Source organism: Tauraco erythrolophus, chromosome 19 (genome assembly GCF_009769465.1).
Source record: "Tauraco erythrolophus isolate bTauEry1 chromosome 19, bTauEry1.pri, whole genome shotgun sequence".
In the NCBI taxonomy this organism is placed as follows: Eukaryota; Metazoa; Chordata; class Aves; order Musophagiformes; family Musophagidae; genus Tauraco; species Tauraco erythrolophus.
The window spans coordinates 8,139,597-8,716,312 of NC_141483.1; the positions used below are offsets into that span (position 1 = coordinate 8,139,597).

A 576,716-nucleotide genomic window follows, 5' to 3' on the forward strand; every position below is an offset into this window, starting at 1 on the left:
TTTCCCTTCCTTTAGCAGGCAAGACTTAAAAGACGAAATTAAGTGAGGCAAACTTGGAGCGCTCACTTTCTTTAGAAATGAACTACTAAGTGTCTGTGCCTCCCTGATTACAAATCCAGGGCATTTAATGGAACAATGAACCAAAGGGAAGCCTGCTAGTTCTATTGCCTTTAAGAACCCGATCAGTATTTTAATTGCCTCCTGTTGATATCTTCCCATCTTTGCAAGAGACTCCTGCATGATCAGCCCACAACTTCAAATTGTTTTGCTTTCTTAAATGAAAGAAATTCCCTATGAAGCTGTATTTTGCAGCTGACACAGCACATTGTTTTAAAGCCATAGTATGTCATAAAACAGGTGTCAGAAAGAAATCTTCCGTACAAGTCTTCCCCTATATTAGCGACAGTGTGCATCAAGTTATCTTAATCCTTCTATGCAAAGGCATTTAAGTCTGATTCCTGAAATATTTAACTGAATAATTTATGATTTCACCTGCTATTACAGCTTCCATTTGCCACCTATTAATGTCTGAGATATGCAACACAGGTTGTAGGTTTTGCCTTGTATTTTGTGTGTTTACATGTCTACATAGACACAGAAGCCTTGCATCTGGTAGCAGTGGAAACAAAAACATATATGCCCTTTAGCAGTTGACTCAAACATGAAGAGCAAGCAAGTCTCCACATTTGTTATTACCAGACTCCGTCAAATAGTTTTGAACCACAAAAGTCTGGCTCCAAGTTAGGATTTTTTTGTCATTGTTGGGTGGGGTTTTTTTTTGTTGTTGTTGTTTTTAAATTAATGCTACATGATTCAAAGGGAAGAGTTAATATATTTATGATTTAAGAAAATATTTAGAAGTCTTCAGTACTCTAATAATAACTTCCACTCCATTCAATTCATATACATTTTAATTCAGAGTCAATGTTCTATTACTTATTACATTTCTAAAGATCAAAGTACTAAAACCTACTTTTGAAAAGTACTTGTGTTCAGTTATTGACAATAGGTACTTTTGAAGGGCTGGAAAAAGTGACTTTTTAAATAAAAGTGTGTTTAACTGTTCATTTCTACAATGCAATGACATTTTATTTTCCTGAAAGACTAAGTCATACGGGCATCACCTCAGGGCATCACTGCGTTGCACACCAGCACAGCAACATCCCTAGCAGCTGCTGCAATGGAAAGAGCACAAGAGCTGCTGCACCATTCAGGCAGCAAACACCCGAGGATTAGATCCTGTTTGATTTCTCCCCAGTAACCTAGTGAGATAATGAGGTGGTTGTTTACACTGACTTCCTCCACTACCTATTTGGGCAACCAAAGGACTGTTTTTTCTAAATCTGTGCAGCCTGCTGCCAGAGGCTGGTTTCTGTGGCAGTTTCCTTTCAAATACTGCTTATCTTAACGCTGTGTACCCCTTCCACCATCGCCTGCTGTAGCAGTATGTAGTCAAGCGTTCAAGAGACCCTAAATCAGATGCCACACCTTCAGCAGGGACTACACACATCCACATGTGGAGAGTGGCCCTCCAGCTTGAAGAATATGCAATAGTGACCAATGCTGCTTATTCTCAGAACAGACGTGGCTGGTAGACGAAACTATTGTGATAGGTGATGGATGTCTTCTGCCACTAGAAGATGCTGAAGCCTAACGCCTAACAGGCACGTGCTGCAGGTGCACAGAGGCCATTCCCTCGCCAGGAGCACAACGGAGGGGTGACTTAAGCTCCTGACTTGCCTTCTGCTGTTCCTAGTTTTTTTAAGGCAGACCACTAAAATTAACTGCTAAAGAGGTATTTGTGTTTTATTGTGTACCTTCAAAGAATTTATAAAAGATTTTCCTCCTCTTACAGCTAAAAGAACTGCTTTGAAATTCTCCTCTTTTTCCCCCCACAGGAACAGAAACAGCCTCCACTCATACTCTTCAAAAAAGTCATAGCACAAATTTAAGAAATTCTGAAAGATCCAGGTGGAATAAAGTGCTCTAATACTCCCAGCTGTAAATATTGACTAGGATCAGTTTTTAAATAGTATTACTTACGGCGCTTATTTTATTCCTAACAGCCATATTACTTCTGAGAGCTATGCTGCCATTTTTTAATGACAGAAAACCTCACAACTCATGCGAGGGCTCAGGATTCAGTTTTACCTTTGCGGTGACACAGTCAGTTTACGGTGCTATTTTGCACACTGCAACTAAGCAGCAAATGGGATAAGCATGCTAAACACTTGCTGAAGAGGAGGAAAATAATTTCAATCACAATTGTATGGGAAAAAGTATCCAAAAATGTTATGGAACTAACAAACAGAAGAAGTGTTCTTTTCAGTAAAACTGGATTTGAATAATGTTCACTTTTTCTTTTAATTAATTATTCTGGAATATACTAGGCAATCCCTCTAGCTCATGTCTTAGGTAGACTGAATAGGACAAAAATACAGGGGCATTCTCTATTTCTTCATTGTTGAAACAGAGCTTCAAAATAAAAGCTTGAAGCTATACAAGCTGACGAGAATCCTGCGTGCTAGGTTTCCCACTGTCAGGTAGTTAAAATGGCTGAGAACAGAGGCTCAATGGGAAAACAATCCAAGAGACTTAACATGCAGCTAAGGCATCCTAACTTTGAGGATTCAGAGTAGCGTGCAGCAAGAAAAATCCATACATGAACGGAGGTTTACTTTCAGAAATTGAACTTTTCTTTAAGAGCAGTTGGTTACAAAGTGTCCTACTTGCTCATAACCATTTGGGTTGGGTTTTTTTCACAAGAAGGGCATGAGCCGTACAAAACACACTGGACTCAAACAGTCCAGTCAGTTACTAGATTTCATTCTGAACAATTAAAGATGAATTTGGATTGAAAGGGAAAAAAGACAAGTCCTAAGCCAATCCTTACCTAATGAAAGCAAGTGAAACTCAGCAGCACTGAAAAGAACACCCAACAGAGACCAAATATAGCTTCAACATGTATTCATGGTCTGTCTAGAAATGTCTTTGATGTTAAACCTCATATGGCACACTTAGCACTTTTTATAATTCATTTCCTATGGAAACTAATGAGCTTAAGGGTGAAATTACCTCATTGAAAGTCAAAATGGTGAAGTGTGAAGAAAAGAAAGATGACCTGAAAAGCAGATTTAGAAGCAATCTTTGCATATTAAGCATTGCTGTGGGAAATAGTATAATTAGTTTTCTTCAGAACTTATTCCTTGGAATTGTGTAAGTGGTATTTCAGCTCCCAAGCATCATGCAGAAAGAATGTTAGATAAAATAGGTGGAAAAAATGCAAAATCCCCACACATTCTTTTTTAAAATCAAAAGATCCTTTTCCTAACTTCCAGTAACACAGTGACTGTTGGTTTATTTTTAGAGGGCAGATTGTACAAAATAAGGCCTCCTTCCAGCAGAAACTTTTAAGAGGCCATAAGAAACCAGATTTTCAAAGCATAATTTAGAATTGAGCATTCTCTTCTCAAACGCCTAACTCCTTTTACTTGAATCAATTTATTTCCCTAAGCTCTTGCTGCAGGGTAAGCCATCTGCACAACATAGTTCTACTGAAGACTAGAAATTGATACAAAATGGATGAGTTAAAGATTGATCTCTGAGTGTCAAATACCAAAATTTTTCTATTAAATTCAAGGAAAACAGTAGCAGAGCTTAAACAAATTATCTTAACACAGTTGCTGATTCAAATACTTGAGACACACTGAGGGCTCTCAGATTAACACCGACTGTCAAGATTAGTATCTTGTCAGCTACTCCATCTGTAAAAGACCATATATTTTATTATCTTTCCCACAATCATGCTACCATCTTTCTGTATTCTTTACAGAGGAAGTGCTTGGAAGAGCTTATGCTGTGCCAGAACTGATCACTTGATAGGGCATAAATCCAAAATCAGTAGCTTCCTCAAACTAAATTAGTTACAAGTCATTTGTCGACATAATGGAGTATAAAAACCACTTAAATCCACCATATAAGTGCAGGGCAAGCCAAAACCATTACAAGTTTTAAGGTCTGTTAGCTTGTCTTTAGGGCATACAGAACAACATAGCATTTTCACTTTCACATTACTTAACCATGAGTTTGAATTTCTCTTAAATTTAATCTGAAGAACAAATGACAGCTGGTTTAAGAACATCAAAATAGATTAGCTACAACATTAAAAGATAACCAGCTTCAACTGTGGGAATGGCAGCTGCGCAAAAATCCTAGGATGCTAAGCTGCAATTTGAAGCTTAACAACTCTGGCATCACTGTCTTCCACATCAGACAGAACAGGAAACCGACAAGTCCTATTTACTCAGCGAGGCAAAAGTTCTATTCAGAAAAAGTTCTATTAATAGAAGCTGTTTGAAATCTTATCATTTATATAAATCAGATATTTGTAAGAATGAACACAATATAACAATCATTTTCTTTAGTTTGCTGTTAAATCGATAGTGGTACAATACTTGTCACTTCAGTGTTTATAGTGTTGCAAGAAAATTAAAATAGTATCCACTTTTTTTAAAGTAGTAAACTTTTTTATTTACCAGCATCTTAAAGTCATCTTGTTGACAAAAATGGATTCTATTTAATAGTTTTTTGCTTATATCATTAGTTATAAATCCTGTAGAGATATTGATGATCCTTTGTGATATCATCTGACACTTTTAAGAAAGTTTGAGAAAATTTCTTGGAATGACAAAAAAACTCATGTCATTTTCAGTTATTACAAGTTCAAAGATGATATATAGTTGTAAAATCTCAACATTCAAATAACTAATAGCTTGACTGAGCATCAGACAGTGTTGCATACATCCATTTCTGTGGTGAGAGGATATGCCACAGAAGAAACAGACAACTTCAGTAAACATCTTGTTTGTTTGTTTTAATTAATAACTTCTTAGTTCAGGAAAAAAAAAAAATCACAAAAGAGAACTGGAAGAACTACTCTCCACCTTCTTTATAAAAGAACTTTCTCAAAGAGAGAGACTATGTATCTTGTTCACCACTACATCAAACCCTATCGTAATCACCTTGGTTTTCACAACATCTATGCTACCACATTTCATGCCCAGCTTCCAACATCTCTTATAAAGGAGGTGGGGGTGTGCTTTAGACAGGTTAAAAATATGCTGCACCTTTACAGTATTTAAACAATTACACCAAGCATAGTTCATACATTTATCACATTAACTATCACCTGGTAACCATACATTTAAAAAGGTCTAATGTATAGAGTATGTAATACCCATGACAGATACTCTTACGTACTTAAGAGCATATAAAGATCAGGTTTATTCACCCTCCCCATCTGCAAGTTAATTTCTCATCTCTTCCTGGTACAATATAAATGACAAAAAAATCCCTTCATTCCATTGCACTATCACAACCCTATATGCATAGAAAGGCAGATCAATTACCTGTAACAGGGAAAAGGAAGAGAAGTTTATAAAAGGAATTTGAAGAACCTCTACTACACAGTTAGTTCAGATGTTAAGTACATGAGTTTTGTTGTTTGGCGGGGTTTTTTTCTCCAATTTTTTTTTCTTAAAGTCACATAATACATCCCTAGACAAACATAACGAGTAAGTGCAAGCGAGGTTGTACATAGTACTGTAGACACATTATTCTTGACCAACAAAAAAAATTCAGCACAAGAGGCTTGAACACTAGCACAGTGACAAGTCTATGCTGAAAGCCCATCTGGGGTGTGGGAAGTGGTGAATGAGAATGCAAAGCACATTTCTGCATATAATGTGCAAAGGCTTGATCTCCACAACTGCACTCAATTTGCTACATGCACAGCCAGAGACGAAAATGGGATCAAAAACAGCTGGGAATGGTTGTCCTGAGAAGATACAATAACCATAAAAAAAAAAATCTAAACACAAAATACAAATACAGAAGCAATAGAACATTGTTAATAATACTAAAAGACAGAAACACGCTGTTGTTGTTAAAGGAAGTTTCAAGTATTATTCCAGATCCAATTTCAATCCTACTCACAGGAGAAAATGCCCAGAGATTAGGAAGAGAAGTCCACACCAAAGTGTATTTTTAATAGCGTACGGGCACGGTCAGCAGACCCATCCTTGCAACTGCTATTTTAAAAAATAAAAATCTAAACAGAAATGCATCATTCTAATCAGCATTCATATTAAGATGTGCATTACTGGAAATAGTTGTTTGATTCACTGAGACCAGTAGAAAATGTGCTGCATCATTTGTGCTCCATTATATCACAAGATACTGTGTGTACACTTTTTAAAATCGAAGTAGAAATCCTGCTCATAAAATAAGGCATACTTAAAAACAACATGGTATCTACAGAGGTAACTTTGTATGATTTCTCCTCATTCTGTTTCACTCTTCTAGGTATGATGAAAAAGAAAAATTGGTCCCAGTCAAGGTTTGTCAACACAAGCTACTAGATTATGATGAAACAGATGAGATCCTATCAATTGGGGGTGGGGGTGTGGGTTGTGTTGGGATATTTTTAATTTTTTATTTTTAAAAGATACTTGGGATATTTCCTGAATGAGCTCTGCAGAACGCATGAAAATAAAATCTACATTTTTTTATGTTAGTGACACTACTGCTCCCTTTCATCATCCCTATCCAGAAATGCCTCCATATTGCTACAATTTGTCCAAACTGCATTATTTTCTGTAAGATTGTTCCTTCCAGTAAAGCTGCTATATTCTGTTTTAAATTATAGCTTTTTCTACATTTTCACCAGTGTATGCATGCTAGAGAACAGCTGCATGGCAGAGGTACATATTTATCAAACCAAAAAAGAAATACAAAAAATGAACCAGTGTGTCCTACTGGCTGCTCTACGTGAAAAGCACTGTTTGGTCTTCTGATATAAAACACTACAGAAGTAATATTAGCAGAAGTCTGTTCTGCTTCAAGTATTACCCCAACTTTAAATGTGATTTTCAAATTTTTGTGCAATTATTTTTGTAATTTAATGTAAATAAAAACATCAACACAACTAAACTAAGAAAAGAAACTGTACTACTTCCACTATAACACTGCACTTATGGTAGAAGCTCTAAGTTGAAACAGCTGTTTAATGGACGGAATTATTTTTTTTCCAAAGTGAATATTAACGTGGTTTCTAGCCCAAAAAACAATGGGTAGTGACAAAATAGCAGACTACCGCAAAATGCAATCACAAATATACACTGACAATTTCCTTCTTAAATATTAATGGCTCTTGAAATATCCATCAGATACTTTTACAAAACATTTCTATTTTAAGTCTAAGGATTTTCTTAGTTTCTTCACAAGTAGTGCAAATACACTCCTTATTCTTAGGTCTTCCCAAGATATGGCTGGTTTTTTTGAGCGTGATTTCTCTTTGTGTTCTTCACTGAAGTGATACAGGGACACTGTAGTCATGAGGATGGAATGCAATGCTTGCTGGACTTTCTTGGGAAAAAAAAATCTACCTTATTCATGTACAGCTGTAAAGTCTACTAATTAAAAAGTTCACACCAGATTACCTGATGCAAAAGTTCTTGACTCCCTGCTATGGGGGAACTGAGAAGATCCCCTGAAACCTTAAACTGTACAAGAGTGTAACAGGTTTTTGTCCTCTCTCTAGAGACTACAAGTATTCAGTTCTTGAATCGTGTTTGTTCACAAATGTGATTGAATTTCCTGAAATAAAAACAAAACCAAAAAGTATTACAATGTAACAAAGTTCTCAGAAGTCAAGCAACAAAAAAGAGTCAGCATCTTTCACAGGGTATTTTAAATGCTGATCAGTTTAAAGCAGAACATCCACATGCTAACATACCTGTTTTTCAGAACCTGTTTAGACCATACTGTACTACCGTGTTATCTGTAACAGGATTTTCAGCATCTCTGCTGCCTAACCCTTATGAGTTTTATTATGCACAAAGAAAACCTGTTATTAAAAGCGTTCTTCTATACTTCTGCATACCCAGAAGGCAACAAAAACAGAAACCAGTGAATTAATTTTGCCCTGTGAGACATTAGTAATTTTTAGTAGACAGCATTACACAAGTCACTAGGAACTAGAACTAGCCAGGCTGAGAATACTTTTCAACATAAACATGTTCTTTCACTGGCTTAGAATATCCTTCTGGAAAGAAAATTACAAGTTTTTCTCATTCTGTATTATTTAGGTTTTACAGGAACGGCAAGCTCATCTTCCTCAATTAAAAAGATAACACAACTTTGCACAAGGCACTTCTTTCCAATTCTAAAAAACATCTCAATATTTATTCTTTGTTTTTCTCTACTTGCATTATGCATCCCTGATACATAACTGAAACAGGAGTCAGAGTGTTGAGTGTGTATATACATATACATGTGGAACAGATGATGCAAGAGAGACCATGAATTTTCTCCCTCTTACTGAATTAGATCAAGGATTAGAAAGAAACTTTGCTTATATAACCAAACTACTTAGCAAAACAGTTTTGCTCAATAAAAAACCCAAAAAAACATAACTGGATATCTAGAAGCAGTACGACAGGATTGGTTGCTTTCATGGATTTTAGGAACTAAGAGCAGCAGCCAGTAAAGTTCTAGGAATGGTTAATGCTTGAAAGAAAAAAAGAGGAAAAAAAATAAAAAGGAGAAGAAAAAAAGAAAAATCCTAAGACACTTTCATTCTAGATGGAATTATCCACCAAACGTGAATAGACAACTGGGGAGCGCTTTGATACTGAATTAACTCTCTTAACATTTCAAAATGAAATCTCCTCTGGAAAAACAGACAGTCCTGTAACACGAAGCTACAGATAGCAGTGGTGCTTTGAATTACATCTGCAACTTAAAGCCCACATGATTTTTGAAAGTTATCTGGTAAAACCCTTTCAATTTGTAACAGACTGGGGATGAATATTTTACAACTTTTTTTTATGATCTGCTTGCATGATTTGTACAGACCAGTTATTTTCAATCCATAGTACCTGAAATATTAAAGGAGTTATGTTAAGTGTGGATGTTCATTGCAGCTTTAGAAAGACACTGCAGAACCTACTATTCATTAAAGCAGTTTCTCAATAAGGGGTAACAGTGCCTCTATCTTAAATTTCACTGAGAATTTGGAGAATTATTCATAAAGCAAGAAGGATTTTTCCACCCTCTGTGGAACCAGTTAGCTCTTAGGTAGATAATCTTTGTTTAGTTTTACAAATTTTTAATATTTGTCCTGTCAAACACGCATCTTTTTGTAAGAATGAAATTGCATTTGTTATCGGTGGCCTTGATTTTTTTTTTTTAATCAAGCACCTTGATTTATTTTGGATAGATATTTCTCATGAATGATCAGATACCAGGAGTGCATGTCCTTTAGATTTATTAAAACACTTGAGAAGAAGAGAGTTAATCTCTCTTCAGGCTCAATATTTCATTTTCACCATATGCTAGATTGCTTGGGCCAGAGGTATAAGACCTAGGAACTCCACCAAAACCAGGAACTGCTAAACCACTCCAGGTTCCTAATACTCCAAATTTCTCTTGGTTCTCTTATTGCAACTTATTTCCATCAATTTATCCCTTCAAAGTACGTTGCACTTCACTAGAAGAGTCTCTCTTACAGTTTCTAATGGAAATTACACAGGGCTGATTAGTGTATATACAGTGTTTTTAAGAAGCACTAAGACGTGCAAATGAGAAGCTGCTTCAGTGAGGGAAGAACAGGAATGAAGGGGGAGTTGCAGGTGGAAAACAAGACTCAAGAAGTGTCAGCAATAGGTTACATCAACTTACGAGTGCTAGCAGTGCCCTTCTGACGTGCACGAAGGGCTCATTTCAAAGTTGTGTTAAAAACAAAAATTGCAACCCTCTCCCCCCAAGCTCACCCAGTTTTGCTTATGTTGCAACAGTGTTACTCATACAACTTCTGGCACTTAAGGTTGTTCTTTTTGTTGTTGTTTTTAAAAAGAAAGAAAAAACAAATCCACTTTCTAAATTGTATAGCTTACATGGCATGGTGTGCTTTGACCTGAGTTCGACAGTTGCGCCCCCAGTAGCAATCAGGACGTGATGTGACAGTCACTACAAAAAGAGCAAATGAATCATAGAATCATAGAATGGTTTGGGTTGGAAAGGACCTCAAAGATCATCTAGTTCCAACCCCCCTGCCATGGGCAGGGACACCCTCCACTACACCAGGTTGCAAATGCAATGCTACATTTACTACAGAAGGCATTAAATAAGTTGATGTGGATTATTAAGCTGCTGCTACTGGTGGTTACTCATCAGAGCAGGCTTTGTAGAGAAACAAGACATGACTGGCAAGAACCAACTGTAAACTATATTAGTTCACCTTTCTAGAAACAAAGCAAACATTTAGCAAAGGACAAAAACTTCATTCTGAATATCGGGCTTACGCAGTCACGATGAAAGGATTTGGTTCTCAGTGCTGTCAACTGAAATTTTACCATTTAGTTTAATTAAGATGGACTTTACAGTTTAAGACACTGGGCACGTGTCTAGATACACTTCCATATGAAAGAAAAAGTTATTAATTTGGGTAGAGTTTGCTCTTTTTTCCCCACTTTTACATACATTATGACTCGGCTGTTCAGCAGGTCATTACACTAAAGTGAAAAACAATACTAAGGAGAAACAAGGTCCAGTGACTGTCTCTCGTTACAGACAGCAGCAGAAGCAGAATTCTCAACAGCTAAAGACAGGGAAGCTGTTGCTAACAACAGGAACTAGATGGACAAAAGTAACATTTAAATGTAGACTCTTGGAAGAGCTTCTGTTCCCAACAGATTTAGGATTGAAGGAGGCACAGTTGCTTGCGTGCTATTTTATACTAAAACTGTAAATGCAAACAGATTTAGAATTAATTTATGAAAACATTCTTGTTCCTAGTTGAGAGCTGGTAAAATGTGAAATTGTTCAGGAGATGCATCATTTTAAGTATTTAAATGGGAAAATAAATTAAATTACAGCAACTAGTTCCTGTTGACTATGTTCTGGGTATTTGACTTCCTCATTTCACTAGGTAGATGTGTTTGTTCTACAGATGAGAAATCATACTGGAAGAAAAGATTCCATTAAGGAGCCCGACAATAACTACATGCAAACTTAGCAGCTGACAAGTAAAGCAATCAGCATAAGATATTAGCCCTGCAAAGAGATTTACACTGGGCTACATGAAGGTGCTAAAAAAACAAGGATAAAAGGATAAAACTGACTTTAACTCTTTAAATGACTTTTTTCCCCCCCTTACTATGTGAAGCTATCCCCACCTGGCAATTCAGCAACAGGAATATTCTGCCTGTACTGGTAGGCAAGTTCTCGAAAGCTGCGAAGGCCACAACAGTAGCAAAGCACTGTGTTCCCAGTAATTCTGTAATCTGGGGAGAAAAACAGTTTGTACAAAATGTTAGTGTAAGGTTTTGAGAAATCAGAAAATGTCATGATGGCACCAGTTACGTACAGAGAACTTCAAACCACTCAATAATATTACTGAGTTACATATAGACAAAGAGTTACACATGGACAAAAATGAAGATAATGCATACCTGACAACATAAAAACTCCTCTTTGAAGAGCTAAGAGACTTTCGTTTAACATATTTTTCCATGTCAAACCCCTGGATGCCAGGTAATCCTGAAAAGAGCAATTTAAGTGTTTAATCTAGAAAAATCTCCAACATTAAAGAGCGGCCAAGCCATTTACCCTCAAATATTTCCAAATCCAGATCTAACTAGATTTTCAAAATGGACTGACGCTGATTACAAGTAAAAATTAAATATCTTTAACTTAATTAGCATGATACTTTCAGATCACCAATAAAACCTTCCACTCCATATCTTTTTTTCAGAAGACCCCACTTTTGCAAATAGATTCATTTCAATGACACTCTCATTTACTTTACATCAAGATTTCATCCAGTTTACCTGATTTAGATAATGCCATTATGGTACGGGCAAAATATTTTCCATGCAACCTAGTGTGAAATTTAACTTGTCTGGGAAAAAATATTTAAACAAACCTTGTTTTCCTGGTATATTTTCAGTGAATTATTTTTCTCTTAATTAATATTTTCAATATTACACTTTAGACTGTAGAAACTGGCATCCCTAACAAATACTTCACACAGGTAAAACTCTTTCATGATTTAACAACCAAACATATCTGAATTCTACAGTGTGTCTATCAGTCATTTTAAATCAAATTCAGAAGTTATGTCTAGAATTTTGACCTTCTGGGCATCTGTCAGACATGGTGGAGAAACTAAACATCAGGATTGCAAGAAAATTATTTTTTTGTTGTTAATTTGGCTGGTACAGGAAGAGCTGCTGCTAAATGGAATCTCTAGAATATAATGCCTTCTTACATGGAGACTCAAAGAGTCAAATTATCACCCCAAAATACTCCAAATCTAGACACAGTATGTGTAACTTTGGTCCAGCTGAACATTCAGGGCTCATTAGATTTGCCTTCTAGAATCAGGTGCTGCAAATGACACAATGCTGCCACAGTAACTGTTACGCAGCACGTCACTATCATTTCATTGGTGAGTAGGTCTTCAACTTTGTCAATTTATTATTATGAATCACACATAATGATTTTGAAACATACCTTTAGGATATCTGACTCGTAGTGGTTGTTATTTAGGACTCCATCTAAACATTTATCACCAAGATTTATTTCTAATCAGAAAAAGAAGAAGAAAAGTTATTTCTTCCCCCAACCCCATGGCCCTTACACCTTTTCTCAAGGTTCTTCCATTCCCTGAAATAACGTGCACAGACTCATGTGAGCATCAAGTAAGCAACTGCATTCAAGATATGCTAAAACATGTGATATGTAACTTCCATTGGCAATCAAGGACAAGACATCAAGATTTTACAATTTCACATTTAGTCTACAAACACTGCTACTAACCTGCACAAATTAGCAGTGCTATTAAAGCATATTCCATTAGCTTCAAACTGCAGCCAAGTCACTTAAACTGTTCTAATTTATTTTAAAAAACATCTAAAACCTTGAGCTTCAGAAGTCTGCATGCTTAAGAGGGTAAGGTTCTTTTCTAATCAGTTAACATCAGATGTCAGTGCTCTAGCATTGATTTGTATGATTCTCTTACTAGGCTGAAATACACCATAATTCTTTTAATATGGGAAAGCATCGTGCTCAACAAGCAGTTTTCAAGTCTAATATGGTATGAAGGCAAGAAGTTAAACCCTCTCAAAGTTCAGACACATACCACTCAAGAATTTTTTTAGGTTTGTGAGGTGAGGACACAGCCTTTGTTTCCTTTTGCACGACTGTGCTACAAACTAATCTATTTTATTTCTTAAATTACCTAAAGTTCAAGACAGACAGACATTATTGCAAAGTGAGCAGGCTCATAAGAAACAGATTATTCCACAATACCACAGAATGGTGCCAAACAGCCAAAACATGCCATCCGAGTGCAGCCCCAGTATAAATGACAGAAGGGTTGCAGACAAACTGTACCTGTAAAGTAACAAAGCAAACCACTGTAAGGACCTGCACACAACAAAACTCAACAGTTACTGTTCTTATAAAATCAATAACAATAGAGTCCTGATAAACTTGATTAAAAAAAGGTAAAACTTTCTCATTTAAAATACATTCTATAGAAGAATAATAAATTTTATACAGGAAGATTCTTTCGCACTGGCACTACAAGAGTCCAGATAAAGAATATTGATATGAAGAACACACTCCAAAGCAAACTTTAGTTTAATTAAAAATAAGGCGAGACGTAGTTCTGTAGTCAAGATTAATTAAAAAAAAATTTAAAAGTACACACATTGCTGAGGAGCAACATGAGGATTCTGTTCACGCTCTGCTCTTCGGTCAGGCATTGGCTGAAAGCAGCAGGTACATATTACATGACTTCCTTGAGCAGGACACACATATTCCTGGACAGCTACATGAGTTAAAAACAGAAAAAAAAAGACAGACTGTACAAGGTACACAATTGCAATCTGGACTAGGAATCTTAGTGAATATTAGCAACATAAAAATCTGAAAGTAACAAGCAAGCAACATCATTTTCACAAAGATTCTATAAAAGAGCAGGAAAACGGCATTCAGACTTCTAAAGTATGTAGGTGTGTAAAATATTGCAATACGTAGAACAGCGTAAGAATTACCAACCATCAGCAATCCAATTTGGACAACCTCAGAAAAAACATGGTCAAATCTCGAGATATTTGTGAACACACCTACGTGAAGCGGTGTTACTCTTGCAGCACCGCAAGAGTGAGCTTGCTTAATGCATAACGGGTGTACGAGTTGTAGTATTTCAGTATCACACTGCCGAGAAGATTGCACAACACTGACCTGCAGGGAAGTTGGCAGATGTAGACGGCGCATCTCCCAGTGCTTGCATTCCTCCTGCTTCTGTCTCTTGGCCTGTGCCAGGCAAAGTTGGAACAGAGTGTCTTCGATATCCTGGGCACTGTCTGCATACTATATATGGTTGGCTGAAAGAATAAAATAAGGTCACAGGAAATCACACCCAACAAATGCAAATATAACTCATATCCCTATGCTAGACAGGGTTGGTCATACTTTCAAAGTTTAAATTTGGAATTTCTTCATCCAGTAACATGTGGAAGTTTACATAACTCAGTACCTCTCAGCTGTGACGACTGCTCTAGTTGTAACAGATAAAAACTTTGCATTTCGTAGTATTCCCCAAGTAGTTTAAAGAAATAAAAAAAAAAAATAAAAAAAGAGCAGTGTGACTGGAAGTGAGATGAACAAGAAGCAGAGGAACAAAGCTGGAATAATTATCTACATTAAGAGTTCTTCTGTTCCTCTCTAGACATAGAGCAAGAAAAAAACGCTTGCTGTTGAAAATAAAGAGGAGATATTTTGGTGCCTGGGAATCCCTAGGTCAAGCATCAGCTGCTTCAGTACCACACCCCTGGTGAAAGTAGCATTCCAGACACATAAGAAAGCACAATCATTGCAGCTGCACTCATAGGGTCAGGGACTGCTTTACCTCTTTGGCAAGATCTCAGCCAGAAACCTGTGCTCTCTAAAGCAACAGACAATTTATAATTGGAAAAGTAATTTCATATATCTCACATGAAGCTGGTGCACAATGCAGGATAGAACTGTTAGTAATAAACTGAATATTTCTGGACTTCTAGGAAGTTCTAATTTTAATTATTTTTTGTTGACAGCTCAAGGTTCAGAAGGATGGCCAGTAGAATTGCCAAGATAATTACTGGTAAGAATGAACTTACCTGAAAACAAAAATAAGATTCATTCAGGCCATGATCATGGAAGCACTATCAGTAATAACAGCATTGGTGAAACTTGCTCAGTTTGTGGGTTTCGCATTCAAACATAAGCAAATCTAATTCAGTGCACAACTTAAGACATACCTGATATCTGAAGATTCACTATCTACATCTGACAATTCCAATAAATCTTCAGAACTTCCTTCCTCGTCTGAAAAAGATCTCCGCACCTTAGGCTGCAACATGTCTTGAGTAATTTTGTTCCTAGCATCCATGCTACGTACATCATCTTCATTACGACATTTATCTGGCATGAGAACCAAATTCTAATTTCAAGAGAAATGAACACCTCACATCCCTTATCCCCACCCTACTTTATTAACACAGTTATGATTGTGTTTTCACTTCCCTCAAACTTATTTTTGGATAACAAGAGTTCTAGAAGATCTTAGTTAAATTCCTCTCCCTGTTAGTGAAAGTGTAGTATCAGGCAACTTAAATTTTGTCTTCAAGAGGCCATGATCAAAGTTAATTAAATCTATACACAAGCATATTTTTCAGAAGCATCTGAGTTTTGGTGGCCTAATCAGTGCGCCCTATTTGATAAAACTGATATCCTTCTTATGATTAAGTAGCAAAATAAAATTAAGAATTCTTTGGATACTCAGCTATACTATTAAACAACCTTCAATTCTCACCCAGTATTGAAATACTACAACAAATTATTATGTTGTACTAAATGCACTTGCTTTCTTACAGTCATGTCAGAGAAAACAGCAGAGTAATAAAATACGCATAGAAATATAATAAATAAAAGTTAGTGCATACATGCAGCTAATGTGCAAAATACATCAGGTTCTGTTAGACGCACTGTTCAACTTGCCTGGATGCTGAATCAGATAGGCTTCAACCAAGTTGTTCAGTATGTGATTTTTACAAATACGTTCTACTGGACAACGGCAAGTTGGACATAGAGAAGATCTTTCCATCCACCCTGAGTAGCAGGCAGCACAAAAAGTATGCATACAAGGCTGCAAGCTGGAAAACACAAACATGAAAACAATGAAAAAAATGGAGTCAAAACATAAATCTTTCATTTTTCAGATATATTCATAACACTCAAAAAACTGTTTAACATTTATTTGACTATATAGACTCAGGGCGGGGGGGGCGGGCACAGGGAAGGGGACTCGGAAAGGCTTGTGAAAACATTCAATATCCTGGCCTCCTCGAACAGTTGTCCTGAACTTCTCATATTATTACCACATGATTACAGCTTTTGTCAATCATACACACCTTACACAGTCATGCAGCAGTTCTTGGCAGATAATGCACGTTAATGTTTCTTCCATCTTATCTGGTTTCACATTTGATGTTTTTGCATCTTCAGAGTCAATTTTAATTATACATTCACTTGGAGCTGCTGGTGACAGATTTGGACAAGCATCTTCATCTACAAAGACAGAATATTCTACAGTATGTACTTTTTGAAGCTTTTTAAAATTTATTTTTATTTAAGTGTTAAAAAAAAGAACTGAAAGATATACACTTCAGTGTTCACTGGCAATGGTGCCTCTAAAGATTATTGTTTTACACGTAACAGCTTCTGCTACAGAAGACGTTGTTTTCACTGGACCAGAAATCAAGTGAATAAGAAGCAAGAAATTCTACTTAGGTTTTTTAAACTAACTTTCAACAATAACATTATAATAAAGAGTGCAGGTTAAGTTGTGCAATACTGTAGGATACTAGCCTCCTTTTAGTTTCTTCTTAGCAGGTTCCAAACCTTCCTCCTCCCCTGTCCTTTGAGAATCTGATTCTGCTTTTTCTTTGCCACTGATTTCTGAAGTGATTGCAGAAGTTTTAGTATTCATGTCCAGCTTTTCATGTTCGTCATGCAGTGCTCTTAGACACATAGATTCTAAGACGGGGAAAGCAGGCACAGGAGTGAAAACTGAGGATTGCGATCCTGCAAAATAAAACCAGAAACATGAACATAGCTGCACACAGATATGGGATACATGAAAACAAAAGGTACTCAAACACTGATGGTGCACACACATCAATTCAAACATCTGAACAGGAAAAAGTAGAACAAAAAAGCAATATCTGCACAACTATACTAAACACATTCTGAGCAAATCTGACTAATTGGAAGACCTGGGGGGAAAACAAGCTATTAGTTGTGAAACTCTACTCCTCTCTAAGCTAGAGTATTTATTCATAAGACTATTATCCACACTGGCTCTTCCTGACAAAGATGCCAGGCAAAGGACTTATGCAATACTGATCATACGCAACAAGTCAGGATCACAGCAGAGGGCAAAGTTTTCTTTCTGTAGGAGCATGTTTAAAAAGTTCCAATGAACTGTTGACAAATGCCATTTTCTAGAGTGCCATTCTTGCTCCAGTTCTATTTTAAAGATTTTGCAGCATTGTGGTATTACGCTTGCCAACATAATCCAAGATACTAGACTAGAGATCCATGTGGTATATTTTGGCCTTAGAGCTCTCAGCAAGGGAAAGGAGACTGGTGATTGGCAGCAGTAAGAGTGACAGTTTCTCAGAGTGACTGTATGAGCATGAGTGCTCACATCTATTTACTTTGTTATATGAGCCACATCAAATTGCTAAGTTTTCACCAGTGCTCCACTACAAAATTGTACTATAAAGATAGAACAGTTTGGGATTTACGTGCATTTTCTGCCCTTCTGCTCATAAGCAATTCTCACAATTGCCTTACTCATCCACCAGGATTTACCCTGCCTACTCATAGAAAGTTAAAATGCACATATCCACCTGGTATTTTCAGTAGAACTTTACAAAGCAAATGCTAAAGACCCAGATAGGGGTAAGAGATTAAACTCTTGAAATTCAAAGCTGGAGTAACAGTTAATGGGATATCAGACTTTAAATACTTTAAATACTTGACACAATTCTTACCAGATGTAGAAGGATTATCCTGCTGAACAGATGCAGACTCAATAAGAGAGGTAGAAGAAGCATTAAAGAGGTTAGATGTAGAAGTAGATGGCTGTGGTTCCTCGTAGCAAGACTGAGTAGCTGATGGTGATGAGGTAATTTGGGTCTCATCATTACTTCTTCCTGTACTTGAGGTATCTTTGGTCACATGGCATTGGTTTTCTACATTAACTTCTACAGTTGGAAGGGGGGAAAGGAAAGAAAAGGATCTGTGTAGACAGTCACCACATCATGGCTTCAAAATTCCAAGGAATCAAATTCTCTCAAGAGAGTTACATTAGTCATTGGAGCTTAGCTCCTCTTCATGGATCTTGAATTACTTTCTTACCTACTGGTTCTTGAGTTGCATCATGTTTTGTGTTTAAGGATTCATAAAGATAAGCAACATCTGAAAGAGATTAAAAAATTTTGATCAGAATCTTTAAACAAAAATTCACTAACCTTAATCTGACATGAACAACTTCTATTCACAAGTGGCTGCTTCCCCAAAGTGCCTGGCAATGGAAGAGGCAAATGAGAGGTCACCTCTGTAATACAATGTTAATACTCCTACTTAGGAGGCAATTAGGAACAGCACAGCAAGATCTTTTCTTCTCAGGAAACCAGGCAGAGTAGCTTTTGTATGATGTTTAACTTGTGCCAGCCATGGAACCAGGGGCCTAATAATTTCTTAAACCTAAAACGTGCTCTGTGTCAGGAAAAAAAATATATTTTTAGTGATACTTGAATGAAAGTTCTTCGAAGAAGCTAATTATTTCTGTGCTCACTTCTCAACTTCTTCAATCAATTTTATTTCATTTCTTTGTGAGATACATGAACTCTCAAAAATACAGATTAAGATATGTCATAGGTTTAATCCAGAAAGTAATTTAGTATCTATTAATAAAACCAACTGGATAATATCCCCTTTCTTCTCCATCTTACTTTAACCTAATACACTTAATAAATATTCCTCTAACTTGCTACTCTTTTTCATCTCCAGCCACTTAAAAGCAAGTAAGATTCTCTCAGTTTGTAGCAACCCTTTTTCTGATCAAAAGTTAAGAGTAGTGTCTCCTTCAGAACTACTCAGAACGGCCAAATAGGCATGCTGAATCTAAATTCTTGTCGTCTTCTTCTCCATTCTAATGTCTTAGAAAATGGAGAAGCTGAAAAAGCAAAACTGGAGGCTTGATAATTCAAATACTTGTTAATCCAAAAAAAAAATCAGTGATGTAGTTCGTTACAAAGTACCTGGAAAATTCGTGAGTGAGTTTTTACAAGTAGCATCAATTGCAAGAGCGTCATCTTAGAAAGGATTTGTGAGATAAACAAGCCATACAGACAGACAAATATGGCTTATCACTGCTTCTTGTAATATTTGCATTCTGACCTGTCTGTATATGAAGTTGCTGTTACTTTATTAAGGAAGTATTTCAGTAGTGAGTATGTATGTATCTAGAATTTTTCAGATTAACAGTTCGTACGCCTATTACTGTATGAAAACTGTAAATACAGACTTGTGTTTTACATTAAATATCATGCTGCAAATGTATCTAATACAACACCCGCCCATCTCCCAGCACACCCAATTATCTTCACAATAATAGGCAAGCTTATGACCATGCAAAGTCTCTCTGTTCACCTTAAAGTTCAACTTCAGAGCCATCAGATACAGCAATGAGAATTAACATTTAAAACGCCTCTTTGATCTAAAGTATTTTCCAGAAAGTAAGTGCTCTCTACCAAAATTTAAATATTACATACTTCACACTTAAAAGAAGAATTGCATGCTAATGGACAGAGCAGTCGGCTGGGGCACAATACATATGTAAAAACAGAGCTTGTTCATTCCCTCTCTCCCTCCATTTATCAAAGTTGAACCCCATCTGTTATTTTGTAATAATTAGCAATTAAATTCTTTCTGTAAATCTTTTCAGTCAGCATTGGATTTAGTGATCCTGCATAACTGAATGGAATGAGGTAATATGAAATGTAAAGGTATGAAACGAAAACTCTGCTGCCTCAATAGTTATAATTTCCCAAATAATTTATGAACATCTTTAAGACAGACAACACAGATCATTCATTAAATCTTGTATTAATTTTGTTTCTTCGCAAAACCCGAGCATTTACACCTAAAGCTTGGTCTCTGATTTCTACTCAGTTAATGTAGGAAAGAACATTACTTCCTCCCCAACAATAGCTTGGCTTGTAGAAAAACCTTTGAGGAAGGACTCCAGTTAATCTTATTTATACAAAAAAATCAACACCTAATTATGCTATTTCAATTACATCATCCTGAAAAGAATTATAGGCATGATTCTTCTTTAAGGCCACATAAATATTTTCCCAGGTTTAGTAATTCTACTTTCACTACAGGGCTTTCCCCATCTCCTCCCCATTTTGCTTCTTCCCTCTCTAAAACAAAAAAAAAACAACACAAAACAAAAAGCTTTTGCAGCCCTTCCTTCTGGTGCCAAAAATTGCTTCAATGCGATATATAAAGTATCACTAATTACCCCAGCAATTTGACTTCTAAAAAAAGCATTGGGCATGTGATCAGGACCTCATTAGTTACCATTCCATGCATTAGTTCTTCCAAAACTACTTCTAGGCACATTTCGACATCAGACAGTTGCTCAGACTTGTCCCTGTAAAAATTGGCACAGCCATGACCTCTTCTATAGAGACTTGTTTTTAAACATTAGCAAATTATTTGTCTTAAAATTGTGTAATTCTGTTTTAATTGTACTGATACTTCTTTTCTCTCATGACTCAAAAAAATGACTAAGCATGCCATTTAAAAAATATCATTTACTTACTGTTCTCTGGCTCATTTTTTCTGTAAACAACATAGATCACATCCCCAGTCTGTAAAGGGTATGTCTGCTTCTTAACCACCTTCAGTTTATTAATTACTGTTCCATTAGTACTGTAAAGAGAAAGAAAAGATAACTTAGCATAAATGTATTCATAATTACATAGAAGAAGGAAGGGAAAACATGAGATACTTCTAATGAAGAAAAACTATTAAGCCAGGACGGGGAAAAAAAAAAAAAAAAGTCCAGAAACAAATAAAAAATTTCTCCCAAAGACAGAAGTGCAGAGCTACTAGGATTTCAAAGCTCATCTGCAGCTGCTGGTAAAGAGGCGGTAACAAACAGACAGACCGACCAAAGACGCCAATGTCTCAAAATAATTAGATGATTGTTTCTGTATAATAATCTCCACCCTTTAAGGATAAAACAGGAAAGGACGATCACAGTTCTACTCAAAAAGTTTAGGTTATGTTTTCCAGTTCACACTGGGAATCTTCTAAGGCATTCTGTGACCAAGGAACTTTTCCTGTATAGTCAGGGATGCCATGCGGCATTAATTTTTCTCCCCTCTTGCTTCAAATAGTAAAACCTAAAATTAGTTAGTCTGCAACTCAAAAGTGAGAACTTAGTGAGGTGGAAACAACATAATTATGAGTTATACATAATTAAAAGATGAGTTGGAATGAATTATTTTTTATATCGATAAAAACTCCAAGAGTCATGAAAACAATTAAATCGAGGAAGAGGAAAACGCAGAGCATTGCTGATTAGCAGAGGTATCTCCTCCGCTATGGGTGACGTTCTACACACAAGCTATTAGTGTTTTATCAGCTAGTCGAGCTGTTCAAGTACTCAATAATTCCAGCTTAGTTGCAATAAGCTTTTTTCAGGGCTGCAGCCTTCTAGAATTTCAGACTTTTGCCTTTCAAAATCTCAGCAGTTGGTACCAAACACAAACAGAAAATCTGCTTCCCCCAGCCGCAGAGCAGCTGCTGCTTGGCACAACAGCGAACCTGTGCTGACACCTGCTGGAGGCACCACTTGTGCCCAGGACACAACACAGCCCCCTTCAACACACCAGTTTCTCCAGAGGAGAGGGACGGTTGTTTAGAAGTAAGCACCTTCCCTTCTCGTTATTTTTCTTTTAAAAAGAAAGCTGGAATAATCTCTTGTCATTTAGTAATATGAACAGAGAAAGAAAACTAGAACTTTGTACTGTGGGCCTTCTGGGACACAAAGTCAAAAGCATTAGATTAAAAGGTCAAAAGGAAGAGCAAGCCCTTTTGAATCACCACAGCAAGTCTTGATCAAGGTATCAGTTCTTGCTCTTACCTCTGCAACTGCTTTCACTATCTACATGGCTGAATCAACTAACCCAACATAAATAGCTTGATACAAAAAAAAAAAAGCTATTTTAAACATCAATAAACAAACAAAAATCTTCAGCTCACATTGACATTTGCTCTATTAAAGAATCTTCAGGCTTCTCCTATAAGGAAGAAAATGGTTTTAAGCTTGCCTTTTTACCTCAGGCATACAGATGTTGACTGGCCTGAAAGACCAAATCTTTTCAGTTCTGCACAGTTGTACAGACTTTAATAATAGTTGACTAATGAATTACTTGGCATCCATGGACCCAAACGAAGTAGGAATAAACTGATACTACTTAACACAGAAAACCATAAGCTCTTCTTAAATACATTAGCAAACCGTAATTGTATTCATATCTTAGCCAATAATCATAGGGGAAAAAAAATATCCAACGACCCCAGATAATTGTACCAATTTTTCATTTCCAGTTTCAGGCTTTAGCATGAAGCATTTAACAGATATGGTAACATATTGGAACAATGTTGTGGGTAGTTTTTAACCAGACACATGTGATAAGTTATGACATTTGTACATTCCTCTGATGTTTCAAATTAAAGTAAGGTCCCCATAAAATATGCAGAAGGTACAATGAGAATCCCAAATATGAACGTGATTCAATAGGACTTAATACCAAAGTGATACCAACTGGCTGTATGTTTTTTTGAGGTGGAGAAGAAAAACGGTACTATCAGATATAAATTCTCTGCATTGTGAAACAATGTCACAGAAGGTCCCCAAGTCACTTTTCTAAAGAGTGGAAGAAAAAAAAAAAAGCCAGGCTTTGACTCAATTCCTATGTGGTGGATGACTCTACAGTTTGATTAATGACCCACACATTACCTTTGCTCCCAGTCCCAACTGCTGTGTAGAATTGATGTGAACAGCTACGTTTCACTCAGAATAGGCTTACTTTTGAAGTAGGTGTATGATCTACGTGTTGTAAGATACTTTGGTATCCTTCTGAGAAAAACGCCAATCTGTTACTTTTTAGTGATTACTAGCATCCATCCAGGAAAAGAATGTAATTTATGCTAAAGCTTCCAAGTTAATAGTTTTAATAGTTATCTGCTATTTAAATGCATGTTATCCTGAACACACTGTAAAGGGAAACGAGTTTTGAATTCTATTAAGTTACAGAATCCCTTCTGTACTGTGTCATTCTCCATTCTTTTAATTTTCACAGAAATAATTTTGACTAGTAGGGTGAAGAGAATCTATTAGCAGAAAGGACACCAGTGCCAACTGAAGATGAACCTCCGATATACCCACAGAAAGGGACTATCTGCTTGCCTGTCACATGAGTATCAGCCTTGTGGAAATAGTTTCCTGCTCTAAAATACCACTTGCTACTTAGAATCCTTAAAAAAAAAACTTCCTAGAAGACAACAAAAGGAGGCCTTTAAAAAATTACCTCAGTTGCCTTTAAAATTTCTTTTTCAAAATGGAGAATCTTACAATTGCTTTTACTTAGGGCAAGCGACCTACTGCCTCCACTGTGTTAGGTCAGCTTGTATAATTTGTTTTCTTTCAAGCAGTACAAAACAACTAGTGCACGGTCTGGAAAATAAAGCAGAAACACACCCGAAAAAAGGGCGAGTCTGTGAACATTATATTGTACTATTTGCTAACTCTGGGCTTTTTTTTACTTCCAAACTTCCATTTACTCAGTAATTTTGAGTTCTCTACGTGTTTTCTTTCACCTGCAAATTTACAGTCATTCTTTCCAAAGTAGATCCAAGAACTCATTATGGTACCAGGGGAGTAAAAAAACCAACATTGGCTGTCTATATATATGGCTGTCTACATATATTTGATGATATTCTTTGGTTTAGCTACAATACAGAAACAAAGTCCACTCAGTTCAACTGTCCCACACTAGCTGCCTCCTTCAACGCATTCCTCTTCACCAGAAAAATCTGAGCTCGACCACAGCAATGTTTCCAAACTATTTTCCACTTCAGAGAAGAAAAAGCTGACATTGCAGTATTTTTCTGGAACTCTGGGCATTTGTATTGCCAACTCAAACATTCAAAAATCTTCTTCTTTCAGCTTGCATGATTTTTTTGAGCTTATTTGATATTTGGCACAAACTTTGGAAGACCCAGAAGAACAGTCAGTCTTCTGCAAGTAGTCGTATCAACCTGTTTAGTCTCTTGATTCAGCAAACGGTAGCCACACTTCATACCAACTCACAGGCAAGCAGAGCACAGAAAGGATCTTACTCTTTTTTGTTAGATACATGGAAGCGTAACATGCATAAGCAGCTAATTACTACCACAGCATAAGTGCAGCCTTTCTGTCACATTACCATTTTAACATGCCCCACCTTTTCATGAATATATCATATAGAAAATAAACTTTAATTTGGTTTTGCTAGTTTTCTGCTTGCTGCACCTTCTGCCTCAAGGTGGTGCGGTGGGGCGTGTACGGGGAAAAAAAAGAAGGCAATTTTTCTGCATCATTCACAATTTCTTTAGCTTGACATTGGCCTAAATCAATTCTACCAGCTACATGCAACTGAAACTAAGGACAGTTTCTCAAGCTTATATTTACAGCTATGCTCCGAGACTGCCATGATAGGCAAACATGGCCTGATTTGTTGTTTGAAACGTCTTGAAATTTGGGATAACATTGAGAATGACAATTATAAGCCATTTCCTAGACATCCTAGCTCAGTCTGATATTCTTCCCTAAAATTGAGCATTCCATGCCCAAGGCTTCTGGGAGTATAAGCCCTTCCAGGATCCATCCAGGGGCCTATCCTGGTTATTTTCTCTAGCTACAACCTAGAAGTGGAGAGGAAATACACCCTCATCAGTTTGCAGATGACACCAAAGCAGAGGCAGAGCTGGGCTGCCATTCAGAGGCACTTAGGCAGGCTAGAGGAACGGGCTGATGGGAACATCATGATGTTCAACAAGGACAAAATCTAAGTCCTGCACCTGGGACAACCACCTGCAACAATACAGGCTAGACACCAACCAGTGAGGGATCTTGGTGGATCTTATGACTAAGTATAAGATCATACTCCTTGGACTTGTGCCTAGGCTTAAGTGAGCAGCATGCCCTGGCAGTGATGAAGGCCTACAGCACACTTGGCCGTATTAACAGGAGTGTAGTCAGAAACTCAAGTGAAGCGATTATTATTCTGCTTTCCTTGGAACTCATCAGTCCACATCTAAAATATTACATCTAGTTTTGGGTCACCTAGTACAAGGAAGGTCTTGATAAACTTGAGCAAGTCCAGCGGATAGCCACCAACACAGCCAGAGGGCTGGAGCACAGGACCTGTGAGCTAAGGGGCTAGGCGAACTGGGTTTGTTCTGCCTGGGAGAAGAAGGCTTGGTGAGGAGGGAACCCAAGAGCAGCCTTCCAGTACCTATGAGGAAGTTACCATGAAGACAGAGATGGGTTCTTTCCTGAGGTGACAAAGGTCATAAATTGAAACAAGAAAGATTCAAGCGGATGCAAAGGAAAAAAAAAAAGTCACTATGAGGATAATTAAGGTCTAGAGTAAGGGCCCTGTGAGGCTACAGAATCTCCGCCCTTCAAAGTTTTCAAGATCTGACGAGAAAGCCTAAACAATCTAGTCCAAATCCAGTGGTGGCCCATCTTTGACAGAGTTTGAACTAAGTCACTTCCTGAGGTCTCTTTCAACCAGAATAATTCTGTATGTTCTGTTTTACTTGAGGAAATAAAATAAAAACAAATGCTTAGCCCATGTAAGTATCTGGAAGTGACTCCTTTTAATATCAACATAGCTACTAATTGGTCAAGAGACAGAAAGGAGCAGAGGTGAAAAAATTCCGCTGAAAAAAAACTACCAACTAAAGCTCATACTTTCTTCCAGTGTCCCCCAAAAGCATGCATGTCATTCAACAAGACAGTTCAGAGATTTTTTAAAATATCTTGGAGGGTTTTTTGTCAAAAGCTCAGCGGGTGTTTGATACTAACCCTGAGCTACCAGAACAATATATTTAATTGCATTCTGGTATGTTGGAACAGGGATTTGGCATGATACCCTTCAAAATCTCAAACGTGAAATTTCCTCTTTATGTATGTACATCAATATATTTTGAAGTGTCTTCTTCATCTTTGGGTAAAATGCCTTCCAGATATGAAAAAGGGGGGGAGCTGGCAGAAAAGTATTATTTGTTTCTTTACTGACTGGAATAACCTGGCAGAAAAAGAATGTGGTTTACAGAAGCATTCTAAAACGTCACAGAGTTCTTGAAATGTAATAAACTAGAAGCTTTTGGCAATCTTAGACGAAAAATCCTGTCAAAAGTGAAGCAGATGAAAATTTGAAGGAGGTTACAATCTTCTCCTAAGAACTGCCTTTCCATTCAAATTCCTATCTCAAATTTTATAAAGGAAATTAGAAAACAAACTAAAATACATTGGAAATCACCCATGACCCCTGCGGTGCTATTCGTATGCCCACAGTAGCCTTAGAACTCTACAGGAAGCAGCCTCGCCAGTACAGAAAGTTCACTGGTCTTCAGTATGTGAAGAAGTATGTCACTAACTTTATACACTATAAGTAGTTTCACTAAATTAGCTTAGTTTTTAACAGTACTTCCAGTTAAGTATGTGCTTATATCTTTCCACATTAAGGGCTTAACACAGAAACACCCAGAAGAGAAAGCAATCATTCTGGTTAAACAAAAGAAACAAAACTGAAATATCAAAACTAGAAATCTAGCAAACATCTTTTATTATGAAATTAGATTTAATGGGCTCTAACCTCCATCTGACGTGCCCACCACAACTGCTAAATCACTATAGTACTTACGCTATATAGACCATGGATATTTTGAATATCAGAAAGATGTATAACAAGTACAAATTTTTAATCAACATCTATTTTATGCTATGAGATCATCACTGCAGGTATTTTCCTCCCTACACAAGTGCCTGAAATGAGGCACACTCACGCTTAGAGCTTTTAAGAGCGGTGGAACCACTTTTTTCACAAGTCTAAAGAAATATGCTACAGAACTATTACATCAACAGTATTAAGAAAAAAATATTTAGAAAGAGCCAAAAAAAACCCCAAATCTAGATGTAAAAGTGTGTGGGGGAGGGGGGGAGAAATAAACAAAAAAGAGAAGGATTTACTATTAATGTCTTCAGTAATACTCAAAATTTCACTTCACAGACTACAAAGAAGATAAAGAGTAAAAGTTCACAGAAGAACCAACCTTGTATCTTCCAATGACACTTGACCAGATTCTTCATCCACTACGATTTTACAGTGATCTCCAGACACCAACTTGTTGCCAGGGAAAGATAAGTCACAACCTTAAAAAGAAAGCAGATTTTCCAGTGTGCTTAAAAACATGCATTACAGAGACAGATCAGCATTCTACATGGCTATAAATGCACAACGAACTGACTCGTGCATCTGCAGTAGTTCAAAACTTCTACTGGTATATAGGCAGCAACGCAGTCTAGTATGTGATAACATAAATACAAGCAGTAAGATAGCCTCAAGTGCTGATATAGGCTTATTTCAACCGTTTCAAGATGTTTTAGTTCTAGCTCCCCTTTTCCCCGCAATCCTAGCCCTTACAGATGGAAATCAAATCACAATTACTCTGTTCTAGAATGGCACAGAGATAAATTCACACATATTTGAACTGCTTGATTTACATTCTAGAGGCATACATCTCAGAGTACCCAGCTCTTTTTCCACATCATTGTAACACTGTTTCATTAGATTTAACTTCTCCTTCATTCTGGTATATCAGGGGGAAGTAGTAGGAACCAACACCTGATAAATAAAAGGGTATCAGTGTTCTATATTAAAGTGTTTTTCTTTTGTTTGTTTTTAAATGGAAAATTTTTCCTAATTTCTGCTGACAGTACCATTACACTAATAAAGTTGAAGGGAGATTAAAAATCCAGGACTAAGATTTAGGGATTTGCAGAAGTGTAATGACAATGTTAAGGTGATAGAAACCTTCCTACCTACAACTCCAGGGCTCTGAGCAAATCTAGTATTTTTACTTCACTTTAACATTGAACGTTCAAGGCAATGCTCGAAGTTCCCCACTAAGCTTTCTCACAAACCATAGAATCATGGAATGGTTACGGTTGGAAGAGACCTTGCTTACACAACAGTTATAATTAACAAACATGATTCACTTCCACCTAGTCACACTGTGGGCGCACTGCATCTCAGCCTGCAAGAACGACGTATCCAGAAGGTAAGCAGCAGTCACTACACATGCTGGTGACAGTTTATCACTAGTCTACTCCTAATATGCAAGGAACAATCAACAGCTACAGAGGTAACTGTTGCCACACAACTTGTGATGCTAGGAAGCCCACTGAAAGTGAGCAGACTAAATTTTATTCAGCAGCACGCCAACGTTTCCATTCAATTCTATGGAGTCAGCCTTTCATATGAGAGCAGGAAGAACACAATGCTCTCAACAAGCATTTCTAATGGTCCTGAAGATTTTTCAAGTAATGCTTATGAACCAAAGCTTGGTATTCTTGTAACCACACATTTTATTAATCCATTAGCAAGCAGTTATGGAAGCAACAGAACACACGAACATTCATTTTTTTTTTCTGCAAGATAACCCTCAACTAGACCTCGATTTGAAGAATTTACCTACAGCTTAGATAACAATAAGTAATCTAAATGTATATTACCAAAAGTAAATAGGCAAAATGTTTTTCCTACAACACATTTTCTGAATTTCTCATAGAGCTACAGCATCTGCTGTTTGTTGAAGACTATTTACAGAACGTAACTGGTCAAATAGCTCGAACCGATGAACTGGAAACTGAAAATTAGTGCTGTCAGGGCAGAGTAAAAAAAAAAATGAAAACACTGTGATGATTGTTTTGAATATGGTAAGCATGAAATCCTTTAAAATAAAGGCAAGCACTAAAATCCCTAGACTGTGGGAATAAAGCTTTCAAATCTACCCTCAGAGAAACGTTCAGTACTTGCTGGCAATCTTTATATGGCCAGAAGAATCAAGGGCTTTTACGTGGGCGTTTTCTTTTCTGTGAAGCACAAGCATTTTGCATTGCAGTTCTAACTTATTTCAACCACAGAAACCAAACGAGAATGTAAACAGGACTGATACACAGAAACTCTTCTGAATCAGCAACCGTCTTTTCTTATTTGTACAGACTGTCACAGACAACCTAAAAGGCAGAGCCACTTCCACCCGTGCACATGTCACGAGCTGGCAAAAAAGAAAAGGTCAGGGTGAAACTTCCTCTTCACACAGAGCCAAGAGGTAAACGAGGAGCAAGGGGCCGCCTGGCGAGCGCCTCCAACAGCCGAAAGCACCACAGCCAACCAGTCTGAGCCCACCTTCCAGTGTTTCACGGGCCAGAAGGGGGGAGCCCCGCCGCCCCTCCAACACCGCCCCACGCCGGCGCAGCGCGTCCCCGTCCCACCTTTCTTCCGCCCGATTGTCCACTCTCTTTTCAGCAGCAAGACGTGCGGCTCCGCCTCGTCAGCACCCAGCCGGATCAGCCTCCCCCAGGGCTGCTGCTGCGGGCTCTTCTCGCCTCCTTCCGAGCGCTCCATTTGGACTCACATCTGACAAAAACAAACAAAGCGAACCCAAACCCCACCATCACACAGCACCCGGGGGAGGGGGAGCGGGCTCGCTCGGGGCCGGCAGCCGCGCCGGCAGCCCCCTCCCCCTCGCGGGGGCCAGGGCCAGGGCCAGGCCCTGCGCGCCGCCGCCCCGCAGCCCCTCACACCCCCGGGGCTCCCGCAGCCCCTGCCCTGCCCGCTTCCTTTTGTGTGGCGCTGGAACGCCCTCCCTCCGGGCCACTCGGCCCCCCGCGGCAGCCCACCCTCTCCCCTTCGCCCCCACTCCACGGGGCCGCTCCCGCCCAGGGGGGGCGCGGGCTGGGGCGGCCTCTCTCCCGCCCTCCGCTCACTTCTCTCCTCAACTTTCCGTCCTCCGCGGGCCCCGCTCCCCCGGCGGAGAGGGAGGGCAGGGGGTGCCGCGCCTCCCGCCCGCCCGCCCGGAGCGGCGCCCCCCCCCGCCGGCGCCCGCCCTTACACCCAGCGCCGAGGCGGCTGCTGTCAACAGACATTGCCCCCATCAGCTGATCCGGGCCGGGCGGGGCCACGCCTGCCATTGGAGGCGGCGCGCGGCGGCCATGGAGAACGCGCCGCGGGGAAAGGCCGGCCTTCCGGCGCCCACCACCGAGCCACGCGAGCTAGAGCGCCGCCTTTTCTGGCGAGGTCGCGGGCGCCGCCGTACATAGGGGAGAGAAGGGCGGTAGCGAGGCTGGAACGCCGGAGACGCCTCGGCGGACATCTTGGGTGCGGGCCGGCTCGCCAGCGGGATGCGGCTCCGGCCGCCATATTTGTTGCGGGCGGATCGAGCTCCTCACAGCGAGCCGTGTGTGCTGGCAGCCGGCTGAGCGCGTTTCATCGCTCACAGACAATGAAAAGTAATTGTAGTTTAACTCTTCGATGCTGAAGTTATTAGTTTGCCAGCGGTGGCTAAATAAAAACCATACTTGCCGGTCCAGGGGCGTGCTTTAGAAAGAAAGTTCACTCTGGTGCAGAATGGGTGCCTGTGGATGGGGGCTCATGCACGGAGGGGGCAGTCCCGGTTGTAATTCGGGGGGCTCCTGCAAGCCCAAACCTGCAGGCAGCGGCGGCGGGAGCAAGCAGCAGAGCTGTCTGCACTGTGAGAGTGGTCACTCTGCGCTTTGTTGCCCCACCAGCCACCTCATTTCAGTGTCCTCTTCTACACTAGTTGGAAAGTAGCTAAAAAAAAAAGACCCAAAACAGCTAGAAAACAAACAACCAACCAAAACAGGAAGTGGAGGAGCTCCTCAGTTCCCCAGTGGCAGCCCTGTCTGCATGGCCCTGTAGGGCCCATGTTCCTGGCCCCACCGTGCTGACCCGGCCTCTGTGGGGCCATCACGCGCATTCCCGTTCCCTCGGGTCTCTGCTTCATCTTCCTGCTTTCTCCATCCCACCGGGAGCCGCCTCAGAGAGCTAAAATGACCGAAAACGAATCACCCGTTCGCTCACTTCCATCCTGCTCCCGCCTCAGGCTGGTCCGTGGTCCTGCAGAGCAGCGCCATCTCTCCCCATGGCGTGCTCCATGCTGCCTCACCCACTGGCTCGCAGCCCGGTCCCGTCCGGCGGTTGCCCCTTGCGGCTGCCTTTCCTCTGCCAGACACATCCAAACAATTGGAGCTCCTTCCTCACAGTCTGCTGAAAGACTTCTCATGCATCAGTCTTTCTTCCCTTGATCTGCTCCTCGAAAGATTCCACAACCTGACCCAGGCCAGCCAACAGAACCGGCCCCTCAAAGGCTAGCAAGAAAGCCAGTACCTGAAATTTGATGGTCCTCTCCCACTTTGTGTAAAACCTTATCACTACTACCCACTTGTTGATCTGCTTGTTTCTCTGTATTGGTTTTGGTTTTTTCCTGGGACATTTGTACCAATGTACTATCATCTTTTTAGGCCAATTAGCACCTCATATAAAGTCGCTTCTTGGGCAAATGAATTGTAGTCTTTGTGCACAACACCAGTAGCATCCTTCTAGTTGTGAATTCCTTCATCACATTCATCTGAAGGACTCAAACAGTTTCGTGTTCATCAAAACAAAGGCGGAAGAAGCTGGGCTACCCTGGGTCTCCCTGCTTGTTGCTGGTTAGCTTCTTAAATCAGTCATATAACATGTACAGAGATGGTGAACTTTTTTTTCCCCCTTCACTCAAATGATTTTGAAGTTTGGATTAAATTAGAAGTCATGAAAACAGGAACAAAACACTGAAAACAAAACCATTTGCAATTCTTTGCTTTGGTATTCCTGCTTGGTTCACAGGCTTGGGCTCTTAGATTTTGCTTTTATCTCAACCTTTCCTGGAAATCCTTTGTACCCCCTTGATACAAAGGCCACATGAAACTCACAGTGGTACCAACCTGTGCGAGAGGGCTGCATGAGACTACTGATACAAACAAAATTATTCAGATACAAAAGTGTTTTGGATCTGCAGTTTCAGCTGATACCTAATGCACAGTATTGCTTCACAGTTCTCAACTCTGGCATGAGCCCCAGTTCAGGAGAATATGTAGGCACCCACGTAAGTCAAAAGGGATGCAGGTACTTAAGAGCCTTGCATTACTGACCTTAGTCTATAACTCTTCCCTTAGTAATAATACTACAAAAAATAGTTCTTTAAGGGCTGTCTACTTTCCTCCAAAAGGATTCGTCTGTGAAATAGCCTACTTATTTTCAACTCTGTCCTCACTGAGGACTCATGCCTTTTATACATTTGAAGAGAGGCACATCAGTGGAAGTTAGAATCACTCAAAAGCATTGTCATGGTGCTTCATTTTTATTACGGCTCACAGTGGCTAGTAATTGTTATCTCTGAGTGGCAGAGGAAAATATCAGCACATGGGAGATGCAACTAAAAGCCCAACAACCAAATCTTTTGTGTAAACTGTAGCATTAGCTGAGGGAGGAAGTTGTTTTGTTATATTGTGGCATTGAGAAAACATATTTTCCAAATATTCCTGCCAAGAAATCCCTCTGCAATCACACCAAGGAATTACTGCACCTTGGTGATAGCACAGTGCAAGCAAATGATTGGTTCAGCTCTTGCAGCCCTCCCGTAGTATCCATGTAAAAAGACAGCAAGTGAAACATACAGCTAGCTTAACGAGTCCTGTGTGGATAGGAGACTCAATTAAAATTAAATTATACAACAAATTAGGTTTTAAATGCTGTGCAGCTTAGCCAGCCAGACAAATAATAATTAGAGATGTACTGATCTGCTGCTATGTGCAGTTGAACAGCAGACTGCTCTAACTGCTTTCAGTGTACACTGACAACACTTCCCTCCCAGCTCAGGGTAGTTTTATATGACATTCCAAGTAAGCCATCCCTCAACAGGCCCGTTTTGTACTTGTCACCCTCCTAAGCTGAGCAGAATGGACAGGATCTTTTTCTAGAGTACGTCTTTTCCATCTGTTCCATCTGTTTGTGTTTCTTTAGCAATATACCTCTCCCTCTTCTTTGTTTTTATAAACCAGGTCATTCTAGAACGAATTCATTTCCAGGCTCTGAATTGTGCAGGTATACATATAGAATCAGGAGAAAAAGCAGCTACAAACAGTATTTCTTGTTTTCCTTACCAACAGCGGTACACATACCAGCAGTTTCAGAATACTCCACGATGCATAGATTGATACAAACCAGAAACTGCCACCTCTGATAGTAGTTCTAGCAAAAGAAATTTAGGAGGTCCTGATAAAGAACAACATAGAAATGAATCCAATTGAAAAGGACGTGAAGGCAGCTGCTCAAATCCTACTGTAAAATTTCAAATGTATTTGTGCTGCATTAATGTCTGTAACTCTCTGTCACCCTGTGATAGCTAACACTCAGAAAGACTGATGCTGTTTAATTTTCTCTGCAATTTTTTTCACCTCTGGTGAAAGTATTATTAAATTCTTAACATCAGATATGGCAAATGCAACATGGAAAACATGTTTCATGATTAAACTAATAATTACGTGTTCTGTATGGAAAATAAAGTATTTAGATCATCCTTTGCCAGCAAGATAGTATTATCATACAACCATCTTCAGTTGTGGTTTCCTACTGCTGGCTGCTTGTCTGTGGGTAAGGAAAAACGATTTTGTAGTGCGAAAGAAAACATACCAAGGACAGCATTTTAGTCAAGGATTTTTGCAAATATTGATAGCGCAGTCCTGCAGACAATCAATGTTCCTGCCATGCTGTAAACACGAATGCACTATTTAAGAGTTTTCCGAGTCAGGCAGCCAGCCTCAGATCTCTTCCTTATTATGTGGTAGAGAAAGGAAGACAGCGAGAGACATCATGTAAGAAGGGAACAGGAAAAATATCATTTATATGCTTTTTCTTATGCTCTTTATCCAGACATCCATTACTGACCACTGCTAGTGTTTGGGAAAGTTTTAGACTAGGGGAAACGAGCATGGCAGTTCCTGTGTTGTGACTCTCTCTCCTTATTAGCCCACTGCAAAGCCTTTGAACTATCCATGAGTTACAAGGTTAAGCAGCAGTGAGTTTAAGTATGTCAAAAGGAAAGACTCCCTGGGAAATTCAGGGGACCTTCTGGGAAAACAAACAAAACCAACACACCAAAATCATGCACGCAGGAGCTAATAAACCAATACAGTTCCCAGGAAGAAGTTCTTTTCAGCAGCAACCACGAATGAGCTTTGTTGCTGCGGCGGAAGGAGCAAGGAAGAGACTGCTCTGTGCCCAGCTGACAAACATAGATCAAAAATAATGCAATTATTGTTCACACTTCACAGGTTAGATTCGCTGGGTGCAGCACTGATAGGCAGCATTCCCAGTTCTCTTTGAAACCCCTTTATAAATGCAGCCAGGTACCTCCTGAAGAGAGCTAGCAAATAATAATAATTTAAAAACCTTGTTGACATTTCTTTTTAGAAATCGCTAACATCCAATTATTTTGTTACGTTCAGATAGAATTTTAAAGCTGTGTAAATACATATTTTGGCATTATTTACATCCTTCTTTTCTTGCAGCCTGGAGGTGCCAAGCAGTTTAATTTCTTGCCTTTGGCATTTTTTAGTTTCTGAGTATCAAACTCTGTAGCTAGCTTGCAAGCCCAGCACATGGTCATTTCTGTCTAACAAGGAAAGCAATTCCACTTTATTAGCAAAATGGAAGTATTTTTATTAGCCTTAGATTTTTTTTAAGACATGGGCTTGTATTGTTTTATAAATCCAGGCACAGCCCTACAGTAAGGTCTTCCTCCATTTTACGTGGCATGAGCCCACCCTAGCCATGAGAGTACGGATGTATACCAATTCTTACGTATCTTGGACCAGTTTCAAATGGACCTCTTTAATGGTTTTTCTTGTCCTTTATAGGTGACATTCCAAGTTTTCTTTTTGATTATTTAATTCATCATAGAGAAATTCTCCAGTGCTTCCCCAGTCACAGTTTTAGATTGACATGTTTAGTCTGAGGAAGAAACAAAATTGCATGTATTATCTCAGGATGAAAAACTGCCTACAGAAAAATTACATGAATATTTCTGCAAAGACTCGCTCTCCATAGATAATTGGGAAAATTTACAGTCTAGGTAAAGTCGATTGCATCAAAGGGGATTTTAAAAGTATTTCCTTCCTTCAAGTGTTTTCAAACATATTTCCTCCAGGGGGTGCCAAATTAACACCACCACTGGAAAGTAAAATTGTATAAATTATCCACACCAAGGACATAACAACTGTCCATACTGTACATTTCACTGTACCTTGAGAGTGATGTACCCCTCCAGCCTGAGCCAAAGGCACCAGTGTTTAGAGTGAAATTTCTCAGCTGTTCACTTGTGAGTCTCTCTTGAAGTCAGAAATGGTGCTGACGGGTCCCACAATTAATGTCACGCACATTCTCTGCTGAGTTCAGATAGGACACGTTCCTCAGAAAAGAGCTTTAAGAGTGGCTGAGTGGAGAGATATATCCATCTCACCTTTGAAAGAAAGAGACCTTGGGGACAGAAGAAGTTACATATGTAGTGACAGCTGTATGTACCTTCAACCAGCTTATGAATAAAGGCAGAAACCTGAACAGAAGGACTAAAATGGCGCAGAAAAGCTGAAGAAAAGATGGTCAGGAGTGTCATCAGGTTTTCTGCAGGCCTGTAGGGAGTGTCAGCCCCAGGTAGGATGTCTGTAGATGTCATTAGAGCAAAGGAGAAGTTTCACTGGCTTGGAAAATAGAGATCTGTCACTTAAAACAGAAACCTTGCTTTGAACAAGAGACAACTTTATGCTTAGGGAAGTCTATTTGCTACATGAGAAAATCAATCTAATAGCTGTTTCCAGACAAAGGAGCAAGAGAAAAATAAATTGTTGAGAAGTAATATAATAATATATATACCTTTTCCACATTTCACTTCTCATGTTTTTCTTTTAGCTACACAGCAGTTAAAATAATCACACAGTCCAGATATTCTGGACCCTTCACCCACTGCATTAGAAATATTACTGAAAGAGTGCCTGGTTATCTTCTACTTGACAGTAAAATCTTTGCTGGATAATTATTTAAGTAGAAAACTTCTAGAAGACTCCAATAGTAAAAAAGATAAAATGGCCAATATGTATTTACTTTGTGCTTTCATTTCAAAATGCAAGTTTACTTCTCTTACTTTGAGATTAGCAATGAAAGTCAACACTAGCAGTAAAAGCCAATATAATTAATCCATAACATCATACAAGTGTAGACATTGTCAGAATGAAAAAAAAACCCTAAATATTATATTAAGCCATTATTAGGGCGATGTCAGATCCAGGACTATCAGTTAACAGTGCACTGAAATGCAGAAGAGATGCTTGTTATTACAAAATATCACCTTACTAAATCCTCAGCTGCATATGCCAGTGGAGTACCACTGCAGTCACTGATAAGCAACTTTACATCAGCTGAAAATATTATCACTTGTCTAGGCCAGGCAAAGCTTTGAATTGCTGTGGAAGCACAATGAATTCATGACCCAAACCTTGAATGCTGGGAGTGATTTCTGTGATCATGTAGAGAGCTGTAGCAATGAGCTGCAGAGGAAAGGCTTATCTTAGTCTTCCTCCTGGAGAGAAGGTGCTGAAAGTTTTCCGCTCTATTGGGAGATGGAGAGCACACTTTGGTGGAGTTCAGGGTGAAGCAGCTAACCCATCCAGGTACTCTGCCTTGTAGAACCCCTCTCAGCTGAACATCCTTGTAATGGGTTGTCTGTTTGCTATACAACAACCCTAGGAATTTCCATCCCTGGTACAAGGGGGACAAACCCCTTTTCAAACTGGATATGGAGAAAAAGAAAGTAAAAGCAGAAAAGGTAACCAAAGGAAATGGGAACGATGGCCTGAGAACAGTTCCTCCTCCCAAGCTGTTGAGGTAGGTCTTTAAATCACAGTCTGATAGAGCAGCAGGATAAACTACAGACAGGCAAGATGTTTAATGAGATTTATTTTTATTTTACATATTGTACAGTGTGATGATCTGTAAATTGACTGGTGTAAGCACTGAACCAGAGACAAGTAGGTAAGAACTAGATACCATCTGCAGTACATACCTGGAAGTCTAGTCATTGTTTTCGTAAATGATAGCATGCCCTAAATTGCATCATCTTCCAACTAGACACTGGGATTAATGGAACATCTTGTTCTTTGTGTTCTGTCAATGCCATATTCTAGAGACACATTGTTATTTTCGTTTTGCGTTACCTTTGGAGATGCAGGCTTGCACACTAACCTGGTTTACACTGAATTGCTTCCTGAGAAAGGGAAGAGTCTGTCTTCTACATCCTTTACAAAAACAAAAGGCCCCATAACATCTTGTCTGGCTTATTATTGGCAGGGAGTCAGATCCATCAACACTGGGGGATGGGGCAGCATTTTTTATTTTTTATTTGATTTATTAAAAATCCCTGCTGTGGATATTAAGAGGAAATCGGCCATAATTCAGGAGCAGTAGTTCTGATGGACAGTGAGATGGAAGGTTTCATATTAAAGCCTTAGGAGGCCACAAAGAAAATTGAAAATCTGGAAGTATCGGCTGATGGGCACTATACTTTCATTATAAAGAACACCAAGCTCTATAAACCACTTCGCGGGAGGGATAAGAGTAGAATCAAAACAATGACCTTGAGATCAGTCTCAGGCTAGGGAACAGTAGGTTTACAACAGATACAAGTAGAGAGAGGAAGAGGAAATGCAAGTCAGATGTCATCTTCAACGTGGACCTCGTTCTGGGCCCTCCTGGTTAAAACATGTCCACATTTATAGATTCTTCCTGTATAACAAAACCTATATATGATTTTTTCTCTCCATCTATGCTTCTGGAACTCTTAACTAGGTTCTCTTCACTTTGCATCTCCAGTGCCGCTTTATTCTCTCCTCTGTTTTTGTCATTTGGTGTCTTGCCCCATACTTTTTCCTAGCCAGTGCCCTGCTTTGACCGTATCGCTTTCTATTTACATACTTCCTTCTATTCACCATTCTCTATTGCAGCAAGGAAAAAGCTATTGAATTTGTTTACAAGACCCATTTCAACCTATGTCCATCCAGCCTCTCATCTTAAATTCATTTTTAGGAGTCAGAGCTCACCTCTGATTAGCCACATTGCCAGTCTGAATCTCCTTTTTGTTACATTTTCTAGCCACTACCATCTGTTTTTTTTTCTCCCCAAACTGCTGTTCCTCCGTTATAGGAATGTTCTGTAACAGCTACAGAAATAAGTTCATCATCATCCTTCAAAGATTTTTTTTTTCTTGTGTTGCCTACAGAAGCACCTATCACCAGGTGACTAGGTGGCATGCCAAGACCATAGGCTAATACACTAACTTTATCTTATCTTGCTGTTTTCTTGTACTGTTCCATCTGCCTATAACCTACTTGTTCTCTCCTGTTGCATGCTTGGCTTGGGTGATCTTTGACATGTAGACCCTCTTCCTATTTCACACATGTGCTGAACCTCATATAGTAGACACCTGGTCAATAATTACAGCATGAAGGGACTAGAATGGTGCAAATAATTAACACCAGTCTTTCCTCATTTCTAAGCTGAAGGGTGTTTTTCTCCTCTAGTTCACCAACAGCAAAGTGATGAGTGGGAGAAGATGCAGTACTCTGCTGTTGTATAAATAGCAGACTGGAAAGCCTAAGGAGCTCAGCCTACTGCAGAAAGAATGGTGTTGCTTACTAATAGCAGTCTTTCAGCGAGGAGAGACGGTTTGATGGGTTCTAAAGAAGTACCAGTTCTACTGGTATGATGCATAAAGCAATGCAGAGAGAAAGGTGATATGTATCTGCACTTTATCCCACATTTCCTCCTGAGCCTGATCTCAATCTAAAGAAATCATATTGTAGACCCTTATTTGGGCTGGGCTTAGCGAAGCCAAAAAGCATATATCATTTGATAGTTAAAGCTCTGGAGGCAAACAGTTATGATATATGGGGGTGTTGAAACACCTACAGCTCAGCATCCAAAGCCTCTGAGACAGCAGGACAACATGGGTGTTGGTACACCACCATGTATTTTTTCATTTGTGAACACTGGTTGGTTAAACACCCTACATTCAGGTCTGACAGACTGTAAAGTACTGAAAGTCACAACATCCCCAAAACATTGGCCTCATCTTTTACAGCAGTGTATACATGGAGAAGTAATGGTTTAAGAGCTCACCTAAATCATTGGTTTCCAGCTTGTGGTCTGCAGAGCCTGGCAAGCCCGTGGAAAACTTCTAAAGAGTCTGCAAAAAGTGATTGAGAAACAGCAAATTCGTATGTGCCAGACAGCAATCTACATATGTGAAATTCCTAAAGGAGTCTGCACTACTGCTGGAAAATTTTTTAGGGATCCACAAATCAACGAAGGTTGAAAAACCACTGACCTAAATCTTCTCCTGCAATAGCAAATGGCCTAGAACTGCAGCAATATGAGAACCTGGCACTAAGAAATAGCATGACAGCTAAGCAGCGCAAAATCCCTGCAGCTTCTCACAGATGTAAATGGAAGCAAGTAGGACAGACAGATATCTGTTTAGCTTTTGTAAGCATTTGTTCAGGGATTAGTGTTAAAGCAGACTCTCAGAATAAAAAGAGCAGTCCATCTCAATGCTAACTAAAGTAGTCTTGGCTACAAATTACTGCATGCAACAGATCTGGAGATGGATGTTTTCCGTATACAGATTGGTCATTTCAAAGCCTGAACTTTCACTAAGATTTAAAAAAAAAAAAAATCAGACAAGGACAATCCCTATTAAGGCATCACGTAGTTATTTCAGTAGATTCTCTGGAAATAAGCTTGTTTCTGTGCTAATTTTTCTTCTGGCAGAACCAATTCATTCTTGGCCTTTACAAGCTGGTCTTTTACATTTGATTCAAAATTGGATTTGGGCCTCTGGGGATATCTGATGTCAGCCTTCCTAATGTAGTGTCGACATGAAGACACAGAGAGATAAAAAGTCAGTTTCACTTAGAATTTCCTTTTTCCAGGGTCTAATCTAGATTTTTCACTCTCTTTCACTTTTGCACTCTGGATCACTGCATCTGCTTGTCTTGAGTCACGTTAAATGGGAGGGCAAGAGTGTGCCTAGCCAGCCTCCTTGGTTTATAGGCAGGGTCACCAACACAGCTGGAACACATACTTACGCTTCATGATATCACCTCATAAAGCAATCACATAGCAGACAAATTTTAAATGCATATTTGAAAAGCAGAAACTTTGGGGTCAGGGTGGTGTAGGCTGGAGGAAGGGTAAATATAGGCTACAATGAGAAATAATGAGACTCACTTTGCTGGAGGAAATGGTCAAACATTAGCATTTCAATAGGAGAGGTCAAACTATTTCATCCAATACAGGATGTAGTTCCCTGCAGACCAAGCTAATACAAACCCATAACATCTGTACTCTGTACCACACTTTTAAAATATGACGTCCAAACCATAGGTTACTTCCCACAAAGACTTATGTTATCCCTCCTGCCTCCCTCCCTGGCTCATTGTGCAGTCTGTGCTTGTCTGGAACGTATAAAGTAACCAACGAAAAATGGGATGCAAAGGAAAAAGAGCAAGAACACAGAATCTCTCAAAGGTATTAGGAAAAACAGTGTGTAGACACACAGTTCAGGACTTTGGTAACGCACACAGAGGAAGACTGAAATACAATTCGCTGGGCAACCTCAGTTCTGGACTTTCCTGACATGTACGACTCTGCAAGAGTCAAGACTCTGTCCTTCCTTAGGGCAATAATATTCATTAGTTATTAGACTACAAGTTGATCATTCTCTCAACCAAAACAAGCACTAACAAAGCATTTTCTGCTTTTGCCTGTGAGAGGCTTTAGGTTTATATTCTCTTGCAGAGAATGACTGGGAAGTAAAGTGTTTAGCTCTCCTTCTTCTTAAGTGACACAGCCTGTGTGTAGAGCTAATTTAGGCCAGAGATAGCACCTATACAAATCACATGACAGTGAGTAAATGCATGGTACACTAAGTAGGATAAATTCCTAATTAAAATCACATGTGACTCTCATAAAATGAAGATTTCCTATCCAGGCAGATTCATCTACTCTTTTCCTGGAAATGGTAAAATGCTGTGACCAAAAAAAAAAAATAAAAAATCTGCATTTCCCAGCCTGCAACACTTTCATGGTCTAACTACATACAAACTCAAACTCTTGCTTCCACCACCACCGCAGAACAGAAAGTGGAGCTGCTTTGTGCAGTGGCTTACTCATGTCTTGCTTAGCATGTTAGATTTCACAAAGGCAGTAAAGAAGATATTTTGTCCCAGGTCTCATACATAGTAATTGAGACAGGATTTTATGCTACAGGTAGAACTTAAGCTTTCTGCCATATTGCTTATCTTCTTTAAAAAGATAAGAAAAATCCTCACATTCAGATGAGCTGTACAGCTGCCTGGTTTTGCAGAACACTTGTGAATTTTCCTTGTTGATGGTTTCTCCTTTGCTTACACCTACGTCTAGTTTAACACCTTATATTCCTTATTTTCTCAGCAGTCATCCAACAGCACATCTTCCCATCAGCTCAGCAGCCAACACCAGCCAAGTTTATGTTAAAGAGTTGATTGGGTTCAGCTGAGTCTTTCTGCCTTGTGGGAAGAGCAGGCAGGTATTTGAATATAGTTTCTGGGTGTCAGTCTGGATATCCAGATCAATCCCTTGCCAGAAAGAGAAAAAGCAGCATCACATTTTTCAAAGTGCTTTTCTTCAATGACATTTCCTTCCTTCAGTTAAGCAAATGTCCAGGGGAGATAAATGAATTGCTTTGTATATCTAGATCTTTGAAATCCTTGATCCAGGCTAAGTGTGCAAGAATGAGAAAAATAACAGGGAGCTGAATAGAGGAAGGAGATTTAAACACACAAACTCTCAGATTGAAAAAAATGGTAAAGAGATAGACAATGGAGGCATGGCACAAGAAAATAACTGAGACTCCAAAATAATGCAGCTGCTAGAGGAGAAGAAAAAAACAACACAAAACGACCTCATGCAGTAAAGGGAAAGTTGATGTTCGGCAATGCTCAGAAATTTTAATACTGATGTGTAAAATTAAACCATGACAGCAGAACAGACTTATCTGCAAGCGTCACGTTACTTCCCCTGGGATCACTACCTTCCCACTGGTGCTTCTGTCATCTTCTCCTCCCTCCCCTCCCCAAATCTCACTTGACCTGAATTCTCATGATTTGACTCCATAATCCTCTGGTTTCCACTGTACGCACACAAAAGATTATTGTACAAAAGCGAATTCCCAGGGCCTTGGGCTTTGCTTTCCATTTAGTTAAAGAATTATCCTACAGTAGTTTAGGTGCTGGGAAACTTGTCCTGTAGATTATTGCCTACAGGGCAAATGCTGAGGAGGCTCCTAACGAGAGAACAGATGTTCAGTGGCTTATGAACCTTGCTAAATGTAAATATCTTCAGCACAGTGCTTGTCAATAAGCCTCTGCCTGAGAATCACAAACCGTATGGACAAAATTCACCCCCAGTGTAAATGCATGGGCTTAGGCAGAATGACACTGAGGAAGAAGCTAGTCCTTCATCTGCACCAGGGAGCCACAGTTTAAAAGCTTGTACAGAAATTGAGACTAAATGTCATGAAAAGTTAATATTTTTAAACATAACCTTGCCTCTTTCCAAGAGAAAAATGCAGCTCTTGGATTCATTATGACGCAGCAGGCCTAAAATAAATAGATTTCACCGAGATATTAGTATTAGGAGAGGAAAGATCTTACAGCGACTGGGTCTCTAAAATTTTGCTTGCTGCTGTAAAAGCATGTTCTGCTTTCATGGCCTCAGTTTCATCCAGTGGATGTTGTCTTGCCAGGCAGCAGCATTTCTAGGAGCTATAGGTGAAATGTTCTTCCAGTCTTCTGAACGCATGCCAACCTTTAGCTACCAAAGCAGCACATTTGCTCCCCATTTCCCGATGAGTGACCTTCAGAGTATGTACACTTGAGTGAGGGCTGAGGAGCTGATCGCAATTGGTTGGTGCTTCTAAGTGGCTTTTTCTGTATGAATTCTCTTGACAGAAGATCAAGATAGGCAAGGAAGACACTTGCCCTCAAGCTTTACCCCTTCCAGCTGCCCTTCCTGTGGCAAGAACAGGCTGACCTTGCTTTGCACCTCATCTTTGCATGGCAAAGCTCAGTTGTACCTACACTGCTGGAAAGCCACAAGCTCTCACTGGTCATAGATTGCCACTTCACTGACAATGTTTAATAACTGCTCTCTGTCATCATGTTGCTTGGTAAAGTTTTCAGGATCCACTAACAAATCCTTCCAGCTGAGTGTGCGTCTTTGCCGAATGGTGCTCAAAGTTCCCACTTATGGCATGAGAAGGGAAAGCGAGTGAGCAGGGTCTCTCTTCTATCAATGAGCCCGTGAAACCATGAAGGGATTGTTTTTTTCTTTTTCTGGGAGTCCTTTGTTACAAGGGCATAACCACAGTCTCAAAAATAAACAAACTCCATCATGTATGACATTTTATTGAAAAGACTGGCTGGCAAGCGGAAACTCGGGAGACCTGGGTCAGCTACTGAACTGCTTTATGATGTGGAGCAAATCACTTTGCTTGCTCACTGCTCTGTCCCGTCCCAGTCAGATTGCCAGCTCTGCACAGACAAGACTGAGTTTTATTGAACGTGTACACTGTGTTGAGCACAGTGGAGCCCTTGTCTCACCTGAGGCTTCTAGGTGTTCTTGTAGCACATGTAATAATAACACTTAACAGGTCAACCTCTTATGGTGGGAAGTCCCATGAAAAACATTTAGTACATGCCTGCCTTTGTGTATATAAAAGTGCTTGGCATGAAAAGATGCCACAGAAAATACTGTAATTACAATCTATTCTTTTGGAGGTAGACATTTACTACTGTAACATGATCACCTCTGGGTGGAAAGCAACAGCTGTTCCAGACCGCACAGGAACAGCAGCACGCTGCCAGGGCCGACATGCACCGTCTGCAGCAGGAACACGGGCAGGACCCAACCTGCTCAGCCTTGCTCCTTCCCTTTGCCCTCTCCCTGCAGGCAAACCACAGCTGGCAGAGCTGAACTATCCCAGCTGGATCCTGGCCGGGACACTAAGGTTAACGCCCCAGTTCTCACCAGCACTGTCACAGTTCATTACACAGAACCAAAGCCCTCTGCTGCATCTCGGTGCTCCTGCGGGCACTGAGCCTGCACCCCCCAGCCCTGCTGAGCATCTGGGGCAGAGCAGGGCCACGGCAGCCAGGCTGAAGGTTAAGTAGGTAGGGACGTATATCAGCACGTAAACCTCTGTGGAAATATATAAATATTAGATACCTCACGCACCGCTGAACTCTGCTTTAGTTGCACCATTTTTAGGATGAGATCATTAGCAGCGATACTGTTCTGAGCTTAAGCAAAGCTGTTTGCCAGTTTCTCAAGCCCTTCAGCATCCGTGGGGCGAAGCAGGGTCTCGGGCAGGGCCGCACGGCACATGCTCGGTTTTGGCACAACAGCCCAACATTTACTTCCCGGTGACAGGGATTAGCGGCTCCGGAGCGAGCACGGGCCCCGCGACCGGCCGGGGGCGGCCGCGGCTCAGCCCCCGGGCCCGGCACTGCCCGGCCGAGCGGCGCTGGAGCCGGGCGGCCGCGGCGGGGAGGCGATGGCTCCCGGCTGTCCTTGTGCTCCGCTGGCACTAGATGGCAATGTGGGTCTTCAGCAGCTGCGGGAAGGCGGCCTTGGGGGAGCCCGGCGCGGGGGTGGGTGCCCCTGGGCATCATGCCCCTCTGCATCCCTCCCTGTAACCCCCATAAGACCTCAGGTGATCTCCTAGACAAAAGGTGGAAAGAAATGCTCCTCGGTGGCTGTCATTGCCCTGTGCTTCCAACAACTGCCTCTCTTCCCAGGTTGGATTTAATCCGTCTCTGGAAATAAAAACTGCAGCTAACTGTGGGACTGGGTAGTGCTGGCCACAACACATTCCTGGGAACGGGCAGCAGCATGTCGCTGCTCAGCCTAACCTGCTCGTTGCTGGGACCCACAGTACCCATGGAAGACACTATGGGACAGGAAACCTCATCTGCAGGCAACAAAATGGGCCAGCATTGCATTCATGCCCAAGCTGTTGTCAGGCCACACACACCTGTGGTTCTGCGTGCAGTGCTGGTAGGAAAGCACCAGCCTGGTCACCCCCAGGAACTGCCAACATTGGCTGTCTTGTGCAGCCTTTCTGCCCAGAAAAGGTTAACGTTTCCTTTTCTGAGTATACAATAACATTTCTGAGAGTTTGTATCTGGACATCATTTTATTAATTACCCTTAATCCAGTGACTTTTTCTTGAGAATGTTTTTCTTCAGAAAAAGTCAGAGACAGAGCCTTTTCTGTTGTTGCCTTTGGATGGAGTTCTGTCTGTCAGTCATGGGCAGGTTTTTAAGAGAAAATTTTAAGATGAATGATAAAGGACACCTTGAACTTTGCAACACAGAGATGATCTGCCAATAGGTTTCTAGTTTGATGTTTAGTTTTTGAATCTGCCATGCAATGGAGCGTTTAATATTTCAGTTTCAGTATTAATGGGCTCATTTCCTATCTTACACCTCACCTCAGTGGTGGTTTGTGTTATATGAGTCGTTTCCTCCAAACTCGTCATAATTCTGTTGTACTTCTTAGAGTTGCCTCCACTTTGTGTTATCTTTCTGCCGATCTTCATGAGCAAGAGATTACAGCAGCGCTCCACAGGAGTGAGCGGTGGCTTAACAGGGGACTGTCAGTGCACGCAAGCAAACTCCCCATCCTGATTTGTGCTGCCTGTTGCACCGGGGACTTACCATTAACTCTGTTGTCATTCCTTGTCTGCTTTAACATGATTGCTTTCAAGATTTCTCTCGCCAGGAGAACATCTGTGTTTTGGATTAGTTTTCCCTAGACAGATTTACTTACATTTTTTCCACATTAAATCTCTGTATTTTGTTGCTTTCTATTCTATCGAGGTCCTTCTTTGGTATTATTCCTCCAGGTGCATTCAAAATCTCCCCATTTAGTAGAATCAGCAAAGTGCTCTGGTATCCCAATTTACTCTTTTGTCTGAGACTATGAATGAATTACGCATTCCTGGATGTCCTTCTGTAACACAGTGCGTTCACTTCTTGCAGTCCTTTGTTTACAGTTCATGCTTTTGTCATCTGCATGATTGTGCCAATATCCAAAAGGATTTAAATTACTGTTTCCATCAGACACATACGAAAAAGCTATACAAACTAAAATATGTCCCCCAATTGTTCTGCTTATCAGCCATAGTTACATTAAGTTCTGAATGTTACAAGGCTTTCCTCTTAGTATCCGTTTTATTTTACTAAATGTAAGCTTTCAGTAACTTCCAGATCACTATCGATTCCTGTTTGAAAATTGTTTGTCGATTTAATTTTCATCCTATTTTCTGCTTGTATAATATCAGTTTTCCATTGCTTAGTTGTAACTGATGGAAAATTTTTCTTGTCCTCTATTTCATGGACACAACACTATAAATATACCCACAAAAAGAATAAAAAATTTTGAATGGCAACAATCATGTCTTACAACAGAAAGAAACAACGTAGTGAATTAATTTAAAGAGTTTAGTCTTCTTCCCTTTGTTTTATCTACATATTGATTTCAGGGTGAAAGCATATGTAGACTATGTCCCCAAAACACACATCCTCTTGTCAGCATTCCTGATCCAGATATGCTTTTTTTTTCCCTCCCACTCTAATGCTTAGAGGCCAAATACTACACAACCTGTCTTGAAAGAACAGCGGAGCTGGAGTCTGTGGCTCTGCCAGCAACTGGGGCCACTACAGCCCTAAAGCACCTGAGAAAGCTTACACTGAAGGACATACAGGTGGCCAAACTGCCCCAAGCACCTTGCCAGTGCATCCCAGTGACTGCTGGAGAAATGGTGTTTCTGATCTGTACAGCTTCACTTGGCCAAGAAACAAGGAGAGGAAAGAGGCTTGGTGCCAACTGGCTGTGCTGCCTGCTGGTAAAGCAACGAGAGCTACACAGCACACTGGAGTTATTTTCTACTTTGTGCCCCAGCATTGCTTTCAGTGAGAGCTACTTCCATTTCCCCTCTGCTCTTCTCTTTTCTTTATAGAGATCCAGATCCTACATCTTATGTTCACTCTTATTCCTGGTAGGTTTGCATTTTGAACACTGCAGTGTGATTTATTCCAGGGTCTTGTTCTCTCAAGGCATTGCATCACCCTTTACTTTTGATTGCACTTGAGAACCAGGACGCAGGTAATGTATCCTTCTGATGAATCACAGTAAGAGGATTTTTATCTCTACTACTAGCCTATTGACCCGTTAAGTCCTCACAGCAGTCACAACAAAGACTATCCAGTTTGCAATACTTCTCCCCAAACTCAAGCACTTCATTGCTTCACTGTCACTGTGACATGACTCACATTTTTGTTTTCCCCAGACATTCTGAAGTTAAAAAAGACATTATAATGTTCCCAAGATTCCCTTGTCCATTATTATTTTAAAGCTGAGCATGGGATCAAGCAGCTCCGTTCCCAGTGGGCTTTTTGGCTGATGTGGCTAAGGCAGTGGTCACACTGGTGCCTTCCACTGACTGCGAGAGACTTTGGATGCACCTTTCATGTGTGGGAGGATAGAAACATGTATCTAAAGACCTTGCTTAGCCTAATACTGATCTTTGAGGCCGTTGTGCTCTGACTTAAGTCCGTTCTCTAGATCCTCCCACCCTTGCCCTTTTATCTTTGCTGAGGACAACAGCAAAGCGTGGGCACAGTGGGAGCTGAAGCTTCACTGCGATCATTTGCAATAGCAATTAGCAAATGCCTGTGCTCACCTGAAGCCTCTCTGGCCTGACAGAGTGTAGCACAGGTCCTTCACATCCCATCCCTACTCCAGGCTGCGCCAAGTCCTGTAGGATCAGGGCTCCCAGCTTAGCATTGCTGACAGACAGACAGACAGACAGACAAAGGCAGAGATAGACAGCCCTCCTCTTAGCCTTATTCACTTGTCCCTCCTCCTCCTCCCCCCTGGGAGGCTTTTGCTGTGTTAGGGCTTAGTGCATTCAGCTGTCTTCCACCTCCATCATCGCTTTGATAACTGATAGCAGGGAAGGTATTACTTAAAGAATCTGGGTGACTGTTAGCAAAATAAACAGGAGATGAAAGATAAGGCAGTCTCCTTGGTGCGTAATTACCTTAAATGAAGGTCTGTTTGCTAATACTGTTGGTTTGATGTGCTAAATAGCTCGGTCGTAACGCCCCAGCAGATACTAAACCTAACACAATTCCCAATGATGTCACGCCAAGATCACAGAGACTGTCGGGAGATGAGGGGGGTGGGGGGAATATCCACGGAGCAGTTGTGTGTAAGGAGCGCTCCCAAATCACCTGGTGTGCCAGGCGGCAGGGTCGGTTCCACAGGCAGCTCCGTTGTCAGCACAGGTTTGCAAAACCCGGTGAAGTAGTGCTGGCAGGTGAACGGTGCTCCCAAAGGCTGCCTCCCCACCAGCCTGATCTTGAGGAGATGCTCTCGGGTGTGCGGCAAGGAGAGCTCTTTGCATTCACGCTGTGGAGCTCTGCATGGCTGCGCTCGCTCCCCGTTTCTTCCTGGGAAAGGGGAGACTCTCCCTTTGCTCTGAATTGGGTGGAAAAAGCTGCAGCTGGCTTGTAGGCAGCTGGGTTACCTGTGTGTATAGATCGTCTGAGCTGCGTGTGATTGCAGGGTTCCTCTCTTTTATTTAATTGTCTGCCTGGAAGCATCTCCTGACCTAATTATGCCTGCAGTTGTGTCACTTAACTTGTCCTGCGCGCCGAGTGGCATAGCATGAGCAGGGAGCCCTGTGCACACACTCTCACCCCACTGAGCTAATGGAGACTGACAGGGGGTATCGGGTTTTTTAAGACTAAGAAGTCTCCTGGGGTGTTACTAATCCCCTAGAGGTGCCATTAGCTTATGATAACCACACCTTTGAAATTGTTTTATTGCTTTAATAATGTGGTGGTGATGGAAAATGGGGAACATGCCACATTTATTATTTATGCTGGTAAAAGATGAAAGTTAGCAATTAGAAGCTTTAAACCACAGGTTCAGCAGAACTACATGACTTACATTTATTCATTTTTGGACTATCCACCCCAGCCTGGAATGCTCTTACTGTCTGGGTTTGTTAAGTTGGGCGGCCTACATAAACCACAGTGAAGTGGCAGGCCAGGACAATTAACACAGCAAGACAGATACGCATCTTAACTGCAGGGATGGGTGGAGATTTCCTGGTGGGGAGCTGTTGGAAGTGGAACAGTGCTTTATGATATCTGAACTAATCTTGTGCTATGATAATTCTGTCTTGCTTAAGTGCTTGCAGCCTCTCTGTGCTGCGTAGTCATGCTGTGGCAGCTGCTGTGTGCATCTGATCCAAACTTGCTGCTTCCCCACACACTTAATTGGTAAAATTGCCACCTATTGTTTATAAAAAAGCATGGAGAGAGTGAGCAGAATCTCGGTCCCCAGGACTGTAGCAGCAGTGGCTCTGCTGCCACACGGCTGGGAATCACACTCTGTCAGCTCAAGGCGACACAGAGAGGATGCATGTTGTACCATATGCATCGTGACAACTACATCTGGATGGAGCAGCTATGCTGAAATAAAAGAAGCCTGTACAGCTCATGGTAGTACAACATCAGGCCTTTCAAAGCTGCCGTGCCATGCTTCCAAAGTGCGCGGTTTATCTGGAGTGCCTAGGGAAACAGACTTCAACACCACAGCAAAACTGAAGGAGAAAGGAGGAAAGTTAGGCTTGTTGTAAAAGAAACTTGCCAAGACAGCATATGTCCGTGCTTGGAGCTGTAATGGAAGCGATTTCACTAATCTGCCTTGCGGCCCACTTTCTCATTCTGTGTGATCCTTCAGTGAGGTTGCAAGCTTGTTTGATCGCTTCACCTTAGGATCAAATAAGCAGAGGGCTGACTGCGTGTTTTATCTGCATTTGGCAGAAAATGGAGGTGAGAGAGTGCAAGCAAGTGAGTTTTTATTAAGAATAGAGATTAATGCACACAAATTTAATTGGAATTGCACAAGCAGGCAAGAGGTGTCAAGCTCTGAGTTCAGGCATGGATTATGTGGGTGTCCTATGTACTACGTTTCGAACATCTGCAGCGTGACTATCTCAGCCTTGTACTTTGGTCCTTGCGATGAGCTTTCATGTTCGTTACCGGGACTGTACAGCCTTGTTTCTTCTACCTTCTGCCCTTTGCCTCATTGCACTACACCGCTCCCGTTGAAAGGCTTCGTGCAGACAGAACCTCGCCCGTGACTCGGTTCCCACTCAGCTCCACCATACTCACCGTTATCAGTGTTGCACTGCCTTCCCGTGCCCTTACCACAGCCTGGAGAGAAACCTCCTCCCCAAAGCAAACCCAAGGCCAGCTGCAGGCTGTGTCCAAAGCTGGGTGCTTTTGTGGGTGCACAACGCTGGAGTGCAGCAGCTGGCCCTGCATGGCAAAGTGGGACCCCTGAGGTCGTTCACATGCTCTTAACCAGCACGGGCACTCTTATGTCAGTGTGGTGTTAAGCAGGACCCACGCTGATCCTCCGGAAGGGTGATTCAATGGCTTAACATAGGAAAATTACACTAAAATCAATCACTGGCATGAACAGGCAAGAAGAAACCACCTATACACCCTGAATTCTCAGTCTGCATCCTCTGCCTGCCAGGCTCTCACTTTGCAGGACCGAATTCACTCCGTGGGTGTCTCTTGTTCTCCAAATGAAGGCCTTAGGGCTGCACATCTCCGCCTGCAGAAATTACACAGGATTCCAGCCAGGCTGCTGAAGGGTTGAAGTCGGTACAGTCAGCACTGCAGGTGTGGGCTGCTGCCACTTAAGATAATCGGTTTTAAGCCCATCCATTACCTGCTCACATGAACATCACCTGTTGCCAAAACCCCGTGCCTTTGGTTCAGGTTATTCCTGTAAGGCTGGAGCTTAGCAATGGCCGTGGGCAAAGCTCGGCCTGGAGACAGGTTTCGTTTCTTTCCCCCAAGGCTGCCGTCAGCCTCGGCTGCACTCGGGGCCCTTCCCCAGCAGCACCAGCGGGCCAAGGAGCCCACCCTCGCTCGGCGGATTGTGCTGTGCTAGGAAAAACGCTTCTGGCTCTTCTCATGTGTATTTGGGGCAGAAAGAAGGTGTAGTTTAGATTAGAGTGCTGTGGCTTTATCAGTGTTTATCAGCGTAGGAGTTCTGCTCCGTGTAGCATAACAGCCTCAAGTCCTTTTAAACCCTGACATCAATATGTGGTGATAAGATAACACTGGTTATCCTGTACCGGTTGCTCGAGATAAGATAAACCCTTATATGCTTTAAAACAGGACTCAAAGTTTCTGCTATGTTTCCTTTTCCTTTTAATGTAGCAAACTCCAGAAACATTTTATTTCTGAGGGAGTGGTATTTATAAAAGCAGATAAAAAACAGTACATGTAATAAATAAGACTTCCCAAACTTGCTCAAGGAGCATTAAGCATTTTCTTTCAAAGACTAAATAGAAATGTGCTAGTAGGAGGTAGCTTTCAATGTCTTTGAAAATTGTTGGATTAATTAGAAGCTAAAATTATTCCAAGTGGTCATGCCTACGTTTATGTTGTCAGAAGAGGATCCACACAGTGATATTTCAGCAGCAGTGGATGTTAATTTTAAGGTGGTTACTTTTAATTAACATGAAATAACTTTTGTAGAAGTATTGCTTGAAACAGTGGCATGGGGCATTTCCACTTTGCATTTAAGGCTGGGAGTGAATCTCTCTGTATAAGCCAGTACATCCATAAATCTACAGCACTGACGCTTCGAGTAGAGAATACATCTTTGGAGAATTATGAGACACATCCATTCATTAGTGAGTTAATATTAATAACTTGGTCCTTTATGAAATTTAGCACTTTAGTCTTGTTTGTCCCAAATGATTTTAACAATGGAGTAACAGACTCTTCACATTTTCCGTATAATTAAAATTAATTGAAATGATGTGCATTAGTTGTAATTAAGCTATGCAGCTAAGAGTGGTTGTATCTAATTGCTACGATTATATAGGCTACAAACAAGCCAGAGTAACAAAAGTGGAGTTATTGTGACACAAGAACTCAGCCACCCGCCACCTTCCCGTGACTGGTGGTCTGCACAGGAGGAGGGTGTTGGCTGGGATGAGGCAGTGCTACAGCAGCAGGAGATGCTTTGGTAGCTGAGCTGGCTCAGCTGCCCTTGTCTTTAAGTTCACGCTTGTGCCCAAGACCTGAACATTGAAGGTTGTCATTGCTCAGCTTTACTGTAGCACTAGTGGGGGAGAAACTGAGGCAGAGATGCAGCTCCTACAAAGCACAGGAGCCTTTGGTGCAGGGTCTGGCACAGCCTATAAATTACTGAATTAACTGCAAATTTAGCTCCACGTTTACCAGTACATCCCGGTTACATGAGGCACCCCCTTACCCCAGTACCAGATGTACTGCAGGAGCTGCGCAGCACGCCGAAGGTGACCCTGTGATGGTGGTAGCAAACTCCTGCATTTAGCTCCGATGATCCTTGTGTCCCCTTGGAAATGTTCTGTGGCTGCAGAGCACCTCCAGGCTGCTTCCTCTAGTTGGTTCACACTGAAACTGCCCACAGCAGTGCTGCGAAGGGACAAGGAAACTAGACAAAAAAATCCCCCCACTGCTCCATTAGCTCTTTAAAGCTCAATTGGAAGTAATCAGGCCTAAATCACAACTCTGTGGTCATTATGTAGGTCACCATAGGGTCAGGTTGAGGTTGCTTTGGCTGTCATACCCATGCAATCACCTTTTTCTTTGTCTGCTCTGCTTAGGCTTTTCTGAGCAGTGTCTCGAAAGTGCAACTCTAATTGTGGGTTTCCTACATTTTTAATGCATGGCTTGGGGAATAACAAGTCACTTCTATTTTTTTTTAATATTTTTTTTTCTTTTCATTGCCTTGTGAATATTAAGCTTCACTTAATGGAAAACCCAGGAGGCAGTTGTTTGTAGGCTTTTGGTATGGGAATAAAAACAGAGACTTGAACTGATGCTCTTGTAATCTGCCCTCTTGCCACCTGTGGCTAGCATGTGCATGACAGGCCCCAGAACACAGGGCTGTGTTGTCACTTGCAGGATGTTAGAAAAATGAACATTTCAGCAAGGTTTCATCCTCTATAGCACATAGGAGTAGGGGGGATATGGTTTAGCTTTGCCAGCTGTTCATGTGCCCACATCACCAATAAAGCAAAACAGCCTCACTAAAGCATTTGCCTGGTACACCAGCAGCAGGGCAGATGCGAAAGTCTATGCTCAATACACAGAAGGCAACAAAGAATTATTACTCTGCCCAAATTTCCCTTCTTCGAGTGCGTTGGGAAACATCAACAGGGCTGCCAAGCAAAGCCTCTTGGCATTTATGGCACATGGAAACCTTTCTGTTAATTAATGAGGGATTGTGCTTGAGGCAAGTGACTCCTGAAGCATTTCTCCCACCCTATGGCTGTCCCTAACTCAGGGCTGGTTTCTGCCGAGGAAGCTTTGGTTATTCCTGCACTGCGAACGCTCCAGATGAGGATGTAACCCTCAGGCATCCAACCTGGACAAAGCCTCCTGGCATGCCTCAGCCTGCTCCCCCCTCCCGTCACAGCCCAGGAATCCACTACTTGCAGTACTATTCCATAGCCCAATGGTGCAGTATCAGTTTTATCCTTGAAAAACTTAGCTGTCTGTCTTCAGGCTTAGCAACATCATTGCAGGAAAATATTTATTCTTTACACATAGGTATAAATTAGTGATCTTCTCCCACACAACTGTGGCAATCTGGCTGACTTCCATCTTACCATTTCTTTGATGATCTACATACTGTGAAGTTTAAGGTACAGGTTTAGACAGCCCAGGGGTAACCGTGGGGCCAATGTGTGCCAGCACTAATGGAGCTGTGCTAATGTTACTACAGTGGGGAAGAAGTGACTTTAAAAAAACACAACAGCACAAACCAAACCAGCTTAAGATGAACAGACCATGATACTGGTTGGAAGGTGGGTGGAGGAGTGCAGGAAAGTGAGAGAAACCATTAGTATTTTGCAACATTAGTCAGGAGCCTGGGGACCTGCTATAGCAAATAAACCCACATAATTTAGTCAAGGGAATTCAGCCAAAAAAATTATAAGTTTCATTTTTTTCGATGTAATAACTTTTTACTCCATTTAATCTCCAGTTTAACCATCTGGACAGATAATAGAAAAGTACTGTGAGATAGAGATTAATCAGAACTGAAGGAAAGCAGAGGAATAATGCTCAGAAACATGTAGGCGTGTTCACAAGCAACAGTCATCCAAGACACCAGAGAAACCAGGAGGTAAATCAGGACAAAACCAGATCTTCCTACCCTGTCCCAGGAAACCTGAGGAACCTGCTGTGCATTTCCACCTGGCAGCAATGCAGACCCATACAGGATCTGTGTACACAAGAACCCACCAGTAACCCCCTGGGCTTGCAGACTTGGTAACTTCCCATCTCCAGGGTGTTCAAGTTACAAACTCAGCAATGAGACATTGGACTGTGACAAAGGTGCTGCTCTTGCCATTGCCCCTTCTGACTTAAAAGGAAAGCTTCGGTTTGGGATTTAATCTTGTGTCACTGAAATCAAGAAGCTTAGCAGGAGCAGGGTCAGACTCTGACATCCCATTTATTCTGTTTAAAAGTTGAAATACTAACTTCTGTACAACTTAGGGCTTTTCTTACCTGTTGTCCTTGCTAATAAATATCTTGGAGTGGATAAGGGGGTGGGTGGGGAAAGAGCTGAGGTTTAATTCCTCCTCCCTGCTCCCTTCAGGTTGTGGCTTTCTTCTGTATTTTTATAAATTTCAGGAAACTAAAATTGTTGAAACTCAAGGCTGAAAAATAACAGGTTCAAGTGTGCATGGTAGCGTAGATCTCATCACTGCCCTGCTTGCGTGATAGGGCATCCGCTCACATGCGTGCTCAAAGCCACGCTTTTGCTCCTGCTAAGATCAAAGCCACAAACAAAGATGCCAGTTAAGACCCAATATTTCAAACAGAGAATTCCCATCATGTATTTCTACAGCTCCGAGTTGCTACAATGTAGAGTTTGTGGTCAAAAAGAATATGAAGGTGAGGAGGTGGAGAACTTTGGTTTAGTGCCTTGTAAAACTGAGGCGCAGCTTGAGGAGACATGTGCTGGCATGGGGACTGCAGACACATGCCAGCCCGAGCTGCTCTCCAGGAGCAGAACTTGCCTCCTCCGCTCACACAAAGTGGTGCAGTTGCCCAGCTATTGGGATTGCCTCCCTGTCCTCTGCCCAAAATAAAGCTTCATTATAAGGAATGGCAGATGCCACATGAGGTCTGAATGGAACCATGCACCTCTGATGGGCACTGGTCCACAACACCGATGGATTCATGAGGAACGGTACAAATGAGATTGAGCCTTCAACCATTTTAGAACGAGAAGTGAAGAAAAACAGCGTATCAAGGCATTCAGAGGGGATTCGGGTTGGCTCAACATGAGACAGGCTGCTGGAGCCCGGCCAGGAAGGGGAGTTGAGCACAGGGGGCTGTGGAGGGAGCAGGCAGGGGCTGGCAGGAGCCCAGCAGCTGTCCTGCAGCATTGCCGCAAGGAAGATGAAGCCATGGATCCCACTGCCGGCTAGTCTAAACACAGGGAAGTTCGAAGTGTATTGCTGTTGAAGTGACCTCCTGAGCAAGCCAGAGAGACTGGAGCGAGTAGCTGGTCTGCTTGTGAGAGCCTGATAAACCCCTCCCACTCCCCCATGCTGCGGAGGCAGCAAACGAACCACAGTGACCAAAGCCAAGCCAGGCATGCCTTGGAAGAGCCAAACCTGCTGGCCAGCTCTGCAGGCTGAGGTCGGCACCCCGCTGCTCAGCAGACAGGCTCAAAAAGATCTGCTGCAGTGAGAGCAATTCCCCAAGGTTAGCAGGATATTTAAAAAAAAAAAATCCTCTAAGGTTCATGTGTGCAGGCAAGCAGGATTACCTTCCTCACTGAAAATGCAGCTCACAAATTTTTAATTAAATTTGCCTTGGTGTGAGATGAAGAAAACACATTTTTGGACATTTCCCTATCAAAACCAAATAAAGAAGGTGTCTCATGTCTGGAGAACAGCAACTTAAATAAAGTTAATATCTTTATATACAAAGAGTTCTTAGACCCAGATTCTTGAAATACATTCCCCCCAACTGATACTATTTTGTACTCATGTAGTATTTGATAGTCAATTTTTTAAAAGTCATCTTTGTTTAATGCTCTTCATAGACTGTACTATGTTTTTTCCTGTTGAAGAATTTCACCTGAACTGGGTAGTATTTAAACATACTCTGGGTTAAGATATTTGGGCCTTTGGTATCTGGGCTTTCTGCAAACAAATATTTCCTGTCTTCCTCATGATACTCCCTTATCCTCCCCAAAACATCAAATACATCTTAAGAGTAATCAAGAAGCCACAGCAACTGCTCCTGGCAGGAAGCTGCTGAGCTGTTATCCAGAAGCCTGACCGGCATTATTTGGAACAGATGCTCTTTTAGCTTTGTAGTTTTCAGCCAAAAACAATGGCAGTAAGTAAATCTATAGGCCAAAGTAAGGCTGAACTGTACGAGAAGCATGTGAAAATATTTTTGATTTCACACGTCCTCTCATTTACAGCACATGCTTCTGAAACAGTCTGTGAACCCGAACACGCAGCTGCAGGTTTGGCCTCCATATCCGTGACCTGGATTTGGAACCAGTCAATACCCTTTGGGAGAAGCCAAGCATGGGGTCACCATCCCACTGGAGCCCTGGCTGGAGACTGTGCCAGAGGAGGAAACCCACATGCCTCCCTGGGGAGAGGGGCCAGACCTGAGGATCTGTTGCTACCTGTACCTGTGACTCCTGTCAGCCTGTGAGATGGGCACTAGATGACATTACTGGCCAAGCAGGGGGACGTTATTGCAGCCAGCCAGCACCTGGCTGTGCAAAATCTCTTGGCTTACCTGTGAGCCAACAGCAGTCACCAACCTAGAAAAAGAGGTGGCAGCCCGCTCACCCGCGTGGCATCTGAGCACCCAGGAGCTCACGTGGCATCGGGGAGGCATGTCCTGTCCTGGGGGGATCCAGGGCTGCATGGGACAAGGGCTGAAAAGCAGAATGAAGCTTGCAGTTATTAGAGCCAGTCAGGCAAATTCTGGTGTCCCCAGCTGGGCTCATGCTGTCCCTCCCCTTTGCTAGGCATGCTCAGTTTAACAGAGCTCAAGAAATGAGCAAGTCTCAGGAAATAAATGTTTTCAGTCTCTCTTTTTTATTGCCTGTAAAATAGCAGGAGGCTTTCAAAGCAACAGCAAATCCTGTTAAAAAAAGTAGAGAAAATTAAAGAAATGTTTCTTGTCTCAGATCCAGCCCTTTTCACCTTAACTTTCCATCATGGTACATAAAACTTTTGTATATTTTGGCAGAGCAGAGAAATAGCTTTTCCCCCTTCTCTTCCTTGCACAGCCCAGGAGCTCTGAGTGAGCTTTAAAATAAAGTTTTGCACAAACACAGAATGGCCAAATAATAGAGCAAGAAAACAGCATTAAACTTTGTAGACAATCAACTTTATTCTGTGCGCAGCAGCTAGTTTCTCCTGCTCTCAGCAGAAATAAAAATTTACAAGTGTTCTGGGAAAGCATTAAAAACCAAACACGTCCAGACAAAGTCTAGTGCAAACTACTTGGAAATAGATCTGTGCATCACCTTCTGAAAGGCTCATTCCAGGCGTGCTGGTGTAGCCAAGCTGACGGCGGCCAAAACAAATACACCCTGAGAGTTCAGGACGGGATTTGAGGGTTGAGATTTTGATACCAGTCATCCATGTCTCCCAGAGAGGCGGTCTCAGTTCTCTGCCCTTGTGAATCCTCTGATCAAAGACCCTTTCTGCATCACTGCTTGTGCATTGCCACAGAGGAAGGATGCCTACGGATTTGGGAAAAAGTGGAACCTCCCAGCACTGGGAGGAAAAACCCAGCTACTGAAGTCGAGGGATCAAAGATAAGGGGGTAGGATGTGTTCCCAGACACCCCCCCCCCCCCCCCCCCCCCCCCCCCCCCCCTTTCCATAGGGAGCGTATTAGGTTTGCTGTACACCCTTATTGCACTGAATGTCATCTTCCAAGCATAGCAAATAACATTTTCATAAAGCACTGCTTTTAATCAAGCGCAACCTTCACATCCCCAAAGGAGCTATCTAGACTCTATCCCTTTTCTCTACTGTTCTTTTTTGCCCCCTTTTAACTCCCTCCCTTGGAGGCTCATGCCTCCAGCAAGGAGGGCTCCACACGGTTCCCTTTGGAGCTCATTAACACAGGTCCATCCGTCAGGCCACGGGGCTGAGCACGAGACGCCCGGCGCCCACAGTCCCCTGGGATCGAGCAGGCAGCCTGTGCACAGGGCTCGGCTGTCGCATAGCAATGCATTAATAACCGTGGTGCTCACGTGAAAACATAGTGGGATACCTGATTATACAGCCCCGTGCATGCTGGGACATGTAAGCAGGATGCCAGTCTTGATGGAGCAGTGTGATCCAGAAAGCCTTGTACTTATGCAGTGTATTAAAAACACTAATTATACTTCAGTGTCATCCAAACATAGAGCACGTTATTTGCATACTCAGCCACTGTTGCAGATGGGGTGTCTGGATTGAAATCACCTAGAATATGTTTCCAAATATCAATCCAAAGCAATAACCTCATCACTGCAATAAAGGAGGCCAGTCCCTTTCCAAGCTCCATGACCTCATGCATGATCACCCATGAACCTGTTGACTGGTGAGCAGCTTGTGTGGGTGAGAGCAAAATCAGCTTCCCAAAGAGTCAGACAGTTGTTTCCTGCGTTGCAGATGCTTTCTATCCAACACATCAAAGAGAAAAACCTTCCAAATATGTTTGTTACTTTAGCAAGTACAAATGCTCTGGGCAAGGGGTTGAATGCCTCTTCCATGTACGGCTTGCAGTCAGTAAGTGCTCCTGAATAGAAAGGCAGAGAGCCATACAGAGAGCAGGACTGATGTCTCCTGAGAGTGGCCAAGGAGCACTGATATGAGCACTCTTAGCTGCACACGTAGCACTGCTGGTTGGATTTACCTGTCCCCATGGCTGGCTCTGAGCAGAATCTCAGAGCACGAGGACTGATCAGGAATGTAGAAGACTGAAGGCTTTCGCTCTCAGGTGCAAATGGTTCATTACAGCCTTTCTCAGCTCATGCTGATGAGTGGAATCATTCTTCACTGATGAGAAATCCTGCATTTTCTTCTCTGGGAGAGCACAGCTTTGTTCCCTTCCCCCATTTAATAATGTACAATTTATCAGGCTAAATTGGTGAGCCTGGGAGCAAGTGATTCAAATCAACTTCAGCAGCTATGAGCAATCACATATACTTGAAGAAACCCACTTACGCCACTTTCTGCAAAACCTGAGGAAAGTTGGCTATGAATGCACTACTGTAGTCTATTAATGCTCAAGAAAACCCATTTAAATGAACCTCTAATGGCCGAGTGAGACTTCTATAATGAAACTCCATAAAGAGTCAGCTCCTTCCTTCAGGCTGGGCAGGACAAGTGCCTCCCTGGCTCTCTTGCTAGCTGTGGGTAGGAAAAGCAAGTGGATTGAAGGACAGATGTACTGTGGGGAGAAAGGAGGGAGGCTTCCTGGTGTTTCAAGGGTTGGCACTCTGAGATCACAAAGGTCACAAAGCACAAAATCTCACTTGTGTCTCCTGATCTATAGGAAGCAGTTTCCAGCCTGTAGTGACCACCATGCACAGAAGAGCTGTCTCACACCTTCCTCCTACACAAAGCCCAAAGGTGCTTGGAAAGGCAGAGAAGAAAGGCTGAAGTCTCATGCAATTTTGTAGGCTAAGCTGCGTCTTTGTCTCCACAGAAGACATGCCAGGCCACTGGCAGCTCAGCTGATGGAGCCCTTCTCTTAATTTCCCACTGAATCAGTGGCCCAGTAAAGGTCACTGAACCCCTGAGGGTGCTCCGAGTCCTAAAGATGAGCAGAAAAGCCTCCAGCACATAGATACTGCGATAGCACAGAGGATGCTTCATCCTTGGTGACTGGTCTACATTTCACCTTGGGGTCAAGGCTGCCCTACACAGCTCATTTAAGCTTTTCCCTTCCAGCAAGGGCCAAGCATTTTCTTAGTTCAAAACATTTTATTGTTAACAAAACAACTATGCTTTACTGCATGGAAAAATGCATTGTCTCATGGGCCCATCTGAGGTGTATTCAACATGAGATCAGCTGGGCTTTCTGGCTCAGCTCTCTCTAGATAGCCTAAAAAAAGTTAGCCTTCTTCAGACCACAAACCCAAACATTTCTCTATTAGCCAAAAAAAAAAAAAAAAAAAAGGGGCATTTCTATGTCCCACTGTAGCTCACATTAGCCCCACATTTTAAGCATGGCTCAAATTGGCATAGACAGAAGGTATGGAAGGAGAAGAGAAGACAGTCCCAACCAATCCCAACTGTTTAACTCACCTCTTCTTGCATACTGCTCCTACCTGTCCTTGGCTGCCCCAACAGCCTGTTTCAGCATGTAGCAGGCCCCAACAGTCAGCAAAACGTAGGAAATAAACGGCCACAAACCTTTAAAAAGCATTTAAGCACCAACTACCCATCTCCCCTTCAAAGCAGCAGGACCTCAACCGGGAAACGCTGCTTTGTTCTAGAAAGAAGGGGCCCTGATCCCTCCCCATCCCTATAAACCCTTCAGGCTCCTGATGCCTCCCAGGTGTCTCTGCTCTGGGCAGATTGGTCCTTGCCAGCACCTGGGGGGTGTTTGCCAGGCCCTGTGTCCATGGGCAGCTGGCAACGCGATCCTGAAAGCCCGGGCTGTGGCATGAGCCTCCTCCCGAGCTGTCCTTCCTGTGCCCTCCCTGAGCAGCAGCCACCAGCCCTGGTGGTCCCCAAGGACTCACATTGCCCTGCTCGAGACGTGGGTGGTCGTCAGGGTGGCGATGGGGCACTGCGATCAGCACGCCTGGGCCCTTGAGCCTGGAAAGGCTGTGGGTGCCTCGGGAAAATGAGGACTGTCCTCCCGTCGCTGCTTTTGTAGTAGCAACTGCTGCGCTGAGATAAAAGCTTTTGTTTGCCTTTTCTCTCCTACATTCCTAATCTCCCTCCGTGCTGCTCTCCCCTATAGTCCATCAAGCACTTTTAATCTCTAATTGCATATGACTGATGAGCCTGAACTCCATGGATGGTGTTGCCAAGAACCACTTTTTTCAGAGCCTGCTTTAGCTCTCTAGGCCAGTCATAACACACTGCAGGACCATTAAGAGTTTATAGTTTGTATACATAACACCCTCGGAGTACCAGAGGGTGGTTTATCCAAACAGAAAAGAATTGAGATGAATGAATGCAGAAATGACTTTTGGCCAGGAAATACTTTAATTTTAATTAGGGGGGAAGGGGGCGAGAGAGGAATGAAGAGGCTTTCTTCTCTCACAAAAGACAAGACTAATGAGTTTACAGCTGCAGGCGCTGACCTTGGAGCATCCCGTATAATGCCAGTGCTGAAATGTTTGGATGTGATGTTAGACCCGATAACCTTGCTTCTAAAAGGAAGAAATAAAGGGAAATGGCTGAATGGGGAGGGATTCATTTCATGGGGATCTACGGATGTATTTATTTATTTTTCCCCTTCTTGCATTCTCGTTCAGCTGCCTTTGGTGACACAGCCGTTTGCCCAGCTGCTGAGCTTCCTATGGGCCTCATCTGTTTTCCAGAAAAAATAGTTACGACGGTTTTCCCATATCTAGGAACCACCTTATCCCAAAGCCCCTCTTGGAAGCCCCCACCTCTCTGGAGCCCGTGGCTGGAGGGAACGGGGTGCCAGAGCCCAGGGGAGCCCCAGTGCTGGGCAGCCTGTGCATGAGGAAAGATGGAGCTGAGGCTTCTGATGCAGCGGCTCCAAATAGGCTGAAAGCCTGAAATTATCCGCGCTCGGCACAGATGTCGCCACCCACTTCGCTCGGTCACTGGCTTGTGGCGTTTGGGCCCGTGCCAGCACCCGCAGTGCTGGGCTCACAGTCGTCCCCCGCCCAGGAGGCTCCTTCTCCTGCCCTGGCAGCGTCCCGGCATGAGGACCCATGCCCAGGCACGGCACAGCATCGGAGCCGCCTGCCCGCTGGGCTGTGAGCTGACACGAGTTGTCAGCGGGGTCTTCCTGGGACACGTGCCGGAGCAGCAGCGACGCGGCACTGCGCAGCCCTGGGGCTGCTGGGCTCTCCCGCCTCCTCGGGCGCGCAGCCGCCGCTGAGTGCTGTGGCTCATGCCGGGCCCATCCTGCACCTCCATCCCTTGGCACCGTGCTGACTTCATGAAGGGTGCAGCCTGCACGTCTTCTAAAAACTGCAGTGCTGCTACTTCCAGCTCCTTCCGCAGCCAGTCCCCTCCAGGCTGGTGACATTGGCCATAAAGTGTCCCAGCAGCTTCCAGGCATCCTGGCATCTCCTTCCTCCCCCGGAGCTCTTTCCACGACCCCGCGAAGCATCACCTGGCCCTGCAGATCCTCCCACAGATGCTGCCATGCTACAGCCATGGTGATTATCAAACAAACTCTCACACCGTGTCGTGAAGCCGCTGTGAGCTGTTGGGGCTGTGAAGCCAGTTTTGCCTCTGGGGAATCAACACCCCCTGCCCTGCTGAGCCGGCAGCCAGACGGGCTGAAACAATAGTGCAAGTTAATGGAGCAAAACAACCATCGGTGTTTCCTATTAAAAGTATTTTTATGATGATGATTATTATTAATATTATACAGGGGCTGTAATTTTCTCCCGACTCACTCCAACATCTCACAAAATAAACAGTTGCTGTATTATCCCCTTGTAAATGAGACCACAGGATTGTAAACTTTAATTTGTTACTTTTGGCTGCTCTCAGGTTTGGCAGACAATTAAACCAATTCATTAGTTCACAGAGGCACATTTTTGGCCATGTCTGGCTGCGTGAAGTCATCCAGTGAATGCATTGGAGGCAGGGTGGAGAAAAAACGTACAGTGCCTTTGCCACAGGATCTGTCAGTAATGTCCCAAATAGGCTGGCACGGTTTTTACAGACCCAGGTGGGAGGGGGTCTGGTTCCTCCTGTTGCTCGGCTGTGCCCTGGGCATGAGCCATGGGCAGTCCAGTGCCCTGAGCTGTTGCCCAGAGACACAGTATTGATCCTTTATCTGATCGGAAGGTTGCTGGGTCGTGCCTGAGGCTTAACCTTTAAATTCTGCAGAGTTTGATCAGTGAAATTCCACAGGAGATGGTAGAAAATGCTGAGCACTTGCAAAGGCTAATCTGGCTGTGCATGACCTCTAGCGCCATCCCCACCAGCTAAATTAATTCCTTGAATAGCAGGACTCCTTTCTGTCCTTGCTTTCTCAGCTGCAGACACATGGTTAGCCTGTACAGCCCCATGACAGCAGGACACGGTGCTTAGCCTTCTCAGGGCTATCAGTTATTTGTGCTGGGAGTTAAAGTGTGATTTTTTTAAATGGAAGACATAACAGTATATTTTATGGTACTGTCACCCCCCCTCTCCTAAGAAGCTTAGTGCAAACCACCAGTCAGATGAAGTTCCCTTGTCAGACATTTTTCCCACACTGTAGTTCCTTAGGTGTCCATTAACAAACCAAAAATCCTGAGCCATCTCAGTTTTGGAAAAAAACCCATAAAATTCCTCCCTTTTTCTTCATTCACTCCACAATAGGTGTAGAAGCCTTCAGTGCCTGCGATCAAGTACCCAGCAACATCATCAGGCAGGTGGAAAGACAGCTGATCCTCACAGTGGCCTTGATGGTGGTGCGTATTGCGATTTGTTACCGAGATATGGCAGGAAATTTGCTCACTTATTTTCTCTCTTTCTGTTAGTTCTTTGTTGGCAGATAGACAAGGTATGGCTGCCTGCATCCTAATGCATCCTTAAAAGCAGGCAGGAGGTTTTCAGCTTGCAGCTCGTATCGATGAAATGCAAAGCATAATAAAGATTCCAGAAGGGAACCTAAAATGCTTTAGGTCAGTTTTCTTCCAGCTTTTACATTCAACAAGCCATTAAGGAGACACTCTTAAATCCTTTCATCCTTCTTCCAAAGCATTGCATTGGCCCCGTGTGTGACAGTAATTCAGCAAGCCCCTAGGAAGGATTTTACAGGTGATGGCAGTTCCTGCATTTCTGTTTAAGAGCCATTGACCTGGATGAAAAGACTTTCCAAGCCACAGAGAGATGTGGGACAGAAGAGGATCTTTGCCTCATGGTACAATTAAAAAGAGGAATTTCCAGTATCTCCACTCTCCTGGTACCATTAAGCCAATATGGAAGAGATCTCGACCCCCTGAGGCTTGGTCTCATTCAGCACAAGGCTCCGATGTGGTGCTCAGCTGGGCTCATTCCCTCTCAAGTCAAAATTGTTCATTACTTTCTTATTTCAACAAACTGCCTTTCTCTCAAAAACCCCTCTTGTCTCAGGGATTTTGGAGTCAAATTTTTTTTGAGTGCTATTTTATAGCACTCAAAAAGAAAGATTTTTGAATAATAAAACCTAAAAGCTTCCCCAAACTAGTCCCCCACCACTGTGTTTCTCACTGGCCAGCACTTTGCATTTGGATTTGCCCAGAGTTCTCCTGTTTTGCAATTTCCTCTGAGCAATCCCGCCGCTGCTGGCACGGCCGGGGAGCGCTGCTGGGCTCTGGCTCTCTGTTGGAGGGAAGCACTGGAGAGGAGAGCCTGCAGGATGGAGCAGAGCGTTTATGAAAAGCTGGTCACTTCCTTCAGCGTCTAACTGGGGTTTCCTTATCCTGAAATAATAACATTAACAAAAGTGTTTTGATAAACAGTGAGCAAACGCTGCAGAAGAGGTAATTATGACTTCTTATATCGCGACAGCTCTCCTGCAACGCAGCAGCAGGAACTCGCCTGCCCCCGCTGAGCTGCAGCTGTTTTCTCGCACGGATCCTCCTGCCGCTGGCACGGATGTGCTGGGTGCGACCAAGGCCGACGCGGGTTGAGCTGAGCCCCCGTCTGTTTTGGGTGCCCAGTACACCCTCTGCTCCTCAAACTGCTTTTTGGGGAGATGAAGGGCTTCACCCTGCTGCGGGCAGCTGCAGCTCGCTGCGTGGATCCGCGTCAGGAGTTGGAGGAGGAGGATGAAGCTGATTGGGTTTTGAGTCAAAAAATAAGTCCTCTATTTTAGTCCTTTCAGCTCTTTATCAAGGCTCAGTGCAAAGGGCCTGACACCCGGCCAGCGCGGCCCCGCTGCTGTGATCCGTGTGCCACAGGAGCCGCCGTCGAGTCGAGCCGGTAATGAGGGACCTTCAGCGGAACGGCCAATGGAGCAGCCGGTGCCCAACAGCTTCATGGCGGGAGGGACGGCGAGTATGTCTCTATTTTGACACGTCCTCGCTGAATGAAGAGGAGAACAAGCAGAAAATGGCTGATGATAAATGCGGCAATTAGGGAAGCTTAATGGAGCAGAAGGTTTTTTGTGAGAAGACAAAGAAATTGCCGTGCCGACACCTGCGAGGAGGTCCCAGTGGCTGCCGTGGGGAGGCCCCCGGCTGTGCCGCAGCGGCAGGGGCTGGCCGAGGGGAGACGACCCTTTTCCTTCACGCACACATCCCTCAAAGGCCTTGGAAAAAGGTTTTCCAAGTTAAACTTGAAAACACCACTTGATTTTTCTTTTACCCCATTATGTTCAGAAACGGTAGCCTGTAATTTCAGGCCGGCTGCAGCCCTCCCCTGCTCCCTGCCTTTTATTCCGTTACACGTAATACCGTGCGCTACTGGGAACGGCGTTTTCCCGACAAAATACTGATCTCAATGGTGTGAAAGGGCTGCGGCCTCAGCTGGGGGATGCCGTCGTGCCAGATGTGGGTGGACATGAGGGGTCTCCCCCTTCTGCTGCTGCACCTGCAGCGACGCCCCGCTGAGGGCTGAGTCCATGATCTGCTGCGCTCTTCCCCCAAAGCACCACACTCCCGAGCTAAGCCCTGGGCTACCAGCTCCTCAGGATTTGAGTGGAAGTGCTGTATTTGTTTGCCAAAGCCCCATTTCTGTTTGTTTCCTTGATTAGACTCTTCCCAAAGCTTGTGCAAAGGGACACCAAGAAGCATTGGGGAAGGCTCCATCTGGGGGTGCGCAGGGAAGCCCAGGTTTCAGTGACGGGCAATGCCATTTTGGTCTGTCACAAGACCAGTACCAGAATCCCCCCAAAACTGCAACGCAGCTATTTTCCTAAGGCTTTGGCAAAAAAGGAATTTTCTGAAGGAGCTAAGGGTTTCCTTTTTTTTTCTTGGTACAAGCCAAAGAAAACACAAACCCTATTTTCCCTCCATTGAGGGCTCCTCGGCTCAAGCGCGAGCTGCGCGTACCAGCGACTTGCCTCTCCTCGTTCGGGCAGTCGCTGGCTAGCCTGGAGCAAAGCTGCTGCATCTTGCTCTTGCCCAGGCTCTCGGGATATGGCATTTCTCTCTAGCCGGCTTCTTGTGCTCGCTGGACCCGGGCGATGCCGGCGTTGCAGATGTGGTGACAGCTCAGGCTGCTGTGGAGGCCTTGGGTTCCTCCACATCAGCCCTTTGTTCGGCTGCTTGGAGTCACCAGTAACTAACTTTAAATATATACGGTGTCTATAAAGGCTGGAATGGACAACTCCCCTATGCTTCTTCTATGCAATAAAGCTTGCTTCTTAGGGAAGTACTAGAACTTTTTGTCAAAAAAACAGTTAATATTTTTGACAAGTGATCTGAGGATTGATTACGGCTTTACAGATTGGCTTTTTCCTGTGCCCCTTACTCTCCTGGCAATTTATCTAGTTTATTGACCAGTCCAAGACTGGCCCCTGCTAACTGAAGAGGGTGGACACCAAATCTCATTCCACTGAGCCGCAGTGGCGCGTGGCGTCCTGTTTCTGAGAAAAGGCATTGCAAGTGCAAGAGCTGGTTTCCCTCCTAATGCTTTCTCAAGCATCTTTGTGAACAAAAACAGGCTGCCTGAGGCAAGCAATGAACCTTACACATCCCATCCTCTTCCTCCCACCCACTGCCATTTGTTTGCTAAATCCCACCCTTTGTCGGTGACTGAGGGAAGTCGCTAAGGAGACGGACGAAAGGAGAATAAAAATGGTAAAAAATGCACAAAATGAAAGCTCGACAGTGGTAGAAATGCATAAAGCCCAGGAAGTCCCTCTGTAACGGTTCTTTTTAGCAGAAGGTGGCTCAGCTCAGCTGGGGTGGCTTAAAGGAATAAGGCTGAATTAATTAGTTTCTCTGTTTAGGTAATAATACCATTAATCACGACAAACCATTTCATGAGAAAGCTGATATTCGGCACTGCGTAATTCCGCAGGAATCCCACTGTAGTGCAGCATTATTGATGGGTCATCCTCCGAAAGCCTAAGAGCAATGCCTCCCAATACACTAAATGGCAAACCGCTGATTTTCTTTTAATATTCAGGCTGCCACAACATCAGTCATGACGAATTCTTCTGGCACCGGTGTGGCTGCAGTAACCAATCCTCCAGGAATGCCAGGGGAGCACGGCATTGATTTAATGCTCACTTTTTAAATCATACACAGACCAAATGCTTCCAAAGGGTATGGTCCATTTCTGCGGTTTTTTGAAGTGTACGCTGAAAACCCCCTTGCTCGCACTTACGGGCATCGGGAAGATGCAGCCATGGACTCAGTTTCTAAGGGAGGTGAGGGAGGTTCATTCATGCAGGTCTGTGTTACAGGTGGTGTCAAGCAAGATGCCATGTTGGATAATGGCACTGGGAGAGAATTACAATCCCCTGAGCCAGCATTACGAATATCTTTGAGTCCAACATACTTTTCACTTCCACCATGTGTTACGTGCTCCTCCGATTTCAGCTGGGAGAGCAGGTGCTGATTTTTAATGCCTATTTTGTTTTAAGCCTCCTTTCATCAGATTAAGGACCCTGCTATTTTATTTTGTTTTATTTTTTTTTATGCTCAGTAATTTAGTCACATGCAAACTTAAAACCAGAAGCTGTAACGTACTGTTAAAGCACAGTCGCCCACTGGTAAATCAGTTTCTGAGAGCGAGGGGGCCTGGAGCACTTTTCCATCCCCTGCAGATGTCTGCTCCAGCCTACGGGAAAAGCTGTGGAAGCAAATGAAAATGCACGTGGAGAACAGCGCTTGAGGCGCTGACCTTCCCGTAGCGATGCCGGCAGCACGATCCCTTCAAACACTCTTGCACAGAGGCCACGCTTCCTTTTCCGTCCTCCTTCCTCCCAGCGAAAGGCTGTCAGGTCCGGGCTCGAGGCGCGGGGCTCGTGGTGGCCCGGTGCCAGGGCCCTGGGCTGGGAGAACGGCCGCGGACCCAGCCCTGACCACCACAGCTGTGGTCTCCGAAGCCTTTTACCGGCCACGTTCCTTCTGCTGGGAAAGACTCGGGAACCAAACAAAATCCCTCTCCCAGCACCAAGCCCTTCGCAGCCGCCGGCTGCCTCCTCCCAGCCACCGCAGCACCGTCGATAAACCATCAGCCTGCAAGCCAACAGCACCGGCTACGACACACAAACACTCGACTACCTTTTTCATCCAAAATCAATGTTGTATTTATCTTCATTGATCTACAAGGAAACTGAATGTTTAAAATTACAGGGGGTGCAGGGGGGAGGATGGGGAGGGGGGGAAACAAGAGTTACAGAGCCAAGAAAATAGTAGCGGATGGCTGAATTAACTAGAGAGAAAAAGCCCAGGATATATAAAACATGGACACTGAAAAATAAAATAAGGGAGGGGGGATGGTACAGCAAGTAAAACATGGCAAAATTTACATATGGATGAAAAGTAAAATTGGAAATAAAAAATAAATCATGCCAAAAAGCAGTTCAAGGCAGAACCACACTGAAACAAACATTTGCTTATGGTCTTCATGTACTATAGATAATATATCAGAATTTCTTTTTTTTTTTTTTAATCAACCATTAGACTTTTTTTTGCACTCCTAAAATTCTACTTTGTCTTGTATACAGATTCCAATAAGAACACTGCACAATTAGCACAAGGGGTCCACGGAAAATTGTCCTTGCTTGCCAGCGATCCTGCCCACAACACAAAAAAAGAGAAAAAAAAAAGGAAAAAAAAAATAAGGAAAGGGTCTGCCGCATGGTACTGTGCCAGTTCCATCTGCTTTTGCCAGCTTGAAAAGTAGGAAACCAAAATTCCCTTCCAGGAGCGTGTGTCTCTCTCTTTCCTTGATGAACTGTCCCTTGTGTTTGCACAAAAAATTCAGTCTCTCTTTTTTTTTTTTTGTTAAACACAAGCATCCTTCTTCCTTTTCACATGCCGTTTCCATTCTGTCTCCATAGTTGCGAGTTGGTTGTTTTTGGGTTGTTTTTTTTTTTTTTTTTTAAACCTTCCTCCCCCCAACATCCACTAAGACCTGCCTCCGAGTTCTTGCATAGTTGAAGTATATATGCCGTACTTAGCTTTCTGAGAGTGAATTTCTGACTGTGACAAGAGTATGAGTTGTAACCATGTTAACAAATAACCAGAGTGGTTCTAGAAACCATTTTTATAAAGTCTACCTATGTTAAGAATTTAATATTGGTGTACATTTATATTAACAGAATATTTACAGTTTGTTTTCTTTTTTTTTGTTTGTTTAAAACAAGAAGTCAAAAAAAATTCCTCTTAAATTTCTGCATAATATAATAAGGCAAAAAACAAACAGTTTTGTACATTATTATTATTATTATTAATATTTTAATATATATCTGTAACTTCGGTTCCAAAGTACCAAGGTAAGTGATCAATTGGCCTCAGAAGGGAACCTCACAGTGGACTGTAAAACTACAGTATTTCCATAAATAATACTTTTAAGAAACCCTGGGTATTTTTTTCTTAAGGATCTGAGGCCTTTAAAATGCAAATTTAACTAAAAACAAAAGCAAAATTTCTTCTTTTTTTAAGTGAATAAAGAGCACAAAATTAAAAAAAATACAAATCCATTAAAAATGTTTCTCACATTTGGGAAAAAATGTACAAACTTGACATTTTTAACTCATTTTTTTTTAGCACAGAAACAAAAAACAAAACCAAAAATCAATACCTATATATTAAATTCCCATTCTCAGCAACCTTCTTGTTGGAAAGTCTGCATCCCCGACCCCGTTATTTATGGAAATGTGCTTAACTTCTACAAATTTTACATTAAAAAAAAAAGTTTACAGCAGTGCATTTTGTAAAAGGTTTGTTTTTTGTTGTTGTTTTTTTTTTCCTGTTTGTTTTGTTGTTGTTGTTGTTGTTTGTTTGTTTGTTTTATATACAGGCAAGTTTAAAATTCAATGTTGGGGACTATCGTGCCTCTACTTCTTTGGGGTTCCTAGAGGGGGAGTAGTCCCTGGACTCTGAGTTTGTGAGTGGAGTAGTCCTGCGTGGGGAGGCAGGTCTGGTGCTGCTCGCTGGTACAAGAGGTGGTGGGGCGCTCAGCGCTGCAGTTGGTGGGTTCCTATTTAAAATCCCGTTGTGCATGGCAGTGGATGGACTCAGTCTGGGGTAATGCATCCCGCTTAAATGAGGCATGAAGGATGGCACGTGTGCCAGGTGACTTTCGATGGGGGACGAGTGCAAGTGGTGCATTCTGGCACGCTCGAGTTCTTCCCGTAAGTGCAAGCGCTCTCTTTCCTCTACTTGCCGCAACCGCTCCTGCTCTCGGCGGGCTTCAAGAAGGTTTTCATGGTTATAGTCGTGTGGCTCCCTGTCTCTATAAGAACGCTCATGGTCGTAAAACCCAGAGGCGGTAGGGAACCTATGGATAGGATCTGTCCGGAGCTGAAAGTCCATTCGACGGTGCAGGTCTAAGCTCCGGTAGGCATCTCGCAACGGGTCCCTCATTGGGTCCCAAGAAAATCCGGGATGTGGCAGCCTCTCTCTTCCTGACAAAGGATTCATGCCTATGAGCGGGGTCATCATTCTGCTGCGGTCCAGGACATTCATGTTGTTCATCTGGTGCACGCTGCCCATGGAGATGGGCATAGAGGCAGTCATCGAGTGAGGCAATGATAACCCATGCAAAGTAGGTGGTGGGGGATGCTCCACTGATCGGGAGTGCTGTGAAGGCTCAGATCCTACCACCAGCACGTCACTGTCTTCCTTCCTCTCCTCTTTGACTTTGATGTCATTCTTAATCTTCTGGAGGTCGCTGGGAAGCTCTGTCTTTCTCTCCATGTCCTTGCTCATTAGATTGGTAAGTTTCAAGCTCTCACTTAGTGCAGGTTTGCTGTATGGGGATACAGACTGGATTACTGGCTTTGTGTTGTCCTCAGAGGGTCTTTTATCATGGCTTGGAGTTTCCTTCACTGGGGAACGGCTCTCTTTAATCTTGTGTTCTGCTATGGGCGGCTCTCTCAGCCGATCAGGGTGCTCTCGCTCGGGTTCTTTGGACCTTTCCCTTTCTCCAAGGCTAACCTGCCTGATGGGATCACTGGAGGTTTGGCTGTTGCTGCGGATGAGATTGCTTATCTGATGTGTCACTGGAGCCGATGCCGGTGAGGATCTGTTTGAATGTCTGTTTTTATCCATGAGGTCTCTGTAAAAAGAGAGAACATACATCCTTGGGTTTGTGTGAACAAACGCACATGCGATGCTGGACGTGCATAGTGCTGTGTCTAGTTGTGTAATTCGGGATTGCTCAGAAAATTATTTGAAAAGCTCTGCTAGCATCAGCTATAGCTGTGATGCTGCACTAAAAGATATGCACTACCTGCCTTACCATACTACATTGAAAAAAAAAGTTAAATGTCCGCAAATTTGGGAATTAAATTGGGGACGCATTTGAAAGAACAGTATATTCACCCCATGAGAAAGACCACTTCACTGAGAAATATAAGGAAAGAAGAATTCTAGACAGCTTAGTTTTTTTTAAAAGACGCTTATTGTGTGTTCATATACACATGTTGCTGCCAGACAATGATCTTGGCTGTAACACTCTTAAATCGGGTTCCTTTCCTAAAACATGGACCCAGGCACACAAAACAGAAGCCTACGGAAACGTATGCAGGTCCTTCACAAGACAGCTTCGCCGCAGGAGAGTTTTTATTGTTGGCAGTTCTGGCAGGTAAGCGAGGTGCTTAAGGAAAAAAAATCCTCCAATAGGCCACGAAACTGAGAAGTCCACCTCCATTTCAAGAGGACCTGCCATGAGGAACAAGGGGTTTGATGACAATGTTCCTGGTTTAGAAAGAGAGGCATGAGGGTTTACATTTCTAACTGCACCTCTCTCTGAGCAAGCCAATTAGTCACAGCTACTCCCACCTCTTTAAGAGGGGGATAAATAATGCTCACCTTTTAAAAGCACTCTGCTCTGAATGAGAGACACTTTAAAGGCAAAGTGTGATGGTGTGATTGAGAGAACTGCATTATGCAGCTGAGAGGCTCCCTAAGTTTTGTGCCGGGTTTGCTTTCCAGAGCTGTAAGACCTGCGTGCTGAAAGCTGGAGGTGTTTTGGGGAGTTCTGTAAATATTTATCCCTTACATTTGCTACCCCAGATTTCTCTCTCTGCCGTAGTCCTGACTGCTGGTCAAGGACGTGGTTTATTAAAACCATGTCCAAACAGGGATGCTGGGGACTGCTTAAGCTGAAATAACAGAAATGTAATAGAGATGTTAACCTCTGTGTGAACACTCTTGGGAGTAAAGTAACCTTGGTTGGCACATGAATTACACTAAAGTGGAGAAGGGAGCCTCCTATCTGAAGGCCTATCCATGCAAGGGTGTCTGACATTTAACATCTAAAGCACGATGGTTTTCAGCCTATTGCTTCCATACAATCTTGTTCACAGGCACCGCCTGAATACTTCATTAAATGCACTCCAGACAAACTATCACTAGTCAAATACACACATCTAAGACTTGCAGGCTGTTATTACCTATGAAGAAGTAGCTTGTTGGAGACAACCAGGCTCTGAAATATAAAGGGCTTTACGGCTTCAAAATCATACAACTGGAAGCTAATGAAGTATCTATAGCCCAGGTGATACAGTCCTGTCATCGTTAATGAGCGTTTGTCTACCGTGCAGTTTTTTAAAATCAGTTTTGCTAATGGATTCATGCACACTGCTCCAGATACAGGCATTTGCATTTTTATCTCGTTAATGTCCAGCTAACATTTGAATTCATCAGCATATCTGTACATTAATGAGAACTATGACTGACTCCAAAGGACCCACCACGATGCCACCTTCGTTATTTCAGAATATACAGCAATCCTAAAGCAGTTGCACTGAAAACAGCCAAGTATACCCTAAAAACACAGTGACACGCTCATGTCCTCAGCCTGGTGCTTTTCACGAACCCAGTAGCAGGGACTGGCTTACCACATTTTCACAGCGGTCAAATTCTAAAAGGTAAAGAGGGTTTTTTGTGTTGCTAGTGCTTATGCTTATCTGAGGGAGAGGCCTATCAGCTGCTTCAAAGACAAGCAACGTTTTGCTCTAAAGATGATTTTAAGATTGGGAAAATTAGAAAAAATGTAGAGGAAAAAGAGGCCCAGAAGAAAGTGCTCAAAAGCACATGCTGCTTACCTCTCTTTGTCTCTGTCTTCTTTACTCAAAGAAAGATCCCTCTTCTCGGGCTCTCGCTCCCGCTCTCTGTCTCTGTCATGGTTTGTCACTGAGGAGCTTCGCTCGGAATCGGTGGGCTTGGGCCACTGTGGAGGTGTGGGGAAGGACGGTGGGGTCCGATGGAGTCTATTCCATGGCTCGTGGGGATTACTGAAATTCTGCAGGTTTGGGCCATCTTTGTGAGTAAAAATGTTGTTGTGAGCTAGAATAACGGCAGGGGGAGGAAGAGTTAAGAATAATTCAAACCAAAGAATTACATACACATTTTGCACAATGCTAACCACAACCAGAACTGTCCTTTCAAGACTTTTTAATAAAGAGCTAATGCTGAGGGGGAGCTACTAGCAGGTGGACACAGATACCTCCAGCACTGGGTGAAAGATCCACCAGCTCTTTTAAGGCTATTGGCAGAGGAAACTTTAACCATACATCTGAGTAACTCAGAGACGACTGAAAATGCCCAGCTCTTCTCCCCCCACCCCGGCAAGGGTTCCAGCATAAAAGCAATATTCTTCCTCAGCTCCTCTCACTGGCAGAACTTTAATTTGTGGGTAGTTACAAGCAATCAGCTGCCTGCAGCTGAGGATCCAGGGACTTTTTTGTTAAAGAAACCAGACTACTTGGTGGTATGTAAGTGTGTGTATAAAACCAGAGCTTGGCTGTAGGCTTTTTAGAACAATCACTTGATTTTCCTCCATCAATCTACAACTGATTCCTGTTGCACCAGGAGATGCAAAAGCATGCTCTGTTAGATGTGGCTCTCAAGCATGTCTTGCCTACAGGTAACATGTTTTTGAAGTAAAGTAATTTTATACAGGTAATTTAAACTTCAGACAACGGTTACAGAGGGAGTCTACACGCTGAATTAGGAGAATTATCAATAGCTGTTCCACTGCACATCTTCGCCGTTGAAGGGTGTTACTTTAGATGCCCATAGGGACCCAGAGCTCAGTGGGGTCTCGCAGCTCTAGCACCTCTAGGAGCACACAAGGTACCAGCCTTCAGCAGTGAGGAGACACTGAGCACAGCTAGTGATGTCTGTGACATGCAGAAAAGCTCCCACCGCAGAGACCTGGAAATCTTAGGTGCAGTGTTTTCAGATAGCAGAATGGAGGTTAGGAATTAAACTTCTTTAAAAACTACCACCAGCTGCTGTAAATATTAGCATGTGGCTTTTCTGGAAGGGATGTTTGTCTGCAGTAACCCAGCCAGTACTTACTCAGAGCATGACTGCCTAATCCTCCAAAGGCATTGCTGCCTAAGTTCCCAAGGCCGCTGAAGGTGCTTGACCTGCTAAATGGATCTGGAAAGGCAAACAGGGATTTAGCAGGCATTTAGCCAAGAATGTTGGAGAATGAAACGCACCCCTCCCCTTCTTAACGGTCTGAATCCAAGTAGGATTAGGCCAGACTTTAAGCTGATCCTTCTCATTGCAAGGTTCTTTGCACAGAAAATTCCCATCATGTTAAAATGGAGAAGGGATTCAGTGCTCACTCTGCAAACAGGTGCTGTAATAAACTTTTGTATGCCAGTCAGAGGGGAGCTAGAAATTAAGGTCTAATAGCTGAAATTAGGGTGGCTGCTGCGGAGCTATAGCTCTCCTTCCTTATCAGCACTAACAGTAGAAGCATTGCAACTGCCTTGAAAGCAGAACCTCAGCAGGCTCCCTGGGCAGCACACTGAGGGGATGCATTGTTTCACTCTTGTTTCTGCATACAGCTTTCCACCCTCTCTGTAATAGTGCACAGAGACAGTCCTAAGCTAATTGCTATGGATATCCATCCTTACACCAACTAACTTCAGGCTGTTTGTGCCAAAATCCACTTCCTTGATCCCAGTGGTGGAAATGATTGCGTAGTTTTAGGAGCTACTACGACAAAGGGATGGAGGTTTGCATCCTTTGAGGCAAAGATGAATTTTGCCTTTCCTAGTCATGTATCTGACTATTTGGCTACTGGCACTTGTCTTTATAAAAAGTCCTGCCTTTTTTTTTTTTTTCCATTAAAGGCATCCATCATGAGAAGAGGTTCCTTGCTGAGCGTATAGCCCAACTCAGGTTTCTGCAATCCAGGCATGGCGATGGGTTAAACTGTATCAGTGTACTTTTATTTTTTACTGGTCATCTCTAAACAACTCCTCCTTCTGTTCACTGGCTTTTTGACTGTCCCTTTAAGGTCTTTAACTTGCCATGTTAAAGGAGTTGTGTTGCTCTCCACTTCCTCGTGGATATCATTGTATTTAAAATATCGAGGCAAATAGCATAAATAGCTTCGATCTTTCAGCAAACAGCTGTTTACTTATTTACTTATTTTTTAATAGCTGTTCTTGCCCTTCCCCTTTGATATTAAGTAGTTGAGTGACTCTAAAAATACAGTTAGTTCTGACAGAATGTTCAGGAATTGATGCAAATCTGGTTATTTGCAACAGAAAAAAAGTTTACTAGGTCATGTGGCATGCCACACTTACTGATTGGATGAGTGTTACTAAAACGTTAATCAACAGAGCTTGAATTTTAATTGGCAATGAGCTGCTTGTGAGCTTCTAAAATGAGAAAATTTGAGAAAATCAGGCTCTACTTATTGTCATTTAGAAAACTGAAAGGCTGGCAAAACGTGCACAACAGCTATTTGCCAGGAACTGTTCACTGAACTTTATTCAAGAACTTAGTCAAGAACTTTCATAGGTGGAAAACGGTACAGGAGGAGCCCATTTTAAGCTGTGGCTTCTCTGAGGTACCTTTGCATACACTTCCCCCATTTCCTTGGACATGTTCAGCAGCACAGAAGGGCTCTACACGTCACACTTCACGTCCTGTGCAGTGTCCCAGCAGTGACAGACTTGCCTGCTCTGCAATGCCCTCTTCTCTTGCAGAAGACTGCAAATCCTGCCCCTCTCCTTCGGAGAAAAGCAGCGGGGATGTGTTGGGAAGCTGCATGGGTGAGAAGCTGGCTAGCTTCTGGTTCCTGAGACAGTTTAAGCCTCTCCCTCCCCTAGTGCTACAGTGCCTCAAGGCAGGACCACACCGGAGAGCCAAGAATGGGCCAGAGGTATGAAGGTGAAGGCAGGGTTTACTTACACTTACCTGCCAAGTGGTTAGTAGGCAGGAAACTGCTGTGGTGAGGTGAAGGACCAAAAGGGGTGGTGGCTGGATGTGTCGCACCTGTGAGAACAAGGTCCCTTTTTAGTTCAGCGGCAAGTGACTGCTGGCGTGCGCAGAGGTCCCGCCATTGCATCCAAGAACCAGACGCAAAGGCACAGGCCAGATGGAAACAAAGCAAAGGCAGGGGAAGACCCCAAACACCAGCCCAGTGAGCTACAGGGCAGACTCCTCCGAGTGCCCTTTACAGGAGCCTGTGAGCACTAGGAGGCAGGAGGAGACCTTGAAGGGAGCTGCTGCTCACCTGTAGTAATGAGGAAGTGAATCTCTTTGTCTGGCATTTTCAGCCATTACTCTGTGTTTACATTAAAAAGGGTCAGCTCAGGTTATGGGCCCAGACAGAAGGTGCTCGGAAGTGACTGATTAGAGTCTATATGAAACACCAGTTAATGACAGGCACGTAGGGAACATCAATCATGCCTCTCCCATGAGAGCTCCATCTACGCTCTCACATCTGTCTCTGCATCCACAGGCTCCCCCCACAGTATTTTCTTCCCTTTCCCAGACACTGCTTAATGCCACAGTGCCATGCTACCTCCTGGGAAAGAACCACCACTGCTGGGCGTGCTGGATTGCATTAGGTTGAGGCAAGGGGTGAGAATGGGCTGAAACAAGCTGGTCTGCCCTGTATTTCAAGGTGGACCAGGCTCATGCAGAAAATTCTGCTCTCCTTTCAGAGCAGAAAATGAGAGATTTGCTGCCTTTGCAGGCAGATGCACGCGAACCTGAACGGGCGCTTGCAACTGCAGTGTGAAAAGCACTGGTGTCACCAGCCACTGAGACACCTGGATTTTGGAGGAACATGAACTCCCATGTATCCTGCAAAAGACAGCACTTTTGGGAAATCTCATGGGCCTGGCTTTTGCCCCCTAAGATTAGTACAGACAATTTTCAGGATGCACCTGAAATCAACTTTTTGAATATTTATGTTCCAACGTGTGTGACAAAATGTTTCTGTGGCTCCAGTGCCACACTGACAAGACCAGCCCTTTCCAACTGTTTAGTCTATGAACGTCCTTTCGGTGCCTCCTCCCTGCCAGTACTTCCACTACTGCACACAAAGCGGAATTAGCAACTATCATAACTTTCAGGTGCTGCCTGGATGCAAACACAACTTCTGCCTGCCTTGCAGAAAGCAAGACCTGCCATACCTGTGCGTTAACTGTCTCATTTTGTTAGAAACTAGTAATTCCACACAGTGACAGAAGGAGCACTTTCTCGGGGACATGTTAAGTCATGCGTAAAATAGACCAACACCTAAATAAAGCTTTCAGTGCTCGTCTTGTGTATTTTGTTGGTAAAAAGTTAACTTCCCTTAATACTGGGAAGAGTAACAGGTCAACTCTAGCAAACATCAGCAGCTCTACTGGGCATGAACAAGGGCTCTTCGCTAACAGCTCACTTACCCAGTCACCGCTCTCTCAAGTGATAACTTCCTATTATAGAAAAGAGGATTATGATGCTTCTTCTCCCAGCTGGCACTCCAGCTCTCCTGTCACCTTCACCACAAATATTTCTGCCTTGTCTGTGGCCCATATGAATGATTCCCATCAGTGGCAGACCTGCTCTGGTAAGTTCCTGCCCTTCATCTCCATGCCACATCAAATGCACGTTTCTACCATACATCATCAGTGCTGATAACGCTATGGAAGGTCACAGCAAAAGTGGGGGGAAACAGAAGGAAGAAATAAATATGCACAGGAGAAACTGCATCCCAAACACAGCCCAAACAGCATTTTATGGAGATGCTGGTCAGTCCCTGAACTGGTCTTCCTTGGTGATGGAGCCCAACAACAGACAGTCGTTGTAAAACGCACTCATGCATCCAGAACATGAGCAGACTATAAAACTGGAGAGGGAGACAGCGCTGCGTGTCCCTCACCAGCTTGGGCACCACAAACCTAAGCAGCCAGAAAATGAGTTGAGGAAACTTAAGAGAGACCACGGCAACGAGACCTGGAGTTATCTATAAACATTCTGACTGCTCCAATGCTTCAAGACGGATGGAGACTGTCATCTTTCTAATCCTTTAAGATTTCAGAGGGTGTATAATGGATGGGAGATTTCTTCAAAGGAGACGGCTTACAAACTCAACTACACGGGCTGATAATAAAAAATCCTCTGGAGAAAGCCAGGAGCGGCATTGCAGGCTGTCAGGTAGTTATTAAATATAGTGTCTGCCAGGCAGCTGAACATCCGTCCTGAAGACAGGTGGCCCTAAGATAACTTATGTCTCCCACAGTAACTAGGCAATGCAGCAGAACCAATGATTCACATCAACTGCACGCTTGTTTGATAAGGTGAAAAGAATGCCTCGGATATTGCAGAGTAAAAGATTTATTCATCTCTATATTACTGCTGCAATGTTTGTTCACTTTGATAGTGCTCTTTACCTAGATTTACCGTGTGATGGCTCTTGTGATTAATATACTCATGGACAAGTTGCTGCAAGGTTGTTTATCTCTAGAGAAAGTTTTCTATTAATTTGCCTTCTTTAATGTACCTATTCCATAGTATTTCCCCTCTTGCTTTTATGAATGGAGAAGCAAGCCATGGTTGCATCTTTAAGAGAAAAAGCTCAAGATATCAACTCGACTGGTGCTCTTCTGTCTGTTAGGGCAGACTGCCCAATATTGCCTTCAGTAGCAAAACTATACATGAAAGAAGAATCTTGTAACGACAACACAGGGTGGACAGTGATAAGGAAACAGCTGCCATAGGAAAAGAGTCAGAGGTTTGTAAATCAACTGTGCTTATGCATCCAAGCAGATGCAATAAATGTTTTGGCCCTGTATTATCAAAATACCTTTACAGAGACTAAAATACAGGGTAGTATCCTACAATGTACAGCTAGTATCAGCACTGATGATATGTGGTGGCAACAGGCATTTGATGGTTAACAATTTCCATCCACAAATAAGGGCGGAAACACAAATGGAACCCCTGGTGGATTTCCTGAAGGCTATCCGACATCTGCATTTCAAACTCATTTCTCATGGAGGTTTCAGCTTAATTCTCATTTGTTGCTTTTCTGTTATGTTTGGGGCAAAATTTGTAACACTTCTAACCTTGTTCATTTCAACAGCCTTGGTTCAAGGCTGAATATGACCACACCTGCCCTGACTTAGAATGAGAGGGCAATATTGCATCATAAAACCAGAGTAAAGTTAGGAAAGAAAATGGCAATAATTGCCAATTAATAACATACAGAAGGCAGACTTTGGCATCTTAAACACAGAAAGAAAATCTGAAAAAGTCTAGGGGAAGAAGTTAAGCCCTGGGAAGAGAAAAACCCCAACATTCGGTAGATGGAAATCAACAAGAATAGTACTAGTGACCTCCAAAACCAGAATGCCAGAGTTGCAGTCTTCCACGGTCAGAGCTACCAAGAACAGTGCAGTGAAACTTACTGTACTTTGGTAATTGCATTAATTGTAATTATTTCTCCAACAGATTGGAATGTAATTGATCAATGTAAACTGTATTTTTTTTTTTTTTAAATTCAATACGCCATTTTAAGCCTTAGAGATTGCTGGACTTCATAGCACATAGGGGGATTTTATATTTAAAAACCAAACACTTCACAAATACACCTTCTGTGATATTTTCAATGCTGTTATTGAAGCCTTCTCTTTACAAAAAAAACCCTTATTTTTGGAAAACAAACAGAAACTTGATGAGTGGAGGAGCTGAGAAGAACAACACAGCAAACATAAAAGCAAGAAAGAGACTGGGGCCGCTTCCAATCCTGTGCAATGGAAACACTTTCAAGTATTTTGTCAAAATCGCTTTTTAAAATCACTCTATAGCCTATTAATCAGGACACATAAGAACCAGCTGCACAGACACGAACGTAAGAGCCAACTGCTGCAGCTCGGTGAGGTGCCGAGGATTCTGCGCTGGAGGTGGTGGCAGAGCCCAGCCCAGCGGCTCCGAGAGCCCAGGTCACACCCGTCGCCAGGGCCTCGGCATCCCTATGCACCATCTTGCTTGCTTGCTTGCTGTAGTGACACACATCACATATACTGCCTGTTTTGCAACAAACGATGATTTTCCCTTACCTGTGGTAGAAAACAGAGGCCTGGCAAGATCCTGTGGATAATGGAAGCCTGGAAACACTCCAGGGGCGGGAGGTCTGCTGAATAGGTCAAGTTTACCACCTATTTCTAGCTTGTGGGGATCCAGCTGCATTTGCTGTCAAATGAAATAAAACCAATCTCATTATACACTTCCTTTTTTACAGGAGAAAAAGAGAGGGAGTTCAGGCTCACTCTTGCTCAGCCCTGCCAGGGAGAGTTAGTGACAGTGACAGCGGCGTCTCTGGTCACGTACCGCAGTCATGCTCTGACAGCATCTGTAAGGCCATTTCGCTCCACAGCCTCTCGGCTGCCTGCCTCATCCACATGAATAAGGTCTGAAGTGAGCTCTCAGCCCCTCAGCACACACAGCCGAGCGTGCGACATGATACACTGAGCACGCTGCTCCCCAGGATCAGTCGGTGCTCTCAGCCTGACAAAAAGTCTTCTGCAGGCGGAAAGCTGCCGACAGAAGTCTTGAGACCTCGGTGACGGACTCGTCTGTTTTGCTTCTCCAGTTTGGAAAGAGAGAGATGTTCCTAGACTATGCCCTTCCTGCAGCTAGTATAGCTCAGTATGCAGACAAGGGGCAACGGATAAAGAAAACTTAGGAGGCTCCTCCAGAGGCTATTTTTATCCTTCCTCTATAGCAATGAGCATGGTCACAATTGCATCTAAGTCATGTAAGCTTAAAGATGATATATTTGCTTACAAAATATAGACATACACCACTCATAGAAGCACTGATTACAGTGCACCTACTTAAGCACTGAATAGTCTTCATTAATGGAACAAAAAAACTACAGCAGGAGCTGTGAAAAGATAAAGGCTACAGACATCCCGTTATCAGCTATTCTGCCTGCCACAGGGAACATCGAGCCTGTAACAGCACCCAAGCGTACCTACATCTTGAGTTTTAAATCTTCTCCCTCTGCCCATCATCACAGCACTGCAGAAAGCCCAACAACCTCTAACACAGTAACTATCAATCTACTCGCCTGCTCTATGTTTTGTGATACATTCTTCACGATATCGGTCATTTCATTACGAATGGGATAATACTCCATATTCCACAGGAGGTACTAGTACAGAAGGGAAGTGACATTAAACATGTATGCTTCGTAAAAAAGATGGGTATGGGGCAAAGTTACCTTCCCCCTCCCTTTCTTCTCTTTCTGGCTGTGCACTTAGTATCTCCTGCTCATTTTGCTACCCTTCAACCCGATTCCTTTGCCCTCAGATAAACTTTATGGTTGCTACAATAAATGTTAAAGGATTGAAAGTGCTAGTTAATCAATACAGGCAAGCTTGAGAATCACCAACAGCAACTGCTTCCTGCTCATTACTCACTAAAATATAATCTGTAAGTCAAAAGACTTGGCTTTGTTCCAGAAACTGTCTGAATTACCTTTATCTTTTGCTGGTGATGGTAGATCTGCCAGGCGATCTGTACATGAACCGCACACCACTTCCCGGGTTTCTGCAATGGAAAGCACAAGAATTTAGATTAATTTATACGTTAGCAATCTACATCAGATAGAACGTTTCATTTCCCTTACTGTCAAACAGGCAGCTAAGCAATGAGAAAGGCTGATTACTAAAACGGCACAATAGGTGATCAACATTTTTTTCTGTACTGCAGCAGACGATGTTTAAATTGAGAAAGATGCAAACAGGGAGAATGTGGGATGCAGTATATCTTCCTCATCTCATGGAGACATGAGATCCCTGCCTTGTTCTTTCCTACGTGCACTCCCTCCTCCATAAACCAAAATAAATGGCAGCAGCAAAGAACAGTATGCCGTGCTTAAGAGAAAGCAACTAATAGTTAACGGTTCTCTTTCTGAAAAGAGCCCTGTTCATTCATCCCTGCTGCACTGCAGGCTAAGTCACGCGTGGTTATTATGGCTGCTTGCGTCTGGGGAGGAAAAGGGTACGGACAAACAATCACCAGGGATGAGCAGTGCCACAGCTGAATGAGTTACTGCTTTTCAGCTGAGCTGCGGTACTCACTGTAGGGTGTTTTTGTGGAACATCAGAAGAACAAATATAACACGTTGACCTAGGCCACTATGAATCTGATCACTGGTGAATGTCTGCCCATGCTCACAGTCATTTATTTTTGTGACCCTTATTTCATACTGTGAACTATTAATGCACATAAATGGATGCAAAATAAGGTTGGGATTCAAGCTAAACGCTATTAATCAGAAGCAGCTAAGAGCTAACTAAGACATTTTGCTTTAAATGAAGGACGAGCGTGAAATTTTCTACTGGACATGTTAAATTTCAAAAACACATGCACAATATTTGAAGTATGTGTGCATAGATATGTATATAAAATCCCCCACAAACCTTACTTACTCTTACTGGAGGCCTATAAGGGTCTGACACCTATGGAAAAAGCAGAAATAAAACTATCAGTCTTTCTAAAACTACCCAATATACAGAAAGGTGGGGAACTTCCTTCCTCTGAACAAATACAAGCATTTAGAAAGCAATATTCCAGAGAAGTCCCCTGTGACACGGGAAACCTAAAAGGCTTAAAGGAGGCTTAAAACTTCTCTTTCATTCCTTGCACCAAACTCAGCAGAATTTTATGATAAACAAAGCAGCTTCACACCAGCAACTGAACAGTGCCAGTGCTTTTCTGAACTTTATAATCGTTTTGAAATGGAGCGCATAAAACTACTCTCCAGGCAATGCTTAGGGGAAAGACCTTGAAGGGATTTCCTGCCCCACTTCCCTCTGACTTTGTTTAAAGAAGTCAATATATCCCTTTGTATTCATGACTGGTGGAGGCTACTGTTGTCTCACCAGAAAAAGAAACTTCTGTTCAGAGTCTAGAAGGCCAATTTGCTCACCAGCTGCTCTCTTTTTTTTTTTATGAGCAATCACTGTGTTTACTGTAAATCCAGATAAGCTGAAAGGAAGGTTATATATTGTTGCCTACCCCTGGAGTCTTCTGCAGCAGCGTATGGTGGACTGTGCCTGGTCTACCTGCTACATCAATAGGGTTTGAAGTCTGAAAGACAAGAACAGAGTGTGAATAATACTGTATCACACCAGCGGTACATTTAACATCTCTATCTGATGTTAAAAGCATTAATTAGTCTATGTTCGCACCGTGCTTTGAACACGCGTATTGCTACATTAGTGCTAAATGTTATCTCTTACTGACAGCCAACAGCATTTAATCACCATGTCATCTACGATTATTTAGCAGCAGTAACAGTGTTACAGCAGCGCCCCTAAGCCCTACCGAAACCACAACCTCATTGCGCTATGCAGTATGCAAGTGGATGGGAAGAGACAGTCCCCGGCCCCCAAGCTCATTCTTGAGACAAAACAGGCAGGCAGTAGGAGAGGTGGACTGACTCCCTCCACATTTCAGGCAGCAACCCGTATCGCAGTCCGGAACTCAAGCATCTTAGTCCCATATTGCACCTATTGGACCACGGCCCCTCTCCGACTGGGGCTCGATCACACAATGGCTAAAACGGCAACAGCCCATCTATTTGCTTCGACAAGGCAAAATGAGAAACCTTAGAAGGTGCTTGTGGGTCTTTATAGCTTTGCATTGTTTATCCCATCATTTTCCAGCAAGAATTAAACACCTCATTGAATGAATCCCTGTTCTTCCTCCTCCTCCGGATCCCACCTGTTGCCCTGTCCTAGACAATCCCCAAGAACTCGTTCGTCTTCTCGCTCTGGCGTTCATCCATCTCCCACTCCCAGAGCAACTGCACCTGGTGCCTCCACGCAGCTGAGTGCAGAAGGGTTAAACCTCATTCCCCAAGAGATTATTTCGCTCACATTTTAGGTCAAATTACAGTCGATTTCAAACAGTCAAACTGTATGAGGAACGAGTAAAAGCATGGGTGTAGGAGGAAAGATAGGTTTTAATTTGTGTAAGGCTACGTAACTTCCAAACCCACTAAAAAAGAGAATTCTTGTGTGTGTGCGTGTGTAGGTAAGTCAATGAACTCCCCAGGCAGATCTGTGCTCTCGGGCCTGTCTGACAGCTGAGGTATATATAAGGTGGCAAGTAAGTTACAGCTATCATACAGGCAAGAGCTTTAAGATCACAACATGTTAATAGCATGGTGTCATTCTGTCCCTTTGTCCCCAGGAGAAAGATGTGAATGCTTCCTCCAGCAAAGTAAACTGAATACTTCTGACCTTTTCAAGTTCTTAGCTTGTGAGAAATGCCCTTCGGGAAACTCACTGAGAAGTTTACCGTCAGCCTGGATTTATGTGCAGCGGATTTACACACACAGCTGTAGGCAACTGACATGGGAAGGGGAAAAACAAAACCAAGACCTCTACTTTGGAAAGCAAGAAGTGCAGGATTCAGTGTGCCAAACCCAAATCATCAGGTCTGTAGTGATTATGAAGGCTTTAGTCAAACAGCTTGGGAGGGAGAGAGCATGGAAAAATGATGCAGTAACGATGACTAGAGTGGCTTTGCCCAGCAGATCATCCCTGTCTCCTCTAGGAAACTAGAAAATAATGTGCAATGTGCCAAAGCAGCAGATCCATTCTTCAACCTATCCCTCTTTTTTTCAGGTGTTAGACTGCACGTAAATATAGAACCATCCAGCGATCAAGTGATGTTAGTGATTAATCACGGCACCTTGCACTGCTTAAACTCAAGCTAGCAAGTGTTCTATGTATCTATCATTAAAACAAATTAAAAGCTAGTTATAACACAGCGCTAAGAACTGTTTAAAAACGTAAAGGGTCTGTGCTCCCTTTTTCTTTCTTGCTGTGTCACTGCTTCTCTTTGGTTTAATGGTATTTTACAGTGAGATGGTATCTGTAAAGCTCTCTAATGAAGATGGAAACCAGTAGAGCTGCTATCAGTGTATCAGAAGCTCCTCACTAACAGTAGCCTTATGGCAAAACGGAACCCTCTCTTCACATTAGCAAAATTTTGCCAATTCCACCTTATTTGCACAGCTCCTTTTCTGGGGAAGTCAAGTTCACACCCTGACAACTTGGGGTCTGTAGGGACCCCCTGGCAACCCTTTCAAGAATAGCAACACTTAACACTGGTGGACAAACTCCATCAAGGGATAGCTATGTTCTGTCCCTCTTGCTGCCTCTGCTTAGGTGCCACGGCTCCTCTTCTATGCCTGTAGCCACCACACACAGAACTCCTGCTGAAAAAGCCATTGTGGAGGCTTTGCTGTTTGTTATGTATCTGGAAAACAAAATAATGTAAGGGATTCGATGGGAGCTGAGGAAATACTCCAGCCTCCATTTTAAAAATTAAATCAAGTGGGAAAGTTTGAAGAGGTCTTATTTGCAGCGGTTGCTAATTTCTGACTTCCACTGATGTCAGTGAGACTGCTGAGGGAAGCACACCCCACAGTCCTGTTTGGTGTGGTTATGGAAGTGACCTTCCTGCAAACAGAAATGGGGTGGGTACAGTGCTGCTGTAGGCAAGCCTTCTATCGCAGTAGCAGAGCTCTATGGAAATGCAGTTCAAGATTTGAAATCCCTGAAATTACAGTTTGTAAGGAAGCTAAACACGTCACCTGACAAATGGAACAAATGCTCCATTTTCAAACAAATGCTATATAGACATAACGTATATTTCTTGTCTGGAGAGATTTAACAGTAGATTTCTGTACATTTAAAAATAGTTAATAAAAAGACCAAGTCTGGGAGAAAAAAAAAAAAAGCAGTGCACACCACAGAATTCATCGAAAATGGTGGTTATCATGGCAACATTTCCAAATGCCAATCAGTGCTAGTTGTAATGATATGTTACAGTTGCAGTGCACCTTTGAAACACAATATCTCAAAGCAGCTTGCAGGCATTAATCAACCCTTATAAAACCCACTGCAAGATAACTTTATAGATGAGGAAGCTGAGGAACAGAAGATTTAAGCAACTTGCCCAAGGTCAGACAGTGTCGGAGCTGGGAATAAAAATTCAGCTCCTTCAAATTGCTCTACCCATTTATAGCAGTCTCTCCCTATTGTTCCCACACTTGTACAGTCAATTTCTCATTTTTTTTTCTGGGAATAAACATGGTTTATCTTTTGCAATCTCAGACCGTTAAATTTATAAAATGATTTGGGACTCATTGGTCTGTTATTAGCTGTAAATATTTCAATCAAATAATGCATTTGACTGTAATGCTTCTCCTCCAGTTTCAGCTGACCTCCCAAGTGAACCACTATATCCTTTTCCAAGGAACGATCTGTAGTGCCAAGAGAAAATTTCTGGTAAAGTGTTGGCAGAGGATGCTCACAGATCTGCGGGTTGATTGCTTCCAACCCCATGTTGCACGTCTGCTAGTTAAATTGTGTGCTACAAAATCACCAGAGACATGACTCTGAATACAGTTTCTCTCCCAGCAAAAGAACAAAGCCTTCAGAAGAAGAAGTTTGTACCTTCGGTTGAAATGCTCCCTGAAGTGACCCAAAGGGACCTGAATGTGGAAGCATGGGTGGCATTCCAGGCATTGCTGGAGGATAGGTTGGAAAGAACTACAAAAGAAAAAGAGATGCTTATGTCACAGGACAACTTGAACAATAATGGAGGTAGGTGCCAAGCCTGGCACATAGAAAAATAGTACTGTGTTGAATGAGTGCCACAGTGAAAATATACACTAAATTTGCTTTCAAAATTTTTAAGAGCAAAGCCAAAACTTGGAAAATGCGCTCATCTGATGAATTTTCTAGATAGTGCTGAACAAGTGTGCCTTTAAAATCTGTGGACTATTGCAGGAAGCACAAGAGCATTCATCATTTTTAGAGGAATCTGAATAATTTGGGGTTTATGTTCACTTTTGGTTAACTTTGCATTTTTCTGCAGTAGCAAACAAATCGATCCTGTTTTGAAATGTGACCTGCTTTAATTTTCAAAGCAAAAAAGAACCACAAGATGCTGCATTGCACACTAACCACAGGCAACATGCACACCACCTTGTAGTCGTGTATGTTGGGTTAAGTTTTGCTTAGGCCTCTCCTGAGCACATACAGCAGTTTTACAAGTCCCAAAACATATAGTTTGTGTGCTTTGGAGCAGTGGGGAGCACCAGGAAGAAACCACCAGTCTGACTTACTCCTGTGACCTGAGCAAAATCTTGTGAAAGAGCCATGCACTCCGGGCTGCTGCACTGTGAGAAGCACCAGCTGCAAAGATACTGCAATGACCACTGATTTAGCCATTTCTGCGCATTCCCTGCCATCCCAGGCACAGCAGTATAGAGCCGCAGCAGCAGTAGACAAAGATTAAAAAAAAAAAAAAAAAAAAAAAGCCCAAAGAAAATTCTGTACCTTAAAAAAAAATAAAATATCAAGACGGAAAAAGAGCTTTAGGAATGAATGAATCAAAACACTACCAATAATTGAAAACAAGCAAAAGAAATGCAAGCAGAACCATTAACAAAGACAGCACCTAGAAAGGTAAGCACTCACATTGGAATGTCGAAAGTAAGGGTTGTCTAATTTGGGAGCGTACTTGTCAAACTGGAAAGAAAAGAGAAAAAAAAGAAATCAGGTGAGTTTGGTTTCAGCAGTAGTGGATACATCAGGATTTCAACACAGACAAATAATCGTGGCTGGTTTGTACAGCATTTAACAGAGCAGAACAGACTGGTTATTCCATACTCGCTCATCAGGGAGCTGAATGATCTCCCAAAGCTAACGGGGACGGAAAGGCACCAGGCCCTGGGTTGCGCCAGGCGCTGCCACGTCTCGCCGTAGACCCCTGTTTGCAGGCACTATGTGAAGAGGTTCCTTCACTATGAAGAGAGCAGTCCTGGGATCTGCAGCACAGCAAAATGCAGGAAAGTTCAGCTCCAGGTCCAGATCTGGGGTCTGCCCCTGGAGCACTGAACTAGATGGCTGACTAGAAGGTAGGGAACAATTTCCATCAGACCCCAATATCTACTGGGGGGCAACCAATACAAATTCCCTGTTTTCTGGGTTCCTGTAACTGCCAAAATCATTTGGAAAAGGGCTTAATTGCTTTAGATGCACAAATCCCTCTATATTCCCCTTCCCCTGCAAGAGAGAGAGCGCCCCAGAGAAAAGCTGATTGTTAACCTTTTCCGTTCCAGCATGGGGTTTTAACACCTCCACATGTGCAGTCTGTGCCCCATATTTATTTTTGTGACCATTTGTCCTGTACCACCTTGGAAGCAAAACCAAAGCATATATACGTTGCATTTTGGAACAGTATGTACATTCTGCTGGGGAGGAGGGTGTGGGGAAGAAGGCAGGGAAGGGAGCTGTAGGACCCCATCAAAAGCTGCTTATTTGGCAAGTCAGCTGCTGTTTCACACTCCTCTATGTGCAGGAGAGTAGATTTGTAATTTCATTAATTACAGTTATTACTGGAGCCATGTCCCCTCCAGTGTAAATACCATAAATTACCAAACACATGCAGCTGTATATTTCAACACTCTTCTCTGGTGTTGGGATTAGCAGACCTGATCTAGTGGAATATAAGAAGATGTGAGGGAAATTTCACAAAAGAGCCTTGCAAGCTGTTTTTGCTATGAAGGCTGACATCAACGGGCTCGGCTGGGAGGGGAGGGAGCTGCTCGCAGGATCAGATATCAGGATTCTTAAATAACACGGGAGTTTTCTGAGAAAAGTTTCAAGACTGTTTTACACAGACCAAGAAAAGAAGGGAAGGTGTTTACACACGACTACACTGAGCAAACACCTGGGGCTGGATTTTGGGTGGATGACATTACTTTTAATTGTCTCGCTGCTAAGCAGATTACAACCCAAGAATGTCAGCGGGCAGGCAGCAGGGGGAAAGAAAAGCGAGAAACGTTATTCTCCTGGAGTTCTTGGTAGTTGTTTCCAAATGCTGCTTTTGCTGTTACTCCTCGCTTTTGCTACCCTTAGCAGAAGAGGGCTGCTTCTACATTTTGGACACAGTGTGAAACTGAGAGGTGAAAAAAAAGCTGAATCTTGTTCTTTCCATCTCACAAAGCAATTGCCAGAAATGGAGAGAGAGCACCTTTTGAAGTACTGACAAAATCCATTTGTAGCAGATCTCTAACAATTTTGTAACAGCTGCAGCAAAGTCCCATTGTGTTACAAGCAAATTCAACGGCAAAACACTAACACTTATTACACGGCCAGGAGGGTCTCTCCCACAAGAACCAGCCACACACAAATTAGTGCTTGTTGATGTAATCAAATAATAAATGCCAAAATTGACACAGATGAGGGAATTAGGAGGAAGTGGGACAGAACTCGTATCAGATGAGATGCTGCACTACGGTGAGAGCTCCAGGTAAGCAAGAATGGTCTGTCCCAACACCAACAGCGGTGGGGACTGTGTTTGGTACCAGGGGCCACCAATCTTGTGGTGTCCTTGTTGGCGTGTTTTGGTGTGTTGTGGCACTTGGCTCTGGCGAAGGGGGAATAGAGGTAGACAGCAGGACACACGAAAAGGGAAACTAAAGGGACTCTGGACTTGTCTCACGGGTGCAGTATCTGCTGGTGGGTAGCAGCAGGCTTGGTGTGGGGGCTACGGACAGAGCGGGGGTCCCTTGGGAGGGCCGGCCCTGCCTCTCCAGGCCTCCCGGCTGAAATGAAGAGGACTGGGGTCTGTTTGACAAGAGCGGGTTAGGCTTTTTGACCAGAGATGCTCTACTTATCCTCACATTTTGGGCTGGGGTACGCACCATGGGAGGTGCAGAGGGCGGCATGAGCGGCGTCTGGGGCAAGCTGGATGGAAAAGGAGTGAATGTGTGCTGGTGGGTGTGTTGGTGCTGATGCGTGTGTTGGTGCTGGTGAAACTCCGCCCTCAGCAGCGGCACCGGGCCAAGTGAGGCAGCGGCCCGGTCCGAACTCTGAACCAAAAACCGGTTGTTCAGCTCTTGCCTGAGCAGTTCGTGATCTAGAGGAGAGAGAGAGAGAAAAAAAAAAGACACAGAGGCCCGTGGGCCCGTGAGTACCACAAAGACGGGAGAAAGAGTCAATATTCACCTGGCATTCCCTGTTTCGGCAGGTCATGCTGTGGTGGTTTTCTACGTGAGGACTCATTGGTGGAGGTAAGAGAGATGCCTGTGACAAAGTACCAATCAGAATCCCCGAATGAGGCTGGCAATACATGATTGGTTGGTTGAATGATATCAACAGGCTGGTATCTAAAGGCAAGAGAGAACACCATGAGTCATCACAGCAGAAAACATGGGGGCTCAGCACCGCCGCCGCCGCCCGCCCGCCCGCTCCCACCGCTCCTCCTCCTCCTCCTCCTCCTCCCCGGCACCGACGGCGTGTCTCCGGGAACGCACCTCCGAGGGCCGGCCTCACGGCACGGCGGCCGGACCTTCCCGCGCCAGCAAGACGCTGGGAGCGCCCTCGAGGACAACGGCTCGCTCGAAAATGAGTATACTGACCTGCTTCCTCCGGAGGTTTGGCATTCGGAAGCGTACATGTACACTGAGAACGGATGGTGGGCCTAATGCCTTTGCTGAACTCTACCATGCATGTACTTAAAAGGGAAAATTTTGACAAGATCTACAACGCAGTGAGGCAACCGTGGATGTGGGGTGGCTGGAAACTACTTGCTCGTTCGGTGATCTCTCAAAAGATCCCTGTGCCATCCTCCCCTATTCTCAGCCCCAGGACATGCACACAGTGACCAGAAACATCCATCCTACGAACTGAGGCCTCCTTTGCAATAAGTCTTTTTTGAGACTTTAAATAACAAGGAGTCCCTTCCTCAATTTCTAACAGGCTGTGATTGTCATTTTTTGTCCTTGCCTCCAGGCTTTTCTCCTATGAGAAAATATGGAGGAGGAATCAGTGGGAAGAAGAGAAACATTGAACTGGCTCAAGATCTCACGAAGGCTGCAGCGATTGCAGAAACAAAATGTTCCACCATATGACATGCAGCCTCTTCTCAGCATCTTCCTCTGGAAGAACAACTTGCACTGAATTCGAATGTGGTTTAGGGCGGTGGAAGATACCAGCACTTCAGAAATGATGTGACTGAAGAAAACAAGGACAAATGTCCACTTCCCCAAAACAACTGTTGGTATCAGTTAAACTGTGACTTTGCCTAAGAACTTCAAACAGGAATCAGCATCCAACATGTTAGATGCTTTCTAAGCTGAGAGCAACCTATGTCACCAGTTGCGGATGACGTACACCCAGTCCTGACTGACCTACTTGCTTCTGAATTTACACAAATCCACTTCTTTCAGTGTAACACCCCTTTTAAACTACAGCACTGAATATAAAGGGGTAAAAGAATACATGTGCTTTGAAGTTTTATTTCATGTTCTGCAGGCATTTCTATTGCTTAAATTTTCTAGAGTAACATTAGAAATGTATAAATCACTTCCTGAAGTGACATGGTTAAGGTGTTCAAAAACAGGCACTCTGATGGGGAATTTCAAGGTCTCTACTACCACTTAGAAGCCTCCATCTTATTGAAGGTCACTTTTGAAAGCAAATTTTGGATGCCTAAGTCATTTGCTTTTCAGTAATAAATGTATTGCTAAGAGCAGGTACTGCGTACTGCTACGATCTTCGTAATAATTAATACAAAAGCAGAAAGTACATATACTTGTGATAGTGAAGCCTAAGGCAGTGCAGCAAAAAGAGTCTATAATGGGTTCTCCTTGGAGCAAGCAAACAAGAAAAAAAAAAACTAGGCTGAAAGCACTTAGGTCCAAAACCTAACCTCTTTAGAGAATATGAGTATGAATTCACAAGTGTGCGTGCGTGTTTACGCACTGAAATCTGGCATGACTTAAAGAAACTGAATCCTTCTGTTAGCATCAAGATAATCCACTTTTCTGGAGGGAGAGATAAAAGCGAGTTGGCAGTTTTAAGTGCTCCGATATCCAATTTCTTTAAGAGACTTGAAGTCAGACTGATAGATTTGCAGCTGGCTCCAGCCCATAGCCCTGTACCACAACTTTGGCTTTTGTCAGAAAAAGAAAAAGGTCCAGATATGTTTGGAGAAGCGGTGTGACACTCGGAGGAGTGGCTGCTTCATGGTAAGGATGGGACTGTCAAGTAATAACCCAGCTCCGTGGGGGCTCTGGGCAATGTTAGGATCAGAACTAAGTTCTTGCACCTGCCAGTGACGTCTTGTCGTGTGGGTCTGGCCATGTAGTAACACAACTAGGCGCAGAGTAACCGAGCAGCCCTTTGAATGCCCAAACATCACTGCTCGGCGTGCACCCATGAGGTGGGCATGGCAGAAAAAGGTCAATCCTGCTCGTGTTGCTAGGTACTCTCATGTTTAGAAGAGAAGACACAAAGACCACTGTTTCTTCTGTGTATCCTACATCAGGGACAGCCTTGGTGCCCTTGAGTAGAGGGCAACAGCCCACACAAGGGTTGCTCCTAAGTCACTTGTACAAGCTTTAGGTTTCAAAGGGAAGAAATGCCGCCAGAAGTGCATTGTTGGTGTTCAGAGACCTGAATGTGCACCATCAGTGAATCCAGGAGCTTTGAGCTCTGCTTCTCTTTTTGGTAACACTGACAAGTGTGCCAAAGTAAATTTAAAGGAAGAGCACATTTTCCTCCAAAGAGGGGGCTGAAAAAGATGACGGAAAAGAGACTTCAAAGGGCCATACCGTCTCCGATGGCTTTTCTAAGTTGGTGCTTTTACGGACAGCACACATGCACTCGATGGGCACAGCAAGGACTATGCTGCCAGTGGCAGCTGGATCCCAGCTCTTCAGGGCTGCTCAGCAATATTGTTTGCTTTTAAGAAATTTTTATGTGAATGACAACAGAAGCTCCTGGCTATGCAGCGCTCTGTATCGATTTTATGATGTGCCAGTTTGCAAGCATTTCATATAATGCAGACAAGAGGCATTTCACTGTCTGCAGGGTTAGACGCCCAGACCTTTCCTTCCACTAACTTAGGCTTCTCCTGCTTAAATTGCAGGAGAAATCCTTTTAGTAGGAGCAAGACTGTTACCGTTTCCTGGCAAGCTGCTGAATGTGAATAGGTCACTTGATCTTGCACCTCCTGAAGTTAATGGTGAAAACATACTTGCTTTCAGTGACTGCAATATCATGCTTTTAGTGAGCACATTGCTATTTCCTTTTGCAATACTTTCAAAGCCTCCATCACAGTAGTCCTTTGCCTTAAACAGGGGAAGCAATGAATAGGTCTCCCACAGTGCTGCCAACATCTTCCCAGCCATGTGGTTGAAATTCTAGATGGTGCCAGGGCCTGTGAAAGCCGGCAGCTTTGGCGTACGTGGTCCTGCTTCTGGCTAGGAACCCACAGCACTTTTGTCTATCATCGTTCTGAGAGCTCACTTTGGTCCAATTCACATTTTTATTTCATTTTAAGAAAGAGTTATAAATAACGGGATATTGTTTAGTTCCTGGAAGAAAAAAAGGGGACACAAGGCCACCAGATTTTTCCGCAGCAAATCTGCTCTCTCTCCTTATTCCTTTAACTGGCTTCATAGGAAACAGAGGGCGCATTTTTTGCAAAATGCTTGTCCTGTTTAATCCCTGCTGAGTTAGTTGTGGAGTCAAATGCCAGATCAAAAGGAGGCCCCAGTAAGTGAAAGTTGCAGGGAAGTCTCCAGCTGCCAGGGCCTCTTCCAGGGACAGCTGTAGGCTAATGGATAAACTATGAACAGGGCACTTAGGGCAGAAGTGACAATAGAATGGGGGCCAGGGTGAACAAAGGAAACTTTTTAAAAGGATGCGAAGATAGTGACAGAAAGGCCAAGCAGCCATTGGCACACAGAGAGCTTGTGCTGCTGCAGGCAGAGGATGCTGCTCTGCCAGCAGGATGTGCTGCTTGTCGAAGGATCTGAGAGGCGGATAGGTGTGCAGTTAGAACAGCCTTCTGGGACGATTAGAAATATTTTTTTCAAGTCCGTTCTAACAGCAGCAGCTTTCATTCAAGTGGGGAGAAAGGCAAACTGTACATCAGTCCTTTGTTAATCTAAAAATGCCTGGTGACTGTGGAAAGCCACACTGGACAACTCATGCCCTGAAAAAAAGATTTTTTTTTTTTTAAAAGTTTGTTTCGAAGACTTCTTATAGGAAGCTACAGTGCTGTCTCTACACTCTCTCATCTGGTAAAGCATGTCCATGTCTCCTACCTGTTTCACGAGCCTTCTCACAGTTCCAGCACGCAGTGCCCATGGAGCGGTCTGCGTCACTTTTATTTTACCTGCCCACCAGCCAGCCCATCTCTCAACACCCTCCAGTGCATGCACGGCAGATCAGCCCTGGAAGGAGAAGGGAACCTACCCGCAGGGTGACCTGGTATCACGAGGCTGTTGGTAGGTAACGCTGGTGGAGGTGGCAGCGTGGGTGGGGTGGCGAACATGGCCGGATGGTGCTGGTGTTGGGTCTGCGATCTGAGAGAGAAGTGCGAGGTAGCAAGATTAGAGATGGAGAGGGGCAGAGCCGGGCCGGAGGAATGGTGCGGAGGAATCTGGGGAGAGAGGGGAAGGTGTTTCGGGAGGCTGATGCTCGTTGCACTGCTAGCGCTGCTGCTCCGGCTGCAGAGAGAAAAAGACGGGGGCAAGAGGGGGGCAGAGAGAGAGAGAGAAAAAGCGTGTTACGATACAAATTGAAACAGTGCAAGAAATACACTACCAAAACCAACACGACTATGTAACACGGATCTCCCCAGGCTTATGTTTTTGTTTTTTTTTTTCATGGCAGTGGAGACAGTAACAAATTTTAATGAACTTCTCCAACAGGGCAGGACGGGGCTTGGGCCCTCCGGAGTGACGTTTCCTGTGGTGCTTCAGCAAGTTACAATCCTCAGAGCTACCCATGAGACACTGATGATGGCCACAGAGGCAGCTGGATTTTGCACCTTTATTTAGCCTCTGATGACCCTGCAGTAGCCACGCACATCCTTGTGATCATACGACACAATTACTCTCATCCTTTTTTCAGTTACTCTGGGTGCACAGAGTTGCATAATGTGAGTGACTTTGGGACCAAGCTGTACCTGCTGTGCATGCTGTGTAGTTACGTTCACACAAGCGTGCACACACATGCCATGTTACTAAATTATTCTTATAATAATTTTGTATTTTAAATCTTTTTCTATGATTATTACTCCACTGCAAGTGATCTAAGTTTTGTGAGGTGAAAGGCAGTATTCCTAAAGTCATTATGCAGTGTAATTCCCACAATACCGATATTTGTTGCAATCTAAACCTTTGTGATATCCTGAATAGTTAGCAATACTATTGCATTTATACTATGGTGGCATTTACAAGATAAAACCACAAGAGAGCTTAGGTATGCAGGATACTATGAAACACACATTAATGGTAGCTCTCCGTATTCATATTTTGACCCTTATGCAGGCAAACGTTATGTTTTAAATCAGTCTTCTCATCTTTTTTAACTACTCTAGTTCTGGTTTGGGGGACAAGGTATATTTTCTGTACCAGCAAAAAGATTATACAGGTTCCAGTTGATTAGATAAACTCTTCTCTCTACAAACTCTTTTCTGTACCATTTTCATCCATTCTACTTACTGGAAGGAGGCAATTTAGCTAAGCCTCTTGCTACATCTGACCATGTCAGATTGAAGCAGATTTCTCAGTCCCGTTCTAAGGGACACACCATCTTCTGAACAGATACTCCTCTTTTGGTACTGGTGAGCCAAAAAAACTGTGATAACCATGAACAAACCTTCTACTTCAACAGAAGTCTTTCTGATTATGAGACAAGGCAACTGGTCAAACTCCAACCACAAATTTCTAAGGCAAGAACCAGCCAGCTCAGACAAGATAATGCAAAGCTCCACTAGAAACTAGACCTAAAAAAACTTTACCCCACAGTTACACAGGTATTTCTCCCAGAAAGGGAGCATTTATCACCATGTTTCAAATGCAGCTATCTGCCACTGCTGGAAATTCCAGTCTGTGGAGTCAGCACAGAAAGTCCAATAACCAAAACATGGAGCATCTTACTCAGACAGTAAGAGTACTTGTCTCACCTCCTGGCAATTTCTATCCCATTTTAAACAAGCTTTAGCTCAGCAATAGCATAAAGATGACACGAGCATCCCCATCCCCTACCTGATATTATTGAGTCCGTTGTGGGCCACCTGGTGATGCACTTGGTAATTGAGAGGTGGAGGGATGTGACTCGGAGGCTGGGTCCGAAGCTCAGGTATTAACTGAGGCTGCGACTGTGGCCGAGGTTGAGGTTGTGACTGTGGCCGAGGCTGCGGCTGAGGCGTGAGCCTTGGTGGTGCTGGTGCTGAAATCACTGGCTCTTTCTTCAACAGTGGGCTTGCTCTGGCGCTCGACGTGGGCGCAGAGGAAGTAGAAGTCACAACGGCAGCTACTGGCTGGGGGCTGGGGATAGGCAGGGCGAAGGGCACGTCGGTGCTCAGTTCCCGGCTCCGCTCTAGCCCAGACACCTTTGGGACATTGGCTGCTTTCGCTTCTGGCTTGTCATTCAAGGTGGGACCTTACGGAGCAATAAGAGAAAGAACAAAGCGCATGCTGAACGGTCTGCATTTGTTTCTCTGCTTAGTAGAACATATGGCTGAGAAAAAACAAGTCATGTTTCAGCTCGTGGGAGCATCGTGGGAGCACTGCTGCTACAAGATGGATGTGCGTTTCTGTCTGTCCTTCCGCTGTCCTTGACTGGCCAATCTACAGTACTTTAGCATGTGTGTAAGAGACTTAGCTGTCACCAAATGAATGCATACTACAAAGAATATACAGCTTTGTGCCTTCTACAGACTCCCAAGGTTACGTACAGTAGGAGTGTGAATGTGTCTCAAGTTACTGCTACAGTATTTCCTGCTCAATAAGTTTTAAGGCTGATAATGAACTCATGAACACATGCCTGATCATTAAGACATTTAATTTTCTCAACATCCTTTCAAGGTAATCTACATTGTGTTTAGGCTCAACTCCAGCTACAATGCACCATGACTCAAGCACTAATCATTAATGATAACCCCACCTGGCTTCTAGGGAGGAGGCTACCTGGGATCTTTGTGTAGCAAAGGATGAGACAGTTCTGCAGTGAAGCTGTGACAGTGCCATTCCGGGGCCACACGCTTGTGTGGAAGAACAGAACAGAGAAGGCTGGAAAAATCCAGTCAGAAGTGCAGTGAGCATCCAAGTGTAGTCCTGCTCACCTTAAGTATTGCACATGCTTGTATGCACTGCATGTCAAAACTATCAGGAACTCTGCGACCTTGCAAAATGCACCTGTGGTGAGAATTCCATATGGAATTACTCCTTCTATGATTACAAGAATTTCCTTTTTTCCAAATTAAGCTAAACAAAGCAGCTCAAAGGGTTAAAAGTCTGGAAAGGAAATAGGAAAAGGGAGGAAAGAAGAGACCTTTCAGATCAAGCAGTATCCAAAAGGTTGAAGACAATCGAAAGGACCAACATGAACGTGACTCTACTCCCACTGTAACTCTCTTTTCGACATAATCTGCATATGCTTGAGAGCACATATACCCACAATTACAAGAAAAGCTGTTCATGGGTTATGAGAACTAGTGTTGTCCATGTGTTTCACATGTACACACCCGGGCACACACAGCACTTCTGACTTTCAAGATATGTGCTTTCATTATCCTCTAGAACGTGTTGGAGGCTGTTTGCATTTAGTTGGCTTGCAGACATGCAAGAGATGCTACCTACACTCCTCAACATGCTCCCAACACCCTCATGAACGAATTCCACCTTTGAAATTTTCCCGTCTCATCAAAGGACCGAGCCAGTTCCTGATGTAGGAGGTGTGGAACTAACACACAATACACACCGTGAGCTAATTCTGGCCACGCAGACGCTCTAACCAGGCATTTGAAAACAGCCTATGCGAGACCAGAGTCCTCACTGCCGTGGCTTTGACAACTTGAGCATCACCATGCCAGCACTAGATGAGAAGACAGTGATGAATCAGAGCCTGTAGCACACCAGCTCATTTTCTGCACAGAAAATGCCCATGTGGTGATGGCATCTCTTTCCTTGAGATAAAAGGCAGCTCCCCACACTGCTTCTGGCTCTGCTTCCACTCTCACCATTACACTATTTCCTTCATCAATCCATCAATCAATCAATCAATCCACATATATATATATATTCAGACTGTGAAAAGAGAACGAATGGAAACATATGAACCATATCAGCTGAAGATATGCAAGGACTTGTGGCCTCTAACTCATGAAAACCAGGAAGAGATGCATTTCCAAACACCAGTGCTTAGGCTGGAAGCAAGTACAATCAACCCTGTACTTTTCGGCACCTTATACATCTTCACAGGTTTGACACAATGTCTAGAGGTCTTAAATTATTCCCTACAAAAAATATAAGGCTAACGCTTGTTTCAGTTAATTTCTTTTTCAAATACGAGTTCATGCATCACAGGTACCCTGGTTTTGAAGATGTAACTAGATTTGGTTCCAATGTTATGACAAAATGACAAATTTATTTCTAAAATCAAATTCTCATTGCTTTTGTGCATCATTATTTTTTTATAATGCCACCTATGTTTGTAAATTTTCCTCAGATTTTACTACTAGCAACTGAAAAACTGTCATTGACTGGGCAAGCCAGGGGTCCCCACACTGTGCATTTTGGAGAAAGTGTATTCACAGCTGTTGATCTCTGTTTTTCAGGAGCTACCCATTAAAAGCAATTGGGTTTCATTCCTGACCACAGGTTTCCTGAGAGTCTATTAGCTCTTTCCACCCAACAAGCCTCCTCCTACAGAGTTAAACTTCATATTGTGTAATTATAGGCAATGTAGACTAATGGTGTATATTCAAAACACACTGTCACCACAAAAGTTAGTTGAGTAAAAAGTCAATTAGATCCAAAACAAATCAATAAAGTCCCACATTAAAAGCAGCTGTCTGACCAGTTTTATGTACAACTATTGATTCCCTGTGGTTCCAGCATTAGTTCTCATTTGCAATTTTCTCGAAGCAAAAGCTCATGCTCCCTTGCTGACTGAATTGACCAGCCAGCCTGGTTGTATTAGTTGGTACCTGGGGTACCTGACTAACTTCTGCTGCCAACTTGCACCTCTCAGGTTGCAGTACTGAAATGTTTTTGTGTTTCATTCTCAACAACAATGAAAATGCCTCCCCCACTCCCCCTCTCGAAAAGCTACAGGCATGAGTGTAAGTATCTTCTCTCCTTTGTAGCCACATTGAGCAGAAGCAGAAGCACCAAGAAGGGAAAGATATGGTGGGAATTCATGGGTAAGAGCGGAGAAGCATGTGAGAGACAGCAAAATCCCCAAGTCTTCTCAGCCACAAGATGGGAAGGACGGTGGGCGAATCCTGGTGTCACCTGGTTTTGGTGACTTTGCTGTTTCCCCTTCTGACGGCTGCAATGAGTACAAGAGTGGCTGACCAGAGGGTGAACTGCAATGAGTGAAGGGAAGGGAACTACACGTGGACAAAGGCAGGACAAACCATGGAGAGAAGTGACAGGAAGACAATGATGCCAGGCACTGGGATCTGCCTGATGTTTGAAATTCAAGCCTTTTGAAAAGAAAACTTTTCTCACATCTAGGTGTTTCACTTAAGTCTCCAGTAGAATAGATGTGGACAAAATGGAAAGCAGATGTCCAAATAGAAATACATCCCATCCATATGTGTCACTACTCTAGAAAACTCAAAAGGCACTTCCAAGCAAAGATACAAGATCCTGCACTTCAGCTAACTCCATGGAGTGCCATCCCATGACTTACTTGCACTCTGACACTGAAGAACATACATGTCTTGGTTTCTTTCTTTCTTTCTTTCCTTTCACACTCTTCTACCAACACTTACTTCTACCTATTCAGTGTCTGTTTCCAATACCCAGTCACTAGCTAACCATACTCCAGAAGTCTCCAGAAACCTGACAATTTTGAAGTCTTTTCCCTGTACAACCAAAGAAACAATGGATTTTGAAGGCTACAATTACCTGGTTAAGTACTTAACAAGATCCTTATCATAACATCTACCACAAAAACTTCCAATTGAAGACCTTCCTCCTGAGCTACCTTCCCTGAAATCCCTCAGAAACTTCCAATTCAAGACCTTCCTCCTGAGCTACCTTCCCTGAAATCCCTCAGAAAGTTAATTTTAATGATTTTAGTGAGAGATGTTTAATGATTTTAGTGAGAGATGTTGCCCCTTCTGATCAGGATCTCAAACTCCGTCGTTCCTCTACAGGATGCTCGAATATCCCTCCTAAGGAAACTACACTCTTGTATACCCAAGTTCCTTCCAATCGACCAGGCTGACTGCTGCTCACATATGGAAATATCCCAAGAAAAGAAACCGAATGTTCTCTTTTGTGCATGTTAGATCAGGTTTCATCGAGATCCCTTCAGAAATTTCTGTACTTTGGCTCCTAATCTAGCCCTTCTGAGCAGACGGATCCATGGAGCTGAGCACAACTGCCCCGACAAAAGCACAGACCCATCAGACCACACCACCAACGTTCTAGAAGCAAAAATGTGTTTATTTTTACCAAGTCCTAGAGTAATTTTCGTGCTTAATGATAACAGGCTGAGCCAATTTGCCTAAGACTTGACAGTCAGCTCCAATAATTCAACCTTAATTAAACCTGAACGCATGTCAGTTCAGCTCGTCCCTTCACAGGGACATTTGCAATGATTCATGTTTCAGCCATGCTACGGGAAGGCTGGATCACATCTGCCATTCTCCACCATGCAGAGCGCTACCCCTTTTCGGCATGCCAACTTTGTTTATTTTCTAACCAAACACTTTGGACTTCTTCCATTGAGAGGTTTTCTTAAATGAACAGACAGTGAAACATGTCTTGATCTCCTGGGGATAGATGATGACTGAATGCAAGAGACAGGGAAGAAAGGACTGAAACTACTCTAACAAGAAAAATAACAACAACCTGTGATTAGTAATTCTTGCCTCCTTGACCAACTAATTTGTCATCTGTAGTGTTGCAAAATTTCAACCTCCCTGTGTCTTGGGCTACATCCCATTCCAATTTAACCTGGTAAAGATCAAAATTTTTAACAATTTTTAAAAGCATAGAGAGCTTTAGCTACTGCTGCTGGAAATCTGTAGAAACAAGTGTTGAAGTTTAAGGGAAACCCAGTCAACTGCAGTTAAATTTGCTGCAAAAAGTGTATTTCAAGAGGAGTCACCTAAACCTGAAAGACCATGAATCCAACATGCAACTTTGGCGAATTCAAACTCTGTGATTGGAATAAACACACACTGCCCATCCCCATGGCTGCACAGGCTGCCATGCTCGCCTGTGTGTAACTACACAGCATTGCAGGCTAAATACAATACAGAAAGTCCCAGACACAAATTAAACCTTTCTGTTACAGGAATTTGCTTTCAAGCTGATTAAGAGTAGCTCAAGTGCAAGGGATTAAACATGTAAAGGCTGCTTTGAGAGCTCCAATAAGCAGTTACTGTGTTATACAAACAGTACTTAGGGCAACAGCAGTTCCAGCCCTGCCTCTTGCTCTTTGCAAGCTGCTGGTTGCTGCTGAAAGGGGACTGTCAACACACGTACAATGTGATTGGAAATAATCTAATCTTGCTTGCACGCCTTTCCTTTGTCTCTTGAAAAAAAAGAAAAGTGGAGTCATTCAGATGTCTTTCTGCAATCTCCCTCGTTGTATTCAAACAGCAAGGGTGACGGGGTGATGTGAGAAAGAAATGCCTCTCCTACATCCATCAATGACATCTTTACCAATGGCAATGTCCCAAGAAACACAACAACCGCCATATGCAGCCTATCTATCCACCCGGTACACATCCTTGAACACAGACATAAGCCAGGCTGGCTATGATGAACCCTGCTCCATATTATAATTCCAGCAAGAAATTCTGCAAAAGCATCACCACAGGAATCACAGGGACATATGTGGCAAGAAGCTGAGTATTTCAGAGTTGGTTGATGAGTCCCAGAGATACGTTTTGAACCACCAGCACAGGGAATGAGTACAGAAGAGCACGATTTTACAGCAGTCGGTCAAAACAAAAAAAATCGCTAAAGGAGAGTATTCAAAGAACTTCAGCAAATCTTTTTTTTAATTATTTGTTTTTATTAAATTGAGCTTTTGGAGTGCTGCATAATGTATGTGGATACGCAACATATCTAAGAGAGAATAAAGCATTTTGCATTGGCAATGATAGCACTGATGCTGGCAGACTGCTTACATGTGGAAAATCAATATTTAAGTGCTAGTTCTCTATCCTCAGCTGGCTTTTGCTTTTATATAGATGGCTTTTCCATTGTGTTTTAGGAGGGTAGCACTATTTAAGATATTAGATGATTAGCTTGGTCTGCGAAGGTAAGGCAAGCAAAGCTACAATTCAGAAGCTATCCAACACAGGGGCACCAAGTTCCTCCACCCTTTTTAATGTAAATCAGCTTAAGGAATAAAGACTTGTGACTTGCACATAAAACCACTGTCTGGAAGGCTCCGCGGTGTGTAACGTGAACTATTTTTAACATTATTGCCAAGTGAAGGCCAGATTTCCATCACGACAGCGATGTACTGCACACGTTGGGTTGTGTCAAAAAATGTTTTTCTGTGACGCGGGCTCTTCAGACATCGTAGGCCTCTGGTGGATTTCCCACAAATAATTGCTGCACTTCCTCCCAGAGGCAAGCCCAAACCCTCGCGCCCGGCTTTGAACCCGTGCTGCTGGGCGCAGCCCCTGCGCGCGGGGGCGGCCGGTCTTTGTTCACGGGGCGGCTCCCCCAGCCCGTTCCCCGCGACCGAACGCTGCGGCAGCTTTCAGCAGGAAGCTCCTTCCGCAACCCGGTCGGGATTCGGCCCCTATCACTCAGTTCATTTGTACAGAGCTGTCTGTCAAGTCAAATCGTCTGGCCGCAATCTGAAACACCCTCCCAACAGCTGCCACTATCAATTACTCTCCCAGACAGCCTTGACTATCAGGAAGAGAACTGGAGCGAGCACTTGCCAGTTTTAATAAACTGTGTTGCCCAAGTCATTTAACCTGCTAGATTGCTGTATGCTGGGGCTGTAACAAGCCTTCAGCTTTTCAACCTAGAAGAAAGCAACAGTGGCAAAAAGCTGTCAGCTTGATCCTCAGAATTAACTTCCAAGGGTGTCTCCCCCCACCTCCCGCCCCTTTCTGAAGCACCCAAGTTTAAAAGTAAAATATCTTCAAGTCATTTTCATAACGTCATGACAAGGAAAGCACCTCACTTTTTTTACACAAAGCCAATGACTCCTGAGAGTGAAGGGCTGACATGCTCCACAATTTTCATGTTAGGAGCACATCTGAGCAGAGAGAGCTCCTCGTTCCTCTTACACCTGCACAGACATGTCCCGTGGGCATTTCCCAATGCTGGCTCTGTCTGTGTATCAGTCACCACCACCCCACCGATGCTGATGCAGCTGAGGGCTCCAGGATGCCCTGACCACCTCCGAGGCTCTGCACCCACTGCTCCAGCCCCGTCCTTACACTCCCAGTACAGTCACAGATTATCACCCAACTGAAAATTCAAGCGTGGCAAATTTACATTTACTCTGGTACATTCAGGACTGGTAGGAGACATTTCCTAAAGAAACATTTATTTAAAATTAAACCACTTCCATCCAGATTAGTGTTCTCAGCTTGCAGCTCATGTATATATCAAGATGTCTGTGAATGTTAATCAGAAAGAAAAGGGTCTATTGTCATTAGGATTAATTTGCCATATAGGAATCTGCACTTCCACTAGAAAGCTTATTGGACCCTGCAAATCAAAAAGATTCAAAATCACTACGCTAAATGTTTTCCTTTGCCAGCTACATAGATAAGAGCCTTTGTTGTGAAAGCTTGCAGCACAGAAAGATTTCACCCCTCCCAAGAAACGGAGAGCAAAAGCATCAAGACCTATGGACTTGATGCTGATTTGCTGCTTTATGGTTCTTTAATGGGATGTTTTATTCGTTGAGATTTGGGAGCTTTCCATGCCCTATCCAGGCACGTTAGCTGTAAGCATGCATGACGACACTCCAAAGCTGCAGGAGCTGAATGAAAATGGGTGCCAAACACAAGGACTGGGGCCAGAGCATAAAGAAGAAGGATCACCATTCAAATCCCCCAAAGTAAGTCACAGTGCATTTTCCTAGCAATGCTGCTTCTGGCAACATTTCAACGCAAAGCTGAAACTGGATTTGCAGCTAAAGCACCTACTGTGGATGCTGGCGTTGTAATGAGATTGAAAGTTTCATACAGTCTTTTAATCTGGGGCTATAATGGTGGATCAAACGCTGCAGGGTTAAATCTTTTCAGCGCTGCTCCTAAGCAGATGCCGGATGCCTGAAAACGGGTGATGTAGGAGCCACTCTATGGCCCTGGCCACAAAATGTTACTAAAGCTTCCAGTGGTTACTTACTGAAGGTGTTTTTGTCTTGTTTTGTTCTGTTTTTGTTACGTGCAATTGCATATTGCACACCTAATCTGAGTGACAGACAAGCAAGAAGGTAAGTAAGCTATTAGAAAGACAATCCCCCCCCTCAAACATATGAAAGCAAGTAAGCACAAACAGTTAACCTCAGATAGAAGCTTTTAAAGAGATAAACCTGCTATATACCAAGGAATCTTATGATTTTAATTAGACAAACAAGGGCAAATAATAAACCATCAACTACTACATTACAGGAGAAAATGTACTACTTTTGCTGTTTGAAATCCGTATTGATTCCCATCTAGCCTGCGAGTGAGTTATTAATCACTCCAATTAAATCATGAACACAGGTCTTTACACTGAAATTGAACCCCCACCAATAGATCAATAACTCAAACCTCCAAGAGCAATTACTGCTCAGCATAATAGAGCAGCTTGTTACAGAGAGCTCCATGCAGACCACAATTCTCTCTGTCGTATCTTTCACAGGCAGTGCAAACAAACGGGGCAAAAAAGATTTTATAACTATTATTTTCAAAATAAACAGACATCTGCTTAGAGTTACCTAATCTCTCTCACATCACAGAGGCAGATCTGCCAAGGTCACATTGGAGACATGATTACATTTTTTCACAATTTGTTATTCTAGCAAAGCCCTGATAAGATTGAACTATTGAAGTTCACACTCTGGTTTAATTTCAAGAGGTTAAATGCCAAATCCTTTTCTTATTGCTACAAGGAAGGGATCTGCCAGGCTGCATAATACCCTGTGTGGGCTAAGACAACAATTTTGTTTCATCTGCACAGTCTTATGAAGGTTTTGATTTATTTTTTTTTTACATGACATCAGAGAACTCCAAACTCCCAAAGAATCATTTAAAGTAAAATCAGAAAGTTGAGAGTGTTCCGGAGGAGTGCGAATGACCTTTCAGACCTTCCAGCCTGGAGAAGTTAAGTCAATGGCTGGCTGAGAAAGCACACTCGTTAACCAAAACTAGAAAAAGGCAAGAGAGAACATTCTCAAACACCAGATCATGTCTGCTGGGAACAGGAGATGATTACCCTAACCAGCCAAGTGTATGCAGGGTCACAGAAATTCCCAACTCTGCCTTGGAAGATAACTGATGCTTGTCCTCATGCAATGAAAAGAGGAACCATCCGTGATCAGGCTCTCCCAGTGCCACTGAGCAGCTTAGCTCCCACGTCCTTTCCAGGTGAGAGCCATATTTCTGTACGCATCCTTGCTTCTGATCGGCCGGCCCCTTCAAGCAGGCCCCGGAGCGCCATCCATCATCCTTCATTAGGGAAGCTATTGGCAACCAATTAAGTGGTGATGGACCCGCACCATGAAGCTAATCGAGATAAGTTCATACCGTACCCTTCAGGCTGCAGGCACTGGCTCCTGTCTACGAGGAGTGTCACATTCCTGCTTCTTCCCCTCACCGGCTCACTGTTGGATATGTTGAAACAGCCTTGGCCAAGGCTCAGCATACACACGGAAAAATGACACCGAATCAGGCAATGCAAGAAAACAAGCAGGTAGAGGAGCAGCGCTACTGCGGGGATCTTTCCACCACCAGAAACATACATAGCTTTTACAAAAGGGAGGGAGAGAGATTATCTATTGCCCACTGCAGCAGGGGCAGAAAGAGTCCAGACAACAGTTTTCTTCCTCCCTAAAGGTCAGAGAAGGTAACTGGAGTTAGAAAGATCAAATTGTGTTGTGATCTCTTCTCTGGAATGTGGTATGCGCTACTCATGTGAACTACATCAGCTCAAAAGCCAACATCCTACACCTATATCCTCAAAGAGAACTCATCTCTGGTCTCTAAATGACCATATACATCAAATTCCATGCTCCTGGTTGGTTTTCCAAATATTTTTACTGGAAACACAGAGGCATACAACAGACCCTTTAACACACTCACACACACATCCAAATTCATCCCCTGGACAGACGCATATGGATTCAGACTGGCTTTTCAGGGGAGAGGAGAGCCCTATATAAACCAAAATTTTAAAGGGAAAGAATTCTCTTTCATCTTCACCCCTTCCTGAGTCTACAGATAAGGATACAAAGAATCATATCTCTCCACTTAAATCAACGTTTGAGCATTACTTAGAGCAGAGAATTGCTTGCAACAGTGTGTGGGATTCCCTTTTCCCAGAACTCAAAGGCCAAGCTGCACATGTTCTGTTAGGCTCCTAATTGACACCATTTGAAACCACTGAGCTTCAATGTAGAACAGCAAGGGGATTCAAATTTGCTTGAAACCAGCTGTGATGGACCTGGCCTCCTCAGTTCCAAGCATAAAGCAGGAAAGGCTGTCAAACTTCAGCTAACACCAGCAAGAGCGAACAGTGTTTCAGCTGAAGGCTACTGCAGGTTCTGCTGAAGGTAGATCCTGTTTCACGGAAATAACTGTGGCATCAAGCTGCACATGCAGCCCAGGAAGCCAGTGAACATGTTCTACAGGACCAGGCAAGAGGGGTGTGTAGGAAACACGGCTGCAAAGTGAACTTATGGCTCTGGTGCAGAGGACTGAAGATACCATGGAAGGAAGCTCACCTGTAGAGTTGTGCTGAAGCTAAGGAGTCACAAAACTTGCCCATTCCCCACGTTTTGTGCCTACCAGACCCACTGTTTCAGCACATCATACTTTGTTTAGGAGGCTCTGTGCTAAACTCCGCCATTTAAATTTTCAGTGACAACAAAGACAGCTGTAATAACGTCTAAGGGATTTAAGTCTGCAGCAGTCTTTGGTAGGTGTCAGAATACTGCAGAGAAAGATCTATTCTGCCTGCGTGCAATCAGTAGTTGAAGTGCCAAAGCTGTTTTTCTGGCCCAGGAAAGTCAGAACGGAAAGATATAAAAGGGTGGCAAACAGAACTGTTTAGAAACCATCTCAGTAACTTGACTAACTTCCATACCTGATGTTACGGCTGGAGTTGTGAGAATGGAAAGTTCTGCAGCGAGGTGACTTAGTCTCTGCTAAACAGGAACTGAAAGGAGTGATTGACCATGCACAAATTAGCAAAATCCTGTCTTATTTATTTGTTAAGGCCAGCCCTCACAGTTCAGTAACTGCTGTCACATTAGTGCTAATATGCTTACAATTTGGGACAACAGCACAGGAGATTCAGTGCTTGTCAAGTGGGGTCAGCACTTTACAACCAGCAGCTCCCTGTACCCTGCAGCCTCCCAGTGCCCTCTCTCCCCATTCCAGGCACAAGGATGCACCTTCCAGGACAGATCCCTCGCTTAGACTTAGGAGCAGCATGCACTACTCTGAAACAAAGCATTTAGCTGTAAACAAATTGCCTCCATTTTGCTGGCAGTTATTCAGTGGCACCTCTTTCCATTGACTTTGTTGAGAACCTAGGGTCAAGATAAAGAAAAACTGGAAGAATTTTCCTGCAAGCTCAGGAGCAATAAGGTCTCTGACCTCACTCCTATTTGCACGGTCAAAATCCAGCTCTAGAGCTGCTGGAATGGCATCTTAGCAAAAATTGAGATATTGAAATTAACAGACTGAATACATTCGACAACATTTCAGGTTGCATCATGGATAATTAAAATATTTAAGGGACAAGCTGCAAGTTGTTAATCAGGGAACATTTACTTGAATGGTGTGTGCCCTTTGGATTCGGTCCCTATGGCAACCGAATATTCACTCCAAAAGGATGCGCTGGAAGAAGCATGTCAGGAGCTGCCTCAATGTTTTAATTCACAGAGTGAGCAATGAATAAATACAGCTACTGACAAGCACAGCACAGGCCAAAAAGGTTTGTAAACAGCATTACGAAGCCACAGATGGCCTTTTGCTTTGTAAGGTTGAAAAGGTCCACCCTTCCTTTCAATACACTCACTATAAAGATCAAAAAAACTGGACTGTGTTGCACATGGGGTGTTGAATCACAGGTATTAGCTACTGATAATAAAAGTTTTACGAGAGGAGCTTTTCTTCAGTTTCTAACTTCTCAGTGCTTGAAAAACTGTGATTGTGTTTCCACTCCCCATATTGGAAGTTGTTGCATCAAAATCTTCAGAAAAATCTTTTCTGTCTCACTTGGCTCAACATGAGACAAATTTTGAGAACACAACAGCGTGTGAACAACAGTGTCGCAGCGTGCTCAAGAAGGAAAATGGGAGGGATGACTGACTTTTCCTTCAGAACAGGAAGAGTGGCTTGGTATGCAATGAGGGAAAGCAGAGAGTACTTCACTGCACCGCAGAAGGCAAACTCCTCCAGCATGATCTCAGAGTGTGTGAAATGCAGCTGCAAAGTTCCTTCCAGCTTTCTCCTTTGATGAAGTGTGAATTCTTCAGTGGGCAGTAGAAATTTTGGAAACACTTTGGTGCCGGAAATGTTTTAGGATAATGTAAGATCTGGCATCTAGTAAGATCTAGCAGAGGAACAGAGGAACATTGTGTTGTGCATTGCAATGGCATCACACTCTATTAATGAAAAGGTACTCTTGAATCTCTTCTTGCATGAGGGTTTATGGCTGTGGAAAGAAATGTCACAAGGCTGAAAGCAGTACCTTCAGCTGCAGCTTGTTAAGGCCACGGAAGACACTTGTGATCCTGACATCAATGAGGACTATTCACTGTAGCGAGGGACAGTCATTCAGTAGAGCCTTCATTGCCCTACTAACTGATGTATTTGGCTTTCTTGGTGATGGGATTTGCTGGGACCCCTGGCAGCACGCGGCACTGTCCTCTCCCACCTCCCAGGCAGAGCCACAACTTGCAATCCCCACGTCACCCTCTGAGCTGGAACTGGGCAGGCACTGCCACAGTACTAACCTCTGTCTTAGGCAGCAAACAAGTACAGAGTCAGACATCCGTAAGGATAATCACAGGAATTGTTTCATACAAAACTGCTGCACATTTTTATTTCAGTATTGGGCGAAAGAGAGAGACAAGTATCTGGGCTTTGCCTGCAGATACTTTTCCAAGACAGTAATCGCTGCATAATTCATATTCTTGTTTTCACATGTTTGCCTTGTGTACCAACAATGCCATCGAATTCACTGTAAGTTTTTCCTTCAAGTCCTTTCCATGTCACAGTTTTTCCAAACAGCAGAAATATAAACAAGTAGAAGCCCAGTGCTGAGCAGTAACTCAGGTTTGCCAAATTCCTGTAATCCCAGATTCTCGCGCGTTAGGAGGGGACAAGTGGGGTTCAAGCTGATTCTTGAGAGTTTCCACTCTACGTTAGCACAGCAGACAACATCTTTCACTCATTATATCTGTATTTTCCTGCAAGCAGTCCTCTCTGAAGTTGGAACTGAGGCTTCGTATCTCTACCCAAAGCCACCTGCTCTCCATCAACTCCAGATCACACAGCCTGGAGGAGTGCTCCCCTCTACAAGAGGCAAGGCTCATAAATAGTAAGTATTTGCGACTGATAGGAAATCTCAGCACAGTTAGAAGCAATTTATGGCTTCCGCACCAGAGAGGCTCACAAAGCAGTGGTAGCAATGATGCAGGTCCTCAACTCGGCCTTTCAGCAACGGTTCGAGGCACTTTTGTTAATATTAAACTAACTGGAAATTACATACTAGATTCTTGCAGGGAGAGGATTCCTTCTTTTAGGAAATGCATTTGTTCTACTGGACCCCAAACGGGTAATCAATCCAATGACTGCAAATCAAATGCCATCTCTCAATGGGCAGAATCCAAGTTCTGGTGCCACTGGTTTTGTTTTTGAGGACACAATATGGTTTTGTTTTAGAGAACTATGCTCCAAACTGCCAGCGGTTTGTTTCAGGGAACCACCTCCTCCCACATTAACATATTCGCAAAATCTATCACATATGTTGCGTGCAAACTGGCCGAGAGTTTGATTCAGCTCTGACAGCAGGAGAGCGTCTACCCCAAATATCTGCAAGTAATAAAATCCACGCCATCCTCCTGATTTCTCACGCTAACAGTGAACTGACATACATTCACTTTTCACTGTCAATAGTGGGCAACCTAGACAGATACATAATCACAATTACAGACAAAATGGAAGGGGCATCAGTTTCTAACGTGTCAGTTTTAGCCTCCTCCTCCCTTGGTGTGAAATAATGCTACTAATGCTAAATCTTGCATTTAGCCCTTCCACTAATTTTCTGCTGTAACAAGAAGAGAAATGGTAAGCCCTGTTCAGCTCTCAGCTGCAAGTGTAACAAGGACCACAGATGAAGCTGGAGGACGAAGGGCCCTTATGCCAGAGCAATGCAGGACTGGGACACTGCAGCGCAGAAGAGAACTAACCTGTCCAGCCAGGCACGGAACACCGCACAGCATCCTCATCCCTCTGCCCTGCCTTCTTACCTTCCCGGCCATATCCATTTTCGTTTTCTTGGGTATCTAACCAAATTGCAACAGCATCTCTTCATCTTACACAAAGGCATGTGCTTGTTCCCAGCAGATGGGAAACAGTATCACTGGTCCATGCCAGGGTTGTGGACCTCACAGTGGGATAAATGTCACATGAAAAACACAAGCAACAGTCTTTTTGTTACAGGCTATGCTCGTGGCTAATGGAAATGTCTCCACTATCACACCCTACCTTGTGATCACAACAGAAACTAGACCAGGAGGGACACAGCACCCATTATTTCAGACACGGGAAGCAAGAGAAACTATGGAATGACCCCTTGCAGATAGTAGGTGTTTCTGAGTTTTCACAAAACTTCTCCTCAGCCCTGTTTCGCAGGCTGCTGGCTCAGAGCTGGGCTGTTCCCACAGACTCTGCGCTCCCCGGAGCTGTCAGGCTGCCAGAGGCTCCGAGTAGCTGCTCTGAATGAGGATGTTTCTTCCCGTTAGCTCAGTAAAACCAAAGCCAGAGCTCCGTTATGCTAGGTGTTGCATGTTTCTGAGAAATGCTGGCCACTTCTAAGACCAAACACAACCAAGAGCGGCAGGAAGGAAACACGGATATTCCCCATCATGAAAGGAGGAAAAAGTCACCAAGGGAAGAGTCGGTCGCTCCGATGCCACACCGCATCTCCAGAGACTAAAGCTTTGCTGCATCCACAAGATAAATCCACCTTCTCCCCCTCTTCCCACAGCAGCACAGAACAACTCCCCCGTTACCAGCGTTGGATGCCGGTAAAGGTCTCCTGTTTCTTCCCTGTGTAAGGCATTTCCCACCCCTTCATTTTATAAATTACCAGAACAGACATTTAAACATTCAAGAGTAATCTGAACAGAGTATTCATGCCTTGGGCATTTTTATGCTCTACAAGGAGAGAAACAAAAGGGCCTCATGTAATACCTCCCTACAGCATTCCCTGTTCCTGCTCTTCCCTTGTGAATCTCCAAAGGGAAACTCTCAGCAGTTCAAGGCTCCTGCAATACCCCAGCCCTTCCCTCTTCCTTTTTAACAGCAAGAGGGGCTTTTAAAGCCAAGCTCGCTGGCTGACTAGAACAGGTGGCGAGAATGCTTTAAAGGAGAGAAAAATCATTTGTAACTAATAAAAAGAGAAGAAAATTCTGATTCCCATGGTTTTATTAAGCACTCGTGGGAGCCATTTGGACGGCGGGCACACCTGCTGCTCCTGTGGGCTTTGCCGGCTCCCTCGGTGCCCAGCGCTGGGGCTGTGGGACGGAGAGAATCAACGGCCTCCGTGCACCTGCATCCTCCGCCTCCCGGGATGCCAAGGAGTGGGGTGGCTCTGCCTGCTTTAGGGGGGATTTTACAAACACTGTATCGCTTTCAGAGCCGGACGGGCCAGGCTAGGGGCTGAGCCTGCCTTCTGCCCTAGATTTTGAGATCTGGCTTTACAAAACCAGCAGAAGCCTCTATCTTCTCCAACATACAGAGCACATACAGAAACCATCCAATGTCTGAACAAAGTTTTGTGCTAGATCAAAAAGCCAGACCTGCAAAATCTTCCTTGGGGCTTTGCTTTTGTTCTTTAACAAAACCCTACAGTAACTTTCTGGTCCTCCGTCTAGGACAGAAACATCACAATATACTGAGACTAAGATGTACCTTAATCTCTTGTCTTTTAATTGACATGTAAAGAAGTCAAACTAGGAAAGGACCCCCAGGGCACGGCTGGCAGAAGCTGGGTTTGCTGTGCGGCACTTTGAGATAGCAGCTGTCCTAAAAGGCAGGGAACGAACTGTAGCCCTGGGACAGCAGCTCGCTCCCCACCTCCCCTCCCCAGCCATGTCGTCTGCCTTTTTTCTTCCCTTATTGTCAAAACTGAAGAAGGGAAAGGTGACAAGCTGGAAAGGCACGGCCAAGACTCAAGAGCAAGAATTCAAAGCACCCCTGCCGCGCTCTGAAGTGCTGTTATGGTTGCTCCCTGCATTCAGGGAATCAGGACATGGTGCCCAATCCAGCTATGAGCAGAGGCAGAGAAAGAGATGCAGAGACCACAGATACTGCTCCTTTTCTGTGTTAGTTTACAAGCACAAGGTACAGAAACATCCATGGCTAAGAGCAAATGCTGGAATCCAGGTTTATCTGTACATGATCCAAGGGATGCTTCACTATGATGTGGCCAAGGCAGCTGTCCAAGAGTTAAAAGGAAGGGGCATTTCTTCCTATGGAGGAGGATCAGGAAATTAAACCTGTACTTGACTCAGATCTCCCTCCTTTCTCACATGGGTTTCTCTCCACAAAGAGGGGGTGGTGGTGGGCTTGAATATTCTCCAAATGTGACTTCCCTTTCCTCCACAAGTAATTTATAGAGAAAAAGGTCTGAAGTCCTTGCATTCTTCTGCCACATTCTGGAACTCTAGGCTTCTCCCCATTTCTTTGTTTCTCCGTACCAATTTTGCCTGTTCACAACCTGCACTGAAGTCATTTCAAGATGCATGTGCCTGCCCCTGCCCATGCACAGCAGCTGGTGATGTCTGCACGTACGTTTGGCGATATGCTATCACTGAACAGTTTTTCGGCAGCCAGTCCCACAGTAGTGCCAGGAAGTCTATCTAGTTTGCAAGTCTACAAAACCTGGCATATGCCTTTACTCAGTCTGAAACACCACTGCAGAATTTACACCCCTTCCAAAGAATCACAAAACATTTATCACTGTATGGTCAAGCTCTACTAGTCACATACCAGCACTGGCATCCTGGAGAAGGACTGTAGCAAAAACAAGCACCCACCTCAAGTACCTTTGGGGTATTCAGCATGTTGTGGCTGCACTGAACCAGTTTCTGACCAGAAAAGAGAACACTTTTTTCAATCACACTGTAGAAATGTTTTCCTTATGGCCAAACTTCAGAAATATTCACCAACCCAATATTGAGGTTGGTTTTTCTAAGAGCTAAGGATCATAAAGTAGCCACGTGTTTAAACAAGAGGTCATTATCCACCAACTCCAGGGTTCAGTGTAAGCTTCTAAGTGAAGAGCAATTTGAAAATAGAGCTGTTAAAGCACTAACAGTAATTTAGAGTAGTTTAAGTTTCTGTTTTACTGATTTTTCTGGCTAAGATTCATAGTGCTATCAAATTAGCATCTGGATATCTTGTTGAGGGGAGTAAAGTCAATAGTCTAACAGGCCCATTTAATTTCTCTTTACTGCTGCGATCGTGTGACTTCACCAATAGTCAGACCTGAAGGCAAAGGACACAGGGACAATGCCGTATGGTAGATGCCAAGCCCTTGTTCTGTGGGTCATACAGCACAGTCCAACAGATGAGATTTGAGAAACAGCGATCAGAAGGAACTGTTTCTACCCAAGATGCCATAATACCAAAGGTTTAACATTAACTTATCGGTTCTGAACACAATTACATGAAGGGAGATTTTTCAAAGGCACAAAGTCAGCAAGAGATTAAGTGAGGGTTTGACCCAAACCTTTAAAAGCCTTGTAAACCACACAGTTCACCTGCACTGTAACCTGGAAGCTTTTCAGGATCAACAACAGCAGCAAATAACATTTGTGATTTAAATAAATGTGCTCTATTAACTCTTTGCAGAGCAATCTGCTTTACCCAATACCAACCTCCCCAGTCTCTCTAGCTTCATCTACCCAACACGGTAAGAAGAGACGCTCCTCCACACCCTTCCCCTCCTCTCCTTCTCCTCCACCTCCGGCCAGTCCATCATTTGCAGCATCAGTTCATGCTGCCCTCAGTGCTCCACGTCACCAGACTGGTCAAACCCACAGATGGAAGGAAAGATGCCTTTCTATCCCCACCTCTGGAAAGATGCAGATGTGGTAGGAAAAGCCCTGTGAACTCCCCTTGTTGCCTTTGAAACCCGAGGAGAACAGACGAGCAGCACATTTGAAATTAATTACAGCAAAACCTACTGCATTGTTCTCTCCTCCCCTTCCTTTTTCCCCTGCCTCCCCCATCGCAGAGCTTTCACTGAAACCTCTGTGGCGTGTATATTTTCCTATAGTTACCGGGGCCAAAACGGTACAGCTGAGACATTCACAGAAGTCAAAGAAAGTGCAGAGCCAGGTTAGCGCACAGGGGTACAATAGTTCCTTAAGAGCGAGCGTCTCCCCCGCCGCCGCCCCCCTCCTCCCAAACCTTCCGTCTCTAATGAACCTTTGGTGTCTGTCCACAAAAAACAAACATCAATCAGGCAACAGGCTGTTCCTTTTCCCCTGTTGCTAGTCTGAAATAACAGTCATCCCCCGCTGGGCTGGGAACGCCACTTCCCTCTCCAGCACACATACGGGATAATAAGGGGGAGGCGAAGGAGGGAGGAAAACCCGCTCCGAGGTGCCAGAATACACAGCGAGCCGTGCCTTTCAGAGCCAGAGAAAACTTGGGAACACAACAGCTTTTGATTCCTCCTGCCCCACTGGGCACGTTAATTATTTAATAGTTGGCTTGTGATTTGGTGGTGGTGGTAGGAACAGGGTGGAAGGGAAATCAGGCTTTTCCCCTCCCCGTCCCCAGTCCCCCTCCTTGCGCTGGCAGAACAGCGTGTGTGTGCACACGCGTGTGTGCGCGTGCGAGGCTGCGGGCACGCCTGGAGCCTGCTCCGAGCTGCGTCCTCCCTCCGCCGCTCTCACAAGACCCTCCTTGTTGGCTTGTGACCGCAGCGGCTACAGACAGCACGGGACGGCATCTGGATCAAATGAGTTATGGGGCAAAGAAACGCTCCCTGTCTGCTCTCCGTTCGGAGGCCGATATTTTTCACATATTATGACTGGGGGAAGGGCGCTTTGGAGTTTATATTGGATTTCAACAGAGTTGGAAATGGAGCTGCAAATCAAGCAGAGATCAGCTTATGATTTGCAACCAGGGCTTTCTAGGTGTCTGAAGCAACACTTTGGAAGAAGCATGGGGAAAAGGAGAATGTAACTACATCTCATTTGGATGGAAAGGACTCACAGATGTTAGGAATATTTTTGATCAACAGCTTTCCTGGCACTGCTTGTGGTGGAATCCACAACCTTGACGGCTAGCTGAGTAAGAAAGTGCTGGCAAAGCCCCTGTCTGCATGCAGCAATTTGCAATGCTGCCAGTCAATATTTCAGTGAAAACAAAATTGCAGGGATCATATTAAAAGAGGGTAAAAGGGAAAATAAAACAAAACAAAAGCCAGCCTTCCTTTTTAAGAGAAACTCTGATATGACCCAATGGGAAAGACCCTCCCAAATCACAACGAGCTCTTTGTTTGTTTAAAATTAACACATTGTGATGGGAGTCCTGCCGTGAGCATGCGAAGGCAAGCCCGCCAGCAGCAACAGAAGCAGGCTCAGCAAGAAGTGGCTCTACGTGAGGACACCTGAGTGGCGTGTTTAGTACTGGCCTGCAGGAAATGATGCTTAAAAAGCTTTATAGTTGAGTCCATTTGGTGGAAGAAATGTATGCAGCAGGCACGGGTCTGAGCCAAAAACCTGGACCCAGTCCTCTTTAACTGTCAAGAGGAGAGGGGAGAGGATGGGAAGAACAGAGAGCTTCTGCAGCAATATTTTCAAATTCAGGTCTGGATGTAGTCATGCTGGCCTCTTCTAAATTTAAAACAATAGTATTGTTGGGGGAGACAGCAAGTGGTGTACCCTGGCAGCATTTGTCTCTGGACCAGTCTTGAGATGACTGACAGGGGCTTTCAGGGGCATCCAGGCTCCTGGTACAGCTCACACTACCTTTTCTGCCCTGGCCTCAGGACTAAGCTTGGCTGACTACGCTGCCACTGTCAGCGGGGAGTCCTCAGACGTCTGCTTAAGGCTGCTTCACGGCATGTACTGCTGGAATGACATAAAGGGTCCAGAGACTGGCCTGCAGCGCAAAAATATTTCAAGCCAACAGGTAAATTATGCTCAGAGAATTTGTTCGTCGATCCAATGAAAGGTATAAAATAGTCTGCTCCATTTTGGTTATTATATTGATCAGTACAGAATATAATGGACATATTCTAGTTGTTGGTTTCAGGTTTCTAGCTCAGTTTTAAAAACCGGTTCAATAATAAAAATAATGACAATGTTCATTATTGTGTAAACATTCGATGCTCACACTAAATTTCTTCCTCCAGTCACTAAGCCTGTATTAAATCAGGTTGTCTCTGCAGAGCTTGCGCTGCGAGCGCCTCTCACTGTGCCCAGAGAAGGCCAGCCACGTAGGAAAGCAACTGGCTGGGGACAGCTTAGCTGTCTGCAAGCCAAATCACACAGTACTGAGAAAATTAAAATGTTAGCTGCTTCATCCAACAAGGCTGGCCCTTTTCTGCCACCTCGCTTTGTGGAAAGCTTCCCAGGGAGCAGGCTCTGGCTTTGCTTTTGCAGTTTAACATTCACGAGTCAATGCAGTTTGAGGTGGGTTTGCAAACTCTGATGTGATCTTTGGCCATGCTGCCTGGTCCTACACTTCCAAGATGTCACAAAGACAGGGACTCACAGCCCTGAAGGGACAAACTCTTCTCCCGCAGGTGTCACGCCACAAGACAGGGAGAGTTCAGGACACAGATCTTTCTCAAAAATGGATCATCAATAAATACGGAAATACAGAACAATCTAAGCAGACAACCAGCAGCAGATGCAGGTTCATAGACGTCTGCTTATTACCAAACCTCACTCCAGCTGAGACTTAAATAGCCTCCTTTATGCAAAATGGGAGAGGGAGCGGAATTGAAGGAAACTGGCAATTACACAATTTTATTTCCCTCCTAGCCCATTCGCTTTTCATCAGGTGGCTCTGCACTCGCATACGAAAGGCGCTCATGAGTGCTAAGTTAAGCACAAAGCCAGCTTGATATTTTCCTTTCACTGGGAGGAAGTCTCCGTGTGCTTTGCTGGATGTGGTGGAAAAGCACAGTGATCACATTATTTTATATAATTTTGAAAGCATGAGGCGCTGCCTGAGAAACAGGGTCTTCCAGGCTGCATCGTTCCTTGTTTCCAAGGCTGCACCTCTCCCAAACATGACGGTGCTCAGAACCAGATGCTGGAGTCCCAGTTTAACCCTGCACCAGGATTTAACTATATAAATCCATCTGCAATCTTCTTCTTATCTTTAAATGCCCCCTTCCTTCCTTGTAAAATCTCCACCCAAACTCTAGCGGGTTGACTGGCAAAGAACACACCATCTCACTGTGCTAGAAGATGTACTTGGGTGCAATCAAGCTTTCTCGACACCTTTTAAGAATATATCTCCAACAGGGCAAAAAGTTAATGTCCATTTCATTGGAGAGAGATCTGGAAGTCTGACTATTCCCTTATGGACAAGCCTTAAAGAATTTATTAGTGATGAAACCAATATGTTTCTTCAGAAACTTAATAGGGTTCCATAAAAATTACTTCAATAACTTTTAAAATTTAATGGCAAATGAGAACCTTTCCACGGGCTTTTGAACTGTCCGACAGAATCCCATAGTGGGGATATAATTCTGCAATAAATTTTGCAGGATGGTTAAAAAGGAATATAGAAAGCTTTTAATTTCCTATTACCTCCTGTAAGACTTTGCCATCAATTTAAAGCAAATAAAGGAACTAAAAGCACTGCAGTCACTTTTCTGTCCCGGCTATTTACAAGAAAATATTTACTGTTTGGAGAAAAAGCCAACAAACTAGAACAAGTATCCTTTTCAGAAACACAGACATGCAAACACAAACACTATGCCAAGTCCTCCTCTCTTATGCATTGGTGTAAACTCAAATAAATCCACTGAAGTCAATGGAGTCAGTATGGCTTTACCTGGCCGAACTGAGCTGGGAGCCAGGGCTGAGCGCCCGGAGCAGCGGAGACAGAAGGAAAGCCTCACGCTGCGAGTCCCCGGGCAGCTCGGCAGCAACGTTAACAGGCTCCCCGGGGAACTGTGGTCAGCCCTTGTTAGCAGGGAGGATGGTCAGTGCGGCACGGAGGTGACAGAAGTGGCAAGCACATGCGTGCATGGCTCATGCAAGAACTAAAGGAGGAAAGGACAGGAGCCGTGCGGGATGAGAAAAAGCCCTGAACCTGGCTTCCCTCCTGCCCTCCCATGCGACAGGACCGAAGTGATTTCAAATGAAGCTAGTATTAAAAAAAAAAAAAGGAAATACAGAACCGTAGCATGAACTACTACAGCTCGCCACACAGGCTGATTGGGACAGCAGAGTCCCGCTCATCAGCCACGTCCCTGTCCCAGAAGGAAGGCCTCGGTCCCTGGCGGGGCGGTGAGCAGAGAGGGAGAAGCAGCGAGATGCTGACAGCATCCTCTTTTCCTCCAGTCTCCACTGCTGGATGCTGGGGCCTCGCTGGGACTTACAGACCCCGACAGTGCTGCACACAAAAGAGTAACCAGATCCATTTGCAATTAAACAGCATGCCCTGGTCTCATTGATCACTCCCATTGATTGCCCAGAAGGAAACACAAGCCAACGTGGGGTCAGATCCAGCTTCCCCCTGCACCAGCCTCCTCACCTCCCACCGCCTTGTCAAATGACTTGTCGATTGTCAGGCTGCCCCGTTCTATGCCAGTGACCTGCCGAGAGTGGGTTACGGTGTCTGCAGGAGCCCCTCATGGGCTTTTACACAGCACCGGACAGCTGCCCGTCGGTAACCCACCACGCGGCTTCACCGAAACACAAACACAGCACGTGTGGGTGCAGAGCGGAAAGCAGCATCACAGAACTGGAAAAACAGCACAAGCTGAGCCTGTGCACAGCACGGCACACACCTTCGGCACAGGTCAACGGGGGCTGCAGGGAAGGAGGATTCTCCTTTGTGAGGAGCTAAGTCTGATTTAAACGGAGACGTGGTGGTCGCAGTGTGCTCAGACCTGTACTAGAGGTCTGGACACCTCCTCTCGCCCCGTACCGCAGGACTGGTCCACAGGAAGAGGGAATCAGGTTTACACCCAGCGTTTAATTTTCTAAGAAACTGAAGCTTTACAAAATCTTCCATGAATAAAACATGTCTCCAAGGTACTTTAAAAGCAGAACCGAGAAGACCTGATAGCTTTGTGGGGGTTGCGACTGCTGCTCTTCACATCATCGCCCCACAGCATCCTTCTGGTGCTGAGACACAACCTGTTCCAGCATCCTGCAATCAGGGACAGCAGCTGGAAACAGCACTGAGACTGTCCAGCTTGGCTTTTGCTTCTCAAGAAACCAGATAAGCAAACCATAAACAAGGAGTAAAAAGATGGTATCTTTCAAACATCCTTTAAAAGTCTAGGCAATGTAAACTATTTTTTTTTCTCATTTACAGTTTGATGGTCTTTTTATCTATTTTCACATGAACTGAGGCTAGAATGTGCCTACTCAATCAATATGAGTTTGTGCTGGCCCATTCAGGATATATATTATTTTGCTTTCATAGTTTATTTTAAATAAAAAGTATAATTAAAGAAAATAAACCACCCACTTCATAACATTTATACAACGAAGACTGTATTTATTTTATTTACGTTTTGGTGGGCAAAGCACAGCATGCAGTTAGCTTTCCATGATGCTTAACAAAGCCACATTTGAAATTTAAAATCTTTAAGGAAATGAACAAATTCTGCAGAGGAAGGGCAGTTGAGCAAAGAGACTTCTTACATTACCCTAGATAATTGTGCATATATATGTTTCTGCGTGCCTCTCTACTCCAAAAACATATCCATGACTTGGATGCTTTAAATCAAAAAGCAATTTCAGTCTGTAATACTCAAATAAATAATTAAACACATTTTATCTCCTACAGTATTGCTCCTATTCATTCTAATCCCACTGACAGGAATGCAGCAACATACCCCACATCCTTAAAATAACAAAACAAAACACAAGACACCAACCAGAAGGCCTGGAAATGTTTATAATTCAACTTTTCAACTCTCTTGGCTGCAGCCTGAAGCTACAAAGAAAGCTCTATGCTGGCTCACTTGAGGGAGACAAACTCGGAGGTGGCTGTGCCAACCGCACGGCAACCGGCGCGAGCAAAACCTGCCCGCTTGCAGGAGGCAGCTCTGACTTCGGGAGACATACAACGCTCAATTTGTGTGGGAGTTAATAAATTATCCACTTTCGCAGGCTGAGTTTTACGAAGCTAACTGGACAGTGTGGTTAAGGTGAATGGTCTCTCCTACTTGTCCATCATATTTTCACAGACAGCTGCTATGGACAGGGATGATTATATCCTGAACTACTAATAAATACATATAACATAGCTAACAGAGGAGACAGAGAGTACATTCTCATTTTCAAAGACAAGGCTGAGAGCTTTCCAGAGCCTGCAAAGCCAGAAAACTGCAAGAAGACTGAAAGATTGCACTTATGGCCCTATTTTCAGTGTTTGGTTTTGTTTTGAAATGTGGCTAACTGGCTGTGACTTGGGTGATTATCTCGGTTACCCACACTGTTTGAAAACCCAAGCCCTCCTCCTTCTCAGGTCACTGTATAATTAGATATATGTATATGCAAGAAAATTAATGGACTCAACCAGGTGGTGACAAAATTAGACAGAATTTTTCAAAAAGAGGATGCTGGGATGGGCTCACATGCTGGATTTAGCAGCAGTTCAGGGTACCCAGTACGGGCAACCCCCCAAGCACTTAGAAATCACAAACTATCTCTAAAACAAGGTTAAAACCAAAGTATTTGGGCTTCTTTTTGGCTGCATGCTGGCTTTGAAGCACAGAAGAATCAGAGTTCCATGCTCTTCTCTGTAGCCAGGAAGACTAAAGTCTTGCTTAAAAAATGAAATTAAACCTTAGATTTTTTTACAATCCTCTGAGGGCCTGGTTTTCATGAAAAACACAGAATATTGTAAGGTTGTGATAAAATCACAAGAGATGCAACATGGGGTGTAGAGCAGCTGCAGGGCAGCCTGAGCACTGTATAAATCATAGTAATGTGGTTGCCATCTCAAAAACGCATTAGTTATTTTGTTTATTATTACAGATGCTGCTCTGGAAGTTTTTGCATGCCTGTAATTACAGTGGACCCTGGTCCAAAGATTCAGCTGTAAATTACCATCCCCCTCAAGCTCACCGACTGTGCAGGTAATCACCTCATCAAAATGTAACCAGAACCCGGGGATGAAACTGAGATCAAGAGACAGGATACATCTCTGCTGTTCCTGCATCTCAGATCCCACTGTGGACCCCGCGCAAGAAACTAAAAAAATTTACGATATCGCTCCCGACCTCCATTCACGTAAAACACGGCTAATTGCCTGAGCGGGTGCTGTGAGACTTGTCTGGTCTGTGTCTATGCAGACCTTCTTGCGGTGGAACGCTCTACATCCTGGCACAGTAAGGTAGAGGCCCTGAAGGAGAGATGGACTTGATTATGGGAGATGCTGTCCCAGCCCAGACTGTCTCCGACCCTGACGACTGGAGAGGCAGGGCCGGGGGACCGGAGCAGCGGCAGAGCGAAGCACGCGAGCAGCACCGCGAGCACAGGAGACACTGGGCTCTCCATTCCCCTGTCAGCACTGAGCAACCATTAAGCTGTGCTGCTGCAAACCTGCGCCGAGCACGTTATTTTGAACTCAGCTGCGCTCAGGTTGTTTTCTGCTTCACCAGGCACTCTCGGGTTCCTCCTGGAGAGCTGACTTGCTGCCCTCCCATCCTGCTCCTGCCCTGCTGCCCCTCCTTTCCCCTCTCACAGTAATAACCATCAGTTTTTAACAGTATGTCCTACACTGGAGGTTTTGTAGTTCCAGCTTTTAAAATGATTTAGTGTGACAGTTTAGTGCTGAATTAAAAAAAAAAAAAAAAAAAAAAAAGGAAGAGAAGAAGCAGAGAGAAAAAGGAGAGACAGGCCCCTTAAGGCAACAACATTATGGAGCAGTGATCTCAGAGGAACAAGGGTTCTTCTCTGGTTCAGATGTGCTTGTCAGAGCTCAGTGTCGTCTCTGAACAAGAAATCTCTCTTGCTGGCCCAAGGCACAGTTTTGTGGTCAAGAGGACAGAAAATAAAGGGAGGGAACTTCAAAGAACCATAAGCTGCATTAGCCCACTGGGGCGGGTGGCTGCGGCGCATCCCATGGCTGACAATTATGACCTGCATGCCGAGAAAGCTTGCTTCCCTCTTGTCAGAGGGATAAGACACAGGCTGTGAGCTTTAGAGCTTTGAGGATGTGTACAGTTCATGATGAAAGATAGCACTTCAAAGCCCTCCGCCTGGAAACCCAGGGAGAAGGGAGAGTGGAGGGTAAGCAATCTTCTTTTCCTGGGGGGTGTATATGCGGGGGAAGGATAAGACTTATTTTCACTGTCATTTATCATTGCCATGAAAATGAAGCCTTGACTGTTTATGGAATCTCTCATTAAAAGGATCTCTTGATAAATCACTTGATAAACATTCATTAACTAAGTCTTTCAGTGCACTTGGCTGACAAGCACTAGTCTTCATTTTGCAGGAGGGGGAAATCGAGGCACGGAGCTCCGTGAGCCCACAGCCAGCCCAGGGCAGAGCTGGGTCCCGGCCAGTCACTCCGTGCCACCAGACAGTTGGATTACACTGCTCCCTCTGTGCCCAGCATGATTTTGATCCAAAGATAGGAGCGATGTACTCAGCTTCAACAGCCTTCAAAGCCCTTGTCCCCCCGCTGCTGCCCAGTGCCCCCGGGAACTGCAGGGCAGACGTGGCTGGGCAGGTCTGGCTCCTCTGTGGGCGTCTCGGCTGATGCCCTGGGGGCTCCTGGACACCCCTTCACCTCGCAGGTGGCACCTCCACACCCACAGCCTGCCTGGAGTTATGAACAGACATCTTAGCTGCTGCCTAACCTCCACTTACTCTGTGATGGAGGTTTCTCGTCAGGGAAACATCTAGTTTAAGACGCCCATTTCACCCTCCCCCCACAGTGGCCCTGGGTTCAAACGCTGCGGACTCGGCACATCTTCTGGCCTATAGCTGCAAGGTTATTGTGGTAGAAAAGGCACCACTCTTCCTGCTTTCCCTGCATGTAACAGGTCTGGAGCAAGGAGAGGTGAGAACATTTTAGAATCGTGGAACGGTTTCAGTTGGAAGGGACCCTAAAGATCGTCTAGTTCCAAGCCCTCTGCCATGGGCAGAGACATCTTCCACTAGACCACGTTGCTCAAAGCCTCATCCAACCTGGCCTTGAACACTTCCAGGGATGGGACATCCACAACTTCTCTGGGCTCAACTGCCTCCAGCCAGACCCATCAGGGACGCCCGCTGCAGGAGGGAGCCAGTAGTGAGAACGCAACACTCAAGCCCTTAAAATACAAACTATCCTACCCAACACACACGCAAAAATATCACCGCAGTGGGCAGGTGGTGGTCCTTCCAGTGATTCTGGGGTGAATGATCCTCTCACTTCCCCAGACTCACAATGCATGTGCCCTCCTGTCAATCACCATTGCTCCCTCTGCCTCATCCACCCACTTGGAGATGGAGGGACGTATCCGGCTTTCACTTACACCTCCCCTGCCTTGCCCGGCACTTGCCCTTCAGAAAAAGTAAAGGACTGGCTGGGAGATTCCTGTGAGAAAGGAGCTGTTTGAGAGAGCAAACAGACCTTTATTATTTGTTTATTGATTTATTCACCAGGAGGATGTAACACCCGGTCCTCAGCAGCAAATGCCCTTGTAACTCTGTGCTGCAGCGACAAGTTTGCTAAACAAATGTTCTTCTGCGTCAGAAAGAGACCTGTCAGCACAGCAGATCAGGGATTCTCTACTTCTATTTTTAATTTTTATTTCCTTACACTGAGGATTTAATCTCTTCTCCTGGAAGCTGAAAGTGCCCCATTCAGCCTAGTTCACAGCTGTGACTACCGAGGTCACCCCGGGTCAGGACACCTCTCTCCGCCACATAATAGTGACTGGTCCCCAAAGTGGACATCTCTGCCGTGCATCTGTTGTTGCAGATGAACCGGTGTCAAAAGGAGAAGCACCACCACCGCTGCGGCCCCGGCAGGGAGGGGGCCGAGACAAACGTTACCCAGAGAGCCCCAGACAAAAGACGCTGCTCCTCAGGCCTTTTGTGGAGCTGTGAAATATGGTCAAAGGTTACGTTTTACAGCTGTTCCAGCCTCAAACAAGCTAAATCCGTCTATCTTAATACTTAATTGCATTGCTGAACTGCTGATAAACTAGGACGGCATAAAACAAATACGCTGGGCCAAACACATCCCCAGGGAAAGCTTGTGGGAACAGGGGGAGTTGCACCAGACAATGAATCCACTTTATTGTGTTTTAAAAGGCTGGCTACCTTCAATAAAAGCTGTAGCATGAACCCTGCAGATTTGCTAGTTAGTACCTCTCCAAAAAGGCCTCAAGTGTTTACAAAAGAAGGGCATAGTGCAAATGCCCACGGGAGAGGACAAGCACACGCTGTCTCACACATGTGCCCATCAGGAAACCGGGTTGAGCTAATTCCCTCTCCGTGCAGCCACCACGGCTCCAGCCCTGGAGAACACGGGCCTTAAATCAACGCTCTTATCTCACAAAAAGAATTTAAGCGCACGGCTTTGAAAGTCACTTTCTCCTGGCCATATGGCATCACCGAGCCCGGTCGCATCGGAGCGGCGTTCATTTGCATGTGCGAGAGCCAAATCTGGCTCTTGCGTTGCGGGAGCGATAACAGGGTGAGGGGCAGAATTTAGTGCTGTTTGAGTTTCTGCACAAAACCTCGCCGAGGCAAATTTCTCTCCTCTCTCAACGCAAATGCTGAATTCTGAGGTAGCCCCCGGCAGAGTTTGCCCACCATCACGGCTCATGCCGACCAGCAAAGCTCCACTGGTACAGGGCCAGGGTAGAAGAGAAGGCTGAGACAAAAACCATGATCTGAACCCAAATCTTCCCGAAGCTGGCAACATCTACACCCACAGTAAACCAAACAGGAACAGTTATGGGGATATAAACAGCCATGAACACAGACTTCAAGACAGCAAATTCACAGGCGTTCACACATTTAACTTCTTGATAGGGAGGTATTTTGAAAACTCATGTTGCTGAGCTGCTCTGTGATATGAAGGGGTGGGGGGATCTCAGGCTTCAGCATGAGGAGGAGCCAACAAAGCTGCTAACGCTTCAACATAAGCCTCTCCAGCAGATCTCTGTGCCATGCATTTATGCAGGATGGCAAGATTTTTGTTTTGCTGAGGCAGTGCCGTATGGGCAATCTGGTTCGCCTTATCAGTGAGCCAAGGCTGAGAGAAGAGAAACGCTCTTCCCCACCATTTGTTTAAACTTCCCTCCTTCCCCCCAGATAAAGCTGCATACTTTCGTAAAAATATCTGCAAATGTAATAACATAATGGGCTTGTCATCAGTTTCCACATTTGGAATTGAAAATCTGCAAAGCTTGGAAAGAAAGAGAATTCCTCATACCTACCGCTGCTAAAGAGCCCAGCTATAAACCAGGCCTGGATCCAGGTGATGGAGCACACAACCACCAAATGCCTTTCCATAGCCAGCATCTACTCCTACACAACTGCAAACTATTCCTTTCTTGGCCCTCTTGAAATAATGCAAGAAGGTTATTTCATCACTTCTTACTAATGGGCCTCGTCTCCCCTCTTCGGGGTATTTGCATGTCCCTCATATTCATTACGGCTCTGAACTGATTTTATTCTGCAGCTCAATGCTGGGAATGCTGCAGAACAGCCACACGTCCTGACAATCCATTCAGAGCCACACCACCAACCTCTCTGCACGATAACGTGGCGCCATTCCCAGCATAAGGCCTTCCATCATGTACGTTTTGCCCCGTGAGGCTGTTTCTTCAGTATTACTGCCCGCTATGTGTCAGTGAGATTCCCCCCGGGAACACACGGAACTAGAGTAGCCCTGTTTTACTGCTGTACCGAGCCCTCAAAGGAGGGCCTGGCGTACTTAGAGATATGTCACTGTACCTCCCAAGGGGAATCTGAACTGGCACAGTCTCTTAGCAACACCCAGTGCACACCACAGGTGACTCTCTAATAGTAACTGGGAGCTGCGAGCCAAAACCCTGCAACGTGCCGAGCACCTTCCACCTCGCTTTGGAGAACCGGGACGTACAGACACGGCACACCAGCAGGAGAGGGATGTGTAAGTCCTTGTAAGTGTAATACAGATAACACTGAAATATTGTTTTATTTTACACAAAATGAGGATTTGATTGTATCAGAGGGAAAAGCATATCCCCTACAATAACGGCTGACTTCTCCTCTGTCAGTGATTCCTCTCCACAAGACATTCGTTACAAATCTGACTGGTAGGGAAGAAGTCCCACCCCACACTAAGACAATGTAGCTCTAAATTTTAACTTAATCATCACAACCCTGTAAAGCTGATCTTTATGACAACGTTTGTGGCAAAATTAAAGGCGCTGGCAAAACCGATGTCCTGCTGTTTGCACGATACGGATTCACAACCCGAATCTCTTGCTCTAAGATAAGGAAAGCATTTCTCCAGTTCACTTACCTTTATTTGCTGCAGGGGAGAACAGCTTCTCAGAGCCTACAGAAGCCTGAAAAAGAAAAAGAGAGTGAGTAATATTAAAGGAGAATTTAGAAAGGTTTGCTCACAATAAAAACCACAGCTCATAAAACAAGTCGGTTATCTGTAGACCTGCAATTACGCATTGCACCTGGAGGGTGCAATGTTGTGCCATTAAAGAATAAGCATGCATCCTGGAAAGATGAAAGCAAAGCGTATACAAGGACTGTCCCGATCTCACCCAACTATATCCTTCTGTCTCGTTTACTTAGGCAGCCATGCAATGCACAGCTATTTTATCCATGATTCCTCATATAAAAACAAAACCAGTGAAACTGCTATCAAGCTGAAGAAAAAAAAAAAAACCAACCACATTTCAAAGCCTCTCTCATTGAAAATAAGCTCATTTCTTGCTGAACATGCAAAATGTAGTTTGTGTATTGGAAACACAAGTTGCAACTGAACACATCCGTATGAAAGAGGGTGTTACATAGTATTATGCCAAATGATAGGTACATGCTGCTATGCACTTGGTTGAGTATGAAACAAAACGACTTCGTCTTGGAAGAGCCCGTCTCCTTGCAAACTGGGTTGCACTATGCTGTTTGAACTCCACGGCAGTGTATTTGTGCTCCTCATAGCTCTGGGAAATAGTTAAAGAAATCCAATTAACCTAAACCTTGTAAACAGCTTCATGATAATCAGGGTCACTGGGTTACAGACAAGATGATAATGACAGACAGGGAAAAATAGTCCATTCATTGTAAATAAAGCTTTTATGAGTTAATTTGATGGCTTCCCCCCTCCCCCTACTGATATCAAACAGTCAACCTATTTCAGAGTAAGCTCTTCCTCCTCGCTATCTGATAAAATAGCAAGTAGCCTCTACAGAATCAAAGCTGATCTGGGAGTAGGGAGCACGATCAACATTACTACCATCTACAAGATAGCTGAAAATATCATCAACGTTTTGGCACTGACTGCTGCACAAATAAAATGGGGTGAAGTACAAAGCTGAAGAGCAAAAGATATTGGAAGTGAAAAAAGCCTTTCTCCTCTGGCTCTGCTTTTAGAAAAAATGAATTAATTCAACACATGGCTGAACTAAGTTGATTTTCTTTTTGATTTTATTGATTTTATTCTAAGGTGCCCCGGGAGATTTGCATGATAAAGAGCACTATGAATTGTATTGCACTGTTACATATTTTAAATGACAACTCAGAAGGAAAAAAACAAATAGTAAAATGCAAGAAGATCTGCATGAGATATAGTAAGAAGCAAGAAAGTGTGATCTATTAATGTTATTTCTAAGGAAAGTGGCACTGCAAGCACTGAATGTCTTACTTAATGCAAATGCATAAAAAAGAGAGGGAAAACAACATGAAAAATAGGTTGAGGCTGAGACACATAAGAAAGAAATTCTGAATCATGTCCACGACAAAGCTGCACGTGTAGCTGTGGCATGTATGATCGTTACACAGCTCAGCAAAAGGATCCTCAAATCTTAGGGAAAATCAGTTACCTGCACGATCCCTTCACTGCATGGATTAAAGAGAGGAAGAACCAGGATTAAACAAGGTTTTGCCTAGGCTGGTTTGCAAAGAAAGTGTAACAGCGTCACACAGCAGCAACAACAGTGGTTTATAAAACGTTTGACAGCCAACTCGGAATTTACAACCCATTGTTAAGAGATTTTTCACTTATAATCAACACAAAGTCACCATGGATGCAGAACACATCTGCAGGCTCTGGGAACTCACCCATACTAGCAGTTTACACAAAACCAGGACCTAGCCTCAAAGCACTCCATAAGCACTAGGACACGTGGCAGGTGGATAAATAAGATTCCCCCATTTTACAGGCAATGAAACTTTGGCGTGGCTTGCACAAAAGCCCAAGCAGTAAATGGGCAGCTGAGCCACAAATCCTAAGTACTGGTTTCTGATGCCGGGGTGTGGGTGCGCAGCCGACGAGAGGAGCCCGTTCACTGGCAGCCTGCTTGGGAGAGCTGCCCTTCCCGGGGTGCCGTCCCGATCGGGCCACCGGGTGCAGGGCCCGCTCCAGCAGCAGCAGCCACCCCAGCTGGGAGAAGCTTTCTGCTTCGCCTGGCCTGGAGAGCCCGGTTCCGCCGACGCCGCTTTATGGCAACCACCAGCTCACTCCCTTCTGTGTCATTCAGTCCCCAGGATTTAACAGAGACCGGCACTGTTTAATCACAAGCTAAAGAACTCAGTGCTACAGGTCCAGACGACATAAAACCAATGTTTAAGGAAGTCAAGCAAGAAAAATCACTTTTAAGAGAAAGTAAAACACAGGGATTATTGCTCAGTCTTCTGATATCAGTATGTGGCACTGCCTTCAACAATGAGAGTCAACATTTACAGAGCAATGTTCTCAACATCACAGCCACAGTTTACAGTCACGAACCTTCACACCTAAAGTTTACAGTAACTTTTGCTCTCACTTCTGGTGATTTCTACCTCCAGATCTGAGCAGTTTTTGGCATGAGCACCATTCTGAAACAGTGAATGCCTGTGCTATAGGATATTCTGCGAGCCGCTGTAAAGGCAGGAGGGAAGCTGGGGGAGGAAGAGCCTGAATACATCATTCAATTCCATCAGTCACCCTTTAAAGGAAGCATACAATAAAACCTATGTGGCTGAGGGAGCCCACTAATGAGTGAAAAAATCCAGCAAACCGACACATCTGCTAAAACAAGTCCCCTCCCAAATTTCCTGCTGCTTCAAGCAAATCATTTGCATATGTTTAAGGGATTAAAAAAAAATTAAAAGTGGAATTCTTCCCTTGAGAGCAGAACCAGGCATTTGGAGTTCTTTATGTGGATGGGTTGAAGCCATCCCAGGAAATCACACTTACTTTTGATTAGGAAATGAAACTAGAAATTTCCTTTCTTCCCCTTTCACTGCCTCCTGTCTCTCTCCACCCGCAACTCCGTGCACCCCTCTAGTCTTTCATTGCCTCCCCAAATTCTTTTTGGTTGCTGAATAAGGCAGAGAGACATCCCCAGCCTGAAGCTGACAGACAAAAGACACTTCTAGCCTTCCCTGCAGACGCGCCGCTGATCTCCCTCCCCCATGGAGCACCCCAGCAGAGCCCAGGACAGGCATGTTTATGTCAAAACTGCTGCTTGCAAAGTCCCACCCTCAGCCCCAATAACGGTCTTTGCATTTTAAGCGTATCTAACATCTGTCCCCAAGTGGAACACACACAAATCATTTCAGAGAGCAGCACAGTTTCTGAGGTAGTCTCACGCTGCTGAAACAAAATTTTAAGACCCAGCACCCTTTGAACAACATGCTAAGATCTGCACCAAACCTTGCAGGTCCCCCTTTGTGGTTTATCCAACAAAGTTAGTGATTATCTGCCTCATTTTGATTTTCTTTCTTTTCTACACCAGATCTAAAGGGGAAAACATCTCCACCCAGTTCTGTGACAGTTTGAAACCAGGCTGAATACACTGCAGGGAGAAACAACATTTCTGCCCTTTTCTGCTTTGCAAAGAGCAAGCAGAGGAGTGGTTCTCCAATCCCTCATCCTTCCTCCCCTTGAACCTAGCACATACAAACACCGACTCAATTTTCAGCACTAAAAGCTTAGAAAAGGTGGCTTTTTCCTCAAAATGTAAAGGTGGTAACCACAAAGGATGTAGCACACCCTCTTCTCTGAAGGTGAACAGTGATGCATAATGAAGCCTGTGCCTCATTCATCCTGGTCCCTCCTAACTCAGGGCAGCTGAAAGGTGTAAGAGCTCTTACAGATTAATAATTTAATGATTATATATAACAGAACAACATCATCTGACAGAAACAGCATTATAAACTATGTCAGGCCTCACAGTAATTACTTTTCTTTTTTTTCTTCTCTGTAGCCTATAAAATGCCTAACAGGGAATAAAACTGTTCCTTATCACCAACAACAGAAGCTCTGCGGATCTTCATGCAGTCTCCTGGAGCACCGAGCGCCAGATCCAAGCCTGATACCCCAGGCATCTGATCACAAGACATTGTGAAGTCGCAAATAAGGCTGCGGCTCTGGTTCACAAGGAGCAAGACCACATGGTGTTAGGGATCTGGTACGTACGCTTTGTACAGGGCAAGAGCCAAGCATTCCCTCCAAATCTGAGTCCAGTAGGCAGAAGAATACAGTTTACATTTTGTTTCTGGATGGCTGCCTATCTTCTAGCCAGCCAAGAGCTGGTCTCAAGAGAGACTGTTTTCACACCGTTACTGAACTTAGCAAGCACTAAAAAGCCCCCAAGAAAAACTTTTCCTCAGATTTTCAAACTAGAAGTATTGGACACACTTAGAGAAACTTTCAGCACAAAGCACAGACACTACCTTCGAATTCTGGATCAATTTTCATTCTTCCCTTTGATCTGTTTCCCCTGCTTTTACCTACCACTCTGATGCCACTTGATCGCTTGTCTAGCAGAGAATTTCAGCACATGTCAGTATTGCTTTACTAGTTTCCAGTTGATTCTGTAACTCATTCATACCAAATCCCTCCATTCAGTAATATGAGAACAGTAACTAAACAGGAAGGTACTGTTTGGGTTGTGATTCTTCTATAGGAAATGGAAATTGATACATATGGAAAGGTGCAAGAGGAGCCTAGAAATCACACACATGCACACAAAAACCAAACTAAAATTCACCCTTAAGACCAAGAATGTATTCAACACATTCCAGGATACAGAAGCAACCCATGAGTTAACACTGCCTGCATTGTGAGGGGATGTTTCAAGGGAACCTATGATCTTTTCAAAACCAGGATTATTTTTGGAGGGAAATCACAGCTCGATTAAGAAAACAAAAGAAAAGTTAGACCTGCAAGTCAGTCATTTCACGCACCATCACAGGAAAAAATGCTAGGGTAAGAGTACACGAACTACCTTTTTGTGACATCTTCCAGGAAAATCCAGCATTGTGGTACACGGCTGGCACAGAGCACAACCCAGCTTGTGAGGGATTAAGCAAGAGGAAACAGGATACACACTGGACTTCTACAAATCCACACTGCACTTTGTGATTATCTCCTGAGAGCAAAGTCATTCACCTGACCCCTTCCCTCCTGAGACCTTCACACAGAATTTATAGCCCGGGCTTTCAAGAGGGCTCAGCACTCAGCAGCTGCCCTTGAGGCAACAACCCCACCAGATCTATCAGGTATGGAGTATTTCCAAAAATACATTTAGATACTTGAATGGTGATCAGGTTGTTCTGAAAAAATCTAGTTCCAGATCACGGTCAGGATCACCTATGAAATTCTGGCTGTTGATGTCCAATGCAAATAAGGACTAATAATAAATAATATTCCCTAAGCCAGAATGAATGCCAGACAGATCTTCGGCTTTCTAGCGATAAGCCTAAAACTTCAGTCGTGCCTTTAGCTGCACTGTAACACATCACAGTGAAACAAGCAGCACTAACACCCTGAACAGGCAACTACTAATTGAAATGACAATACCTTCCTTCAATGCCCCAGATATTTCTAGTTCAATTTTGATTCAAGGCCATCTCTGGGAGGTACTGATGGGTCTTCCATATCTTGCATGAAACTTCACTCTACAGAAGGTCCACTAGAACCAAAAAACTTCTTGGACTGTACTTTCACACAGCAACATACTTGATTAGGTTCCCACCTCGCATTCATTTGGCACACGTGTATTCAGCACCGCTATGTGGTGTTCCACCCCTGTGGAAAGGGCCTTTCACAATGTGCTCCTCTCTTTGTTACTTCTTCTTCCAAGAATTATGGAAGAAGAATTATGCTTATTTCTCTCAGCTGTTTACATAACCATGACTATTTTTTGCAACAGTCCCTTTGAGAAGCTAGCACAAGTCTGGGATAGAGAATTAAATTAGGCTATAGAGAGTCTAGAAGCAGAGATCACTGGTCCCAGTTCACCATTGAATTACACTGAATTTACACGAAGGCAAACAGAAAGCAAGGCAAAGTGTATGATGACTGGAAGACACCGAAGAAAATGCTGTATAGATAGTTTTGATTCAGTTATCGCAGAGCAACGAGGAGCCAAGCCCATTGCTTCTCTGCAAGTTTGATGTTATGGTTTTGTTTTGGACCTTCTCCTTTGGCAACACAGTGATAAGCTTAAAATAACACCATTTTGAATCCAGAGCATGTTCCTCATCGTTTCACAACCATTTTGAGATAGATCAAACTAGTTTAGATTAAGCAGCAACTGTAATTCTTAAAACATATGCTGCTGCGGTCTGTCGGCTTACTGCACAGATGTGCCTCTCACCGTGACGAAGGGTGACCTAATGCTCCGAAAGCAGTGGGATGCCTGACCTACAGCATGTCTGCAATCTGAGCCTCGGGGCACAGGCTTGCTAACTCCTCTTCCCTCTCTTCTCAAACTATCCCTCCAGCCTCTAGAGAATGGCTCTAGCCCAGAGTTTTCCCCTTCCTATTCCCTCCATTAGCCATGCTTTATGATTCATCTTCCTCTGAGCAGTTGCTGTATCCCAAAGGAAAAGATCAAACTCCCTCTCCTTCCCAGCTCAGCTCCAATAAATAAATAAATACATGCATTGAAAAAATATGTAGTAAAGGAGGAGACGGGAGGAAGCTGGGGAGTTCCTGGGCCTCACCAATGCTGGTCATACAGCTGCAAAAGGTCCCTCAGCTGTTTGCAGACACTGACCAGAAAAGAAAATTTCCAGCTGTCCCTCATTAAACCCAGCCAAAATACTTGCTTAACGTTATTGTGCCTGCATGTCCAAATTTAAATTAAGGGGCACGTGGTCTGTATCTCAGTATCCTCCTCCCTCAAACTTCAGCTCCCAAGCTGCTACCGAAAACTACCTTGATTTTACACTCCTGGCTATTTTTCATTCTAACCAGCACTGATTTCCCCATTACTACATGTTTAGATGCTCCACATCCTGGCTTACTGTCAGCAAGCAAGTGCCAGTTATGGTCAGTAGGAAGACAAGAAAAAGCAGAATGCGAAGTAGATGTTGCTCTTTTTCTCTCACTAGGTTGTTTTCACTTCAGAAGCATTGACTTAGCTTCTGGGTAGTCTGGTCTATGAACAGCATCCAGAGGATAGTCCTCTCCCAGTGTCACTCATCAGGTGGCACCTCTCACCCACCTCTTGTAGGTCAGGGGCAGCAAGGTGTCCATGTGAAGGGCAATTGATACACACTCCAGTCAGCAAAAAACAATTTCCCATGATACTCTAATAAAAGGGCTTTTTGCGACCTGTTTTTAAATATCTCAAACAACAGCGATCTCACGCCTTTTCCTGAGAGCTGATCTCCCTCCTGAACAGACAGGCTCTTCGGCCTGGACTTCCACATTTTAAATTTTTCCATTACCCAGACATTGACTTAGGCAACCACAGACTTGATTACCGATTTAGCTTTTGCCACTGATGTAGGGGAAAACCTGCCTACAAACACGGAAGGTTAGGAACACTGTGCAACATACTACTACAGTAGCTTGTATTATTGTCATTACAGCTTGAAACTATCTAGCCAGGCTATCTGTTTGGCTGGGATACGGGTTTTTATTTGCACTAAATCAAATGGAATGGAGAGTGCTCTTTGCAGAACTACCTAAAACTTCTTATAATTCAAAGGCTGCATTGTAGGAAGAGTGATGGGGGAGAGCAGGGACTGTACTGCAAATGACAGGTGGCAGACTGTTGTTTGGTACCTACCAAATTACTCTGCTGCTCCCAGGGCTGCCTTGGCATTTCATTATCCCAACTCTCTCCTGGAAGGATGCGGACATAAATTCACACCTCATGTCCTGGTTTCCGTCAAACCGAGTAAGAGTGCAAATGCTGGCACCAACTGGGAATGCCAAGCAGGGCTTGGCACGCTAGAACAAACTCTCAGCTGTGGTCCTTGCCAGCTACCTGCATTTATCATTGTAATGGCCTGCCAGACAGGACTTGGCAACCGATGGAGGAGGGAGGGAGGAGGAGGGCCAGGCTCTGCACTGCCAAGCAATTCACTCCTGTAGCTCCTGCCATCGCTGTACCAGCAGGGCAACCTTCATTTTATTTTATCTTTTAACCAATTATGTGTCACCCAAATCCCACCTGCAGCCTTCTCCAACACAAACAGCTATAAATCTCAGTTCAGAGACCAAGAGGGTTTTGCAAGACATTTGATTTCATAAAAAGGTCACTGTCTGTCTGAGAATTGCTACAGTTCAAAAATGTACTGAGTAACAACCTGCATTGGCAGACAGGGAAGGAACCGCTTCCATGGTCTGTTGCGTGTTGTCAGATAATATTAGAACAATTAGGGAGGCCAACAATGGCAGAATCATTAGGATTCAGCTGAACCAAAGAGCTGATACAAATTCAGTGAAATATCACCTTCTTTCAATTTTTGAAGAAAACATAATCTATTCTATAAAAAAAGGGAAAATTGCATGAGCACACTAGAAACATTTGATGTAACCACCTTGAACAGGTAAGCAGAATATATGTCTGTCGTCACTGCAACCTGCTCCAATCTGCCCAGGCATTTCAGAGCTTAACACCATGCTTTGCTATTTCTCAGACCACCGCAATACTCCATGGTCTCAGAACACTCAGGATGGTCTGCTGTTTAGGGGAAATGCTATCTTCCCATTCTTAATCCATATGCTGGACATGTAGCGGACCCTGTATAGCACTTTATGTGAACCACATCACAGCAAACATTTGGGGATGCTCAAAACCCATTTGACACTGATGTTATTCTGGACACCCTTGTGTCCATCCCTTTTTTGCAGGTGCCATGCCCTGCCAGACAGCCCTCTGACAAACAGCATCAAACGCTCTGGAAGGGATCAGGCTAATTGCAATAAATACGTGAGATACAGAGAAGATTGCACTGTCCTCCTAGCCCGGACCATGATGTACAACACACGGACATCCCTCCGACAGAAGTTCCCAGCTATGGATCCAATCCTGACATGGCCCTTTCCAGGACTGGGGTTCAGGGAGCTTATCAGGAAGGCGGCTCTTGTCCATTGCTATTGAAACTCGTCGTATTACCCGCAGCAACCTCAAAGGAGTGCCTCTGCAGAAGGCTCTTTTGTTGTTGTTGTTTCTAATTCACTGCTCCAAAATATTTCTTGGCTGCATCCCAGGGCTGAAGCTTTATCTGCCCATCCCCCCGGCAGACACACAGCAGCTGCGGAGGCTTATCACGGCTGCCTGTCCACTGAGTTTACAAATTAACACCCTATCGAGGCTGCACGAGGGCTGATTAATCAGAGAGAGGCAGTCTGAGGGCCTTTATCACCGTAAGCGGCTGCTGGGAGAGAAGTCACAAATCTCTCCGGAGGCCGGAGATGCCTTACAAATGAAAGAGCAGCCGGCCGCGAGGAGGAGGGCGCAGTGAGACGGGAAGCAGATATTTTAGAGATAGTGGTGGTGGAGGTAATGGAGCAGTGGGAGGGGGTGAGCTGCAGGCAAACGCCAGTACATTATGACAGCTAAAAAAAAAGATAATTAACAGCCTATACCTCATGATTCTAGCTTTCCCTCCCTGGGCTATAATTTAGCCTATTGCTCCTTTGCTCCAGAGGACAATAAACATTTATTATGTTAAACACATAACTGTGCTGCACAAAAGCACCGTTCTTTCCCAGGTCCACTCCTTTCACAGCTGTGCAACCCAGGAGGAGGATGGGGCTTCTGAAGTGGGCTCCTCTTTCATGCAAAAAACGACTCAGTTTGGACACAATAAACATCCCTGGCTTCAGCCAAAGTTGCTGCATGCTGGGTGCATTCATACTGAACGCGAAGACAAATCCCAAGAAAGCGAGAGCTCTTAGATGGGTTTGTTGGCCCACCAGCATCCGATGCCCAGCATAAGGATGCGCCTGGGAGCGGGAGCATCGGCAGTCTGGAGCATCTCCTGCTGCAACTGCAGAGATGGTGAGGTTCAGGCAGGCTTCACCACTTAAGAACTATCTCCTTTTTTCAATTCAGCAGCCTTGCTAAGAGGTTTACTGGGAAATTTTCAATCCCACCAGAATTACGTGTAGGAGAGATTCTTATCACACAATGAGTATTACAGTTGTGTGAATCGTACTGGAGCAGCGCTGGCCCTGCCCTCTCCAAGGGCTTCATCCATTGTATTAGCACAGCGATTTAGGAGATCTGCCTCTTCTAGTGGACTGTGGTTCAGGCACTGCCATTCCTTTACTCCAGTGCTGCAGCCCTCCAGCTTTGTGCTTGTGCCAGGACAATGCAAAATAATTCTGAAGACCAAGGGGACTCAGACCAAAGAGATTTAAAAACTAATACATCTTTAAAGGAAAACAAATTGGGCATCTGTCTACATTTGTCAACATTCATTTGTATTTTTAAGTTTAATCCTTGCAGCCAAGACACAGTTGGTTTTTTCCTTTAAAATGTAATATATATGTAAGCTGAGATTCTCATGCAGCAACGTGACTCCAGAAGGTAAAACTTTAAGAAAAATGTTACCAACATGAAGACATTCATAAGCAAACACTGCAACCACCTCCTGCCCAGTCCTTTCTATTAACACCAGTATTCTATTCACACAGTAACCAGTAAACAATTCAACAAATAACCTCTGTATAAAAATGTCATTCACTGCAGCTTTACCACCAACAGCGCTGGGCTTGTGCGTGATCTTGGGGAAGGTCCATTCCCATTTTGCCCAAGGGAATTGCAGAAATACAGAAGAGGAATGCCACAGCCTTACTGAACATCTTCAGGCTAGCTCTTTTCAGACAGCACCAGAAAGCAAAATCAAACAAAAATGAATGATCATCTGCCTTCTTCTCTCTTGGTCCAATGAGAAAACTATTTCCTGAACCTCTTGGATTACAAGTCTACGAACCCTTGCAGATGCCCAAGCTTTAACATCATCCATTAGGTTAATTAGAAAGGGGCAAGTAGATTCTGTGTATTAGTCCAGGAAAGGAATGACAGCTTTTTTATTGGAAAACTCCCTGCCAGGGTCTGTGAAGTAGACAGTTGCGGAAGGTGTTCTCATAGCTCTCCTCCGTGAATAGACACCAGATTAATTTGAGCCGGGCTGGATCACCACACGTTATATTCAGCAGACCCACAGGTAATTAAATGAAGAAGCTACAAAGCGATGATACCTCCTGCCACCCCAATCAGATATCAGCAACTCTATACATGAAGGAAACATCAAATATTCATTAGGTAAACAATACGAATGTGGTAACCCTGAAACATGGTGAAATTTTAGAAGCTGTCGCCTCGGTATTTATCAGATTGATTCTTTTAACTTCATTATCAAGCCAGCTCATCAATCCTTCTCTCTCTCCCGTCTTTTTAAGGAAAAAACATCTGTTGGACTAGCTGTTCCCCACAGTTCCATTCCCACATGTGGACACCCTCATCCACACACAAGGCACACCGCAGGGTGCCGTAGTATTTAGAGACCCAACAGACGGGATTAGGAGCCCCTAAAAAGAGGGAATCAGCACAGCACATAAATTTCCCTACAAACAGAGGCTGTGAAGGGAAAAATATGGAAGCAAGACTATGGTTCACATCTGCAAACCATTTGGCTCCCTACCTCTCACTCGTTCAAGGGCAGTGAAGTGCACTCACCTACTTTTTACAGAAAAGGGGCACCACACATTTCTCCTGTGCTATACAGTAAGTCAAGAAAGAAGCTCTCATCATTATACTTTGATTAAATATGGCATTAACTGATCTCATCTTCTGTGTAAGAAGGCGGTGAAGGGGGCAGTCCACTGTTTGCAGCCGACATATAATCTGTCTTCTTCAATTAGATATGCTTTGCAACAAGTGTGGTGGATCCATTTATTTCCGTACTGCAATAATGCAGATAAATCCAACTTTGGCTCCAGTCCCACTGCTTTCAAAGCTGGGGCTCCGCATTTCCAACCCGTGCCCTTATTTTTTTTTTTCCCTTTCTGCTGCAAAATGTCACCAATTTACTTTAGCCTGGGGGCCCATTTCGAGTTTTACCGCTAATATACGAGAAATGCATTTTTCAAGCTGTTACCACTTAACTGTACTGATATCAGCCACTCAGGGGACACAATATTGTTTACACATCCTGCTCTATGGAATAAGCACGGATGCCAAAACTCTGCCTGGGTTGTGAAGGAGACGTTTACTCTCTGTTTTATGAGATTTCCTCGATTTGTGGCTGTCTCAATGGTCGTAAAAACAGCTGTAAATCAAAAGAGCACCACAAAATTGCAATAACAACTGTCGAACTCAGCTCTAAAGAGCATAACTCCCAGCAACAGAAGGTGGAAGGCTTTTTTCTGATTTAATACCAGGTGTGGGGGAGCCCCAGCAAGTCTACGTGCAGCACTGTGTCTGCCCACAGTCACCCACACTCCAGCTCAGCCAAAAACCTCTTTTTTGGCTGCTCCCCTATCGCTTGCCTCTACTTTGCCCCACGTAGTCCCTTCCGGACTCTTTCCTCCTCTTTTCTGGAAAACAGAAGTCTTTTTCAAATGCCTGGAGAACGCTTACACAAATAACTGCTGAATGCACAGCCCTGTTTAACGCATTAAAACAGACAGAAAAGTCAGCCCAGTGTTCAAACACGACTGCGCTCTGACTTGTGGCTGTCGTGCAAGACGGCAATGGCTTTAGCAGATTACCTCAGCGAGAGCCCGTCGCCTTGCTGCTGGCCTACCCGAGAGAGCCCAAATTCCTGCACAGTCTCTCAGCCCAGTTTTTAGGGAGTGGAGTGAAGGAGGAGAGGGCTGGTGAGACATGAGTTATTAACGACCGTCTTCTGGGAGCTGATTCTAGCTAAAATGGTTCCAGAACAGGCAGCTCCATTCGCTCTGACAGTCTCCGGCGAGGACTGGCCAAGCAGCAGATGCACGAATTTGAAAGTTTCTGTTACTCTGTGCCACTGGCTACAGTCCAAACCAAAGAGAGAGTTTCACCCTGTGGGTAAAACAGCCTTCCTGGATTTTTCCATGCCCCATTCCAGTTGCTTTCACAAACAATCTTCTCATCCTTGACTCCAAAAAACCTAAAAGACTCTCAGTTCCTGCATCTTGCCGCCCTCCCCAATCTAAGACTAACTTGGCCAACGACAAACTTCCCTTCACACCTTCCAGCTCTTTGAGAGATCAGCTGTGGCACCGACAGCCACGCTATAAACCTTGGGCCAACAGATTTGCCTAGCCTCTTTATGCCCTCTGCCAAAGCACGGAAATCTTTTCTGTCCTCACCAGCCAGGTCTTCATTCTCTTTTTCAAGTTTCTGCTTAAATGAAACTTCTTTCGTGGCAATTAAATAGCCTAACTTTCTCCCTCACAGAAGGAGGTTTGTATGCGTGTAAGCCAAAGCACGTGAAGAAATGGGGAGAGAAAGTTCATGGGAAGCAAGTTTTGATGCTGCTTGTCTCAGTTTCTTTTCTATCGTCCACAGTAGACTAAAATACACTTGGGTTCTAGTGTGTTACTGTATGTGTGTCTGGTGGCATGTTTTTCCAGATGCATATCCTAATTATGCTCTTCAAGTAAATGCCCTGTGGAGCAAGGTAGTAGAAGAGAAAACCTCTTTACAGTCACCATCATGCTGTGATCCATTCTGGACAGGAACTCCCCCCTGCATTGAGAGGACAATTTAATTTCCATGGACCACTTGATGCAAAGGGAAAAGGATCTATATTCTTTTGTCTGAACTCCACAAAGTGTCAGCCCTTCTTTTCCCATTCTTGTGGTAGACTTGTACATTCACATTCTTGAGAAAATGCCCAATAGACAGGAATAGTCTTTCACTTCAAATACATTATGCCTCCCTGTTATAATCTTTTCCTTCTTGTACAATGCCTCTTGACTTCCCTTTGGCTCTTTTCTTTGCCATTTTTCCTTTATGAATACAATCAGAGAGACAAAACAAAAAATCCCCCAAACCCAAATGAACAAAAAGCGTCATTCAAAGCCTTTGCCGATGATGTTACTGGCAATTCCAGTTGAGAAACCATCTGGACAGACACGAACTGATGTGACATAGGGAACAGCTAGTTTTATTTCAAAAAGCTCTGTGTTCTCAATGTTCTGGGTACAGGAACTCTACAAGCCAGCTGAAGCTAATAGGGTGAATATGTGATCAGCTACACCCATGCAGCTCTTCCAAATTTATTTCTTTTGTACTACAGCAACTATCTGGGTGGGGTTGCAAAAAATATTAAAGCAGTCAAATATATACCATGCCAACTGCTGACCACAAAACCAGGCCATTTCCTCATGCACAAACCGTAAGAAACTTCTCCCAGTTATTGGCTTGTATCAGTAACCAACTATTTTCAACAAAAACATGGTCCTGCGTGCTAAAAGTTACTAGATTTAGAGCCTGACGAGACTCAAGAAGGGTAGAAGGCTGAACTCTAGACACGTGCCTTGTACTGGGAAAGTGGTGTACTCTAGCAGGACAGTCCATCTAACAGCAGTTGTTATGATAAGGTATAATTGCAGGGCAATTACTAGGTTTATTTTCCACATGTGCTGATATGATTTCACCCATAAAGATTCATTTGCCTGCGGTGAATGGTAGATGTCCAGCAGAGGTTTTGTGTTCCAAAACCTTCTACTGTGTTGCCTCACGGACCTGTGCATAAGCAGAGCACCACTGACTCGGCTTTGCTCTTCTTCCTCCGCGGTGATGTCTGAGGGGAACATTTTTGTGAGTCACTGGTTAACGCTTGCCATGCTCAACCACCAACTGGAGGGCTTCCAGGACACATGACTTGCCAAAGGGCCAGGTTGGCTCAGGGCAGAAGAAAGCTGGCCCAGCTGGAGGAGGGGGAACATCATCGATGTGTGTGTTCAACCATCAGGAGATGGTTTTGGAAGGAATGGGAGAGTAAGCTGTACTTGACCTCTCTTTGGCTAACTATGTGCTCATTTGCCAAGACAGCAACAACTCTATTCAGCTGTCGGGTCGTTGACCCCTTCCAGACAATTGCGCCTTCAGGAGCCCAGTGCTGAGCTCCCGTGGCTTGGTCCTGGCTGATCTCCCCTTGGCCTCTCAGTGGCAAGGGCTGAAGTCAGTGCCCTTTCCATACCTCTCTTCAAAAGTCACACAACAGCTAACAGCTCATTTCACTGGAGCTTATTTCTTGAATCGGAGGCACAAACACAGTGTTATAAGAAGCCTTTGTGATTTTAGCCTAGACGTGACTGTGCCTGCTTAGTAAGGAGATGAAAAGCCTACAGTGAAAAAAGAAGCAGAATAATCCTGCATGTTAATACACAGCGACTAACACCTTCCCAGTGACAATCTCCTTGTACTCACTGCAGAGGGATGTGTGTAATGATCCTCCAGAGACACTCACAAAAGGCTCTGATCAGACCCCAGCATCTTCTGATTAGCTTAGCAAGAGCAGTAAAAGGGACATCAATTTTCTAGAAAGTGTATTCAGAAAGCACTTGATCAAACGCTTAGCTCCGTGTATGTGCTTAATCTTGCTGTAGCTGAAGCACTTTCCTAAACCAACGTCTTGTTTATTTCTTCTGTGAAAAATAAAATGATGGAAAGGCCTCCAAAACTAAAAATGTAGACTTTAATAGCCAACAGTTTAGGAAAATTCTGATGGGGCTCTGAATTTCTGTGGCTTTCAGCTCATCTGTAAAACAATATGGAAGTGCTGACTTTGGCAAATGAGAAGAAGAAAGAAACAGAAAATAAAGAGAAATAGCCACAGCGGATGAAGCTGCTATCTTATTGTAAGCATAGCCTAGATTAGTCAAAAGCAAATGCACATACCTTTTGTTGGGTATACCCTTCCTGAGATTTTATTGGTTTTTTCCTTTCCTAAACCAATACCAGATACACCTTGACAAATCTGGCATGCTGCAGACAATCCATCTGCTTCTCTGCATCGGGCAGACTGCAGAAAATGGAATTTTTCTTTTCCCATTTGCCTCCCAGTCTTGTTGCTGCTGCTCCCCACTAACACACTTGCAACCCCTTCCCCTGCTCCCCTGGCTGGTGACTGATTGCTGGACTCAGAGCAGATGGCTGCTGGAGCCAGGACTGCTGTTTCCTGCTCACTTCAGCGGTTCCAATCAGACCTCGGCGCCTCCTGCCTTGCTTTGCAAGAATGCAAAGCAAAAGGTGCAGCAGTTCTATACCCAATGAGCCAAAGCCACTTTTTAAGTCCAGTGAAAATGTATATTTTACTAGATATTTCTCAAAACAGGCACTTGCAAGTGCACAAGCGAAGCAAGGGCAGCAAAAAGTAACCTAAGGCACTTAGAAAATTTGTATTTTTAATTTTTCCCCCAAAGATGTCTATTCCAACTTTATCATTTTGGACAACATAATTTTGTGCAAGACCATACGCACAACTACAAGACTGACTAAGCTCCCCTTTAACACAACCAAGAAAATCCTTGGTTTCCTACTTCCAACCCAAGCTTTCAGGTCTCAAGACTTACTACTGTATCGCAGGGGAAGAGAAATGCAAATAAGTCAATCCATACACCTCTACCTTTATCTCCAGACAAGTTAATTCCAGCGCCCCAAGTTCTCCTCCAGCAACACAGCAGCCTGAAGCATGTTCTGAGCTGGGTACTCACAAAGAACCACCATGGTTTTTGTTGTCTTTATTGTGAACACTTCAAGGCAATGACCACCTTTAATTTGTGCCTTCCCTAACATCAAACATGATATTAAAACCTAAGAAATACTTGTGCTTGCGCACAATAACCTGGAGGCTTTTTTGCTCTAAACCACTTCCAGCATGTACAGACAAAAGAAATAATGTCATCTTGCCTCCAACACTCCCAGCCATGAGAGGCAATGTTAACCATAACTTTGCTGCTGCTCCACATTAACGTTTCTGTGCATTACAAATAAGCACCTCATTCAAAGATCTCTCTCCAATTTATTTCACTCCAAAAAAGGAGACAGATGGTAGAAGACAGAGGGTTTTACAGTAAGAGGAGTTGGATTTTTTTTCCCTCTTCATTTGTTCCCTACACTGTTTCTTATCCTCGGGGAACTGGAGTTTCTTTTGATAGCACCATGCTGCCTAATAAACACGCACACAAGCACAGTCACAAGTATACATCTATCATCAAAGAGCCCTTCTTGTCTCCACTCCCCACAAAGTTGATTAATGATTACGTGTTTAACACATACATTATACATGGGAAGGGGAGACGAAGAGGGTAAATCCAAGTCCCTGTATACATTTACATATATTTACATACTGACATAAAGAAAGCAGAAGAAAGCAAGAGAGGGCCATTCCCAATGGGACAAAAATCCATTTTGGTAAACATACCTCCTAGCTCCTCTTTTTAAAAATACAAAGGCAAAGGGAAGGTTCTACCTGGCTGAAGGAAGAAACTAAGGGACAAGCAAGTAGCCTTGTTTGGTTCCTGCAGTTCCATCTTGACACGGAATTAGTAACTCCTTACGAGCAGTCGCATTACTTATGGTTTGTAAATGTGATCTAACAGCTGCAACAAACTTTAAGAGAAAGGAAAGGGGTTAAAGTTTTAAGGATGATCTTGGTTTGTATTACTAATATATACAGTTAAAATCCCAGTTCGGCAGGCAAGAAATTAAATAATTAATTCAATTAAATGTCTCCTTTACGCAGAAAGAAAAAAAATGATCCATCTTGTCACATCAATCAATACCCAGAGGTACTGGGAGCATTTCAGGGACTGCAACCTAGGGTGAGTATGGACCAACCACAAGCCAGGCCTGATCCTTAAACGCAGACGAAGAAGAGATGTAGCACAGGAGGGTACAATGCAGCAAACTTCCTTCTACATCTCTCCAGGCTGAGCCAATCCTTGGACCTGGATAACTGCCCATGCAAAATAAAGCAGCCCAAAGGCTGCTTTAATCTTGCTGACTGCCAGTGGTCTCAAGCAATTGTTCCAGCATCTGGGGGACCAGCACCATGGTAAAGGACTCCCCTGACAAAGTTCCTTCTGGCAGCTGGGACAAAGCTGGCACTGAAACTGCTATTGTGGCTCTCTGCTCTCCAAAGTGTCCTCGTGCAGAGTTAATCTTCTAGCCACCCGCTCTGCTGGTTTTCAAATATCCTCGCAAGGTTCAGATTTAACACTGCTCCGTTCGCAGGGGGTTCTTGCAGCATGCTAGCCTCGGACAATTGTGTTCAGCATTCATCTCTGTTGAACCAATCTATACTGGCTTTCCACTGGGCCAGCTCCACCAGCCGCAGCCATGGCATGAGTGCTGGTGAAGACAAGGCACAGAGCAGCGGTCACTGACGATGTGGTTAAAACACACTTGCCCAGCATCAGTCCTAAGGAGCGACAGGGATAGATCAGGGGAGCAACTGGATGAAATGTTAGAAAAGGAAACCTCCCATACACGAGTCTGGTCACAGTCCTAAGCCTGTGGCAGCTGGATGGCCAAAAAGCTCAACCACCTAGAAGGCACAAATAAGGAACTCTGTTTTTTCCCCTTCTTTTTAACCCCATAACCTTTCAACTCTGTGTCATGACCACTGACCCTATAACTTCACACTGTCTCTTTCCATAAAGCAGAGGGCCTGAACTAAAAAGAAGTCACTTCCTTCCATTTGCTCATCTCTTATTTCAAATATAAACACAATCAAACCACAAACATTTTCTTCAGCTTTAGAAGAATGGAAGAGATTTGCCTTGAGTTTTTCTAATAGAAAAATTCACAACTGCTCAGGAAGCTGCAACCAAGAGGCTCCATTTAAATCCAGACAACCACCAGCATTCGCCTGTGTCCTCTCCATTGCTCCCTGATCTTTCCAGGTCCTTGCAGAGCAGGTTGTTTCAATACACTTCACACCACCACAAACTGAAGTGGATATAGATTGTTGCCACAAACACAGCATAATGTAAATCTGCAGCAGCCATTGTAAAGTATTAAGTTGATTTGTGCTGAAATGAAGCAGTCCAGTGTCACGACGCATGGCAGCACATCCTTCTACTGTGGGAACTGACTGCCTATCAACAGCAGTGGTAGGACCAGGGCTTGCATCAGCTCAGCACACACGTTTTCCTGGGCACATTTTATCTCTGCCTTATATAAAGGTAAGCATACTTTTTTTGCATTGCTACTGCAACTTCTTGTGGAGGATATTTCAGATCTACCTTGGCTACAGCCAGGATATCTCATCTTTATACCGGTAAAATAAAGAAATACAGCTCCATCAAAGCACTCTTGGTTCACCTCCATTAGTACAGACAGTGTAACTAATCTCTGTCAGTGCTTATTTGTTCAGAAACCTAAAAACCATGTCCAATACACAATGGAAAGACGCCATAGTAAATATATAACAAATACTAAGCCATCCTTTCCCAATTGAAAGATTTGTGAGACACATCTGGTCTGTCCGAGTTGGTATTTAGTTGGCCTCTGAACCAGAGAGCCAGGTTTCTGAGAGGAGAGGTAAGAATTTAGACAGTTTTGATTCTGAGACAGGGAAAATGATCACATTAAAGGTGGTGTGGCTCAAGCGAGATGTTAGCATCATGTCCCTTCTACCCCTCCTTGGCAGGTGTCCAGATGGAAGTCACAGTGCTGTCTTTCAAAAGCAGCAGTTGGTCATGCCCAGTGTTTATCTGCTCAATGAAATGCGTTACGGTGTCAAACTTCTGCTAAGCAAGCTACGGCTGAACGTGCTGCCTCCTTCGTTGTCTTGCATATGTCTAGGGGTTCGAAAAGCGCTTCAATGAAATGCACTTTTATCTTCACTACATCTAGATTTCAAGTTCTTTTATTTCCAAACTGACAAAGTGAGCAAGACAGTCACTCTGGAGACTGTTCAACAACACACAGCTGAAGCCTCAAGACTATCTGCCATCTCTGAGTAACGCCTCTTGCGCAAGTCTGTGCCAGCAGAAAAATGACTCAACTTGCAGACTCTGGGGACTTTGGGGTTGAAGAAATGGACAAATCATGCATGCAAAAACCTGTGATCGCTCTTTGCACCTTTTAATGCAGGGAGATATCACAGAACAAAAACTGAAAAGTCAACAAGAGACTCTTGCTAACTGAAGAGTGTGCAAGACAAGGAAAGTACCACCACTGGCTTAACAGGTACCAGCACTCTGGCACTCAGTTTGAAGACAAGATTCCAGTCCCAGCTCAAGTGATACGACATTTTTAAATCAAAGACATTCTGAACTATCTTAGACGTGGATGTCACGAAAATATGAGGCATGACTGGAAGATCTCCAAATACCATTTGAAACAAAGACTTTGCTCTCTGGAGTAATTTCAAGGCAGCTGATACTTTTGTCTTGTTGTCTTGCCAAAACATAAAAGCCACATAAAACTGCAAGGGGGATAAGGGCCACCTCCAGCCCACTCTAGGGTAGGTAGCAGGAATGATGCCCCACAGTAATCACACCTAAGACATCTTTCGACAGGCAGCAGTGAAATACAGGACATGAGAAAGCAAAGGGGTACATCAAGCTGATGTGCAGAGACGGTTTTGGGTTATCGGGTTCAAAGTTTGGGATTATTTCATCTTATACACAGACAGAAGGTTGGAAGTTCACATTAAACACACAAAACAAGGGGAGAGAGTGATCAGCCAGCAGTTTTGGATCTTGCCTCGAATGAAGCAATGTGGGTGAGTGCAAGATGACCAAGAGAGGTGTGTGTTCAACCTCACATCCAGTGCCCGACCCAGTGCTTCGGAGGAAGCGCCAACAAACACACAGGAATAACGTGTTGTGCTGCCTTGCTTCAGCCATGCTAACCAGAGCCCCACCAAGATTGCTGCAGGGACCTTCCTCACTACGTAAAGAGACAAACTGAACACAGGAAAACACAGGAGGAGGGAAAACAATCACATCAGACAGGAGGAGCACAAGTTCCCCTGCTGTTAGTGCCTTGGGTGGGCAGTGAATCCAGTGTTGCACACCAGAATAAAATGAAGGCGAACTAGTAAGAAATAAGGAGCATACAATAGAGCACTACAACTGAGATACTCATGAGACTGAGCAAGGTTTAAAGCTCACAGATTACAGCAAAGTACAATATGACAGAGTCTGCAAGCTTCTCCAGTACAGAAGTGATTCAAACTTCAACATTTTGACTTTGAAATTCCTATTCAAATGCGAGCTTCTCTACAGCTACGAAAGCAATGGAAAAGCCCCATAGTCATAGTTCAAAAAACCCCAATCTGCAGCAAAGAATCTTCTCCTCCTGCCACGTTTGTACAGCACCTGGTGCAGTGAAATCCTGGTCTGTCACTCAGGCTTTCAGGTACTACTGTAACGCAAATAGTAATAAAAAACCACCCCTTGAAATAGCAATCTTGAAAAAACGTTACCCTTAGTACTGCAGATACCCCTATAGCAATCTCCACCGTAAATTGAAAATGTTACCATCGCACCGAGAAGCACTGGAAATATTTAGTGCTACCGTTATCAACCTGGGTTTAGTTTCATTAGTAGTCCAGACATGCGGTAATGAAGAACCCATTCAATTCTCTATCTCTGTTAGTGGTACACTTCACGGGCTCATGGAAAGCACACATAAACCCGTTATCTCTGACAGGGATGGACACATGTGTGCATGTCCCAGATTTGGAAATTGCATTGCAGCGAGGGGAGCCTTCACGTCACTCAACTGCATAGCTTAGAATTTTACATTTTAATTTTTTTGATGTCTGGGGAGATTAAAATGAGAACTGGCAGCATGTGCAAGGGATACTGCACTTTGAATGCGTTATCTATAGTGATTCAGGCTTCCCGGAGCTCCAGCTGAAGCAGGTTTTTCACGATGGAAGAAACCACATTACATCGCTCCCTAGGAAGTGAAACAAAACAATAAAGGACGGTTAATCTCTTCTCTAATTCTGCTCTGTGGGACAACTCCTTCAGCAAGCAGCGCCTGGCTGTATCTACCTGGGAGGGGGTCATTTTACTTCGGCTTCCTCTTCTGCTTCCCTCTGTCCCTGGGAGCGTTCTGTCTCCCCGCTGCATCTTTCAATGGCTTTATCAGAGCTTGCACCAACTCAAGCGTGAAAAGTAGCTCTGGGCCCAGCAGGGAGAGGTGGGGGAGTGTGTGTCTGTGTGTGTCGTGGGGGGAGAGAGGGGAAGACGAGGGAGGAAATGTTATTCTGTCCTTTGTCTTTTCAACAATTTCTTTTTAATGCAACTTGCAGAGCAGCATATAATTAGGGGTCTTGCGGAGCGGGCTTAAACTCAGGAGTAACCCTTCTAACGACCTCAGCAACGGATAATCAGGTACGCGGCTGTGGGGCACAGCACGCCTCCCCACCCGCCGCGCATCTTGGCCTCGTAATTAGAAGCCTCCACACTCCGCTGCATAAAGGCAGATTGCAAGGACAGCGTGAAGCCCTTGTTTGAAGCTGGGGGCACAAAGATTGCAGTGCCTGTGATGGATGGAGACAAAGACTCCAATACTGGAACGCTTCCAGCAGCCTCCGAATACTTGCAGCATTTCTGATGGACATTTTCAGGATTTCTTAGACCGGCAAGGTTTATTCCCCCACATCCCTCTCGGAATTCCTCCACAGCTCCCTAAGCCAGGGAGGAATATGGATGTGCCACTGTACGGGCACACATCTCCAGAGATGCTTCCACAGTTTTCTCATGAGAAAAAATGTGTTGCCCCATTTCCCCCATCTATTTTTGTTAGTTCTCATTCCTGACTGGGAGGAATGTGTTGACATTTAGAAATACATTGTGCTGAGGACATGCGGCTCAACCCACCCCACCTTGAAATTCCCAAGCCAGAACAGCATTTTAGCTGATGACGTTCACACCGATTTGAAACTGTGGTAGCAAGTACTATGTTTAAGCGGTAGCTGATGTTAGCGTAATTCCCCTTAAGCATGAATAAAACAAATTCCCCTTCTTAAAAAGGCACGTAAACCCCCTCTCTCTTTGCTGATCACAACTTGGTTTTCTCTATTTATATATCTTTAAGCACAGCAGTCAATGGAAATTGACGCTGAAGTGTGTCCCAGCTACAGGAGAGAGAGAGGAGGAAGAAGAAAAGGATGGAGGACAGGGTGAGAAAAAACTAAGAGAGCAAGGGGAGGGTCAGTTTGTGTCACGTAGCCTCTTATAAAAACAGACGCTGACTTCTATTTTACTCCAATTCCGCTACCTTATTTTCATCTTTTGGGCTGCCACTGTGGCTTGTTTGTGGGTTCTTCTGCACCTGATCCTTCCCACACAGCGCTGCAGCTTCTCATCCCACCTTAGCCACAGCAGCAGCAAAGCAAATGGGGAGAAAACCCAACAGCTCAGGCAACTTGAGAACAGCACAGCAGCAGACTGAAAAAAAGCAGCAAAGCCAAAATGGCTTGAATAATAAAAAGGGAGGAAGAAAAACCAGTAGAGCTGCTCAGAAGCTGTCAACTGCCAGACAGACAAGCTCACTTGGGAAGAGCACAGGAGGCAGGTTTAGGGAAGAGCAATATCCATAAGGCAACAGAGCGTCAGTATTTTTTTTCCTCAGTTTATAAAGTCGAGTTAACAGGGGCTAGAAGAGAAGAAAATACGGAAGATTTTTCTTAGGAGAAATCAGGACACCCTGCCAAGGACGGCTGCCCTGAACTCAGGTTATCCCAGAACTCACATTTGTAGCACTTAAAACCTAGGAAGACCACTAACAAGCTAATAAGAACGACCAGCAAAAGGAGCATAACCTGGACTCGCTAATGTGTTTCGTTCTAAATAACGAAAGGGCAAAAGCGTCCAGACACAGAGCCGCTGCAGCTAAAAACAGTAACAAAAGACGCCGCCATTCATATTGTCTCCTACCCTACCCTCTCCTTAATGGTACAACTGCTGCTACATGACAGTGGTCTCCATCCCATCTCACAGTCTGTCTTGCCCACCGCTGAAAAGCACAGTAATTTCTTGAGTGCTACAACACCTTCTAGAAAAAACAGACTGTAACGTACTCTGTACAACTCAGCTTAAAAATTTCCTTTGCCTCTCTGCACAGAGAGCCACTGAACTGCTGGGCTCCATGACCAGTCCTCTGCTCTTTGGAAATCAGTACATGCATTAGCTTAAAGGGAGCAAAGCAACCTTAGAGTTTCGGATCCTACAAGGACATTATTCTCCAGACTCATGTCTATGTCAAACTCACCAGGGTTTGAGGAGATACAGTACGGGCAGTCCTGATTTGGTAGTCCATGCCAACCTTGAACCCTGCCATCTTGGTTTGGCTCTGACTAGCTGCATTCAGGGGAAAACCTGTTTAGGCCTTCTCTCTGATATGATTTTACAAGCTTCAGACCTACTTTTATGCTGATTGTATCATATACTTCAGCAAAAAGGAGCATGGTTTCATCACACAGCAGATCTGCTCTACTTTTTCTGCAGCAAGACATGTAGTCACCTGAACAAAATCTTTTCACCAGATCTTTTCGAGGAACACATGATGAATACAAATTTGGAGAACTAGAAGGAAGGAAGCTGTAGAGAGCTTTTGAACATTTAAAAGCTGATCCAGATCTGCGACATTCAGAAACAACATAAAATAAAACCACCTTCACTTCTTTCAACTTCCCATGTGCACACCTGCTGCAAATAGTTTCCACAAGCTACTTCATCCACCTTGAATTTACTTAAGAAAGTACCTCTGCCAGCACCTTTATTCCAGCCCAGTTAACCTCCTACGGCTCTCCCCTCGAGAGCACATGCACAGAATCCCATTAAAGCGGTGGGAGAGCAGAGCCTGGCTATGGAGTGTACAGCCCGTTCCAGCACAGCCATCGCGGAAGAGGAGCGATCCCTCTCCCTGAAGTCCCAGCACGCAGTCCCCCAGGCTCCGGACAAGCAGGCCTCCAGATCGCCCTTCCTGTGCTGCCAGGAGCGAAGCCACACGGACAGCAGCTGGCACGGCTCCTGCCGTCCTCGTCCTCGGAGACGCGGGCTCCTCGCTGCAAACGGCGTTGGGCGGAGCTGTACGACATCGGGCAAGGAGGATAATAAAAAGGGAGCACGAGATTGCAGAGGGCTCTCCTGTCTCTGAAGACGTGTTACTGTTGACTCCTTTATTGTGATTAACTCCCTGACATCCTCCGCCCGTGACAAGTGGGGGAGGACAGACAGAACCTGGTGATTAATTTATCAGTGAATTACCTCCCTCCCTTTCAAACCTCGCCCCCACCTATGATCTTTATGGCTCAGCTCTGCCTTATGAGAGGGTTTACAACCAGATACAGGTTTGACAGTTGGCATTTCATCGCTGAGAAATTCGGTTTGGGGCATCCCATGCTCCTCCGCCAGCCCCAGTGGAAATACCATTTGCAAGCTTAAGCCCACCCCGCGAGCTCTGTATGAGAAAAAGAAATCCTCTCCTCAACCTCTCGTTCAAATGACAGTAATTAGGGAATCTCATCACTCTAGACCTGGAGAGGGAGGGGACGTTCACGGTAATTGGAGACATTACATGAAGCCACACTGCGCTTGCAAAAAAAAAAAAAAAGAAAAACCATACACAGAAGAAACCAGCCCCCTTCCCCCCAACCCAGTTGGCATTTCCTGAATAAACTGCCTTTTTTTCAGGCACATCAGTGTGCTTTTTAATACTGGAGACTACTGGAAGGACTCCTGCAGCCCGATTAAGTGTAATGCAGTGTAAGAAAAATAAGAAGGAGGGGGGAAAGCCTCAGAAAGGCAATCGAAGTGAAAAATCTATCAACGGCACGGTGGCTCTGGCAGAGCCTGTTCTGAACACGCTCTGACTTCCCAGTCATTTTCTCTGCCGGACACTCTGGGGACCCCAGCACAGCAAACTACAATTTCTAGTAAATATATCCCAGGGACACAATTAGTTTTTCAGCTGGGGGCATGATAAATTGGTCATGCATAATTCAAGGCCAGAGCAGGCTGGAGCATAAACTGCTCCGTGGCAGCTTCCAACTCCCTGACAGAAGAATGCAAATGGGCTGCCTGGCGCAGGGGCTGCCGGACCCTGCTACGGCTGCTGGCTTCATCTCACCGCCCGCCTGCTCCCGTGCCCACCTACGCGCACGGCAACGACCATTTTAGCTTTTCCTTCTGTGCATCTCTCAGTGATTTTCATTTCACAGCAATGTATCCATCACTGTCCGATGGCCTTTTGGGACTCAATGCACATTGTTATCACAACAAATACCACTCTCTGCTCGCTCTACTCCGTTTTTTTCCATACGCAGACACAAGAGAATGGTTTTGGCATAGAAAGAGGCCGAGGGACTGCGTGGTCTATTGTCAGTATTAGGTGGCCTGGGGCAACTAATTTCAAATCTGCCTCAATGTTCCCATCTAGACAATGGAGATAATTCCAAGCATGCAACTGCAAGGTTAGTAAGACACTGACACTCTCAGTTTGGGATCTAATAAAGGTCTGAGAGGCGGCTGAGGATATGCAGCCCAGCTAAAGCAAGAGCCTCAAGTGCTCTGAGCTTGTTTTAGGTATTTAAATAAACATAACTACTCATTCAAAGTGATCATGTAGGAGAACAAGAGAACTTGCTGCTTGGCAGAAGTTAGCTTAGCAATGAATGAAATGAAACCTCCAAGGAAACTTTGGGAGTCCTTCAAAATGATGTCTTCAAGTTTCTTACTGCATGTCCTACAGTGTCCCCGCCATATATGTGTATGTCTCCAGTATACGCTGGAAAAATCTGCTAGAAAAATCGTTACAAGTAGTCTCACTGCAAGCAAAATTAGTATTGCAGTCTCAGATACAGCCATGTAACTGAAGGCTGAGAGCTCTGTTTCACCAGCCAGTCTCAAAAATTCTGAAACCACTTCTCTGGATGCATTGCCATCTTCTGCTCTTCAAGAACAGCATAGGCATTTTAAGTCCAGTCTATGGGAAACATTCTTCAGAAGTGGAGCTGAGGCAGAGCAGGGGTATGAATAAAGGAAAATTTTGTTTCATTTTGGCAGTGTATCTGCAGATATAGCAGCCCTTTAATTTCATGGTCAGTTCCACATACTCAAATAGGTGACTTTGGTTTTTGCCTGGCAGTTGGTGAAAATAATCCAGGTTTGCCTGTTTGTTTTAATAGGAATACTTCCACCCTCTGAGAATGACTCTCTTATATAGAGCTGGGTTTCCCCACAATGAGACCAAATAAAATCCAAGCAGAGATACAAGGGGTACAAACCCAGCAAGCACAGACTTTAACCTTTGTAAGGCTGAACATCTTCAACAACTTTAAGCAACACAATTCTGCCAGTACTCAAAGTAACACTGACTACCCTCCAGTTGTGGAAAAAACCAATTTGACACTAACACTGTGATTGATTTAAACATTTTTTTTACATTGCACTTCCCTGTGCTACGCAGCACTGACATGTCTCAAAAAGCTGTAAGCATGGCCTTCTTCCACCACTCTCTTGCCATCAGCACCGGGAATGACAAACAATGCTTGAGAATATTTTGATACTTGCATTTACATACACCAAATACTTAAACCGATGGAACAATTATCTTAACAGAAAATGTCAACAGCTGCCTCCATCCCCTTCAACTGTGTTCTTCAATTTTACAGCTTCTGAAATATTATAACCCATGCTCAAGAAGAGGGAAGTGTCCCTAAGAAACTCCTTCTCTCATCCCCCTGAAAATCCGGTCTCTTTCAACAATTCTTCCTGTTTTTTTCACTCTTTTCAAACTCATCTACATGGGGCTAATTCATTGGTTTAAGATACGATTGTATAAAACCACATAAATATCCCTTACTCTCCTTTAAAAAAAAAAGTGGGTTTTTTTCAATTTAGACTTAAACAAATATTTCTTAACCAAAGAGTCAGGACGCTTTTTGCAAGAGTACTGCAGAGGAAATCTCAATGCTCCATTCACTGCATACCCTTCCCTGGAAGGGCAAATGCCCTCTGTCATCTTCTTGAAACAGATGCTCTCTGAGCTATATGTGTCCCTCGTTGTTACCATACAATGTGCCACCTTCTGACAACCTTTATGGAAAGTATAAGAAATCAAATGTAGATAAACATTTCATTCAAACAATTTTTCTTTTCCTATCTGAGCTGGTGTGCACCCATGTGCACACACCGATAATTATCTGCAAAGCTGTTACAAGAGTAAGTAGGCCAGCCTGAATTTCCCTTTGGACTAGATTAACTAAATTAGTGCTTCAAAAATAAACCACATATTTAACTAAACTTGCACAGTTTTATATGATTCAGCAAGTCTGTCTTGTGGGGACACCTTCACCCTAGAAAGTGATCCTGCAATAACAAAACATTGAGCACAGTATTGATGGGGCTGTCTTACAGGCATGTGGCTCAATGGTGCTCCTGAAGCCCAGACATTTGCAAGACTACATTTGAAGATGCATTTTGGTCCCAGAAGGTTTTTTGGTCACAAAGAATATGAAGCTCTGCAAGCTCTCATGTTTGTGAGCAGACTGTGGAGGAGCTGGTGGGTGCGATGGCAACAATTTCATCAACAAGTTTAAGCGTTGCCAAGCTAAATTCTGGGCTGGAGTGTAAGCCATTACAGAGCAGGAGTTGAAGGTCACCGAAAGGACCAAATCACTGCACTCTTGGCAAGAATTACATTTCCTCCAAGCCACCAAGTCCTTTCCTTTCCCAATTAAACAAAAAAAAAATACAAACCTTTTAAAATTTAAGTAGAGTTTCAAAGGTCAGCTCTGTTCACATCAGCCCACAGGGACTACATTAAAAAAACCCAACATGAACAAAATTTTTTTGCTTAGTGAAAACAGCAGGGACAAAATAGTGCTAATGAGGATTATTATTTTTGTGCACATTTGTAAGCTTTTTGTCTTCATACATGAATGTCTTCTCCATTAAAATAAAATTCGCTGACACACACGGTGCACTAATTGTTGCCCTGGCTATAAGGGCTACCTGCCTTACAGCAATTCCAGTTGTGGAAAAAAATCTGGTCCGTTTTAAGGGTTTTTTTTGTGTGGTGTTTTGTTGTGTGGGGTGTGTTGTTTTTTTTTTTTTAATTTCAGCATATGTTAAAACCTGTACTGAAAGCGATAACATGACTACTGAAAAAATGCCAAAGTCTTCTTGATACTGGATCTCTGCACACTGCACTTTTGAATTACAAGGTTTTATGGTTCCTGGCACATCCTTCACACTTTGGTTCAAACACACAGCCACTTTCACCAAACGTTTCCAGCATGGTACAAGTTTGTTAAATTAATAGTGTACAAAACCAGGTGTGTTTGTGCATTCAGGTATGTGGTTATATTGCTCACAGGCTTAAGTATAGGTACAGCCAGAACGTGCAGGTCAATACACAACTGGCAACACTGTGAAACACCAAAAGATGATTAGAAAAAAAGTCACAAGGGGAATTACGGATGGTCATGTGTCGAAACCATTGGTCTGCATTTCCCAGTGAAAATTTCTAGGTGCAAAGTGAAAAGATGCTTAAAATCTGCTATCAAAAACATGACCATGAATTATCAGTGTCAGGAAACCCATGTGAAGAAGGCTTTGAAAATCATCCACTTAAAGAAAAATTGACCTGTCCCTAGCCACATAAGGAAAAAAGAGGAAAAAAACTAAAGTTATTAAGTGGACTTGCTACATAGCCTGAAGACCAACACCACTGGCTCTGATGGACCAAGGTGTAAAAGGTAATTGTGGCGTGAAGGGCCCTCTGTGCAGAACGCGCCGCTGCCAACCACCACGCTTGAGTGTGTCAAGCCTCGTGTCCCAGATGCTCTCAGCTGGAAAAGTACAAATGAGCAAGGAGGAAGCTCCAGGATGCCACAGCAAAACAACAGTCCTCTGGGATAAGCAACACAGAAGGCTCTCCCTAAATACAGCTCTACCTTTATACCAGTAACCCAATGTACACACAGAGACAGAGTTATGGGATGGCGATGTGCGGAGGAGCAGTACCTGTGTAACCACCATCCTGCAGACAAAACTCTGCATTTCATTTACACAGCTCATATCCACAACGCATCGTAAACAGAGCCTCCCAGGCATTTACAAGGCTAGAAAATCAAAACTGCAGTTTGGTCAGAAATATGAAAAAGCCTTGGTGGCTTCACGAAGCCAATAGCCCCCGATGGAGGCTGAACCAGCAATTCCTTCTTGGGCTTCCATTGGAAAAAGATTAGAGGCACATTAGATATAATATACCCATATGCTTTGTTTTGCTAGCTTTTTGGTTTGCCTTTTAAGAAAAGAAGAGCAAGATAGAAACTTCCCCTCCAGCATATTAAAAGTAACAAATTTTTAAAAATTATTAACAAACACTAACCTCAGATCATTAGCCAACCTGGCAACAGACCAGAGAAAATTTATAGCCGACGTGCAACATCAGCTTTCATCCAGAAATGCTAATTTCAGTAAAATGAATAGTGTGTGGGCTTTTCATACTGCTTTGCATTTGGCTCCTCACAGCCCTGTTTAAAGCCTGGGAACCGGCCATATAGTTAAACTGCACAGATGTTCAACAATCTGTACTTGTGTTAATTACCCTAATGTGAGCAGAAACTCAACAGATCCCTGCTAATGAAGGAGAAAGTTTTCCAGTGTGACTACCGTATGTTTCATTGTCACTGTATTACCAAGCTTCTCCCCCTCCTTCCTCTGCCCCCCCACTCCCATTCTCTCCATCTCCTTTGCATTCACATCACCCTCCTACCTCAGCATGCATGAATTGGACCAACTAATGACTGTGTATTCGCAACATGGCAGACACCATTAGGCTGATCGGAGGTGCGGCTGCTGAATTTTAACAGGCAATTTTAAACAAGGTAAGAAAAACAGATTCATCACGCTCCCGATGCTCTCATCCCCACCCATCTGCCATACTTCTGCCCTTGCCACAGCTCAAAAACACTCGTGAAGTGCAAATACACTTCCCCCTCCGTAAAACACAGAAGCGTACAAAGCAATGCAAATAGATGTTGCTGGGCAATTACTCGAGATGGAAGCCGGGGAGCCGGGTGCATCCGGGAGGACAGACTAACAAGATGGCTCAGAAGCAAGGCTGGAGTGCAGGCTTGGGGAGAGGGCACGCCACTGCGCCTGGATGGGCAGCACGGTCGCCAGGACGGGTGGCGGGCGATCCCGTCTGCTGCTGCCCTACCAAGAAGCGAGAGTTGCTGCATTTCACTGCGGGAACCATGAGAGCAGCAAGTCGTGTGTTCAGCTGCGCACAGGAGGTAAGTCGGGGTTTCCAAAGGGCACGATGGCAAAGAGCAAAGCAACGCTCAAGTGATCAGTGCTGCCAGTAGCAATGAACCAACACTGCTGCGCAACTTAACCCGGCATTAAAACATACTCGACCTCCGAAGAACTGCTTCTCCCTCTGAGGATCTCACTTTCTCTTCCAGCATCTCTCTGCCCGGCTCCCTGCTGCCAATCACCACCTCCAGCCACTTCTCTCACAGCAATCTGCTCGGTAAGCAGAAGGCAGAGGGGGCCGGGTGAGGGCAACTGACTCACCCCGTTAAGCCCCAGGTGACCTCTGAACGATACCAGCCCCGGCCTAAGCCAGAGTTCACATCTCTCAGGTGCCACCACTTCACAGTCAGGCCAGTCTTCACCAGCAAATTGCATTACAATGACCCTCATGGGAACAAATGTACTCGTTGTGCTTGACTTGACTGGCAGGCTCCCCTCTATGGAGAAAGTGGGGGGAAAAGCAGTCAACTTTGCTCATTTATTGCATCCATCCTCCTAGCTCAGCCTCCTTTGTCGTTCACAGAGCCAACAACTTGCAAACTCAGAGACAGAGTAGCAGCTCCTGATCCGGGGAATCCGGCCACACCACGTCACGTTTCACCCACACTGTTCCACATCCCTCCTCTGTGCTCAGGACAGGGCACTCACTTCCAGCTCTCCACCCGCAAAAGCTTGAGGTCCCTTACAAAAACCTTCTTCTTCATGAATTGAGACGAGATGGGGGAAAAACGTCAGACAAAAAGTGAGGAGGGGATCCAGCATAACCCAGAAAGAGTTGAAAATTATTTAGAGAGCACTTGGCTCTTTTCTCCTACCTCTTCATCATTAGTACTGGAAGTAACACAGCTGTCTAATGGCAACTTCAGGCACCCATGGGCCAGTGAAGCAACATTTTCCACACTTAAATAACACTGAGCTGATTTAATTACTGCACTTAATAGTAACAAAAGATGTCTCAATTTAATCTTCAAACGGCCCTCCAAGATCAAAACACAGCTGGCTGGATAACAAGATGGCCTAGGCCAGCAAACAAGTAGGTCCAATTTGTTCAAGAGCTGCATCCACTCCTCGGTATGAAAGGCCAAGGAACACTTGTGTGTCGAATGAATCAAAGAAAGCAGCACTGCCATCGCCCCCCTCCCTTCCCACCCGACTTTTGTTATACAGAAAAAAAAAGGCAGCTGATTCATGGGTAAAGAAATGCAACATGATAAAAGAACAAATGATGATGTTTGGGAGAGAAAGAAAAGTAGTAAGAACCAAGATTTAACAGGTTTTGTTTTTATAATCCTTCAAGATGATTAGGAATGAATGAATCAGATTAAAATCACATGGGGACAAAGGAAGGTCTCTAACTCTTTTGTTTTTCTTTCCCTACAGGACAGAAGGGGACCACTCATTAAGGAAAGCCCTCAAGACACAGCTACAGTGAGGAACAATCAAGCTTGCCCCCCCCACCCCCGCTTCAAAGTGTCTGTTAGCTGTGTTTGGGCAAGAAAAAGTTGGGAGAAATTAACCACTTACTTCTACGATTTTATAATTGTCCATACTGAGTTGTGATTGTTACTTTTTGCAAACTATTCTGAGAAACGTCCCTCTCTTGAGCAGCTTCAATGCATGCTCCCGCTGACACCATGGTTGGGTCTCTCCAGGCACCTTCAAGGAATTTTCAAGCTTTTGCACATTCCATTACAGCTACACATGGAAAAGTTAAGGCCGAGCTTCCAGCCACTGCATCATTTCTGTGATCCCCTGAGCGGCAGAGAAACCTAAATAAACTTTCGTGTTGTACACAGGATGTAGCATCCCAGCTCCCTCTTCCAACTATTCATAGTAACACAAGGGGCGCGCAGCCTACTTTTTGATCTTCTACTAGTATTAATTACAAACAAGTTTGCTAGAAGTCAGTTTCTTGAGCTTCATGGACTAACTTTGGATTGACAACGGTCTGTGGGATATTGTTGCTGAAAGCTTAGAAGGTTTTTTCTAAGCATTTTTCCCAAACTTTTTCTCTTGATAGAGAACTATGATTGGGTAACTTAAGTGTTCCAATTTTCTTGGAGCCCTGGATCATGTTTTTGGGGATTATGGTTTCTTTGGTTTCTGTTTTTCATTATCTACAGAGCTTACTCCATCGATAGCAGTTCTTAAACAACAGATGATGTCATTGGCCACCGAACCATGAATTTGGAAGACTGAGGAAAAAGGGGAATTTGCTACAACTCTGGTGACTCTCCTCTCCCTGGTGTGTGACACAATAGAGGAAGATGATGTCCATGTTTACAATGACCAGGGTCAGACAATGCAGTGGTTTGCACAAATACCCTGGCAGGCATGAGACATCTAACCAGAGAACCACAGAGTCACTTAAGCAGGAGGGACTTTGAGAGGTTATCTGGCTCAACCTCCTGCTCAAACAGAGCTAACTTCTATGTTCAAGCAGGTTTCAAGGGGCCTTGGTTAGCTGAATCTGAACGCAAATTTTGGACTAATTCCCTCTCTGTTCATTTAAATACCTTCCTTTCCCAGTGACATTGACTCTGGATAGACTTGTACTTTTAAAAACACATTATTTTGCAATAAATGGGTGAAGAAGGACTCATTGCTTCAATTTACAATACAACCTTCATACTGATCTGTGCTCAGGCTCAGAGAATGAACCTTCATACTTCAAACTAGCTGGGTTCAGACCTTTGAATAGCAACTGGGAACAAAATTTCCCCTCTCTCTGCCCAAACGGTTTCATTTAAGCAGGGTTGAACCTTAGCTTAAAACCACTTTCCCGATCAGTTTAAGTTCTAGATCAGTAACAAGGGATCTTGAGGAGGCACTCGCTGCTAAAGTTCGAGCAAGCGCATGTTTCCAGTTTGTCTGTTTGTTTAAGTAAGCGACAAAGACGGGGGGACCAAAAGCAATGCCCTTAACTAGAATTCACAAGTGCAATCAACTAGAAAATCTCCCGCCCGCTTGCGAGGAGGGAGTCAGACTTTCTCAAAGCCTGAAAGACGGCTCTGCTCAACGCTCGGCAATACGTACAAAGTGCCAAATGTGAAATCCTGACCCTGCTGCCGTCAGTGACAAAATTCCCATACATTTCCTCAGGGCCAGGATGTTCAAACCTGTTCAGACAATTCATAAACCACAATTTCAAGGGCACACCTTTGCATGAGATTCCCAAGGGCCTTTTGAGTTTTGACTTAAATGCCTGGATTATTTTTACAATTCCAGTTATGGGTTCTTTGTTCGCAGGGAGTTAAGGAATACAAAGAACACAGCAAGAGAACAATGGAGGTATTACTATGCATGATTTGTCTTTAAAAAAATTCTCTTTCTTTTCATGAAGTTATAGATCCAATTTCAGTCTTTATTATCACTTTGCCATGTGAGAAAGTGGTTCTTAATTTTAATAAAGGAAGGGAGCTTCATATTTCAACAAGAGCTAAAACGCTTCCTGCAATACAGGAGGCGGAAAGCTCTGCTGCTAACAGCTACCGCAGGCCAGATTCAGGGAGGGAAAGGCAAATAATCCGTCCACACTGAGTAAATAAATCTTGTCTAGGACATACCTAATGGTGGGCAGTAGCCCAAAGGCATCTTGTCCGATGAGGTAATTTCTGCCCCCTCCATTTTAAGGGAAATTAAGAGCTTGCTCTGCCAAGCACATATTAAAATTTCACTTATCACCAAACTTGGGGTCGAAGCAAGTACGTATCCTACAGCAGTCTATGGTACATCACTGGACTAATAAAAATCTTTCCACCATGTTAACCAATCTGGAGAAGGAACCATACACATTTTGCTAAGATTTCAAAGTAATCTTCTCTTTCAAATCTACTTTGCCTGTAAAAAGGAGTCTGTGGTATATTTAAGGAGTTTCTCATCTAAAACTTTGCTGTATTCCATTTTATGTGAAGAATGACAAATTTAATCCAATTCAGAAAACAAAAGTAAGTGTCCCCCAATTCACACAGGCTTGTGCAGTCATCCTTGAAAAAAAAAAAAAAAAAATTAGAGGCCCACCACTCCCATTTCATGCTACTACACAAATTTTAAAACAGAAATGCTAGCTGTGTTTGGTTAGCCGAAGCTCCGGATCTATTCCAGTTTGAAATGCATTCTGGAAATTCCTTTTCCTCCAAAGATGACCAATAGCCCTATTATTTTACAGCCTTTCCCATTAGACTCTGTTTACACTAGTGCTGGAGCCATAATAGAAAAATATATCTTTAAACATAGTCCTCACTGGAAAGAAGTAAACATAGTTTTGTAAAATTATTTTTAATATTGTTCCATCTCTGTCTGTTCTGGCAAAGGAAATGAAGTTAGTTGTAACCCGAATACCAAGAACCGCGTTTAAGCATGACCCACGTGGCAAGCAAGACAAAGATTCCATGCAACATACATTAAGCAGCTGATCTGCTTTTGTCCGGTGCGGCGTTTGATGCACCTCTGCACGAGGAGCAGCCCTGCACCAGCGGCGGGGCGGAGAAGTGGAGCCCCTTACCTGCTGTCGGGGCCCATCTGCTCAATACGAACAAAAAGCAAAATGAGAGAAAGCAGTTCACACCCCACAGCTCTCTAATATTTTTACCTTTGTTTTTAAAAGGCTGAAATATTTAGAGTTTTATGGAGTGAAGTGTCATCTCCTCTAGTCCAGGTACCAACAGGCTGCTTTCAGCCATGCGCAATCTCTTCTTTCACTCCTCAACCTCAGCGAGTACGACACGACAAAACTGAAGGAAACACAGAGCTCTTTGCAAAAGACCCAACCTGGGCTGCAGATACATGGTCATGCAACCAACCAGGACTGTGTACAGTGGCAGTATTCTCATTTTCCACTCAAAAACCTCAGGCACAGGCAGGTGAGGTGTGCTCCCAGCAAGGCCGTGCCAGAGAGGAGCACGTGGTACAGTCTCCTGCCCTGGGTGTCCCAGCCACTGGCACGCGTACCCGGGCATTTTACAGAGCTGCAGGAGTGTTAAGAGTGTTACTCATTGTTATTCATTCTATACTCTGAATCTCAGCACAAAGAAAAAAGTAACCCTAAGAAATTGGGAGCCATGTATGGTAGACATTTCTACTGAAATAGTAAGAAGAAAATCAGCAAGACGCCTCCTGACAAATTTCAAGCCAGATCCAAAGAGAGAAAGGGAGAAACTGAAGCAGCAGAAGCACCTAGCGTTTACATCTTCCAACTCTCCTGCATACAATTCCCAGCAAAGTGACTTAGCCACGATGAGCAGGACTGCAAGACACAGAAGCGAGACACAGTGTGTTTTTACGATTCTTTTCAGGTAGCCGAGTACGAAATCCCTGCCCTTCTCTCTCCTCGGGCCATCCATCTTTCACAGGTGATGGAAAGCCACTCTCCCAGCGGGTGGTCCTGCTCTCGCAGACCTTAATGCTTAATTGCCACAAATCAATTCCAACCTCGATGCTCAGGCTGCTGCTACCCCGTCCCCCTTTCCACTCCTTTCTCTTTACACTGATGGCAGCCCAGGATCCTCTCGTGTTACTAAATCAATCTTTGGCCACAGCACCTTGGAAAAACAAAGAGGCAGCACCAGACGCCACTCGCTGTGGCCAGCGCAATGAGTTGACACCACGCAGGAAGATCAGCCCCCAAAAAACGTCAACTCCGTGTCTCTGTGCGTGCACGCACGTGTGCGCACACACATGCCTCCTATTTTATTTTTTTGTTCAACTGGAATTAATCAGGAACGATAAACACTGTTTGTCTCCTGAAAGCAGCAGTGGGGGGATGAAATATGCCTCTTAAGCTTATCAGCTTCAGTGCCACCGAAGAGAAAGCTGGCTTCTAAGCCCAGGGATAATGGGCTGTCCTTTCAGGAAGGTATCAGAGGTCTCAGGAGAGGGAGACAGCACAATAGTGTGACCTTCAGCTAATAAAGCCCACCCTAGAGTCCAAAGAAGCTTGGGGAATATTGACAAAAGTTCATATTTACAACAGCCTGGACTCTTTCCAGATACCATTACCAGTTTAGAGAGCTGCAGCCTCTGTACGTATACTCACACAGGCTTTCATTCTGCCTCTTCCTTTCTTTCTTTGTTCCCATGCTGGCAAAAAAAATTAGTCAGAAAATGGCAATTCTTCTGCTAACAAGGCCTCACCAGCATCTTCTTTAATGAAGAGAGTTATTTAAAATTTCAATTTCAACCTCAGCGCTATCCTCTACTTGAAGGAGATTCAAGGCCTCTTGCAAGGATTCTCAGTGCGTCATCATGCTCATCAGGAAGAAAGCATATGTGTTTTTGCGGAAAATCTGCTGATGTATTTATAATTCTTTAAACAAAAAGGCAGCCAACATATTGTAAAATGAGAAGTTTGGGTTTTTTGGTGATTTTTTTTTTTTTTTTTTTAAATAGGCACTGGCAATCAATGCAGCCTCAGTCAGAAATACAAAACCAAAGCCTTTTCAGGCAGAAACTGATCCCCCCCCCCCCCCCCCAGTCTGCGTTGTGGTTAGCAAAATGACGTTTAGCCCATAACCAGTGTGCATAGGCACGACTGGAATACAAATAATAAATAATATTTTAAAAGCTGTTCGTACAGTGAAAAAAGCCAATTTCAAAACATAAAAACTGTTTGAAGCAAAAGTTTCATTTTTCCACCTCCTAAAGTAGTTCCAAAACAAATACATGAAAATAAAGGTTCGGAGGAAATCTGTTTCAAAGGGTAATTTCACTGAAATCAATATTAAATCTGAAAACATTTAACGGAAATAACATTTTCAGTGACAGAACTGTTTCGACTGCACTTTTTAACCCAGCCATGCCAGTCTGCCATTTTTGTTTATCTGCCTCTTAATTCAGCTTTGCCACTCTGAAAATAACCTTGCTGGGGTTCAAAAGGGATGCAAAAACAGGAATAGGTTAAAACTTCTCCCAGTGACATCTTCTAAAAGGTGCCTCTATATCTTGGTGGTCTTGTTTACTGTGCCGGTACTTAGCAGGCAGGAAGAAGGCTGAACAGACCTCTACAAAGAGCACTAATTTCATGCTTTTGCTTTCCAGTGAAGAACCCATTTCCACCAACAGCTACAGTTAAGTTGGCTACACAGATTCACAAGTAGTTTTCCAGTTTCCTAGAGTTTTGGCCCAAGCCTGCATTTTATCTGTTCTCCTTATCCCATCCAGCCATATTCACTGTCAAGAGAGCTCAGGTGATTGATTATAGCCTCCCTGAATTCAAAGTAGTCAAATTAGACATTAATGTTGTGCTTAATATGCTCACACAAACAAGGTCATTGGTTGCATCAAGACTAATAGGAGATGACACACACTGGGACTGCATGGCCCAGGGGACTGGCAACACGATGGAAAGTCTTTGGTTTACAGCCACTATTTCAAAATCAAGCCTGATCCTACCGACACCATCCCTGTAAAGACTGTTCGGCAACACGGCTGAGATCCACTCACAGCACAAACGCAGGGCAGGAGCAATCAGTCCTCCATAACCTCAGGACAGAGGCACTGCTATCGCCTCTACTGCACCCAAATTTTGATCGCTGTCAAGATGAACTACCCTCTGTCCTTGCTCCCAAACGTTGCTCCAAATTACATTCGTCCTCCCTCTAGAGGTGAGCTAACAAAATCAATAAGCAGTACTGAATTTAGGAGGTGGTGTAAAATACCCAAAAAGAAATATAAAGAGTCCTAGGAAGTCGATAGTGCCATCAGAAAGGTGGAACCACGTTCATCTTGGAAAAATATCAACTAATTCATCTGTGGGGAAATAACACAGAACCATGATACTCTGCAAGAAAGAGAAAGTTGGAAAAGTGAAAGGTATTGGGTTCCTCTAGCAGGAACCTGTAGCTCTGCTTGGAAAGCCAGTGCCCAGCAGAGTGAAATACCCATTACCAGCCCACCTGAGGGCATGGGGATGGAGAGCAGACTGCTGAAGCAAAGTAAATCATTATTCTCTATGGATAAGAGAAGGTGCTACAAATGGTAACACACAATACTCTGCACTGGTTTCCCAGACCATCTTTCTACACGCTGTTTCAAGGATGTGAGGTTATGTCTCCTGGCTGCCACCAAGGCCCTAGCTAAGTGCTTTTCATTGCCTAACATTTAAACCAGAATTGTTCTATTCATAATAACAGCAAGTTCCTATTGAGAAGCTCCAGCAACACTGTGTCTGGTTGTAATTTTATACCTGTTTTCCATGGCAGAACCCCCTGGCTCTGAGGAAACCATGGGGTATTAACTGTATCCCAAAGAAACAGGCAGATCCAGGACACATCTTCCACTGTGGTGGATGGGCAACTGCTCTGAACTGCTGCCCTCTTCACTTCCAAATCCCAAACACTCAGAAAGTCTCACTTTCAGGGTATGATTTTAATAATGAATATTGGAGATAAAAGGCTGAAAAAGTTTTGTCTTGAGAAGGTGTGGCTGTCCTGGGTGCGCTCTCCTGCACCCTGCCTTTGAGCACTAAAATGAGAAACCTAAACGACCTGCTCGTGTTGTTGCATGACGTGGTGCACGACACTGTCTTCCTCGAGCCAAGAGGTTAAAAAAATTCAGGGCATGAAATTGCAAAGAATTAAGACTTAATATCAGCCAAGACGGCGACTGGATCTCAGAGGCCTGTCTCCTTCTGAATTCCTCCTTGCTGCCGTGACGTGCTCACACTGAAAATTTTCCCTTGAGCAACTGCCTGACTAAAATACAGCACACCCTTACCATAAAGCCCTTTGTTAAAGCATCTTTGCCATAAAGCTGCAAAACCTTGGCTCCCAAGTACATTAAATCCTTATAAACCTGCCTTCATTTTAACCGCGCAGTATTTCAAGACACAAAGCGCTTCTTCCGAGAGATAGCACTTTAATGAGGAAAGGGGTAAAATATATAAACCAAACCTCATTATAGCATAATTTCTAGGAGACAAGCATGCTGTTATAAAAAGAAGCCATGGCAATTGCATTTCACATGGCTGGAAGATTTAATACTTTTAAAGAGTCACTGCTACTTTCAGCCACGGTGGTGTTCTGTTTTGAACATAACAGAAAGCTACCAGAATTATGGGTCTGCTGTCAGCTATATATTTCACATTCTGTAAACTGTTGCAAAAGGTGGATTCAACTCTACTGCGTGCTCACAAGAGGTAACGTGGATTGGACAGTAAGGGACTGACTACAAGTTACGGTGTATACTTTTACCTTTAAACCTCTGCATTCTTAAAGGTTGTTGCTTTAAACCTGATGATGTAGCAGGAACATGGCAGATTACCCAACCAGACCCAATTCATACTGGATTGAAAGCATTTATAACGATACAGCTTGTTCATGTGTTAACAACTAAGTCAAAGAAATCCAGAAAAAAAACACACTGCAAGAAAAATCTAGAGTACTGACAGACAAACAAAAGTGATGTACTAACACTGTTTAATACCACCTGTCAGAGAAGCCAGGGCTACTGGCACATCAAAGGGGCTGCAATTAGTTTCAAAAAATGGGAATACTCCATTTTTTTTAAAACATGAGAAACTCAGTTGCTTTCTACAAAACAACAAATGGAACAAATCCTTTGTAGCCAACTAGAAAAAACTGCTCTCCCAAAGAACGAACTATCTATCTATCTATCAAAGGAGCATCCTGAATTACATTGGTCTGGAAGACTTTTAAACTTCATCTAATAAAAAAGCCACTGATCACAGTTCTTCCACATTAGTCTTCCAGTTGTAACTTCTGAAATGAAAGCTTATCAGTGATTAGGTATTTACTACAATCATGTAGAGAAAAATAGTGAAAAAAGATGAGTGTAAAGGTCACCAGAAAAACAATATACTTCTTTTCTAGGGGAGGGAGGCAAACAAAAGAAACAAACACCCCAAACCCCCAAAATAATCCCAGCCCAAACTCAACAACAGCAGGAGGAACGCACTTCACAGCAGCTTTGACTTGAAGCACACGTAACACTGACTGATGGATACTGAACGTGAAGACACCAGTGGAAAATTAAACCAAATCAAGCACCAAAATTAGGACATTTTTTTTTGTGTTTCTTGGTACTACTTTAGAAAATTATGCAAGAAGGATCAGAATTTCAGCAAATGATCATTTTAGCTACTGTCACAGATCTGGGTCAATAGCAGGGTAAAAAGCTGACAGGTAACTGCTGCCTATAACCTGGTTAGAATAAGCATTTCCTCTTATCTCTTTGCTGTAGCTCATAATGAATGAAATTCCAGACTGAAGGGTGCTTGTTCTCCCTGATTACCAGAAGGTTTGACACTCACTACATGGCTATGGCGATGGAGTAGCACTTCTGACTGCAGTTCTCAGAGAGGACATCTGAAGAGAACATAATACACCAATCTTTTTTCTAAATAAAAAAATCGACAACCCTTGCCTTTGGGTCTTGTTTCTGAGATACCTTTATAATTGCCATTTCTACTGATGTGGCTCTTCTTTCCATGCTTACAGTAAAAAGACAACAGGTTCCTCCCTCATCATCACTCCCTTGTAAGTCACAAGAGACTTTTCCAGCAGGAGAAGACAGCAGGCTGGGTAAGTCTGAGTCAGTGTGACACAAATTATCACAGGAGGTCTGGCACTAAGGTAACCCAGCCTAGCACGTGCCTTCCCTTAACTCAACTTTAACATTTTTCTGCTTGGCTGTGCAACTAAACGTCAAGGAAGAAGATAACTGCAAGCAAGCAAGTGCATGTGCTACTTTTGTTTTACAACCTTCCCACTTCCTCCCTTAATAACAGAGGGTTTGGGGTGCTATAAACGAGAAGCCTTATCACAAATGTGTAATGAGACCCTGAGCTATTGGGTTAGCTGGCATGGAACTGTTAACAGTGAATTGGCTTGGAGACAGTGGGGGTGGGAAGAAAATAAAAGGAAGGGAGACAGAGAGAGTGAGAGAGACAGAGACAGCAACCAATTCAGCTGCAAGAAATCAAGCTAAATCAGTCCCAAGTGCCCATGTTGGAGAGACTTGATCTCATACCTTGCTTGTTATCAAGGCACTCCTGATACGAGTCAGCTCCAGTTCCGTTGCGGTCTACAGACAAAACAAAAAGTTTCATTCATATCAAACATAAATATTAGAAACTTCTCAAATGGCAGCCTTGCTGGAGCAACATGTTACGTGCAAATAGCGCTAGTTCTTTAGGAGGCCACACTGGTTCGCTGACATAAACTATGACTTGTTATGAACAAGCTGCAATAAGCTGACACCAACCCACTATGGGAAATTCATGTTTGAGCTGGGCAGTAGGTGCAGGGTGCCTTCCTCCAGCCCTGCCCATCTTGTCTCCATGCTGGTGAGGGCACAGGGGAGGGGATTACAGCTGCACCTGCTCTGAGTAAGTTCCTTGAGCACATGGAAGATAGAATACTTGGAGTTAAACCTATCATTACACTATCCACTCTAAGCCCTTTGAAACCACCGGTTTAAACCAGCAGATCCTGAATTACAGTCTGCAATAGACTCCTCTGTGGCTCGTGGTGCTGTGCTCACTTCTGGTTTTTGGCTGCTACGCTGTATTAAAGACAACTGAAAATACAAGAATATACTTTCCAAATATTCCTCTTCTATGGAATCAACGTTACTGTAGTTACCATTAGGGTTATGTGACCCAGCAGCAGGAGAGAAGTTGGTCTGTGCCATGAAAACAGGGGAGAAACTGAGACTCCTGTACGCATGTGTGCTCCACACAAGGAAGAAACCAGACAGCTCCCAAATACAGGTGTGGTCACACAAGTGGCATTTCACAGCCAGCATGGATATCACCTAACAAAATCCTTCACCTGCATTAGAGGTTCAACTAGATCTCATCAGCTGTGTGTAAAAATGGTTTAAGCTGCACGTTAGCAGACACAGGTTACAACATGGCTCAGACCTCAAAAGCAAACTGAAGAATGTTTCGGCATGGCTTCTCCTGATTTACAATCCAGTTCAACCACAAAAAAAAGTCTGGATGGTCCTTGAAAAAAAAAATCAAATACATCTGTAAACCCTGGCTAAACTAATGCTCTTTCAGCAGCTTACGTATCCTGCTAAGTACGAGGAATAACACAGCTGAGCCCGTGCAATAGGTGTTTGCACACACTAAGGGTCCTCACAAAGTGAACGTTTTGTACATCGCACACGTAAGAACGCACGTAGTGCTAAAATCAGTCCCGCTGTGTAACACCCAAACCACTCAATCAGGTTACCCATGGCACAGTACTCCTACCACACCAACTCCAGCTGCACTGGAGACAGCTCCTCTACTAGAATAGTTTTATCCATATGGTGATCACAACTAATACAAAAGCCACCACTGTGAGACTTGGAGTTAGCACCCCAGTAGGCTGAACTGGGCAGAGAAGCTATCTGCTCCAGTAATAGTATTTCAGTGCCACTATCAAGAGAACCAGCACAACAACGGGTTAATTTCTTTCTGAAGGCTGTCTTCAGAGACAGATTAGAAATATCATTCACAACAGAAGAGAGACACTCCTGAGAACACCTCCAGCTCAGGCACCACCAAACAACTCTATTTCTGCACCTCCAAAAGTTGACTGGCCCCTGAACACGACGGCTTTCTGGCACTTCTCACGTGCCATAAGCGCGTTCCCACACAAACTGCCCTTCATCTTTGGCCAGCCAACAGCTGGTGATGGCTCCTTGAACGTATGAAGAGATCCAGATCAGAGTTAAAAGGCTTCACATTCAGCAACAGTATTTAATGCACAAAGAAGCAAAAATTAAAGTTGCCGCACCGTTTGTGTTGTGTAAATCCCAGATAATAGATCTTCTCCCTAATCCTAATGAGGCCTTCCTATTAAAATCTTTATTAGCTTTCAGCTCTGCAGATTGCCCAAAGGCTCATCAGTTTCCCTATCTCTCAGTACCAAGATCCGCTTTAACTTTAACAAATAGCTCTAAGATATTTCTCAGCTTATCAGCATTGCCAAGCAGCCTGTCTTATCATTACTATTGCAGATAAAATAAATGAGCTCAGGATGATATGAATAATGGCATTTTCTGTAGGCTGGTTTCCCATTACATTTTCAACAGATTGTAGATTTAAACTTCAGCACAAAAGAAAAAAAAAATAAAAAAGAAGCAGAGGGGGAAAGGTGGTCGGGTTTTTTCCTTCACGTTTACCTTCGCTGTCTTAGAGCACAGGCTGTATTTTTAAGCTCACCTGATGCGAGCTAGTAATTAATTTTGAAAGGGAGCAGAAACACCTCAGCTCTGCTTTCTCTGAAGACCAAAAGCACAGTTACTTCTGGGATGTTTTTTCAGCTGCGTTTGTTGGAGAGAAGCAAGGACTAAATTGCACTCTGCCTAATGAAGCCATCTTCATTAGTTTGCTCCTTTCCCTAGCAGTCTAGGAATACCAGTCAGATTGGGAATTGAAATCATGAAAAGCAACAGAACTGCATTTGAATTAAAAGACCAGGCTACAAAGGTCTCCGACGTCTGCTCCGGGCTGATTAGCACGAGGCGCGTGCGGCACCGTTGCGGCACAGAGCGAATTTTACAGCGCACGTTCGCGGATAAAGGCAAAGCGTTCGCGGGAGACAAGGAAGCCGAAAGACTAACACGTCTCTCCCTTTTCGTGACAGCGAGCAGGGAGGTCATGTTCTGGCAACCATTTTCTGCCTGGTCCCTGCAGCAATCGCCACAGGGTTAAACGCTTCTCCGCTCCCCAAATTCCTAGCCCTGTCACTGTATCAAGGTTATCTATTATTGGCAGTGACAGGTGAAAATTAATCTCCTAATTATTTCTTGCTGCGTAATCTGCACTGAAGAAGTAACATAAAAGGATTACAGTACACTCTCTACGGAAGGCTTTGCTAGAGAGCCAATCATCCAGGGAGACAGAAGGATGTGGTGGAGAGATATTTATGAAGGATTTCCACCCATTTTGAAGGCAGACTATACTACAACTTTATAACCTACAGCTTTGGAGTAAGGATCTACTTGCAGGTATCTTAGTAGCCTAAACGCTTTTTATTGTTGATTATTCCATGGGAAAAAAGACCCAAGATTTTATACCCATTATGTCCCTGATTCTCCTTTGGCGTAGCAGTTATTGCAGAAACAGCATCCACGTACAGATGTTTCTTATCCCCCGCAGAAACATTATGGAAAACAACGTACCCAGCTTGCTTTAACTCAGTATTAAAAACCTTGTAGCTACCTTCCACCACAATTTAACCGTACCATTTTTTCCACAAGAACATAAGCTAGGCTGAGTACTTGCAAAATTAAAAATATTTTTAAAAAAAATCTCATTTTGTAAGCAAGCTAGAAATATCTTGGTAACAACATAAACAGCCACCTTGAAATGATGTCTTCATGTAAACTCTCAACTCTTCTCCTCCCACCCACCAGAAAGTAAGGCTTATTTTTATAGTATTAAAGAATACACATTTTATTTACATTTAACCCTTTCAATGCAGCCATATAAGGTACAAATGGATGTTCTGGGCAACCAATTTCTCTACATCTATGCCAACAGCACCGTCCTAGTTTAAGTTTACAAGAACCAATGATCACAGGGTGCCATTCTTCCTATTTAAAGTGACGTTAGCTACCTTGAGAGATGCTCTCATGCTAAACCGTGCCTCTGAGATGGTTAGCGCAGGGGTCACTACCTGTAAAACTCTGGCAGGGTAACGGGACAGGGCAGTGAGGAACATTACCACCCTGGCGTCACCATCTGCAGTCAAGTCCTTCTACCAGTCTCAGTCACCTATATTTTCGGTTTCCTTGGTGGTGACCTTTTCTACGGGGTGCAGAACCATCACTAATTCCTTTATGCGAACTCTCACTGCTTAAATCCCGCACCATTTTCCACCTTTTTGGAAAGCTGAGCCCCGCCTCAAACTTCGAAAGCAACGCACCGCTCAGCAGCGAGCGGCCACCGCTCTGGTTCGCGTTTCCGAGGATCGGGATCTCGCAACCGAGTCGACGGGAGGTGAGCCGGGACAGACAGCCGACGCTACACCGAGATGCAAAATAAACCGTCAAGAAGCCGCTAAATTCGGGCCCGTCCCACGGAACCCGGCCCCACCTCGACACCCGCGATGTGCCGCGGCAGCCACAAGGCGGCGCGCGCCGCTCCGCGCCCCGCGCACCTTCCGCCTCCCCGAACCAGCCAGAGCCGCGCGGACCTGCCTCGGTTACCGGAGCCGCCATCAGGGGTCACTGCGTCCCCTCGGCTGCTGGAATCCACGGAAAGGCGATTCCCGGAGAAAACCCGCAAAGCTGCAACGCGTTTGTAACTCCAGGGACAAAAAGCTGGGCAAGGCGTTTGAAAAATTACCAGAACCACCAGCGCTCGGATTTCAAACGAGCAACTCAAATTAGGCAAATTCCCCAGCAGTGACAGAGGTGTGAAGGTTGTTCCCCTTCTTCCCCCGCTGGTTTAACACCTCCCGCTCGGCCTTCGGGTGGCTCTGGGCTCCGGGCAGGAAAACTGCTGAAGGGCAGGTGTGTGGAAATGAATTCTTTTTCCCGTTTAAGGCAACCGCTACTAAAACCGCAAGGCTGTATTTAAGTCATTTTTAACAAGCGCTTGCAGCTCCGAGGCAATCCTTCGGGTGTCACGCGGACTCCGAAAACACGTATCCAGCTACCAAGTTTTACCGAATGTTCAACATTTATGCATTTCTATAATTTCATTTTCACCAGCATGAGGATAAGGTCATTCATGTTTACACCATTAAGGCTAGAGATTGTCTCTTCCTTAGGACCTATTTTCAATAGATGAACAGAAATAATCTAATGAAGCCTCGAACAGAACATAAGCCCTTAATGGTTTACTCTTGGTGCTAAATAATAAGGAAATTATTCACCAGCATCTCTCATTTTGTGGCCGTTTTAATCTTACGCTTACCTAATCTCTTACATAGTAGTTATGAGAACAAAAGGAATGTGCACAGAGGCAAAGCACCCACCTACTAACCTATCAGCACTACTTTTAACAAGCCTATTTTTCAGTAATATGATTTGCTTATGGAAATCTGAAAAACAAATTTTTATCCATAGGCATTTTCCCCAAATGCTCCATCACCAACCTCATTACGTGATACAGAAATTCTCCCAAGGGATATTATGTAATGGCAATCCCTCCTTCCTCTCCCTAAGGAGTATATTCCTCATTACATCTCCTAGTAATTGATCAGTCTAGGAAATAATTTCTGGTAAAACCATATGTTTCTTTACCTAGTTCAGAATTTCTATCTTTATTCAGAGGGACAAAAGACTGAAAGAAACCCTAAAATTTCAGTTTCTGATGCAGAACGCCAGTCTTTGCTCAAACATGCTATTAAGCAAGGCGCAACACATTCCTGTACCTGCCTGACTGCAGATCTTGTAAATTCATAAAGTCATTAAAATTAACCAGGTTACATTTCCTATTCCGACGATACAAATAATTTACTGGACTCAATCTTCTGTAAGGGTTTTAAAAAGACTGCTTCATATTCAAATATACCCAGACACCGCAATCCCCAGCTATTATGGGTCACTCAACCCAAGGGCGCTGGGAGCCAAGGGAACAAAAAAAAAAAAAAAAAAGAAAGAAAAGATTTAAGGCAGAAAATGACATACACATCTGTGCTTTCCAAAAGTACCACACAGCGCAGACTGGCTCACTGAAGAATGCGGCGTTTTTCGTTGCCACTTTTGTCAAAATACCACCACTAAACACCTGAACAGTTTAAAAAGCAGCAGCAGCAGCAAACACTAACACTTGCACCCCTTACTGAAAGTTCACACTTCACATCGCAACACTGTTGCACAATCAGAGCAAAATAAACATCAACTTCTGTAAACGCCTGTAGTTTACCACTGGAACCTGAAGCACACTCCAGTCCCTTTTTTAACTTCAAACTACCAGAGCTACTCGTGACACTGCTATTGGATTTAGCCAGCACAGGCCACAAGGTCCAACAGATGACTGCGTGTCCCGATGGAATAACACCGGGATCTATTTTGCTCCTTCGTTTGTTTATGAGAAGAGGCTGCCCCTCTCTGAGAAACAAGGCTTAAGGTTTCACTCAGAATAACATGCCTTCCGAATAAAATAAAAATTAAAAAAAAAAAAATCACTGTACTAGTGAAAACTCAGTATCCAACTAAATAAAATACTGCCTTCCCTGTTTTATAGCATTAATCTCATCTGGAAAAGAAAATCAGGCAGCCCAAGCTAGTACCTTTTGGCTTTGGCACAGGGCAGTTTTAGGGGACTGTTGCCAGTAAAGAAGAAAATTCTTGAAGAGAGCACTAGAAGTCTGCCACTTGTAGGAAGTTAATGCTGCGTGTATAAATCAAGCAGCTTGTCCTTGTAAGTCTGTATATATGGGGAAAATCGGATTTATACATAAACATAAACCTCTGAAGTAAATTCTGATCAGGGATGACCAGAGATTTAACTCCATAGAAAGAAGAACGAGAAGACTCTATCTTCCTGTAATACCTTAGCAGCCTTTTCCAGTTGAGTGAGGCTTTCTTTCAAGAATTGGTAACGAAGTAAATAATTCCAGTTTCTACGGCACAGAGGAGACAGGGTAAGGACGATCTCCACGACCCAAAGCAATCATTTGGAACAGTAACTTACATAACAAGAAATTATCTTTGTTACAAAATTAGGTTAAAAGGACCTCAGATACTGTAATGTTACAAAAAAATCAGGACATGCCTTGAGAAGATTAGCTCGCAAGCAGCCTCCTGAGATAAATGCGCAACTTCAAGAAGATTTTACAAGCGTAAAAACCAGTTTAAATTCCAGAGAGATGTACAAGCCTTTGCCATTTAAAAAGGTCCTTCTTCCCTTCCCTCTGCCCCTGCCTTATTCCTCAGCTCTTTTTCCAAACCATCTTTAGTTAACCAGTGACCTGGAAATCTTACTCATTCCCCCCCCGCTTTCAAATTTGTCACTTTTAAACACACAAGGTTTAATTTCTTAATTGGATTAGATTTTTTTCTTTCAAGCTAAGCAGAGGGGACACAGCAGCAGACGCGGGGACAAGAACAACGCCCGGGCAGCCGGCCCGCACCCCGCGTTTGAACGTGGCCAGCACAATGTGCCAGGCTCGGGGAGGCGGCCGGGTCATTTCTCAGGCTAAAAGACACACGGGAAAAAAAAAAAAAAGAAAAATCCACGAAGACCATTTTAAAACTTGTTGTTCTTTATGAGTAGAGGGGCTCTGGCCTGCACCGAAAGCGTTAACCGCCGGCTACAGATATTTTAAGTTTGTTACCGTTTTTAATAGCCAGCGATCCCAGGCAAACACCGTCCTCATCCGGCAGCCTGCTCCAACACCCAGCCTGCCAAGAAAACACCCCGAAAGAGCCAATTCGCGATATTCCGCTGCAGGGCACCACTGACGCCCCTACAAAGCCGGTCTGCGGACGGCTGCCGGGTCGCGCCACCACGGTCACCCGCGGGTGGGGGCCGCCCGGGCTCATCCGCGCAGCCCCCCGGCTCGGCTGCTGCGAGGGGGGTGTCGCCCCGGCCCCGCTCTCCGCTGCCCGATGAAGGCAGCGATTCAATTCCCTCCCTCCTTCTCGAAGTGGGGGCGAGGGGGTGGGAAGAGGGATGCGGTCGCACTGGAGGAATGTGCGAAATGGGGTGAAAAAAAAGCAGCTTGGGAGCACATCGCCTCTCGGCAGCTCCTCGCTGCCACCTCTCCTTTTTCTTTTAATTTTATTTAAACACACCCAGTCTCCCCCCTAACAAACCCTTCTCCACAATTGTGTACGGAAAGCTCCTCGGTTCGCCTGCAGGGATGGGTAACCACTGGTTTCTGCCCTTCCGGGCTTCGCCCCCCCTGCATCCCAACACCCACCCGGAGCACGGGACGCGAACCACCCTCCAAAAAGAAAACGGGGCTGGGAAGGGGGGGCCGGCGGCGAGCAAACGGCGCGGCCGGAAAAATCAAACCACTTCGTCGACTACACCGAAGGAGACACAGAAAAAAAAGAAAAAAAAGAAAGAGAAAAAACACACAAAAAAACCGCACGCACACAACCATCGCACCGGGCGGAAAACACGGCGATTTCCTTCTCCCGTCTGACCGCAAACCCGCCGAACTCCCCCCACGGCTCTCGCAGCCCGGTTGAAAAACACTTCACCCGCCGAGAAACGGGGGTCGGGGAGCCGGCGAAGAGACGCCCCCGCGGAAGGTGGGGGGTCCCCGGCCCGGAGGGCGCCCACCCGCCCCGCCGCTACTTACCGCGCGGCGCGCAGACCATGGCGAGCCCCGCCGGCGGGCCGGGCCCCCGCGGGATAATCCACAAGGCGAGGCCGGGCGGCCCCCGCGGGCGCGGCGCGGAGCCGCTCGGGGCCCCCACGCAGCGGCACGGCGCGGCGACCGGCCGGGAGGTGCCCCGGGGGTCCCGCCGGCCCCCGCCGCGGCTCCTCCGCCTCCTCCCGCCGCAGTCCTCCGCCGCTCGCTCCTTCTCCTTTGCTTTTCCGGGGGATGCAGGCAGGTAGAGCGCCTCTTTTCTTTTTTTCTCCCTTTTTTCCCCTTGTTTTTTTTTTTTGGTGTTTGGTTTTTTTTTTCCTCCCTCTTGGCCGAACCCGGGGCTCAAAGTTTGCGGCCCCTCCGCCTCGCCCCGGCGGGCTGCGTCCCCGCCGCCCGGTCAGCTCCGGAGCCGCCGCGCAGACGGCGCTACGGGTCCATCACCCGCGGGGCCGCGGCGGGGCGGAAAGCACGCGAGGGGGCGAAAAGCCCACAGACGCACACCAAAAAAAGGTTAAAAAAAAAAAAAAGACAACCAAGCAGCAAAAAAAGCGACCCAGGCGGCTCCGGCCGGCATCCGACGAGGGAGAGAAGGGGGAAAGATCAGCCCCGCAGGCAGCCCCAGCCCGGCCCCATCTAGGGGCTTCCCCCGGCGGCGGATTTCTTTCTTTCTTTCTTTTTGTGATTCACGCCTCGGTAGCCATTATTCCCAAACATGGACGAGGAGGAACCGCGCCGAAGCCCGCTGCGCTCCGCTCCGCGGCGGCGGTGCCGCTCCTCGGGCGCTCCGCGGCGCGACTGCTCCGCGCGACCGCGGCGAGCGCCTCCCGCCCCGCGCGCCCGCCCGCCGCCAGGCGAGACCAATCCAGCCACGAGACGCGGATCCCCGCGGCCCCGCGCGGCTCGCGCGCGCGCCCGCCGGTCCCGCCCCGCCCCGCCGTGGGGCGCGCGCGGGAGGCGCCGCCGGGGCAGCGGGCGCGGAGCGCGCGCCCCCGGTGCGCGCGTGCAGGCGGCCCCGGAGCTGGGGCCGGGGCGCGGGGTGGGTGAGGGGTGTGCGCGGTCTGTTGGGGTGCGGGTGTGCCTGAGCGCACGGTCCGTGCGTGCACGGCCCGTGTCTCCGGGCGCCGTCCGGGTGCGCGCAGCGTGCAGGTGTGCACGGGCTGTGCATGCACGGCCCGTGTCCTCGGGCACCATCCGGGTGCGCGCAGTGTGCAGGTGTGCACGGGCTGTGCATGCACAGCCCACAGCCACGTGCGCGGGGTGTGTGTGTCCATGGTGCGCACGGGTGTGCATGAACCCTGCGTGCCATCAGTGTGTGCGTGCACGCTGTGTGTGCGCAGCCTGCGTGTGTGAGCACGGCCTGTAGGCGCACAGCGTGTGCACGCGCACACCGTGGGTGTCTGCGCGCGCGGGCTGCAGCTTTGTGCAGCCTGTGCGTGAGCTGGGTCTGCGCGAGCGGTCAGTGTGCGCGTGGTCTGTGTGTGCGCAGCATCCTCATGCATGCAGAGTCTGTACCCACGTGTGTGGCCTAGGTGCGCGCACGCGGCACATGCAGTTTGCACGTGTGTGTGTACGTGGCCCGGGTGTGTGCATGCACACAGCCGGTATCTGGGCGTTCACAGCGGTGGTGTGTGAATGGGGTGTTTGTGGTCTCAGTGTGCACAGTCCTTCTGCACTGTGTGTCTGTGTGCGCACGTGCACAGGGCTGGAGAGTGCATGGGGCGTGTGTTAACGCTTTCTGCATGCACAGGTGTGTGCGCACGCATGGTGTGCATGTGTGCGTGTGTGTGCATGCTTCCTTCCCCACCCCGTTCTTTTGATGGGCTGAGGTTGGACTCCTTTCCCTCTGTTTTCCATGTTAGTTGCAGCCTTCTGTGTCCCTGAGATGCATTCAGACCCCCCAGGGGATTTGGATCAGGGCAGAGGGAGAAGAGCAAAGGAAATGTTTAATCGTGATTAACCTTCACGTTGCAAACCAGTTGTTAGCAGGTATATTTAAAATATAATTACTATTGCAGTGATTCACAGGTGCTTTAATAAATGGTTAATCAATGGCCACAGGGGCCGACGATCCACGCTGCCTGACACGCCTGGTTAGCGCCCGCCACAGCAAACGTGATTCATGGGGACGGGGTGAGCCCCTGCCCTCCCTCTCCCCTCGCCGGAGCGGGGTCTGCACGCCCACGCGGGGCCCCCTCCCCAGCCCGCGGCCCTCCGGGCGCTCGCCACGCACCCGCAACACCCCTTCAGCACCGCCTGCCCTCGCGCGGCTGCTCGGCGGCGTTCGGGGCGCCGCACGCGGCCCCAGCACGGCCACTGCCTCCCCGGTAGGGGACCGGAACCGCCTGAGCGCGGTTTTCAGCTGGCCTTGAGAAATGATCTGAAAATCTTCAGGGAGAAAGGCAGTAAACATCTGTATACTATTAAATCCATTAGATGTGTTCATTATTTTATATTGATTGGTGTATCACTACACAAAGTTAATATATTATGATTATTAGTATATTGTTAAATCATTAAATACGACAGCAGATGCAATAAATAATTTCCAGGGGATCTCTGCTGACATTTAGAAATTGATGGGTATGTTTTTCCTTTTGCATCCTGGCTGACTGCAGGACTGCAGCGACGCTCTGGCTGCTCTGACTGATCTTCCCCTGCAAGCAAAGGAGCTGAAAGAGCCTGCTCCGCCATGCCCACGTTTGCATTTCCAAAGATGAAGCTGAATTAATACAAGCCCCAAAGAAACCTGTTGGACGAGGATATTCGAACCACTTGCACGAAACGGGGAGCCACAAGAAGGACTTACACCGGAGGCTGTATCTTGGTGTTGCTCAGGGAGAAGAACAGCGTTGCGAGAGGGTGTTCTTCTCCCTGAGCAACACCAAAAGGATTTTCGCGTGAAGACGCAAGGACGGAGCTGCCCTTCCGCCCGCACCCTGCAGGTACCCTTCCCAGCAAGCTCTCCTGACTCTGGAGCTCAGGAGCAAAAGCATCTCCAAAACCCCAGACTCCAGGTCACCGGGGTTCGTGGATTTATGGCACAACTCCTCATGAAACAACAGATGTTGGAAAGCACCCACATCTGTATCTTTACAGCAGGGGAGCTGGATGCCAATCAGGGTTAATTCGGGATAAATTTACAAGAGCGCACAGCACGACCCAAGGTGCCTCTTTATTGGCCTACTACTGGCCTGCTAAATACATTGGCCGACTACTACGCGCTAGAGCCACATGAGCTTCTACGTTCAAAATGAATTTTACAGGAAGACACAGGGATAGAAAAAGGAGGAGAGCCTGTGTCACAAATGACATCCAGATGTGAAAACACTGTAAATACAAACATCAAAAGGCTCACCCCTCCACATTTTGCAAAGACAACACTGGAGAAAGGACTTGCTGCATTTAAACAAATATTCTCGGCAAGGAAGCCAAGGAGCCTGCTGTCCCCGGTGCACAGCCAACTCCCCTGCATCCCGGTGGGAATGAGCCATCCGTCAAGGCAAACACGCAGCAAATATTATGCCATCTTCTAGACGGTGCAACCTTGGATCGGGGGCAATGAAATGGGATGGAAGGGGAGGTGTTTTCCTAAGAAGATCAGAAGTTTAAATCTAATAACTCAAACCTGAAAACTGCACTCCAGAAAGCACATGATTATTTAGATAAAGTCTCCAGAGCTGTGACATACTTCGTACTAGAACCGCTATTGTTCAGGGGTGGCTCTTACGCCGTGCCAGTTGCACGAAATAACTAAGTAAATGGCGCCTTTTAAAGCCTTGGTATTTGCCGCAGTGAAGATATGGCTGGAGTGACATCCTAGAAAATCTGGGATATCTGGCAAACGACTCAGTAACTTTGTTTTAAGAAGATGTTGCAAATGAAAGGCCGTTCCCCCGGAAGGGCTCTGAAGAGCTTAAAATCTCCACTCGCAGGGACCTACAGAGGAGGGTAAACCAGCAGCGAGTCACTGTGAGCAAAGGACAAATGTTCCTGGAGCCAAGGACTGATCCCATCTGCCACCTGTCACACTGTCCCTTTCCCTTCTCACCTACTTCCGACTGCAGCCGGACACAACGGGGGACAAAGCTGGCTTGAAGTGGGACAGAAGAAACCTGAAGTAGTATCAATGGCAGCAGAAACCACTTAACACCCTTCCAGAAAGGCGGGGATTGATGGGTAAGTGCTGCACGCAAGGTGCAATTTCAGATGTTTATTTAGCATTCTTGGGTCAGTCCTCGAATGTGCAAACCAAGACGACAACATTGGGTGTTACTTGCTTGAACTCTCCTCTCGGAGCAGCGTGGCCAGGCGTTGGGCAATGTCAAAGCGAAGCTTAGGTGGGGTGTATTCTTGTTTTCTTATCTTTTCAAGATGCTATCTGACCACCGACACCTTACACACAGTGTGAGCAGACCACACGAGGGACTCCATACCGAGCTTGAGCTGAGCTCTTGAAGATGCTGGGATGCCAGGGTGTGGGGCAGCGTGAGTGCTCGCAGAGAGATGAGATGAGATGGGCTGTAGCTATTGTTTTCACTCAGATCTGACTCAAGGCTGCTGGATCACAGCCAGCCGTTCTAACAGTGATATCTGTCCCAAGTGGAGAGCCCTCCCTCGAGACAGGACTCCATCAGACTAGACTGGTGCTTGAAGAGAGCATGGAGAACTCCTCACACCCGGAGCCCACACCATGCTGCTTATTTTGGAGCTAAAAGCTTCAAGCAGTTTGAGACTGGCAGCGCTGACAATAGAAGGAGAAAGCACTTAACCATAGCATTGCATAAAGATGTCATGAGGAAATCAGGATTTTACAGTAGAGAGAGTAGAAAAACACTCAGGAAGAGCTTGGATAAACTCAGGGCTAGATTCAATAAGAGACGCCAGCCGCCTCCTGCACTGCGTGCCCCCACTGGGCTGCTGCTGGGAGGCAGCCGGAGAGAAGTTTTATTGCATCTTTTATTGAATCTGTCTCTAGGCTGGTAGCTGCACGAGGTACCCTCACCAGGGCCTAAAAATAGAAGTGAAGTGACACAGGAATTTGCAGTGAAACTGTTAAAACATGCTCTGATTTGCTTTAAAAGAACGCGTGCGCTGGGAGAGGGAGCGCGGCGGGGGACAGCGCGGCAGGGGACAGCGCGGCGTGCCAGGCTGCCTGCCCAGCACCCGAAGCTGCCGGTGCTGCTGCCGGGAGCCCCGGCGAGGCCCGGCTGCAGACAGCGCGGGGGCTCGGTTGCAGCTCTCCATCCCTGCGCTTGCCGGTGACACGCCGCTCCGCTCCGAGGCCTGACAACAGACGCGCTGCAGAACTATTCAGCCATTGGAGTATCACGTTACATGCAAAACCTAAAGCTGCTCAAGAGCTTGATTTTGACATACAATTTTCACTTGCTGAAGAGAAAAGGGAGGGGAAGCCTGAAACTGTCTAAACAAAAGAATGTTTTTTTCCACTGCACTTTCAAATGTTCATAAACCGAACAGAATACAGTTAGAGACGGCCCTTCGCCTCCAGGCATCCAAGGCTATGGCTCCAATTAAAGAGAACAAGGATACAGGAGGTGGTCCCTCCAGTCTGATTGCTCTCGCCTGGGGCAGCTAAGCCTCATGAATAAACACTGTTGACTCTAACTCTCAACAAAACAATTACACATTTGTTTTTAGAATACATTTTCTTAGCCTTTCCACTTGCAATTTTTGCTACTATAAACTAGCCAGGACAAGAATAAATACCTTTGTGATTCTCTAAACATCCTTGTAATTGCAATATTTCACTCATGAATGCGTATTTCAACAGAAGAAAAGATCCCAAGCAATATGAAGAAATGTTTCTTTGAAGTAACCTTTCAGAATTAGATGCAAAATATTTACAGCTTATTATTATTACAAGAACTCCTGTACACACTGTCAGCTACAGGGGTGAAACCCTTATGCACAAATCCAATCACCTTTGAAGAACGCAGACGCAAGGAGACAGGTGAGACTTGTCCTAAATGACTCCTGCCACATTTGGTCACCAGCACGGTGCAGCCCCCAGGGCCTCCCATCTCCCCATGGACCTAGCAAACCCCACTGCAACCAGTCTGCAAATGGTTTCCCAAAGAGATGAGGAGGTGCTTCTACATGTCAAAAGTGCCTGCTCAGCTATCTCCTGGATGCAAATGAGAGGAGTGGCAGGATTCTTATTGTTGGGGAAAGTCTAAACAGAATAGGTAGTGGATGAATCCAAGTGAAAGTGGGTGTGTAACTTCCTCCCACCCCAAGCACCCCACTGTTGCAGCAGCCAGGACAAAACCTGGAGCTTCTATGAAGAGAGCAGAAGATAGCCCCAGATGGCCCTTACAGGCTGAAGTTTCTGGTAAAGATGGGTGCAGAAGTAAAGCAGAACTCTGGTTTCCTTCTGAAGACAGCGGTGGAAGGAGAAGAATGATTTACTCAACTTTCTAAGGATTTTTCACAGAAAACCAACCTATTGCTGCAAAGCTCAACAGAAAACCACCAACCACCATTTCAAAACACCAAGCCTTAAACTACAGTTTCTCTGCTCAGCACAAAAGATTTTGGCCAGTAAATACACTTTTTTTCTTAGAAATCCTTCCTAACCGGATTATTATCCTCCTTCTCACTGTTAGTGTAAAGCAGAGAAAATACGGAATGGGAAAGTAATGGAGAGCCTGCTACCCTGGACAGGCAACACCCGGGCTGTGGCTTTGGGAGCGACTAACGATACTCATTGCACGTTCAAAGCCAGAAGACAAGCGATGCTGCCGGCTCCTATATGTTATTTATATATTGTGTTAAGCAACAATGTGCAAATGAGCGCGAGTACAAAATATCAGGCGCGGCAAGATGTTACAGCGCAGTACTACACAGCACAACAAAGAGAAGTGACTCTCCGTATGGGGCCCTGCATCCCAGGAGTGTTTATACTTGATTGTATAATTGGGACCACAGCCAGCTCATCCTAAAATATACAGCACGAGTATGGTTAGGCATCGCATCTGTAACATATACAACTTTAGATGTCAAAGCATCTTTGTTTGAAGTCAACAGCAATAAAAACTGCGTTTGTACGAGAGCTTAGCATGTGGGAATACATATTGCTAAACCAGGATGTTAACACATGGCCCTCCTCAGTTTGCTGCTGCCAAAAGTATGCCTTTCAAAATCGGGATGAGCATGCCAATAATCTGTAGGATATTTTAAAACTTGGAGAAATCTACAGCAATCATCCAGAATTGGAGAAAACTCTTTTTAGGCAAATTTACCTTTGGTAGAAACTGGCATAACTCCTTCTACTTTGAAAGATTTGGGTCCTTTGCATACACGGACATGTGTAAAAAAACCAAATCCACATAAGGATTTCTCTGTCCTTTTTCGTTTTGCAGAACCTTTGCTTAGTCACTTAGTGACCAATTACTCACTTACATAAATGAAACTTTCAAATGTATACAAATTTTCAAGTGTACACAAACCTCTCTTTTTAAGGTCGCTATCTTGATATTATTTCATTAAGGCACACAGAAATTATATCAGAACTGTGTTAAGCTTATGGGATTTCTGTGAATTCCCTTTCCAGATATTAAACTTTAAACAAATATTATGTTTGGATTCCAAAAGCTTGAATGGGCTGATGATTTTCAAAGTGCTACTTTGGCATCATTGTACAGCTCCATTCTTTTATGTATGTTTTGTTAAAACACAAAGAAGCTCTATTTATGAAAACCCAGAGTTAAATCTATAGTTTGTGAAGCCATAATTTGTGGTTGCAGTTGTGGTTAATTTAACAAAGAAAGCCTTTTGGTTCACAGTGCACCATGCTTACTATTTTTCATAAACTATCAGAGCAAAAAAAAAAAACCCTTCAACATGTCAGATATATGATGATCCAGCAATGTTGCAATTTTCCAACTCTTATTTTGTGGTATACCATATTATATGCACAGGAATGCTACATCATTTATTCTGGAGCACAGCCCTGTAATTATTGCTGGCAAACTACTAATTACATACCGCCATCAAATCTAACAATTTTCCCAATAAAAAAAAATAACTACTTTTGTGTGGAATATAGCAAATACAGCCGTAAGTGCATGCATGTTTTTATTTTAACACGCATGCCACACGGTATTGATCCTCCACTCACACATACTCCACCTAAAACGTCTGTACTGACAAAGGGATTCTGTAAGCTTTGTGTTATGGTACAATGCCACGGGGCATGCGAGGTCTTAACCGTGAACGCTGGTTCTGAACTGGTGTCTCCCCTCGTCAGAGAGGCAAACCTCTCAGCTCACGTGTTTTTTCACTTAGTCTAATTAAGATTCAGGCCCTGCAACAAAATGGGGGTTTAGATCTCGAGTTCCCCCAACTCCAGGATTTTTGTGTTTGGAGTTTTGTCTTTGGTTCATCTTTAGAAGCTACAACATGGATCTACTTCTGTGTTCCCTGCCGAGAGCAATGGTTAGCACTGCGGAGAAAGCCTGTCAGCTGGTCAGAAACCTGCTTCTCTGCATCCCAAGGAATTCTAAGAGCCGTGGCAAATTTGAGTTGCAGAACCACACAGTTTTGAGTCTCTTCCAGGAAAAAAGGAGAGATTGTGGGGAAGAGGGAACACGCAACAATACTTACCCTAAGATAATGCCCTACATGCACTGACATTTCCAGAAATTGGCCACAAACCTGACAGCTTGGAGCAGTCCTCCCACCATTCCCTTGCAGTGCACAAGGAGCGCGGGCAGAAAAGCAGCAGATGCCTATTGAAGTCTGTGAATGCTTCTACTCGAGGCTGCCCGAGGCTGACACGCCCGGGTGATTTAATGCACCCCTGTCCCATGCCCAGACTGCCCATGGGCTGGCCGGGCACCACGGGAGGAACGGAGCTGCAGTCTCCCAGGGAAAACGCGGGATGAAGCGGGAGCCGCGGCGCTGCAGGGAGCCAATTACAGATTTGAGGCTCCTGGCTGCTCGCTCGCAGCATCTGCCCGAGCGGCTGCGGGGCTCCTGTGCTCGCAGCCGGCGGCAAGATCACCTGCTGGGCGGTGGACCCCGGCGGCGGAGCTCAGCAGCGTGACGGGGCGCAGGGCAGGTGCATCTGGCGGCTGCAGGAGCCGCCTTCCCCCAGCAGCACGTACAGCTCTGGAGGGCATCCCTCATGCTCCGGGCTGCCCCGGTAGCCAAGGGCAGCAGGGAGAAGACCAAACCAGCATCAGCTCCTATTGCATCCTTTTTCTTTATTCACAGAACCCCCTCCTGGCTTAGGGGGCGATTTTGACAGGCAGAAGAAAGCGATCGGCGGTGCTGATTCCTCCCCACACGACTTCCCGTGGACTCCACCCTCCCGAGCGGTGTGTTTGTGACTTGGCAATCAAAACATCTGCGAGACTCGCTCCCTTTTAAAAACATGACAAACAGCGTAGGTATACGAGACAATTTTCTTAATCTTTCTCCATTTTCTCCTATTTCAAAACTGCAGTTAAAATTGACTGCAGAGCAAAACCCTTTCCTGCTTGTTTGAAGGTATGGAGCAATGTAAGGAGCTTGTTGCACATTTTGATAATAACGTGTGAAACGAAGCAGCCAGGGGCATTTGTGAAGGGTGTTCAGAAAAATCCCACTGGACTACAGCAACCTCAACACCTCCGTGGCAGCACAGGGCACACGCTGCCAGCACAAAGCTGTACATAGCTGCAAAATCTGGCGCAGTTCTGGTAAAGCACGGACTATTTGCTGAAGTTTTTGGCATTTACTCGTGTCCTTAGCAGCTTTAGCAAGAATAAAGCATGCTTTGCATGCCAAGCAAGTTGGCTGATCTTAGTCACGGCCTTGGTCAAACACAAGGAGTTGCTTGACAAAAAAGGACTGCAACTAAAAACATTAAAAAATGTTAACAGAACTTGCAGCTTGCAAGTTTAGCATTGCATCTGAAGCCTGATCGTCTTTGAGAACTATCCTCAACATTCATCTCAGCAGGAGTTTTCAGGCACCAGCACTCCTTTTTCTCTTTATATCTCTGTTCTTATTTATTTTGCAACTACAGAAATGGTCTCTTTTTTAAAAAAAAAAAAAAAAGTGACAGGTATAAGACTTAGCTCATATGGATAACTCTGGAAAAAAGAGATTTTCTTCCCTGAGTCTACTTTCAGGTTTGCTGCTATCAGTCGAGGATTAGTCAGCTAACAGGCATCTCTGTTCACACACATTTTCTCCCCACAGCTAAGACAGCTTAACTACTTTATACATCAGAATATGCAATGGTTAACTAGATACTTTTTTAAAAAGAAAAGCATCTCCTACTTATTCATTCTGCTTTTAGTACTGAATTGGAATCCACAGACAAAGAAAGAAGCACCCAAAACCCTTGTGCCTCTAATATATGCTCACATGAAAAGCTTGAATTATGGTTAGATAAATAAATGAAAAGAAGAAGTCACTTGGCCAGTCTTGCAAGCGCACAGAATCCATTCAAAATCTTGCATATGTTTTCTTCTTCAACATACACACATTACAAGGATTAAAGAGAAAGGGAAACTTGCAGCTTCAGACACACTTTTTGTCTCAATACCAACTGCAGCACTATCTTCTCTGGAAGGATTATCAAGGCTACACCCCCATGCAGCTGTCAGTCCCTGCGGGCTGTAATTCAGCTATCCTGCTCTCACTCTATCCATCACATTTACACAAATCCCCAAGGTGGACTGCCTTCTAAATGTCTTTACCTTGTGCATTATCCTGGGGCTTAACAATCCAATATTGGTGCAGCCAAGGATAATTACTCTCCATTGATGATAAAACACCCTGAATCCTGTCAGGCATGGCAATTTGCATCTTACAGTGCTGAGGATCAATAGATACAACAAAGGAGTGAAACCTGATTAGATACTGCTGCCTCTCAATGGAAAGGGAAGAGCTGATTGTTTTGCAGGGTTGAAGTCCTGGCTAAAAGGGAAACGGAGGTTTCCCGTTACAACACAGTCCCCAGACCTGCTGTTCGCCTCGAAACTGCTGCAGGGAGTTTGAGACTGGAGGAGAAAGTAGGTGAACAACCAACCAGGTCTTACAGACTCCTGGTAAAGAAGGGGTGTTACTGACTTGTGCCAGCATGGCTCATGCTGTTTCACTGTAACCCAAGAGAATACAGCAAACGTGAATTGTCTGGAGCTCTGTGAGGTTCTACTTTTTCTCTGGTTTTATAGATTTACAGTATAAAGAGGTCAAGTAACTAGTTCACAATCACACACTGCTCCAATAACGTGCCTGGAAGTCAGCTAGTGGCTCTCCGAATCGATCTGTTTCTGAAGTATCCTCTATAAGCGTGGGCCCAGCGAAGAGCTCCTGCCCTGCCGAGGCAGCAGAAATGTCATATATATTTAAAATAAGGGATAGCAGGATTTTTCAACCACAACTATCCAGGTAAGCAGACATATGAAGGTGGAGGTGGAATAAAGAATTATCCCAACCCATTCAACAGTCTTCTAACACTAATCTAACACTGCATCTGATCGAAGATAAGAAGAGCAGTGGGTGAACTTCAGTTCCCACATTTAATCTAGAGAGACATCACAGGCTTCCGCCTCTTCAAGTCTTTATTTAGAGGCCGGTAACTCATTGACAGAAAACCATGGTTTGGCTGACAGCACTGCTGGGCTTCAGGCAGGGAACGCATTCCCGTTTGGACGTGATTCTCTACCGCTGACACTCCCTGGGCTCAGCTGTGCCCATCTCCCACAGTACGCCCAGATTAGTGATACCAAAGCTCAGCCCTGGGCTGCAGACCAAGAGCTCCCAGAATGGATGTAGCTAACTGTGCTAAATCTGGATTTTTATGTGGTATCTGGTGGCAGAGCTACATTAAGCAGGGATTGCATGTCTCCATGCTCTTGTCAGACTGAAAGAAATGCAGACTTTTCTTCCAGGGAAACTAGTTAGTGAGGGAAAAGCTGAATTTGGGGGATTCCCAACCATGCGAAAGACAATGTTTTAAAAAAGTTCAAAACACGAATGATGCAGAAAACAAAACAACATCAATAAAAGAGCTGGGCACGTCTTTTCAGAATGTGTGCTGTGAGCCTGATGAAGGGCTCAAAGCAAGAGGAAAAGCAGAGAAAAAAGAGAAAAACTCTTCAGAAACCAGCTGGGAATAGTTTGTTCTTATCAAAACACGTTGCTGACACGGATCTGTCACGGAGCCAACATCTGCTCCCAACTCGCAGAGTCAGTCCGAGGCATGCTGAGTGTCTACTGCACACTCAGACACAGGAACACCAAGAGTTGACTTGGCACGTTGGACATAAATGAGTAGAGCTTCTGAAAGCACCAGTGAGCTCAAAGGGAAGGAAACTTGCTCCTTTGATGGAAATACTTTTTATTTTGACCTACAGGCAAATCTGCAGATTTTCTCTGCAGAAAGCAGCCTCTTCCAAGGTGGGAAGTGGAAAAAAAAGCCTGATTCTGCACCTCTGACACATGTGGTAGTGACTACCAAAGCCAACAAGATGTTGCAAATGCCAAGTCTGAAAAACTGACTGAGGCTCATTAACATTACGGCACAGGACTATCACTATTTTATGGTTATCAGGACCTGTCTCTTTCATCTTGATGGCTGCTTAGTGTCGGTTGATTCAGCTGCCTCATATTAACTCCTAAGAGTATATTTAATATTGGTGAGAAGTACCAATTTCACACCTAAATCCTTTGTCTCCTTCACTTGTGCAGTGGAGTAGAAGCTTTCTGAGCCTGGCCTCCTACTAACCTGAAATCCATCCTAGACTGGTTGCCCTAAAGACTTTCACTCCGCTCGCCTGCTTCAATCCACACCATTTTTTGGGTACGGGAGAGGATTTGCAAAGAGTCTCAGATATCACCACTATAGAACAGATGACAACTATCCCACCCAGGGCAAGACACCAAACAACACCCATTGGATTCTCACATGAGCATCCAGCTCCTGGCAGCGCCCGTGCCTCTGCAGCAGCACTCTGAATCTATACTGTGTTGTGGGAACCCATCACTCACCATGAAGAAAGGGACGTTATTATGGCTTTCCATCTGTCAGTACAAAGTGAAATGTAACTTTGTATTGGGCTCTCCACTCTGCACTCAGGCATGGAAGATTTAGAGCTTGCTGCTCCGTATTTGAAGTGGGAAATTGGAGTGGAGCTGCTGAGTCATGAGAACGGGGGCCAGTATCTCCAGCCGTTTCTCCCTGGGGAAAACCACTAATCCCCTCTGATGCACCTGGGTGCGATTGATTCCTCAGGGTTCCCACACGCTCGCACAATCTCAGACTGTCAGAGGTGCATTGATTTGTTCGGCGGTGCAGAACAGAATGGATATAATGGAGGTGATTTTTAAGGTGATGATTGCTATCGGTGGGTGAAGATAAAACTGTATTAAATAAGCAGCCATTAGAACTTAAAACTGAGCAGCTCAGCCACCCGCTCCTGCCCTCTGAAAGGAGGATGATAACACTGTCACATGCATCTAACACAGGTGAGCAGGAGCGTAATGAATTCACAGGGTGTAATAAACCTGGTGGAAACTGGCTGAAAATAGACTTGTGGTAATAATGCATCCTCTTGCAACACAGTGCACTCAAGGACATTGTCCTCGTCAAAATGACATTATGTATGGTGGAAGAAAACAGAAGGAGAGCAAACGTAGGGACCTCAGAAACAGCCACGACCAAGTCCTGGACGAGAGCATCCTATTAAAGACAATGATGCTGAACCCTTGAAAACAAATGTAAATTAGCAAAATTGCTAGTCAGGGTTTGCCAGGAAAGCTTCTGGTCATCGTTAACCGCTCTGCACAATTGGAAGGGAGAGGAAAAGGGTCAGGATAAAGACCTATTTCCCTATCATTTCATCACATCACTCCTCATATAAGCACCCTGCTGACCAGCCTTCTCCCAGAACTTCTCAGCGATTAGCACCATGCTGTTTCTTACTGTGAATTTGAACAAGAGTAGCACAAAGCTATCAGCAGGGACTTCAGTGATCAGAAACTGCTCAGCCAATTTTCACTATCATTTTTTCTATGTCAAACAAATGCCTATTGTCACCAGGCCTGCTCCTGTGGCATGTTGAGAGCTTCTGCAAATTGCAGAGACCCCTGTCTCTGATTTTAAATCCCTACAATGTCAGCTCTCACCTTATAGACTAACAGATGAGCAAAGGACAGGGAGTCAGGAGCTGCTGGTGGTAATTCTGGCTATTGATGTGCAGCATAAGTATCCTGGGTACCCTGTCCCTGCCCTGCCTGCAGAACAGGGATGGAAAATAACAGTATCTCCCCGGCCGTGAGGCAAAGGGAACCTCATTTTTTTTTAAGATGTAAAGTGCTAATTGCTAGTATTCAAACTGAAGGTCTCAGTACTGGAAGTAGAAACAGCAAAACTATGCAAGCTACTGCTGCAGCCACCGAATAGAACAGGCCTGCGACAGAGACTTCACCGTTAAAAAAAACGGGAGGTGGGATTTTACTCAGCTATTTCATAGAAAGGTTTCAGTTCACCTGCAAAACAAAAACTTTGCCATTACCAAACAGAAACCTGCTCTGCCTGCAGCCCTGTTTGACCCTGCAGTGAAGCCATGATCCTGTACTTATGAGATCATCATCAGCTGCGATGGAAATGTCACACATTGATGTGATGTCATCATTCAGCCAGATGACTGGTGGAAATGGAAAGAGAAGGAGCGGATGGGCTATGAGGTGTACAACCCTGATTTACTGTCATTAATCCTATTTGATAATTAGCAGAGATGTTATAGGCCTTACAGGAAAACATGGGAAAGAGAAACGGATTTTGGAAAATATAGGATATATTTTAGAGCTTCCTCCAGCCTGCAGATTTCTTTTCAACACCAGACATATTGCATTTTTCCTTAAAGCAGCCACTGTAGGGGCCAAGGCATCGTATAACAAGAAGAATGGTCAAACACAATTTTAATGTGTCTAGTAAGGCAGAGTGCAATACTTACATATATCAGAACAAGCAATGTGCCAAAGTGCCTGATGATAAGGAAGAAATGTGTCCTCGATCAAGAAAAACCAGTTTAATGTGCACACTGGGAGCAGAGTATTACACAGATACCGCTTTCTCCCGGCCATGTGAATTTAAGGAACCCCTGCTGGCACCTGAGATTCTTTGCAGACAATCAGACCAGAAGCAAAATGTTATAAATTCTTAAGGTACTGTACGGCGTGAGATACATCCTCACATTTTATACAAAACTGAGAAGGGAAAGATACCATGTAAGCATCTGAACTCCCATACAACAAATGCCATTTCAAGCATCATTTATTATGCTGCCTTTCACAGACTTTTACAATCCTCAATATGGTTAGCAATTCCAGCTGACTCGTAAAGTGGTTTTAAAATTCATCACTGAAAAGAATGTTTATCTCTGTGTTTTCTCCAGTTCGGGAGTAAAATTAGACTCTTAAAATCTGGGGATGGTGTGTCTTTAATTTTGTTTAGAACAGAAAATAACTGCGATATGAAAGGTTTAATGAGGTTAGAAATCTAAAAGGAAATGGAGTGGGAATAGATTATCAAGAGAAATAAAGCCAACCGCTGGAGAGTACACTAATATTAAATATTAGGTTTCTAAACCAAATATATATAATCCATTTAGGGACTTAATGGTGGTTCTCAGAAGCACATTTATCTACAGCTTATGGTTCAACAACCAATATTATAACTCCATTTGTCATTGTTAGGCGAGGGGAATGGATGTCAGGGAGGCGAGGGTCAGCAGATGAGGAGGAGCTTGGAGGAGGCTCAGCCACCGTACGTTACAGACGGCACTCGGAGGGGAACGGCTCACCTGCAGATTTCTGGCTCCACACTGAAGATCTGTTGGCTGCCCTGGAAACGCCTCCTTACAAAAATATTCCTTATTTAATTTTCGTCATGAAGAACAAAGGCAACACATTCAAGCAGGGATTTGCCTTAAATTAGGCTTTATACCCATTTTTCTTTCAGCAAGATACTTATATGTGTGTCTAACTAAACGTGGGATTACGCACTTGATTAAAATTAGCGACATGCTTAAACTACTTGATAAATTGGGTCATTAGATACCTAAGTCAATACGAGATAAGGAGCTCTGGAAATCAAGACAAATTGAAAACTCAAAAATGGATTTTGGTACTTAGCTTTCAGCACCTGCATTAACAAACCTACAGTATAGGCAACGATTTAACAAAACCTCTTGATATTAACAACTAAAATGAGATCCCTGCTTTGGAAACACCTGCTCTCTTTCTGGCTCTCCTGAGACACCGGGACAGTGAGATGACCAGCTGTGGGACAGTTCTGCTCTCTGCAGCTCCACTTATCTTCAAGTAGCCCCTGAAGCTGCAGAGAAAACTTCCACAATGAAGAGACAATAGACTAGGAGATGGAATATCTAAGAAAGAACTATGTACAGAAGGATGCACAGGTTTTCACACTTCTATTTCAGCCAAAGCCACAACAGCCCTGTGTGGAGATACCAGCTACCTGGCAATATGAAGGGATGAACAATTCCTTGTCACTTTTACCGGGTTTGCCCAGTTAACACCTCTGTACTGCCATAAGAACAGAGTGAGGATTATGGGCAGAGATAATTTTTTTTACTACACTAAAAAGTTGGATAAAATGCACAAATGCCAAGTGCACCGACCCTTCCTGAAGGAGCCTCTGCAGTGGCCTTTCTGTAAGGGCTGTGTGCCAGAAAGCTTGTCGTTTTGCCCCAGTTCCCTCCGCTGGCCAAACACCAGGCACCCTCTCCCTCCCTCCGCATCCCGCCTCGCTGCATCCCATCAGTGAAGAAGGAGGCTGATGTTCCCTTTCACACTTGGGATCACTGTGTTATTTTGATTATTCATTGTGTTTTCCCTGCCTTTTCCTTTCTGAAAGGACGCCTGCTGTCAGGGACCCACCACTTCCAAGCGCACGCTCAGCCTGCCAGCTCCAGGCTTCTGGATGCAGCCAGCAGCTCGCTGAGGACTCCCAGGCCTGCTTCCATGTGGTTTTCACAGAAGGGGAGAGAGGCTGAGCTGGGAGGATGACACAGTAGGAAACAGAAGTGTGCTCCTTTCTCTTGAAAGGCTCCAAATCTGCTCCCTCTCCATCCCCAAAGTACTTTTTGAGCCAATTCTTGGTTGACTGAAATCTTGAACTGTCACCAAGAACTGGAGCAAGTCAATCCAATGTGCTTGTTTGAAGTGGCCAAAATGAAGTAAAACATACTCCACTACAAAGAACGTTTGGCTACTTCCAGCATAAACGCTTTTTGCTATCAATGAAATTCTGAGGAAACTCGGGGACTTCAGTTAGTGCCATATGTTGACTATCACTCTGCTCCTAGGCTGGGTATTAGTGGGTTTTTACTACTAACACCATCAATAACAGTAACTGAATTAGCTGTAAGAGTTACAAACCCATCCTCTGAGTGGTATGACCAAATTCTTTCACATAATTTGCCTGAGTGACAGAAAAATGTGTCGCTAGCGTAGAACAAGTCTGGAGACTTAAAATGCTTTTAATTCTGAAAAAAAAAGAATGCAAAGCTTCTTCTTGACTTTAGAGAGCTTTGAATCAAGACTTCATTTTGACATCACTTTCACTTGAGAAGAGTGCTTAATTTTGACATTTGACTTGAACTGAAATCGATTTTGCCAAATGAAACCTGTAAACCTTTTTTTACAGCAAACACAAGGAAGCAGTTTTTCCACATGACATGTCATTAAATCGTGGAATTCACTACCACAGGATGTTGCAGAGGCCAAAAATATAAATGAGTTCAAAAAAAGATTAGACAAATTCACGGGGGATAAGTCCACCAATGGCAATTAAACACAATGGTCTGGATATGACCTCTGGCTCAGGAAGTTCCTAAAGTGCTGATTGCCAGACAGGGAGAGGATAAGAGCAGGGAAAGGTTCGCCCTGAACAATCCTGTTCCTTATATTCCTTCCCGAGCATCTCCTGTTCACCACTGGTGGAGCAGGGATTTCTGTGCTAGACAAACTGTCCCCATATGGTAATTCCTCTGATCTTCGCAACATTGGGATCTGAACAAAGCTCTAAAATTTGTTGCAAAGCAGGGAATTTGGTAACACGCAGAATGTTGCTATTTTTTTCACATCTTGAAAAGTTTTCCATGATTCTCAATAAAAACAAGCTTTACTAATTACTTCAGTGACAAAGTATCTTGCACTTCTTGCCACCCCCATTTACAAAGGAGATCCTAAGAAGATATTAAACATAACAGGATAAATTGTTTATTCCTATTGGTATCACGCAGCTGTACTACTAATGTTTTATTCTTTCTATCAAATTCTGGTGAAACTTCTAAACATATTCAGCAGTTACTTGACTCATATTCCTTTAAATAATTTAAACAATGCTATGTCCAAATATCCTGCAAAAGTAGAAGTATTACTGCATTTTATGCAGAAGGAGTTTGCTTCAATGGGGTGCGGAGGTACTGGGACATAACTCTGAGGTCTAGAGCTCCTTCTCAGACTTATTTACAGTGTAACCCTTAAGTCTTGTGATTGTTGGCGCTTTTCTTGAAGCCCATCTCTAAGTGTAATTTTGTGAGAATCTTGGTGTTCGATGAAACAGAAAATGATAAATTTCTAGCACTGTGAAGCTTAAAAATGTGATCTAAATGCATTCCCTCATCCCTTAAAGGCTGGGGTGAGGCAGAGAAAAAGACTTCATTTAAAAACCAAGACCTCCCTCTCCCCCTTAAATCCAAAACGTTTTCTGAGACCCACAATATTTGATGATGTGAGTCAATTCTATTTATTAGACAAAACACAGTTCCAAATTGCAAGCACCCAGATGTAGCTTAAATGTCATATTCTGTGAGCCCAAAAATAGCACAAGTTTTTCACTGCATTCTTTAGTCTCGTATCTCAATTATAGAGCATGACACAGATTTGGAATTGACCTGTATGAGTTTTTCGTAAGGCGTAACGAAAACATCATGAACCAAAACCCTTGGTTAACAATTAGCCAGAGACATCTAATGAATTAAATAGCCTAATTCACAATAACATCCTCTCTATGTACAAATTTCCAGTGGTTTAAAAAACAATTCTGCTAACGGGTGGCAAAACTTACATTAGTTGTTTCAAATTCAATTTGTTTTAAGCCTAGTCAAATTTAAATTAAGATCAAGATAAATCTATTTAATCCTGGTTTAAAATTAAAGAAGAAATGTCCATTCTGGGTTTTGCACAGTTTGAGCTCAATGATTTAAATCATGTCCTTAGTCACTGAGTAGTACAACTCTGAATACAAACAGTGCCTAGATCAGGAAGTTTATTACTTTTTAGCACTTGTAAAAGTGCTAAAAAATCTTAGAAAATACTTTTTTTTTTTAAAAAAAATGTTCGTTTGTGGCTTTCTTGTTACTTTGTGCTTCCAAAATATTTTAACAATATGAGTATATACCTACTGAGATTTTATCCACTGCATTTCTAACATCATAAACTTCAGCAGTAGAAAGCCTAAACAGCTTGAGTAAAACTATTTTCTTCTTTCAAGCTTTCCATCTGACGATCCTTCGTGGACACATAATTTCACGGATTCCCTAAGTCCCTATGAGTCTGCAGGACAATGCACAAGTGGATGTCTAGCAGAAAATCACCAAGATTTACAGAACAAACAAACACCCTAACTTCCCCAGTCAGCCTTTAGCTTTCTCTATAAATCTCATAGAAGTAGGTAAGCATCTTTTTTCCTTTTTAAAGCTACCACCTATAGACAACACAAACATTTGTTTCTTTCAGTTTCTATTAGTCATAAATTTTGCAAAATTGAAAAAAAGGCATGAGCAGGACCTGAGTATTGAAGCTGTTCTGAAGACAGGCATCAAGATGAATGCAAACACGGCATCAAGTTCCATGTCATCAGCATATTCTTTAAGTAGATCTAAATTATTTTTCAATACCGTTTTATTCAATTTGTTGCATCAGACTTAGTTGTTTTCAGGTCAGATACCAGCAGCCGTTTGGTAACTGAACGCCTCCTTAATTTCCATCAGACTATGCTATGCTACTGCAGTTCAAGCCCTTTCAATTTCTGTTGTCTTTCCCTAATTTGCTTTTTGTCTTTTAGACCCACAAAAAGTCTGTAAGTGATGTCACTAACATTCCTTCTCATCCCTGTCAGTCCGCAACATACTGGAAACTGTGATAAGCTACCCACCCTGGGCTTAGAAGCATCTGAAATCAGTGTGGTCACCCCAGGAAAATCCAAGCAGTGGCAGTGGTCTCCACTTCCAAACTTTTCCCTCTGGTCTACTCTTTTTTCTTACCCCCTCGCAGCATACTTTTCTCCTATTTATTTGGGGGCGATGGGAAGGCAGGAAGAGGGTTCTTTGGCGATTTTATAGGAAAGGTTTTGTTTCCAACCTAGGGCAGCTTCTATTAGGAGTGAAACAAAGAAAATGAGCAGATCCTGTTGTGGTGATGTAAAGCCTAAGAGATATTTCAGGGTCACTAGCTATCTTATATAGACAACATCTGGCAAAATCATATAGCAGCAATATGGATACCAGCCCCAGGAAATACTGGTACACATGGCCAGAAAAAAATACAGTACTCTGGGTTTTATTTTTAAAAGAAGTCCTTTTTTGTCAAGAAGAAAAAAAGTGACATAACCACGCAGAGCAACGGAGACTTGCCGGCGCAGGCAGTGATAGATGAGGACTTTTGCTCACTCTCAGATGTATGGAAGAGAATAGTTTTTTGTGTTAAGAGTTCATTACAGCTTCAGCCCTCCTACTGCACTGTTTCCTCTGAAATCAGGGGCAAGATTAAATCTGTTGTAGCGGAGCGCTCCGTAATGGCTCTGACAGACGTTGTTTTTCCTTGGCCTCACATCTGGGAGTTAACCAGCGGAGCACTTGAAACCAACCAGGTCAGCTCTTTAGTTGAGTTTCGTGTCTAATCAGCCAGGAAGGCTGAGGCCTCAGGTCACACATGGAAATCACTAGAGCTATTTAAGTCGCCAGAGGTTATTAATAAATCTCCCACTATTTCCTTAAGTAAATAATTGGAGGCCCATCTTTCAAACAAGTTATGTCTGGCCATGTTATGGTACCAATTTTATCCTTCCTTTTTTCCCCTCACCAAGCAGGAAGAACAAATCTCTGGTGACAACAATGGCAAAACTGTGAATTATAAACATCCATGTGTCTCTCATTTGAATGCCTCCTCGAGTTTCCTTGACAGCTGGGGGAGAGAGAGGAGGCTCTTAGTCTTTCCACCAGAGCCCAAGCCACCGAAACGGCTCTCGCGCCAGCGGAGACTTTGGGGGAAAGGCACTGAGCCCTGACTGCCGGCTGAAACAGGAGCCACGCTCCCGCCGTTAGGTGCTGTAGGTAGCCGAGCTCAGCTCCTTCTGGGCTGTCACGAGGGAAACGAGGGGAAAAGCCTGGCCGTGAAACACGGCTGGAGCCAGGGCGCGGAGGTTTCTGGAAAGGAAGGAAAGTGCTGAGGGAGAGATGGGGTTAGCGATGCCGCGTTCTCCCTTCAAGTCACGCGCAGGAACGGGGCTTAAGGGAGCGCAGGGACCGCACCCAGGCCTGACACGCACAGGTCCTGCGAGATCCGCAACCGCTTGTCTCGAGGCCAAATTCACTCACAGCCACAAATAACGAGACCCCGGTCTTTCCTCCATATGTTACCCTTTTAACTTTGGAAATAACAGACCACTTTGTTTTCACTGTCATTGCACTAAGATGGATACAGACGTGCTTACATGTGGAGAAATTAATACCAGCCCCCGCCACTGCCCATCCCCAAAAGTGCATTGTAGCAGCAACGCTCTGCCCGTGTGACCGGTGGGGAAAGCCGGGGCGAGCACCCAGGGGGCCCTGCGCTGCCTCCAGCTGCAGGACATTTCACATCCCTCCTGCTCACCTCGACTCAGACAGACAAACACAACAAGAGATGGCTCCTGCCTGCCCCGGTGCACACCAGCCCCTTGCTGCCAACCGCACCAAGCTCCTCGCAGGTCTCAGAGATATTTATGGCAGCTGTGATAACCCCAACGCATCTTCTAGCTGCCAGACCCCTTCCACCGCGGCCCTGAGTTACGACTTGTCTGTGTTTGAACTTCTTTCAAGATGATGCAGTCTCAGACGTTAGGAAAACAGAATGGGTGCTTTAAAAGAAGCAAAAGTCTATGTGCAAACATATATCTTGTGCATATACGTGTCCACAGATACATCCATTCCTTTACAAAAAATAATGTAAAGTTTGCCCCTAAACAAAGAACACCGGCTCCATCCTTCCAGCAAAACAGTGGTTTAATAACGATTACAACCTTCAGACATATGGAAATATTTTTAATTTGCAATAAAGACCTTTTTTTCTGCATTTTCAGAAAACGGAGGATCTGCTCCCTCTCATGACAACACACTGCCTTTCATTTGTGATACAAAATATTTTCATAGCTGAACCACGTTTTCTTTCTTTCTTTATCTCGCTCTTGCAAAGATTAATGCCTCGAACCTAAAGAACAGTCTTTCAGAAGGAGGATTCTCCTCACGCAATCGTTGCTTTGTGGCATTTCTAACAGGGGCTATCGACTTCATTAACTATAACTTTAGGTCTGAATCTCTCAACTGAAAGCAAATTTGAGCTCCAGCTACGTAGTGCTTCAGCCAAGGACTGTCTCTCTAGCAAGTGATACTGGAGTAGAACCCTCCCAGATCTGCAAACAGGTGGAGGAAAAACGCAGCCCTACGTCTTTGGGGTGCGCTCCGGTGGCACAAGACACGCGCCATGGCTGTAGCCGAGCAGTCCCAAGACAGGCTGATAGATATCTCAGGCCACCGGCAGCAAAGCTTTGTTCAAAAAGCGACACATTGAGCCTGTGTGCTTATGGATGTGTGGGTGGGGGAGGATGGGTGAGAGGTGGAAGTAGTGCAGCTCTCTGGCACCCGGGCTGTCACCCAGGCATCACTGATGTGGGCACTGGAGGGAGTTGCTTGCCAATCCTTCTGGCAGAAGAAAAATTGCTACAGATGGCAACTGCCAGCAGGGAACGAACAGCAAAAACAGAGGAATTCATGACAGAAATTACGGAGAGAAAGAGAAAAAAGCATTTCCAATGTACTCATTTCATCTTTTCAGCTAAAGGAAAACCTGTTATCAAGTGGCCAAATGAACAGCTCCACTAAAGCCGAGGGTGGAAACCACTGTAGGGCCACCACAGCCAGTGCAGCTCCTTCAATTAAAATGCTTACGCAGACAGAGCCACGCATGCATAATACGCATATTTGCTTGCAAAGATTTGGGTGCACTAAATGAGCGACATTATTTATGCACATACATATTTTTGTGGCTGTGGCTCAAGAACGAGGCTGAAGACAAGCAAAATCTGTGGAATTTGCATGTCTCTCGTTTCTGCGTGACAGAAGGTGCCAGATGAAGATATTTGCTGCCCTATCCACTTAAGAGAGCAAAAGTAGGGAATAGGAAGGGAAGAAAAAAGAAGAAAAAAAATGCAGCAAGCAGGAACACTTAAAATGAGTTACTATGTCTGGTCACTCAATCCTTTAAGCCCTGCCAACACTTCTCTGTGATTAGTTAGTAAATCTGACAAGGCCTGCGTTTGTTCACAGCTTATTGACAGAACTGTATTGATAAAGCAATATCCAAGCCTGGGGAAAGAAAGCCCACAATCTCATTTTACTTTCTTAAGTCTTTATTACACAAAGGTGTTTTTCCTGGATGAATTCATTTTCCTGAAACTAAAGTTTGAATTTTCTGAGAGTGCAGCTCTTATATCATAGCTTAATAATTATTTATCAACTGGGTAGACATTAAATATGGGAGAGGAAAAACATGTCACACAAATTTATTTGTGCAGATTTCTGACCTGACGACGCAGGGACATTTGTTTGGAGTTCACGAGAGACAGAACAATGGTAGCTGAGGGGTTTATAATTTTTCCATCCCCTAGAGATACCCTGTTCTTTCCTGTTCCCCGTGCCCCACTCATCCTGAGCTGCTTCTTATAACCCGCCTCCATCTCCCCTGGTGGTTTGTGTCATGGCCATCACGCCCTGGATGAGACCGCTGATGAGGTCCCTTGACGACCCATTAGTGCTGCTCATAAATTAGCCAGATGGGGTTTGCCTTGACCGAGCTGCAGCAGGCTGGGTCTGGAGAGGAACCCAGGGCTCCCACCCCGTGCAGAGGGAACTAACTAGTTCAAAGATTAGGAGCCCTGTGTTATGAAAAACTAGGAAGGGACCAGTTTAAAACCAGAGATGATTTCATGCTAAACCCAAATATATTACTGAAGCCTAATTGCAGCATTTCACATCCAGTTGAATTTTACGAGCTTGATGAAACCAGAGTGTCAATAAAGAAGTGGCAGTGTGGGACTGTTCAATGATTTCAAACCAAAAGAAGACGGAATGGGTTTAGTAACAACCTCTGGATACAGGTACCAGTAGAGAGCAAGCAGTGGTGCAACAGCTTTGCTCCAGGAGGTTGGAGAAGGAACCAAATGCTTGTTTCTGTGCTCCCACTCAAGATTGCACACTTTAAGGAGATCTAACAACCACTGTAGAAGCTGGCAGTTGACAGAAATTGTTGAAAAAACTCTTATTTGTTGGTGTTTAATTTACTGTTTCTCTTTCTCTTTACTGTGGGTAGGGGAAATAGGCAGATATAAGCCAGTGAAGTAGTGGAACATCATCACCAAAAAACAGAGTGATAGGGAAAATACCTTTAGGTCAAACCATCATCAGATATCAATGAATCATATCTTAAAAGCCTATCTAGGCTTCCCTGGCATTGCAAATCCCAAGAGTCCTCTGGGCTCTTCTGCAATCACTATTGATTATGACTTTAAACCCCAAAAAGTCCTCCTTGCTAACAATAAAATCACTAAACAGAAAAGAAAGTGTTTTTAAAAAATGAGCTGAAAAATGGTGTACGCTTATCTTCAAAGGCTATTTTCACTATTGCAGGCATGTATATATTAAGTCTTCCAAAATTTATGAAGGAAAGAACAAGTGGGAGAAATCACAACTAGCTGAAAAAATAGGCTATGTTAGGAAGCATATATATACTTCAAGGGGTGACATGTTTAATACTAATAATCTGTAACAATACAGTCCCTTTAGTACGCAATACCTATCAAAAAGAAAAGAAAATTCTTTTGCCATAGGGTAAAGATGTATCATGGGAGTGTAGGTGATGTCCTGGGGGCTAATCACAGAACCTGGAACCAGGAAAACCAGAGGTTGAAGCCTGCATTCTTTACCCTCATCGCAGCAACTCCTGCTTGTTCACCAGTGTTGTATTAATAAGGAAACCAGTGAGAATCTGCAGATGTTACATGTATTTTGAAAGGATTAGTTCATGTACCGACAACATTCTGAAAAAGTGGGAGGCATTACTACAGCTGCATTACCCCAGGCTTATGCAACTCTGATACGACGGTGAAATTGGAGAAAGGAGCCAACTCGAAGTACGTTCACAGAAATGATTTGAGGTGTTCATGGTGATGCTGTGATGTGGCAGAACTCAGCACGGCTCTCCCTCCCTGGGTCTTGCTTCCTTAGGGGCAGACCCCCTTTTGAGTGAGTGCTGAGAATTGCTGACACTGTCTGAGGAGAAGCCCTGCTCAGACAAGGTCTTTCGGGAGAGCGGTTGCGGCACGCTGGAGACATGACTCAGTCATGTAGGTTCTTACTAGTTTCCTTATTAATACAACACTGGTGAGAGGCCACAGCTCTTGCTTAAGCTAAGTGGGGCTGCAGTCTCACAATTCTCATTTTCACTGTAAACAAAGAGCCTGGCCCTCTGTGGGAAGGATCTCGGGATGACTTATTGTTAGAGCTGGACATTGGAAATTATTGCTGTGGCAACACTTTGCTCTGCATCAAATGCCACTTCATAACATAATCATCTCATCCCCACCACAAACATGGGTGCTGCTCCATTCAGGAGAATTTTTAACAGTTTGTCAAATGATGTTTTACAGTCTAGCTTGCTATTTCATGTGCTGTTAGGTTGGACAGAATGAAACGGAAAGAAAGAAAAATGAAGCTGGTATGTAAAGAGTATGTAGAAGCACAGTGGCACTAAAACCAGCGCATGCCTTCTCCATTGCAGCCATTTCTGAACCAAATCAGAATCTCTTCACTATCGGCCTTTCAAAATCCCTCCAGATTCAAAATTAAGTTTATTTTCCTGAAGGAATTCACCTTTATGGTACAAGACTCAATGTTCTTGCTTTTTAGAAAGTTCCAAGAATGCAGTTTCTTGGAAGTGGAAAGTCTGGTTTCATCAAAGACTTGCCATATGGGTGTGGACACAAATCTCAGAATCACAATTTCTAAGGAAAAAAAAAGGCAAAGTAATCTTGTGTCCCTGAATTTCTGAATATGCTCCTTTAAACCTCTCTGGCCCAGCTTTCAGAGGCACTGAGCAATTTCACACGCTCCTATGGTCACAGTAGTATTGAGTGTTCAACAACTTTTGCACTGGGTATTTCAGAGGACAGTTCTTGAAAATTAATCTCTGTACCTCACTTGCATCATCTGTTTCACAGCAATGATCATATAGGTCACATCAGAGATACGAGATTTACCATTATTAACACCTAAGAAATACTTTTCAATTGGAGGTTGGAAGAAGCTCTATGCTTTACAAATTTTCAGCTGAGTACTGTCATGCTTCCACTGCTTCCACCAGATGCAAAACCATCCCTACAGATGACAATCTACTCCAGAGTCAGTCACAAATCCCTCACCACGACCTGTGGCTGTAAGTACAGTTTGGTAGAGTGACAACTACAGTGGGATGTTCACTTGATGTGCACAGATGATGACAGTAAATCAAGATGAAATGAAAACCAGGACAGTTTAGGCTCTGTTGGTCTTACACGTATTTATGTTTAGGCTACCCAACACTGTTCTGGCTGCACAACAGAATGTAACATGAGTACAAATAGAGTTTCTGTTATATGTTATCTCACAGGGCCACAGTAGGTATGAAATGACCTTTCGTTTAAGTGAGCACCAGGCTTTGCATGCCAGAGAGCTGTCTGTCTGACCGTGAGAGCTATTAGGCTCTGGAATGATTTCCTAAAGGGGGCTGAAGAAGCTGTCATTCAGTACACTTAAGGCTAAATTGGACAAGAATTGGAAAATGTATTTAAATAGAAAATACTATCTTGTCAGCAGGATGGATGAAGTGACCTAACGCATGTTCTCCAACTCTAATTTCTGTGAATACCTGCAGCTTACACCTTGTGTATCCAGAAAGCTTTTGCTGAAGATGGAGACCCAGCTTCTGCTGAGCAAAGAATACTAGTTTCTTAAAAAATGAACAAGTTGAACCAAGGACAAGATTTCTGGTTGATAAAATTGCATCTATAGTGTTGTTTGGTCTTTCATTTTAATTTGTTTTAAATTCTTGTCTTTCCCTACATTCTTTGTTGACACAACTGTGTCATCCTAAAACTTGAGTAGTTTAATCTCCAACTAGGCTGTATCCACACATCAGACCAAACAGACATGGGCAACGCACACATGCTTCTGCAAACCAGACCTAATCACGAAATGTGCCAGGTCATTGTCATTATATCCACAACTACAAGCTCTGCTTATAACAATAAATATTCAGTAATCAGTAACACGATTACTCAGAATGCTAGGAGAAGGAGAGCTGCAGAGGGGTGAAACGTGCCCCTTTTATTTTCATAATTTCTCTGAAGCCATGACATATCTACGCAGAACACATTTTCCTACCACACGTGTTGATCTAGAACTAAGCAGGAGACGGATGCTGGAGAGAGCCTTTTTCATCATCCCTGGAGAGATTTGTAAAACAAGAGAGAGGGGGTTTTATTCCCCTCTCTCTGAAAGAGGCATTGGCTCCTTTCCACTTCCAATTTCACCATGGCTGCACACGACTAAACATCCATTTTGACACTAATGCGGAGCAGTGCTCTCTACTAGGTTGGGTCAGCCAGCTCTCCTGCCTGACTGGCCAAGAGACTGTAAAATCATTAATGGTATATTTTACACCCCATATTTCTTAAAAACATAATTACTAGGGAAATTATTCTTCTTTAACTCCAGGATTTTTTCTTTTATTTTTTATTTTTTTCCCAAAGACACATGTGCTCACTCTCTCATAACAGTCAAAATGAGGTCAGAAACTTGAACATATGTGGCTGTGTGTGCTTTCTCCTCCAACCAGAAATGACAAAGCAGAGCTTGGCAAGGCAATAAAGGAATGGCCACAAATCAGCCAGGATTATCTGACTTCCTTTAAGAAAGCCATAAATTGTTTACAGCAGCATTGGTCTTTAATGGCAGAATGGGGGGTGATGGAGGGGAAAGCTTTAATCTAACAATTTCAACACGTTGCCAAAGTCCTTTCCTGTAGTTTACAATAAAAGAACCTCCAAAGCATCTAACTTATGTTGGCTGGACTTTTTATTTTCAGGGAAAAGATCCTTCCCATGCTCCTTCAATACAGAAATAGAGTGGAGTGTAATGAGGTTAAGTTTTAAAGCATTAAGGATTTGACAAAAATGGTTGCAAAGATTTTAGCACCAGAAAACCCCTAGAGAAACTGGACAGAGCCTGGGATAATACACAGCAGACTTCCCCAAGCTTAATGCACTGGGAATTGGAAGTGCATTAGGATTTCAGCTGCAGCTGGACTTTTTACGGCCACTGGATTCTCGGCATCACTGCCTCTAATAATACGTAGGTGAGGGGACATGGAGACAGACAGTTTGCTGTGATTGCTACTCACTGTGCACTGCAAAACAGTTCCAAACAGGAAAAGGCAGCAGTAAAAAAAAGTCCTCTGGAAGCAGAGCCAATTTGCACAATCCATATATATGAATTTCCAACACTCAACCCTCCTTCCCCCTCTAGTACAATTTTACATTCAAAGTTGTTTCGTTTAATCCTTTTGTTTTTGCGTATCCCAGAGGGCAATTGTGAAATTCAGAACCATCACTGGAATTTGGACAATGGACATTTGCAAAGTTTGAGGGCACCCATAGTGAGATTTTTAGAGATAGGGTCTATGCCTCCTGTGTTTCTTTGTGTATTTTGCCCTTCAGGGCCATTTCCCAGATGGCACAATAGTGTAACATCCACCTAACGCAAACAATGCAAGTATCTCTGTTGCCTGGGATGGAAATCCCCCAAATCCTTTCCTGCAACTCCTCTGAATATTGGGATCACCCTCGCCGCTGCACTGTACTTCTTCAGTCACACACCACTTTTGGAAAACGCATTTCTACTGCAGGAATTATGTAAATAAATACAGCACAGCTCACATGGTTTGGCGAGTTTGTCAACAGAAAATATCCATTCCAGACTACTGGCTTCTGAGAACTGGAATGTTTCCAAATCTATTTATCTCATCACTTTGTAGAAGCTCTTTCCTCCCTCCTCTTGATATTTCAGAAATTTATTTGCCTCCCATTATAAACATAAATACAAGTGCTCTCCCTCCCCGATGCCCAAACAGTAATTAGTTATAATGATTATTATTTATGTTGTGGCAGTGCCTTGGAGCCCCAGACATAGGCTGGGACCTGATATGGTTGTATGTTTATAATCCCTCCTCTACATGCTACTTAACAGCATATTGCTAGAAAGCCAGTGAAAGCAAATTCTCAAAGTATCACAAAGGAGACTGCCAGCAAAGTTTCTCCAAAGCTTTGGATAAAAATCCCAAGAAGTTCAGTGGTTCCCCATGCTGCAAACTCTAGCTCTAGCAAGACTCGGCCATCCTGGTCGAATTTTTTGTTTGTTCGGCTGAGAACAAACTCACAAGGCTGAAGTACAAAAAGGCAAATGTACAGCGTTTCAAGGGCAAGAGGGAAACGTTTCCTTCTTAAAAAGCTTTCTTTTAATGGTTAAGACTGAAAAATTACTTGTATTTTCCCACGCACTAATGAGAAAGTTATAGGAAGGAAGGAAACACAGGAAGATTCAAACAGCACAGAAGCATAGGATGAAGTGCTTTTATGGATAATTGCCATGCAACTCTATTTTGTTTCTGATGCCTAGATATTATTGAGTAAAACTAATTAGAAATGCAATAGATAAATGTACTGAGAATTCTTCATATCCTCTGAGTGGTTCCAATACCAGCCATCGGGGACTCTGCGTTTGCTGGGTAGGCAAATGATTTTCTCATAAAAAGCTGGATGACTCTTATCATGGCTCATTTTCTCCTTTAACCTATACTATTACTGCTCCTCCTCCTACAAAGTGAAACACAACACCCGTCAGCGTTGTAATGATTCCTTAACTATAGACCCAAGCAAAAAGCAAAACAACCCCCCCAAACCCTCAGCGCAGAAGGCGAGATGAGCACAGCTAGTTAGCCCCGTCTCTAATTAACGCATTTCGCTTTTCCTGCCAGGTGTGGTCCCCATTTCTCACTCACTGGTTTCCCTCCCCAACAATTTATTCTTCAAAAGCAGAAGCAAGTGATGGAAACAGAACCTGCAAAATACCAATAATGAAGCAAATCAGTGTTGTTTTTTTCTTGCTGCTCAAGAACTTTAAAGACGTTTGGGGAAAAAACAACAAAAAATCCCAATCAAAACAAAAACCTTTCCACTAAGTAATTGAGTCTGCACTCTCGTATCAGACATTCAATGCTAATTTGGAGTCCTGTCTTATCGCATTACAGACAAACACAAGGCCCCTTACATCAAGTGCAACAAAATAGCTACACTCGGCATTATTAATGAAGTAGATGGATTAATTTCCTATTTATGAGAAGCTAACCAACTGGCTAGCTTGCTGACAGCACTATTAATGATCCTTAATGCCCCACAGGCGGTAATGGGTCCCGCTGGGAGATCTAGGAGCGCTGCAATTTGTATTGAGGATTTAGACATAACAAAAAAAAAAAAAAAAAAAAAAAAAGCCCTCCTGGGAGCCGGCAGTTGATCAGCGGGCGCCCCAGCGGAACACAGCAGACAAATAATAAATGACAGCCTTGCGATTAAATCAAACCTTCTACTTTAAGTGTTAAAGTGTCTGACTGTCACTAACAATCTAGTGGTTGTTAAAGCCTCCCGGGGCCTCCAGGAACAGAGGCAGTGAGCTGGAAGGTAAAAGGGGGGGCAGCGGCAGTGGCAGCAGCGGGAGCCTCGCAGTCGTGAGAAGGGAAGCTGCATTAAGGCAGGAATTTAGACAACCACCGAACTGCGGCTCTGCTTTTTGAGCTACCACAGAGCCAGGGCACAGGACCCCCAAAAGTCTTCATGAGCCTTAAAAGAAAGATTTTACCTGGGAATGAAACAGCCTGAAGCTTCCCGAATCCCAACTCTCCAGCCCTGCAAACCTCCTTACAGCGGACTTTGTGGCCCAGAGTAAGTGGGACTCCCTGGCATAAGAACATGTCTTGGGTAAATGAACGGTCTTGCTGCTATCTAGGAATTTCAGTTTCCATTCATACGTCTGTGCATTCAGGATTGAAACCAGAGGACTGTGTTTCTAGATTCAAAAGGGACAGGCCGAGGTGTGAACAGAAGTCCTGGAGGCAGCATGGATTTCATTCACTTAGTCTTCTTGATAAATACAGCCATACACACTCTGTCTTCCTTATATTTATGTTCCTTGCTGCTCTAGACTGATCACATCCTGGGGCTGGGTGACAGCTTGGAGAAATCCCAATGCTTTCTTTTCTGGACATCAGTGTTCAGAGATAGAGATGAAACGGACAAGTAGGTGACATGAACACAAGCACTGAAACGGTCCTTTGCCCGTCACCCTCTATCAAAACACCAATGCGAGAGCTGAGGCTTAACAAGTTAAGGAGGCACAAGGCCAACGTTTCCTTCTGATGGGGAAAGTAATCTCCCTCCTCTTTGTCATCCTCTCTCCAAGCCACAACCAAGTGCAGGCTTCTGTCTTCTTGGGTTTTCTCCCACCCCATTTCAAAAGCACAGTGTTACATATAATTGAGGTGAATAATGAAAAGCTTTAAAACAAGGTTCATCTATCTTCTAACAAACATTTAGAAAATCAAGAGGAGTGGCATGCTGTGTACCTGTCATCAGCACTAATAAAAATACATTCTTGCAATCCGACTCAGGTAGTGTCATATTCACTCAAGGGTCTCTCAAGGGAGATGCTCACATTGGAAGATGATGAACGTTTGTATTGTGCAGGACAAACCAATACTATTAAACCTGCTGGTAAAATTTCTATACATGAGGACTGTATGTATTATTTGCATACACAACCCCACGACTAACAAATAGAAAAACAGCCCAGTACATTAAAAAAAAAGCAGAAAGCTTTTTCAAAGAATATTTCTTATAGTAAGAAAGATCAAAGGAGAGAAGAGAAAGTCATAAGGATAAGAGTGTCAATGTATCCTGTTTTTTTTGTCAAAAAAACACAAAAAGAAAACAAGTATTAGCCACAGTTACATGTTCATGAGTTAATTGCTGGTCACTTTCAGAAACGATCACAATGAAATTCAACTTCACCCTCCTCTTCAAGTCTCAGAATTTCATCACTACAAAATCAGCATCCATGAAATCAGCATTCACATTGGCCATGTGTGGGATCGTACACACCTACCCAATTTCGGAAGTACATACACTGAACACATACTGTATCCACACACACTTAAACAAAAATATATTTCAGCACTGATAAAATTGGTCAAAGTAGCATCTCTCAGCTGCCAGCCATTGCCCATTTGCAATACCCAGAGCTGGGCTACGAATGCAGCTCCACCACGCGCTGGGGATGGCAGAGCCTGTACGTGATGCCTCTACTCGAATGAAAGCTCTGTGCTCATCATTGGCAGTGTAAGTGCAGCACTTTGTATTTTGAAAGGATGGTACTTGCCACTTACTGTGTAACACCCGCTACACCCTATAAATCTCAGTCCTATTTTACCCATGAGAAGGATAAGAAGGGCACATAATTTGTCTGAAGCTACAGAGGGGGTCAACAGGAGGCAAGGAGATGGAAACACGGAGCTCTTCCTCCTTCCTGTGCTCAGGCCACTTGCTGATAATAGTATGGCAGTGCCTGAACGAGATAACCAGGGACACCAACACAAACACAACACGTGGCAAGGTTATTCCCCATTCTTCCCTCCTGCAAGTGGTAGTGTAGGTTTCAAAAGGACAAACCCCAAACAAATCTAATAATGAAGACTAGCAAAAAATGAAGAGAAACTTGCACAAGGATTCTCATAAAGTCAACAGCACAAGAGTCCCTGTTCAGTGCCCTACCCATGCTGCTTTTCACCGAAAGCTTCAATCTAATACAAATTTTGAAGGAAAACCTACTGAAGCCAGTGGGACTCTTCCTGTTGACATGTCAGGTCTGGCCTAGGCTCAGCATATCCTCCCCTAGACTGGAATAACAACAGTCAGCTGTTCCCGGCCTGATCTCACAATGCTTGGAGCTGGGATCCAGCAGGATGCCTTGTCCTCAGGCACAGTGATAGGACACACACTGCTGACAGCAATTTGCTGCAGTCAATGCTCTCCAAGAAGACAACCCACCCCTTGACAGACCAAAACACTCAAGCGTTTGCACAGCAAAACCACTGCCTACATGCATCTCTTCGTACCTCATGTTCGCTTTCCTGCTAACAACGAACTTGCAAAAAACAGGAAAGGCCCTTCCACCTTCCTCCTTCTCATCTGCTATTTCCATAATGCAGAAAACAAAACATTTTCCTTCTAGTGGCTTTGTAAAACCTATGTGGAAGTTTTATGGCTCCTCTGAACTGTAGCTGTTAGGTTTCATTGGCACTGAAAGGTGGTCCCTCTGTCAGGACATGACACAGAGGGGCCATGCAGTGGATCCTTCACCCCATACAGGAGCCCTCAATACAGCGCATTGCTGCAAGAATAGTCCAAGTGAGAGAACTGGAATTGCGTCTGATTTTTATGCAGACTCCCTGAGACCACCCCTGTAACTGCTCACGGGTGTGAGATGGTATCTCGTCTGCTGTCTTGCAAGAAACTGTCATGCAATTTATGGCATGATCATACCTTGGTACTGCAGCCTAGGAAGAGCGCCATAAATAATCATCTCAGCTCATATATATCAATTTATTCTATTACCAATCCATGTGTGTTTTCTGGCAGAATTAGTCTTTTCTCTTTTTAATCATACAATTTAACAACAGGCCACTGAAGAGAATTCACTGGAAAACACAGCAGCCAATTGGCTCTTCTTCCCCTTATGTGAGCTTCAGTAAAGAACATGTAACGGAAAGAAATACAGTGTATGATGGGGAACTATGGTGAGCACTGGCTGCCAAGAAGGTAGCATCTACAGAACCACACTTATTTATCTATCTTTCAGTTCATACAAGCTGCTCTGTTATAGCCTCTGGGTGGGGAAGCATCGATTTTTAAACATCACACACTGAAGAACAACCGATCTGACAAAACGTCAGTGTGGAACAGAGTGCTCCTGACACAGGGAAGGCAATGCACTGCACTTGCCCTCGGGCAGGAGCCTCAGTCCAAAGGGTGACAGATGTGCCCAGAGGCATCTGAGGGCAAGGGGAGGCTGCCGGGTGCTGAAGCCCCCCATCAGAGAGCTATCAGGGTTAAAATACGGGGGCAGCAAAGGCTTGTAGCAATTTCTACACTTGCCTGGCTTCATGTCAGATACCACCTGAACTAAGGTCATGTCCCAATGAGCACAGGTAGGATTGGGCAGCATCAGATTGGTGGAGACGTTTCTGGGATGCTACATGTCTGTAGAAGCACTGGCACTGGAGGGCAACAGCCTCTGAGTGGTTGCTGCGAGGACCCAAGTTTTGGATAAGGGTCAACAACTGCACATCAGCTTTATGAGCTACTTAGGAGCTCCAGTTTCTCCTGGAAAGACTGCCAAATTTTGCTTTGGCTGGTGATCTATCACTCATGACCTTTGAGCAAGCGGACCACAAAAGGTGGGGCTGTACGTAAGTCAGATGACAACAAAGTCACTATGTACTGAAAAAAATGCTCTTTATAAGGTGTCTTCCTCCCATTCATCACACAAAGAGTTAAGACACACTGCTAATTTCTTTAGCCTGTCCTCTCCTCTCTTCCTAGTGCTGGCATAAAACTGGATCCTGAGCCTTGTTTGCTTGATCACGCTTCCCCTCCTCCAACCTGTCCTCACTCCCTGCATCTCCCCACCACTTCACCCCCACCGTCCTGCTTCGGGTGGGGAAGGCAAAAAATAATAGTGACAGCCCCCACGGGAAAGCCAAGAGGCCCTCGCAAAGTGCACCGCGAAAATGAATGCGCCTGCTCACTCATCACATTTCGCATTCGTTCTGCCACTCGCTGTCAAATTAAAACGTGGCCAACAACTCATTTCTCCTGCTCTCACAGTTACAAATTAGTCCATTAAGCTGTCTGCAGCAAGCCTTTTTTCCTCTTCCCAGTAATGGCCTCCGAGAATTCCTTCATAATCGCCAATTCCTCCTGGGATGCCCACCGAAAGCAGATGGAGAAGCTCCCGGGTAATACAAGGCACTTTTTAATGACACAACATGCTGTGGGTTTTTTTTTTTATTTTATTTTTTAATGTCCCCGTTCTCTCTTCATCATCTTTCCCCCTTCCCTGCTTTCTTCCACCAGGATGATTAGCAATTAAAAAAAAAATAAATAAAAGAGAAGCAGGGATGGAAGGGCACGGATGCTTCCATGCAAGTGCTGACAGCTACAGGAAGGGGTGGGGGGAATCGGCTTCAACTCCCTAATTAAAACCTCCTAATTGAATTATCTTTATTGAAAAATTAGATCTTCCATTGAAAGCTTAGAGATCTGGGAAGACAGACAATCAAGTCCTCCTATAGATGACTAATCTGTTTCATTTATCATGTCTCCTCCTTCCCAGGCAGAGGCTGCACAGACGACGACCGTCTCTTCCATGGGCCAGACCTGTCGCAGAGCGAATCGCTCCTGACAGAACAAGGTGCTTAATGCAGAATCCCCTCTCTTAAGGGATGTTTTGGAGAGCCAAAAGGACTAGAGTGTTATTAGCAAGTAAAGGGCTAGTATCAGCTGGGAGTTGTCTTTATTTATTTAAAAGAGCATCTTATAAAGCGAGGCTGTTACAGCAGTCTGTTCATGCAGGTGGTACGGGGACAGGGCTGCCGACCCAGCATTGGAAAGGGCACTGTAACCCCCCCAGAGCTGCTGTGTATAGAAACAAGGCATTTAAAATAAGGCAAACATTTTCTGTACATTGATGATGCACAGAAAAAAATGATACCGACTAAACACAGCCAGCTGGTATCCACACTGCACTTTAAATAATAGCAACTACAGACAAATCTTTCCTGTCCATCTGTTAACCCAAAGACTTGGTGCTGAAGATGTTGCTTGAGAGTAGCACTGCTCACCCACAGACCATGCAGCAGATGATGATCCTGGTGAGCACCTGGACCGGAGCACGGCTGTGCCATTCTGAGACCTTGGTCTGAGCTGGCATAGGCTCCCCTTCCCAACACGGGGCTTGGCAGCGCACCGCTCTGATTAGCAGCAATGGGCACAGCTCTGAGGAGCACCACCTTCCAGACACTATCCAGCACTGAAGAGGCTGGTCAGGAGGATGCTTTGCTTTATACAGTCAGAAAAAACATTGTTTGGAGAACCAGTAGTGGAGCTGGTCCTTCCTTTCCAGGTTACTGACCCAAATGGAGTTCAGCCTCTACATGCGATTTGATGCTGACTTGGCGGGCAAGAGAGGAAGAGTCTGAATCTGCCCCAAATGTAGCATTCGCCTCATAAAATCCCAGCTGGCCTTTTCTGGAAGGCTCTGAAGACAATGGCAAGTTTAGTAGTGTCTGGGAAGGTCCTATCCCATCCTATTTTTTTAGTTTTTTAAAACAAGGAAGAAAAGCTCTTCCCACTAGAAACTACTGGAGTCATACACATTGGCAATTCTTGTTTCCAAAGAACTGCCACCAAAGGGTAAAAACCCAAATCAGTCTTTGCCCATATGTCTTCTTCCCTCTCTCCCCAGCAAATCAGAAAATCATCTTCAAAATAGGAAGATGAAAACTTAGTTAAATATATACAGTGTGCATTTCTTTAATTTGCTTGCTGCCTTTGCCATGGGGTGGCTCCTGCTGTCAAGTTTCCTTAGTGACTGCATGGGTTAATTCTCGTTTCACATGAAAGTCAACATTTCTTATCTCATTGCAGAGTTCCAGGAACTGCGCCTTTAAGGAAACATTTTGCAGTAAAATTGCAAGATTCCGTGACACTACTGTAGTCCCCCTTCAGCCTCCTCCTCCCACATCAAATAAAATTCAGCGGCTCGGCTGCCACCCTGCCACTCTCCTCCCAGCTCCGCTGTGAGTGACAGGCACGCCGCGCTCACACCATCCTGGGGAACAGCCAAAGTCTTCATGGATCTTATTGCTAGACAGGCTGTGATAAGGCTGTTTTCATGGCTATACACTCCACAGGCAGGCAGAAAGAGAAACGAGAAAGAAGGTGGCAATGGAGAGTAGAGTCTTCTCAACACCTTTAGGGAGATGCTGTGTGCCGGAGGGCAAGAGGGGCTTTTTCGCGGGGAGGAGTTTTGTTATGAATGTATATATTTTGAGGTGGGGAGGGGAAGGAATAAAACAGTTTCCTGGAAGCAAAGAAAAATTGGCTGTCTTTTAAAGTCTGAGGCCAGCTGGGAAGACAGAGGTGTGATTCAGCTTTTTGTTTAAAGAAAATCCACTCCAAGTGGCAGAAATGTCCAAAAAAACCCACAACCAGTCCCAGTCCCAAAACCTCTAAGTCCTATACTAGAAGAAGAAAAAACTCAACTTTCTCTAAACATAGACAAGTCAATATGAATAAAAAGTGTCCTTCATATATCATAAATTACTACTTTAGGAAGAAAACTGGCAATTTTTCTTTGAACAGTAATATACAAATATTCCCACTGGCAAAACAAAAAAGGGGAGGAAGACTTCAAGTAGATCACTGCACTCTTCGATTTTGTTACCACTACCTGTTCATTTATCCTCTTCTTACAACATAAAGACTTCCTGATTGTATTGTATTTATAGAAAATATGAGAAAACCTCCCCAGGCTTTTTCATACTGTTCTTTTCTGCTCTTCACAATAAACTCTGTGAAAGGAAAGAAGTAACCTTTTATATTCCCTATTTACATGTGTGCTCTAGACAAAGACAACAGCTAGAAGAAATCAGCTAGTAGCTAGAAATGCCACAGTGCTCAGTAGAAGGTGAAGGAAATAGGTTCACATATAGAGAGAAGGCTTGGACGTAGCCGGAGAAGCATCCAACCATATGGGCTCCGATTTTGGGGCAGATCATTAGCTAAAGTAAGCTTTGCCAGCATTAAAACAAACTGAATGGCATCTGCAAGGAGCTCTGCTAACTTTTCTCTGTGTATTTCCGTTGCACTGTTGTCCCAAAATATAATGAAAAGGGACACGCTATTGAAAATGCTAGTTCAAATAAAAAGAAACCTAAATCATTGACACTTGTGATATACAGATGATCTTTTTAACATACCTGCCATATTCAAAACTGCACATATATCAAAGTTAATCAGCTAAAGTCTTACTTTCTGCAGGAATCAAGTTAACACCTTTGCTTTGGCCAAGCAAGAAAGATTTTGGTTTAGCCGTTTGGGACAATAATCTAACTTGCATACAGCTCTACAGCAATTGTGCGCACCGACCTCTTTGCATACTCACTTCTGTACCTGGCTCACCGCTCTGTTTAAAACATTTCCTTGAAATAACCTTGAGCCTACAGCACGTATGCAGTGTATATGCACAGATATAAACGCACGCGTGAGTGCAGCGTTACCATTACAAAAATCTTACAGTACAGTAATGCTTCAGTTAAGCATCAAAACTCCACGGCTTATAATTTTACTTCACTACTTGGGGCAATTTCTGAGAAATACTGTAGTATTTTTAACAGCACATATACGAGAGACCATATATACTGCTGCTGGCCGCTGGTTTCCATAAATCTTTCAAAACCAATATTTATACTCCCATGAAGGAGTGCTGGCTGCTTATTTTCCATCTCCGTAAAAGTGGCCAGATCAATAGTTCTGTGTATGTTACTTGGAAACATGTCACAGCAGCCTCTAAAACCTCTTTTTCCTTTGTCTGAAATCGATTTCTGTAATATGCAAATATTAAGAAAAAGGAAGCTTTAAGTTTCCTCTTAGGATCCTTTGTGAATCCTTCAGAATCCAGACACCACTACGATGGAAAATTAAAACCCTGCCAGCAGTTTACCGTCTCCCCTGAGCGCCAGCCGTGCTGTGATCCTAACACTTTGCTCCAAGCTATGAAATTCTGAAATTTGCATATTCTTCACTTCGGGATTGTTTCGGCAAAAAGGTAAAACACTACGGAAGTGCCTGCCTGCAAAAACAACCCTCTCCTCGGCCAACCTTCCTCCCTCTGAAGATCACAAAAGAGGAGGAGGAGGAGGATGATTTCCACTGTTCCTCTATGCCAATGAAAAGATAACACCACTCACTCTCTTGCTTTAGATGTTGCTGCACACTCAATTTTTTAGTTGATATGCAAGATCAGGAAAATTAAACTTGTGCTATGGAGTCTTACTTTGAGAAGGAGCAAAGAGACGTGCTATTCACTGGAGCTTTTTGTGAGAGACTTTATCCTCCCTCCCCCCCCCTCCCCCCTTTTTTTTTTCAGCACAGCTTGAGCCCTGAAGCTTTTATTAAAAAAATAAAAAAGGAAAAAAAAACCCAAAGCAAGCAGCGTACAAAAGTGGGGGGAGTAGAGAAGGTTTAACAAGCTCCAAGTCATAGATTATAAGCTGCTGCTAAAAATTTATGGCTGTTTGGATCTTTGCCACACTGAACAGATTGGCAAGCTGATCAGAATCGCAGCAGGCTGCCTAATGAGTCCCACACAATTTTTCACCCCATATTTTTCCAATAAAAAAGCAGTTAAATACCAACCGCAGCCACAGCAGAGCCTGCCATCTGGCTGCTTTTTTCTCCAGCCATCATTAAAATGGTTCTTGGCAGTTTACACCTCGCTTTTTTCTGTACAGATGTGGAACGAATTTTCTGACAACCCTTGGATGAAACAGGGGGCTTTATTGAGCTTTACAGATTAACTGCCTAACTTCTGGTCCTAATTTTAAGTGTCTTAGCACACCAGAGGCATCGTTTTAAGTGAGCTAATTGTACGTATCTGAGCCCACCAGCAACATTTGGTTAAGTTAAAGTGAGATTCAAAATCAACATTGTGAAGAGCTGTGTAACTCACGCCACCACGGTCACCAACGTCCGGCCCACGCTGTGAGTTCACAGGGATTAAAAATAACAACTGTAAGGGTAGCGTTCGAAAGTGTCTACAGAGGAAACCAGAGAATTATGGTTTAAACGCATTTATTGCAGCCAAATGAATATGAGCAGCTTTTTTTCTTATTCTTTGCTTTTACAGTTGTCCCCACGCAGCAGTTTGGTCAGCCGGGGAGTAACGGAGCCCCGTGTTGGTGGTTACTCCACTGACTCAGTGCAGCGGAGTGAAGCTGCAGCCCTCAGTATGTGGTAGGACATGCTCGAGCCATGGGGCAGCTTACCTGCAAGCAGCTCAACTCGCCTCTTTGTCACTGGAAGACGACAGTGGGCAAAGGGAAAAGGAAGCTGCTTTCGGGTGCAGAATAATTATTTTCTACAATCAAATTTTGAAACGAGAAATGCAAAGCAAAAGTCCTTTAGAAACCCTGAAAAATCAAAATATAGCTAAGCAGCACATTTAAAAACTATTTCTGGGCCAAACAGAAGCAGGACAGGCTGGAGATGGATACAATCGGCTGAATGTCTGTGGAGTTTTGATTAATGTAGTCTGCAAGTCCGGGCAGTCTGGGGGATGGGAGCAGGAGGGCAGCCAGTTGAAGTGCAGTCAAGATGCTCTGAAAACAGTGTTTCAGTCTCTCCCTAATGACTTGTCAAGACCACAAAAGAAGCAGTGGAAGTGCTGGGACTGGAGCCCAGGTCCTCCGAGGGCAAAGCTGGAGGTCTGTCAGACCCCTCTTTCTCTCTGAAAAGATGACAAACAGCAGCAGAACATCAAGGAAGCTTTTTATCATTTCGTTCTCCTTCGCATCCCTAACACAGATTATTACTTATGCCAATCATTTTATAATGACCAGTGGATTTAAAAAATGAATAATTTATAGGAATGTTGATAACATTTATTTGTTTTCAGCAAGGACTTCATAGAATCATAGAAATGCAGTACAGAAAGGGACCTTAAAAGGTCATTCTAGACCCCCTGCTCTGAAAGAGATTATGGTGGAGATTATGTGCATAATAATGCAAATGACCCTATAACTGTACTCCAGAATCAACATTTTCATTAAGAAATATATTGCCCTTGTAATCTACTGGTTGAGTAGATAACCTTCAGAGTGCAAGCTGATGTAACCACAGCTATCCAAGCCTGGAACCAGGCAGAAACAGCGACCCTGAGACAGCACGAGTGGGCATTTATTCAGAAACCTACCAAGCACAGGCTGAAGATGAGTACAATTGGCTGACTGTGTAACGATAGCTTTAATTAATGTATACTGCTATGACTGTCCAAAAAGGGTGGCAGTTGTGGGGGACAAGAACAGCAGGGCAGTCAGGCGAAGCCGAGGGTTGGTGTGATGGAGATAGAGAGTTCCACGTTCATGCTCTGCTGTTGAAGTCACCCTTGGCCCCCAAACTGTGATGTGTCCTATCCCCATTACTGGAAATAGCCGTGCAAATTGCTGATGAAAAAGAGAAAAAAAAATTACCTCCATCTCTTTAGTGGGTGCTGAAAGCTCCAATTTATCTCCTACTGATCGACCTAAAACACCAGTTCACCCTAAAAGCACTGATGTACTTTCAACGCACAAGGCTGCAGCCTGCTGCAAACCTCACGGCAATAATAAAAAGAATTGACTTGAGCATCAGTAGTCAGGTCAGACAGTTCTGGGGTTCCAAACTCTGTAATTTGGGCCTAGTGTGCAGCACAGGGTAAAGGACCTTGTTTTATAGCAAAGTAAATTAAAAACCAAGCAAATCTGCCAGAGCAACTTTTTGTCCTACTACACTTCTGGTAAATTTTGCTTCTAAGAACCATTACTGTATGAAGAGGCATTCACATACACACACACTGCCTTGACATTTGTACTTTTTTATATAAACATTTTTACAATATTCCATTACCGCAGAACGCACTAGCTAATAGCCAAATCCCTAAAGCTGCTAACAATCAAGTCTGGCTCAGAGTCGCCTCTGAATAACTTCCATTTCTTCAATGCTTTTGCACAGCAGGATTGCTAATAAACAACCGGGCAGTAAAACTACAAGTCAGCCAGTACTGCCTCTGTCTTCTCCAGTTCAGGGAATTGCTCTAATACAATGTGGAAATATATCCTGTGACCAATCAGCCTCTGGGAATTCTTACATTTCAGGTTGGGTTGTCTTCATTTGGGTTATTTTGGGATATCCACAAAAATGAGTCCCAATTCCCTTTCCCTTGCTCTCCACCCCCCACAGTCACACACTCCACCAAGCAAAACATTCTAGCTACTTAAATGTGGTCAGGGAATAAACTATTTCAAGAAAAAAATAGTCTCATCTTAAACGGTTTCCATCCAATCAAGTGATTTAGCCCAAAGGCTAAAATCATTTAGCCCTTACACAAGCCTAACACAATAGCGTTTGCATAACTTACTCCAGCTCTCTTCGTCTGGCCCACAGAGAGTTCCCAGCCCACAGAGAAGACACAAAGATAATTGGGCATTTGATCCAAGGCTAGTTTTCATTTTATTTAGAACTCATCTAAATTGAAGGTCGGTATGTTACCTGTGTACAGCAAACCGCCTTTTGTTTCACAGATCTGTCCACAGCTACGTCCTCAGTGCTGCAACGAGCTCCGCAGCCCCATGGCATTTGCTAGCCATGGGGCTAATCAGGAGCAAGAGCTTCTGAACGAAGTACTGGGGTGAGGTGCTAAGCAGCAGGTGTATCTTCATCCAGAAACTCTGAATACAGCGGCTTTTGTGTCACGGACAGCCACATCACAACAGAATGTCCTAAAATTCACATTTTAGACTTTCATGCTTGTTTCAGCCCTGCAGTGTGTTGTATTTTTATTGTTTATTTTTTGCTAAGTCAGTGTAATTGACATGTTGCTGTTACAGATAATGTTCTTGTGGTGAGTCTCAAAACTACTTTCAGGTTTAGTAACGATCCTTTCCTCTTCACTAAAGGTTTATGGTTTAGATTTGAGAGTTTAGCTGTAGGCAGAAATATGGTGCAAACCCATCCTAGAATTTCCCCCTTCGATCCTATTAAAAATAAATTCCCTTTATTGCAAAGGAAAAAGAACAATCACAGCGAGAAAGGTAACAAAGGGATTAGGGGTATTTTCAAGTCATCCGGTTTCACTCCAAAAAATAATAAATTTAAACCACATTTTCTTCCTAAGAAATAAGGCTTTGCTCTTGCAATTAAAAAGGCTCAGCACTTCAAATCCATGAGATGCATGTGGAAAAAAGGAAAGTAAATAAGCAGAGCGCCTCTGGACTTCTAAACAGAAGAGCTAGACTCAGAGAGTGTCATGCAGCCAGTCACTTGGACGTCTTGGGGTTGTATAGTTTGAATTCTGCATTTATAGGCATCAGCAGGAATTTTGCCAATGACTCAACTGACTTTTACGCTATAAAGCGAGAATGATCCATTTTGATTAACTGCTCTGACCTCCTGCATAACACAGGCTTATAGCACCGGGCCCAGATTTCATCCCAAATCTGGACAGGAGAGAGATGCACAACATATGAGTCAGCAGGACAAGCACAACAATTTTAATTTTGAAATGCCAAATCGTGCTGGCAGGGGAAAACAGGGTGGATGATGGACAGTTCTGGATACTGAGAGGTTTCTTGAATTATTGGGAGATACTTGGCTATGTCAAGCAAGCTGACTGAGCTAGCTTTCATCTCTTGTTTTTAATTATCTTTACTCCTTTAGAATTTCCTTGTTGTGCTAAAGTTGTCCTGCTGTAAGCCTCCTCCCCAGATCTAATCTTTTTGCTTGAGGCAATTGGGGCAGGGTTATTTTGACATGCAAACGAAGAGGACATATGTTGCATGCAAATGAGAGGGCCACAGCTTAGAGCAGACGGATTTTTTTTTTTCCCCTGCCCCAGGCATTTCTGTTGTTGCTTAACAGGATTTCCTGGGGATCTAGATCAACACTTTCACATCAGCATCTCTAAACTCTGGCTGCCCATCCAGCCACCCAAGGGCAGCCGTGGGGAAGCAGGTCAGGCTCCCCTGGGTGCTGTGCAGAGACAGCCCAGCCATGGTCCCTGCTTTCCGAGGGGGAGGAAATGAGTGCTGGGTGCTGCAAAGGCTCAGCCCCACTGCGCAGCAAGCTCACCTTGAGCCAGGCTGACTTCAGAGACCTGCTTTGGGAAAAGCTGGCCCGAGGCCACCAGCCAGGCCAGCTTTACTCGCTATTTGTTGTTCTCAGGTATTAACATTGGAAAATTGGCTACTGTGTACTGGCAGTAACTTCTTAATGTTATTTAATACACGTTATTGTATTCACATTGTAAAGGGCCCACACCCTGTTCTGATTCAAGACCTAGATACAGAGTCATTATGGTGCTATAAACACCACTTTTAAAACCCTGACTATGTATTGACACAGTTTTTTATATGTGCAGAACAGACTCTCTAAACCACTCTCAAACATTGTGATGACGTTTTACACCGGACTCATGTGTCCCCAGGATGGCATTAATTGAAATAGCACTGCGAAAGCAAAGGGAAACATATGAAACAGCAAGATCTGTGCAAATAATTCTGCTTTGGAGATAAGAAATCAAGGCAATCTGGAGAGGAGGCCAGATTCTATGCTTGATCCTTCATCTTTGCTTGCCAAGATTGTAGCAGTCATCCAAGAGTGAATGTTACCAGGGGAAGCATCTGAGAACTTGCCTTTGCTACTAAGAAACGTGCTTAAATTTCAAAATGCCCAAAAGGTAAGCTACTCACCCCCAGACAAAAGTACTGGCAATCATACTTGCAGGACTTAAATATGTGAATATTTTATAAAAAAAAAAAAAAAGAAAAAAATGGTCTCATAACACTTGGCACAAATCACACCATTCATTGCAAGAAATCACTTCTGGCCAACCTATCCCCATGGGCACAGAGAGCTGTCAGCAAACAACACAACCAGAATGAACTTGCAGGTCCCTCCCTTTGGTGGGTTTGCTCCAGTCGGGATGGGACTGCTGGCTGTTAGGGGTGGGAGTTGTTTTTTTCAGGATAAACTAATTATATCAACATACTTGCCCACCGCCCTAACTAAGGCAGATTTGGAACAGAAGCAGAGGCAGAAAGTCTTACAGATGGTGCTGCCCCTCCGCAGCTTACAACAAGGCTTAGGTGCCCTCCTGACCTTTGCCGGTTCTCCCCAGAGAGCAGCCCCACAGGCACAGGCAAGAGCAAGTCAGATGGGGTCAACAGATGGCTGAGAATATGGTGCACATTAACACACATTCTTCATGTGCCTGTCTCTGGCCCAGAGATAAGCAGGAGAAGGATTTGGCCCCAGTACATTCAGTGAAACCATGGTCACACTGCACTGAAACCTCTACTGGCATCCACGAGCTAGACAAGCACTTGCTGCCAGAGTTAAATATTTCATTCTTAATGCACTCTGGCTTTGCTTTTGTGGTTTTGAGAAAGGCACGTTAAATTCTCTTAAAATGTGTCAGGAAAAACCCTGATGCATGATTTGCGTACAAATGGGTGCAGTTGCGTCGTGCATGTCAAGCCATGCTTGTGGGTAACCTGATAATCATATAATTTGCCTTGACGCCTCTCTAAAAAGACATCATTGTCCTTCTAATTTTGATTCCTTGTAAATAATCAATCAATCAATTAGCTAATCTGCTCAAACGCTCCCCCTACTCCTTCATGTTTTCAATTAAAAGTGTGAAAGGCAAGTGTAGACAGATTTACATGACGTTCCAAAGGCAATCGTTGGCAATGGGCGTTTTTTCACCGATCTTATCAGGTGCCCTGTAAGGACACTTGGGGTTTCTTATGATCTTGACTGCTAAGCAATTCTGAGTGTTCATTTCTTTTCCTGACGGAAGACATGTCTTTATGGGGTTGTCTTTTGGGAAATTCCTCATATAGAATATCTAGCAAACTCCTGAGGAAATAGTTTTTTCCTTTAAAAAGCCTACCTCTGCAACCATAGGGACTTTGTTCTTTTGAAAACCTGAGAACATGCAAGCTGATACTTCTAGGAGCATTCCGACTTCGCTGCATTTGATGCAACTTTTGTAGAGGTAGCAAAAGGCATCTGTCTTACACAAGGCTAAGCCCCTGCCAAATTTCACATCCTTGCTCCAAAGTATTGAGGTGTGCAAGTTTCTCAGCAAGTGCTTATAAAATGACCAAACCAATTTATTTCACCCCAATCTTATTTTTTGAGGGAGCCAAATCTTCTCATTTGATCTTTCAAAGGAAAGGAAATCAGCTGCAGGCAGACACACAACATGGAAAATTTCAGCTCCAACAGCTTAAGTTTGGCAAAGCTACAAGCGGTCGACAACAGCCCTGCAAGGGGAAGTGCCAGACAATCCCAGACCTGGGCAGGGCTTCCAGCTCCAGCCTGGCCCAGAACGTGTAGACACTGTGTCAGGTCCATGCCCTTTCCCAGGCAGCGATTTTTAAGGAGTCAGGAGAATTGATTTGTGGTGTGTATTGTGAGTGGATTACTAAAACATGGAGGCTGAAACATAAGAAGAAGCCATACAACCGGGGAGCTTTACAGCAGAGGATGATGGATCAACCATGGCTACTCTGTAAGACTTGAAAGACTTACTCATTATTCATACAGATTTGTAGTCTGCTTTAGACTTTTCAGATGACGCTTGCTGGAATACAATCTTTACATATAATGTTAAATTATACCTTCAATCAAAAGGAAATGGAAATACCTCAAACTAAAAAATAACAAGTCAAGACCTCACCAAAATAAAAATCAAACAAAGAAAATGAATTAGAACAGCACAAAACTGAGCAGCAACTGGAAAGGCATAATATATTCTTTCAGGAACTAGCCAAAGGTTTTTTTTCTAAAGATTGAACACAATCAAGCTTATTATTAAATTTTATCCTTCTGTAAATGGCAAGATATATTTGTTGGCATAAAGCATTAGTGATGACACTGATCTCTGTTTTTCAGATGAGAGGTGGCATTGCCCTGTGGACTAGAAATGGTGTTGCAGGTATGCTGCAGTCAAATCTCCGTGGGGTTATTAATTCCTGGGAGCACTGGGGCAATGCCACACTCACTCATTTCTGTTACTTTAATATCGTTTCCATGACACAATCATTGCACTGGAGCTAGAAAGAGTGCCACGACTACTCTAAGAGCAACAGCCAGTGATCTCACTTATTTCAAGTGAAAATCTAGTTGCACTGGGGTCTGTAAGAATTTTGCTGTCAATTTTAATGCACCAGGATCTCACCTTTGGTATCATTTTCCCCTAATAAAACAGGGATGATCACAGTTGCAGATCTGTTAGAGTGGGACAAGGACAAGTTAATGTGCGTTCCGCATTCTGAATGTGTAGCATAATAAGTGCATGAATTATTTATGTGTATAAATTTAAACTCTTTGATTGAAATGTAAGACTGGTTGATTAGAAATAAACTTCCTCCATCTTTGAAACCGAGGTGCTCTGCCACAGCAGCTTAAAACAGCATGGGCTCCCTGGTTGCATGTTCCCAGCTCCTCCTCAGTGCCAGCACTAGTATTCATGAAATAACACAGAAATCCAGAGCTGACCCAGCTGAAGAGAAGTCATACAAAAGTACCCTCAAACCTCCAACTTTTCAGCTAGATGAGGTTACTGGACCAGCTCGCTGCACAAACAGGGAGTGGTGGTGGTGCCAGGGGAATGCATGGCTGACACTGAGGGGCCACAGCAGCACCAGCTTAGATCAGCCTCAGTTGCCACTGAACCTCACACAGGGTTAAACATCAGTCATTATTAAAACTGACTCCTCCTAGCTGTTTTCAAGGAAAAAAAAAAAAAAAAAAATCTATCTCTGTATCTCTAGGTATCTCTCCCAGTGGTGCAGCAGCTTAACAGAGACCCATCAGTGGTATCCTGCACTTAATGTTTTAATCACCTCATTTAATAATCTGCAAAAAGAAAAAAGGCCCAGACAATGAACTGACATAGTGATTTGTTATCAGGGGGTCCCAGAGGTAGAGTCGAAAGAATAAGAAGTGTGTATTGAGAAAACAAAGTCACACAACCCACAATACTCTGTGTAGATAAGGCCATCCAGTCAAATATGTTCTCTTGCTGATGTGCATTGAAGTCAGAGCTTTTAATGCTCTTTGCTCCAGACACCAGGTAGGTAACAACTAAAATGTAGCTTTCTGTAAGAAAAGCATAACCCCTTATCTGAAAAAGTGACCTCTGATTTAAAAAAAAACATTAGCCCTTCACTTCATCATTATCAACTAGTGCTCTCAGTCATTGGGCAAAAAGTTTTCTAGCAACTTCAGTTGCTGTTGATGCAATTTATATCCTTATTAAAGCACTAAAAATAATAACTGAGTACTTGTCCCATAATGTCAGAGCAGCATGCTCAGTGAGGGAATGTGCAAAATTTTATCATCTTGCCCATTTGAGTTTCAGTTGCTGAGTGGAGATTTTGTATATAGTACGAAACGGCGTAAGAGAACGTCCATTATTAATGCAGCCTCATGAAGCAACTAATTTTCTGGGTCACTAACTCACCCGCTACCCAGAAATCCCACAGCAGAAAAACCCTGGTGTGAGTTCGGCTGAAGGCACTTCTGTGTGGGGCAGTGTCTCCAAAGCCCAAGGCCAAGACCTGCAGGAGTTTGCAGTGGGTCTGGTGCGAAGAGCAGTACATTTACTCTGGGATATCTGCATGACCACCTCAGTGGAGATCACCATCCATCCATTGCTCCTCTACTCTGCTTACAACTTTCCTATTAAGCTCAATGCATACAGAATTCCAGTTCACACAGTCCATGCTTTACGCTTGAGCAGAAACACCATGCTCGGTTCATCTTTCAATTCCAAAATACATTTGGTCACTCTTTTTCAGCAACACAGGTGGCCTTTGTGCACAAGCATGCCAGACCGGACTTAATCCATCCGAAGTCTTTCAAAACAGCCGTATGGTATAGCCAACACCACCCAGAGCCGCCGGTGCGGGTGTGGCAGATATACTCATTTTTGGAAATTATTTTCAAAAAAGGGATGGCTTTCACACCTTCCTTGATACAAGGTAAGACATGCTGGCTTCTCTACACCTAAGGCAGCCTTCCCTCCCAGCCATTATCAATAATCACTGTTCCAGCAGTCTGATGCATATGCTGGCTGGCTGTGCCGCATGAAGTCTCTCTCTGCTGGAAGAGGCATTAATTATAAGCAGGCAAGAAGAAACTTCAGCAGCATTGATGGCTGCTCTGCTGGGTGCTTTTCCTTGTACTAAGCTTGTTTTCATTAACTTTCCAAATAAATGATAAAAGGCACAGGCATGGGCAACAGAAAGACAAACCCATAATCACTGGAGTAGCTGGCTGGCTTCCTGTATGCATATGAGGAAGCATTGTTTAGATCTGTGCAAGTGCATACACACACAGGCTTTCCTGCCGAGCAGTTTAACTAACCCAACCATCAGTATAAAACATCAGCTCACTGCCAGCTACCTTCTTTGTGTTGCAGTTTCCAGGTAAGTCCAAACTCACTCAGGGTAGGAAGTTTTGTGTTCTGCCTATAGACTTGGTAAAAATAAGCCAACAAAGAGATGAATCAATAGCACTCTGTTCTTACCGAGATGCAATGCTGGCAACGCTCAGGATCTTAATACGAAATACCGAAGGCTGTTATATTGATTATGCTGATGAAAACTGGGGTTATTGATTGTGTTGATAATTGTCGCATTTTATATACATGTAGCTGCTCAAAGCCTGGGCCAGAAAAGAGACTTCCTTCCAAATGCCACCCAGAAAGACAGCAAGAAGAGTATCTGATAAAAGTTCTGCTTTAAAAGTGCCAGGTTCCAAGTTTAAAAGTTTTAAAGGAGTCCTGAGCTTGAGAAAGAGTCGTGGCTTTCACTGGCAACTGCAAACTAACCTTCGAGACCTCACAGATATATTAAAAAAAACCTGAAAAGCACCCATCAGCAGAAACATTAAAAGGCAAATCTAAAAAAAATGCCTCTAATTCAACGCGTTGTTCTGAATAATGATTTTAAAGAAAAATCACATTATTTTCTGGAGCCTGACTCATGATTTTTAAACAGTAGGCGTTTGCCAAACTGCTGGTATAAATCTGGAACTGCTCCACTGACGTCACTGAAACTGCATCAATGTAAAAATGGCATCAGGGAGAACAGAAACAGGCTGAGAGAATTGGACAGCTGTGACCACTAACACAGGCTGCGCATTAGGAAAGATCAAAGACTAATTTTTACAAAACATTTTGGCTTGGTTTTTATTTTACTGAATTAAGGTAAAACATGGCCCACATTTGCTCTCAGTAGCTTGATGGGCTAAAAATTCTTCACTGACTTTTGAACTAAGCACAACACCAACGGGTATTTAGTTGGGTATTCTTCTGAGAGGTACTTCCATCTGCTGCTAGGAGGCTTCCATCACTCGAAATACAAGATTATCTTTCCTCCTAACTGCCTGTGTGCGGTGAGGATGCCTTAGCAGATAAACACAACCTTCTGGTCTGAAGTCCCACCCCGCTCCCAGACTTCATTACTCAGAAACATCCTCATCCTCTTGGCAAGGGGAACAGAGACTAACAGGAATGCCTCTAAAGGTTAAACACATGAACCTTCTGTCATGTTAAAAAACGAGAAAAAGGGGAGGAAAAAAGAGCACAGGCAGAGGAGAGCACTACAAATCAGGTGAACTGGCTGCTCAGCAGAAACAGAGGGCAAAGGGTGCGCGCACCATTATCCAGAGAGGGACACGCTACCCAGAACCACTGTTCACACCCGGCGTCTGCAGAGAAAGCAATCGTCATAACTGAAAACCCCTCAGAGCTAGCAATTTTTAGGCATGGATTTTGTATCAGGAAATGCTGGATCCTGGCAGCAAGCGCGTTACTGATACGAATGATAAACCAGCAGGGTTATACGAACATGTCTATCTCTGAGGCCAGAAGAAAAGAAAAGCTAAAATCTCCAAGGTCCTTTTCGGAGAAGAATCATAAAAGCTACAGACTGCATTTCCCAGGTATTTTGTATTGTGATTAAATCTGTTTCTAGCATTACACCTTTAAGAAAGATCAAAGGTAGGCAGCAAGGGAAGGAGGTACACACTGACTTCCACTAATTGAAGCAAGCTGAAGCCTCCAGCACCTTCTGGGTTCTCCAAAGTTTCCCTCTCTGTCTCAGCATTTCCTCTGCCCTCCCCTGCGGCCTCCCTGCCCCAGCCCTTGCAGAAGCGAGTGCATCCAGATGACTGACACAACAGACATGCCTTTTAGAGCTGCTTGGGTACAGGAGCAGGAATAAAAACATCCCGAATCTCAGTACAATCACTGGCAGAAACTCGCTGCAGTTCTTTCATTGTTTAATTTCTCTGCCTCATTTTTTCTGTCTTTGAGAAAGGACACCAAAGAATATTGAGGTTTAGGAGTTGTTAACAACACGTGTGTCAATACCAGTATCGGCAAAACACTGCATGCAACTCATCTCAGTAACACGACCTATCAAAGCAAAGCTGTACCGGGAAAAACTCATTTCTCAGCATAACCATATGTGCACCAAAGAGTTTTTGACAATCTCCTCCTACCCCAGACCAACCTAATTAAGCTGCTAGAACCTGTAGCGTAAAGATAACATTGCATCCCACATGGGGTTTTGTAACAACCCGACTGACTCAAGCGCGATAACGCTGAGAGCCTCGTGGATTCTGCACTCAGCTGAACAAGCATACTTGGATACTTCTTTTCTTACCATTTACCTGCTCCGGCATCTCTGCTTCCTTCTCTCATGCATCTGTGCTTTGGTTATAAGCTCTTGGGGAACTCCTGGGAGGTGCTGACTTCCCTGGAAAGGCTGCAAGCCAGCCTCTACAGAGGCTACGATTTCCATCCACTCATCCCACTGCGCTTGTGCACTAGCAAGGAAGAGAGTTCCTTGCAAATGCCTCCAAGGGTCAAGCACAACTTTGCCTTTGATGCTTAATAAAGTTTTGAAATCAAAAGCACTATGTAAATGTTGTTCTTATTATCAGGTAGGTGTGCTCTGGTTTTCTTCCAGGAGAGCTCAGCTGCTGAAAGTGGCTGGTATTAGAAGCAGGTCTGGGATGTTCAACATTCAGCTTTGCAGGAAGAAGACTGACATAAGAGCTTGGCACACAGCAACAAAAGAGGATGCAATCTGATTTGGCAAATTAGCCCCTGGGATGATGCAGTTGCCATATGTACCTAGGTGCCAAATTTCAAATGGAGCAGAGTGACCTGACCCTGACCTTTGGCTCAGAGCGCTAAATTCGCTCTCCAGGGAGCCTCTCTAGCCTGAAGCGTGTTTCAAAGCTGTGAAGAGAATAAACGTATTCACCTGGGGGATATTTACAGCAGAACATTTGTTTTCACTTATGCTGAAATCTAAGGAGAGTTTTGGTAGAGTCCCTGCATGTCATTCATTCCAACAACAGGTTCTGCAACTCTTCTTATGCAGGTGTCTGAGGCCTGTGCAAATCTCTCTGGCTGACCACAAGTATCTGATGAACTCTCTGTTCTAACCAATAATTTGCCCAACCTGAGATTTTTCAAACAAAAGCAAACATCATCTTCTTTCTCACTGCTTACCAAAGACGCGACAGTACAAGACAAGGATCCTGCTGGTTACAAAACTTTGCCACTTTTAATAAATATAGTGAAGAAGTTTGCAAGCAGTATCATACACCTTCCAGAAGCTGAATGTTTTTGTTTTTTTTTTTTTTGTTTGTTTGTTTGTTTTTAAATCCTTGCATTGCAAACTAGTAGTTAGGTTGCTAATTAAAAACAATTGCTTAGTGGATCAGCAGACAGCAAGTTAGACAGGTTAGACGGAAGAATGAACGTTAACTAGAGGCAACAGTTGGAGCTTTCTGAGCTTCAGACTAGTATTATACTCAAAATACAGAAACACTAAAGAGGTAAGAGAAGGCAAGTAAAGGTTCCAAGACAAGGTAAATTAGTTAATATAGTTCTATGACACAAAACAACCTCAGATCTTTACGGTCCAGTTCAGCAATGAAAAGCCAGTTATGGTGAAAAGGCAACCTCCATGTGGATACGCTTTCACTTTGCTTTTGGCTTTGTCATTTTAGTTGACTTGCATTAATTTTTCTAAGTACCCTGGTATAGACACAGAGACAGAAATCATCTCAAACACATGCCTGCTCTTCTGGAAAGCAGCATCAGTCCTAGAAAAAAATGCTTTTCTTTTTTCCAACTCAAATACTGGTGGTTTGAAAACTTATCCAAACATTTTCTTCAGATTCAAGTTGTGCTTGAAAGCAATTGTAGAAGTATTCAGAGAAAAGTTGAGAGAAGAACTGAATGCAGCATTATGGGCCATGCAGTGGGCTTTGGGAAAGGCAGCGGTATAGATAAACCAGGCTTCCATTTAGTCAGCTAGCAGAAATACATCTTTATTTTAAGGAACTGAGTCACTTCTGAAATGCATCATTTGTTTAAATTACAGGAAATAAAGGTTTACAACCAGGAATGAGCTTGGCAAACCTTGTTAACAAAAAACAATGGTTTGTACGATCTGCAGAACCAGACCTCTGAAAGGCTGATACATTCCTAAAAGCAGCAGCAAAAGGGGAGGGAGGACTTTGCTAAACTGTGTTTCTATCCAAGTTTCACAGAGAGAACATCTGTTTGCACCCTAAACCATAAACAGGCATTTGATAAACACTTTCTTTCTTCTTCTCACTTTAGGATGGCTCTTTGGCTCACACAAAATTTAACGCTACTTTTTATATAGTATCACCCATTTCAAGTGCTATACAGCCAGGTATGAAAAAATAAATGCTTAAGGATGCAAAGTAAAGCATTTTAAAAAATTTGGGGAAAAAACACTTAGAGTTGTCCGCACAACCTTAATTTAGCTCTCCTTTTGCATGCATGCTTTAGCTGTGCAGTAAAAACCCCATTTCCTCCGCAATACCTTCACAGGCTCTGGTTCCCCTGTCACCACATCAGGCCCACATCTCCACCCTGCAGCATCTGCCATCTTCCTCCACACTGCTGGATGCCAACAGGAAAAGCTCTAAGTGTAAATGGGACGTGCTTTTGCCATCTACCATCTTCTCTTCTCCAGAACTTTGGCAGCAAGGAGGAGAAATAAGTGACAGAGCACCCTGTGCTGAAGATTTTTCAGCTGAAATTCACCCAAATAATTCAGTCTGAAGAAGATGCTCAACAAAGAAATTCACAGTGACGAAGTCTGGCCAGATTGTAAGCACATGAAAACAAAGCCTCATGGTATAAATTGTAAGATAACCTTAACATCTGGCTTTCCTTCCTGTCCTGTTTACAGGAGGGTGGGAAAGACCTCAATGTTTTGCGACTTTGAGAAGAGTGAAGAGAACATGTCTCTCAAGCTCCCTCAAAATAAACAAGGATAATTTGTGTATCCAGGATGACAGTAAAGCTTGTCGGAGAGAAGCTTCTAGCAGAGCATAAGTTCAGCTGCACATGACAGAGACAAATGCTATTTCAAGGAAAAAAATTGTGCTGAGATCGGACAAGATTTTCCATATTCGTCTCGCCTTTAGAAAATAACCCTGAACTTTAGACTTATAAAAACACACTGAGAGACAAGCATCTTTTACCTTGCCTTGGCAGCTTCAGAGGAACGCTAGGAATAGATCATACTAACAAAATACTCATAAAAAACCCTCGCTGGTGACACAGACTGGAGCAGAGGATGCACTGAAACACTGATTCATGAGCAATGCCTCTGAACCTGCTATTGTGAATGTCATTTCCCAACACCTCCCCATTCCTACCAGCCGGCTAAAGCTGCAATTAAAGGAGTGGGAGTGCTCTGCAAGCCTTCCCTGTCTGTAACAGACCCACATCCAGCTATTTATTATGTAATCCAATTACTCTGATGTGACCTTACTCCATGCATTTATGTCTAGTCAGACTACAGGGATAGCCTATCAACCTGGGTGTTTTTCTTACAATGCAAACCTCTGTTCCTCTAATAACAAAGGTTATTACAAAACGAAGCTACTGCACAAAACATTGCATCTCCTTTGCATCTCCCCTTCTCTCATCATCTTCCAGTTGTCTGGAGAGCAATTACACGCTCAACCGCAAAGGAGAACAGGTTGAGACCAGTCTCCTGCACCCACTTCTTGCACCGTGCTTTCTTCCAGGCCTCCCCTCACATCTGGGAGGAGAACCTCATTAACATCTACAGAGCTGTCTCATTATTCTCCTCAAAATTTTCCTTTGCGGCAATGCTGTTGATGGCAGTTAGGCCTCTTGGGTATGAAGAGGCACTGCTTACCATGTCGGCTTATGAGAACTCTTTAGAGCACACGCACCCTCTCTCTTGCTTTTTCCCTGGAACATGAGCTCCCTGGAGTGGGGACAGCCTTCTCGTGAAGTACGTAGCCTAGCGTGGATATGGTCCTTGGCCAGAGCTCCTGGGGACTTCGCTACAGCAAATAATACAACGGTAATTTCCAGCACCATCCAACAGACCTTTCTTTGGAAACCAGTGACAAAGTTGCAAGACTGACTGTCAAAGCATCTAAGCCACAGTCTCTTCTGCAACAAGGGTTCAGAAACCTCTTGCTAACAGACCCATGAAAGAAACTTTGAAGAACTTAGATCCCAGCTTATACTCCATTTGAAACAGGCTCTTTCAAGGGTTGCAGGGCTTTTGCTTGGAAATATGCCAAGGGAGGACCTTGGCCTGTATCCATTGACCTCTGATGGCAGAGATTAGATAACAAATGAATGGAAGCACTTTCAGCGGTGGTATTGTGTGCTGAGAGACATAATAAAGAGCATGTATCATGGCAATACTCAGCATATAAAATTCCCTGGAGAGATTATCCAGAGAGAAAAAAATGCTTTGGTATGCCCCTGTTTGTTAAGACTGATTTTCCAGACTTTCCTGGAGTAAAGAACACTTTGCACTGCTCTCCTGCTCTGAAAAATGCTACAGCCTCTGCAGACTCATGAATAAACTTTCAGTTCCTAATGCTCAAATGACACTTCTAAACACTCCTTTCTTCTCTTCAATACTTTTCACATCCTGCTTTGACACAAAGTGTCTGACAAAACAAGACCCAAATGCCAGGGCACAGGAGAGAAAGGCATACAGGTGTAAGAGTGGGCACATCTACGGCCCTGTGAAAATTATAAATAAAATCAAAACTAGTAAGAGAGTTTCTAAATACAAAGGATCACAGTAGCCTGCCCAGTGTTTCATCAGGCAAGTTTTCCCATTAAAACAATTGTCTTTTATCTTTTTTTTTGGCACTGTTATGCAACGCAGCCCATAAAAATTGTGTAGAAGCCAAAATTTTGAGGGACAGACACTTTATCAGCTTGTGCTTCTCAAAACACTTTGGGCCTTTCTGGTGCAATATAAGTAACTCGGTAGTCACTGCTGCTTAATACCCCAATGAAGTTTGCAAACCAGGAAATTGCGCTGTATTTACAAGAAATAGATATCCAAGCCAGGGTTCTCTTCAAATAGACACAATTCCCTATGCAAGATACAAAGCACTAGCTAAACCTTTCTATCAGTTACAGGCCGACAAAAGGCCATAGTGCTTGTAATAACTCACCCAGAGTTTTTGTCATACTTCTCAACAAGTCTGCCACATTTTATACTCCTTTCTTCTAATTGAAGACAAATAAGATTACACCTTTGGGCTTGCAATTATTTCTAGTTGTATAACTTTACACCTTTCACCTTGCTGTGTCTTAACGTCCCGCTTCCAACCTTTGCCCAGGTCAAAGGTACATGTAAACCTCTGTCTATGAGAAAGCCCATCCCAGGTAGCTCCTACCGAAGGAGGAACTACTGTCTACCTCCTCTGTGACTGTTGGTGCCACTGGATGCAGGGTCTGCTACAATTGGGTATCACCCAAGCCATGGGCACCAGCCAGGTACAGTCCAAAGCTGCTCTCCCTGCTGCGTGTCTGCTTCACCCTGCGCAGGCAGAGGCAGCTGCTCCAAGGAATGGCTCTTTCCTGTGTGAAGTTTTACTGAGCCCTGGAAACATCACAGCTGCCTTCGTGGAGCAGCTGATCTGCACAGGAATTCCACTAATCAAGTCATAGTGGTGGCTTCAGTGCTATTCCCCACCAGTGTATGAAAGGCCACCAGGCAAGGATTACCTAGGACAATTTAATTAGCTGCGAAAACAGCTGCAAAGCTTTATGGGGTTTTAGGGTTGTTCTTTGGATAGGAGTAGGGAAAGGAGAGGAATTAGACACGGAGCGAACCGGCCGGGGATGATCTGTGATGGCAGGGAAGCACACTGTCATACACACGAGCAAAAGATTAAGGACTGATATATACAAAGCCAGTTTTTCTCAAAGGGTTTGCTTTTCATGACTTGTCACCTGGAACGGGGTCAGTGTGACCCTCTATGTCTCCCACACTCTTGGTGCCACGCGAGATGACTGCTCATTTCCTGCACCCACCTCTTTACCAAACAAAAAGGCTGCTTTGCCACTATTTACTTATATTTCCATGTTAAGAGACCATGGTGGCCTAAGGGGAAGCGAGGTGCATTCTTGCTGATACTAGTTGAAATCTTGGTCATATTTAAATTAAAGAGAGTTTCATTACTGCCTTCAAACAGGCCAGAGTCTCACACATGAGAATAAAGCGCTTGGAAAACAGAAGGTAGCAAAGTCCAAGGAAAAACTCCACATTATCTTTTAAACCACCTTGTCTGAGACATTTTGCTCTCCTTAATTTCATTAAAAGGTCTTCGTGCCTTGCGAAATATCTGTAGAGGAAAATAAACCACCACAGAGAACACTTCACTTGGTATTAACATTCATAAGGCACGATGAGAGCTCATCAATGCAGTCTGTAAGCTGGCTGATTTAAGGACTCCACCAAACACGTCTCACACAGGAATTACAATACATGTGGTATTTGTTTGTTTTTGTTTTCATTTCAATTTTATTTCTGGATTCTACTTTGCTTTGTAAGTTATTTTTCTTGCATGACAAGCAATATCCAATTATTCATGCACTGCCTTTTTTGGTTTGTTTTAAGTTGACATTTTGCCCAAGTTTAAGACCACAAGATGCTTACTAGAGCCATCCTCCTAGCTTCAACGAGGTCTCCCGTACTGCTGGCTTTTAAAAATTAGTACATACTAAACCTAATACACATAAAAACAAAGCACACAGTTAGTAGTGACATCAGCCACAATTTCCCCTTCACATTTGTGCGTGTTTATCCTCTATCTATGCACAATGGTGTTTCCAACCTGAAGACAATACATTCAAGGAAAAAATATGGTTTTGTGTGATGGGGTTTCCAATGGAGCCTGAAGGACTTTGGTATTCCCAGACTATAAAGAAAGTCCAGAGAACAGAATGCTTAACATCTCCAGTCTCCTTTGAATTCCCAGCCTTACTGAACCAAGAATAAAGAAAGCCTGGCCCATGAGCAGGAATCCACTAATTAAAGAGAAATGGGGCTTATTTGTCTTGGTTTCTGAAGTCACAGTTCTCCACTTCTGAAAACACAAGTTTCTCACCAGTTCTTTTCTGCCCTAGGGCTGTGACCTAAGCAGCTTAAATGATACACAGATTTTGGTCGAAATCTGCTCCTTATTTACTGGACTTCAAATGTGCAAGCAATTACTGAATGGGTCTCGTTTATTGAATAAAAGTATTTAGGCATTATGTTTACAAAGGCCTAGAAACATTAAAATCTAGTGAAAAACAATTATTTTTACAGAATACATCTGCAAGCAATATGAAGTCATTTTGTTTTCGTAAATTTCTCTGTAATAGACTTATTGTTGATGTGGAAAATGTTCACATTGCAGCAGTGAATTATTTTGAAATGCCAAACTTAATAAAGGAGAAATTATTGCAAATAATATCACAACCCTTCAGGAAAAAAAAAAAAAATGTCAAAATACCAGTGGTTTCCTGACTAGTCAATCCTCTTCAGATTGGCAGACCTCTTCAGACTAATCAGGAAGAGTTAGACAAATAGTTACTTTATTATGGAGGCTGTCAAATAAATCAGAATCTGGCGAGTGACTGTTCCTGAGCCCTGCAGCCTGGCTGGCTTCTTTTCCTGTAAAAACAAGGCCGTTACAACAGACCCACGTATGTGTGTGTGTCTGCAGAGCAACGTGTAGGCTTCGGGCCTCTAAACAAAACTTCTTCCAAATTTGGGCCAGCATTTTTCTTGGCTTCCCCAGGTTTTGTTGTGGAACATGGCTGAGAGAAGAAATGTTTTCTAACCAATTAATTCAAGTCACTGCTGTTATTTTTAACAGAGAGCTCTGAAGCTCAGCTCACAAAGGGTAATGAGAAAATAATGTTTTAAACAACATCATCAGAGGAATCGGGCCACGGACTTGAACTACATTATCTGATTCTCGCTGCAGAGTTGTTTTGCCTCCAAAAAGTTTGCTCTTTACAGTGGCACGATGAATGGGAATTTTGCCGAAGGTACGAGCCTGAGACACAGCTACAACTGAGGGCTGCAGAACAGCGAGTTTCAGCAACCAGCCACAAGAACTGGACCCCAAACACACCCCTAATGCCGGCAGCTTTTGCATGTTTGGGAACGGGTGAAAACTGAGGTCCCATTTCAGCAGGGCACTGGCAGCTGTCCCACAGCACTTCGGCATGGATTTACACTGATGCACAGGAGACTGAGGTGCATAATTAGATTTCAGCACTCCTCAGTGATTGTGCTGAACAGAGAGAAGCAGAGAGCTGCGTTGAGAGGTAAGCGACAGCCTCACCTTTTGCACCTTCATTCAATCTATTTTGTGTTGTTCACCTGCATCGAACGGTATTGATTTGAAAGGCGACCGCAGGGCAGAGGGAAGGCAAAAAGGAGATGGGGCAGGGAGGGAGGAGGAAAGTTTGAACTTAACATTGAGAATGAGCCTAATAGCACCGAGGCTTACTGTCCTGACTGAAATGTTTTCAAGCACAGCTCCTATACAGAACATATTCACCAGCTGAACAGCCAAGTATTGTAGTTGGAAACTGTAAGACTGCCCAGGCAAGAACTGTACTTCTGCCTCCTTCACATCTACAGCAACGCAAACTGGCAGCACTGAGACATCAATACCAGTGATGCTGCACACTTGCTAAGAAGATGGGATGGAATAACTTTCTAAGTAAATAAGATGGCTTAAGAGCATCCTTTTTTTTGCACTGGACCATATTAAAAGCAACAAGTGCAGATGGACTTGCACCTGCTTCCAGATGAAAGTGGTAGCTAGTGCAGTGCTATTCTTAATATGAATTAACTTTTAATACCGATCTGCTTTAGTTCTAATTGACTTTACAGTGCCACTAAAAATATCTAGTCATCTAGCCAGCAGGCATGCTTCTTCCCTTCCCCATGTCTCAATACAGACAGGGAACAAACACCACAAGCACCTTGGTGCAAGTGGCATCAGTGGCATCTCACCCAGAGCTGTTTCCTACTCCCTGTGCCATGGGACCAACAGAGAACAACTGTCCACAGCCAGTACCACAACTGCTGATCACTGCGACTTGACTCCTAAAAGTAATTTATTTACTGTGGGTGCAAAACCCAGCCCTACAAATTTAGCTAGCTGTAGTCTATGTTGCCGTTCCCACACACATGTATGAAACAAACATCCTGCCACAAGGTAAATTCAGCTGTTCCCCAGCATGCCTGCTCCTATGTCACAAGTCCCACGTAACTCACTCCTCGAGGGAGCAGCTGGCTTGGACAAGGGATGCTGAAAGTGCTCCTCGTTTCTTATCCCAGTGCACGACTGGGGCTGACCGTCTGAGGTGGGGGGCTGTGGTGGGCGCAGGGCAGCCTGTACAATGACCAGTGGTACCCCACCATGACACGGCACAGCACGCTGTGCCATGCAGGCCAAGATGCAGGAAGCCTTCTCCTTCCACCTCTGCCTGTGCAGGTCCCCATTGCTACTAATGGTGCTGGGATGAGCACGTGCCTGCACCTCGCTCTGTGGACAGGCACTGTGAAGGGCAACTGCTCTCCTCCTCCCATATGCATTTCCCATTTCCTTCCTAAATTTTCTATGTTAGATTTATTTTGATTTTTAAGTGAAAACAAGTTTTTACTCCTCTGTTTAAGGCAACTTGCACTTCCATCTGGTTTATACTGTACATCATCACCTATTGTCCTGCCGTGAGCCAATTTCTGAATGTTTGAGCTGTTGATGGCTGTTGGCGATGATGTATGAAGCAGAAGCAAAGCCAGAGTTGCAAAAACTTCAAAAGGCTGAGGATAACTAAGAACACTGTTTTGACTAAACACAGACATATACACCGAGAAGCTGTCACTTCTTCCAGCCTTGCCCTCCCTCTCCAGAGCCACCTTTTAATTTGTTGCAGTTGCACAAATGATCTCTGCGGGTTAAGAGTTCAAAGGAAACAGTCATCCAAAATAATCTTGATACTCCACCACCTTAAAAGACACTTCTCTGATGAAGTTATGAAAACAGGCTCTAAAGTCTTCGAAAGAATAAGACTTTCAATGTCATACATAAAGCTTTATGACTTCTTAACAAAGCAAAACCAAAACATATTCCAGTTCAGCTAAAGGTAATCATTTTTTCAGGAAGCGTCTATCACCAGCAGAGACAGTTAGCACGTAGAAGGCAAACATCTAAGGGTTACTTTTGGCTGAGACAGCACATTTTGCCATCCAGACTCACGTGGAGAGGGGTTAGAGCACAGAGTTGAACAAGAAGACCAGGAATTTGTGTCCCACAACACTTCTGATTGATTTGCTGCGGGATCACAGGTAAGTCACATTTTCTCTGAGCTGCAGTTTCTTCAGTGGAAAATGTTAATAATGATGTTTATTTGATTTTATAACAGATTTTGGATAAAACACGCTCACAAATAATTTCTGTGTGTTATCTGTACTCCAGGAGTGACCATGACATGCTAGGTCATCTCCTCCATGGTAGAACATGCTCCCTGCCAACAGATCCTAAAATGTCATGTTTGCAGTATATACAAATACCACTAAATGCACACCATCCTACCTATTACATTTGGTAGGTTTTGTGGGGAAGAACCACAGATTAGTCCTTGCAGGTAGCCTATCTCATGGAGAAAACCACCAATGAGAGACTGCCAGCTTACAGCCCAGAGGCCAGCAGCAAAGGCAAAGCAGAGGAGGTGCAAGTGATGCCATCAGACCAAAACAGAGAGATGAGAAAAGGTATTGTGGTGCAGGATCTTGAAAAGCAGGACAAGAAACTCACATTTCACAAGAAAGGGGGACTGAAAATACAAGGATGTAAGGGAGACCTTTTTTGAAAGATATACAATGTCTTTTTATGGGGACAAGCTCAATAACCACGATACAAGAAATTCTACTTCCTTCAACTTCACCTTCTGTGGGTAGGGTGAGGTTATCTAAAGATCTAAAGAGGGGAAAAGTAACTGCAGTCACTCAGTAACCAGGATCTGAGCGTCCATAATATATAATGACACATAGAACACGCATTGGTCACTTCAGCCACCTTTGTGGCAATCAATAAAAAGAACAGACGCTTTAAAATCTTTGTCAGTTATCAAAGGTTACTCTGCACTTTTATCCCCACATGATACTCTTAACTCAGTTTATATGAATGGGATCCCTTTCAATTTTAGGCTAATGTTCTTTTATATTTATAATATTCAGGATAGCTACACATGCTTGATTACCTTTAAAACACTTATCACGATTCCATTTAAAAATAAATGAATCCCATTTAAAAGTGACTTGTCCCCATCTTCTAGTATTTATGGACAAGGACATATGGGGCTGATTTCTCTCATTATTAAGCAGCATGTCTGAGGCTTAAATCATTTAAATTATTCATTGACAGCAATTGGGCTACTCATGCAAACTCCACTCACATAAGGAGTCGAAATGATAGGACCAGTCAAGAGGAAGAAGATGGCTGAACTGATTCTGGGATGCACTGAGCACCCACAGATATGGCTAACTTTGACTAGGGCGAGAAGTACTTCTGAAAATCAGGCCCCATCTTCACTAATAAATATAATTTAACTGGGACTTTCAACATGGTTATTCTGAATGACATTTTCTTCAAAGGTTGCCACGACTGAGGTTCTGAGTGGTGATCACTAGTAGCTGAAGGAATATGAGTGGTTGCGCACTGATTACTATAACAAAACCCAAGCCTGCTGCAAGATATTTCTAGAGCACTGAGTTACATGGGACTTTTCTTTCTGGTGTGGAATCAGGATGTTTATGACAGTGGCCAGAAACCAGGTGGACATCTCTGCAGAACCTGGGCTATGAAAGCTTTCATGAAGAACAAAGCTGATCCTAAGCAAATGAAAAAAAGCATCTCCAAGCAGCAGAAACTGCCCATCTCTAGGTTTGAATCCTACTGTTCCAGCCACACTTGAAATCTGAGACAGGAGATGGATAAACCAACTGCACTGTTGAGGTTGGACTGTAATAGTCCAAATGGCAAAGGCTGTAAACATTTCAAACTCTGCTATAAAGAGACTTTCCAGTCTATCACAGACTACTCTGCTCTCTGACCACCTCACTGGTGGAAGAGCTTGGAGCTAACTGTTAGCATGTTTTCAATCAGTGGAGTCAGAATGAGAGAATAGGAACCATCCTTCACAGAAAAAAAAGTTATGGTTATTCTTTGCAACATTTTATTTTTAATTAAAAGGATATGTTTCTTGCTCTCTTCAGAATAAGCCCAAGCAACATCTGTAATCATTTTCAAGTCACATTATATTGCAGCTGATTTCACAGCTATGTGGGCAAATTACTATTTTTCTGCACAACTAAATCATGACATCAAGGTAACAGCAGACAGTAAGCATCACCAACACCTAGTGGTTCAATGCATTTTAAGAAAATGCGGTCTAGCTCTCGGAAGAAGAAACTTCCATATTTCAGCCAGATCTCTCTTCCCTGCCCAGCCCCAGCATGTACTCGACTTTGTCCCTATATGTGATCTTGATGATAAAGATTTCGTTTTGTTTCTTTTTCCCCTAAGAAAGGCAAAAAGGTTAGTAAGTCTTTAAAGTCTCAGTTCTTAAGGCTGTTAATATTTCACATTGCCAGCAGGGAAAGGAATTAAAACTGCCAGTAGCTATCCAGATAGATTTTAAAATCCCCTTCCCTCCTCCTTCTCTCTGCCTCCCTCAGCTTCAGAGGATATTTTCCCCGCAAATTGGTTTTAAATTAAGGAAGGTGATGAAGGCAATGTGCCGTCTCAGCATTTTCCCAGGTGCACTTAATCTAATTTCATTAAGGAGATCAGGACAGATGATCGCTACAGTCGAAACATTAAGTCTGTCCATTTTTGTATAAAAAACCATTAAGCCTGTCAAAGTGTCGGCGGGTGGGCTGTTTATTATTGGAGATGAAGGCGCGCTTTGCTTCCCCAATAAACTGTCAGGAGTAGTAAACCACAAATTAAGTCAGCTGCTGCCAAAGATTTAGGCAAAGATCTCCAACTAATTTTGACACAGGTGTGGGAAAGGCCAGGGAAGCAGAGGCTGTAAGTCGGTCTGTACGCTTTGGGAAACCATTCTTTCCTGTGTGTTTGGGATATTTCAATCTGACCCATCAAAGAGCAGAAGACTGGGCATCAGTGGATACAGTCAAGCAGAACTGCTGGTGCTTCTGATGCTCCAGACACAGTGCTGACGGGAGCCGTGCAGCAACATGTACCACAGAGCCCAAGGCACAGAATTTACCTTTGCTTTTTACCTGCACTCATCCTGCTGGCACTCATCCTCCTGTCTTATGCAGACAAGAACTCACAGAAGCTTCATTCAAGCCACTGCTCTGTTTTGAACTTATGCACAGCTTTGACTAAAACATAAAACATTCCTCAGATGATCATACAGATATCATACAAAATTAGAGGAAACCCATCAAAATGAGGAAACTATGGAAGACTACTTAAAAGCCAAGAAAGAAACCAAGTGAAACTGTCAGATGGAATTTTCAAGCACTACAAATTCAAATGTGAGCCGTTTGCTAAAGAGAGCAGCTTACTTCTCAAGAAAAATGCAGCTCGGTAGAACTTGGTATTAAAGACCATCAAGAAATGTTAAAAAGTATAGAATACCAACTGGAATTACACAATTTTTACAGTACATACAGAGAAATTAATAATCACTAATATGGAATCAGGAGAGATATTCTAGCTGGAGCTTCGTGATGACAGAAATCTGCTGTGTTAGCAGGTAATGTGTGCTATGTACTGCTTTGAGCATCAAGAGCGGGCAGAGCAGAGGAAGGTTCATTTTCCCAGCCCAGGTGCAGTGAGGGGAGGAACAGAGCCCTCTCCACTGGCAGAGGCTTCTGCAGCACTGCAGGGATTAGGAAGGAGTGGGAGAAAGCCAGTCTACACCATGAAAAATGACTGGCTCAACCCTGGCTAGAGCTGAAGCTGAAGGCTCGCAGGTAAATGGAAAAGACTTCTTCTTGCTGCCTGGGCAGAACTACAAGGAGCCAGTGTGTCTGCACCACAGCCAGCGCTAGAACTAAGGGGCGACCCTGCAGGGAGCAGAGGGAAGCTTATTTACAAACACTTATGTTACATTCTTTTGCTCCGAGTTTTCTCTGTTTGAAAAGTACCTCACTTTGGTTTGTGTCTGTGGAAAGCCAGGACTTCTGCCCCGAGGGTGTACAGCAAAGGCTGGGCAGCGCCAGCTGAAACACCTCCCCTGACTCAGGGTGCCATGGCAAGACCCTTACTGATCCTGCAGACAAAAGCAACAGTTGATAAGCAGCTGATAAGTGAAAATAGCAGCTGGTAAGTGTTAGGAGACTCACCTAGGCAAAAGAACACCCATTTCAATCATGATGCTTTAGGTAAGGGTGAATTCCCAAGCAAGGTCAGGCAGACATGACTTCTAGTCTTTACTACTGATCCAAATGTTGCTGCTGCCTCTTACATATCTGGAAAACTCCTGCAGTGGAACCTGCTTTGGATTTTATTGCAGATTGGACCCAGAAGCAAGAACCGTTGGAAAGCTACAAAAATCCAAAGCTGACTCCTGGGCCATCCTTGACTTCTCCCCTTTATGCCTGCATAGGACACACAGTGCTGCCTGCTATGCTCTTCTGTATTATTTAACCTAGTAAAACAATTTTGGAATACAGTAATGAGAAACTTTGTGAGCCAAATGAGGACTTGCAATTGCAGCTATTGGAGTATGCATCCTCCAAAATTCTCATGTTCTTGCTATCTTAATGATTAATTAAGTAATTCAATTTAATTGAGTTGCCTAACTCAATTGCCAATTCCTTTCACCTGCCTACTATGTTATGTTCTATTTGATCACTTTCCAAGGAGTTACTGCCGTTGCACAGGTAGCCCTTTGGATTTATGGCTATGTTATAACAGGATTTCTTGACACGGGCAGCGAGCTGTACAAGCTTGCTCTCTTCCCTGTTGCTTCAGATCTTAAAAATGTCTTTACAAGGTCGCTGGTAAGATAAGAAAATGCTCATGGATGGGGAACTGGAACAGGGAGACATCAAACAATAGAGAAACCAGAGAGCCAGGGACATGCCGACTGCCCGCGACAGAACTGGTATTATCCTGTCTTGCCCAAGAGCTCTCCGTGAGATCTCGAGTCCTTTTATGTAAGTTAACGATAGATTTTTGTCAGCAAACTAGAAGGATCTTCTCATTGTTTGCTCTGAAATTTTTCTATGTTTTCAAGAATGAATATGAGCACCACAGTGTGATGACTCAGCTTGTTATATACAGACTAATGTACTTCAAGTTTGAGTTTTTGTCTGGATAAAACAAAACCACAAATCTCAGCAGGAGGCTTGAACATTGGTGCTGAAGCTTTGAGTCTGTTTAGTTTTTTCAGTTACATTCTTGCTTTACTTAAATACAAAGGTCAAAAAGGGCCATTATTACTAATAGGTTTTACTGGAGTTACAGAACCTCTTGTTGGGATGGACAACTTAGAGGGCTCCTTTCCCTCTGGAAGGTCTTACAGGGCCTAACCCAATTGCCCCAAGTCTCAGTGGGAACCTTTGTGTCTGCTCCATGCACATGGTGGGTGAAATGACAGCAGCCGAAGGCATGCCAAGTCTCTCCCCCATCTGGCATTTCCCAAAGAGCAACTGAGTGAACTGACTTGCAGGATGCTATTGTGCTGGTAAATCTGTTCATGGGGAATGATGAAATCAAATAAACTCATTGAATGGTGAATTTTTGTCCTCCTGTACTGGCAACATTATGTTTGCCTGTTTATAGCACCCGAATCTTTCAAGGGCTACAAGGTTATTTTAAATTCAATATTTTTGTATTGTTTAAAAAGCAGGTCTGTTTTTAATAACAACATGCAGCTTGTCTGTCAAACAGAGACTTTCTTCAATTAAGAGAATTAACCACCTATATGCAGGTATTATTATATGGGAGTTAGGTTTCCCACTGGTTTTCACTCTGCATCACCGGGTTTTCAGTCTGTGAGCATTAAACCTTAGAAGAAACACTGATTTCGTGCACATACGTGCATGCACATGTATATATGCTATACTACTCTATGCTGCTAAGCCTGCAACACATCCCAGGCACAGGCTTCTGCAGCTGCCTTCAGTGTTGCTGTCCATAAGCAAGAGCGTACTACAGTAAAAGGACCACTTAAACACTGTCTGAAAACCCAGCTGGGAAGTAACTGGCAAACAGAGACTTCTTGTTATTAGTCACAGCTGAAAACTATCATAGATTGAAGTGTAATGCTAACAGACGTGCAAATACTGTCATGTGAAAGCCCTCGGTTCAATTCCATGTTTGATCTCTCCCTTCTGCTGAAACTAGTAAGAACTTGGATTGCTGGAAAACTATCAAGTGTCATTTCTCAGAGGATGGGACAATCTAATGATGGACAAAACCAACTTGGAGACCTTGGCCTGAGCAGGCTTTGAAAATAGCAAATAACTGATTACCTGAAGTGGAAACTAAACTTCCAGCCTCATGGAAACAAGAGATTTATCAGGCGGAACCTGCCTCTTCCACTGTTAGATAAAATGTGAGGGAGCAGGGGGAAAGAATCCTCCAGCAATAGTGCTACCAGTAACAGCCCCTGTGGACTTCCAAAGAGTGGCACCAAGAGGTCCAGGGATTGAGGCTCATTGCAGCCTCATGAGACAACACGCTGATGTGGCACTGGTGCATTGACAAATGAGGCCATGAAAGCAGGAGCATAAACATGCAACAAAACACACAGAAATTTGGATCGATGTAGGCTCTTCAGGAACAGACACTGCACGGTTTGGCTTCCTCTCCCCCACTGAACTACAGCTCAAGTTTCAAAGTCTCTCACAATTCCCTTCGCTAGATCTCACCTTCCTTGACCATCAGCAACATGGCACAGCATTCCCCGCCCTGGGCTTCAGCAGCTCCCATCTGCTCTGCTCCTGCCTCTGTAACCACTGCTGTAATTCTGAGTATCCTTAAGACCATCTTCCCTGAACTTTTTAATCTGCTGTCATGGGGCTTTACCTTATTTCTGGGTAATTTCATACACAAACACATGTAAACAGAGTGACCACTTCTACTGCAGTGACTCCTAGATTTCTCTTCATTACTATATCCCTTTCTCCTGCCGCCTAGACTATGATTTTTCCTGTGGGTTTGTAGACGCTCTTTCAAGGTCAACAGAGCTGAAACAGAAGTGATAATTTCACTCCCCACATCTTCCAGTTTAGTCTCCTCATTGCTTCCACTCTTATCACTTCTGCCTCTCACTCAAGCCCATAGTTCTCAGTGCTCGCTGACTCACACCATGCCCTACATCTTGACATCCAACCTATGTTTAAGGCCTGTATATCGTCTTTCTCTACAACATAATGAGCATCCTCTGTTCACCCACACAACTAAGTTCTTGGTCAAGCTCTCACTATCTCACCTTTCATTTTCTACTTTATCCTTTCCTTTGTTGACACTAGATGTAACTGTGTCCTTGTGCCAAGGAAAAATTTGCCGCAAGATCATTTTCCTAGCCCATGGCTTTACTCTCTACACAGCTTCCCACTTCCCAAATAGCAAACTATCACTCTTCGTGTTTTGGCTCTTTCACAACTTACCTCTGCTTACCTCTTCTTCCCTACACTGACACTCAGTATTGATGTAAACTGTAATCTCTCACTGGTCTGACTTGATCACCTACTTGTTAAACTTTCAAATAAGCACCCCCCTACTACTTACCAACGTGCCTCTCTCTACAGAGAATAACTTCCCATTCATGGCCATAAAACTACCTGATTTTCCCTCTCAAATGCCTTCTAAAACCTCCCTCTTTACCTTAACACCTATGAAACCAAAGCTGGACAACAACGAGGCAGCTGACATACCAAAAGAGTGCTGTTGTTAACACTGTGCCCCCCATTTCTCTGAGTCCCTTCACTGTTTCTAATCTCATCCTTAAGCCAAGAGCTGTTCTGCATCTACATGGCACATAGCAGGATGGGAACCCAGCCCGTGGTGGAGCGATCATAGCACTACCATGTTGCTCTTCTCCCATGTATCAAGTGCTAAATCGCACCTGCTCGTGCGCTGCTGCACGCTTCCAGGCACCCACTGGGACTCAGAAATTGGCACAGCAAACAACAGCACGGCAAGGCTGAAGTCACATTGCCGCAAGCAGGGCCTAATAAACTCACTGTGTGATGCAGAAAGCAGTGTGAAAACACTGGTTTAGGCGCCTGACTTCAAAACTTTTTGCTTCCACCTTGGATATAGCTTTACCACTCTCTAAGGTTGCTTTGCTATAGCTAAAACACAAACTACAGAACAAACATAAGGTAAATACCGATTCAACTTAGAAATACAGCGTCGTTTTTTGCACATCTAACTCCGCACCACATTAAATGAAGGGATGCCTGATATCTAACCCCTGATTTGGAGAGCTCGCTTACACTGCGGGGCCATGTAATTAAGCTGACAACCCACAATTTCACACACAGCAGACAGGAGTCCAAGACTGAAAGAACGTGAACACTGAATTACTTTTAAAGAAAGAAACAGGCTTTTTTTTTTTTAATGCAATCCTGAACAGTGTTATTAAAAAATGAGAGCAACATTTTGGAGTAACGAGCAGAGATTACTCATTCCCTTGTTTTGCACAAGTTGACTTTTGGCTTTCTGCAGAACACCATTTAACAGAGCACATTACCAAGCTGCTAGCCACTTTTCACAGTGATGCTAAAGCAGGTAAGAGACAATAAGTGGAACTGTTGATGGTTTATATTACTCTATTATGTTAATGTTCACTAAAGTATGCCATAAGCTCTCTCATTACATGTGTATAAACCAATTCTCTGTGGTGTTATTCCTGTGCTAAATGCTATAACTACATAAATCTTGAATTAATGGAGACTTTATAGTTCCTGAAAATGAAGGGTAATTGCTATCTGTTAATGCTGTTGTTGCTATTAAAGGAAGTATATATTTTCAGTAACAATGTTTATGGACCGTGAGCCTCACATCGCAGCTACTGCACAGTGCGGAGATGGTGTAATACGATTATCAGCCTAACTCCCTTTCTCTCCCTCCTCCCTCACAAAAACCACAGCGTCACTTCCACAGCTTCAGCAAACTACCCTGCAATTCTCCTAACAGTTGCAGAGTCCAAACCGATGTCCTTCAATAGACATACGGTAACGGAAACAGGATTTGCATTTCCATCTCTGGGAACGCATGGTTTGCTCAGTTTCTCGCTCGGTTAAATGGCTGGACAGCCCACTTTATTAGTTTGGGTATTCCAAACAGCTCTTCGAGAAGCGCGTGGTGACAGAATGATAGGTGTGAGAAAGTATCACCCCACTTACTTCCTTTGAGATTCCAGCAGTGATGCAGAAGTGAAAGGCTATACTTGACCAGAGACAATTCTCAGAAAGTAGATGGGATGGACAAGTCCCCAGCCTTGAGCTCCTGTTCTCCAATTACTAAAACCAGCAGCGTGTTGTTTGGAAACACTCTCACGATCTGCTGTGAAACTGTACCTTGCACTAAAGTAACGGCTCCTCGATTCTGATACACTGTATGTATGACTGACTATGCTCAATTACTTTTCTTCTCTGGAGTCCTGCACAACACTGCACAAGTTAAAAACCAAAACCATCAGGAGTGTGTTTGTATTTTTCAATGCAGTGAAGGTAAAGCCTTAATTTTACTCTAATGTCTATGTTTTAAAACATTAAGAGCTCAACAGCCCATATACCTACGAACTAAATAAATAGTGGATAATTAGTAGCATGGAACAGAGAAGTAGGAGGTGGAAAATTTCAGTTTTGCTTCTAGTTCTATCACTGACTCAGTCTGTACTTGTATGTGAAATTGTTTTTTTGTCTGCTTTCCTCATGAGTTATACACAGACGACAGGGATCCGCTGTTTATGACTAACAAAAAGTGTTATGCAAATCAGAAGTACATTAGTAATTCCTGCCCTGCCCTTCACTAGTGGCAGCACGTGTAGGTGTACCTACAGAAAGCTGCTTCTTGCTGACCAAGCAGGAAAGCAGGATTGTTCTGTAGTGCTGTGAAGTGAAGCCGACCCGTCATGTAATTTGGGAAGCCTGATGCTGGGCTAGATGGTATGTGGGATACTCCATCTGGCTGCAACTGCCAGAGAGCATTATTAGAAGATACATTTTTCCAACATGTAGAAGGGGAAAAAACACTCTTGAGTGTAATCCCTCAGGATGTTCATGCCAATATTTTTATAGCTCCTTGTTGCATCAGCCAGGTTAAGTTTTGGACAAATACTGAATGTGTTTCCAGGAGACTATAGTATGCCAGGTATCAACAGAGAGCACCAGGCTGCCCTTCTCTTCCCCAACTGGAAGGCAACATTGCATTTACATTATCCCCATGAAAGGTTTGAAGCCTCTTCACTTCAACCTTGGTAAGTTTACACGCATGTACACATGACTTTGCTGACAAGAAAAGCAACCCTACTTAATTCCAGAGACCTATTTAATAGAACTGATGTCATGTCTCATGTCTCTACAGATTAGGCAAGAGATAGAAAGATGATGATCTTGTGCTGCTCTCCTTATGAAGAAAAGAAATGTTATTATTAAGGTGGAGTCATCTCAAGGAGAAGACAGCTGGGAAATACACGAGCCTAGAAGGTCAAATTACAGTTACAGATATGGAAAGAAATGCCACATTAATGGTAAGGAACACTGTAACAGCCTTTCATTTGCTGTAAAGGACAGTAAGTTGCCAGCCAAACACAATGCAGCTTCCTCTGAAGGTAACCTCAGATCCCACATTCTGAAAGCTAATCAATGTTGTTCAGATTTCAATTTCTTCTCTACAAGGTGAAGTCAAACCTAATCTAACAAACGTCAGTCTCAGATGTAATGCCGCTAGCTGGGTCTACCAGTGTAATTTAGATAATCATTAATAGCATAGCTGTATAATAAAACTACATGTCACTTACAACTTCATCTGAGCTTTGACTGGCAGATCTTTAAACAGTTTTCTAAGTGATTGCTTTTACTTTCTTTGATTGGGCAGTCCTAAGAAATGTTTTAACCACATGGTTTCTAATCTTTTAGGGAATAATTTTTCACCCTCACCACCCCTGCCATCAGCTCTGCTGCTGTGTAACCTTGTAAGAAACAGAACTCAGGGAGGTTGTGGTGCTTTCAGGGAGTGACTTTATACGTATATACACATATATAAAATAAATTAAAACAAAATAAAACAAGTATGTACAGTATCTTTCAGTCAACGTATGATTTTAAGTGTTTCTCGTCAATCAAACCTTCATCTCAAAACACAGCTTTGTCATACTCCAGGGATATTTGGTATCTGATGGGATTTTTAAAAGAAGAGGCTGAAGAAACCTCAATACTTCCCAAGCTCTAACAATACTAAAAAATGAAAAAAGACTTAACCAGAAGAAGCTTTTAGTGTAGTCTCTTGAACTCATGGCAAACTCCGATAGACGGCTGCAGCCAAGTGGGCTGCCAAGGAGACAGGGCTATCTGAAGTCAGCCTTTACTGCTGTAATGCTGATCCAGTAGAAACCTGCATGCCACAGGTTCTCATGAATGAATGCAAGAGACAGCCAAAATGTGATAAAAGTTTGATGAAGATCTAACCTGAGACTGCCAAGTTTGATCTGCCAGAAGAGAAGTCAGCAAGGGACACTCAAGTCTTTTATACATTTGATGCTTAAAAGCACGATGCAAGTATTGCTATGTGGTGGGACTTCTCTGTTTTCCTTGCAAAGGTGAAACAAGAAATCCCTATGCAAAACCCCCACAACTATAACCTTTCAACAACCAACCTCTGTATCCAAAAGAAGGTCAGAAAAATCATTGCTCTGTGATAAACACACATCAACGTGACAAAACACTCCTTGACAGTTACCACACTGCCTTTGAGGGTAGGTACCAGTTGTCCCATCTTCTAAACTGATTACAAAATTGACATCTTCAAAGGTTACTATAAATAAAATATGGGCTTTTGACAACTCATTGGAGGAGACTTCCCCTGAAACAGCACTAACGCTATGACTTGGGTCTCACCAAATGCTCACATAATAATCAAGAAAGACTATTATGTTAATGGCAGTCTCTTTTCTGACACATAAACTAGTTAAGATCACAGAGTACCTGATCCAATGTGTTTTCATTCAATTATAGATATTTTTAAATTTGACATAAAGACTGGAAGAAAAATATCATTTTCATATTCATTCTTATTTTGACTATGAGGGAATTTCCAAGCTAGTAAAGCACATGAGAGAAAAAAATTCAGTCTTACCTTATCGTCAATATCACTCTCGCTGTCACACTGTGGATTAGAGAGAGAAAAAAAGATTTTGAGAAAAATCTTTATGTATAGGGATCTTTTGCATCATCCTCTTAAATCTTTAGGATAGCTGTTTATGATGTTCTCAGTTCAGCAAAACACACTTTTGATGTTTGCAGTAATGCCTTTTAGATTGCTAGCATAAAACAGACAAAGCCAATTTCTCTCTTCTTACACAAAAATATGGTGTACTCTTACTCGGATGGGGGAAAGCGAACTTTAAACAAAAAAGACAAATCAGTGATGCGTTATAATAACAACTGTAACACAAACACCACAACAAAAAGCATGCCTTTTCATCATCCCAAATTGTGGAATATATAGCAACAGTTTTGCATTGCTTCACCTTGATAAGCACTTTGTCATCTAACGAGGAAACTGTGAAACTGGCAATCAATTTCTAATTTAATGAGTGGTACCAAGAATAGTAATTAAAATACATCATAAATTCTGGTACATTTTTTAGTTTGAATGAGATCACGATCCCAGGAGGAAGTGTTTACTTAAAGAGTTTTAGAGCGTAATCTCTTGCAGCCCCTGAAAACAAAATGCTCTATTTTCACCGCACAAATGATGGAAAGATCACTTGAGAACTGAACATTTCAGGACATGCACATCTTATTGGCTGGGGCTGAGAAAGATTTACAGTCGGGAACAAAAATAAGTCTCTTGCTGTCTTTTATACTGACAGAAAGTGGCGAGTGCGTTTTGTAGCTTTTCTGCCCATCGGGAATGTCCTCCTTCAGCCAGCAGCTGATGGGGATGGTCCAGGTGGGTTTCTGTAACTGGCAGCACCCTACCAAGTTCACTGGTCCAACAGAAGGGGACTCTGCAAGCCAGCAATGACAAGCTACAAATGTGGAAATGGTCCATGAGAATGCACATGCTACTGTGTCACGAATGTAGAAGAAGGAAAAGATCTGTTTGGTCATTTTGTCCAGCTCCAGCTCCTCACGGAGCGGGGAGTGGGGATCATTCCTGTCACAGCCTTTTATCCTAAAGTTACACAGCAGAAATTTCAGCTGTGACATTCTTAGTTTACTGCAGATTTTTGAGAGACTATTTAATCTCTTCATCTTCTATTTGGCACATGAAATGATTGACCCCACACACTTGAGGAACCTTTCCCTCTTAAATTCTCTGAAACACACTGAGTACACGAAGAACCACGATAAAGTGGAGGGGTCTCCCACAGTGATTCTGTATTGAAGACTGCTCAGCTTCCCAACTGACTCCTTATTTCCATTTAACTTCAGTGGAAACGCTTGGCTTAAGGAACCCGTTTTTCTATAGTCTTGACTAAGCAGAACTCTTTCTTACAAAATGAAACCATTTTACACCATCCCACCTGATCCACAGCACCTTTTTCACAGTGAAATCCAACTGCTTAGAAGGATGTCTATAGATCTAGTTGTATTTGTAACCATTACAGGAAAAAAAAGAACCTGAAGCAAAAATGGAAGAAATTACAGGAAGACAGGACACAGCTCTGCCGGGGCTGGGGAGCAGTGGGTGGGCAAGTCCTATGGGAATAACCAGTGCTAATGCCAGCAGACTGCAGGAAGACCTAGCCAGTTTGTGCATGGAAAGCAAGAACATCAGATAGCCATGTCTTTAGCAAATCTTCCTGTAAGTAATTTGTGCCTTTTTGTGACATTTTTATTCCATCACTGAGCTTTACGAAAATTATTATAGGAAACACAGTTTCTGTTTTTTTCACAAACCAGACATTCAGATCAAATGTAAAATCAGCCCTGACAAATCAGCAGCAGCAGCCATTTGCTGACTCTCCCAAACCCATGCCACATAACCACGAACAATTATAAGTCTCTGCTCTGGGCCTGGAACGGGACTAATTGTCCATCACCCCCGAGATACGCTGAAACAGGTTTGCTGGGCAAAGGCTGCCCCAGTACCTGCTGCATTTGTGCTTGCTCAAGGCAGTGCTAATTCATGCTGACAAAGCAACACATTCATCAAAAACAAGGTATGGGGGTGGGGGAAGATGCAGTCACAGCAGTACACTTGTTATTATTTACATGCTCCTGGGAAACGCCAACTGACTCAAGGGAAGCCTTTCACCTCCACCCGGGGGGCTGAGATGAAGTCAGAATGCTACAGGGAGCGCCTGCCCCCACATTACCAGTATAATTGAGTGGGTCATGAATACCAAGTTATTTTACCCTTTAAACCTGGTCTACGCTAAAGTATCCTAAGTTACCATTTTAATCATTGTGCTCATTCAAGCCGCACACTCATGCTTTAGAGAAAGTATTTTGATGATGTGATTCAACCCGCACAGTTCAGACTAAAGCATGTTACAGTGGAATTACACCTATCACAAAAAAGGTACAAAAATTAGTTAGTACGCTCAGCCCTGTGTTGCTTAAAATTGTATGCTTAATTGTAATGCTTTAATTCTTACAGGCACTTAAAGAATGATACACTAAAGTAATAAAAAAAAATCAAATAATTTAAACTCAGAAATGTATTGACTAGAAAACATTGAAAATTATCATTAAAACTCAGACACTTTTGCCTGTGAGCCCTGGTTTAATAAAACCACAGTACTGTAAACCCTAATAAATTTAGCTTCAAAATATTTGAGAGCAGATGTAAACAATTTTGAGGAACTTTAGTAACCATTGTTATTCAAATACAACATAGTATTTTAGTCTTGCTCTCTGTTTTTGTAACAAAACTTTCTTCCCATTTCTTACTGCATTATGATACTCAGAAAAAGAGGACAGGCCTTTTCTTGTTGAAAACAGATTTGACCTCAAAAATGTGAATGTATATAATGAGTGTAAAAATCTATTACAGATGGTTTGCGTTACTAAAAGGTGCAGAATTGCTTTATTTAGATGCCTAATTTTGCTTTGTACCAATATGCAACTCTGTCTCATGTAGATAAGTGAAAGTTGCAACAAGCCAGTGAACCATCAAATCCACATGCTAAATTTTATAAACAGACATATGAATGAAGCAAACATCTGCTCTCTGAGGACACATTTTTCCCTATTCAGGATCTGTAAATACTCCATAATTAATTGTTTTTAAAATGGAAAGGACAGCAAAGAATTTTGTTTCATTTTAGCTTACATCTTCCTTACTTTCATCATGACCGCATCAGTCTTGCAAGTGAAGCAGCCAGTGGGGCCGTGGATGCAGATCCACATGCGAACGTGGCACATCCACCGTGCAGCTGCCACTGCAAGACGGGGGCTTTAAAAAACGTATTTCTGACAGAAAGTTGCATAATTTCTTGTTTGCCTTATGAAACAGCTGTCCTCTCCCACCTCTCCCAGCTGTGTAGGATTCACTCACGCACACAAACCGTCCCCGTATCGATTCCTGCCGCGTGGCTTTTAAACCACCAAAACACCACTTCTTAATCCACATGAGAACAAAGGCCCAAACCGACGCACGGCTACTAAGCAGTCTGTATGAGGAGAGACAATGGGGGAAGAATTAACACAACATTATTTATAAGATTTGGACTTCTGCTTAACATACAGCATCCTGGAAAATGGAGAGTTTGAGACTCGTGGCTACCAACTCATTTTAATCTCCCACCGACTCCTGAAGAAAATATAGCCAGCTTTGGTGGGAAAAAAAAACCAAGTTCAGAATTCACTTAGGTTTTCTTCTTTTTATTTTAAAGAAAAAGGCTTCCACATTCACATCGAGAAACAGGAACCCACAGGCTGCTGAACATGCAGCAGCACTGAAAAAAACAATGACAGCAAAACCAAACCCGCGCGGAGAGATCTGCAAAAAACAGAACCGCTGTTGACCCCTTCCCTTCGAGGGGGTGTTAAAAACACGACTTCAATGGGCTGGTTCAGTTTCTGTGGTAACAGCCTTCGGTCTCCGTGCATCCGCTCTTCTCCAGCCTCCTCGCCTCCGCCGCCCGCCTCTGCAAAGCTCGGGGTCGACGAAGAGAGACAGAGGCTGGCGCGTTGCATCGCCGGGACGTTTCAATGAATAATGAAGTCACAGGAGAAACTTTGGTTTGACCCAGAGGATCTTCTGTGTCTTAAAAGCCAACTTAGTGTGGCCTGGAGAGGAGGAGGAGGAGGAAGGCCGAGCAGCCAAGGCTGCTCCTCGCCACCCGCCCACTCACCTCCCACGCAGCTGTTGTTGGAGGGACAAAAGCCCTTGTCAAAACAAAAAAGTTAAAGAAAATGTGGAGAATGGCAACTGTTGACAGCTATGGGGGCTCATTGAAAGACAAAAGCTTCAATTACCTGGATTTTTCTAAAGGCCTGTTAACACTCTTGGTCTATAAGCGAAACTGTAAACAGCCATTGTGCTGGGTTCATAAAGGCTCCTAAAAGGATTATTCACTGGGTTGTGCCAATTGCCTCTCGATTCCACCAAGAATGTTTGCAAAGCTGACCCCTAATTGTGCCGCTTTTTGGAAACTATTTCTTGTGGTGACAGTTTCCAGACAGAAAAAGCCTCCCGTGAGGTGAAGTTAAGCAGAAACAACACACAATTCAGCTTGAACTGGCTCGGTGGCACAAAGACCTCACCCCTCCCTCCTCCTCCCCACTTCTGCCCCACCGAGGAGGATGATGCACGTTCTGCAGACCTGGGCTCTCCACCCACCATGACCCAGTGCCAAAAGGACTTTGCGGAACCGGCTGTGGGTTCACCAGGCCAGGGCACAGTCTGGTGGCTGCTGCCGACGGACTGACTCTGGAGGAAGGTTGAGGCCCTGGACAAAGCCGGGAGTGAAGCAGTAAGAAAGGCTGGTGCTTTCCTAATCTCCACCTAAGTAACCAGCCCCTCCACCTGTTCCCTTGTTGCATCCAAAAGACCTGAGGAATCAGACACAGAGCTCCTGTAAGTGTAGACTAGGCCCTGTGGCGCTTTTTTTTGACAGCCGAGGTGAAAATTCCCATTTCAGGACCCCCCTCCATCCTGCCTTTCCCACCAGCAAGGGGTTACAATGCGTCCCAGCACTTGCTTGTACAAATCATCCCTACAGGGGAGAAAGAAGGACTTGTGGCTACTGTAAAACACAGGCAACGGCGTATTTGGAGAAGGATCTTCTCTTACCACGGAGACAGAGATGCCACCAGCAGCGCACATGCCTGCAGTGAACTGAAAATTAACCTCTAACCTCTCCCTCATCCCAAAGAAGCTAAGGTTGAAACGGGAAATACGAACGTTACCTGCTGTAGTTCCCATGACATACAAGCATAAACCAGATCGTTTCACATAACAGCAATGGACACTGCAGAGGTTTGTGTCACTGCAAATAAAGCCAGATCTCCACTACAAGGGTTTTTTGGTGGACTTAAGAGTCAGAGGTGTTCAGTAGTGTCATTGCTGGCTACTACAGTGTTCGGGCAATTAGCACAGCTGCAGAGTGTTTTAGCCATGCAAGTTCAGTTTTTATCAGTGCAGAGGTGAAGCAGGCCTGGAATGAGCTACACACGTATTCTTCTGAAAAAGCAGCATCTGCAGAAGCAGCATGTAGGGTATGTGTTCTGGGACACCTCCACGGGCACTGGGCGCCTTGCAAAGGCATTCAGTCCAAGAAGTGGCAGGATCTATATTAAAATCGTTTGTACTGTGATTCTGGATGATTTCTGGTGAGTCTAAGAACCATGAAAAAACATCCTTTGACTCTTTGCTTACCCCCAACATTTTAACTTCCAGATCACCAAGTTTTTCTTCACATAATAAAAGCACTACATTGATTAACATGAAATCAGATTCTCACATAACTACCTCATGCCAGGAACTAGAACTCCAAGAAACAAAACCAAACCAGGTCTTGCAAGACTCCAACAACTCAACAACTCCAGATTGGCAACACTTGGGTGTTACGTCATCAATTAGGTGCAGAGAAACACTGTTATCTGAAATGGGGCCACCTCCTTCAAGCTTTTGAGAATTGCATCTTAGTCACCCCAGCTTATCCACATAAACATGGTTATCTCCTATTCCACCCAAACCCTGAGGTTTACGATCTAGATTGTGCCTACACAGCCTCACGGCTATAGGGCCCTGTGGTGCCAGACGCTGTACAGCGCAGAAGTTATAGATTCCTGCCCAAACAGCTGACAGAAAGGCTTGTTTGCACACAAACACACATACCTACAGGTATTATTTATATTGTGATTAAGCAGAGAGTGATAGACATCTAAGTCAGTTGTGTGAAAAAACAGATCCCAGCCTGGAGGGACATGTAATCTAACCTGGCTGCCTGCAACTAAAACTGTGTGGGGAAGTGCAAGGCTAAAAGGAGACAAAAATGTTAAATATGCCATCTACAATATTACAGTGCAAGCTGGCAGGGTAGAATTTATACGTAAGAAGTTGCAGAGAATATATGACCACTTTAGATACCTATGGAGCTCGCATACCACTCAGGCAGTCCCAGGGGATGGCCATGTTGCTGCTGTCTTATTATTTCAACCACACTGAGTTACCGAATTTTCTTTCAATAGTGATGCTTGGGGAAGTGTTAGGTTTAAATCTCAGATTGTTAATGTTTCTTTTAAAGGAAGAAGTCCAATCAAGCCTATTTTTAAAAGGCCTCCCTCCTCGCCCTGTCCTCCGAGCTAACTTCCTGGGAGCAGCTCGCAGCAGCAGCACGTATGGATGGATGCACGCTCGTGTGCGCAGGGGAAGGGTGTTGTTTCCTATTAAGCCTGGCATCGGATCCATGTCTGCGGGGGCTTGCTTAAGATGATAGGAAGAGAGAGTTTTATCACGAGGCAGACTGACAGAAAAGCCTGCTAATGGGACTTGAGGCATACACAGGAAAGAAAGTGCCAAAACATTAAGCTACCGCCAAGTGTCAGAGGGCCACTGATTTATTGCAGCAATTTTGCCACTGTGTCCTTTATAAGGTCCCACAAGTCCTTCCTCCTGGCAAGAAGCTGTGAGCTGCTGCAGCTCGGGGAGAAGTTTAGATCCAGAGCACTGAAAGTGTCCAAGCGAGAGGCGGGGGCCGGAGGGGGGGGGAAGGACGGAAATCGAATGTTGACTTGAACTTGCCCCAGGCAGCAAAGTCCTCTTAGCTCCACTGCCTCCCTGACAGTTTGATGAAATGAGTCAGGGCCTCCCTATGGCTACACCAGCTCAGGCTTCCAAGTGCCGGGGTAGAGCTGTAAGAAACAGATTGAGCCTCAGGGCAGCAATTTTTTTTTTTTTTTCTTTCCCTTTCCCTTTCTCTCCTCAGCATTTGGCTGGGGGAAGGGGAAGGTTATGAGCACTACAGATGTATAGGCTGAGCCTTTGTCTGCGGAGGGGGAGGGCGAGGGGGAGAGAGAAGAACAGCAAGAGAGTATTAGCTATGGCAGCCCAGAATAGCCCTGAGCACTATAACTAATTTTGAGGGGCAGTGATGCATTGTACGGGCTATGTGCTGTTTGGTCTGAGGGGGCCCCTGTTGTGAAGCAGCAATCAAGAGGACATTTTGTTAAGTGACCAACAGCTGTCATCTGCAAGCCCGGAGTAGGGAAGGAGGGAGCAAGGGGAGGGAAAAAGAAAAAAAAAAAAAAGGGGAAAAAAAAAGAGCATTTGTCCCTTGGAGGCAGAGCACATTAATCCACCAATCTGCCACAGCTTTAACTCTAAAAGTGCTTGGTGCCTCTGAAGAGCTGAACTCCAGCAGCCATCCGTCCGGAGAGATGGGTACCTCTCACCCTGCCAGACACAGGGAGCTTCCCTACCTCTGCGGGTCGAGCAACTGACGCTAAAAATACTGTTTAAGTCTCTTTTCATTCCATAAAATTAAGTTGATCTGCTGCAGCTTAGGGTCAATCCCTCAAGGACTGTTTTTTCCCCCCTTCCCTTTTCCTTAGCACTCATAAATTAATCAGGAAGACCCTGACTAAGTCATTTCATGCTGTACAACATAAAAGAAAGTCCCTTGATGATCCATGCAAGGATCTATTAAAAGCTGGAGGAGGGAGGGAGGAAGGGCTAGGAAAGAGGGAGAAGAGGGAGGGGGGGAGGAAAAAAATCTCAACCTTTTTGATATTTTAGGATAAAAGCTGGAGGACTTTGTTACAAATTCTAGCCAACATCAAAACACCTTAAATAATTCAAAGAACATGTTAAAGGGAAGAAACTGAATGTTGCTCTGATGTTCAGTTGATGCAACGCAGAATATTACCCAAAACAGCATAGCCTGTTAAGGGAGACAGCAGCCTTGAGCATTTCAGTTCTTTAGAAAAATGTCAGAACCTGTAAAAATCATAATTTCCAGCAACTTTTTTTTTTTTTTCTTCATGATATAAACTCAGCGAGACTGAAATGTAGGTTTCTGACAAGCTGTTAACAAGACAACTTTAGAAATCTGTCTGGAGCTCTCAGGGAGATGGGCTGCCATTTCACTGCTTCGAAGAAGTTCATGACATGACAAGCAAAAATCAGGGAACAGAGACCTAAAAACCACGGTGTAATTTTCATTTGCTTCTGTCATGAAAGAATTCAAGCAGAAATATTAGAAGGCTGCACAACTAAAAAAGCCAGCAACTGGAAAATCATTGCTGTGGTATGACAAGCACATCTTTTATGCTGAAAATGGTTTCTTTATTATTAACACCTATGTACAGGAAAGCACTTTTGGAAAAAAAAGAGATGATCACAAATTATTACTGAAGATCTACAAAGTAAGATCTACAGCTGCCTACTTTCAAGTCAAGACTAAAAACAACCTAGTTCATAGGAGAGAGTGACCAACCCATCTTGAAAAAGCTGTGAGACCCATCAGATTCCTCTTGGTTTCCCACATTCCTGCCGTTTCTGTCCGTAGGAAAGGTAGAAATATCTTTCTATTATGCGATCTTTTACTGTAGCCTACACAGATGAATGTTGCTACATAAGCACTTAATAAAGGTACATTCATTAAAAATAGAAAAGTCAGCATCCAATGCCATCTACACAGCAATGTTTGTACCACATTCAAGAGAGGCTTTCTGGCTGGTTTACCATATTACACCTCCTACTTTAGGCCTTAATATACCATGATAATGCTTTTCCATAATTTTGAATGATTTAATGATATCTTTTCAGGAATCAATCTATTCTACTCTACGGTTAGAAAAAAGTAGATCGATCGATTGATCGATCTATCTCCATATAACACATCTCTTTCAATATATCATCTGTCTCTCCCCCTCTCTCTCACAATTTGGACTTAGTCTAAGTATTTAATGGTAGGTTGATATAGCTGCCGTGAAGTCAATTTACTGATTGTGATTGACTCATTATATCCATGGTTGCAGAATCTTCATACCCTTGGGACACCCAAAGATAGCCAGCTGCATACATACACTCTTACGCTTAATTTCAGCCCGAATTTGCCAAGAACAAGAGAGAAGGGACAATGCAGGAGGTCATTTTCACTTGTAATGCCTATGATTGTACCATGGGGTAATGTGAATTATGGGCCAAATTTAGCCCAGCATTTGCAAAGACAGCACAAATAACGAACTGAAGCTTTTTTACCTCTTTCCTATTTCCACTAATTTCCACGCGGCTCCGGTGGTGAGATCCTACAGCCACGCTTGGGTAATTGAAAGGACAGTGCACACAAAGTTCAATGGCTGACACTGCATTTCACCAATTTACGAAATGGAGGAGACTCTGACAAGAAAAGAGATGCAATTTGCTTCTCTTCTGAAGTGCTCACAAGTTCTTTTCATTCTCCCCTCGTTTGGGCATTGTGTCACCCGTCACTCACTTTCTTTTCATCAGACAGACACTCTTGGAGACATTACAGCTTCAGTACTGTATATGAGTTTTCACTAAGGAACCAGAGAAACATCCATTACTTTCTCATTTTACAGTTTTAAGCTATGACTAACACCCTTTGCTTGCAAGAGACATCTTGCCTTGTTGCCTTCCCTTTACCATGAGCCTCCTGGCTTGGAGTCACCTGGAGCTCCTGCCCCAGCTGCTTTGGTCCTTCATGCTGTCCCGGGAGAGGCAGAAACCAAGAGAGGATTTCCAGTGACTCACAGCACAGGGTAACTGCAATTTTGTTTAATGCGAGGATGCCTGGACAGGGTATGTCCAACAGAAGAAAAGTGGCTTAAAGCCGTTATTTACAACAATGAGAGGCTGCTGCAGTCTGGAGGGGGGCTTATAAGCTTTATTTAAAAATAAGCAGGAGTTTAGGACTTACCATGGATATAGCCAAAAGCCACTTTAACCATAATCATCTGTCTAGTAATTCCTCACTTACTATAAACATCAGTTTTCTTCTTCTATTTGGACTGAAAATCTAGTCCATTACTATGCCATATCCATGTCATCATGGAGTCACCAAAAAGTACTCAGCCACTAAAAAATAACAGGATTTGTTAAAGTACCCCTGCTCTAATGGAAAGCATTTAGTTATTCTCAGCTCTCTGACTCCATGGTATGTGACTCTGTTTGGAAGTTTTCTTTACATATTTATTTATTTATTGGAGGACATGCATGGCTGTCTTCCCTCGGTGGAGAACCATTGTTAGCTGCAGGAAGCTGTTAGAGGGGATTTCAGCATGGAACTCGGGAGGAAAGGCATTTTTTAATACCTTAGTATCCTGCTTAGTGACAGTCACCCTCCAGATAGAGGGTGTTGGATTTCTGGTTATGAAACTTGTATGGTTTTTTACAGTTGATTCACCTGAATATTTATTTTCTGGGTTTTTTTTTTTTTTTTTTTTTTATATATACACACACACATACACACTTTTGCTCATGCTGCCAACTTCCTTCTTCCTTACTTCTCCCTGTAAGTTCAAGTGGTGCAAAAGAACATACCAGGCTATGCATGAAGACATCCACCTGATGGCTCTTAAGTTCCCCCTTAAGATTTTTCCATTCAAATGCAAGCTGGACACCCAAAATTTTCTAACATGAACACTCAGAAGTGGGGATTAATTTCAGAATTGGAGCCAGCATCATTTAGGTATGAAGGCAAATCTCCACTGTGCCTTGTAACCATTTATTCCGGACCTGATAGGATGAGTGTGCTGAAGCCAGTTTGAATTCAGCTGGGGTGAAGCTAGGGTGACAAGCTACACACCTTGAAACAGACCATCATGATGCCACATGTACTATTTTAGCACACTATTCAATTAGGAACTTTGGACTTGGAAAACCATCTAAAGCACCTACTGTGTTCTTAACATCCATTAATTCGGTAAAATGAAGTACAGTTCATTTTTAGCTTAATCAATACAGGAAGGTTATGTGAATCAGCCACTTTGTTTTGTTGAATGCCGTTAGCCACTAAGAAGGGAAGTCCCTGTTGCTTTCAGGGACAAGATTTACAAAACTCATCTATAATTAATATAATAATTAATATAATTTAATTCCACTGCTATTTAACTCACAGTAAGGTTTATGTTGTTGTAGCTAAAAAATATAAAGCTTTCAATAGCTACCATTAATATTTGCATTATTGAACAGTAAAATTCAAATCTGGTAAAAGATTTAGCACAAGAATTGAGACATCTACAAAAGACCTATTCCTCCAAGGAAACTCCCAGAGCATGTGCTTCCTGATTTCAACCACTGCTTTTAAAATAAACTTTGAGGGATGGACGCCCCACTCGTCACAGGCAAGCTATGCTGGAACAAAGAAATTCACCAAGTTAGAAACAAAAAAGATTTGAAATATGAAAAATAAAAACAGACCTTCTCTTGCTGAAAATCTCCAGCAGTAGTCATTACCATTAATACAATGCAAATTAAATCTTTTTTTCCCTTTTGTTCCATTTAGATCTTAAAAATATTAAAGTAGGTAAGTCTTGGAAGTGAAGGACAAGCATTGCCTAGGGCATACATTTGTGTGTCTTCAATATAATCTAAGGAATATAGCAGAGGTTGCAAGCTAATTTGATAAGAAAATAAGGTAGCTGGTTATTCAGTCTTAGAGAATTATGCTTCAACAAAGCTAAAAATAAATGCTTCAAGGCCTATGCCATTACCTGGAAAATACTTCTCTGGACCACTAAATGGCTAACCTTTAACCATTAAACAATTTAAAAAAAAATGTATTTGCTATTTCATGAAATTGTAAAGGCTCCCCACTACCTTAGTACATCTGCTCCTCTCTTCTGACCCCCCTAGATACTCATTTGTTCTTGTCAGCCCCCAGAATGTCAATGATTGATGTAAATGTAATGATTTACAAGATGGAGCCTCCTACCTCACTGTTCTGCTTTCAGACTGCGAAGGTAGTTTGACCAGCACTGACCTCAAAGATCAAGACAAGGGCTGGCAGTATATGTTGAAAGATGGGAATGCAAGTATCCTTAGCTAAACTATCCCAAAACTTTCTGAACAGGCTCGAGGACATTTATCCTTTCTGTTGTCACTATAGGTTTTTTTTTAATTTGTATTTTTCTTCCAGGACTGATATGGAAATGCTCAGTTGTGTGGACAGATGTCACTTATTAATAGAAGCTCCAACATTTCAAAATCTTTCCTCAGTAGTGACAGGCCCTGTATGGCTAATCCAGACGGCAGCGATTAGAGAATAAAAGAAAGAGGAAACATCTCAACAGGAGGGGAAATAAGAGAAAAAGAATAGAAGAGTGAAGAGCCAGAATGGAAAAAACAACTTACTGTACTGTAGACCAATAATGAGATAGGACTAAAACCACTGTCTGTTTGGAAATGAACTCTATCACCTTCAATCAGTAATTACGATTATTAGCACGATGATAAAGCTGCTAACAATCAAATGGAACAAGCTGTATGTATTTGTCACAGAATGAGAGTACATTGAATTATAGAAACTTTCCGTTTTCCTATAGGTTATTATGAACAACGATGAATGTGCAATCTGTTTGAAAAACTGGAAAATACCTTGACCACGATGTTTTGACTCCTCTCAGTTTGTGTGCACTGGCACTACGAAGTAGACAGGTCTTCCTGCTCCAACGGGAAGTGCGGCACAGCCAGTAGATCGTTTTTCACTTGTGATTTTTGCTGTATCAGCTGTGATACACCAACCAACTCATGTGTGGTTTGCAGCCACATGTCGCAATAAAACGCATAAACAGCAACTCATGATAATGCGATTATTAGCATATGTCACTACAGCACATACAATAACAAGAGGGTTTTTCATGGACTACAGAGTAATTAAGTGTCTTTAAATATGCTTTAAAGCCTTTTCATAGAGCTAGAGTGTGGGAAGGTTCTCCTCAGCATTTATGCAAAGTACTTGCACAGATAACTGAAACCTCAAGAGCTTCTGGTCAGCTTTTAGCAGCACAGGTTGAGAATGACAGCGTCTCACGCTAATCAACATACAGTACGAAAAATTTCTTTTAAATTCATATCTAACACACTTTTGTTTTTGAAGCAGAAATGGAGTTCAAAATAAACCACACCATTAGCTCAGCTGGCTAATGAAAAATTGCCACAATTACAAAAACAAATATTTGTTTTCAATTTTTAGTAAGCAGAGATTTAAAAGAACAAGCTGCTCTTGAAAGCATGATAGTTTTTTTCCCTAAAAAAAGAAAGAAAGAAATCCTTCCTAGCAACTGCAATTATGATACTTTCATGTCAAATGAATTATATTACTGAAAATAAATCTTTCTAAGATGCACAAGAGGGTTATCTGGCTCCAGTCAGACTTACGCATTACTGGTTTTATATGTTGTACTCTACTTGATTAATATAGGTAATCAAATTATATTGCCTTCCACTGTGCTCTCAAATTCAAGGCTATAATGTTTTCAATGACAAAGTTCATAGAGTTGTATAAAAATGTACCTCATGCTGTACCAGCCCTTTATTGCTGTAGTAAAACACCATTTTCAATTTAGTAATAAGTGATATAAAACAGAGTGTCTTGATTGGCAGGGTCGTATTCATTATGCAGTGCCCTACGACACAGCACAGTTCAGAATGGAAATTTAAGGACAGAATCTACCACAATCTCAGAAGCTGATACTTCAGGGAATAAAATGATTCCTTTTTCATGAGTTGCCCAAAAGAAGGACAATACACATATATGGATGGAAGGGAGAAAGCGGCAGGAAGAGACTCATCATAGCATGCTACTATGCCATACGGGTTTTCCTGCACTGGAGCCAATCCTATACTACTGCTTCTCACCTAGAATAGGACATTAAAAAAGAAAATATAAGAAAAAGAGGAAGTATGATGGTCTGGATATCAGAAAATACTGGAGAGCTCTTTCTGGCTCTGCCAGTGGCCTAACTTGTGACTAGAAGAAAAACGTCAGGACTTTGTGACTCCGAGTGTTTAACTTAAGATGCCTCAATGAAGTCATGCTATCAAGTGCTCTTCAATTTATGAACATCAGGACTCTCTAAAGAGCTGTAAATTAGACTGTCAAAATTGGTAAAATCCTAAGTTTGTAGCTACCTTCGAATATGTAAATCCTAACCCTTCCCTTCCGTCTTTTCCCTTCTATAAATCAGGAATAACGTTCACCATACCTGTAAACCATCAAACCAACCAATCTGTGAGTTCTATACAGGCAAAGTATTCTGGTGAGCCTTGCCACCACTACGAACACTATCTAGGAGAGCAGGAATTATAAAGACATTTTCTGTTCAACTAAATGGCAGAGATGCTGTTAGCTGGTATCTTTTCTAAGCATGTATATTGAGCAAATGATATGATCAGAAAAGACAACTCTTGGACTCAGGAATTAGTAATGTTATCTTAGTTTTGTTTCCTTGGCAACTTGACCTTTCATAATTTGCCCAAAGGCAAAATATGGGCAGCATATCCCTTTCAAATCATACCTCAATAATCTTGTGATTAAAAGCATCACCAGAATGTGGCCTTGCCGTAAGATGGAGAATTAACGACTCTCTACTAAATGATCCACTGATGTTGAATCTAATTTAAGTAGCCTTGCAAGAATATTTAACACTTAATGATAGCCTCTGTATTAGAGTAGGTTTAATCTAGGATGCAGCCACAGATGTCATAAGAAGGAATTAATCAGCATTGCTTCCACTAAAACAGAAATGCAAAAATTGCTGAACAGAATGTATTAGAAACAGATTAAAGAACTGGGAATTAAACATAAAAGAAACAGAGCTGATGCCACCCTCAGAGAGCTAATTTGTAATACAGGAAAACTTAATTCGCCTTTAACTGAAGAATTGGGGTGTTTGAAGTTACTAAAGAGAAGCTTGTGTTATCAAGAAGGAAAGAAAGGCAGATAGTCTTTTCCCTCATCAATTAAAAATGAAAGTCCAACCCAAATATTAATGCCTGCCTCAAAATCCCAGTAAAACGAAGTTACTGATGCTCTGGGGACTGTTACTGCTTCCTACATGAAGCTCTATACTCAACGAAGTGCTGTGGAAGTTTCACTGATTTGGAAACTCCTGCCTAATTTAGGTAAGTTACCTTTCAGAAAAGCAAATCTTGAAAATAGGGAAATACAGCCTATGGTTACTGAAATGCTTGCATTTGGGGGAAAATATGAAATACAATTATTTCCAAATTCACTCTAAACTCCCTATATAGACAGAATTTGCCCATCCAAAGGTTTGGGTAAAGATCTACATTACAATTAGTCATTGTTGCTCCAGACAATTTATCATCTCCCCTATTATTTGAGGACTTCATGCTGTCCACAGGGTTTATGCTGCCCAGACTCTTTCATTAACAAAGACAGGTCAGAGTATAAAGCCAGAAGGGACCAGAGACCATCAGTTCAGAGCATCTATATAGCACAGGTCATTAAATTTCAACCAGTAACTCTGCTCCGTTCTAGATTTGAAGATATTGAGCACGAATCCCCTAATCCTATGACTCCTTAGAAACACGGCATGGATTAAATATTGCATTCTTAATATTTTCGTGTTACAGTTAATGTTCCTGGTAATGATGAGGACAAATTCAGTTTACCACAATTATATTCCTGCTGAAAACACCTAGGAATGTGCTTAATACTCCAATGGCCTGATTCAACTAGTGCACTCCTGATTTACTATCACCACTATTAAAAAGGTTTTCGACTGGGTTGAGTGGCCCTTCCTTGAAAAATTATGAAACAATCTAGCTTTGGTCCCAATTTTCATTGATAGCCTAATAGAACATACAAATCATCTCAGTGCTTGTTCCCAAATTAATGAAAAACTTATATAAAGCTTTGATCTTGATGGAAGAATCCATCAAGACTTCCCATTTGTCTCCCTAATTACTTGCTTTGATGCTCATGGCTTGCAATCACTGCATAAGTTAATGTCCTGAGGTTGCCATAGCTACCATTAGCGAAGCAGAACGAGACATTGCTCCGCACATAAGCCACCTTTGCTAGATGTTTGCTTCTTCACCCTGCCTGTTCCTCCACTGGCAATGATATAAAGGTACTCTTGTACTGCACCAGAAGTTAATAAAATAGTTCCTATTAATTTTATTACAAATGTTACTGGTAACATTCACTTTTTCTTTCCCCCTGCTGCTCATACACTGGAGGTTTTGAAAGCAGTGAAGTGGTAAGAAGACAAGAGTGAAAGCAAGGACTGAGTTTACTTCCTAACTTGAACAACAATTTGCTGTGTGATTCTGTGCCTTGATTTTCTTGACTCGTAAAGGATAGCAATGATTCGTCTTTTGTCACAGTCCTATTTTGAGAATACATTGCTAAGAAAATGTGTAATAATATTCACTTTTCATAAAAAATTTGTTTGAAGTGAATTCCCTCTATTTCTGTAACTTTCTGGTTAGCTAAAAATCTTCCATTAAACCTCCACATTTCTCCTTCTTTAATAAAGGACACTGAACAAGTAATGATGCATAATATACTTCAACATTACTAGTAATTGCTCATTGAAAATAAGAAATGAGAAATCACTTTCTTATTTGCTTATCTGATGACCTCTAAGGACAATGACGTGCGTAATAAATGCACAGTGTGGTGTATTTTCTCATTTACTGTATTGATCTGATTTAATGTGATGTCAAGAAATGCAGTACTAAGCCATTAAATGCCAACAAAAAGTATATTTTGCTTTAAAGTGTATTTGTAGCTTTAGTCCATGCATAAGTTTTTGTACCTTCTGCAATTAGTTCATGAAAGTATTCAGCACAATCTGTTCTCAGAAGTTTTCCATTCTAAAGAAGATGACAAACAAATGAAATATCTGAGTGGGAACCATTATCCCAACATATTTCAAATAACTAACCAAGGTTGACTGAAAAATTCCTACAGCAACAACACAATACTGCTTATTTTGGTTATTAGGAAGATACATCACTTTAATATTCTGTTCCTGCCAAAGTTTTATGTATTCTTTTAAGTGTATGAACTCTAAATCTTTTTTTGTTCTGAATACAGTATTTTCCTCTGGGAGGTATAGTACATGGTAGGCATAAAAAGTTAACATGTAATTAGCATGGTAACGTCTAAGCAAATTACATCATGCTAGAGTTAATAGAGGTTCAGATGAGAAATAATCCTCTGAGCACAGCCAGCGTGAATTACAAGTTTCTGTAACGCTCAGTAACCTGAAAACCTACAGGATCCCGAAGCACCTATCAAACACCCTGGCACCTCAGATGCTCCAGTGCTCATTGCCCACCTATGGCATGCTCCACTCGGGCACGGCTTTTGCAATGAGCTGTAGATGGTGGGAAACGATGGAACTCCCATCCCACAGGACCGGGTTCTAAATCTTTACCCGCAGTGTGAGGGCAGGACACTTTATTAGATGCTCTCTTGCTAATTTTCCTTACAATTAAATTTGCTTATTTTCCTCAAGGAACGACGATTAAAAATAAACCTACTGTGGGTTTATTTTTAGTAGATCCTGTAGTTAAGTCATGCCTGACAAGATGTGAATCAGAACCACTGCACTAGCAATGGGGTTGCATTTATAACAGACAGCCCCAGCATAGAGCTAACACGCTCATTAAATGACCCACGATTGCTATCCTAACAACTTCTTACTCTTTTATTTAGAAATAAATAACGAGGAGAAAGAGGGAGATTCCAAATTAATTAAATGGGCTTAGTGAAGAAGAATCAATTTTGCCATGAACACTACATTTTTTTTTTTAAATTAAACCAATACTATATGCTATCTAGCAACTCCAGAACCCACAGAAAACAGCTAAGTGAATCAACGATCAGAATAAGCTGAAATGAGAGTAAACAGGTTAGGGTAATCATCATTGGACAATCCATAGAAATAAGGACAGTAATTTTTCAAATGACTAATGATAGTACCAAACATTAAAGACAATGAAGAAAAGGAGTAGAAGCTATTTTTAGACAATTGCCTTTCTTCTGAAGAACACAAAGCTGAAGAGCTTGGATTCATCTCTCAAATACTATGGCTAATAATATGACAGGTTGTAATGCTCAGCACATGAGAGAGAATACATAAGCCAATATAAAATTCAGCATGATTAATATATGATTAGTTCACGTTTGTACAATGCTTTGAAGATGTGAAGTGCTAATTAGAATTTCTGGATTAGGCTGGTTGATGCCCCAATGCAATCCAGATCGGTAAATAAAAAACTGCAGAAGTTTAAACTAACTGCCCAAAGATTGAAGAACCCATGAGACACTAAGAAATGCTTTAAATTCCAAGTGGATAAACAAATGTAAAAAAGAGAGAAGGAGAATTCAATGCCCCAGTGAAGATACTTAGATAGATGAAGATATTTAAGACATAAAGATACAGCTGGTAATTATTGGAAAAACACTGGTTCATCTCCCTCTACCATCAGCAGAAATACTCCCATTAACTCATGAGATACAGAGATATCTCAGCTCAGGAACCTGTAAATATTTGTTGAACCAAAACTTCAAAATCTAATGACCTTAGTGGAACATAAACAAATATATTCCCAAGAGTAGTTCTGCAGTAATGAGAACGAAAAAAATATTCAGTTTGACATGTGCAAGGAAAAAAAGAATATGTAGCCACAGACTGGAGAGTGGAAAAAGAGAGAAAAATAGGAAATTCCTCTCTAGCTTTCACCAGAAATTTTGAAACTGGACTTCAAGATGGGGGGAAAGAATGAAATCTGCAGCAGATGAACAATATGTGGCTCACAGCATCCTTTTTTTTTTTTTTTTTTTATTAGAGAGCAGAATAAATAAACTCATTTACAGCAAAAAGACCATCCCAATACATCACTCGCATGGGACCAATATAGAGCTTGGGATCAAAACAGAATGCCATCCAACAGAGAGATGTTGACTCTGCTACTGATCTGGCCTTTTCCTGCTTAATTAAAGCTACTGAACACTTGAGCTGGAAAACTGTAATCCCCATTACAGTGTCATTTTAGCGGTAGGTGATCAGACCTTCCAAGCTACACTAAGTAATTACGCTAGCAGGAACCACGCATAGTTTTAATGCGACCACAGAAAAACCACATACCTGCAGCCAGGAGCACCACTAATGCACAATCTGGTAACCAGCTAAGGATTACCAGGTAACCTAGTAGTTTCAGCTCCAGCCATGTCTGAATGGAGACAGAAGCCCAGTAGGTAGCTGTGCCCAGTGCCACGCAGAGAAGACATGTGGCTCTAATTCTATATGAGTACTGAGTGGGACTGGATAACCAGATCTGTGGGAGCAGAGACTGCATGTAAAGCTTATTAACCCTTCGGTTTGAAAATAACAATAAAGATGAAACGTACCAAAAGAGCAAGCACAAACCAGTTAAATACTTTGTGCATGAATATTTACTTTTGATCTCCATTATGACGCAGAAATAGACACGGAGGCCTAGACAAAAATCGGTTTTGTACTACTATATGTCCTATGGAATAAAAAACGTGACCAAGAAAAGTCCCAGTAATACAAAAAACATGTAGTCTTAAAGTCATTACAGATGCAATGCAGTTGCACTCCAAGCTTAGCAAATTCTTTGTGAGCTGACTTCAAAAACGGTATTTGGGGAACAGGGAAAGAGGGGGCTGCTAGAGATGCCCAGCAGTTGGAAGGCATATTGTCATCATGCAGAAACCACATTAAACCACTCATCCTCCCATGCCTGAATTACTGGAAAGAACTCAAACAGAAGAAAGCCAAAACAAAGCAAACCTCCTAATTAGTGCTAAAATGAAACAAAGGCACTTTCTTATTAAGCAGGAGGCACATTTTTCTGTAGTGTGCTCTTGTAGAGATCTAGGACTATCACTCACATAATGTATGAAAAGATGTAATCCCTAGGTATGTACGAATCTTTTCCAAGTGTTTTTAAAGCTAGCGTCTGTAGCAATACATATTTTGCAGCAAATATTTAGAACGAAATATTTCATAAAGTGCTTCAGCACTTCTTTGAGTGTTTAATTTATCTGACATAAAAGAACAAGAGTGTATAGCATTTTCCTGTAAGTGGATGTAAAATAATCATTGCATGGATCCCTATAATTAAAAAAACAGCAAATCATTGTCATTAATGCACAAGCAAGATCATAAATGAATACATTATTAAGTCCTACTGAATTAATGTTTAACTGCAATAGAGTTGAAATTGAATGAGGCAATTAATCAGAGTAAGAACTGAAAAAAAAAGCCACATCTGTCTCACTTTGAATACATTGAGCAAAACGACCTTCAAAACGGTACTGCCAATCAAACCACGCCGCCCACTGATTTGACAGTCTTGGTGCCACCACAGAGAGAAAGTTTAGTCAGTGTAACAGATACAAGCTTTCCATCTGAGTCACTTCATGGGTACATCTCACCCTGAGGGAATAAAACATTACGTCTCAAGGGTCTTATTTCATAAAATCATGAATGTTCAGCTGGTGAAGATCATGCTGGTTATAAATGTGAACCACATCTGCTCAAAGTCACTAGAAAATGAAACTGGGGGAGTTGACATACATTAATGATAATTTTTAAAGGCTTAATGCTCTTCAAAATCTAGAGGAGGCTAAAAAAATTATGTTCAGAAGCTTTTGTTCCATGGATTGTGCTTTGAACAACTCAAATACATTAAGTTAAATTTTTCCTCATTTGTCTTAAACTCTGGAGTGGAATTTTCTTTAACGGGTTAATTAAACTCCCTCAGGTTCTTAACTGTTGAAAAGTCTTAGTTCAATTTATTTCAGAGTTTAAGGAGGAATAAAATGATAATACTAATGATGATAATGACCCTTATCCTAGCTAAAGCTTTTTGCATTTCCCATGTAGAACAGTATCTATTGTTCACGAGTCTTGCCTTTGACAGATAGGTAGGTATATGTACTTTTCTTCAGTGTAACATATTATGAATATTAAACAATATTTTAGAAGAAAAATCCATTGGTATTTTTGTAGCAAGTTTTTAAGCAATAATTACCTTTGAATAAAGATTTTTTTTTCTCTTAATGCAAATGAACTGCAAATTTTTCAAACCATAATTGTTTTCCTACATTGAATTGATGGAGCAACTGGCATGTAGGTAATCAGCATACTCATTTCCCTTTCAGCAGCAATAAGGACTAGAGTCACGATTTTCCGTTAAAAAAAAAAGGATTGCTCAGATATTCATTGATAAAGCAGCTAATAATTGAGGGTTAGGAAAGTTTGCTAGAGAGCTGAATAGTGGTTAAACTGTTCCTACACTCCTGCTATCATATTGATGAGTGTGTCAAAGCCATTGTGTTACTTTACAATGCACCATAATTTGTCATTTGTGCACAATACATAGCTTTTTGCACCAAAAGCGCCAAGTCAAGCTATACAGTTATCTTTCCATTAACACCTGCAATCACACATTTGCCCACAGTGCATAAAACAGGTACTGCCAATGCACTTGGAGATGAGCATGAGCATATCTACACAGCATGGACCACCTCAGTTCATCAGGGGAGAGATGGTGTCTCAGGCTCCAATTCACCCAAGTCACTGCAATTTTTATGGTGCATTTGAAAAGCAATTCCCAGCACAGAGAATTTTAAAAACTTGTTGGGAAACTGAAGTCTAGTTTGGGGAATGAAGTTAGCATGTGGGACGAGAATGGTTCTGGGTCGGTGGGGAGGAGGATGGCAGGGTGGGTACCTGGTCTCTGCCAGCTTTAGGACTTTGAAGAGTTGCTTCATGCACGATTCCTCACCTCCTAAGCCAATGAAGTCCCATTGGCGAGCAGGGAAATTGTGCCTGACTTTTGGGTAACAGTCTAGGACTGCTGCTCTGTGCTGATCCACACATCCCTCTCTTCAATAAGAGCCATAGTAACTATATAATAATAAATAATGCAAAGAAGATTATTCATCTGTTATTCAGTTTCAGACCGTGATCTCTCTCTTGCGCCATATGAGACAATGGGCTTGGTGGGAGTGGACAACAGCTGCACAGAGGTTTTGATCTTCACAGTCCTCTACTAAAACTTCTAATAGCGACTCAAAGCCACTGTCACAGGCTATGAGGAATGGAAACAAGACGATGTTGTGGTTTAACCCGGCCGGCCACTAAACACCATGCAGCTGCTTGCTCCACTCTCTCTCACCCCTGGGGAATGGGGAAGAGAATTGAAGGGGAAAAGGGAAGGAGACTCGTGGTTTGAGATAAGAACAATTTAATAATAATAATAAAATAAAATTAAAAGTAATAATGATAAAAACAGTAATAAAATGATAAAAATATATGATAATGTATTAAAAAAAATTATATATACAAACAAGTGATGCACAGTCTAATTGCTCAACACCCGCTGACCAATGCCCGTGCCGGCTAGCGATCCTGAAACAGAGAAGTCCCGAAACCGCAGTCCTGGAAGAGCGAGAGACCTGAAAAGAGGGATTCGAAAAGAGAGCGCGCATGAGAGAGAACTCCCAGAACCCAAACTTCCTGGCCAACCCTCATCTATATATACTGGGCATGATGTTGCATGATACGGAATATTCCACTGGCCAACTTGTGCCTCAATCCTAAATCTAAACTCAAATCCTAAGCTGGGAGTTGTGGGTCCATTGCTCTGACCATGTTCCTTCCCAGCCTCTTGTGCACCTGCACACTGGCAAAACACGGGAAGCTGAAAAGTCCTTGATGTCTTAGCAAAAGCTGTGAACATCAGTGTGTTAACAACATTTGTCTCATAACAAATCCCATACTAAATCCAAAACACAGCACCATTCTAGCTACTAAAAAGAAAACTAACTCTGTCCCAGCCAAAACCAGGACAGATGAAAAGTTCACTTCAGCTACTGTAGAAAGACTGAGGAACACAGATCTCATGTGCCTTTTCTCTGGTCAAATTTGTTAATGAATGTAGATCAGAGAAGGAACTGAAATGTGCAGCCCTGGGAACATTAGGTCTCATTTCTTGAAAAAATTGCTACCTGGAACGTGCCAAGGCTCCCACTGGATAACAGTGATTCCCTTTAAGGACAGGGAATACTCTTCCATATTTTCAGGGCTTTTAGATAAACTTTAGATAGTTCCCCAGGATATATTTTCAGGCTGGCAATATTTTATTGGGATACCAGTGTGAGATTTAGGCATGTCTGGACGTGTGCCAGCACGTATCAATCTATTCTACCCTTCTCTAACACAAGACTTGTTCTGACTGCAACATCAAATATGAAGATTTTAACAGAACTGTGCACAGGGTATCAATTTGATACAAACTCAGGATAGAAGAGCACAGCAGGATGGAGTCACCGCTGCACAGGACTGTTTCGGCCCTGGATGACGAATGTGAGATACCATCACTTTTATTAAACCGATCACGACAAAATAGTTCATCAGCATCTAAATGCAAAGGAGAGCATTAATAATGCTAACTATCCGCAGGGTTATTTAACTGATCTCATTTTGTTGGAAGATGTAGGATTCAAGGCTGAATCCTGACCTGACCATAGCCAACGGTCTACATTTTGTTGACTTCCACTAGAATGATGTTGGGATCGGTTAATAGAAAATGTGAGCAAGAAAGAAGAGAAAGAAGAGTGCAGGAGTGGGGGCAATTCACTAACACACACAAAATCCGAAAGATAAAATCAACAAAGCAATTAAGTCTCAACAGAAACAAGACAGTTCTTTTTGTTTTGTTTTGGTTTTTTTTTTTTTTTCCAGTGTGAATGTTAATTACTGTGCCTTACAGCAGTGATAACGAGAGGGTTTTACTGCCTAGCATTTTTCAAACAAAGACATGAAAAATTCATGAGCAGGGAAGACCTTGGTGTTGAGCTTCAGATTTCTTGTCAAACATTTCAGCTCTGGAGGTCCTTGGAAAGGTTACATGGCCATATTCAAGTCTAAAGGATGCCTGTCAGCTGGATCTAAGAGCAACAGGAATTTTATGGGCTACATGTGACCTTGTCAATGTATTTTCACTGGCCAACAGTGTCTTCCAGCATCATTCACCCAGTTTACAATAAAAACAAACACTAAAATGCCTGTCCTCCTAAGGACAGAGCACTTGCAACACCAGTCTGTCCATAACACGGGAACTAAGACGGGTCATCTGATGTCAAGAAATGCTGATGTCCGCACATCACTCTGAAAACAGTCCAAATGTATCTTTGTGCTGATAATCAGACACTGGCCTCCAGGGAAACTTTTGTCAGTCACAGAAGTTTTATCAGGACTTTGTACAGTCCAAAATGTCACTGTTTAACTGGGAAGAAAGATTCCACTCTGTCTGTCATGGCTTCTAAGAAGATCTAAAATCTTTTTCAAGTAACTGGCTTTAGACATGTGGATGTTTTGCAAGTTAGCTGTACCTTTATTAAAACTCATCTGAGGTTACAAAAGTAGTTGCTGTCTGCTGACATGTAGGTCAGGCATAGATCAAGTATGAGGAGAATAAGGCTGTTTAGTGGACTAACAAGAAACAAGTATAACACAAAAGCTTTTGGGATCATGTGAAACTCCTTCCCTTACCTAATCAAATTCACCATAGCAAGAGCAGGAATTTGATGAGGTCTTCGAAGTCTGAATCGCTCAATGTTTTCCTTCCTTGTTAGTTTAATAAAGAAAAATCCCTCAGGTGAGTCACTAAGAATCATTCTTCAAATCAAAAACTTCCTCAATCCATGGCCTCATGCTTTTAAAAATTATTCTGCATCAAAATTCTCAACATACCACCTCTTCTACAACACAGACTATTGGACAAAGACAAGATAATAGTCGTATGCATAGTCTGTGTGCTCTGTCTGCACTGATATCCACGCAAACATGACAACTCAGTAGCACAGAACATGCTGCAAGATGAGAAGCTTGAACTGCGAATTTGAGGCAATTCTTGAATTAATCTCCCTTCCCAGAAAGCCTTGTTGGCAAGCAGGCAGAGTTAACATATGCTTAAGTCTCTGAAATTAGGCAAGAACCTTCAGCTAAAAATATTAACAAACAAAGGGGGAAAACCTCTCATGATCGTGTCAGTGTTTAAGACTTCAGTGGAGTCAAAAGTCCACACATGTACACTGATTCTCTCCCCAAGCACTGTTTCGAAATTAGACTCTTCTTCAGAACCAAAATTTCCTAGTCTGAATGGTTTGCAGGTGTTTCCTATAGCTGTGTTTGGCTCATACAGCTTAGTTTCATATATAACACCACATTGCTGCTTGTGACTCAAGAATGTGGGAGGTGTTTCTCTTGCTAGTGTTGGCACCTCTACACCCAAAAGGGCTTTGGCCATCACAGAGGTACTTAACAGCATTTTCTAATAAGGACACGAATTGGAAGGCAACATTTGATTACGTTTCCCAGTACTAAGCCTTCAGGAGTAAAGTTGCAGCCCATCAGATAAAGCAGGAGACTCTGAACACTCACATCACTCTCAGATGAGTGATGTAGACAAATTTGTAACTAGGACTCTTTTCCCAAAAATTGTGTGCCATCAAAATCAAGAAGTTCTGAGCTTCTGAGAACTAGAAACCCTAAGAAGCAGCAAATCCTCCAGTCAAAATACTTTTTCCTTTACATCTGCTGAGATTTCACTCAACTGTTGCCACCACTTCCCTGCCTTGAAGAGCAATGGGATTCAACTTCTACTCTAAAAGCAAAAAAATTATTACGAATATTAAGTGTTTGTTTTGCAATTAAATGACAGGAAAGAATGCTAGCAGCTTCTTTCTCTTCTTTTATAAGCTGTTGCTGATGAATGCCATCCTGGACTTTGGGAGATATCTGCTGACGTTTAGAGGAAACATTCTAAACAAGAGACAAAAAGTCAGAGAAGTAAATAAGCACACTGGGTTCATCAACTCTGTGTCTTAGACTGGTGATAAACAAGGATGTAGTGCATTTAACCTCAACATGCTTCTCTTAAGTGCCCACGCTATTCCGTGTGCTTGTGACTGCTGTTTGCTCTCAGCCAGCCGTGCTCAGCTCTCACATCGCCGCGCCGAGGCACGCAGCCTTCCAACACCGCCATCTCAGCCAGCCCCTCTCAGCTCTTCTGGGTGCAACAAGCCACAATATTGCTCTTCCCAGCTGTTCTTTTCCACACTTGGCTCCTTGGCTGCACTCCTCTGAGCAAACAATCTTCTCCTACTTAGGACACATATATTTGTTGCAGAAAATATCTTTCAGAGATTTGCCTTAGCGGCAAATTGTGAGGACGGATTCTCAGCGGCACTCTAAATCTGCTGGGAGCAGAGAGAGGGGATAGATAGCTGATGTAAATGAAATGACTACTTTTACTTTCCTAAGGCTGACACTGTGCTCATCACGTCTTTTGCACAGACTACAGTGGCAAACTTCATTCACATATGGCTGTTTCACTGCTTGGTCAGCCTGTCAGATGATTCAGTACTGGGTTTGGAGAGTTCTGGAAGCTGGATTTCTGGTCCCAGTCTGAACCTGATTCCAGCGTGACCCAAGCAGAACAATACTTTGTGATTCCTAAGAAAACATCCAGCCTGATAAAAAACCCAGAAGAATTCAAAATCCATTTGCTGCTCCTGTGACCTCAGCTTGCACCTCATCATGCAACACTGCAGCGATCCCAATATGAAAAACAAAAAATAAATATACCTCTGTAATAATTTCTGACTCTGCGTGTGGGAACAACAGAGCAGACTTCGTGCATCAAATCTACAGTGATGCTGAGTTTTCTCCCGCTGGGGTTACCGAGATCCTGACCCGCTTCCTTCTGAAATGAGTGTCTGTGCTCCACCACTCGCTTTCAGTATCAACTAACATGAATCCTTCGCAAACCATTTTTTTTCAAAGTTTTCACTCCTGCCAAGTGCCTTCTCTTTTCGTTTGTTTTAAATCAAACAAAGCTGCCTCTTCCCCTGCCTGCTCTTCCCTTGCAATCCTTTTTGTTCCTGCCACAGTAGGAAGCGCTGTCTTTCATTTCAGATCACTGCAAAGTTGTAGGTGAAACCTGTTAGACCATAGAGCAGCTAAAGCAACAAAGGAGAAGTTTTGACTAAAGAAAAGTGCCCTGTAGATTTTCATATCAGTATCTCGGGTTGACCAATTTGTAGCTTGGTTTGCGCCCTGGAGCTCCTCACTGCGAACGTTATGGGCTACATCAGGGCACGTTTTGCCCATTGTTCCTGGCCCAAACCATTTATCACGCGGGAGCTGGAGACACAGCACCACTTTGCTCCAGTTTTAAGTATGAAATCATCTATGTGTGAGTCACCAGTACTACCAGCATGACCAATTTGGTTTCTACTTTACCAGAAATCCTGCAACCAAACCTCCGAGGGGGAAGACAGGCCTAATGACTGTGTGTAACTTACATATTCAGACAGTAGGTCTCTCCTGTTTTTCCCAGATATTCCTGGAATTGGAGAGTTTGAGCTGAAACAGTGCTGGAAATGGCTTTGCAATAAATTTAAACGTCCCAGTGTTCAAAAAGTAAACACGGAATTTAAAGCTGGTACATCATTTGCCATTTAAAAAGGCATTTACCTCAGGTATAAGGGGCAACTTAGACGGTACCAAACCGCAGAGACTCCCTCTCCCCTTATACCTTCAGGCATCTCTCTTTGCTTGTGATTTTGAAATGATTACCCAGTGTATTTATTTTTCAGGTTTAGGTCCAATCTACAAGATAAAATCTGATCAAAGAGATAGAACTCAGAAAGGAAAAATCCTTCAACAAAGAAGAGGAGGTTTAAAGCATGTCTGTGTCAGGAATTCTTTCCTTTAAGAGGTTTACTTCTGTTTATTACTTGCTAATATGTTTAAACTGCACTAATATCTACTCCTGACATTTTAAAGATCTAGGTGTAAAAAATGATCCATCTCCACTCATAATGCAAATAATATTCATAATCACAGATTCATCTCTGTGGAACTGTGTCGATATCCCCAAAACATGAGACAACTCGGTACTGCTGAAGCCGCGGTGGGTGCAGTTAGACCTTAAATAGCAGATGCAGTTTCAGGTCCGAATTGAGGCACGGCGCGGAGTTATGACTGGACAGCTTGCACAGCACCTGCACGCACCATGCCTGGCTACCGTTCACTCTCTCACTTTCATGAGAACCAAAATTCAGCCTCCTACGCATCCACCACAAAGAGGAAACTCTCTATAGATACAGCTGAATTGACTGTGGCCGATGGTGAAGCGGAGAGGAACATAACCAGGCAAAGCCACCAGACCAGCAACTAACCCGCTGCGCAGAACAGTCCTGTGGCAAATCTCCACCGTTTTGATAATGAAATCACAGCATCCTCCATCCAATGCTTATTTACTCAAGAAAATAACGCAGCTGCAGAGCCAGTTTTATCACGGTGTAAGCTCTTCTTCTGCTGAGCTTAAAAGATGGAGAGTACTCAAGTGATTTAGCCGTGTTTTACAGTGGGTTAGTGACTCATCTGGGTTTAGAAAAAATTCAGGGTTTTTCCTTGCTCACAGGCCTACATTTCAAGCACAGTGTTTTCTTTTGACTATTCCTGTTTTCATTTCATCTGTTTTCCATTGAGTAAAATTAGAAGCATAAAGTTTAAACTATATTGTGGACTGGTGGAACATTCGAACACCCAGAGGAGTTTATATTGAACACAGGCCATTTGCTGAGACTCATTGTCAACTATGCATTGACTAACGAAGGCTGCCAGCTTAACTGTCTTCAGCCATGCAACAGTAGAACATTTTCCTTGTCTCCAGCTGGCTATCCAGTGTTTTTTTCATTCATGGACGTGGCTTATAGCACAGAGATTACTAGACACAGGCAGGCTGCCTTGGTTGGACTGAATGTAATCCCCAAGGAATTTTTGAACATCGAAGCCTGATACTTGCTATTTCACCAGCATCACAAACCTGGCAAGGCACAGGTAACACAAAAAGAAGTCGTATCTTGGTGAAAAGAGAAAACAAAGAAGATCAAGAACAAAGTAGATTTGTTTCCATGTACTGCAAAATAAAATGACTTTACAGAGTTTAGAGACACAGTTCCTTTAAAATCCAGCTGCTAGATCATCTTGATAGTAGGATAAATAGTTTCAGTTCACCCCCACATTCAGACAGCAGATCCTAAACCCTAGATCCAGGTCATTCACTGGGTTAAGAACACAGGAAAAGACAGTGAAAAAGACTTAAATTGGAGAGACTATCCAGTACTACTGCCTTACTCATGTTAAGCATTGCTTTGTAAGCTATGAAGACAAACTTTCAAGCAAACTCATTTGAGAGTTTACTTCAAAATAAACCAAGCTGTTAAAAGTCTGTACTTTCACACATTCTACTTAATTACTGCAGGCTTCTACTAATGAAAAAATGGCTGCAAATTGGATTCATTAAGCCCTGTAGTGTACAGAAAACACTTTTTGTTGAGAGAAGTTTGTGCTGCTGCAGGTAACCATGTACTCGTTTGGGAGAACAAAATTAAGTCAAAGAAGAAATCAAACACTATTGTTGAGACGCTTGTCTCAGCCGTGGCAGTACTCTGCAGGATCTCTCCTGCAGTCCACAGCCTGGCACTGCCCACGGAAAACTTTGCGAGAGTGCACCTGGGACGGTTCAGTGACTCCTACTGCAGTGCTCCAAGCACCAACTCAAGGATGTTTTTCTAGTTTGATGGGTAACGTGCCTACCTGCAATGAACACAGGGTCTCAATTGCTTCCTAACACACAGATGTTAGGAATTAATAAACATCTTCGTAACTGGTGTATTGAATATCAGTTTCAGTGAAAAATAAGCTGCAGGTAAAAGACTTGAGCAGTTATCATCTCTTTTCTAGGAACAGACAGATTAACCGAGACCCATTGGTGAAGCACTGAGGTTGACTGCTGCCTGTGCTGCCTTGGGCAGATCTTTGCTGTCAGGGCTTTAGTTCGGTAACTTTTTCATGAGCTCTTGATTAAAAAAAGAGTATCTTATGGCACTCAAAGTAAAAATGTACTCGTCTGGCTCCTCTGTAGGCATTTCAGCAACATTCTCAAACTGTCATACTGAAGTATTATCCCCAGCAGAGGATCCCCAGCTACGACTGTCTCCTTTCACTCCTGTAACATCCTCCTCCTCCTCACACTAGTCTGCAGCTGTTCCCACACTGAGACATTGACTGTTTCCAGCAGATAACATTGACAAGCAGAGACCTGATGAAGACCAGCACATCACCGTGCTCGTCTCAGAGTGGACATCACACTGTCAGTGTAAGCATCCAAGTGAGGTGCAGCTCAGAGGTCACAGTTACAGGGATATTCCCCACGGAGAGCAAAGAGTATTGTCAGTGGATGACAAAAGCATCAATGTCAGGTGTCACTGCAAGGTGTGAACCTAAAGCACCGGCAGAGCCTGGCAGTAACAAAGAGGTCTCCAAAGCTTGAGGCTTTGTGCCTCATCCTGGGTTCTCTGCCTCTGCAGGAGTCCCTGAAACCACCTAACGCTGCCACACAACAGAGTCTCAGGAGCTCACTGAACTCACACAATTTTCAAACTTTCTGGCATATTTCAAAACCAAAATCTTTCTGTCAAGCTTCTGTTAAATATATATATACAAACACACACACATACATATACATCTATCAGACAAATGCAATCTGCCTTGATCTTGTGAAGAGGAGAGGAAGCTTGCTGGGAAAAGCACTTTTAGCCATGTCTGAACTACGAAGTGAAATTCAAAATGAAGGGCTTTTTTGTTAATTTTTGTCTTGTGTTATAATTGGCATAACAAACTTGTAACTGCTAGTAGTGGAAGTAGCTCTTTTAGTAAAACATTGTGTAATTTCTGACATCAGCAGTATAGGAATTCACTATAATAGTGATCTGTATTCCCATGCTATTTTCGGATTGGTTTAGCAAACAGAACGTATGAATGCTGAAGTATTACAACAGATACATCTACCACTCCTGTTCTTCTGAGAACAACAAAAATTTATGCAGTCAGGCAGGAAAAATCCTGTGTTTTCTATATGAAAAAAAACCCCTGTCTTGAATAAATATTTGTTTTTAAAGGGTCTGGATTAAGTCCCATTTAAAAATCAGGCCTATCAACACACTACAAAAACTCTTGTCAATTAGGAAAAACTTCTTATCTATTTGAAGAGAAGTAAGACTGTCCTCCACATTATCACACTATTAAGAAGGATGTTATGCCATGAGCTCCACATGCAAATGCTTTTTTTTTTTCTTTTTTAATAACACTACAACACTTCTTTTAAATGGTATGACAAGTGTCACACCTCTTCATGACACTTTGTTATCTGAGCAGCTGGCTTTTAAAGCAAGATGTGGCACAAGAAACTTCAGAGGCAGAAGCAGGCTGCCAATCATGGGGACGTCCTGCAGCCACCTCTCCATCTTTGTCGTAACTCGCCCTTGCCCTGTTTTGGAAGAAGGCAAAGGACTGCAATCTGTTATTTAGATGATATACCATAAGTCTGTTTAACATCCATGCCGTTCTCCAGGGAATTGGCACTAAGGGATCTGCCACAGCAGTTGGCTGTGCCCAGCGCTGCCGGTCGCAAGGTCCCGGGCTGGCCGGCTCACAGGCTCTGCCTTGGGAACAGATTGAGAGAAGCCAAGTGCTGAACTCATTATTATATTTAAAATGTTTCAGGAACCTCAAAAACAGATTAAGTAATGCAATAATAAAACTCTCAGTGAACCTGTGCAATAAAATCCATCAACAGAGGAGATGGGTAATATAATCTCTTTAGAAAAAAAAATCCTCTGCTCTATGCCTGAATTACCTTGTGCACCACAAGATAGAGGATTTAGACTATGGCAACGGATTGAAATCTCTCTTCAGGGACATCCTTCTCATAATTGTACATTCATGCCTCTCTCCCCAGTAGTAGCCTAAATACAATTTACCGTTGCACACATTTTTATAGGGTTTCTGCAAATCCGCCACTTTATTACCACCCTGGTTATAAGGGGCCACATGGCAATTCCTAAGGGTTCACTAACTGAGCAAGATATTAAGCTTGAATAAAAAGAATCAAAAACGTCTATCTACAATTTATAGTTCTCTATAAAGGACCTTGGGGAACTGCAATTTGAAGGTGAAAAGTAAATGGAAAGCAGATTTCAGCTGAAAAATTCCATATGATCGATGGAGAAGACTTACACAGAATTATCCAGAGAGGTTTTTAAGGTGTGCTAGAGTTAAAAACATACAACTCCAAATTACACACAAGGCACACAACATCCCGGTGTGGATACATCTGATTAATCAGTCTATTCAGAGCTTGGTAACACTAGCACGTCTCGTGAAAGCAATCCTGTTTTACACCTTTCTTCGGAGGAAAGAAAGGTAAAAAGAAGATTTGAAAAACTCTGAGCAGGCCCACAGTACTTAACAGTTTCTCAGTTTGTCTGAGAGATCCTGAAGTCCAGAGGTGAGACCTCTGCTCCTAATGAGCCACAGACCACTTGGGTCTTGAGTAAATCACATAGTCTAGCTGTGCCTCAGCTTCCCTGTTGGTGGACTGAGGGAGTTCCAGTTCATTCACCACTGTTGTGTTTTCTGAAATTGGAATGAAAATGTTACAGAAATGAAAGCTATTATTTCAGTGGTTTTTATCTTCCTAAAGTTATAACAACAATAACATAAAGTCACTCTAACATCTAATTATAACCAGCAAAATGGAAAGAACTACTATGCAGTTATTTATAACTACCTACAGAAATTAGGGAATAAATTAAATTATTAATATGAGTAAAAAGAAGTAAAGAGTAGATGATGTGGCAGATGTGTCCTCATGACAAACTCAGAAGGCAAGTGCCTGAACGTGGCAGTCCATCACTAACACCATAATAACTTGAAACACTTGAAAATCAAGATCGGATGTTCTAGTGAAAAATAAACTCTCTCTAGTGCTCCAAGGCACCTTCATGTTTGGCTGAGTGCAAAACCCCCTGGGGCACATCAGGAACCAGGCAACGGAGTCATGATAAATGATTCTTCCTTCTGAAGAGATGGGCCAAAACCCCTGCTGTCTTAATTCCTTAATTGCAAAACATTCAGTGACGAGCTTGGCCCATTGAATCTATGAAAGGGAATACACCTACAGGAATGACTCTCTTCTCAAATGAGAAGAGAGAAATTCTCTCTTCTCTTCTTCTTCTTTCCCACCCAAGAGTATAGTGCAACATGCAGCCACTGCTTCGGTACAGGATCACAGGTGCTGGAGGGATGGGACGTTTTCAGACAGCAAGCTTTCTTGTTGATGAGAAGCAAAATATTTATCTCTGAATTTTTGGCAATTTTTGAATAGCATCGTAATTCCCAGAATCTGTAGAATATGAAACACTGACATAAGGTAATTAACCCTCTTTTCATCTCTTTTTGATTCAGTTGCATGGGATAAGTATAGTAATGCATAACAGGTGGGAAAATCTGTACTTTATTTATTTTTGCTTTGAGGAGATGTAGATGAAAACTGTAGACTGTATTTTATGTTGAATCAAATGAAGACGTGGTGTATTTGGGCTGCTGTATATCCACTACTGTCATGATGTTTTTATGAGTTCTCTTCCTAAGCCTACTGCTAAGTCCAGGAATAATGGCTAAGAATCCGAGCTGTGAAGGTGACACTCTTCTGTGTGTGCTGTGACCTTCTTTATGCTGGTGCTTTGGACAGCAGCACAGCTCCACCAACTCAGATCCCATTATTTATGACATTTCAGTTGGAGCCTTAATAAATCATGCTCAGAGACAGTGTGATTTCCCAGCTAAGGAAATGTACACAAGCAAGAGGTAGGTGCAAACAAATGTCTTGGGAGTCCACGGATGATGGGTTATCCGAGGAAGATGTGTGGGGAGGCAACCTTGGTTTTACATTGTCTCTGCTGCAGACTTTCAGTGAAGATCTTTTTTTTTTTGGAAATCACATTGTCTGTTGGTGCTTGGTTCGTCATCCAACCTCCCTCCTTCCTCCTCCTCTCCCGTACTCCTTCTCCACTTCAGCTATCTAGAAGGCTCTTGGCAAAGACTGTCTCGAATATGTGCTTGCATATGGCAGAATATCTATCTCGACTGAAGCAACTACGCATTAATGTATAACAGAAATAATGAACAATGATTCATCCGAACAGGCTCGATACGAAGGGCTGCTTTTTTCGAATCTAGGTCTCAGTAAAGCTTTGAAGGATAATTTCCACTAAAAATTGGATCAACTCCATCAAGAAGAACACAAATCCCTGTTTCCTCCAGATTGTTTCACTCAATTCACTAAAATGTTTATTCTACACTCAGAAAAAAGTTGCTGGAATTTCTAAACTGCATTAAAATTAATCCTTTGCTTCTTTACAGTTGCCTTTTTCAGTGCTTCCTTTGTTCCAAGCTGGCGCTTACGGGAGCTTTCATAACCAGCAGGCAATCACATACATCCTTCCTGTTTGCAGTTTTTACTGTACTTTACACAAACAAAAAATGTGGAACAGTCCAAAGTACATCTCAGACATCTGAGAAAGACGGAGGTAAATGTTGCTAACGGTTCCCAGCAGAAGACAAGAAGCAGATAAAGACACCTAGGCTTTGAAACGGAGCTACCTTAGTAACTCACTTTCTGCCTGGTGAAAATAAGAGCATGAGATGACCCAGCAAGACTCTGACAAACCCATGGCGCTCTTGAAGCACAGATCTGCTCCAAAGGGACCATTCAAACACCAGCATAGCAGCCTTACAAAGAAAGGTGGAAATTAGTGCACAGAAAGCCCATGCCAGATTGTAACAGCATCAGCCCTGGCAACTAGGAAAGGACAGGGCTTGCCCTACAGCATTCATAACAAATTAACATATAAAATACCTGAAGTCTGCCCTCCCTGCAGTGCTGTTCAGCTACCTGGTCCATATTAGGCTCTAATTCCAACTGAGTTTTAATTAAAGGCTCTTTCCAGCACACACCTCAAGCAGGTTTGAATAGCTTATTTTCAACGTAATGGTCAGTCATGAGAAACGCTCAGTGGCCAGTGACACTTTTCTGTCCCTCTGCTTAATACGTGGGGAACGGATACAACGAATGAGCAACGTGTCGCAGCGCTGCTTGACAAATGCCCTCTCCCATCAGCTGACACTGAAAACAGACACCTACCTTTGCAGCAGGCACTCCAGGACGGTTAACAAACCCTTATTACCTTTTGTGAACCTGTGTCTCATCAAAATTTAAACAGACACATTGTCACACTTCAAAAACATCCTATTTCCTGCCAATGAAACAGCGAATTGCTGCTTAATGTTCTCCAGCGGTATTTGTTATAGACCGAGAAGCTCGGTCTCTGCGGTCCCTGGTACACTACAAAACATGCTCATTTTTCAACAGCCGTGTATCTGAAAATAGACAGGGCTCAGGTGTTTTTACTACAATGTCATGAAAAAAACCTGTGAGTGCACTGACAAAACAGGCCTTGTCTACATGAGCATTTGATTTTTTGCTAGCCCTGCTGCAGCTGTCCTGCTATTGAAAACAGGACAAAATATTCAAACGTACATGGGCCTTTGAGGAAAAAAGAAGCTGCATGGTTTTATGCATCTATCCGATACGCATCAGTGGGGAGGGGCGGTCTAATTGCTACAGCTTGAAACAGAGGAAATATTCTTAGTTGCAACCTCATCCATCTACCTACCTCCCCATCTCTCTACCTATCTGGCGACATTGCAGGAAAAAAAAAGTTCTCTGTCATTTGCCCTTCCCCAGGCTTTGGCTGGGTGCTGTACCAACGTCAACGTGAAAGACTTGCTGCTCCAAAGCTGAAGAAGCAGCAGGGAATCTCCTTGCCCAAGGTCGCAGCAGCTTTGGAAGTGGAGCCAAAGGCAAAGTCCTGCTCTTCTAACAGACTCATTATGTTCACTTTGTGCCTAAGGATCATGTTAGGTGCTTCAGAGACAGCTGTTTATTCTCTATGGGATGACGCATTCAACTCCACAGAGGTGGAAGGAAGCTTAATCCTACAGTGTACTAAGCATTTGGATGGGAAGTAGCATCAGAGGGCAAAACTACCTTTGGTCTCGCAGCAAAGGTCTCTCTCTGAAATTACCCCACCAATGCACAGGGTTTGCTGTCACACCGCTGCTGCTTGACCATCAGCCAGTTGCTGGTAACATGCTTTACTCACTTGGCAGGAGGAGAACGATGCTTTTAATAGGGAAAATAACAGTTAAAATGTCTTTGCAGCGATTGGAGAATAATAATAATGAACATATGTATGAAACTTTAAACAGTCGCAATGGATTAGCGACAGTCCTTTGCCAAGAAGGCTGCAACTAGAACAAAATGCAGCCTAGATGCTTTTTTTGGTATTTATTGCTTGAATGAATGATGTTCACAAGGCTTCCCCTAGCTGCACAGAGTACTGATTGATACCAGTGCCATGCTACACAGGTCAATAAAGAAGAGAATTTCTCTATTACCACAATGATTCATGAAAGTGATTACTCCCACTTTGACTTGCTTTCCAAAAAAATCTGCATGCAGCAACACACTCGCCAAATGCTCCTTGCGTGCTCTTGGTGAGCATCCTGAAACTGCTGCAGACACAGTTTTGTGAAACAGGACTGTAAATACCGAGAAATGTGGAAGGCAAAGAGCATGTATGGTCTCTGACATAGCGGAGAAGAATTTTCACACTGCTTGACTGACCAAGAGCAGCTGTATAGTGGGGTGTAACAGCTTCCCACCCTGTCACACCTCCTGCAACTAGGAATATGGAGAGATGAGATGAAGTCCCATCTGCCCAGGAGCTCTTGGTTCCCTTCCAGCCCTGCTTCACAATTTCACTGAGGAAAACCATCTCTGCAGCTGTAACCCAGATCCTGCCCACCACACCGGGCATCTCCTTGTCCTCAGCATCTTACACACACACTCGCTCTTACTTTCTTTTTTCCTGCTGGCAGGAGACACCTTATCTAGAAGGTTATGCATTACTGTGATACATCTGCTTTTGAAGTACTGAGTGGCTTTTAGACTCTGGCATTTTGAACTTTCCGGGAGGAAGAATGTTACTCTCACAACAAACTTTGAAGTCTGTTTCCTGAACACGTTAACTGTTTACTCTCTTCTTCTCTTTTTTGGCCACTTTAAGCTCCTCTAGAGTAAACACAGTCCTCACATCCAAAAAATCTTATCGTCCAGGTATCAAATAACATCCTAAACATGAGAAATCAATGTGACTATTTAAAAAACATGGAGCCTGAGAGAGGAATGAGACCATGGCTGTAATGGAGACTACAGTTTCCTCTTCACGTACTTCTCATTTACACTGTATGAACGTCACATCTTTTGCCATTCAGGTACGTACTTCAAGAAGCAAAAGCTATCACCAAATATTCTCCTTTCCCCAAATTTCCTCAACGCAAGCAAATCTGGTCTCAAATATTCTTTCAAGGATAAGCATTTTGCTTCCTAATCCTCAGTTTTTGTCTCACAGGATTTTAGGAAAAGCTTAGTTGTGTGTTTAAAAACTACAGCTGCAAAAAAAGGACCACATCAAAGAAATCTTTGGTTGTATTTGTGTATTCTACCACTTCCAAAAAACTAGGTCATAATTTCATATTCAGTTACACAATCACCAAATCCAGCAAGGACTAGAGAAGAACTTGATCCTGTAATTTATTCTATTCCAAACAGAAGTTCAGGATAACAAAGATTCAGCCTGATAACTTCCCCCATTTAATGTAATTCTTTGTCATGAAAACAGAAACAAAAAACAAGTTCTTTGTGTTAGGTTGTGTTGTCAATTTAAATACCTTTGAACAGACTTCTGCGGTTGAGTGACCTGGGATGTCTCTGTGCTCAGAACAACCAACCCTCCATTGAAGAACAAAGGAAAGCGTGCTTTTCTTTTAATCTGATAAACTTACATCCTGATCCTAATGGGTGAGGCGATTTTGCAAAATTTGTCTTCTTTTGCATTAAAGAAACAAAATTGCTGACCAGCGTCAGATTATTTAATTAAAACTAGCAATTTGAAAGATACTCATTTCAACAAACATAAATCCCCAAAACTCCACCCAACACAAACAGCGGAGTTTTGTCAGTGAATCACCCTTTCCTCGTTAGTAGCAATTAAAATACTTATTGATTCTTTAGCTTCTTTGCAGTAAAACACATTCAAAGCAAGTGTTAATAAACATTTCTCGGTTCCTGCTTCAACCTGATTGTCTGCTTCTCGTTATCCTTCTAAGAAACAGGAGGAGGAAACTTGCTCAATTCACTGAAAAGAAATAGCTTTTGCATAACTGTAACTTCACGAGAAAAAAGGTGACACAACCACCCTGCAGAAGCCTGAGTGATGACGCAAACCAGGCAGTTTCAAAGCACAATGCTCCTTCTAACGCTGGAGTGAAGGTCTGAGCTGAGGAACCTGACAAAAAAGGTGCACCGGGAGAGTATACAGCAGAGAAGATATAAGCGCACCTTGCTCATACTCGTTCTCCCTTTTAACTCTGTCACAAGTGCACCCAATGAGAATATATTGGGAAAACGCCTCTTGTACCCAAGAGTTCCCTCTCCAGTGCCTTGATCGTAAGTGTACATTCCTTCCACATGTGTATCTTCTCCATGTTACTGTACTATTTTCCCTGGGAAAGCTAACAAGAACATTCTGTGCCTTCTTTTTGCTCCCACTCTTCCCAGGAAAAGAGAGATCCAAGAATCCCGCAGCTTTTGAGTTCATACTTGCCCTCCAAATTTGGGTGGAATTTCTAGTGATGATTCAGGAGCTTCAGAAGATAGAAACTAGAATGACATATCTTTTCATATACTGGACCCAGGGGCTTCTTTGCTTTAAGCCAAAGCCAGCGCCACAACAATTACAAGCTAGTCTCTGTTGTTTCAAAATTTCCTTCACTGGGTTTCAAGGGATTTATTGGTGATACAATTGTTTTTATTCCTAGTCACAAACACAGAACTTCACAAGAAGAAATGGTGGGATGGTAAAGCTGGACCAATTCTGAAATCTGGTGCAAGACGTTGAGTCACTGCTGCGGACAAAATATGAAAAAAGGAAAAAGAAAAATGGTGGATTTGTACCTATGAAGCAAGGCTGGATGCAGCTGTGATACGCAGTGTGTGGGGGAAAGGAGGCCAAGAGATATCTGTCCAGCTGCTCCCCCAAAGGCGTCACTCAGAGCACTCCCTGCCCCAGCTGCCACAGTACAGCACTGCTCAAAGCCTTCTGATCCAGACTAGGTGACCTGGTGGATGATGTGAGCTGGTCAAACACAAGCTACTGGGCTCACTACAAGAATAAAAGGATAAAATTACCTGTCTTATGTTATACATAAGGTGTGGCTGAAGGAACCGGTTCCATCTGGCCCTAAAACCTATTTTTTTTGAAAGAATATTCTATACTTTGCTATGTTTGCTTAAAACTTCCTAAAGCTTTCAGCCACATGTATTTGATCACCTGCAGCTTGAATGCAGGGTGGCTGCTCAGCATCGCTCATCCCAACTCTCTCCCCATGCTCAGCCTGCTCTTGCACCCACACACCTCCTGTTTCGTGCCTCCACGGCTGCTCTCTGCGTCACAAGGACCACTTTCATCCTGAAATGTAAACATTTTCTTGAGAAATCAGGACATGAAAGAACGGTAAAAAGAAATCATTAAAAATTGGCTTGAAGAACCAGATTTCTACACTTGCAAATTCCATGTCGACTTGCCTTGTTTTTCCTAAAAATTCATTCCTTCTGCCCCGAGAACGTGCTTTTCCTAGAAAGAGACTTGAGGGCTCTTCCTTTGGAAAAAAACCCACTACCACCAACACCAGTCGACATCCTCTGCTCCTTTGCAAGGTAGAGGGCTCCGTCCCCGTAACAACTAATCACTGCGTGTCACGGAGTGCTGTGCTCCGACTCCGCTGGCCTCGAAGCTGCACTCTGCTTCCTGGCTGCCATTTGGCGTGTTTTCACTGGTTTTGTTTTAACTTTTTTTCCTTTCTTAGAAGATTTTCCAGGCTGGGAAATTCAATCGGAGGCTGCCCCCAGCGGCTTGGCTGCCAGCAGGGAGGTTTGCCAGCCTGGAGCTGGCAGGGTGAGAATCAGATGCTTCCGCTCCCATCTCCCCATGAAGCTCATGCTCCCAGCTCAGCCTGGGCACTGCTGCAAAGGCACTCAAGAAACTGCAGTGTCTCTGCTTCCCTACTTCACTTGGGGAACAACCAGGAACTTGGAACTTAAGTCTTTTAGGAACTTGGCTATTCCTTTCAACAACAGAAGCACACAAACCGTGAGGAACAAGGGAAAAATGTGTTCAAGAGATGAGACACGTTCTCATCTAATACACTTGAGTTTACAATGATGGCTCTTGCCCTCAAGACGTAGTTGAAGACTTGTCACTGTTGAATGAGCTAAGTTTCAAGAAGGTGGAGAAAAACACAAAAGGTCTCCGAAGTGTCCCATGCCACCATCACCTGTCCTTCAAGTTGCCACCACCACCAAAACTTTGGTGTTTTTGATGGCACCGGAAGCTTGGAAACGTCATACATAAGTGACTTTTTCTTGATACGAAAGATCTACATACAAAAGGTAAAAATCTGAGGTGAAACTGAGGCAGTGCCAAAGGACACAGTCGGGAGGGAAGGCAACGTGGACTGCAGTTGCAATGCTGTTATGCAGGTCACAGATCTGACGGCACGTTAGGCATGAAAAGTACAGCACTCAAAACCCCCTTTGTAATATCAAATATTGGAATTTGGCAAGAAAACTTACTGTAAGAACATCAAAATCTTCACATTTGACATGAAGTTTCCATATAATTTTGAATCACGTTCAAAGCCTTGGATCTTATTGCTACGGCACTCCCCGGCTTACATCCAAGTTATCTAAGAGATTATTGAGTGTTCTGGGATGACAAAGAAAATGTTGACGTATTTACAGTTAGCTTTTCTATAACTTCTAAGTTATAGAATTGATGTCTGGTATCCACAGAAAATGTACATGATACAGACACTGGAAAAAGAAGGCATTTGTTCGTTTGCTCCTTAGACCTTTTGCTGCAACCATTTACAATATAAATAAAAGCTACAAATATTATCTCACTCCCAATACAATTATTTATGTTCCCCTACACAGCCTAATAACAAACATATTTCTTTTCTGGGAAGAGAGATCTCAAGTGGTTTAAGGACTATACTGCTTTTATCAGAATGGCAAAATGAACCTCAGCCAAGTCGTAGCACAGACCCTGTCAGGATAACCCTATGGGTTATTAGAACAGTTATAAATACGTTTAGACCACAGAAAATCCATGTGTGTGCGCATTTTTCTTTTGGAAGGAGAGAAATCTGACAATAAGTTTCCAAGGCCCAAGACCAGAGTTGAATTTTTTTTCCTGTCACTGATTCAACACAGGAGAGCGCATGGTCCATCAGGAGGGTCATGCGCTGGGGACACTTGCATGGGGAACTTGCAGTCCACTGTGTGTGTTTCCAGCATGAGACAACTGCAATTCTCCTATGCTTCCTAACACGCTCACGTTTGAAGACCTTCCTGCGGGAAAACCCTGCGGAAGCACGGCTGGCCCTTGTGGCGATTGCTCCCTGGGAGGGGCGTCTCTTCCATTGAGAAAGGTGAAATTTCCACCTCCTGCAAGCACAGCAGGAGATCTGGACCAACCTACCACACAGACATGTGGGCGCTTTGTGTCCCCACACGTGGCCATATTAGAAAGCAAGCCTTTGCTTAGCTACCTGCTGTTTCTATCAGCTCAGCATGGTTCTACGAGCCAAGGTTGGCCAAGTGTTGCAACATATGAAGCAAATACTGCTTTTTCTGCTTAAGCCGTAATCTGTCTGCAATCTTGTTTTAACTGTATGTGTGTGGGATGCAAGAGAATTTAAAATAAACGATTGAAAGCTTTTTTCTTTTCTCAAAAAAAACCCAAACCAGAAATACCCAAACGCTAACAGTCTGACAGTCAAGAGTAACTCTCCAGTTCAGCGCCAGACTTAATGGAAGAGAAAACATAAGGAAACATTTTCATTTTGAAGTTCCCAAGGGACTCTTCCACACAATAGCAAGAAAAAACATTTCAGAAGTGCCAAAAATCAGGGGAGTGCTCCATTTACTTATTTTTATGGTCAGTCACTGATCATGCTGATATTTGACTTTGGCTCTGAAATCTTAGCTGTGTTAAAATAAAGATAACACACAACTCGCTCGGGGTAAATCCACAAACTGAGACGTCCACAGTACTTGAAGAGAACTACAGATTGTTGCCATCTATAAACGCCGACAGAAATTTGTATTTAGTTTTTTATATTTTTACCTTACAGATTTCTAGGACAGTAATATCTTTCTGTACTACATTCCATGCAGGCAATCATTTTCTGTTAAATTTCCACAAGACTTTGTATGCAAGTACCTAAACATTTATTCTTTTACCAGAAGCAGAAATCTGAATGTATTTATTTAAACTATCATTATGCTTATCACGAGTTTTAAGACTCTCAATGACATCAATGCTTTCAATGAAAGCACAGGGTGCTACAAAATACAGGAAATAAAGGCAACTGGCCAAGTAAAAAAACTTCCAGCCTTTCCATACGCTCCTTCAGACTATGGCCATTACATATCTTCAGACAACCGCTGACACTGAAATCACCTTTAAGGTATCAGTAGTCTCACTCGCTGAAGCCTCTACAAACATTCAACCTATTCAGTGCTTGGGAAAGCTACGGATTGTTGGCTGGTATCGAAAAGCCCACCTAAACTCTGCAGAGCCCATGGATTGAACGGATTACAGAAGCAAGACCTGTCACAGCAAATGCATTCTCCCATAGTACCTGGCCACGTATTACACAAAAATCACAATTTCTACTGTAGTTTTGTCCCTTGGTGCAATGGGGAAAACATATCAGATTAGTTACCACCTGCGGAACAACACACTCACGGGTACAAACTCCTCATGGATGAATTCAACGGTTGAGCTCTATTCTGATTTTACAACATTCCTCAGACGAAGCACCTCACGTCATCCCAGTGTCTGTATCTGGGTTTATTTAACGCTGCCAAATTTCCTCCTCCAATCCCGTCTATCTCCTTTCTCATTGGCCTCCGTATTAATGAGACTGAGCTAACAGATTGTGGCATGTCAACATGCTGAGCTGACATCCTGCTGCCCCCTCCGTGTCTGTCTGACTTTTAAGCTTTTTCTTTCCGTTTCCCTTCTGGATTATGTGTAACACGCACTGTAGTCCAGGAATGCCTCTTGCTTTGGCTGGCTTGTCTCTCTTTTTGGCATGCTCACGGAGCCAGAGGGAATCTTGCTGAGGCTGGCTAAGTCACGTGTTTGCCCTTTAATGAACATTAAAAAGGAAGCAGAATCTATGCCATTTTGATGTTTCTATTAATACAGGCCACAAGAAAGCTCAGGTTCCTGCTACAAAGATCATAGAAAAACAAAGGCATCTGTAGTAGTTGATGCTCAGAAGGGCTTGATCATATTGCAAAGAAAAGAGCAATTATTAGGCAATACAAGGCACGTGCATGTAGTTCAAATTTGTTCAGCATGGCAATTTGGTAAATTTTGCTGTCACTTTCTGGCATTCTTGACCTTTACTTAAGGATTTATTTTCACTCATTGAACTAAAGACGTTCAGCACAATGGAAACATGTCCTTGGAAAGTCACCTTATGGGTTACATCTTCAGGTTGGGAGCTGAAACAGTGATATTCTTCCATAACCCTTTCCTCCCCTCTCTTAGATTCAATGAAGGTGGAGAACACTTGGGGAATTACAACTTGGTTTTCCATAGGATGTCCCACACAGCAAGGTCTCCTGCAGAATGACAAATGCAGGTGCAAAGACCAAGGGGAGGCAAAGAGAGGGAAGGACAACATCCGCAGTACGATTTCAAGTTCCGCTACAAACATGCCTGGGAAACTAAAACTCCAGTTCTTGAACAGTGATCTGCTGCGTGAAAAAAAAAGCAACCACCAAACCACAAATATGACAATGTTCCGTTGGAGTGACCTTTGCAAGAAATCTAGGGAAAAAGGAAAGAGCAGGATCTTTCCTTCCTAGGGAGGATTGTGAATCGTCTCCCAACTGTACTCCTGAGCGTGAATCAATTTTCTTCCAGTCGATAACTAGCGCAAAGGTTCTAACCTTCATTTGTGCTCCAAATACTCAATCGGGGATGTAGAACACATACCAATTAAGCAATTCAGCTAAAATAAGAAGGCCGTGAACCAACATCGTTGCTGCAGCTGCCCCTGAGGGATCGAGGGTTAGCAGCTTGGGGAAAAGGTAATTTATTGAGCTTAATACTCTGCGAAATGTTCTCATGATAATAAGATTGTAAGATCGTTTTAATATCTGAAGTCATGTTGAAAAGGTCATTTCTCATCTTTTACGCCTACCTAAGTCATGTAAATTAGAGCTACTCAAACAGAGTTGAGGATGTTTGCAGCCTAAGTTTTTCTATATCTTCGGATGACAGAGAAAAATGTCAGTAATCCCAAGCGGTGGACACAATCACACAGTGCCCATGAGCTTTAGAATAGCAACATGAATGGATGCAGCTACTTTTGCTATGCATTAGGGCAGCATTTCATCTTTGACCTAGTAGATTTTATTCAGACCTTTTTCCTCCTTTTTAATGTTGTCATTTGGAGAATGTTAAAAAAAATATTTTAAACACACTCCATATAATCTGAAAGGGGAGTGGAATACAGCTGATGTATTTGCCAGAAGTTTTACAACCCAAGAAAATGGGGCATTGGCTATTTCACAAAGTACTCGCCTCTTTTCCAACATGCTTTTTTCCATAAGAGAGAATTAACTTGGAGATTTTTCTTCTTTCCTTTTTTCAAATGCTTTCTAGGCAGAAACTTTGTAGACTCTGCCTCCACAGCTCCCAGCCAACATTCCTAAATCACAACTTGCAGCTGCCCTTGCTATTGCAGCCTTGGAGCCTCCATTTGGCAGAGCACCAGCATCATGCCAAGATGTGATGTTTCTGTGATGTGCGCAATTACCCAACAGGGATGGAGCTGAGATCCCCAAACGCATTTCACTAAGGCTCCTGAATCATAGTTGAAACCAGGTCTTCAAAATTTATAACAGCATTAGGCTATCTGGGCCCTTAGTTTCATTTATGTTTTGAAGCTTCAAATCCATCACACAACTGAGCTAAACGAGGGCATTATTCAGAGCAGTAATGCATTTGATCCCATGTAGTCCAAAGACAGAAATTTGCTCCTTTTCTTTTTTTTTTCTTAATAGGTTCCAGCATCTTCTTTCCTCCTCATCTTTCAGTTATCCCAGCAGCCCCAACTCTTGTCCTTTACCAGAGCTAGTATAAAAAACACCCCCCCCAAAACGCTTCCTTTATCGTCCCCCTTCCTAATAATTTTTCCACCTCCTCTCTCCTGAACCACTGCCCCATTTGTGACTCTTCACCACTCAGGCTGCAAGCTTTTCAGAGCTTTCCCAGCCATCTCTTTTTTTCTGCTTGGCAGTGTGCTCCAAAGGTGCTATGCAAACGATTTATTATAACAGATTGCGGCCCAGAGTAATTTAATAGACTGTAAACCCTAGCTCAGGAGAGCTGGCGATCCAGCATTTACAAAGCATGCCATGCTTGTATTTTTCAATACATAATACATAAATCTGTCTGTTGCTGTGGCTCTGTTTTCACAGATTTGCTGGGTTTTGTATGTGAAAATTTTCTGACTATTTATCAGCTTGATCTTCTCCGTCAGCCTTTATCATCCCTTATAGCTTTTCTGAAAACTCCCTGAAACAGAGAGATTGAGGCAGCTGCCAAACAACGTCATGGCCTTCCAGAGGTGGGACTCTCTGCAGAGGGCTGTATCCCCACCACGCCAAGACTGTCACCCTTATTATTATACTAGCAACAGTAACGATGATAACATCAAGCTGAACCACTCTATCACACCCAAAGAGCTGGGAGGGAAAGGAAATGTCTGCATGCTTGTCTTTTTTGGCTTCATTGGCTTGGTCCAAAAGGTTGAGGGGAGGACGCTTGAAAAACAAGAATCCCACCCCATCATCTGTGTGACATCCAGGTCATTCACTGACAGCAGCTCTTCCGCGGTAATGCTGTGCTCCATTGCGAGCTCTCTGGTTTCGTTACGAGGTGGCCACATCTAGTAACAAGCCTGCCAGGAACTTCACTGATCCCCGTTGGACCTCTTAGTCGACAAAAAATTGATGCTAGCTTCTAGGTAACAAAAAAGCCCCAGCTCTATCAATGCTCCCTTTTTTTTCTCAATCTCAATTTTGGTAAGGAACAAATGGCATCCAGCTAGCAAGTTTTTCCACTATGAACTGTGCTTTCAGGGAAGTGATTCACAAATAAGAAAGGGAAAATATAATCCTGAAAAACAGAAAATAAAGCAGCAACAAAGTCCCTAAGCAAAAGTGAGAGGAATTTTCTTTTGGCCAATTGATTACGGGTTAAACCTGAAACCTGCCTTTCACTTGGTTAGAGATATGTGTGAATGTGTATTTATGTGCGTCACCAAAGGCAAAAAAACACAAGAAGCTTCAGTTTCGAAGACTGTCTGCGCTGGAGTGGTTCCAATTTGGATGTTGACTGCTACTAATAGACTATCCCATCAAGAGAGACAGAAAGCACACAACTCGCTGAACACCGGTGCTTAACAGGTTGTCTCCTCCTTTCCCCGTCCCCTTCTCAATAGCTACCAAGTAAGTGAAGCTTCCAAAGCACGAGCAGAACTTAGGCGACTGTGAAACAATAAATCACGTTTGCCACACTTCAGCAGCAGTCTGCTTTACAAATTTGCACCCCGTTTGGGATGAATGTGGATGTATGTATTTCATGGGCAGAGGCAAGCGGCGGTTAACGGGAAACCTGCCGTCTACTCAGTGCAGCATGTGCCAGACACTGCAGCCTGCGTATTAATAGATGATAAATTGCTGTTTGGTAGAAATATATATTTTACACAGAACTTAAACTATGTTCATAAAAAAAGGACTGAAACTTGTTAATCCCAGGCATTTCTACCTTCAGCCAATTTCAAAAATTCCAGTACTGTTTTGGAGGAGCCAGTATTTCATTGTAGACTGGAGAAATCTCTCCAAAAGGGAAAAATAACCCTCAAAGTACATTAATAGTACAAAGTATAGAATACATTTTCTGCAATTCTCCAAAACTTATCTGGAATGCTACTTAAAAAAACCAGATATAAGATGTATAAGATTACACGGAAAAAATTACATACCTTTCACACTTTTTTTTTTAAGTCAGCGTTTTTGCAGGGAATTTGGCAGTGTACATAATAGAAGTGCAGCAGTGAGACAAGATATTTCAATTTTTTTCATTAAGATCACTCATTCAGTTTTCCTCTAATTTTTTTCATAACAGCAGCCAATCTCCTTCCTGAGTTTTTTTATAGGTTTTGTATGATCAAATGTCTCAAGAAGTAAAAACAATAAGTGATGGTCTAGTGGACTTACTGCAGTCAACAAAAAAGTAGTATTTATTCCTCAATTAGTGACTTCAAGAAACACCAGGTCTATAAGAGACAATCAACACAGGATTCATCCGGTGAATGTTAACTCCAGGTGCCCGGTTCCTGAATCTGGCCAGTCCTTCCTTTTGCTTCAGCCATACTCATGACCAATGAAACAACTACACCGTATTCAACTGGCATTTTGAACACTAGAAAACCACAGTCATACCACCAGCTAACTGTTGCCATGCTCTAATCTCTTATAATACAGTAATATCTATATGGCAAACTTCTGTACGTTATCGACAGATGGGTTTTAAATGAGAGCACACCCCAAACCAGAGCTCTAAGAAACTTCTCTCAGGAGGCCATCTACAGCCGACCTACAATGTTGGAGGGAACAGCCCAGTGCTCTCCTTCACAGACCATTTAGCCCTTCGTTAACTGATGACTGTACAAGAGCACAGCCCTGAAAGCAACCACAGACAGTGCTGAATCTGGAAAATGTGCTGCATGAAAGAAGTGCTTAACTTCATGCATTCAACCAGACCAAAGATTTCTAACTTAAAACTTTCTACGCGTCAAACTTCGCAGCTGTTCCCTTTATCAGCTCACTAGGAAAAAGTCTCCGTGGATTGGTGCCATTCTTCATAAAACCTCAATTGCTCTGCAATAAAAGAGGTCTAATTTTTACAGTAAAGTTCTGCTTATATTTAGTATCAACATCTGACCACAAGTGCCAAATATAAAAGTTACTGGGACTGACTTTAATTGCATTTTGTGCTCTCTTTGTGAGCCAAATCCTTTAGCCTTACTCAATGCATGCTGAGGCAACTATGACATTAGCTTCTACCAGTAAATAATTAACCTCCTTTCAATATGGAAATCCAGCATCAACTTCCATCGCTTTTGACTGGAATCAAAACATCCTTCACATGTAAAATTCTACACATAATATTACATGACAAAAGTAATGTTCTACCTCAGTTATTCTCCTTTTAAAATCTTCTCTAAAGCAATAATAAATATAAAGAAATATGCACCAATTCCTCTTTCTCCTGCTCTCCTCCTCTTGAGGGGTTCTCAAAGCCAATTAAGACATCATTAAACAATCAGACCCAGCAAGGTAAGAGCAAGCATCACGGAACACCTACAGCACTACTGCCACCGCTCGTTAGAGCAAAGGCCGTAATCCCAATTAAGAACGCTCACTGTTTAAGCAGCGCAAGCAATTGTAATCCTTCCAGCATTCAAGACTCCGTGTGCCCCTGGCAGGGATGAGGGAGCTGCCATCCCATCTGGGAGTGCAAACTGAGTCTCCAATAGTTGGGTGCAAACAGGCTCTCCATTTACTCTTTCCTCTTCCAATATTTAGTTTAACTACCTGTGTTAAAGCTGGGAGGAACATTTTCTGCTAAGTGCCTTCATTTGCAGGCCCATCTCTTGCCCAAATACCTCAAGTAGTACAGCAATAGTTTCATGTTAATGCCCATCTTGGTTAAATAAACCAGTTTTCCAGGCTGCTAGGTTTTCATTTACATTTCTGGTAGATTAGCCTGAGCTGTGGAACTGAACACCACATACGCCAGGAAATGGGAAGAGGTAAATTAGTCCTGTCTTTGTACAACCTCCTACTAAAGAGCCACATGGCTCTACCAGGTCCCAGCCACTTGAGTGGCCCGTGAACCTCTCTGCTTCTGGGGGGAGAGAGGTGAGAGCAGTGCTGGGGTCAGCACACCAGCTTAGCAGGCTGGGGCTGTACACAAACCACCCTTTACTGTGGAATATAGGTACCAGCCTCAGCTTAATAAGATATACTTGGGGCACTTTCCTTGGGGTTTGAACTGGGATGTTCATCCAACCTACCTGAGGCAGTCACCAGGAGGGAAAAAAAAAAAGAAAAAGGAATGATAATAAAAGGTTGATTAATTATGTGCAATAACTGGGACAGCATATCATGAAAATTCCATTCTTGTTTACTCAGCTAATTCACTTTTTATGAGTGTTTAGGCTTTAAAGCAAAACAAAGCACTAATTACCCAATTAACGAGCAATTAAGTTACTGCAGCCTAATAGCCTGTACAGTGGCTGCCTTTATGAGTCTGATGGTGAGTTAGAGACCCATTAAACAAATTTATACACAGCTGTAGCAAACATTACATTTCCAGAGATGTTACATTACATGCTAATATTTTCACAGCCTTGAAACATCATTCACTGGTTTAGTGAATAGAGTTTGCCAGTTTACTCAGCCGAGGTCTGACAAAGGGAAGGTTTCACATTTACCAGCAGCTGTTACCGATGGATAGAAGAGAAGTGGGGTTTTGTATTTCAAAGCCTTCTTGAAAAATCAGGTGACTTTTAACCAAGGTGAGTGACATTTACCTTAAACTTTTAAATTTTGCCTCAATTTAGGAAGAAATCACCATCCAGACGTTTTCAATAAATAAACGTACTTATTTGCAGGAGTCTAAGATGCTCTCTGCAGCACGGAACATTGTACTGGAAGCTTTAGCTTTGCAATCAGATTGGGAAGGTGACGATGTTTTACTGTGTGAAGAGACAAGATGCTTTTGTAAACTCTTCTAAGCAGAGAGGATTATGTGTGACAAGGCATGACATCCCTGAATTATGGTCCAGTATTAGAAGTGGGCTCTCCTCTCCTACACACCAAGCAGTACCAAGACACAGTAGCATGAAAACTAAAGGCAGAGTTTTGATCTCAACTCCTGTGCTCTCCTCTCTTCAATGATAACATCAAACTCAGAGTATTGTAACTGTATTTGAGTGCGGTTCAATTTTCACATCAATAATGGGTGTATCTTTTAGTACAATTTTGATTGCAGGGAGAAGAGCTTTATTTTTAAAGCATCCATTTCATCTTAGTTAAAGAAAATGTATTTCTTCTGAGCAAGACTAGTTGAAACTCAAAATAAATAGATCATTTATTTCTGTTCATACAAGACAGGTTTCTATTTATCTACTAGCATACATAAAATCTTCGATCACCTCTTTCACAGGCATAGTATCCCTTCAAAACTCAGGCTGCCCTATGTAAGTAAGAAACGTTTCACAGACCAAAATAATGTAAGCAGCGCAGTTCTGCAAGCCTGCTGTATTTCCCGTGTAACTCCATGGAAACGTGCAGTAAGCAGTAAAGATTATTAGGTATATTGGCAGGCTGACTTTAACCTGATGTTAAAGATAAGCCACTTTTTGGAAGTCCAGGAGCTAGAAGTTTATATTTTTTCAAGTTGCATACACACATCAAACCTTCAAGCTGGTATAGTCACAGTCCCACTGAATTCTAGGAACTGCACTGATTTATAGCAGTCACTAAAGATCTGTTAATAAATATAAAGACACACCTGTGTTAATGAATTCAAAAGCATGAGGCTATCTCATTTGTCTTATGGATAAATAGAGTTCCGCTTACACCTTGCACTTTATGGACACTTCTCCAAGCAGAATTGCTAATGAGGCCTCGCTGCCTCTGGCCTGTGCTTACAGTTCTTCTTGTGTAAATTCTCTGATATCTAATAAGTCATAAGCTTAAGCTTCAACATTTTCCCTAGTGGGAATACCGAAAATAAGTTCTTTTCTTTATTTCTCCACAAACACTGCAAGAATTTACTGGGTTTGAGATGTTTATTGTTCCATCAAATTTGATGGACCAGCTTACTGATGGGCTTAAAAAAATGGTTAGAACAGGGAAAGCACAGACAGACACACAAGGACACATGATTGCATAAATCTAGTTTTCTTAGGAAATTAGGCTAAAGGAGAAAAGTAACAATGTCCTTTTGGGGTAGATGGCTGTGTGGGGATGAGTGCATCAGGGCAGGTTTTGTAAGGTATTTAAAAACAGGACGGCATAGAAAAGGTATGAAAAAACGTCAGGCAACAATATCACAAAGCCAGAGCAATCGTCATTTGGAGATCGTAAACAGCGTAGGAAGGTAAAGAGTCAGCCAAGATGAAAAAGGTGGAAAACAAACCTGAAAGCAAAAAACAAGATTCAAAGCAACTACATCTCACCTAAAAAGGGACATCTTTTAATCATGCTTATATTAATGCTTTCTTAGAAACTTCATCACCATCAGCCACTCAAAACTGCAACCCACCAGTGTCTGTTTTTGATTGCATAATGTCTCCCGACTCTGTCTTTGGTCTTTCTTTTTTTTTATTTTAGTTTTTATTAAAGAAAAGGTCTCACCTGGCCTGTTTTGTATTGTTCTCTCTGCTCTCTTTTTTTTTAATCTAAAGTCGTTTCAAAGAGTGAGCGTCAGATATCAAACCCAATATCCTTTTTCTCATTAGCACTTTTCCCGTGCAGACCTTCAAATGCGGTAATAATTAATGAGTCTGTGTCAGAAAATGAATAAAAGATGGCTCAGATGCTTCACTGTTCAGGGCTGACCTTTAGCTGAGTCTACTGTATTAATATATTCTTGTGTTGTCAGACTCAAAGAGCTAACTGCCTTATGAATTATTTATCAACACAAAAAGTCTTAACCAGAAACAGTGTTAACATTAATTTCTAACCCTCTGTGTCACAGCAAAGCCTGCCTGCACTGCATAATTGAATTTTAGTTTTAGACAAGCAATCAAAGCACAAGTCACTGTTGTTGTAAGTGTGGCTGCCTATGATAGCAAGAGGAACGGCTGCTCTTTTTGCACATCTGGTGCATTACAGGCAGTTCAGGTTTCTGTGAGCAATAAGCCTGACTGGAGACAAATGTGGAATGGGATTGCAGCAACGAGAAGCGCTGTGGCTCTCTCCTCCTCAGAACGATTCTAGATGCTGAACCGCTTATTATCTTGCTACTGGTATTTCTAATTGGGGCTGGTGTGGAAATGCGTTATGCCTTCTCCACTTTCAACACACAGAGGGGTTGCCTGATACACCTGAATCACAGGGCATGAGGCTGGGAAGACTGTCCAAAGGCTCTGGTGCTTGATTCTGCTCTTCCATCTGTCTCCCTGCTCTGCCCTGGATGCTCCCCAAACGCATGAGCTTCTGCAACTCTGTCATTTGCAGCTGTTGTAGAAGCGAGTTTCAACCGCTATCCTCAGACAATTTTGGACAATTGTCAAACTGATTTACAGGTTAGGCTTAATTTGTATTATCATACTAACCTTATCAAGACTTAAGATACAGGAGCTCAGTTAGGACTTAAGGGTTGTATTCACAATTGTTCCCTCCAGAAGAGTCTTGGGAAATTCTGCTTGTGCTGGACCAAGAACAGAGACATAACAACGTGTGTAGGAGTGAAATACTTCTATACTCTGGTGGAATACACCAGCCTCCATTCACAGCTCCAGAAAAATCCACACCAGCCTAGTACTTTTTTTTTCAGTTCACACTCAGTGACTGAGGTTTGTTCATCCCTGAAGAAACAGTTCAGAGATTATCAATAGAGCATAAGGGCCTTACAGAAACAAGACATAGCTTCAGGCTCTAAATCCTGGAACAACTGAGCCAAACAGCAGCTTTGGCAGTTTTCTCCCTTCATTCTTGGAGGCAGCAAGGGCAAGAAGAGAAGGATTAAAACCCTTCGGTTCTTTCCCATCTATGTGAAGAATGAAATGGGAACTCTTCAGTCTTACAAAGATATCTTCTCTTTCTTTTCCTGGAAGTTTAAACCCTGAGGTTGAATGAGAACCAAGAGCCCAGAACAGAGAAAGGCTGCTGCTGGTAGACCTCCAGAAGAACTCAGATCTGAACAGAGATGAGAGAGAAGCATCAAGACCTAACTAGACAAGTGACCATGCTGCTGAGGAAAGACAGACACCCTGTGAAGCACAAAAGCTGCAGCTCATTCAGCTACTTCAAGGGAGACTAACACTATGCAAAAAAGAGAAAAAAGGGGAAAAAAACCCAACCCCTATCATTCAGCAGTCCATCATCTCAGTGGCCTGATACAGTGAATGAGTCTGACAACATTTGCAAAACCTGTTGTGTCCTCACACTGAACCTCTCCTCCCTGGCTCTCCTGATGGGGAGGCTGGGATCCAGACCAAAACCTCTGAACTACAGGTGCATTAACTGTGAGGCCAGAAAGCTGTGTTTTTACAAAGCTACCAGTGGGATCTGGGTGCTTAATTCAAACTGATGGAAACTGGGTACCTTAATCCCCAGAGGGCTTTGAAAAATTTTAATAAAAACGATCTCCACCATCTCCAAAGTGAGGAATGAGTACTACCCCTTACTTAATGACTGACCTGGTAATCAAATGTTCACTCTTCCCAGGAGCTGTGTGTATCACACCTTTGCTACAAGAAAGCAGATGACTACAAGTGTTTTAATCCGAGCTGAAAAGTGCTGAGCTTTGCGGGTGTTAGACTATGTGATTCTGGGTTTTCCGTCCAAGATTGCCAGCCAAGTTTCAATGGAAAACAAGACATGACATTTTTCAACACTCTGCTAACTCTTCTTAAGACTAATCTTTTATAGGCACTGGGATCTTCAGAGAGGACTTTTTTTCTGTAGTTGTTTTTATTTTTACTCTGGAGCCTATGATGGAATAAATCAGTCTTTGCCAAGCCAGATACTTTTCTTTGGCAGACATTTGCATATTAAATCTAAAATTGTTTGCCATGACACAGTGAAAAGCAATTCTTGAAAGCCACTTCACATCCTTCCTGCAAGATCTCACTAGCACCTCCATAAGTAACACCAACCTGTTTTTTTTGAGACCCGATAACCTGGCACATTCAGCTGTTCCTTGTACCGTTAGTGCTCAGAGCAAAACCGATGATAAAAGGTCTGGAAGACACGCACTTCTGTAGTAAATCTGTAAGACAGCTCAGGTCTCCCTTCAATTTGGTATTTATTAGTTTTTTCCCCAAACACAGCAGAAGATGGTGACAACTAGTTCCCATCTGTACATGCCTGCTCCTGAGCTATGGAAAATGACTCTACAGGCCAACTGGAAGCTGAATAGTTTATACATGAGCCAAACAAATGAGGTTTAAGGATGACTGATACACTGGGATTGACTCTTTGCCCTCGTCGAAGGCTCGCGGGGGGGTATATCCTACGCAACGCGTTGCAACGTTGGCAAACGGATAAAAATAGCTCCTTGCTTTATAGCTATTGCACCGGCGCAGTGACCTGCTCCATATCCCATTGCTTTCTGCATCCCAAACTCTCTCTGTCGGTTGTATAAAATATGTTACAATTGGGGATATTACTTTTTTTTTTAATCTTCCACTTCAATATACCAGACTAAGCTAGTAAAAAAATGAGACGGTCGTGCTCTTTTAAAATAACAAAACACCCACCCTGGCAGTTATGACATAACCCGGCAGATTTTTCTTGTTACTTTGCTGTTTTAAGTGCCTCACTCAATGTGAATCCAATTACCAAGGCCTTTGTTTTCTCTAACAAAGGGACTGTGTTTCGGGGCTCCGTCTCATCTGGCTTTAATCATCTCTCATGAGGGGAGCTCACTAACAACCACCTTGGGATACCTTTTATGACAGATTTGGGAAGGCGCATGAAAGAACGGGTGGTTTGAAAAAAAGAGGAGACAAGGTAGATTCTGCTCCCCCCTCTTTTTATTTTATTGGGTTTTTTTTTTTTTTTTGACAAGTGCATACACTTTCCACAGAGCTCCAGTAAACCCCAGTATGACATACCCCCGGCCACGGATGGAAATGATATTCGAGTGGCTATTTTTTTGGACTGAACCGTAGCTCATTTTAGAAGTCTCCAAAGTCTTCTGAAAGAAGGAAGGAAAAAAGACCAGCTCTGGATCTTCCTGGCCCATGTGGCTGAAAATCACCCATTTTATTACGAGGAAGGCCTGTGCCAGTTGGCCGGCCCGGACAGGCATGTTTTCTTTTCCCTTTTAGGCCTATTCTATAACAGATTTTTTCTCATAAAACTTACAACTGGTGCAGCTCTTCCCAGGCTTGAAAAGCAAAACTTTTGAAATCAGTAGGACTCAATTAATGCGGCCGAGCACAACAGATCCTTCAAGCGACACAAGGAAAGAGAATTTCCTCTGCTAGAAATGGGAATTTCATTCTCTCTCTTTTCATCGCAGGAGGCAATCACGATTGGTCAAGTCATGCTTTAAAAGTAATCATTTCAATACCAGACTAGTAAACAAAGTCTTATTCCATCCTGAAATGTTGTATTTAAAAGGGAAAACCCTTCCCCAAAGCATTCTTTGCCTGTTAATTGCAGTGTAAAAGACCATCAAACATACTGTTAGTATTATTTTCTCAGTGTTGCATGTTAAATTTACGGTGCAATTTCCATTGTATTCAATAACCAGCACAAGAACTAGCGCTAAGCCTAGAAAAGCTTGTTTTAATCACATATTAATCTCAGTTGTTTTGTTTTTACTCAGTTTATTAATTTTTCACAGGACCACAAGCAGGCTACAACAGTTCCCAAATACCTGATTGGGAAAAGTACTTAAGGTACTTAAGGTTTCTAGGTCAATTCTTTTCCACTGCATGTGACAAGGACAGGAATCTGTCAATTTTTGTCCTCTCAACATTTTGGTTGTCCCAGCAAACGGTTACACTCACACAAAGTCTTCAGAAGATTGGTCTATTGTTTCAAAGAGTCCTGGCTGCTGCAGCAGTTGCTCTCAAAAACCATTATCCCCTCGTGTATTAGGGGAAAAAGAAACCCCCAAATAGTGGCAATGATCAAAACCTAACTTTTAAAAAAAGAGGGGTATACTAGAGAACTGTGTAATCTTTGACGAGAATCTCAGATGTTTCCTGAAGCACCAGGAAATCAGTAAAATGAGGCAAACACAGTTCAAGAGAAGTACCAGTCTCCAGGCCCTGCTACCCAGCTTTGGCTTTTGACTAGTTAAACAGCTCTGGATGGGACCATCTAGTCTCTCCTTCCCTTTAGCAGGACCAACTACCACCTGCTCTTTGCTGGAAGAACAGGAATCTACCCCAGCATCTCTCTGTCTTTACCTTTGAAAAGTTTTTCATAGTGTCCTCATGCAGTTTTGCACTCGGTTTGCCTCTGGATTTGAACAGTCATTTTAGATGAATACAACCATTCCCAAAACACAGGGGAGAATTTTTGCTCTGGGACAGCCTATTCACGATTCATTTTTGGGTACTAAAACAATGCACAGACCTGTACCAGACACAGCGCTGCACTGACAACTCCATACAAATCACAAGAGCTACTGTGTTAGGCTAATGTGGGCAATGACCCAGGCAACATGATTTACCAGTACAGTAACTATCATACATTTCATGTTGATTTACTAAGTCCTTCCATGAGCGCTGGAACTAAAACTTACATTGGATGTTGCAGAATTCAAATGATAATTGTTTTGATCTACTCCAAGCAACCATGCTGCAGCACAGGGGCATCGCCAGGGCAGGGCCAGGTCTCCAGCTGAGCAGGACCACAGGCACGGCCGCAGAAGTGCCTCCGCTCCAGACCCTATCTCCTTCTCATCCAAAATGCCCACCCAACAGCGTGTAACACATAGGACCATACAAAGGTAATCAAGTGAATCACAGGCTAAGAAAAATTAGCATGTTCCTCCTGGAACAAAGGAAAACGTTTATGTAATGACATGCTTTCCCACCTAGCTCAGAAAGTGCTGAAATGGGATTGCCCCTCTAGGTGTGCAGAAATCAGAGGGGATGTGAAACACTGGGTTCAAAACCATAAATGTGGAAAGTTCAAAATCAGTACTGAAGATTTCTGTAGCTGAGAAACATTCAATTACTGTGAGCTGATGGATGCAGCTGAAGGTCAGTCATGATGCTCCAGCCAAGACTTCAGAAGAAATTAAGCTGCCTGCCATAGGCTATTATTATTATTTACTATTACAAAAACTAATCTGCTAAACTTCAATGGATTAGCTTGAATTTTAAGAATTTTAGCTTCTCTTCTTTATAAATATATTTGCAGGGTTAAAAAGCCCCACACTGCTCCACAGTACAAAGCCTATCAGGCAAAATCACTGAGATTTCAAGAGTTTACTGGTTTCAGGCACCTCCTAAGATTTTGACAAATGTTTCTATACATCTCACACTCCTGGTTCCGCTCTAATCCCCTGTACTTGTAGGTAGTTGACATCAACTGGACAGTGGAAGCATCCAGGCACAAGGAAGTTACGCATTGGTTTTGTGGGTATTTTTTTCTTAAATATACAGAAAGATCAATGCATAAAGCACTACTCATTCTAACTCTCACTATGAATAATCAAGAGCAAAAATCATATTTCAGGCAAATGTTTCCATACAGTCTATTAATATACCCCAACCAGATCAGAAAGACTCAGGACCAGTAATAACTGAGATTCTAAGCTCTGCTAAAAGCAGCCTTTTAAGACGTACTGTGGTTCCAGATGTTTTGCACAGCTATTTATTTAGCTTGTAAACAAGCCACCAAAAACATTCCACATAATGATGGGAGAACCGCAATTACATTGTTGTGGGGATTTACAAAGAGCTCAGCATACTTTTGTGATTTAGAGAAATCTCTCATTCTTTCTGAGAGCTGATTTCCAGATTTATGTCTGTGCTGTGAAGCGCCCTGGGAATCATTAAAATGGTGACAAAGAAAAGTGATTTTCTTTATTAAAAGAGGAATGAAAGAGGGGAGGGTGAAATAAGAGAAGCCTTCCTGCTGTCCCCCCACAACAGATTACTTTCCTCCTCATCAGGGATTTTATGCAGAGTCAAATGATCATCAGGTAGCATTGATACTCTTTTCTTTCAATTTTTATGTGTATTTATTAACAGCAAATTGGTGAACAGCAGCACTTCAGCTTGTCCTACAACAAGCCCCACCCTCTGCCTTGGAGAAGGGTGTCTACCACCAACACGACTGCACCACAACCTATTGCTCACATGGTACCTTTAATGTTGCTAGTGCCAAAACTTGGGAGAAATGGCACAAAATTCACTACACATCACAGGGCTTGTGTCACGCTCGCACAGCCCTTGGTGCCATGTGGTCATATCCACACAAGCTAGCTCGGGACTACCGTAGCTGCTCCTTGCTGACGTTTGGCCTGCTCTGGCCAAAGCGAAGATGCACGCTTCGGAGTAAGAGCAGAGCCCAGCTGCCATGGGGCCAGCCCCACTGCAGGGTTTCTGGATAACGACAACCATCCAACTGCTGGGACGCAGCGTGCTATCACCCAGTGCATTTGATTTTGTGTGTTCAACAGCCATCAGGAAGCTACAGTTTTTAACTGATACTGATTTGAGCTGGCCAGTGAAAGTGGAAATCTCTGTATCCCATTAGCGGCTCTCCAAGCTGGAGAGACCCCATGATCATCTTATCTCATTTTGTGATTTGTAATACAAGCTAATCACTCCAAGCCAAACTAGGTTCAGCCTTCATCTCCAGATGCTGTCTTTGGTCCTGCAAAGGGTCACTCCAGTTCAATGTTCATGCCTTATTCCACTTCTACAGTGTAAAAAAATATAACCATATATTCCTCTATAGAAAAAAAGACCAAAGAACCAAACCCTCATTTTCAGCACTTCATAGATTTGCTACTTTCATTCAAATCCAGCCTAACGGCTGTGACTCCAACCGCTAGCTCCGGGAAATTCTCTTGTTCGCGCTCCAAGTCTCACACTTGGTGCAGCTGCAGGGGCATAGCTCACCTCCGTGCTGCGGCTGACGCTGCCTGCCTGCTACTGCCAGCAACGGGGGAACATCGCGTCCTCAAAACCTGCCCTAGGGCTCGGATCTAAAAAACCAAATGCTGCTTAATTCAGCCTACAAGGACACAAAGGTCTCTTTTGGAATTTAACTTTTTTGAACTACGTCAGCGAAAAGCCCAGGTTTTATAACTTCTGGGTAGGTGCTTCTAGTTGAACGTCAAGATTTTAATCTTGACAAAGGTGCAGAGCCCCAGGGCAGTATCAGTCCCTGAGCTGCAGGTGACCTCCTCCCATGGATGGAGATCACTTGCGCCCGGCACCCTCAGAGCATGCTCCGCGGCCCCCTGCTCCCGAGCGAGCACTCGCTGCACAGGTAAATCCTGAGCCTGTCCGCGGTAAATTAATGAAGAAGTGACATCCCCACCATAATTCCTAGGGAGAGAGTGATGAGAGGCCTTAAACATGATTGCTTTCTATCTGTATATGTGCTTAAAGACTGTAAAATAAATTAATGAGGAAATCTGAAACATAATGATAAGGATTCCCCACTGAACAGGTGTTTTTTCCATCCATGAAATTACAAGTTGCCAGGAAAAGACATGGGCCCAGCTCAGTTTTATTTCAGTCTCAGCTCCTTCCATTAAAATAATAACAGGCTTTATGTTCCTGAAGCTGTAATTAAACAAGTGCTTGGAAGGAAGACCTACAGCTTGTTGTACTGGAAATAAAAGGGAAGCTACAGCAAACTGCTCAGATTGGCCGTTCCCACTTCTCCTTCTCCCTGCCTCCTGGTGTGACTTTCTAGACCAAGCTCTCATTTCACGCTGCTGGGTTTTGGTTTTTTTTTTCTGCCCCGCTTTTTTAATGGAGAATATGTAATCATTGAAGTATATTTTAAATCTAGTCAGAAAATATAAACTAGAAATAAAGCAGGTCTTACAAGAGCCGCACAGACAGTCTGTGCCTCCATCCTGCATTTGCCACCAGTATTTGACAGGGACAACCCGAACAACTGTGCATGGCACTGAGCATCCTTCCAGTCACTCAGAGTGTAGATGATGAATTCTGCTCTCAAACATGCAACATAATGTATGGTGTGAAAAAAGAGAAAACCCACGAGTGCTGTCGCTGCATATTTATGATATAAAATAAGCATTAGCATATGGGAGAGCTCTAAAGGGAAAACAGAGCACAGCTTCTTCCAAATTTAGAACAATTGAATCAGTTTTAGAATCTAGGACTTCCAAGAGAAATATGCATTTTTACTAAGTCAGAAGTACGTTAACCTGCCTATAACCCCTTTAAAGAAACGATCCATCTTCAGCATACATGATAGGAAAACAGTAATGTAAGCTAAAGATGCAGTTTAACTTATGATTTTTCGTTCTAAAATATCATTTGGGAAAGAAAATAAGGAGGACTTTCTGACTCCTCTGCCCATCCTCTTTTCTGAGTGGTGAAATATTAGAGAGAACACAGGATATGGTGTGATAATAATTACTAATAAGTAGCTACAGTTAATTCTTTACTTGTGTGAGGAGTGCAGAATTTCACTACAAAATAAGACACGTTTATGACTGGTACTCTCTACTAATATGTGCAGCTGACTTACAAACATCTAGCTCAACAAGGATGCTAATTATTAAGTTTTACATGATTTAGCAATACAATTGAAATACAAAACAATTTAACACCATGGGAACGAAAGTGGGTCTAGCAGACAGTTCCTGAAATATCAGGAGCCCACAGCTGTGGAAGGCAGAAGTCACTCTGCAGGCACACACCAGGCTAGATCCCCAGGCAGGACTGATGTCCGTCTCCATTTTAGTTCAAAGTCCTGTTCATGAATGCGCTGCTGTCCTTTTTGCCAATATCCCAGGAATCAAATCAGAAACCTTTGCAACCAACAGCGTGAACTGTTGCAGCACGAGCAAAGCCAAGGCTCTGTAGGTAGGGATGGAACCCAGCACGCCCTTTGCAGACTCCAGCTAAGGGGCATCTGCCACGCACCTGATTAACCTTCACGTTGTGGACAACGATCATAGCTTACAGAAACCAAACAAGGTTAAACCACATCCTTCCTTCAGCGTGTAAATTGGCATTTGCAGAGAGACTCAGCTGACCCTGACAGGACACAAATCCCAGGCAGATAATCCTGGGATTATTATGTCCTGTGCGGGGACAATGTTCAATAACATTTTCCTCATTGTACTATTAAGACTCTTATCATTAATGCAAACTAGATTTATCACCTTGTTTTGACCACCTTCTTTCTCCTGAGAGGTCACATACGTTGTTACCGGTGCAGGCAAAACTTTTTTCTATATATTGAAAACACCTCTGTGTTCCCAGTGTGTTGGCGCAGTTCATTGCCTGACTCAACGCAACATCTTACTGCTTTTTAACATTACAGATTTCCACATATTCTCAGTACTTACAACACAAGTGACTTGCACTGCCTGTCTTCCCAAGAACTTCCCCATTTGTTCAAGCATCTTTTATTAAGCTGTCATTATGCACAAACTCTGCCTCTTCAGTAACTAAAAAAGGTCACTTTGCATAACAATATTGTCCAGTAGCTAGTTAAGCAGATTAATGCTACTTCCTTGTAAAAACAATCTGATTTAAATTTTAGTTAATTATACTCAAGACTAATCCTAAAAAGAACTTTAACAGAACTCAGATTAAAAAAGCAGAGAGAACTTCTCTTCTACAGCACTTTTCATATTTCAAAATGTCTACAATTTAAAACTCCAAATAAAACACAAATGAAAACTCCAGTGACACAGAGTAATGGGTAGAAAAACCATCACAGGCAGAAAAACTCAGCCCAGGACCAGTCCCATCACTACGTGCAGGTTTTCTCCACCGAGGGCAGTCACTGGGCAAAAGACAGAGAGTCCTCAAACATTGTGCTGTACAAGCTACAGGCCTATGAGGCACACGTGGATGTCTCCAAGGTCTCTCTTGACATTAATACAGTAGAGAACGGCCTGCTGGTAATAACTGGTGTAAAGATTTCCAGTACACAGAGGCCCTGGCTACGAGGAGCCCCCAGTGAATGATAACTGGTGGCAGCACAAACACAATTTTCCAGCCATTTGGTCCACAGAGGCTAATTTCTTTCTAGACATTGCCAAATAGACATTTAAGCTCTTTTTAATCCAAAATATACAATGCTTGGCCAGAGCAGGAAAGCTATGAAAGACAACAGCGGCACAGACTTCAGTAAAACACTGATGAAATGAGCCCTAGCTACCTGCCACATCACTTCATTGTTTCTACAGCTACAGAGCGTCCAGAAAATTACTCTAAGTTTCAAAAAAATTATCTTTTGGTGCTTCCTCAAAGGCATACCGCATGAGGAATTTTCCCCTCTCTTACTGTATCTTAATTGTTGCCCAAATTGTTTCCTAACAGATATCTACATGCAAACGTAATGTTTTGGTTTTATCTTTCAGCTTCGAGATTAGGCTTCAAATTAAAATGGAAGGGTTGTGTTCCAGACTTCAAGAAGTGAGGTATAAATAACGTCGAGTTAATTAGCAGTGTGCTGATAGGTGCCGGCATCACAAAGACAACGCTTCTGCATTTTGTGCCTTAGCGTCAGAGCTCATCTACTGCAACAGAGCACTGCACTTCCTACTGGTCCTTCAAAGTAAGGTACTGATATGGGGTGTATTTATGAGAGCAGCAACAGGATAGGTGTAAATGAAGGTCCCACGTGTTGATAAATGCTGGATATCATGGAAGAAAATGTAACCTCAAGAGACCAACTGTGAATTCATCAAAAGTCTGTGCAAGCTTCACCCACCGCATACAACGTGGAAATGCAGGGCAGCCTCTTGTCAGATGGGAGGAGAGGAGGAGATCTACTCAGACTCAGTAATTTAATGTTGTCTTTTTCAATAAAAGTTAAAGATACTTGGAAGCTCAGGGTATATAAATGCTGGAATTTATAGCTGTCTCAGAGACAGCTGCATGATATACAGTTCAACGGGAAGGCCACCACAATTAGCCTGGCTTGTAGGATTATCTTATTGGAGGAAGGGGGTGATAGGCACTGTTTAGAAAGTGGGAAGTAACAGAGAACAAAGTCTGTCTTTAGAATCACTTTATGAGCATATGTAAGTGTAAGGTACACATACAAGCAACTCATTTGTGGAGGGAGGGTCCCTTGGAGAACATGACTCCAGGATCCATGCAAGGGAGGGACTGCAATACAGCGCTTGTCTGTCTTAAAAATGTATTTTGCTACTTCAGGATTACCACTCTTTTCTCATGTTGTCCATGATATTGTGAAAACCCGCACTGCCTGGCTCTCTTGGGAAGGTCATACAACACAGAATAGACACACATTTCTTTTCCGGTGCCTGCAGAGGGAATACAATGTGCCGCAAGGTATTTAGGAGCCTTTGTATCATGGTAAGAGCACAATGTACAAACAAAAGCATGTAGGTCATGTAAAAGAATTAATTGTTAGGAAGTTGCCCTTGTAAAGCTCCCAACAAGAATCAAAAAACATTTTGCAAATACTGGCAGTATTTGCATTTGTACAGGAGGTAACCAGGCACAGATGGTAAGTACCTCGTCTGAGGTCACACCGTGAAGATTTTACAATGTTGTTAACAGGGTAAACACAGAAGTGAACATGTAGATAAAGACTATGTATGCAGGACTGGGTGTCTGACGAGTTTGCATGTCCAACTTCAGTTTATTGATTTCATAATTCCATTAAATTGATATTCTGTTAGGTACCTAACTACATACCTTTAAGTGCATTGTAAGCAGTGCTACCTGCACCAAGCTTAGTACTGCAGCACAGACCCCACAGCACTAATACGGGGGGAAGAAGCTATCATGGCCAGGGAGGAGTGCGGTTGAAAAGCATTTTTGTGGGAAAATAATTATTTCTGCATGCAAAGCAGGTATTTACTATGTCACTTAACACTAAGCCACTTCCCTGTCCATGCTAAGATAATTATTCTGTTTTCATGAAGAGCTGATCTCTCACAGATTGAGGCTGAGTTGAGAGAGCTTTGAACAATGTGGCACACGTTTTGCCTACTGTTTGCCTGAAATACCTAATGCTTTCTGAGAACATACAACCACCTAGCAAGAGAAAAACATGCCACATCGTGAGCCTCCACATGATGGATTAAGCTGGATTTGCTTTTGCTTCCTCATACTATTTTTTTTTTAAATAACACTAGAGGTGCTTGAAAAACACAATCAGCTCATCCCATTTACCTGTACCCAAGCTGCACTCAGCATGAAGTCTGACACTTCTGCTCCAGACCTAAAGAAGGGCTTGTCTGTTTTCTCCAGCTACAGCAGTTTGTCCAATAAAAGATTGTCTAGGTACCTCACCTCTTCCATAACCTTTCCTGAGAAAGCTTTTTACAGAGATCTCAATGGCAGGTAAAGTGAGAAAAGGATAAAGCTACAGCTGCTGACTTTTAGAGGAAATCATTGCACCATCGTTTTCAGAAAAAAAAAAAAAAAAAAAGGTCAGGATTAGGCTGGCAGGGCTTCAAATGCAAGAGTTGATGTGGTTAAACACTATCATCAAGGGACGATGACAGGTAGGATGGTCTGTGCTTTGAGTGTAGAAGTATCATATTCCTGACCTCAGCCTCAGCTGCACCAAGGCTGTCCCTGTTGCACTAAACATCTTCCTTAGGGACAACGGGCCAACATAAGGGAATTTCAAGTCTCCTATTTTATCTTTCATAATAATGGGCCACATGTACAAACAACTCAATTTGTCCACAAAAGAAAGGATTAATCTTATCATCTCTCCTTTGAATCTAACTGAAGTGACCATATTTGTAACATGCTTTGTCTCATTACCTATAAAGGTAAAGTGAGAAACCAGGATGCCTGAGAGCAATTCCCAGCACCGATGATTTTTGGTTTTTTCCACAAAAGAAGCACCGGCAGAAATTTCACTCAGCTCATGTGAAACTTAGGGGAGGAGTAAATGAATTGCTCTTTTATCATGTCTTATTAAGAATGCTCAGTATATAATCCATTCTTCAAATTATGCTCTGTTGAAACAGTCAGATAATCATATTAACAAGGTGAATGGAAGAGGAGAGCAGCACAGTTAGTACCTGTCACTTTAGGAAAAGCAGATGTATGCACGCATAATATGCTTGGTTTTCCACCAGGACTCTCAAATAGTATATTTTAGAGGTTTATATTTTGCTAAGTCATACCATGTAGTGCAATAATACACTGTAACATTACTCAAATTGCTGTCACAAATGAAAACTAGGGTTCCTAAATATTTAAGTAAAATTCAGCTACTGTATTGCAGCAGTATTTCTTCAACGCCTCACTCCATATCACTACAACATGAGAGAGGCACCAGGACACTGGGGGAGAGAAAGGATCTCCCAGAAGGTCACACAAATGCGATGGCATCACGGAGAAAGCACATCCAGTCATTTGCAAACAGAAATTTTAAAAGCTGGAATAAAATATCTTCACCTTTCATTGATATACAAGTATCAAACAGTAAAGTACGTCTACACAATGTGTATTATGCAGCTTTATTTTTATCACAGGGTTCTTCTAGCTGAATGCACAAACCACTTTGACTCTGCTGTCATGATTTATTTTATCGCCCCAAAACCCCCAGTAAAAGGGAGCCTTTTATCTGCAGCTTGACAAGCTATGGTCTCTATTTATTTCACACTACAGCACATCGCAAGGGTGTCGCGTTGTTCCTCTGTGCAGGAGACCCAGACTGAGCTTTGTGACTCTCTAGTCTCCTCTGTCATTCTCATTTCGGTATTCCTCCATCTCAGCACTTGCCATGGTCCTACTAGCTGCTCTTTGATGTTTTGCACTGTGGCAGCAGGAGCATCACCCAGTGACTTCACCCTTCTCATCTTTTCCCAACAGCAGCTGACGACCTCAGTCAAGGTCTTTACCCAGTCAGCTAATAAAGAGGTACGTTACACGGAGGTGCAGGATCTTTTTAAGAAGAAAGCACATGCAAACCTTAAATACTGGCTAAAAACTTTACTTACTGTGTAACACCACTGCTCTCACTACGCAAGTGAAGATTTTATAATGTGATTTCTCACCTATGTCCTCAAAACATCTGGTTTAGGAAGCAAGCATACTTTCCAGTGCTTACAGGAGTGTTCTGACACCAAAAGGAAAACAATCGTTCTGTTATAAAAGTTAAGGACTCCTCAGATTTTTAAATTTCTCAGTTAGCATGTTCAAGGCTTTCCTTATGTCTTTGCAGCTTCCAAGGGTACAGTTCCCTCTCTCACTCTGCGATCCGGAATGAGGCATCACTTTTTTCTTTTTCTGCTTGAAAAACTTTCTTTAAATGATCATTGAATCATGAAATACCCTGGTTTTGCCAGTCCTGGGTACTGCAATGTAGTGTTCCCACCAGATTTGCTTATCAAAGGTCATAAACCTTATGCTGGTGCTAATAACAGCAGCAGCCCTGTGCTACCATTCTGCCAAATTTCTGTAGGCAGCTGCTGGCTGCAGCTAAACTTCGGATCCCATTTAGAATAGGTAACAACATGATGCCATTTCACCTGGAAACAGCTGTGCAAGTGCTGATGTTTTAGAGGTAACTTTTTTAAAAAAAATTTCTTTGTTTTTCCCAAAGAAAAAAAAAACTTCTTTAGTTACAGCTCTGAAGCAGGAGTCAGGAATTCTGGTTCCTGTTCCAGTTCTGCTCAGCTCACTATTTGCTGTGCTAACAACATGTGGTTGCAGTACTAAGGATCTCTACATACAAGATAGATGCATTATCACGTGGATTGGACATGTGCAAGCGTGCCTGTGTGAACCCACATACGTACACAAAGCTGGTAGGTTAGAACCAGAGAATATTTGGAATATGTCTTTTTTGTCTAAATCATTGACAAACCTCCTTAAGAAGTAGCCAGTAAGGCAAGTAAGCTAATCAGTCCACTGCCAGTATTAAGTCTAAAACAATCTCCAGCTGAAATGTGATTAATCCATGCATGACAGCTTAAAGGTCAAAGCTAGAATGCAGAGCTTCTTGACTGCAAAGAAAGAACTGACTTATTTTTATCTCTTCTTTAAAAATTACAGCAGCCATGAAGTGGCTCAAGGAGCAGAGTAATGAACGTCATAAACCTGCCTCATAAAAATGGCATTCATGCAGTAATACAGCAGGTCAGATGAGCAGGGAACATTTCATTAAAAATTCCCCTTCTTGCCTACCCAAGAGAGACTTAAAACTAATCATATAAAATGGCTGAGTGACACCATTAACGAGCATTAATATTTTAAAGCTTTAATAGTACAACAGAGCTAGGCTGTTATATCAAAATTATACAACCTTATTAGACAGTGCACTTGGCTGCATTGTACTTGAACTGTCAGTCCCTCTGATTGGAAATATTAAGGTGGCCATGAACGAAAGCACAAATACCTTCGCTGTTGTTTGTCTGCACTTCAAATGTTTGGTAGTTTCCTGACATGTGTCAAATTCGGGATAATTTTGTGAGGAACAAGCTGGTTTACCATACCCATACCATATCTTTACTGTGAGAAACGGGAAAGGCTGGTTATAGAGAGCTATTCCTTTTAAAAGATGCTGATCAGAATTCAGATTCTTGGGATCTGGATTACAATTTCACACGACCATACAGATAGGAAAGTATCTTCTAGACTTCCCTTCAGCAGCAAAAAGTAATAAAACTGAAGAAAGTCGAGAGACTAGCATATGCATGTATCCTTAACTGTGAAGACAAAAGTAAATGTCATCCACGTTCCTCTTCTGGGGACAACTAAGATCTAGTGACAAGCTCAACTAAAAGCTTCACTGGGGATTATCTACAGTCACGTGCAGTAATCCTGTGCGTTAGAACCACTTGCTTAACAATCGTTTCCAATTTTGCCTCTTTTCTTTGTGGCAAAACCATACCTCAGTCATAACTCCCGGACATGGAACTGCCGAAGGAGACAGAGACAAACAAAAGGTTGAAAGCAACTGGTTTATCGTTTTCTTTGTGAGAAGCGTAGATCCTCTCAAACCTCCCTAACGTAGGAAATGCTCGCTGCCTTCACTGTCGCTCTCTTCCGTGATGTTTTACCTCTAAACACACACAAAACTAGCAGCACCCAGCACTGCTCCTCTTTTAAACTTTAATGATTTGTAGGACAGTAATTAACTGACTCTGACAATAATGTAGCCTGCACATTGCAGCCTTAGCAGGCATCCTACTTTAGGAACATTTGAAAGCTCAGCAAAGTTATCATTTAAGAGAACCTCTTAATTACTCTGGCATTATAATGAATGTTTCTCACAGGCACCCAGCTGTTTTGTTTCCTCTTGCAAAGAGGCAGAGAAAGGAATCGCTCAACAACTGCCTGAGCGATAAGACACTGGTATTCTTAAGATTGAAGAGATAATGTTGATGACTGTGAGCTATTTCCCTATCCCTAAATGCTGTAATTTTACAAAGCAATTTAAGAAGGGATTTCTCAGACAAGAGAGGAATGGAAGGAGTTGGCTCCGTGTTGGTTACTTAGGCAATGTTTATACTAAATTAATGCTATGATTTTCAAGGAGAAAAGAGATTTAAGACAACTGCAATAATCCAGTACTTGACAGTCTTGTCTTTGCTAAATACTGCACGTAATTCTCATCAGCGCTGCTTTCTGCATTTCATAAATGAGACAGTTGAAAGAAATATTAATATCCACATCTATAAATGCTATTTGGCTCAGGTAAGCAGTTTTCTTGGCTTATGTGATGACAGATTACCAGCTTTTGAGTTCATTGAAGGAATCATATCTAATAGCATCCCTCCCAAAATGCATGAGCATCTGACAACATGACAGTTCCTGGGGTCAAGTAATAAAATGGTACAAATCAAAGGTGCTGTAACAGACCTACCCCCAAAAGAAAAAAAAAAAAAAAACCCACAACAATAAAACCACGAAATGGGCAGCAGTAAAGGCTCGTTAAAACATCAAAGGGTTTGTGTTCAGTACCATATTCTCAGCACACATCTACAGTAGCCTCACCAAATTCTGTTCCATGGCTTAAGCAGGATAAATAACTCGTTTGACATATATACATGTAATGCTGCAATATTGCTGTCTTTTGTTTCCAAATCACAAGTGTAAATATCAGTCTTAGTTAAGACTATCTGGTTGGGTCATACATTTTCAGCTCAATACACTGATTTAAAAAACTTACAGTAGTGATGTATCACTGTGACGTATGACCAAGCACTACACGACAGAGAAGAGGAAAATCCATCATTCTACGTCTAGCAGCTTTGACACTGCTTGAAGACCACAGTCAGCAATGGACCCTCCTGAATTACAATGACGTTACTCAACTGGAGAGAACCAAACAGCAAAAATAATTAGAGAACTTAAGTATCTGCTCATGACTTATGACAGAATGGATTGAACAAGAAGGCCTTGACAGCAATAGCCACGCAAGAATGCAACGCTGGGGTGGAAGTATGTTGTCGTTAAAACAATGTTGAGAAAAACTACAACTAACAAGATATTGAATAACATAGACACCTAAAAAAGGGTAAATGTTAAGGCTGTTATTTTGGCCTGTGTGTAACAGAAAAATAAGGAGGTTCAATAAATAAATGACAATTTAGAGTGACTGCAAGAGTTCAGCAACCTTCCCAGGGACACACAGAATGGCTGCTGCTGCTTTGGCCATCAGCAGCCTGGCTGCACACGCACGGTAGAGCACAGTCTGATTATCTGCAAGGGGATGAACTTAGACAAACTCTCTTTTCCATCTCTGTTTTCCACTATCATTTGAAATTCAAATCTGACCTGCCTGTAAATAACCTCTCTCACTGATAGAAAATAAAATATCATACAAAACAGAACTTTTCATTTATGACTGTTTTAAGATTCAGACTCCCCTGGGATTCTTCTACTTGGTTACACAAGCAAGCTGCAAAAGCAAAGAGAAACTGCTGCAAAGCAAGCTGACAGTAGCTCCACTCAAACGTCAAAAGAAACATAATTGATAGGACTGTTTGGAAGCATACAGGCTGAGAAGTATCTCTGACAACTGAAACTGTGCTAGAAATACGTAGTAATTTGCCAGATAGAGTTTACAACCCATAATCAATTCAGAAGTTCCTTGCTTTCAATAGTGTAGCTCGACTGAAAATTAATATGAGACCTGCAGGGAGCAAACATCCATTATTAGTAGCACATAAGTGCAGGGTAATTGCCGCAAAGCAGGTGCACGGTTGCTTTGAACTGCAAGAAGGGATGAGGGAGGTAGGGCAGGACACCTGAATTCAGTAGCCAACACAAAAAAGCTTAGCTTTAAATATGACATCTCAGCCCCTGCCAGGCTTGCCCTGCGTTACCAATGGACTTGGTAAGCAGCTGCTCCTCACACTTCTCCATACCTCAACGTTGCCTACCCCATGGCTGGTAAAGAAGAAATGTCAAGTAAGAATGTGAGAGAGGGGGCAACACAAAAACCAGGCAAACATAAAAATGCCAGGGCTTTCGTCATGTCTGCAGGCTTTGGGAATCTGCAGCTTACAGACTGCTCTGGAGGGCAAAGCTACATGGTTTCTATTAGTCTCAGTAGACTGCTCATCATACAAATGCAGAATAATTTCAAATGTTGTCATAGGGGCACAGTCTCCCTTGTACTTCAAAATATTTATAGAATAATACAGAAAAAGAAATCTCTCCCTTTCCTCTTTTTTTTTTTAAAGTACCCATAAGGCTAACTGAGGAAAACTGTACTTAAGTCTGATGTATACCAGCAAAAGGAGTGTGGGGGGAAAAAAAAAATAAAAGAGACAAAGTCATCATACCCCTCCTGCTTGTCATCCAGGCTCAGTTTGTCTCCTTTCCAGCTTAAATCTGCATTTCATACCACATATTCTGAAAAGCCTCCAACCCCTTCACTTCTCAATCTCACCTTTGCTTCTGTTGCTTTGCTCTTAAATCAAGTGATGAGAAAACACGAGGATGATTTCAGTGATATAATCATTATGGATGGTATTGTTAAAAAAAAATAATAAAATCAGCACTGAAACTGTTCACTTGCCCGAATAATCACTGAGGATGCAGAATCCCCTTCGTGGGATATGTTCTTCGGTGGCAGCGAGGATGGGAGGCGGAAGCAGTATATCAATCAAGGCAGACAGAAAGAGCCTGTCCTTTTTATTCCAAAAGGATTTTGCATTTCCAAGCGCGTTGCTCCAGTTTAATGAAACCAGCGATTGCAAGCTCCCATGTAACACTTCAGCTCTGTGCAAGGACATGCAAAGCCTTCCAGCCTTTTACACAATCTATTTCTTTATCTAATAAATCAAGTCAGGCCTTTTTGAGTAAAGCATCGCTCCTTGTGCAGGAGTGAAGAACCGCCTCATTTGACAGTGCAAGGAAGGGGAAAAAAACCTAATGGGGGAGCCAGCTTCATTTCAAGGTGACACTAAGCAGAGAAAGAGGAGAGGCGGCAGATTGGTATTCTGCGAGGCTCCACGCAGGCGTTGGACATGAGATTCCTCTGAATTGAGGGAGTCTCACTCCATTAATTCAAAAACCGATTGAGGTGGAGGGAAAGTAGAGCAATATGCATTATGTATTTGTTACAAAACTATTGTGTCAAAGCAATATTTAGTGGTAAATTATGGCACTATCAGGAGTAGGATGCCACATACATAAATCAATTTGTCTCTTCTGCTGGCAGGAGTGTGACAAAAAGATAAGAGCTCATCAGTGCCATTATTTCCCTGGGCTGGAGGAGGAGAAGGGACGAGGGGGTGGGGAAGAGCTGCCCGGAGAGCCAAACACGCCATTGATTGTAAGTGACAAAAAGAGGAAGGCCTCTAACTTTGACTTAAGATGCTATCACCAAGTTAAAACAAAGAAACAAAACCCCTGCTAAGGAAAGGTTGTTCAGTACAAACAAAACTTGTCTCTTCCCTACAGGAGAGGGAAGAGGAGGACAGAGCCCCACTACTCACTGATTTACTATTCTAAAGTCAGCCTGAGAAATTGATAAAGGCTGGAACACTAATATTTTCTGTAGCAGAAGAGTGAAAAAAGGAGTAAGGGTTTATTAAAATCCAGGGAAGCACAAATAGCGCCCTGCTAAATGGTAATTATGCCTTTATGGAAATATCCTGTTAATTACTAGGTCATTTTTTGTTTTACAATTGAGTTGTCAATTTGCAGTTAATTTAGGCCATGCCAGTCTAATAGCTATTTACAGATCGTGCAATTGCCTATACGGGAGGAGCATGTGGCCTCTGGGCAACAGATGCCATTTTGGGAGTGCTGGAGGTAAAGTATCATTGAACAAATGCAAGCTATCAACCGAAAGGCATCTCTGGCAGGGGGGTATGTGCACAATAACAATAAACACAGCAAGTGGAACAACGAAGAGGCTTCTTCACTTCGCTTAGTGCTCAGTTTATGGTAATAAGATAGAGCAGCATGTTAGAGGAGCTATTAAATAAAATCATAATTATCCTTCTCTTTAACAACACCGAGCAGTTGTTACCTCTTCTATAACTATAACACATCTGAAGTGGCAAACCCCAATCAAAAGCACTAAAAGCTACTGAAACACCACCACCCTCAATGACGTTTGATTTCAGTGTGTCCATTTACCCATGCACCATGGGGATCTTCACACAAGCTTGGCCCTGAGATAGCTGGAAGCATCTCTATTTCTGGCACCTCCTTAGCGCAGGTGCATTCATGCCAGGGTAAAAGGCACGGTGCAGAATAGGATGAAACATGAAAATGCAAGCCAGAGTTTTTGAATGAGAGGTGAAGAGGTGAAGCCACGCAGAACAGATGCCAGCCAGGACACGATGCAATACTGAGCCAAACAACCAATTTGCCATTGCACCAGGGAGGCATCACTACTACTGAGGAGAAATGCAGAGTTCTTGGCAGCGGAATAAAACGCGCACAAAATGTCTCCAGAAATTGCTCTCCTCACTGAAAATATGAAGATCTTTGAGGCATTCACAAGGATTGCATCTACAAGCCATTTAGAAATGTAAAATACAAACCCAACACTTGATGCTTTTCAACATACTTGTTTGTTTGTTCCCAAATACGGCTTTATGTATTTCAAAGCATAAACCACTACCCTGTGTCCATGTAATGACTGGAAATAAAAAAGCCCAGGATTATTGTCCAGTCATGAACTTCAAGCAAGCCCAAGAGTAGCTTCTGAAGTTCCTTTCCTCAATGTCTTTGAGGACAGTAGAATCATGTTTTCTTGCTCATTCTCAGCCTTCAGATTTTAGGAATTGAAGACAGATGAAGCCAGAGGACTTCACACTGCCATCTGTTTGAGTATAACCGAACTAACGATACAAGGGATCTTACGCGCCATATTCCACATGGGAGACCTTAAGACCTCCTGAGGTGCTGTCATGTATATTAAAAGTTAAAGCCTTGGTTTTGTTCAGTAGAGTGAAGTTAGCGAGTCTATGCTTCGCAACATGTTGAGACAACGACGCGAAGAGTCTTGACAAGCTATTCTACTTCCAGCTTAGTCCAAAGCATGATATCAACTTCCCATAATAACTACAAATGGAAGTAATGAAGGGCAAAGAGGAAAAATACAAAATAAAATACAACAAACAACTCAAGCAGATTAGCAGGCACTTTATGAAATTATCAGTTTGCAACAGTATAAACAATTTTAAGTCAATTTATAAAAAATATTCCCAGAAGGCAATCAAGTAAATCAGGTAATTATATCCTGTAAAGGGAGATAACATCAGGAAAATTAGAAACACTTCTGCACATAAATCAGAGGAAGGAAAGCCTTCACACTTCATTTACTCATTATCACATTTTATGTATTTCTTTGCAGAAGACAGGGAGCTGGCATGGTTAACGGTGGCTGCTGGGTGCCCCGATTATCGTCTGTGCTTATGAAAATGGCTTGAGGTCAGATTACACAATGTTGTCAATCAACAAAACACGGAAAATTTGACAAACAGATGATGGAGCAAATTGGCAGGTCCTTATTCCATAGGAATACGGTTCCCGCTGCGAATACTGACATTGGGAGAGGATCAAAGCCACCCAAGGCTTCAGAGGAGCCTGGGATTTCACATCTGGGTCAGGCTTCAACAAGCTCATACATTTGTCACTGCAGTAATCCTAGTGACCAGTGAGCATCCTCCAGTAAAAACAGAAGTCATACTTCTAAAGAAGGAACCTTAGGAGTTTCTCTAGCTTCTTGTCTAGAAGCTTAGACTGTTTACTGTCATGGCTAAAGGCTTCCCGAAGTCTTGCCTTGGACTAGCCATCAAAGGATGGACCACTGGCTGATTTTTAGATAAAACACTTTCTGCACAATGCTATGTTTGACGTATGATTAGTATCATATCTAGCTATCACAATTTTATCTGCCTTAGGATGGAAACGGCAAACAATCTCCACAAGCAGATTGAAAGGTGGAGTCTAATTTCACTTTAACTTCTGTCAGCAACACCTGCGGTGTGTCGTTCTGCTCCCTCTATCTGCAGTCAATCACCGCATGTCTCACTGTCTTTTAGTAATCGTATCCATGGGGAATCACTGTTTCTCTTTTCACCAGAAAAAGAACACCGCTAGCGTCACATATCTAAAACGTCGCACTCCACTCAGCCAAGCTGTTAAGCATCTATTTAAAGTTAGGGACATCCTTAAATTTCATTAAAATTAACAGAACTTAAAAAAAAGGCCTGGAGCTAAGTATTAAGTGCTTTGTTGAACAAGAACGTACTTAAGCAAATGCTTAAACGCTTTCCTGAATTGGTGTCAAACTTCTATTAAATCAGAATCCTTGCTGTTTTTATTCCAGCATGTCATGAGTCATGCAGAAGAGATGGTCTTTAACCAAATCTTCCATTTTTTCCTTAGGATACATAAGAGCTGTCCTATTTCCTGCTGCAAGCAAAACATATATAAAAAAAAAAGTCAATGGGGAATTGCTAGTTGCCGAAACATCTCTAAGATGTAATGGCAGATAAGCCTTTTAGTAGTTAATATTCGTCCCCAGCCACATCCCTACTTTATAGATTATCATTTCTCTTTAATAAAGGAAAACCCTAAATCCCGCAGCTTCAGCCGGAGATGGATTTTCATTTATTTGGTTGCAAGAAACCAAATTAAGAAAATTACTTTCTAACTAATTTTATAGTGCTAAAGAACATCTGACGATATGCTGGGGAAAAGCTTCAAGCTTTCTGGATGAAGCCGTTAAGACATGAGTAATAATTGGAAATTTACTGTGAATAAATCTTGATGAAATTAAACTGCATTTAAGTATGTTCTATAAAAACCAGGTCAAACGGCAAATGACGAATGCCCTGTGTCACTCGGTGTGGGGAAAGGTATTGCATAAAACCAGAATAATTACTTCCTCCAAGTACTAAGCAGAGGCAAAACTTCTTTTTTTTTTTTTCCCCTTGTGTACAGGGGAAAGTACAGAAGTACCAAATTTTTCTTTGTCATTCCTGACTCAAACTCATCTCTGGAGGGAAATGGCTGGAGCTTCGCATGGCACAGTATGACAGGAGACACGACACGCTCACTACCTGTAGACAGTGCTTTGCAATAGTCTTCACCAAATGAGCCCAACTGCTTTTGACACACAGGTAGGACTATGTTACATTCAAAGTTTTCCACAATCATTTTTATAGGTGGGTCCAGATTCTTAACTGGTGTGAAACAAAGATAATGTAGCCTGTTTTCCCAGCTGCTGACCTGGTTTACTGTATGAAAAACCAAAACTCACAAGCATTCCCACATCAACGTGCATTATTTGCAGGTAAGGTGCAGGTGCAGTACAAATCACAACCCAGTCATTTATGGGTAGAGGTTTAAAGCGAAAACTATAACAGAGAAGGTCTTGTTCGACTCCCACGGAGACAGGATTTGCAAAGCATCATCACTGCAAAATAAATATATTCTGAACACAGAGAAAGAGCTCTCTCTCCTTAAAAGAACAAAAAATAATAAAATAAAAAATGGGAAAAAGATAATTCAATCGTGAGCTATCATCCTTCTAAAGACTTTGTCACAGTACATTAAAACAATAGAAAACTACAAATGTGATAATCAAATGTTTTTATAAGTTAATCATTTCAGCTTACAGGACAGATTTTTCACTGGTGAAAGCTGACATACTCAGTTGAAATCAATGGAGCTATGACAATTTACTCCAGCTAAAGGTCTGGCCCATTGGTTTTTCAAATTCAAGCAGAATTGGAGGAAGAAAGCATAAATTTACAAGCAAAAGAGATAGAGAGAGGCAATGAACCATCCTGACCTTCGCTTCCTAAGTCACAGACCAGAGAGCACAGGCCAGAATAAGGCAATGAAGAAGAAACTCTGCTCTTCGTTTCCTTTCCCTGTGCTTCCTAATAGGGATGGCAGGAGAATTAGCAAACCAGGATCCAATTTACTACGTAGTAATGCAGTTTGTGCAAGAAATTAAGAGCTATATAGGTACAATGTTCTGTATCGCTTCAGCATTAAGGATACCAGCAACTGATAGAAAGTTCATCACCCAGTCTAATTCAAAGACCTCGTTTTATAAAGGTCAGAATCTCAGTTTTACAAAATCCGGCCACCGAGTCATCTTAGCAAAGTAGCAGCAGAGCTAGAAACGCAATGTACACTCAGTCCCAGCCTATTTCCTAGCTCACCTAACTCTACTCTTTCACAGTTTCCTTCCACAAAAGTCTTTAGGATCTACAAAGAATTTATCCCAATGGCACCTGTTCCAGTAGGGAAGTTTAACCTATTTTATGGGTAGACATAACCAATGGGAATTTATCAGCTCAAGTGTCTTGTGCATCTAGACCAGAAAAGTGAATTGACTTGTCTACAATTAAACAAAAGACTTTGCTGAACAGAGAGAAACTGAACGCATCCATCGTCAACCCCAATTCAGCATCGTAAGTTACAAAAGCATCCTTCTAGAAAGTCTCGGTCAGAAAGATGGAAGCCAAAACGCAGGAATGTGAGAAAATGACAGAGTGGGTACAGGGAAAGAAAAATCAAGGAGCAGCATGGGAAGCATCTGCAGTTGGACAAAAAAGACAACGCAAGCTGTGAACGGCGCCTTCTTCACTGACGGTAACGCGGGCTGCGGGCAGAGAAGGGGCAGGCCAAGCACAGGGCTCGGAGAACGCCCCTACAGCCCTAACAGCAGCCCGGCCTCGGGGCGGCGTCATGGGGAGGGAGGAAGGCTTGGAAAATTCCACGGACACAGCTCAGACTTCAGCATGAAACAAAAATATTGTAATTTAGCACGAAAGGCAGAGGTACTTCCTGAGGAAAACACTGGGAAGAAGGAAGTCTTTCCTTGCAACCCTAAACAGAAGCGTACTGCCCTTTTATGAGATTATACAGCAAATATCTGCTAGCAGGTACGTATTAACCACTGCTCGTTTTTCCTTCACAATATGTTGCATTTACCACCATGCACTTAAAAACAAAAACCCTGCTGGTCCAAACCCTTTCAAGTAATGTTTGTTATGTTTCCTGCTGTTACTATTTGTCTAGTAATACTTTGCTACAGAAGTTAGGCAAACTTGTCACGGAAAGTGTTTAACAGTCCCCACGGAGGCTGGCCCAAAACCCTGCCCCGGCTCTCACACCAGCTCGGGAGCCCACCAAACTGCGAAACATTTTTATTTTAATCTAGAGAAAAGGAAGATAGGACTTGGTGTTATTGATCAGCCCAACGGACCATCAAGACTTACCAGATATGTCTGCTACTAATCTATACTTTCTGGTTCACAGGAAGGTAACTCTGCACGTGACATATGTGCAATTCAGCTCTGATAATGCGCTGCGAATAATTAGCTCATGATGTTTCTTTGTACCAACTTATCTTTGTATCTCTGCCTATCTCTATTTCCTTTTCTGAGACATCCTTTCAGACTATCCTGTTTTTGATATTTGTTTGCCACAAGTACACCTTTGGCAGGCATTGTTAACTTTAAGGCACCTAAATTATTTGTAGTATTTCTTGGCTGAATGTAGGTGTTTAAAAAAATTTATTTCAGAGCATCAAACAGGAAAAAGAAATATGAGCTCCCTGAAAAGCCTTTATAAAGGGTTCGGGGTAGACCGATTTAGTAACATCTGCTCATGAGTTGACCACAGCTCTTTTAGGAAAAGGTGGAAAGCAGCAGCCAAGCCTGTGAATTGCACATTGTACCCTCCTGAACACAGACAGCTTTGTGGAAACAGAACATCCTGTCAGCGTACGTATTTGACAGCCTCAGGTAGCACTTGCTAACAAGAATTACTTTATTTAATTATTTTTAAAGAAATTCATTTTTATGATTACTCCAAACCGAAGTGAGATTTTTGGATTGAGTTTGAGAACTACCATCAAGTGCTGCACAAATGCAGGGACTCTTTCTGGAAGGTCACAGCTCCACAAAACAGGGAATCGATTACACACCTGCTCCCACAGCTTGCACTCAGGCTACACAGAAGTACGATGTCAGTTCCTTGCAAGGATTGGGGATAAATCAGAGCTGGGAATAAAAATCACCATCCCTTTAGACAAACAGGGCTGCAGTTCCCGGGACTGGACTATTCAACTCTTGCTTTCTTCAGTGGAAAGGACAAGGCTTGCAGCTTCCCCTAGGGCCAGTGTCACTGCAGCCCCGGGAGAGGAAAGGCTGCTTGCTGGAATACACAGCTCTTGCTGCACCAACGAGGAAATGGCTCCTGCTTCACACTAAAATATATCTTGGTGGCATGAAACAGCAGCACTCGCTGCCTTTTGCCCAATTATTCATCAGCACCTACCACCGACCGAGCTGGTCAAAGGCTGCCTCTGACTGTTTGTTGTCTTCCAAGAAGTCAGCAGCGGGACGCCGCTTTTACACTCCAGGTTAGGTTTCCTCTCCCATCTGGCCTCTGCTACGTCTTCAGAGAGAAGATTTCATTTACAGGCTGTTTGCCATGAAGGAAGGAAACTGCCTGCTACTTCTGTTCTCCGCAGGGATGATGATACAGCATGCTTGCTCTGCTAACTATCTGCTACTGCTTTGTAGCGCACAAGAAAAAAGCCCATTGACTGCCACTGGCTGTTAATAATACTCATGAGAAAGACATCTATTATTTTTTTCATGAATATGCTGCTCTTGAGTCCTTACTTGGATTAAAATTGGTAGTTTCAGAGGCAGCACAATAGGATGGGCAATGGGAATGGAAAGAGACAGGACTCTCCATTACTTGTAATTCAGCTTTGCATGGAAGAAATGAACACAAGTTTTTCCTCCTGTCCTTCCCAGCCATAAAGCCCAGGGGACTCCATCATGTTCAAGAAGACAGAAAATGCTGCTGCTCTTTCTTCTTCTTGCCTGGTTCTTATTTCCTCTTAAAAACACATTTCATCAGGATGCTGCAACTCAGTATCCTGGGTAGGAGGAGCGGGAGAAATGCAAATCTCTTGCCAGTGAAGACTTTATGCCCTGTCACAGATCTCCTAAGGAATTGATATCATCTCCCCATGTGCATCAGGCAATTATTATTTTTCCTGTCCTTTTCCATTCAAAGCACATGAAAATCAGAGAGTTACGTTGCAGCCTACCAAGGTGGCGTTGCCGTAACACACAGCTGAGGCTGTGCACTGCCCATGCTGGGCGCTGGGTGGGATGGGGCCCAGCGGGATAGCACAGGAAGCAAACCTGGTGGAATAAAGTCTAACGCTATGGGGCTGGAGCGAGCACTGAAGTCACCTGTTGTGTCAATTGTGCCCAGATGACCTCAGGAAAGAAGCCAGTCAGGCTCCTGCAGACCAGAGTCCTGGCAGGCAGGTTGGCAGGGACTGCTGGGGGACAGGACCAAACTCTCCATTCGGCGAAAGCTTCCCACGGCTCTGATCCACAGAGCCAAATTCACATGAGCATCCTGCTCACAATTAAGACAAAGGTGTTTTAATGACTAAAGTTGCAAGAATGTAACAAAGACTATTAATCATTTTTCCCAACAATCTGAGCCAGAAAATAAGTCCTAAGAATTATCGTTGAAGTTCAGGTTTGGGCTTGTGGATTTTCTCAGCCCTCCCTCAGGCTTGCAATCCTTGAACACTTCTGTTATTCTCAGCTTAGTTAAGGTGCGTGGAATAAGCCATCAGTATCCCCCCTCCTCCCTCTTTCACTGCCTCCTTTTAATCGTACCAAATTCCTCTGGCACCCGTCTCGGAGTAGTACATAACTCTGCAGGAATTCCATTGTCATGTAGCATTAATTTAATGTCCACTTATTATAAAGTGTTATGGAGAAATAATCCACTATTCGTGGATGAAAAGATTACATTAGAAATCTGACTGTATAATGAAGACACCGTTTTGAAAGGTGCTGCCTATTGTTCGGCATCTTACACTCCACAGAAGGAAAGTGCTGCTTGTTTTGACAAGCGACTGAAATTTCCGTTTACTGCTTTAACTGCAATGTTTTAACTGTCATTCTGCAAGGATAGAAATGTTCTGTAGTTCAAAACACACTTTTCAAGGATTGATTTGGACATACTCACTTGCCTGTTTATATATATTTTTAAGTGTCAAATTAGCTTGAAAGTCTAATTTTCCTGTCCTGGTTGATAAAGGATTTCAGGGCACAGGACCCAGCAGCTCTTCAGACCAGACCTGTTATATGACTAACGGGCAATTTGCAGTTCAGTTTTATTTTACTTCAAAAGACAAAACCCATTTACTCAAGGCAGGAGCTCGCACCACCACTTTTTAAATAACATTTTAATCTACTTAGTTAGAACAGATATAACTGTGAGAGTATGTAGCTGTACTACAGGATGATTATCTACTGATACAGTGCTACAGTTAAACTAAGATGCTCGTTTCCCTTAGCTTCAGCTCTTCCCCCACTACCAGGAAGGGCTGTAAGAACTGTTCTGAACCACCACTTCTGAACTGGACTCGGCATGGACCAGCGGTTATTTGTCATGGATGACACTAATTTTAACGTCTCATCTGTGTCCCACCTGCACTGGCACAAGAAAAGTAGACACTGCTACTTCTATAATGATAAGCACCTATACAAGCAATAGTGTGATCCTTACGCATTGCTGCAATAAATATAATTACTAAAACCAACAGGAACTTAAAAGCAACCAAATCTGCAGGCAATGTCTAAATAAATCCAACTGAAGGAACACTGAAGTTGCTGGAACAATGCTCCGTCGTACCATATTTTCCTGTTTGCGTTTGCAATATTGCCAACAATGTGAATTTCACAAGAACAGGCCGGAGGTTGTGATTCTGCTAGTCAGAAGATGTTCATTTTTGATGCTGTGAGACATAACTGAGACATGAGCTTTCTGTATTAAGATGACTGAGTTTGAAAGCTAAAAGTGCTTTGCTAGAGCAAGGATCTTTCAGTGACTGGCATTTCAGGATGCCACGGGATGACGAACATCGATAACCACACAGCAAACTCACCACACTGCTTCCAATGTCCCCTTTTGTGCCTATCAACACTTTTAGTCTCATAGCTTTGGAACAGAAAAAAGCAAAAACCAAAGCAGAAACTAATGTAATGCCAATTTGTATTTAATCCTCTAGGCCAGTGCAGAGGAGGGAAAACTGCAGGCATCATCCATCAGGACGCAGCAGAGCAGGTGTAACTTAGCATCTGCCTGTCTGCGGTAGGGACGCTTGGCTTTGGTGGCACTTTAGCTGTTTTGCTTCCAAAAAAATAGGAGTAATTTTTTTCTTGTTCTGAAGATCATTGTTTCACACATAATATTACAGTGTTTTAACTTAATGAAGTCAATGGTGTAAATAATTAAAATTACCTGATAAAAGAGAAATCAAAAAACCACTTTCCTCATAAGTTTGAAGCAGTTACAGGACATTAATTAAAAAGTAACCAAAGGAAAAAAAACCCAAACATTATGCAAACTCTCTGAAAATGAAGGGCTGAAGCGTAACTAAGCAGATCCAGGCAAGACAATGCCACTGGCAGGTGGCCCCTTCCAGTTTCTCCAGAACAGTTTTTGGACAATAAAAGGAAGTGTTGGAAATGGAAGTATCTGTAACTTTCCTGACACCGTGGACAGTGACAAAGAGCATATGTCTGTTTAGCTTCAGTGAAAGCTCTGTAAATACTGATGGTAAATAGACAGTTGTCTGAACAATTAAATCAGGGGAAATCATTACCGAACTCGCTGCCAAAGTTTATGCAGAATGAGACGGACCCAATGCCCTCTCACAGCACTCATCTCCCAAGCATTTTGCCAGGCAGACTTCCCCTGCACCACAGCCGTGGTGGAGAGCAGAGCAAGGAGGAGCCTGGAGAGCTGATGGACCTGCCCACGGCATGGGGACAACTCACGCCCTGAAGCCTGTCTCTGCATGCTGCCAAGGCCTCTCCTCTCACTGGTCCACCAGGTCTCCTCTAAATTAGGCACTTGACCATGGAAATAAATTCTTGCCCAGCAGCTCTGCCAGCATCACTACGAGTGATACCAGCACAATTGTCCCTGCTCACCAGCTACGTTCCAAGAGCACACCCAGCCTGAGCAAAGCCTTGTGCTGGGCGAAGGCAGAGGGATCAGGGCAGGCTTTCTGGCTCAAACAGCAGCAGGACTCAGGAAGAGTGGATCGACTGACGGCTTCAGATGCTCACTGACAAGTTACATTGGTGTATGGCAACAATCCACCAGCACAAAACTGATATTGCAAGTTATCAAGACCCATTTAAAGATGAGTGGCAGCAGGAGAGCTGACAGCAGAAGGGATGAGGTAAGGGAAAGTTCGACAATGAGGGAGAAAACACAAGATGGGGAAACAGAAAAGCAAAACAACAACCTGTTCCAATCTGTTGTTTCCTCTGTTACGACTGATACCTTTTGCCTCTAAAAATGCAGCAGGCTGTCAGAGGCTTATGACTCATAACTTATTTGGTCTGATGAAATTGAAGGAGATGCTGTATAAGTTGCCAACCACAAGGGTATGCATACGAGCTGCTGAGCATATGGATCCAACATGCTCTGCTTCCCGGCTCGGTCCCAGCTACGTAAGATTGTCTCAGTGATGTACAAGGACCTATATTTTACATTAAGACAATAATCACTTGAATCCTCCAGGATAACATGAGAATTTCAATTATCGATCACAATAAAAAATTAGCAAGGTGATTCACTGCTGAAGGAAACATCTATTTTGTGTTTTAACTAAACACACTGGGCATGTTTATTATTTTATTTGAATGTCACATGATCTTGATAGTTTGGGACAAGATATCGATTTATTGAGAAGGAGCACCAAGGCTTTAAATTTTTACTACGTTCCTTCAAAGCTGATAATTTATATATCCAGCAAAAATGTTGCTCATAGCAGTATTATTTCTCCTGAATATGCCAAGAGCTGCTGCACAAGAGCTGTTATTCGCTGAAAGCGGGTCATGAAGGTGTTGCACTTCAGAATACAAGAACATTTTGTGTAAATGAAAACAAAACCCGTTAGGTTTTTAACAGGGGAATTTCAAAATGTAATGCAAACCTCATCTGGCAGCTGTGATTTCACTCTACTGTGGTGCAGAGGCCTCATTACTGCATTTAAAGGGAGATTTGGAGAAGACTGGAATCAACTTGCAACCATTGCCGCGACCAACGCTCATCCGTCTCACGTTCTGAACGTGGGTGTCTCACTGGCTGCATCAAATTACATCATGTTTCAGAGAGGGACAGGAATGGTTTAACTACCACATGAAGGTGAACCTCAGACCTATTTACTTGAGATCAGCATAAAGCCTCAAATCTTCTGTTACACATACATGCAACACTTTTTTCCATTAAGAGAAAGTTTACAGCCTCTGAAACGATATATGAGATACAGTTGTTAGGCATCAACTGATAACACCTAGGCCTAATGATCCCTACAGCATTTAAGTACAAGCCAGCACAAAGATCATAGAAAAGAAATAGCAAGACTACTGCTTACAACCTCCACCCCCAAGCAACGAACACCTATGGGTAATGATTTGCTTATGTTTCTTCATTTCTTTATATGGAGTGCTGTGCTGTGATTTTATCTGGGGGAGTGGTGGAGGACACACAGACAACAGGGGATGAAGAGTTGCAGGGAGACATATTCTTGGTGAATCCACAGGGGCAGAGAGTTCTATGACAGGGAAGGAGGTGCTGTTTGCGTGGTTGTTGCTGTTTTAAATGGATGAGGCAGTTTTACCCGCATTTCAAGACCCACCTATAACCCTTCTGGGATCCTTTTCCACGTGGCTTTTGCTACCACCAAGTGAACCACATACGAGCAGAAGAGAACTGGAGGAACAACAAAGCCAATGGGAGTGACTCTGGCCAGCAGCCATGGAGACAGGGGTTTTCTGGTTCACCTTACCATTTTCTTCTGTTATTGCAGGATCACTTACATTACACGTGCCTTTTGCTCCACCAGTTGTACCTTGGCAAGACAGAACTCACGCTCTTTTTAAAGGTCAGTCTTTAATCATGCAGCTGTACAGCCGTTAACTGTAATGGTGCGCAGAAGGTCCACAGTGTTCTCCTATGCAAGTAAATAGCAGCCAAAACGAAATATTTCAGAGTTCCAGATAAATTATCTTCTTCCATACCCACTGGGCTACAGTCCAGTAAATTCTGTTTCAACTTGAATTTAATGCAAGACTCTACACTGGCTTTTTCAGCACGTCTTTAAAGCACACAGGTACTTGCCAGAGAAGACTGCTCGTGTGCATTCCCTATATGATAATTTCCAAGGCTTCTAGTATAGATCACTCCATAAATGTATTTTTCAGTGCTATGAGGCAAGATTCTGATCTCAGTCATGCTGGTGGAAATCTATTATAGTTTCATAATCTAGCCTTTAGCATTTTTAACTTCTAAGAATGCCACTGGGGTATATTTACTTCCTATTTTCTACAGCCTGTTAGGTGAGAATTATAGTCATGTTGTCCAAAGCACGCTCTAATCTTATATGCATCCATTAGTGGCTTAAGAAAAATAATCAGACTGTCCAATCAGCCAAACAGATAACGCTCAAGCCATCATTTACCTGTTATCCCTTTCTGCAATATTGTGATTTCCACTTGGCCCCAGGGTAATACACTATCGGTATTAGCAATTTTCCTTGTAAATTAATCAGAACCACCTAGCAAATAATTACAAACTTCTCTTCCAAATCTATTATCTTCGAGTTTAAATGTGGGCAGATGGAAGGCCTTAGGGCATGTTTTATTCCAGGTACGGAATTAATTGATGATTTCGCACATTATAAACAGAGAACTTCGAATTATTGTTGAACCTGTAATTTTTTTCCCCTCTCATCCTATTAATGTTCATGCTAGGTAAACGTCTGGCAGCAATGAAATGTGCATTTTAAATACGTGGCCAATTTCGATTCAGGTATGAGAATCACAAGCATCCTTCTCACTAGCACACTGATATTCAAAGCCTCTCTGTAATACTCATCCTCTGACGGCTAAGAATTAATTTATTCCTCAGGCTGCCTGCCCTTGAGTGGAGTTGGACACTTTTCTAAATAGGACTATGACATGCACAGTAGTTTCAGAATATAAATAGTCTAAGTATAAGACATTTGGGTTTGAAAATCAATTTTTTCTTCAAATTAATACCCTAGAGCTGAGAACTGATTACTCATTAAATAATTAAGCTTTCAATGAGCAGAGGATCTTTGGAAGCCCAGACAAGGGGGAGGGGAGCTCCTGGAATACCTGGTCCAATGCATACATGGAATACCTAACCTTTATGATTTAGAAGCCTTTTCTCATTAAGGCAACGAGCTGAGATATCATTACCCTTAAAACCAGTATGCAAAGCCAGGTTCATGCAAAAGGCTTCCCTTGCCTGATCAACAAGTTCTGAATCTCAGGCTTAGATACCCAGGGACCTGAGAAGTCTCCATTCAATTTGAACATCCACCTATTACGGAGTTATTCAAGTACTAAGGTTTGCCTCGAAGGCAATGGCATTGTACTGCATCATTTAAAGCCATCAGATCAACTAAAACAGTTTTGTAATTAAGAATGTATTTCACACTCAATACCTTTTCCTTAGAAGTGCAGTACTTGCTATTCTTTACTCCTCATAAAATGGGAATATACCAAAAATAAAACCATTGGCTATTGCCTGGATTATCAGCATCAGTGCTACTGTCAGTGTAGAGATATCTACCGTGTATTAAACAAAACGAATGTGAGCTGATCACAGGCAGCCTGGGTCCAGTATGGACATAGTAATACTTATTTTTAAACATTATCATTTGTCTTACTTTATGCAGAGATGGAATTCCTTTTATAAGAAATAAATAAATACCTCTTTATAAATCACAGCCATAGAACAAAGCACAAGGAGTTTAATTCATTGCTTCCTTCCTTTATTATTTTTCTTTATGACTTCCTCATTCAGAACTTCTCCTGTTCCATCACTCACACAAAGGAAAACAAGCTTCTGCAATCATGCATCACATTTCCCTCTCTTTCCTGGAAGGAGAGGGAGGAAACCAGCTCAAAACAACTGAAACCATCAGAGATATTTCCCCAGTTGTGACAAGTGACAAACGTGCAGCCAGCCCAGTGTCCCTCTTGCTATCATCTCCCTAGGACAGCTTATCAGCACTGCGCATGGAAATCCTAAATTCATACTACAGCCAAGGAAAACCTCAGGAAAATAGCTATTAAAAAAATATTTGTTTTCAGACATTCTCAAGAAATAGTATGAACAAAAAGCTTTGTTCCTTCTTTTCACTTGAGGAATGCCTATTCCTTGTCAGCGATTCATGATCAGCAACATGAAATCAGAACAACTAACTGGGTAAGACAAAAAGACAAACAGCTTTTAATAATGTATAAAGTTGATCGCAGTGCATTCCCAAGACTGAGATCCAATGCCAGTATCTAGCAAACAAACCATTATGATTGCATTAATAGAAGATGCCTGGTACACACAGAACATGATTAATTTTAAACAAGTCACTTCACTGGCCAAGGTTCTCAGGAGCAATGAATCACTTTGGACACCCAACCTTTCCCCCACTCCTGTCTACAACTTGAGTTACTTTAAAAGAAGTATTGCTTTCAGAATATGAAGCTTATCTTCAAGTATCTAGGGTTGTAGGTGGGAGGGAGGGGGTGTTTGGCATTCAAAATCATTACTGGTAGCCAAAATGACAAGCTTTGTTTGCAAACAGCAGGCACTGAGTCCAATGGGAAGGGTACTACAGAAGTACACCCGTTATGCTGCACAAAGCAAGAGCCTAAAGTCGCACCAGACAAATCGACCATCACAGTGAGAGTAGTGACGGGAAATGTCGTCTCAAATAATTACTTACCAAGCAGACTATGTATCCTAAGGGCTGGAGGAAGGACGTACAAAGAGCTGGAAGTTTAAGAAACAGGCAAGCAAGAAGATCAGGGTTTCCATAGACCAAATTCAGCTTCCTTGAACGGGAAAAAATTGATTTTGTTTATCTAAGTAAGGAAGCTTCTATTACCTCTCTTGGCCTCTTCACTGATCAGAATTGTTTAGGTAATGCTTGGAAAGGGAAAGACAGATATGGTGTAACCAGAAACCATGAACTACATTCTTTCACAACACATTAAGCTCTTAGAAGACAAACAGGAATATTTAATAATATTTTTTTAAATAAAAAAGGAGGATGGATGCAACTTAATTCTGTAATTAAAGGGTTAATTATATGCATGATAAAAATAAGTTTTATGTTTTACTGTGCACACCCAATCCCTATAATCTGGTCATAAATAAAAGGGCTGGTGATAAGGAAAGCTGCAGGCAGGAGAGCAACTCACCATCTTTAATGGGCAGTTATATGACATGCTGCTAGTACATTGGCAGTAAATCAGCAGAAACATCTTTTATAGAGTTCTAGTTTTTATGATGTCATTAACTTTCCTCCTTATACTTAAGGGATAATGAAATAAAGTCATGAGGAGGGATCAAAGGATGAGCCCGAACTGTGTAGTTTGAAACAGCCACAGGGGAATCAATTTTGCCCACACTTTCCTGCAGACATTTTGATGGCAGAAAGGAGTGAAGAGTGGAGGAGGCAAGACAGACCACAAAACTTTTGGCAAACCCTGAATAGCACACATATTAATGAGCTGTTTTATGAGAAGACTTCTTTAAGCAATATTCCTGTGGCTTCAAAACACTGCAATTTAGCAATAATTCAAACGCATAAGGTGGTGGGATCAACACCATGTTCAAAGAAATGGCAAGACAAGCTGCAACGTTAGCACACCCGTATTGGAACGATGCCAGGTACAACAACACCGTCTCATCCTCTCGTGTAATTAGAAACACTGAGCAGGACGGCGATCGATAGGGTAACGCACAGCATACCATAACCAGTGAACACCATTAAACTAAGGCAGTAACACCAGAAAGTTATGACAGTTATGAACCGTTTAGGTCAAGTCAGGCATCAATCTAACATGAATGGAAGAAAATGTTGCCAGCAGACCTGTATCTAATTAAAAAAATTAAAGTAAATCTCCCCCTGCCTAGCAGCAGTCACTGTGATTAAAATTATTCCCATAGTATACCTATCAGACAACCCTTAAAAAGCAGGACGAAGCTTCCTGGTTTTGCTGATGTCTAGAAATAGTTTTCAGAGGGATCTCCAAAGGGGACTGGTTCTGGACTTCCTTTTGACAGTAGACCATACATGAAAAATAAATACAACCAATACGGGGTGGGCGTCAGAGTGCACTTTTGAGAAACACCTACAAAGGTCTGTGAGTAATGGATTATGTCAACACATACTGGCTGCCGTTTATAACTCACAATGCTGTTCAAAAGTCACAGCCTAGTTTGCATAGAAAACTAAGAAACTCTCTTATATTTTCCCAGTTCTACAAAAAGAACATTTCTTCCATCTCAAGAAATGGCATCCTACTAAGGCACAAGGTAAATATGTTTTTTCCAGTATCACAGAGCATTTGACTTACATATTAGCTTAGACTTGAACAGGAAATGCCATTTGGTCAACACCTCACGACTGTTTACAGTTTCAGACCTCAGACGTGAGCCAAAACCCTGTGAAGTGGAGTCTGCGTGGCCTGCAACAAGCAACTGGAGGATGCCTTTAGATAGCACGGCATGACAGCTTCCTGAGTTCGGGTGAGCATTTACTCCATTTGCTCACCTGAATGATTTGTTCAGCTTCAGAGGAACTATTTCCATGATTAACATCTGCTAGATTTGGCCCAAACAACACCCCATGTCAAGTCTAGGTTAAAACTACTGCTATCAGCTTAGTGAGGGCAAATAAAATTTTAAAAAATGCCATTATTACTAAAGAATTGAGAGCCCCGGTTCCATAAAACGACATCATCTGAAAACTGCTAGGGGAAACAACGTTTTGACTTTCTGATCATTCCTTAGTGTTTATTGCACTCTCATCTACCCATTAAAGGAGGAAGGTATCCAGTATTGGCTGTTTCTTAACACATAAATTATATGCAACCTGGGTCTCCTCCTCCTTGTGGCCCAATGTTTTCTCTCAGTTGTTTTGCATAACTGTTTAGAGGGTTTTGCCATGGAAATGAAGATGGAGAAGTTAATTAGCCCATCTTAGGGATTTGCACGAGCATGTGGGAAGCTCTAGGTCAGGCATCTGTCTGCAAACATGGTGGTCAATTAGCATGAAGAACATTTATCAACAAGTGCTGTTGTATTTTCCACAAGCAATCTTTCAGCAATACTGGCCATGCTGTATAGCAAGGATCAGACGTTTCAGTTAAGATTCTGAAGGTCTCTCTGCGCAAGTATCACGCGGCTTGCAGCAAAGTACCGACTCCACTCATCTTCCCATTCAAATTGAAACTGTCTTTTGCCTGATATATGTACGCAGCAGTGCTCTGGAAGAGTAACCCATCCTGTTTGCCATGGAATAATAATGGTTATGTCAATGTGCCTGTCGATCTCCTACCTGAGAATCTCTCTCACCCTCCCCATCCTCCCCACAACTGCAGCTACGTTGAAAGTTCAACCCTACCAAGGCAGTATTAGAAATGGAGGGAAGCTCTACTGCTGCTGTTAGAATAAGAGAGGGGCGAGAACGGAGGAGCTAATTATATGCGCTGCAACCCTTCCTAAAAATAAGAAACTGAGTTATCACAGTGCTTCTTACAGAGCTTTATGCATTCAAACTTCTCTAAATGAGGGACTACACCATGCATTGCGCATCGCCGTATAGATGACTCTATACCATTACCTAAAATTGAACTGAGTCTGTTCAACCTACACTGCACTCCAATTTGTCACAGAAACTGTTTCCCTGGCCCATTCACATAATGAATGTGGATATGAAGTTAATGCCAAGGAAGATAAGCACCCCCAGGGTTATTTAAGCCTTCCCTTCTCTGTCATTCCTTGCATTATTTCTTAGGCAGCCGTATATAGGAGTTAAAAAAAGGGGAAATCGGGTAGTGGCACATCGTCCAGATCCAATGCCAGCATTTACAGTGACCTTGTTGGAGAACAAATATTTTGTCATTACCGATTTCAAAATCCATCAGGATCAATCTTAAAATTTGTTTTGTTTTCAGAGAAGATACTGAAAGACATATTGCACAGGTATATTTTGTCAGGCTAATGTCTCTCCTGTTTCTACAGAAAACTTCTCAAATTCTTCATGTATGTAATATTTATCTAGTGAAGTATGAAATACACACCAGCGACACAAAGCGACAAGTCGTATATCAGAAGCTCAGTGCTTCGTTAGGGCACTCTGGATGAAGTCTTGTCCAGTTGAAAGGAAAGGCTCAGCTCCCATTAATACCGGTCAGTTGAGAATTTAGTTCTTTTTAATTCTCCCTTTTAGCTTAAACATAGCCATATAAGCCATAAGAAGGTAAAGTAAACCAGATTCTGTGTTATAACTCGAAGAGACTCAGAGAGGAATTGCTGTTCAGCCAGCCTTTCCAGCTGTTGTTGAAGTCCATGATCATATCCAACCAAGAAACATTGCCTATGCTGCAAAATTTTGCAAGATTCTTCATTACTTATACAGCAGCAGTGCACACGTGCTGGATCAAGCCTGTACTTGGAAGATACCAGCAGGATCGAGGTGCCTTGAAATGCAAGGCTTGTAAGCTGGGAGGTTAAAAGCAGCATTAGAGAATTAGGTGTCCAATTCCCACTGAGAACTAGTGGTAATTAGTATCTACAATAATGCAAAGGCCCATGCAATTAGTATGCAAAGATGCTTGTGCAGAAGGCAGGCTGACTGAGATTTAATTTTTAGGATTTCCACAGAGATTTTATTTGCGACCTAACGCTTGATTTTACTTTCAATATTCCACTACATTCCACCTACCCCTATCTTTACAGCACAAGCCAGCAAGATTGCAAAACACGGCTTATCTACAGAGAGCCTTTCCCTGCTATCGAGTCTGTGATGTCCCTCAATTTAAATTGCAATGGTTTCTTCTTTGAAGGATTGCTAAGTGGTGAGAACAAAACCTATGACTGTCAGGCTCTAAGCATCACTATTTCTTATGGCTTTACAGCAGAACATTAAGACAGGATGAAGAATTAGCTGTGTCAAGGAGAAAATTTGCTACTGTCAAATTTGTTTAGTTATTCAGAGTTACAAATATGACTTGCTGCTACCAAAAAATCAACTAGGCTGTATTAAAAGTATAATTTGATACTCGGCTATAAATCTCTTTAATAAAGGTGTGGTGGAAATGATGCTATCCATATATAAAGATTAATCTCTATTTAAATATATATAAATTCAGGAAGCTGAATGATGTTGAAGCCAAGAGAGACATCTTCTAAAGTGCAAAGTTGCTTTGTTACTCCTGGTAAATGCTAATTCTTTTTGCTGCCCGTTTGGTTGTACTTTACATTTAACCACACAGTTTTATTTATTATTCTCGCTCTGAACTTTCACGGCATCCCTTTCATCAGTTAAATTCCCCCTTTCGAAACAAACATCTACTTGAACAAAAACAGTCTTTTTTTTTTTTAAAAAAAAAAAAAAAAGAATCAAAGCATTTTTAGTGAAATGAAGTTTTCTGGACTGAATTACCCAGCCTACACCATAGCATGCTCAACCACTGGAAATTATTTAGAAACAACCGAGGGATAGGGCCAAGGGCCCGAGGCCTTTATCTGGACCAGATGATTGATGTGCTGTGGGTCCCGCTGTGGTTAACAGCGATTTTTATCTGTTGCTAGCAGCAACAGCCGGGGCGCAGCGTGAGGCCAGCAGCCGGCCGCGGGGCTGCAGCAGGCCCGCACACAGGGACAGACAAATAGTCTTTTCAGCCGGACAGGTCTCGTGGGGGGCTTTGACATAAAGGGCCCTTTGGAAAGGCTGGAATTGTCAGCCCTTTGATGGCCGCATGCTGGGCCATTAGCTTCTGTTACTAATTTGCGGTGCATGTGAGAGGGCAGATCCACGGGAACACCTGCGAGCGGCTCGGGTGCATTGTGGGACGGGTTTTGTAGGAAGAGCCGAGGAATAAAGGACGAGGCATAACCCTTCCATCTAAAGGGCAGATGACACAGGCTATTATCGTTTCCAGCCATCAAAAGGACGGCTCTGAAGTAACATCAAGCCGTCTAACTCAAACCTGGAAAAGCAAAGAAGCTGGGGAAATTCAGAGTTAATAAGGGGCCATCTGTAACACTACGTGCCAGGCTTCTGCAGGAACTTTTTGGAGAGAGGAAGCCTTACACATTGGGATACCCAAGAGGAACAGGTGGGATTCAAGGATAAACCATCACCCGTGCTTGTACCCATTCCGAAATTCCCCATCTCCTCGAGTTCCTGTGTGCAAAATACAAAAATATAACAGGGGGAAAATAATACTGAAGATGAAGATGTTCACAGCAGATGCCAGCCCTGGACAGAAGTGGAAAAAATGCCATTTTTTAACTGCTGGGTTAACTTCTTAAACCCACAGATTCCGGCACTCCGAACAACATTACATTTTTCCACCAGCAGATCCCATAGACCATTGAAGCCTTCACACAACTGGGCCTGTCAACGCACCCTGAAGGTCTCCCCACCCCACTCATGAGTTAACCAAGGCACGGCAAACAGCATGCCCGAGATTGCAGAGCATGATTATAGCAGTACTGGGAATACGACACAGACCTTCTGTCTCCTCCTCCTGGCTTTGAACACAAAACCCTGCTTCCTTTGTTGGTTAACATTCAGGATGCCGACATTATAAGCATTCAATGCTGCAACTTTAAAGATTAATAGAAAAGCAACTTTTGTATTACATTTGTGCAAGCAACCAGAAAAGTACATATTATAAAAATAATCCGCAAGTCGTACTACTGTAGGCCACTTCAGTGACTAATGAACATGTAACTTTCAGGCTGAGTTTCAATGGAAAGTAATTTTTCCAACCAAATTATAAAGTCTACTTCAGTAACAAGATCATTTACAACTCTCATGGCACTGTGGTGTCACAAAAATGCCACTCCAACAGAATTAAATAGGTGTCAGAGACCACCACAATATCCAGACAAAGCTGACCCCAACTGCAGTCAGAAGGAAGAAAGCCCACTGAGACAGACACACCGAGTCTCCACCGATGCTGAAGGTATGCTTTCATCACACTAAATTTCTGTAAAACTTGGTTTGTACAGTCAGTATGCATGCTACAGCAGTGCTCAGAGGCAGGAGCCAGAAACAGGGTCCCACCGCACCAAGCCATTGATTTTCAGTCCTGGGATATCAGACCTCCGGCTTTGCTGAGTATTTCTCAAATGAGCTGTAAAAAGGTAGCTAAGAAAAGCAAGTCTGTGGTCAAGATGGCCTTAAATTCAAATCATAAAGCTCTACACCTTTAGTAGCGCTTCTCTTAGGGTGTCTGCAAAGGAAGAGGTTGAAAACCACCAGCAAGACTCTAAGTGAGGTATGAGAGAAACCTACCATTATAAAGGAGGTTTGAGTAAAAGGGCAACAGACTTTGACCAAACTGAAACCCGAAAAATATTAAAAGCAGATTACTGCAAGTCTGAAATAAGAAAATGCCAACAGCAAGGCTCTGTGAAGTTCTGAATCTGGCTCCTCACAATGCAACTTTAATTACACGTTCTTCCTACCTGCATTTCCAGTTTTATAGCAAGTGAACACATTTAAATGTCTGAAAACCCCAATTCATGAGATCTTGATCAAGCCATTGTAAGCTAATTGTCAACGACATGTTTGCCTTAGGTTTCACAACCACTGATAAGAATTCATTTCTTTTAAAGCAAATTCTGACAAAATCAATCAGCTTGAGAAGGTACTAGTAAGTAGAAACCACCACGCTCAGTAAAGCCGCAAGCCACAATCATGGTACGGTCCTGCTTAGCCAGCAAAGACCCACCTGTACATTGTGGCTTCTCGGGATTCCTGTAACTTCCTACTGCTGTCATTGACAGAGATGAAAAAAATCCTGCTGTTCTCCCACTCATTGTCCAAGGCCAGCGAGGTAGAGAGCTACCTGAACAGAATAGCACAAGCATGTTTGCCCAAGGCAAAGACAGATCAGAGATAAGGTTTTGATCAGATCAGGTGTAAAACATCCATAAGGTGAAGCAGAAACTAGTCCTATTGAGGATCTTTCACACGTCATTCCTCAAGTAAAACACAGCAAAAAACCTCCAAATCCCTCTTCCTTGCCCTCAAAAAACTCTAGATAAAACCAGTAGGTGCCAAACGTGTTGCTCAGAGGATGGATCCTTTGCACACCTCATACATTATGATCCGTCCCGCTGTCCTCACACCCAGGAGCAGCAGGCAGCGCCTGCAGCAGCTTTGTTTCTGCACACGTTTTGACATCACTCAACCCCTTCACGTGATCATCTTCTACTCACTTTCCCCGGGTGTCCAGTATAGCAATGAAGAAAATTAATGTGAAACTCCAAACTGCCCTTCTAATTTTTCTTTCTCTTTTGAGAACCTGCCCTCCTCTTTGATCTTCCCAACGCGCCTGTTTCGATTGCTGACCCAACCACCCGAACAGAAACTTTAAAGAGCGAGTTGCTGATGCATAGTGTGTCATAGTACTTTAGGCCAACAAGATGGGTAACGTGCGGACACTCTAGTTAAAAACATGCCAAACCTCTTCTTCCTAAACACGAAATTCATCTAAAGTTCATTTGCATTGCTCTTCATGCACGTTTGAACACGTACACTTCATTTAAACTACATTGCCCAAACCAACTTCCAGTATTTTTCTCATTCAATGCTGCAGGAGCATTGGTTTTGGCAATGAATGTCTTGGCTTTTATTTCCCACATAAATGCCTATTTCTTTCCATGTAAGCATCAAGAGCCCATCATATCGCAGCAACATCAGAAGTTTGTCTGTTCATCTTGTTTAGTGTCTACTAAGGATTTCTATATGGTGCCCCTCATCCTGCAGACCTGGCCCAGCTCCTCAGGGCTTCTGCCCTTCTGCTTAGGCCCTCAGTCTCTGTTCCAGTGTCCGATGAAGGAAATGAGAGAATTTAAGAAGAAACATTTAGAAGAAGGAAAGAAACAAAGGCGTTTCTTCTAGGGAACTATTGTAATTTCTTTGAAATATTAACCAATTCTTACCCTGCCTCCTCACATGGCATCAGATACAGTGTTTGTGGAAAAAGTCCCTTTAATTCCCTCCCTTCCAATGCTCTCAATAGGATCCATAAATAGGATTCATATAACGAAGCTGATTCTGGCATGCCTGGAGAAGTTGTACTTGTTAAGAAAAGCATTTGAAGAATGATGTACTGTGAGAAATATCATTGTTTGTTTGTTCTCAAATGCAAATACGCAAATAAGGACACGAAAGGTTTTAAAAAATAATAAAAGTCTTAAATAGCTGCCCAAAAATAACAGAGTCAAGCTTAAGAAAGACAGATATGAAAGTCCTAATTAGCAGTAGGACTAATCCAAAGAGATTGGTTCGAAATAGAAAAAGAAAGAAAACAAGGAAAGTGATCAAAACACGAGACTGCAGCATTTGGTTTCAAAGTGGGCCAGGTGGATTCCCTGGCACTTTGGCAGCAGAAAATATTTCAGACTTTCGGCACGTTCTGAAGGCAGAGAAGCTGCCTGCCTCAGCCACAGCCTCCTGGGTTGTCACAGGTTCAGAGATCATGCTTGCTATCCAATAAAAGCAGTTAATGGCTACATTCAGATGCAACTGCAGAGTTCTTCATACTACCAGACCTCTTTGCAAATCTGGCCAATAACTAATGTTACTAACTTAGGTTTTGATACTCCAGTTCTTCTAGTCATCACACAACTTCCAGCTGGGTGAGACTCTTCTGAGTAGGGACATGCCTGTGGTCAGACTGAGCAGTGGCTAGTACCTTGAGAGTGTCACCAGGACACCACAGACGCGGCGCACAAGGCAGATGCTATCAGGCGTTTGGTTCTGCAGCTTCACAGAGGCATGTTCTCTTGTCAATGGACCTGATGACTCCTAGTCCTGTCTAATGCCCGTGCTATGTTGCTTTGCCCTTTGAGTTTCAGCTTATGCTCCACACAATGACATCCCTTGGAGCACACCCTGGGTCACAGGCTTTCCTAGACCAGCAGACATTTTTGGATATGGTCAGTCCTTGTTGCTTCCAGGTGATACAAACAGAAGTCACTGACCTGATATTATCCGAGACAAAGGGCTGGGAAGAAGCAGAGGAAAGAGAAGGAAAGAAAAAAAAAAATATATATAATAAAATTGCTCAGTTTGTAGGTAGCATTTCAAGAATGAAATATTTTCTTCTAGTCCCTTCAGGTGTTCTCCATCCCACATCCTCCAAACAGGCATGTTATGCTGCAGGAATGTTCTTCACAAAGTCTGACATTCTAGGAAGGGCAGAAGTTTAGCCACCTCCTCAGTGTTCTGGCACAACAATTAGTAGGAGTCTCATATTTATTATGCTATACATCAAAGACCCGGTCTTGCCTTGGATAAGATTTCTTAGAAACTCTTAAAAGGGATGTTAAATACATTTCTCAGGAAAAATAGTGTAACAACAACAAAACCTGCAAAAACATAAAACACAAGAAACCAACCACACACGCACACACGCAAGCTTCCAGACATTTAATTACAAAATATATGCATATGACCGACATCAACAGGCCTACAGGAAGACTCCTGCTTCAGTATTCAATGCAGCCTCAATAAATATTTCAAGGTTTCAAATGGATGCTTTGCAATAGCACAGTTTCCATTTGCACAAGTGCCAGAAGGAAGAATTCAACACAGGCTTAAAGCAAAACCAGAGTATTTTCCTGTAAAACTTTAATTGGGAAACTGACACTATATAATCTGTACATCATTGCCTCCGAGCTGTTGTTAAAAAATTAAAGCTGTATCAAAAGAACTGCTTTGTTAAATTAACACGTTATGCATACCAGACATAATCTGCACCAGGAAAGGAAATAGCTTTGAGTCAAAAATGCACTGATTGTTATGGTTGTCACTGGCACAGGCTGAGCCAAGGAACGTAAGCAGACAAAAGCATCTTACATGCCTCCTGTACAGACACATACCCTTACAAACACATAGGCTTTATTTCAAAACCTGAACAAAATCAACAGACAAGCAGGATTTCATTACAGTGATCATTACAGCCACAAATCACACGCGTGGGTACAGGACGAGGCCGTGCTGCCAGAGTCCTGCCGCTGAGCTTGACTTTGCTTTTATTCCAAGGCCGGCAGTGAGGAAGGGGCTAGAGCCCCCAGTGCGAGCGTGATGGCCCTGATGAGTGCGAGGGCTCTGGACCAGCCATGGGGAGCCTCTCTCCCATGAGTGTAAGACATCCCAGCCCCTTGCTCCAGAGGGATGCACTGCCTTCCCCATGCTTGCTCGGTAGCATCCACAGGGCATCAGCCAGTGCCACAACAGGCACCTAATCCTGAGGTTTGCTCAGCAAACATATGACAAGAAACAAAGCAAGTGCCCTAAGTGGTCCCCAGGATATGATCGCTTTCTCTGTTTTAACCTTTGCAAGCCCATGTCACAAGCACCATCATTTTGGCTTCAAATTAGTTCAGGCTCATCAAACAGGCTATGCTTTGAAAAACTACTCATTTTGCACACCCAAACTCCTGACAACTGAGAGCCTCAAAAAGGTCAAGTTTTCTAAAAATACAGAGCACACTCCCTCAGAAAAGATTGTTTCCTCCCATGTGTTTCAAGTTGCTCACCTCCAAATTTGAAGTACCAAAGTAATTTTGGAAGATCTGAGCTGTAACGTTTCCTCACTAAGATTTTACAGCTTTGCATGTGACGGTCTGCTAGCTTCATTGCGCGCACCGAGAGTCTAAGGCAGTGCTGTGGTCTGCAGCGGTGAAGACAGGTTAACAGTTCTGAGGCTTTCAAGATAAGCAAAATTTCCCTTGACGTTGTAAACTCTTCAGGTGGTTAGAGACAACAGTTTCTGCTTTTTTGATGTCTTCTCAGAAAAGAGCTCACATAATTTTATCAGTCTCTGGGGTGACCATCAGATAACCAAGCTATTCCTGTCTGAACCACTCAATGCATCTCCACCTTCCTGTCACTGGCAATCCGCAAGACAACCAGAGTACTCAAGCTAACCACACGGCTCACAACTTAACTGATTAAGTAGGTGGGAACTGATGCCAGCTCAGCTCAAAGTGTCTTTCTCTGCTAACCAGAAGCTGGCCGCAAGCCGTGGAGGGGAATGACCACAGATAACACACTGATACTGAAACCGTTTGGTGAAGTTGTAGCTTCCTGTTCGAGTGCTCTCGCAATCTCTTAGAAATGAATCTTTAGCAGGAAACTGGCTGTAGTTAAACAGGCTAAGAGGTCGCCACGTGGCGTGCAGTACTGACTCTTGTTTTCAAGGGACCATTTATTACTCTCTCCTGCCCTCTTCACTGGCTCTCTAGAAAAGAGCCGAATCAGGGCTTTTCAGACAACAGCCAGTCCTTAGGGGAAGGCAAAGATGATTAGACATCTGTGACGACTCGCCCCCCCATCACAACTCGATGCCTGTCAGTTACACAGTGCTTAGTGGCCTTGGGCATCTTCACTCTGATACCCTAATCTTCATGCTTCAAACTCTTCTTTTCTTTAAACCAGTGTGCTACTTGGCCTAGATGCTACTAAGTAGCTTTGGAAGAGCGATGTGAATACAGTGGAGAAAATGTGTTCTGTGAACTGGAAGAAGAGGTTTGATCTAACTTTGATCACGAGCCGTACAATCATGCCTGTGTCAACACCTGCTTGTATTTTGCTACAAAGAATACTTGCAGAGAAAAGCCTTTTAAATACGTGATTTTGAGAACAAATTTGAATCTTTGGTTCATTACAAGTACCCCATTAAGTTTAACTTCTCAGCTGTTTATGCAGCTGCTGTCCAGAGTCTGAAGGTCCTGGTTTTCACCTAGTGAAGCCAGTAAGATATTTCCCCCACCAACACTATTTGGTGTCCTTAACTAGGTGGCAGAAAGAAGGGCACGCGGCTTTAGTCATTCAATGGGACATCACTGTCAGAGTTCTAATAGCTGTCACAATGATCTGATGATATATGAAATCAGTTCACCAAGAATAATTTGGAAGAAAAGTAACATTAAACCATATTCTGCAACTGAAGGTAGGGTGAAACCCTACGGAAAACAGTTATGTTTTGACTTGCTCAGTTCTAGCTATTTGTAGAGTTCACGTGACACAAGACAAAATAAAGCAGTTAACCACTGCAGCTGACAGCAGAGTTTCATCCATCTATTAAAATAGGTATATGTTTTATTCACTTCAATGTAACAATTTTTTCCTTTGGTAATTACCAACTGGTCTGAGTATGATGCTGCAGGGTTAAAGCACACGCTATGCACTCTACACCATCCTTCATCTACAGCATTCTAATTGCTACAATATGTCCAAGATTCAAGGGTAGCACGAACCGTCCCAAAATCTAGTATGACCATATCAAGGAAACCTGAGAAAGACACACAATAGCTTCTGAATCAAACCCAAAACTTCTTTTTGCTTACAGATAGCAAAGAACCAGTCTAAAGAACTGAAATGAAGTTTGCAAACACCTAGCACCTACACAGTCCTAACATGTTTCTCAGGACTGTCAATGTCATGAGGCTTTCTGGAGAACAAATGTGGTCAATCAATCAGACCAGAAAAGTCCTCAGTATACTACAGATCTAGGCCGTAAGCATTCAGGCACACAAAGTCTTACCCATCACATAGGACAGAGACGAAATGCAGACAGTAAAGGTACGAATCGGGCTACATTCCTGTAGAAACCACTGCAGATGTGTCCACAATGATGTAACTGTACGCCAATTTTCCATCATTCCAGTTGCAAAACTCTGAATATTCACAACCAGTAGCACAGTAACGCACCTGGAAAGAATCTATAACTAAATCAGTTAATTCCGTTAAAATCTAGATGCGATACCATTTGAGTGTGTAACTCAGAAGCACCATGTAACTCAGCAGCACCACTAGTGCTTGCTGGATTTTATTTTTTTTTGAGACACAAACCAACACCATAATCAAAAGCAATCTTGAGCTCAAAACTGACCTCAAGGTTACAAGACTCTATGGCAGACTGTTCCCTTTCATTGGAAGTACATTGTACAGCCAAGACGTTAGCACATACACGCCGGATGGACCACAGGGCTAATTAAAAAGCAGCTTTGGTGGTTGTATCTGTTCCAAAAGCAGGTTAGTAAACCAAACTTTAAAAAAAGTAATGAAACCAAAGGTGCTACAGAAGCAGACAATTCCCACAAAAACAAAGCAGAGCTCAGACTGATGAACAGTTGTTTTACTCAACCTCAATGCCTTTGAGTTCCTGACCTACGATGAACTGAAAAATGAGAGAACAGCTACAATCACTTGAAAACTAAGCTGAAACACTGGGTATTCTGAATTGAAAGTTAAAAATTTCTCCATGAAATTAGTCTCACTGATCAATGGGTTTTAAACAAGACTTATAATGACCAACTTTTGGGTATGGCGATGTCTGAATTTCAGAGTTACACCACTGCCTCCCTAAAGCCATTTACTAAAACAAAAAGCCGAGGAAAAAGCAAAGAGTACTTGGCCTTACTGGTTGCCAAATGGTACTGCAAAGGTCTCCCACACCTGTGAGATTCATATTTCACAAAGAAAGTTATGCACAATGGATTCATTTACATTTCTGCTCTTGCCCTGCATTCCCTGGCTTTCTAAGATTGCAGTCGGTCCTTTTGCATTATGTAAGGAGGAGTCTCTTACAGTTTCATGTATTTATTTGCTTCGAAAAGGAGAAAGGACACCTTTCTAAAACGTTATCAGCAAGTCATGGTGACTGAGGCCGGAGTCAACCATAAGGAACTGCAACACTGAAACACTAAGGCGGTGGGAAGTGAAAACACTGACCCTGTCTAAGAAACATTTCACATGGCTGACCAGGGTTTCCATCTGAATGCTCCTCTTCCAGCAAAGCAAGAGCTGCAGGTGAGAAATCCAGTCTCTTCAGCAATGAGTTTACACTTCCAGCAAGAGTTTAACCATTACTAGAAAGGCAGCCCAGTAACCCTGGGCTCCTCCCTGACCGACCTTCCTACAGAAGTAAGCATGGTGCCCTTCTGTGTTCTTTCATCCGCTGGGAATGGAGGAGTGCTGCCTTTCCATGCAGATGCAACTACATGTCCCAGTATACTTAACATTTTAGCAGCCAGCTACATTGCACCCAGGCTGAAATATGAAGCAAGAAAGAAACTTTAGCCTACAGCAGATTTCCCCCCATTTGCAGTTTTCACAGCAGAGCCATCACACCTTCAGCATGTTACCAAAACCTTCTCTGGTGTGAGATCTGACTTAGGATTGCATCTGTTTTTTTGTTAAATTAAAGTTTCATCTTTGTCTGCTGTTAGGACAGGGAAGAAATTGAAGATGTCTCTCTAGCCTTTAAAAACATATCCTAGTTTTAAAAAAAGGAGACAAGACAAAAATGCAACCACCAACTTACCTTCCTTACACTCTGGATGTGCAGTGACTAGTTTTATTACCAAACCAAATAACTCACTCTCCCTAGACTAGTTTATTTCATTGCAGTTTAACACAGGAAAAACCATTTTGAGACTGATAAGCAATTGGTCCCTGATTGTAAGTACAACAGAGTATTCCTTTGAGTTGCACAACTAAACATTTTAAATCTTATAACGCTTTAAGAAAATGGACAGTGTTCTCTAATACCAACAGCACCCACCCAAAGTCGATGCGCTCAATCCCTTTTCCTTGTTCTCTCTTGTTCACCTACTATTAAGGCCAATAAAACATGTTGTTCATCTTACTTCTACAACAGCATTCTGAATTAGCAGACCCGTTATTTCCTCTGCTGCTCCCCTCACACTCCGTGGTTTTGGGCGCAAGTTTCTGCAAGGGCATATTGAGAGATGAGATAAAACAAGAGAGCGTGAACCCTCATTCCCTCCCAGTGAATTTCCTCTGAGGAACTGACCACAGCACCCAGCACAACAAACACCAGTGTGCTCCAGCAGCCCTCAGAAATGGGCTATTTTAACCTCTTCTCTAGGTACAAAGCCCTAGCACCACCAATTCTCACTGCACAAGATTATTAGAGAATTAAAGAAAAATCAAAAGCGAATTCCCCAAGAGGCCTCACACTTAACCCCTGTTCATTGTGCTCATCAGGTAAGTAGCCCTGATTCTAATCAACCATCTGTTTTAATCATCTTTTTTGTTGGCTTTGGTAAAGGGAAAGAAAAGAAAGTTACAACAAGGCAATAGATTGTAAGGAAAGAGAGCCATGAGAGCAAGTAACGAGGTGAAAACAGCTGAGACAGACAAGCAAATACTCTGCCCTGTTACACAAGGAAAGCTACGGCGTATATGACACAACTGCCTCAGGACAGACTTAATCAAAAAGGTCCAGAAATAAAGACCAGATATTCTCAAAATCCTTTGTTTTCCCTCTTCAGCAGGCTGTAATCCTTTCCAGGCTGGTGAATTCGAGATAGGACAACTCTTCATTGTGGCGCGCAAGGCCAGTGGCGGTGAGGTTATCCTACGCCAAAAGCCAAGAGCACTGGGAATTTTGGGGGGTGCATCTGTATAATGATAGCGTCTTTCTGGTCAGATTAGAGAACTGATCCCCACCACCACCCTGAGCTGAGGGCAATGGCAGGGGAAATTAAAAATGTGGGGAAAAAAAAAAATTCACACAGAAGTCATATGTCCCATCCCTGAAGAGGCTCAAAAGGGCTCGTGGTGTCAGACGGCTGCACTTCCCCTGCAGCTGGGGGTTTTATGGAAATCAGCATCATCCCGTTCTGCTCCGGCCAGAGGGACAAAGTGGCACCACTGCTGGTACGGCTGTGCTGGGAACCTCCTAAGCAGCCCCTCGGCCAAGGCCACTGGTTCAGGCACACGGAAATTCAGCCAGAGAAGATCCTTTGTGCTTACTTATAGCTGTGGAGATGAGTCAAAATTTAGAGGACTTTTCATCCTAATTGAAAGCAGAGGTCATCTGACAAGAAAAAGACTTTCAGAAAAGGGAACTTCTAAAGGAAAATGCGTTGTAAGGAAGTTCACGGACTTCAGTATTTGTAAAGCTGAAGCGTGTAGTTTATTTATGTTTGTACTTCTGCTTTTCAAGGGACATTTCAAAAACCCTCAAGAGCTCCCACAGAACTGGAATAATATATGCACTAACTACCCAAGAGCATTTGAGCCCATGGGTTAGGGGACAGCCTCTGGAGTCAAGGGGCCAGCTCCTCGGCTGGCTTACAGCAACCTGGCTCCATCCCACACGGCACTCAGAGCAAACAAACTCTCTATTTATCCAGTGAACTCAGCTTGTCCAGGTGAATTCAATCACGGGGATAGCTCTTGTAAAGAGAGGCTATTTAGGAACGCGTGAAATGAAAACCAGCAGAAGTTAAATGCTTTGGATTGACACCCACCAATATATTCCCGGCTCTCTCAAATTCCTGCTATCTCAGAGGGAGAATTCCTTTCAAAATTCTTTATGTTTCTATTAGTATTATTACTATTATTTCTATTATTATGTTTCTATTTTCTTAATCCTTTTTGCTTTCACTGCTCCTACAGGCCACATCACTTTATTATAGTCCGTTTTTATTTTCTTTCTAACTGAGTATGTCTTCAAAGAAGACAGAGAATTGCTCCATCTGAACGGGACCTATCTAGCATTATTTTTCTTGTCCAGAAGAAAAGGCCAATTATAGCCCCTCTTTTATACTCTGCATCATGGCAAAATGAGATTGATACTTATTTTGGAATTATTACTTCCCTATTCATAAATCTTGTCCAGAGAGTCTTGCTCATGTTGCCAGCCCACAGGCACACTATTGTAGGAAATACATATTAAACTCACTTTTATCATTTAACTTTGACTCCAGCTCAAGGAGTTTTAGATTCATAACAAGAGCCCTGTTTCCAATATTGATTTTTGGCATGGAAAAATGCTAATTTATCAGAGGTCCTAAAATACAATGAATTTTCCAGCCCAGCTAAGAAATGTTACCTCCCTAGAGAGGAGAGTTTTTTCATTAGTGTATGACAGACCAGCAGGTGGAGAAACCCCATTAGTTACAATTCAAGTTTGCTTCTGGTCAACTGAGCTTTCTTCTACACCCATGAGCTGAAACACACTCCAGAATTCCCAACCAGAAGTATTATATGCTTCATAGCAGTAATTTTGTTGATCTTTATGTAGTAATTTATCTTTCTCAGGACACCAGTTTCTCCATGGCCATCTCAAAGATGGCAAGGTATATAATTATCACCTGGGGTCTTGGACCATGCTCCAGGTAGGAAGCAGTACTGAGGTGAACCCTCTACAGAAAAGATGTTGTTGAAGGTGTTTTTCCAAGTCTGACAATCTGATCCTCAGCCTAAGAGCACAAGAACATCCTTGAAGCACATAGCGGATCAGGGGAACGCTGCTGGCGTGATTTTCAGCAAGCTTCTGTAACCATTACATTGAAACAGTGATCCTGTCTGTGCACACTCTGAGGATTTCTGGCGTGGGAACAGCCTCCTTAGCAGGGACCATCTGTTTCAAGGTTTCACAGAACTGCACTGAGCTGGCACAAACTAAAACAGGCCATGAGAAGAACTTTACGGGGTATATGAGGGTAGATAAACCTGCAAAGAGTCAACAGCTCCTAGGCTGATGATTACCTAGCACTTTGCAGTCATTCTTATCTGTCCTCCTTCCCACTTGAGCACTGGACACTACCTCCATGCTGTAAATCAGGTGAATTACAGCTCAGTACTTGGTGTCCCAGCAAGTGTGCTCACGGATATGAGCTAAAAAGATCTAGGTGGGATAAGGTGGTCACAGGCAGCTCTGTTGGACAACAGCCCACTGAACAGCAACATCAAGCACACAGCACAGGTGAGGAATCCTGGGAAGGCTGTAAAGACCATCACTAGCAACTGAAAAGCCAGTCCCAAAAATCAGCAATATAATTTGAGAGAAATAGTCAGGAAGGAGCAGACTGGGATATAAGCAGGCTGTGCAGGAGGGCTCAGGGTGCTCAAAGTCTACCCAGTGCTTGCCTGTACCACCTCAGGTTCCAGTTTCATCCAGGTAACAAGATAATCGTTCTCCGGCTGTGTCACCAAGCAGAAGGAAAGAAGGTTGCAGATAGCACAGAGATGACTCGGTATGACCCAAGTGTCTCTGCAAGCCTTACGGTGTTTCGCACATTTCTTCCTATCCATGAGCTGCAGTCCGAATTATCTGAGGCGCTGGTCTCCGGCGCTCAACAAGGAAGATGTAAAATCAACAGAATTTGATAAGCTGCCAGGGATTTGACTGGGCTGCTAAGACTTCGATACTTTACAGAAGCTCAGAACAAAAATCAGCTGCTGCTGTTGCCAAGTGCATGTTACTGTTTTTATTTAAAAAAAAAAAAAAAGTCTTCCAAGAACAAATAAAACCAAAGATGCCTCATCCTCTTGTACTTTTGTTCCAAGGTACACTCAGACAGGTTGGTTCACTGGTTATCCATTTGCCATATGCTTTCAAGTTTATTCTTTTATTCCCTTTCACATTTCAGCCCCTTCCATTTCAGAAGAGGAACAGCTGCACAGATGCTCTATAAATAAACTACATAATTTATTGGAAGATGTTTTTCATTTATTTTTTCTAAGCTACCATGTATTCTCAGTTCTATCATTTTCCATGCTCTCTACAAAACTAAGCCAAGTTCAACTGGACCTTCGAGTTGTCTATATGATGTGCTCAGCCTTATAAACAATTGCAACTTTTCAGCCATTAATAACAAACTACGTACTGACTTCATGTTCCTTGTAACTACTTACTATGTTAGGTCCTAAATTGACTTAACTATCAGAAATAAATTTGAAAAACGGTCCACAGGATGGATACATATCAGTGATACACAGAAACCTGAATACACAGCTAATTTCTAGTTCTCTGCATATTTTTCAACAAATCAGTGCATTTTCAGGTAGACAGGCCTCTCATCCTGTTACCAAAAGAAAATCTGTTTTGTCTGCTCAGAAGACAGAAGGACCTTTCTGACTAAAATCACTGATCTCATTTGTGTGTGCAGGAAGTGTGACAAATGGCTAGAGCAGTTTTTCACACATATGTAACCATCAAGTCATAAAAGGAGTAAGATACTAACCTCCATAAACAAACTAGCCTTCTATTCTTCAGCACAGCGGAAGTATACGTTTAATAAGATAAGGATATGAAACACATGCTCCTGATGAGATAAGGAGCTTGCAGAAACAGTACAGACATAGATATGTCTCATGTTATCCAAGTAAAACTAAATACCATTCAAACTTTATTTTGGGAAATAGATGTATAAGAAATTTTGTCTGCGATATCTACAGCTAGACTGTGAAACTATGTGCCAAGTCACTGTTAACGCTGTTTTTGAGGCTACAATTTAAATCTAGGTGCAGCTGAAGTTAACCAGAGGTTATGTGGTAACTTCAATGAGACCAGAATTTCACGGAGTTATTTCAAGCATGGTCCTTAATTTAGGCACTTAATGTTCCATGGGAAGCCTGAAGTCAATGAAGCTGCTGGAATATTCAACACTCAGGAGTTATTATTTGGACAATTGCATTTAGTTTTCTTCTTAACTCTAGCTCCAGAGTCTGTACCTTAAACACGAGCGATTAGCTGAGGTTTTCAATATCAGCCCTCCCTGACTGCACAGACAGGCCTTGCTTGCCTTCCCTCTGCAGCCCAGCTGGACGACCTGAATTTTGGATTGACGTTTGTTCATACAAGATTACTACTACAGGTTTTAAGTCCTCTTTTTGCAAGTACACATTTCCTTAAATATGCATTTTCTACAAATGTTTCTGAAACAAACATCTCTGCAAGGATGGCTGAAGCAAGTGAATGGCGAAGCGTGCAGTTTCAAAACCAGCTAATTAAAAACGAAAACGCACAAAATAGTTTGTGGTATTTCAACAGCTGCTTATGAAACCCAGTACAAGAACTTCACTGAGTAACGCTATATATCATCATTCCGCAAGTGACAGTCTTCCACAACAGAAGCCGTGCACAGATATCAGGAGGAGCACTCAAGACAAGAACCGTGTCTCCATCGCGCCTCCTGCTAGCACTACTTTTTATCATGCTTTCATCATGTCTGGCAAACAACTTATTTGATATAAACAGGGGTAGAGCCAAAATACTGACTTAGTGTTTCATATACAGCTGCCTTCATGAGAACATGAAAACTGTTACAAGATATTATGGACAATCCCTGGTTTGGGGCCAGTTGTCTTGAACCGGTGGTTTGAACATCTCTCTGCCACTTGGGAGAATCAGCTTCCAATGCAGGCTTGGGCCAGCGAGGTCTGGCAGAACTGGAAGTGATAGTCTCTGCCTTATGTTAAATCAATTTAGAGCAGCATCAGAGTCTTAGGGAACGGTCAGCCTCAACAGCTGGTACATGGTGAGGCAGAAGGCAGTTTAATAGGGAAAATGACAACCATAAGGAAAAGCAACCCCAGCTCACAATACTCATGACCTCAAAATACTGTCTTGGCATGCAGAAAGCTCTCACCTCCCTTGAGAAGTTATGGGTTGGCTAAATAAAAGAACCTTGTCCCCACACATGCACAGAGAAGTAGCTAGAAATCTTCTCAAAATCATTTTTGTGAGAGACAAAAGTAAATTTCTTAACAGTCAGCAATGGAGGAAAACAGTCCTATGATTTATTGGCCTTGAGACTCTAAAAAGAATTCTTTGGCCTTTTTCCATTAAGATTTCGCAACCCATGTTATAGCCAGTGGGAAATTGTTTAATTCCCAAACCATGCCCTCAGTCATAAAATCTGTGAAGATGATTCATTATTATTTATATGGTGCCACAGGCATGCATGGCATTTTACAGACAAATAGAAGATACAGCAATCTGCCTTTAGAAGCTTAGGTGAATCCAGCTGTTCCTGTGTATGGGAAGCAGCACTCAACTGGTCTTAGGGCAAACATTCCTCATCACTCAATGAATTAAGTAATGATACTCACCTGGGATGCTGGAGAGATTTAGACAGGAGGATATTAAGGAGACATGTCATTACTGTCTAAAAATTTGTGACATTATTTCATTAAAATCTAAGACTTTTTGAGTCATATGTTATTTTGTAATGGCTTTATGCTTAAAATGTACTTGGTCTTGTATTTTGAATTTCTGATAATACGTATGATAGCATGCAACAGTGTCGCTGTGAAATCAGACCATAAACTCTGCACTGCCTAGCAATTTTTCCTGTGTGTGCACGGCACTGGGTAGGAGCTCACAGGTTCCATCACACAACTCTCAACATGCAACATAAATTATCAAAACAAAATAATTCACGTGATTACTGCAAAAAAAGATGGGGCCATTCACCTAGAAGGCAAAACCTTATCATGGCAGAGGTAGTGAAAATAGCAATTATCGTCAATAAAGGTAGGCAGGAATCATTAGTGGGACAGAAACATTCTTGTTCAGATTTACAGACAAGATTAGCATACAGCCTAATCCACAACCTTTGCACCAGCAATGAGGGTACACGAGACCTACTGGCTGAACAATCAGGGTATCGTAACAGACATCTACACACCATACATTCGTTATGCGAGCCAGATATTATGCAATTCCAGGAATTTTCATATTGACATTGCTAAGCCACTCACCCTCTCCTATTTCCTTATTAATATATACAATAAGGTCTATCTGCCTGCCTTTTGGACACCTGAGCAGCAAAGGCACTCAAAATTAGTTTTTATACCACCTCCACATGAAGAAACGTCATTATTGCACATACAAATAAGGTACATGTGAACAGAAATGGTGAAATGAACATCACTGTTACATTGCATACCCGTGCAGGCATGTCCTGGCCCTGTAACACCAGTCCTACAACACCGGTACCTATGGCCCTCCTGCAAAGAAAACACCAGCAATACCCTCCTCTGAAAACAAGGGAGCTTGTTTTAGAACTCGGAGCTTGTACATAAGAGAATATTGACTTTTTTTGTTCACACTGGTGAGGATTACAATTCTTCTTAAAAAGGAGTAATTTTGTCTTTGATTCTTATATTTAACACACAAATGAAAACCTATATAGGGGAGGGAGGAGAGGAGGGAAGTATCTTCCACCAGTGTTGAAAACTCTCCCCGCTCATGTCTTTTAATTCTCAGGAGGTGACTGTCTAGCTGAAATTCACTATAAAACAACAAACAGAACGCCTCCTTATAAGTAAAAAGTTAAATTGAAGAAGCTCCCAGACTCTTAATGTGCTCTCCTATGTCAGGGCTGTTTCTTACGTTCTGCATTTCTTTCATGTCAGTGGATATGCAATAGGTAGTGTAAACCTCTGCAATCAACATCAACAGAAGTGAAAGAATTAGCTGTAAAATGACTTACGGAGTAGCCTCTTCCTGAAAGCGATTGAGCAGAACTCTGTGGGAGGAAACAATATGCCACAGTAAGTAATGCAAGAGATTCTGTGTAATGTAAGATAAGAATCATTTTGCGATTCCCTCCCCCAGCCCAGTATTCCTTAGGGGAAAACTTCACAACCAGAGCGTCTCAAATGATCTTCTGACATTCGGCATGCTGCCACAGGAGTGACAGCGAAAGAGCGTTTGCAGGTGAGGGCTCTGGGGCTATTTCAGACAAGGCTTTCATAAACTAGAGCAGGGCTTCGACAGCACCTCCCAACTAAGGCAAAAGCTCTCAGCGTGGGATACACCTTCATAGCAGCAGAGCACGCATTGTGAGCCATCCCACGTCCGTAGGTAACGACAGCTTCCAAGGAGCACCACGCGTGTGTAAGGATGCTCTCCTGAATTAGGGCTGCACATTTTGCCTCATCGACTCCAACTTTCAGTCATGTAACCATATATCCCACTTTCCGTTCCCCTTCATGCATTTGTGAGCCCCCAGCCCCCATTGCTGCAGTATTACCGTATGACAGCTCTGTCTGAACCAACAATAGCAGCAAAGCACTAATTTATCATCTCTCAGAGCTTTAATAAGCATTCTGTCCTTTTCGAATATGTTAAATTACATTGTTTACTCCTGCTCTTCATTTCAGCTCCTCCTGCTCCTTTCTCTACCACATCCTTACCTCTTTCACAGGCTGCCAAATCATTTGGTTCTTTTCCTTTTCATTACACCATCTCCAGTCACTTGGATCCCTTTCCCCTCTCTACGACCCAAGACTGTCGAGCTGCTGTTTTTTGCTGGCAGTAGCAGCTAAATGAATTCCACCTCTATCTCCAGCTGCTGCTATATGCCTTCTTTTCAGAAATTAAAAAGAAGCCGGGAACAGTGGTGGCATATGACACCACATGACCCAGCAAGTGCTCTGCAGGCCAATTTCCAAGTGTGATTTATAATCACGATGCCCTTGCTATGTGATTTTATTAAACAAGATTCAGGCAGTCTTAGCGGTCCCATTTCCAAGACTGATGTTCTAGTGGGTACCAAAGCCTGAACAAAAATATCGAATTGTTGCAGGCTGATCTTGAGGTTTGTTTGTCTTTTTGCAGCAGCGCCAGAAGTTAACATGTTACTAAATCACCACAACAGCAAATACCCCCCAAGAGATTGATGCAAACTGATTGCAGGCTACTGCAAATACTGGTAATTTTCCACCAGTAAGATAACAGTTCCTTCGTACTACCAGTTTGCAAACCTTTTGATCAGAAGATACCGAGATTCACATAGAAACCCTTCCAGACTCCTACACTCAATGGAAGACCCGATTGTCTTGTCATTCTGCCCACGGACGCTTTGTGCCAATGTCTCGCAACTGCCCTAGACCTCAGAGAAGCAATTTGCCAGCCAAGTGCCCATGGAGGAAAGTTTTCAAAGCGAGTAAGAGACAACAGCAAAGCCCCACAATTGAGTGAGTGTGCTGCTGGAGGAAGGAGGGCTCCCCGTTAACCTCTCACCAGCTGGCCCAGGAACCAGGGTGCCAGAAGGAAGGAAAGCTGCGGCACAGCTCTTCACAGGTCTTACACACAGGTTGGCAGCCAGTCCCTATCCCCAGCGCCCAACGCCTGCACCTCTGTCCTGCTGTAGCTCAGGAGACCTCTGTTCTGCAGGAAAAGGACAGCTTTCACAGCGGAGTCTGGGACAGCGATACAAACTGCAAACAGCTTTTAACTTTCCACCTTTTGCATACTGCACATTGATTTGGCCTCTGCCTTCAAACACTACAAAAAGTAGAGTTATTTATAAACCTCCTTAATGTAAACTGCCCAGAAATAAAGCTACAGAATGTTGAAATGAAAGACAGTAATGTTTATCTTTTTTTGAGAAACTAAGACAAACCTGTCCCTCCCTCTAAACGCACTTTTTAAAAAATGAAACAACTCATGGAATTCAGCCTTGTATAGAAAAAAGGTTAATAATAATACCCTGCTATCTACATAAGTATGTTGAACAGCTGAACACAATTATCTGTTCTGACACTTTGGATAGCTTGATCAGACAGTTCACCTCAAATACACATAGAAATGAGGAGAGGGCAAATGACCCGCTTGGAGAGGCAGGAGGAGGAAAGGAGAAAGGGTGGCAGTTCTCACTCTCCCCATCTCCCACCCCCATCAACTTAGATTTAACAAAGATTGACAAGGTCTAACAAATTGGAAATAATAATTGAATACAGAAACAAGAGGTTTCATTAGAAGCTTCTCTCTAGGGAAACAGTCTCTCAGAGCTTTTTCATTTTAACACTTACTTTCAATCTTTGAGTATATTTTCCTGGGATGGAGGAGACCCTTGGACAACAAACTCAAATGTACTAACAACAGACCTGCTTTTCTTAGATGACTTTCAGGCATCCCAAGCCGTCCAAGAACCCCAGGAATCTGCAGACCACTGATTTAAAATCATTGAGTAGAAAACAATAAAAACAGTTGCTGAATAAAGTGTTACATCAGAAATAATTAAAACTGAATGGCAATTTACTCTGGTATTTTTCACATCTAACAACTTCTTTCTCCCTTACAAGTTCTAACATTAAATTTCCTGGAAGTCATGGGGGAAAAAAGGGTGTTGTTTCCCCCTCCCACCTCAGAATTTTTATTGCATGTATAAAATTAGTAACTGGTGAATACTTTGGATTCAACTCGTAAAATTCTTTCCAACAACTAGGTTTATGCACAGCCATGTCCCACACTCTCCCGAGCTGTTTGCGTGCATTTTTCCGCACATCTAACAAACCGCTATTGCTTTCTTGGTTCGCTGGGAACACTGCGGGCTCTTTAGGAGGATCCATACCAAACTGCCATATGTAGAAACTTTGAAAGCCCCAGCTAGTATCAGCTACGAGCGCCAGTGCAGAACAGTTTGCGTGCAACTGTGATGGATGTTCCTAAAGAAAAAAAACCTTTGGGGGTTGATATAAACATAGCTCAATCCATATGTGTCTGTATCAAGATCAAATAAAGAGAAAAGTAATCAATAATGGCTGTAAATATAAGAAATCTTAGTGGAAGTTTAACTTGGCATCTCCCAAAGTTGAAGAAACCTCCTTTGACTATGAATGAGTGCTTGTCTGGCAAGAGCAGTTACTGGGGCAAACCTTCTGCTGGAATGACTTACAGAGGCTCTTACCTACAGGATAGGAGCACTTAGATGAAGGGCTATCATCAAATTCTTATTCTCAGAATAGTCTATTAGCTATTTTGGTCAATTTTCTCCTCGTCTGAAGGCATCTCAAGCAGCAGGGTACGATGGTCACCGCAGTACCCAGCTAGTCACATTCATGTTAGTGCTGCACTTGACCAGCACAGCACCTGCCTGGTACCTTTGTTCACCTGAGACCAAAACTCAAACCAGCTCTTCCTGCTTCAATCCTGGCACCCCAGCAGGCTCAGTTCTGGCCTTCAAACACTGCCCAAAGCAAGCACCGCAGGCAGGAAAGATGTAGCCAAACACACAATTGAATTGTGACCTCCACATGGCCAACTCCATCCAGATGCAGGAACTGCTGCTGTATCACGTCTTCCCAAAAGCCTCCACGTCTGCAAAAACCAACACTGCAGAAGAAGTGGGAGGTGGGGAGAAGGATGTGCCCACACAACCCAAGTGCTGCCCACTCAGAGCTGGCAGGGGCCAGCAGGCACAGTGTGCCAGCCGTTCGGTGAAGCCACTGCAGCAGACGCATCCATGTGGAGCTTCCAGACGCTGCTCCTGTTGGCTGCAGCTGCCACACAAAGCAGTCCCAAGCAGAAACCTGGGGAGGGCAGAGGTCCTCTCTGCCTGGCTTGAGCACTGGCTTTTGTGTGTCTCATGCCTCTCTCAGCACTGTCTGGAATACCCTGGGTTTCTAAGGGAGACTGTTACTAGTTAGGGGCAAAATGAGTGTGGTCTGTGTGTTTAATGATGCCTAAGTGGAACTACAGTGCAAGATGGCATTTGTGCATAAAGATAAATGGCATATAATATTTTGCAGATGATGTGCTCTTTTACGACTAAAGATTTTTGGTTCCTTTAAGCCCAAGGTTAAAAACAAAACCAGACACCACAGACAAGACATTTCAGTTATGTCACAGAGTGAATTATTCCTACCCCGGGATAGCTCTTGTGTTAATTACACTGGATATAAAAAAATACACCTTTCTGGCAGCAAAGACAAAATCTTACTGTTGAAAGACTCTACTACCCCCCCACCGATGTCCTTGAGAGTTTGAATTACACTGTAATCTGCAATTGTATTTAAAAGATTTCTTCCTTTATCCCTGATAAACACCATGATTGCAATTTAGAAAAGAAAATAATGACAAAATCTCACCAATAACCTTCAGCAGGTTTTCCAAGATCACCTATTAAACTGACAGGAAAAATTATTTCCCTTGTATAAATAAAAACATGGCCTTCCACTATTCTCACGATGCAAAAGAAATCAAGATGCCCTCTGTTCAGTTTGTTAAAGCCACTGGGTAATTTATTGAACTGGAAAGACAGTAGGAAGGGCTTTAAAATGCAGTAATAATCAAGGTAATAGGGCACCTCAAGCCAATTCCCCACTCTCAACAGGTCAGGCAGGTTTCAACTTGGATCTTTTGTATTCTTGATACACGAACTAACTATAAGGGGATTAGATAAAAGCAGGTGATGGCAGAACAACCACAAAATTAGCTCTTTTTTTTAATACTCGTTTCCCTCCTCTTGCCTAAAAGATCTAAATTAACAAATTCCAGAAATGTCAATACTTCATTCCAGCTTTTCTGAAACGTGTCACTTTTGTAGGCTGAAACCAAAAGTATATCAAGTACCTCCAAGTCGGCTGTTTTGGGCAAATAAATATTCCTATGCGGGCACAGGACAGTCCTCAAAAAGAGCCTTCTAGCACTATTATTAACACCAATCCCATGTTAGTGTGGAAACTGAGGCAGAGAAAGACTTAGATATGCCCAGTGACACCTGAGTAGCCCCCAGCAGAGGAGGGAACTGAGGCAGACTTCCCAGCTCCTATTTCGTGCCTAACCTTGCTTGCCGAATCACAGCCCCAAACTTATCATGCGGCCTAAAGCTGCCAGACTGATTTGCTTGATTTGCACTCAGCAGAGTTAATCAATAATACCGAGAGCGCTAATTTTTAATTATGTTTTATGGCATTTGTTCAGGATGAAAACTCACTCGGCTGTACTTGTCTTCCACTGTTTCTCAGTTACCCCAGCTCTGCAGTCAGACAGGACTGAGGCACAAGGGAGCGTGTGCGTTTACATGTCCACTGGTCCCTTTATAGAACATTCAACAACGGCATATTCGTTCAGCTTTGGATACTGGAGAAATCTAGCACTTCCTCTCCAAGTAAGTGCCTTATAAAATTCAAATGTCTTGGAATGAGAAGAGTGAGTGGGGAGGAGGGCAAAAAGAGCCAAGGGCAAAAGATATTCCAGACCTTAACATGACGTCTCTTAACGCAATTAATTGCCATAGTCACACTCTAGTCTGTTGATACAATGAGTTCAATTGATTTAGCAAAGGTCACAGAGTGCGTCTGATGTTCACTTAGATTAGAAACCAGGACCTGACAAGATAACCACAATACATGATGAATGATTTTGGATGTCATGCAAAACTTAAATGCGTTCCTTTTTTAATTCACTTATTTTATTATGTTGGATAAACAAAGAGGGTCATGCTTGGAAATAGTGCAAAACGAGTTCAATAAGATATCAAACTACACAAAATCTAAACATCTGTAACTGGCCTGATGAGCTACAGAACAGGTTCCAACCAAGACACTCAGATTCCTACGATGGCCATAGACAGCACAAGGAAAGACAGCTGCTGACCAGGAATGAACGAACCACATACAGTAGGCCAGGAACAATATGCAAAGACCTCATCTTTCCGAAACGCATGGAACATGCGTGAGTGCTGCTCCCATTCAAACCATCACCTCTAGGCCAACTTCACAAAACCTTCTCCAGACTTTCTTCCTTCCTAGCTATGCTTCACTACCTGAAGCTTCATGCAAGTCATTACAACTCTGCTCATCATTTCTGCTGCAGCAGTTTTCATGCAAGCATTTGGTATTTTGAGGGAGACAAAGACAAAAGTAGACATCACGCTGAAGGGACATGAATTTTTGCCTCCAGAAGAACATGGCTTGAAAGCTTTCATAATCCTTGCACATATAGTCAAACCAGTTTCCCAAGACTCATGGTTTGAGGAAGGGTTCTTAAAACTGTTCTGTTGCTACCTTTATTTCACTAAGCTCTATGATGCTCTTATTCCACTCTTCAAACTGGGGATCACATTCGAGTGTGTTATACATGGGGAACAACGGACAGCATGTGCCACAAAGACTTTGCAGTCCACAAGTTGCTCTCCTCCTAGGCCTTCCAAAAAACTCCTTCAATGCACTCAGTAGTGTCCCTGGCTATTGCACTGAGGTGTTCTGGCCTGAGACATGCCAAGCTCTGCGGTACCACGACCACCGTGCCCGGAGCCAAGATCAGGCGTCCCACATGTGCCAAAGTTTGCCAAGTGGATAAATACGGACCCGTGGTGCGACTGTGGTCCAATTCTCACTTCAGAGGCTCATTTGATCATGCATCTGGCAAGGTTCTTCCGCCTGAGGCACACGTAACGGACCTGCAGCTTTGTACCCTGCTGCTGCTTTAATCCCTTTGCCCCAGGAGGGGAATGTGGTACAGAAGGTAGGAGGGAAGGGGGAGATAGTGCCTCTGATGGCACACAAAGAAAAGCAGATCACAGTGAACTGTTTGAATTCGAAATCACAGAAGTTATTTTGTATTCGTCTACCAGAGAGAGAATTTTATATCTAGTCTATACAATATGCTAAACACTTATCAAAGAACATTTAGAGACAGGAAAAATCTCTGCATTTCCTAAAAGACTGCTTTTCCTTTATGTTGTTTAAAGAAAAACAAACAAACACATGAGGATAGGATGATGGGAAATTAGAAAAGAGCCTGGGGGATGGGGGATGAGAGGAAAAAGCTCTGAACAACTTAGTAGCAGCACTTGCTGGTTTTATGCACAGCTGAAGTCAATCCCTTGAAAAGGGGAGTTTTGACTCTTAAGTGGCCAGCACCTCTTGCAACATATTTCCTAATCAGTGAGTATTTATGGTCGATATTTTATATTTCCAATTTCCCCCTAAGGGCTCGTGAGAAAGCAGCGCACCTGCCAACCTTTTCAGCTGGGCCAATAATTGCCAATTTGCTCTTTGCCTTAGTATATCACTCAATTTAGCCCTGGCTGTGCCCTGCATACATCCTCATTCATCTCTGTGCCCCCATGACAATTAGAGTGTTAGCTTCAGCTAACTAGGGCAACTATTCTACTAGGGTTGGAAGACAATTATTAGTCTATTTTCCCATCTTGTGGCAACAAAATTGAGAATCCATGACAATTACATTCAGCAATTCTGCACTCTGCTGCCTGCTCCCCCTCCTTGCCCCCACCTTCCGAATATTTCAAATTATCACAGCTCTACTACCACATTCAAATTTTCCATGTTCACAGGGAGTGAGGCTTCTATTTAAATGATAATGAGGGACGATCCATTCAATTTAGTGAGGGAGAAAATCCATTAAAAAGCAGGCAGTTCTTAAGCTGATGGGTCAAGAAAAAGATAAAAACCTTCTTTTAAAGCCATTATACAAGGCTCTGTGTGGATTTTTGGACTGTTTGGGACATCAGAAAAGATTAGGACAATTATGGAACATGGGGAAAAACCAAAACAAAATGCCTCAGCGTTCCACTTTTACTTGGGTCAACACAACAAAATAGCAATATGGCTTATCTGGCTCTTAATTCTCTGGCAACTTCCAATTACCTCACTATGAAAGACAGCAGAGGAAAATCCCATTTTGGAAAAAAGCTGTTGACTCCACGTTGGTTGTAGAAGACCTGAGAGTACGTGTGTAATAGGGATGTCAGCTTTGTAGTGGATTTTAAGGGAATTTTACATCAACACTGGGAACATAAACAAGTGGCAAATTCCCATCCCCTCTCCCCCATACCACACCATCTGCTGTGCAAACCTGGCCTAAAATGTCTGTTTTTCTGCTCTGAAGTTTCATCATCCCAAAGAAGAGACCAGCCTCAACAAATCAAACCTCTGTAGCCAGAGATGATTTCACTAGATCATAATAGGCATTTTTTTCCCCAATGACCCATAATAAATGGCAGTCAGCGTAATGTCTGGAAAGACGTATTGTACAAAACAGACAATTGCTGTCTTACTATGAAGTTGTAGTGCTCTCTCCCCACAGAAGTTTCATTGTGGCAAAGAAGCAGCAAAACGGTCTGGGTTTTGTTGCGGACAGACTGATGGCTGCATGTGTGTGTGCAAGACACAATCAATCATTTGCTTCAGTTTTCTTTAGAGTGGAATTATTTCACGACAGACCAGGCCACCTCTTGACTTCATGGGCCATTAGAGACTAATGACATGCATTAATGTAAATAAAGAACAACTTGCTGGCATCCCATTGAACAAGTCATCTCAAGAAACAAAACACACAGAGGAGCTAAGCAGTTCATAATAGCGCTTTCTAAATGGAGACCGACAATGAAGCTGGAGGGAGGACTCCAGTGCCCCCAAGGTGGTAACTCCGAATGCTACAGCCGACACTTTCATACACATATTTCCCACCACACCTGCTGTGAGCTGCCGTATAGCAGCCAAACCTGCCACCTCCCGCCTCATTTACTCCATTGTTCACCCAAGCTAATGGGGAAAGATGGGAGGGAAAGGCAACATGAAAAACAGTCCTGAAGGCCAAACACACCAAGAAACAGCAGGAGAGCTACTCGGGGGAGAGCGAGAAACAGCCCAGGTGCCTCCTGCCACAGACCATCCATCTGCAAGGACAGGCGGCCACACCAGCACGGCCGTGTGCTAGAGCCTTGATTTCTAACTGCTAACCACAAGGAAAAACCATACCTGCCTTCCCTTTACTTCCTTCCTGCCCTGTGGCTTTTTAATCCTCAGGGCCACATGGAAGGGGTTGCATCAGTTCTGCTGCACACCATCTATTTAAACAGCATGCTGGGAAACACAGCTTCAGAGCCGTACAAGGACCAGGCACGGCTGGACAGAAAACCCTGCAGGAATCGACACTCCGTAGCACATCGTCGTCTCCTCTCCCCTTCCCTGCTCCCTCTCGACAAAAGGAAAAAGTCTGCCGCCTTATTCCTTTGCACGCAAATGGGGAAAACCACCCGATTGCACCCGCGGGACTTTCTGACAGTCACTAAATAGACCAGAGAACATTTACTAGTACGCGAGGAAGCGTTATACGTAATTAAAGCTAAATTGCACTCGTGAAATAATGAACGAAGAGCATTCTGTGATTCACGAACCTTACTTTTCAAACTGTTTAATTACTAATTTGAAAGATTCTCATTTGCAGTGGGTTGCCAGGTCACAAGAGCAGCTGCAGCAAAGCTCTGAAGTGTGCCCTGGCCTTCAGGCACTGCCCAAACGTCCCCAATGACTAAAAAAGGATGGAATGCCTATTTCCCACTGAATTTCAGTAGGAGCTAAACTAGTTTTAAAGATTTTGCAGGAATCAGGTACTCAGACTCAATTCCTGCAGGCTCAGCCTGCAACTTTGGGGGCAAAGGGAAAGGAGGAGTGAAAAACTGGAAGTGCATTGACTTAACAAGAAAAGTCTCCAAGACCACTTGACGCTTTGACCTAAGCTAATGGCTTAGTCGGAATATGTTATTCCTCTCCCGCAGCCCCACGGCACAGAACAGCAACGCTACCAGGCACCCCTGCTCACGTACCTGTCAAGCGTGGCCAAGGGGAGGGGAAGGAGAGCATCGCATAAAAATATGCATATATAGAATTACGATCATTACTGACTAATACCACAGCCAAAGACACCTCACAGCAAGGAGATTTGTCCAAAGGCCTCCCCCCGCTGACTTGCCCCACCGTGGCGCGAGGGTTTGCAATCCTGGAAGCAGATCACAGGACACGTTATTTTTCTCTTCCTCCCGCTGCGTTGGCTGTTTACAGCGCCCCATTCACACTCCAAACATGTAGAGAGAATTTTCCCCCGTCACATTTCCCTGTCAGAGCTGTCAAGCTGAATCCCGCTTTAATCTGCCAAAAGCACTTTTCTGCTGACATTTTTAATAAATACTTTCAGCTTTTAAACACATTTGTGGGAGCCATTTTTTCCCCCTTTTTCTCCCTTCTCCTCCTGTAGAATGGGCTCTGAAAGCCTTAATAGCAAATACATTACACTTATCAAAGGCTTTCCCCCCTCTCTTCCTTTTGCATCCTGAAGCGGAGGTAGTGTTTTCAATTTTAAAGCTAAATTAACTGTCCAATTGAATTTAGCTGGTGTGAGCCGTTTTCTGTGACAGGTTTTAGTTATGAAGCATATTTTACATTAATAGAACTCAACATGAAAACCACTCGCTCTGGGATTTCTGTGGCTTGCCATTGAAATGGCAAATTTAATATTTCAGACATGCTCGTGCCAGCGTTTGATTATTGTTCTTCATTTAAATCTCTCCTAACGGGAAAGGTCCTAATTAGTAAAAAATCATGTTTTAATGAAGGCGAAATGCTAATTGCTAACACAAAAAGCCTTCATATAAAATTATCCCAGCACTGCCATTGATTTCTTGGTGACTCAAAAGCCCATTTGTGTGTTTACACACTAAGGCACCGTTTGCTTTTGTTTTATCATAACATTCCACTCAATGTACCATCGAATTTCCTGAAAGACAGCTTTGCCCCAAAAACCTTTTGTATCTTGGAGGCAGCAAGCATAAAATTAGATGAACTGACTTTGCACCCAAACTACGTGATTACATGCAGTAGCTAAACCCAAAGATACTGTAAAAAGCTTTTTAACACAACTTCTTTGAGAAAACAAAACACAACATCAAGCCATTTTTCCCTGAGGAATAACAATTCCATTTTGTTTTCCCATCTCTGATCTTTCGCTTATCATATTATTTGCACCATGATTATAGTGTTTGCAAGGCAGCTCAACCACTTATGCCATAACACTCAATCATGACATAAAAAAAAGTTATTACACAGTGACCTCTGGATGCCAACATTTGTTCAGCAAGATTTATGAAAAGCCATGTCAGCAGCGGGAATTGCTGCAATGAAGCGATGCTTTCTCCTGAATGGTACTTACATCACTGAGACGGTCCCTTGAGCTGCTCCGCTGAGAGCTTGTGGCCTCCCTGATGCTGTCTTCCTCGCTATTTCTGCCACTTCTGCTTGTAGGGACCTTCATCTAGAGGGAGAAGAAGGAAGGGGAAAAAGGAGATTTTCAAGCACTGCTCTGCCACCTGTTCCCATGGTTGCCAACAGCGGTTTAGTCAATGTTTCACTCCTATGCCCACAGCACGGTGGAAAGGATGCTTTTGAACACATGGGGCTTCTCTGCAGCTGTGCTTGACCACGTGTGTCCATATTCCCTTTTGCTAATATGTGAGCGAAAGGGGTGCTTTTCGCACTCCTGGAAGCGGGCACGGCTGTGCCAAAGTCCTAGGGCATGACATGAGAGGGAAGCAGGCAGACAAACCCCCTTCACTCTTTGCTACCAGCAACCCTCAACTGCTGTGCTGGCGTTTCAGTACTGTTGCTTGCTGTAGGACCACTGCTGACCCAATGGCCAGGTCTCCAGTTCCCAGTCCAGAGACATGCCTCGGGGCCATCCTCAGTGACTGCACTTGAGAGGTGGGTACCAGCATGATGGCCAGGTGCCTGAATACCATGAGGGATACTGGCCTGAAACAACTTGCTTAAGATAACACATAGAATTTGAAGTAGAGCATGATTAACTCTTACAGCCAAGGATGGTTCTCTAACCACTAAATCCTCCTTTTTCCTACACTTGAAGTTGTACTTGTGTTTGTACCTAGGCGAGAGGTGTCAATGTTTGAAATCACAGTAACTTTCCGCTTGCACCTGCGAAGAGTGTTACAGGGGGAGGAGAAGGATAGGATAGATATGTCATTCACAGCTTCGTTCCTGGGCTCATTTACTAACAAATTATTCCGCTAATTCCCTTGTGAAATATTGGGTGGAAAGAAGTGTTTAATTTATTAATAGGTTCTATTCATATCAGTTTGGTTCCATTTAAATTACACTATTTAAAATGTCGGCTTGTACAAATTGGTACTTTTAATGGCAATAAAATCCCCTTGTTTCTTTCTGTCCTATTTCATTGCAGTCTCAGCAGCGAGCAGGGTTTGCTCACAGTGCTCTGGTATAACCCCAGCGTGTTCCAACAGTCCTGTGGCACGAGGAACCGTGTTCAGTGGGCACGCTGCCACAGTGCAGGCACTGCAACCTGAGCCCCGGGAGCACACAGATCCCATGGGCATTGGTATGGCCACCAGCTAAGTGCCTCACAGTCTATTAATATTTTAATACAATATTCAAGATACTAAATGCAGAATGAGCCCAGTACTCATCCACTCTGGAGTGCACAGACCTATATAGGCTTATATAGCAGAATAAAGAGCTAGTATCACGCTCATGTTGAAGTAACAGTACATTTCTGGTTAAAGTCCTTACTCTGCATGCCTTTCTGCCACCTTACACCTCATCAATATACTTTCTTCCTCAGGATAAGACTTTTAGACTCAGCCACATCAAAGTGTTAGAAATACAAATTTGCTCACGGCCACCTCATCACACAATCACTGCTCTCAGCATCAGTATCCTGTCTCATTCATTGTAAACCCCCTTCGCGATATGTTGCCCACCTGCAAACTTTTATCAAGACCGATTTTTCATCTTTGCTCCTACATCAAAATGTTCAAACAACACAGCAACGAAAGGTAATCCCTGCTGGGATCTTGCTAGAAGCATTTCCAACCAACAGTTGGCAGGAAATAATCCACTTGAAATTCATCACGTTGAATCCACATGGTCTGTTGCCTTAATAAAAAGGCCACCAGCACCAAGCACAGAAATGTAACTATACTAACATCAATACTGTGGCCGTTATCCACCAAATTTTTAATTCCACATATAATTAATAAAATTTGATAAGATTTTTTTTTTCTAAATACATAAAATGATTGTCATTCACTTGTTTTATTGCTTTTTAGGTATTTATTAACCAACTGTGATTTCAGCTATCCCATTATCTTGTCTAGGATTGATGCCAAGCCAATAGGACAAAATGGCAATACCCCATTAATTACAGCCTTTCAAAAATACTGGCACACCAGCTTTCTTCATTCATCTGGATCTTCCTACCCTTACTCAAAATCCAACTCTACTGGTTCCCAGTCATCAGCCAGCTCTTCTGAAACTCTTGGATGTAAACTATCCAACCTGCCAATTTCAAAGCTTCCAGACACAGCAGGTGCTTTGTTTCTCCCTGAAATTGGAACCACTTAACTATTACAGGGCAGAATTACAATTTCCCTAAATACAGTCCAGAAATACCCATTGAATTCTGCGGCTTTCTGATTTCTTACCCATAACCCTACCACTCCCACCTAGGAACACATCAAAGCCTGTCAAAATTATTATACTTTTGACCTAAACAACTCCTCGACAGCTGCAAATTAAAGGAAAAATAAATTACGCCATTCCAAATCCTTTCACCTTCCCAAGCGCAAATGTTCACCAGAATTAATTCAAAGGGACTAAACTGCCAGCTGTTTAAAGTTAGCAGAGACTCACCCAACCTGTTACCAGACTCCAATCTTTTGCTGTTTTTCTTGAGTTACAGTCAGCTCCCAACACCACCTGTTTCTTTTCTCCAAATTTCATTAAAGGAAAACTACATCTACACCCACGGTAACAAATTGAGACAATTTGACCTGACAAGGTCTTGCACGGGCAAGCAAATTAGAAGCATCACTGCTGCCATTAACCTTTCCAAGTAAATATCAATTATTAAACTTGCTGCACTACCTCTGTCCCCAGTTTGCTGCTGTGAATTAAGAGGGTCATCAGCCTTTTTGACAGATCTTGTTCATTTACACCTGCTGCCTGCCAGCAGGGGAGCCCGCACACCCGCAGCCGAGCGCTGAGCCAAGCTGCCTTAATTCATCAGTAATTACCCTAATGAGCCACACGCAGGACCCAACTAGGAGGACAAGTTGTTCTGCTAAATGGATGCATTGGTTTCACGGGCACTCTCTTCAGACCTGGGTATTAGTGAACCGGTCAAGAGCTTCTTTCCCAAAGTTGCTTCTGGCTTGGCTGCTTGATTTCTAGTGATTTTCTCCAGGTGTTTTTCTTTTGAGTTGCAGAAATGCCTCCTGATCATGTTCTCTGGTTGAGCTTTACTACAGGAACTGGTACTCCTCTCCCTTTGAGAAGGTTATGACGTTTTACAGCCTGCAGTGGCCCAGTGGGCTGGCGAGGAGATGGGCTCCTGGCCCCACGCCTGTCCCGGCCCCGGCACAGCAGCGTCAGCATGGCACGGACCCGAACAAGCAGCTCCCCAGATCCATACGCAAAACACACGAGGTCCTCCTGTACCACGCATCACCAGAGGCTTACACAGATGTGAAAGCAACACCAGCCACCATTATTAAATGCCTCATAACCCGTCTAAACGTTGGCCTGAGAAGGAGAGGGCTGTCCCAGAGAAGCTGCCTTTCCACTTGGATAAAGCTGCCCTACTGCTGCTACAAAACAGCATTAAAATCACTAACGAGCAGTGTTTAGGAAGGAAGCCCCTTCTCCAGTGTGTTGGCTTTGCCTGTCTGAAAGCCCCTGCACCACCCGCTGCCGTGCTCTGCTCCCACGGCCCCGCTCCGAACGCAGCCCCAACAGCTGCTCAGGGAACAGCAGGGGAAAGCATCCGAGCATGTTGGATCGCACTGCCTTCAGGTATGCTCAAAATACTTCAGAAGTCATCTGAGAAGCAAAAAGTCTCAGAACAACCCCAAGGCGCAAAGCCCAGCGAGGGAGTGTCTTGGCAGGGTGCTCCTCCGCCGCGTCCCCGGAGGCTCCAGGGGTTGGGGGGAATCTCTTCCTAAACATCGTCTGACTGCTGTGTCACTTCAGGACAGCTAGGCCAGAACAAAATAAAAAGGCACAAGGGGACAACTGAAGGTATTCGGTAATTTATCTCTTCCAAAGGCCAAATCCTGTCCTTAACCAAATCCTAAGTCAGCAAGACATTCACATCAGTATGTATTCACTGAAACATTAAATAGGTACCCAAGTTTTACTCAAGCTGAGCCTATTTAATCACTGAAGTTAACAGGATTCTCCAAAAGCATTATTTAAACCCAAAGTTGCTAAAAACCCAGACCAATGCAGCCTCCCACGAGATAAACACCACACCCGACACGAGCGCTCACCGCAGAGAAGAGCCAGCAGTGGGCGATCCCAGTGATCTGCAACAGCTTCAGCTTTTACTAGAAACTACAGATTTGTGTTTGAGAACATGAAAGATGCCGTTCCCAGCTCCACGGGAGCGAGCCGGCGCTGCAGACCGGGCTGGCTTGGCAGGGAACAACTGGGGACAAGGTGCAGAGGGTTTGTATGGCCGCGATCAATTTGCATGCTGCAGGTGCTCGCGGACAGTCCCAAGCCACATTTGGAGCCAAGAATTATGAACCTCGCGCTGTTGGACGTCATGTAGCATGATTAAATATCATAACTCATTCCGGTAATAACCCCAGCTCTCATTACAGTCCAGCTCTGCTCTCCTGGACCGCTGCTGCCTTTTCATTTCTCCCATCCAACTTCCCCACTCTTTATTTCTTCTTTTGGGGCAGGGGTGGAGGAATACATGAATGGGCAGAACGAGTCTTGTTTCCCTAAAAGGGCTTTTTCATTACCACTACACTGGCTCTCAGCCCCCACTTTTTAATCATAATAGATCAGCCTGCTCTCCATTTACTTAAGCTTTTCCGATGTCAGAGGAAAGCACGTTTTTATTTGGCGCACCTATTTTCAAATCGCGGGCACGCTGCCCCCGCTCATTATTAATAAATACATTTCGATTTATCACAAGCTCCGTTTGAGTGCCACGGGGAGCCTGGGGCAAAAGGAGACAAATTCTTTTCTTAAGTTGTTCTGAAAGGTGCTGGGCTTCCCGACCCTCACCCCCATTAACCCAGCACAGCTAGTGCGCTCCTACTGGGAGCTCCACGGCTTGCGCAGCGGCAAACTCGGACTGATCTTGTGCCATCTCAATATATTTGTTCATTATCTTGCGCACACACAGAAGCATTTGGAAATGTACTCAGGGCACAGGCCAAATTGAATCATCTGCCTTCATTTTCCACACGATCTGAAGCTACAGCTGCTACAACAGGCTGTGGGATTTTTATTTTCCTTCCTTAACAGTTTTTTTCCTCGCTCTTAAAGTCACAGCAGTCTGATTTTAAACCTCTTGCCGTTGCTTGGGTTTGTGTCTGCTTTTTACAAAACGAGTCTTGCGTACACACACAGCAGGAAAAAAAAATCCCCAACAACCTCTCTCATGCTGTTCTGAAGGCAAGACAGAAAGCAGCGCCCTCGGGGAGAGACATAATTAAAATATTCATCTCAAAGATGCTTGTTCTGGTGGCTCAGATGGGCCTATTAATCCACTAATCCTCTCACCTCTGCCAGCGGACAGGCACTGGCAGGAATGGCGCCCACCGACTTTGTGCTACACTTGGGAAGCAAGGGATGGTTCCACAAAAACAAAGGAGCCCTTACAGATCAGGCAGGGCACATAGCACTGAGCCAAGTCGCCTCCTTTCAGGAATACATTAATTTGAGAAAAAAGTTTAATTCCTTTTTATAGCTCTGGAAGATAAACTTTCATTTCTCTTGAGACAAAGGGCACACCAAACACAACCTTCAGATTTAGGATTTTACTGACTTCATGGCAAATCTATTTTGGCAGAAGTTACTTGGAGATAAGCAGGTACAGCTGGGAGGCATCCAAGCCCCAGAGTTTAGGTGCAAGCTTCCGGATCACCAGAGACAGGGATGCATCCACCTTATCGTGCTCATCTATCTAAACTAATGCTGCTGAACACCATTTTACATCTCATCAGTGCGTAACAACTTTATCATCTGCTCTACCAAAGGACCATTTTTCAACTGCTTCTAGAGGGTTAAACTAAGGAAGAAAAATTTTCTGCAGATAAGATTTCATACTAACAAAGATTATGACTCCTCACAGTTACAAGAATTGTTAAGAGCAACTGTTTCAAAAACTTAGCAAAACTAATTGTATGGCCTGTCCCCTTCCCAATAAACATGAAAACGATGCTTAAACAATATTTAGGGAAGACTTTTTTGCTAACATACGCTTGTGTTTTATTATCAACTCTCAAACAAGCTCGTGTTTCTCTTGGTAGACTATGAGCAGTAGCAGCTCTCTGCAGCAGGAGACAACAAACTTCCTTAATAAATACAAATGGACAATTTAATTAAAATATATTGGAGACTTGGAAAAAGGACTATTTGTGGACGAAACAGTCTGTTAAGGGATTGCACTCAAGGCTAGTTCAGTGTATTTTAAGCAGGCAACAATAAGTAGAGTGAAACGTACTGCACAGAGCTCTAATCCAATGATTAAAGAGCACACTGAAATTATAAACGTCTGTTTTCCAGAAGGGCGGAAAAAAAAAGTCACCCAGTTGCCTCTGGTTTTAATGCTTGAAAGAAAACAAACCATTTGGCTTTAAAAATGTACGTCTTTAAACCTGAAAAGACCCATGTATCAAAACAAGGTGGAATCAGCTAAACACATTACTTGTGACTTGTTTCCTTGAAAATCCAGCCTTAATGCATTCTAACAAAATTTATCTATCCCAAGCATACCTCATAATGAGATCAACTGGGAAAAATATCAGGCTTGTTTGTATATTTTATACTTGCTCTAACTTGGCAGTTTGGAGATTATGTATTCCCCAGGTCCCTCCTTAAATCGTTTCACACGCTGCAATTTGATTTTCTTTGCTTGCCCTTTTCCACAATTTTTTTGATACATTTTATTGAGTTCTTGCTCAGAGGGAAACGTTCCCTTTGAATTAAGGGTGCAATCATTTTTTTGCTCTAAATAAGGACATATGGCGTAGAAAGCAACGTTATGGTCCGAGGATTTTATGATTGAAGTAGGACTCATTTTAAAAAATGACAGTGGCATCAGGTTAGATTACAGTAGTTTTTCTAATTGGGTGGTGCTGCTGTGGATGTTGCGATCAGCTATCTTGGCTGTAACTCATTTTAAATATGACACGTCCATTTTTACTTGCTGTGATGAAGAGGAAAACTGCAGCAGTCTTAAGTTATGATACAGAAGGAAATTAGTTTTTTTTAAAAAAACAATAAACGATAGACAGAAAACAAATCACATTCATTCAGAAAGCTGTATGGTTTTTAGAAGCTTATACATTTGACTGGTATGCAGACTTCTGGTTTCTATAATCCTGACTTACCTGTTTCCTCTGGAGAAGTTACTTAAATAATCTGTACTGCAGTTTAGCAGTCTGTAACATGTTGCTTACTTTTTACCTCTCCTTGGGATGCAGAGAAATTGAATTAATGTTAGCAAAGGATTTCTGTGCTTAGAAGCTGTCAGAGTCAGCTGCTACAGGAAGTAGTTGTAGGAAGTACAACAACTTAATGTAATAAAAAAGTAGTATTAGTGAAAAATCACAATACTTAAAAACTATTGTTAGTTTCTCAGCTCCTTGAGCAACGTTAACTACTCATTAATAACCTAACTTTTAATCTTAAATCTTGCAACTAGTCATGGGTCATCTTACATTTTTAAAAACAAATGAAAACCGAGTTGATTTGGTGTGGTTCATCGCCTTTTGCGAGAGTTTCTATAGGGCGCCCCGATGAGCCAGGGTAACACCCTACGACGAGCTCAGCGTTAGCTCTGAGACATTTCTCCAGGTCTGCTCTCGCGCCTCTGCCTGCACTGCTGTCCGCACCGCTGGCGACGCAAAGCCCATCTCACGCTAGGATCACAGAGGTGCCTGGCAGCCCCAATCTTTCTGCAGTGCCCACGCAGACTCTGCTGAATGCTGGCTGGCTTGTTCGCCTTTCTAAATACCTAAATAGAGAGAAACTACATTTGGCCTCAGGTTTTTCAGTAGTGTGGCCAAAAGAGTGGGCCAGTGCTGCTGGGGCCTGGAGAAGCCTTTTTCACTAGTGGCTGGCACAGAGAGGCTGTAAGGAGCGCCAGGGTTGGCATTTCTGCAGCTCAACCAACGCACTGGAACCGCCGCAAAGATTTTTCACAGCTTCTCGGCTGGCAGGTGGCCTCGGCTGCAGAGTAGAGCCGGCACTGCTCCCCTGCAACAGCCTGTGCTCTCAGGATCGGGAGGCTCACTGCGATGCGAGAGCTAATGCTTATTTTGGAAAAGAGCTGGTGCTTAAGCAGGCAAAACTGCTCGATTTTACAGCTGCCATCAGGCCTGCATAGCAAACTGCACTCTGCATGCCCCCAGCCGTACTTGGCAGATGGTAGTAGACAGCTGGGAAAATCTGGGTTTGACATACGTCAATGATAAACTGTGTCAGCGTAGACCTGCTTAGGTTACAGCTAGCTAGTGTGTGTGCAGGAGTGAGACTTTGACTGGTGAAGGGTAAATGGCATTCCTAACCAATTTAGCTAAAACCTGCCTTCCACCACGGGGTACGCAGGCGGCACCGATGAGCCCTCGGGGCTGTCTGGAGAGGCAGGCGAAGCGATAACGGGGTAACTCGCAATTTTGCGACTCATGGGCTACAGCACAAAACCAGCACAGCACGCAACAAAACAGTGCCCACCATCAGCGATGATTTATCAGGTCCTCTTGCAAAAACAGACTATAAGCAATTTCCAGAGAAAAAAGGCAGGAGTCCCTGCACTCCCTCAGTGAAGAAACCCCGGAAATATCAAATAAACTTATCGGGGCACTTTAGTCTGTGTTTATAGATAAATGAAGGCACACGTAAGCACAAAAAAATAAGACACACAACTTGGTGACTGAAGAGAAGCAGCCTGTAAAGCTGGGAGCTGACAACGAAACCATAGCTGGACAAGGGACAGACATGATCACCATCAATGAAAAGGCAGCACCTAATAATTACTGCACCAGTCGTAATGCTCAGCCAGAATCAGATGCCCTAACTACACTTTAATTTAGCGACAGGTCTAAAGGAATAGCATCCAATAAAGACTCCATGAGAGAGCTGAAAGCCTCTGAGCAACTTACTAAATAAGATTTGCAGCTTCAAGTTTCACATTAAGGTGATTTGAACCTGTGATTCTCAGCTATAAAACGCCATCCAATATGCATCAAGCAAGAAGTTGATTTTGCACGTTTTTTTGGTGATGGGAAAGAAATGGGTACGATAAAGATCAGCTCAGGACTCTTAACAACAGATGCATCAAGTGTTACCAACAGCAGTGCAGCTGACCGTATCGAAAGGATCACTGTAAGGGAAGTAACTGAGCAGGATGGAGGTATGATTGACTAAGCATCCATTTAGCAAGGAGAGAGCTGTGTTCAGCTGGAGCCAAAAGACCAAATTAGGCTGAGTTTACACAATGCTTTTAAATACCATGTAGGAGGCAATCAGAATTGACAGCTTTAACATTGCTGCCACCTATGCATACAGATACCACCTATTAAAGGCTAATATCAACAGCTGTGATGTTCAAAGCAAAAGCAGATTTAATATACATATTAAATTGTCCAAAGCTGCAGGAGATGTTTCAAAATATATTAGGAAATTCAACCAAGAAAAATCTCTCTGTATGCTATGGTATTTCTCTTCTAGTAATATTACCCACTGAAAGTAAGGGTTTTGAATTGAAGACAAGAGGTGATGATAACATTCAAAAGTGATTTTAGTAAGAGAAGATCACAAAAAGCATGATAAACACATTACTAATGATGCCAGAGAGGCAAAACATTCAATGGAGTTCTGCTTTGTCCTTGGGAAGAAAACAGACTCATTCCTCAGTTGTCTAATATCTTCCTTTTGTTATCAGACATTTGCCAAGAACAAAGTCCAGACCTGCTGCACAAGCCCTAGAATAGGGGATCAGGTGCACACAGATGTTTTAATAGATCTTCGAATAGCAACTGAGAAAACTGAAAAAAAGACAAGTATTGGAGAAATATTTTGAAGGAGTAACAAGGACTGGCTGGGCAGCTCTAGGCACATTGCCATGATACGGAGCTTAAACAGATGAAGAAAACAACCCCAATACTGCATTCAATTGACTGAATTAAACTATTTCAGTCAACAAGGTTTACTGGAAAATTAATCTTCTTGAATAAGCCTGGCTTCATTTCTTTGATGAGTTTGGTTGAAGAGGGAACTGCATGAACATAATACATTTAGGATTCTTGACGCATTCATACCGTAAGACATTCTGGTAAAAATCAGCACTATATAAATATCAATAAAGCATATTTTAAGCAGGAAACATATAGGTTAAGTTCTCAAAAAGTAGTGTCAAGAAATAATGATCAACGTTTGCTACAGAAGGTAAAAGGATTTAAACAAGGCTTGCAGTTATTCAGTAGTTCCATCAATATCTGAGAAAAATATTATCAAAGCCACTGCAGATAAGATTCATAGATGCCAACAATACCTGTTTAAAAACAAATAAGGAAGAGGAGAGGAAGGCAGTTTTAGGCAGCAGCTTGCATTCCTTGAAAAACACACCTCGTTGGAAATAAAACATCCCAAAGCAGAGCTGCACTATGTTTACGAGGAACAAAGGTGGCTGCCTGTAGCTACTATGGAAGAGAGACTATGCTGCTCAACAGAGTTGCTCGCTCGGAAAAAGCTGGGAGGGTCACAGTGGACAAGCACGTCCGTATGATGGATGTAACGCTGCAACCAGAGTGAACTAATCCAATCTCTGAGCAAGGGAAGAGAGGCCACTTTGTCTTGGATACAGAACGGACAGGAATGATTTTGGAAGGCTGGCTCGGTCTACAGCCTGCCCAGCAGGACAGGAAGGCAAAGCTCTTGTGAACTGACAAATTATGGCAGCTACAGCCTAACCTGTGGTACAAACTTGGCGAGTTGTCCTGAATTGCTCCAAGTCCTTCTCACACAGACCACAGAGATCAATGACATGGCCATTAGAAAAGGCAAAAATTGCCAGCAACTATCCGGGTGTGATGCACTGCAGACCTCTCCTTACTTAGAACTGGGAACAAAAGTTACCATCCTGATGCTGATTGACAGTGAAGGAGGATTTTGTAATGGCAGCCTGCAAACCCTGTGGGCTCTTGTCCGTAGTTCAAGGCAAGGACAAAAGCATCCACATTCTCACTCAACAATTCACTCAAATCCTCCAAGCATCCCATGTGAAAACCCATGTTTAGTACAGTAGGGTTTCAAATTCATTACTAGGACTCTGAGGCACCACAATAACACAACTAAAACACCACCAGATGTGCGTCATATAATACATGTTAAAAAAAGAAAAGACATACTGTGTGCAGATACAACAACAATTTGCTGTTCAAATTAATTCAGGAATCAGTAACATCCCTATAAACCCAATATATAAAACATATGCTACTGCAGACATGCATAAATTGCATGCAATTTTTTCCAGATAAAGCTACACATGCAATTAATAAACTAAAGTGAAAAAATAAAAGAAACAAAGTAAATAAATAAATACAAAGGCTGCACAGGGAATGAGGAATTTTACAAAAACTGCTGTCGAAGATCACAGTGCTGAACAGACAGCCCCAGCCGCGAGCTCGCCCCGTGCTCTGGGCAGTACGGTCACACCCCAGTCTCAGCTCATCTGAACAGGGATCTCACACGTAGCAGAAACTGATGTCGAACAGAGACCAAATCAGGTTTTTTGCCCAGCACTGGCATAAGTTGAAGCTACAGTGGCACAATTTAAATGACAGGAGAAAGCAGACAGTCTTTCACATACATAGAATCAGGCCTAATACCGCGCGTTTTCAGCCGTTCTGCAAACCAGCCCACACTCACATCCCTGAACCGATCTGCGTTACAGTCTCCTGTTATTTCTGAAGACCCCATAAAACCTGGGAGCAAGGCTCCAGCAGAGCAGCAGCTGGGGGAAAAGCTGACATTAAAGGCAAGAGAATCACCACTTCAATGCAGGGGAACTGATGGATGGTTGGCACGAGCTGTGGTATGATGTGAATTTGGCAAAGCAGAGACAACCCCCACACTCACCACCATGAATGTTTTTATTTCAACTTCTACCTTGTTCTAGACAGACCTACGATTTGCTTTTATTGCTAATTCAAACTCCACCAAGTCCCTACTTGCAGTCTCTAGACTGCCTGGGACCTCTCCTTTCCCTGGAAGAGGTCTTCATCATCCAGCCAACTGCCCCTCGTCACCTATGGGCAATGGAAAGCTAACCACAGCTGCTTCAGTAAGTCCCAACAAGAACCAGAGCCATTTTCTTCAGGCTCCCCACAATAGCAGAAGAATCAAGCCACTCTGGCAAAAGTCAGAGCAAACCCTACAGGTCTGCAAAGCAGGTCCCTGGCTCTGCACTTGAAACCGAGGCAATCCGAAAACATCATTGCTGTCTGCCTGTGATCACCCATTGTGATCAGCCAAGACAGTAGTGTTGTCAAGGAAACTTTCAGTAAGGCCATGAGATCCTACACCACCACTGCAAGTTTTCTGATTAGAGAAAACAGTGTTATAACTACCACAGCAAGCACAGCCAGCTCCATAAGGAAACACAGAAGCAATTTCCTCCAAATGCCCAGGGGATATCCTGTTTGCTGTTCAACATCCTGAAGAAAACACAAATCTAAGAATAATTACAGCCAAAGCAACTGAGGTGAAGCCCTTTGGTAATTTTCAGCCCTGGCTGACTAAAAAGGGGTGACAATTATTTTAGCTAATGATCACTGAACTTTGAGATTAACATTCGCAGCTGTGGAACAGGAAGCAGCTCTTTAGAAGGCAGCACTGCCGTGAGGCTAAGCCCAGAGCTCCCCGAAATAGCTGGTTGACACTTGCTATCATCAAGGGACACAGTGCCTTACCCAAAGATGCAAGGGAATAAAGAAAGCACGGAAAGCTCAGTAAAGATAGACGGGGAGCCTGCCCTACCTTCCTCCTGCGTAACACAGACAGCATCGATTTATGGTGGAGGACAACGCTTCTTGTTGGCCTATACCATACTCTCATGATGTGCTCCACAAGACTGGCTTGGCACCTATTCTATATTCTGTAGCTTTCAAAATTTCTCAGACACAAAAGGACTGGCTGAAACACTGTAGCTTTGAGCAAAAAACAGGATCTGGATTTCGTACTGTGTTTTCTGTCATTACAGAAACTAACTCAAGTATCCTTGTTCTGAGCGCTCTTCCTGCTTGTACACCCCCAAAATCCAACCCCAAACTGTTTGGCTCCGATTATTCTTCTTGTGAGGGTTCAGACAAAAAAGAAGAAAAAAAAACCCCACACCAGCGTGCCCTGCCTGCATCGTTTCACAGAGGGCACAAAGGCTTGGAAAGCACCAAAACAAGCCCACTAGTTTAACTAAAAGCCTGATTTGAAGCTGATTTAAACTGCTGTAAATGGTGTGTAGTGTCCTTATCGAGCTTTAAGCCAAACTTTAGTTTTGTTCAGGTTAAATAAGTTATGAATCAGTCTAACTTGAACTGGAAGAAGCAGCTTTTAAAGCAAAATTAAAGGAATAGTCTAGTTAAGTTAGACTGCTGCTTTCCTTAAGAATAGTCTTAGCTGCAGGAAACGCTTATTTTCCTTGTCACATTTGGTGCAGAAAAGTATTTTAAACAGTAACAAGCATCTGGTTTCTCTACTTGTTCAGTGGGAAAGTCCAGAGTTATACAAACAGCACCTTAGAGGATGACGCAGTAATAGCAAGATGCATTTATTAATGATCCTACTCATATTTCCTGAGAGCATCTCCAAATACCTATCAAGTTTAAGCAGCAAGGATGCACAGTGGGTCGTATTATCATCCCAGTTTCTCAGAAGGAATGAAAAGATTGGATGACTTTGGGAATGTCAAGCAACAGACCTGGGATAAGGCTAGGACTAGAACTATATAGAAAACTGGATGGCTAAAAGCACTACAGCTTTTAATAGCAACCATTTTGCATCTTATCCACAAGATCTTTCTCCCTGAGTGATGTGCATGTAAATACTCCTTAGAAATAAAGCATAATGTTAACTGAGTAGAGCTTGCTGAGAAAGTAAAAAAAGGAATTGCTGCTTTTTTGGATACTGCACGGAAACCCCACATCTCCACAGGAAATATTTCAGTAAAAAGAGGAACAGAGATAAAGCATGAAAAAATAAAGCCTTCGGATGGGAAGGCTTTGTGGCAGAGGGGTAAGGGAGCACAACTTCGCTACTGGGAAGACAGGATGGGATTCAGGACTGGACAGTGAGGTTTTTCTTTGGGCAGAAAGACCCGTATCTGAATGCTGCCTGAAGGCAGGAGGCTTCTAAGCACCTTGGATACAGATTTGGGAAATGACCAAGGTCTGTCACACCACAGGATCTTTACAAGCAGCAGTGGGGCCCAAAACTGCTGTAACCAGAGGGAACAAAACTGAAAGCTCAATACAGAGACCAAAAGTCAGAAAAAGGACTTCTCTGAACTGTAGCTCTTTCTGTAAGAGCAAGCATGGGAGAAGGAACAAAGCCCAGAATAACAAAATTCACCAAGGTAGGACTATGGGTAGAGCTAGATAACCAAGTAATTACTCAGGTCTTTAAAGTTCCCTTGTTGCTGCCTGTGGATGAGCAGCAAGAGGACCCTAGAAGTAGCATGTGGGAATGGCAAAAGCCTCTAAAATTATGATGCAAAAATTGAACATGTCTCCTTGAGATGTAAAACTGGTCTCACATGGAGCTTTTGTGCTAATAGCTGTCTCAGTCGATATGCAAATTCCACATAACAGCACATGTCTAGATACCATTGCACTATAAATATCCTTGCTCAGAACACTTCACCTTGCTGCTATTCACAATGTACCTGACAGTTTCCTATTTAAAACAATATTACCGCTAAAGGAAACCATTAACAGAAGGCTAAAGGAAACAAACTTATTCACTGAACCAACACTGTTGTCTCAGCAAAACAAAGCAATTAACATCTGAGTTCACAGGAAAATGTATTAGCACAACAGATGCATGTGCATGTATTTCGGCCCTTTGGTAAAATTCACTGTTTTGGGGCCAGCTGTTTCTGCTCATGCCAAAGAAGAATCCAGCTGCATCAAGCTGTGAATATTTCTTCTGATCTGTCAAAATCTGCTATGAACTAGAAGAGAAAAAAACAGAACTGAAGTTTGAAATAGAAGTCTGTTTTCCACTGGGGATTTTACCACCATCTGTATTTTAAAAGCTTTAGTACAACTTGACAGAGTTTGAAAAAGTTTGCAACACAATAGGTAACGCACATTGAAATACCATTCAAGTAAGGCTTCTGGTAGAGTTGAAACATATGGTAGAAGACTAGTTTTTTTCACATTTTTTCTCCTTAAAAATCAATTTATACTTATTAGTTGGATTTACAACACGCTTAAATTGTACAGCCTTTCTTGTAACGTGCTGCCATTATGAGCTGAACTCTCATTATCGAGATGATAGAGCAGTATCGAATTACTGGGCAAACAAGGTCCTTTCTCAAAAACACCAGAGGTGATTCTTTTTCTCACGGTTTCTAAAACAATTTTTTTTTTTTTCATTAAGAGAATTACTATGGATTTGCACTGATGCAAGAGTAAAATGATACCCTTTTCCCAAAACCATAAAAAAAGGAGCCAAATAGAAACAGAATAGCTAAACATAAAACATGAAAGCATCTCATAACAAGGTAAGTTCACAAACTATGCCATGTCTGTCAACAATTGGTACTGTCCTTCCTAAAAACCATCCATCTAGCAGGACCAGCATGCTCCCACCTTGTAGCCTACCTCCGGAAAAGCCCATAATTCATCTCATAGAAACCTCTGTTTTATCCCCAAAAATGAGCTCCTACTGCCCACAGGAATAACGCTGCACCATTATCTTCTGGATCTTCTGAAGTGCCTCAGGTACCTCGACTCTTAAAGGTGTCAAGAATCCAACATCTCATACTCTACCCTCAAAATTTCAGCCTAAAAAAAAAAAAAACAACCAAAAAAAACCCCCAACAAAACAAAAAAACCCGAACAAACAAAAACAAGAAAATCCAAAAACTTTTGAAACACACAAATATATACGGCATGGCACAAAGGAAGTGCAATATGGCTGGATATATCTGAACTAAACTCAGTTTAAATTCTGATCTTCTCCAGTTATTGCCTGCTCACCACATTTGTACACCAGCACTCAGGCAGCTGTGCTGCCTTCCAGGTGTGCGGCACAGCTTTGCCACTGACAGGGTTATCTATTTTACAAAGAATTATGCTAGCAGGGAAAATCACAGTAGAATTGTTTTGAAAGAAGCAAGCCTCAGATGGACAATTTAGATTTCACAGAAGTTGAAAGAGGATTTGCAGGTTCAAATTATTAATCAACACCCTGCCAGGCAGGGGCCAAGAGCAATCTGCCAGTGCTGAGTTTTCTTGGACTTAAACTGTAAAATCTGGATTTTAGATTGACTCAGTGGGGAGAGGTGTTTTTGTGCCTACAGCCTTTTCCTTCTGAAGCATCGAAGCAAACCAATCCCTGGCTTTTAGGGGCAAATATGAACTTAGGGATGGTGGGGGAAGTTCCTCCTCCAGGAAATTCAGGGTTCAGGGGCTTTCTGAGCCAGTGGACACGGTGCATGTGACAAGGTTACTTCTCTGTTCTTAAAAGCATATTCCAGCTATGACAACATTATAAACTGCACATGAGGTCACATGGGGCCTTTCTTTTGTTAGCAAGAAACATAGAGAAAAGAGGCCAGAAAAAGGCAGGTGCTCTCGGAGTACCCAGCCTACTGCTGCAACAGCATCAGTTCTCCCACAGCGACAATCGCGATGACGCAGGCTGCTCCAGCGAGGAAGAATTTAATTGTGACAAGCACCTAGCACAATGTAACAACAGTTAATCACAGAGAGTTACACAGTGGGTGCCCCTGGCCACATCAGGCCAGCTTTAGCATCCTTTTGCTTGACCTATCAAGCCAACACACACATTCAAAATTCAGTAAAACACCCAGGGAAACTGTTCGTAAACCACTTTAAAGAGAATGCGAACTCATGGTGTTCTACCAACCAAAACCTGACACAGGCAGAGACATATTCCACCATTTGCTTCATATTTTTATAAACCCCATCGCAGTCTCCTGGGGAACAGTCACTGGTACTAGTGAGCGGTCCACTGGCACACGTGCTCAGGACAAGCAGCGGCACGGACCTGACATGCCTCTCAGTCGTGGCTTGCTGGTGTATTTCAGAAAAGCCCCCCATCTGTGCAGATACTAAAACGCAGCTCTCACAAGCCAGAAATCACCCCATCCCCTGTGTTTCTGCACTCGAAGCACAGGAGGCTGAGAAGAGGCGATCCCACAAGCCCAGCCCCGCCAGCGTTTGGTGCGATACAGGCTCCCGAGCAGCTGCTCATGCTCCCACATCTGAAGCCCCAGAGCGCGCGTGGTTGAACGTTTCAGGGTCTAAGTGCGGTGTGCTGTGGGCATCTCCTGAGCAGGGGAATAGGTGTGAGCAGCAGAAGGGTAGGGGGAAGGTGCAAGCCCACGTGTGAGAGAAGATGCGCGTACACCCACATGCATGAACGAGAGAGGACCACCAACATATGAGCCAGACAGCATCCGTTCCAGGTCTCCCCTCTAGGGTACATCTTTATTACAAAGAAGTGTTGCAAGATGAAAATTGGGAGCTTGAGGCCAAAATCAAAACAGAAAGACCCACAGACCTTGACTGAAAATGGTGATTCATTTTTTCTTTATTTTTACCTTAACTGTCTCTCAGTGAGGCTAACTGCAGAAGCGTCACACTGCTGCTCCTGTTGCATTATATTATAATAATACTTGTTTCCTCTTGCTAGCTACTCATCAAGGATTACCTCCAGCGCAGCCCTCCGTTCTTTCAGATCTAGTCAGAAGGCAAATTAGTCGCAGCCTGATGGGGAGTGCTAAATTTTTCATTACAATCTTTCTCCGGAGGTTTGGTGTTTAATAATTTGTACTGTATAAAATTTCACATATGGGAAAACACGGCACCACACAGCCTCTCCAGATGCCTTTTTTTTTTCTCTCTCTTTGCTGCTAATCATGTGAGCCCCCCAGCTAACGGAGTGGATTTAGGGCATAATTAAAGCTTTATACTTTAATAGTAATATGGGTAAAGCTCAATTTCATTTTTGAGAAGAACATGCCACATTTGTAAATTCCCATTTCACTGAGGATCAATTTTCAAACAGGCTTTGTACCTGGGCTTCTTTATTCGTGATACACCATGGAAACATAAACCACGTAAGCAGCTTGTGGTACTATGAAAGACACACACCCCTGCTTAGTTGCTGGGAAGGCTTTTTAGTTCCTTACCATGAATCCAAGAGTCATGATGGTTGTGCAGGGGACATCTGTAAGAGAGCATTGACATCATCTGCTCTGTTTTTCATCACATAATTTGGCAGGAGAGTTTCTCAGATGGGTCATATGGACTTCGAATCTCTTAAAGTTGTAGCTACAGCCCTAAGCAGAGCTGAAGTGATTTAACATTGCTGCTGCTCTCCTAAACTTCTCCCCAGCCACCACCATTATTCCTTCTCCACACAGCCCAGAAACCACAGGGCTGTTGTCGTGCATGGGAATGCAGAGCCTTCTCCAATCTTCCCACAAAATTGCTTTCTCCCCACATTTCTGATGAGAAGAACAATCTGGAACACACTTTCGGGATTAACTACAGCTATGTGTAAAGGACCAGCACAAGGTTTACACACTGGTTAAGAGCCTGGAAAGCCTCACTGTAAAGACTTAAGTGGGACCTAAGCAGGGGATAGGATTCTGCAGTAGGTACTTCACAGCAAATGACCCATCATGTAACCTACTTACTGCTGTAACCTACCAAGTACCATATCGTTTCTCATCCCCAGGCATTTTTCCCCAGGTCTTCCAGCATCCCTTTATCTTCTCAGCAACATACTGAGATCTCAGCAGTGACACGCTGCTGTAGAGCATGACAGATAGGAAGGGTAGGTGAAATGGAAGAAGGAGTGCTGGCAGAAAGGCAGGAGACAGATTCCTTGAGTGGCTGAAACAGGAATAGTTATACAATGGTCAGCATTTTTGGGACTAATTTTATTATTTGATGAACTCTGGAGTACAGCTCCCTTAAAGAAAGAAGCAGCCCAGTGATTAAGTTCCCAGGATGACAACTTACAATATCAATTCTTTTCCTTCTTCTCCTAAACATCCTCCTAAGTCCACTCAGGAAATACACACTGAGCAGGACAATGACCACCTTTCACAACATGGTTTTAATTCAATCCAAGTTCCTCCCATCTGCTCAAGAGACATACAGACAGCCTTAAAATGAAGTGCTTTGGCGCTCTGATGGATTTCTGATTTCCCATAGAGAAACCAGGTGATAAAGAGCCAGTTTGAACTAGTGTGGTAAAAATTTACAGTGTTCTTTGACAAATCTAATTCTTTAACAGAAAGGGGAGATTGCAGTTGCCATTAAGTGTCTCTGTGCCCTTACATCACAGTTGAAAGCCAGGTTTTACTCCACCAATCAGCAGGAATACTGGTGGGGTAAAGTAAAACTGTTACCATGGATAAGCATCTGCGCAGCTCTCAGAGCCTGCAGTATGCTGGCAAATATATCAAATGACCTAGAACTGAGGAATAATGACCTTGAAAGTAAGAGCTTATTTCTGGTTTTATCCGTCTTTAATATCACAGCTTAAACTAAATCAACCACGCATTTTAAGATCTATATTGTATCCTTCCAAATCTATTTGAAAACGCTAAAGTCTTGAAATGTTATTTGTTGAAGTGCAGAGCTTATTACAGGTCAAAATCTTACTTGCCTTTTAACTGATTACGTGTGTTACTTAAGTCAGTACAGCTGCTACAGGACAGACAGCTCCCCAAACTTAGTGACCTTTCTCAGCAGCCATCAAACTACGGAGACAAACTTCTCATATATGGTAGTCAAATCTAAATATGAGAAAAGAATATATTTATTTAAAGTGTTTTCTAAATGTCTTCATGTTGAGTTCCAGTTTCACTGGCATGCACAGGTCCTGCCTGCTAGGTAAAGATTCTCAGCTCTGTAATTTTTTTTTTTTTTTTAAAAAAAAAAACATGTAGCTTTATGAAGACTCAATTAGTGACCAGTTGCAAGGGTGGCAATGTAGCACTACCTATGCATGGAAGAAAGTGACCTTCAAGACGTTCACTCATCTCAAAGTCTAGCAGTCATTTCCATGAAATCCCTGAACAGGAATAAACACATATGGTGACAAAATAGATGCAAAGCCTCCATGTCAAAGAGCAGACTGGACTCTTGCCATCAGGCCCATGACAGTGATCCCTAATTCTCCAGGACATCTGCTTATCCAGCAAAACACAAGACGGTCATCCAGCAGACAGGACAGCACTGGTGTTAGCATACACGACGTGGAGTCAAGTTCTACCTCTAGCTCTGACCTCAGACATATTTCTCTCTACTATTGCTTGCCTCTGCTTTTTTTTTTTTTTCTTAAATAGAAACCAGTTATATATAACATCATTATGCTCAGTTTGTGAGGATGAATTTATCTGTGACTGCCAAAAGCATGGTAATCTTCAGAACGAAGTATGATTACTCTGTCATCATCATGCATCTCTACAGATAGCAATGCTTATGTTATCCTTTAAACGGGAAGAGGTCAAACCACTGATGTTAAACCCATGAGGCCTGAGAGCTAAAGGACAAGCTGCAGTATCAGTTTTTGCCAGAGGAAACTCATCCATGTTCTGATTTGGCGGGAGAAGGATTTATATCAACTTACGCCAGATAAGAAACATGGGAAATAAATACATAAGTCAGAACTTACTAATGGGTATTATTTCTCAGATAGTAGCAAGTTAATGCTGTATAGCCAGGCAACAAAGCCATTCCACCCTTGATAAAGGCATAAACACATTAAAGGAATAATCCCTGTGTGACATGAGGTTACTTGTGCATTCATAAAATTTTCACTGCTTCTGCCAGTACTGCCTTTTAAAAATCACTGTTCTGTCCCTGCTTGATCAAATCCTGCAGCCCATGATTTGCTTCTCCTTCAATACGCGCAAACATGCAGAGAATCCCATCATAAATCCCTTTTTAAAGGATAAATAGAAGTCTCACGTATCACAGTCAAACCAGCAACTTGACCTAATTTCAGCAGTTTCATATTATTTCCAGTAACAACTTATCTATCAATTGTACCCTGCCACAAAAACACCAGGGTCATGCTTTGCACTCAGGTCCTGTTTCAGAGGAGGAGCTATGGGAAGTAAAGCCCTATCATTTCGGTGCACCACCAGCGCAGGTGTTGGGTCAGGCTCTTAGCCTGCCTCTGCCCAATATTTTCACACACGTTCATTGGGTGTTGAGTCCTGATCCCCTCAAGATATAGGTCATTTTCCTATTCAGTAGAAGCAGTAGTTCAACACTAAGGAAAGGGATAAGAACATGTTTGTTTTCCATTACTGTAACGGGTTTCTCCTTTTTATCACTCGCCTTTGAAGACGGCACATATTACAAAGTACATCACAAGGAACAGACTCTGTTAAAACCAAGCACTGTTACAAGTTGCCCTGCTATGGACTGGGAAACGAGTAGCTCATCTTTACCTTGTGAAAATAAAGAGCTAATGAAGAAGGAAATAATGATCTGATTCTGTGTCACGGAATCCAGCTTGAACCAACTCAATATTTGTGACCTTCTTCTTCCCCTTAAGAAAATTCACACAAAACCCCCCAAAGTTCTTAAGAAACAGTAACTTATTAAAAATACTTACTGGGGGATAATGTCACATTCAACACCCAATATTTATTATCATTTCACCATTCTGGGTATAGAGTCTGTGGGTATTTTGATAAATGGATCAATCCATCAAAATTTTGTAAGCATCACCATCCCTTTGTGAAAAGACAATTTGGGAACCTTTACTTGTCATCTTAGATTTCCCTGCGCAGACAGGATAAGCAGCAGAATGTTAACTAATGAAAAGGGCTATTCAACCTTTTTTCACCTTCTTAAGGGCACTGAGAAAACTTGCAGTAAGATTCAAATCAGAGGTGAAAATTCTCATGATAAAAAAGTTGAAGTTATCCTTTTTCAAGCTAGAATTAAGGTCATAATTATCTCTTCATTATAGAAATACATAATACAGCACATTAAGACATTCTTTAGGGGACAAGGTATTTCCTAAACTCTAAGGTAATAATACAGTTTAAAAACTGACAGTTTCCAAGGTCTGGGCACTCTCCAGATATACTCACTAGTTATTGCAAAATACAGGATTGCTTCATTACAGCATGCACATTCGAAAATAAACACTTGGCTTCCTTAGAAGTTCCAGAAAGCCACACTCAAGTAATAAGCCAAGATTCACACATCAGAATATGAGTTGTCAGAGCGCTGCTTAAGTCACTGAAGTTCTGACTGGTTCAATTATACAGAAGGATAATAATAAAAGGAGAAGCCAAAACAAGTACCCATCCTGGAATACTGAGTATGAAATCATGATACAGAGAATTACACAGAAGAACATTATTTTGAAGCATCTTTTTCTTCTGGGAAACCATAGCAGAAGAAAAGGTGGCAATATCTAAGTATGATTTGAAAAAAAAAGAATAAAATTAGAGAAGCTAACATTTGTCTATTGGTACAACAGAGGGTGGGGAAAAGAGACTATTGTTAAAAAAAGTAGGAAACCACCACTACTGCCATCTCCACCTGGAATCCTTCCACTTCCCTGAAATCAATCTTGGGGCAAAAGAGACAGCTCTTTCCTTGCTGAAATTTCACAGTCAACAGTTTTACAAGCTCTGTGTTGCTTTACCAGCCATCAATGAACCATTTTAATGGGAAAATTTACCCCAGGTTGTAGGAATTGCCACATTTCAGGTAAGCTCTGAATGAAAATGGTTTCCCAAACAGAAAATATAAGCAATCTAACACTGAACGTGCCTCCTTCTTGCAATGAATAAGTTGCTAAAACCAAAACTCTGATGACAATTTGTAAGATTTAATGAATATGCAGACTGTTAAATGAATGGGCTATGCCCCAGAGCTGCTCATTTAGGATGCAGCTTTTATAATAAAATTAGGTAAGTGTCCAATGAAAGCTCAGGACCCTGGGCTGGTGCCGTCTAATTGAAGCTTACAACTTTATTGGAGATTCCTTGCATCTCATACGTTTGCTTTGTAGAATTTAATAGCTGGTGGCCTTGGCTCTAACTTAATTACAAATCAGAAAGGAAGGTTGTGTCAGCATGATAACATTCAGCTAAGCTGAAATGTCGGTTTCAGGCATATTTCACCTGTTCTCATCTTAATTTAACTGGACTAATAGGTCCTAATCACACAGAACAAATGGGTCTTTAAAGACACAAAATTAAGGGCCAGGTCCTGCATGTCCTTCATTGCTAGTGAAAGCACTGGGAGTCAGTGGCAAGGAGTGCCAGTTAAGCAGCCCTGAACTTCAGCTGAAGATCAGGCTAGACAATGTGGTCAATATTGATCAAACAGACCCCAGGAAGGCCCAAAGCAAGATGGGGAACAAGCCCCGGTTTAAGCCTTGTGAACAACCACAAGAGGTTAGAGTTTGAAGACATCCTGAAAAGGAGAAAATGGTGGTGTAAATGGAGTGACAGGTGATACCAGTTACCTGCCCATGGCTAAGAAGTCTCCAGGCAGGGTCCCTGGGGAAGGAGAATGCATTTCACCAGGTATCTGTTGCAAGGGATGAAGAGGCAGAGGTGGGGAGGGTTTCAGCAGATTCCGAGGTGGTGCATACCCACAGCTTTCATGTTTATTTTTCAACACTTTAACAATAACCTGATGGAAAGAGTTGATTGGCAGATGCCAAGTAAAACACTTTGAGAAGATAAAAAAAACCCACGGGAAAGCAAGACTATATAACTTTCAAAAAGATAAGACGGTGCGTGTTCACTATAAACAAAACCACCTCCACACCCCACATACACAGACACGTACTGTGCGGCGGTCCATTAACACTCAGTATGTTCCACTGATTAAAAAGAAAATTTAATACATCTGTCAGAGCACAGAGACAGAATAAATATCCTTATCGTTCCATTTACTGTAAATAATACTTAAGTGCAAGTCAAATATTAGCTATATTCAGCACAGCATCATAACAAAACAGGCACTACTAACATTATGGTCCCAAACTGTGTTATTCTTAATTAACATCTGACATATATCTGCTTTTGCAATCACCCATTACTGATTAAATGACAAGGCACAATGTCAGATGCATAATCTGATTGGTTAGTACTCAGTTACCAAGGTGTTACATTTTGAAATTGCCTGTGAATTGATTTCTTTTATTGAATTAATAAGTGTTATCATACTGTACAGAAGGTAAAATTGCTACTGAATGTGAGCGATAACATATAATTACAGAAAATCAAATCCTAATCTGCAGAGCCAAGCCAGGTGTCAACATTTTAATTGTACTTAGAGAAGCACAGTAACACCACGGAGCAGGGGGAGAAAAGGAAGAGATCTCTCAAGTGTAGGGAGAAAGAAATATATTGCATAAAACCCCAACTTTAGTTAGGCACGATAGCAACCTGGAGGGATGTCAACTGTTCGGGTGTGCAGAAATATTACATTTGATTTTTCATTTTAGACTATAATCCCACATGCTGGGACACCTGACTGTCACCCAGACCCAAATCTATCTCTCAGTGTCTTAAACTTTGCATTTTTGGGAGAATGTTTCTGAAAGCTTTTAGGAGATACAAGCATAAAATACATAAATTATGCACTTCCCCTATTCTTTCCTTAAAAAAATAAAAAAAATAAAAAAAATTAAGATCCGTTCTTTCCCTGAAAGATCAAGTCCCTGTGAGATGATACCACAATATTCAGCTACAAAAAAAACCCTCAAACATTTTATTAATTTTAGTAGCTTTACACACCGCTTCAGTGAAAAATGCCCCTTCAAGCTGTTTCCTAGTTGCTCTCCGTCAGCTGCATTCAAACACCGCACTAATGCAGCTACTGGTGTCTAAACTGATGATGTTAAATTGGTGCAACCCCCTTGTGCGGACAGTCTCAAATTAGCCAGTTCTAATATATTTGATCTGTATCAGCCACACTTAAACCAATTTGAGCATTCATGCTAACGGACTACACCAGTTTAACTATGTGTACTCAGAAAAAGATGTAGCTAAATTGCTGCAATTTCTTTGGATTAAGGAGGCCTAAGAGAGCCCAGGCTTCCTCCTCGTGCTGCACGAAGGAGCCATTCAAGCCACTGTAACCAACGTGGCAGAAGCTTTGATTCTCACTCAGTGGTGCAGATCCAAGACCTTTCCATATCGTTCCTCTGTCCAGGCAACACCGTGTGGCCAAGGCGCTTCCAGCTCCCCGTATCTCCATGCCTTCCTCCTCTCCGTTGTTGCCTTCCCACCATTAGTACCCAAGTCATCTTCTCTCACTGCCATTCCCAAGATCTTGGCTTGGGATGCTGTTTCTCCTGTCCTCCTGAGGGCTCAGCAAGGCTGTTCACAATCAGGCACAACATATCACCTTTTCCTGTTGTGAACTTCTCATTTTGGATTCTCACTGTGATCTCTGTCCTTTGGAAAAAAGGACCCGTCTAGGCACAATACAAGATAGCAAACAGAAAAAAAGCACCAAGGGTAGATGATATAAAGCTTTGTTCAAAGACTATGCTGCTTCCCTACTGCACCACGTGCCAGCTACCAATTTGCAAAACATCTGTTTCAATCATTAGCTTTTTTTTTTTTCCTTCGGGGATAAAGAGGAAGAGGTTAAGTCATCCTGCTTGTATACAGAGAGAGAAGTTAAAAACCATGCTACTACCACCCAATTGGCAAGATATGTTGGCAGCAAGATGGCATATAAAAATTTTACATGAAGCTCTTTCCAAATTAATTCCTTCCATGCTTCTGTTTTCAGGGTAATAGCGAAAGTCTCCTTCAAATGCAAACTCCTGGGCTTAGCTGTCAGATTAGCACACCAGCAAGCATCTTACCAACACAGTTACACAGAAAGTAACACAAGAGGTAGCCAGTCATAGCTTTGTGTCTCAAAAACTATGAGCACATCTTGCTCATACAGTCAGTCCACTGGGGTGGTGAGAAGAAACAGCAATCTAGGCAGGGGTACATGGCATGACAAGGTGGAGTGCCTGCGTGGGCAAAATTTTGTCTGGATGCAGACAAGCCATCGTTGCATGAAGAAGGGAGAGAACAGCACCTCTCCAGTATGAGTGCATCTTAATTTGGTACATTAGCCTGTCTTTGAGACACTAATAAAGCTGTTGGAAGAGAAAACCCAACTTCAATTACTGAAGTAACTTGTTTTAAAACAAAAAGTTCTAAAATATGAGATGTGTAACTTGGCTCTGGAGCAATCACAGTGGGGAAAGTAACTGGTAGCAGTTATATGCCCAAAGAATGTGAATTCTGGAGAGTAGGAGGAATAAGACTAGCAGAAGGCGGCTGAACTATTACAATGGGCGAAAAAAGCTATATAGAAGAGAGGCCTTTTCTCAAATAATTTCTTTCTACAGTTAAAGGGAAGTGCCAGGGAACATCACTGCAGGAGAGTGAAAGCCTGTGTATCAACTGAGATGAATCGCACCAACTTGGAGGCCTTTTGCTATGATGAACATCTGCATGACCTCCATGCAGGAACTCCGGAAAAATGGCAAGCAGCTAATTGGGTTTCCAGTCACTCAGTTTACAGCTACTTCCTGACCTCAAACTTCACAACGTTTGGAGGCTTAGTGATTTAATGAGCTAAAATTCATGCTTCTTCACAAACAGAACTTGTCCAGGTATGTTCCTGTATCTCTTCTAGGTTGTGGCCACTGCCATGCAGAAGCAGCTGCTCCCCAGCTGACCCAGTTTTTGGAAGAACATGGGAAGGAGCTGCCTCCAGTGCTCCTTCACCGAAACACGCCGTGCCAAAAGCACGCCGGCAGCGCTGACGCACGGGGAAGGATTAGACAGAGCGGCACCGCGGAGCAGCAGCGCTCTGCGTGCCGCCACACGCGGGAGGAACTCCTGACCTCGGCTTGATGCGTTTCTTCCACTGCAGGGAGACAGAGCCGCAACAGCCCAGACGTGGCAGTCCCACGGCAGCTTTAGCTGATGGAAGTTACAAGCTAGCCAATTCCCACTCTTCTCTTTGCCCCCAGCCATATGTTCCCACCTTCTCTCTTGCACCAGTACCTTTATGACTAAGTGGTGAGACAATTCAGGAAATTAGCCCAAAAGAAACTAATTTATTTTTTTTTTAATCACGTTAGCTTTTGGCTGGTTGAGCTCTCTGCAGGAGTTAAGAGCACGTATGACTGGGAAGAAAGGGAACATGTGGCTAGAGGCATGAGGAGGGGAGCTGGAGACCCTCTCCCTGTAAGCTGGGACCACGCTGGGAGCACAGCCTCGGGCTCACGAGCTCCTGTGGGGCTGGCACAGTACAGGGCAAGCTCCTCCTGCCCTATTGTACTGGGACCCTCAAAACTTCAAAGGAGGAGGATCCTGGAAGCCACCTCGACTGTTTTAAAGGCATGATGTCAAATACACCGTTAATTTTTTAGCTGCAATAATTCCTTTGAATTCTGCTGTGCGAAACCACAGCTACAGCTATCCCAGATCTTGCTGTTCTGAGGGGCAGATTCCCAGGATGCATCTCCCTTCAATAATCTCCTGTATATTGCTGCAACCAACTTGGGCACCTACTTAATCTGTGACCTTACAGTTCCTGTCAAGCAGACTGTGACCCCCTCTAGACTCATATTATCCATTACCAAATTTTCATTTTTATTAAGCTCAGCAGAGACTTCTTTCCTTCTCCTCTAGGAAGCATGAATTCTCTTGTGTCATTTATTCCACAAATGATTTATACCAAGAGCCTGTCAACTACAGGAGGTACTTGCTTGTGCTTACTATACCTGCAAGTAGCTCCGTCCTTTCCGGGTCATTACTAATAAAGCACTTATCCCTCATACAAGCACAAATGCCTCCCTGTGCTCTCACAGGTATTTATCTGAGCACTTCAGAGTCCTCAGTGGATTTATCCTCAGAGTGCTCTGGTGAGCTCGGCATTGGCGTGATTTCTGTTACACAGATAAAGAACAAGGCTCGGAGACTGAATTCAGCTCTTTGCTGCTTTATCTCCTGAATCAGGACGCTGTAACCACCAGACTGTTCTTCCTCCTACTCCCCACACCTGCTTCCCCTTAGGATGGCAGGAAACTACTCACGGTTCATCCCAAATTCTCTGCTTTATCAGCCAGCCCCAGACCAGCAGAGTATTGCTGCCCCAATCTGCAGAACAGAAGGCTTCATCCTGTGGCCATTTTTTAGTGTTGAAGTTCTTATGGAAGAAAGCATCAAAAACCTCACAGCCCAGCCTGCATGACCTACATCACTGCCCTCCTGTCCTGCTCCCTGCTCACAGATGACTCATGAGAAGAAGTCTCCCTACTGCTTAGCACCATTTGCTATGCAGCCCGCCAGATTTCACGAACAACAGTAAAACAAATATATTTGTCTTGCAACTAGAGCGCCAAGACAAGCAAGGAGCAAAGCTGGGGGCCAACTGTAACACCACAGATTTTGGCAGCCAGCCTTCTTTCCAGCTCCTTATATATTTTTGTCCCAACTTTCCACCTAGTTCTCCTTCTTTTCACTATTTCTGAGCAGATCACAACACCCACTGAGGAGTGACAAATGGCTGTGTGGCTAAGTGCTTGCCCTTGAAAAATTAAGGCATCTCCACGCTCTCTCCACTCTTTCCAGCATCACTTTATCACAGGCAAGGCTGAGAAACCTGTTGCTGCTGTTTCTCTTTCAAACCCTAAAGCCAACTGGCAAACCGGAATTTAACCTCACAGCTGCTGAATACAGTTAGATTAATACATGCTGGCCAAAAAAAATATTGCTTTTAAAATGCAATTTGTGCTTGGCACTGAACACGTTGGGAGAATTCAGACCAATTTGCACTGCAGACCAACTCATAACCCTATGCAGAAAGTGCTCTCATGCCCCCAATTTACATCGGACAGCCTTAATGCATTTTGGAAAGAGTAGTAGAGTAGAAAGCCCCTGCATTAATCACAACTGATGTAAGAAAACTGAAAACACTTAATTGCTTCTAATTTGTTGCAAAATTTTGTGCGTATGCACACCATCTCTTTCCAAAATCTAAAAAGTCACAGGAAGACAGTGGAAAAAAATGGGGAAATTTTGACAAGTTATGATGACCCTTTTATCCTGAAAATCCTCCGTACTGACCCAAAATATACCTGGCAGTTTATTTCTGGTGAGGTGGGTGAAAGAAAGGCATAACAGAAGGCTTTCACCTGTCATTATCTTGCCTGACCCTCAAGCAGCTTCATACTGCTGTACCAAGCTGCAGATGTACTCATCTGCGCAGGTATTTATGGTCAACCTCTTGCAGACAAAATGCATATTTCCCCACCACAACAGAAGTCAGTTCAAAGCAAGCTGCTCTCATTGAAGTCCATGGGAGATCTTCCCCCCATCAATTTTACCAGGAGTTGGGTTGGGCTCATTGAGACAGTTTGCTTCACGAAAATCCCCACTTGTTGATTAGGTCTCAGCAGGAAATATATAAAGAATAGCTTATTTTTATTGATTACGCCTGTTCCCCAAATAATTTGAAATTAATCGTCCAATTTCATTTCAAGCTGCTTTTCTGCTGCGCTTGGTTGCTGAAGGAGAAAAGATTCTGGCAAAAGCGACACAGGTGAATTACGTTTGTTCAACGTTTTCAGCATTAAATAACCTGCACATAACTCAGGCTCACTCGAAAGGTACGCTGCAATGATCTGACATGAAATATAGCCCTGCTAAACCAAAAAAGATAAAACAGGGATACCTTCATATTTAAAGGAGAAACAGTGAAGGATTTCATATTTTAATGAGATACAGATGCTGACCACTGAATGAATCACTCTGCCCATAATTAAAGAGTCTTCTGATGTCTGAAGACTCTTCCTGTCATGAAAACTCTTGGATGCTATTTCATCTCCATCTGAAGCCTTATTTCAGACTGAAAGATGGGGATCCAAATGTTGATGTCACCCCAGACACCACTTATATTCTCCATTTCCCTTTTGAAGAACTTGGTATTAATTTCTGTCTATTCAGGTTTTTATAGGCCTTCAGGCACTCTTAGAGCTAGACAGGAGATATGAAAAATCAACAACGGACCAAGGAATTTCCAGGCACCATACTTCAGCATTTCATGCAAAACAGCAATATTCAAATTAGGGATCTAGCTCACTAACACTCAAACCACAGTATAAAATTAGAACATTTAACTTTCAAGTACCCAAAGAACACAAGAATATTTTACAGCTTTGCTGATGCTTCAACTGTAACAACCTATGGATCTCAGGCAACTGAAAGTTACAGAGAGAAGTTGGACCTTTGTTATTATTATTACTACTACTACTACTACTATTATCCAGCTGGGCTATATGGGTGCAAAAAAAAAAAAAGAAAAAGCAGCTTCCAGGTACATAGTCTTTTCATGAGATGCCCAAAAGCTTGTGTCTTATTTGGTTACTTGCATGTCCAAAAAGCTCTTTTTTTTCCAAATTAAGTTGGAATTCTGTATTTTTATTCACTTACCACTACTACTCCCTGGGCATGAATAAATCTCTCAGCTTTTCTGCTACAAGGTAAAAGCATGGTTTAAAAAAAAAAAATAAATCAATCTTATCTTGGGCTGAAAAATCACCTGAGGGTACTCTGGCTTCATTTCATCTGCAGCCTGCCCAGGGAAACTGGTCCCCATGCTTAACTAGCCTTCTGGTTGCAAATTTTTCCTTAAGTCTCTCTGACAGCCAGTGTCCTCCTTGAACAGTGACATTGAGAATGAAACATATTGCACCCACCACCAGAACCAAATGAAATGAATAGAATGCCTTGCATATTACATAGTAAACCATACTTCTATGTCCCGAAGTTGTGCTTTTTTCCCTATAACAAGATGGCACTGCAGATCCAGGGTGATCTGCTGTAAGCCCAAAACCCTCCACACACAATTCCTTTTATAATTTCTGGCAGAACAGGGAGCTGACCAGTTCTGGTCTTTTACAGTCATTCACTCCTTCTTTGCCTAGCACTGCTAAGCTGTAATCTATTTTTTTCAGATTGTTTTCTATTATTTCAGATCCCCCTGAATCCTAGTCCTGAACTCGGCTGTGCTTGTACCTGTCTCAGCCTAGCATGATCTGCAAAGCGAATAACCGTGCTCTCTAGTATGTCATCCAAGTATTAATGGAAGTAGTGACTACTGCAGGAGCTGCAGGTCTCCAGCTGTTCGAGGACTCCTGACTTCTATGTGCTTGGAAACAACTTGATCATCTTTACCACACTTTTCTGAAAAAAATTCTCTCGGCATGACAGGCTTCCCAGCCTACAGCTCTTCCCTTTTTCAAAGATATCCCATTTAGTTTTCTTTTTTTCCAGTCTTTTCAAGACTCACTTGTGCTTCCCAGATTTTTCAAAGATTATCACTAATGGCACCAAAATCACTTCAGCCAGTTTTCCAACCACCTGGAGCTGAATTCCTCCAGGCTCTGCGAACTTAAGTATTCAAACCTATTCTTTCCCTCTTTCCTGATAGTGTGCTGGCTGCATGGCTGCAGCTGACCCTCTCAGGAAGAACAGAAAGGATAAAAAAAAAAAAAAGTAATTCGGCACTTCTGCTTTCTCACTTCCATCTTTTGAGAGCTTTTCCTTTCCACTGAGCAGTGAACTAACTCATCGCCTGGCCCAGCTCTTGCTACGAATACATTTATAGAAACCCCTCTGGCTGCCCTTTATGTCTTTTGCCAATTGTAGCTCATTTGGACTTTGGCCCTCTCATTTTTCTTTGCATGTTCACGCTAAAATTGTTCTCAATAGTTTGACCTGCTCTCCAATTTTTTTATGTTGCTTTTGAGTTTCAGGTCATTAAAGAGCCCATGATTTAGCTAAAGTAATCTCTTACTATGTTTTACATCTGTCCTCTCCATTAAGGGAGTACACACTTGAGCCATTGAATTTGCTTTTCTAAGAAACTTTCAACTCTCCTAAACTTCCTTTTCACTCCAAGCAGCCCTGCCAGGACCACAGCTCTGGGCTGACACAAATCTGCTTCCTTGAAACCCATTATCTTCCCCATGCTGTTCTCCCTGCTTTTCTTCTTAACGATCAGTGGCTTGGCAATCTAGAAATGTTTTTATTTTAGAAAAGCTATTCTGCCCAGGTAGACTCATTCCCTAAATTTACCAACCAAGGACTGAATTCCAGTTACAGATCAGTTCGTACCTGTTCTGCTTTTTAAAAAAAAAAAAATTCCCTTCCAAAGTCTCACAGCTAAACCTGTCCTGCTACAAAGCATCACCCCAAAACAGAGGAATTTACAAATGACGGGGTGGCGAGGGGGAGAGAGAATCAATTTGGACTTTTCTAGAAGGACAGACACATCCTCCAAAGCATTTAAATCTCTAGGCTAGAGTCCTTAGAAAAGGCTGCAGAATCCGCCTTGCTGCTGGCACAAGATATAATGAAGGATTTAAGTACAGGTTGTAAAATTCTATGTGCTGTCCTAGATAATTTATACCTTTCCAAATGATGCCTCTCCATTCCTCAAATACAGGAGATCACCCTCGAGGAGGCAGCCCTGACCCCGGTCCTTTCAACATCCTCTCTCTGCACAGGGGATACTTATATCCTACTGCCGTGCTTAGCTGCACAGTAGCAGTCGATAGGAAAGAGAGACTTACACAGAGGAGCTAAGAAGGAACAAATAGTTTTACAGCAGCCCCTAATACTTACAGTAGGGAGAGAAGACGACAGCATGTACAAGGGAGCCATTGAAACAGCACTGCTCCCGACGTGTGCTTAGGAAGATATCTGTTATCTGGGGTTTGCCAGCTGGCTCCTGTACGCACAAGATCACGCTGCCTTTAACTCCCTTTGCTTCGCCATTCCCAGAAATGCGGTCTTTGCCCTGAAGAAAAATCCCATCCTGCTGTCGGCTGTGATTAGCTGGCCCCAAACAGTCTCCACCAGCCAGGCTGCAGTGGGGCATGTCCGGTGGGGAGCCAGGCTGCCCCACTGCTCCCCCCTGCCCTGAGGGAGCTGCCAGCACCCTGGCTAAGTCCTGGCAGCTCTCCTGAGGAGGCCTGTAAAAGAAATGCATTTCAGCTCCCCCAAATCCCCATCATCCCTACCACTATCATCCATTATCTCCTGCAACAGCAAAAAAACCCACGTTTTAGATAAAATCCCCAGACAATCCTAGGGAATGGACTGTGTCCTGCACTAAGAAGAAAAGCAAACCCTCTCTCCAGGGTCCCTGTTAATCCCATCTGCAGGAATCCACCTTCCTTCCCAATGCCAAATTTGTCAACAGTTGATCTGAGCAACTAAGCACTGACCATTGCCAGGAGGACCAGCAAACCCATCTCTAGCTGCACCTCCTGTCCTTCAGCAAAGGTGATTCCCCACTCCTGAAGCCCAGTTATCACCAAGTCCAGAAGAAGAAATCTTTCTTGGCCCTTGCAGAGAAGCAGAACACGTCAGCCATAGGATTAATATGGCATAAATATGGTGCGAACAATGAGTTATCCACAACCTGATCCATATTAAGGATCCATATTACCAGCTTCATTTCTGACTGTTCCCTATTGGGCTGTACAGCTCCTTCTGTAAACATTTCAAGCTTCACCTCAAAACAGTTTAGGCCCTTGCTGCCATGACTGTCTTTGGCCAAAACCCACTCCTAAGAACACCTGGACACTGTCAGTATGCCCTCTCACAGAAATTAAGACTATAACGTTCTCCTGTAGAAGCAGTATTTCTCCTACTAATTTGCTTTTACCCAACTATCTGCATCTCCACCAAACATCCTAAGCTGTCTGTATTAATATTTGCTTTGCTGGTTTATTTTTACTTTCTAGTTTGTTTCCATTTATGGTGTGCTTCTCCATTTAATATTAAATCGACAGTGACAGATCATCACCCTTTTTCCAAAATCACTAAATGGTTTAATAATATAATTTTTAGAAACAGATCTGTGGCTCGCACGCACACACACACCAAGGCAAAATAAAGATGACAGCACATTTGAACAAGGCAGCAATAAAACAGTGATAGTAATAAAGAATAAAAATGCTATATCAGGTTGCCATGGGAACCAGCATTCAAGGACTCCAGGTAACGTTGTAAAACATGCCACTGAGCATAAAGCAGCTAAGCAGGTTAAGAGGTTATTTATTAGGCTGCAACATGTTGTGCAGTGCCCTCTGCTGAGAGCGCAAGAGACACAAACGGGTTCAAAACAGGTAAAAGATGCAAGTGTCCGTGCCCCGCGCATCATCACCCGGGAGCTGTCAGCTTGGAAGGAACGGGAGCGCGCTGCAGGCAGCATGCAGAAGGTACGGCTGCGTGCAGAGCTACGGGGAGGTGACGCCAGGACATGCACCCACGCCAGCTTTAATCTCTCTTGTGGGAGCCAAGACCACCCTAGTGCACAAATGAGTTTCCAAAGGCTCCGGGAAACATTTCAGTAGGTGGGACCTGCCAAGCTCTGCGCAGTGCTGCTTTTCCTGCTGAGGGTAATGGGACTAGGTAAGATGAAAGCTACAGTAGGTACGATTAAGGTCAGTAAGCACAATTCTTGGTCACGGTATGTTTTCTTAAGGACTGAAAGTGTAACTGTTCCATGCCCAGAAATTTCACTAAAATTAGCAGCAGTTCCCCACGTGGAAGAGTTGCAAAACCAAGCTCAGATTCCCTGGAGCACCGCATGCCCGGCAGAGGAACACAGAGAAACAACTCAACAAGGTAAGGAGCCCATGTGCAAAAAAAAAAAAACCCAAACAAAAAAGCAATTTAGCAATTCATTGCAACTCAAGGTAAAACCATTCCTACATGAGATCAAAATACCTAAATATCGACCAAACACAAGATGTTCTTAAGCATGTCGATGACACAGAATGTTTTCCACGACTGCACACCTCCCATACAGAACAGAGGATGCTGCAAAGCATTTTGAGTGCAACGTGCTCCATCACAACCTCGCAATGAGAATCCAGGCTCCTGTGGAGGTCTGTGGCTGATGGCCACTTCTGTAACTGTAGATAGCCGTGCCTCTTCCCAGGTATCATTAGTTAACCATAAGCATTTCCTTGGGGGAGCAGAATAGGTTGCTTACAAATATCACAGCTCAGGATTTTCTTTTTTCCCCACAGGCCTTTCTGTGGGGAAATCAATAGCAAATCTAGTTAAATGATTTTGAATAAACACAGTTAACATTTTGTATAGATTGGCCCCTCTGAAACTGGAATCTGAGCTAACAGCATCCCATTCCATCATCCTTCCCATTACACCTAAAACAGTGGAAATCACAACACAGAGAATGATTTTTAAGCCTGCCAAAACCTTGCACAACACAAGGCACGGCTGGATTAACGTTTTCTATCAGCAAAGCCAGGCTATTTAGCCTAATATTCAGCAGTGCTCTCAGCGCAGCTTTGCTCTGTTGGGACCAGGGTCAGTGCCTGCCCAGCCTGCCAGCACTCCTCTGCCAACAGCCCACTCCAGTACCCACAGCAGCTCTGTGGCTAGCAGAGGACTTGAATTGGTCTTTAAACTGCAGAAATACTGCTAGGGGGTGGAGGTGGGGCTGGAATATGAAAGCCGGCTCTCCTTGTTTTCCCCTGCACTGTTAAAGCTGTCAATTCAATTCTCCCCCCACTAAGTGGCACCAATGCACCGCAAACCACAACGAAAACATCTGTACAGACAGCTTATAAATAAATATTCCCCCTGCTTCCTGAGCCTGGCCCGCAGCGGGGGAAACCAAACCCGGGGGGGTGTGGGAAGGGGCCACGGGCGCTGCCGCCAGCTCTGCCCGGCGAGGCGGCCTCTGTGCCATGGCAGCAGCCTTTTGCGGCTGGCTCTCCCCCCTCGTAAGCATTTTATTTACATTTCCATGAAGGAAACACAGCTCACAGGGATGCAAGAAAAAGGCAAACCAGCATCCTCGTGTTAACCGTACACCCCAAGAGCTGCTCTCGCTTTGGAAAGAAAAGGGGCGCCGGGACAGCAGCAAATGTCGAAACTGCCGCGGTGCTGAGCCGAGCCCAACCCTGACTCCGCGCAGCTGAGCTGCGTGTAACCTGCACCACAAATCAAACCCTGCGCGCCAAAGCGCCGCCCTTTCTCTTCCAGGCAGCCCTTGCGAGGACCTTTTGCTGAGGAGAGCTGTGAGGACTCCCTCGGATCCTGTCCCAGTCACCGCCGGCTGACGCCCAGTGTCTCGGGGACGTGGGGAGGCGACAACTGCGGTAAATCACATCTGCTGTAAACAACAGATCTACAGCTCACATCTACTGCAGCTGGGAAAAGGTGGTGGACATCACAAAGCCCATTTATGTTTATCATGCAAGAGCAGAAGCTAATAGGGAAAAATGTTTAGGAAAAACCTTCTCACCAGTGCTCTTTGAGAGAAGTGACAATTAACCAAAACCATATCAGAGAACAAAAAAGTCACTAAGCAAAAACGTACTTCACTCATACCAATACAAACGGGAACAACTGAGCAATTTGGGACATTGCAGTTTCCCTCATCATGGCTTACTGCTCGGAAGAGCAACAGCAATGGTCACTGCTAACTGGGGAAATCAGGCCCTGTGCTGAGCAAAGGTCAAAAGACGTCTTGCTCAGACTGGCACATCACCTCCATATTAACATATGAAATACTTCAAGACAGCTAATTAATGACTGCATATTGTAGATATTTCAGCTCAAGTGCAACGCCAAGAGCTGTGACAATCACATAGACAAGAAACTGAAAGCCTACGTTTCAAAAAGGATCAAAAGATGATAACAGTCTGCACCGAGTACTAGAGGACAAAATAAAAATTCCATATATAAACATGGCACTGCCTCTACAGCAGCTGTTTTCATTATTGATCCATGGTAATCTATGGTATTTATATACCACGGGATGTAGTGTGCTGGTGAATGCACAGATGATACCAGAGCACTGTGCTGAGTAATGCCCAGACAGGGAGAGCAGAACCTGGCAGCAATGGAAGATGGGTCTCAGTGGTTTCACCAGCATCTGTCCCACATTTGCTTGAGCAGAAAGCTGCTGGAAGAGAGCAACCCCGTAACACACTCCCATGCAGGCCAGCCCAGCCAGACATCCGGATTCTGGTGCTGGAAGCTGACACACATTGACCCCCCTCAGCCTCAGAGAACTGCCTGTGGCTGATAGTCACCATACTCGAGACCAGGCACACCAATCTGCCCTCCTAAATTTCTGTCCACAGAGGAAAAACTTCCCTTCATCTACAACAAAGCTGAAGAGCCACAATCACCACCTTTTTATTCCAGCAAATCTCAGCAGTTATCCCTAAGGAGAGGAAAAAAAGATTTCATAGGTGCCTCCTGAGTGAGTTTGTTTTTAAAACAACACTCTCAGATGTAGTACTGACATTAAACCTCCAGTGCATTGAATTCAAAACAGGGAATAAAAGAATCCCAGTGGTCTCAAAACATTACAAATATCCTACGCTGAACGCCGGGGCATCACGTCACTGGCTATGGATGTTGACTTGCTTCTTTATGCCCCCTCCACCTTTCCCCATGCAATATCCAACAGCTGATTATTCTGTTGTTTGTAGTAGACTGAAGTAATTAAGCTTAACCCTAGTCCTGTGGGAGTCCCAGAGAAGGTTAGTGATCCACAGGCATGACATGCTGTTATTTATAGCTGATTAAGTTCTATTTATCTACACTTAAATGTTGCAGGAGATGGGAGAGATCCCAAAACACATCTGTGTCTTATTAGAAACACCAGCTGTATGTGGTAGCTTAAAGTTTGCCTTTCTTGAGGGTTATAAGGGGGAAAAAAAAATAAATTGGAATAATTCAAATTCTTCACTGTAGCTAAATAAATTGGTGTGGTTTAGTCATGATCTTCAAGACGTAAGCCTGATATCCCATGCAACTGAACTGCTTCTAGGGTCAAACAAACCCAAAATTAGCTAGGCCACTTTGAAGCTGTTCTGAACACTGAAATCACATTTAATTTTTACCATAAGACTGTTCACGTCTTAAGAGACATGAGAAAGGTGACCGGCAGGTCACAAACCAGATCTTTAGAGCCGTAATTTCTGAGCCTGTAAGCATTTAGGAAGAGCATTGTGGTTTCACTAGAAAGACCGTCTTCGTATATATGACCTGTTTTCACACATACACAGAGGAAGACAAGCAAATCGAGGGGATGCAGTTCTGTCACCACCCTTTCCTTCAGACCGATGTGGTGCTACGGTCCAGAGTAACAATAGAGGTTGGCATTAAAACCTCTCTGTTTGCTTCCTCTGTGTAATTTAAGTTACTGCAATTGTGGTGGTAAAGAACAATAACAGCATTACTTGCATGTAGGAGATGTAAATGTTTTCAAGAATAGTATAATAGTAACCTGACTCTATTAGCACCAAATCGTCAGAGGTAACACAGTTTACCTCCTAGTTGCCAAAGCAGAAGGTCATGAAGGAAGAACAGTAAGCTCATGTCCCTTTCTGTAACAGTCCTGAGTTGAAACACCTAGCTAGCAACAGGACATAGCAGGGACATCTAGGTCTTGCAGCTGCAGAACTGTAACGCTCCGTAAGATGCTTCTCAAGAACCAGAAGAATAATCTACCATCTGTCTTCCTTATGCTATGCCTTTGCATGCAACCTATATATGATTTGTGAGATTTTCTTCGGTAACTGTTCTGGCCCAGAAGAGCTAGCTGAGTTTCACTTCTAGCATCACCTGAAATGGAGCTGAGATTCAAAGTGAAACTTAAGGGTAAAAAGCAAAATCTCAAGAGTTCTGCAAAGAATTCTTTGAAATGCCCCGCCAGAGCTTTGATAACCTCTTCTTGCAGAGGAATCAGTGAAACTGTATCCACAGGAGCTCTGTGAAACTGTGCATCTTGAAGGGAGGACACCCACAAGGACTACTTTCACCCAAGCCACTGACTGCAATCTTCTGATGGAAGATTAACCAGCTGTGAATCACTCCACAACAGACCAAACTGACATGGCAGCTCACGTTAGGCTTCGTTTGCAATTCTCACACACAGTTTGACTAAGGTGGTAAAAGCCATCCAACTCTCCATTTGTAACCTCCAGGCTCTGACCATCCCCACACCATGCAGTGGCCAGCAACTCCTCACTCTTACCAGTCCCAGGCCACATCTACTCAAGTGATGCAAAAGTGGGCTGATATTAACAGAGCATTAAACCTCAAATTCGAGTATGGCTGGAGTGATTCTGGGATGTTTCCAGTTTCCCCAAGAAAGGCAATGCTGCCAGCTCTTTGTTTTGTTGTGAGGCATGTGATAATTTGGCATCATCCTCCGAGTTCTGAAATTTGCTGGGACAAAAGAAATGTTGAGCTTTCATTAAGAGGAAAAAACAAAGTGCACAGTCTCAAGTCATAAACACAGACTTGAAAAATACAGCCCATGAATGCCTGAACACAATTAAGAATCTAACCCAGTACTCATCAAGTATCTCAGTTGCTGGGTAGCTTATTTGCTCATTCTCATTATTCGATTAGATTTGATAACTCAAATAGTTTGGAGTTCTATTTCTGCTATGGTTCATCTTTTGCTGAATTACTCTTTCACAGGCCTCCTGTACAACCCTACGGAAACCATGCAGTCACCCTACACCTCAGTCCAGTATTTCTAAAAACAGAGTGTGATAATTTTTTTCTTCCAACTTTGACTGCCCTACTTACCTAGTGTCATCTCTTCTAGGGCTAGAGACAGTTTACACCATGCCTCTCAGAATGTCTCCAATATCACTAATAATAATAAAGTACCTAATTAATAATAATAATAAAGTACCTAATTAATACAAAAATCAACAAACTATCATCACATCAGAAACCTAATCTTCACAATTTCAAAAATTAATCTGTTCCTGGACAGGAACCAGAGCTCCAACACGAATGCTGCCCCATTAAAAACTTGTCATGTATATGCTATCATCCACATGTTAACAAAAAAGTTTTAGCTCGGTGATCTCATAAAACTGGTATTTTGAGATATAACCAATATACAGAACGATCAGCCTCTTAACTGCAAATTTCTCTTACTGGTGGTTTTAGATGACATGTTTCACCAGTTGCAAGAATATATGGGCTTATGTTCAGTAAGTCAACTGCCAGAAAGGTTCCTCCCATATTACAGGAAAAAACGAAGCGTTTCACGTTAAGAACACGGAAAAAAATAAGAATCAAAATTAACAACAAAGCAAAGTCTGGTTATTCCAGAGTACAGTTTCCCCTGGTACTTTGTGTTGCAATTATTTACATATCCCCAGACAGTCAAACCGATGCAGTCCAAAGTTTTGTTGTGGACTTTGTAGAACATGTCGTACCTGTGCCAAATGGCACACACTTAGCGTGTTATCAGGCTGAATGGTGGAACAGAGGCTACTGAAGAAAACATAAAAAAATAATAAAGAAAATAATCAGTAAGCTACATGAAATCAGCTCATCAACAACACCACATCAGAAAAACAGAACAAAATGCAAAAACAAATTCAAGCACACTACAGGAGGTAGGTAACAAGTTGCAACCACCTTGACACTCTTTGGTCGGATAAACAGCACTAGTAACCAACACCTTCCAGCTCTGCATCATCCAGCTTCTCAACAGCTTCAGGGGGCTCAACAGTGAATACACCACACAAATTTTAGCCCAGAACATAAAGAAATGTTCTTGAAAGCTGGAGTTAAGGCTTCCTCACATATTGTCCCAAATAATCTTTTCTCCACTCTTGCTGATGCAAGAGAAAACCATACTAGCTGTAATTACTCACCAGTTAGATATCTGCCGGGCTCAGCGGCTGCAATCCTGATGCCCTGCCTGCCACAGTTCCCAACAGAGCTGCACCCTCATAACCACAGGACAAAAACATGTCGTCTGGTGAACGCAGTAGCACAGTGTTATAAAAGGCAAGGTGGAGATCCAGTCTTACCAACAGGACACTCCTCTTGATACTTGTATAATAACAGTAGTGTTTCTTACACATCAGTATGTTACAAATGCTGCTTGGTATGAGAATTACAACTGTCCTGTTGCGCAGGCAGTATCACGTAGTCATTTGTACATTGTTTAAAAAGGTAATGCTTTTAGGTAGGAGGACCCAAGAGGTATAATGCAAACAGCTCTACTGTCTACCAAACCAAGAAGAGTTTAGCTGTGACCAGTCACAGATTATTTCGGAATTTTGTAAATACAATTAATAAACAAGATGTGTAATTTTCTCAAACACATTCCTCATGTTTATTTAATAATATTTTAAGTTTATCCTTTGGCTGGACGGGCTAAAAACACATCTGTAGACAAGGAATGCCTGGATGCATTGCTTTGCTATTATACCTAATGAACATGAGCAGAAATCTAAAAGCAAAGAAAATTAAAGAGGGTTTTCGCCAAGAAAATTCATCCTGAATTTCCATTTCCTAACCATAGTCCTACAGCTTCAGTATTTCCCTATTGTTCATCTGAGTTTTGTAGTTTCTCTGCTTCATTTCAAATTACACACAAAAGAAATCAATTTAAATTATTTTGAAAAACTAAGCAGTGCGTACTTTCAGATGTGCAAGAGCTGCTGAGTGCATAATTTATTAGAAAAAAAGGCAAAACCAAAATAAGGTCATACTGCCATACCATACAAATCACCTTCGATAAGAACTAGACAAAAATACCTCATTGGTTTCTACAACCCTGCTCCTGTCCTATTCAGTACATACATATGGGATGAGTTCAACTGGAGGTTTGTTACTGGCCTCCATATTAAAAGAAAAACCACAAAAATCACGAAACCCAAAACATAACAGTCAAAACTAGCATAAGCAACACAAACGTACTGCCACAAACATCAGGTAGATTTTTAAGGACTGGTATTTTACATTCCCATTAACTGAACTGTCGGAAACAAACAGATTTTTACAGGAACTTTGTATTTTTGAGGAAGTACCAAGAGAACGCCACCAAGCACGCTGAGCGACCCAGCCTTTGGTATCCTCGTAGCTTCTGAACCTCTGCGCGCAGCTCAGCGCACCTAAACCAGATCAGGCGGCGCAGAAGTACCTTGTTTTTCATCTTCCCCTCGGCGTCCGCTCCCGCTCCTCAGCACGGGTCACCTCCTCTACGCACATGCGCCGTTTTCCAAAAAGCGCTCAGAAGACACTGCGTGTCTCAAAATAACAACGCTCCAAAACAAGAGCTTAAGCACTTAAACAAAAACACGAAACAAAAGAAGGGGGGCGGAGGATAAAAAAAATAAACGCAGTGGAATAAATCGAACCACAGCTTCTCGGCAGCTCAGCGCGCCCGGAGCAAGTGCCAGCAGTTTCAAAAGAGCTGTAATCTCTAAACTGTTATCAAGGTTTTATCGCACTCGAGTTCTTATCTAAACCAAACAATCACTAGAACAGCAGCTGATAAGGCATCCTGACAAGGTAATTTCAGCAATTTAAATCCACAGCTACAGCCATCATACACTGAGAATATTTTAACACTCTTTCCAGTTTAACCTCTAATCTCTCTTCCTCTGTTCTTTCCAAACACAGGGCCAATTTTTCTCCCTTACAGCCGGGCGCGCTTCCTGCCATCGCTTGTGTTACAGGCAGGTGCCCTTTGAGCTCTCCCCTTTGGCGTGTGCAGCCCGTCCACCAACACCAGCTTGCTTAATCAAAAGGATCATTATTTTCTCTCTGAATTCAAGTGGCCCTTTTCCCTGGCTTGACAAAGCTCCATCGTTAAAAGCAGTGGCTACATCTGTCACAAGCTGCTGCGTGGGAAAGGAGAGGGAAATCAAAGGCAGCAAGCATGACGCAGGATCAGCCTCGGCCCTCACGTAATTTGGTGTAGCACAACAGAAATATTTTATTGGTAGCCCTGTGGGATTTTCACTTAGAACATCTCACCCACATGTCACAAGGCAGGATTAGCTCAGGAGCCTATTAGCTCAATGTATCTTCTTCCAAAATCATTCATCCGCCAGAAAATCCAGTATCTTTTTCTCCGTTTTGCTTGTAACGGACTTTTTACATCAGGCCCGACTACGATTTACAGGACATCTGAAAACACTTACTAAATGTAGCTGGCAAGTGACACCCAAAACCAAAACAAAACCAGCTACCTCAACTGGACAGAAGCATCAGTCCATCTGATGCAATTTCTTCTGGACACTAGACACTGCCTTGACACAATTCCTAATTATTTCTCTCCTTATGCTGGAGCAGAAAAGCAACATTAAACTACTAACACATCCCTGTGTCTCCAAAGTTAAGCAGCAACGTGCCCATATCACGTAACATGTAAGCACATAAGACAGAGCAGAGCAGCTTTAGAACCACCCAAGCTCACCCTCGGCTTTCCACAGGTCCCGCGAGGCCGGGAGCCGAGCACGGCTCTTGCGCAATCGCTCTGGGCGCACCCGGCATCTGCGAGTGCATCACAAACAGCAGCCAGAGCTGCTAAAGTTGCCCGAGTAACCAGAAGAAAGTTCCTGGAGTAAACTGCAACCGTGTCCCTTCTGCGGTGCCATAACTGAGTTTTGTCAAAGCTGTTGTCTTCATATGAACAGAAAGTGAACAGTGCAAACGAGAGAAATTGCTCAATTCCCTCAGGTTGAACTTTCAAAAATCAGGAAAGGGAATTCAAGATTTCTTGGCATATGCACACAGGGAAAAAAAAAACACCCAACCAGATGCTGCAAAACCCAAGAAATCCCTTCACTAAAGATGGAAAATTCCTTTATATGCTATTTCAAAAACTTTCTTCAATCAAAACTTAATGAATCAAGAGACAAAACAGATGCAAAACCCCATTTTCCTCTATAAATCATTGTGTCTGACATGTGAAACGCAAACTAATTTGTTTGAATTACAAGACTTAAATGTGGTTACAGAAATAATAGAGTGTCTTCAGATTTTAATTAGAAAAAATGTATCTTGAGTTTCAGAAAAATTACCAGGCTCAAGTAGGAACAGAACATGTAACTTGAACATGGTACCCTTTGCTAGCCCAAGGGGCGATGAGTGATTTCCCTTCTCCTACATTGAGAAGACTAATCATCTTTTCATTCCTGAATACCTTAAATGGGGACAGTACTGGGTCTCTGGCATCAGGAAAATCCACCAGAAGTCAACTGATTTATTGGATTTTAAAACCCTGATGTATTTGAGCACTGTTCTAAAGGAGGCTACATTGAGATCCATACAGCATGAGTACCTAACACAAAGGACAAAACCAATCACCCATTTCTAAAAACACGTACATTTTGTACTAAAACACACATCATCTTTGTGTTCCTCCTCCATGTTTTTTTTGAGGGGGCATTATTGGGGCTGGATACTGTATTCAAATGAGTCTCTGTTGTACAATTTTTACAGGGACTGCGCATTACACCTGGGTCCAACCAGTCTGCTTCAAGAACGAGTGAACGTTACAGTTGAACCCTTTTCTTCAACCAAACCCTGGGCACACAGCGAACTCGCCCGTGAAAGCACAGTTATGATACATCCACTCAGCATTTAAAACATCCAATCCGACCTGCCATAAACTGTCACTTCAGGCATTTATGGCAGACAGTAAACACACGCTTATCAGGGAACAACTGCACCCTGTGAGCTCAGCCAATGGAGCAGCGTTTCTTATCAAATCAACGGCTTATCAGGGAACCTAACAAAAATAAAGGTTACACCATATGGTCTCCTCCTTTTTACCTCTGCTCCATCTAGACGCATGACTTCAATTAAAGGTACATTGCTCAGGCTTTTTAGACTTGCTTCCTCCTCGTCTGCCCTTGAAAGCAAAATCCTGCCTTCAGAGCAAGGCCCATGGAAACAGTCTCCTACAAAACCCTGCTGAACTTGACAAACAGCCCACGGACCCAGCTTTTTCCTCTCTCCAACCACCTGCACAAGTCGATGGCCCGACACAGCAGGGTTTGCCCCGCCGTGCATCCGCTCGCGCGCGGCTCCCTGCGCTTCAGCAGCAAAACGAAGGCCGAGAGGCATCGCCAGCGGCCGCGGCGCGCTTCTGCGCAGGGGATGCTTGCAGTCGCTGGAATCCCATTTAAACTCTACCAACAGAGACCATCTCCGCTGCTACTGCCAGACGATGATTTGGTTAAACAAATTAACGCATGAAAACAAAAAAAGAGCAGTAAATTAGGAAAAAACTCAGATTCCTTTACGTCTACTTTTTACCAGGAGTTGTCTAAAAATATTCACTCACGCTGCTTGTATAAAGGGTTGCATGAACCAGGGCATTTCTGAAGCACACAGAAGCGAGTATTTTTGTTTGACCAACACAATTATTAAAGCTCCCTTCAAAAGGCACATTTGTCCACACGAAATGAGTTACTCCTCCTTCTGCAGTTGTTACGCACCACGGTACAGCCTCCCTCTCTTACTGGCAAAGTAACAAAAGCCTCTTCAAAGAGAATAGGCTGGACCCAACTTACTGCCTGTAACTTAAATGAACTTAATTAACAATCATCTAATTAACTGTTGCTTAATGGTTGATACCATTATTAGGTCACCTTCCATCCATTAGTCTACAGCAGCAGCACTGGAAAGTAACCGTGTTAACGGAAGCCAGACAGATACCGAGCAGCAGGTTTCTTGTGTGATTATTCACCCTGTTTTCTGAAACAATTGCTATTAAATTAAATGCAATTGTTTGTATTTACAGTCATTCAAGTAAATTCCTAAATTAAAAAGGATCAGAAGAATTTCAGGTGCTGAGCTGCTGACAGTTGGCAAGCTGTACTTGACACTACTCGAAGTCTCCTTTGCTTCTAGGGAACAGGCCAGTGAAGAGTTACTCGACACGAGCAAGAGACTCTCTTGATTTTTTTATTCAGCTCAGCTTTTTCAAATTATAAAGCAGCTGTCAGTACTATCATAAGACTAGATGAATAACAACTTTTAAAAAATTCCATAGAAGCAGCCAAACTACTCACTCACCACTTTAAACTACACAGTCCTGGTCAATCCATGCTCCTCATCTCGACATGTAAAAGTTCCATCTACACGCCTATCTCATCAGATATTACAAATTAATCTGAAAAATGGAATTACCCTGTAGAGTAGTCTGTTATTTCTCTCTACTTTCGATATGATCTAGGAATAAATAAAACATTTGGAGTCCATAATCTGTTGTCGACAACACTTTATTTTCCTGAGCTGTATGATCTGGAACAAAAAACATTTGTACTTACAGACAGAGATTGATTTTAATCAGTATTATCCAAATTGCTGCAGTGGTATTTGCTAGGTTTTGAGAGCATAAAACTCGCTTCTCTCTGTGCCATCACCAAAGGTAATCACTGTAATATTTTTCTCATAAGCTGAAAAGACATCTTCCTACTACACTGCTGCCATGCAGCCAAGCACACACTCTTCTTCAGAGCTTTGCTAAGCCCAAGTGCAATTTGGCCACTGCTGGTCACAATTCTTACAGCTTGACTATAGTCAGAAATGACTCCAAATTGAGGCAGGATATGAATTGAGAGAGCCATATTCCTTTCAGACAAGGAGCCTTGCCAATTCAGTTTAATACAATATATTAAATAAACTGCTGAGAGCCATGTGCTGAGCTCTTTCAGGTCGCTTCTCCTTGTAAACAAGCCCTAAAAATCTGGGAGCTGCTGAAAATGGTGCATGTGATACCAGCTCTGCCCTGAGGAGCATCTGGCCACCTCAGCTCCTGGTTCCACACCTCCTGCCTGTGCTGCAGCCTGACGCCCTCTCTGGATGACTAGGAATGGTCTCCATCTATAAGAACTTTCCTATTGATTACCTGTCTTTTTCCGTTAAAATCTTTAAAAGCAGCTACTCATCTATTCTTTCAATATTATTGACACTTTCTTTGCTGAGAAAAAACATTAAATCAGTTCCCATTTTTTATTATGATTTTTAAAATCATTGCCATAAAAACCTGTACTGTCTACATGGATTACTCACCTATGATGTATGTTGTTGTTACCAAGCCAGGTTAAATTTAGTTCTAACGTAATGCACTTACAACTCAGCGAACTCAAACACAAACTCTCCTTGATAAGCAAGCAATAAAACCCTGTCATTTATTGCCACCAAGGTAATTCATACTTTAATATATCTATTATTTCAGTGCTAAGATTATTTTACTGCAGCCAATTGAATTCCTCATGAAGGAAATAAAAGAAAATTACTGAGAAACGCTGAAGTAAAACTCAGATTCTGTGAGAGACTAGAGAACAAAAAATTTGAGAGAAACTGAAATTAGTACTGATATAACAAGAAAGGGTAGGATAGGAGAGAGATATATATAAAAAAAAAGATAGGAATAACATTATTTCTCATAGTGTTGCTGGGATAATTTGAAGAATGTCAAGACTAAGCATTTCTATACTGCACTTCACCCAAGACTATCAGAAAATAAGCATTAAACAGCTCTACTTCACAGTCACCTCAAGGACAGGATTCGCAGCTTCTAGCAAACAAACCTGTAGTAGGTAAAATGCTGCAAGTCAGAATCTGAGGCCTTAATTCTGACTCAGGCTTTCTCACTATTGCAAAATGCTTCCCTTTCCACAGCCTGCAACTGATTTACAAATTATTCTTTTACTAGCACTAAAAAAATTGGGAATGGGTTGGAAGATCATGGGTAGTCCTGAGAATTTACCCAACTTGTGCAAAGATTTAGAAGGCAAGTTAACCATCTGCTGTATGCTACAACAGCTGAGAATCAGAACTCCTGTTCCCATTCGTGATCTTCACACTGCAGGCTCCAGATAAGTTTTCGTTAACACAAATTTTGTATTCAGAGAATCACATACCACAATCATCATCGTAAACCCCCACTCAGTGCTTTGTACTGAACGATGTTTCTTGATCAATACTAATATGATTCACAAATTGATAGAGGATTTGGAAATACAGTTTGTGTTACATTCGTTTGGAAGTCTCTAAGACCTTAATTATAAAGAGGCTAATATTTTTTTTTTTCCCAAAGAGGAGAATGTTAACTAGTTCATTTCTATTCACTAGTCCATGTAATACAACTGATATTTCAGAAACGTAGGTTTACTGTGCTTTAATAGCAGAATAGACTGGAATACAGATGAAGCAGGTCAACATGAGCTACAGCCAACACAATCTAAACCCTTTCCACTCCAGGCAGGCGTTGCACAGCTGTGGAGCGGTTCACGTGAAGTGAGTCGCTCTCAGGTTCAGAGCAGACAGATGTCAGATGTCAAAAGCCCCCTCACCACCATCAGTACTGCCCAACGGTTGCATCAGAAGGTCAAGCAGAGAATAGCCCATCAAGAGCCACGAGCACAGGGAGAGGAAGGAACGGCCTCACTTGTTACCGTTATTAATGTGTGCAGCACGGCAGCGTACAAAGGCCAGTATCGGGACAGAGCTCACCAGACGGTGCACGCATCTCAGCACGGAACATCCTTCCCTTAAAAAAACTAAGTCTACCATGTAAGGAGGCAACACAACACTGGCAAAGGTGTGCTGTAAAGAATTGTGTCATTTTGTTAACTTCATTGGACCTGGCTTTTCTCATTTTCTAGTTGAAGGTGAAGAAGCAGAGGAAAAGGGAAGGCAGTACAATCCCAGCTGAGCTGGTGGCATGGCTTCCACAGGCAGAGAGGGACTTCAGAAAGACTGCAAAGGAAACTAAAGTAGCATCTGTTTCCATTTGAGGAGGAAAGCTTCCCTGTGCATTAAAAAGCAGTCAGATAAAACATGACATGCAACACTCCTGTTTGGTGCTCAGTAATGGCTAGGACACTTGTGAAGGAAAAACAGGGCTGATGCTTGCACTCAGTAGATGCCAGAGGAGAAAAAGAGACTTAAAATGAAGCACCCTTTTTCTATGTATAGCACTACAGTGCAGAATCGCTCATTGGATGAGTCTATTGTCATCGAGTACTTTGAACTTCTCCTTCAGATGGAGATCTGCTGTATGCAAGAATCGGGCTCTAAGCAATTATAGCAGTTTACAGTGTATTTTCATTTTCCAATAAGATAACTAGAGAGTGCTTTCTCAGTTACACAAGGATTGAAAATGAATTAGGATTGCCACCAAGTACAGCACACCCTCACCAAAAACAAAGTTAGTTACAAATTAAGGAAAATAATAAGAAAAAAAATAAAATTAAAATCAAAGTACTTCTACCTTCCATAGTCCCATCAAACTGAAATCAAGCAGTGAAAACACACTGGCTGCACTCACATGACAGAGAAACTAAAGAAGAAGGCAGGACCAAAACCATTTCCCTCATATCTCCCATCTTCAGCTACTCACAGCCACAATTCACCAGGCTGTTTTCACTGACTGCCACAGAAAGCCCATCTTGCCCAGACATAGTCTGGCTGAAGCTCCCACAACAGCAGAGTCCATGATTATTTGGGCTAACATAACTCTGCACTGGCTACTAGACAGTGAAAGTTCATTCTTCACTGCAATAAGAACAAGAAATGATCAAAGCCACAAAGATTAACAACGAAAGAAAAAACGTAAAAATCGGCAAAGTGAAAGCTACAGTACAGGACAGTTATAGAGACAGGTTAATTATTAACACTGAGGACTTATCATCCCCTAAATCTTTAAAAATGTTTAACTAGCAGTTAGAGCCACAGTAAGGAAAGTACGTGGTTAAGTCTTCTTTCCACTTCACAGAGGAGGGAGCTAAGGTGAGGAATGAGCTTTTAAAGCCACAGAGAAAGCCACAGCAACCTGAATAGAGTGTGTCTGGCTTCTAATCCTGCCTGTTAGATTCAAAGTGCTCTCCTCTGGTTTATTATCTTTTAAACCTTGATCAGGAAAGTGGAAATCACTTTCTTTTAAGCAGCAACATTCTTATTGGTGAACTGAAAAGCACTTGCCACAAGAGACAAAAAAAGACTGACCTTTGACATTTTTGAAAGCTCAATAAATGACAATAGGAAGCAAAATTGTATCATGCACCAATAAACTGTAAATTATTTTATGATATGAGAGGCTATTTAATCTAAAACTATAACTATTAAGGAGAGTGATAAGAGATAAGGAAGGTAAAGACTCAGGGACATTTCAGTCTCATATCGTATCACTTCTAGTGTAATATTAACCAGTTTGATTCACAGTATCTCAGTCACTTTGTGATCTTTCCACAGTTGAAAACCATTAGCAAATGTGAAGTATCCAGAACTTTGTTCAGTTGTGCCACTAAAACAAAACAATCTTGGTTTTGATCATGTATTCAAGCTACAGTAGCACCTACGCAGGGAAGATGTTAATCCTGCAGATTTATTTTTTGTTAAACCTGTGTCAACTTTATTTTGATTTTATTCTGAAAAGAAGAGTATGAACTCCTACTACTCCTCTACAGTCAACACTTTTTAATCCACTTGGCAAAGATTGGTAAACTGCTTTCTAATGTATTACTTTGACGTCTCTCTAACCAATTATGCGACGTTTTCCAGCAGGCATTGATTTATGTTACAAGTCTACAAGAACAGTCATGTTAATAAAGCTGATTGTGTCTCTCATCACAGAAATTATTTAATGATGGAGGTACTGTCATGCACATTCACCTGTACCCAAAGAAAATCAATTTACCAGCTAGACCACCCACTCATCGTTAAATCTTTTTTTTTTTAGCTTGCATCGTTGTTGGTTTTAATTAAAGAAGTCATGATTTCTCATAGCTTGTATTGCCTGAAAACTAAAAACTTTTTAATGTGCTGTTAAAATTGCAGGCGGTTTTGTCCACAAAGAGCAGAAGAGCTCAACTAAATCCTCAGATCACAAACCTGCAATCACACACCACAGCCTATGATTGTTTTAGCTCTTGTAAACTGTTGCAGTTGGATAAGACAGCTCCAAGCACAATACTGGGGCTTGCTGGCTGGCGGGGCAGGGGGGACAGAGAGAGGAAATACATATTATTTTATTAATTATAACTTACCCTTCTCTCCTCTAAATCATCTATCCTGCCAAAATTTATTCATATCAATAATCTCTCAACTGCAAGAGGTTAATGAGTATAAAATATTGGTGTGTATAGCAACCTTAGAGACCTAATTTCACACATACTTCAATGTGACACAAGCCAACACAGCTGCCAGAAGTGGGGAGAACCTTCCTCCTCCAGGTCACTGCTGCTCCTGCACCCCTGACAAACTGATGGTGCACATCAGGAAACCGGTGTGGCTAAAAACAAACCGTCCAAAAAAGGGAAAAAAAACCCAAACATCCCCGAAAGCAAACAAACAAACAAAAAACCAAAACACCCAGTTCACTATGATCCTAACGCACAGTTGTCCTGCACAAGGGAGCAGCAGGCATTCGGAAGAAAGCCAGCTGGAAAGAGGCAGTGCCAGCTCAGAGCCTATATAAAACCTTGCTCTAAAAGTATATGCAATAACTGCACCCCATAGAGCGTTAAGGAGCAAACTCTTTCTGGAGGTGGCTGTTAGGTGGCTATTTTTGGCCAACAAAGCAAGAACGTTATTTTCTCTGATGACAAGAGTGCTATGTTAAGGAAAAAGGCCAGAAAAATAAAATGCATTCCCCCCAGCACATTCTCTTCCCTTTCGAACAGAGCTGTCTTCAGCCATTTTACGTACAGATGGATACTTGGCTGATCCTCACCGCTGCTGTCCAAAACGAGGTGTTTCAACACACGCTTATGTTGCAAACAACATTCAAAAGCTTTTCCTTTTGTTGCAACACTGAACCAAAACAAACTTTGAAATCTCAGAAGCTGCAACAAAACAGATTTGTCACTCTCCACGCCAGCTTTAATCCTCACACCACAGGAGCCCGAAAGCAGAGCCAGAGAGACTTTCCACTCAGGACTGCGTGAGCTGTATTTCAAGCATGTTCTTGGAAACTCATCATCCAGTTCCTCCACAGACGGTGCCACCAAGAGCCTCTAACATGAGGAGATGGGTGAGGCTCAAATGCTTGATATTTCTCAAGGGAAAAATAATATCCTGTTTTTCCCCACTGGAAGGTGGATGGGGAAAAACAATCCATGGAGGCGTTTTGCAGCCATGATTACATATACAAAGGCACAGCGAAGAAGAGCACAAACATTTCCCACCAGCAGAGCTCACCCTTTACCCCCATGTCCCAAGCAATTTTCCCATTTATCTTATTGCATCTGCTCATGAAGTCACACCACCTATTATTACAGCAGCTATAGACACACAGAGGCATGGATACATTAACTCATTAGATTGAGAATAGATATTTTATAAAAAGCACTTTTAGCACAACTGCAGAGCAGGTAGAGAGATGAGAATCGACCTGCTCAGATATTGCTGCTCCCCCAGCTGACTCACCACCTTTAGCTCTGCACAGTAACAGCAATTATATCTATTTCTCTCTCTCCCTCTTGGTATAAACATTAACTTAAACCCAAATGCCTGGTCAGATTTGAGTTGCTATTACATAACTTCTTATTTGACGCACACACCTCATCAAAGAGAGGTCTTCCTCTTGAAAACAGACCTACGTGCTCTGTGTGTTGGGGAAATATGGACCTACCCACTCTTGACCAGCTATGTAAGGTTTGCATATGTTTCAGAAAAACAGTTCTCTGCCAGACATTTCAATGAGCTACCACCAGGTTACTCTCCTCTGAACTACCAGGAGACCAGGGAGGCAGTAACCCTGAAAAGCTATGTCAGCTCTGAACACTTAACAAACACTCTCTGACAACGCATGCCTGGAGCAAGTGGCTATAAATAAGAGGGTAAGAGACGTTCGCTGGCTCAGAAAGAAATAAGGGGAAAACGGAGCTGGAAGAGTCATCAGGCTTTCTGAAATGTAAAAAAAGACTCCAGCTCTAAAGATTTGAAAGATGGCAATCTCCCAGCATCCTGCATCGGCAGCCAGATGGTGTTTCTGCACTTAACAGGGTCTAGAAGAGCCATCTGAGCTAGAGGGCAAAGACAAACAAGCAGTTGTAATCACACAACTTACCAGCACCTGGCAGATCATAAATGCTGCCACTTAAGAAACCTATAGAATAAGCTACATTTGGCTCAAGAGCCTCAGCTTAAGGTAGCTGAACAGCTACCAGTACCAGCCTGTAACAGCAGCTCAGAACAGTGCTTTTCTATATTCTTTCCCATTGTCTTTGATGAGGAAACAATTGGAAGCCTAAAGTCCTCTAAAAAAACATCAGGAATCTTCTGCTTAAGATGTGACCCATTCAAGAAAGGACACAAATATTTACCTGTAAAGCTCCTAGCTCAGTTTTTGAGCCCAACTGACATGAATACTATGAAGTATCAAAGCATGTATGATGTCGTGCCTTTTCATCACGCAGTACAACCCATGGTAACTGGGAAGATAAATAAAAATGGAAGTGGAGAAGGGAAAAGCTGAGAATTAAGGATTGCGTACGAGCAAGCTGAACTAGCAAGAGACTGCAACAGGCACATAATCCAACTGACGAAGGTATGAGATTTGCTTCTCCTCTTCCTTCCTTTCCACACCATGTACCTCCTGTTACCATCTCCCCCGTTGCTTCTTCAGATTCCTCCCCAAGCTGCCCATCGGCCATTCCAACATGACACAGGGCAGCACTGCATCCAGACGTTTCAGAGGAACTGACTCTGCTCTTGCATAGACGTTATAGTGTGCTGAAGTCATACTTACAATCTGAAAAACCCAGCATGAGACCTGAAGGTGTGAACTTTCCTAATGCACCAGTGTGCCTCTTCGCTGACCTAGAAGCAGCTTCAGACTTCAGCTTCATTCTCTCTGCTGAATTAATCACTGGGTTCTCAGGATTGCCAAATGAAAAATGGAGCCAATGAGTGCAGATGCTGGCACTCTGGGAGCTGGACCAGATCTACCATCTCATTTTGTACAGTCACTGCACAGCTGTCAGACAGAGCAGTTATGGTCATTACCAAGCAGGGAAAGAATGGAGCCAGATACCTACACAAAAGTGTCTATATTTTATAATCAACTTTCTGAGCCATATGTTGAGTTTTACTCCACAAATGCATTCAGAGATTCTCTAGCGTGGAAACAGAAATCAGCGGCCTTAAGATGGTTTTTGCAAGGCTCATTTTTCACACACACTATTTACCTACATAAGAATATACCCAGCAAAACGATGGTGGAACTTGCCCGAACCTTGCTCGCAATAGGAAAGTACCTAACCTGGACAGACGGACGAACTCTTGTTTATCCACAATTGCCTTAGCTACTAATTCATCCATCTCTAATTCATCCTCTCCAAAGCTCAGATTAACAACAGTTCTGACCTTTAGTCCAAAGAGTGGGTATGGGCCAATCATGGACTGGGATGCTGGGAGCAGAAACAAGGACACAACCTGCATATTTCATCAAAATGTGGGAATGTGGTTTTCTTGCATTAAAACATTAGCTCATAAGCACTTTATGTTGCCAGTCTACCCCCATTCATCACTTATTCTGAATCCAGAGAACATGCAATACAGTCAGAAGGCTTTTCACTTTTTTATTTGTACTGATATCAAGAAATCCATAGCATCCCCTCAGTGTCTCTCACCTGTGCTGTACATTTGCTTGTTATGGTAGAAATTGTTGCTCTTGTTAGGTACTGCTTGAAACAGTCCTGTATTTTATGCTTCTAATTCAGAGCTACATTTCCTCTGAGTTTCTATATGCTCACAACTAGCAACAACTATTGATTTCTGCAAACATTCCCCTTTTCTTTACCGCTACTTAAACAAATGTAGAAAAATCCTAGACAGCATAAAAATCCTGCCAGCAAAACATAGGCTGGTAACACCAGAACTATCTTGTCTTAGTGCTGTATGGAGTACGTACAGCAATCTACTCCCACAGAACGACTCCATCTGAAGATGGTAACTACAAGAAAATTATTAATGCAGGAAGCATTTCAAAGCAAATATAGAGATTTCCATACAAGCGCTAATCTTTTAAATAAGCTCCCTCCTATTGTACAGCTTGTCAAAAGGTGATTTTTCTGACAGCAAAAAGTTAAGTGCCAGCATTGCAGGGGTAACTGGGTTGATATTTCACATTAGCCTCCCTATACCATACAGATGCACTTTTATACCAGGACCATACAAGACAAAAAATATATGGATAGTTCCAATAATATTTAAGTAGATATTTTAAAAGTCATATATATATTTATATACATATACACATAAACCATACATATATATACCCACAAGCAATATTTAAGTTTATTTCAACAATTTGAAAGAAAAAAATAAGAGAATAGATAATTTTTTCTACATCCTATATTTGTTATTTGTAGGACATTAGAATAAAGTATTATTTTTAAAATGTATTTAAATGTTACTAGAAGAAAATAAGAAATAGATTTATATTCTCTGAATCTATACTATTAGCCAGCTAGAGATTGTATTAGTGTAGGCTTCCATGAGGTATACTGGATAAATAACTAAGGGAACGATTGACATCTGCTCAGTTTAGCTGGACAGCACGTGCCTCAACAAATGTAAAAGGAAGGCAAAATAGCACTACGAAAAAATTTCAGAAAAAGATCTGGAAGTATTGCTTTTTCACTCATTTTACTCATATTCCCCACAAAAGCAAAATCATTAAAGATCAGTGGTGATGCACTGACGCAAATGATTTGTCCTCAGCAAGGCAGCAGTGTCCGGGAGCTTGGTGGCATCACATTTACCACACCTGGTGGACACACAGTGGTGGTGGGTTTTTTCCCCCCTTAGGACTCTCTACACCCACCCTATTGGTAAACACCAACAGCTGAACACAGGGCACAGCCTCACCCTGACACAGGGCAATGCTGTGATCAAGCTTTACTCAAAAACAAACAAACAACAAAAAAACTGCCAACTGTGGAAGGACGAGAGATTACTGATAACCGCCAGCGGAAGAGCAATGTATTTATTTATTTATTTAAGTCCAACACAAATACAGCAGAAGCTTAGGGACAAGACAGTTGAAATAAAATGACTCTGCACACATTTAAAAAACCTCATGAACTCTCTTTCTTTCTATGCAATCAGCCTAATTACACTTATGTAGAAGTCTAATTACACCTCTGCATTAGCTACCAGTGAAGTGTTTCTTGGGTTATTTCTGAGCAGCCTACAATTAAATGAGCCTCATCCATTAAGTGACACTTTGTGTGTGTAGTCTTACTGCTCCAATTATGTACCTCAAATCAGCCCCTGAAAATCCTCCTTGCTGCCAAAGATATCCCTGTGAAAAATGAAGGATGCTGGAGGTGGCTTGAAAAACACTGCCGACATTAAAAACAAATGCTGTTATGCAAAGCCCCGCATTTTATTTAAATTTGTGCTGCTTGAGATGCAAACAAGACTCATTTCACTACATGGCTGTGCTATTCATTTATTAACTATTCTGCATGAAATCCATTTCTAAATGATTTCAATAAAGTTCATAAGCCATTTTAAAACTCAGAAACTGATGAAAAAGGAAATGATCCAGCAGTTACAAACCTTGAACTAAAAGCCTGATGGAAATAATTTTATTTCTCAATTTAAACAGCATATGAAATTGGATTCAATCCCAAAATCATTACATGCTCTTTTTAATTAAAACTTATGAAGGTTGTAGAAAGTGGTTACACTTTCAGAAAGAGGGAACTCTTTACTGATGTTACTTCTGCAGTAGCCTATGACTAACAGTTGGCAACAACCAACAAAAGAGGCAAACAGAACAAGATTGCCACGTTTTCACTTTGGTGATACACGCTTTAATATCCAAAACCTGGTATTAACAAGCACTATGACTTCAGCTGGTGATAGCTAAGCTTCCTCCTCTATTTTCTAGGCAACAGTAGTTCAATGGAAACAAGGAAAAAAAAACCTGCGATACGTTGCCATTTGCTCAGTGTCATCAGCTCCCATCGCTTAAAAGGGGTTCTGATACGCTACCTATAAACAACACTGACAGTAAAGGGTTTTGCAGGGTGGGTGAATAAGTTTTTACATATATATTTTTTATTTATTTATTTTTAAGCAACCTTTCCCACTGCAAAACAAAGTACAAACTTGCTCACATGCCCTGCTGCCCAGACCTAGGGACATGCTTACAAGAATAAGGGGTTCACGTGATTATAGCTGTTCTCCAAGCTCTTCCCAGATTGGGTGAAGAGGGGAGAGCTGCGTTCCTCCAAGGGCTCAGTGGGGCACTTGAACCATCACTTGTGGTAGAAGAGACACGTTTGTGCCTTGGCTAGGTAACCAAGAGAGCTGAAATATGCCTCTGCCAACCCGTGTGCCCTGTAAACCCAAAAGGGTGGCTCCAAAGCTGGCTCAGAGTACCACACACTGCCAACACAGTGCTAACATTCCCAAAGCTGTTCTTTAACCCCTTCATTATTCTTCACTTCAGTCTCTGGGTAACTTCACTTCCAAACAAAACTCAGCTAATGTTTCATCGGAGACCACGCATAGATGGATGCCTCAATCTCTGTCCCTTGCAATTGTCGGCTAAAATGACGTTTTTTCCCTCTTCTGCATCCCTCCTTGCCACTGAACTCCAGCAGCCTGTCCACAAGCAGAGTACTCTTTTCAACTTCAGACCCACATTATGTTCCCATAACCATGGTGGGTTTAGAACATTTTCAGCTTCACTGCACTAACCTCTCTCTCTTCTTTCCACACAGGTGAAGCACTCACCCAGGACTGCGCTGCACATCCTTTGCTACAGCCACCTGAGTGCCATTGACCTCCCCTGTCGTCGTAGGGCTGCTGCAAAGCTTCCTTTACCTCCCCGCTGAGTCGAGCATCCTTCCCTTAAATTGCTCCAAGTCAACTGTTTTTAATCACACCAAACCTGCGCAGCTTCTTTTCACTTTCAAGACCTCCACAGCCTCCCCGTACCTGACCCAGCTCTCACACACAGGCATGCTGACTTCCGTGGCCCTGTCTCCCAGTGTGGACTCGTTCATGTTTAAAAAAAAAAAAAAATTACACCATCATCCAGCATATTTCTTGGACAAGACTCACAGTCACAAAGTGATCCATTTATTACACAGGTATTTGCACTTAGAGAACAGGAGGTTGCTGCAATGCAAATTCCTCCTCTGAAAAAAAGTTAATGGAAAGCGAAACAGCACCAAGTTGAATTTCTCTGCTGTGCACTGAGCTGCAGCTGAGAGTAGTGATGTTCTGTGCAACTCGGGAGGAAAGACTCATCAGCCGAAAACCAACAAAAGACTCAGCCACGCACTCCTTTTTAAGCAAGTATGCTGTATGCAAATTAAGTCCAACCGAAGATATCACTACAATGTTAATGAAACCCTAAGCACCGAAAAAATAAGCGTCAAGGGAGCGTAAAAGCGTATTTTGAAACCACGGTATGCTATTACAGAAAACATCTTATGACTACCACGGTCACCTTCACCCAACAGACTTTGCACAGTATGGAAACATTTGCCATCTGCAGTATTACTGAATAGGCATGTTCTCATCGGTCTATTAAAAAAAGATAGAAGTTTTACTCACTCGGGTCAATAGACAGCTGTTTAAAATCATATAATGCTTTCAGAAATAAAGAGATTCTTTCAAGACTTAGTTTCTTCAAGTAACTTCTGATTCATCTACGAATGAGCAGCTGTCCGTAGGCCAGAGCCAGTGCTGCCAGTTCCCTTTCACAGGATACTCCGATTGTATCTGGACCCGCAGGGAGCAGATTTAAAGATCATCTTGATCCTACATTAGCGCTTAACTTTATACACTACCAGTAGTCCCACTGAAATTACTGCCTGAAAGTTAAATGGTAGAACAACTTCTGCAAGAATTCAGCATTACATGAAAAGCTTCAGTCAACAGGAGTGCTGGTGTGCTGCCAAAAACAGAGGGACTTTCCTTAAACTCTTGGTTTGACTTAACATCCACTGAAGGCTCCAATCCTGTCAACTCTGAAGAGTGTAGGGTCAGGCACTCGTATCAAGATGCAAAAAGAGGGCCTCTCATGAGATGCTCATAGCTACCTTCCTTCTTACCTATGCTGAATGACTGCATTTGAAACTTTCAGTGTGAATGTAATGGACGTATCAAATCCCAGAAATGATATAAAATTCCTTGTGTAACCTGGGACCTCTGAGATATAATGTGAAGATTATGATAAGATCAAAGTCAGGGAGCTGGTTAGGGTAAAATATGGAAGACAATTGTTTGCAAACTACTCCAGCTATGGTCTTTCAGACTTTCCAACTACTGAATACATGACAATAACGTTTCTTCTACACTTAGTTTTGGCCCTCCTATGCTTCATTAATTTGCTTGCTTTATAAAACATTCTAAGCAGTGCTATTCCACAATGCTATTTCACCTTACAATGGTGCAACTTACCTTGTAAAAGCCCCTCAGAGAAAAAGGATCAGCATTTCAGTAGTTTCTTCATTCTAATGCTGCACAAAATAATCCAAACCAAACACCAGCAAATTTGCATGTCAGCATGACAGTAGTGATCTCAAGAGCAGTACTGCACTGAGCATGAACAGGGTTTGTTTTCAGGTTTGGACAAATATTGCAAATCACCTCTGCAAAATGATGGCTTTACAGTAACTTTACTTTTAGGACAAAATCTCCATGAAAATGTGCAACCCGGGTAGAAATGCCAAGTGGGAACCTGCAGGACTCTTCCCTCTCTTCCCTGCTTGACCTCATTATCTTCTAAGAGCCCACTTAGCAGCTCAGCCTAACCACTGAAACTTCACAAATTAACAGCGCTTACAAGAGTGTGTGAACCATAAGTCACCTGGGGCAACCTTCCAACCAACAGGAGCTGCCGCACCAAGTCTCACAGCTGAACCTGAAATGAGCTTATTCTAACAGCAAGGAAAAAACCTCCCTCAGAAAGCTTTTCCCACTTCTTACTAGCACCAATTTAAAATAAAGTTATTCACATTAAAATTAAGTGAGAGAACAAGCCCAGTTCAGCATATTAATAGCTTTCTTGAGCTCAGGTTTCTGTTCAATAATCAGCAGCTTTAGAAGGGTTTAAGTGTCTTGTTTTAAACGTGCCCTGACAGCGAGGATCCTGCCCCAGAAGGTGCGCTTCAGCCCTTCACCGATGGGCTACTGGTCCAAGGCAGCAGCTCTCCCCTCTGCAGAAATCACAACCCTGCTGATTGCTGGATGTTTGCAAATACCAGTTTAACCAGCAGGAGATCAGATCACCAGCTGGACTGGTTCTCACCAGCACTTCATGTTCAACAGCAGACAAGGCCCTGCAGCCAGACAAGGTCAATAAGCAGAGGATGCTCACCAGGATAGATATTAATGTATAAACTGGCACTCCAGAAACACTTTGTGGCTCAGGTTATACTTAGAAACCAACTTGAGATAAGTTTCTTAATTGGTTTCTCACCCAAATATGTTTAAACTTAGTATTACATTTACTGCTTGCTTTATGTCACTTTCCAGAATTCTTGTAGTAAATGATGACCATTTCTCCAAAACATGAAGCTTTCTATACACATAACAATTCCAGTACACTGTCACAAACTCCCATTCCACTGACAGTGTTTAGATGACGGGGCTTCATCCAGATTAGCTCATGGCAACGCCTCTGATATTCATCAGACATTTCAATTCTCAAAGGGGAGCATGCTTGGGAAAGGAGAAGCTGGGGCGCAGAGCCAGGACCAGCAGGCACGATCTTAAGGCAATGGGAGGTCACGAGGGAGAAAGAGGGTCAGGAGTGCAGACAGAGACAGAGCAACGTGCCTGCAAACAGAAGTAGTGCAGCTTAGCAGGAGACCTATGGTGCATTTTGCAAGACCTCTGTTCTGTTCATTTCTGAATGTCCAAACCAAAAAGATCTTCATCGTAGACGTCAGGATGCTATCTCACCATCTCAAGGTCACTGCAAGCAATGAAACATTTCAGTCTCCCTTCCCTCTGTCTACCCATCTGCATGTATGTACACGTCCCCAGGGTGACAACTCCTGAGGAGCAGGAAAGCACTGGTACTTGCAATACTCTATTACAAGCAAAACCTGTTATTTCACTAGGAGAGGAAATTCCTAAAATTTAAGTTCCTTTTAAAGTTTATTTTTAATGACCAAACACTATTAAACTCTATGTAAACAGCAGGACCTCTTATTAGAAAAAACTCTTTGAAGAGAATCATAATCAAAATAATGAAAACCACTGTAGGAATTTCTATTTTCTTTTTAAAAGTACTAATGAAATATGAAAAAAGTTCAATAGTTTTTTTTTAAAAAAAAAAAAAACAACAAAAAAACCAACAGAACAACAACAACAAACAAACCAGACACACCAAGAGTACGTGGCATTCCTTTCCATCACGATGGCCTCATTTAACCAGAAACTGGAAAGAGGAAAAGCGTTGGAAGGAAGAGACAAGAAAGTTTGACCTCAGCAAGCACACACCCCGAAGCTGCAGGCTGCCCTCGCTTCCCTGGCCAGGGGCAGAGACAGCACCGCATCCTGCTTTGGCTTTTAGGATTTTTAAGAAAACATTAAGCTTACTCTGTGGAGGAATCCCATGCTGAAATGGTGACACGCAGATGTTTTTCCACGCAGAAATATAGGAGTAAGGTACAAAGATGAGAAATACAAGTGGAACAAGCACCTTCGGGGACTGTTCATGCGGAGGGTGTTTTGTTTCTTGTATTTAGAAATCACCATCATGGGGAACAACAGAAAGGGAACACTCTGCATCCCGTACAGCCCCCCATCTTGCTAATGAGACAAATTAACAAGAGGAGTCATTTTACAGATCTCGCTTCACACGTCAGACCCACGCTGAGATTGCAAGGCAGCTCTCTCAGCTGGGTTTCCTTTGATTTGTCAACTAAACACGAAGTCTGAACGAATGGATCAATCCCTTGAAATGTATCCCCTTTCACCAAGGTGTTAAGCAATGTGCTGCTTTTCCAGATGAGAAGACCACAGGAAACAAATCTGTTTTTCCTCAAAAACCTTTCAATTGTGCATGTTCCCATCACCAGGTCTCCACTTTGATGCCTGTGTTGCGATTAAAAGCACTCCCTGTACCTTTTCCAGGAAACTCCAGTGTGCATTAAGAAAGTAAATTCTGTTATGGTACGGAAACATAAGCAGCCTCTGATGCAGTTTTTACAAAGCCATTCCTCTCCAACATCTCCACTTTGGCCTCTCCTGATGCAAGGCCACCCACTCAAGCACACACCCAATTAACCTACCATCGAGGGCACTAAGCTGCTAAAGCTCTGCTTTTTGCTGGGAGGGACAAGAACTGGGACATGAGGCTGGGATTGCCCCTCGGGCACTGCCAGCTGCTGTGTTTTATCCTTTGCCAGGCGGACATGACTCACCTATCTTGCATGCACCAACACGGGCTATCCGGAAAGTTTCCACAGAGGAAGAGGAAGAGCACGTGTGGTCCCAGGACACCATGCTGGAGAGACTTTCATTAGCAGGTGCCTTTTTTCAGCAGCCCAGTGTACGCCTCCCCTTTACAAGATTACTGTATCCTGGCTCTGATCTGAGTACCAAATCCCTCTGAAATCATTATCATCACTCTTCCTTCTGAACACACCAAATATTACTCAGAAATAAGCATTACGTTATTATGATACATGGTTTTTTTAAAAAAAAAAATAGTTACTTTTCTGATTCATGTTGACTACCAGGAAAGGTGACTTGAATCTATAAGTCCTATATCAGAATTAAGAAACCCTCAGGGAAGTGTGCATGGAGAGGCAGGAAGAAAATGGAGGTAACTATGAAAAAGTCACTTAAATTGTCCACTTCTGAAGGAAACCAATTACAAAAATCCTGCATTGACAGCATTTGGACTCGGGTTTTGTCTGCAGTATGTTTCTCTATTCCTACAAGTCCTAAAAGGACACTTCACGAATTTCTGGATCCAAAAGCTGTTGATAGTGTTAAATGTCAATACAGGCAGTGATCACAGCCAACAAACATCCAGTAACTAAGAAACCAAATGCGATTAAGAGCATATGTATAATGTAAACACTTCCTGCACAATCCTCATTTGACTCAAGTCCACCATCTTAACCAAGCATACCATGCACTCTAACAGTTAAAATGACATTTAACTGTCAGTAGGTTTCAGAGGTAACAGTTTTCTACACTGAACAGAGGTTTTTCACATAGTTCAAGAACTATAATTTCCGGCTGTAAATAGAAACCGATAGAATTTACCTTGTCAATTCAATAAATTATTTTAATTAGACACCAAAAATCCCTGTGCCTGAATTCACAGATATTACAGATGACAAGACTTAGCTCTGCAATTCTTCTGAAATAAAGTCTGAAAACACATCAAATGATTGCTGCGCACCTGAAATGTCAGCCACATTTACTAAGAAATCCACTCTGAGTGCAGGCAGGAGCTTTAGGTGGTAATTTCATGGTACTGGAAGAAAGGAATGAATAATTCACTGAGTCTAGACAGTCAAAACTTACCACTTTTGGTGAACTTTACCTCTGAGATTTTAGATTCATTCAAACCCAAACCACAGCTCAGCAGGTGCAAATTCATAAAAGCACAGAGTTTGCATGACTCGCCTCTAACTGAAACCACCATCTTCTTGCAAAGCAGCAGCTGTGGCAAGCGCTCTAAGAGAATAAATATTTATTCCTCCTTAAATAAAGCTGCTTTCCCACCCACGAGCGCAGGCAGAACAATCAAAGGCTTCTCAAGGACAATTAGAGGAAAAACTCCTGCCTGCCAAAGTCAACCATTGCCAGCAGAGTGAAACCTGGGACACTAGCTCTACAGCTTCTTTGAGGAGAAAGGCTTCCGTTACAAATCCCTGAGGATTTCAAGCTTGTTTCATAGCCACAAGGATTATTTCCCTCCTTTCCTGGCCAGCTCTTCCTTCAGAATTCATCAGTATCACTCCTTGCTGCTATATAACATCAACATGATGCATCGTACAGCAGCTTCTCTTCCCAAGGGGCATGAATTGCATACTAGTACTAACTGTATTTTGAAGTTCAGTTTATCTATGTGCTCTGATTTCTGCTATTTTTATATCCCTGACTATTCATCTTCTAAAACAGTCTTTTGCAATGACAAATAACAAGACAGATCAATTCCTTTTTGCTCCAGATGTAAAGATAAATTATTTTAATTAGATAAGAAACAGCCCTTGTCACTGAAATTGCTAAAGATGCACAGAACAGAGTACTAAACAGCTGAAACCTTATGCACTTCAGTTGATGTTTTTAGTTGGATTTTTATTGTTCTTTGTTGATTCTTCTCATCTGGGCTTCCACATTCCCCTCAGAGGCACTGGACTGAGGGATCAGAACTGCAACGTTTAGCTGGAGAAGACCAGCGGTTGAACACACAGCACGGATCTAACTGGTGAGAGTCATATCTTTGCATGCAAATAGTTCAAATAGTTCATTTCACAGAGTAATAGGTTTGTGCATGGGACTCACATGCAGACTGAGCCTGGACTCCTCCCAAATTTGAAGGAGGTCAAGGCTGCAAGAAACTTTGCAAGGGCCATGCTGACAGGAAGGCTGGACACCCACAGAACCCCATGATACCTACAGGAGACATCTGAGCACTTACCTCCTGACATGCTTTACTGTCACTTGCTCCAACACATTTCCCACAGCCCTTCATTCTCCACCCCTGAAGCCCACTCTATACAGTCCCATGCAAGAGATGAAGGAAGATGTAGAAGCAAGAACCACTGGAGTGACTGGCAGAGATCACATGAATACTCCTGCTGTGGCGACCAAATCACCAACAGGTTCAGAACCCAGGCAATGCCTGTACTCCAGGTCAGGAGCCTTGGAAGAACAAAGGCTCTCTGGAGGAGTGTGTAGCTTGGCATTGACACCAAATGCTTCATCAATGCTGCTCACATAAAACAAACAAGAGTTAAATCAGGGCTACCGAAGGCTCCTTCCCAGCTCCATCGCCTTTTTACCACTTGTTTCTTTGCCAAGAGTGATGTTATCAGCACAGCATTCGCACCCGGATTCTTATCTTTCATGTGGCAATACTGCAAATGCAAATCCGTGTCTTCTCTTCATAACAGGCAGACCAGTGACTGAGCAACCAGCGTACGTGATGTCCAACCCTAATGAAATCACAGGCTCCACCAATACCCAGTGACATGTTCAGACTGCAGTCCCTACTGGGCATGTAACGGCAAAGGCAACTGCTGAGAGCATCCTGGATTATATCCAGCCTCTTCCCCAGCAAAATCGGGTAATAAAGCTTTTGGGTATCAACTGGAAAATGCTGTCTGGAAAGGCTCCTTCAGCCGGGATTTTCCCAGCAGAGGGCACTTTTGATTCACAGACCACTTCGGATGCTGCTTCTGTTATTCTCAATCGCCATCTCAAAGAGCTGAAGCAGAGGTGGTGCTGTCTGCTTAAAAATAAAGACATCGTTGCTTTAGCTCCACTTTCCTTCCTCCCTCTCCCTCCAACAAGTTTTATTAAGTTCTCATCTTTAATTCATGCCTGCAGCAGAGCTGATGTCACTTTTTTTTGCTATTAAAAAAAGAACCACAAAGCACTAGCCAAGCTTGCAGTGGTATCTCACCTACTTTCCCTCTCTATTCTTTATTTTCACTTCCACTGATTTGTTAACATTCATTATCCTCGAAAACTGAGAACGTGTTCCAAAGAAACACGACTATAGCACTTTGAGGGAAAAGCAAACACACCACCTATTAGATTACACGCTCTGTCCCCTACAAAGGCGAGACACAGCCCACCAGAGACATATCACAAATTAAACCCTCCGCTTGTCTGCGGGGAAATTGCAGGGTGTTAGGGACCCAGCAAAACAAACAACGTAGCAACCGTTGAGGTGAATTCCCCTTTGGGAAACTGTCATTTCACAGTGGATGCAAAGTGAGAATGAGGGAGGATGTGTGGTAAGACAGTGTGTGGGGGAGAACTTTCTAGTAAAAGCCCTGGGAATTGATGTGTTTTTAACTGAAAAATAAAAAGCAATAATAATAATAATAATAAAAAAAATGATGTCTTAACTAAAGTATGCATCTGTCCTAAGTTAAAATACTGGGAAGACCAAGCACTGCAGTTTTGTCATAATTCTGCTTCGTTTGCATACAGCTGGGATGTGGTTTTTAGGTTGGCAGCACCATGTAGCTGACTGAAGGCCAGACAGCCTATTTCAGGGCAGCGAAGACGCCAGGAGTCCTGTCCCCGGGCTTCCTGCTATGAAATCCTATGCCTGTGCCTACCAGGGCACCGTCCTGGAGACTAAACTCTGCAGCAGAGTCCAGCAGCATGCACTTGGACCCACCAGCATCCACATCTGGCATTTGGCTTCCACCAACAGCCCTGAGGACACCTGTGGGTAATAGAAATTTCGTAGGGGCTGATGAATGTCACACTGCAGACGAGGAGAAGCTCGTTCGGTAGTAAGTAGACCAACTAAACAAGTCATTTCCTCTACAAATTATATAATTTAGAATCACTCCGGTTCCTCTTGGCTCATAGATGAACAGTTTTGTTATTTCAAAAGTCAGAGCAGCGGGTGGTGTGGTCATGTTGTGCAAGATAATACAAAAAGAGCAAAACAACTACTGCCAAAGGAAAAGAGACTGTAACACAGACTTTGTTTTTTGTGTTTTGTTGTTTGGGTTTTTTTACCCTGTTTTTCTGAGTCCGACTTCTTGTAGAGTCACTTGTTTGTTTGTGTCAAGTTTTACTGGAATGTAACATTGTTACTAACCATCTTTCCAAACCAGGAGAAGCTGTCATAAACACACTTAAATAAAATGCAAGAAAGTAACTGAAAAATCACTGGGATTGTGCAATATTTGTGGAATAGCACATTGGGGAGGAGGGTTATGGGAAAAATCAAACCCCAAATCCCAGAGACTGTTGCTTTTGAAACAACAAAGAATGAACCTCAAAATACGTCAATAGTTATATGAAGTCAACAGAGCTAAGCCCCGTTACACAATAATTCCTCCAGTATTTTATTCATTTGTTGTGGGGAGGGGACACTCCATTCCACCTACGCAAGGCAGCGAGAGGAGCTGTATGAGGCAGCACAAGTACAGCGTTATAAAAGTTGAAGTTTGGACTCAAAAGCGAAAAAGATGTGGAATTAGGCCCTTTCTATGGTTCTAAACTTTGCCTTTAGGGCTTGAAATAGGATATTTAATTCCATGATTCTGCAACGTCTTTGCTATTATTTTAGCAAAGCTGTAACTGTTGATATCAGATACTTGAAGTTAACATCACCCACCAATCTCTTCCTGTGTAAAACTCAGCACCGAAACGCCTCCCCCCATCAGGACCAGCTTGTAAATCATTAACAACACTGGGAAAAGGGGGTATTTCCCTGTTGGCTGTTAATCACTAGCAGGCCTGAACATACAGTCAGTAGCGATGATTTTAAGAAAAATACATGAAATCATGAAATCTGCAATAAAACGACATTTGGGCAGATTCCAAATCCTCCGTAGACCACGGGCACCTTGGTACTGCCTTCAGCACGCTCTGAGCCACACAGCACTACGGGCTGTATTATGGTCCTTATGAAAACAAAAACCACTCAGAAAATCCTCATAGTCACCAACTTCGGTCCACACACCCCCACATGACTACGAATATCTAAGCTCTGACCTTCACACAAGCTATTAGAAAGCTTGGTGGCCATGCCTGAATTCTGTAATTTAGACAAATGAGGTAACGAGGAGCAAACTGGTCCCAAGATTCATGGCAAAGAGATGGATATTTTAATGCAGACACCGCTCTCAACCGTGTGGTGCCATAAACTGCTCTGTCATCACCACTGAGGGGGCAAAAGGAACTGTCAATATTGGCACTAAGGCCAGAAGGAATTTTTATCCCATTACAGGCTTCCGGAATAATAACAACAACAAAAAAGCTAGCAAACACATTTCATGCAAAAAAGATGAAAGAGTTCTGAGCAAACTTTTTAACGTAATCTCCTGCCCCACGTCCAATCCTTCTGCTTCATTCACCTTTTCCCTTAAAACATTGCTTATCCCACCAGCCGGCCAGTGTGCTGGTGCTGATTTATCCAAGGAAAAATACGTCCAACTTCCAGCTCTTGCAAGACTGTAGCAGCCCAAAGACTTCAGCTGCTTCCACCTACCAGCAGCTTCCCCAGCGAAGGGAGAATGAAGGGATTGTTTGCATCTCTCTACAGCCCTGAAAAGCTTCGTGCCGCCACTGAGCTTTTGCTGAATAGACACGGTGCCAGGAAGTCAGTGCCTGTGAGCTCCTGCTTGTTTTCAGGCCTGGCAGTGATGGATTACGTACAACCACAAGTTGGGCACAAACCAGCTGTCTATCTGTCTTTTCCAAACATCTTGCTTCAGTTTCTGTATTATAGAGGTGCCAATGCCTTGTTTCAGGATGCCGGCTGCATAAAGAGCACATACTTCTCTGAATATTTTACTGTCACACAGAGGGACTGGACTTTTTTTTTTTTATTTTAAACGCTGTTGCTCCTTCCCCAGCACATTCCCCATAATAAAAGTCTCTCTGTTCCCAGAGGCCTGAAGCTAAAATGACAAACTGCACTACAGCTTTTCTCCGCACAGAAGTCCACGCATACAGATCCTGCTGTCCTTCTGCTGAAAGTGAGAAACCTGTGCCACACACACAGCGACCCTCCTTCCACTCCTGCCAGGGCACCGTGTCTGTGACAGCAGCACCTCTGATCCTCACGGTCCTACTGCCTTTCCATCATGGATTAGGAGGAAAAAAAAAGATAAAATCCTGCTAGCATTCCCTTCCTGGCCCTTCACACAAACCCTAAAGGGCAAAGCCGCATAACAGCTTTGCAGAGAGTCTAAACCTGCCGTGTCCAAGACTGTATATTATCCTTTGTGTTAATGTACACATACACTACATGTATAGGCACATACACAAGTTTGTGTGGGATTCACTTACTCCAAAGGATGTCTGGGGGAAAGGGCTGTAAACAGCATCTATTCAAGACAGCTAACTTGGCGGGGTGGAAGGTGGAGATAAAAAATACTAGTTACTGAATTTTGGTCTGTCAACCACCAAAATTAAGTGATGAACACACTTTGAAAAGCCTTCCAGTTTTGCAGTAAAAGCCACGGTAACGCTGCCATGCTGTCCTGCAAAGTCAAAGCAATTCCCAGGAAACACCCTGGATCTGACTGCAGTGCTGCCTACATAGCAAAAGCAAAACCAAAACACAGATGAAAAATGTTTCCCCTCTTCTCCCCTTGAAGGCAAAAGAAAAAAAAAATAAATCTTTCTTAGGTTGAGAAGGAGATCACAGGGAGGAAAACATGTAGGAGTCCAGACGAAAGGATAGAGCTGTAGACAAGGCACCGCTGCATCTGCTCCAGCTACACACAGTTGTTTAAAAAAGCATTATGAATTTTTCTTTCTCTTTAGATGTCTTGCCTGGATGCTTTAAAGCAGCCTCGGAGGAATGTGCTCTCGGGTCTGAATCCCGTAGGAAATTATCCTTTGTGGTGGATGGTCTCCCCTTGGGGCCTGTCTGTGTGTTTTGCTTTCATGTAATCCTCCCACCTTGGTTTTCTAATGTAATGCTATCTACATCATTACAGCTCTTTGATACTCTCAAATGGTACTTACTCATGCTGTCATATTTTCAGCTCTTCCAGACTGGGTCTGACTGGCTTAGATGGCCTGTGGTTCGTGCCATAGATATTTAGTTACATCACCAAAGGATATCATGGAGCAGTTGCATGCCAACGGCAGACACTGCATACAGGAGTGCCTGGGACATTTGCTCTTTCCAAGTGGGATGTGCTGGTGATGTGCACGGGCATGTGCTCTACAAGAACAACAGAAGCCTAAAAGACAAACACCACTCTGTCAGAGTTTGCTGACAGCTGCTAACTAGGGTTTTTTTTGTCCTAGTTCCCTTTTCTTTCTACAACTTCTGTTCCAAGAAAGTTCAGCAGACTAACTGCAAACTTTTATGACAGCTCATTACTGTGTTTTAGATCAATTTTACCAACAGCCCGACTGGTCCAGCATCCTGACCTGCAGAGAAGACTCCCTCTCCACTGCCCACGACTGAAGCTTTCTCAAAAGATATGAATCTTCACTGCCACTCCTGCTCTCATTTGCACCAAGAGCAGGGGTTTGTGGTTTCCTTTCTAGTTCCTCTGCATCACACAACCTCAATATTAGGTTTGCATCACCTTCGGTGTCTCACTGATGCATCACGGGAATTTAACCATAAGGTGAGCCTCCACTTTGGGTGTTCTCTTTTCTTCATTCTGGCATGAATTTATACCCTGACAAGTTGGATCTTTAATATCCCTCCTACACACATGCACAGAGACAACTGCAGTACCTCCCCCGCTCACACAGCGGATACCCTTAAAAACATGAATCAACGTTTACCCGCAGTTTTCCTACAGTGCTATCTAACTACCAGCAGTTTTCGCCCATGTGTAGGAACAAACTCAAACACCACTATGTGGCTGACTGCTCTCCCGTGGTTTCCCTCTTGAAAGTTATCTCCACTCGTAACGCAGGCTTAATAAGAGTGAGGAAATGCAGCCTCTCAGTGTAACAGAATACAGGGGACTTGGTCTCTGTTTCTAATCGTCCTCCTCGCTTGCTGTATGCCCACAACGAATCCAGCACTCATCACGAGCCTGCATTCAATTCTTCCATCTCCAACACTGCAATAACAATACTGAGAAACCAATGACGAAAGGTAAATTTTTTAGCCAGTTGATTATTACCCAACAATTGTGTGCTGCACTCAAGCTCCAAGCTTTTCATCTAACACAGGGAAGTAGTTCATGAACATAATGCAGAAACTTTACAGCATGTGTGAAGAGGTGAGAGCAAGCATGCTCATTAATGACACTTTCCCTTAAATTTTGAAGGCATCTCTGAACAAGAAACTCAATCTTGGCTGAAGAAAACTGCGATCACATCCCAATTAAGTTGACCTATTGCTCTATAAGCTTCAGTGCTACAGCTACGTGAATTTCTGGCCTGAACTGGTCTAGCATTAAAAGACATGGAGAAGAAATGTCAGGTCACTGCATCACTGCCCTCCATTTATTATATTTTATAATATATATTTGTATTATATTATTAATTATGTTATTATGCCAATTCTATAATCTATCAGTCCACAGCAATAGGGGTTAAGTAAACCTTTCTTTTTTTTCCTCCCTCCTTTCCCTAAGGAGAGTTGATACAAAGAAGAAATGTTCAATTCCATTCACAAGATCTCTCCTGAGCGGGTGCTCAAACCACGTCATGTGGTAGCAGTCCTCAGGCCATTCCACCAGAAAAGTGCTCTGGCAACAGCAGCACAGCAATTCTTTGTCTTATCGTCAACTGTGTTGAAAAGCAGCAGAAGTAGGAAGAGGTTTTGCTTCACTCTCCACCGCACAGCAACAAATTGACATAGCACAGCTGCAGCCTGCTCAAGCTTAAGGAAGGAAGAAAACAATTTGGGGCTCGCATCTGTGCAGCAACTAGGAGAACCTACCCATCTCTGTTCCACCATGGGACTGACCTAGCTATGCAGTTCACTTTTGCTGATGACATTAGCTTTAGGAAACTCTCAGCATGTTTATTTTGCAAACAGCATTTTGCTTGGAAATTACAAAAGAATCAGAAGTGCCACTTGCTGTTAGACAACATTATAATGCAAAATGAAGCACAACCATTGTGATGGGAGAACACATTCATTAACTCAAGAGAGTTGGCAGTCTTCTGGTATTTAGTAGATTTTTCTCAAATTCAACCCCCTGGAGTCACGTGATATGAAAAATCTAAGTTTTTCTTCCTTTAATAAAGTATTTTTAGCAGCCCTCATAACTGCAGGAGTTGAAAGTTACTTACCTAAAAGGCAAGTATAAAGATTTAGAAATTTTACGTTGAAGTATCGTCGATTTTCAGGGCAATATTAGGATTCTGAACATCAGGTTTGGTAACTCCAAACAAACAGCATACAGGACTTCTGTGTTCCTTACCTGTATATCAAAACTTAAAATATTCATTGGTTTATCTTTTTAAGACAGTTTATGACTGATTACAAAACAAAAACACTGAAACTCTCAAAAGCCATGGGCCTAATTCCCATTTTTGTTACAGCTACACAATTGTGCTGACTTGCAAACGGTTGTGATTGACGCTAGAATAACACTGCAAACACAATCAATTGATTCTTACATGATGTAATCATCTTTTTTACTTATTTAAGCTGTCTTTGACCTGAAAATACCTCTGCACTTTGAGGATACTCACAAGGTGTGTGTTACTGTAAAAGTACCCAGCAGTATTCTTGAAAAATTTCCAAAAAGAGCCCCTTCGAAGAGCACAAATGGATGTATGTGAAGTCTATTACTTCTGTAGGAAACCAAATTAGACATGTCAAGTTGCAGAGGAACAAAGGGAGATGGTCACATCCTTTGAAGATGCATGAGCAAAATAAACTCGAAGACAAAACAAGTTTGGCTGTCACTTAATTTTCCTCATGCATCACTTATCCAAAGAACCAGTAGCTGAGGAGAAGTCAAAGAAAAAAAAAAAGGAAAAAGAAAAAAAATAAGTAAGTTATACTTCCTTGCAGTATATTTGTAAAGCCCACCCTTCACTCTGATGTCTCATTTTATGCAGCATACAGAACAGCCTCCTTGGCCAGGCCACCGATGGAAAACATCAGCAAGTTGATAAGACTTAGATGAATGAAGCTTAATGACAAAGGGGGAAAAAGATCAGAACAATATCAAATCCGAGTTTCCTCTGCCTTCCACAGTTTGCCCACACAACTGACAGAGCCACAGTCCTTTCAGTGCTGCTAACACTAATTAGATGTGCACAGCTAGACTGAAACACATTAAGGTTTAAAAAAAATTACCCTCTGAACTCACTAGTACATATCCACAGGAACTATTCATTTAAACTTCAACTTAAATACGTATTTATCTTTGTGCTCCGAAGTCCAATACGTCTCATTTTCAATTTAACCTCTCCTCTGCTATGCTTTGTAGAAGCTGTACAAGACCATTTAGGTAGAGGTTTAATATTGATAAAAAATTCAAGCAGTTGGAAGAGTCAAACATTTCAAAGGGTCAGCAATCACCGCACACAACCCCGCACACTGTCCAAGCGGAGAGATACAGGCAGAAACCACCGAGTGCACGCTAGGAAACGTTCTGCGTTTCGCATCCCTGGCAAAGCATGGGAAGGCAGAGCTGCAAAGAGGGAAACACAGGACAGACCCTCCGGTAACATCAACGGTAAAAATAACTTCGTGTGACTGCGAGCTGGCTGACAGAGTCAGACTCAAATACTCACTGATGTCACTGGGGCAGCTCGAAAGGCAAAGCAATCCTCAGAAGGAGGAGAAGGTGGCAGATATGGAGCCAAGGTGGGGAAATACGTAATCCAAAGCCCAGAACCGGAACAGAGACCCGGCCACACGCTGCTTCCCTGGAGCTTCGTTCCAATGTGCTTATCTGTGCCATGCTGCATTTCCCCCCAAGAACTACCGCTCACCAAAGAGGGCACAGTTCAGTGCATGTTAGGCTGATGGACCTAATTCTCCTGCATGTTTTTTTTTTTTTTTAAAAAAGAGTAGATCAAGAGATCCATCATCCAGAGATATCTTCCAAGTACAGACAAAAATCCCCACCCTTTTTGCAGGCTGCATTCAGCCCATGTACACAGTTGTAAAGTCACCATCTCGCCTTTGCAAACCAGCACTGTTCCAGCACTGACTAATTCGAAGCAGAAGTCCAGCATGAAAACCCCACACAAACATACCCAGCAAGATGCTCTCAAAACTTTTGTTTTTTCAAGCTTGATTTTACAGCATTTTGTCAGGGCACAGAGACTGCCATTTGTGCCCTTGACCCACAACCAAGAGCACTTTTTTTTTTTTTAATCTGAGATGTAGATTTAATAGCATTATGTTAGGTCTGTTCTGATGGAGTCTTTGAAAGTCAAATTCCTGCTACTAGCACATGAAAGGTTAGAAAGGTTTCCATTATACGTTATCCAAGCCTCTCATCAATACTGGAGTACCTAATGGTCACAAAATGTCAACTTGCAACTTCTGTGTGTAATAGGAAGATATTACGCCCTGTTTTAGACATGAAATAGTAAGGAGTAAAGTACCTTAAATAACCTGTTGAAGGTCATATGTGGATCTACAGATGACCCATGCCTTTTGTACCCCACTTGAACAGTGTAATCAAGAAACTTCCTTTAATGATTATGTTTCTACCTAAAGGGGATTTTTATGTAGTATAAATTAGGGATGAAACATTTCTTTCCAGTGGAAAGACCCCAAAACCACAACTACGCACAAACATCAACTTTCAGTCATTTCAAGAAGCCTTGTTTAGGGGTATTTTTAATAGTAAGACACAGTAAATCTACGCAGTAGAAGAAAATTACCTTAAACGATTAAATAGAAAAATCAGTGCATAGTGTTCAGAGCACCTGCCTCAAAATTAGACATAAAACCATTTCAACTTGGCAAATTAAATGTTGGAATTATAGTTTAGTAGAAGCGTTCTTATTTTCTTTGCATCAGTCAAAATTTTCGCCCCCTCCCCCTCACTCCTTCTCCTTCATACACAATCTCAAGTAATTTTTCTGTGCTAACATTCCCAGAGTGCCGTAAATTCTCAATGAAAACCCAACAAAAAATTGGAACAAATATAATGTGAAATTTCAAATGGAAATTCTAAATAATACGTAACAGGCTTTTTCCCCCCCTTGTTTGGATTTACATTGAGTTTCTATCCACTCTCTTTTCCGAAGGTTTTACTGCACCAAGGAGGCTCATAATGTAATACATGACAGCAAGCATAAGTTAATAAAAGACAGTAAATTTTCAAAGCATACATGCAAATACAAAGTATACTGTAAGTATAACTAACATGGGCTTCTCTCCTCAAGGAAAGAGCTCTTTCAAAACAGGGTCTGAAAGCGTGCCCCAACTTGGCTGTCAAGAACCCAGCATGTACTTGTTTTAGTGTCTTGAACTTACTTTAGTACTCATGTATAGCTCATGAGAAGCAGTATTTAAGGGTAAGCAAACACAACGCACCCCCAAACACCCTACAAACATTGATCAGCTTCTCACAAATACAAAATACAATTTCTAAATGCATGTGTCTGGCATGCATGGACAGCTAGTACAACCTTCACCTTGAAATATTCTCCGTTACTTCAGGAGTCTGCCTGAGCATAAAGACATTGATTATTTAATCATACATGTGAACATGTATTCAAATGTATAACAAGCAGCAAATCTGATTAAATCTCTTGTATTACCTAATACACACTAGGCTAGAAGTAAAAATAAAGGTAAGTAAAGTCAGGCAACATGCCCACTTTGTCTTCAAAAACTGCCCACCCCAAAAACTGCCTCATGCAGGGAAGCAGCGAGGCAGTTCCCGAGTGCCTGGCAGAGCAGCGTTACAGCTGTTGGGTAGCACACACGTAGCCCAGAGATTACTGAAGCTTTGCAGATAAGAGATAAACAATACTTTATATTTCACTCAGATGTAGATTATAAGCCAGGGAAAAGAAAGCTTAAAAGGTGAATGGCTTCTTTTGGCATTAGCTGAAATCTCTGTATAGTCTCCAAAGAAAGCCAACAGTGAGGTCAAGCTACAGGATGGGAATTCTACAGACAATAAAAAAAACTGGTTTTAAGCTCTGAGTCAGAAAAATTCAATGTGGATGACCACTTATTGAAAGGGTCATCATCCAACAGAGAGAAAATTGCTAGAGCAACAAAGAGCCCAGAAGTATTCCTCAATTTATAGAAACCACAGAGAAGGGCAAATTCTAAATCTGTCTCCTCCTAGTACTATAGTTTGCCTCCAAGGATCAATTTATCCAGTAGAAACCGCTTTGCGACGGTGCAGTCAAGTTCCTTCTTCTCTGAAATCTAAGCTTAAATCATGAAACTAAACTATTGTTTTATGGCTGCACGCTGACATTTAAATATTCCTCTAGCATTGAAAGCACATCTCAAGTACTGCACTGACAAGCAAGAAGGGCAGATGCGCGCTATCGCCCCAGGCTGTTTTTTTCATACAATCATAGAATGGTTTGGGTTGGAAGGGACCTCAAAGATCATCTAGTTCCAACCCCCCTGCCATGGGCAGGGAAACCCTCCACTACACCAGGTTGCTCAAAGCCTCATCCAGCCTGGCCTTGAACACTTCCAGGGATGGGGCAGCCACAACTTCTCTAAGCAACCTGTTCCAGTGCCTCACCACTCTTGGAGTGAAGAATTTCTTCCTTTTATCTAATCTAAATCTCCGGTCTTTCAGTTTAAAGCCATTGCCCCTTGTCCTATCACTACATGCCCTTATAAAAAGTCCCTCTCCAGCTTTCCTGTAGGCCCCATTCAGGCACTGGAAGGCTGCAATAAGATCACCCCGGAGCCTTCTCTTCTCCAGGCTGAACAGTCCCAACTCTCTCAGCTTGTCTTCATAGCAGAGGTGCTCCAGCCCTCAGACCACCTTCGTGGCACTCCCCTGGACCTGCTCCAGCAGCTCCATGTCCTTCTTGTGTTGCAGACTCCAGAGCTGAATGCAGTATTCAAGTATTTCAGTTTTCCTCAGCGGAGTAACTTTACTTTTTACTATACTCTACAAGACCACACTGTGCATTGGCATTCTCTGTTTATAGAGTCAGAGCTTAGGAAGAACATTTACAGATTTCCCACTAAAATCCCAAGGCCTTGAGTGTTTCCCTATGGCAGAGCAGTTTGCAATACACCCGGTCTAACGATGAGTGCGCCCATCAGGTTACGCTGCACCTGAGCTGCTGGTGAAAGAACCATCATAACATAGAACTAACCTTGCCCAGCTGCTCTCAAAGAACATCGAAGCAAAGCTTGAACAGGCTCCTCCATGGATCCTCTAGCAGGACTTTCCATGCATTAAACGAGTCACTGTGAAACAAAGCCAGCTCACCGAGGCTTATAGTAGAACTGTCCCACAGAGCAAATAAGAACCTTTCATATCTGAAGGCAGATAACCCTCCCCCACAAGTCCAACTTTCTGCAACTCTTCCCCTTTCTGATTTTCATTTTTTAAGTATCCAGTTATATTCTTCTTCTTCTCACTTGCTCACATTGGTGCTCCCAAAGCAATGAATTTGGTTTGCCAATTACTGCAATCAAGGGAGATGGGGAACATGAGGCACAGATTAAAAAACTGCTCAGGCTGCGTTCTTCCTCAGCACTTCACCTTTTTGATACATCTGTGTGCTAAGCTTAACACTGAACAGCACTTGACTCAGCCTCAGTTTGGAGTAGGAAGAAATTAATTGCAATCTAATAGGATTCAAATTGGTACAAGGGATCCCATCATTACGGGACAAGAAAGAGTAGAACCGCAGTACATTAGCCAGCTAGCAAAGGGCTTCGGTCAATGCAGTGGAACAGGCAACACCATCGCTGAGACATGATGAATTGATACCTCAATAATTGTAATTTATTAGTCAGTGGTGCTGAACTAGCATACGAACCAGGTGGGAACGGACTAAACCTACACAGCGTTTGCAGAAGAAATGACATCCCCTTTGCAAGGTCTAACTCGAAATAATTTCACAGCGATGTGAAGATGTGTCACAGCTTAATTCAAGCAGCAGTTATGTGTACCAGAGGATGAAAGTGTAAATCAGCAGCAGACTGGGAAACAGAAGGCTCCTGGTATCAAATATCAGCGGAGTTGCTCCCTCACTGTGCAACCTTTGACAAGTCACTTGACCTCCTGGTGCTTCAATCAAGGCAGCTACGGCAGCGGGTTAGAAGCAAGATTCCCATCATAAACCACATTCGCCCTCTGTGCTTATACCTTGAGTAAACTGCAGCCCCTACCTCGCTGTATTTGAAATCCACACTGGAATTATCACATGAGACTGGCCTGTGGATATTTAAAGTCATGTGTGACAAACAGGCTTTATGTAATGAATGATGGTTAAGCTGCAAGAATAAACTTGACAGACATGCACACGCATTCGCATTCACACAAAGGCCAACTGTCCCACTTTCACATGAGCAGCTCCAAGGGAACATCAATAAAGCAAAACGAAGGTTCAGTTGTGGCATGGATGAATGCACCTGCAATGATTTCCTCCCAGGTAGCACACAGACAGGGTAGTAGAGCCCAAGGCAGCAGAGGTTAACAAGCCTGGATCCCCGTGGGCTTACATCCCTGTTCCTCCTCTCTGCTGAAGCCTACGCCACTGAATATTCATAACTTGTTGCTAAATTAAGCAAACATTCACATGGCTAGTAATGCCACATGCCCCCCTGATTTTGCTGGGCAGGCAGAATTTTAGGAATTTGGAATATTCTCCAGTTTGTTTCAGAAAACAGAATGTAACCCAACAACACTGGAGGCGCCAACACAACTCACTGGCAGCTGCTATTCCCCTCCCATCTTCTGTTAGAAGATGTCTTTTGGATGCTGAAGACCCTAAAGTACACCCAGCTGGACCTTAACAACTCCTTTTGCCTTTTCCCATCCAAGGTTCTTGAGGGAAAAGCAAATGTCTCCTAGGCAGTGACTCTAGGGAGGATCAGAAGACCACACTGGAGGTGAAGGTCTGGCTCTTTGAGCTAAGGGCAGTACATAAACAAATCCCACTGCTGGGAAGAATAAAAAGGGATGAATTCATGCTGAACTGCAGAAAATGTTTTTCTTGGCAAGCCAGGGCTTTTCTAGCCCTTTTTAGCCCACTGCAATCAGCTTTATGTACGTCTCATACATAAGCTGCATCATCAAGTGGGGCTATTTCAGAGTAATAGATACCTGAGCCCTTTCTCAAGCGTACGTAAGTAGATCTATTCCTTCCTAAAGCTTCCTGAGAAGCCAGTTACTCAAGACAGAAAACCACAAAATTATACACTCAGTATTTCTAACCAGCTCTTCACCCTAGAAGACCTTTAGAGGGTTTATAATTTAAAAAAAAAAAAAAAAAAGCAAAAGCTTAGACTAGAAAACTGGCCCAGCAAGTTTGCTATCAAGATCCCTCCCCTGGGTTCGTACTGCGGAAACACCCTCAGTATTCACACCTAGTTCTGAAGCATGAGATGATGATTAATAACAGCATTAGATCATCCTCAGCAATTGCTGGAGCTTTCTGCAAGGTTCTTGGTGGACTGAATCATTGAATGGTCCTCAGCACCTCTGTATGATGTTCCACAACTTAAGACCAATCCCTTAAATCTTGCTACCAAGACCAAGAGTCCCACAGCAATGACCTTCTCCCTCCCTTCCTTTTTTAGGTTGAAAAAACAGCCTTGTATTTTCCCGTACGGTAATAAATTAATCACCATGTCTCCTACTACTTTTCTTCTGTATATTGCAAGCATTTTAAAAAGGAAGTAAAAATTACTATCTCCATCTTACAGATAAGCAACCTGACAAAAGATGGCTAAGTAATTTACCCCATTGCCCAGCAATCTAATGGCAGAACTTGGTAGAATAATTCTTTTAACCTCAGCAACTCCACCAATTAGTACTATTGGCACAAATACAGCCTCTCCTCCTCTTTCAGAGTTATTTTTTAAGGAGGAGGAGAGTTTTAAAATTATGTGTCTGCGGTGTCTGGAAACAGAAAAATAAACAAACAGTTAGTTAGATACTAACTACCACTGTGCTACAGATCAAGATTACTCTTCAATTCAGAAATAAAAATATTAATAAAGGTTAATTCCTTACGGAGAGACTACCAGGTGAAAGTCAGTATCTGATAGTGAAAAAGATCATATCACTTACTTAGATTTTTATTATAACATATGTAGTTCAGCATTGGAAACAGCTAATTTTTTGGATAAGCAGAAGGAAACAATGAACATTTACTGATTAAATCCTAATTCTATCAGAACAAGCTTCAAGTCGAGTCCATCAATACTTCACTAGGAATTAACTAAGGACTCTCATTTGTATAGTGGTATTAACAGCCTTTGTTGCATAAAAGAACTAAGACAGACTCAGCTGTTTTAGCAGATACACCTTAAGCAATTACAGTGCACCTCAATAGGTCTCTGAAAGGCAGGAAATACCTGATCAATGTAAGACAACATGGTGCTGAATACTGCAAAAAAGTCTCAGTTTTCCAGATTCTGCAAATGAATACAGCTGAAGCAGTAGAAATTCTTGTCATTACCAACCTAAATTAAAGACAGTCTGCCAAAATAAATAAATTATAACCATTAGGAAAATAAGCACATGATGCCACAGAAGGAAGCCTCCAAAACTATCAGAAATCCTATTTTGAGTCCCATTAATGCAGCAGAACATACATATTGCAACAGCTTGCACATTTTATTGGATCTATCAAAACAGAATAAATGCATTTATTCTAGTAAGAGGTATCAGAATACAAAAATGCAAAGAGTAAACTGGTAAGTGGGATTTATGTAAATGTGTAAGTTAGTGAGGAGCACATTATATCAACAAGTCACTGGGATTTAGGCTCTCAACTAATTGAACCCTTGTGGTGGTAATTTCTTGTAAGAGCATCTTTTTTTTTATTTGCATTTACAAGATTTGATTAGCAGAGTGCTTACTCTCTTTTTTAAGCAAAGCTGACTCTACCAAAAGACTTCAGAAGTCTGTAAGAGCTCCCACTACTGCACCCTCCTAGTCCAGCCCTCATCAGTGTGATGGAGTTCTGAGGAACATCCAACCGCTGCTGTTCCAAATTCTTCAGGACCAAAAGCCTAGTATGCATGAGTGCTCCTCTTCCAGTTAAGGACAGAGCTACTGAAGTGCAAGCCTCCACGGTCTACATCACTGCTAATTTCTTTACACAACTCACACTTTCTTTTTCACTTTGCAATTGAAATAATTTTTCACAAACCAAATTCTTCTCTGTGTTCTCAGTTGCAATAAACAATAACAACCAGGTATTTGTCAAATTCCCATACAACTTATTCTGTAACTTGTCTGCCTTTGGCTTTGCCTTAGGCTTATGCCTATTTGAGGTGACCCAAGGTTGACAGACAAGAATTCAGTCCCTACTAAATAACATGCACACACCAGGGAAAAAAAAACAAAACAAAACACAAAACACCCAACCACAAAACATACTACTTTTTTTTTCTCTAGGACAATGTAGACTTTATTACATCTGCTATTACAACGTGCCTATAACAATGTTCTCTAACAAGCAGCCCTAAGGTCAAATGTGTCCCTTCATCAATTTACGAGAGGTCCCTGGTGCTGCTGCTGTAGTAGACTGTCTGGGGAAAAAAAATAATCCCTTTATTCCTCTGCTTCACTGTAAGAAAAAAAAAAAAGCTATCAAAGACATTTTTCTTCTCCCTCTGCTCTCAACAAGTCAGGTAAACAGGGAGGGAACATCTACCTGCAAAGGACTGTAAGAGACCAGCATTTGTGCAGGCATACAAAAACACACTGTTTATTTACCAAGCTAGTCAATGTATGAGGATGATTCAGAACAAGGCTAAAGGGATTGGGAAGATGTCTTAGCAAAACACCTGCAAAGCTATTTTACATGAGGACAAACAAAAGGCACTCTGGATGTTAGTGTCATGTGGTCTTCTTTATACAAGAATTTCACAATTCAGTACATTGCTGGGGTCAAAGCACTCTGACAAGCTGTAACACTAGTTCAGCGATGCTCCTAGCCGTGTAGCCATTGTGCTAACCTACTCCTGGTTTGACAGTAAAACTGTGACTGTTTATTTTTGCTCAACAGATCAGTATTGACCATTAAGTAATGACTATATCCACAAAATCAGATTTGGTATTAGTAAACTTTGCCACAGAAATGCTTCCTGCTTGCACTCAAGTAGCAGGGAAGGAGTTGATCTCATCGGCCAAAATGGCTGAGTATCAGTCTTACTCATGCCTGATTGCATGACTTTTGTTTCATGTGTTGTGATTTGTTTCCACCTCTTCGTGTGGGTTTTAGTCACAGACTGGCACTGACGTTAATGGGAACTGCCCTATTCGGCCCCGCAACCTGGAGTCCCACCAGAGCTCTGGGTGCCTCCAGCTATTAGTAGACAATTCTTGGGATTGTCTTTGCCTATTTGTTATGCACCGATTCCCATCACTTCTGATTAAACGTGGTAAATCCTGCAAACATGGAATGAGCAGCCCCTTAAAAGATGCTCCCCACTCCTCCAAAAAAAAAGAAAGAGTACCCTTTGGGAATGACCTATTTGGGTCTGAAGAAAGCCTGAGCTGTTCCTTACTCATGCATAACTTCATTGCTTCTGTTCCCTCCACACCCTGCCCAGTTGGCATAATTTGCAGAAGGGTTTTGGCATGGACAATTGAAACACCCACATGCTGCCTGAACTAAAAAGCTTGATCCTGGAGTCCTTTTGTTCCTGAGCAACAGCATCACGAGACTTTTATTTTGCTAACACAGGCTCCGTCTGCACTGTGGGTTTCAACCCAGGAACACTGAACTCCAACCATGTTCCCAGATTAGGACAGCCACAGCCTACACCGTATCACCCCACACGATGGCTAGAGAAGGCTTAAAGCCTGGCAAAACTCCAATCTTCACATTCCATATGACCGGAATAAAATTCCCTCTAAATTAGCAGACTCCACCACTAAAACCCAGAAGTCACCACACGTGGTAATTAGCACACACTTTGTTGTGGTCCAAAACCAAGACATGAACAAAGAACGAGCATGGGCCACAAGGAACAGTCACAAGCTTCTTCAGAGAGCAAGCGTTCCCCGCTCCGGTGCCGTACCCGGAAACAATTCTAATCCATCTTTCCCTTTAAGCAGAGACAGCGCTGCCACTGACGACGATACGGCAGTGACAAAGAAGGGCTGAAATTCAGACCCAAATTGTTATTCCCCTCAGCTAGGCAATTATGCACAAGAAACACTGCTTGTAAACACTTCTTTGTCAAACACTCAATTACAAGCTGCTTTATGAACAAAATGAGCCAGTCACAAGGAAAGCAGAGGCGAAATGGGGAAGCGGTGTAAAACGGCACGCAGCCATTGCGCCCCCCAGTAACGCTCAGGGCCAAGCTGGTGTCCCTCTGACGGGAGAGCACGGACACGTGCTGAGAAAACAAGGAAATCAGCTTTTCAGAACGGGGTTCAGGTTTTGTGGATCCAGACTTTGTTCTCTGCTGTAGGGATTATTTCCTATGTGGTAAGCAAAGAATAACTTTTTTATTTTTATATTATTGGTTTTGGTAGTTCTGAAAGAAAAAGAGCACATGTACAAATGGGGAGTAAGCTAAAAAAAAAAAATTTCAATTCCCGCCACACGTGTAATATGACTCACTTTGTGTTATTCACGTTCACCTTTATACACTGAAATTGCTCCATATAAGCTCAAAAATAACCGTAAAGCATTTTTTTCATATTAAAGCTGCAGATGTACTCCACTGCAGATCTATCTGACCAGCTGAACTACCTCCATCTTCCACCCTAAAGAACTGACACATTGACTCCAAAAAAGATACCTATGACTGACACTACAGACAATAAACAATTGCCCTGTGGCCACTCAAAGTTTTGAGAACCAACAGAAAGACAACTTTATGAGATCCAGCACCACCTTCCAGGAGGCTGCAATATTACAGCATCAGAGGGCTATTCATCACAGCACTGTTATTCTAGCTGCCCTGGACAGCATCCACTACTTGATCCATTACTTTGTCCTTGGATTCTTTTAGTAATATTATTCCAGCAGATAAGATTTCCCCTGGAAAAGGTTTTTTCCTTGTTTTTGCTATTCAGTGTCACTGAGTCAAGAAAGGCTGTGAGAGGAAACATTAGAGTGCAAAATGAAACCTATTAATAGTCTTCAACTTCAACTTCCATTGGATCTGCAGCCAAAGGAAGAATCGAGCCTGTGCTTCTTTCCCTAGTGCCAAAATCAAAGTCTTTAACAAGAGCAAAGCGCAATGCGGAAGGAAGACTGAAGATGAAAAATTTGTTTTTAAATAAAAAAACTTGCACGTATTTACATAATAGACTTTAGACACTAACGTTCAGAACCCAGCAACTACCCAAATACTACTTTGCTTTGTAATCTCAACAACTCCAACTGCAAAGAAAATAAAGCGAGAGGAAGCTACCAGGGCCGGAGGAGAAGGAAAAAAAACCCACCACACCCAACTTTTGCATAAGATGATAGTAAGAGTTTATATGTATAATTCCTAAACTTAACATCTGAAATATCCTCCTTGCTAGGATTATTTTTTTTAAAAAAAGATATTAATTTCAAGGCTCAACTTCAGAAAAATTTTAGAATCAATTTACAGTGCTAACAGCTGGAAAACCTACATACAGACAGGGCATATTTCAACTCAAGTTAAAAGATACATACGTACCCGACTCCCTCAACCAGTAAGCTTGGAAGAGCCTTAAATCTATCACAAACCCCTGCTGGCTTTATTTAATTCTTCAGTTTCTTTTAGACAAAACGTTAGAGAAAATAGCACAGGTTTCACAGACTGATTTTGCCAAATAAATAGTGCGATAGCATTCACCTGAATAGATACTAGTAACCTTGCTTGAAGGGCTAAAGGGAAAAAACCAAGTGCTTATTTTACTTAAGAGATGGCTTCAAACCAAAAATGTGCTTACTCAAGCTGTGCATATTCTCAACAGCTCGTGTAAACCATCCATCAGGCAGAAGTACGAAAATCAGCTCCCTTAAGGCTCCACACAGAAAGAGGCCGAGGGATGCGGGTAACACTGCCCAAGGCTGCAGCTCGCCAGGCGAGAGCAACTGAGAGGTGGGGAACAGCATCATCTTTGATATGCTTCCACAAGGAAAGCCAAGTGAGCTGGACCAGTGCCACCAAATGACTTCAGGCAAAGGCTGGCTACAGCTCTGCTACAGCTCCTGGTGCACCGATCCCAGCAGTCTCTTGCAGAAATGGAGATCCTATGGCCAGCAGTAAGCAAGGATGAGTTCTGCATGTTCAAAGTAACAATATCTCACGAAAAAGATATTTATTCTGCCTCAACCACAAGTGACATTGGGATGTCATTTTTATGTTTGTTTTAAATCAGCTCAGATTTAGACTCGAGCTGTGCAGATGGTTTAGTTATTGTAGTGATAAGCGTGCTAGAGGAAGAATATTGTCCGTCTGCATCTACTATGCTTGTTTCACACACACACAAAAAACTGTGATCATCCCAAAAACTACAGAGATGGAACAATACTCTACCTGCTGCTATTCAGAGGCCTTGTATTTTATTGCAGACATTTGGTGCAAGCCCAAGAACAATGGCTACAAGTAGGTAACAGATCCCAAACCCCTGTGCAAAGCTAGGTAAAACATTAGGCAGCTCGTGCTTAAATCAAAATTAAATAACCCTTTAGACATTTCTTATCCAAACCAGAAAAACAACATGCAAAAAGGCCATGGCTGCTTCAGCTGCTTCTAGATCTTAGCCACTTCTGTGGCATCTGCATTACACCCGGGAAAAAGGGCTCTACACAGCTCATAGGACACCTGAGACGTGTCCTATCTCACCATCATGAAGAGATGTACAAGAACATTCTCCAGGCAAGGTTCTGAATCTCTACAAACAGCACACACTACCAGGACCAGCTGAAGACAGAGCACCATTCAAACAGTGCTGTGCTGCTCTGTTCTTCAATTTGCTAAAATCACAAGATGCAACAGAAGTGCTGTATCTTGGTGCATTCTCCTCTCCAAAAGCAAATATACAAATAAAAGAAAAAAAAAAAGAGAGGGAAGAAGGAAAAGAAAGAGGACTTTGTACATTGTGTCAACCAATTAAATTCAACAGAGAAAAAGACAGAAGTGGTTACAGCTTCCTGTAAATTAATTCATGTAATTAAATCTCCTTCTCTAAATTACAAACCATTTAGCTCTTCTTTTGTAACAACGTAACCAATGACCACCAACAACCTTTTTTATAGGGTCTGATGCCAAATAAGTTGTTAGCAATGAAATTTCCTTTTTATTTCTTCCTTTCAAAAGAAGCCATTGTAACAAGATCCATTCACAGCTACTTACAGAACATCAACGAGAAGAGAGGATTGCTTTGTTTCCCTTTATTCTGCTCTTGTCTGAGGCTATATTTAAGCAAATGTAACCTAAGGTCCTTATCAGTCACCTAAATGATGGACGAGAAGCTCAATATGAGCCGGCAATGTGCTCTTGCGGCCCAGAAGGCCAACCACGACCTGGGCTGCATCAAGAGGAGCGTGGCCAGCAGGTCGAGGGAGGTGATTCTCCCTCTCTACTCTGCCCTCGTGAGACCTCACTTGGAGTATTGCATCCAGTTCTGGAGTCCCCAACATAAGAAGGACATGGGCCAGTTGGAGAGGGTCCAGAGGAGGGCCACGAAGATGATAAGAGGGCTGGAGCACCTTTCCTATGAGGACAGGCTGAAAGAGTTGGGGCTGTTCAGCCTGAAGAAGAGGAGGCTCCGGGGTGACCTTATAGCGGTCTTCCAGTACCTCAAGGGGGCCTACAAGAAAGATGGGGAGAGGCTGTTCAGGAGGGCCAGTTGTGATAGGACAAGGGGTAATGGTTTTGAAATAGAGGGAGGTAGATTCAGGTTGGATATTAGGAAAAAAATTTTTACCATGAGAGTTGTAGAACACTGGAACAGGTTGCCCAGAGAGGTGGTGGATGCTCCATCCCTGGAGACGTTCAAGGCCAGGTTGGATGAGGCCCTGAGCAACCTGATCTAGTTGGAGATATCCCTGTTCCTTGCAGGGGGGTTGGACTAGATGACCTTTGAAGGTCCCTTCCAGCCCTAACCATTCTATGATTCTAACTGCAGGCAGAGAAGTTAAAGGTGACCTGCAAGAGTTTTAAAATATGGAGTTTATAACTGGCTTAACTACCTTCCTATCACTTGAATTTTCTGACCTTTTTTAACTTTGAAAACACCAGCAACGTCAGACCAAGTCTCCCCTGTTTGTTAGGGACGAGCCTTGCGAGATGAGAGCTGCTCTGAGCGGCTTCCTTTGTTTACAAAATGTCTGTGCACGTCTCTAGTTACTGAGATCTGTTTGGCCACACTTCACTGGGTCTGCAGGTATCCCATCTTCTCAGGTGGGGAACCGAGATGGAGACATAAGGCTTCCGAAGATGCTGTGGTTAAGCTCCACTAGATGTAGTACGAGAAGCCCCAGTGCTGAGAAAGCACTGGTAGCATCCAGTGCTTTAATCACCGTGTTCTCTAGACCTGCTCTAACACATATTATAAATGCCAGCAGCCATCTAGAGGCCTGAACACACTGCTGTTGTCCAACTGCTGTTAAGTGGGAGAGGTGAATGGGGACAGACGGGATTTTGGAAAAGAGGATAAGCAGGGACAAAGAAGGTAGAAGCCAACGCTGTAGGCAAAGCCTCAGGGCCCAGCTCTGAACACAGCAGGATTCATACCATTGTAATAGTGTTACGATCCTTTAATACAAAGCAGGGAGCAGAGTGCATGTGGCAAAACACTGCATCTCCACAGCCACCCAGCCTCCACTTGCTCTGCCACCTATGAGCAAGTCTCCACCCAAGCAAAGCCCATGGCAGTAAGGTGATGGTCCAGGTGAGCAAGCCCTGCCCCACCAGGAACAGAACCAGCGTCCCCCAGCTGTGGGGCAGATCAAGGAGCCACACTCAGAGGCAGCTGAGCCTTTCTGGGAGGATCAGGTGAGTCCTGCAAGAACAGGGACACGTTGGGCACATGGAGCAGCAACATTGGCAAGTGAGGGTGAGCTACAAAAGGAGAACCCACTGGTCCAGACAAGTGAATAAATATTTCAACTAAACACACTGCCAAGTTCTCCCTCTGTTGCAGAGTGGGCTCTGCAGCCACTTCAAGAATCTCAACGAATTCTTGGATAAATTTAGCAAAAACAACAGCACTTCTTTGTAATAGCAGGGTTTCATTTGGGAAACAAACATCCAGTATTTATTTACAAAGGATTTCTCCTCCTCCTGCCACTGCTGTGCTATGCCCACTGCTTCCCCTCTACTTTGATGCAGAAAACAGAATACCAAGTGCCTAACTAGGACTTAAAGCAGATTTTTAAATTAGTTCCTGACAGTGCAAACAGATTGCTATTGATTGAAATGAGGCTGATTTTAGGCCCTGGATTAGCAAACCTAATGACTAAATACTGTATTGCCCATTTCAGTACTTTGCACCGTTACTCCCCAGTGGTTTCCCAGGCAGCTGTGAAGCCTCCGCACTTGCAGATTAGCGGGAGAGAGCAAGGCCAGGCCATCTGTGTCTGCGCCGCTCAGCCGGAAACACGGACCTCCTCTGGAATCCTCCGGGGACAGGGCCCCCGCCACTACAACCCCATCAGGAGCTTTGAAGCCAGCGAGACTGTTCCCGTGTTGAAAAGCGAGCACGTGCTTGGACAGGCTCTGCTGAGCGCCAGCACCATGCCTCGGAGCGGGCCGCCTCCGCCGTCCTTGGCTCCGGCTACAGGGAAGGGAAGCACCAGCCCAGGCCACCTCTCTGGGTCTCCAGATAGCCCGGCTGGAGTCAGTGGCAGCGAGACTTCACACGGATAACATGTGCTATGATAACAGTCCAACTCTCCCAGCAATCCTAACTGCGTACTTAAAACCAACTGGCACAGAGCTTTCATGTCCAAATTGTAAATTCTTGTACTTACAAAGGTAGAAATGGATCCTGGTTTTAAGCAATACATGAAGCAACATTTTCCTGATTAAAAGAAAATGGACTTTTTTCTCCCTTTTGCTTTGTTGTTAGTTTCAAAGGACATTTAAATAACAATATCTGCTAACAAAAAGGGTAACATCAATTAGAAACAAAAAGAAACCAGTTTGTATAATTTCAGTGTTCAAAAGCAGTGAAATGCAAACACCAAAGCAACACACACCATACCAAACCAATCCCCAAAACCCACATTAAAGGCAACCTCTTTTTTTTTTTTCCTGTAAGTTGGCTGCCTAGAATTCATTTGCTTTTAATAACCTGAGATAGTGAAGGTAACAGAGTAAGTTGCTATTACACTTAGACCCCCTTAGACACAATTCAGCTTCCAAATGCTATGTTATTAAGTCATGGAAGAACCGGCATATTCATACCTGTCCTCTGGCCTATAGACAAAGACTCCAAAGGTTATTTTTTGGACTCTCTCTCCTACATGGCTGCTGAACATCAACTAAGAAAGTACATTTCAGTCTCTGAACTCTGCATCACTAAGCAAATGCTCTACCTCCAGCCCACCAGTGGCTTCAAAAGCGCATCCCAGTTTTCAATTTACCATTTATCATTATCTGGAAAAAATAAAATAAAATAAAATAAAATAAATAAATAAATATTTTTTAAAAAAAGATAATCCAGCCGCCACATGCTCCTATTGCCCGACCATCAGCACAAGCAGTATGATGCCAAAGGAAATTTTCCACACAAGGTGTTTCATTAGCCAGCTGAGTTTCTAGACTGTTTCTCTCTGCCTTGGGAAAAGCCCCACAGCCTTTCAGTATCACCACCACACATAAAATGGGGCCAAGGGTACGTTTGAAGACAAGCTATCAATTTTCACCTAGACATCAAAAGAAACAATGTGCACCTTTAGTTCAGAGCAGCAGGAACCCTGAGTGGTGTTCTCCTGGGGGCAGGAGAGGGTGTTACGTTCATCAATGAACGTTGGATAACGAGCTGATGAGCATCACAGAAAAATCACATGAATAGGTAATCAAACATGTTAACGTAATTCAGCAGTTCCAGCCCAGCAAGAGCCACAGTGACAATACGCATTAATCATCAATAACGCTCAGCAGTTTGACGAAGGCTGGGGAGTGAATGAGACACAGGAACCCACTCTGCTTTCCCTCCCTCCAGGAAGCTCTGCTGAAGTCAGAGAGATGTCACACCTCCAGAGCAAGATGACAGTGTTAGCTTTCTTGTCCCTTCCTCCCCTGCTCCAAACCCAGCATGCTATTCATGAGCGTTAAATACGTGCTACACCACCCTGTTCTCCTCAGCTTCTTTGAGACTCTTCCTCATCTTGGGTGATTTAAACAGTGGGTGAGAAAGGAAGGGGGAGGTGTAAGACACTCATCTTCATGACAAATGACTATTTGCAGAACAGAGTGTTATTACAGCCACATGTAACATCTAAGCATATTTAACACATTGTGATGCTCCTGAGCTGACTATCCACAGAGATCAAGGTTAAGTTAACCTGAAATATCAGCAACTTTTTCCTATTAGCCCCAATTCTTTTCAGCAAGTCAGCCCATTTTTAGTCTACATACAGAAATGGAAACTGGTCCTGAAGCTCAGATAAAAACCAATATTATACATCCAGAGTGGCCCCAGACTGCTCAGCTAAGGCTAGTGAAAGACAGACTCAAAGTTCAAAGGGTAACTCTCCAAAAGCCAGAAGAATGACTTAGAACAACACAAGGAAGCATAACTGGAACTAAGAGGTTTCATCTTACCTCTTTCTTCATCTAAATGAATTATACAGCCAACCATAGAGGAATTCTTTAAAGAGGAGATGGGCTGCTCTCTCCCACCAGCACTGTCTGCAGCTGCAGTGGGGACTCCCTTCCACAACCCACTGGGTTAGTCTTAGACGTGGCTTTTAAAAAAGGCAATGACTCCATTTCCAACAAATGCTCTGGAGTTGGAGGAAGCAACACAATTTCAAAGAGACAAGCTTTACTGCAGGCCACTCTGGCTACACTAAAATACATCACACCTTTAAACACTTTCTCATTCCTTGACATACCCCTGATGACTGCGAGAGGTTTTGTTGCCTCTTGTTGGAGAGCAGTGGTTTCATGTCAGTACTATTCCCTGTGCACATGCATTGGCAACAGCCCTAAACCCCCAGAAATCTTTGGCCAAAGGACCTATATCTATTTGAAATGCCCTTTGCTCCCTCTGCTTGGTTACAGCAGGGGATAAATGTGTTTGAACGATTTTTATACACAGTTGGAGTAACAGGCTGGAAAGGATAGATTGGATCCTGCAGCCCTCTCCCCATACGCTGAGGTACAGAAGAACCAAATATTCAGGAGCAAATAGGAATCTGGATGCTTTGTCAAAAGGAGTGAAGTATTAAACTCATTTTCTAAACAAAGCAGACAACCTGGCACTCAAATCAGCTTACCACTTTGCACCTCTCTACGAGGATTAGCAGAATGCCATAATTATAATGCCCAATTTGATTTATTAGAGGAGGCTGCGTAGAAAAGATGACAATTCAGTAGCATTGTGAAGAGAAGGGATGAGAGTATAAGGAAGGCTTCACATTGAATAGCAATTTCTAAGCAACATCTCAGTATAATTAGCATTAATTACAGTAAGCTTTCCAAATTAGGTATAAACCTATGTTTAATAACCCTGAGATGCAAAAATCACCCCCAAATTCCAGGAAACTTTAATATTACAGCCAATTTGTCTAGACAGCTTGGCAGGAAATGCCAGAATTCTAGATGTGAACTTTGTGGTTATTAAAAAAAGGAAAAATTATTGAACCTATCTATATCATTTGCATAACTAGTTTGAACTAAGAATAGCTTAGTTCATCTAGCTTAGATTTCACTGCTACTTTCATCAACCTTACAGACCTGAAAACTTGCCTGGTTTTCACAACTATATCAGGCAGGATAATAAAAGGTATTTAAAAAAACTCCCCTTTCAATAACAGATGAATTCTAAGTGTGATTTGTTTAAAAAGACACAGTGTATTAATGAGTCACTCATCATAGGTTTTATTTTATACTCTTTAAACAAGCTCCTTACTCTTTTTAGAGTTTGTTACTTATACTTACAGGCAAAAAAAAAAAAAGATTAAACAATGAAAGGTGAATTCAGATTTTCATGAATCTGGCAGGAAATACCCTATTTAATCACTGATGGCAGCCAAATACTAGCCCGAAAAAAACAGGTAACAATGTTCTCCTTTGTCAGAGCTGAAATACAAATAATCTAAATGTTTGGTAAACTAAGGCAGCAGCATATAATCACAGAAACTGAAGTCTGGCCAGTGTAACAAAACCTCATACTCTAAAGGTAAGGGGTTTCTAAGGAATTGTCATGAAATGCCTAGTGCCACAACTACTTGAAACTTAGTTTTAAATCCCATGTAGACGATGTCACTATTAACTACCACTTCACCTTCTGCAGCGGGTGAAGAACCAGCTCACCCCAGCTCCAGCACGAGGGGACCTCCCCGCTGCCCGGCAGAGCACGGCCTCGCACACCCACAACGGTGCCAACACCTGCAACGCGCTGAACTCACTGCAGCGTAATTTTAGACCTGAAGGAAGGAACGACTCCCAACCTGCAGAAACGCAGTATTTACTGCAGCCAGGCTTTCATGCTAGAGAGATTTTGGTGGCAATCAAGACCTAATGACCTCCTGCAGTACTCCTGGTTTCCACACCCCAACTGCACCACTCTTGGTTTCATCAGCATGAGCAGCTGTAAGGTTACTCCAAGGACTAGAGGGGAAAGTGAGCCAGCTTTACGTATACTTTGCAAGGGTCACTGGAGTGGTGTTTGGGGTGTTTATTTTCACGGAAATAAAAAAACCCTGACACAACAGCCGCTTCACAAAGGCAGAGGAGCTGATGAAGCACAGTGCCACGATCCTGGTGCCAGCAGCAGGCAGGAACAGCATCGAGGAGCACTATTACTTCTAAACATTTTATATCAAAGCCAGGGACTTCTGGTGAAATACGTGCTTAACGATTTGTGGGTTTGGATACCAAGAAAAGGATCTTAGTTGCTCAAATCTTTATTGAAACTAAAATGTGCATCTATTCATCTATAACAAGAAGTCGTTTTAATTTGCACAGAGTGAGCATTTGTGCACAAACTCATCACACCTGTAACCAGAGGGGAAGCTGAAACCCCATCACTCAGCTACCAGCAAAACCAAACAAGAAACTTGATACATTTTAACTACGTATATACTGACGAATCTAAAACCAAAACATTTGGTATCACTTAGGGGAGTTAAAAGAAAACAAACCTGGCAAATATTTTACTAGGAGTGCATGGTTACATGGTTTAGTACCTAAATGTCTGCAAGCCGAAATGTACTAACATCTTTACGTAAGTTATTTGTACTGCATTATTCCAACTATTTTTTTTTTTGAAATCAAAAGAAAGAAAACAAAAGTCTGCTGATTTGTTAATGAGAACAACTAGCCATCAGAAGAGTGGGGCCATGAGCACACCATTCAAATTTCTACCACAAAACGTGATGAGCCCTTTTGAGCAAAAATGCTACAATACAATCACAAAAGACTGTGTGTGGTGAAGTTACACAGGGAGTTACATTAGATAACCTTAACGATTCTTTCAACTCCTAAAATACTGAAAGTCTGAAAAAAACACTTTCAATAACTGGGCAATTCAATATTTCGTTGTCTGGCACGCATACAGAACTAGTTTCACAGAACAGAAGGTGTGCTTGGGTTAAACAGCTCTTTTTCTCTGCATCACAAAGAATAAAAAACCAGTTTTTCATCGTAGTGTACTACTTAGCTCAGACCAAACGCTGGTGGGTCAAGTACACTGGGGGTCTTCCCACTGGCTGCCATTTGGCACCATGTTAGCGGACAACTGGGAAAGTGTTTGCACACAGATAGAGGCTGCTGTGCCCTGTGGATTCCAAACTGATGAATGAGCAGAGTCACCAACAAATCTCCCTGCTGAGCAGCAGTTAAGTGATAAAATGGCCTGCCAGCCATGGTGTCTCCTCTTTGTCTCCTCCCCAGCTCTGTACCCGGGTACAGATGGGAGTGTCCACAGTCATACCCTCCAGCATCACAACACTTAATTCGTTAAAGCTCTACCACATTTTAGAAGGGCACAGAGAAAAGACTCCCCAGAGCACATCTTTCTTCAAACCGAGTTTCCGCTTCTAAAATACTTCAATATTCTCTCCTTCTCAACATACTGTTTTGGGGTGTAGTGGTTTAGCCCAGCCGGCAACTAAACACCATGCAGCCACTCGCTTGCCCTCCTCCACCTCTGCGAATGGGGAAGAGAATTAAAGGGGAAGAGAATTAAAGGGGAAAAGGGAAGGAGACTCCTGGGTTGAGATAAGAACAATTTAAGAAGAATAAATTAAAAGTAATAATGATAATAAAAATAATAATATATAAATATATATAACAATAATATATACAAACAAGTGATTCATAGTGTAACTGCTCACCATCTGGTGACCAATGCCTGTCCCGTCCTGCCAAATGATTCCAAAATACGTAAGTCCCAACAGCGCAATCCCAGATGAGCAAGAGGCCCGAAAAGAGAATAAGAGAGAACGAACTCCAGGAGACCGAGAGCCTGAGAGTGCCCTCAGAAGAGAATTCCCAGAAAAGCAAGAGCTCTTCTTCCCAGTCAAACCTCACCTCTATACTGGCCATGACGTTGCATGATACACAATACTCCATTGGCCAATTTGGATCTCAATCCTAAATCCAAATTCAAATCATAAGGGGAGTTGTGGGCCCTTTGTCCCAGCTACGCTCCCCTCCAGCCTGTTGTGCTCCTGCACACTGGTAAAACATGAGAAGCTGAAGGGTCCTTGATGTCTCAGCACCAACTATAAACATCACTGCGTTATCAGCATTCTTCTCACAACAAATCTCATACTAAGTCCAAACCACAGAGCTCTTCTAGCTGCTAAAAAAGAAAAACTAACTTTGTCCCAGTCAAAACCAGGACATGGGGGCACATGAACTTGATTCAGAAGATGGACACATTCATGTTTGCAACTTCCAGGTGCGCATTAGCAGGTATGTCTTCCCCAAAGAAGACTATGATCCGATTGATGGTTTCTATTTGTGTCCGAGACCGTAAGACCCACAAACCTATGGTGTGAACTACCACACCTTCTCAAAGCTGCAGGATACAAGGGAAGTCTGCTCCTTCCTTCCTACATTGCCCAGCACATCTCATCTTCCCTTTTGGCTTATGAAATTTGTCTGCAACACAGCCTTTGTGCACTTGGCCAGAAGTCTTGTAAGAGATATTGTTTTCACCAGTGCAAGTTACCAGAGAAGCCACTTATATTAACAGCCCCAACCTACCAGCACGATGACATTTCACAGTGGCCAATGGCACAATACAGTCACTTCAGATGAGAAACAATTTCCCTACCTGTTTGGATAGCTTCAAGGGGAGTTTCTTCTTCATCCGTTCTTTGCCTCTCTCTGCCTCTCTCTCAGAGCTCCCAGCATCATTATTATGGCCATTTTCACTCGGCTCAGCAGACACACAGTTCTCAGATTCTCTAGGTTTCTTTCCTGGATGCCTCTCCCATTTCTCCTTCCGCTCCTGAGGCTTTAGCGACATGTCCTTCTGTAAAGGAGGAAAAAAAAAAATAAAATAGTAAGTTCTTTAAGTTCTTGAGACTACTTTTAAGCATTAAGCAGTATAAATATTGAGTAAAAACACAAACAAGACAGCATGTTCTTTCCAGAGATGACTTAACATAAACAATTAGACACACACAATGCAAACAGTAATTTTAGATTAGATTAGGATGAATACTCTCCAGGCTATGTGTTTGATTAATTTCGAAGATGCTGGAACTGGTTATGAAAATGAGTTTGCTTCAGATTAATTCAGGAACCATACGTCAACAGCACATGAACAAACCAGCAACCTGAAGGGAGGCCTTTAACTGTTCAACTGAAACAGAGGTGGGTTTTATTTTGCTTTGTTTCTGATGTCAGAAAGCAACATATCAGACCCCCCTTGGGCCTGACAGTCTCTGATTCACAGTAGCATTCACATGGGGAAACGCACTTCTAAAGCCCATCATGCATTCAATAAGCCAGCTGAGATCAATGGATCTCAACACATGACAGAGGCTGAACACCTCCGAGTGTTAAGTGTCGGCCCTGAATCAGGACCGTGACATACAACGTAAGCAGAGTTCAAAAGCGGGTATGTCATGTCATGATGATTAACATAGGAAGTGAGATCAGAGAAGGGAATTACTATTGCTATCCCTGGCATCTTTGAGGATTGAAAGCAAACTCTTGGCGACAACATATTGACCTCTCCCCCTAGACACACCACACAGAAAAAGAGTTTAAGAAATAATATAACAAATTTCTATGACATTAGTTCACTACAACTAGATAAATTTTTCCCCAATGCCTTTTATTAACTGCTCAAGTGTAAAAACTAAACTCTTTTTGGAACATTTTGCAGAATCTCTATGCTAATTAATTTTTTATGCGAGGTAAATGTATCAGATTAGGAGATATCCTAAAAGCACTGTTTACCATGCCAAAATTCATCAACTTCAGCCACAGAAATTTTTCTAAATGCCTCATCTCCCTTTTCTAAATGCCTTGCTTCTGACTCAAGCAATTGCATCATGGATATTCGTATCCTATCTGAATGGAGCTCGCAATACAACTCGCTCCTGTCAACGCACACACCTTCACTACTGCAAAAGAGCTCATGAAAATCATTAGCTCTCTAGTCTCTCAAAAACTAAAGCCCAACAAAAAAGAAAATTAGGAACTGGGATGAAATGCCCTGCTGATTGCTCTAGATTACTTCCTCCCCCTCTCCTTTAATTAGTGAATTGACTGCCTCAGTGTGCAACATGCTGATTCCACTCCAAATCACTCGCTGCTTAGAGTTACCCTTCTCTGTGAAGCAAGATGATGCACTGACTCTTCAGGGCCACAGAGGCACTGAAATTTGAATCACGATGACAACACGTATACAGCTGTTTCCTACCCAAAGCCAGGCTCAAAGACAATTAGCCAACACTCAATCCCTATACACCCTGCACAGGGGTCCTGCGTGGCTGGCAAGCTCCTCTTAAAGCACACAAATATACAGCAAGTTGCAAAACCCCCAAACATACAACCCCCACCCCAAAGTTAAAGTAAGTAGCACTGTCTCAGAGGCGCAGAATGCATCAGAATACAGCTCAGCTTACCAAGTCCATAACTAGAGAAAGACCACAGAAAATGATTGTCCGGCATTATTCTCCATGAATGACAAAGCAAGGAATACAAATCAGTGTTCAGTTGCTCAGTTTGTTTTTTAGTTTTAAGATAACACTCTAAAGCAGCAGTTTGAGATGCCACTTAAAGAAGGTCACATTGTCCTATTTACTGGGAATCTGCTGAGACAGAAATCAAAATGCTAAGCTTCAGTAACTAATCAGAAACTAGTGCAATGGAAATGACATCTGTTAACTGATACTCAGCAAAACTTTAGAAACACAAGTCACCAAAAATGCACGTTTCTTCATGAAGCCAGATGCAGCTGCAACGTGACAGCAGACCCATGCTGGGTGCTGCATGAATTCACACGGGGCCTGATAAGGGAGGATGGAGGCTGTGGCAGCGGAATGTCACCACCTGAAAGCACCAGCAAATAAGATACTCTTGGCTCAGCACGTAATATTCACTTTTAAAGATGCCTTCAAAAGCAGTAAATGGCCATTTGGGTTTTAATTCTAGCTGGCTTCACATAGGGATTGGGCCCCTGTTAATGCCTCAGGGAAAGTCTTCCCTCAGTGCCCACAGCACATCCACTGCGGGTTTTGTAAGATTCATTTTCCCACACAACTAGTCAGGAAAATTGCATTTTTCCCCTTACTGAATCCTACAAAATTCCCTATTTAGAAATGTAGCTTTTTATTCCCATTTTGTTGAAGGATTTGAGGTTTGTCTCATCACTGAGCTACTAGCAAAATTAATTCAGGGAATACAGTCATAGCTGGACCAAAGCCAAGGAAATAATGCATTCACTTGTAGTGCCACTTATGTCCAAGAATCTCAAGCACTTTCCAAACAGTCGTGAATTAAGACCCAAGCCCTGGGAGCCGAGGCTGCTGCTTCCCTCTGTCAGGAGAAAGGCAGAGGGAGGTGTCCTCCGTCCTCGGCTCCCCAACATATCTGGGGCAGCTGCCAGGAAGAAGCCAAGTTTCTTGGTCCCGTGACAAGAAAAGCTATTCCACAGCCCCGTTCCTCCCCACTTCAGCAGAAGATGCAGCTCGCAGGACTTTGCTTCTCTAAGAACGCAGGAGACTGAACTCAGGTTCTCCTTACTGACGGAGGGTGACAGCAGGGCTGGTTTCCATGCTGCTAAATGCAGTCCTTTTGCAGCCTCAGGCAGAGAGCAGGAGGGGGCTACTGGGGTTTCTGTTCTTGCCTCCTTTGTTTTCTTTCTATTTAATCTACTAAAAGAGCCTTTCAGTGATTGCTCCTTTACTAAAGTTTATGACCTCCAAGTTGGGGACCTCACTTAACACAAGAGCTTACTATTTTGGGATGTGCATCTGTGCTTGTGCACAGGCAATTGCTGGAAAATTTAAGCCCGTACAGAATATACAGTACATTACCGCGGTGAACAATGTTTATTGATGTACCTTGACTTCAATCCAGAAATCCCAGCCGGCAGGTGAGACTGGCCTTCAAACAAACTGCTCCACTGGAGCCTTCCCGCCAAGACCAGCAGTTATTTGCATGCCATGTAAAGCCTAGAGGTTCACACAGTGGAAATGTCTGAACTTGGGCCCTGAAGTCAAAAGGTTTTCATATCCAGCCTTAGGGTTTCTGCCCAACCCAGGAGTCAGCAGACCTGGCTACCTTTGCTGTCAGGACCAGTAAATCCCCTTCTGCAGGGAAGGCTGGTGGATCCAGGCCCATTCTTTCTTCTCGGTTCCAGGAAGGAGATTGCCAAATCTCATTTCAGAATATACAAAACTGTGTTGTTCCTTACTACTCACTACCTTCCAGAGCTGTCTCCTACCTGTCCTCACTTAGGACATCTCTCTCACACCTTCCAGGGCAGGCTACAGCCTCTCCATCTGTAGCCCCTCGTCTGTCTGGGCTGCAGACGGAGAGCAGATGGTTCTAATTGGCTGTGTGGTTACAGATAAGGAAGAATTAGGCCCTTCTTGGCAGCTTTCTTGGCAGTTACTCCATCAAACATACAGATTCTATCTCCCCATTTGCTTATTTGGATGTACAGATATCAAAGAACACTTCAGCTGAAAATGTAATTGTGATACCTCCTCCAGCTCTACCCGAAATACCTTGCACACCAGTAGCTGTGAAGATCCACTGCAAAGCCCTCAGCACAGGCTGGGAAATCAAGTATGTGAGCTAGACTCTGCAACACATTTTGAGAGTCCATATTAAAAATCCCCGCGAACCTTCTTCATCGCTCTTTGGCCCAAGCTAAAGTTATGCAACTGCACCTCTGCTTGCGGCAGAGCTGGCGACATCCTTAATCACTTGGAACACTCCTTCCTGAAAAGCTATTTTTCTTCCTGTCACCAAGGCACAGCTGCAATCTCCAAAGACACTCAAGGTGCACACTGCTCAGTTTATAAATAAAGCTGTGAATAATGTGGGTGCATGGCCCTCAGCTCTGGAATGAGTGCGTTCTTACCCCAAAAATGCCACAGCAAGACAGTTCTGCACAGTGGACTCCATGTTGTCTGTTTGACCAGGCAATAACAATCAGCCCTAGAGGACCCTGGCACAAGCTCACATCCACAGCCATCCGCTGGCTGGAGCTATCACTGAGTGTTTGCTCAGCCCAGCTCAAACTCTGCCTTAATCCTCTAAGTTTACACAGCTCTTTGAGATGTCAGAAAGCATGCAGGGGGAGCTTGGGGTTGTAAATACCTTTCATACAGAGGGAACACTTAAAGAACCTGAAAAAATTGTGTGAAAACCACACAGCTAGATGAAAAACCTCGAGCATGCTTCTTGGGTGCAGAGGACAAAAATAACACCTACAGTTAATAAAATAACTACCCTCAGCCCTCAAGCATCAATTCGAAATGCAGCCCTAGTGCGAAATCAAGTCCATTACAGTCCCCCATCCCCAGGGCCCATCCGACACTGCAGGGCTCAGACATGCAGCCAAGGACCAGTTACACTCCGCTCCTGCCAGACTGCCTCTGCCGACTTTAAAAAGATTATATGGGCTGATTTCCCAGAAGGGAAACAGCCTCCAGCTTCTCTCTCCACAACTCTTCACTGCAGCACTTATTCCTTAAGCTGGGGAACGTGAAATATCCCACTGAACATCAAACAGGAGAAGGATCTACACGAAGGAAATAAAAAAAAAACACCCACTGCTGTCTCTAAAACTGACCCTGCTTGTCCCTGTTTCTGCCTCCAGCTTCTCTCAGCAAAATTGCAATGGAAAAGCCCCTGAGGATCTAAGCACCATCTATCCTTATATCAACTTTATCATGCAATTACCAGTAGGGTTGTCAAACGTGTTTGTTTAATAGTTCAGGGAGAGATCTTGGCTCAGAGAGGAACTGAAACAGATTTACTTTTAATTAGGTTACTTTTAAAATATTCCTATTGACCTGATACCCAGTTTATAGAACAGCAACATAGAAACAAATGCTAACTTAAATATTCTCCTGCTTCCTAAGTAGACACAGCATGTTACAAATACAGACAGGACCTCCACTAAGGTAAAGCTAGTGTCCGTGAAGTTGCGTAAAGGTGACATAGGAGACAGTAATTCAAATGGAAAGATAATACTGGAGACAGCTATAAGAAATGTACATGAAAGAAATTAACTTTAAGGCATAGATTTGAAGATAGGTCTGTAGAGAGAAACCACGGCAGAACGGAGCCAGCACAAGAAAAGATGAGTAGCCAACAGGCATATGAAATGAGGTGAATAATAAGGATTGAAAAAAAGGGAGGAAAAAGGAATGGGATAAGAGGTAACTCCGCCAAAGGGTAAGGCAGGACCACCAAAGTGATTGAATTTGAACTCCACGTAGTGAACAGACAGCAAACACAAGTGGAGATCTTAAAAACGAGCAGAAGTGCATTTTAACGGCGAGAGAAGGGAAACTTGAGAGCACGGCTCTGGAGAGCTACAGGGTAGAAAGGGCACATAGGGAGGGCAGCAAAGGAGATGCAGCCCCAGAGCAGGGCTGGCACAGCCGCAGCTCCCTGGCAGCAGGCCAGCCCGGCTTCGCGCTCCCCAGAGCTCAGGGCACATTGGGAGGCAGCCTGCTGGCACCTCCAGCCAGGAGGCTGCAGCCTTCATGGATGGGGAAGTGCTCACTTTTCCTGTAATATAACACACACTTGTTTGTTTTATACTTTCCCATCCTCTCTTCTCCCCCATTGCGAACTTCACTAAAAACGTAACTCAAGCTCCTAGCCTTACAGCCAAAGCCACTAAAGCTTTTTAAAAGGCAAAAAACAGAGTCTAGATGTGAAGTGACTCTCTCGCTTTGACCCTACATTCAAGCAACACAATCAATATCAATTAAAATGATTGCAAATGAAATCCTTGCTTGTTTAACCTTAGACTGCAATTCTCCCTTTGTAGCTGACATATTCCAGATGAATTTGGGTCTTACTTTTTAAAATGCATCACGTTTGCTCTGACCCTGTCACATGTTTAGCTCAAGAGTAAGATGACTTTCTGACAAGACAGCTTTGGAAATGTTAAGACATTTGAAGATGCCACTGGTTTGCAGGTTTATGATACATGGTTTAACATAAAAATAAAAGTGGATGAACCAAGAAACTCACTGTAATTGAAACAGTCAAATTTATTACCAGAGGCTGCGTTCCTGTCACCTGTGAAGAGCTGAAGAGCAAGCTGCCAGCACTCTGCTAAATGCCCACTTGTTATGTCTCCCAAGAATTAAGACCTTTGCTGTTAGGATCTTGAAGATACTGTACTGAGTAGAGACACCTTGGACAAACGTTCCCTCAGCACAATGTAGCCAAAGATTCCCTTACAAAAAGGAAGGTCTGTATCGCTCTGTTTTTAAATGCGTTTCAATCCACAATGATTTTACAGAGCTTTGATTGCTCTTTTTGCTTGCATGAGATCTGAATAAATAACGATATAATGTGCTGAGCAGTAATTGTTTTAAAATGTTGGGGAGAAGGCGGCTGCTACTGTTCTCTTCCTTCTCAATTACTTGAGCTAAGAAGCAGTCCTCTCCCACCACAGTAGTACCAAGTACCTTGAAACAGTGTTTAACAGTAATTTAGGGGACAGTAAAAGTAGGACCATATACAGAAAATACCTTCTCTTTAGTAAGAGGCCAAGGAAATCTGCATGAATGTGAACATATGGTTGTCCATGTTTTTGGTATAAACCTTTCTCCACCATCAGCCACTGGGGAGATGGATACACAAAATCTACTGTTTTGAGCAGCGCTCTGCGAGCTCCCCAGGAAACCAGCAGCGGCTTTCTCCCTCTGCTCCAGTTTCCTCTTCAGAGCCTGTGGGCGTCTCGCTGCAGAGAACTGCACCCGTCTTCCTCGCTCCCTACTAACAGCCGTACTGTACGGCCATTAAAGCTCCCACAGGTGCTTGCTGTCCATCAGAAAGGAAATGATCCCCTTTTAAGCCATCAGTATTTCCTCTCGTGATGGCAGTAAATGCCCGACGAGTGCTTGCAGAATTACTGTCAGCGGAAAGTGTGTCAGAGAGCAAGGGAGCTGAAATGATTGAAGGGAAGCTGGGGCACCATTTCCAGGTAGATGAAATGAGGCACACTGCAAGCCCAGCCTGCCCAGCGTTTACAGGCTGCGGGAGCGCAGAGCGGTGCTGCCGGTGGCGCACCGCGAGGCCAACCTGCCCGGCTCTCACAGCAGATAAAAGTATGTTTGGGCTGAAGCTGCTTTCAGCCAGAACCAGGAGCTCAGTCTGTCCAGTTTATGTAGTGTATGAAAGATTTGGGAAAGAGCTTGTGCTTATCTGACAGCACCTACTTGGGCTTATTTGAGCGGCATTGCCTCGCTGCGGGGTACGAACGCCGAGCGGAGAGCATGTGCCTCCTGCAGACTGAGCGCTCCGGCAAGCTCCCATCGTGCCGGTGAGTGCCCTCCCGAGAGGGAATGATCAGGATGGCAGCAGCACCGCATGCTGCCCTCGCACTGCCCAACATCTCACAAGTGACAACTCCATTTTAGAGAATGTGATTTGAGGGACATCAATCTCAATAAACTTCCCAAAGCTATCCAGCAAGTAAGCAGCACGCTCAGGCACGCTCTCCAGCTCCGGTGTTTCGGGGAGACATTCCTTAAGTGTGCCAGTAGTCAGTGACACTGCTGGGCCCACGCTGCCAACAGGCAGCAATCACAATCTTGTTTACAGAGCAGCCTTTAAACCCTTAAACTGAATTAAGTCCCCTTCCCCCCAGATTACTTAAGCAGGTACTTGCACGAATTCAACTACCTCCCATCGAGTGACAGAATTAGGATCTGACAAAGCACCTCCTTGCTTGAAGCCAGATGTGGCCATTTCATCACTCATTTCCAATCTTGCCAGGAAGGTAACACAACCCCAAGTCTCCAGCTGCACCAGCTGGCCCCAAGCTGCCAAAGGAAAAGGCCTGAGGGTCCTACCAGTACAAACTGGTACAGCAGCTGGACCCTTTCACCATCACCAATTTTCAGCTAAACTAGTCAGAAGAAACAGGAGGGCACTGTTGAGTACAAGATGCCTCCTGCCGGTTCGCCGCTATGGCCAGGAACACTTAGAAATCCTACAATTGACAAAACAAGAAGACGTAACTGCTTCAACCTCTGCTGAGGAGGTTGCCAAGCTTCCATGAGCTGGACTCTGGAAACAAAGTTGAGCCAATCTGAGGGTGGGCAGACGGACTGGGCATATGGCTTATTTACCAAAGGCAAGGGCCTAAATTGGTCTCCTCCATCTATACTTCTGCTTTTCAAGTTTTGATCTTCACAGTGCAAATTATCTAACAGCCATGTTATGACTGCACTGACTATCATGTGAATAGTTTCATACTTGAGACTTAAAAGATACAGCTATACCCTTAGGTAGCTTAGTCATGAATTCAAAAATCTCCAGCCTGATTTCTTAAGCAACTCAAAGCTTCCACCCACTAAACACAAATGCAAAGTTTTAATTTATTTTGTAGGATTCCTGATTCAGCCATGCTAGTTGCCTCCACTTATTTTTCGGTACATACTTTTAAAACGCAGCCATGAGAAATGTACTGCTCTTAAGGCAGTAGCACCTACGGAATGAAAGCTCCAGACAAATCTCCCACGTGGTGACAGCCTCAAACACATTCACTCTGCAAGTAGCTGCGGACGTTTTGAGACTCTGCCTCCAGCCTACGCTCTTTATTACTACCCTCCTAGGAAGGGCGCCATTCTCAAAGATGCTGTAGAACAGAGGTATGAATGTTCTTCAGCAACAGCGGAGCAGTCTGCAAGCTTAGCTTCAGCTGCAGTTTGACACAGCTTGCACAAAGCCAACGAACGTTGCGCTGAAGCAGATGAACACTCACAAGTTCACTTCTGCCAACTCTACTGTAGAGGTGAGAGTCTCCAGAAGAAAAAACAGCCATATCCTGATCCCTGGTGCTGCATGATAAATTAATTCATGTTTAAACACTATGACACGAGAGGCATTTTTTTTACCAGCTCTGCAGTTGCCCTCAGTGGTAGGCAACAAATTTCAGTTCAGCTGTCATGAGGTCTAGAGTGTGTATTAAATAATTAGTCCTCTGGTAGTTTCTTTTGGCTAGGAAACCAATGAGGAGAAATATGTACGATCCAACAACAAGAAATATGTAGAAGCCAGGCGTCTCCAGAAACAGCTGCCCATAGCATATTACTTCAACCTAAGGGGAAAACTGAACGAGGTGACTTCTAACAGGAAAGGAATGCCTTTCTAAAGGGCTGAACGTCACATACGCTAATGAAAAGTCCAGGACAGCCCATTTGTGCCACCCTCATCACCCTCGCTCCTCCTCAAACATGCTGTTGGAGAAGCGTATGGTACAGCAGAGGTCTACAGCTGTCAGTCTCACCAGCAGCTATGTTCTCCCACGTCAGGTGGCTCAGCACATCACGTGCTTGCGAGCAGCACATCTATAACTGGTTTGCTAGAACAAACAACAAGCAACCAAATGTTTCCATCTCTCCCTAGGGCTTGCTAGCATAGTTCCAAATATTCTGGTATCCGTGTCAGGAACGAAGCATTCATTTATATCCTAGGCCTGGCTAAGAAAGAGGAAATGGTACAGTAGCAGGCAATTTTGATGTATTCTATGTTACAAAACATTTTCAGTCACAGAGCTCAAAGGTCATTAATAGATTTTCATATGTTTACAGACAGCAGCAATTTCAAGCTCTGTAATTTTAAAACCGCGTGTCAGTCTCTCAACTTCCAGCTGTTATTTCAACATTAGATAATGAACACAATGCAAAGGTTACACAATCACTTGAACCAGCTTATGCTGTGGATCCAGTCACACAAATCATTATTAAATTCTAATTACACATATATTATTTTACAACTCTTATTAGAACGGCAGGGCAAATCCTCTTTCATAAAGAGATCAACAGTTTAGAAAAAGAGGCCAGAAAGGTTATTCTTTTAATGTGACAGAGTTGCTCCTCTCTCTCCCTCCATCATCTAAACCACTGCTGATTTATGAGTCTCAGAAACAAAGCTGCACCTTGTTAACACCACCCCAGCCGGTGCACATACAGCTATCAGCCCATATTTTGCTTAAGTGCATTATAAATCCCTAACACGCAGACATTGATGCCTACTTAAAATAATCGTCTTTGATCAGAGGGGGGAAAAAAAGCGTTTTGTGGTTACCCAGTGTACTGTCTCAGTATGCTCCTGGTTTGGTTTTTTTTTATATATAACTATTCTGAAACTGAGAAGACACCTTCCAAAACTTAACAGATTTCTCCTAAGGAGAGCACTGTTATCTAAGCTGAAGCTTTGCAAGGCATCAGGCTTCCAAATCATTGATTTCTATTTTGTTTTAGTTTAATTTTGGACCAAAACCAAATTATTGTAATAATCTTATCTGACCCTTTAATCATGCAGCCAAATGAGCAAAATCACCCAACTGTGAAGTGGTCTTTGGGAAATTTTGGAAGTGCACTAGTAAACTATCCCATTACCAAATAAGAAAATCAGCAAATTACATTTTTCTGTTGCCTCTCATTTTTTTCCTCCCTGTTTCCAGGCAGTGTAAAGTATTACCCACTCTGGTTTATTCCGCCCAAATCCAGCTGTCAGTCACACAGCATGTAACCTCAATGGGAATTGAAGAATCTCATCCCAAGATTCAGCTTTGAAGCAGGACAGACCAGCAACGTCCCTTTGTGCGAGTGAGGTCTCCTGCGGTGACAGCAACGCTACCCTGGCAAAGTGGTGTGTCTCTAATCCCCAGTGCATCCTTAGCCAGCAATGAATTTCACACTGGAAAATTCCACGCTTTGACATTAAATAATTCCAGCTGGGATTTTCAAAGGATAAGAGATAGGAGTCCAATCCCACCACATTCCAATAGGAAGCCCTTAAGGTTTGGTTTATTTTATTTTTAAAAAGGAAACCCATATTTCACTCTCATTTCCATCCTAGTTTCCTCTGGGAGATGAAACTGAAAGCAAGAAACAGAGGGCAAGAGCAGAGCTAATGGGAAGATGGACTTCTACGAGGATGACAAACACCACCACCAATTCTTGGGTACATCAGTTTGCAACGTGATACAAAAAGGAACAGATAAATCAGCACATTCATTAACGTTCCTGAGAGAAAGGAGGATCTGTACTTTTGTCTGGTTAGTCTCACCTGCCACTAAGGAAGAAGTGACCACGCAAATACTGCATCAGGACAGTAGACAATTAAAGCTAAAGAGCGAACCCAGCAGCTGTAGAGAGGAGAACACGCGCAGAATCAGAATGATGCCATCCACTTGTCGAAGCACATCAAGGCAGGCCTCGGGCAGGCAGAGCTGACAGGACAATAACCCACTGCAGAGAAAGACCTCAGCAGAGCAGGGGCCGTCAATCACTCCTCCTTGCTGTCTCCCAGATCCAGAGTGAGTGGTGCAAGTTTTCGTCAGCTCTGCCACTCTCTTCCCATTATGTTTAGAGGATTTGGGTTTTCCCCCACCCAAGCAGTGCTAAGATGGGCCTCTTTGCGATCACTTCCTCAATCCATGCTAAACTACAAGTTTCTCTCAATGCTAGAAACCTCTGTCTGCACTTCACAGACCTGAAACCGAAGGCTGTCTGGTCTGTAGGACCTGTTTTATTCTGCCTGAAACAAGGCTTTACCAGTCAGAGACTAGAGAAACGGGCATTCATGCAAAGTTTTCCATTTGCTGCTAGCCCTCAATTTTGAAATGCAATAGGGAATTTAAACATGATACAGAGCAGCGACTTTCATCACTGCTAACCCACTCAAATTAGCTAAGAGCCCTTGTACATCTTCCGATTCACATCTCTGAGGGCTTAACTTTGCTTCTCATTTACTGTTCACGAGACCTTGTCAATAGTAAACATCACAGAGCGAGAAACAGATGTAGCACAGTATTTACTTGTTCAAATGGGCATAACCCTTCAGCAAGAACCAAAAAATCCGGTCAGTGTGAGAAGGGTTAAGACAGAACAGATGCAACGAGAGACTCTGGAGAACGGCCTGCACGGAAACAGGGTTTCTTGTGATTACTTCTGTCTTGTAGCTAATAAGCCACATCACAGCTGGCATCTCCACCAACTATCTGCTTCCTTATGTAGATAACCAGAAACAGAGAAGCTGACATGGCAATTATACTATACAGCCCCCCTCCCCGCTACCTAACAACTATCACTGCTACAACAGCACAAGCAACGAAGAATAAAGCACATCCTGAATTATGATCCAGGCTCTGATGACAATTCTCAACGCAATCATGTGTGAGACACCTGGTTTAAAATTTGGTTTAAAAAGCGCTCATAAAATCAGGTAAGAGTGGCTGCACGTCTCTCAAAGGTGTTACGATACACACAACTTTCAAGATGAAAAAGAGCTATAAAAGCATTTCACAACTACTTTTTATTAATAAAGCTCTAATCCTCATCACAGTTGTAACCCAGGAGACTCTCAGTGCCCACCTATGCCCGCGGCACATCACATCCGAGCGGCGCGACCCCATGGGCGAATGTGAAGCCCCCAGCCAGGCAGAGCGGGGACATGCTGAGGTGGCAGAAGGGCAGGCATCCTCTCTGCCACCTCCATCTCAGAGCCTGTTGCTAAGCGACAAGGTGCCACCGATATCTGCAAAATCCTCCGGGTCTGCCACCCCAAGCACCTCAGCCCTATTCCCAAACACAGCACCAAACGGGCCACAGCATCTCTCTTCCAGCCCTTGATAATCCTGCTTTTATGTGTAAAACAGCTCTTGTCAAGGAATTCAGGTAGTCCTAAGATAGTAAAAATGGCAGATAAAAAGATAATACCAAGAATACTACATTTCAAAAAGCAGATAAAAGGAAAGAAGGGGAAATTTCACACTTCAGACCAGAAGTGCTCACTAAAGCAGAATGGGGTTTAAAACACAGGTGTTTCCAGGTATGTGTTTTCAGTGAAGGACATGGATTTCCCAAGGTCCCCACAGTGATCGAGAAAAATGATAAGCGTTAGTTCTCAGATTTCTGCAGGATCTGTAAAAGCAGGTGACTGAAAGACCAGGACCCTTTTTGCAATGACATCAGAAGCAAACATCTTCTCAAACCTTGCAGATACAGACTGACAAGACAAAGGCTGTAAAAAACAGAAAGACCAGCTTAAACATTCACCCATCCCACAGAAGACAGTAACGTGGGGAGCGCAGGGCCAAGTTAACTAACGTGTGCTTAACAGCAGCTCACCCCCATCTCTCTCTCCACACTGCGTATACTTCCCATCCACACATTACTCTGTTGTTGATATAGATGAGGTTTGTGGCTTTCAAATCCCATTACGGAAAGCCTTCCTCTAGCAAAATAATAATAAAAAAAACCAAACCCAACAAACAAAAAAAAACATGCTGAGAAGGCGAGGGAAAGTTCTTTCGTAATTTATAAAAAACATCACCATTTGGCTTTTATCAGGCCCTTTTCATTAGCAATTCTTAAAGCACAAGACAAAGGGACTCAGCATTTTGACCTCTATTTCACAGAACGAGAAATGACCAAATACAAAGCAACCTGCCCCAAACCAACCATCAGTCCTCTGGCAAATCTAAGAGGAGAACCTACGTCGCCCAGCTCCTAGAACATACTGTGCTCCAGAAGAACCGACATCCAAACTTCATCAAAATCTGCTTTGGACACTAGGAAGGATTTCATGTTGGTGGTAGAGAACAGATTTTTCTAGGACACAGAATAAACGCAAATGTAGATATCCACTACAGAGGAGGCTTCAACCTTCTTTTGGACATCTTGGATAAAATCAGCTTGAGAATAGCTAGGGCAACACAATCAATACATGAAGTCAAGTTGTTTGTCACCAAAAGAGTAGAACTGGCAGCTCTTCTTGGCTTCTGAAATATGACACATAACCTGGCCTTTCCAATGCGCTACTTTGGATGGTACCCAAATCCAGCACCATCTGGCCAGCAAAGAGGACAGAAGAGACTCCTGGCTGACACAAAGTGACATATCAGTGCGGTAACACAGACTTTAAATCTCTTCAGAGTTTGCAAAGCCAGCTAAGCGTGCTGGAAATACGAGGCCAGTTAAGTTACTTCAGGGTAATATGAGGGCTGTGAATTTCTCATACACAAGATCTGGGTAAACGTTTGTTTTGTTTGTAGAAACCATTGCCAATGGTACAAAAACAAGCAAAATGCTTTTCCTGGTGCAGATTCCACACCGAGAGGTATCACATATCCTCCCCTGCCCCAAAGCTAATCCCTAAATTCAAAAGCCTGATTTTTCCACCTCTGTTTTTACATTCACTCTTGCATGACGCTCTCCTGGCATCACACAGCAGTCAAAACCAACATGTTATTCCACAGCTTAGAGCTTCTTAAAGCTTGGCCTCCCAGCTACAGCACAGGCTGCTCTCTCCTCCTCTCCTGCTACCAGGACGCAACGCACATGCTCTTCTAGATTCAGTTTCTAGCATTTAAGTGATGATCTGGCAGTAAGGAAACGAGAATACTTAGGTAACAGCACGAATAGCAAACTGTCCAAGAGAACAAGTGGTATGTCTCATACCACATCTAACATCCAATTCCGCATTCATCTACATGGTTTTATGCAGCTGTAAACTCCACGGACATAAGGAGAATCGCAGCGGTGGAAAAGAGAGAGCAATCACGAACTCAGTTTATACCAACTCAAAAAAACAGGAATCACTGAAGAATCCAACAAAACTGCTGTTACAGTTTAAGAAAACACAGACCCACCTACCCACCTTGTCTTCTTCCTGAAGGTTAGCGTCCCAAAACTAGGAGACACAAGCAAACATAGGCTAGCCTGGTATGACCACACTGTGGATCCAATGGGAGAGTCTTTAAATGAACGATCCTCTGATACACCAAAAACCCAGCTGCATCAAGGTTGGGAGATTAAAAGGGACTTAAAAATTGTAGCTGTCATTTGGGAGGAAACTATCTCCAAAAATGTGATCAAAGGCTCACAGATCATCGTGTTTCAGAATTAAACACACCAAGCCTGAAATCTAAACAATTCCCTTAATAAATGAGTTCAAAGGGATTTCTTAACTGACCATGCCCCTGGGTCATCCCATTGATTTGGGCCTCATAGTATTTTTTCCCACATAGTGAATGTGTTTTTCCTTGGAGCACATTAAAGTGTTGCTTCAGAAAGCTGAGAGAAACAGAAAACTGCCACAAACACAAATTTAAGAGAGACGCAACTCTTCCTCCCTGGATATCCAAAACTTTGAAGCCACAGAGACTGGAACATACCTTTTAACAAACACGAATATGCCAAGTAGGAGCGACTCAGAGTGGTGGTCCAAAGCAAGGTAGTCACTTTTAAATACTGAAGCCCACCACACTCCCATATACCATTCTCAATTCTTTCCTTCAATGAGTGAAGGCATCTAAGAGCTGGTTTTATGTTTTTCCTCTTTGCTGTGGTACTTGACAGCATCACACAACTCCTTCTCACTGTTTCCTACCTGGCATTACAGTACACAACAATGCAGACAAACCACGTGTGGTTTTCAGTCCTTAAGTTTTTAACCAAGCACAGCAGAAAGTCACTTTCTCTGCACAAAAACGGCATTTGACGAAGAAGTTTCAAGTGAATGAGAAACTTTGAATAAGAACAAAGTCTTTGGGAACTCTGAAGATAAAAACATAATTTTTCTTTAGCATTAACTATCCTCCACTGTCTCAACAGACTGCACATTTATTATGTGCCTGCTCCAAAGATGCCACAGGGAAAATGGTTTATCCTTGTTTTAAATTCCCTCATTAACTCAACGTGAAAGTTTCATGTATGTGTCAAATACTGGCAGTTCATTCGCTATCAATACCAATTATATCCATTACAAACAACAAAAAAAATATTTTTTTCTTATTATTCTAACAATTCAGGTGAACAAATAAATAATCACATTTGACACCAAACACATAATAAGCTCTTGTAAAAATGGCCTTAACGTTTACAGGCCAAACTCAACAGGAAGTCATGAGTTTTGGAGTTAACTCCTTGTTCTGGTCTTGATCTTTTAAGCCATTAGCAAATCTGTTTGGCAACTGTAAAACAGATGGGAAAAGAAATACTTAAACATTTCAAAATCCCAGTATTTTACACCAAGTATTCAAAATTTGTTCTGAGCCTGACCTGCTCTTCATTCACAGATAGCGAGCAGCTTTACAGAACTAGCCAATTATCCCTTCCACAATTTTGCAGGTGATAAAACTCCCAGTGAAGAGCTTCCTCCCAGCTCTAGCCCCTAACACCTCATCTCTGGTTTCAGCATCCCAGCCCCTGCCTCAAGCACAAACCAGTACACATGGAGCCATGCTTCCTTCCAGAATCAAGAAACACAGGGACAGGCACGTGGAGAAACGGCCCCGCAGCTCCCTGTGCAGCACCTCGCCTGTCCTGCACCACTGCCCCATGCAACGGTTTCATTTCGGCAACTTCCACGGCTTTGTCCTCGCCGTGCACTCCCTACTTCCCCTTATCTAATCTTACTTTATGGTACTTCACAGCATCACGGGTCTGGCAGTTAAAGCATTTGAAAGAAAAACAGCCTGCAGAAGCACCCAGGGAGATTAAAATTAAGGCGCTAATTGTCTTTGCTGGTCGGTAAGGAGGTGTTGGTGCAAGGGCCAGCGCTCTGCTCTGGACAGATGCCCATCCCTGCTACTCATCCCGGCTGTGCCTTGACCTGCTGAGAATGACCTTGGGAAAGCCCTTCTCCTTCCTTCCTGGCCAAGGGGGCGATGCAGTCACTCCAAATGGCTTTAGCAGTCCCTGACGCAGCACCAGCACAAACATTTGGGCAGCAGCACAGCGAACTGGACCAGTTTGCTGACCCAATTCACCAGGAGGCACAGAGACAGCGGCGATGACACCACGCAGCAGACAGCAGAGCTTGAGGAGCGGAGGACAAGGTGTCCATGGCTGCCTCAGCAAAGTCCCTGGAAAGTTTTTAAACAAGTAATAACCTGAGCTCGACTCGAAACATACTGTGTGATGAAAGAATAAAGAGACATAAAACACAAAGGGGAACTGTAAAAGAAAGAGTAAACCCCTTCTCCCCTTACACACACAGAAAAAATAAATTAGCATTTTAAGAGGATGCAAGGGGTCCATGAGGGGGAAAAAAACTTCACCAAGTTCCATTCAGGTTTTGCACTTCTAAAACTTGGTAGATAAACACATCAGGCTACTGATACAAAAAAGCATGTAGAAACTCCCGATACATTAAACTCATAAAACAATTAAAGCCCCTCACTTGCATTAAACCAACCTCTATTGCCTTCTGTACAGCTAAAACACACGTCAGTAATACATCATTTTAAAACACAGTATTATCAATGAAATACTAACTCCCAGGACCCAATTTCACTTTTTGTTTCTGAAGCATCACTGATTCCTTAGGGCTCTCCTGTTCTTTGACATACCTTCCTCAGCTAGTTTCCCTGTCCTTTTCTATTTACTGGATTACAAACATTTTGGAGGTTTGTAAAGCACAGTATTTAACATTTTATAGAAACATCTGTCAACAGAGCTGCTAAACACTCTTGTAAGAGAGATAGAGATGTTTATTTAGACATGCTGCTGACGTTTCCTGTTGCATTTTGATCCTGAGGCATATGTAGTCCTTCCAAACAATTTAGCATGTACTGTAGAAGCACAGTTCTCAGAGAAGTGCAGCTGTAAGTAATTGAGATTGAAATTTCAGGATCATCGCAGAAAAACCATAACCAAAGCTCCTCCCAAGGCTCCAGGCAGAACAAGCACCTAGCAGGAAGGCAGGCACAATGCTTCTGAGGACCAACACTGGAAAGGCACAAAGTCTGGGATGTGGTCGGGACAATTCCACGACCGCTTGAGCGGTGCTGGTTACGCTGGCAGGCGCCACAGGACACCACCACAACAGCCTGCGTTAAGAGAAGGTGCAAAATTCCCACAGATTCGCGCTTCTGTGGCACTGCAGCAGCAATGCAGGTGTCCTCAACTGCACGCTACTCCCACAAGCAAGTTACTCATCCCCACGCCGAGCTAGCTGGGTTATCCCTGCAGCTATGTGAGCCTCGGCACTGAACGATGCGCAGGTGTGTCCTTAATGCTCTGGATCGGAGATCTCTGCTAGATTTAATTACAGTGGCCGAAAGAGCTATCATCTGACTCCTCCCTGACCTTCTGCTGGAATTTACCACTCTGCAAGTACAGCTGACAGGAGAGAGCTTATCCAGCCCACAGCCCCTGCGGTTCATAACCTGATGGATTACTGTAAACTATAAATTGATCACAGTTAAATCACCTTCAGCTGCTGCAGCAAAATCCCACAGGGATAATGAATCTGCATCCCTAGGCTCTCTGCTTTTGTTTCTTATCTGTTAAAAGAAGAGTAACCCTTCCTTACAAACTTAAAACCATTATGTTAGGCTACAGTTTTCAGATAGGCTATAGAAAGCACTTAGGAAGAGATTTATCCTACATCCAATGAAGAAAAGAAAACACAGTATCAACCAGCACTACAGCAATCTGAAGAAAAATGGAGAATCCCAAACTCTATGCTTTTGACATCTGATCTCTAAAAGCAAAGGATAATACTTTCAACAACAGATTATGAATCTGTGTACACAGAAAGGATTAATGCAGCTTGTTGCTTACAGAGATGAAGGAAATAAAAAATAAAAAAAAAAAGGAGAATTAAAGGTAAGCACACAAAAATTAAGGGCTTTATTAAGGGCTGTAGACTTAAAAAAAAGGAAGCAAAGTCCTTGTGTGCAGCAGAGGAAGAGGAAATAATCTGCTCCAGCTGAATTTACTCACTGTCAGTGTGGATTTCATTCTCTCCCCTAAGAATACTTTTGCAGAAGTAGCTGATTTACTTTGTGTTTGGGTCTAGAAAACAGGGAGGAAACAGGATTTCACTGCATAAAGACCCCTGTAAAATCCTCATGGGGGAAAAAAAAAAAAAAGCATCTTTGCCTGCAAAGCCTGATCCTGCACATTAATACATGTGCCACTGACTATCTTTTCTTCTGACACATTTTAGGTAATTTGTGTAAATAACCATGCTGGTTACCCCAATCTGGTTTCAACAAGGAAGCATTTTAACTGTGAAGAAAATACAGATAAAAATTGGTATATTGTGAAAAATGCATTATCTGCAACTACTTTTAACAAGAACCACCTCATGAATTTTCTTTCACTTGAGGTTGCTTTAATACTGCTGAGAATCTGCACATATTTGGGTACAGCAAATTACTCCAATTAAAAAAGAAATGGTACTGCTATATCTATCTACATATTTATAATTACACTGAAAGAAGTAGACTTTTTGGATTCTTCTTTTGGGTCCAGAGGTTTTAAATTCCTGATAAAGGTCAAATCATCTCATTCAGAAGAGATGATGAAGCTCCACCAGAGTTCAACTGAAAAAGGTCACCAAATCCAAATATTCTCATATTCTTTAAATAAACTCATAGGCCTTTGCTCAAATGTTAAGGATATTTAAGGACACTGCAGTAAAATGTATATACTTATTTCCAGTCACCCATCAGCCAGAGCTTGTATTAAGTGGCTAAAAATATGAATAAGAAACTTCTACCACTGTACCTTTTTTAAGTTCCTTCTATCAAAAGAAACAAAAAATTCCTGATGCTCTGAATTTGCCACAGCGACTTATGATTTGAATGAATCAAAAGATGTTAATTTTAAGGAGGAGATACAAGAGCAATAGACAAAATTCCAGGCCTGAATCTCTTTATAACAGATTAAGTGGTTTAACTAATAAATTAGCAAAAATTCAGAGTTGCATAGTGATAACTGAACAGCAAACACTGTTTTAGAAGGAGCAGATGCATTCGCTTTAGAACACCTGATGCACTTGCCTTCACATTTATCGGTTAAGATATACTATGGCATTTTCTTTTTTCATCACATACATCACTCCTAATAGACAAACCCACAGCATATAAATGAACCAGTACGTATCCAACTTCGAGAAACACAGGACTCAAAATTCATTCTGTCCAACAACTACAAGGATGCAAGCAAATGATACTACGCACGCAGGAAATGTGGATTCCCCACTTGAACTGGAAGATCTCCTTGATGGAGAAAAATCCAGGTAGGCCAGTTCCTAGAGATCACCAAAACACATCTGATGCGAACCTTCAGCCACAAAGACTTGAAAAAACTAAAGGCAGCAAACACAAATGACTAGTTCAGAAATTAGTCATATTAACAGGTTAAAAATTAAACACGAACAACCATCTGAACAGCTTCAGACCACTTTGATACCAGTGAAGAGCACAGAGCCAATCAGTTGCAAAACTGCAACTTCAAGTTGCCAACAAGCAACTTCCTAAAGCTGCTTTTCTTCTTCATTCCCCAGCCCTGAGTGTCTGGATTCATACCACAAGGTTAACTTAGCAAGTGACATAGAGAGTCAGGGGAATCCCGAAAATAGCTCTGTGCTCACCTCCCTGGCAGCAGGGGTAGTTGTATCACAGAATTTTTGACAAGTCGCTCAGTCAGTCAGTCCAACATGCCTTCCCTGTCTGCCTTCTCCCCCCTTGCTGCTTGCTCCCCAGAATATTTCATGTGAAACCTTTTCCTAATATTGAAATACATAATTTGAGGCTGCCTGCACAGTCCACACACACAGAGTTAATCTCAGCCTTCAGCTAAGGTAAAAATGGGTAAGTCACTGGAAGGGAAGCACTGAGGAGAAGAGAAGAATATAGATGTTAGGAAGGGAATAGTAAAGGAGGAAAAGATCATTTTTCAAACAGCTGGGCTAAGAAGGATGTCTGTCTTTTGAGGGTAGTGCAGGAGTTTGATGCATTTTTTCCCCCCTCAGTTTTCATGGACACTAAAGAAAACAGGTCTGGGCTCTCCAGCAAGTTTGCCCACAAAGAATCCAGCTGTTGAGCTGCCAGAAAAAAAGACCCCGTGCAGGTCCCCAGTGGCCCCTATGCAGGGACCCACGCTGAGAGCCCTCCATGTCACCTTTACAATGGGAGGCAGCAGCACCCTCATCGCTTAACGTCTCACATGTTTCTTGTCTCAAAAGCTCCTTCTGGCAAAAATTATTTTAGGCACAATTCAAATACCTTCCTCCGAAATCAATTCCAAGAATTCAGAACCAAAAAGCCTCAAGCAGGCTCTCAGATAACCACTCTTTTTAAAGAGCAAGCGGAAGTGCAAGCTACCTGCCAAGGGAATTATTTAGGAGCCACGTGCACGGGACTTTCGAGCATTACTTATTGCTACTGGTAGAGTCCTTTCACCTTCAGGAAAGACAACTCGGTGTCTGGCTCAGATTGACATAAAAGAAAAAGATTCTTTAGTGCTAGAACAGAGGCGCTCTCGTGGCAAAACTCACAAGATAAGGAACAGAAATACAATACTACATATTCAAAAAAAGATGGTACGGACACTATTACAGACTCGTGATGACGGTCTGTGCTTTCTTCTCCAGCAAATCGTAAATATACCCCCTACTAATACTCTGTGTGTCCCCTCCTTTTGTTTTTGTTTTGTTTGTTTTTTTCTTTTTAATTTCTATCAAATGCAGTGCTTATAAAGACAAGTGATGCAAAACTGGACAGAGCTTCATCCAGACAGACACATTTCCCCATTAAGCCTTATTAAAACATATTCTCTAATTCAGCCTTTACTCAAGGAAGGTTTCTGACTGCCAGTTAAGCCACATATCACTTGTAATGTGGACCAAAATCCACTAAGAATTAGTTTAAAACCAAACTCATTTCCTCTTCAGTCTTGGGCCAAGATTTGAATCAAAGTCTCTGGAGGCAAGAAGACTGCAGCATTACAAATCTTTACTGGCTGCCTATTTGTCTTCCTTGCATATTTTCACACTTACTTGAAATCCACATATGTGTAACATCAAAAAACTGGTGGGGTATTTCATATTATAATTCAAGAACAAGGTCTGTGAATTGAAACTTTTGTACTCTTTGCATTCATCAGTGGATTTGTTATAAAACAGAAAAAACGAAATTAATTCATAGTCATTTAATCGCAGCAGCGTTGACTCACCTCTCAGCCACAAAACAATGGCATGCCATGATTCTGTATTTCCAGGATTTAAACACCTTGAAATCCCTGGATAAGAGTTAACAACCCTTTTATTTCACTAATTGAACTAGTAATTTGAGTAACAAAATAGTCACAGATGTAGTTTCACATCTGTACATATTACGTTTATGGGAGTGAGGGCTCTTATCACTATTAGCAAGTCTTTTTTATTTTGCAAGCTAAAAGCTACCCAGGATATACAGCAGGTAATCAATTTTAGTAATTTTATCTCTTCATATACAATCTCATACTTTTCCTTTATCCTGTAATTTCTGATGGGAAAACTGAATCAAACATGGTCAGACTACACAAGAAATTAGTAACCAAGCAAGAAAAACAGTTTTCGGTGATCCCACCTTTAACATTATCTTTCCAAAAATTTGGCTTACATGAGAACCACTACCTTAGGACAGAAGACCACTGTCAACAACAAAAATAAAGCTCAGCAACTGTTCTGCCTGGAGGAAGCCACTTAAGTCAGGAAAAACATTTAAAATTCTGTTGAGGAGGATCCAAGAAAAGGCCTCAGCCATGGAACAGAGATGTTTCCAGGGAAGACGGCAGCAATGAGGTGCGCTTCCCAAGACGGGGCAGTAAAGGAAAAATCAAATATCGGCAAAGGCCAAAGTCCTCTCTGCAATGTCAGTGTTTCCCAAGCTGTCAGCAACGAGGCTGCTGCTGTCACTTACCCCCTCGATCGCTCCCTCCCATCAGACACTGATAGCACGCCTGTCACAGCCGCCGCGGAGCGGGAGGCAGAGATGACAAATCACAGGGAATACGTGTCAACACAATCAACTGGCCTGAAGACAGACAGCTGGTGCGCAAATTCCACCACAGACAGTATCGCTTGTGAAATCATTTCAAGGCATTTTTAGCAATCGCAAGCTCTCAACAACAGCCCTGATGGCTAAAAATAGCCCGCTGAAGACTTGCTCCAGCATTAATAACAGCGCTGGCTAAATTTGAGTCATGACCCACTTGGTGACATATAAGCAAAACAAGCACAAACCTCATAAAGAAGTAAGAGATTGGAGTGCTTAGAGCCCTAGCAATTGTCATGCACGTGTATTACACTGTTTTCTCAACAACATTCATATTGGTTGCTAATATATTCCCCTGAAATACTTGGTAGGGAGGCAGGCAGGATCCTCTACAGCTAGGTAAAAAATGAAGGGTCAGATCATTCTTCAGTCAAACATACATCAGCGTAGTTCAATACAAACCCTCCTCACTGCAAACAAAAGGGACCAATGCATCACAGGTGCTAAGCGTCCCCATCTCTCTTCCACTTCAAAAGTTCCTACTGAGCATCCATCAGCTTACAAAATATAACTGCAATATCCCAGAAATAGTAGCAAACACAGCTTCCCCAAGAGTTTTGAGTCTTGAGAATTAGCAGCATGACAGGGAAAAAGAGATCCACTTCCCTTTGGTATATGACTAACCACAAAAATGCACTTTTCCTAGCGAGAGCTGTAGCAGCACCTGCATGCTGTAACCGTTCAAGACCTTTCAGAACAACATGGAAAAATGGCAAGGGCACAAAGCACTCTTAAAATCCACATACCTTGGCAGCAGCATTAACTCTTCAGGTGCAAATAAGGACAGAATTCATCCCCAGACTCTTTAACAGAAATATCTACTGCCTCAAAACTCCTCTTTGCAGGCACACTACCACGACACAGGCCACCGGACTTGCCCGAAATAATCCCAGACTGCAACATAGCCTCTTGTTTAAAAAGGTTCAGCTCAGAAATATTCAGAGATGGAGGAGTCATCAACCTTTGATAAACTGCTACAGTCATTAGTTATTCATCCTGGTAAAATTTTGCAGCTTATCTCTAGTCTAAATGTATCAATATTATATCCTTCCAGCCACCAGATCTTGTTACGGTTTTGACTGTCAGACAGAAGATCTCTCTGTTACCAAGTTCTCCTTCACTATACAGGCTGTTATAAACTGCAGTCATGTCACCCCTTACCCTCCTACAATAAAAGACAGAGCTCCTGGAGCCCTTCCCTGCGAGACAGATTTTCTGCTTCTTTAACAGTTCTCACAACACTTTTCTGATGTCTCTCCAATTTTTAAACACCCTTCTTGAACCACAAGCACCAGGACAGGATACAGTTTCAGGTTACACTTGTGCCAATGCCAAACATAGGGCTATATAACCACCTTAGACCACTCAGCTAAGTATTTCCCCATCTATACATTCAAAGATTTCAATTTTGGGTATAGGTAGGCTGTGAAAACTCAAGTTCAGATGGTTATCTATCTTGACACCCAAGCCTCTTTCAGGATAGCCATTTCTCAAGAGACAGCTATCCCTCCTCCATCTCCTCATGACACAAGAGGAGCCCTCATTTTGTCTCTAGAGTACAGCATTTTACTGCATCAGAACACACTGTTCACAAAGCAATTGCAGTCACTCAGGTCCTGCTCCTTATCTTGCTCGCCACCTAATCTGTGTGTTAGCTGAGGACTTTATGAGTAATGGTTTTATTTTTTTTTCCCCGGGTCACTGATTAAAAGAAGTTAAATAGCGCTGTGCTAAGGACCTACGACAAACATACCTTCTGGAAGCTGCTTCTTTTTTGCCTGCCCTATTTTGAAACCTTCCAGCTGGACAGCTTTGAATCCAGTTCTCATGCTGCTTCTAGTAAATATCTGCATTAACAAAACAGTAAAGCTAGGACCAACCCACTCAACTTCATCATATATTGAATCACAGCTGATTGCAACAGATCTCACAGGAAAACAGAGCTACCAACTACCATGTAGGTATCTTAAAGCTTATTTTAAGTGTCCAAGGGTCCACGTCCAGCTGCGTGCTTTGCCACTGTCCTTCTCGAGAAGAGTGCTGCAGGAGATGGTGTGACAAACCAGCTACATTAACGTGCCTGGGAGGAGCACCAGCAGCACATCCAGCAGAGGAAGAGAAAGCACCTGCTCCCAGAAGAAACTCCTCAGGGTTATGCAGGGTGGCCTTCTCCAGATTAGACAAACCAGGGTTGTGCCTTTGAAGCACAGAGCAGCTGGTCCTCTTAACTCTTCTCAGTGGGGTCCCCTAATCCTAACATGATAGAATTAGATTATCTGTAATGCAAAGAGATTTGAGCGCAGTGAGAACAACGCCCTCCAAACGAGTCCGACAGCAGAGTTACACGACCGTGCAAGACGTACCCCATTGCTTACACAGCATCGAGCGGCCTCAGCATGAGCTCAGCCAGCTCCACCGTGCAGCTACAAGCCTCACCCCACCCACAGCACGCAGCTGCACAGGACAACCATGCTTTGCAGCTCAACTTGAAGAAAATAAGGAGAGTATGCTTGTGATCTGTAACATTACAAATTATTTTCCGGGGTTATTCCATAGTTTCTTCTAAATCTTAGAAAACTGTACACTTAGAGAAATGAAGGTTTGCTGCTCTGGTGGGGAAGGAGCAGGAGGTCATCCAGACCAGATGGTGAGGTGTAATAACGAAATGCACCCCTCCTTCTGCTCCACAAAACGATGGATCAGGAAACCAGCCAGTACCTCAACTTGCCACCAACAAGATCTCACACTCCCCATTTTGTGCTTAAATTACATTTCTCTATATAAAAATATCATAATTGCCAACTCTTTCTGCTGCTTTATAGCCTCTTAAAAAAAATCACAACCACAGCCTACACTGTGTTTCAACAAACCCTGTTAGAGATAAGTCCCTGATGGACAAGCAAACATGAGAAAAGGGATGCAAGGTATGCTCTGAAGAAACAGCATAATATCTAAACATAGATGCTTCAGTCCTTGGGGTCTAAAACTCAGAATTCATCCTCATGACACCAGTGCCTGCCTCTGCACTGCTCTTCCAGCAGTGCTGCCACGCTTGCACAGCGCAGAAGTCAATGAAAATTTCTACCATTTGTCGCTTAGATTGCTGCTAGTTCTCAATCAAAGCAAATTTTATTCTTTAAGAAGTGCTCCTGATGGCACAAAATTACATGCAGCTTAACCTTTAAAATAACTTTGTTTTTGAGCCACTTCAAACCTAAGATCTGGAAACCACATACTTTAAATGCTACTCAGGGGTCTAAACATCCAGTGCAAAGAAAAAAATGAAATGTATTTTTGCTGCCTCTGTGTACTATGAAGAAAGTTGCCTGTTTTCTGCACTAGTGAGACATTTTAAAAAGGATTTCTTGTCTGATGTGAAGTCTCACCTGCACACAAAGACAGGGATGACTGAGGAGCGAAGCACATCTTTTGTCTTAGTGGGGTTTGTCCTTCCTTGTAATGACTGATGAGACAAACCAGGGCCCCTGGATGCTTATAGTTAACAACCCAATTCTTCAACAAGTTTACACCACAACATAAAAATCTATGAGATATAGAATCCAGCTGAAGAAACATCCTGCCTTTGAAGTGTGAAGTATTACAGCATCCAGGTAACATTAATGGATCAATGACACTAATGAAAACAAAAGCAAGTTCACCTACAAAATAGTGAGGTGACTGGTCCTTGTCAGTGCTGAGATTCTGTACTAAGGATGGAAACAAAAGGCATACGATTAAATTTAAGTAGAAAGAAAACCTGAGATTAGCTGCAGAACAGATGTCTCCTCCACATCTACAGAAATTAAATATCTGCTCAGATTCCACTTCCCAAAGTTTTATAAAGATAGCCCTGGATAAACTTCCCAGGTGCAACAATCTGGAATTTCTCACAAGAACAGAATCGTAAAGTTGTTAAGGACAAACTCATGCAGAGGTATAGGAAATCAGTATAAAATGGCAGTTTCATATTACACAGTAGCAAGAGCTTGAATAGCACCTTATCCCCACCACTGAGCACATCCCGAGATCGAAGGAGGGTGTTGCTTTCCTTTGTACTTGGCAGGAATAGCCTGGAATAAGCCAGCGATTGCAGCCAGCCTGGGCGAGCAGGTCCCAGCAGCAGAGACTGGGCGCTTTACTGCCACGTCCAGCCCAGGAGAAGCTGACAGCTCTCTCATGTCAGTCCCACACAACTCTGCAAGGAGTTTGCATGATCATCAATGGACTTCTCTTCCTTACATTTTCTCCACCACTACTGTCGGAACTCCAAAGAAAGTACTTGGCAAATTTGGCTGTGTCATTTTTCACATGGAAAATGTGTCACTGGAACTGACGAGCCCCTTATCCTGCCTGACAGGAACAGCCACGAGGATTTCTTGAAGCAAGTCTGCGATACAGGCCAGGCAAAGCTCCTTGTTTTCCTTTCAGCTCCAGCAATAGCTCTGAAAGCACCAAAACTGCATGTCTGCCCCATGCAAAGTATTTGTTTATACAACACTCCTGCAATGATGATTTGTCTCACTTCTTCAAAATGAGGTTTTGAATATATTCGTAAGATGACTTATCACAAAAATGATATAAATGAGCTTTCTTGATGCTTGCCAATGTTTTAGCCACATCAGTGTAAAGCCTTTATCTTGTCTAGAAAAAGTTGGCAGGTTAAATCCAACCTAGACACTCGAGACTGCACAAATGACTGCTGCCAGTCAAGAAGTCAAAGCATCACATCACTAAGTGCAAGCATGCTCTCATAATCATTTGATAGTTCAAGGCAAACAATAAATGTGCCTCACTTCCCCGCAGCCTTCACCCAAGTCTCTCCCTGAAATTTCGCTGGAATTTGGACTAGTGTTACCATCTCATTTTCAAAGAATCTTCCTTCCACCTCCATTGCCAACAGATTTCCCACTACACTCAATGCGGTTTTTTGTTTGTTTAAAAAAAATAAGAAAAAATTCCAGGTCAAAGAGCCCTCTCACCTTGTACTACTCATTCTGTTGCTACCTACACAATAAACCGAAAATATACTGCACAGAGAGGGTAGATCATTACAGACATACTATAGGGAAAAAGTCATGAATAGAAAACTTACTCTGAAGAGAAACAAGTGAAAAGAATATCAAAAGCAGATCAGGCACAGTTCAACTAAGCAATACAATAATCTTTACAAACTTTAGAAGAGAATGGAGTGGTGATAAATACCTAGCTAACAAGGGCTTTATTAGGATCTGTGCTCCCAACTCCTTCAAACTGCTGAAAAAAAACCAAAAAAACTCTGCATGTCAACAGTGCCAAAATCTTCAAGAATTTTATATTTGCTCTGCTTATACAAACCCCAGACATTCTTACAACCATCCATTCCCTTTGCTCATAAATATTTATCTAGTTGGAGCCAAGTGCATAAATGAACCTTCCATCCCGCTTATGGCTGTTCTCCCTTTAATCCTTAATCCCTTTGCACTATCTTTCTTGTCTCCAACCTGCAGAGGACTCTGACTGTTTGCATTTAATTCTTCTTACACATGCCCTGGAGCACAAATGGCTTGTCAGGTTAAAGATAAAGCAAACATGTACTGCCACCAGCAGAGTATCCAGCCTTTTTGATATCAGAACACCTGCAGCCAAGGCAGGCCGGGCAACAGAGGAATGAATACATAAGTGATTCGGCTGAGATCTCCCCACTTGGCAAATGCATGGACTTTTCTAGGACAAACCTCTTGCCTGCTACTCACACCCACTACTTCTGAAAGTGGTCTCCTTCCTCTTTTTAACCAAATGCAACAAATCCAGGGGTGGTATAGCCAGAGATATTATGTCTAAATTGCATCTTGAACAACCATGCAAGCAGACCAGAGAAAGGAAAGGTATAATATCTATGCCAAAGAAGTCAGCGACGAGAGGCTTGAAGCCATCAAGAGATGAGAAGGACCTGAACAGTGTTCTATCAGTACAGGCAGAAAGATCAAGTCAGGAAGAGCACTTGGAAGAAAGAAACTGAGTATTTAGGCTTGGAGAGGGTCAGTGGAACAAAAAGAAAAGGGTTTGTCAGAGTCAAGAGCTTTGGTTCATGAGCAAGTCCTTTGTATTTTCCTCCTGACCTACATTTCCAATCACAAAGCCTTCCACTTTTTTGGAGCAACACTTAAATTAGTCCTCAATTTTAGACCAAAGGCACAAATGAAATCCCAACATGGTTTTCTTTGGTAATAAACATCTCTCATTACTGCCGAGGACTTCAAGACTACCCACCTTCTTCACCCCCTGAAAAGCCTTCCCTTCACTTTAAGCAATGCACTAGCTGTGAAGTCTGCCAGCCACAGCTGCTGCTGCTGTCTGGAAATCTGATAGACCACTGCCCAAGGCAACTCAGAGGGATGATGCTGCCAAAAAAGCTGCCAAGGCCCTGCCCACGCTCACTCCTGGGACTTGCAGAGCATGGATTTTTTAAACGGGTGTTTCCTTCTGTTGTTCTTTCCAATCAACCTGTTATTACTGTACCTTCAGAACAGAAAAATTCAAGGTTTTGGAAAATGTATCTAAGCATGCAACTGCATCATCTGGCAGATTAGGTATTTAACTGCAGAGATAACATTACATAAATCATTGTGATGAGCCTGTTGAAGCACAATGTTTCCATCCTTCTTCTATCCTGAAATGCCACACTGCTGAAAAACATTAGATTTTGACAGAGTTTGGAAAATATTTATCTTTATTTCTTTCAAAAATCCTCCCTTAAATCACGCCCCCCGGGCCACAGAGAACACCAATAGCACCAAAAACAAGAAGAAAAGGGGGGAAAGTGACAATCAAAAAAGAATAAGTGAAACTCCTTAAACTGCAGGAGCCCTGGACAGCAGTGCTGTATTTCCAAACAATGCTCCCCCTGTCAGTCTGAGAGCGCTCAAACAGAGCTTTGGAGTAAACGTACACTGTTGATTCTTTGATATAATTAACCTCATTTGTCTCAGCATCAGTAAAAACAGGCTTTTGCCTGCTAGCAAAATTTTTTGCTATGCACACTAGTTTTACTTGAATGAAGGGCTGAAGAGCTAACTGAAACTTTTTTTGTTGCAAAAATTTCAAATACTGAGGAAGCGTATCAGTTTATGAACAAACCTTCCTAATTGACACAAACAAAGCATATCCCTTAGAAAAAATAAACAAAACCCCAGAAAACCAAACTTGATCTAATTGTTTTCTTCCAACGTTTCTCAATTACTTTCAACAAAGCACACAACTGCCGTTCAACATCTACTTAAAAAAGTCTTCTTAAAGCCTTATAAAAACGTATCAATGTACCTACATCCACTACTGTGTATTTATTTACATGGCTTCTTGGAAACCTTAGCCCTGAATAAATAAATACTTGAAAATGCCTCATGTTGGCACAAATGCTTCCTGCTGTTTCAGCCATTACAGGAAGATTAAGCTGTGATCCACCTGCTAGCAGCTAGAGGGTAGGAACAGAAAGGTGATGCCCAGAACAGGTAAGGCGAAGGCTCCAGGGAACTCTGCAGTCTGGCAAATACCTACTCCAGCAGGAGGGGGTATGTTCTTCCAATTGCCGCAACAAATCCACTAAGAACTGCTAGAGGTGACCCAAATACCTCCCTGCACTCCCAAATTTGGGAGATGAGCTAGATTGAAAACTGCCAAGTTTTAACTTACTCTTTCTTGAGTCGATATTTTTGTTCATTTGATAGCTGCTTCCTATTTAAAGGTGCAGATACGGGACCAGAGAAATTAGGGTGAGAAATGGCTCAGTGAAGTCACTGCGAGCTCAGTCAATGGATCAAGTCCTCCGCAATGACTGTCACGCAGTGTCCACCGGGGTGAGTTATCACCACTAAGGAAAAACCTTCCCGCAGCGGCCCCGAGGGGCCAGGTTCTCAGGGCTGGCAGCAAAGTGCCAGGGCAAAGCCCTGCCTCAAATTTGAGATCGATGGGCAGCATGAGAACCCCAGCGGCACCCACTGCAAGTTGCAACAATTGATTAGCAGGGAGAAGCAGCAGATTTATTTATAGAGGCAGGACCTGCATAGAGAGAGATTCTAAAAGTTGATAATTCCGGAAAGAAAAATACTCATAGAGCACTGGGACTTTGGCAGTGGCCTTCTTTCTTCTTGAATGCAATATTTGATGTTACCTACAAGAAGATAAGAAAAAGAAGGACTACCCAAACCTTATAATACACCTTGACTTCACTCAACTAAGCAGCTGCTAAATTCTCTAATGTTTCCTAACTGGGTAAATACAAAGCACTAACTACTTCTGTCTCTTGTGCCTCAGCTAGCTGACTTGGGAGTTTGCCAAATTTAAGCCTTCTCTCACGTAGCTGTGGGGAAAGTTTGAGGGGTTTTATAATTTTATTTCCTTTTTTTCCTCCACACAGAGGCACTTTTAAAAACACATCTCCAATAACCCCACTGACCATTCTCACTGACACTTCACCACAGGCCGAAACGATCTGAGCACAGCACAGTTACAAACTCACAGGACAAAGCATCTGCTGCTTTAACTACTCCCCCAAATCGGTTATTAAAACTTCCAAAAGCTGAGAACACAAAGGTCCCAGGACACTGTCTGCCCAGTGGAGCAGCCACTCTTTATGCATCTAAACACCGTGCTTTCCACTTCATGCCTCCACCAGCTGCTTTCATTTACATGCAGGTCACATTCACACAGACTAGAAAGCATCACAAACCCGTACAAATTGTTAACATGGGAATTCAGGTCCTTGAAACTCATGCACTGCAGCCAATGGACAGTCTATCATTCCTCCATGAAATCTTTACATAGTAATAACACTGCTATTAATAAATAGAGCGCCCTCTCTTTTTTAGTACAGGTTTCTGATGTCTAGGAAAAGTTTGCTATAGATTAAAAAAAAAAAAATAACAGATTGACAAATCTATTAAGTGGCCATAAAATACAAAAGTTCAGTGGTCCTTAGCGACATGAATTTTTTTGTCAATCCACTGGTCACACTTCATACATGCCTGCAACATTTCAGGAGCAAGGGATGGAAATTTGGGGAAGAGCTTCAGTTGAAACTGGTTTCCAATGGCAGATCAGAGAGCACACAGGCAGCAGCAGAGAAACATATGTTTGAACCTGAGCCAAAAATCTGGCTTCCTTAAGAAGCGTAGGATGACAAGCCTCTTGTAGTGGTAATAGTAGGCTGAAAAGTGGGGGTGGAAAAATTCCCTCTGCTCATGCAGAAGGCAAATTCTGTAACATCTACCTGATAGTGTTCAATTCAGACCAGCTGGAGTTTGGAGAAAGCCATGAAAATGACCCACTAAAGACAGTCAAAAGCTTGACGCTTTATGCTTTAATAGCATTATCTCTTCACTCACCACTGCTTTATGAGATATTTGGGAAAATGGTAAAATTGGGAAAAAAATCAGTGTCAAAAATATAAAGCACTTCGCAGGACATACACCCATACATTACTTGGTAGAGAGCTGATAAATGTCTGTGCCTTTGCTATCTTACATTAGCATTTCCACAGAATTGGGCATATGAAAATTGATCATCATCAAAAGTTAAGTGTAGTGTTTATGTCAAAAATCAAAAGAGCAGAATGGTGACTTTTAGTTTGGGTGTTCCCTTCACTAAGCTCAGCTACTTCCAGCAAGAGAGACTCCAAGGGAATAGCAAAAAAAAAAAAAAACAACACAAAACCAGAAAAAGACACAGGTACAAGTTCCAATGTTTCAGATGGCAGCAACTGCAATTGCCCATCTACAGAGGGCCAACACAAACTTTGGCCAAGGCCATGTCTCAGGTATGTAGACTTAGTAAAAGCTGCTGCTTTGCTTTATTTTTGCTGCATGTCCTTCTCCTCCTTGAAATAGGCTGTGCTGATCAACAGTTTTGTGCCATTTGATGAAAAGATACTCTATAAAACTGGCTTGCATAGCTACTTACACAGCAGCAAACACCGTATTTGTGGAGTACAAGTAAGCAGAGAGACATCTGTTAGCTTGACTTCCGTAGGTACAAGCGGCTCATTCCTCGGGACATGCTTACTTTCTCTGCTTGAGCCTTCATTGCCTGACTGCCTTGTCTCGATGGCTGAATCCAATCCGTTCCCTTTTTGCATATCAAAGAGTTGATTTTAGGAGGATCGCAGGGAGGCTGCTGTCCAAGGCTTGTAAGATGCTCCTTTGCACCTGCACACAGCTTGTAAACTTCAGTTCTGCTACCACAACTGAACAGAAATAATTTCTATATTCTAGTTCTTTTAGCCACTCACCAGCTTTTGTACCATCCCCACATTCACCCAGTATTTGAAGAAACTTCAGAGCAAAATTAGTCACCGTCTTTTAAGTAAAATTAGTGGATTACAGTCACCACTCCAGTCTAGAATTCAGTTGCAGCTGTCATGGATCAGCACCCTTAAAAAAACCCACTGAAAGCCTAGAACAAGCAGCTACTCAGGTGGGAGGCAGCATCCCGAGGAGAACACACTGCTCCCTGTGCAAAGGATGATTTAGCAAGGGCAAGAGCTGCCTCACGTGCTGCCGGGAGTCTGCTCCTCGCCTGTACATTCCTATTTGATAAACGTGACCCACCTCAAATGCTTTGCCACATACAAACAAGGTACCTGCCCACTATCACCTGGAAGCTGCCACTTTGTGTTCCTTGAACAAGCAGCATTGATCGCTATCTCCATTTCAAGACTACCCCAGAAGCAGACAAATTCTCCAGAGAAAAAGATTCTGCTTTCATGTTAGCACTCATGGAAGTAAACAAGAAAACGGAGAGAAATGCAGAATTTGTATTATTTCTAGAGAGCAAAGCTTTCTGTGAGGTGTCAGCAGTTCTGTTTTGGTAGGCTGTTTGTTGGTTTTTAACAGAAATAAAAAAGCAAGCAAGCCTTAACATGTTGCTTCTCGGTCTCAGTGAAAACAAACATGCCACACGAGATCAGAACTAAGCTTGTCTTTGGTACTCCTCCATCCAAAAGGTGACCAGATTGAAGCCTGAAAATTAAGTCTTCATAAAGAAGCATCTTCCAAATATGCCAATTCCCACTACTTCAGCTTTGACAAAGAAAACACTATCCTGCTTTCCTAGTAGGCAGAGCTACTGCCAAGAATTAAGAGAAACCTTCTTCCTTAAATTAGAACTGTTTAGGTTCCTCGCTGTTTGTCTGGAACCTGAGGGGAATACAAAGAGAACACAGGTAAGGAGTAAGAGCATATTTTTTACTGGGAGGGTTTTTTCTTTAATTTTTTAATGACATCAAGGAAATAGCCCTGGGTGTAAGATATATATGGACTGATTCTTAGGTGGTCCACCTGCCCAAGACCAGTGCAAAGCCAGCCAATTTACTTCTCATTTTTTGAGTGCATTTTTCTTTTTAAACACAGTAACATTTCATCTGAATTTCAGCTTGCAAAGCGAATGTGCATGCTCAACTGCTGAATAATCCATGGATTTAAGTGTCCCTAAATACACAGTGAAAAGATGGATTACCCATTAGGATAAAATAATATACACAAGCCCCTAAATACATATGTACACTGTAATACACATTTTAAATAGTCTCTGTGTGTAAATTTAAATGATAATATGCATGCTAAAAAGTTTCAAAAGACATCTTTACAAAGGAGCCATTACCACTGTGTAAATAATACATCATTTAAAATAAATTCTCTGAACTCCCATGAAAGGTTCTTTTTTGGTCAACATAAAAAGAATAAAAGAAATGAATACACATATAAAATACAAATGGTATTACGGGTTCCGTTTAAATTCATAACAGAGTGCACGTGTGAAGGGAGGGGATTATTTAGTTCCTAACACAGCCTACTTCATATTCTTTTACTTTTGCCTATAAATCTTGCAGAAAACAAAGGGCCCAATGGGTTAATAAAGTAATGATTTGTAGTCTTTGCAAACTGTGACCTCTTGCCAATTTTCCAGCGGACACCTTAAGAATTTTCATATATATCCATTGCTCTACAGCACACACAAACTTGCTTTTTCTAATCAGCTTTCATAAACCCTCGATAATTATCCACAAATTATTGACCAAAAAGGCTAACACCTTCCTTCCAGATGTTGAGACAGTGCTGCATGGAAGAAACAGAATTCCCATCTCTGCCTGGTAAAAACAGAAACCAGTGCTTTGGAGGAAGCAAGAGTTGATCAAGAAGCCTTGGGGAGGTGTGATGGTTGAGAGACCAGTTTTAGGAGGATGAAACAGCTCTGCAAAACAGGGGAGTCTTAAACACGAATGATCGGGTTTTACAACTTTTTAAACTCCAATTTTCAATCAAGTCTGTTTGGTGTACACAGTTCTGGCAAGTCTAAGTTTGGTATATTATTACTATAAATAACTAAATTATAATTTGCTAGTAAAAGTTACATTACTGAGCATTGAGTAACGAAGTGCTGTAGAGTGATACTGCAATACACACATGGACCCCACAGTCTGCACCCCTGAATTCACCAATACGCTTAAAGCCGTACAACTAACCCCCGACAAAGGCCCAAAGGAATCAGGCACCTCATTTCCTTCCCAGCAATATTCACGTCTCATCTGTAGGTGCTGTTCTGGAAACCTCAGATCTAAATTATTTTCTTATCATATTTCGTTGCTGAAAAGCAAACACACTTAGCTCTCCCTAGCACATTTGTGTTTGAAGGCATACCTCCATATGCTAATTCCTACACACACATCGAGCACAATGATATGCCATCAAGCACACCAGTATGACAAAATCATAGCTCTGCACCAAATACATGTAGGAAAGAGAAAATCCACTTTCATTCACTGCAGTGAGTGGCTCACATCATTTTGATTGAAAGGGGTGACAGACACAGGAGCACAGTTACAGATAAGCAGCTCTGCTGCCACTAAAATGGGAGTATGTTCCCTTTTGTTGTTTTGTACCACAACACACACCAAGACCTTCTCTCCTGACCTGGCCTTTTCCCATACAGCCCAGTCCTTCTCTCTTCCTCCAAATAGGCAAGAAAAATAATCAGGTTTCTCCCTTTCAGGGACAGGAGATGGATGAAAACAGCACCCTGGAGGAAAGAAACAGACGGAGCTGTTTGAACATGATCCTGCCCAGCTCAGCTCTCGGCATCAGGGGAACTTCCACAGGGTTCAAAACTTCAGGACCTGCCCCAGGATCCCAACACAACCCTAACCAGAATTGGCATGTGCTTTTCCAAGTCAAGATGTCACTTGCCCAGACACGTGCCTGTGCCAGCTGTTCCTGCTGAAAGCTTAAGCCTGCAACTGTTTTGCTTCATTTTCCTGGCTGCTCTCAAGTTAGTTTTTGATTCCGCCTTTCCGAAAGTGGTTTAAAGGAGAATAAAACCAATAAAAGTGCACAAAAGCTGGTGTACTTTCCTTCCAGTGAAGCTCAAGAGTGAAGGCACAAACTCTTTACCCTAAGCAATCTCTATCACAATCTACACTCTAAAATTTTTAAGACACATGCCAAGCCTTCCTTACTTGGCAGTAACTCCAGCCTATGCCTTGGAGCCTCCGCTTGCCCTCAACACCAGCATGTCCCACTCCCTCTTTTGCTCTCCCAGAAGTTACTTGTTTCCCATCGGTTTAGGGTGGAAGCAGGGGAGCTGCACCCGACTCAGTCAGCTGCCGAGTGCTCCCCAAAGGGCTCCAGCACCCGAGAGCTGAGTGGGGAGACAGCAGAACCCAGCCCACTAATAAAGGCCCACTTGCAGGCTAACCAAGGATGCCCTGCTTGCTGGGCAGGGGAGATACAGTAATATGTGATTTAGGTGAAACTCATTTGGCATAATATTTAGCAATTGATTATTTCTTTTTTTAATTTGACCCAGCTTTGGTCCTCAGCCAGAGGAAGCCTTGTGTTCCCAAAGGGCAATGTTAAAATGAAAAAAACAACCAAAAACACACTCAAAGACCCAGTGAATTTGGAGCGTGGCAATAGGAAAAACTGATGCTTAGTGTCTGCTCTGCAAATTATTTTCCACATGACATTTCCCCCCGCCTCTCCCTGAAGACTCCCATTCAGTCGGCTGCTATTTGGGTTACTGGAAAAGCCAGGAGCCCCGTTCAAGGACCTGGTCCCCGCCGTGCTCTCTGCCACGCAGCCGGGATGACGCAGCTGTCTGGGCTTCTGCAACCAGTTCTCCGGCACAGGGGACAGAGCTGCACAACTTAGAAAAATACTTTATTCATAAAATGCACATATTTACATCCCTAAGCAAACTCTTTAAAAGAATATATTTGCCCACACAGTGCTGCTGAGAGGCGCACAAGAAAGCGATTTGAAGAGCTCTTTAAACTGGAATGTAGATATATCAAAGGTGAGCTTGGGTTTCAGATTCAATAAACTATTGCTTCCCTCTGCACTCTTGACCGTTTGGCCTGAAACAATCCCAGGCAATTCTTCCAAGCCGAGCCCAATTACTGTATGATATCTTCCTTCAAACTGATCAAGGTTGAGGAAACCCAGAGCTTCACTTAGGGCTTGTTCCAGAGAGGAACAGTCAGGTTTTGAAGACGGTATTTTTCTGGACTTTGGTTTAGATCCATTTGACAAATTCTCTACTAGCACACGTTCTGGGGGAAGGAGAGCATCCCCATCATCTTTGGTGTTTCTGCTGGTGTTTCGGGAACAAGCTGCCTACCTAGCCTAAGCAGAAAGGCTAAAACTGCTGAATTGCTGTGAGACAACACAAGGCCTCTGCAACACAGACGACAAATTTCGCACTTTCTGTCAGCACCAGTACTGGCACGGAAAAAGTGAAACCTTTCTTAGGAGTGAAAGGGCAAATGCAGAATAAACAATTACAAATGAGATTAACGGGAGTAAAAGGAAAAACGGGCATCTTAAACCTTCACCTACGTTAGGTCATAAGCTTCAGCAATATTTTTTCCATTTCAAACCAACCTAACTTTATTCATAAACAAAATTCTAATATTCATCATTCATATCCTAAACACTAATGTGTGTGCCTCTAACACTGCAACATCTCAAAATACAAAAGTTGGTTGTTTTGGTAAAGTGACATCCCCAGGAAATTCACATTTTAATCAGGTTCTATTTTCTTTCTTTTGCTCTTATTCAAGTATAATAACAAACTTGTGTATTAACCTAAAAAAAAAAAAACACAGACAAAAATTTGGTAAATGAACTGAGAAAAAAAAATCATTAAAGGGATTTCTAAATCCCTGTTTAATGAAGCATAATAGATCGAGTTGTTTCTGTTCTTGGTTGGTTTTTTTTGTAAGGTAGGAGTAAGTTTTGGGTTTTTATAGTTTTTCTATTGTTTCTATAATTTTCGATACAGCAAAGCTTTGCACAGAAAATTAAGACTCCTGCAGCATTCCAATTACAGCTTAACCTGATTAAAACCTGAAGTGCACGCGCCTCACTTCCTCTCGCCATGTGCCTCGAGGCCAAGTCTGGGTCTGCCTGGCCCACAGCCCCCCAAGGGGTGGATGGGGACAGCAGGATGACCCCTCTGAGCCCTCTCTCAGAGGGCAGCTGCTGCTTCTTGAGAAGAAGCCCTGAAAAAGCCCTTATTCCCTCCCTCTACCTCAGTACAGTCCCTCAATTCATGTCTTTGCAGGCAGACCAGAAGAACAGAGTTATCTGAAGCAATTCTGTAAGAGGGAAGAACAGTCTTATAGCTAAAACACCTTAGAGAATGCCATATGGCCACTCCTGAAATCGGTTTGGTCACTGATTTTCAGTAAGAGAGACGGGACAGGGGCGTTGCCCACTGTCACACATCTTTCTACAAGCAGTATTATTTTTTAAAAAATTAAAATCGTACTTTAAATATCATATACTTTTGTTATGCAAAACTCAAGACAATTTCTGCAGCCAGATCTGATGAGATGATAAAATTAATAAATCATGAAAAGGCTGAATTTCCAGTCTACAAGAGAAAAATTGTATTATTCACATTTTCCATGAAGACAGGAATTTGCCATCTTTTCTCTCCAACAATTCTGACTTTTGTTTAGCGTTGGAAAATTCTCACTCCATAGCCTACTGTCAGTCTTAGGCACCAAAAATTAACTTGTTGGTTACGCTTCTTACAGCAAGTGTTTCAGTGAATATTTCCCTCTTTCGAGATGGAACGTACATAAGAAAATCACTTGATGCAAAGCTTGTCTTATTCTGCTTTTCTTTATCCCTAGAGTAATGTATTGTTTTTTTAAGCAAAGCAAACGGAGAGGATTTAGTAGAATACAATTTCTTTTGTTTTATTGCTCCATTAATTTTATTTATGTTCAAGTATGTTGCTTTTATCAATTTGGTATGAGGGAGAGAGACGCATCAGGAGGAAGAAACATGATTGTACTTCAAAATGAGGCATTGGGCAGAAGAGGAGCAGGAGGTGCCTGAACCACCTAAGGTGATCAGTCATATTAATATAACGCCGTTTTGATAGGCAACAATTACAGGGTAACAGATAGTCCAAGCATTATTCGGAAGTCTACTGCAATCACATGTTTAGAACTGTGCCTTTACGTTCCTTCTTGCAGATATACATGCAAGCTGTCATTTTTTAAGAGAAAAAAATTCCATTCTTAGCAGTATATTTTGGATTTTTTGTCTGTGTCTTCTGAAAGCCTGTCGCTGCAAAAAAAAAAAAAAAAAAAAAAGATGACCAGTTTCCCCAAAGGTCTTTCTCTACAGTGTTATTTTTGATCACTCACCTGTGCCTCGGTAAGCACAGCAACAAATACTCTTATCTTAAGGAATTGTAATGATGATAACACCTCGCCAAAACCTAATTAAATACTAATTTGAAAAATCCCAGTATGAAACAGATGCTCTTGCTAACTGTACCTGCTACACAGTATACTTCTGGGTTAACCTGCTGCTATAGAGTTTTTTTCTTACGTGATACAAAAGGGAGCATCCTTGGCAGCCTGAATTGGATGGAAAAGAAAAAGCAAAGCACCTAGCTACAAGAAATGAATGATGATGGAGCCCCTGCAAAAGGCCTTTCCTAATGACAAGATATTACTGCACAGGTTAATGAAAACCAAATACCAATTTAACATGCTAACCTTTGAGCAAATTGAGTTCAACTAATCAAGAGCCCTCCAAAAGGGTATTTTGAACGAAAAGAAAAGACTGGAAAAATCATTTACATAAGATGGCTGGTAATCGTGCATTTAATGGCATTGGTGATAGGGAATTATACTAAAGAAATGAACACATCATGTACAACCTATTCCCTACAGTATTTAATAGGACATCTCCGAAGGGTGAAATTCTACCCATTGGCAGTGAAGCACAATTCCAGTTGAGCAAGGCAATAACAGACTCTTCCTCAGGACACTCCTCCCACAGAATTTTAAATAGAAATAATATCTACCATCCAAACCCAAACTGGACAACTTCATTGCATAAAGGGCTCTTTACATCAATTTTGATAACTGAAGGACAGTCCACCTCTGGATCAGATCATCCATTTTCCCCTCTGAACTCTGCCAGCAGAAAAGAATATTTATTACCCACAATCTGCTATTTCTTTATGGACTGTGTAGGAGGATGTGACACCAATCTCCGAGTACCTCTGCCTGAAGTCTACTAGATATATAAATCTTCACACATTTCTTTTTAAAAGATCACCCTGGCAAACATACTTAGAAAAAATCCTGGGTTTGTGCAGGTACACATGCAAGGCTGTGTACATAACCACCCTCACCTTGTCCCAAGCACCAACAGAAGTTGTATTTTTGATGTCCATTTAGCACGGCTCAAGTACAAGAAAACAAATCTCCTTCATCCCTCTCTAAAATTGAAGGCAGTGCAATTCTTAGAAATTTATCCAGACAGTTAAATGAAAAGTAGTATTATCCTATGTAACAGAAAAGTCTAACTCTCATAAAGGTGTAAAGATGCAACCAGCTCTCCAGCCCCACGCACACGCACAGGAATGGCACCAAGGTTTTTCCTCTGCTGTTTCCCTCCTGTCACCACCAAATCCCATAGCCCTCCAAAACAGGTTTGAAAGTCTATTTTCTACCCCCACATACTCTGAACATTACTGGAAACAATTCAGCAGTCCCCAGCAAAGCTCCACACCTGTGATTTATCACTTACCACTCGCACCGTGGCAACCGCGAGCTACAGACCCTTGTTTGTCAAACAAAACAGCATCAAATTACACGGTTGGGAATGTGTCCAGCATCTCATAACATGTCCAGGTCTTAATAGATGCAAGATGTTAACACTGCAGTAAAATCGGGGCACATCATCTTTAGGAAATATGTTTTAAAAGAACATGACTCTGCGATGTGTTATTTGTGATAACATCAGACGACGCAGCCCTTGCACCAGCCTTTCTGAGGACACAGGAGCCGGCATTTCTCCCCTGAAGATTTCTCATACAGCAGGGAATAGCTGGCCACCAAAAAACACTTGCTTTGGCAAAGCTTATAACGCCACTGGTTTGTGCATTTGCTAATATTTTCAAACTCCTTAAAACTGCCCTAACACACCAGGCACCTTTGGCTTTACTAGCACATCAGTGTTTTCTTCCAACACTCTCAGTCTTGCCAGATAACTGCCCAGTGGAAAGAGGACAAGACTGTCCCCTAAATTAACATTCAAACAACATGATTACTGGAAATAATCTGTATAAATACAAGGCAGGCAACTGTAATCGAGGACATTCAGTAAGACAATGCAAGGCCTTTATTCAGGAAAGCATCAGTGAACAATGAGCCCTAAAACCTACAACAAAAGCACTTCAGATACTCCACCCAAGAGGCATGGTGACCATGCTTCCCCTGACAATCCTCGCTAGGGTTGTGCTTACCACATTTTAAGCCCTTAATTGGATTTTTTAAATTTTTAAAATATCATCTGCTGACTTTCACTTTGCAGAAGTACTGCACTATTTTAACAGCCACCTAATGGATGCACTTTAGTGCTTTCTTGAATTAAAGACAGCTATCCAGAGAAGAGTCATCAAAAAAGAGACTAGTCACAGGTACATGGTTTGGGTTGGAAGGGACTTAAAAGATCATAGAATCATAAGATCGTTTGGGTTGGAAAAGAACTTGAAGGTCATATAGCTACAACCCCTCTGCATGGGCAAGGATACATTCCACTAGATCAGATTGCTCAAAGCCCCATCCAACTTGGCCTTGAACACTTCCAGGGATGGGACATCTACAACTTCTCTGGGCAACCTGTTCCAGTGTTTTGCAACCCCAGAGTAAAGAATTTCTTCCTTAGATCCAATCTAAATCTACCCTCTTTCAGTTTAAAGCCATTGTCCCTTGTCCTATCACTACATACCCTTGCAAAAAGCCCCTATCCATATTTCTTGTTCATCCATTCAGGTACTAGAAGGCTACTAAAAGATCTCCCCAGAGCCTTCTCTTCTCCAGGCTGAACAACTCCAACTCACTCAGCCTCACTTCATAGCAGAGGTGCTCCAGCCCTTGGATCATCTTCGTGGCCCTCCTCTGGACTCTTTCCAACAGCTCCATGCCCTTCTTATTCTGGAGGCCCCAGAGCTGAACACAGCACTGCAGGTGGGGTCTCACGAGCACAGAGCAGAGGGGCAGAACCCCCTCCCTCGACCTGCTGGCCACACTTCTTTGGTTGCAGCCCAGGATACGGTTGGCTTTCTGGGCTGCCAGCGCACATTGCCGGCTCATGTTGAGCTTCTCATCAACCAGCACTCCCACGTGCTTCTCCTCAGGGCTGTTCTCGATCCCTTCTCTGCCCAGACTGTATTTGTGCCCCTTGCACTCTGTCTTGTTGAACTTCACGAGGTTCACACAGGCCCACCTCTCCAGTCAGTCAAGGTCCCTCTGGATGGCATCCCTTCCCTCCAGCATGTCCACAACAGCACACAGCTTGGTGTGGTCAGTAAACTTGCTGAGGGTGCACTCGATCCCACTGTCCATGTTGCCAGCAGAGACGTTAAACAGCGTTGATCCTAATACCAATGTCTGAGGAACACCACATTAAACTACTCGAATCTCCTACTTACGTTTCAGTATATCACACTGTAATTTTATGAGTCAGCCACCCTCCTTCCCTTTCAGTTCAGCTAAAGTTTAAGTAGTGGGATCCGTGCTGGCCGCACTGAAAGCACTAACCTAAGATTTTTGTCTAGCAGCTGCCCTTCAATCCTTTCATTCTTCTCTTCATATTCATTCCTGTTTCACTGTCTGAACAATAAGAAACACATTATGAATCTAAAGTTTTCCAGTACTAGGAACTCTTACATTCATTTGGAAAAAAGATCCCGTGGAAATGTGCCTACAGTTAATAAAAGACCCAAACCTTTTTTGAAACTCTACCTTGCAGTTAAGGGATTCCATAATTAGAACATAATTACTCAGCCATATAATGTGTCAAATTATGGAGAATGATTATTTGTTAAACTACAGATAAAGAAAAGAATTAATAAATCTGGAGCCACAGATAAAACCAATTAAATGAAAGCCCTTCCCTTTAGCATTCTTCTAACACTTCAGAGACCATCTCTGTATCCAGTACTAGTTTACATGCACAATTGCCGTAATAAAACTTTGACACTATATACATAGCATAAATCCCAGTAGTAAATAATTCAGTACAAGAAACGGCTGCAAAGAGGGACAGCTGGTGCTGACAACGCTATCAGCACACAGTCAGTTATGAGTGGAGTAAGATTATGGAGAAGACAACACAAATTCCAGGTTAAGCTTGGAGTTGTTAAGGGATTTCACTTATTACTTGAATAAGAGCCAACATCCTTTAAAGTGGTGCTCAAAATGAAACTACCTGTCTTCAGAATAGACCGAGAAGGTCTTTGCATACAAATTCAAAGCATGCTAACAGAACACCTAAAACATGCAGAGAACGACAGCACCTCTCTTTGTTTGGTGTAAATCCTAAAACTCAGTTATTGCGGAGAATATAATTTCACTAACAAATTCAGTCAAACCTGCCTTATAAGAGATGGAAGGGTACAACAGAGGGGAGGGAACCCACACAGGCCCTGCCAGGGAACCACCAGGTTCCCACGAGGGAACCTTGGTGCCCTGCCAAGCAGGCAGCTCTGTTGGAGTCAGTACCACAGACACCTCCTGCACCAGCGCAACAGCAGCTTGTGCTAAAAGCAGCTGCCCGCCCTCAAAGTTACAACAGGACTCAGCAGAGTGATGACATACAGGAAAGCTCAACAGAAACAATAAGGAATGATAAGAACAAAAGATTTAAAAACAGTCCCAGAGGAAGCACTTACTTCAAATTAAAAGCCACGCACGCTCTCTCTGGCACACGGATTAAATCATCACCCGTAAGTTGTTCTACTTTTCCAGTTCATGGATTTCACCCCATAAAAGAGCCTTCCCACCTGTACATCTAGAATTAGAGTTTTTACTGGACTTCCTTGCAAGTGCACCTTGATTTTTTCCCTACTCCCCAAAGCTTATTAAGTCCCAAAAAGAAATGGTCAGTTTTGCTACTTGACCATGCAACGCGCAAGGCTTTTCTTTACCCACCAGAACACAGAGTCACTGAGAGTTCTTGCAACTACAAACAAAACCTGATCTCAGGTCACCCGCTCTTCTCCGCTCCTCCATTATCCCTCATTACACAACAGTACAATCCTTGCCTCGATACAACTCCAGCAACGCACAATCCATCTGTAAATTGAAGAGTTACCTAAAGAATAGCATTATTGTTCTGTAGGCATAGATAAAAATCAAGAAAGGAATTAGGTGAACTACACCGAGAACATAGCTAGTGATAAATTAGGGATCCATGACCTTAATTACTACCAATAGTTACATTTTCTTTCAAAGAGACTGAGGTGTAAGAGACACTAATGTCATCTTCTCCTGCACAATAATATCGACATCTTTAAACAAAAGCAAGCGCATTGTCTGACCACGTCAGAAGATGAATTATGGCCATTGCAGAGGCCCTGAATGCACCATCAGGCCACACTTCTCACATCGTAGCAAATTTAAATAAAGATTAACCCAGTCAACGTAATATTTTCACTCAGTTATGAGATTGGGAATCAATGGAAAAGGGTCCTAGTCACAGCACCTGTCCCAGATGCCTACAGCAATATTTATACAGCTTACAGAAATGCTGAACAAAACAAAAACATTATGTAAAATAATACACATGTAAAATATAAAGTTCTATTAACATCACTGCTTTTAATGACATTGATTCATCAGTATTTACTTTTCAGATGTTATACTGACATTTTAATTTAACAAAACCTACGGCAAATTCCCCACCAAAAAAATCAAAATTTGCATTATCAAAACATTGATCTAACAGTGACACAATGTTTCAAAGATGTATTCAAAGTGAGTAAATAAGAACTCACTTGTGTAATAAACGTTCAAACCAGCCCGAAGAAAATAAAAACCAAAAAACACCACTGAAAGTAAAGAGCTGCACCCTTAAATTACTATCACAGGAATGAAAATCTGCTGGTGCAGTACCCACTAGTCACTCAGCTTCCACAGTACCATTGCGGACGGACCCACGGCCACCTCCTCGAAGTCGACAGCTGTAGGGCAATTCCCCACCAAAGGGGCTTGAGGGACAAGAGTAGTTTTGCGTTCCTTACAGACTCCACATACCGCTGGAGCCACACGGCCGGAACCCTACAGCTGTACACAAAGGTGTGTTAAACTTTCCTTGCTACGGAAAATTAAAAGCAATTTACGAAAACTTTAAATTTCAAAGTGTTTTTTAATCGCGTGCTAAGGAGGCATTTCACTGCTGCTGTGGTGACCACTGTCATCTTTCCACACTCGAGACCACCAGCAGACCCAGAAGGTTTGCTTCAAACACAGTTTCTTGTTTTCAGAAAAGAATCACATGTCCCATGCTGTTTGTAAATATTGGAGATGTTATAAAATGCTGAATAGCTTTCCAGTTACGTCTAAGGGACCTTAGAAAACTCATGTATCCAGGGCCATAAAAATGCACTTCTCATCACTCTGGTTAGAACATCATCAAAATACCATTTGCCTTTTTATAAGCCCAATTAGCCCCCAGATCCCTCTAATGACTCTCGCTTCTTCTGGCTGGTATCAGAAATCATTACAGTTAAGCTTGATGCATTTCAGAAGGAAACCAGAACGGCTGAATTTTTGTATTCATTAATACTGAATAAAGACATCAGTACCTCAGAAGCGAATAGTTATCTAAGATTATCTGTTATCTTTATGCAGAAAGCACGTCTCCACTAAACGAGAAGTGTATATACGATCAACTAAATTGCTGCTGAAACTCGCATGACATTTAGATATTTTACTTAATGTGAGAAAAGCAGCGCTACAAGCTAAAACAGTTAAATGTCTATTACACAACTTGTGCCATAATATAGTATCAAATTCAACAGCACTGAGCACACCATCCAAGCTTGATTTATTGCAGCTAATTGCTAATTAGGGTTATTTCTGAAGCACTGCTGTTTGCATTGCACCAGATTTGCACTTGGGGAGAAAACAGGATTTACAAGGTCAGAATGAAGTTTAAACATTTGTATACAGACTGCTTCGCTCCCCTCAGTATTGCTAAAAGGTTTTAGCAATCTGAAGACAACAGTATTTACACATGTGATGTTATTGAAACCGGGCACTCCCAACTTTGTATAAAGTAGTTATTAACATGCAAAAATTCAAAGTAGGATTGCAATGGTTACCCAGACAACTTTCTAATTAAATAATGGCAGTAACATCACTATGCTTCCATGTACTACATTAAAAATTGAACAGTGCCTCACTAATAATGCATTGGTCATTTGCATAATCTAAAGATCCTAGCTACGAGTATGAGCTATGGACCATCACATCGTTAACCACCAACACGAACATCTCTCATCCCCTCCCATGGCCAGCAATTATGAAGACCAACACATCAGTAATTCATGGAGGCTCCTGTTTCAAACTCCTGCCTATGAAGACCCATTTAAGCATTCTTAGTAGTAGGATGATCCTCAAGATCAAAACTTGCCTGTTTCTTTCAGAAATCAAACTCCACTGTAGACTATGCTATCCCAAATTTTAGCATCAATCTTCTCATTCTCTTAGCAGATTTCTGTCTGGTGCTTTAGGCACCATAGCAGCATGTCTGCAACCGAAATACCACCATACTAAGTAGAGCCCAAGCGATGAGCCTGTTGTGCTGGCTTCTCTGGTGCCTCTGCGATGTCTCTGCCAATACCCAACACAGCTATATTCATCTGTGCTGCAGGTGAGCTACGCTGAGGCTGCATATAAAGAAGGGAAGAGGACTAATCCATCTTCCAAAATTCAACTACAGCTGTCCATAACTATAAAAGCACACTGTCAGAGTGCTGTAAAATATAAACCCTTCAAAAAAGGCTTCAGTTCGATTAGACCGAACACAGGACACTAACATGCGGCCTGGACAGAACTAACTGAATATAGTGAGAAAGTATGAAGGCTGAGTGACCTCTAATGAGGAAAACATGACGTGTCTAGACTTACCAAAGGTTCCTCTTGAATTATTACCTCAGTTCAGATTTATTTTTATGATTTGCTATAACTCTTTCCAAATCTTCTCTAATCATTAGCTGTATCAGCAGTATGAGAGCCATATGAAAGACAGCGCACTGTTATTTTTAATTTCAAGAGACCAATTGCATTTCCAAATATACTGCTAGCATAATCTGGTCAGGCTGTGGTTTCATAAATCCAGAGAGTTTTCTTGGTGTATTATCCCAGAGATGAAGACAGCTAGTGCCAAACCTCAGGGGAGTGGGGATTCACAGCTTTGGCTTCATGAACTGTACAGGGTCATGCTTAAACACTAAAAGAAGAAACAAAAATGTGGTTCATCCTTTGCCTGTCCAGGAAAATGGTTCAGAGAACTTGCTTTTGGTAGGAATGAAGAGCTTGAGTGTTCCCCATGTCCCTATAAATATATTCGTTTTTGGCACCATGCAGGAGCCTGAATGAAGGAGCTCTCCAAGTGGAGCACTACAGAAACAGGACAAAGACGCTTTTCTAGCCCTAATGCATGTACACCACAGCACCAGCTCTTCCCTTAGTGTGGGTACATGGTTCCAATTGTGTCTTAATGGAAAATATATCTGCACCAGTAGAAGGCTGCTTACTGACCAGCTGTTCCTTCCTGTCCTCTGCTTTGTTTTTGAAGGAAAGCCGCACTTCTTCCTATCCTCCCCCACCAGACTTCTACAAGCACAAAAGGACTGCAGCACACGCCAAGGGTCAGACCTCTTCAGCGCTAGCTGACAGGAAGGGGCTGGATGCCACAGGAGTCGATGTTTTCCTCTGTATTACACCACATATAACACAGATACAATGCTATTTTGAATAATCTTCCCCAGTCAACACATGCTCTTGGAAAAACTCCATAATATGGCAAATGTGGCCTCCACACTATTCACAAGATGTTTTGCATCAGTTGCTTTAGCTATTTCAAACGTTGATCAGGAGCTCGAGGCACAGAGGTCCACAAGCAGCTCCACAATGGGCCAAGCCCCATACTCAGCCTCCACCATAACCGTGCTGCCCTGCGATGGCTTTGGACATGCAGTGGCTGGTGAGCACTTCAGTCCGATCCTGCCCCTGAAATGCAGAGCACAGGTTCTGCCCACTCACTACATGGAAAAGACTAACTCAGTGGATTACATCTGACCTCAGTATCTCTCAGGAAAACAGTATTAGAGGAAGCAATGGGTGTGGGATGAGTAGAGAAAAACATTGTAGAAAATAGTTATTCTCTTGACTCAAGGAAAAAATTCAGCTCTGTTTGGAACTTGTGAGTAAGCTCTTAAACTCATTCACTTTTGGTTACTCCATCCTGTTATCACGCACTGGTTTACCATTGCAAATATTGTCCTTGAGACAGGCTGCACATGTTCATGCAGCATCCAGCTTTTTAAAGTCTTGTGGGCATTGCTACAACATAAATGTTCAAACACAGGGCTATTACTTCTGACTGCACTAATGAGACAAGCATGCTGTTTCTGTGCTATACGTACACATTATACACAGATTTCATTTAACAACTATCTTGGCTGTGATGTAAATCCATCCCTACTTAATTTATGTTTGCACACATTTGGTTTGAAAATCAAAATTAATAGAAAGCTAAAATAAATAAAAGAGCTCCTGCTGCTCTTTGTGAATGTTCAAGAAAAAGAAGAGCAGAAACACTTCATTCCCCCATAACCCAAGCACAGAGTTTGCTGATTCCCAATTACTAAACACCCCTGTCAGACACTATGGATTGACTTGGAGGGAGGGGGAGGTGACATGAGGGGTGCGCAAAATAGAGGAATTTTCTCCATTCATTGGACAGGCTTCCCCTCTCTGTACAGAGTGGGGACTAATGCACGTAAATCCCTGGTTCATCAAGAAGTGAATAGACCTTTTGTTGCAGTCTATTACAGTTATAAAGATTCTGGCCACGCTTCTCTTACCACCACCATCCCCTCTACCAAAATGAAAGGTAGAGCTTAAAAAAAACCACAGCAACAGATCAAGATTCAAAACACACTGGAACAGCCTGGCTGCACCAAGGGGAAAAAAAAAAAAAACACAAAACAAAACAAAACAAAAAGAAGAAAAAAAAAAAAAACCACCACAAACTCAAAACCAGCCAGCCCCCTTTTCAGGGCCTTACGCCACCACTTTTGAGAAGTTTTGCTCAGGCAGCTGACATCCAGTTTTCGTCTTCCACTGCAGATGTGCGGCTTTCCGGCACAATAGGCGCCTGCAGCCCTGGCGCTCCTCCAGGTCCCACTGTGTGACAGTAACAAAAGGCGAAGCTGGAAGCCCTCAGCTACAGCACAACTCTAAATGATTTAGTGACCACACGTCCAGACCTTGGCAGCAGCTGCTGCTTTAAAGGGACATCACCCAAAGAGGCAGGAAACCACAGCGGCAGGCGTTTTTTCGCAAGGGATTTGAAAAGTTCTGTTCGAAATTGAAACAGTCCTGCCACATTTCTTCAAAAACCCAAGGAAGAGAGTGGGGAGATGGGAGAGAACAGGGCAGGCAGGGATTGTCGTCGGAAGTTGTTAGCAGCACAACACCACAAAGCCTAAAAGACCATCTATTAGGGTATCCTCCCCGTAAGGATTTAAGGCACTCTGCAAGCACTAGTGATGCCAACCTTCCACCTCCATGGCCATGTATTATTTTCACTTTTGAGTTAGAAACAAAGCCCTGAGATTAAACCAGCCACTAGCAACCAGGACAACTGAAATCCGGAACGACACTGCACGGACACCTTTCCTCCAAAGCGTGTAGAGAAAATTACCTCTTCACACATTAACATGGCATCATGTTATAAATTTCCATTTATACACCACCACAGTGCTACAAAAGGGCTTTTGCAGATAATTTTACACAGAATGGTGTTTCTAGATTGTGAAGGGGAGATATTTACGAGCACCAGCACGCGCAGCATTGGACATCAATGCATACCACACGTTAAAGTATACTGCTCTTGGAAAAGCATATTGTCAGTCCACTGCCAAACTCCACAGCAGTTTTTGAGCACCTATTCCAGAAAGTTATGGGCTAGAAGAACTGGATTGTTTCTACACTGTACAAGATCCAAACAAATCCACAAATCCCTTCAAAACCCCATGAGGTATTTTACTCCCTCTCCAAGCTGCAGAATAGCTGTGCTTTTGCTACAAAACTTCTCGTGTGCATCAGAGGATTAATGAACCAAGCCAGTGCAATCTTCCAAAAAAAAAAACCTAGGGAAAACAACAAGAGCCTCTGCTCAGCATTCAAGTCCTTCTGCCCATCATTTTTTTTCTACCTTCTGATAACATACAGGGTTGAAGCCCTGACCCAAAACAGGTTCTTGTTTAGTTCAGCAGACAACATGTCCTGCCACCTTCTTTCTTTGAAGCCTCCTGCAGCCACGCTGGGTACAGTCATCTATGTTCATGATCAAGGACTGCATCACAGCCTCAAACCTCTGTCAGTGGTGCTCCAAAACCAGATGAACTTAGCTTCTTCCCAGATCTCAGCTCCTCTGCTTTGAACCGCCACTCTGTACCATAAGTACTGCCTACGGGAACCTCGCAGGCAAATGGACAGCCAGTGATTGAGCAAAAAAATCATGAAGTGCCTGGCTGCAAAGAGAAATCAGTAGCCAGCTGTGCTAGGTCACACCAATAACTTAGTGCAAGAAATAAACATGTCAATTCAAGTAAAAAAAAAGATTTACATGAACAGTAACTACTGTGCAGCAAATACTCAAAATAATTTCTGTCAACAGAGCGCTAATTAGGATGGATAAACACTCATTTCGCTAATCTTCCTCCTCCTCCTCCCTCCAGAGTAATTTACTTGCCCACAGGGAAAAATGTACAAGAAGAGACTGATAAAAGAGACGTATCAAAAAGGTGCACATAATCCTATGTGCCACAAGCAGGTAACAGAGCACTGCTAGAGCTCTGTTGGAAGGGGGAAAAGTACAATCTGGTATTTCTCTGTGGGGTCTGAAAGTAATTTTAAAAGATTTTAAAGTCATCCTTCACCACCTGCAGTCAAGTGATCATTAAAAAAAAAAAAAAAAGCACTGTAATCAAAGTGCCCACTAACTGCTGAGAAACACTATTAATCCACCAAGCAGCACTGCTCCATCCGTTTGCTCTGCAGCCACCCCAAGCACGTAAAACGAAGCCACACTCACTCGGTTGGATTTTAAGCTCCTGGGTGAGCAGTGATGGTGGGAGGGGGCAAAAAACATAAAGACATTCCTGCGTTAAGCCACAGACAAGGACAGATTTAACCGGGACGGCTCATGTGGTTACCACCTTTGCCCAGTTGCCTTGCCCAGATTTTGGGTTTGCCTGCTGTGACAGCAATGCGTGAACAGGGTTTGGTTCTGCATCTGAGCTCTGGCAGTTTTCAGTCCACAATATTGAAGTGGTATCTTTTTAAATGACTTTAATATGCAGGGAAGGGGAACAAGCAGGAGCTGTTATACGTTCTGTTGGACCTTTCTCATTCAGAAAAATGGTGAGGGAAGGAGAAAATGCCTTGGCAAAACATATGGTTTGAGCAAGCAGGGGCAATAAGTGCTTTGCTCTACCAGCACACTGCTACACACAGGAAGACATCAGTGAGAGGCGGGCAGCACAGTAGCAAATCTGGTACCAGGAAATGTTGTGTAATGTCAAACATACAAAACAAAAGAATGATTTCCTACTCCCCCAATGGAATATGTCACATCTAGGCCTATACTGCGCTTTAAAACACAGTGGCTGCCTGATCAACCCAAGCAACATGGACTTGGTAGGATAGGAGATTTTTTTTTTCCACCTCATTGAAAACAAAGCTCAGGTAAACGGGAACAGCAAGCCCAGGTTTCTGTAGCACCAAGCTGGAAATCAGAAATCAATGCACCTTCCAGCCTTTTGCTCGCCACAAGCATCACGAATTTAAGCAACTAAGAGGTGGAATGGGGCAAGGGGGAGGGAAAGGAGAGAGATTGACAGGGTTTGTTAAGCAGTAATTTGTCCTGGATGTGGTGCTGACTAACCACGTTAAAGAGGGTGCTCCCCTAAGCTGGAGAAGCACTGACCCTTAGGAACAGGGCAAGAAATCAAGAGCAAGGGAAAAATAAACAAGAGGAGAAACAGCAATTCTTCCTTGCCAAAAGAAATAATTTTTCTGTTAGGAGGCTGTGACTTCAGGTGATCCATCCGGGTGAGGATTCAGCCTGATGTTTTTAAGTGGCAGTGCTTTCAACAGTGCTGACAGCAAAAGTTGTTCCCCACAGCCCATGGCCCAGACCTCCCAGTTGTTTGAATGGGCTGAGGCTGTGCCAGGAAACACTGTGGACCGTTTGGGTCAGGGATGCTGACCCAATTTTCAAATGCAAAACTGATCCTGAGGCCCTTCATGTTTACATGGAGAAAGGCAGCAAAGACTTATTTCAAAAGACTTAGAGCGCTTTCGGTAGGAGGACCGCAACTGTTCTTGGTCTACAAAATCACCAAACTCTCTGATTTCTAGCATTTGCTAGGATCCCAGACTGACTGCAACGACTTAAACCCTGCCTGAAACACATGGAGAGACTCTCAACTCACCACCCACTCCCACAGTCAAACAGAGTGAGGACTCCAAAAGGTTGAACTGTAACAGGCAAATATATTTTTAACAAATTCTGTTTCTATAAATATTACAAAGCTTTCTGCTCTTTGGAGGCTGCTCTGCTCCCAGTGCTGCTGACATTACGGTGACATTTAGGAGGCCTTCACGTTGCCTTACTGCCTTTCGTATGCTGGTTTTGTTCAAGGGATCAGAGAGACATATGAAGACACAAGGGCTGCTTATTCAAACTCTGCTCACTGGCTGACCTGCTGCTCACGCGGGAGTCAGGAGCACAAAGGGGCTCTCCATGTCAAGTGTGCTGGCTGCCGCTGTCTCCACCACTCTGGAATGCATATAAATGCAAAGGACACTAACTCCGAGGTGCCACCAATAAGGCACAGGGGTGAAGGGATGGGGAGTTGATTTCTGAAGCTGCCTGAAGGCTTCAGGTAGTCCCAGCTGGTACCATACCCTGTCCACACAACATAAAGACTCTTCTTCATTTATCGATTCCTGCCTTTGCTCTCTCTCCTCCTCTTTTTTTCAAAGCCATTTTCCTCGCATCCTCAGCCCGCCCCCTCCATTTCTTCACTTCCATGTACTCTCTCTGGAGACTGCTGCCAGCTGGGCTGCGAAGCCGGCGTGCAGCATGAATGGCACCAAACTGGCACGCGCCCCAGATGCTGACATCACCTCCTCGCCTGCCCTCAGCCTGCACCAAGCCGGGCTCCACATCCCGCACCGAAACGCTGAGCACTGCCTTTGCACCAGCTTCCAGCTGCAGCTGTAGCAACTCAGCTATTGAAAAATACAGTGGTTATAGAGCAAGGGACAAATGTAAGAAAACAGAAGAAGGGGTCTTCCGAGATCAGGTTCAGACAGACACTGACCCTTGCGTTAGGATCCTTTAGATATTTGTTCTCCTGCATTCCACAAGCACTCCAGCCCACAGAAGCACCCCGTTCACAAGCTAGGAAGTGACTCCTTCGTACCTAAACAGGTGCTAAGTGACCAGATGAAGCAGTTACCAGGATCACATCTGTCCATCAGCACGTTTTTTAAAAAATGCTGCAACTATTAAAAATCCAGCTAAAAAATAAAACAAAATAACAACAGAAATGTTGCTAGTTATCTCCAGGATTCAGCTGTTCAGCCTCATTCAGAGTGAGCTGCCACTGGAACATCCAGTAACACTTTCAATTAAATTTAAGACATGTTCTCCCCATCACGGAAATCTAATATCACGTACACACTGTCCTATTACCTTCTGCTTATTTCGAACAGTTACACTGATACTTCAAGGTGCAGCATCTCTGTTCTCACACAAGCAGGTGCTTGATTTTAGGGATGGAGAATGCTCCAAACTTAACACAACAGATCCAGGACTCACTGTACTGTATGTTCTTTGGACTGTGTTTTATTTTGCATAAATATCTAATGTTTTTCTTAACAGGAAACTTCCACAGACTTTCTTTGCTTATTACAGGAGATGAAAGCCTTGACAATGGTAGTGCTAGAGCTCCAACAGAATTCTCCCATTGCAAACAAAGGAAAAATAACACATCTCACTTCAGCTTGCACCAGCAAAAATGGTTTGAAGATTTGTTTGAACACTTAACAAGATGTTTTTGGCCTCCTCTGACATTTAACATAGATATTGTCATGCTAAGAGGATTGTGATTCATAAGAACTGCACACTTGAATAGGATCATTCCACAAAAATTTCAGTCTACCCTAGAAAATTGCCCATCGCGTTTTGTAATTCAATGAAAACGCAGAGCACAACTGTAGTTATTTAACCTTTCATCAAAAAACTGTGAATATCTGATAATAATAAGCACAATCTATAAAGGCTTCAAGTCAACACTTTTTATAAGCAGATTTGTAAGGTAATAAATTTTCCATGACTTAACGATCAGCTTTGCCTATGAAAGCCAATGTTGTAATTCCCAATTGATTGTAGATGTTAATCTTGCAAGACTCTTGTTCTTATGCTGTGATTTATTAGCTGAATTAATGACAGATTGCACTGTTTAGAACAAGCTGCTGTTTTACACAATAGCCCAGGACGCTCTGTCCAACTGAGTCACTGCAAGGATGGGAAGAGTGTAGTGTGCAAGGTGAAACTGCTCACCATACCTGAGCTAATTTGTCTTATTGCCTTTGAAATGTGGCACTAATTGTTTAACAATTAACCCTATGACTGAACACCAGGAGAGCTGAATGGCAGCAGCTATTCGGGCTCTCTGCAGAGTTTGGGATTCACATCCAGTCTCTGCAATTCATTTACATTGAGACATTCTGCTTTCTCATGGAAAACAACAGAAGATTCCCACACGCACACACTCTTACTCCCTTGGGTTTGAAGACACTGGAAAGGAAAAATCCCATGTGCTTTCTGTATATGTGTATGTGACTAGAAAAGGAGAACAACAGAATAAGGGCAGATCTGATTGCTCAGGCCTTATCTCATTGCTACTACAAAGCGAGTACCCGTTATATGTAATAGATGTTATAACCTTCTCTCCAGATTATTTATTCTCTACCTCTTCAGCAACATTTCTGGTGTAGGAGAGAACGTGCCACAAACATGCTCTAACAACGCAGTCAAATAGAGGGCCAACATTGTAGTGGAAACAATGACAGTTCCTCAGTCTTAGTCTGCAGGTTTTATGAATTGTGATGCTATGACAAATTCAGACCTTTTCCTGTAAACTCTGCCATTGAGACACAGTACTGGAGCTGAGAACAGGAGCTGTGAAAATTAGAGAGGAAGAAAACCCCCCTGCCAAAGTACAGGGCAAGTACTAAGAGCAATTTAACTCTGATGCAGAAGCCCCATGTTCTGCAGTAAATGGCTCCCTCCTTCATTTGCTTTTTAAAATCTTGCCTCTGAAGGGATCCCTCTGTTTTGCAGTGAATTTGAACTCGCTTCTGTGCTGCTTTGCAAATGCTTCAGTGACTGGAGGCACTTCCCGTGCCGCAGAGCACCAAGTGTTGCCAATTCCCATCGAGCCATCACTTGCAGCTCCAGTGCCTCACTCCCTCTTCCCTGCCACTCCCCGCCTAGCGAGAGCAGTGGCATATGCTGCTCTGTGGCACGGCTTCAGAGGTGAGCGTAGATTTAAAAATAAATAAGTAAAACCAAATAAAGGAAGCAAAAGGATGGAGTCTTGCATGGCTGCTTCTGAACAGGTGTAATTCACAGTCACCTCAGAAGAGTCCCACCGAATCCCTGGGACCACTGCTGTGATCGGTTATTAAAAAATGGCCCCAGCCATCTGCTGGTGGTCAAGCTCCATGATGTGGCAATCAATTACAGCTGTTATCTTGTCCTAGCTTTGACAGATGTTCCTCTCTTTCATTGTACAGTAATTACTAGTTAGCTGCCAGCAGGCTTCACACTTTAATTGTGGCGCTAATTTGAGACAAAGAGAGGAAAAAATAGGGAGAGACAGACAGGGAAAGGCAAAAGCTAAGACAGCTGTGGCAATTGGAGCATCCATGCATTAAACATTTCTTTACAAACAATAGGTGAAGGCAACCAGTTACCCCAATAAGACTTCAAAAAGCCACAGTTGAGCACCATCCAACCACACCATAGCCTGCAGTCCTTATTCCTTTCAGGGAGCAAAGAAGGACACTTTTTCCTTGCCAAACAGGCTACACTAAAAATACCTGCCAGCCTTCTGGCAATGCATGGCTTCACACTGCCACACCACACAGTGCCAAGTACTTCACAGCAGCAAAAATTCCATGGATAAAGACACATGGTGGGGTTCTGATTTTGGGGAGGTTTTTAAACCTTCTCACAGACCAAGCAATCTACTTACATTATAACCCAGATAAACTACTGCTGCCAAACACAAGCAAACGCACCCCATCACCTCACTAGAGAGCAGGGATCACGTAGCACCTGCTCTGCAATCTGGTGTTCATGGAGAGCCTTTGGTGCTGGGCAGGAGAGAGCAAGTGCGGTAGTTGATCAGACCAGGAGCCAGCAAGGCAGGAATCCTGGCGACTCGTTTCTTATGTAATCCAAGGCTCTAAAGACTACTCAAAAAAAAAAAAAAAAAAAAAAGGACCTGACAAGGTTTACCCTTTTCTTCTCGGCTGGTTTAGATGCAGCATTTCAGTGTAATTTCTAGAACCGTATCTTGTCTTAGTTTCTGTACATTACCTAATGAAGTATATACCCCTAGAACCCAAGAAAAACACTGCACGATGACATAACAACATGCAAAGACCCACAGTAAAATCCTCATCAGCTGTTTTTAATGACACTCAATAGTTTAAGAAGTGCTTATCTCCTTTGTTTCAACAGCAATGGAAATATAATCTTTTTCTTTTTTTTTTAAAGGTGTTGTATAGTCAAAAGACTGTCTTTAAACAAGTTTCAGAACCCAAATACCAAACTTCCACTGGAATTCTGAACAATAAGCAGAAAAACATTCAATTGTTAAGTGCAGTTCTGCAGCAAGCTACAGACACCCTGCCACCAGATGTCCAAATCCACATTAACTATTTTCTTTTCAATTTAATTCACAATGGACATATTTCTGCTGTTGAATATTTATTGGATCTTTCAGTAGCACTTAGGCTGTGGTTCAGTGATGTGATGTGTTTGGCAGTAACAGTGGCTTACAGCAGTTCCTGTCACACTCTCTCCCTTTCCTCTGCTGCCCACCCCATGCCCGGCCTCATGCCACTGCATGCTCCCTGCTGCAAGTTGTGGCATCACAACTATTTCAACATCCATTCAGATCAGGAAATGCAGAATGGCAGAAGGAATTAACACCCTCATTTCACATTATGAAAAAAAAAAAGGGGGGGGGGGGGGCGGGGCGGAGACTATCTTGTGCTGGCACAACTGACACTGAGGTTTCGCAAAACAGCTCACTGCCACCCAGGGATCAACCGACTGCCTGAACTGGTGAAGGGGAGGGGAACCAGGCAGCTTCCACCGGTGTGGAAGAGCTCAGCCATCTTAGAAACCTTATGCTGGTACAGCACATCACGTGTACAGGAATAAGAAACACAAAACCGCTCACACCGGTATTGCCGAGAACTGCTGACCACCAAGACATGCCCCCGGTTTAACTGGACACAGTCAACTGCAGGCATCTGGACTGGAGCTCAGATTTCTGGTGTGTTCAAATCCACAGATGTTTTCTGTCCAAAAACTTGTTTGTTTTTATGTGCTCTAAGATTTTACATTTTAATGCCACTTACTGACCTTTTCATTACTTTATTTTTCTGTCATGATCTGAAGCAGTGTTTGCCGATTTCATATTTTATTATTACTTTGCTGTTGGGAGAACTTCTGAAATCAAATTGTTGGAAAAATGTATGTGGTTGCTGAACTTAACCAGCCAGCTCCCGCTGATAATGGCAGTATAAGTTAACTGTCTGGGATGACCACATAGCAGCTGTCAAGGGAAAAAGGGGGAAGGGACAAAGTTGTACATTTTTAACATGTTTCTAGCATTGCAACTGGCAGAAGTAGAAGTAGTGGTTTTACAGAAGCAGAACTATGTGGTTCACTGACCAATGATTTGAAATGGCTTCTCCGCAGGAACTGCCATTTATCTGGATTACTGCTTTTTGAGAAGGGACTTTGGGACAGTGCTGTAAACATCTGCCATACAGCAAGACGTTATGCAGATGGGCAAGAAAAGTAGGTTGACCAAAATCCACTAGGGTCTTGCAACCTGACAAAGTCAAGTCAATGAATTTGAAAATAACATCACAAAAAGTGTAACTGTACATGGAATAATCTTCATAGTCTGTTTACCAACTGATGTTACTACTTGACTTCTAAGCCTCCTACAGGCAAGCTGTCCTTTCCCTTTCTTTCAATGCACTGGTCCTCCTCTTCAGAGACATATTCAGGAGAGAGTTCACAAAACACGAAACATTCAGCTAAAATTCTGGATGACATTCCCTATGCTACCTTGCCAAAGGTGAGCAAATACTATCTTTAAATTTCTGAGTAACCCAAGACATCAATTGACCATCATCTCACTATGATTTCTCCTGGATATATTTCCTGGATGACGTGCTAGCCAACCAGCCAGCCACGATCCCACAGAGTCCCACCACTATCATTCTTCTCAAGGACACCACAACAGTACAAACAGCAATACAAGTTAAACCATGCTGCTCTCTGCGCTGTATCCCCAAAAAAACAGCCACATATGCCCCAGAGAGTGGATCCCTGGAGTCAGAGGGTGCTGACCTCTGATCTCTGCCTCCACCAAAGAGGACTTGTTAAATGCAAGGCAATCTCTCAACTGTCCTCAATGCTAAGCAGGCAATTACTATGCTGATTGATTGATTACATTTTCCCCTCTAAATTATATCAGGAGAGAGGCAAATCACTCCGAAAACGAGAAAAATCACGGCTTAACTTCAGGCGAAAGCGCAGAGAATGATTTTAGCCAGTATGAATAACAAGCAGGTGGACTGGAGTCAAACAGAGCCTTGAGCAATCAGTCCTGAAAGCAGAACGATTCACAATCCTCCTGACCAGTGAAAGGCTGGACAGGGATTTGCACATCAGCCATGACCACACAAGGCCATGACCTTTCGCATGAAATTAACTGGAATGAAAAAATAAAAGAAAAAAAGGACTCCAGACACTGATGATCCTCAAGGGTTACAGAAGTGCATCCATTCCACATGCTGTAGAAGGAGCACCACTCCAATAGAAACGACACACCTTCCCTCTTCTGGTTGCGTTTCTTTTCCCTCTTCTATATTTTTCCATTTTGTACCAGCTTTGAGTGTCCTGACTGTGCTTTCACTTTCATCGACAATTTCTTTGCGCCCTTAGCTCGCAGATGGCTGCTGCGGGCACGACAGGGATGGTTTGGAACCTGCTCCATTTCGCAGAGCAGCGCAGCCTCCCAAACCCACGCAGGCTCCTACCAGCTCTGAGCCAAACTGCCGCGCTGAGTCCCAGCAATGGGCACCAAAGCTGCCTGGCTCCGTGTTTTCAGCAGCTCTGTGGCAGCGTTTCCCTGCCCGGCTGCCTCAAGGGCTTCACCTCCTGCTCCTGCCTCCACCTGCCTGTTCCCACGTGCACCCCACTCACAGCACGGCCAGGCCAAAGCGGCTCAGAGGCAGCAGGACCTTAAGGGCTCCCTCAATCACAGCAGGAAAGTGTATTACAGCTGCTTCGGCGCAGGGCACTGCCATTCCCACTCACCCAGGCGTTGCTCAGCCCCGCGGCTGCCCTGCGCCCATCCAGCACCCGGGAAGACGCTGCAGACAGTAATTAAGGCCAAAGCTCCATCAGTAGTGTTTTTGCAGGGAGGGGAGGGAGTGGTGGATGAGGCCCAGCTGCCAAAACTTTTAATTCCTTCTCAGCGGATCAGGGCTGAAATGTTTGAAATAATTTCTTAACAAAAACAAAAGAGGCTGATGAAAAGAACAACATTATGACAGCTGCTGGGAAAGTCACCAGTGGGTGAACACTGGTCGCTGCACCGATCCCCGTCCCTGCACCACTGCTTACAGGAAGGAAGGGAATTTTATTTCCTGAGCTGCAGTCTGTGCTTTTTATTTACTTTCCCCTTTCTCCCAAAGCCACCCTGGCTCATGCTCACTGCTCTCCTGTTTCCAGCCTTCAGGACCGCTTTCGCAAGTTGGAAAGGAGAGGAACTCGGCAGACTCTGCACGACATTTGTATTTCAGCAGTGACGGGGCCAGTGGCCACAGGAGACGGGCACAGAGAGGCTGACCTGCACTCCTCGCCTCGCACGGGCTCTGGCAGCAAACAGGAGACAGATGCTCTATTTAATTCCCTTTAAAGTATTGCTACATGAACGGGGTATGTGGTTGGATCAGACAAACTTTGTGACATGAAGAAATCTTTCCTGCCAGAAACATGTTATCAAGCGGAAGGTGCTTCTTCAGAAATCTTCACCCTATTTTCAAGGCCAAAAGCTTTGCTGCTCTTACATTTTAGGACAGACTTCACTTGCTGTAAGCATACTCCTAAACAAAGTTTCCCCACAGAGAGAGAACCGGCCTGTGCAGTCATTATAAGAAATTAAATAGAGTTTCAGATGAAATTAAGTTTAATTATGTATACTTAATGACAGGTATGTGCTTTGAAAACAACAGATGTTGCACAGATGTGGTTCCAGGTAAAGACAACAACAAAAGCTCTCCTGGTAGTTCGGAAAGTGATCCTTCAGAGCACCCCTGCACTGCACCACCTCTGTCTTTACCCAGCTGTCAGTTACATTTTGTTTCTTACCTACGTTTAGCAAACTTCCTTTGTCCATTACATACACACCATCTTGTTTCTGGTTTGTTTTTTTTTTTTTTTGGAGGGGTGGGAGGTGTTTGGTTTTTTTTAAGCATAGAGGCAACACTGAAAGATTTCCAAAAGAAAGCTTCCTGATCATCCCCACTGCTGAACTTGGCTCTGAGGCTATTCCACGAGCGTCTCCTGCCTCATCACCATTTAGCTCGTGTGCAGAAAGCAGAACATGTCAGAAATCTCTGTCCTGCCTTGCATTTCCCCTTGGTCAAATATTTTTCAGGAAGTCGTTGATCTGGCCTGCAGGATATGAAAACCAAGGTCAACCACATCACTAGATGGCTGGTAAGAAAAGAAAATAATAGTACGTCTGAAGGGGGGCCAAGAGAATTAATTTGAAGGGGAAGTTACTTAGGATGAAGCTTTGCAAAATGGGAAAAACAGCACTATTATGTTTCACAAGACCACTGTCAGAATCAAAGATACTGTGGCACTAAGATATACACTAACAAGGGACATACACATTCCTAATAGACACATTTACATACTCTTGCATGTGATAATTGCTTTTATTCTACACTCACTGGCTACATTTCCAGATCCTTTGATTTCTGTCCAACACAAAAACCTAGCTTGCCCTTGCTCATAAATTTTGGAAGCCAGCATGAAAATATTCCAATATGCAGAATAGGAGCTTGTACAAATGTGCCAGCAAAAAGTAGCTCTGTGTGATCTCGCGCACTGTGAACATAATGCTTGCATTTTTGTTACGCACAGGAGCACGGGTCACTTCATGAATCACAGGAGAAAAAAGAATCAAGAGGAGAAAATACAGGGGGGAAGCACCTTAGAAGTTTGTGGTTTTAGAAAAGGATTTGAGAAACGTTCCGACATTTTAACTTGCATTTGGCAAGATCGAATTTGATTGCAGTTTACAGCAGTTCTGAGCGGTGCACTGGGAAAAACCAGAGCCAACTGCTAGCAGGTGAAGAGGAGCAAAAGAAGAATGTATCAGGACTGTAAATCTCCTCACTATATCACGATTTTCCTCTGCCTCCTCTCTGTGTTCCCTGCTCTGTCTGACTCCATAAATTAACGAAGGGACCCACACACTACTCACGCAGTGGCTCCGGGCTGCACGCACCATCCTCGCTCCATGTCACCCAGACACACTCCAGAAGAGCGGGCAGAAAAGCGTGCTGGAAGGTGTGTGGGAAGGAGCTCCGCTTCTGCTCAGTCTCCCACCCCAAACACAACAAGCCTCTCGCCAGACCCTGGCTGAAATTTGGCACCTTTGCCTCTTTGCGTGCAGTACAGATGGCAGGATAGACGCGCCTGCTGGTGCAGGAAAGCTGTGCCAGTTCTCAGGAGGTGGCAGGGAGGGAAGGCATTAGCAGAGAAGGGTGACCAAGATCAGCGCTCGCTTCCTTGATCTCGGCTGCTTTTCCAGAGACTGCTGGAAGGATTTGGGAGGAGGGGGTTCTCACTACTGGTTGTCATCATCTAAGTATTTAAAGGATCTCCCTCTTCCCTGCAAAGTATGTGTCCTGCTTGATGATTCTTTTTTTTTTTTTCCCTTCTCTCTAAACAGCTGCTTATCTACCACTCCCTTCCCTGTCCACTCCTGTTGATTTAATTAACGCTCCTCTCGATATTCTCCAAGGAAACTAATGGCTTTGTTGGTCACTGAAAGGTGCCAAGTAATTTGCATGACCATTTCCAGCTAAGATTACTTAGAATATTGATGTCGGCTAGCCTTGTTTTACAACAGATTAGTTAAGCACATGAAAATGTTCAGCTATCAGGATGCATAGTCTAAACGTGTAATCAGAAAGAGATAACACCATTCCTCCTCCTTCTCCTCCAACACCACTGGTACCACATTCACTGAAGTCTTACACCATACTCCTGTTCCACCAGAACCCAAATAAGGCTGCAGTACAAATAAATTAAAAAGCTCCACAGATTTATTTTTTTTCCCCTTGTTTAGCCACTATAATGTCTGCCAGAGCCAAACGGAAAGACCAGGCTTTGGTTTCGACTGAGATATTAAAAGTCCTCCAGAGGCTGAAAATCATGCAAGGGAAAATTGGATTTTAAGGCACAATAAACATGTCTTCATGAGATACTAAAAACCTTTGCAAAATAAAAATAAACGTTCATGTAAACCAAACACCAGACATCATATATCTCATCAGCTCTAGGCTTGCATGCCCAGGAGAAAAAAAAACATATGTAATATAGAGTACAAGACTGCGTTTTCAGGCAAGGCAGTTGCTATTTGCACCTTCATTCCCCAGCTCTTCTACAAATGAAAAATATTCCCTCTTCCTCTCTCCCCACTCCCACCCCTAAACAAATATTTCCCACTTCTCATTCCCTCCCCCTATCTGTAAAACAAGGAAAATTAAACCAAATTCTTAAAAAGCCTCAATACCCAGAGATAAAACACTCTACGACCCAGGTATTATCATAAAGAGAAAGATTGCTTAGAGGCCCCAGGATCTTTTTGTTGATATGGTCACATATCAAAAGCTGCCTTGATAGTGCCTTACACAGCACACATGCTGTGAATCTGTAAACTTTTTAGTGGCCATTTGCACATTAAAAAAAGCATGTTTTAAAAATCCTCCAAGATGAAAGCACATCAGAACAGAGTTTTAGATAAAAGGAAAGATAACATGGTGCAGAGATCTCTAGAGTCAACCTAGCACTTTTCATGACATTAGTCGCATCTTTTTTCCTTTACTATCTCAAAAACCCCAAAGGTCAATCTATTTAAATTGGTCAAAGATCAGCTGCAAAGTGAGAAAGACTAGAAATAAACAGGGATTGACATATAGTGTACCTCAAAAATGCTTTTCAGAGAAAATACTTTTTCCTTTATTTAGTAAGCACATTGTCCACCTGGAGCATTAAATACTATTTTTAATAATTACCTAGGTAGGTTTGTAGAAGTCAGCTCAGATGCGTCAGCGATCAAGTACTGCAAATAAACCCTGCTTATTCTATGACGGCGTATAAAATTGCTCACATGAAGCAGAACTCATTTTGTACAGGAACCACAACATCCTTCTGATAAGCACAGAATGATATACCAAACATCCAAGGCCATCATTCAGTAGAGAGAGCTTCCAGCAAAAGAATTGTCATCAACTGCAGAAATTACACATATGCGCAAAATCTGACTACAGTCTTGCAACCATTTCATTACTGTCAGTGGTACTCTACACCTGCTTAAAAGTAAGCACAATTCTCTGCAATTTAATCAGAAGAGAAAAGTATATAAAAGATGCATCGAAAGTTGTTGCTAAAGTTTAAAGCGTGTCCATAAGTTGCACATCTGCTTTTGCCATCAAAAAGGCCTTTCATAAAAAATAATCATGTACAAACAATAATCATAAAAGAGGCTTGTATGAATTTTTATAACCTTTCTTGAGATACCAGTCTTCTAAGACTGGTGGTGGGAGAGGGCTGGTGGGACAGAGCTGGAAGCGTGGGGTGCTGAGAGGCAAAGGGACAGCAGTGGTGTCTCCGCCCTAGGCTGAAGCACGACATGCTTTCTCTAAAGAAACCAGACAAAGCAAAACTCCTTGCTGAAAAGCACTTGCAAGAACAGGGTGTTCTCCCTTGCAAAGACAGCACATCCAAATCAAATCGTTTAGCCTTCGCTTTTCCAAGTTCTGCATAGCGGCCACAATCTGGAGCTGGACCATCATTAAGAGTGAAAAATGCTCCCTGGCTCATTAATGTACAGCCCCACATTCAAATTCAAGATTTTATGGACAGCTACAAACGACCAGCCAGACAACATTACTTTGCATTAATCAAGTCACTGTTGACACTTGACAGTAGTGAATACGATTTGTCTAACTTGTTTTCATGGAGAATACTGTCAATTTAGCAAAATTATTTTATTAAGCTCTTTAGAAAATTCTGAAGTTCCTTAGAAACTGAGACTTTCTGGTTCCTTAACAATTATCTTCACTGCATTGTAAACAGAATAGTTATCTCAATCCAGTAAAACATAGATAGACTCATTGTGATTTGAAACAAATTTGGCCAAGATACAAAAGAAAGCAGCAAAAAAGTTCATACATATAAACTGAAAGCCAGAAATGTAATGGAACCGTCAGCTGAGGATGCAGTGTCTAAGAAGCAAGCTATTTTAATACCAGATGGCTATTTTCACCAGTTTTAAAACTTATATTTGGGTCTTTTTAGAATCAGGGACCCAATTTCCTGAAAATTCCTCCTATGAAGATCAGCCTCCTAAAATGCATCACAACTTGACCACCTAAATAAAGTACATGTGTTTATGAATCATCTGTCATGGTCGCAGGTGACTTCACAGTCCTGGTTAGGGCTTTAGAAAGCAGATGCCTGACCATCTAGACGAGAGCTATTTAAACAGGGCTGGGGAAAGCCCAAGAAATGACAGTAGGTACTATCTGTGCAATATTTAGGCTTGTAAGGCTCAAGGTAGAAGCAGCAGGAGAGACCTCTGTGAAGTTTGCAGAACATAACCCATTCTATATTATCAGCCATCTCCTGGCTGTTAGCCACCTTACATTTTGCTTTTTTATTGCTAAGTAATACTTAATTTTTACCAGATGTTCATTCATCAATATCCCCAGAGGCTGCTTCAAGCACATTCCCTTCCCCCCTAGCCTTTTCAAACTGGTAAAGTCTACGAGCAACTCTCCGATTCCTCACAGGCTTTTCATAAATCCAAAGCTGGGATGCACGAAGAGATGGTAGAGGCAGCCTATCCCCTTCTGAGGGTACGAAAGCCACGTCATTGCAGCAGTCATCTAAGTTTCTAGAGCACTTATTTCCAGTTTGTAGTATTTTGAGTACTTCTAAAAGAGCCTGCAACAGGTAACTATGAACAACAAAAGCCAATCACCAAGTAAGGTTGAATTCCCTCCCCTGGGATTAGCACCTCAGTGATTCCATTTTACTTTATTTTTTTTCAGGTAACTCAAGAAGAAAAAAATTGAAAGTCATTATTCTATCATAAAAGACATTTTGGGAGGGCAGTTATGCAGCCCCATGGGAGAGCCTACAAAACACAAGCCATATGAACTCTTTTCCTCTCTCTTTTGTTTTAAACGTAAAGTGAGTGAACAAGCAGTGTTTCTCTTGGAAGTTGGACCAGTTGGCTCAAACTCTCCAAACATAAAATTACTGAGCTTGCTTGGGAAATCTATGCAAGTTGTACTATTACTTCAAATGGTAACAAGATGGCTGGGGTACTGCTAGCCAAGTGTGTGGGTCATGTGGTGCTTTTATTTGCTAATGAACATCGAGGGTGGGTTGGCTCCGGGAACAAAAACCTGACAAACATCATAACTTGGCTCAGGCCACACTCTGCTAAACACTGGGAATATGTATTGGAAATATGTATTTTAAAAGTCTGCCTGGAATAAAGCATGCTCTCATACCGGCAGTTCAGGCAGAGGATTTTTCCCTACTTACTGCCCCTTCGAAACTGAGGTGCACTTTCTATTTGCCATCTCATTTCAGAGCTTACCTCCCCTGGCACATATGCAGCCTGGCATCTTTGCAGCCCTCAGGAGGCAGGGGACACACCAAAAAAACCCAGCCTTTCTCCCAGGCAGGCATCACGTATTGCCACAACAGCTAAATGGCTCCGGTTAAGTTTGAAATTTCTACCATGCTGCCCGGGCTGGATGCACAGCAATTCCACCCCATCTTAGACTGCCGGATCTTCACACCTGTGCTGCTGAATTCATGTTTTCACCCTCCAGCTCCCTTCACCATACACTTCCCTCTTTCAACCATTTAAAAAAAAAAAAAAAAATTTGCAAAGTTTGTTTAAACAAAGAGGCACCCGTGGCCTCAAAGATATTTTAACTTTTTTTGCCGATTCCTTTCCCTTGCCCTTTTCCCAGCAGAAATCACCCTCACACGCTGTGTTTGTTCCGCATGGAGGAACTTCCCCTTGCCCCTGCTCACCCCTCCCCATCAGGGCTTCAAATCACAAGTTTTATGGTGCCCCTTGCACTGCAGCTGAGACTGAAGAGAGGAGGATCAAAGTAGCTGTGAATAAATAACACTAATAATAATGGTGGTGTTATGAACATTAATTATTAATACATTTTATTTCTAAACCACCACCACAGTCTAGACCACCCTACAAAAGATGAGGTACATCTGTTACACACTCTCTTCCCTGAAAGCAGCGTTGGAGGAGTTTGTGGATTTGAGAGGTCTGAACAGAGTCAGCAGTCAGAAAACACCCCACTTTAGATAAATGCACCAGGTTAACATCCCAGCAGCCAGTGACCGGTTCAGCAGGTAGCACGGTGCAGAGTCCAGTAAACAAAAGAGCTTCCTGACAAGCATGGGGGTTTTAAGCACTGACTGAAACGAGAGAACACGTAAGTCTGTAAAAACAAAATTTAGGCTGGAGATGTCACTAGCCTCATTCTGCTCAGCTGTCATACACGAAAACATGATTTTGCGGTTATGTTTTCAAGAGATACTTAAACTGTAAGTGTTAACATTTCAGAGCTTTAAAACACTCCGGTAAGAAGAACGGGCATAAAGGTGACAAGAGGCAGGAAAGTGCCATGATGACAAGATCGATAATTTTAAGATCTCACTGCACTTTCAACAAGGTGTTAAACACAACCAAGTCTCAGCACCTTGGCGTACCCTACGTCAAGGTTCTGCTGTCTTGGCCGCACCTCGCAGTACTGACCAGCTTTGTGGCAAAACAGCAAAACCCAGAGCACCTGAGCACGCCTTCAGCAAGTAACACCAGCCCGTGTCAAAGCCAAAAAGAAAATGGATTCAAAACAACCAGGTGGCCTTCCGCTGCGTTGCTGGGCTCAGGACGTGCCCATCGCTGGCACTGCAAACCCCAGGCGGGACCTGCATGCCAGAGGTTCAACTTCCGCTGCTTTCAACACTTCTGTCTCTCTCATGAACAATCAACGGGGTGCTTGCAACTACAGACCCAGAGAAAAGTGCTATTTTGCATTTTTCTCTTCAGTGCCAGAAACTGCCTACTCCACTAGGTATTCCAGAACGAGGTCTTAACCGCCCCAGGTTCTCGGCAAGTTACATCTATTCCGGAAGAAAGGAAGCAACTCGTCTTTCCTTTAGAGCTGGGGCAGATCTGGGATTCCAAGTCTCATGCAGACACTCCCAAGAGGAAAAAACAAACAAACAAATGAACAAACAAACGAAAAGCAAGAAACTCACATGCATTTGCTGGGAAAATTACAATTCAGAAGACAACATATTTGCTGATCTATAAGTCTTTTGCTAATGCATTCCCTAAAAGGATTTTCTCCTACCTAGTCTTTTTTTTTGTTTGAAAGAAGGCCTTTAGGAATATGCAAATAAGTAAGTTGCTGGGTAAAGCTGTGATGTTAGTCATCACCTTACACTCAATTTTACAGAAAAGCAAACTGACATTTAAAAATAACGTCTATATAGGCAGAAGAAATTAGATAGAAAATATCTTAAACACTGTTTAGACTAAACATCAATGCAAATGTTTTTCAACACAATTTGAAAAACACCTCTACTATTATGGAAAAGCAATTAGGTTGTATCTTCATTTTCTACAGTACAAAGTTAAAAACTGCTAAATTGATTTTCCAGAATATTTTTAATCCGTGACTTGTCAGTCTAATCAATTATCAATGGAGATGCTGAAAATGCTGTATGACAAGAAGCCTTTTCTCACGTACTAGAGACAGAAACCAAGCCCCAGTCTACAGAGCTTCAGGCTGCAACTTCTTTTGGACACAGACATTCTTGGCAGGTGGAGGATAATTACAAGGCTTTATCCAGCCATGTGGTTCCACCTACTTAAACAGAAAGGTGTGATTTTAGAATAATGTAGTAAATAGGTGCAGTCTCCTGTAGACAAGCTCTAAAAACACTTCAAATGGTTTGAGCTTAAGTGGCCTTATAATTAAGAACTGAGCTGGTTTAGAATGTCCATGTTTGAAAAGAAGGGTTTCCACGTGTTCCTAAACTAGCTGTGTATGTGTAAATCAGGAAAGTGGAATGCCAAAACAGATGGATTTACCCTTAAACAATTATCAGCTTCTAAGAAAGGAAAACATGGTGGTGGTGGTATGGAGAACTAAGACTAAATTTTAGTAATTTGGTACAACAGTTTATTCCAAGTGTAACTTTCTGTCTCCTTTTGAGCAACAGGCCTTCATCACAAGGAAGACAAAAAAACTAACTGGAGAACAACAGTGGAAACAGCTTTACACCCCTTTTAGCAAATCTTCATACTTTTTTTTTTTTTTAAATTGTGAATTTTGTGATCATCTGGTCACTGGAAGTCTTACCTGAACTCAAGAAGCTCATGCTAAGAGATTAAGAGATAGAAAGTTCTGTAGTCTGTACAAGCACCACTTTCTGTCAATAGATGTTTGAAAATTATGTTACCTGGACTAAACTTTACATCAGTAAATATTAAAGATAGCAAAGATGAAATCTTCTGACCGTGCAAAAGATAATTCACCGTCCGTTCAGAGCATTCCCCACGGCTCGTGCTTATGGCCAGTTCAGTAGCTGCTTTTAATCACCATTACTCTTCTAACTAGTCCTCACACTAACTCAAAGCACACTCTCTTTTTCACATCCTTTTGAGGGCAGCAAGAGGGATCAAGACGAGAATAGCTAAAACACAAAACAGATGCTTTAATCTTTGTGATCTTTAATGTTTCCCGAGTTCTCACTACCATGTAATTTTAAGGGCTAATTATGAAATTGCTGTCTACGTTCAAAAGAATTTTCCTCCAAACCAACATGCAAGTTTCTTACCAACATCCAAGTCACCCACAGAGAAATTTTAGTAGGGGCAAGAGTCCCATGTTGAGCGGGCTTGTTGGCTAACCCTTCCCCCTGTATTATCTGACTTGGTCTCAAAAGTATGAGGCTTTTTGGTAATTTTCAGTCACTAAAGCTGAAACAAAACAGATGCCAGTCTGCGCTAGTATTACAGTAAGCTTTATAACCCTAAACACAACATAGCAATAATGTGGTCGATGCCATTGGCTTGTCTTCCTGATGTTCGCATTTGAAGAAACCATACTAAATAAAAATCCTCTTTCTTTAAATTGAACTTGACAGCCTAAGTTTCTAGACTGGTCTGATCTTGCACTTTGTGGAGACACAGTTTGTGAGTTCATATGAAGGGAGACAGCAGCATGATTCACAGTCGGGAGAGGTGCAGAGGGAATTAAGTTTTACTTTCAAGAAAGGTGGGATCTTGAGGAACCTGGTGGGGTAGAGTGGAGGGGACAAAAAACTTGGCCTGCAACTTCATTTTGGGTGAAAAACCAGTTCATTTGATCTGTATGCTCTCCTCCTCTGCTCTTGAATTCTTCACTGCCTGCCCTTTAGTTTTGATTTGCTAAAGGCTTTACACAGATATTTCTCAGTTTCAGCTGCAGATGAATGATCACTGTAAGAAATGCTCAAAATAAAACTGTTATGATTAGGGACATATTTAACACTCTTAATCAGCACACTCAGCTTTTAGAACCAGTTTGCAAACAGTAATTTTAGTTTTTAGTGATAAGCTTTCTCACTGAAAATATTTTTAGCACTTGTGTTTTGACCAATACAACTACCAAGTTGGCCAGTTATTTGCTATCAGGATCTTCATATATTCTAGTAGTTGAACCCAAGAAGCAATTAAGGCAAGTATAGTCCAAAAATAAGGATTTAAAAGTGCACAAACAAGGATACTGCAGGGGCGCGTTAACAGCCTGCTGCTTGCATTCAGCTCCTCGGCTATTGTGTTGCCTCGCTGCCAACACACGCTTGCCAATTCCAGTAACCACATTTTATAAACCAATTGTTATTAATAGGAATCATAAGCTGCATGCACACACACAAAGCACTCCACAGCTTCCACACACAGAAAAGAAACTTCGGTTTCTCTTAAGAAGCTATATAAGGTTCATAGAAAACTTCTACTGTACTTGGAAGTTTGCAAGGAAAGCAGAGAGTGTATCGTGCTCAGCTCCGTCTCCACCTCTAACCACCTGGAGTAAAGTCTCATGGACTTCACCAGTAGCTTCACTGAGCATCTATGACAGTGATCATCTTGGTTAGGAACAGAACTGGATGCTATGAAGATAAATGTAGCGACGTCAACTGTTCTGAACGTTCATGTAAGTAAAATAAGCTTTGAGATTGTCGCATGCACCCCTACGGTGCAGAGCTCCGCAGAAATAAAGATTCCTTGGTCATCTTCACTATTACTATTTTCTTTGGGGATCTGTGGTTGCTCTGTAATTGCATTCCACCAGACCTGGGTACAGTCGCTGTCACGCTCACACTGTGAACCAACTAACTGTGTCAACAAAGATAAAGCTCACTTCCAGCCCTGGAGAGCTCCCACAAATACAGACTGATAGTGGGGGGGTGGAGGGGAAGAAAGCTTTGAAAGCTCAAAAAGTAACTGAATTTATGAAAAAGCACACCTTCCAATCTCAGGATGTATGGCGACCCACAAAAACACATTTAAAAATTCAGCCAAAAACACTAAGAGGAGAGCAAAACTCACCCAGGTAAGGTCACGTGTCATAAAATGACTAATGGTACCACTAAGACTCAATTGACAGCAAGACGACGACAAGCAAAATATATTGCTTCATTTCATTTTTCTCTTGTGCTCCTTCAATAAATCCAAGGCAGGGAAAGCAAGCTTTGAAAGCACAGAAAGTAACAGAGAACAATGAAAAAAACAGCAAAATTCAAACCTGAATCAGAGGAAAACACACAACAAAGCGATGGAAATAAATTCCACTGATATCTCTGCAAAACCACGGTTGTCTTCAGAACGATGCTGCGCACACCTCTGCTTTGCCAGGGAAAATATCACAAGTATATCTATCCTTGCGTTGTGGTCACTGTACTCCCCAAATCCCGAGTGACCCGGCTCCGCAGCTGGGGAAGAGGGACAGGCTTCCCGGCCCTCCCTGCACGCAGCCAAGTGGCACAGGCATTTTCTGCATTCATGCCCTAACTCGTTCCACACTGATTTCCTCACACACTCCTGTCTCAAGTTTTTTCTTCCCCTTCTCCCAGACAGGATTCTTCTGCTATTTGGCCAACCTTTGCTCCATTAAAGCCCAAAATTATTTACCTCTTAGATATATCACAGAGAACTTCCTTTCCCACCCCATCTCAGGGATGAGCTTGTCCAAGACAGGTACCTATGTGCTGCTCCTCCTTCTATTATAATTATTTCTATTATAACTTTAAGGAACAGACAGCAAAGTTGGGAAGACAGTCACCTGTGGTTAGTCACATAACAGTATCAAACTTTTCGCTGCTACTCCTGTTACTTCAAAATACTAAAAATGTTGCTCTTGCACATTCTGACATATGTGCATAACCATAGAATAGGGAGGGGAGGGGAAAAAAGCACGCATTGAGCTTTCCATTGGAAACTTTCAGTGGATTTGGCATGCGATGTTTTTGAAAGGGCCACAGAACAAAGCGAATCCATTGATTTCAACTTCAGCCTAAAGGTTTCTGTAATAAACAAACAGTGGTTGAAATTCATCATGAATTCAAAAGTTAAGAAGTTCAAACTGAAGAGACTGCAGTGTCATTCACTTCCATGTCATCCAAAAGGATGTGCATCCTCGACTGCTTTGGCAAGAAGTTAAAACGCCAATTATGTTTTCTAGGAATAGTTAATTGGAAAGGTTTGCATTTCTCTGTTTTCTCTCAATCTCTAGCTGTAATGAGAAAAAAAAAAATCCAGTCTTTTACCTACTCATCAATTTAACAAAACGTCAAAAACACACAGGATCACTTGAGCATGTGGATTTAACTCCATTATTATACGATATAATTTCAACAGCCTGTGGTTTTATCGTCCACAAAAAGCAGTAAGTTACTGAAGCAAAAACAACAGTGCTATTGCATTTGTGGTACAACACCACAACGCGCTCACAACCTTAAAGCTGAAATTTGCTCGTATTTCCACATGTGCAAAAGTCATCAAGGCTTTTTGGCACAAACAATTTTTTGTTTTCTTTTTGAAAGAGTGAATAGGTGACAACACAGCTTTATATTTAATTAAATAAAAATGAAAAGTCATCATATGCATTACAGGAATTGCTTTATCTCAAGTGACTCAGCTCTGTCCTGTCAGAGGCCAGCCAACACCGATACTGCTGCACCACAACCAGATTTCATTCCTTACCTTCCCCGTACCACATATCTCTAATATTTATGGGCAGCCTGGTAATGGAGATTAGGCTATGACTTATCAGGCTGCAATAAGGCATGTTAACATGGAATTATGGCCTTTTAGCATAACCAATAATGATGGGTAATGTTATTTACCTGAAGAAAGAAACATTGCTGTCACAGCTGCAGCTCATTCTAGTGAGTATAATTTAGTTCAATCATTTATAAATGCCTGCCTTGCTTATGCTTTCCATTTTAATTTCCCTGTACTCCTTTAGTACTCCTTGTACTAAATCTCACCATATTCAGAAAGACAGTTTGGATGTCCTACATAATAACCCATGAAGGTAACCAAAAGGAAAGCCTGACACACGCTATTATTTTGCCAAAGTGAGATCCATTGGCCAGTCACGTCAAGTGAAGACTAATCCTGCACACGCAGACACGTACACACTTGAGGCACCGCTGGTCCTGCCGACCACCACACCGTGACTCACACCCCTTGTACCTGTTTGCAGAACAGATGGAGACCTAATGCGTATAAATAGACGTCTGAGGTCACACTTCAGGTCCCCAGGATTTTTCTCCATCTCTTCCCCTTCCTTGATGCAGCAAAACTATTGTATTTAAAGCTGTATGGTATCCCCCATAAACAGTACACACAACCACACCCACCATTTGAGACAAATTCTGTCAATTCTGTCATTTCTTCTATCTCTAAGCTAAACTCAAGACCCCATATTTTACTCATCCGTCACAAAAACAGCTAAACACAGTTAGCAGAGAAGTCATTCCCAAGCAGATACGAGAGCTGTTAAGTCAGCCTCCCTGCCCCTCCAGCCTCCAGCAGCAGCTGGGAGCAGGCACACGGGAGCTCTGCTGGGATTCTCTTCCCATCCCTCTTCCACAGGACGGTTTCCCTCACCAAGCCTGATTTGCAAAACAAGACAATCATGCTAAATCACAACAAAACAATCATGCTTCAAATAAGAATCACAATTTCCCTACTGTGGATTTTTTTCTCTCAGGCAACACGAGTGATTAGCAAGCATTCACGGGGGCTGCCCCACAGCACTGCCATAAGCGAGGCACATATGTCAGGCAAGCAGGCCACAACAGGTTTGTAGTTATCTGGCGAGATTAATGTAGCAATTCTATCAATAGTCCCGAAGAGTTTACTATCTTTTATTTAACTTGAAGAGCTTTTAAGATTTAAGACTATCCAGCTATTATGTGCATTGAGACAGCTGATTTGAGGTCTAGAAAAAAAGAATTCATAGGAGGAACAGGTGGGCAACAAGGAGTTCTTATCTTAAAAAAGCATCGTGATGATGACTAAAAGGTGATAAAAATTCTGAACAACGTCCATTACATAGTTCTTTAAAGTCTGTAAGCTCTCTGACCGATTTTGCTAGTGATTGACAAAAGAAGCCCTTCAAAAGCCTGCTCATTCACAAGCCCACTCATTTATTCTCTGTATGAGTGATGTGATCTTGGCATGTACGTAGACACTTGAGATTATTTTCATCCGCCAACATAGTTATGACTTTGCTAATATGTCTTCCTTGTCCAGGATATTTTTAAGCTATCTGAAGACTAATGAATCATATGGAATAGTGTTACTGGGCAGAATACATGAGGCATGAAAAAAGAAGACAGACAGCTGAACAATTAATTTTCGATTACAATTAAGTGAGGACATTTTCTGAGAACATTTATTCAGAAAAGACATCACTAGGACTTTGTAGTCCCTTTTTCTGACATGAGCAAGATCAGTCAAATCAGACAGGTTCACACAAACAGAAATATCCTGCGAATTTTACAGACTAAGTGAGTTAATCTTGCACATAAAATACGAATACGCAAAGACAATGACTTAATTCTTAAAACTGAATTAATTCCAGACTTTAAGCAAAGACTGGATACAAGTGTCTGAGCTTGAGCTGCTCAGAATAGGCCTGTTCTGCTAAAGTGTAATTATTATCATACACCATCATCTCACGGGATTGCCCTGAAATGTTCTCAAAGCGCTTAGTAAAACTCTGGCTGTGCTAAATTATTTTCAAACTGGTGTTACTTCTAAAATACAGAGTGAATAACTACCTATTTGGAGAAGGGGGAAGCTGGGTAGGTCTATGTGACAATTTCTCATTTTACTTCGATTCAGCTAACACATGGAGAAAAGAAAAGGGGAATTCATAAGCCAACTAATTTTAAAGAAAACAAAAACTGGATTATATCCATGAGACATTTAAAGGAAATAATGGACTTGAAGCTCAGAATTGCAAAATTCAAAGAAAAGCAGACCAGAACAGACTACAAAAAACCTACAAGCCATTAAGTCAGCAGCAGCAAAGGAAAAAATTGTGTTTCAGAGAGATTTTTAATTACTAGTATTAATCATTATTAAGTATTAATTAGGGAGGGTGTTCTTTTTTCCTCAAGTGCAACTCCATGTATAAAATCCTGTCCAACCGGGCTACTCCTTGGGGGGGGGAGGGGCAGCGTGGGGAAGGGGCAGGAAACAAAAGTTTTGCATGCATGGGGTTTCTTTGCTTTTTCAATCTGCCACATTATCCAAGACTTTCAGGGTGTTTCAGTCACCAGCTACGGTGAAAGTGTAACTGTTACAAGAGGAAACGAAAAAACAAGTGGCTCCTTTTGCAAAAGAGCTATGCGTTACAGAAAGGTACTGTGTTTGCTGATAATAAATTCTTCATAAACAAGACAGCTGTTAACTTGGGATGAGTGGTTAGTACCTCTTATAACCTTTCCTCTTCCCTTCTACTAACCCAGTAAGGGCTTCACCCACCACAAGATCTAACCAGATGAGCTACAAGTGAGACAAGGGGGAAAGGGACAGCAGGACAGACGAGCTCTGCGTTACTGAGCAATACTGCACCCAGGCTTTACAACCCGTGCATAGAAAGGACAAGCTCTCTTTAAGGACATGCCAATTGAAATCCTAATCATACAAACTGGATGGTAAAGACACTCCTGAAAGAGAGGAGTAAACACCCATAAGAGAAGGAGCATTATAGTATTTTATTTTATTATTAATGAAAGTGACTTTCAGCAAGTGAGGAATTAATTCATCTGCTTTATGTATTCAGTTTATTCATATACTCATGATGTTTGTTTATTATACCACTCTTTCAAAGCAAGCACATACACACAAGTTCATCCGAAGCCTGAAACAACCCACCTCTGAGCAGATGCAAGTCTTGTAAAAGATTAATAGGCACAAGAAGCAATCTCGGCTGCAGGGGGAAAAATATCCTAGTTAAATATTTCAGTGCTTTCATCAAACATCTGTCCTCTACACTGTGCTTGATAGAATGGCAAGGTAGCTTCTCACAAAGATTAACAGACATCTGCTCAACTAAAATCACCGTGTTCGGTGGAGTGCCAGCTAAACGCCGAGCGCAGCATCTTGGAATAACTCAGCGTCTCATTGTGAGCCTGTGAAGATATTCCAGTATTAACTACCTTCAAAACGCACCCCTCGCAAGATAACAGCATGGGTGGGGTTTTATGTTAATGCAAAATCAGATGGCATAATACATGTAAACTACCTCGGGAGCCTGCTTCCTAAGGGTGGGAGGCAAAGGGTACATCGAGAGCTGCGTACGAGATGGCCCACTTTTTGCTTTTAAAGCCACCTGTGAATGCAGCAACCTGCACGCAGCAGTAAGTTTCAGTGGCAGAAGAATAAGGTTGCTTGGCAAGTGGCAGTGGCTTCCTTTTACTACCTTCTTGCCCAGCCTTTCCATATAGAAAGAACAGGCGAGTTTTGAAACACTTAACACGTGTTCAGGTAAAGAGAGATGTGGAAGGAGATTGGTAGTAGGGGGAGAAGTTACGCAACGCATTTTACATTCACAGCGGGTACAAAAGGGTCAGCTGTGGAGAGATTTCCAGGCACCACGCAGGCTGCCACCGAAATTCGTTCTTCCTCCCTCCCGTGAGGAAGCTCACTCATGCCCTGCCCGTCTGCCTTTATAACAGTGATGCTCTCAAACATCTCTCACCTGCATCACACCGGGAGTGCTCAGGACTACCCAACGTCCTAAAAATACCTGCAAATACTGATCAGCTCCTCACTCAGGGCCCCAGGGCAAAGCCAACCCTGCTGCACACAGGGGTGAGCTGGAAGGCAGCTGGGTGCTTCTGGGGCATGGCCCCAGGTAGCTCCATTCACAACACCATTCAGAACAAGCTAGGAATAAATAAATAAAAGCCTAGGAAATGCTCTAATCTCTTTCACTTAAAAGCAATTAATGTTGCACCGTGAATGTTAAATGCCCCTTGGGATCTGACAGGCTGCCAGGGCCTTCTCAAAGAATTTGCTAAGGGATGACTTGAAGTTTCTAACTCATCTCACCTCACATCCCACAGAGGGCCAGGAAAGGGTTAAATGCTCCTCACTTCTTCCAAACCCAGACGGAGGTCACCTCCCGTGCAGTGCTGGCCCAAGGGCAGCCAGCCACACTGTCCTCCTCCCTTTTGCAACAGGGTCATTGTCACCGCTGCAAACCTCTTCAACTGCTGGTACAACCGACACAGAACCAGGTCTTCAAAACAACTGTATTTTCCCAGTTTGTCTTTTTTTAAACACGTGTCTCAAGCTCAATTTAGATCCCAGGCTTCTGCCTGGGGGAGCAAGGGAGTAAGAGGAGACACAGGACATGCAAGCATGTGAGAGCTTTTGGAAATGCTGAGTAGGTTCCTTTCAAAGCAGCCTCTGCCATCCAAGAATTGGACGTACCAGCCAGAGAAATAAAAGGCTGTTATAACTTGGCAGGACCACTTATCCTTGCTCCAGTGTCAAATGACTTCTTGTGGCATGGCATGACGCTTCCAGCATCTGTCACTCAAATACGGCGTTGTGGTACAGCTTTGTTTTTGGAGAAACGTTCAAAGCCAAGGATTATCAACATATATCTTCATCATCTGGTGCCTCTTACCATGTACAGACTGAAGGGATTTCCCTGAAGCTGTGAGCAGCGCAGGAGTACAATTATCCTAATAGTAACTTTCCTCCCAGAAGAACTTACCCATTTTCCAACAGGCACTAAAAATAAAAATAATTTTAAATGAGGCACCCAATGAACAAGCTGACTTTTTACTTAAATGAGAGCAATAAAGTACTTAAAGTATGTAGTATTTAATAATTTTTAAAATATAGAGGCAATAGCCAGGCTTTAACGGCTCAGAGCTGCCATTAAAATTAATAGGGCTACCTACTAATTACCTCTGAGGATCAGACCACTGGGTTCCTTGAGAATTTGCACTCCTCCAGTTTAAAAACACTGGCTTAATCTCTGTTCAGTCTTCCTCATGTTATTTTAAATAGGCATGCAACATAATGGCCTTTTTCCGCATCCCCGCCCCCCCTTTTTTTGTTGTTTGTTTTTTTCCAAAGCAGCTATACATTTCAGATTGCCATCCACGAAAGAAAGAAACAAACAGGACCACAAGCACTCATGCTAGTAGGACAAACACCAAGTCAGTAAGTCAGCAACAACTACCTGGGTGCTGGTGTCTCATGCAGTGACCAACATTAAGTTACCTCAAAGTCCCAAAATTGCTGTCTCACAAAAGCTCTTCTTGCTGAATACATAACGCATTTCTGCTCAAACAAAAATTATGCCTTTTCCACAATTTCGTAGGCTTAGTGAAATTCATCCACTGTTGTGAGCTCCCTAGAATATTTCACGTTGCTAAGTAAAGGACTTTCTCCCATGAAGCAAGAATAGGTGATCTGAGGGCTGGGTGATGGGGACCTGCATTCATCTTCTTGCCACCAGTTGCCTCCTGAATTTTAGGAAATGGCTGCTGAGGACACTCCCATTCCCATGCTGCAGGCATCTGGTCCCTGTGATCCCTGATTGCAGGTGCTTTGCTATAAACAGAGACCAAGCCCAGGCTGCTCTGAGGGACTCCTCTGAAGGCTGGTGTTCAATAGACCATTAGAGGACAGACAACTTGAATTTCTGCTTGAAATTGAATTCAGCTTGAATTCAAACAACAGAATTTCTGCTCCGGCCTCAAACTGTTTAACACCGAATTACAATAAACAAGAGCCATAAGACTTACATCCCATCCCTGGCACAGAATCAGCATTTTGCTCAGCTGTGCTTGCTCTTCCCCAGTCGTTTGCCTTAGGAGCTGCACTAATATCCAGGAAAACACAGGTTAGCTGTAACCCACTGGAACAAGTAATATCTTCTTCTGTTTTGTTTATGTTTTTTTTTTACCTTTTTCTTTTAAAGAATCAATATGCAATTCTGTCAAAGGATATGAAGCAAACAAGATTTGACTCTCTGCCTTCTCCTCCATGCCCCCGAAACCTCTCCGCTGTGCATAACTCTTTCAGCAACCCTGGCATACCTGTGCCGGGAGTCGGAGGTCTCCCCTGCCAGCTGGCCTCTGCTGGAAAGGTCAGCAACCAGAAACTCGACCTCTCTGATATCAAATAGCTTTGATCAGTGATATTAAAACAAGATGCCAGAGAGACTACGTTGTGATGTGCAATAAAAGCAGTTGTTATCCATGCTATTCACGTGTAGTTGTCCTGGTTAACCAAGATATGTATTATTTAAGTGATGCTTCTTTCCCTATGTCTCTCCCTTTTCTGATTCCTGCACGAAGTTATCCAAGATAAGGGAAAAGCAGATTCAGGCAACAGAGGGAGGAGACTTCCCCCATCATATGGGGAAGGAGGGGCTATGCTGGAAACTAAACCTGTATGAATATTCAAATACTGCTCTGCTTCATTCCCTCTGCAGGAAACATGCTGATGCTTGAGAGTCCACTTCAGTAACTCAGTATCAAACCCAGAGCATTTCCTCATCAGAGATTTCTGATGACAGCAGGTCTAACCAGCAAGAGCACACCCATAATGGTGAAAAGGTGCAGTACGTTTTCATAGAACAACTTAAAAAATCAAAGTACGTCCTTCCCCAGACTTGACAAATGACATCAGCAGCTTCAGAGCAAGACTTCAGGGGAAAATCTTACAGCAAGAAGGTTTCTGCCACTCAGCCCTTCGCACTTCAGCAAACTCCTGATTCCTGGCTAATGTTATCTCACATGCAACAAGCACCTCGGTGCCAGATCTCTGCACCTCAAAGGTGCAGACAGGTAAGTATCTGGGAACTTTCAAAAAGGTTCCATACATGATGGCTCTGAGTGATTTCACTGAAAATTTCATTATATCTTTATCCAGTAAAGAGGTCTGGCACTTCATCTATAGAGAAGCCATATGTCAAGATACCCTGTTGAAAGTTCCCACAGAAACAGTATGCAAAATGAATTGCTTTCATGTCTGAGTGACTCTCCTCCTGTTCAGGAGAGTGCTATCATGTTTTCCATAACTTGCTCAGTTTATTGTCTGCAGTCAGGACAGCACTGCTAGCATTGTTACCGCCAAGTAAACCATGATATTATTAGTCTCCTGAGACTTAATCCACAACCCACTGAAGACAATGGAAAGCCTCCCCTCCACTTCTACAGGCAGCGCATCAGCTCGCTTCGCCACGCTGCTCGTTAAATATACATTTGAGACGTGGAAACCGTCACCAACACCAGTCACGAGAGGGTGGATGGACACCTAGCACCCAACCCCAAGCGCAGCTTCGCCCTGGCTCCCCAGCCCACCCATGGCTGTCCCTTGGGCACGAAGGTTACGAGAGCCCTCTCTTTGCAGTGCTAGTACTTGAGCATTTTCAGCTCACACACATCAAACCAGCCCCTCAACAAACTGAAGTCCTGTGGGTTACCCAAGAAGCAGCTCTCAGGGCTGTCCCCAGGCTGGCACAGCACTGTGGGACCCGGGGACTCTGTGCCCTCCTGGGGACGGAATGGCTCGGGGCATCCCCAGAGGAGCACCACAGCATCGCTGGATTCCTTTATTAAAGTCTTTGTGGAGATTCACAGGGAGAGCAAAAATAAAGCCTTCCAAGTTTTGTCACCGCTTCTCGCTTTTGTTCTGCTAAGAGGCCACATAGCATGTTTTAAGGGACAAGGGAATATGCACATTTCCACCCCAAACCCTTTCCTGGCCATGTTGCTCTCTTCAGAGGTACTTTTGTTCCACCAACCATCTTAAAGGCAGAGAAACACAGGCTTTCTCTTTCAAACACAAATGTCAGATGATCCTATATGCGAAATACACTTTCTTTTGATATTTTCCTATTATGTAAAAGGAGCAAGGAAATATTTAAAAGTCAGCAAATTGAAGACTGATAAAGGAAAAATTTAATCACCCCAATGTAACGCAAAGCCCAGGAGACTTGATTTGGTGCCCACAAAAATTTAGTAAAATTCTTTAAAAGACAGACTATTTATATCAAGAAGAGCATGCAGATTTACAAGAGCATCCAGATTTATAGCGGCAGGAAGAAGAGGGGAACAGTACGCAGCAAGGCTTGGAAGGGATATAAATCTGCCTGCTTCAAGAGCAATTTAAGCTCTGAACGGTTATATAAATATAACAGTTGGAAACTTTCTGTGTCAACAGAGTCACTCCCTTCTCTCAGTTGGTTTTATTTCTCCTCCAAACACCATGCAGCAGAGCCGTCTCTCCTCCTCTCCGGCACAGCCGCCTAAGCTCCCGCAGATGCTCTCACCTGGCCGGGGGACCCCAGCTCCAAGCCCCAGCACCGGCCCAGGCCACTCCAGGCTTGGACCTGCAGCAGAGTTTCAGCTGTGCCTCCTCTACCAGCACTGCAGCAAAGCAGAAGGGACAGGGCAATTTCAGCACTTCAGAAAGCTGTGATAACCCTTAGTTACACTACAGCCAAGCATCCATAACTCCGTGGTCAATCTGGAGGAGCGAAGGAGTGATGACACTAAAGAAAAAAAAAAAACCCACACAAACACAGTAAACTCTTATCGAAATTAGCACCATCTGAAGTGAGGTTACATCAGTCTCCTCCTCGGGTGGGGAGGCAGCATGGCTTTCACTGCAGGGTAAACACCCCAAAATGTTCCTGCTGCCCAGAGGATCTGACCATTGATTCAGGAGTTTCAGGGCCAACACTTCACCTTGCAGCATCACCATCATCTCTTCACTCAAGTCACAGATGAGAACTAGCAGGGGAAAGCACTGCCATGAGTTCCTAACCTGGAAACTAGGACATGAGAGACTTTTCAGAGACATTATGTCTATTACAGCAGGAACTTTCCCATATTAAAAGAAAAAGAGAGGCCCTTCTTCAAGTCCTGGTGCCAGAGCTACAGTCACTGTCTCTGCATGCACACACACGTACATTGCACAGTGCTGTGTACGCCACGGCCAGGCTGTGTACCTGAGGATGCGACTTTCCAGAAAATTCAGTAACACTGCAATGAAAGGGATCGTTTTCAAAGCTGCAAATCCAGGTGCTTAGAGCTAATTAACTCCATTATTATACTTCAAAGGGAAAAAATACATTTCAAAAAATCAAAACGAAAATCATTTTCTTTCCGCAGCTATAAAGCGCTACAAATCCATTTTATCTTTACATATCCCATATCCTCTTTACAATGCTTTTGAATGCTGTGCATGAAATCCTATTAATTTATAGGTATTATAAAAGGCATTTGAATTTAATATTCAAATGGCCAAGTCTTTTTTTTTTCTTTTTAGCAGAAAGCAGAAGCCCCTCAGTATCTGTGCCTAGTGAAGAAACACAGCTAAGCAAGGCCAGCATCCATCTAGCACCTGCAGTAAATATTTAAACGTCAGAGACAACATTTCTTGAACCCTAAAAATACACATCATCTCTTCCTTAACCTCCCCCTTTCTTAAGTCGTGCAGTTGACAATCTTCCCTTCCAGGGAAACCAAACACTTCCCAGTACCAACTTTGAGCTCCCTAATCCGAGTTGCCTGGATTTCCATGGCACACTGTGGCTCAGCTCCTCCATACAAGTCAGCCCTCCCTCCCTCCCTCCCTGGAAAAGCTGAATCTCCCTCCCCCAGTTGAGCAGCATGGCTGAATTCCCTCTGACCCACGGATCCTAAATTCCTGTATTGTCCCGTGACTGCATAATTATTGAGAGAAGATGGAACGGTAGAAGGAATCCATAAATTATTCATTTTCCTCTGAAAATGAAAAACCACTGCAGGCAAACTTTCCACTGATGTTTTGGTTGCTTCACTGAAAGCAACGGTGTGTTTTGTTCAGACAGTTGTCTTGCATGATTCATTGTGAGGCCATTAAAAGAACTATACTCTTCCATTTTAAGATTATTTGTGCTACGGCATACAACCACTTGTCTCTCTCACAACACCAACAGCCCTTTACCTTACTGCTCTCTCAATAATGTGAAAGAAAACGATGCACAAGATGAAATCCGTGCTGTCCCGTCCACGAAATCAGCCTGGCAGGATATAATTTCTCACAGGGCAGGGAAGGAGGGAAATTCAGCTGTTGGCAAATTTTCAGCAGCCAATATTCCTTAGAAACATATAGATTTGATTAAAAACGTTTGCTTCCTGTCCAAATCTGGTAGGAGAAAATGAATGGTGCTCTTTGTCAGCCATCAATCTTCCCCACTTGTCCACGTGCCAGATGGCACCGCACTTCATAGGAGGAGAACAATAAGCAAAGAGTCAGTTGTGCAGTAAGTTTGCTTATAATCATTTAATCTCAAACAAACAAAAGGAGAATAAGGATGGAGAGAGAGAAAGAATATTAACTCAGCATTCATTCATTTTATTTTTTATTTTAAAATAAAAACCCACTCTTGACAATGCTAATTGTTGTTGACATTTCTGAAATTTCTATTCCCCTCAAATGGATTTGCATTTTTAAGAGAGTTTCAAATTGAGCGTGACCAACTTGTTATTAAACAGCAAATGGAATATTTATAACCTGCAAGAGAAGTCTGAATCCTATGGCACTGACAAACAGCCCCTTTCCCAGCCCTGAGAGCTCCTGCACTGCACAGCTGAGACAGCGAGAGGGTGGGAGGACAGGAGGTGTGAAGAAGGATCGGAGCAAGAAAGGCGCACCAGCCCCCCGCCAGCCTGCCGAGATTGCCCTTAAAACAAAATCCACTTACAAGCTTAGTTTGTCAAGATGACTGTTCAAAACAACAATCAACATCTTTTATTTTAAGGGAGAACTTAATGCATAAATCACCGAGACAGAGGAGGAACCCTACAGTGCCATTTTCAGAGCCGCACTTCGGAATATAGCTGTACTTTAAGATTTGACACCGCCTAACAGCATCTGTTGGTATTGTGCAATAGCATATGTTGGGAGCAGATATGGATTCAAATGCCAGCAACGATATATATTTTAAACCTAGCTAAAGAACAACAGAGCAAAGGGAACAGCAAGACTTCTCGAGCGAGAAGCAGAACCTGGATGAACTCCCATATTCAAACTCAAACTCAAAATTAGGTGCAGGTTCATGATTAACGGGGAATCGGCACCATGGAATAGCTACATCAGACCAGAGCCCCAGGAGGACAGAGGCAAGGGAAACCGAGCTCGTCTGCCCAAGCACAGGCAGCATGAGAGCCAGGAGGAGAACGGGAAGTTCCTGGCTCTCACCACCGTGCAGGATGTGCAACCAGCTGCCTCCACAATTTATAAAGCAATAGAACCTCGCTCCATTGCTCCTCTTCTCTAGAGACCTGCTCCAAAATACCACCAAGGGTATGGAAAGGCAATCGGCACATTAAACTGGGGTTCAGTAACAGTCCAAGTCTCAATTAACTAGTTCTCTTAAAATAAGGTGTAAAGAAGCATTTTGGTTTTGCTCTTTATTATCAACAGTGCAGTAAGTATTGCAAAGATGACATGTGCTGCATTCTAGCCTGAACCAGAGGGCCTGACATTTTTTGGATAGCACTGGACATACATTCTCTCTCCAAGGATCTCATTCACAGACACACATTAAAGAAAAATAAAATACACAAAAACAGGAAAAAACCCCACAACTTGAAAATTTTGGCCCTGTCAGTACTGGCAGAAGAAATAATCCTCAGGGAAACATTATTGCCTCGGCTCTAACAGATAGGATTTAGGCCGCCGGGACTCATTCTTTTGGCTCTGCTGTGACCTGCTGCTTGAGCCTATTCATCTCCCCTCTGTACTTCTGTTTGCTCATCTGCAAAATGAGCAAGATACTAATCTCCTACTCAAAGCATTTTAAAACTGTGGATGGAATAGCTAAGTGCTGCTGGTGTGAAGAATCACATCACTTGCAACCTTTTTTTCCAGCTGTTAAGTAGTTAATTGCTCAATCTGAAGTGATCAGATGGCTTCCTTCTCTAACCAGTCCTTCCTATCAAATTGAGATCTTGAAGTATCACTAAAAACATCTTGTGGAATTAATGGGTCTAATTTCTCTACCAAATGTATTCATTCCTCAATCTGACAGTTTCGTGAGGGACAAAGCCAGGCAGGAAAGAAGCTCTGCAAAAAAAAAGAATTAAGTAGCAGAAATAACACCCACCCCACTCCCTGAAAACAAACAAACAAAAAAAACCAAACCGACCAAAAGAATCAAAATCCACAGTAACCAAATCACCTGAACTCTAAAATGTCAAAAAAAAGTACATCTGCTTAATAGATTAAAGACAACAGCAAGAGTCCCACGGTTACTGTATTAATCCAGCACCGAACCATTTCACGCTCTTAAACTACTTCATGGGGAAAAAAAGTCACAGCAAGTCTTGGCAATATCTTAAGTGGAACAAAGTGAAAGCCAGCCTGAGTTACAATACAGGGAGCTGTTTGCGTTCAAAGTAACTTAATCTTCTAATACGGCTGTGTACTTCAAAGGCGCAGGAGGAAGGAGCTTTGAGGCATTATCTGCTGCACACAGAGGATCCAGGGGAAGCGGTGTCGGCGGGCGCTGCTCAGCTCCCTGTTGCAGCGTGGCGGTAGGTCAAGGCTGGCAACAGCTGGAGAAAGAGTAAACTAACACCGAGGTCAACGTTTTGTGCTGCCTACAGAGGTTACCACGAATGGCTCTGATTTGGTGCGTTGCCCCAGTTTCAGGGATGAAAATTTTGACTCAGCGACGAGGCTAGCTGCACAGCAGTACGGCGGAGATGCAATCAGTAAAAACACACATATAGACACAGATACAGCATTCCTGGGTTTAAATATCTTCGAAATGAAAAAGGCAGAACAGATACAAGTGGCTGAAGTAGTTTTTGTTACTCCTGTTGAAAATCATGGGAAAGGAGGCACAGGGAGATTAAGATAACCTGTGAAACATGAGAGCTGAGAACTGGATTTAAGTTCCCATCCTACACATAAACCCAACCTCTCCAGCTTACATAGCCTGAAACTAAGCACCGCTCAACACAGATCGTGAAAGATATTCAGGTTCCCTGAGATATCACCTCATGTTCTGTCATCACACCAACAAAGCAACACCATCTTACGCTTTCATATTAGCTGTAAGTATCCCATGAAGAAGAAACTTTTTAGTTGTGTGTTTTCTTTTTTTAACTAATTTAGTTCTAATGAGCTCAGTTTCCATTTCAGTTTCTCTGCAAGACACAAAGCTATCACAAGAGGCCTGGTAAATTATGCACCTTTAAGGATAAGGTGAACTCCAGGCTTTAAAAAAAAAATTAAACCAAGATAAAGCATTTTACAGCGCAGAAATGCTGAAGACATTAATGTTACAGTAGGACTCCCTCCCTCCCCTTGGAGAGTGAAAAGGAAAGTATCAAAGAGTGACAAACAGAGAAGAAAGGGAGCGTGCCTATCAGGTTGTCAATCTGCCAATAAACCCAGAGCTCTGCTAATGCCTCCAGTTCCCCAACACACATCTCGCACTGTTTAAAGACACTGTGATGTGCACTCTGAAGAATTCAAGGAGGTGGATGCAAAGTCCAAGGCCTTCATGCTTAACTGTTGAGGAAGAAAAGGGAAGAGGATAAAACCCTCAGCTACAAGGACTTAACAGACTGCAGCACTGAAGTGCACCCACAGCCTCTCCCATTTATCACTGTGCCTCTGTGACTCAGATTTGCACTCTATGCTGACAGCCAGTCGGACGTGTATCTGTGCACAGCAGAGACCGAAGGAGAATCAGAAAAGAACACCTGCTTGCCCAATATTCCCCACCCTGTGAAAACAAATAGGTGGGGAAAAAAAGCCATCATTGAATCACAAATTAAAATTCAGTTTTGATTCGCTCTTTTTTTTTTCCCCAGTTAGATAAAATGCATCAGAATCCCAAACACTGAATGACTTGGGGAGAAATACTGCCTCATCCAGATGACAGATCTTGAAATAGGCTTCAAAAGCCCTACAACTCATCAGAGCAGATTTACACCAAACCAGCCCCATAGCATTCCTGCTGTTCATCTTCATCAGCACAACTTTCTCCAAGTGCAAGTGGGGTCAAGACCCTCCTTTTTTTTACCTCCACAAGACTTTTTATACTTCTTCCTAAGACTTAGTAGCCTGCTCCATGGTAAACCCAGCACCTGGCTCTCCAGGGGTGGATTAATAATCACAATACATATTTTTAACACAATCTGAATGAAACTGTGGTTCTATAGCAGCATTAAATTGAGACTGACTTCCAAAATGCATCCTTTGCATTAAGCCAAATTATGCCATTTTTTCCCAACACCTACCAGGCCAATATGGATATCGATTCACTTTGGTAGAAAACAGAGGTGGATACTGGCCATGAAAGATCAAAGTGCATCCCAAAACACCAGTTCCTTGCATTTTCCATTTTAAATCCCTGAAAAGTTTTTCCTAATCTATGTTAGGTAAGGCACATACTGTACTTTGTTATATATATTTTTTTTAAGAAACTTAAGAAATCTTTCTGGATTTTTTTTCATTTTTATTTTTTAAGCTGGTCATTAGCAGCCACTATGTGCAACTTGAGCTGTTTAAAAGCATACCGTGCTCTGGTTTCTGTTTTTCACCTCTTTAAGCGCAGAGGCATTTCCTGCAGCACTTATCCACACGTGCATTTCAGGGGCCGGTTACTTCCCGAGCTCACTGCAGTCAGCGCTGCTGTACCGTTCCCCAAGCACCACGTAAATTCTCCCACGGAAAGTCTCCAGAGCAGGAAAACCCAGGCAATGATCAAACATCATTACAGCCAGACACTTTGGTATTTGCATGCTGTATCAAAGCCAAAGAACAATTCATTACAGATATTCATCCACCACAGGCTATTTTAGATTAATTTTAAATTTATAAAACCATTTTAAGACACTGAAATTTACATTTTATGAGAGTTTTTCAAAGTCATATAAGTTGGGGAGGGGTAGGGAGAAAAAATTTCTCAATTTCAGTAAGGACACAATTTTAACTGCCAGAAATGCATTGCATTTGCCTGATGAGTCTCAGAGCAACCCTTAACCACCCTGCCCTTCCTGACATTGATGGATTGCATAATTCCAGAAGTAAAATATAATTATGGAGACAGATGAACAGACACCCAAGAAACAGAATAAAAAGATACTGCATAGCCATAAAAAGCAATATTTCATATATAACATTATTAAAACTAAGAAAATGTTATCTAAGAAAATGTTATCTGCATAAAGACTCTTTGCCTAGTGAAACTCATAAGGAAGAGGTGGAATTCTGTTCTGTACGTGGCCTACCCAGAATTTATTTGTACAGTTATTTTACAGCAGTATCATTAAGAGACCTGTACCATTATGTAGGCACTCTGTATGGACTTAGAAAACATAACACAGAATAAAGCTATCAGAATTTATGTTTTCCCCACTAGCCCACGTCAGAACATCTTCTGTATTACCTATCTGAAAAGGTGATTGGGCTCCAACACTATCTGCTTTAATCACCAAAGAGGGAGGTTGGACAGAACCTCTGGAGACCATCTAGTCCAACCCCATTCAAAGCAGGGTCAGCCAGGGCAGGCTGCTCAGGACCGTGTCCACTCAGGTTAACACGACGGGTCATTCAAGTTAACACTCAACTCTGTGTCCCAATTAGACAAATAATGCTCAAGAATCTGACGATAATTAAGACTTGATTTTTTAAGATCAAACGGCATTTAAAATCTTTTATTTCTACAGCTAACGCGTGAAAAGATGCCACCTTCTCTCTAGCCCTACTTCATTCACACAGCGTAGTTTTTTCAATCCATTTTCCCCAATTGATATCAACAGTTCATCAACCAAAAGTACTGGAAAAAACCCTGCCCCTATCTTTTTTCACCTACGAAATCATGCACTTAGTCCTTTTCAGATCAAAACTTCCACAACAAAGCCCCATATCGTGCCCCAAAGGTCAGTGCAGAGCCCCGTGCACACAAAGAGGGGGAAGCAAGTCCACAGGCTGGGGCTGATCAATTTGGCCAGATTCTGTCTCTGAAAAGCAGGAAATCCCAAGGGAGTACATCTGGGGCTACAGACAGAGGTAATTCCTGAACTAATTTCAAAGTGATGGCACACATTCCTTGGCAAGGCAGAGCACAAATACTTCTTGAACTGCTGGGAGCCACCAGAGAGCCTGGTACTGCTCACGATGACCAGTTAAGTTTGCAAACCTTTAATCCAGACTGTAAGCACTTTAAAACAGAGACAGTATTTGTTGCTCTTTTCTGTTCCTTAACACAACAGGGCTAAATCCTTGTACGACATTTAAGGGTGCTTCCAACATGAATAATCTCCTCCTGAAAACACAGTTTATTTTTACCCTAGCACTGGAGTTGTTCACTGTAAGTAGAAAAAAAAAAAATTGTATTTTCTTACTAAAGAGTTGGTCTAAAAAGCTGAGCTTCAAAGTACATTTTTTATGTCTGTATTTTTAAAAGAATTTAATAACTGAACTAAAGGATGGAAGGCCACTGAAGAAAAAAAAACAACCAAACAAGCCACCCCCAAAAAAACCCAAAAAGACCCAAACAGCAAAACAAGCAACATGCACACGTATATCTTACATATACAGCCTTCCCCTTCAAATCTCTTAAGAAAAGGTTTTCTAGACAGATGGTGTTTTCCCTGTCTTGAATCCAGTTCCAGTCTCCTTTTTGGAGAGACCAAGTTTTCCACTGAACTGCATGTTATACACCAACAAAGAATAAATAGGCTAAATATAGCTTGCAGCCAAATCGCTGCAGTCTTGCAATGCAGCATTTTCAGGAGTCCTTTAAGGACAGTCAGCATGCTGGCAATGCAGCCTGCACTAAGTTTAGGTTCTCCACTTTATAAATCATTACCTCCCCATCAATCAGTGCCATCCCCTTCAGAGCTCACTTGAAGCATGCTTCTTCTCAAACTGCAAAAGTAACGGGATACGGAGCCATCCCTTTATAAGCTGCTGGTTCCTCTGGTATGTTCTCCTGGTCAGTAACGGGTAAAATTCATTATCCCACCACAGCTTTTCAATAAACTGTATGGAGTGGCTAGTAGGACTCTACACCATCAAGGGATGCTGATCATCTTTTGAGGTGATAGCCCACTGATAGGGCGAAGGACCTGAAGGTAGAGAAGGCAGCTGCTTATTCCGCTCACCTTTCAAAGCATCTACAAAGTCACAGCTGAGGCTACCACAGTCAGACACTAAGCACCACCGCTGCTGCTAAAACTGAAGAAAAAATCCAAAACATCCACTACATACATGCAAGAAGCGTTGTTTGGGGAAGTGCTGAGCATCCACATGCACAGTACGGTGCTTCTGATGTTGCCCGAGAGGTATGTGCTTCTTTTTCTCCTCCCTTAAGAAGCACTGGTGAATTTGTGGTTTTCCAGTCTCAACTGCCTCTTCTGTTTGTGGCAGCTTGTCCAAAGCACAGGACATGTCATGCCCTCCAACAGCACAGCACTTCTGCTCTACAAACAGCGCGCTGTGACATGCAGAGACCTGGCCCCCTTGGCCAGACGCGGGGCTCACTACAGGAACAAGGATTTGGGCTCCGCCAGCCGTGTGGTGGAGAACATCAGAGCACCCGTGTGTAATTGGTTCTCCTGGCCCCAAAACCCCTTTCACAGGGAAGCAACTTGGGCCAGCGACAGCCCTATCAATGTTTTTCAGGAAATCTCTTAGCAAAACTCACTCCACTTTATATGCCCACTGCTGCGCGGGCTACATGACGTGCTACCCTCAGCAGAAGGAGAGACAAAACACAGAAGAAAGATTCCCTTTTCAGGCCAGACACTCACAGAGACCCGCAGTGTGAGCTGCCCCTCGCACACTTGCAGCTCAGCCCAGAGGCACAGTGAGAGGCTTGAGTTCACCGAGCTTTCCAGACCTTACCCACCACAGCACTAATCAACGGCACACCAGCTCGTGCAGCAGCAGATGTAGGGTGCTCAGGGCTGCCAGCGACCTGATGAGCTTAGACCACGTAACCACGTACAGGTAGCTGGGAAGAAAGTGAGTCAGGACGTTGAATTCAGCACTGCTTTGTTTTGCAGGCACCGAGGGAGCAAGCGCTGCTCTCAGGTGCGGGTACCCCACAACTTTGTGGCTTCAGCGTGACCCTGCACTTTTCTGGGCACACTCCCCCCAGTCACTTGGCAATACCTGGCTGCAAAGGCCAGGTGGGACCTCAGGCCACCCTGAGACGGGCAGCCCTGGGACCACTTGTAGGGGGACAAGAAAAGCTGGGGGGGAAGTTGGGGGAAGAGATGGGAATGGGGAGAGAGACAGAGCCAATGTTGAAGAACAAATTGGGGGTGGGATGTAAAAATAAAAATACAAATCAATGACCTTCAAATCTACAGAGGGTTTTTCACTGTTTTTTGTTTTGTTTTTGTTACACAGTGTTACCTGACCCAGCAAGAGCCATCTGGCCTCAGGTGAGCCGCCGCCTGTGCACACGTTTATTTAGGTTTTATTTTGGCAGATGAGCTCCCTGTCGCGGTGGCAACGCAGGAAACGCTGATTGTGTTACATGTTTACAAACAGCCCCTTCAGATCTCCCTCCCCTCTCTGTCCCCTGAGGTAATATGCATTGTAATAAATTCATAATTCGCATTACGATGATTTAAACAGCTTTGGAGTGGCATGTTTTAGTGCCTTGATTCAATTGTCTGCCTCGCAAACTGACAGCCTGCTCACTGCAACTCCCCGGCGGTGGGAAGCTGCTCCCTCACACAAACCGGGCTAAATACGCTAAATATGTGCTAAGAGTCACACTTTCTGGAAAAGGAATTGGTAACGACGTCATTTAAGCTCTTCGCCAAGGAGATGGGATAAATACTGTCAGCTCATCCCCAGCACATTACGAGGCTACAAACCTTTACGTCTGGGTTGCTTTTGGACAACGCCATCAAGGAGCAGCTTTTCATTACATTTATAATAAATTCCACCAAATCTCCTACAATTGGTGCAGCATCTTGTGAGACATACATAAAGGAAGGACGGCTGGAGCACGGCAAGATAGGAGGAGATAAAACTGCGTGTCAGAGGGAAATGGTACAGGAGTCCTTAAACTCTGTTTAAGGATCTCAAGCAATGGAAATTCACCGACAGAACACCTGTTGTCACGACACAAGGAAATTGTCCTAGGACAAGGTGACAGCAAAAGTTAGCTTTGCAATATTGTAACTGCATGTAAATACATAATAAATCTTGGGTAACTACTCAGTGTTTTCACCTTGTACTAACCCCCAAGCCGCTCCTAAGTATTCACAAGCCACTTCCTGCTTTCCCTACACATGCAAGAATACGCAGATGAACAACAAAATAATAAAAATCAGTGTCATTGATCTGCTTTTACGTTTTTAAAACTCCAAAACTTAGTACACATCCTTTCTATATTCATGTTGCAACTCTAAGCCACACTGGTGGAAGTATCAAAGCACCAGCAATTACACTTACAACAGGAAAACCATTATAAAAGGGTCACCCTGTGATTAAAGCATGCTTTACTGTTACAATCTAGATGTCTTTGTTTTTAATTAGATGCATTCTAGTTAAGATAAAAATACATTAACTTTTTTCTTTCTTTTGCTATTATTAAAGCATCAAACACAGAAGATGCTGTTAAGTGTAACTGTTGATAGATCTGGTCCATATTGCTATTCCTACTTCAACAAACAGAATCAGTCACAAGGATCACCAACACTTGAGGTTAGAAAAGCTTTTTTTCGTTAGGAGTAACTAAAAGCAGATAATTAGGCAAACTAATCAAACTGCATCTTCATAAACACAGGGGAACAGGAGAGACTGTCCTGCCCTGAATCCAATCCCAAGTGCTGTTTGATTGACAGAAGTTCGTCTTGCAGAAGCTCGCCCCAGATGCGAAGTGAGCCTCTCTGCACAGACACAGCTGCCTTTGGCAGAAGGGTCTGCTTACACCCCAAACGCCAAATTGGAGGCCACTGGCCACAGAGAAAGCGGGGTGACTTCTCTCCCGTCACCTCTGCCAGGCTGCAGCAGGTCTCCAGCAGCATGAGCTGGGAAATAGCCAACCTCAACCAGCTTCACCTCCACCAGGCTATGTGTCTCTGCCCCCAGTGCACAGAGAACCACAGGGGTTTGGGGGCAGATTTACTCTCCACTACCTTTTCCAGATCAGCTTCTAGGGAAATTGGGACTCCTCAATTTCCCAAATCTAGGCATTATTTAGTGTTAGATCATATATAATCACAGAAAGTCACTGCAGCGGCTTCAAGAACCCACTGGTTCTTGCTGTCATCGCTACTATCACGTTGCTGTTGCCCAACCTTCCTCTTCAGATTAAAACACCCGATTTCCAAACAAAATTTAAATTGCAGACCGTAATTCCAGCCTGTTCTTCAGGCTCATCTCTGGCTCCAGGAAATCTCATCCATCAATGGTGCTTCCCCTCTGTCCCACGCTCTGGAATTACCATGCTTGGCTTTTCCACCTCTACCATCCATTACCTGCACACGCTTCAGGTCATGTTCACTGTTACTTACATTCACTTTTTTTTTGACACTTACAACAAAGATGAGCAAAATGTTCCAGCTGAGATCTCCCAGCTACAGTGGAGATACTATCTGGCGGAATTTGCTGTCTTTCCCATATCCATATCATCCCAGCGGACTAACCATCCCTGATCAATTCCACAATCACCTTTTTCTGTCTCTCCACATATCATCATTCCTCAGTTTGTTTTTGGTTTCAGTCTCTAATCATGGCATTTGGTGATATTAAGCTCTACCCTATTTCTGTTATGCTTCTGTTCTGCTCCAGATCATACTGTCATGTTAAGCAGCAACAAAATTACTTACTGTATTGCAATCAGCCAACTACACAAAGATAAAACTAATCATTTAATAAGACATCCCAAGGATCTTTTTCCTCCATAGCAAAGGGCAGCAAGGCATCAGATCACAAAGTAGTCAGACTCCAAGACATCTTCATCTTTGCTCTTCTCCTTTCAACCATGGAAGTGATGTTTTCCACTGTCTCGCAAATTACTTAACACACTTATTCTAAATCCAGCTGTCTTCAGAATAATTTCAATTACAGAATTCCTCTTTTTTTTTTCCTGTTACAGCCCTTATAGATTTGAATCATGTTGTACTCTCCTTAAAAACACTGAGATGTAACACCCTCGGATCCCATTTATACCGGATAAGCCACAGTCTCAGCTTTGCTATGTCCCCCTGGATCCACAGCTGAGCCTCGTGAACACAAGGGACCACCCAGCAAGGGAAGCAATGCACAAGCTGCAGCAGTAACCACGATTCTGGTGCTGAGCCCCTCCTTATCCCCATCCTCAATGGCTTTCCAAGCACGGTAGACACTTTATACTTTCTTCAACAAGTGAAAAGAGAAGCAAGTATTTATGATCTCAGAGTATAGCACTTTCTGGGTTTCAAATAAAGTCTGATGAACAAACAAAAAAGTCTTTAGAGCAGAAACAAACTTTTCATCCTTGTATCTCTGAGAAAAGGCAAGAGCTTAGACAGGACAGATACTGTGTTTTAGCACAATCCTCCTCCAAACCTCACAGCAGACTGTCAAGCCATGCTAGCACAGATCTGTCTCATAATTCACTCGGGATGCCCTTTTCAAAAATTCAAACCTCAGAACGTATGTACTCATTGAGATAGGGCATAAAATAAAAAAATCCAAAAGAAAAGTCAACAACAGTTTATAAAGAAGGATTATGGATGCAAAGAGATTTGCATCTCATATATAAGCAAATCCGAGTGATCTGGATTAAAGCAGGAAAGCCTACTTCAGACACCCAGGAAGTCAGGAAAAAAATAAAATTAAAAATTCTTCAGGGGCATAATTTAGCCCATAGTGCAAAACATAAAATTTGATTATTGCAGAATGGATTTCAGTGGACATGATGCCTCCAGCAGTTTGAAAAGAGGTGTTTGGAAATACCAGGAAAAGAGAATTGGTTTATCCACGGAAAATTAAGATTATATGAGGCTGGGGAAAAAAGGAGAGGCCACATGGTCCTTTCTCCTTCCACCTCCTGGCATTTTTCATTCCCACAAAATCAAGCCACAGCAGTGCAGAGAGTAGGGAAGGGATAGCCCTAAATCATTCAGACTGGAGCACTGCACCAAAAACTTCTGCTTTTCCGAAAAGCTGTTTTTTAATCAATTTCTCCACTGGTAATTCCATCTCAGTGAAAGCCACAAAGTGTTAAAAGAGTTCAGCAGAGGCAGAGCCAGGCTCCGCACACCCTCTGCATCCCTTTGCTGGCAGCAGCGCCCAACCTGAGCAGAGCTTCGCTAAGGAAATGAGATGGCACTTGCCACCTCAGCTTCTCCAGCAAGGGGATGTTTTAATTAACGCGGTGTCAGGCAATAGAGGAAAAACATATTTAGACCCGGACCAGCATATGCTTCACTTAACAATAATCGCCACGTTCACAAAGAGCTTGACAGCTGAAGTACACACTGATCCGGGTCTGAACAAGTGTTTTTCTGTAACGTTTTGCATGACATCAGCAAAAAGGTATGTATTAAGAAAAATATTGTCTTTAGCTGACTTCAGCACCTTTTGAAATTGTTTTGTTCCTACATTCTATGGAGAAGAGCTCTCTTATCCAACTCACACGGTGGAGACCAACACAAACCCTGACTCCCCCTTTACAAACTGTATATTCACTGTGACAACTGGTTTTTTGTTTCCTAAACAGAACAAAACTAGTTCCATCAGCATTTTCATGAAGGAAAGACTGCAGAGCTGTTATCCAACGATGTTAATGGAGACTTTTTAAAGGTCCTTCAGCCTTCCTCACCCTCTCTGGTGCCTGAAGGGGGATGAGCTGTACAGGGAAGTTGAAGCAAACCTGAGCAGCTGGAGCTCCAAATGCTCCCCCCTGCTTGACCTAGTACTTAGTTACTAACCAATTCACAAGCACATAGTGAACTTAGAGAAAATAGCCTTATTTTCATCTGGGCCAAATCCTGAATTAGAGAAGAGTTAAAAGTTATACAACAATAGCAGCAACCAGTGCAGTGCTCAAGCACTGATAGTAAGAGATAGCTACGTAAGCATCTTAAATAGGGGAATTCCCAATTCTTTGCAAAGGAAGGGGGGGGGGGAGGGGGGAAACGAAAAAAAAAAAAAAATCAATCACAAGCTGTCATGATATCCCATTGTTCAGCACTGTTAGCATTAGAAAACAGTCACTAGGGATTAAGCCAGCAGAGTACATACGTATAGTAGTTACTGACTGTTAAGCAAACGCAGGCTGCCTGGTAACACATGGCACAGGGCTGTGATTAATCATTACGATGCGACAGAAGGCGTACTACTGCGCGATAACGTCAGGAACTGAACTGTGCCCTGCCTCTAATGACAAGTTGCTTATCCTAACATGCTCCACGTCTGAACGACTAAGAAAACATGCTCAGCTTGCTGCTTTCCTTCTGACCGACGGCCAAAGTCGGGAGGATGCAGCCAGGGCACGGGGGGCAGGTGAAACCCTCGGGGTTCCATCCTTGACGGTGCATGGACTAAAAGCATCTTTGATAGGAGCTGGTGTAAAGAGTTTCTCCAGGAAACCACTTAAAACTATCGTCTTTTACATCCAAATCACACCACTAAAGGAGCTCCTCTGGATTTACAGCAACAATATTTTTCTAGATAAACCACAATCAGTGGTAGCCTGTGGTGAAACAAAGCTGGTATTTTTACATCTGTTTTACACAAAAAAAAAGAATCAAGAAGGAACCTAAGCCTCAGAACTTCAAGGAATCAACATCTATCTTCACAAAATATCTTGCAAAATGAAACCTATATTCTTTACTTTCCCTGATATTGTAACTAAATTTCAAGTGACCTCTGATAACTGTGCAGGTGGTTATGAACCCTGTTTTGATCTATTCCCAGAAATTATTTTTTCATTTGTTTGAGACTTAATAGGATGGGGTCAGAAAAATCCAAAAGCTTTGTACCATCAGCAAGGAAAGGAAGGAGAAACTACTGCATCCTTCATTCTGTCCTCTGCAATAGGCAATTAGTGAAGTTCTACATCGCATTAAACAGTATTTCATGGGAACAATTATTTATTAAGGGCATGGACAATAGCATTGATTGTTACCAGTTTGATTGATTAAACAGACAAATTGGCACGGTTTCTCCTTCCCTGCCTACCATATGTTTCTTCTTAAACATCTGGTAAAGTCTTTGTACTTCCTTGAGTAACCTAACAGGTGTTGAAGCAAATCCTTAATGCTTCAGTTTTCCCATTGGAAGCAGATGGGTGAAGGAGAGAGAATAGAGCATTTTCAACATCTCTCTCTCCTGCCTCCTCTGTGGTGGCCTCACTAACAGCCTGAGGTTAAAAGTAGTAAAGGAGATTTCAGATTAATCATTCAAGTGACCTCTTGATGTGGAGAAGACTCTGTATATTTATTGAGGCAAGGAAGCCAGAGCTTACTCTGTCAATGTAATTTTCCCCTCTTCCTTCTCACAAGTGCAAAGGATAGAAAGAAAATAATAATTTACAAAAATAATACCACACACTTTTACATCAGCCCTTCATATTCCTGTCATTAAAAATGTTTCAAATTCTGCCTCTCATCTGAAGGGGGTTATTTGTATGTCGTGCAGGGGACATGCAAGCCAGAGTCCCCTCTCCTCTGCTGCTGGAAGCCACTGACTGCCGCAGGACACCAGCCCTCGCTTGAAGTCATACATTGGGCTGGGTGCCAAATATGTAATTCTAGCTGAAAGAGCAGAAACACAGGTGCCTAACACTGAGAGGGCACTTTTTATTTTGAAAAACGCACCACCACTTTAGCTAATTAGGTCTTATCTGTTTAAAGCTACAGGATAGTTTGATAACAATTAGGAAGGACTCCCAACAGGCTGCTGGGATCAAAGGCCCTTTCTGCTACGACGTTTAACAAGGAAATTAACACTTCTGCCAAGTAATTTGCACATGCTGCCAAAGTTGTTTTAACTTGCTGTAATATTTTAGGTTTAAATATGTACCTGCAGAGATGCTGCTTTAATTCGAGCGTTCAGTGTGCCAGCTACGAGCTCCCAACCACAACACCACCTCCCATTTACCACTGGAGGGGAGCTTCCACAAATGGTTGAACAGAAGTGCTTGCTTCTATTCACTTAAAAGAGAAATAAAAATAATAATAAAAAAAGTTTGGAGTTAAAAGTTCCCTCACTGCTTTCTTTCTTAATGGAAACAAAATATTTCCAAAAAGACTGCCTGTGGGATCCCAACTCCTAATGTCACAAAAATTAATGAGAACTGTGATGCCGAGATGCCACACATGCTTGGAAAATTCCAACTGGACTCTTCTGATGGGTTTTTTAATACTGGAGACTGGGGAGCAATCATGACTCCAGAGAGCTGTAATGATGAATGGATGGGGGACAGTGAATATAATAATGGAAAAATACAAATTCAACAGCTGTATTTCATAAAGAAATAATAAAACCATGCATAGCAGTTTTTCTTTTTAATTCAGTGCAACATTTAAAGAGATATTCTGATACCCAGTAAATTATGCTCATATATCCACTGCTGATTGCTTCTTAATAAAATCAAGCTTCCAGCAGATCAAGGTACTTGTCTTCTGGTTCCCTGAGATCCAGCACTCACAGTTGGACGCTCGTGCTCCTTTCAGTACAGTGTGTTGCATCCGAACAGAGAGTCACCCCATCATACCCCGAGCCACGTACATGCCACAGCCACAGTACTTTGTGCTACTGAACAAACTGAAGGATTGATCCTGGAAGGAGAGCCTCTCCCTGGGGTTGCTTCTGTATGGAGACGATTCATTCAGCACTAGTCAACTCAGGTTAACGGCCTAGAAGACAGAGTTTATCAGGGAATTTCCTCAACACAGCTCTTCCCAGTCAGGAGGCTGTGTACCATCTCGAAGCCAAAAGTGTGTTTATTTTTTGCAGTAAATCAAGAGGAGACCCCATTGAGAGACAACAGCACTGTGGTTAAAGCCATGCAGTGAAATCTGGAGGGCTGGGGACAGCCTGACATCGGTTTACTTCAATGTCCTTCAACGAGGAGGGCAGTGATGGCTTTCACTGGCTGAGCAGTGATGGCCAACATCAAACACTACAGAGCCTCCAGCCTTCATCATCACCTCACCCACAGCTACAGCTTCTGGACAGAGATGAGGCTGCCCAGCCACAGTGAAAATTTCAGCTACCCATCGCTTCTAATTAAACACTGGTCCCATTTCATTAAAACTTAGTATGTAGATTCTGCCCTCCGTTCCCTCCGTGGCACAGAGCCCACGCTGCCGCACGGACAGCCCTGAGCAAATCAAGGAGTGCAACTCCTGCAGCACATCAGTTTACAGAGGAAAGATGGAAGTGTCATCCTTGGATTCTTGTCATCCTGTTTTATATCTGAAACCACTAAACAGAGACTTTCACCATGCGAGCATACCACTTTCATGGACTAGACGCTAGCAAAATGAACTTTATTTTTACTCACACTTCTTTTGTTCACTTCAGTAACTCAACCACATCACAGCCAGTGACCCGCTGCAGCACTGTGCAAAAATACACGGTCAAATTGAGATGCTTCTGACTCAGTAAGACATTTACTGTACTGAGAAATCTGAACATGACGGTTGGAGTTGCAGAGGCGGCGCCCAGGTACCATCAGTGCAGAACCACATCCTGCCCTGCAGCAAACCCCACGACGGTGCCACTGGCTTGTCCTCTGCTGCCAGCAACCAACTTTCAAAGCCACCTTCAGATTTTTATAGCCCTTCAAAGAAAGCTTCAAGTTTTCTATTACTTTTAATTAGAGCACGTAGAGCGTGCCAGGGTCTCAAGCTTTTAATCATATAAGCTTTGTGAATTTATTAGCAAGACAGCAGACAGCATGAAAAAAGGAATTAAGAGTATTTGCAATCCTTTTGCTACTTCTATCCAAATGATGATCGTTACATGCCCAGAGACTCCAAGGGCTCAGCATTACCATGTTACAATAGTTCTTGTACTCTTAAATCAAAGGCTAAAGGCTTACATCAAAATCAGAGCAGCACTAGGTGCTGTAAACAGGTTGGGGGGAAAGTAGCTTCTGACAAGTTCTAAGCAGACAAGGCAAGCAAAAAACAAGGAGACACCAGTAACTTACTTGTCCTCAGGCAAATTGTTTACTTTTTGCCTCAGTTTCATATCTGTAAAATCTAACTGATAATACTAACTTCATTCAGAGCTCCCAAGCTCCATGCCTCAGCCAATACACTCCATTTCTAAAAATAAAAAATAATGTTGCAGTTAAGATGAGTAGTTACCTATATTTTTAGATATGAAAATCTCTGCTGATCAGTCACTTCAGGATAACTTTTGAAGCATAAAACAGTGTTTTGTTCAAGGTTTTTCTCCCACAAATTAATTATGAAACTAGACACATGCACCCAAATTAATATCTTATTTCAGAAGTGATATTTCCTATTGCATATGAAGTGCGTGTACCTTCCCCAATCCTTAAATACAGCAGCTCTATGACAAAACCAGCGTACATCAATCTGCTGTTATACAGAAAAAGCTGCTCTTCCAGATTTGGCTCAATATACACTTCAAGAGACAGACACTCAAATCACCAGAAACTTCACTCTTCAGAAGGCTTGTTGGATTTCAGAGAGTGACAAGCTCTTTCTGGCTCGTACATATAGTAAGCAAAGTACAGCCAGAAAATTATTCACTTTTGAGGACAGGTCTTTTTTAACCTAAGCCAGAAAAGGTTTGGAGGCCTATTTCAGATGACTAGCAACTAAAACCCAAACCAAAACTCAAACCAGCTCCCCCTTCCCCAACAGTAACACGAAGCCAACCCCAGAACACAGTAACCAGAGCCAATTCTGCAAGATACTGTCTGGAAGGTGGAAGTTTGGATGGGTTCCCAATTTGCATTTTTTCCAAAGAGCTCACATGCTAACTGCAGGGACAGCAAGACAGGTGCCCTCACCCTCGTAGAAGATGATCTCCAACCCCTTGCAAGAGACATAAGTCTACACTTAATTTAGCAAACTCATTTTATTTCAATTTTCTCTCGCTTCCCTTGGACAATTCCCAGAAGTTTCTCTGACATCCAGAACTGTGTTACAGAAAACGTATCCTTGTAGTCCTTCAAACTTATGGATGCTGTGCACACGTTAATTACTGTCATGGGCAGCCAACACATGGATTCAGATAATGCCACCACAGGACAGACTCACAGATCACCTGCTGAGGTGGTCACAGGCCTCTTCAGAGCAAGGATTAGAGTCAGTCAGTCATAGGAGGAAAAAGGTTGTTCGAAGTCAGTTTGATTGACATTCTCCTTAAAAATCCTGGCTTAATATCAATGTTGAAAATAGCTTGGATTAATATATGGGAAATGTTTGGTCAGGTCTACTGATGGTACAAAAAAGTCACCTGGAACATTAGCTGAGAATAAAAAGATAAACTTAAAGGAAATAAATCAAACCCAGAAGGTTAATTTCCATTTCTAACAAAATAATTTAAGTGCCAGACTTAAGATTACATGATCTTTAAGGTCCCTTCCAATCCAAACCATTCTATGATTCGACTCAGGTACAGCCAAGTCCCATCAACTTCCCAAACCTACCAGCGAGGCTGAAGGAATCAGATTCAGTCAGTTTTGAAAGCAGGATCTAGTAGCACAAGATTTTGAACCTCTCCTTCCACTGACTGTCTGGGAAAAGGGAAAGCTGCAACACCCCACAGAAATCAAACTTTCGGAACAACAAACAAGCAGTGGGGATCCTTCGCCCCACGCTGAACACCTCTGCTTCCCCGGCTAACCAGAGCCACCCGCATCCCGAACAGTTCAAACACTTCCCTTCCAAACTACCATATAATTTTAGATAAGCACCGTGTTACTGCTCCAAGAAATACAGGGAAGTTTTGCAAGTATGAGAGCGGTGGCAGGCAATATAGCAAAGTGAAAAGCTGCCGTCGTGAGGCCTGCCAGACCCCTCAGCCCTTCAAGTTGTGCATGTGTGCCAAAAAAAAAAAAAAAAAAAAAAAAAGAGTTCAGACAGCCACTCTTGATGCAGTCATTAATCACGATCACCAGCTGAACAGGTTCCACACCAGAGGGACAACCAGCAAAGCAGATGGGGAATTACGCTTGGAAAGAAAGGGACTGCTTGGACTGAGAAAGGTAAGTAAGGAGGTACAAAGCAATATGAGTAACTGAAATACAAGTGCCACATGAGAAGGAAAGTTTAACAAAACGCGAAGCTCAACTAAAAGTATAAAAGTACATTCTGAGCAGGCAAGACTACAGAAACACGCTGAAGCACTACTGCACCTTGCTTTCTGCTCAACACAGAAACATGTAACTCATCCACACGTTTTACCTGTGCGTTGCTACCGTAAAACCACTCCCACCAGTTAATTCTACAGCCAAAAATCTCACCAGCCAGTTCTAATCTTTTTAAATGGTGGGAGATTCCTGCTGATCTCCTATATCTAGAGATCAAACCAGCAATGCAGAAACAGGAGGAAAAAAATTTGAGTTTAGTTTGATTTAGCACTGGGATATTTTCAGTTGAGCAATGAAGTTAAATGTGACACAGCTTTAAAGTAAAATCCATAATGCTCTTCGCTGCAAGCATCTTGGGAAGCCTCCTCTAAGCATTAACAGGAGCAAAAGGATCTTATCTTACAGACCTTCTCCTTTATGGTTTCCTAACTCAGGCTTACACGTGCTTAGGAAATCCCCACTGCAGAGTTGGATAAAAGGTCTCCTTTCACACCGTTTTCCACCTAGAAATGGGCTAGCGCATAAGCAAAAACATTTTTTCTCCTCAGTTATGAAAATCTCAGACAAGGAAGCTTCAGTATAAACACCACAACGCTGTCTGCTGGAGTCTGCAGGCAAGCTACAAAGGTACATGTTTCAGCACTGTCAATGGTAGTTTCATTATGGACATCTTAACATCAGATGCAGCAGAAACAGATCCAAGTCTTCCCCCTTAAAACGCTTTTTGTCAGTAACTTCTAAAGTGACCAGACTTTTTTTTGTACAGATCTCCTATTCACTGAAATGTCAAAATTGAAAAGAACTGAGACCACATGAAATAAGTAGGATTTAATAACAACTGTCAAGAGAACAAAGTTACTAGTCTCCCATTTCCACATTTCTATAATGAAAACTTTAATTCCTGGTAAGACCAGAGCATCTCTGGTGTATTCAATCTGCTCCATTAGTTGCCAGTTTGGAATCAATGCTATCAGCCCATGGCAGCTTTCCTTATTTGAAGATGTGAATCAACACAGCAGCGGATGGTCCTCAGCTATCTACAAAAACTCAGAGGTCCCAGGAGCAGGAAAACACACAGAAAACTGCAACTCCACACACTTGGCTAACAGGACATTTTGGTAACACTCGTGACACAAGAACGGCTGCATCTGTACTTTGCCCACCGTCAGTTCAAAAGCCGACTGCCAAGTCATTCGTGAGGTTTATTGACACTGCAAACTTGATTGAAACCTGATTTATAAACACTGGTCAGCAAGTTGGGGATAAACTTTGAAGTCATTACACAAACAACCCAGTAGACAATCTAGAAATCGGAACTATTTTTTTTTTTTTTAACCATAGTTCCAAGAGCATGAGGAGTTTGATGCAAGTCAGCTGTCTGGGACAGCATGCCAACAAAATACATCTGTCACTAATAAAAATAACAAAATGGAGCCTGGGTAAGGCCTATCTGTACTTCTGCATCAACTTCCACTCAGTCTTACCAAGTTAGACTTGCAACGCAGCAATAAACTAAATACTTCTAATAGCTGCACTAGAAAGTTTACCAAACAAGCAACAAACTGTGCAAGAGCAGCAGTACACTTTTAATACACCATCACTGCAAAAAGAAGCCTTGCAAAACACATATTGCTGTGCTACTAATTCTTGTGTTTTTCTTGCAATCAACACAAGCTTCATTCATCACTGAAATCATCCTTGTGATGATGTGAGCAGCTCTTTCTCCCCGTTTCAAGGAAGAGCACAAGTACGAAGTCTGCAGAAAGCCAGGATAGACTCAGGCATGGGAAAGGACAGTGACAGGCTGAGGGAGATCAAAAGCTGTGAGCCATCAGGCCATCACGAGGTTGCCAGCAGCAGCAGCCAAAGTCACACCTCTGAGATCCAACAGAAATAGAAACACTGAGGATGTTATTCATAAGCAGCAAGCTTTCATGCGCTTTACTATGGCTGGAGTCAAGAGAGCCTGACTTTTCTAACCTTTGGAAAAAAGATCAAGTTTCTTATACACTCTCCCCTCTAACCCTAGCTGCTGGGAATCGGGAGCGATGCAAGGCAAACACAGACGCACCTTCGGATACGGAAGTTGATAATGGTACATTGCAACAATATCATGTTTTGCTGGTCACTCTGCAAGCTGTCACACATAATGTAACACAGCACGAATTTCAAATCAGACAATTTCGGATCTGCAGCCTTCCTCTGCATTGCATGAATTTCTAATTCTTATTTTTTAATCATGTGAAAAAGGTCAGTAATTGCACAAGGGAAACTCCTCAAGAACTGTGGGCATGTCAGGGAAATAAATTAAAAAATTCTAGTTTCATTTAGGGAAGAAGGTCATTCTGCTTTAACCGTCTTATCATAGGAGTGAATGCAGAAACTAAACTAAACCAGGCAAGACAGATCACTGCCATTAGGAAGTGCTGATAACATAACACAGCTGCCATCCGAAGCACTCCTCACTGCATTTTATTTTCTTCTATAACTACTATCTCAGAAACAAGCAAATCTTATAAAGAGGTTTGGTAGCACACAAAACGCCAAAATGTCAGTTTCTGTGTCCGTAAGAAATTTGTATGTGTGTGTACATCAGCCTGGGTTCCCAAGTTCTCCATCAGATTGATTTACAAACAGTAAATCTAAACCGAGAACCATGCCTGACAATTTCACTTGCCCTCCCAATCTCTAATTCCTTAGGATATTCTTAATTATCGAGAAATACCACCTCTCTCTTTCAGGCACACTTTTATCAATTTATCTTCTTTGCCATAAACTGTAAGCAAAGAAGTAAGTTCACTCCCAACAGAAAGCAGAAATATGCTGCCAAATTTGTTGGTTTATTTGGGGTTTTTTTTGGTTTGGTTTATACATACCCACATGTAAGCACGCTGTAAACAAGAGGATGGGCTCAAACCTCTGGGAAGCCTTTCACATGACTTTATAAAACTGTACCTGCACTGAGGACCTGAAGCACAGCTCCTGTGATTTGGGGTTAATAATCTGCTTCTTTTCATCCATCGCCTTTGCTCTGCAGACTCTCAGGACACAGATCTTGGTGCAGCTGAGTAAAACACAACCCTGTCGAGCAGGATTTAGCACAGCACTAACCTCGCCAGGATCTCTACAACCTACCACAGCAGCAACAAAATATTACTGTATTTATCCACCTACGCGTGCGTTTTGAGCCAGCATCTGCTTTAAGAGGTATACACGTACGTAAAGCAGCAATAGGAAACTGGCTCTGCTGGGAGATCATTATCTCTCAGTGCTGGCAGGGACAGGACCCCTTTGAGAAAAGCACCAGCTCCACGAGCATGACACCAAGCACTGATGGTCTTCATGATGCACCTACAAAAGGTGCATCGTTCCACTGGCACAGCTGTGATGTGGAGTAACTAATGCACCTTCCCCACCACCACCACACGTAAACATCTCCTGCGCACCCGGCTCCAAACCTAGGATTCAACGTCAGTACGGAAACAGCTCCCTTCTCCCCCACTGCTTTGGATACAGGAACTGACTCATCCGTATGTTGGGTTTTTTTTTTCCTCATTCCAATGCAGATATGAAAAATAATAG

General features: G+C 42.9%; 2 protein-coding genes across 2 annotated transcripts; both read right to left on the reverse strand.

Moving 5' to 3' along the window:
* Positions 1 to 6,973: 6,973 nt before the first annotated feature.
* Positions 6,974 to 30,465, reverse strand: CHFR (checkpoint with forkhead and ring finger domains). The gene is made up of 18 exons (XM_086623265.1): positions 30,427 to 30,465; positions 29,807 to 29,951; positions 27,583 to 27,682; positions 21,011 to 21,120; positions 18,535 to 18,594; positions 18,168 to 18,380; positions 16,978 to 17,193; positions 16,521 to 16,677; positions 16,108 to 16,262; positions 15,369 to 15,531; positions 14,314 to 14,456; positions 13,778 to 13,897; positions 13,375 to 13,458; positions 12,577 to 12,647; positions 11,514 to 11,601; positions 11,238 to 11,345; positions 9,957 to 10,029; positions 6,974 to 7,656 (listed from the first exon to the last, which is right to left on the reverse strand). The coding sequence occupies exons 2-18, from the start codon at positions 29,937 to 29,939 to the stop codon at positions 7,614 to 7,616; spliced, it is 2,037 nt and encodes a 678-aa protein (XP_086479391.1). The 5' UTR covers positions 29,940 to 29,951; positions 30,427 to 30,465; the 3' UTR covers positions 6,974 to 7,613.
* A 40,229-nt stretch (positions 30,466 to 70,694) lies between these two features.
* Positions 70,695 to 469,897, reverse strand: FBRSL1 (fibrosin like 1). The gene is given in 20 exon segments (XM_086623316.1): positions 70,695 to 72,044; positions 74,038 to 74,278; positions 75,296 to 75,379; positions 77,159 to 77,236; positions 81,295 to 81,427; positions 82,718 to 82,789; positions 83,665 to 83,703; positions 84,263 to 84,334; positions 87,718 to 87,813; positions 88,747 to 88,797; positions 90,957 to 91,260; positions 91,262 to 91,442; positions 95,542 to 95,795; positions 97,341 to 97,737; positions 128,426 to 128,471; positions 170,600 to 170,653; positions 252,962 to 252,991; positions 363,298 to 363,333; positions 374,547 to 374,648; positions 469,703 to 469,897. Coding segments are annotated over 20 exon segments (3,699 nt in total). The 3' UTR covers positions 70,695 to 70,810.
* Positions 469,898 to 576,716: the final 106,819 nt, after the last annotated feature.

Bases quoted from the DNA above. Each gene is read 5' to 3' on its own strand.
- CHFR (XM_086623265.1), bottom strand. From the start codon at position 29,939: ATGGAGCGCTCGGAAGGAGGCGAGAAGAGCCCGCAGCAGCAGCCCTGG. The intron at 27,683-29,806 runs GTGGGACGGGGA...TTTCTTTTTAAG, and splicing joins GACAATCGGGCGGAAGAAAG to GTTGTGACTTATCTTTCCCT. The intron at 16,263-16,520 runs GTGTGTATGATT...TGTGTTTTCCAG, and splicing joins CTGCTGCATGACTGTGTAAG to CTTGCAGCCTTGTATGCATA.